At 46.5% G+C, this 531,034-nt stretch overlaps 33 protein-coding genes and 1 long non-coding RNA gene across 47 annotated transcripts; 22 read left to right on the top strand and 12 right to left on the bottom strand.

Moving 5' to 3' along the window:
• The first annotated feature begins 5,923 nt into the window (after positions 1-5,923).
• Positions 5,924-18,437, top strand: ADORA2B (adenosine A2b receptor). Its single transcript, XM_010219571.2, has 2 exons — positions 5,924-6,381; positions 17,233-18,437. Exons 1-2 carry the CDS (start codon positions 6,017-6,019, stop codon positions 17,924-17,926), a joined length of 1,059 nt encoding a protein of 352 aa, XP_010217873.2. The 5' UTR covers positions 5,924-6,016; the 3' UTR covers positions 17,927-18,437.
• A 3,261-nt stretch (positions 18,438-21,698) lies between these two features.
• ZSWIM7 (zinc finger SWIM-type containing 7) lies at positions 21,699-30,872 on the bottom strand. Its single transcript, XM_088533124.1, has 5 exons — positions 30,797-30,872; positions 29,020-29,041; positions 26,376-26,478; positions 22,819-22,923; positions 21,699-22,017 (listed from the first exon to the last, which is right to left on the bottom strand). The coding sequence occupies exons 1-5, from the start codon at positions 30,870-30,872 to the stop codon at positions 21,901-21,903; spliced, it is 423 nt and encodes a 140-aa protein (XP_088389250.1). The 3' UTR covers positions 21,699-21,900.
• Positions 30,873-31,194: 322 nt separating this feature from the next.
• Positions 31,195-34,937, top strand: TTC19 (tetratricopeptide repeat domain 19). Of its 3 annotated transcripts, XM_088533087.1 has the most exons (9): positions 31,195-31,314; positions 31,379-31,489; positions 31,563-31,601; positions 32,184-32,240; positions 32,549-32,610; positions 33,181-33,275; positions 33,502-33,656; positions 33,953-34,115; positions 34,629-34,937. In XM_088533087.1, exons 2-9 carry the CDS (start codon positions 31,388-31,390, stop codon positions 34,760-34,762), a joined length of 807 nt encoding a protein of 268 aa, XP_088389213.1. In that variant the 5' UTR covers positions 31,195-31,314; positions 31,379-31,387; the 3' UTR covers positions 34,763-34,937. The 3 variants fall into 3 exon arrangements, with proteins under 3 accessions (XP_088389213.1, XP_088389211.1, XP_088389212.1); XM_088533085.1 differs by having other exon boundaries at positions 31,215-31,489; positions 34,632-34,937; XM_088533086.1 differs by lacking the exon at positions 32,184-32,240 and having other exon boundaries at positions 31,218-31,489.
• A 1,029-nt stretch (positions 34,938-35,966) lies between these two features.
• Positions 35,967-100,021, bottom strand: NCOR1 (nuclear receptor corepressor 1). Of its 5 annotated transcripts, none has more exons than XM_088533089.1 (48): positions 99,922-100,021; positions 90,608-90,657; positions 88,040-88,217; positions 85,832-85,971; positions 84,084-84,279; positions 82,147-82,329; positions 80,056-80,169; positions 78,707-78,763; positions 77,910-77,962; positions 77,263-77,329; positions 76,286-76,458; positions 75,369-75,459; positions 74,893-75,071; positions 74,383-74,437; positions 73,490-73,591; positions 67,387-67,517; positions 66,643-66,860; positions 64,419-64,481; positions 63,611-63,750; positions 62,704-62,830; positions 60,583-61,138; positions 59,284-59,413; positions 58,780-58,975; positions 57,447-57,620; positions 57,083-57,243; positions 56,570-56,690; positions 56,361-56,462; positions 55,687-55,784; positions 54,772-54,940; positions 54,063-54,203; positions 52,635-52,718; positions 51,966-52,222; positions 51,241-51,601; positions 50,481-50,705; positions 49,545-49,754; positions 48,655-48,804; positions 47,978-48,139; positions 47,353-47,518; positions 46,599-47,095; positions 46,083-46,211; positions 45,359-45,516; positions 44,890-45,110; positions 44,333-44,470; positions 42,093-42,235; positions 41,228-41,281; positions 39,895-40,116; positions 39,169-39,351; positions 35,967-38,905 (listed from the first exon to the last, which is right to left on the bottom strand). In XM_088533089.1, the coding sequence occupies exons 3-48, from the start codon at positions 88,145-88,147 to the stop codon at positions 38,718-38,720; spliced, it is 7,593 nt and encodes a 2,530-aa protein (XP_088389215.1). In that variant the 5' UTR covers positions 88,148-88,217; positions 90,608-90,657; positions 99,922-100,021; the 3' UTR covers positions 35,967-38,717. The 5 variants fall into 5 exon arrangements, with proteins under 5 accessions (XP_088389215.1, XP_088389214.1, XP_088389216.1 ...); XM_088533088.1 differs by having other exon boundaries at positions 99,855-99,973; XM_088533090.1 differs by having other exon boundaries at positions 41,228-41,278; positions 99,855-99,973.
• Positions 100,022-101,741: 1,720 nt separating this feature from the next.
• On the top strand, positions 101,742-152,686 carry PIGL (phosphatidylinositol glycan anchor biosynthesis class L). Its single transcript, XM_088533083.1, has 7 exons — positions 101,742-102,083; positions 106,476-106,575; positions 132,541-132,631; positions 138,777-138,844; positions 147,059-147,090; positions 151,535-151,668; positions 152,546-152,686. The coding sequence occupies exons 1-7, from the start codon at positions 101,831-101,833 to the stop codon at positions 152,642-152,644; spliced, it is 777 nt and encodes a 258-aa protein (XP_088389209.1). The 5' UTR covers positions 101,742-101,830; the 3' UTR covers positions 152,645-152,686.
• A 1,267-nt stretch (positions 152,687-153,953) lies between these two features.
• CENPV (centromere protein V) lies at positions 153,954-156,874 on the bottom strand. Its single transcript, XM_010219585.2, has 5 exons — positions 156,651-156,874; positions 155,927-156,025; positions 155,092-155,161; positions 154,578-154,692; positions 153,954-154,219 (listed from the first exon to the last, which is right to left on the bottom strand). The coding sequence occupies exons 1-5, from the start codon at positions 156,872-156,874 to the stop codon at positions 154,095-154,097; spliced, it is 633 nt and encodes a 210-aa protein (XP_010217887.2). The 3' UTR covers positions 153,954-154,094.
• A 6,138-nt stretch (positions 156,875-163,012) lies between these two features.
• UBB (ubiquitin B) lies at positions 163,013-165,213 on the top strand. Its single transcript, XM_010219575.2, has 2 exons — positions 163,013-163,129; positions 163,905-165,213. Exon 2 carries the CDS (start codon positions 163,911-163,913, stop codon positions 165,054-165,056), a length of 1,146 nt encoding a protein of 381 aa, XP_010217877.2. The 5' UTR covers positions 163,013-163,129; positions 163,905-163,910; the 3' UTR covers positions 165,057-165,213.
• Positions 165,214-170,613: 5,400 nt separating this feature from the next.
• Positions 170,614-182,349, top strand: LOC104572419 (transient receptor potential cation channel subfamily V member 2). Of its 5 annotated transcripts, XM_088533093.1 has the most exons (17): positions 170,614-170,964; positions 171,184-171,346; positions 172,634-172,931; positions 173,556-173,689; positions 174,020-174,172; positions 174,452-174,592; positions 175,051-175,349; positions 175,782-175,958; positions 176,420-176,578; positions 176,700-176,795; positions 177,282-177,352; positions 178,058-178,223; positions 178,731-178,797; positions 178,893-179,200; positions 179,609-179,727; positions 180,386-180,480; positions 181,233-182,349. In XM_088533093.1, exons 3-17 carry the CDS (start codon positions 172,690-172,692, stop codon positions 181,361-181,363), a joined length of 2,358 nt encoding a protein of 785 aa, XP_088389219.1. In that variant the 5' UTR covers positions 170,614-170,964; positions 171,184-171,346; positions 172,634-172,689; the 3' UTR covers positions 181,364-182,349. The 5 variants fall into 5 exon arrangements, with proteins under 5 accessions (XP_088389219.1, XP_010217880.2, XP_010217882.2 ...); XM_010219578.2 differs by lacking the exon at positions 170,614-170,964 and having other exon boundaries at positions 170,972-171,346; XM_010219580.2 differs by lacking the exon at positions 170,614-170,964 and having other exon boundaries at positions 170,972-171,346; positions 181,190-181,348.
• A 6,738-nt stretch (positions 182,350-189,087) lies between these two features.
• HASPIN (histone H3 associated protein kinase) lies at positions 189,088-191,724 on the bottom strand. The gene is made up of 2 exons (XM_088533114.1): positions 191,331-191,724; positions 189,088-191,231 (listed from the first exon to the last, which is right to left on the bottom strand). The coding sequence occupies exons 1-2, from the start codon at positions 191,705-191,707 to the stop codon at positions 189,221-189,223; spliced, it is 2,388 nt and encodes a 795-aa protein (XP_088389240.1). The 5' UTR covers positions 191,708-191,724; the 3' UTR covers positions 189,088-189,220.
• A 9,102-nt stretch (positions 191,725-200,826) lies between these two features.
• Positions 200,827-212,441, top strand: P2RX5 (purinergic receptor P2X 5). The gene is made up of 12 exons (XM_088533082.1): positions 200,827-201,071; positions 203,292-203,442; positions 206,615-206,686; positions 207,457-207,532; positions 207,899-207,995; positions 208,451-208,531; positions 208,737-208,875; positions 209,800-209,936; positions 210,492-210,585; positions 211,098-211,163; positions 211,369-211,451; positions 211,891-212,441. Exons 1-12 carry the CDS (start codon positions 200,935-200,937, stop codon positions 211,964-211,966), a joined length of 1,209 nt encoding a protein of 402 aa, XP_088389208.1. The 5' UTR covers positions 200,827-200,934; the 3' UTR covers positions 211,967-212,441.
• Positions 212,442-214,549: 2,108 nt separating this feature from the next.
• On the bottom strand, positions 214,550-214,931 carry EMC6 (ER membrane protein complex subunit 6). Its single transcript, XM_088533123.1, has one exon. The coding sequence runs from the start codon at positions 214,884-214,886 to the stop codon at positions 214,560-214,562; it is 327 nt and encodes a 108-aa protein (XP_088389249.1). The 5' UTR covers positions 214,887-214,931; the 3' UTR covers positions 214,550-214,559.
• A 323-nt stretch (positions 214,932-215,254) lies between these two features.
• Positions 215,255-217,401, top strand: TAX1BP3 (Tax1 binding protein 3). The gene is made up of 4 exons (XM_088533081.1): positions 215,255-215,302; positions 216,269-216,388; positions 216,689-216,766; positions 217,129-217,401. Exons 1-4 carry the CDS (start codon positions 215,264-215,266, stop codon positions 217,264-217,266), a joined length of 375 nt encoding a protein of 124 aa, XP_088389207.1. The 5' UTR covers positions 215,255-215,263; the 3' UTR covers positions 217,267-217,401.
• Positions 217,402-219,570: 2,169 nt separating this feature from the next.
• CTNS (cystinosin, lysosomal cystine transporter) lies at positions 219,571-226,325 on the bottom strand. The gene is made up of 11 exons (XM_088533080.1): positions 226,208-226,325; positions 225,633-225,706; positions 224,520-224,598; positions 223,707-223,791; positions 223,515-223,618; positions 222,409-222,540; positions 221,877-221,976; positions 221,670-221,789; positions 220,661-220,831; positions 220,103-220,220; positions 219,571-219,822 (listed from the first exon to the last, which is right to left on the bottom strand). The coding sequence occupies exons 2-11, from the start codon at positions 225,694-225,696 to the stop codon at positions 219,692-219,694; spliced, it is 1,104 nt and encodes a 367-aa protein (XP_088389206.1). The 5' UTR covers positions 225,697-225,706; positions 226,208-226,325; the 3' UTR covers positions 219,571-219,691.
• A 317-nt stretch (positions 226,326-226,642) lies between these two features.
• On the top strand, positions 226,643-234,539 carry SHPK (sedoheptulokinase). Its single transcript, XM_010224981.2, has 7 exons — positions 226,643-226,864; positions 228,273-228,414; positions 230,492-230,675; positions 231,520-231,672; positions 232,782-232,957; positions 233,090-233,290; positions 234,134-234,539. Exons 1-7 carry the CDS (start codon positions 226,700-226,702, stop codon positions 234,526-234,528), a joined length of 1,416 nt encoding a protein of 471 aa, XP_010223283.2. The 5' UTR covers positions 226,643-226,699; the 3' UTR covers positions 234,529-234,539.
• Positions 234,540-235,829: 1,290 nt separating this feature from the next.
• On the top strand, positions 235,830-237,480 carry LOC148592919 (uncharacterized). Its single transcript, XR_015913846.1, has 2 exons — positions 235,830-236,304; positions 237,306-237,480. It is a non-coding gene; the product is annotated as an uncharacterized LOC148592919 (long non-coding RNA).
• A 2,009-nt stretch (positions 237,481-239,489) lies between these two features.
• Positions 239,490-248,732, top strand: TRPV1 (transient receptor potential cation channel subfamily V member 1). Its single transcript, XM_010224983.2, has 15 exons — positions 239,490-239,811; positions 240,357-240,523; positions 240,925-241,077; positions 241,334-241,474; positions 241,936-242,234; positions 242,905-243,081; positions 243,589-243,753; positions 244,033-244,128; positions 244,689-244,759; positions 245,433-245,598; positions 246,307-246,373; positions 246,524-246,840; positions 247,438-247,565; positions 247,794-247,909; positions 248,468-248,732. The coding sequence occupies exons 1-15, from the start codon at positions 239,522-239,524 to the stop codon at positions 248,632-248,634; spliced, it is 2,520 nt and encodes an 839-aa protein (XP_010223285.2). The 5' UTR covers positions 239,490-239,521; the 3' UTR covers positions 248,635-248,732.
• A 10,237-nt stretch (positions 248,733-258,969) lies between these two features.
• Positions 258,970-273,596, top strand: TRPV3 (transient receptor potential cation channel subfamily V member 3). The gene is made up of 17 exons (XM_010224979.2): positions 258,970-259,076; positions 262,253-262,357; positions 263,875-263,958; positions 264,217-264,374; positions 265,053-265,229; positions 265,425-265,565; positions 266,049-266,329; positions 267,550-267,726; positions 268,060-268,218; positions 268,684-268,785; positions 268,910-268,983; positions 269,683-269,848; positions 270,250-270,316; positions 270,697-270,965; positions 271,757-271,869; positions 272,504-272,574; positions 273,449-273,596. Exons 1-17 carry the CDS (start codon positions 258,970-258,972, stop codon positions 273,541-273,543), a joined length of 2,346 nt encoding a protein of 781 aa, XP_010223281.1. The 3' UTR covers positions 273,544-273,596.
• A 3,130-nt stretch (positions 273,597-276,726) lies between these two features.
• ASPA (aspartoacylase) lies at positions 276,727-282,260 on the bottom strand. 3 transcript variants are annotated; one of them, XM_088533074.1, is made up of 7 exons: positions 282,112-282,260; positions 280,582-280,844; positions 279,635-279,830; positions 278,985-279,078; positions 278,207-278,314; positions 277,691-277,800; positions 276,727-277,220 (listed from the first exon to the last, which is right to left on the bottom strand). In XM_088533074.1, the coding sequence occupies exons 2-7, from the start codon at positions 280,818-280,820 to the stop codon at positions 277,032-277,034; spliced, it is 936 nt and encodes a 311-aa protein (XP_088389200.1). In that variant the 5' UTR covers positions 280,821-280,844; positions 282,112-282,260; the 3' UTR covers positions 276,727-277,031. The 3 variants fall into 3 exon arrangements, with proteins under 3 accessions (XP_088389200.1, XP_088389202.1, XP_088389201.1); XM_088533076.1 differs by lacking the exons at positions 280,582-280,844; positions 282,112-282,260 and having other exon boundaries at positions 279,635-279,671; positions 279,757-279,830; XM_088533075.1 differs by lacking the exons at positions 278,207-278,314; positions 282,112-282,260 and having other exon boundaries at positions 280,582-280,971.
• Positions 282,261-284,876: 2,616 nt separating this feature from the next.
• Positions 284,877-290,021, top strand: SPATA22 (spermatogenesis associated 22). Its single transcript, XM_088533073.1, has 8 exons — positions 284,877-284,966; positions 285,301-285,429; positions 286,125-286,179; positions 286,313-286,408; positions 287,611-287,962; positions 288,255-288,384; positions 289,052-289,149; positions 289,558-290,021. The coding sequence occupies exons 1-8, from the start codon at positions 284,924-284,926 to the stop codon at positions 289,747-289,749; spliced, it is 1,095 nt and encodes a 364-aa protein (XP_088389199.1). The 5' UTR covers positions 284,877-284,923; the 3' UTR covers positions 289,750-290,021.
• Positions 290,022-292,999: 2,978 nt separating this feature from the next.
• On the bottom strand, positions 293,000-307,820 carry LHFPL7 (LHFPL tetraspan subfamily member 7). Its single transcript, XM_088533077.1, has 3 exons — positions 307,614-307,820; positions 304,851-304,989; positions 293,000-293,375 (listed from the first exon to the last, which is right to left on the bottom strand). Exons 1-3 carry the CDS (start codon positions 307,818-307,820, stop codon positions 293,149-293,151), a joined length of 573 nt encoding a protein of 190 aa, XP_088389203.1. The 3' UTR covers positions 293,000-293,148.
• Positions 307,821-311,011: 3,191 nt separating this feature from the next.
• Positions 311,012-330,038, top strand: AKAP10 (A-kinase anchoring protein 10). Its single transcript, XM_088533072.1, has 15 exons — positions 311,012-311,204; positions 314,780-314,827; positions 317,143-317,325; positions 318,024-318,572; positions 320,030-320,128; positions 320,661-320,745; positions 321,089-321,212; positions 322,085-322,221; positions 323,347-323,491; positions 324,228-324,404; positions 326,103-326,212; positions 327,088-327,170; positions 327,715-327,767; positions 328,450-328,545; positions 329,387-330,038. Exons 1-15 carry the CDS (start codon positions 311,183-311,185, stop codon positions 329,390-329,392), a joined length of 1,917 nt encoding a protein of 638 aa, XP_088389198.1. The 5' UTR covers positions 311,012-311,182; the 3' UTR covers positions 329,393-330,038.
• Positions 330,039-331,715: 1,677 nt separating this feature from the next.
• Positions 331,716-336,743, top strand: NLE1 (notchless homolog 1). Its single transcript, XM_088533122.1, has 12 exons — positions 331,716-331,856; positions 331,934-332,151; positions 332,235-332,314; positions 332,484-332,560; positions 333,502-333,599; positions 334,464-334,656; positions 334,730-334,865; positions 335,003-335,049; positions 335,203-335,405; positions 335,995-336,154; positions 336,240-336,310; positions 336,459-336,743. Exons 1-12 carry the CDS (start codon positions 331,716-331,718, stop codon positions 336,469-336,471), a joined length of 1,437 nt encoding a protein of 478 aa, XP_088389248.1. The 3' UTR covers positions 336,472-336,743.
• Positions 336,744-340,567: 3,824 nt separating this feature from the next.
• On the top strand, positions 340,568-379,642 carry ULK2 (unc-51 like autophagy activating kinase 2). Of its 2 annotated transcripts, XM_088533078.1 has the most exons (28): positions 340,568-341,025; positions 342,143-342,235; positions 343,321-343,362; positions 352,515-352,547; positions 352,935-352,971; positions 354,732-354,905; positions 355,965-356,038; positions 357,025-357,126; positions 357,489-357,547; positions 357,823-357,905; positions 361,922-361,972; positions 362,298-362,383; positions 363,084-363,255; positions 364,194-364,254; positions 364,488-364,580; positions 367,267-367,404; positions 368,379-368,524; positions 368,757-368,837; positions 371,246-371,532; positions 371,658-371,851; positions 372,328-372,437; positions 372,869-373,021; positions 373,741-373,949; positions 375,170-375,348; positions 376,223-376,341; positions 376,672-376,829; positions 377,598-377,733; positions 377,821-379,642. In XM_088533078.1, exons 1-28 carry the CDS (start codon positions 340,936-340,938, stop codon positions 377,886-377,888), a joined length of 3,228 nt encoding a protein of 1,075 aa, XP_088389204.1. In that variant the 5' UTR covers positions 340,568-340,935; the 3' UTR covers positions 377,889-379,642. The 2 variants fall into 2 exon arrangements, with proteins under 2 accessions (XP_088389204.1, XP_088389205.1); XM_088533079.1 differs by lacking the exons at positions 373,741-373,949; positions 377,598-377,733; positions 377,821-379,642 and having other exon boundaries at positions 376,672-376,819.
• A 2,941-nt stretch (positions 379,643-382,583) lies between these two features.
• Positions 382,584-387,408, top strand: LOC104571459 (aldehyde dehydrogenase family 3 member A2-like). Its single transcript, XM_088533071.1, has 10 exons — positions 382,584-382,761; positions 383,217-383,448; positions 383,516-383,601; positions 384,299-384,507; positions 384,641-384,758; positions 384,852-384,993; positions 385,166-385,332; positions 385,612-385,711; positions 386,092-386,327; positions 387,230-387,408. Exons 1-10 carry the CDS (start codon positions 382,600-382,602, stop codon positions 387,308-387,310), a joined length of 1,533 nt encoding a protein of 510 aa, XP_088389197.1. The 5' UTR covers positions 382,584-382,599; the 3' UTR covers positions 387,311-387,408.
• Positions 387,409-390,067: 2,659 nt separating this feature from the next.
• Positions 390,068-393,825, top strand: LOC104578558 (aldehyde dehydrogenase family 3 member A2). Its single transcript, XM_088533113.1, has 9 exons — positions 390,068-390,230; positions 390,686-390,917; positions 390,985-391,070; positions 391,178-391,386; positions 391,540-391,657; positions 391,750-391,891; positions 392,064-392,230; positions 393,019-393,118; positions 393,500-393,825. The coding sequence occupies exons 1-9, from the start codon at positions 390,069-390,071 to the stop codon at positions 393,823-393,825; spliced, it is 1,542 nt and encodes a 513-aa protein (XP_088389239.1). The 5' UTR covers position 390,068.
• Positions 393,826-395,338: 1,513 nt separating this feature from the next.
• On the bottom strand, positions 395,339-401,102 carry LOC104578559 (multidrug and toxin extrusion protein 2). The gene is made up of 18 exons (XM_088533070.1): positions 401,082-401,102; positions 400,477-400,656; positions 400,024-400,125; positions 399,735-399,803; positions 399,411-399,559; positions 399,258-399,300; positions 399,051-399,095; positions 398,620-398,717; positions 398,258-398,355; positions 397,661-397,774; positions 397,459-397,526; positions 397,092-397,200; positions 396,846-396,921; positions 396,693-396,762; positions 396,447-396,579; positions 396,204-396,298; positions 395,785-395,932; positions 395,339-395,559 (listed from the first exon to the last, which is right to left on the bottom strand). The coding sequence occupies exons 2-18, from the start codon at positions 400,645-400,647 to the stop codon at positions 395,339-395,341; spliced, it is 1,809 nt and encodes a 602-aa protein (XP_088389196.1). The 5' UTR covers positions 400,648-400,656; positions 401,082-401,102.
• Positions 401,103-402,660: 1,558 nt separating this feature from the next.
• Positions 402,661-411,567, bottom strand: LOC104567674 (multidrug and toxin extrusion protein 2). The gene is made up of 17 exons (XM_088533069.1): positions 411,518-411,567; positions 409,476-409,577; positions 408,877-408,945; positions 408,319-408,467; positions 407,969-408,011; positions 407,055-407,099; positions 406,604-406,701; positions 406,216-406,313; positions 405,776-405,889; positions 405,491-405,558; positions 405,006-405,114; positions 404,812-404,887; positions 404,451-404,520; positions 404,059-404,191; positions 403,770-403,864; positions 403,440-403,521; positions 402,661-403,060 (listed from the first exon to the last, which is right to left on the bottom strand). The coding sequence occupies exons 3-17, from the start codon at positions 408,883-408,885 to the stop codon at positions 402,843-402,845; spliced, it is 1,407 nt and encodes a 468-aa protein (XP_088389195.1). The 5' UTR covers positions 408,886-408,945; positions 409,476-409,577; positions 411,518-411,567; the 3' UTR covers positions 402,661-402,842.
• A 5,370-nt stretch (positions 411,568-416,937) lies between these two features.
• NXN (nucleoredoxin) lies at positions 416,938-454,106 on the top strand. The gene is made up of 8 exons (XM_088533068.1): positions 416,938-417,290; positions 445,007-445,124; positions 446,459-446,592; positions 446,802-446,902; positions 447,671-447,777; positions 451,338-451,517; positions 453,274-453,398; positions 453,625-454,106. Exons 1-8 carry the CDS (start codon positions 416,973-416,975, stop codon positions 453,805-453,807), a joined length of 1,266 nt encoding a protein of 421 aa, XP_088389194.1. The 5' UTR covers positions 416,938-416,972; the 3' UTR covers positions 453,808-454,106.
• Positions 454,107-455,302: 1,196 nt separating this feature from the next.
• Positions 455,303-457,541, bottom strand: MRM3 (mitochondrial rRNA methyltransferase 3). The gene is made up of 4 exons (XM_088533120.1): positions 457,291-457,541; positions 456,498-456,742; positions 456,115-456,282; positions 455,303-455,952 (listed from the first exon to the last, which is right to left on the bottom strand). The coding sequence occupies exons 1-4, from the start codon at positions 457,539-457,541 to the stop codon at positions 455,399-455,401; spliced, it is 1,218 nt and encodes a 405-aa protein (XP_088389246.1). The 3' UTR covers positions 455,303-455,398.
• A 46-nt stretch (positions 457,542-457,587) lies between these two features.
• On the top strand, positions 457,588-462,269 carry GLOD4 (glyoxalase domain containing 4). Its single transcript, XM_088533067.1, has 9 exons — positions 457,588-457,689; positions 457,989-458,038; positions 458,490-458,610; positions 459,719-459,863; positions 460,109-460,245; positions 460,864-460,950; positions 461,181-461,294; positions 461,382-461,468; positions 461,940-462,269. Exons 1-9 carry the CDS (start codon positions 457,600-457,602, stop codon positions 462,003-462,005), a joined length of 897 nt encoding a protein of 298 aa, XP_088389193.1. The 5' UTR covers positions 457,588-457,599; the 3' UTR covers positions 462,006-462,269.
• An 849-nt stretch (positions 462,270-463,118) lies between these two features.
• Positions 463,119-466,438, top strand: GEMIN4 (gem nuclear organelle associated protein 4). The gene is made up of 2 exons (XM_088533066.1): positions 463,119-463,143; positions 463,275-466,438. Exons 1-2 carry the CDS (start codon positions 463,134-463,136, stop codon positions 466,436-466,438), a joined length of 3,174 nt encoding a protein of 1,057 aa, XP_088389192.1. The 5' UTR covers positions 463,119-463,133.
• A 1,288-nt stretch (positions 466,439-467,726) lies between these two features.
• Positions 467,727-471,941, bottom strand: TLCD3A (TLC domain containing 3A). The gene is made up of 5 exons (XM_088533119.1): positions 471,820-471,941; positions 470,834-470,917; positions 468,663-468,876; positions 468,099-468,194; positions 467,727-468,003 (listed from the first exon to the last, which is right to left on the bottom strand). The coding sequence occupies exons 1-5, from the start codon at positions 471,939-471,941 to the stop codon at positions 467,734-467,736; spliced, it is 786 nt and encodes a 261-aa protein (XP_088389245.1). The 3' UTR covers positions 467,727-467,733.
• A 381-nt stretch (positions 471,942-472,322) lies between these two features.
• Positions 472,323-523,979, top strand: VPS53 (VPS53 subunit of GARP complex). Its single transcript, XM_088533061.1, has 22 exons — positions 472,323-472,437; positions 473,346-473,426; positions 474,151-474,200; positions 474,999-475,065; positions 486,333-486,419; positions 486,724-486,839; positions 488,006-488,125; positions 493,759-493,837; positions 494,124-494,267; positions 495,354-495,496; positions 496,177-496,318; positions 498,004-498,105; positions 500,144-500,238; positions 504,557-504,799; positions 506,232-506,379; positions 507,265-507,347; positions 510,824-510,902; positions 515,241-515,389; positions 519,612-519,681; positions 520,610-520,747; positions 523,220-523,324; positions 523,640-523,979. The coding sequence occupies exons 1-22, from the start codon at positions 472,354-472,356 to the stop codon at positions 523,808-523,810; spliced, it is 2,496 nt and encodes an 831-aa protein (XP_088389187.1). The 5' UTR covers positions 472,323-472,353; the 3' UTR covers positions 523,811-523,979.
• Positions 523,980-527,672: 3,693 nt separating this feature from the next.
• On the top strand, positions 527,673-529,607 carry RFLNB (refilin B). Its single transcript, XM_088533118.1, has 3 exons — positions 527,673-527,858; positions 528,226-528,335; positions 529,277-529,607. Exons 1-3 carry the CDS (start codon positions 527,673-527,675, stop codon positions 529,605-529,607), a joined length of 627 nt encoding a protein of 208 aa, XP_088389244.1.
• Positions 529,608-531,034: the final 1,427 nt, after the last annotated feature.

Raw genomic sequence — 531,034 nt, 5'->3', positions numbered from 1 at the left:
ATCCCTAGCAACTAAGCTGATAGGGTTTCTGAAAAAGTGTTACAGGGCTGGAAACCACACTAATTCAATTCCTGGGATTTGAAAGTGTTTATCACTAGGTTTCCATAGCACTTTTGCCAGTGGATACAGAGAATCAAGACAAGAGGTGTCTGAGTACTGGTGCCCAAGCTCTGAGAAAGAAGAGGGTATTTATTTTATCACTGTCCCACTGAGAGCACCAGGAGTCGGGCAGGACCCTCTTGTGTTGGGAACTGGACAGATTTCAGAAAAAAAAGTCTCATCATGATGAAGAAATATGATAGGGACTCTAATAATGATGTTTAGGTTCAAAAAGGGTCTGAGAGCAATTCTTCTGTTTTCTGAAAGTTAAGTGTGGAGACGGAGAGGATGGGAAGGCTGATCCCCTCCTTGCATTAGCTGATTTGATTTTTTTCATGCGCATTACGCAGTTTTCACTTTATCCTGCCTAAGCTGCCCTGTAACCCCTTAGTGGCCTAGATGAATCTGCCTGTGAAAGGAGGCTGGTTCCTGGAGATCAAGGAGCATTTTCATACCTGTAGCTGGGGTGTAGTAACCCCAGGTTATTCTCCTTTCTGTGCTATAGCTCTCCTGTGAAAGCTCTAATGACAGGAATAACAGAAATCTTCAAGTCTCGGTTCAGTCGTGTGCAGAGAAAACAAACTGAAGGATTTGAGTCAAATCTAGCTGCTCTTTTAGAATTTGAACATAATTCTATAGCCCAAGTAGCTGGGCTGTACTGATTCATGTCTTCTCGTTATATCCATTTGGTTACCAAAGTGCCACATTTGTGTATAAAGCCGAACGGCTTCGACTGCGTGGCATAAGAGCATGTTTTCCTGCATTGTCAGGATTTGGCAAGGAGCAGAATCAGTTTTACTGTTGCTTGAGAATGAAGTTCTGAGTCACGCTGGTGGAGCAGGCATTTAGCAAGTTTGTTTTCTTGGGGCACGGAGTTGTGAAGGCTTTGCCCAGGAAGCAACGCTAGCTGTGAATGAAGCAATCACAGGTTGTTTGAATTGCAAAGAGCGGATCACAGCTCATCCAGTTTCACCCTGGACTTTCCACTATGATGTTGGCCTGGAAACAAGAAAAAACACTTTCTATTGATTTCTGTGAGGAAATTGGTTCTAGCAGCTCCACCAACATAAAGGACGTGACCGGTCCCCATACCTGCCGTGAGATCCATGCAGGTGAAACCTTGCAACCGGGGCTTAAAGCACTGTATGCAGTTCTGTATGCTTTTGGATCCAACTGCATGTTTTCACTGAAAAATACTGCTGGGAGAGGGGCTTGGCTTCTCATCATACAAGGTGGTTGGTAAACATAAACAAACAAAGAGGAAAAATAAAAATTTTCTTCAAAATGGTATCCTCATTCCCCTGCTTCTGCTCAGCCAAAACCCTTCCTTTTTCATTTCACTGTTTATTTTTTTCAGTCTTGTGGTAACTTTTTTTTTTCTAATGAAATCTCTCAGATATCACCCACAATTTATAAAGAATTCACATATCCGCATTGTTACGTGATGAGTTCTTGCCATTTATCATCTGTCAGTGGCCCTTCGGGACTAGGAAAATCCAAGCTTGCTGATCTGCAGCTTATAGTCTTGCTGTAATCTCTTCCAAGCATTTTTCAGACTTACTGGAGTCACCAGTGTGTAGTTTTCTCTGAAATTTCATTCTTTGCTGCTTTTTTCCAGAAAAAAATGCCTGCAGAACTATCTTACTTTGCACCATTTGCCTCCGTAGTTGATTTCTTCAGAGCTTATTTGGACTCTTTGACATGCAAATGGACAGCACAGCAGAGCTGAGTCCCAGGTTCACCTACTTGCACACCAAGTTAGCTTCAAAACTCCTGTTCCTTAGTCCAGCTGTATGGACTGTGTGTTGTTCAGACTGTCCTTGGAAGGGCTTTAACGAGGGCTTTGCTACCTGCTGCACGGCTTAAAGGTTGTGTTAGGTCTTGGGAACCCTTTCTTGGAACCAGGTGCAGGACAAGCTCCATCTTGTCCTGCAAAACAACTCGAAAGTACTAGTGAAGACCTGGGTGGTAATAGGAATTCAGCTCACAAGGCAGTGCTGGTTTTGCTGGCTAGGGGTTCACATGTGATGCCTTGTAGCTTTAGTCCCTTGTGGCAGTGACACAGCAGCCACATGTCATGCCTGAGGTGCTTGTTAGTGCAGCTCCTCGTGTCCACCTTCCAAGCTACACCGTGACCACTGCCATTGCACGTCTCCGTAGCCAGCAGCCCTTGCAGAGGATGTAAGTGCTGAAAAGAGGTTAGAAATGCAATGCAACCTGGACAGCTTCTTGCTTGGAGGCTCATGTGCTGGCAAGGTGTGGAAGAAGAGATAACTTCGGAGCCTCCTGGACTTGGAGAGGTTTGTGCCAGAACCTGCCTTCCACAGCTTGCTGGACAAGCCACACGTTCCCAAGGCAGGTGGGAAGTGTCCCTGTCTCTCCTGTTTTTTTCCAGGCTCCCATCCCTACATGGTTTCGGGACGGAGGTGCCTCTTTGCTGGGGTCTTGTCCGGCAGCTCCCGTGTTTGCAGGGTGCGAGGTGGGTGCGCTGCTAACACCCGTCCTGCCGGAGAGCCAGTCAATGCTGTGGCTTTTTGTAGGTCCATTAAGGGTCTCTCTTGGTCAATATGATGGTTGTGCTGGTCGCCAGTGGTAGAGAGATGGCTTTTTTTGTGTGGTGCCCCCTGCTTTATTTTTTAAATGATTTTGATATCCAGATATCGTAGCCCTCTGAAGTTCCAGTGCTGGTGACCCCCCTGCCATTTGACTTGTGTTTAGTGATGGAAAATGAGCTGAGCTGGCCTAGCAGGAGCCCCCGGCCTGGCAGATGTGGCTGCAGGGCCAGCGGGAGCCCTCGGTTCTTGTGACCAGCAGCAGCTTTTTGTAGTTGTAGCCTTGCCTGCAGGCTGGGGCGCCCTTTGCTTGGTGCTGTGGCACGTGCGTGGGGACGGGGCTGCTCACCAGCCCTTTGTGGCCGGGCCAAGAGGACCGAGGTGCCGAGCGAGCGATAGCAGGGAGTCCTGAGCGAGGGCTGAGCCTGCGCAGCGGCGCGGAGGCCTCGCACAAAGGAGATCACAGAGGGCTGCAGGAAACAGAGCAGCAGCCCCGGCCCCCGGGGACGGCAGCGACAGAAGGAACAGCACGTACGAGCTCGGAGGGCTCCTGCCAGACCACAGCGAGGGGCTGCGGCCGCCCCAGGGTGCCGGTCCCGTCTCCCGCTGCATCGCCCTTCATAACGTGGGAGCTCTTTAAACGATTCCCTCCAAACCGAGGGCAGGTTAGTTCTCAGGCTTGGAGCAGGCAGATGGGGCTGGTGCAGCTTCCTGCGAGAGTGTGGAGAGGCAAGTCCCTAGAGTAACATAGAGTCCAGGAAAATAATAATAATGATGATTCATTTGCCGCAGTGTCGGACATCTCCGCATCAAACGGTGCTCCAGTGTCCGGCCAACGCGTTATTGTTCCACCCCGGCCCTTGAAGGGACTCCACAGGCTGCAACCTCGGGGCTATATTTACCTCTGTGTGTGACTTCCTCGCTCCTCGCCGTGTCCCACGTACCAGCATGCCCATGGGTGGAGAGAACTCGTGTGGCTCCTGAGGGCTCGGTATTTCATAATGCCTGGTGAGATGATTGCTTTACAAGGCCAACACTTATAGCTAGTAACAGCAGCTTGTAGTGACCTATATTTGAAGGAGAGCTCAGAGAATCCAGTCGGAGGACTAGACTAATTGCCAGCAGGTTTTAACTACATCTGGTAAAACGGAGCTGAGCACACTTGTCCTTGGCTACCCTTGCAGCCAAGTCATGCTCAGAGTGAGTTCAGCTGCACCATTTAATGCCAAAATAAACCACTGGATCTTGGCAAAGCTTTGGAGAGCCATGAATCTCAGCATAGTGCAAACTCCGTAGTGTTTGCAGGGCCTTAGCACCTGTCCCACATGGACAGACCTTGGCCAGAACAACCTGTTCATGTCTGAAATAAACTGTTTCTCTGTCCATGTCTGACTTGATAAACCCAGATTTCCATTGTCTCAGCCTTGTAAAAAGTACTGCCATGATCACAAAAGCAGGTCTTTTCCTAATAAATTGTATCCTCTCCACTGAAAAATAATAATAATAATAATTATCATTTCAGAGAAGTGCTAGGAGGCAGCCAAGGGCTTCTGTTGGCACATGTGTTAGAACTAGGAGAACAACATGTGTAAAAGCCCTAATGTAAATCCATTGCCTTGGGGTAGAAAGTGCTTTTCCATGGCAGTTTACCATCATTAACTCAATAATAACAGGCTCTACACCGGGGGAGCTACGCTCATCCCAAAATAGTAAATAAACCAAAGCAGTGCAGCAAGCTCAGGAGGAGGAGGAGGAGGGTCTGGGGCTGTGTGTATCAGGCCCTGCGAGTTCTCCACACTGCTGCTGCCTCTCTGTAGGGTCCCAGGGCATAGTGCGAATCCGTCCGTCCTTTACTCCCACCAAGGGCTCGGAGGATGTGAGTGCGGAGGTGTCAGCTGGACCACGAGGGACCCCCACAAGGGACAGTAGAAAGAGCCACGTGCTGGTCCAGTTGCTCAAAGCGACCAAGGGGATGTTGCTGTGTGTTCAGTGCCTGGTCTGCACGAGCAGCGTGATCTGTGTCACACTAAACACACCACAGGCACTGCTTGCTTGTAGCATCCTGGTCCTGCTGAAGTGTTTGGACCCTGAGACATTCAACCTTGGGAGTAAAAAAAACCCAGCTTCATTCAATACAGATGAGGAGTTCCCCCAAGTATCAGTTTGATCCAAAGCCTATGTGAGTCAATGGGAGTGTTCCCATACATGCCAAGTCCATAGACCTCACATAAGTGCTATTTTTTCCATGTGCTTTAGTTCTGCTTTAATTTTGGATCCCTGGAAACCTTCCTCTTCCACAGAATTTTGTTGTAAAATTAAGGGGGAAAAAAAAAGTGGCAGTTTTTGTAGTAAGCTTTTTTGCTTTGTTCATTTCTTTTTCTTTTCTGTCCTTATCTGACCACACTTTGATGGTGAATGCTATATAAAGCATGTGCATGGAAGATGTGTTGAGAAGGTGAATAACTATTTTACAGGATTTATCTTCATATTTGCTTCTGGTTTGAAGATCTGTCAGTGCAGAAAACTCCGTGCTCTGGAGGCTGCACCAGGCGTTTTCTTCTTCCTGTGTTCTGTAGGTCCGAGCTTGACTCCGGAGTGCCCTGAGTAACACTCAGCCTTGAGTAACACGGCGCGCGGGAAACGTCACCCCGTGTGACAACCGTGCATGAGCTAAGTGTCGGCAGGAATTTGTGAAACAATTCCGTTTTTGTAAAGTCGGAGTGCTGCTGGGGGGGGGGGGTTTCCTCGGTGGGGCAATACGGGGAGCAGTGTCCGTGCTCCAGGGTATTGCGGGAGTTTTTATACTCGTGCTGCACGGGGGGCGGCACCGGCGGCTCCCGGGGCCGGTGCGGGGGTACCCGGGGAGGCGGCGGGTCCGGTGCGGGGGTGCCCGGGGCGGCTCCCGGGGCGGCGCGGGGGTGTCCGGGGCGGCTCCCGGGGCCGGTGCGGGGGTGCCCGGGGCGGCTCCCGGGGCGGCGCGGGGGTGCCCGGGGCGGCGCGGGGTGCCCGGGCTCTCCGGCCCCGGCGCCCGGGGGCGGCGCCGCGCTCCGCTCCGCGCTCCCCGCCCCGCGCCGCTCGCCCCATGTGCAGAAATAGCCGCGGCGCGGCCGGCAGCGCCTTTCCGCGCAGCGCAGCGGGGCTCGGCGCAGCGCAGCGCAGCGGAGCATCCCGGGGCCGCCCGGCCCGCATGGCCCCGCGCTCGGGCTCCGCGCCGCGGCGCTGAGCGCGGCCCCCGCCGATGCCCCCCGGGGCCGCGGCCCGGCGCCCCCCGCGCCCCTCCGGCCCCGCAGCCCGGACATGGGTGTTGCTGCGCGGGCAGCGCTGCCCCGTGGCCTCTCGGAACCCGCGGGAAGCGCCGCGCTCCCATGAACGGCTCCAGCTCCCCGGCCTGGCCGCTCGCCATGGACACTATGAAAACCACCTACATCGCGCTGGAGCTCATCATCGCCGTGCTCTCGATCGCCGGCAACGTGCTGGTGTGCTGGGCCGTGGCCATCAACAGCACCTTGAAGAACGCCACCAACTATTTCCTGGTGTCCCTGGCCGTGGCCGACATCGCCGTGGGTCTGCTCGCCATCCCTTTTGCCATCACCATCAGCATCGGCTTCCAAGCGGATTTCCACAGCTGCCTCTTCTTCGCCTGCTTCGTGCTGGTGCTGACCCAAAGCTCCATTTTCAGCTTGCTGGCAGTGGCCATCGACAGGTACCTGGCTATTAAGATCCCCCTGAGGTAAGAGCCTGGAGGACGGGCAAATTGCCCGATTCCCTGACAGACGGGGCCGTGACTTTCCTTGCTTTAGCACGGGGGAATGCCGGTCCGCTGCGTTCCCATAAGAGGTTGCTCGCAACTGTGAGAGATGTTGGAGTCACTTGTTGCAGGGCTGGGATCCGTCTCGGGTCACTTACTCCAAAGTACACTCAGGCGCTCAGTTTCTTAAGGATATTTGTCTTGGGAGGATCAGTGACTTCCTGGGGGGCTACACAGCGATGCAGGAGTGAGCTAAGGAATAGCCTAGTTAATCTATGCAGGTATTTATACAACCCCCATTGCTGTGGTATCTGGGCATCTCCCGGATAATGAAATACCACTTTTTCTTTCCACTTCCCAGCCCATTAAAGAAGTCACCTTGCAAGCTGTCCCTTAAGAGGTCCCTCTTAGTGAGCAATGCTTTTAGAAAAGCTGAGAGTCACCTTAAGTGGAGCTTTAAATGACTTTTTATGTGCCTGCATTTCCAGCATGGTCTGGGCTGAATAGGCTCTTTAGGTGTTTGGGGAACTAAAACGAACAGGATGAAAGTGCAAGATGCTACATTGACAGATGCTGAGTGCGTGTTTCTGCGCTCGCATAGGCTCCTTTTCCTGAGTGTTCAGTGAATGGGTGTGAAATTCAGTTACCCTCACAGGACGTCAGCTCCGTGCGCACACTGGCAGAGGGGGACATGGAAGGAGAAAGGATTTGCACCTCAGTTTTCAAAACCTTACAGTTCAGACGTTTATACAAGCCCAATGTCAAAGAAAGACATTAAATTAGATTCCTTCTCAGCTAGGAGACTTTGCAATAAACTGGACAAAATGTACTAAATATATTTTACAAGCACTGTAACAGTGAGTTAGTGCAGCAGCTTCCTAAGCTGAAATGCTCCAGAGCTCTGGATTTTGGGTTACAGTGACCTGCCTGTCTTAATCATATGTCTCTTGTCCCTCCCCAAGAAAAGTCATGGGAGCCCAGGGCTGCTCCGGGGGATGGTCTGCAGTGGAATCTGGGGGTAAACAGGGCAGAATGGGGGGAGAAACCAGAGGTGCAGCAGTGTGACCATGTGAGCTGCAGCGTCCTGCGTCCGGCTTGTCGCTGGCGCCTGCCTTGCACAAGCAACGCGTTCACCCTACAATGACCTTAAAAAAAACCCCCTGAGCCCTGTTCTGGCCCCTTGCGTCAGAGAGGCCCCAGACATTATGCAAATAGGAATTGCTCATCAGGCAGATGACAAGTAGCGGTAACGGCAGCGCGGGTATCGCTGAGCGGCTGCGCGTGTTGTCGGAGCATGGGAACGCCGTGACGCCGAGCGCCGCTCTGCAGCCCGGGAGGCAGCAGGAGAGGAGGGCTCCGGCGCTGCCGGCGGCTCCCACCCGGCAGCTGCGCTGGGATAACGGAGTTGGGTGACGGGCCCGTCAGTTCGGGGCTTTCCTGCCATGGGGTCTAGCAGCCGAGCGGCAGCTACGAGGCCGTCTGAGCTTTTTTTAGGTTTCAGTTTAATCGCACCACCCATCACAAGCGAGATGTTCCAGCGTGGGCCGCTGACTGCAGCCGTCTTCCTTTGCACCGCGAATGGGTTTTGCAGAGCTTGGCCGAAGAAGTCGACCTGTTTGAGCTCAGTTTCTGCTCAGCAGCGCGTTCCCTCCTGCGTGTGCGCGCAGAAGGGAAGTGATTCTGACAACTGACAAGAAAGAAAGAATTTCCTTTGCTCTTTCTTTCCTTTTTCTTTTTCCACTCTCTTGCTTTCCAGTTAATTCCCTAGACTTTTGGCCCATTCCTGCACCTGTGTGGGATAAAACCCCAGGGCACATCTGCCTCATTTCAGGGTGCTTTCGCAACATCGTTTTTTTCAGCCCATCTTAGGCTAGCACTTTATTCCATTTACACAGATGTCTCCATTCCTGGACCTGCTTCCTAGCTGACACGTCCAGCCCTTTCAGCTATAGGATGAATCCAAGCCCGGTCTGCTCCGAAGTGGGAGGGTTGGATTAAACTTTGTCTCGGCTTTGAGGCCTGTTCCTATGGCCTAAAAGGGGAGCTACACAATAAAAGCACCTTAGGGGGCTGGTGGGTTACGGGCTGCTGGTGTGGGAGGGAAATGAGCAGCTCTTGGCTTCAGGAGCAGGTGAGTGACTTGTCCAACAACCCGTTCTGGGTAGATGCAGGCACAGTTTCTGGATGGAGAAAGGAAAAGTTGCTGATCTGCTTGTAGGAATTAAGATTTTTAGAAAAAAAATGTTTAGCACTAAAATACTTGTTCTGGAGAGCAATGGGGAGCCTGCGAGCAGGGCATGAAGGGTTCAGCCCTAAGGAAATGCTCTGAACCGGCGCACGGCCTGACCTGCCCAGGCCACACTAACCAACGCAGACAAGTGTCGCACGGCCCCCGGGCTGCTCCACGGCTGCGGGAGCGCCTGGATAACAGCGGCCTTCCCCACTGTGGGCCAAAATCCCATCGGGAAGAGGAAAATTGTGTCTGTCAAACTGCAGCAGTGAGGTTGGGGGTGTCTGGTGCAGACTTTGCACGTTGCTTAACCCTTCCTGCGTTGCTGCACCGTTTTGTAAAGCGGAGGCGACCTCTCCGGAAAGGAACCAGTACGTTCTCATGTAGACATTAGAAAAAAATAAGTCTTCTAAAATGTAAAAATGGCACTTGGGAATCCTCCCTCTTCTGGCTATAAATATTGTCTGGATTTGATCCGAGGTTGTGCACGCTTCATGTCCCTGGAAGCTGCTTTTAGTTTGCTTTGTCAATTTTACTCTTTTTCAAGACCCGCCCCGGCCCGTTCCGGCTCGCGCAGCTGCTGCTCCGAGCCCCTTCCCGCCGCCGCCCCTCGCACCAGGACGCGGCTCCTGCTCCTCAAACGCCCCGACCTGTCCTGGCTTCCCGCTCCACGGAGCCTTCCTGGAGCGCCCTCTTCCCTGCAGCACCTGCAAGGCCGGAGCCGGGCGATTCGTCCTGGAAAATTTGCAGGAAATTTGTCCTGGGAAGTCACGTCTCACACCTGGGTGGTGCTAGGCTTTGCTTGCTGGCGTTCTCCAGGGGTGGATTTCACCCCTCGGCCCCATAGCAGCGAGTTGGGGAAGCTTTGGAGGTGTAATAGCATCTGCCCCTCTTACTAGCCTTACGCGGCAGTCTTGGGTAGGGCTCATGGTAGGACACACCTGGAATGAGTGTGTCAGGAACAGGGGAAGGCAGAAGAGACTCTGTGCTTAGAGGACAGAGGAGCAGGAAGCCCCTGCCCAACTTCACTGTTTGTCCTCAGCTAAGTGACTTGTTGGGTATCTACGAACAGAGGAAGCGCTAGAGCCACCAGGGAGGGAAAATCCTCCTCAGGGCCTTGGGCCTCCTCTGCCAGCCTTGACATTTGCTGCTATGGGCGGCAGGTGGAGAATTGCAGCCGCTTTTCCTCCTTTTGCCCTTGCTTCATTTCCTTTCCGAAGGGAAATCCTTCCATTAGGCACGGCGGAGCTCCTGACCGCGGTGCCTGACGCGGAGCCCACATCTGCCCAGTCCTCCCCTTGGGCACTAATTAGTCCCCTTGGGTGCTAATTTGCTACCAGATGCCGACCCCCTGCAGGGAGCCACCTCGGAGCCCCCATGTCCACCAGGGGAGATGGTGCCGGGTGGGAACGGCGCAGCGGGAGCCGGAGCAGCGCGGGACGGTGCCGCCTGCCAGGGCCCTTCCCAGGCCTCAGCGGAGGGCAGAGCCCGGAGCTTGGACACAGGGGATTTTTTTCAATTTTGGTCAATTGTATTAAGAAAGCTGGCTAATTCTGGAGGTGAACAAGGCAAGCTTTAAATCTAGCAGAATTTTGCTTCAGACCTTTCAGCACCCCCAGAGGGGCTCTCGGGGCCCTGTGCCCTTCCTGTGGCTGCCCCGGGCAGGAGGCGGCCACTCTCGTGCGCCGCGAGACGCTCGGGATTAGCAGCCCCAGGCTCTGCCGGCCCCTGGTGCCATCTGCTCCCGCGGCTTTGCCCGGCACACGTCAGGCCTGGGATGCGCTGCCGAGCGGATTATCCTCCTAAGCCCCTCGCTGACACCAGGTCCGGGCACAAGGCCCTGGCCCCGCGGGCAGCCGGGAGCAGTTGCCCTCCCTGGCGTCGCCGCGGGCGGCTCCACGCGCACAGCAGGCTCCGGGGCTGCCCCTGCCCCGCGGGACCAGGGCGCCGTGTGCGCAGGGGCGCAGGTCGGGACGTGGCACGGGGCTCTGCGGGGAAGCGGGTGGGTAGGAACTTGCTGGGGCTGGGAGAGGCCGGCGCTTTGGGCCCTTTGGGAAGGTTTCGGGCTGTTTCATTGCAGAAGGGTGCTCCAGCGGCGCTCGTGCCCTCCCTGCCCATGGGTGTTATCCCGGGGCCCGTGGGTGAGAGCGGAGCTGCTCTGTGCGGTTTGTGCTGTGGTAGCTCCCTGTGACTCAGGGCTCGCGCCTCATTTTTCTGGGCTCTTCAGCCTGGGCACCCCAGAGCTCCCTGCGGTTGCCCTTGGGAGGTCTGGTGGTGCTGGGAGCTTTGGAATGAGGAAAATCCTCTGCCCTGGGTGCCGCTGCGGCCGATCACGTTGTCTTGCAGGGAGGGTGGTGCCCGGGGAAGAGCTCCCGGAGCTCATGGTGCTCTTAGCAAGTGGGTTTGTGCCCAGGGACTCAGGGCTGTTGTGTGGGGCCACAGAAGGGCATGCAGTGCCTGGCAGCGCCCCAGAGGCACCTCGAGTGCTGATGTGTCCCCGTGTCGGGGTGTAAGAGCCGGTGTGCTGAGCTGTGACCGCGTTTCCATCAACGTGGCTCCGTGCACCTCCGTCAGGTCCCTAGGCCTCAGGGCTGGGGTGCCTGGAAGGACGCGGGGAAGCCTCCCGCTGCCCTGCACCCCGGTTGTGCCTCGTGTCTTGGCATCGTCCTGCATGGCCCACAATACTGCTGCGCGGTGCCGGGCTGGGCCGGGGGCGGTCCAGGAGGCCGGGGCAAGCGCTGACTTGCTGTGTGCAGGGTGGAAACTGCTCCAAGGCGCTCGTGGCAACCAGGGCCAGACACTGTGCTCTGCTGCCCGTGTGGAATCGACCTGCCTGTGTGCGCCCCAGCTCCACTACCCGCAGTTCTGCGGGGCGCTCCGGGCAGCGCCTGCAGCCTCCCGCGTTTCGGCCTCCCGCGGTGCCCGTCCTGGCAGCCCCGCTGCCCTTCACGCTCCAGGGGCTGCCCTGAGCGCAGCTGCACCTCGGGCGACTCGCAGCGCCGGCGCTGGCCCGCGGCTCAGGGAGTTCGCGGGGACTCGTGTTCGCTTTACGTGTCCACGGGCGAAAAAGTGGCCTTGCCGTCGATTTATGGCAACCAGGGAATCCCATTTTGGTGCTCTGGGCAGCCGGGCGGCCTCGTGGCGCAGGCTGGGCCCGGCTGCTGAGCGCAGCGGCCACTGCCCCGCTCCGAGCGCTGGGAACAGGTAGTGGCGGGCGGCGAGCCGGCCACGGGGCCGGGAGCTGTAGAGGGCAGCCTTGGCCTCCGCGCGGCTCTGCCGGAGCCCCCGCGAAGCCGGAGCGCGGGGCGGGATGAGCGTACGGACGCGGCTGCTCGCCAGGAGCCGTGGGGCACCAGGGGTGCCTTCCTCATGCTGCTGCCAAAGTCACCTCTGGCCAGTGTCAGCCCACGGCCGATGGCCACCTCAGGGCTCCCCGTTCTCCAGGGCTGGGGTGGGTCCTGCTCTGTGTGTTGCTGCTGGTACTTTGTGTCTCGCATCAAGCAGCTTCCGCGGGCCTCTGCTCCCAGGCAGGATCGTTCCCAAGGGACAGACAGCCCAGGCCAGTCCCGCTTCATCCCGGAGCGGCTGCTCTGCTCCCGCCGCAGGGGCTGAGCCAGGGAACGCGCCGGGTGCAGGGGGCCCGGCCTCGCCTCACACAGCTCCTCTTCGCTTCCTTCAGAGGCTTCAGCTTTTGTTCCACACAAGGCCAAACCACAACACAAAGGCAGAAACCTGGAGCACTCAACCAGTGACCAGTGATGGGAAGAGCCGCGGCGGAGCCGAGCAGCCCTTGCCACGATGGAGCCCTCGAGGCCCGAGCGGCCCCACGCGCGCGGCGGCTCCCACACACAGCGCCGGAGCAGCCGCCCTGGCCCCGGCGCGCTCAGCTGCGTGTCCGCACAGGGCCTAGCACAAGAGGTTGCCCACGGGCGGCGCTTGGCCCCGCGCGGCTGCCGAGTGCGCGGCCCCTCGTCCCGCTGCTCCACGCGTGTGTCCCCGTGCGCGCGGGAGCCCCGGCTCCCTGTGTGCGGCCGCGCTGCACGCGCGGGGCTGGGGCCGGTGCAGGCGGGACAGGAAGGCCGGGAGCAGCCGCTCTTCCCCGCGCACAACAGGGACAGATGTGAAGGGGAAGTGATTTGTCTACGACTGGACACGGAGAAACCCAGATGTCCTCCTTCCTTAGCTGATATTGTAGCCACTAATCAGATTTATCTCTCTCCCGCCAACTCCTTCCTGGTAAAATAGCACAGCCTTTTTTGTTGTTGTTCCTTTTTCTTTCCCCCCTCCAATGGTTCATTAAAAATGTTCTGCCGGGATGTTGCAGCTGATATGTGATCTCCTTTGCACGACTGTGCATGGAGCAGACAGCAGCAGCAATGGCACTCATTTTGTGCCACTGTATTGCAGAAAAAAAAGAGCAAGATGTTTGGTACAGCTGCAAGTAAATGGCGAGGACACAATGCTTGGCAGCCAGACTGCTTGCTAACCTCCTGAATGGAGGTGTCTGTGTATTTCCCTTTATACTTAAAATAGAAACATATAAATTGTCGCTGCCTGTTTGCACCAGAGCACCTGCACGGGCCGCGCGCTGCAGGCTCCCCATCTGCTCGCCTCGCCGTGACAGCGGCCTGGGCATGGGCGAAGGGGGAGACGAAGCAGAACGGCGAGAGCCGCAGCGCCGCCGCGCAGCCCCGTCGCCCCCGGCCGCGCTGGCGCTGCATCACGGCGCTCAGCCCATCTAACAGGGCATCAGCTCGTCTGCAAGTTAGTGACGGAAATTGCTCATCAAAAACTGCTTTCGGGGGAGAATTGGCACAAGCTTCCTGTGCAGTGCAGAGCAGAGCAGGGCAGCAGCTGCGCACCAGGCGGGAGCGCAGTTCCCTGCTTGCTGCTGCTGCACTGATGGCAGCTGCTGACACCCAGCCCTGCAGTGCCAGCAGGTGTGCGGGGTCAGAGCCATCGGCTCTGCCCAGCTGTGCTCAGCAGCGCCCACCGGCTGCCCTGGCCTCTCTCCAGCAGTGCCAAAGCGCTTGTTTCTCACTAAAACACGGCCGTCCTAGCAAGCAGAAGTGCTGCAGAGGGCCATTGTCCAGCGCCCTGCACTAGCGCCTGGCACAGCCATTTCGGCAGTTGCCACGATGCTTTTCCAGAAAAAAAAAAACATGGAGTTTGCCAACATGTCACTGCGGAGGGACCCAGTCAAGAGGGAGCCCCTGGCAAAGGGCCCTGTCCTGAGCCCGACCTGGTGCTCCCACGTCCACGGCCGGCAGCCGGGTGGGAGCTGGGCTAATTGGCTAATCGATCACCATTGCGCCAGCTAAGAGGCTGCCCGGCTATGCAGAAGGAGCTAATGTATCGCCAGGTTATTTGATCTCAATAAATCGTTTAAAAATATTCAGCTGGTATTTACATTAGAGAACCTCTTGATGCCTCTAGGCAGAAACATAGAGGAGATTCAATATTTGTTATACATTAATTGGACAGACTTAGGTGAGTAAATTTACCTTAATAGCTTCTTGCCTAATAATGTGATGCCCAGGAGAGCGAGGAGGGGTTTTGCTGGAATGCTCGGAGCTGTGAGAAGCTCCTCGTCCCTCACTGCCTGTTCATGTTTTGCAGTGCCTAGAAGAGACCCGGGCTCAGCGGCCCCGCAGGCCGTTCCCGCTGCTGCTGGCGGTGGTTTTCGGCAGGAGGGTGCCCGGCCGCGCGCTCGGCTGCTGCTGGAGGGTGCTCCTGCGCGTGGCCCGGTCGGCAAGGCTCCGAGCGCCTTCATCTGATAACGGCTGGGCATGTTCTTACTGTTAAGCATGTGCTTAGCTTCTGCTGACTGCAGACCCATACAATGTCCCATCCGACGGGTTTATTAAGGCAATAGTGAGGCAATTAGTGAAAAAATGCAGCGCACCAAGTAAACCTAAACGCCACTTGGGCCTCTTCTGGCCTGTAGCTCCGCGGCGGGTTTCTGCAGGGCGCCTTTTCCTCGTCTGCCTGTCCGGACAGCTGCAGCGAGGAAACAGTTTGTGAGCCCGGAGTTACCTGCTACTGAGCTGCTGTACCGAGAGTGTTGGGAGGAATTTGCAGTGCGTCCGTGCAGCGTCACTGAGGAAAGAAGGAGCAAATGGAAGGGGTGCCATGTTCACTGGGACTAAGTAGCCCCACTTCACTTTCCACCATGTCCTCCCTGAACACCAGGGACGCAGCTGGCTCCGTCGCTCAGCCCTGGTCCGTGCAAACAGGGAGCGTGACCCGTCCCGTCCCTCCATCCCTCCTTCCCAGCGCGGGGCTCTGCTTCAGCGCGATGCTGCCTGCGCTGGGCAGGGCTGAGCAGCGCTAAAACAAACAGCCTCCATCACAGCCCCCAGAAAGTCAAGTAACTTCTTAATTGGTTTTGCACGCCTTGGAGCAGAGCCTTCCCTTGCAGAAAGGGTCAGGAACGTGGCAAAAGGAAAAAGACCATGTGGGGCTGTGTGGGGGCTGCGTGAACGCCGTGCACGAAGCCAGTCCTGCTTTTCATTACATTGCCTGCAAGCAGCCTGCTTTGTTTCAGACAAACAAAACTACCTCCAGGAAGAGCTTGATTCTTTCAGTCTGTTCCTGAAATAAGAAATGTTTCCTTTTGCATTTTCCACTCTTACTACACCAGTCATTGTGACATTCATGACAGAGGCAGCAAATGAGCCATTAAGTGATCAGCTCAGAGGGAACAGCAGCAGCCTGGGCCCAGGTATTTTACTCCCACTTGCAGATTGATGAAAGGGCAGGAGCAGCGACGGCTGCTCCCTAGGGCACTGGCCAAGACCATTAGGCAGAAGCTTTGGAGACTCTGACCTTGCCAGTGAGGGCCTGAAGGCAGTGGGATTTCTGGGCTACTGCCCCAAATCAAATCTTGAGCAGCCTCCGCCGCGAATCGGATCAAGCTGCTGAAAACAGGCACCTAACACCGGCCTGTGAGAACAACGGCCCTGGCCTCGCCGCCGCCCCATCTGCTGATAATTTCTCACCTTCTGAAGTGGTCAGAGGTTAGTCATAATGAGAGAAAAGTGCAGGAAAAAACCCCTCGGTGGTCGGCGCCGCTGTCGAGCAGCTCCGGGCGCAGCGTGTTGGCTGCTGCGCAGCAGAGGCGGCCGCTTCCTCGCGCGCCCCCGCGCCCGGCGCCCGCTGCGGCCGCCCGCGTCGCCGCGGCCCCGCGGAGCAGCCCGGGGCGGCCCCGCGCGCGGCCGGGGCTGATTCACGCGCACAGCTGCGCTGCTGTGGGAATGAGAGCCCGGAAGAAAGGGAGAGCAGCGTTCCTGGGCGAGGAGGAGCCGGGCAGGGAGGCCAGAGTAAACAAGCACCGCGGAGGGTGCAGGGGGGGGCCGCTCACAGGGCAGGCCAGGGGATGCTCATTTGCTATAGATAGGACAATAATGGATTTCGCATGTTGTCCGTCTGGCACTCGCTGCGCTCTCCCTATCCCTGCAAAGCGATCCGAGCGATGCTGTGAGACTGGGAGCTCTTCTAAGTGCGTCCCAAGCAGCTCCTTGTTGCTGCGTTACTGTTTCTATTCCAGCTCCCTTTGCTCCTGGGTGCACCTGGGGGCACCTTGGCCTTCTTGGCTACGCAGGCGCCCAGCCCTTGGTGCGGGGGCAGTGCGGGCCTCTGCAGCGCCCCGCGACGCAGCAGCTGGTCCCCAGGCCACTGCTGAGCGTCCGGCCAGCACCGGGAACAGCAGGTGCCCAAGGACTTAAAGCTGCAGCCCTGACACCCACTTGGTGGGGCAGGAGAGCACAAGCTTCATCTGGCAGCAGCGAGGGGTGCGCGAGGCGAAAGGGGGGAGACGGGCGCAGCGCTTCTAGCTCCCCTGCTTGGATCCAGGGCTGAAGAGCGACACAGCCCTGGCTTGGACGGCTCTTAAGGAATCTATCATTAGCAGTTGCTTTCGGATGCTGGCACAGAGAAGCCTTTCAGGGTATTTGTTATCCAACCACAACACCCTAGCGTGGGCTGCATCCTGGCGTGTGGAAGCCAGCAATTGCACTGTTTGGGAAGCTCGTAGGATCCACAGTTTCCACACACACATATGCTTCCCACATTAATCTGTGAGGTAGCCGAGACACATTATTGGACAGCTGCAGGCTCCAGCACAGGCTGCCTTTGCTGCAGGCTCCAGCAGCCCAAGCTGAAGCCGGTTGGCTGCGGTGCAAAGGCCGTCGGAACACGCGGTGCTGCTGGCCGGGCCCAGGCGGCCTCGCGTGCCCCCGCGTGCCCAGCAGCGGATCCTCCGAGCACGAGCTGGTTGCAGGAGGAGCCTTCCTTCTACAGCCACCTCTTTGCTGCTGGTAGCTTAGGGCCATGCAGCGACAAAGCCCTTTGAGGAACCCAAGTCCTTACCTTTCCTGATGCTCAGGGGCGAGGGGCAGTGCAGGGCACCTCGCAGGAGCCCAGTGAGTGTGAGCAGGCACGGCATGATCCCCCCAAATGATGGCAGAGGTGGGTTCCTGCGGAGGGGTAGGGGGCTCTTGGGATATTGGCCAGACCGTGGGTGGCTTTAACTGCCGCGCAGCGAAGTCACAAGCGCTCCTTTACGTAATGGCTCCATTTTGGTTTTGTTCCTGATTCTCTAGGTATAATAGTCTGGTAACTGGGAAGCGGGCAAGAGGCCTCATCGCTGTGCTGTGGGTCCTGTCCTTTGCAATTGGACTGACTCCGCTTATGGGCTGGAATAAAGCCATGAGTGGGTGTCCCAACGCCACCAACCAGACAGGGGCTGCCCCTGGGAAGGACCACCATGGCTGCTTCATCTCATGCCTCTTTGAGAACGTGGTGACTATGAGCTACATGGTGTACTTCAACTTCTTTGGTTGTGTGCTGCTGCCACTCGTGATCATGCTTGGAATCTACATCAAGATATTCATGGTCGCCTGCAAACAGCTGCATCAGATCGAACTGATGGGCAACTCCAGGACCACACTACAGAAGGAGGTTCATGCAGCCAAGTCTCTGGCCATCATCGTAGGACTTTTTGCTTTTTGTTGGCTGCCCCTGCATATCTTGAACTGCATCTCTCTCTTCCATGAGGACTTCTCCAGATCCAAGCCTGAGTGGGTGATGTACATGGCCATCATCCTCTCCCACGCCAACTCTGTCATCAATCCCATCATCTACGCCTACAGGATCAGGGACTTCCGCTACACATTCCATAAGATCCTCTCCAAGATCCTCTGTAAGGCAGATGACCTCCCCAAGTGCTCCACTGACAACAACCAGCACCTGACTGTCTGCAGTACTAACTCTCCAGCAGCCTCTGTGACCATATGACCGTGCATGTCCTGCTCCTGGGATCTTGCATTTTGTCCCTGACACTACCCTTCCTTGTGCCTATGTGAACCGCTGACTCCCAGAGGAGCGCTCAGAGATGACCACTATGCAGTTATGCAGCTGTATTTTTTATTTTTTTATTAACATAGTGCCTCCTAGAGGAATAACCTGACCGGGGAGACTGCGTGCAGCTCCCCCTCTACTGTAACCCAGGTTCCATGAGTGCTGTTGATCTTATTGTATTTCATTTCCAGGTCAAACATTGACTATGGAAGACCCACCTGCTGGGGGGTGTTTCCCCAATTGTGCTGCTCATGTCAAGTCCTAGGATCTTTATTTTTATTATGATTATTTTTTTATTCTTTTAATTCACTTAGTAATAATTTTGTGTCTGTTTTTGAGTTGTTCTTTAAGTCCATACTTGACAGCACTTTGGTAATACCCTAATTATTCCATCAATTGTTTGATGCAGCTAGTATTCTCTGATGGGAAAAAGTCTTACTTTGACCAATTGCTGGTATGAAACTGAATCTGTGTTTCCAGGCTTGGAGGGAACTGATCGTGCTAATGGGAAAACAAGTTCATTAACTGGCCATGTATTTTTGCCCCAGTACAGAAGCCCTGCTTACAAAATGCTAAAATGTTAGGAAAGGGCTGGCTGAACTCACAAACTTTAGCAGTCTTATTGCCTTTAATCACTTTGTTCTATTGGATTTACTGAATTCTTCAGACCAGTTCTTCAGGTGTGACATCAAATCTGATTTCTGTTTTCAAAATTCAGAAGGCAGAAGCACCCAGCTAGTCACAGAGAGTCCGGTCCAAAGTCTCTGGGGTTAGTGGAAACGCTCCCTTGGTGACATGATCTCTACAATTAGACTTTGCTCTCAAGTCAAACCTTGCTAGACCTGCACTGCTTCCAGAAGTGCAGGCTTTGTGCTGTGATTCCTACAACGTGATCTTGCTGGCGCTCGTGTATATCCTCGTGAGCCTCAGCAGTCATGAAGCTCCTTCTAGCAGTGAGGAGGTTTTACCCTGACCTACACCAGCAGCAAAAGGCACTGGAAGGGAACTATTTTGCCTGAGAAACTAGAATGTGTTGACCTGCGAGCTGATCTTGGCTGAGCTCTATGGGAAAGAAGTTCATACCACAGATTTTCTAGCCTTGACTGTAACTGCAGGGCCCTGGCCTTTTAAAAGAAAAGGCCCACTCAGCTCCAGAGTGGTCTTAATTTATACTGCAAGTTAGTAACTCTCCAGAGCCACAGCTCAGTTTTTAATTACTGCACCTGAGTTACTATGTAACTGTGGTATACAAAACTATAGGAAGGTAGAAGGAAAAGTGCATTGTTTTCCAAAGTACTGGTACTCTCCAAATTGCATGGAGACTAGAGCAATGTTTCTGGAACCCTCCAGCAGGGCAGTTCATTCCACAACTGAAAAGAAATGGGGTGAGGAAAGGGAGTCAGACAGAACATCAGGCTCCCTCCTTCATGCCCAAAAGCTGATTTTGGCGCAGAGACATGTGCTTGACTGGTAAGACTACGACATGAAGCAAACCATGTTACTGCTCCAGCCATAAAGTGGTTGTGGAAGGAAAAGCATCTTGTTAAAGGACAGATCAAAATCTAGCTCAGATCTACCATAGCGTTGCAGCCTGCTTCAAATCAGGAGTTTTACCTGATGGCCTTTTACCTGATGGCTGAAAAGTGGCAGCACTTCCCTCTGTAGCACTCAGTGCCAAGAGAACTGTGATCACTGTGACTGGTGGTAAGCTGGAGTGCAAGGATAGGGATTTAATATGGTTCTCAGTGGTAACCCGTAACACTGGCCTTCCTAATCCACAGCAGGAGACAGAGATAAGCAGTCATTTTAGAGTCAGGTTGCAGGGAAGGAAATGTAAACACATCCAGATCCTGGAGGATAGGCCCAGTGGGCAGACTGTGATCCGTAGAGCAGTTTGTCCCTGATAAGTTGTACTTGAACTATAGAGATATCAGCTTTTCTTTTTCTTTTTTTCTAACTGCATTGCACTTATGAGGGTGGTGCAACATAAGACCCCCTCACACACTTCAGAGTTTAATTTCTCTGAAATATATAGACGACAAATAACCTGTAAAATCAACTGAAAAACAGTGGTGAAAATCTTATCTGAACAAGTTCTGCTGCAGCAGCATCTGCTCTGCCAGCTGATGTGATCTGCAAGGAGCAGCTGCAGGTGGGATCCAGGGCCCAGCTTGCACACAGAGGCCAGTTCTCTAACAAGTGATGAATGTAGATGCTTTGTATTTAGCAGCTCAATGTGTGGACAGAGCCAGACCCAAACCCTGGGGAATCACCAGTAAGCTCTGAATGGGCCTGCAGATGCTTAGGGTTTATCGAAATTTGGCTGCAACTGGTTTGGGTATCTCAGATACGGGCATTTCCAAAAAGATCCTGAATAGTTAAAGTTACTGTCCCAAGTGCTTCTCCTTTAACATCCCCATTCAGCTTTGCTGCATCTGCCTTGTTCATGGTCCAGCTAACGGATGTATCCACCTCCTGCCATTTGGGCAGTGTTTGGCTCTCCTTACTTCATTCCTTCCCTTCCGTATTATCTTTGGCCATGTTCCTCCTGTTAATCATAGCTGGAAACAACCAGGGTTTCACCTGCAGGTCTGGCAGTGTTGCAAAGTGGTTACAAGCCACATTTATCCTTCCAATAAAAAAATGTAATCCCTTCCCTCCTGTTGTCTGAAAATGAACCAAAATCCCGACAGCACAGAAGAGACTGAACCACGCAGCGCTGCAGTTCAGAGCAAGGGCTGGTCGCAGAGCACGTGCCTGAATGTGACACCTTGTGCTGCAGATCAGCAGCCTCTGTGGCTACCTCTCGGATGCCTCTTATGAGCCAGAATTCCTGCAGACAGATGTGCTGTTCCTTGGCATGAATATGCCCTTGGCGTAGGTCACTGTGGTATTTTGGCATGTAAGTGCCTGCATGGATCTGAGCCCAAGTCATTTGAAGGCAAAATAAAAACAGAACCGCCTCCAACACAAACACAAAAAATAAGCTCTGAAGGTTTCTATAAAAATGTGAAGCGAAAGTGGCTGAGGACCTTTCTGTGGTGAGCGCAGCTGTAAATGCTCAGCAATCACTCACTGCTGCTCTGATGTAATTAGGATTGATGTGTTCTCTCGTTGCTGAGATTTTGTAATTGCAGTAACTTGGTTATTTCCATACAGAATGCCTAATTTACCACCTACACCACCTGGCTCAGCCTGTGCCCTGTCATTTCTTTCGGTGCTGTTTGAGCTGTGTGTCACACAAGCCCCTGATAGACAACGTAGACCCGCTGCAGAGCACGGGCAGGTTGTCACACGGCCTGGCACGGGGCTGGCTGCTGAGTGAGGGCGTTCCTGGTGTGCAGGGTAGGGGCAGCAGCACTTCTCCCTTTCGCCCATGTGGGACATGGGCAGCAGGCCTTGCTGCAGCTCTACAGAGGCAGCTGTCACAGCTTGGCAACACCAGACACCAGATACAACCGTAGCGCCTGCACCCCGGACTGAGAAGGGAGACAGCTTCAACGCAACTCTTAACTTGGAGGAAAAGACACTGATCCTAGAGGGGATTCTCACAGGGGAAAATGGTTCCACAACCTCTTGCCTTGCTTGGCAGCATGAAGTGGTTGGTTTGTCTGAATTGGGTCAAGCAGGCGGGTTGATCTCTGGAGGTGCCTTCTGACCCTGAGCATTCTGTGATTTAAAACCGAAGCAGCCAGGCTGATGTCAACTGTTTCTGCACATGCCCATGCATTTATTATTTGGTCCATCAGTGCAAGGATGCCATTTAATGTCATGCTGGGTGCAGCACAGAAAGAAATCTACTAGCCAAAATGAACATTTGACAGCTTTGTAGACAGTAAGAATGCCAATTACACCTCTCAGAGCAAATGGAAGAGTAGAAAAAAGGCACACCTGCATCTGATCCAAATCCTTCATCCTTCTTCCTCATCCTCAGCCAGTAAGATGTTTGTAAGCTGCTCCTCGGAGACAGTTACCTCCTGGCATGCTCCCATGGCCTGGCTGAGGTAGACGGCCAGTATATGTTTGCACTGCAAACAGGAGAATGGACATGATGACAGCAGGAGCAATGCAGGAACATCCCACCACACCTGGGAGCCACAAAAATCCATCCTGGCCAGGCTGTGTTTAATGAAGAGCTCACCCCTCTCAGAAGCAATGGCTCCCTCTGAGCACTGCAAGCACTAGCACAGGCTGGAGTCCCCGTTGGCCCCAGGTCAATCCCAAGATCAAGATAACACGATGCAGGGTTCTGACACGCTGCAGAGCGTTACTAGATCCTAATGCCTTCTCCTTACTGGACACAGGAGCTGGTGGGTTCAGGCTATAATGAACAACAGCTGATTCGGGGCTGCCTGGCAGCATTCACACACCCTACAAGGTCCTCTAGGAAATGGCAGTCCAGGTTAGGAAGCTCCTGGAACAGGTTTCCCCTGGAGGAAGGGATGGCTGGTGTGGGTGGGCACTTACAAGCCACTTAGTTACCCTGAGTCCTTCCTCGCTGGCCCTGGGTTTACCACACCACTTCATCAGCCAGACTCCATGCCACAGTTAGAGCAGCAGCCCTGGCTCCAAGAGAACAAGGATTCTTCACCTCTTATCAGAATATTGATGCGTAATTAAGAACAAAAGCCACATCCATGTAGGCTGAGCTCCAGCCGGATAGTGTGACTCCCAGAGGCCTGACTACCTGCTGGATTAGTTGCAGCTTGTATGGCTAATACTCATGGTTGCTCCCTTGGAAACTTTCAGGTGCTTGGATTCAAGGAGGAGAGCCCAGCAGAGCCTTCTCCTCTCTCTCTGTCCTCGGCCTCAGTTAGCAGGCAACTTACCAGCAGGCTCTCGTTCTTCTGCAGTACAGTGAAATCAAAAGCAGGACACGTGCAGAAGTGGCAGGAGCTATAGCAGGTGTAGAGTTTGCCTGAACTCCCGAGGACCTGAAACAAAGGCAGGTGGGTGAGGAAGGAGTTTTTCCATTTCTCAACCTCCCAAACTCCTGTCCTTGGCCTGATGTCCTTCCTCCCCACAGTGACTCACAGCATACGTCGGGTGGAGAGGTGCTACAATCACGAAGGGCCCTGCAGAGCACAGGGGCTGGCACTTACAGGCGGCAGAGCACACAGCTTCCCCACAGCCAGCAGGCCAAGGCCCCCAGGGACAGCAGCAGGGCCAGCGTGGCACAGGGGGAGGGAGGAAGGCAGATACTGGGCAGCCTGCAAGCCCGTGTGTGGCCAAGGCAGATCCGGAGGGACAGGCAGCACAGACCTACCTGTGTCAGCACCACCCCCTGCCATTTGTTCTTCGGCCACAAGTAACAGCAGTGCTCCATCCCCTTGCCTTTTTCCAGGGATCCACAGGAGGCTAGAAAACCCACAGCTCTCTTTCTTACATGCTCTACATGCTTCCCTTCCACTGGAGAGGAGGGAAGCGCTTCCATATGGAAGCGCCCCTATGCTGGCTGCCACCTCTGCCGCAGAGAGATGAGGAAAAGGGCAGCACCAGCGAGCACAGACCCCGTTCCCTGGCCTCTCCACAGCCCGAGCTCCCTCCTGCAGCACTGGCAGATGCATTAGAGGGTTGAAGATGATGAGGGCTACTTCATCACAGAAAGCTCATTCGTGCAGCCGGGTCCATCGCAGACCTGCAGCTGGAAGGAGCCCAGCTGCTAGCCAGGCCCTTTTGACCAGCTCCTGTGGCTGCGGGCCGCAAGGGCTCCTGCTGTTTTGCTCCCACAAGCAGCTGCTGCTGTTGGAATCCAGCTTTGTCCGAATAAACAAAGTTCAAGTCTCCAGAGAAGAAGCCTCCCTGCTCCAGCTCTGGTTTGGGAACAGCACTGCCTCCCTTTCCCACATGCTGCTCTCTGGAAGGCTGGTACTGAGACACATCTCCACAGCACAGGTGCTGGACACAGGCAGGGAAGGATTCACTTCCAGCACGCAAAGCTGCAGAGAAACAGTGCAGGGGGCTGCTGCTGGAGCCAACTGCATGGTGCAGAAAAGCCACCTGAGGGATTACTTCTCTTTTGCTTTCTGCAAGACTGGGAAATAGCTCTTAGAAAGCTACTTTGAGAACCTTTGAGCTCACTAGTATGAGCTTTCCCATAGAGTTTCTACACCTTGCATCTCCCACCTCTCCTAGCAGACCTGGGGTGCAAGATTTGCAGACCCATTTCAGGGGGAACTAGGCTTTTTTCAGAGTCCATCCTTTACCCTGGGCCCTGCCATTTCTCCTGGCTGTTTGTTTCACTTATGATAAATCTGTTTATCTCTAGCCCCTTTGATTGTTTTTTTTCCAAGATGAAGGATTCTGATGGTGCCTTTCCTTTGTAAGTGTTTTCTTTTGAGGAGGGGGGGAAAAACACAGACACTGCCAGATTAGGGCTGAGTTTAGAGCTCTCCTATCCTGACCTAGATGGCAAGAATGCAGCTATTGCCTAATAAGGCAGAATTTAAAATCCAAAGACCAAGAGGAAAAGGTGCCTCCACTTCCATCCTACTGAGGCCAGTCCCAGAACCAGGGTGCTTTCTTGGCCATGAGATTTCCTCCCACTACGCTGACCTGCAGGCACGTCACTGGCTGCACAGAGGAGGAAGGACCTTGGTGACAGTGTCACTGCCAGCGTGCTGGGACACAGGGGACGTCCAGCTCTGACACTGTGTGGTAGCTAATGCTGTCACCATTGAACAACTGGGCAGCACCACGTGTCTGTACCAGGACCTGCTGCTCTACTCCTGACAGTGGCGCAGGCTGCCACAGAGTTCTAGGAGATTAATTTTAAAAAAGACATTATAGAGAAGAATCCAATAAAACTGCAGGATGTGAGCAATCAGGTGACAGCTGGGGGGAGGCTGGAGCACGGCCTCCTTCTCCGCTAGCTGCCTCTACTCTCAGAGCTCACAGCATTTCTGCAGCCCAGGTGTACCCACCAGCCGACCCAGCAGCAGCCTCCAAGCGTGTCACAGCTCTGCTGAAGGCCAGCACAGCAGCCAACTGGCCAGGATCCCTCCCATCCCTGCGCCATGGCCGCGCAGCAGGTAACACCTACCTCTGCTCTGGAGTTACAGCGCAGACAGACACTGTAACAGTTCCTCTGGGGTGATTAACAACTACAGCTCTGGGGAAACATCAGCCTGAGCAATACCCCCCGCATCAGTGCTACCTCTGTAGTATGTAGCAGGGGCATTAATACCTGGGCATTAAACAAATCACAGCTTTCACTTCACTGAGGGCTTCTTCCTTCTCAGGCGAGACCTGCCTATACTACAGGCTGCAGTCCTGAGACCTGTCTGAGCAGAATCGCTTTTCCCTGAAGCAGTGCCCAAGATGTGCTGGCTGACGTGGAACACAAACAGCATTTTAGCCTGTAGGGTATCAACAACTCAGATTGGCTACGAGGACTCAGGAGAGATCCACAATAGAGCAGTGTCACGGTCTCGAAGAGAAGAGTTCTCTAGGTTCAGCTGGGAGCAAAGAGACCATCATATATCTCAGCTCAAGCACCTCTGGGTGTGAACAGCAGCACAGATCTGGCTTTCTGGAGAGGGGGTGGATGACTGTGTGATCGTTCCAGGCAGCACCGGATGTCCCCCCACAGCCCGCCCGGCACCAGGCATGCTCCTCTGCTGAGAAAAATGTGCACACAGCTGGGATATGTTTACACCACACGCATAAAGCAAGAGTTAGTGACACTGCTGAGCTACTCTGAGTGCAGTGTCCCACTCAGTGCTTCGGTTTCTATGATCCCAGATTGTAATCCTGTCACTGCTCCAGCCAGTGGCCTCAGGGGAGGCTCTGCTCTGTTTCAGCCTCTCAGACAGCTGTGCCGAGGAAGAATTTCGCAATGGGACCAGCTTCCCACCCCCAGAGAAAAAGCTCTTCAGATTCCTCTGATAATGAACTCATCAGCATGGCCTTAATCAGCAATCAAGCTTCACTGAAGAGGAATGTTGCTCAGAAGTATGTCTGCACCTGCAGGCAGGAAGAGCTTCATGTAGGCTGCCTGTCAGCTGGGAGGACATAAGAGCCAGACCTTTGGTGATGCAGGGGGACTGCTCAAGTCACAGCCATCACTCAGGCAGTGCTGGGCTAAAAACGGGGCTTCTACCATATTAATCCCTGGTGACTGACCCCGACCTACCTTTCCACTGGTTCTTTCTGCTTAGGAGAAGCAGAGGCTCCACCCACAGAGGTAGGAGAGGAGCAGTCCTGACACCTGCTCTTTGCCATTGAACAGCTGAGCAGATTGGCAGGGCCAGCAGTAGATAATAACCAACCCCAAAGAGCAGCTCCCACCAGGTGGGGACTGCAGGACTGCCTCCAACAGAGAGGTCAGCTCCCTTGCTTCGCAGAATCATCAAAAACCGAGGTGGTAGAGAGGCACGGGGTGTACCTGGTATGCAGTCCTTCCACTAGGGGACACAACTCGGGTGACAGAACGTTGATCCACCAAATCCAAAGCTGGGAGAGCACAGGGGCCAAATATGAACTTCAGTCTGAAAGACAAGATTAGGGATCTGGTTAGGTCACACCACAAAATGAGAACCTTATTTGAAGGCTGCAGCCAAAGGCTCCCACTGCAACTCAAAATCCTACCATTTACAGGCCTGTTAACTATCCTACCAACCATCTAAGTCATTCTCATTTTTTCTACTTTCACAAAGTGACTCTCCAGCCCTCTAAGACAACCTGGAGGCATCTCAGCTGGCAGCCACTGTTTTGGAAGACTGACAGGACTCGGTCCTTAAGGACAGCCTCCATCCTGCCTGCTATTCCATGCATCTATGTGGCTTTTGACATTCTTAAGAGAACTTCTTCATTTTCAAGCTGCTCCTAAACATTTCCACTTCTCTTTGCAAAACTCTGCTGGAATTTAATTACAAGGCATTTTAAGGTTTTTTTCTTAGGCAGTCAGATTACAATTTATCTGTTTCTTTAGCACTATGACCCAAACAATTCTGGCTCTGCGTTACACAAACAGGACATGAAGTGGTTCCTGTCCTGAACTAAAATGAGACAAAGTGCATCAAAGATACAAAAGTGAGATTTCAACATTCACTCTGTATGGTTGTATCAGGCAGTATCAGCCATGTGGGTGAGAAGTTATCTTTAGGCAGTTCTTTTGGCTTGACAGAGTCCCTTTGCAGGTCACCAACGATCACAAAAGAAGTACATGAAGGAAGGTCCTTGCAGTGATCTGATCAACCTTTTGCTTGGCATTCTCCCCATCACGGGAGCTCTGCAGACACTCTGCTGAATGTGGAGCAATGAACAGCAGCAGTTTTACATCTCTAATCCTGCTATGAGCACAGTTCAAGAAGGATTGTATCTCCTGATGCATAGGTATGCGATAAATTATATGGCAAATATGGAGACCTGGACCTTTACCCTAATGTCCAGACAGCTCTCAGGCTTAGAAGTTATTCTATATCTGTACATCCTGCTGCTCTGACTGCATTCCAAAGAGTTCAGGGGTAACAGAGATAATTTTTAATCTTTTATCCACTGAGAAAATTTGTGTAGTCTAGATTAGTTACAAAGGTAAACAACAAGGAAACCAGCAGTGATGAAAGGATATTTCAAAACATTACAAAAGAAAGCAGAGGAACATTTCCAATTCCCGTCAAGACACAAAGAGCCAAGACAGAGCTTGGGCGTCTCAGTATTTGACCTATGTATTTGAGTCAATCTCATTGATAACAAGCCAAGCAGACAGACTTATTCCAGGAACAGCAGATCTTAAGTGGCAAAAACTCAAGGCAATGCAGATTGGCTTCATCTGATGGACTGAGGTGGGTGGGGAACACTCGGCGTAAGACATTCCTTAATGATTAGGTTTGGGGCTACAAGTGGGCTGAGGCTAATGAATTTCGGTAACTCTTTCCAATTTGGGTAATTCTTTCTTCATGTATATACTTTGATCGGTTTAACAGGAAATAAGAAAGGGGAATGCCCAAAGGAAATTCAGGGACTGGAGAGATTTGGAAGACATTCAGAAATGAAATGAGAGTACTTCTGAGCCCCCGGTCAAAGGGAATTGATAGCAATGCGCCTGCCAAGTATTACCACCGAACCGTTACTAAACTTAACGAGGGAATTTCTTTCCTCCTCTTTCCTTTTATGACAAGAAGGAAACAAAAAGGTATGACACTTGTCAAATATAATCTCAGTGTTTAAGGGTCACTACAGTCCCAGAAGAGGAGCCAGCATGCATACCTTTTACAGGCAGAGACTGCTGTGTTGGATTGCTTTAGACTCAAAGATATTGAAGCTTGAAAGGTTCCTGGTGACCTCCTCTCCTGGCTAAATTACAAGCAGGCAAAGACACAAAACTAAAGAGGAAAATGAAAAGGCTTTATCACAGTGATGGTACCTTTGCTCTGCCACCACCACTGACTAGTGAGGGCTGCAGAAGTTTCAATACTCACATCTTTTGGGAGAAGGCACCTCTTGGGTATGACCTATTCCTAAGATTCAGTGAATGCAAGAGGAATGAAACTGACCTCAGAGTTTCAAAAAAGAAGAAAACTCTCAGGTAATCTTCAAGGTGACAATCTTCTTTTGCAGACAGATGATACATTTGCTTTTCTTCTTCTTCTGTGTCTCCAACACAAGAAAAGATCTCAGGATGCTGCTGTGCTCACAAAAAGAAGGCAGTGGAGATGCAGTGTTCCAGCAGCATGAATCATCTGAAACACTGTCTGCTTTCACAGAAAACTCATTCCAGGTCTGAGGGTGGACTCAGAGCTCTGCTGAAACATTCTGAGTTTCTGCATGTCTAATCCATCCCAAATTAGAGCAGGTCATCACAGGAGACTCAGTGACAGTGAGATAATTTCATGAATCTTTGGGAAATCCCTGGAGATAGTCTTTTTGGACAGTCAGTCCCACTACCAGCAAAAGCATTTAGCAATAATGCATGAGAAACAAGTACTAGGCAAGAACAGGAAAAGAAATAGCAATACTATGATAACACAGATTATTTATTGTCCTTTAGCAGGACACTTGGGACAAGACCTAAAGCAAAAGATACTTACCCCAGGAGCAATTCATCAGGAACTGTAATAAAAAGAAAAAGAAGTGTGATTTTTGCTGAACTTCCCCTGTGTAAGAGACTTAGTCATCACAGCCTCACAGAGAGGCTCCTAAACTGCCCCCTGAGGCCACACAAGTCTGCACCCTGCAGTGCTCTCGCCAGCCTTGGTAGCCACCAAAAAGGCCCAGCAAAACAGTTTGCTATGGTAGGAAACTGCAGTCACAACGGTGTCGGGAGAGGGGACCCGGCAGTGGATGGGAGTTGCCTCCCCCACCTCCCGCAGCTGCAGCTCTAGCTCTGAGCACAGCCTGGACAGCTCAGGCTCCCCAACAGCCAGGCAACTTCCTTCTTTTTCCTCTTAATTCCTTGCTGTGTGAATAGAACCAAAACTCTGAAGAGTCAAGTGCTATTCCCAGGAGAGCACTCACCCCTCACTTGTAGTCCTGCACCTCCCACACCCCATCCCAGGCCCGGACCCTCTTTTCCTGGAATGCTGCCTCTCCCCAGCTGGCTCTGATTCATGCCCCACAGCTCCAGGCTCCTCCTTGCGCCTACCTGATTTCCACTCCAAAAGCTGCTTCCAACACAGTTAATACAGGAACTGCATTTCCTCAAACACTCTTAAACAAATTGTAAATTACATCTGTTCTGAGAGTCAAAAAAAACCTACCAAATATAAACTATGTGCTTTCCATGTGACTGCTTATACACAACACATTTATGAAGTATGACAATTAAAAATATATTACATATACAGTCAGAGCCACGGGGAGTAATTTTAAAAAGAAATGCAAAAGCCCAAATACACTACTTTCATAATATCCTGTTTTAAAAGCACGTAAAAAGGGATGTTGCCTGAACAACTTGCTCTGCAGCTTTAAGAAGCTGGTTAAAAATATATATACTGGCTTCCCCGAAACTCTCTTGGCACAGGTTGAGAACTTTGTGGCATCAAAACTTTAACAGTGTTGTTCTTTTCCCAACATAGTCCTGCAGGAATCAACCAGTTTATAGCTCTTAATACATAGAACCATAATGCCTCAATTTACTGGAACTTCTTGTTAAGATGGAAAACTACATTCAGGGAAAATGGTCTGCTTTAACTAACAAGTTAAGCGCTTATTAGCTAATATGACCTTTTGTTATCACTAAGGGGACACAGTGTACTATTTGTATTCTCATGGAAGACTGACTTTTGTCTGTAAAATCCTTCCTTCCAATGATCCAAATTATTCTCCATGGTTTACGCAGTTTGACCCTTCCACCTTTCATCTAACTCAAGTCTCCAAAGTGACCAAGCAGCTTCATTCCTGCTTACATCGCAGCAGTGTTTGGTGCTTCAAAGAGAAGTGTACCTTAAAAGTAACATCGATTTCTTTTTTCCAGCTTACGACAGGATTTATAAAGCTTTTTTAAAAAATAAATCACCCGTAGGTTTTGGATTTAACCCAACCTGATATTATCCACATTGCAAGAATCCCTTGCTCTCCCAAATGTGCTGCTAACGGGTTTTTCTGTATGTTTGGTTGTCTTAAGGCAGGCATTAATATTCTTTAGACTCCTCTATTCTCGCAACAAGAACCGCTGTGCAGTAGCAATCAAGCAGACACGAACAACGTATTTGTGCTGAATATTCTTCCCGCTGAATATTCCTCCCGAACAAACGTGCGAAGAAAGCGACCGCCCTCAGCGCGCTGCCTTGGTACCACCCCGCTGGGTACGGGGTCCGCACCGGCCACGCCGCCCCCTGCCGGCCAGCCCTGCCCTGGCCCCCGTACCGTGCGCGGCCTGCGCGAAGGCCCTCCCGATCTCCGCGAGCAGCTCCTCGGCCGCGGCCGCCACGGTGCTGCCCATGGCGCGCGGCCCGGGGCCCCGCGGGAGCCGCTAGGCCGCGGCCTGCGCAAGTCGCCATGGCAACGCGCGCCCTGAGCCGCGTCGCGCCGCATGGCGTCACGCGTCGCGCTCTTAAAGGGCCCGCGCAGGATGCTGGCCGCGCTGCCGCGCGCCCTGGGCCGCCTGGCGCGGAGCGGCCCCGCCGCGCTCCCGCGGGCCCGGCCCGCCTGGCGCGGAGCGGCCCCGCGGGGACAGGGGTGGCGGCGCTCGTGGTGGGGGCGGCATGGGGCGGCCCGGCCGGGCACGGGCCCATTGGGCCTGCTCGGAGGTGAGCGCGGCGCGGCGGGCGGCGGCGGGCGGCGGGCAGCGCTCACGGCGCCCCGCAGCCTTCTCGCTCTTCCGCAGGGGCGGCGAGGAGGAGGCCGGCGAGGACGCCGTGATCCTGCTGCTCAAGAGGGCCAAGGTGGGGCGGCGGCGGCGGCGCGGGCGCGCGGCGGCGGCGGCCGGGCCTGACGCTCTGCCCGCAGCTCAGCGCCATGAAGGGGGAGCTGGCGGAGGCCGAGCGGCTGCTGCACCGGGCGCTGCAGCTCTCGCACGAGACCGGCAACGCCGAGGCCATCGCCTACACGTACAGCACGGTGAGGGCATGGGGTGACGGGGCGGCCGTGCGCGGCGGGCTGCGGCCGCTGCAGCGCTGCGCTTCTCTTCCAGATGGCGAACGTGGCCCTCATGCAGGGACAGCTGGACAACGTGAGTAGCAGCTCTCGGCTTCCCATTCCTCTCTCATCCCCCCCACTCTTGAATTCGTAGGAGCTGGTGCCCTCGTGCAGCTCTCACCTGAGGCCTCCCAGGTTGGCATGGGGGCTGTACCCGGAGTGTTGTGGGCAGAAATCTCGCAGGCTGAAGTAAAATAGGCCGCTCTGGAGCTGGAATCCCACCAGAAAGAGTGACCGGTCATTGCTTTCATGGCTGGGTTTTGAGCTGCAGCGTGGTGAGCAAGGGCAGGGTTGTGTCTTGCTGTTAAATGCCACAGTGGCCTGTGCAGAGAACGGGTACACAGACAGCTTAATAAAGCACTGAAAGGATCCCGCTGCAGTAAGCTTGCTGGGAGGTAGGAGCCTTAAGCTAGAATCAAAAGGATCTTGCTGGCCCCATTGGAACTGGGCTCTGTGGGTGTCTGTTCTGACTACAGACTGACCTTGATATATAAGGCAAATGTCACAAACTGTCAAACCAGCTTTCCCCACAGTTCCCTCTTTAAAGGGTGGAGAGCCTTTCTTAGTGCCACCATGTCTCAGCTTTCTCCACAAGGTTGGTTGTTTGTTTTTTCAGGCAGAAAAGCTGTACAAAGCAACTATGAGCCATATGCTTGCTGGGGACACCAAGGAGGTAAGCTCTTTTGATGGAGGCTTTAAACTGGAAATGTTAAGTGTGATGTACCATTCTATGGTCTTCTTGCTTAGGAAAAATGATTCTTTCCTGTCCTCTACAAACTGTTTCTGCCTTGTGCTATGTAATACCTCCTACTGGAACCTGGCAGTATGGAAATCAGCTTCTTAGAAACCTGGTTTGGTGGATGGCAGCTCTGGAGACAACAGACCTGGCACTTTTGAAATCTGAACTTGGTCTCTGACAAACTAATGGCTCTGTTGTACAGTTGCAAGAAGACTAACAGTTGAATTGTCTGCTTCTCACAGGATGACAATGCAATCCTTGAGATGTCCCTCAAGCTGGCCAGTATCTATGCTGCTCAGAAACAGTGAGTTTCCTACTGAAAACACCCTTAATCTCAGATTTGTGATGGTAATCAAGCAGAAACTTTTGCTTTGAAGAGGAGCGTGCCTGAGGAGGCTTAGCCTTGACAAGGAATCATGAATGTAAAGGTTACCACAGGCATAGATTTCTGCTCCTTTTGCATAGCACAGTGACTGCTGTTGAAAAACATGCCCAGCTCAAGGTGGAAGCAAGGGGTGGATTTAAGGGTATAGAGCTCTGTCCCCTATAGCTACCTACCAGACATTGATTCAGGAATGAACCTTAGGAATGCAATTGGTACCTGGGCTAGAAATCCAAGTTCATTTTTACAAGGGGCAGAGCATTTGTATGGCTGGCTTTAGATAGCCTGGGAGGGTAGAGAACAAGAAGGGAATTCTCTCCACCCCTTGGATCCCTTTGCCCTTGGTGAGGAGTAGATCTCGGCCACAATCAAAGGTTGAGTCTTGAGGGAAAGAGTTGTCTTATAGACGGTTTAGGATGGTGAAACAAAGGTCCCAACATATCATTTAGAGATGGAGGGAGCCTTGCTTTGCTTAGCCCTTGCACTTTGCAGGCACAAACTAGCCCTGGCTGGCTATGAGTTCTGCATCCTGACCTTAGAGGAGAAGATTGACAAGGAAAAGGACTTGCCTGAGGATGTATTACCAGGTGGGACTTCCCTGAGTGCTTGTGGGTGGTGCTACTTCACCTGCCAAAGACTTACTGTCTTTCTCCTGTTTCTGTGTCCTTGCTGTTGCTTTTCATGTTGCCTAAGCACCATCTTCCTGTCAAGCCCCAGTCCTCACAGTGCTTGAGGTTCCTATGCATGTAGGATATCAGCTTGTACTTGATCATGTAGCAGTGATCACTCTTGCTTTTTTCTCTCTCTCCACAGCTGAAGAAAAAGCCAACACCCGTCTCTTGCTGGGGATGAGCTTAGATGGCTATGCTCGGTATCTCTTGAGCATTAACCAGCTCTCAGTAGCCCAAAAAATGTATGAGAAGGCTCTGCAGATCTCAAGTGATGTTCAGGGAGAGACACATCCACAGGTGAAGTGTAGAGTAATAATAGTTGTACTAATAGGAAAAGTTAACTTTTCTCATAGAAAGCTAAGCATTAAAAGCAACTGCTGGCACTGAACATATGCAGTACTAAATTAGGTTGTTGTCTTGCTGTGAAGAATGAACATGTAACATGCTGATGCTTATCTAATACTACTTTTGAAATATTCCTCTTACTAGCGTGCCGTGGTTGTTATACAGTGGTAAAAATGTAGTGCTCCCATTACCCCAGGGTACAATGTGTCCTGCACTGAGGCTTCCTTTTTTTTGTCCCCCTGCTGCAGACTGTGGTCCTGCTCAATGACTTAGCAACTGTACTGGATGCTCAGGGGCACTATGACGAGGCCTACTCCTATGTGAGGAGGGCAGCTGACCTGGCAAAGGAAATGCAACACCCCGAGGAGCACATGGTGCTGAATAACCTGGCAGCAATTCTGATGCACAAAGGTAACTCAATGTCTAGCCCAGCACAGCCTGTATGTGCTGACTGCAGGTTCCTGTGTCACAGACTTGAATTTCAGAGTTGTGTTTGCTGTTACTTTATTTAGTTGAAGCAGTAGATCTGCTGACCTGGTCTAGGCCAACAGTGTTGTATTTAAACTGAATTCAGCTGTTGAAGGATCCTTTCTAGGAAAGTGCAGTACAGGTGCCTCTGACTCAGCCAGCTGGTTGCCAGGAGATCTAGTTTCCCTTGTCCTGCCTGTCCCAGAGGACCAGATATGTAGTATCTGGTTTCAAAAGGACTGAGTATGCTGCTTGAGACTTATTTCAGTAAGATCCTAGTGCTGAAGCAGCACCTTGGCCTGCTATTACAGCTGCCCAGCTTTCCTAGCTTGACACCCTGTAGTAAGCGTTTTCTGAACTTCCCTAATTCCTGAAACATTCCTCTGTGTGGTCAGCTTCAGGAGGGTACTCTGGTGATGTAACTAGCTAGCCCTGCAAACCTTCTCCTCCTTGCAGAAGACTTCCTGCAAGCAAAGCAAGTGTACAAAGAAGCTCTGAAGCAGGCAGAACAGAAGGGAGATGCTGCTTCTGTCCAGCACATCCGGGAAGAACTGGCTGAGCTGGCCAAGAGGAGAAAGGGCTCCAAATGATTTTAGCCAAAGAGTCCAAGCTTGAAGTGGTTGACAGCAGCAAGGATGGGCCAGTACCAGCAGGCTGGGACAAGTGTGGTGCAATTCTTGGGGGAAGCAACAGTGAGGAACTTTACCAAGAAAGACTGCTTAATATTTTAACTCTTTGGCCCAAAATAAATTTTTGAAATCTTAACTGAGTGTGAATTTAAATTTTTGGTGTACTTCATAGTTAAAGTGACCAGCTGTGGTCATTTGAGTGGATAAAGTTAGTCTTGACTACCAGCAGAATGGAACTCTGGTAATAATACTTGCAGCAAGTTCTTCATCTGCTATTCCTGACTGCTCACAAAACTACTCACTTTCAAAAGTATAAAGCCAAGTCACAAAAAAAGGGTACACCCTACCATTAAGTATCCCTGACTTCTATTTCAGAGTGAGGAACTTGGATCCAACCTAAGGCTGGAATTGTATTACCTTTGGGGGTAGCTGGTGGAACAGGGTGTACTCACAGTTTGAAGGGTGTAATCTGTACTATGGACATAGCTCTAGTTCCATGTTCTTCTCAAACAGGTTTGCTGAATATCAAGTGGGTGGCTCTAAAACACTTTAGCATCCAAAACTAGAACATGGCTTTTCAAAGGAGGAATGAGCCTTTTAACAAAACAACTGCTCTGTTGGAAGTAAAATAATTACCTTACCCCAGTCAGGGTGTACTAAATGCCAAAGCTCTGCTCCTTTCATGGTTAGGTCACCATCTGCCACTGCTAAAATGGTGAGGCTTCCTGCTGCAAAGAGGTCACAGTGTCAGTAAGGTACCTGCCTCCATGTGGCTATAGTAGAAACAACCTGGTTCTACACCATCACCTTTCAGTTTTGCCCTGTAAGGAAATAAAATGTTAAAGGGTAATTGAACCAGAAGTTACAATTCTGGCACTAAACAGGCACCATTTTATCATCTCATCTGACAGAAGGCTTTGGTTCCATAGTATGACTTGAGTGCTGTTTGTGTCATTATTAAGTTTACTTATTAAGTTTGACCTAAGAAGAGGTGTACTCAGGTTGGGTAGAGTCAGTGTTCATTGAAGATGAAAACTCAATGTCACATTCAGGTCTGGTCTCTGCAAGGTTGGAAGTAAAAATACAGCTTTTAAAGGCAATTTGTATCAACAGGAAGGCAGGAGAGTTGAACATTTTTCCAAAAGTGTTTTTTTTTGTGGGGGGGAACCCTGCAGCACCCCCTAAGGGAAATATTGTGCTTGTTCTCACGAACAGAGCTTGGTGCTGCAAAACAAGAGGTAGACACAGGAAAAGCAAATGGAGAACTGATCCCCTTTATTGATTGGTCTGAATCCAGAAGTCACTGTCTACTGAAGAAGACATTGTGTGGAAAAAAAAAAGTTGAGTTACGATGCATGGGTTTTTCAAGTCTTAAATGATCTCATATCAGAATCACGAAACATATCAAGATGAAAGCATTATGAAAGTGCTGATCAGAAATCAGTTAAAAAGTTGTAGTAAACTACATTTTGTAAACATGATTTATGAACACCTTCCTGTTTGAAACAGGTCAGATGTAATTCCATTGTTGAAGGCTACTGGAATTGTGATAAACCTTAGGCTCTGGAAAGGTTTTTACATTGAAGAAGCTAGGACTTGGATCACAAACAAGAAAAGCAGCAACATCTTAGGTGCAAATGCCACTCAAGCTCTGGTTTAGGGGAAGTGACTATCCTATTTTGGATATCTCACTGCTACAGCAGCAATAAAATGAATATACAGTATGTAGGCTTTGCAGTAAACATGTACAGTTAGCAAAAACTTTCGCCTGTACATACCTCTTTTCAGGTCATATTTGTTATACTAAGAGAATGAGAACCATTGAGTTATAGAATGGAATTCAGCTCTCCACTACAAATTTAAATCCACAAGAAAGGGCAGATGAACTTGTGTTCCAGTATTCGTTGGTGGGGGGAAAGGGGATTAAAATAAGAGCACAGGTCTACAAACAGGATGAAGATTTCACTAGCTTTAGCCAGAAGGGTTAAAGGAACAGAGGCCAAGAAAGTCTTTGAAAAGACTGCAAGGGAGCTTAAGACTCTGATGGTATCTTTAAAATAGTAGCAAAATAATTCTGTATTTGCAACACACTAGCACATGTTCAAGTAAGTTTCCTTATAATTTCTCCCCACATTTCAGGGGAACAGAATCTCAAAGTAAATTTGCTGTTAATCACTAAATCTGTACTTCTTCCTGCTTGCAATTAAACCATTACAGTCCTTCCATGAGATGCGGAGCTTCTTTGGGCTCAAAGTTACACAGCTACAAGTTACCTTCCACATAGTGAATTGCAAATACAGGGATAAATATGAAATATTTTGACTGGCAAATAACTTTGCAAGGCAGAGACTGTGTTCATCAATGAGATGTAAAAGCAGTTTGGTATCTGCCAAGGCCCCCTTCCTACCCCCTTGTCAGTGCTATCTGTAAATCAGTACTTCTACCCCAGAAGATTTAAATTCACTTTCCTGAGGACAACACAACAAAAAAATAAGATTCTCTTGAAGATGGATATCAAAAGAACCAGAGATATCACTAATCAGATGCATGTATACATGAGCTATAAGCATATCATAGCAGGCATTGATAGATGAATGATTAGAAAGGCTCTTCTAGTACCATATAAAAAAAACAAAACAAAAAAACAACACTCAACCTCAGAAGTATTGCACACTTCAGGAGTTAAAGTCAAGCATTTGTAAGGACTTCCACCAAAAACTTGCTTACAGGGATGAGCACTGAGATGGGGACACATGCTTTAAAATAACTTTTACATAAAGACTTTAAAAAGTAGACTTTAAAAAGTAGACTGAAGGTAAAAATCACAGTACCTATTTCAAACTAGTTGTAACAGAAGCCAAGTAGTTGACTCATGTGTTCTTCAATTATTCTATAAAAGCATTTTGTTTTATTTAAACTCAGGATGTAGAGATTTTTCTTCTTAAAGGATTTATCAACCCACCCAGAGCCTCTGTTCAGATAAGCCATTTGATGTGGTTAAATGACAGTAAAATTTAGTAGGCTGTTTCAACTGCATACAATGCAGAAACAGAAAACGCTAAGTCTTTTGGGGCACAGTTAAAATTCCCAGTGTGCATAACAGTGAGGTATGCCTCCAGAAGCTGTTCCTTTTGTGTTTTTATCCTTTTTTAAAATGAATCATAACATACCCATGCAATAATATTTCTGCAGTGTTGCTAAATAAAACCAACTGCACTGAAAATTTACAATGTGGCAGAATTTAAAATTCGAAGAAATATACCATCTTACTCCAGCAAACTGGACTATGTTAATGTACAGATTCATTAAGGGGTCAGTCTTAAAAATCAACATTTTCACAAGAGCTTGTACACCACTGAGAAAATGTGTCTAGGGAAAAATTATATAAAAGCACAATGCCTGCAAGAAGTGGCAGGGCATTAAACGGGAAATGAGCTAGGCTGGTTGGAAGGCTAGGGTTATGGTTAGGTTAGGCTGGGCTGGTAGGAGGGCTAGGTTTATGAAGAGTACTCTACATTGGAGAAAATGCTTAAAAAAAAATTACAAAATGACCCCCAAGGTTTAGGCAATGATTTGAACATAAGTACACCAGATACTATAGCAAGGGAAAAAACACTGCAAAAAGTACTCTCTATTTACAGAAGAATGATTTAAAGACATTATGGTTTTCTTTACAAATAAATGTAGAACAGGAATAGTCCACATTTTTAAAAACTCTTTACATATTTATCTCTAGTAAGCCAACCTCTTCGATCAAAATCCTCCAACACACAAGCCTGTGCAGAAGGCATTTAACAGACTCTCCGTTAATTCTTCATTGGGTGGCCCTTGCTCTCTTGGAAAGTCTCTCTGGGCACAAGTCAAAAATAGATTTTTCTTTTGACCCGCAAATTAAAAAAAAAAAAATCTGCATAGTTCAGTCATCACTGTCAGACAGAGTCTCATATTGTGCTGAAAGCAGTGGTGCAGGTTCTCGCTCCCATATCCTGTTCTGTGGGTGAGTGGTTGCTTGGCTCATGGACGGTGGGGCACATGCAATCGATGTTGGAGGCGTACTGCTCAGCATCCGCATCGTCAACGGGTTGTAAGGGAACTGTGTCGACCCTGAGTTAAAGAGAGTTTCTCCAAGTCAAAAACATGAGCCGTTCTAATGGGCTATGAGAGATCCGTATGCTAAACCAATAATAAACCCCGAACTTTGGTTGTGACATCTAGCAGAAAACATTCACCAGAAAAACCCGTATTTCACAGATCTGTTTGCAGTGACCTGTTGACTCACGTAGCAGCGTTACAACAGGCCCACACCTGATCTTTCAATAAATACCTCGTGCAGTCTGTTAGCTTGAAAGAGAATCCCCATTTCTCACCTGTTGACGAGGGTCTGTCTTCCCAGGCCCACACGGGAGTCTGTCTGTGATAGTCTCCTTCCGAGTGTACAGATGAGACAGAGGAAGGTCTTTCAGTTCCTAAATATCCCTGTCCAGGAATCGGAGACTTAGACTTTCTACTATTTGACTTGCCAATTAGCTTCTGCTTGCTGACTCCCCCTCCTGGAAATAGAAGGGACAGATTTTTCCAAAGAGGTTACACTGAACTTTAGCCTCCATAAACTATCACTTAGCAGCAAAGAGAAGCTTCAAACTGGTGCTTTCCAGAGTGCTAATTTACTACAAGTAATTGATTGTAGAGGTTAGTCTTCTAAAAAAACACACTTTTTAGCAAACCCCTATTTTTACCAAGATGGGATTTATATTTCCCTTTTTAGGAAGGGGACCTTTTTGACTGAAATATAAGACAGCAGGAATGACATTTTTTGACAAGTAACACATTTGCATCTGGGATGTTACAGGTATGAGCTACATCCTTTTCTCTTATTCATTCCATCAGTGCTGTCATTCTCCAAGAAATATTGCCTAATGTTCCTGAAGTCACTACCATCATTTTAAAAGCCAGAAGGGCCAGAGGGAACAGAAACATCAACTTTACCACTTTCAGTGGACAGGTACTTACTTTTCAGTGACACCAAATTTATTTATACCCTTCATTTACTTTTATCCAAGACCACAAAGTATATCCGAGCTGCAATACCTCACCTGAATTTGGTGATGGATTAGCTTCTTCCCTACGTGTCTCATTATTTGCTGATACTGCAGCGCTGGAACTGCCAGGTGCCACCCCAATAGCCTGTTGCATCACAACACCATGATCTTCGCTCTTGTCATCGAAGTTTCCCATCAATGCTTTCCTAATAATGTCTTCCAGACCCAGATTACTGGCAGGATCTGCAAAGGAATGACCCCTAGAACTGACTGCACCTGGGAGATAAAAGAAAACATACGAGGAAAGGTGGGAGGGTAGGCAAAAAAAAAAAATCTCAGAAAATTACAAAGGGATATGGGAAAAGAGAAGCAGAAGGATGGAAGAAAAAAAAAAAAAGAAAAAAAAAAGATGAGTTTAATGCAAAGCCACATGCTCTGAAGCAATTCTTAACAGCTGTAAGTTAGACATGCCAGCAAATATTGAAGAGTAGTGCCACTATGTCAGGCTCTTTGCAGGAGGCTGTTTTACATGTTTAAAAAAAAAGGGTGGGGGAGGCAAAAAAAAAAAAAAAAAAAAAAAAGGCAAAGGAAGCTGAGCATGCTGATAGTGATCGCATATTTAAGCAAAATTTGCAGCTATTCCTCAATTGTAAGAGAAGAGACTGAAAGAATACTTCCCATATTAATGGAACATAATGAATTATTTTTATAAATACGTGGCCAATCCTTATTTCAAAATTCAACCTTCCATCTAAGTGGATGGCAATCCTTACTCTTCTCCATTTAAAACAAAAAAGCACTGTACCAAGAAGGGCAATGACTGGCCAAAACTATGCCAGGCAATCTGGGGTACTATTCAGTTTCAGATTTAGTAGCTCTCATCTCCCATACTTCAGAGTTCATTTCTCTGCCTCACCTGCCAATTTAGCATATTAACCTACAGCTTGCATTAATTTTTCTCTTTGTATACAAAGTATTTTTTAAAATTTATTGTAAAAAAAACACCTAAATATTTTAAATATACCAATTTACCGAGTATCCTATACTTGAAGAACTAAGCTCAATTTTTGTTTAAAGAGAATTTAAGAACACAGCAGTTAAGAGACACTACAAAACAAAGAAAAAAAAGATTGTTTCCTCTTTGCAAAGTACCCAAAAAATAAAACTTTCTTGCCCAAGTCTCCATTTAAATCTTTTCGAAAGTTTCCTTTTGTCGTTTCATTTTTCCTTACGATACAGAAAACAACATTTTCTCCATGGAGGATATTATTCTTTTTATTTTACATATTTTCCCTCATTTACTGGGCTTCCAAAGCATAAATGAAAGATACTGTATCTGTTTACCTTCTCTGAAACTTGCACTATTTGTTTTACTGAAAGAACTCACCCGAGGTAGTGACTGCTGGCAAATTGAATATTTCAGTTCCTGGTTGAGCAGCTGCTGCAATTAAAACATAACATATAAATGAGTTTTCCAGTACTGAAGATCACTACAAGAGTTCTAATGCATATGGGATAATTACTTTGACTTATTTCAATGTTCTGTTTTGACTTTCCTGGCATTTTAAGGTAAATATGTTTCTAAGTCTGAAGAAAATGAATCTATACTTCAACAATTTACTTCAGAAAGCAGACTGATTTTTTGAGTTTGAGCTATGAGTTTTCGAGTTTTCACAGTCACCTTTGCAACTTCAAAGTGCAAAGCTGCATTTAACTAGCTAGTGTTTTAACATATGAAAAGTGTAATCCGAGTTTTTGAATGTATCCCAAAATTCAGTGACAAGTTTGTAATGGCTACCAAACCCATTGCCCATATTTTGTCTAGAATGATTAGAAAGTAAAAATATTCATCCGTAACAGTGAATTCAATAAATGAAAAGATTACTAGTAACTGTGTACCAAATGTGTACAGACACAGAGCATGAACACAACATGGACCCAAACTACGCAGTGCAGCCGTTACATGCAGCTATGCTCTCTCAGATTAAGACATACATTTGATGTGCAGAAATGAAAAGGTAGTGACTCCACTCAGTCATATTACTAACTATAAAGTAGTATTCAAAACATGTGATTTCAACCACTATAAAGTTTTTTTTTTTCCTTTTAAAAAAAAAATCTTAAGTTTGCAAGACACTATCCAAAAATTTCAAAAATTAATTTGAAACATAGCTAGGTTAGGACACTTGTGAATGGCAGATATGTAGAGCTTGAGTTGGAAAAAATACAGTGAAAAAGCAAGTTCTGCATACCCATGTCAGAGTCACCTCCACTAGATGAGTTCAGCTTTCGAAAAATCTCCTGTTTCTTGGATTTCACCATTGGTGAAGTGTTCTCAAGTTTGGTGAAAAACGAAGGCAGGTAGCTCATACTACCCGGAGAGCGAGAGTCAGTCCTGTCAAGACAAACATGTGTTAAACAGAGAAAATATATTTTTCAAGGTATACAATCATTTTAAAAAGCAGTCCGTCAGAAACAGCCAGCTTTCACGCTCTTCAAGGGTATTTCTCCCCTGGGGACCAGACCAGTGTCATGATTCTTCAACAGAGACTTGCTTCATCCAAGAAACAGATAAAGATACAATATTTCACAGAAAAGGCGACAATGATGTTGTTTGTGAAGACTGGTAGAGAGACAGTGTGCACATGAATTGCCTCAGGCATCTCTGTTTCTTCTCTGCATACCAGATAAAATCTTCACTGAAAATTAGTATGTCAGTGAACATTCAAGCTAAAGGCCTGAATACTCATGCTGGCTGCTCCCATCTCCCTAAAAATTTCCAAGTCTTTTAGTCCTCCTCTCACTTTTGTCCCCAGTATGCCACCAGAAAGGACATATTTCTTCTCACTCTACTAACCCACCCTGGCACATATGGTCCAAACGAATAAGCTATTTCAGACATTCTTGGAAAGCAGATAAAAATAGCCATATGCTTTGGGATTTGGCACAAGAGCTGCCAATTAACCATCCTTGATCTATGGCACAATGTCAGGATGGGTGTTCAGTATTTCACATTCCTTATCAATTTTACACTCTCAGTAGCTGGCACAGTATCTTCCCATAATTTTTGTTATATTAAGGCACAATAAAATTGCTAAAGCAAATCCCAGACTAGAAAGACATGCCTTTTATCTTTGTGTCTCAAAATATTGATATTTGTAAGCTGTTTATAAAGATGATAAAGACACCAGTATTCCAACAACAGAATTTAACTACACACACACAAAAAAAAAACAGGTGAGAATCTAAGCTATGCATGTAGTTAACATCGGAGGCAGGAACAGACTGTACAGTTTCAAAACAAACAAAAAATATCAGCTGTAAATTATATTCGCTTTGGTGTCTATAATACTTGAGTTTGTTTAAGAAGGGTGGCAAGTCAGCTTTCAAGTCTCAATAAACCAAACTTTAAAAAAATCTAAAAACAAACTGAAAAGATTCTAGCTTTCCTAGAACCAAAATTATTAAAACTTTAAAAAGAGCAATTCCCTCTGCCATATTATTAAAAGTTTCTTGGCCTCTCGCTAGTGGCCATTAGGCACTACAGGAAACCTGCCTACAACTGCAGACTAAAAGCTTAAAGAAAAAAAAAAAAAAAAAAAAAAGTTCAACAGCATGAGCTTTAAATGATTCTCACCAGAGACTTCTTAAGAGTCCAGTTCCCCTGTTGTCACTTTTTGTCTCTATTCTAGAAGGAGAATTTATTTCTAAGCAATTAACCTTTGTTAAAGGTAAAATTTGTTTCTAGTTGATTGTTAAATTGCTTTAAAAAAAAAAAAAAAAAAAAAAAAAAAAGGTGCACAGTGTGTGTGCTGGCTGCTATTCCCCCTGCAGCAGGAGCCAGAAGCACCCATTGCAGCAGGCAGCTGCCAGACATTTGGGGAGCCAGCACTGGCCTGCCAGGGATCCTTCTGTTGCTTATCTGGCAGACTGAGAAGTAACCCTGGGAAACAGGGATGTGCCAACCTCCTGCCACCTCACTGTCCCACCTGCTGCAAATAAAACCCCTTAATCTAGTGACATTTAACATGACAAGCTACTCTGCAGTTAGGTGGATTGGAAGCCTGTGTTCCTCCACACTTTGCCACACAGCTGGACAGTAGCCAGGGTGCCAGGCAGGCAGGACAAGCCTCGATGATTTATGAAGGGACGACCTTCCTCACAAGAAATCTTCAATTTGGTAGAACCTATGAGGGTGGTTGTTCTAATGCTTTCAGTCAGACATGATACTAAACATGCTGCTTGTGACAAAAAAATAAGATAGAACATGAACATGTGAGATTTCTCTCAGGTCTCCCTAAGCATATCTCAGAAAACTTTGAATGCTACTGCAAAAGGATCAACAGTTGTCAAATGACTTGCCTGCTGTACTAGAGGAAGAGTGTTCAAAGTATTATTTTGTCATTAGAACATACAGCTCCATTTCAGAGATTAGATATTGTTTGCAGCTCAAGATGCAGAAAATGTTTATAAAATTCAGTTTTACACATACCTCTGTTCAGTAGGCTCAGTTCTTTGGGAGAGTAGTAAAACATTGTCCTGTTTCTCATGTACAGCTGGAACCTGAGGTGGTGAGATCGGCTCATAGGGCTCTGAAGAGACATGACTTCTCTCTGGAGACTTTCCAGGTCTACATTCATAGTTGAGACACAGATAACTACTCTTACTGCATGTAATCACATTCGAACTGTTATAACTAGACATAAGTATTTTTGTATCTCTTACATGCTTTAATATTCTTGGTGATATCAAAAACATGACTTTGAATTATCCATAATTATTTGGATTAGTTTCAAGTGATTAAGCACCTTCACTATAATGACTGTGAATTAAGTATCAGCAGTGAAGGGAACACTGTTATAAACAGTTATACATACAAAAAATTGTCAAAAATGGTACAAAAGTACAAGGCAGATATTGCCTTGAGGCATCTAATAAAAAGATTAAAGGATAGCTCTCACTCAGATCTAAATATTATCATACTAATTTTCACAAACACCTCACTTGCACAATAATAAAATTTGAGATTGAATTGATTACAAACATTACCTTCCCCTGGACTTGTCAGAGAGGTTTTCAGGTGACACTCTAGCACCCGGCCGCTGATGGTGGACAGCCTGCGACTGCGACTCAGGGCTGTAGCGGTTTGATGTCTTTGCCCGGCTAGAAACAGGCGCTGGAGCAGGGGTGGAATTCTGGAATGTACTGGTAGGAGGCTGCAAGGAGGCTTGAGAGGCTTGGTTTCTAGCAAAGTCTTGCGTAATAATTTGCTGATTTTGGTCAAAAAAGAAAGGAGACCTTGCTAAGACATTAACCAGAGTGTACTTGTTAAAGGACCATATGAATATGAGACTACTTGCAACAAATGAGACAATTTTAAAGTTCACCCACATTACTGTTTATCATATTCTCAGTACTACACCTGCAATTATTAGTTTTAACTAATGTTGCAGAAAATGTGTTCTCATAATCAAAATACAACTTTGAAGTGTGAAAAGATGCATGAAAATAAACCTACACAGATGTGGTCAGCAAGGGTGATGAGTCGATGGGTCCTGGGCACATGTCCCATCCCTTCAGCTTGTGAGGAAGGAGGTGGAGGTTGCTGAGGTGAAGGAGGTTCCTGTTGTGTCCTGTAACGGTGAATAGCCCCCTCATATTGCCTGTTTGGGTCACCTAGTTGAAGAAGAGAAGATCAACCTATTAAAACACTGTAATACTGAAGTGTAAAGATTTAAAATTTGTAAGTATATAACTTTTTTAAAAAAAGAGGTGTTTCTGTACTAGCTTTTAGGTATCCTGTGTGATTGCCATCTTTTCCCTATAACTTCAGACTCTGCAATTTAAGACAGATAATCAGAGCTTAATTTCACTATGCAGTGGAAATTCACCTCATTTTTCATCAGTAAGCTCTTCCATAATTGTTTGAGCTCTTCCGATAGATAATGAATGTAGACATCAACAAGTAAATTGAAAAAAGTAAAATTACTGTGCTCATCTTATTAAATAATACATTTCTCCTTAAAAGCAGCTAGACTATAAAAGAATTCTATTTAATGTCAAGTATCAGTTCTAATGCATTTGGCTCAAGTTCTTCCAGACAACTGCAACCACATACTTCCAGAAAAGTTTTTCAAAAGTCAAGAGTGTGGCAAATAGTGACTTAAAATGGCTTATTTTGAGTTCATGGTAAATATATGCAAGATAATCATTAGAATGTTTGCATATGCAGATGAACTTACTTTCTGCCTGGCTTGGTTTGGGTGCCTCTTGCTGATAGGGCTGCAGCTTTTCTTGAGTAGGTACAGGTGAATTTGCAGGGCTAATCACCTCAATGGCATCTCCAGGAGCTTCATACCGGTGGGAAGATACTGAGTATCAAACAGAGTTTATGGAATGAACTGTAAATATTGCTGAAGCCTTCTGTTGCCTACACATAGGAATGTTAATGCTTTCATTAACACCGCCACTGTTTTCTCATGACATACATGGTGAAACAAGAAATTACTTCCACAAAATAGTATTGCCATGTAAGCACAGCAATATGGAAAGGTCTTGTGACCTGTAACAAGTATGATTTTGCAAGAATTTTGAGAATATGCAAAGAATATGCAAAAGCTGCATTTGCCTATGAAGCACCTCTATTGTGCAGAGCTGAACATTTTAGCATTAAACTTCAAAATCATTTCACAGCTTATAATCTCTCTAAAAGGCTAAGACAAGACAGCAAAGTAGCTGATAGTTACTAAGATACATACAACTACTGGAAGAATCGGAACTCTGAGAGCCCCTGTCTCGTGCATCCTTGTCTGAAGCGATCTGTCGAGTGATGATCACATCTATGAAGTTAGCAGCAGTAATTGTGGTCTTTCCTCGAGTTCTCAGCTCTTCCTCGTACCTGGATTTAGGAGGAGGTCCTTTCTCTTTACCAGCCTCTGAATAGACTACTGATGAAGACTGACCTTGGGACTTCCCACTGGAAAAATTTGCAGACGTATACGGGCACTGAACAGGTCTTTTTTCTATCTCCAATGTTTTCTGTTCCATCTGTTGCTGCTCCGTAACCACAGCTGACCTGCGCCCTATGTTCTCTTCTATCCTTGTTCCTTCGTGCTTGCTCTCTTTTGCTTTGGCAACTTCCATCTGAGGAGCAGAGGCTGCAGCATCTACGAGGGCTGCAAGGGCATCAGCTGCAGTATTGTAACGGGAAGCAGGCAAGCCTTGAGTTATGGAGGGTGCTCCAGGGGTGAGCTGCCTGTTGGCAAATATCAAACATTCTGAATTACATCACATGAAAAAGAACTAAAGTCCGATCTCAAATACAAGTAAAGCTTCTGTGACACTAATTTCTATCCAAACTGACCTGGGTGAGAATGCAAGAGAGGTTCAAGAGCCATTGTATAGAAACCAATAATTCCTTCTCTTTTATAATTTCCCTCATGCTAAGTGCACCTTTACATGAGTTCAAATATGAAAAGACATGTCTCTGCAACAAGGATTTAGGAAACATACATGATTCGTAGCTGAGCAGCAGGATCCAAAGGTGTGATTACGCTTGTCCCATTGGTTCCTTGAAAAATACTAGGCCTTTGCTGCAGTATGTTTTCCTGGCTTCTGACGGAGGGGGATGGAGAGCGAACATATCCATGACTGCCAGGTCTGCCAGGCTGCTCTGCACCTAGAGAACATGGAGGGGGAGGGAAGAAACGGAAATATGATAAGAATGTTTTATATAATCCTATAAGAATTATGTATTAACACTGAATCCTTCTCCAGTTGCCTCCACTGCTTCAGATACGGCAGTAAGTGTATGAGTTATAAATGAGAGCGTTCTTTCCATAAAGCTCTAAATAAAATGCAAGTTTTAATAGCGATGACTGGGATTCACACCATTACAGAATCACAGAATTGTTGAGGTTGGAAGGCATTCCCTAGGTATTACATGAAAAAGAAGCAAGCTACTTGCTGGAGTTGCAATTACAACCAGGTCTACTAGGTGTTAGGAACCTCTCTGAAGTGCAGACTAAATCCAAGCAATGCTGTGTAATATGTTGTTAATAAGCATCATTTTTCTAATAGTGGGTACAGATAACAAGCAGGCACTGCCACAGCAAGGTGACCGAAATGCAGCAATTACCTGGACGAAGATAAAGCTCAGCAGGAACTGCAGCTATTCTCTCTCTCTCTCGTTCTCTTTCCCGTTCTCGCTCCCTCTCCCTTTCCCGTTCCTTCTCCCTTTCTCGCTCCCGCTCCCTTTCAGCGGTTGCAGCTGCAGAAGCTGCCAGATGTGTAGGGTGTCCTGGAAGGTCCACGAGATAAAGTGTTTAAAACAGCAAAGAGATATGCTCAAACCTTTAGCATAATGTGATGTATACACTTGCCATTATATTCTACCATCCACTTACAGCAAATTTCCCAAATATATTTCCTTTCCACAAGTCTATCCATCTACCTAAGAGGACAAAGGCTTAAGAGAATGAGACAGTGAAAAGCTCAAGTAGCCAGTTTATAGACCAAAATTCCACCCCTTACCACATGTAATATGAGATTAGGGAGGTCATATTATCAGATGACTATAAAAAAAGACCTGACAGAATGAAGCAAATTCTGAATTTGTCAGTGCTCCTTCAGCTGCTACTGCAACTATAAAGGACATCATTAACAAAACCTTTGCTATCCAAGTGAGAAGTGCATACAAATAGCATTACCTGAGAAAACAGCAAAACATGACATTAGTGACAGCTGAATAAAGATGGTAAATTATCTCAGAAGGACAGAGGATTAGAGAGATCATCAAATGATACCGGCTCATACCTGGTGACAGGGAAGCGGGATTGTAAGGCCTAGGAGGGAATGTAAGCTGGGTACCAGGGATATAAGTGATTCTCTCCATGGGTGGTGTGCTTGTTCCTCCAGGATGAGGCACTAAGATAGTGGGAGCCATATTATTCAGGTCGATAATTCCTGATAGGAGACGATATACATAAAAATTACCACTGAAAGACAAGCTAAAAGGTCCATGCAGTATATATTCTGTTCTGATAATGTGAGCAGTGATTACTTAGTGGAAAAAAATATAATAAGACAAGTTTAGAATTATTTACTCCTCCTGGGTGACAAACCTCTCAACTCGGCCAATCGTTAATTGGGAAATATGAAGTGAGAATTTGCATTTGTAGCACTCCATTTAATTGCCCTTAGCAAAAGTACACTTCACCTCTTCTAAAACATCTGATCTATCAGCAAAATGGTATTGACTCAACATTCAGACCTCTTATATTCATAAAACAAAATGTTGAAACGCACAAGTCTCACTGGAACTCTGATGCAGCTTCCTCTACTATGAAAAATAATCATTTACTCCTTTTCCAACCAACTAAAAGACTATGAGATCTCATATCTCAGCCTCAAGGCTATTTGATTTATCTAAGAGCTTGAGACTACCAAAACTTCTCAGAAAACTAAACACCTCACATAACTGAATTACTATTCTCCATACGCTCAGTCAATTCCCTCCAAGGAAATCTGTAAGTGACCAAAACCTATGTGTATGCACGCATATATATGTATATATGTATGCATATGTGCATATACAAATATGAAACAAGCAAAAATGATGCATCAAACCACTTGATATTCTTTAAAGCAGATTTTGGTTAAGAATATCAGAAAGAAAAAAAGAAAAAGAGGAAAAAAAGATGTACCTCTTGCTCCTGCATACGGGAGAGCTAAAGTTTGCTCTCTAGGAGATAATCCTCTGGTTACATCAGGACGTAAATTGACTTGCATCTGCTGTGAGGTAATGTAGTCATTGAGGATTGTCTGCCGCGTGTTTTCCATGGCGTAAAGCTGGTACTGACTCGGGTAGCCAGGCGTGGGCGAGAGCTGCCTTTGGAACAGGTAAGCAGCAGCAGCTGAGGATGAGGAGGGGAAAACAAAGTCTAGCAAGCAGCACAAGGGATACAGAAACCAAAGCTTTAGGATGTTTCTTTAGTTTCAACAGGAAGTGCTATTAATTCTTTCTAGCCAGCTCCAGAAAGAAAACCAGTATTTTCATACAAATGTTTTTGTGTTTCTGCACTGCACGTAGACAGAAAAAGCTAGACAATCCACACTGAGGATTTACGTCACAGAAAGGACTTAGATAAATTATAAATCCTGAAATTCTGACGTAGTGAAGGCTGAAATACCTGTAGAAGGTTTGAATACCTCACAGAGGTAGACTGGTCAATAAGCTAAATCTGGTGTATTTAGTATCATCTGAGGGTATTCTAGAGTAACCAGGTAACCCCCCAGTGAGAGTCCATCACAGTCCTGATCACACTTTTATTCTGCATCATCTTCCACATCCTTCTTTGTACAGCTTTTAGGAAAGCTTTTAATACATTTCAGAGATACTTATATCAAAATACTGTCTGAACTTTTAAAATAACAGAAGTGACCTGTCCATATTATAAAAGAAATCCTAAGAACTTTCCTAGCTAGATATTAACCCCTGAAGTGAAACCAAACCGGAGCACTATATATAATCTTTTATAAATTGTATCTATCCATTGATGTATGTGCTTTTTAGAGACAACTTTTCTATGCAAAGTATACATTTCTAAAATAAATAAACAAAGCAAACACCATATATTTACCAGGATCCAGAGCCCTGTGAAATGGCATAGCAGGATCTAAGTGAGGAGGGAGGTGACTCCTATAGACTTCAGGAGTGGCTCCTCTGTGATGGGGGTCAAAAGGACTGTGAGTAACTACAGGATCAACCCCTGGGACTGGAGATTTTGCAGGCACACTTTCTCTCTGGGTTGGAGTAAGTGTATTTTTCCTTTCATGATTTGCTGGCTTCCCAGAAGATATTCCAGCTAATAAAATAAAAAAAAAAAAAGCCAAAATCAGAAAATACATATTTCCAATAGAAGATTCAGCTATATGTATAAACAGGTGCCCAGGGAAGGTTCTGCTGGACTCTTCAGTCTGCTACAATAAATCATAGAACATTTTATAGTACAAACTTTCCCTGGTAGAAGTCCTCCAATCCTGCTAACTAGGGTGGGCCTGTCCTTGATCATACTATCTTCCTCATCTAGTTACCATTACCATTCACTAATTGCACCTACCCTCAAAACACTATGCTTGTAGGTAACCCTTGCAATGAGATCCAGAATGAAATGCAAATTGAGGCTGAACTACCTCCTATTTTCACACTACAGTACAGCAGACTTTCATTTTCTTATTTAACAGCTTAGGGCCTTTAAAATGTCTGCCAGCCACCCTCCAAACTGAACAGCATGATTAGAGTAAAAGTGAAGTGACATAGCTTACAGAAAATAGTTTAAAAATATATTTAAAATGAAATTATTCAAAATCCTTATCTTACTCCAAATAGGAATACCATACCTTCACTAACTCTATTCATCATAGGTGAACTTCTGGACATTGGACTCTGATAGTTCACAGGTGTTCTTCGTGCATTGGTATCATCATAAATCCCAGGGCTCAGCTGTGATTTGGGAGTTTCATGAAGAGTTGACCTGAGAACAGAGGGACCAGAGCTGACTACTGACGTGTGACGGGAACGTACTGCATCCCCGGTCTTCACATCTTCATATTTTCCTCGCTCCACCACCTTCACGTTTTCTGGCACCATTTCCAGCTGAGGCATTCCACGGGGTAGTTTGCTTGGTCCAGTGATTAAAGATTTTACATTGTGTTTGATTGCAGACTGGCCAGAGTTGCTTTCATATTTTATGGGGGTACCCTGCAAAAGTGAAAAAGATCAAGTGAGGCTTCCTTGCCAGTGTTCCACAACAGCTAAGAAGTATTATTTTTTTTTTCTCTCAATCACAGTTTGTTGCTTCTATCACATTTTCTAATGCTACAGCACACAATATAACTGGATCATAGTCATCATTATTTTTCAGCTCTCCAACACTTGCTCGCAAGGGTGTCCAATGCCCATGCAACATAAGGGCTTTCTAAATAAGCAGCAAATGTTTTAAGCTTTACTTGTAAAGCTTAATGGGTAGCTTATATAAAAACACAACAAAAACACCTCCCCATCTCCTGAACTGATGCATTATTGAGTTTGCAAGCAACTGTCTAACACTACTTTGTCTGTTTACCTGAGATATGGAGCCTTCTATGATTGGCCTGGTCGTCTGCACCATTTCAGGAGTCTTGCGACTTTCTTGGCTCAATAGGTCCTGTCTTGGGATTTCATGAATGGAACGTCCCATTTCTTTTATAGTAGTAACTCCATCGTATGGCTTCCCCTTAGTAATGGCTCCTTCAAATGTCCTTATGGGGGGTGACTCTCTCTTAATCTGTTTAGGATATTTCAGGCCCTCTTCAAAACTTTCAGCTGTTGCTCTTGGTGTGCCTTTTATAGAAAGAAAGAAAGTCATATCACTGGCACTAACACTCACTATGTCTCTTCCTTTGAGAAAGAAGAGTGACTAATTACATGAGACATTACTGCAACTTTTATTTGTTGTAGGCTATTATAATATATTTGGAAAACTTAGAAGAAAAATAAAAGAGCAAATATTCAAGCTCCTAAATGGATCACAAGTTACTTCAAATGCTGAGATAAAGGCAATAACATACATCTCGGATGTCTGAGGAATTATTAATGCTCACTTAAAAAAAAAGGTGCTAATTACCAAGTATTCATAATAATAATGACCTATTTTGCAAAAGGGAAACAATACAATGTATACGAATGAACTTGTATACAACATATCAGAAAGCTCCCCATAGAAAATTTGCCTTCTAAACAAGCAAAACTTTACCTTGCATTATAGAGCCAGACAACACTGTTCTCTCTTTTAGTTCAGCATGTGGGCTGCCCCTAGGTAATGCACGGCATATTAAACCTAAAATTAAATGAACGTAATTCAGAAAACTGAAGGACAAGTGTTAAAAAAAAAAAAAAAAAAAAATGTAAAATACCTTTTTCAATCCAAATATTCACCTCATTACTTTGCTGCAGGGCTTAACAAGTTTACAAAACACCAGATATTCACGTATTTTTATAATTAAGCTTAAATCTTCTCCAGAAACAGTCACAACTTCTCCATCTCCAGCACTCTGCTTCAGTTTCCTTGAAAGGGGCACGTGTGCACATGTGTATATGCACATATGCATAGAAATATATATATCTCTACACGTTCATGTGTGCGTATGTATGTATGTATATATATAAAAAAGCCAAAAAGCACTTATAGATGAGAAACAGAAAAAAGAAAAAAAAAACACCCAAAATATACCTCAGCATCACCAACTTGGTCAAAATTAAGACTGAATCATTGGAAGAGAGCTGAATTTACAGACCATACGAAGAATGTAAATCAAATCCCAAAGAACACATAATTTTCCACAGTTTGTAGAAGGAAAACATGTCAGTGATGACACTTGCATGCTACATTAGAGCAGCTTCTCGTATGTCAAACGAGACGGAAAGAAGAGCAGATGCATCAGGAACTTAAAGGTAGCACTGATTTTCTATCTACAGTCTAGAAAACTCTCCAAACCATATTGTTTCATCTGATGAAGACATACTCACAATACCCATTTGGGGCCAAGCAAAGATGGAACAAAATGCTCTATAAGAACAAAAACTTCTCCTACAGACTCGAGAGAATTTATCGAGAAAGTTTTTATTGCCTGTTTGTATTTGCAGGACATTCAGGAAGTTATTTAAGGGTTTGACTTGACTTTTCTGTTTTTAGTTTGATTCTAGTATATTAATTTGGCAAAAAAAAAAAAAAAAGTGAGGGAGGCCCAAAAGCAAGAGAAAGCAGGATATGGCAGCAGGTTTCTGCTTGGCATAATCTAAGCAAATGCACAAGGTCACACCAATCAACTACAACGTTACTCTGCCACATTTGGGAAGCAGTATTTAACTGAACGAGGGCATCCGTGGAGTCCACTGTTGCTGGGGCTGTACAAAACCAAAAAACGTGTTTTTGTAAATGTTGGCTGAATTACTGCAATTATGGGTACCTACTTTGCCAAAAGAAATATGAAAACTGTTATCTACTTCAGTACTATCTCCAGCCTGCTTTTATTGCGGCAGTTATTACATGAATTTGGTCAACAACATAATATTTAAACCTAATATCTCTTCCAGTCTGCCCTAGAAAACAGATCTTGACTCTCTTGCATTAATGCAAGAGACTTTAATAAAATACACAACACCTTAGAGGCAGATGTTTTACCTTCCAGTGGTGCAGACACTGGAGACTCCCGCATTGACATTCCTTGCTTTATATTTCCTTCCATTGTCTCATAACTTCTCTTTAAACCAATTTCATGAGCAGTTCTTGGACTCCTTGTTCCTTCACGAACATTTTTAATAGCTGCCAAAGTTTACAAGAAATGTAGTTAAGGAATGGGAACAATTGAAGAGGGGGTAGGAAGAGAGAAATGAGCAATCCATTTACTAACAGGACCAACAAAAATACAATTTCAATATAATACTGAAACACTGCATCTCAAAAGAGATTCTTCATGGTTTGTTAAAAACGTACGCTCAAAAAGTTACTTACTTATCAGTATTTGTATAAAAGTTAAAAGTTAAAGGACACATTTCTTTTGATTTTTTACATAGAGTCCTTTAAGTGTTTCCATAGCCTTCAAAACAAAAATATTCCTGGAGGATTTGGAAATGGATGGCACAGAAATTAAACAGGTTAATGGTATTTCAGCTACAAAGTAGAGAAGACTCAGAACAGGCACAGTTTCTGGATCATTTTAATTCCTACCCCCTCAAAATACACAGGCAGGTCAACGCTTGTCCCAGTCGGCACGCCGGTGACTGAGGTTTATACCTATAGACTTGGAGGAAGACATACTTCAGCTATAGATTTTAAAAGCAGAACTCACTGTAATCTTGACTTTGATTGGGGAGAATATATAAATACTCACTATCATAAGATAATATATGCCCACTTTTGCCTTCGTAAATAACATGGCCTTTGGCTGCAGCTTCCTCGCGACACTTTTCTGGGCTGCTGTCTTCTGTAGCTAGTCTGGTGATGGTTCCTTTCAATAACGCATCAGCTGCTATGCCAGACTGAGACAGAGCTGGTGTACCCTGCATGGAGATCAATCAAATAGAATTTGGAATATAAATGCTTAGGCAGAATAGGGAGCAGAAGAAAAATATATAAATTTTAGATCTAAGTAATTTATCAAGCACTATGCCTTAAATTCCTGCCTCCATTGTTAGAGGTTTAACCTAAATCTTAGTAAATTGATTAGTAAACAATTCACTGCCAGCTTGTAGAAGTACTTCAGGAAGAAAAATAGGAAGCATGATATTACTAAAGTGTGATGTGGAACATTTGTCCTAATTTGGAAAAAGTGGCATATACTACTTTACTTTAGGAAGCCATCAGGTTATATCCAAATTCATGGACAGACTTCAAGATTCCCTGAGAAGGGAATTGCTTCTGTGATTACAGGCTGGAGGAGAACCAAAATAGTAGTATTTATGAGATGAGACAAAAGGGTTTAATTTACCTTTTGGGCTTTAAACAGCACCCATGTAAGACTGGTTATGATTTATTTTAGTTTTTGCATTCTGCTGTGATACTTATTCCTAAGCCTTTAGAAACGTATACTAAAGGCTCCAGTGATTTCATTACAAAGTTGAACAATATGTCAACACTGACTTCATTTACAGGGGATTTGACTCGTGGATTGTATTTAAACCTTCTTTAAGGCCATTTCCATTTTGTAATACTAACTTACATTTTTAGACATGCACGTTCTGTATGTTCCCAACAATAGTTTAAACATGCTGGCTTGCTACAACCTTCTCTGTAAGGGGAAAAATACCTGAGTAATGGATCCTCTTAAAGAAGGAATGGTCTCAACAGAAACTTTATTGGTTGGAGTTCCTCGTGTTATACTTCCTTCCTGTATTGTTGTGGTGCCTGTTTGAAATAAAAAGACATCCTGAAATATCACATAAGAATTCTCTACAACGAGAATTGATAGTTTTTATTAAAATACAAGGAAAGGAAAACTTTTCTTTAAAAAAAAAAAAAAAAAAGAAGTGTATTTGAGGCAGTTAAACCATTTCTTCTTTTAACTTAGTCCTTCACAGATAACACATGAAGAAGAATCTTTGGCATTTAATTTCATCTCTTCTGATACATTTCTACATTTCATGTGTATTAGTCTGTTAATGCTCTAGCAGACAATTAAAATTTGAATTTGGCGTGCCATGAAACAAATGATTTTTAATCCAGTGTGCAGACAGAAGGAGCTACATGCCTCAGAAAAGAAGGATCAGATTAACCATTTAATACTTAAAAATAACGGTTCAGTAGTTTGGGCTACAGAAGCCAGCTTTGTCATTTTCATCAGTGTCTAACAATATTGCTTACTTCATCAGGGTCCTGTGCCACGTGCTCTAGGTGACCCTGCGTGTGCCAAGGGGTTGGACTAGATGACCTCTAGAGATCCCTTCCAACCTTAAGCATTCTACGATTCTGTGATTACTTTACCTCGTACCACACCTTCATGTTGTGCCCTGACCAAGAGCCCTTCAGGCTGGGAATTCTGACTTCTAGGAGAGAATTCTTCTTGTTTGATATAGGGCAAGGAAGCTATTCGAAAGGAAAAAAAAAGTTTTATTTTATTATTTTTTTTCATCTTAATTATGAATCATTAGGTAGTCTATATAAAATGTTCATGTCAACTTTTTATTTCTTACCAGATTTGGCCGACTCCTGCTGCCTGGGCAGTCCAAGCGATATAGAACCCACTGATGGCTTTGCTGTTTCTTGGGTGTAGGAAGCTTGACTATGGGATGTTAAATAAGTGCCTGGTGTTCCCTGAAACAAGGGTATTATGTTAAAACTTTCCGGAATGAAGATTTATATGCATGTTTAAAAGCAGACCAACAAATCTACTACTATCTTATGTTAAAAAGCTACAGTAGCACCACTGCGGAGAACAGAGAATATAAGTCTAGACTCACTGTTAGTTCAGAGATACAGTTTATCTAAACTGAACATCCCCAGTCTTGTCAGCAAAGGTAAATGACTGCAACCTGTTCTCTTTTATAAGACACCTATCATTTCCTGGACTTCTGAGAAGAGGCACGTATAGCTCTGAAGATGCTAATATTGTAAACACAGCAAAAAGTACATGGTTGAAGGCTGATGAAAGTGCAGAAGATTGATAAAAATGCAAATTTTCTAAGAGTATATATATATGATCTTACTTGTGAGATTGAGCCTCCCATGATGAAGGAAGGTTTTTCTGATGGCACACTTGTTTTGGAGGATGGAATGAGTGGGGGTGGTGGTCTGGTGGGTCTGGTTGTTGGAAGGCGGACTCCTTCGGGTATATTGGTTATTACTTGGTGAGGAGCTGGCTGGAGAACTGGAGGAAAAAAAAGGTGTATTAAACATTACAGTGTTTCATCTCTACTAGTCAAGTTGCATGCACACACAGAAAACAAACTATTTCTTTCTCTCATTAGTGCCCAAAGCATTTAGAAAGTAATTCTATACTACACGAGGACACAAAAGTTCAGCCTCCAAAGGCAGGTTACTAATCACAGTGATACATAACAAAGTGTTTACCTGGTGGAACACTGTAGCGAGCTGCATTCATATCAGGCTGGGGAGAGGCTTTATTGACTTCCCTTGGAGATAGCCTGTATGGTGATGCTGACCTTGCTGCTGTATTTTGCACCTGTACTTCCTGTTCTATTGCTCGCTTGACGTCAGCATAAGGCATGTAGGCCACCGGTTTTCCTATAAAAGTTAAGGTTAGCAGAAAGAAAGAACCCTAGATTAGAAATTAGTGGCAAAAGTTTCAGTCTACAAAAGACTTGTAACAAAAGGCACCTAATTCCAACATCATCGTATTCATCAGAACCTCATGTTTCAATTATAACATATTTAGTCCAGAAAAGGAAAGAATTATATTCAAAGTAGTAACTAAGAGTTCTAAAGCCAGGAGATAGGCTCTTTTGGAACAGGAGGAATAAATGATTTTGCATACTAAGGTCTAGTAATTCATATGCCAGCTGCCTGGTTTTCAACAGTATTCAGTTGTTTCAGTATTCAGGAGTTTAAACAGACTGCAAGCTCCCCTCTGCATACAACAGAAGAAGTTTCCCATGCCCAACATATCTAAGCAAGTAGCTGTTCTAAAGATCTGATGACAACTTAGCCTCTTCTAGTTTTCAAATTAAGATGACCAGGCTTGTAGAAAGCAACAGGAAAAACATGAGGATGAAAAATCTAAAACTGCAGAATGATGCATCTGTGATAGTATCTCTTTTCTGGTAAAGAAAATTAGGTATTTAGAGCTAACAGTTAACCCCTTTCCACTGAGAACTGGGTTGGCACAGAATGTGGTTTTCTTCTTCAAGAAAAGGTAAACTTTAAAACACTAATTTGCAAGCTGTTTAGGAAAGCATGGCCACTACTACACAGAAAGAAAGAGTAAGATATGTGTCTAATGAAAGCTAATGGATGCATCTTCTGGCTCTTATGTAGAAATTTAAGTCATGCAATATCTTGTCCATCTGAGTTACTTTCCTGCGGCCAACAATAGTAATAGGCAAGTCCTTACTTAGACACAGTTATTTGTGAACAATAATTTTAGCCTTGTTCTCTGACCACAGAATACACTAACAGCCACATTCAGGAGAGGTCAGATCTCAAAAGTTCAGGTCAAACCCTGTCCCCAAGCAACATCTATTTATACAAATGCAACTAACCATCATATTCCCAGGAGCAGAACTTTTCACACAGCCCTTTGATGGTCCAACAGGCTACAGTGTGACAGTCCCAGAATCTTTTTTTTGCGCCTTGCTCCAGGGCTCAATGACTTATACTGCATGCATAGTAAGACTACTAATTTCTACTAAGACTACTAATTTCATAAGCAATATAAAATAACTACCTTCCCACTCAACACTAGGGCTTTTGGAAGGGCCACACGGGCTTGCAGAGCTTCGATACTCCATTTCCAGCTGCTCTTGCCTCTGCCGTTGCTCCTCCAGCAGCGCCGACTCGTGCATGGCTTTGATGTGCCGCTGATAGAGCGCGTAACCACTCACGGGTGTTCCAACAGGTACCGTGCACGGGCTGCAAGAAACCTGCAAGGAGGGGAAGGCGTTAACAGCACACACATTAACACACATATTTACTAAAGTAACTGTCTTTAATGCCTCCAGTGAAAACAGTGCAGCCTTTTACTTTAAAAGTTACGCATCTGGTTTTAAGCTACTTCTTGCATACTTGCTTGTGCTTAACTTATCCCCCTGCCCACAAAAAGTATGCTGGCAAAGTAAATTATAAGCTTTTTTTTTCATTTGCCTCATGATTTTTGCTGCTTTTGCACTACGTAAAACTAATTCTACAGACAGCAGATGCTCCTGCAAATATCATTTTAAACATCCCATACCATAGGTGGTATGACAGCAGCTCGATGGTGAAGTTGTTGCAGGTCCATCTGCCCTTGCTTTATTGTGGGTGATACCAGTATCGAACCAGTGGGGTTTAGGAGTGAAGGTTTAGACTCCCTGCTGAAGATTCTGGAAAAAAAAAATCAAAATAGATGGAAGGGAAAAATAGAATTAAGAGAGACCAAGATTAAACATCTTGATGAACTCACAGGCAACTAAGAGTAGACAAACAGCTGTAATATCAAAATTGTCATGTTTTGTTCCATAACACATCTAGTAGAATAGGCAGAAATAATGCAATATCCTAAAATATATAAAAATACCAGAAGTGTGTTCAATAATCTTCAAAATCAAAAATTTAAATATGTTGTTTCTGCATACACAGTCATGCAAGACTAACTTTCAGTACAACAGAAAAAAAAAATGCTTTTGAAAAAGACAAAAGAGGGTAAGCACAAGATATATTTCCTATATAGGAGAAATATAAACCATAGCATATAGCAGGTTTTTCACAGAGGGTTCTTATATTTGTGAAGATAGGATGCCTGAGAAGCAAGAGCACAGAAACAGTCAACTAGTCTTTTCAAAAGAGCACATGCAGCACAATGATACTGGATACTTTTGACATTTAACTTGGTACTGTGTGTATATTAAGAGCACTGGAAGGGAGGGTGCAGTGGCTCTGATGCCATACTATGATTACACAGGAATCACAGCAACAGAGCTCAAAGATTTAATGCATTATCAGCAGTATCAACATTTCTCCAAAAGTAACAAGGTTCCAAGGACATGCAGCGTTGCCCACTTAAAGTCTCCTTTAGAGATCTTCAAAATCCACCTGGATCCAAGCCTGTGCTCTAGGTGACCCTGCTTGAGCAGGGGGTTGGACTAAGTGATCTCGAGAGGGCTCTGCCGACTTCAACTATTCTCTGATTCCATGACTCCATGCTTTATCTCTTTTTTCCTGACGAATTCAGGGAGTTTTAGATGCATTCTACTGAAGTGGATTTGTGAGAGCAAGAATCAATTAAACAAATCCATGCATTAATTTTTTGCTTAGCTTTCAAACATTTCCACTAAAGGAAATGCAGAAGCCATGTGCTCTCTTACACTAAGAATTTCAGAATTTAAAGTTAACATTTCTCTCAGTTAAAATTAAAAACTTTTTTTTCAGAGATTCTTTCCTGTACTAGAAACTCATAACAGAAATGTTGCAGAGTATAATTTTTAATCACTGTTAAGTAATAACACTTTTAAAACAACTTTTTAATTTCAAAACAATGAACAATTACACTCACCCTTGTCTGTCAGGTTCTCCATCAACTTCCTCATCAGCGCTACAGGTGGCACTTGAATCATTATCTGAGTGGGATTCTTGCCTTCCTGTATTCACCTGTTGGGCCAGACTGAAGTCCATTTCCTCAGGTTCTGACTTCTCCTTGGGTTTCTCCAAATCCCTCTCTTTGGTATCATTCTCTATTTTCACTTGAATATTCTCTGGTAGCCGCATTTCAGTCTCTACAGGTTCTGCTTTGGTATGCACTGGAAGATTAAGCACTGGTTTAGCTTCAGCTGGATGGCTTCTACTGTCAACCTCCATCGGCTCTTCTGCTTCATTATTTACTTCTTCTTTAACCTGTGGCTCAGAGGTCTGGCTTTCAGCAGTTGACACGCTTTGGGCTGTTACGGAAGGGGATGTGCTGGTGGCAGGTTTAATGGTAGCCTCCTGTTCTGCTGTCGCCTCAGTGGTTACCTTCGAAGCAGCACTCTCGGAGGGAGGTTCTTCACTTGGTTTAGCAGGTTCTGCTGGAGAAGGAGATGGAGCACTCTCTGTATCAGAACTATTTTCAGCACCTTAAAAAAATGAAAAGTTTTGAGCACAAACATTCAATATTAACATGATCCAACCAGGCTCTGATCAATTGCCTTTTTTTGGTTTTCCAAAGGAAAAAAAAAAAAAAAAGAATATTCAAATATATGTCAGTTATCCCCTTAACACAAGACCCTCACCCTGAAGAATTGACTCCCAAAAGGAGGGTAACTAAAGTGAGCAGATGCAGATTAAGGAAGAAGACAGGAATTACAGAAATAAGATTACATATTTAGCTCTGACCTTACAAAGAGCCAGACAGGTAGGTAACCTCCCATGCTTACGCCAGAGACTCGGTGCTTCCATGTATGATGCAGTTCTCTTACAAGAATAAGGTCAACGTTCACAGTGGCTAAGGCACAACTTGAATAACTTAAGTGAACATGTTTTAGAGGCTTCATTGGCAGAAGTGACAAAACACTGATTTTACATGAAAATCTGTCACCTTTTGTATGCAGGCTCTGAGTGCGTATTTACTGCATTTTGCAGAAAACCTTCTTTCCAATTCCATCTTAATTTTAGATAATAAATATGCTACACATAGGTTCTTCACTGCAAATATCAATACCCTTCTACAATTGGTATCCAGTTGTCGACGCTGTTTACACCTTTCATAGAGCAAAGGAGACATTTTCAAGAAAACAACGCTTATGCACAAAGGAGGTAAACTACAACAGTCAGCTTACAGCAAGAACTTCAGGGCAGCTTTAAGAATAATTTGTACTGATTCAAGATAAAATTTAACCTTTCTTCTCCTTTTGTCCTACATCAATTCCATTATGTTATAGATAGCTTTTAGGTAATAAAATCATTTATGAAAAGCTATGTCTGCATACAACATAGACATATGATTCTGTAGAAGCTATATTCAGAAGTCTTATTCCAAAGACACCAATCTTCATTACTTAGAACTGCATCTGTGGGAAGTTTTTATAACACATCTTCAAACTTAAGGCAGGCTTTTTTTTTTTTTTTTTAAATAAGATATTTTCTCCAGAGATATACATGATAAACTGGACTGAATTATACAGAGATTGCGGCTTGAGAAACTTAGCTATGTTCTCCGATTCAACATTTATGATTCTACGGGTCACAGCTCCATAAAAGACTGGCCAAAACAGACGTAATGCTGAAAGCCTGTAATTATCAGCAGTTGCAGCCAACAAATTCAAAAAAGAGATTGAATTTGCCTGTCTAAAGTTTTACAGAGACTACTAACTAGCAAAGATTCCGTATCCATGGTTCAGCTTGCTTCAACATGTATTTTTTGACCATGTGCATTTTGTGCAGCCTCTAGAAGATAGCATAGTCAAAGCGTATCAAAATATTAAGTAGTAACGTTTTAATAACATCTGCTCAATACTATTTTTTTCTTCTCCGGTTAGAACTAATGTAATGAATTCCAATAGCTAAAATACTACTGAAACAATGTTTGAACACTATGTCATGAAATAGAACATAGTTTTCTTGTATGTTCAGGTACGACTGACCTAAATAAAATGTAAGACCATCTTGGTAGATAACATCAAGTTCTTTCCAGAAAAGTTACCTTCACTGTCTTCTGGATTCTCTTCTTCATTAGATGCTTCAATGTCTTCATCCTCCTGAGCTGACACAGTTGAAGCCACGCTCTCACACTGCGATACATCTCGCTCCTCACGGGGCCTTCGAGAAGACTGATAAAGAAATGGCATTTACATTGTACTGAAAATTTCCAGGTATTCCTATTGAACGTGTTCCCATTTCCCAATCTTATGATTAAGTGAAAGGCATATATATGTTTAGCAGAAATCCATTCACACGGGGACACCAATTCCACTTCAGATCAAATTTTGCTGCTCCTGGCCAAAAAACACGAACAACTTGACAAATAAATCACCACTCAAGATATATTTGTGGGAAAAACAGGACTAAAGCAGCAGACAGAGACTAATATTCTCCATTCTGGCAGGTACAAGGCACTGCAGCCTGGGAAATTGCAACCCTCAGTATTGTACCTTAGGTACCCCAAAACTTTCAGTTCCTGGCCTTTCACCAACGCTATTTTGTGATGTTAGTGCTTATTATGTGACACAGGACATATTTCAAGGTAACTGCTCCACAGTAACAACCTGAACTTGTACAGTTGCTGATGCACTGATAAGGAGTACAGTTCTCAAAGCACTTAAGGAATTATCTAAACTTAAGTGTGCTGATAGAAAGTTTCCTTCTGCATTTTAAAGCACAAAATAGCTAGTGCCAGAGGTCAGCAAACATCAGCAGTGTCTTCTAGAAGATTCATACCATAATGACTGGTAATGAAGACCAATCATAATGATTCTATGAATATGTTGTAACACAAAAACAAGCAGAAAAGGAAGAGTGGAGATTTTGAAATAATTTTAGCAAACTGCGATGAATGACCTTAGAGGGATTTTAAGTTGCTCCCTCAAATATGTAGAAACCACTGCACTTACCTTCTGTTTGTGCTGTTGAAGAAGGCTGTCCAGATTATGTCTCCTTTTATAGTTGAAGTAGAAGTTCTTACACTGAGCTTCACTTTTTGTCCCAACCATTTTGGCAATTGCTGCCCAGTTTCGCCCATGTTCCACTAAACCTGTTCGAACATAAAAGAACAAATATTTACTATGACCAATAATCCAAAGCAAATAAATGGAACACCATCACCCCTTGGAAGGGTCTGTCAGACACAAAGGCAAGGTAATGTTAAATAAAAGTAATGCTGTCCTTGACAGAGTTCTCACTGTGATGATGTATTTGACTACTACTTACTGAACAGAAAAAAAAAAAGCTGTTTCTACCTGAATGTCTGTTTATGCAGCCTTCAAACTTATCTCTTTGCTGTTGCTAATATGTTGGCTGCTTAAAGACTGATTTTATACATAATACTTCATGGTGACATCTGCCAAATGCCTAGATAACTTGTAAAATATACAAACTTTTCTGCGAAAAGAATGTGTCTTAAACCAAGGGATTTTTTTGTAGTTTAGAAAAACACTACTATGAAAATGTTCATACAAAATACACATCTTTGCATCTATTTGACATATTTCTGTGGATCAAATACAAACCAAATCGAATATTTCTAGGTAGCCCACAGGAATAAAGTCAGTACAAGTGTTAGAATATGATTTTGTCTGGTGAAGATACTTGCTTCTTTAAATAAAAAAGGGCAAATTTCACATTAGTTATCCAATGTAGTGCTGCAAGGACTAACAAGTATTCAAGTATGTAGAAGTAAATCAAAAGTTTCCCAAGACTTACCTTTCTTAGCAACTTCCATTTCTTCTTCTGTCCAGCGAGAAGTCTCCACAGGCTCTGCAGAAGCTGAAAGAGAAACAACGACCCCCATTAGAGAAAAGATCAGGAGTCCCTTTTGCAGCAACGACTGTGTGCCCCATAATCTAGTAATCTATTTACATTAAGGCTCCTCCAAGTCACTTGGGAAAGCTGCTTCTGACAGCAGGAAGCAGTCAGCATCCAATAAACTAAATTAAGAGATGAAGTAGGAAAAAGCAAACTGTTCAACCGTTCCGCCTACGAACAGTGTGATGATTAAAAAAACTGTCAAAAGGACTTGCAAGTAGCTAATACTATTTATCATTAAATTTGTATTTAAGATGCCAATAAGTATTATCAACCATCAAACACCCTGGGAAACATCAGGGCATGTCATTTGTGGCCTTTTTTCCTCCATGTGATCCATTCTTTTCTATGTACCTGAGACGTAGGTACAGGATTCCTTACATTAAGGAAATGTAGGGTAAGCGTGTTATATTCTTCTACAATTGCAAGGAACTTCTTGCACTTTAACCACCCATATTTTAGGCCTGTTAATAACAAAACTTCAGCACACAGTCTACAGCAGGTTCTGAAAAAGTAAAACTGATTCATGATTCAAATTCAACTTTGACACTGTAAGGGAGCTACGAAATTAACATGATTTAAATCAGTTTTCAGTCTTCAAGATTCAGAAATAAAGATCTACTGCAAGTATTCCACTGTTTTTAATATAGTTCACAATTATCAGGGACTTCCTCAAAGAAAGTTGCAGTCTTTCTAAGCCCTATTTTGCTCGTTTTCTGAGTCACTAATACACATGATCACTTTGTGATTTTCACACTGTGAAGGTTCTTGGGAGATTCTTCCAAGTTCCCCTCCCCTTTCCTATTTTAAGTGCATCCATGCTGTTGTAATGCACTGAACAGATCATGTCATAACACTGTGCATGGAGATTAGAATATTATGGGAAAACAGAAAAAGCCATTCAAAATGAAAAAGGGAAATAAGCATACAGTCCAACATGATATAATCTTGTCCCACCATATATCATTGAATACAGTGCTAAAAAAAATGAAGTGGCTATTTACTGAGAAGGAGGTATCAAGAAATCTATTCATCTTAAATTCACTCCTATAACCCCCTAGATAAACAGAGACAAATAAAAAACAAGGAAACAACAAAAGAATACTAAGTAAAAACAGGGAACTAACTACAACTGCAAAACACTATTAATTTACTTTTCTGGATTGGTATCATTCTGTTCAAATTTCTGAATGGCCGAATTTCTGAAACTTCTATTTTTCACTGATCTGCCATTGTGCAGAGCATGCAACACAAACTCTTGAAAAGCAGACTTGCCTTACCTGCATTAACAAGCAATACAAAAAGAACACTATGAAATATCTGACCCACTACATCACTATTCTGGATCGCTATTGTAGTCTCTGATATTTACCACAGAATTAACCTCCTGTGTTGTTTGTGAATACTTCAGCAACAAGTGACAAACTCTAGATGAATCTCTGCCTGCACCTTCCCAGCTAAAGAGTTAAGAGCAACAGATTTTGCCATGGCACAGCACAACAGGAGAAAAAAAATCCCATGCTGTCATGGCTAATTATTTACTAGCCACAAAGTATTCTGTTTGCTTGTGTTTCTGCACCACCACAGATTATGTCAGCTTTCTTAGAAACACAGCCAGAGATAGTATACAGTATTTTCTAACCATACATGCCAAGAAAGTAACATTTTTACTTTAAATAAGTCCCTTGCCATCTAATGCAGAAACAACAACAAAAAACGCGAGGATCTATTTCCGATTACGAAACTCCCCAAAGTACTCAAATATCGGGCCTACTTATTTAGCAGTAACCTCTGTGAGCTACAGCCTGTAAGTCAATCTGTGTCAAAGGCACTTGAATCAGATCCATCTTTAACCCTGCAAACTAAGAGAAAAAGTAGTTACCACTGAAAGGCTCAACTGCCTTTTTCTTACATGGTTTTAACAGTCACCCCACTAGGTATATACCACACACATGCAAGAAGTTGAACAGTACCTAAAACCCGAAGAATTATAAGCAGGCCTGAAAATAAAGATGCAATATTAAATTAAGCCCACAGTGCATGGCATATGCAGAATACAGTGTCCTGCCAGAGCAGAGCTCGACTACCGGACGGGTCCCCAAGTGCCCTGAATGCTACTCACAAGGTTCTGGTGGCGGGGGGAGAGGGGGTGGCGGCTCTTCGGCGGCCGCCGCCGCGGCAGCATTTGCTTGTGCTGCTTCATTTGTCATTGATCTGGTGATCCTGCCCTTACGACGACCTTGACTATTGGCAGTTTTTCGGCCCCTAGGAGTGGCCTGCTCCCTTTCCTCCGTTTCCTCTGCGGGAGCTTCGGTTTTGTCCTTTTCTTTGGTGTTCTCTCTGAGAATAGTTTAAAAAAAATGAATAAATAAAAAAAGCAATTCAGACACATTCTGAGAGTCAGTAAAGGCAGATATTCCTGAAAGTGGATGTAGAAACATCAATCTTGCTTCCTGTTTTGACTTGAAGAAAAAAAGGCCAGTTGCTGGTGAAACAGTTCACTTATTCCCCCAAAGCTAGTGCTCCTAGAGAATAACACAGATACATGACATTAGCAACTTCAAAGAAAATACAAACATGTGACAAAACATCAAAAAAAATCCCCTCCTACGGCAAGATACAAAAGAAGTCAGGTGTTAACAAAGCCCTCTGACTTCTTCACCAGTCTGATTAGTTCAGACAGAAAAGGAAATAAGATGTTTAAAAAAGAGTACTTAATGCACAAGAACTAACTGACATAGGAACAATCTATATTCAAGATTCACTGCCAGGCTAATACCAACTCCATCCTGATCTTTGCAAAAAAACAGCAGAAAAGCCACTGCAATTCAAAGGGAATTCATACATTTTCAGTACATATACTTACTTAGATTCCTCCTTCTCATCCTTTTCCTCTTCATCTTTCTTTTCCTCCTCTTTTTTTTCTGTTTTTTCCGCTTTTTCCTCTTCTACTTTTTCTTCTACCTTTTCTTCTTGAGAAGGACGAGCAATTTGTTGCTGAAATGAAAGGGCATTTACACACATTACAACAAGCTGATCTTACAAAGCTGCAGCAACTTCTCCTCGGAGCAGCCCAAGCACTGACGCTACCTCCCCCGGCTGGTTACAGTCGCTGCATACCAGGCAGCATAACAGCAAATGCCTCTGCAGCAACTGGAGCACTTTATCCTATGTGCACCCTGAAATCACAGCATGATCGGCCAGGTACATCTTCCAGACATCCAAAGTCCCTTTTGCCACAAAATATTCAGTATCTTTATATTGACTGTATGTCCTCAGTCCCTTGTCATTTATTTTTACTTATGCTTCTTCTAGTCAGCCGCACTATTCAGAGACTGTATTTTGTTTTATAAATCCCATGGAGGTAGAGGCTTCTTCTGCAGAAGGAGCACAGCAGTGCTCCCCAGCCTGGGCTGCTGCATGCCACATGGAATATCTTTGTGTGAATTGGAAGCAATTCCTGCAATATGAAGCTTGAAAACGAAGAGCAAAGTTTCAAACATGCTTAGAGAGGTCTGATCAACATCTTGCGTAGCAATGGTGTTGCTCTCCTCAAATTTTATTTTTAACGTTGCCAATTTTAAAGCAATGAAACATGATAGCTCATACTTAGGAGCAGATGATCTAGCATGAACACTGTGACCAAGTTGAGCCACCTTCTCAAAGCTCTCATTAGCAATAAGAAATATAAATATTCAAACAAAACAAAAAGAAACAACCCTGTATCACAAAATTCTCAGATTTAGGTTTTCAATTAATTTATGGACAGAAAATTATAGCTTAGAAAAATTTGTTACTCTGGTGTTCATCAAGATTAGTCTACAATTTTACAAGCACGTAAGTAGTAACAAAAGACAAAGAATTTACTCTCAGTCTTTCTATAGAGGTCAGCACAAAATTCTGTCTACGCATTCCACATACATTTCTGTTCAGTGATTCTCAGCACTTATCTCTGAGCAATCTAGGCAACTACCATATGCAAGGATATTCATTCCAGCAAGTAGTCAAGTTTGATTTAAACTATTCAGAAGATACGATCTACTTCAAAGGGGAATTAATAGAAGAAATTTCTGTTACTTAATATAATCACACAGATTTGTTCTCTTGTTGCTGTTCTCTTATTGCTGAAAACAGGCTGTTCTTTTATTGCTACTAAAAATATAATTGAAGATGTGAGAATAATCTATGGCTCTTTTTACTGTTCCTTCACCACAGACACACACACAAACACACACACAAACTACCCTTGACATTCCCTGTTTGACTTTGTTGTTACAAGCACTTGTGTGATGTTGCAAGAAAAGATGACATGTGCTGATAAAGTATTTCTGAAGAAAGAACTATCAGATGTGGCCATAGAAAAGAATTCTATAAGCTTTAATGTAGCAGTAGCTGACTTCCACTAAGTTCATCACAGAATCTGCTCCCCAAATTCCCAGAGCTCTGACAAGCAGCAAACAGCAAATGAACAAATTCTCCTGATGGGCTCTGCAAGCCAAGAAACCCACATTAAGCATCCAGAGTTTAATGCATCCATTCACACTCAGTTATAACAGTACTAAGGTGACCTGCTAAGAGCCGCAGCGAATCCGGCCTTCTGGGCCAGGCACTGTACAATAAGAGGAGGGAAAATAAGCCTTATGCTGCACACTGGGTTATAGCAGGAAAAAGAGGGAAGAGGAGGGAAAGAAAGAATTCTCCACCTCACTCTCTGAAAATACATTATTTTAAATACGTGAATTTAAGTTGTATCTTAAATATGTTGAAAAAAAAAAATGTAAAAGGGGGATAGAAGGCAGATATGGCCAAAGAGAGGCAACCACCCACAGGAGATCCCACTGAAGGGGCTTGAAAGGGTTAAACCAGCATCTTCAGTCAATCCAAGCCATTCATTCGGTGCTCAACACCTAGGTGCTGGTCACTCAAGTTTGGCGCCTGCAGGTTTGAGGTGTTCCTTACTGGGCACTACCCTCTGCCACTTTAAATGCAAAATATTTGTAATATTTATGTAAAGTTATCTTTTAAACAAATGCCTGAAGCACACTTAGCAATTCAAGGGAGGAGAAGGACAGAGGTCTAGAGGATTACTGTTCAAGGACTACATTAACCCCTATTTTCTATTCCATTGAAAAATTCCTTAAAAATAGGCCTTTTAAATTATTATTATTAAAGAGAGGAGCCTTCCTATTATAAGTGTAGCAGCAGGTGTCACTGTTTCATTAAAAAACCTGAGGCTGGAATTAGTCATAAAAAGGACTTGCTTTTGATATTTTAACAACATGAACTGGAGCAGAAGCCCCAAACTTCTAACTGGTATTTATTACCTTGTTGCAAAATATCAGCATTTAAGATATTGGCATTACTTGGCTATCTGCAAAATTCTTTCAGGCAAGATGTCAGAAGGACATGCCAAGGCAAATTACTTTCATTGTGCTACACATACTGGTCTGAAAAGCAAGGAGTTAAACACAAACTGTATTTTGAAAGAGTTATAGAGTTTTTCTTTAAAAAAAAAAAATTAATGTTTAACATATAACCTAACCGCAAGAGAGTTGCTGAGAATGAACCCTCTGCTCTCTGCCTGGCTAACTCGAAGCTCCAGTCTGTCAACAACAGGATTCACTATTCCACAGTGAATTTATTTAACATGCATGAGCAAAAGAGGTCAAGGGCAGGTTAAACACAAACCTTAAGACAGCTGAAGCCTCAGTCAGCGACGTACCTGCACATTCATCTGTCGATTAAAACTTTTACCATCCAGGCAAGGGGACGGGCTTTAATTCAGGACACGATTCAAAAGGACAAAAGCCACTCGAGCACCAACATCACCCCTCTCTCCCGCCCAGGCCGCCTGACCCAGCAACGTGTTTATTCCAGGAAATTGTGTCATTCTGCCACTTAAGCCGCCTGCGGAAGAGTTCCCAGCTCCCAGGAGAGTGTCTCATCTCCCGGGGTCGCCCAGGGTGAGCCCCGGCCCGCGCCGCTCCGCGGGCCCCAGCACATTTCTGTCTGGTCACATCAGCGGCGGCTCCACCTGCCACCAGGGCCGCACTCGCCGCCACTTTGCTGCCAGCAAAAAATGTTTTTTGCAGAGCCTACGATGAAAACAATGTGCAGGCAAGGAAAGCACCCCCTGCCTCCAACGCTGCTTCGCCCTTCACCTAAAGTAATAAGCTGGACTTTTCCATGACTTATTTAGAGAACTAGTAATGCAAAATGAGGAGTTCCTTTGCTCTGCAAACTCCTGCCATTCACTCACCACGCTAATAGAAGGACACGGGAGCTCTGCACTCTTGCAGGTGCCTCCCATAAGCTGCCAGGAGCATTTTCCAATTCAATAACCCTCTAAACCACTTGGTTTTGTGCCTCAGCAGCAGGCACTTCTTGGGTTCTGTCCAAAGGTTCACTTAGACAAACTGTTTCAAAGAAACTACCAGACAGATGAGACTATTAGCAGATCACTTCCAAGCAGCTGAATATTTAAAGGCACAGTTTGCTCTTAGACTTGCTCTTTTTTTCCTAATATTATGTTAAAAACTCCGGAAGGGCTTCTGTAGCATTTCCTAACAGTTACTTACTAAACCTACTTAAGGACAAAAAGCCACCACAATGCCGCTTCCCTCGCTCACCTTCACATGCCTGTGATCTCATGCTCCTCCAAAGTGAAAGCTGCTAGGGGTCCTCAAGTCAAGCTGTATGGACTAAAAACACTTCTGAAGCATTTCAGCACCATTGCCATGATTAATATCTCCTCCACTGTGATACTCTACCTACTGGCCTTCTAATACACAAAAAAAAATATGATTTACCAGGATTCTGTGCTGAAGCAACAGCTATCAGTATACACACCTTGCAGCAGCATATCATAAATCTTATGCCCTTGGTGCTTGCTGAGCAGCAAGGAAGTTCCAGGATGCTGCTCAGCAACAGGAAAATATCAGCCTCAAGCAAAGCTGGGGTGGAAGAGGGAGAGCGGGGATGAACTACCGTCCACATCCGGAAGATAAAAGCTGTGCTGAGCAAGGTAGTTCTGCATCCCCATGTTCTCCACAGCTAGCAGACGCGTATGCGACACATGCAGCTAATTAATCATTAACAAAAGTGAGAAATACAAGAAGAGTTTTAGTACTGTATGATCCCTTGTTAGAAATTTTGCTAATAAATACCCTGCAAGTACAATACTACTAAGCTTAAGGTTGCAGGAGAGATAACAGTCCCAAATGTTGAACGTGTAGAGCTTTTCCCTTAGGTTTGCGGGTGCACTTAAACATTCTCCGAATCTATAGGAGTCACACGCACACCAAAAGCTCAGGGGTCTGCTGTAGTCCTTAACAGGGATCAGCAACTAATTAAGACCCCAAATTCCTATAAAATTCAGAGAACAAGTAATTTGAGTTCAACAAACAACGGCAGCAGGTAACAGTATGAGGGACAGCTCATATCTGCAGCTATTTACATATAAATTAGTAATCACAGGAACAATTAGAGTCAGACAGAGCACCTTCCATCCCCTTTTACAGTTAGCTGTCTTTACAATTCTGTTTTCCAATGTACAGACCTGTAAATAAAATCTAGACTTATATGCATTATTCAAGAAGGAGCCAAACAACTTATGGATTAAGAAAAAAAAAAACTTATAAGAAATAAACTTTCAATTCTACCAGTTCCAATATTCTAAATTTTCATGTCTCTGAAAGACATTTAAATACACAGTTATGATGTTTGGAATACTTCAAAACAGAAGTTACATCCTATTACAGCTCAAAAACAATTATGCCTCCTCACATCTTAAAACCACTGCAGCAGAACATCATATGGCAAAGATATTGCTGAACATGAGTTCACCTGCTATGAATTTTAAACTGAAATACATAACTTAGCCACTTACAATGGCAGCATTATCTGTGTTTAGTTTTCATGGTGATTGTGTACATATTTTGGACAAGGCTCGCTTATTTCCATCTTTGCAGTATTTGTCATTAATCCATTAATTCAGAATCTTTTGCCATCACTAATCACACAACAATGCTGCCTGCATATAAAGATTGTAATTATTCTATAATTATGGATTTCTAAAAATCCAAATTTGATAGGGACCTGTCCACCTCCACTGCAGTTTCTGCTTCAGCAAAGCACTGGATATTTCTTGAGCACATCCCTATTTCCAGTTGTTAAGTATACACAAAATTCAAAGTATCTGCAGACTTAGTCTTCCATGTTCATATTCTTTATTTTATATATAAAAATAAATAACTTTATAAATAAATATATTGAATGAATACACAGCATTCTTCCCACTGGTAAAAAGTGTTTCTTAAATTTTTGTTGTTTTTTAATTTCCACACTGACCCTGGTAGCCCAAACATTTATGCTTGGGCATGTTTTGCGTATAATATGCTGTTCTTTTCCTTTTCAAAGACTTCCGAAACTTCCAAAGGAATTCCTGAATCAGCAGAACCTTTAATCTGCATTCATTAAAATGGTCTGTTTCTTCTTGCTATTAAGCTCCAATTTGACTTTAAGCCTGACCACCAAAGACAGACCACCATTAATTTCTGCTTTTTAACAAAAACTGACGTTAGGAAGCGATTATAGCTTTTCCACTGCAAGCCACATGCTCTGCCTAATTTCTGTTGGCTCCACCATAGGATTAATGATGGATCTGACCTCAATGTCTATGGCATGGTCCCCAAATATAATAAGTTGTCATACTAAAAGTTATAAATGTGCAAAGGAAGAATATACTCTATAGAATTAAAAATAAACTAGCCAAAACCAATCTTGATGTCAAGAATCTATTCTTAAAGTTAAAAATGGCAGAAATGGAAAGCAAAAAAAAAAAAAAAAAAAAAATCATTCTCCCCCTCCTCCAGCTTCATGCACACAATATATTGCTTGCTATATAAAGTATTATAGACAGTTGTAAATAAGAAGCAATAACGACATTCAAGTGACACAAAATTACATACCTGGTTTCTTCCTCTACGTTTACCATAATTCCTTCGCACAAGGGCTTTATAATTCTCATTTTTCTTCGTCAAATAATAATATAATACACAGTCAGGAACATTCTGAAGAGAAAAAGCAAGAAAAAGATATTTTACTCCTACAAATAAAAAAAACGTATTTTTAGTATTTACTCTCATTCAACACTTCAAACTGTTCATTCCCTAGACCAAAACAAACAAACAAAATACTATAATGGAACTGTTTGCTCAGTAGGGAAGTGAATTCACACACAGTTATAATAATAAAGCCATGCATAAAATTACAGCATTAAACACAAGGCTCTTGTATTTAAGATATCCCTCAGCTATTTCAGTCTGCAGGCCTTAATCTATGCTAGACAACTTGCAGATGTGAAAGCTTCTATTTACCATAAAAGCTGTAAGCATCCAAGGAGCTCTACTGCAAGTCTAAGCAAAACCTAATTCTCAATTACTTTTTATACCAGCTTTGCAAAATCAGCTCTGATTCTCCAGCAGCAGGATCCCATTGACTTGAAAGACACAGGTAAGGTTCCTTAGCATTAGCAGGGGTTCAGGACAGCCAAACATAGCCTTATCTAAACAGTGAAATGGTTAAAGAAGCTTACCTGCTTCCAAAAGAAAATAAGACCAAAACTAAATAAAGTTAAATTTCTTTTACTGCTGTCGGAAGTGCCATTTTGCAAAGTCTTGTTATATGTTTGCATGTACTAACTGTATTACTGATCAAGTAACACTACATCCTGTCAAGGCAGTTATGTCTTTTAGAACTACATGTTTTTTCAAGAAGAAAAAATGTTGCTGGAATAAGCGACTTACATTTGGAAAATTAAGGATTCCACCCTAGGCTCTACTTATATTAAAAGAGGTCTTACCTTTCGTTCCAGGTAGGAAGCAATTAGACCAAAGTTCTTGGGATGTTGGACAAACCTTTTATAAATCAGAAATTATTTAAGTTTGACAACATAATTCATAGTCAAAGAAGCAAAACAGTCTTCCAAACAATTTTTTCAATCAGCAAATCTTTGATTTCCACAACTGAAGTTAGACTAAAAGGCTTTTCAAATTACAAGCATTTAAAACCATCTAAACACTTAAAACTAGACATTGATTAATATAAATGAGAAGGTCCAGCTGCTCTTTTCATTTTCATCTTACCAGAAAACTAGGCAATCTAGAGGATTTCCTACCTAAATGCATGTACAGTCTACTCAGTTGAAAAATAAATGCATAAGTATAAAACTTTTGCAACATTTCATTCATGCAGCTGAGAATCTTATAAAATACTATTGCATAAAATCTTCAGCACTCCTGATTTAACTGATATTTACTATGGGCTTAGGTGTCTGTCATTTGCATCATAAAGAGATAAGAAAGCTGATTACTTTTCCTTAAAAATCTCTTTCTCATGGTCGGTCCAGACATTCATGAACTGTCTGTCTTTATAAACCTTCATGGGATCTTCCATCAGACCATTCATGTTGATAAACTTTACTCGTCTTTGTTCTGCATCAAACATCATAGGAGGAATGACAGAGAGTTGACGCATTTGTTTTTCATTGTTCTGTAGGCAAAGAATAAAGAGAAAACAAATAGTAAGAAGAGTTGCTACTAATGTTTACAGTTCTAGAAGAACCAACTAACCAGAAAAATGTAGGATGGACATGATCAGGAATTATAACCCCTGTAAGAAATGTGTTAAACCTGTTTCAAGTCCAAGTTCACACAGACTCTGTTAAAACATACAAAAAAAAAATACTTTGTCTTATCAGAGAGGCAAACCTTCTAAAAAAGTCCTTTCATTGCCAGTAAAAAGATGTTTAACCTTCTGTTGTGTTTCTATATTAAAGAGTAGTCTCACCTCCTGCTCAGAAAGTCCATCAATGATTTCAGAAATCTCATGTTCACTTCTAGCAATAGTTGCTGAAAGTCCAGCCCCTCTTTGACCAACTCTAAAATAAAGGGGGGAAAAAAAGTAGTAGTAAAGATAAAGTGAAAAACAGTTACATTGACAGATTTTGTACGCAACAATGACAATTTCCAGAAGTCTTTAAAATAGCATTACATGTCTCCCAAATTAATTAGAGCTGTTCTTTTTTAAGCAGTCTCGGAATATGAACTTGGTCTATATAATGCAATTTTAAATAACTTTAGTCTTACAACCTACATGGCCATTTCAAGAAAAGTTCACTCAAGTTTATTAGAAAAGTCAAGTGATTTTTTGAATCCATATTCCAATGCATATCATGAAACAAAGAACAATATAGACACTTTGGGACTGAAAAATATGAAGTGAACATTTGTCCACAGGCCAAAAATGAGCATGACAATATGAAGCTAAAGGTCCAATTACCCTAAGTCCCACTCAACAAACCACTTCATGCACCTTTTGCAAATTAGCCATTTGTCTACATTGCTCATGGCAAAAATGAGGTTTTGATGGCCCATATAAAGGTAAGGGATGGGGAGGAAAAAATGATGAATCAGTAAAGAAGCTGAAGGTGGCAAACTGATGAGGCTAGTGCTGCTGATAAAGCTGTCAGGGAGGGACAAAAAAGAGTGAAATGCAAGAGAGCAGATTGACAAGAAGGAAGGACAGCCGCAGAGGTCCTTAAGAGGTGAAGTAAAATGTGCCTGATGACATGAAACACACCGAACGTAAGTTGATAAACATAAAACTTCTTGTTAAGCTGACTTAATTACCCCTTTTATTAGAAATAATTATAAAAATTATTGTAAGAAATACTTTAAAAGAATATTAGAAAAACGTGGTAATACCTTTGAAATCGTTCTTGCTGTTCTCTCTGCTTCCGGATTTCTGGAAACTGTTTTTCATAGTACTCTCTTGTTTTGCTCTCCTTTGCTTTCCTGCGTGGATTATTTTCTATTCTGTCTACTTTTTTCTCCCATGCCTCCATCAGTTGATCATAACGTTGACAGATTTTCTGTTCCTGTTGAATTCCAAAAGCACAGCTTGAGCTAAATATAAATATACTATGTGATTAGTACACATAACAAAGGTAGGCTTGGGGGATAAACACGCAGATTTTTTTCTGTTTTTCATTTTGATCATGATGTAAATCCACATCAGTTTTAACTATTCCACACTTAATTCTTTACTTCATACATCACAGTGATATTTGGTTAATTATTACTACTGTCTTCCAGAAATCTCACATCTTCTGGTACTGGACTTTATTTATGTTTTCAATCAACATGAGGGGTTTGGAATAATTGCAATGCGTCCACAACTTCACTATTCAGGAGCTGTTTCTACAATAAAAGACTAGGAACTTAAGAAGAAAAAACTCCAAATTCGAAGATGCACCAGGGAAATGTAGTGAGGTTTACCTTCCTTTCCTTAACAAAGGAATGCTCTTTCAGACCTTTTTTGATTTTCCATGCCACTTGGTACAATAGCATGGAAGAGAAAGCATCAAGTCTGTTAGCACTGGTATCTAGTATTTATTTAAAAATGCTGTCAGATTTCAAAACTAGAGATCTGGCACAATTTCTTCCAGAATAATATAGCTGCTATATAAGGAAAAATATGCATATTGTTGCATTTTCAGGTGGTTTTCAGTCAAATCATCAGCAAGTTATAAACAAGCAGTTTATTTCACAAGAGGTAAGTTAATGGAATTTTAGTGTAAGATCTTATTTATCTAATCAATTGGATTTACATAATCCATTTGGGAATGTATGTGGCTAGAAAAAGCCACTAGTTCTTTCTTATAAAAATATGGTAGCATTACCCGTTGTTTTCTTGCGTGATTTCTTCTTTTAAAAAACAGTATTAATTTTTTTCTCATCACCTGGTTTCTGCAAAACAAAATTGGAAAAAAAATGACAACTGCACAGGATTGAAGAACTTCAAAACTACTAAAAAATATACAGATTCTACATGCCAAATGGTTACTTTAATCACAATTTGAGGGGTAGGAAAAAGGAAGAAAAATTCTAGTGGATTGGTCATTTAGCTAATGTTTTATTTTATCTGAGCAAGAATATTCCTTATTCCAATAATCTTTAAGAAGAGATGGACAAAAGCTTCCGTCTTCAAGGTAGATGCTCCCTGCTGGAAGGATAATATGCTAAAATGACTATAAGCCTTACCAAACTTAAAATAACTTTTTTTTTTTTTAATAGCCTAAAAACAGTGTTTATGACTTGCTTTTAAGTTATGATAAAAAGTTAGTTTCCCTTTGCCTTCCGTAGATACAGCTCATGTCTTGAAGCACTGTTTCACAGAACAAAAATCTGAAGATTACATGGCCTGGAAGCTTTTAAATATGGTTAGAGTATAGACATCATATTTTGAAATCAGGAAAAATAAAATTTATTCTAGAATAGTGAATGTTTAAGCTTGAACACCTTAAAGGGCAAGATATTAAGTACTTACGTTTTGATGTTTTCATGGTAGACCTTTGTGTCTGATGGTTGATTGTAAAGAGGCTAAAATTTTGGATTAAAAATAAAATATGTTTAATAATATTAATGCATGCAATTCTAAAATTAGATGAAGTATCTTTAATAATATTAAAATATTATGCCAACAGTGTACTCAGCCTGTGAGATGCAGCAATTAGAACATTTAAAACTTTAAATCACTTCAAAAACTTGAAGCAAGGATTTCATTACTTAAAAAGAGATAATTCTAACTACTTATGTATCTAACTGAATTTTAGATTTTTTATTTCAAATCTGTTCTTCCTCAAGTAGGTTCAAATCTATTTTAAAAGTTAGATTAAAAGTGCCAATCAGATCAGTCAAGCCCTAATTATCAGTACATTTAAATACACGCTAACACATATTTATGAAAATAAAAATTCTACAACTTAGCTGCATTCATTGGTGTACTGCAGTATTACAGATGAATGTACAGATGAATGCATCTTTTATTTGAAATATACTTTCCAAATGTATTGCCTGTAACTTCAGGAGGACAGGAGAACATCATGTATATTGAATCTACACTCTCTACACTACACGATATCCTTATTTAATACTTGAGATATTCGAACAGCTCCTACATTCAGGAATGGACAGGCGTAAGAGCTCAAGACTAATGTAAATAGTCGGGCACCAAGGGAGAAACAAAAAGTTTTTATGCCCTCAAACAAAAAGATTAAGTCAATGTACAACGTTCATGGTGTGGAAAGCCACATTGGCAACAAATAAAATAAAACAAAAACTTACCAGTTCGACTTTTGGACCAAGACCTTCAAATATCTTATGAGCTTCTTCTGCTTTTTTCTGTAAATAGAATTTGTTTTGTATAAAATCACTTGGAGTTAATATGTCTAAAGCATAGCTGAAGTCTTACACTTAGGCGCTAAACTCCTGCGTGACCAGATATGTCCTCCTTAACCTATTTCGGTAACATTGCCTCTGCAGATCATGAAACCTGTCTCTGAACTTTGCAGTTACTACTTTGATCTCCATATGTTTGACAGATAACATAAGCAGGACCTGACCCTCTCCAAGCTTCAAATAGAACAAACACAAAAATGTAACACAGTAAATATTTAAGAGGAAGATGGGTATCCAACACTATGAAGTACAACTTTGAAAAACAAATTGAAAGACAAAAATTCTAGGATTGCAAAGTGTGGGAGCGTGAATCAATATGTACATACACAGGCCAATGTCAAAGGTCCTCCGTCTGCCACACCAGGCAAAGGCCCCGAAGTAATTCCGGCCCTAATGCAGGTTAGCACTGCCTTTCACAAGTTCATTTCAAGCCTACATAAACTTCCAAAGCCCTTTGTCAGCAAATAAATCTCTCTGAAATGACCCAGCACAGTAGTTTGCATTTGCTTCTTCTGAAACAATAGCACTATGTGCTAGCTCAAGGGTATAGATGCCCACAAAGAAAAATACAGGAAAAAACAACCCACAAAGTAGTTATTTTTAGAAAGTGTTCTGCTAAATTCTAACTTTTCTACATGTTATTTCAATCTTGAAAACTGAGAATTTTTTTGGAACTCACAGCTGTACAAAATAATTATATATCAAGGGAGTATTATAATATCACCCTGGCAGAATGGTTTGTTTGGACTCAAAACATTTCAGACCTGAACACTAGCCCTGTTACTTAAACCAAACTTTAGCCATCTATAGTTGAATATTAAAGTAATTGTGCTAAACTGGCTGATTTGAAAATGAAAGCTGCAAAGGGGACTATCCCCAGTGCAGGTGCAGAAAGAAAAAAAAATCTGAAGCATTAAAAACAAAACAAAAAAAGGAGAAAAAACAACAACAAAAACAAACACACACACACAGATCTAGGCATGAGAGCCATACATGTGTTCCCCTACAGTGCTTATAAAAGGGTCCTGTGACCAAGAACAAAAATGTCATGCAAGCATCTTTCATTTAAAAGAAGTAAATGAATATCTAAAGGAATGTGGGGGCTGGGTGTAGAAATTAGTAAAATAACATAAGAAGCAAAAATTGTCTCACAAGAGTGAATTAAGACATAATGAGTTTTAGCACATGGAGTAAGACTCACAACCACACTCAGGCAACTTAAAAGGCAGGCTTACCCGATTTTCATCGTAAATAATTTGGACAATACTGCGGTGTTTCTGTTCCACGGGAGGAGGGGAGACAGGCCTCTCTGGCTCTGGAGGCTTAGCAGCTTCTTCTTCAAGTTGTTGCTAAGAGACAAGAGAAAGAAAATCAGCCATCCGCACCATGCTACCCTTACCAGTAATTAGTCACCAGAGATAAAACATGCATCTGATCAACAGTTTGTAGTGCCTCTTATTTCTCTTTCTAACAAGGAATGAATGAAATGGCTTTAATACCAACAGGGATGATAACGAGGCTATTTTTGCATGATTGTAAATATTCTGTTCACCTGCATTGAATCAGATGTTTTTATGTTTAACATTTAAGGCTATTGCGGCATTATAATTTATCAATATTTAATTTTCAAAGACAGTAAGTTTGGAGAACAGCTACACCAAAGTTGCCTTCCCGCAGAGGAAGCAATCCACAGGGCTGTCTACATTATACATATTTAAGTCTTAATAGCTGCTATTTTTATATTATTGCTCTCTTCTTCTTTTAAGCAAGACCCGAGAAGTCCCTCTAACAACCCACAGAAAGCATCGTTCTAAAAATATTTCACATCAGAAATGAATTACTCTCTATATATTCAAGTTCCAAGACCACCACAATACCAACAACAACGAAAGAAAAGAACTTGCATTTATTTCCCTAACTATTATACTCCAGTGAATTGCTTTCACGTGAAAAAAAAAATCTAATTCAGTAACAGCTTCATTTTTGAATTGTAAATACACCTCACTCATGTTGGCAACAAAAACCTTTGATGAAAGAGCTCCATTCTGCCTTATGATATTAGCTGGGATTTGCTATATTTCCATTTAAGAACTCAAAATCTAAAATTTCTGCAAATTACCAAAATAAACACTTACTGAAAGCAACAGCAACTCAATGTTGTAATTTGCTAAAAACAGATCACAGTACACATACAAAAATGAACTCTAAGATATGGATAATCAAAAGTACTTATTGATTTTGTGTAAACAGACAAACAAATGATCAACAACAAAAAGATATAAAAACAAAATACCCACCAAGGATCATTAACACAAACTCAGGTACTTAGTAACTTCTTTATGCTCCCCACCCCCACCAATTAAGGTCAATTTACAGGCCATTAAAATTCAGAGGTAATCAAATACTCTAAGAATACAATAAGTTAATACTCATGCAATCCAGCTGAGCATTTATTACTGACAGACCGTTGGGTTAATAAATCCTACAGCATAATTCATATTTCCTACATAATACCAGCATTGAATCTTAAACCTGGCACTCCTTTCACCCAGATCATTGAAAGTTAGACCTGAAAAAGGAGGCCAGGATTGTGTTTTTGTATAAACAGTCAATGAATAACAGATGTCTATATTGAAGGGTGCATTTAGGTAGCCACAGCAGCTATTGGGAAGGCAACAGTTACCGCCAACCTTTGCTTATCCTGGCTGAAGTGCTGTTCTTGGATCAGCAAGATGTTGCTGTTCAGCAAAGCAGAGCTAGGACAGCAGTTTAAAGAATGAGTGTATTTCTCCTTTTAGTCTCTGCTCTCTGCTACGAATACCCCTCCTACTACACTTTCCCCAAGGATGACTTGGGGACTGCTTGGACACAATCCTGCATCACGTGCTCTAGGTGACCCTGTGTGTGCAGGGAGGTTGGACTAGATGACCTCTAGAGGTCCCTTCCAACCTTAAGCATTCTGTGATTCTATGACCTTGGCTCCAGATGCTGTGATCTTTTGCCCTTGTGAAAGCAGATGATTCGGGAGCTTTTGTACAAACCCTGGTTTGGGAAATGCAAGGAATCCTCCCCTTGCACCAAATGTCAAGGAGGAAAGATGACAGCCTCCTTTCCCCCAGCAGTCATCTTCCATTTGAAACTCTAGTCATCACATTGCCCTTGTTTTACTCCTCATCTAACAGAAGTTAGCAATACAACACAGTCTGCTTCTGCTGCTTTTAAGTGGCTTTCTCGTAGTTTCAGAAACATTTAAAACCAGCTTGTATCCAACCTATTTAAACTAAAACTTTGTAGGAGATAACAACATTAATGCCTGCTAAGCTTACTTGCTTTTTCTTCAATTTAAGGATTTGCTGTTCAACTTTTGCAATTTCACGATCTACACGGTCCATGCTCTGTATCAATTCCTCCTTTGACAGCTTTGAAGGTGACGCATTCTGGTCCTCCCCACAAGGCTGACCAGAAATTGGAGAAGATGGTCCCTCATGCTTTCCTCCAAAAGCCGGATCCTTTCATAAAAAAAGGAGTGAAATAAGTCATACTGATGAGCACTGACTAATCAAGCTAGCACACTTTCATACACAACTTGTAAGAATTTTCAGGTGTCTTTAAGTTAAGTAACTCTTTAACTGAGGTAAAGTTTAAGATTTCAGGTTTTGTACATTCCATATATTTTAGAATTAAGTGATAGCCCATTTACAATAGCTTATGTTCAAAGTTCAGCTTGACAAACAACTAGGCAACACAATTTAATATTTTCCTTGAAATTAAAATACATCAAAATATCTCCTTTTCAAAAACACTTCTCATATCTGTAAACAATAACTTTCATTTTTAAAGCAAATGCTACTTTAGAGCCAGTCCTCTGTATATATTCCAATAATGATAGTCTTGAACATAACCATGACTAATTTAATAAAGTTTTTTGTGGATAATAACTAGGTGGTTCTAAATCTTTAGTTTTCTCAGGATGATGACTGGTTTCCTGCATAAACTCAAGACAGGACAGGTCCCCTGCTCATTAGGCTTTATTATGCTTTGTCGTCTCTTTCCAAAGAGGGTTTCAACATGTTTCATGTTCCAATATTGGCACTGTAGTACCTTGGCTTTGTTCATATCCCTATACCATTATGCTGCATGACTCCTTAGCTGGCAAACACCAGCTTGGTGTATACACCCAGAATTCAAGCCAACCTCAGTAAAAGAAGATGGATCTAAATTCTGCCTCTCTTCAAGATAACACTGGACTGTACTTCTAATTTAAGACAAATTTCTAAACATAGCACGTGGATAAAAATTCAGTTTACACACAAGTTAACATTGCATGCATTTGTGTGGTATCTCTAGCCTTCTTTGATCTTATCTTTGCTATGCAGCAGAGCAAGTTACTAAGAAATCACATGCTGATATGATTTTATTTTATTCAGATAGTTCATTCAACTGATAAAAAGGAATGGTAAACATAAAGCAAGACAAATATTCTGCTTGAAGTCTGGTGCCTGTTAGCTTTCGAAGCCATATAGTGATCCAAGTCTGAAATGTTTAATACATGCCTTGAAGGGCCATGCCTCCTGCCACCCCAGGAGGAAGAGATGGTGTGTGCCTAAGAGTTCACATGGTCATATAAAAGCTATTTGTCTGCTCAACACAAATTGCACCAACTGAAAGTCAGTACCTACCTACAACAGAGAATATCCACAACAAACTAGAGTGCCCAAGATTTACCCCAAATAAAACAGATGGAATTAATCTGTACCTATATGCAGATTTATTTCAGATACTTAAGAAGGGAGAAGAAGGGAACATCTTGATGATTCAGTACAGTTATTCACTAAAACCAAACCAAACAAAAGTTTCTGCTCTTCTTTACAAAACTTCTGGGAAATGCATGCATTTCATGCATCTTACTATCATCATTTTGCAGTTGAGGTTTAGACAATTTCAGAGCAGAGCAGAAACTCAGGACTTTATCTCCCAGTTCGGGTTTCTTTTCTAGCTAGCACAGAACAGGACATCATCTATTCTACGGTTAAGGCGTCAGATTTTTCTCTTAAAAAAAAAATAAATAAATAAACAAAAGAAAGAGTAACAGCCTGATTCCTGGCCACAGCATCTGAAAGTGCACAGAACTATTTCTGGGATTAAAGAACAAGCCCAAAGGAGAAGAAAAAAAAAAAAAAACCAACCAAACTGAGAAGAATTGATTAGTTTATCACAACATATGAAGTTACACCTTCAGCACTGGAACAGAAAGGGTCTTTACCTTCTTAATATCTGCAGATCTCAACCCTTCCTGCAGAGGATGTACTAAAGGCAAGACAGTAGCTGCACTGACACGCTGAAAGTGGGAATCAGAAACTTGCTCAAGACGTGGTCGTTTAGTTTCCAGTGAATCATGGTCTGTCTGAGATGGACCCGGATGAAATTGCTGTTCATATCCAGTTCTCCTTTCCTGAGGCCTAATACACAAAAGAGAAGTTATTAAAATATTAACTTTAAATACATAAAAGCTACTTTGTTCCTTCCAATTCCACAGGAAAAAGTTTTGCAAGTCACTTTAAATCTTCAAAAATACAATAGATAAAATATATTGTCATCTGAATTCTGTGGAATGTTATACTGTACTTGTCAACACCTCACCTATTTCATGCTTGCTGTCAAATTTTAAATACACAGATTGCTTGAGATGATCCGTGAGTCTATCCGGAACCTGCTCTACACTCCAATGCCACTTCATGACAGAAACTGTCTATGAGCCTTTGAGTCTATTTGAGGGTCATTTGAAAACTCCTTCTTATAAAAAACAGAAACAAAGCAGCAGCCTCACTAGCTTCTTTACAGTGCAATGCACAGAATGCCCATAAAATAACCTCATATGCTTCAACATCTTCTTACAGTGTTGCTCAAGAGCTGACAGTAGTTCTCCTATTTTGTCAGCTGTAGTGAAAGGGCCTTTACAACCTTACAAGGTGGAGGGAAATTCACTTCTGCCATAAACTAAAGTTTGAGACCACCTAATGCTACTCTGTATCTCAACACTAAAGCAGAACATTATTGGCATTTTGGTTAAAGAAACATGATATGCAAGCCCCAGATTTCATTACCATGGAGCTATTTCTGAGAATATTCGGGGAATATTGATGAGTTTTTAAGCTAGACCAGTATCTATTTAACATTCACCACAGGTGAATGTTTAGAACCAGCTACCTCAGACAAATGTAAATGTAAAATAACCTATTTTACCAAGAAGAAAGAAATTACTGATCTACTGATACTGGCGATACCAATTGCAACACCGTAACTAGCTGCAGGTGCCCAATATACACAAGGACAGGAATGGTGCAACAGTCTGACAAAAACAGCGTTTGTAACATGATGCAAGTTTGTCAAATGTCTTACCACAAGGCCAAATAGTATCATCGATCCTCAGTGCCTAGAAGTTACATTTCATGCCACATTCAAGTGCTTTACAGTTATTTTACAACTGAAATACCCTATTAGCTCTGCTGTTTCTTACCTACCTAGCCACACAAATACTTTCTACTGAATGGACAAGCCTACAACATTTTTCCCTGTAATCTAATGACAGATAATATTCACATCATAATGTTTCTTGCACTTGTCACTTTTACTCAGCAAGACTATCCAAAATACAAACATAGCACACACTCAGCCTAAATAATATTAAAAATAGTTTGTAAGATGCACTTATATCTCAGAAGCTTGTTGACATAGTTGTTATGAGAGGTGTAGGGAGAGGTAGTAGTCTATCACCTATGAAACAAACACACTTATCTATGAAACAAGCACACTAAAGCCAAAAGGAAGAATTTTGCAACAGAATTATTCTGTTTAAAAATCAATAGATTTTAAACCAGGCAGTTCTACAAAAACATAGCCCCAAGCTGTGGAACACAGAAATCTTTCTACTTAGAAGTTAAAATTAATTTTATAGAAAGCATAGACTCATAAATGATACCTCTTAATATATTTCAAAAATAACATCCTCACCTGTCAGAGCCCGGGTGAAATTCAGAAAGCAAAGAAGGCCGTCGCCGAAGTTGCTGCTGCTGTTGCTGCTGCTGCTGCAAGAGTTGAGTTGCCTGACTGACCTCCAGGTGAGACGACCGATAATCGGGAACTGCAAACTCCTAAATGAAACACAGCTCTGATGTCAGCAAGAACAAAGTTGCAGTAGAAAAGATCAAATATGTTTAGTCCTATGGATTAATCATTTCTAAATATATTAAAAAATATTATCTGGACCACATTACTAAAGCCTTGCTGTGGCCCATAACATTAAGTTGATAAATGGCAGTTTTATGTTTCAAATGATTTTAAAGAGAATAAACATACTGAGAATTCTACCTAACATTAGCATATGCTAATGTGTTAGCTTAACATATTCCTTAAAAAATTAAAAGATGGCATCATTAGATAGCTAAAATAATATTCTTTAAGGTTAATTTCTCACATCCAAGTCCAAAGAGGCAGAATAAAGACATGTTTCTGTAACCTTCAACACTATTCCTCCATTAACATCTCAAGACATTTTTACATCAGATGCTATCATTAGCACTAAAAGAAAGTTGGGCAAGATGCATCTCCTAATCAATACAAAGTAAGGCACAAGGTAACTTATTTGTTTATACACATCTTTGATCACTGTTTTTAAAAATGATCTGCTGGCATTAATTTATGATAAGCTCTGCCAGACATGCAATAGGTCATGCCCAGAAAATTTATTTTTTACAGGCTATCTAAAAAAAAAAAAAAAATTAAAAAAAGACAGGCCAAAAATTTCCAATTCTTAAACTTCCTTTCACAGTCACACATGTAGAACAAAAAGGATCCAAAGTATCTGTAGCAGGAGCAGAACTTCATTAAAATAGGGAAACCTGAGCTGTTCTAAAGCCACCAGCCAGTCCTCCACATGCCACGATGCCACACAGAGGCTGAATAAATGCTCAGCAGAAATGACCAGGCATGAGATTCTTAGAAATCCACTCTCCTAGTCCTGGCTAGCAGAACCCTGGCAGCTGGAAGCACTCAGAAAGCTGCTTTGGAAAACATTCAGTGACACAGGTTTCTACCCTTCAGATCTGCATTCTCTACCCTGCTCCCAGATTTTATCAAGGACTATGTCAGTACATCCAGAATTCAGCAAACACTCTTACCCTGCTGGAAAGTTCTTGAGCCTAATAGCAGATCAATTTCCCATCCAAATCCAGGGTTCACAAATACCCCAAGAGCTCAGTCTCTCAAAGGATTTGAGCCACTACGCTCAGAACACTGTTTTCATATGAAATGTATACTAACTGTAGACAGGTCATTTGCCTATTCTTGGAAAATCTATGCAGGTAGATCCAGCCACATCTGCATTGCCCAGATTTAGTATGATGACTGAACATTAATAAATTAAAGGAAAACTAAAAGAATTATGAGCTAATGAATTAATTCAAGCTAGGAGAAACCAATGCTAAAAAAACAGGAAGCTTATATTTGTTCCCTCTGGAGAAAAAAGAAAAACAAACAAACAAAATAAACCCAAACAGAATTATAAAACTAAGTTTTCTATCAAAAACCGAGTCAAAGAGCAGATAAAGATTTTTTTATTCTCAAGTTGAAAAGAAATCAAATGCTACCACTTAAAAGACAACAAAAACATCCTAACCCACCACTATTTACCTAAATAACCCTTGCAGCAGCTCCGCTCAATGGGCACATTTCCTCCTTAGCAATTACTTTCATTTGAGTTTTCAACATTAAAAATAAAAGCAGAGGAAGAATCAAAAAGACTCAGCCTACCTAGCAGAGAAGATTTATCAATATACCATCTTCAAAACAGTACATTTCCATGTGTTAGTTAATAGGAAACACTTCAAAGCTGATAAGCTAGATATATGGTCTTACTTAGGGTACCTTTACAACTTCCCAAGACCACAGTCAGTGATAGCCAGGGATTTTAGTAATCTTAAGCTATACTACTGCAGGAAAGGTTAATTCTTTTTGAATCAGTACTTCGGCAGAGATATGGGAGCACTATATTGCTACAGACAATACTTTCCAGAAGCTACATCACAGTCAGACCCTCAACATTCAAAGACAAAATATGTTTGAATAAGCAGGCACATAAACCTCACTGCAGGAGTCGCACCAAAGGTTTTTCCAATCTGTTTTACCTGGACATATGGCTCTGCAGCTGCAGCTACTTCTTACCTGCTGGTGTCGGGTGCTAGGGAAGGTGTACTGGACAGAGTGAGTAGGATAACGACTCTGTTCTGTGCTGAATGCTCCTTGGTTAGGAGGGTAGCCCGAACTTGACATTATCAGAGAAGAAGTCTTCACAAAGCTGTGAGATCAAGACCAGCAAGCAATCATGTTTCTAGGAAACCGCCTAAAGGAAAAAAGATCACTGATAAGCAATGAAGTACCAGATGTACTCACAATACATTACAGCCATAGTCACCTAAGCAAAACAACCATTACCAGTAAAAGCTTTTTCCTGATGTATTTATTTAATAGGTTACTCTAGTCTGAAACATGCTAACAGGTCTCAAATGAGCTCAAAAATAGACATGTCAGCATTGTCTACACAAAGATTTGAGGATTATATTGTCAGAATACATCATTTTGCCAGTTAGGAGGATTTTAAAGAAAAGTAGGTCACTTAAATAGATGTTAAAGAGGTTATAATAATCTATAGGCGGACATACAATTACGGTAAATTTCTGTAGGACAACACAAAAGAAAAAAGCTCATTCTCATTTCTTCTGTGGCATTTTTGGATTCTATCAATCGTTTTGTACTTTCAAATTCAGGCAGTTCCTTGACTCAATACCCACCTACAGCTCAGTAAACCAGGATGCATTAGTCAGGCCTGAAAACATTACCACCATCTATCTAACGGGAGCCTAACAAAAGTAGTTCTTAGTAGAAAAGGCACCCACAGACAAAAGACACTATTTCAATTGACAGCATAGTTGGTCTCATGTGGGATGCCAGCAATCAAATACACTGTAAAGCCTTAAAACAATTCTGCGTAGTTGGCATTTGATGCCTACTCCCTATTGGGAGTACAGCTGCAGATTAACAGTGGACACTGAAATGGACACTGATTTGAGAGAAGGTTTTAAATACTGAAAAGATTCAGACAACTTCACTGACAAAATCCAAGCATCTAAGAAGCTGTGTATAGTTTCAGCTGCCCACACTATCTGATGAAGATCAAAAGACACTGACTAAACACTGTGCCCACTGGTGCTTTCAGCACTTTGCTAGGCAGCTGAACTATGGCTTCACTGAAAAGCACAGGATTTTTTCTATGTTTTAAAGACAGAAGTCTATCAGACCTACAGTTCCCAGCCTCTGGTCCAGACTTAGCAGCTATCTCAGACCTTTGAATAAAGTAACTGCTGGTCCATGACCAGTTGGCTTCATTTCTAAGCGTACTCATCTGCAGCCTTTCACAAACATTACATGTCAAGTTTTACTTTCGAGCTGCCTTTTTTCCATTAAAAGTCAATATAAAAAACTATTAAAAAGGACACAGCAAGCTATAAATAGATCGTAGTTTATCTGATATATTTTAATCACTCCTTGTCCAGGTTTCTTTTCCCACCTCCTTGTGAAACCAAAAAGCTTTATAGTTTGGATTATCAGAATTAGAACGGGGAGGTAAATTCAGATTTATCTATGAAATTCAATTTTCACCCATGAAAGTTACAGAAAAACTACAGTTTCTTTTTCAAGGCAATACTACTGATCTCCAACTGTATTTTATAGTATCAGTATACCAATTATAGAACCTATAATTCATGTTCAAGTGACACAAGTTCTAACATAAAGAATTCTTTACGATTAACATTTATTACACTACATCTTTCATTCACACTACATTCATTACAATACATCTTTGCAAACTATGTGGCGGTCTAACAGGTCTGAGTCATAGGCACTCCATTTAATGGAGTAACAGTGCCAAAAAGCAAGCAGAGCTTTAGCTAACATTCACCATGCTAGTTGCAAGCCACTGTATCTAAACACGTGCGCTCCTAGGTCCTTTTTTTTTTCCCCCTTTTTCTCAACTTTCCCACAAGTCTACCTAAAACTACAGTACACAATGAACTGTCAGGTCAATCAGATGATAACTTATTAACCACTCCCACTACAGGCTGACAAATATCTTATTAAATTAACAGCTGGTTGCACGGTAGAAGGATGGTTGAACAAGAGAAGTGTACAGCAGTACAAATCTTAGTTTCGTGAATTGCTTATGCTCCAGCTTGTGCTTTCTCAGCATCTTTATGTGTTTAAATACATTAAATGTGGAAGACAACTAACTGGATTTTATATATTTATATATATATATATACACACACACACACACACACACTTCCATTCGTTTGTTCTGATGTTTTCTGAACCAATATGTACTTTCAGCAGTCACACCTTCTTGTTGCAAGAACTGCTACAGATTATACTTTGCATGGAAAAAATACCTGCTTTAGTTCACTATGAACCCTTCTTCCTTCATTTGATGCACTTAGTTTTTGTACTAGAAGAGGTCAAACAGCTATTTCCTATTCACTTTTCCATTTCACATGTGATTCTGTAGATCTCTATCATACTGCTTCGGTCAACATTTCTGTGCTGAAGATTCCTAGTCTACTTGGCTGTTCCTTCTCAACCATTTCCAAACCTTCTCTAGTTCTGTGACACCCACTCTGAGGCAAAGGGAGTCGGAGAAGTAAACCGTATTGTGAGAAAGCATCAATAAATACTCACCCTGTTCTTATCCTCTTCCACAGACATACATGGGCCACAGTCAGGCAGATCTGAGGAACCAAATGAAGTACAAAGAATCAGGAGAGCAGGCACTAAAAAAAATAACGAAGTTCAGACAAACCACTGCACTATTCGAGGTCCTTCCTAGCTCCTGTTAAGTTACATCTTCTCCTTGTTTTCTCAATGTTCAGTCAAACCAGCAGCCCCACCTGATCTGCCAGTCTCTCTTAGTATGGCCATGTTTGCATTCGCTGTCACATTAAAAGGGGGGGGGGGGGGGAGACCAGTGCTAGCCTACTGAATTACCATCAATATTCTGCTTATCTTGTCCATATTACCACCTTAACTCTGCAACTGCGGATGCACATACTTGACTTCAGCTCTTATTTCTCTGCTGACAACCCATATTTTTTCTCCAGACCTATGACCTTTTATCTAAAGCATCTACCTCTCTCTTCAGCATCTGCTTGCATACATCCAAGAGGAAAAAATATATATTCTTTATCAACCTTTTTCTTGGTCAGTGAAGGCGATACCATCTTCCTGCTGGAACTTAAGTTCAATATATCCAGATTATGTTTAAATATGGCAATCTTTCTGCATAAAATTGTAACTGTATGTATTGACTGTAAACAATCACATCCAAGATTACTGCTGTATCTTGCCAGGACAAACTTCATCTTGCTCTGCTCAAATCCAATCAGAATTATCCTTTAAAGCCCATCGTTATTAACTATCTCTCCTTCTCTGAATTCTTCCACTGGTTGTCTCTTCCCTATCAGCCCCAGCAAAGACAGTTCATCTTCCCTTTCCATATCCCTCAAAACTTACAATATATAGCAACAGGAAATCAACTCACTGATCAAGTTGGCCACCTCTGATCAGTCAATGATGGCAAGATTGTATTTTTCAGAAAAATATTTTCATACCTTTTTCTCATGCTGTCCTGCAAATCTTAGAGGCTTCTCATATAAACATTTACAAGAACTGTTACAGTCTTTGGAATCCTGCCTTATATGTCACAAAGACAAACATTAGGTCATGAATACACTCACAGAACTGCCAAGCAGGCTGGGCAACTGTCTCTATATATTGACAATTAGAAGGGGCAGAAGGAATTATTTCTTGTTTTGTACTTCAGGAACACATCCATTCTGCAACAATGTTCTAGGTATGTCATGACTGACATACCTAGACTCTAGAATAACAAAAATATAAGGATTGGGGAAAGCCAATACTGTTAAGTAGATAATGTAAGAAGAGAACTGCTGGGGATGTAGGTGAGAAGAGTCAAAAAATAAATTATTATATTTAAAGATACCTAGCTGAGAAAAAGCAATGACAACAGTGACAGTTTCAGGAACTATGAAAATATATTCAGTCTTGTGTTATTTTAGTTTCCTGGGCAAGGAAATGATTCAACAGCATTTTTTTTCTAAAGGTATCACTATTTTCCCCTTTGGACAGCTCAAACTATTGAGGAGATCTGATTCAAACTTTCCCTTAAAAAATACCACTTGCTTTTAAATTTTTCATACACAGAGAATTTTGCATAAGTTGCAAATAATTTAGAATCAGGTATTATAACAACAGTCACAGCACTTTCAGATTTGATTCTATGAGGCAATACTAATTTGAACAGTATCTCTTGATCCTCAGATCTCAAAATGCTTCAGGGAGAGGCAGAAGTACACATTTTCCTCAGCATACACATGAGAAAAATGACTCATAAAGGTTAAAAAAAAAATCTATCAAAAACTACCCAGGAAATAAGTCAGTGACTGAATCATAAATAAGACTTAAGGCCCCCAAAAATATGGATCTGCAGCATTTCGAAGAGTCAAAGCTTGCCCTGCAACAGAGAAAAGCAAGTCTTCAATTGGGAAATTACTGCACATTAAAAAACACGACTATTTTTAGCCAGTTAGTTCCCCAAATCTGTTCAATGCATGGCCACACATGTTTACACCAACACAAGGGAAGGGGTCAAATGGCCAAAGGAAGGACAAAAATCACACGCTTACTCTGTTTGGGGAGCTACTGTGCTGTTTGCTGGAAAATCAAATCTCCTGAATTCATCTTTTTGGATAAAGACCAATCTCATGGGTAGTCACATTTTTTCTTCACATATGCGAAACAAGCTAATACTTTTGCATTTAAAATAATTTTCATGACATCTTGAAATACTTAAACACTTGCTAATTAACTTTTACATCCTTTTGGGAATTTTCCTCATCGTGTTTTTGAGCAAACTAAGTGTGATATGAAGAGTGCAATGAATTAGATTACAGTCATAGATAGATTGAATCAGTTCACGTGGTTGTTTGGTTTTAAGTCAGCAGGCTCAGTAAACTGAGCTCTGACATAACTAACCTAAAGCAGAACAAGGACAGCTCTTCCTTACCAACACAGTCCTCTGCAAGAAAAATAAAATGGTGAAATAAAAGGTTCACATGGTTATGCTTTTAAATACATATGAACTATCAAGAACTACAGTAAATCTGTTTCAATAGAACAAATGTCACATATCACAACATCACGTCCATCAAGATTGCAGAGAGGTCCTACTGGCAATAAAGACAAAATTAATTCAGGGATATTTATTCAAAATCTACTCTGGGAAGGAAATGGAGAGAGGAGAGACTGTGTCAACAGTGGTTATAAAGGTTATACCAAACTATTATATCAAAATTTGTGATTAACTTATACCATGGCTTCACTTTTGAAAATATATAAAACTAATTGCACACACACAAAAAAAAAACTACAAAAACCCAAAGCACTTGAATTTGACCCTTCTCAAACCCAGAGATTTCCACTAGTGTACAATACTGCCTTATTTCTAAATGTCCAAAGCATTAACTGACAATTATGCTATACAGTGCCAGATTCACATTCTACATGACAAGGAAACATGGTATACTTTAATTTAGCCAATTGCAGAAGCGACAGAAGTCAAGGAGCACTACAGCAGTCGATTCAAGATGTCACGCACAGTCCATGTTAGCATGATTTTTCAATCTGCATCAAGATTACTCTTGATCACTCCAAAATTTATTAAAAAAAAATCCATTAAGAGACTACCAACCCCTCAGAATACTTATTTAATGTTCCCAAAGCTATTACTTAAGCATTGAAAGAGTAGTTCAAATGGAGGTGTGTTTTTTGCCATTCCAAAAGATGAATATTTGTCGTAAATTGCATAACATGCAACTAAAGTTTGCTACCAGATCTCAGGTTCATCGATCATACCTCAGCTTTAAATAGCAGTTACTCTCTCTTCTGTTAGTTAGCTAACATACAAATAAAATTTATGCTCTACCAAAATGGCATAGATCACACAGAGCTGACAAGAACACCTTCTCCAGTAAATTCTATTTTAATCTCACTTCCATAATTTATGCTCCTAAAGAAGAGTTGCTATTAAGGCAAGACCCAGCTATACACAACTTTGCCACATTATATGGAAGGTCATAACAGGAAAAAATCTGACTACACTGACATCCTAGGGGGCTTCTAATCACTTATCTATCTGCCTCCCCAGTAAAAATAAATAAATAAATAATAATAAAAAAGGAAGCTGACTGTGCGTTTCAAGTAAGAATAAACACACATTTTCAGAGTCTGCTCACCATCTCACACGCAGGAGGAAAAGAGTCATTTTCTCATTTGCTCCCAGAAGAAGTAAATCTCATCACTCCTGAGTTTTATCATGGAAAAGCACAGCCCCAAGAGCACTTATCCAGAACTCTTCTACCTAAAAGGGCCACAACAGCAGAGACTAGCCAAAAGAGGTAGGAGAAAGCCCTCTGCTTGGAAATGGAAATGGGGGATGTAAATGTTTCCCTAAGCAATGATTTAAATCAACCCAGGGTGCCATCTTTACTAAAGTTTCTGTTTTTAAAGTTAGTCATACAAGAAAAGGAGACAGCTTATATTCTAAATATATTTAAAACATACTTTAGTTTTCACAGTAACACCAGATTCTCATTGCCAGTAATCCCGAGACAGCAAAGAGCTTGCAGTCAGTGTACAACATTTAAAAAAAAAAAAAAAAGGCGCTAAAGACCAAAAACCGAAAATCTACAGAATCGTTAGTCCTAAACAAATCCTTCCAGGTGGAGACAATGCACAAATAAGGTCTTAGATTTACCAGTGAGACTGCTTTGAGGTAACTGCAGCAGTTCCCAAAACTTACTCCTTTTGAGGGACATCCCTATCACAGTGGGAACTCAGCTGGTTATGAAACAGCAACTAAAGCACGAAACTTAACCCACAAAATTGGAAGGTGAAACAGAATCAACCAGAGCTTCCTCCAGGACCTCAGTTTCTAACATGGTTCAAGTCATGCTAAGCAAAAAGCAGTGACAAGAACTACGCACAATCTTCCTTGACAAGTCATCCTTACTCATAAATCTCTACCCAAAAAACTCACAGAAGTTTACTCAAATATAGTCAATTCCTCCCATTTCACGAGTTGTTTAGAAATAATCATAATGATCTCAAACTTCATACGCTTTACACCCTATGCAAAAACTATTATTTCAAGACAGCAATTTTTTGCTTCTCCATCTTGGACTGACAGCATAGGTAAGTAAAAATAGCTATTACACATGAATTTATTCTTCTGCTGTTAAGCCATCTGTAGTCAAAACTGCTTTTGAAATCACCTAACATGCTGGAAACTTAAAATTGTGACTGGATAATTCATTGTATTTTCTTGTAGCCCATTATTCCTCAAAATGATATCACTAGTGGCAACTTTTGATTTGCTTTTTCAAATTTAAGCTGTCATAAAACTTGACTAATCCCTACTAAGAAAACTGCACCTCCGTGCAGTACAATATAGTATAAAAGAAACTATATCTTTCTATAAAGAGAAATTCAGGACAAGTTAAGTATGAGTCTCATCACTCTTCTTATTTCAGCTGTTTTCAGATTAAAAAGTCTAGTTTTTAGCTAAAAAGACAGTAAGTTGGGGTAAGACTTTTTTTTTTTTTAACTGAACATAAAATAATATCCAAGTCTAGTCAGACACTCCACAGAAAACAGAAGATGGCCTTCTGGAAACAAAACTACTGCATTACTGTAAGTGTGAGATGTTCTACTTATCAGGGAATGCAGCAATACAAAAAAATACCCTTGACTGAAGCTCACACAACAGCTTCTAGGTCACAGAAAATTACAAAGAATGGAAGAGAACGTGAAATACAATTGGTGTAAATAGACCTTTATATCTACAGAGAAAACAAACAACCTTAAGGATCTAACTGTGCATTAATCTGCTCTTTGAGACCACAATGAAGCATACGACCCTAGAGAAATAGCTACTGCTATCTGCATGTGAGAGATCACCTTTATTCAGGGAGGTTTGGGGAATGATATTCCAAGAAATCTAAGCTATTAAATTATACTGATTATGTAGCAGAACTCCTACCTTTCAGACACCTGGTCTTTGTCAGTACAGGGATTTCAAACGACAGAGGAAGTATCACCCTTCCCTGTCTTTGAAGGATGGAAGAATATGAACCTAGGACAAAATTCTATGGTGGATGATCAAGTATACACATTTTTTAAATTTAAATAATTTCTCTTTCATTATTGAAAAAATACTATTAATGAGGTAAACAGTAATGTTTAACTGTAATAATATACTTATCAACTGTAATAATATACTTATCTAGTTTCCTCAACAGCACTTGAACTTGTAATGAACGTGCATGAGCTTAACTTTCTAACACTGATGAACGGGAGCAGAACCAAACCGTTTATGTTTTTATGACACAAAAAAGGCAAGTTTATTTACTAGTATGTTTATAAACATGCTGAATTACGGTCATGTCTGTTAGATACCTGCCCTGATATCCATCAATCCTGAGATCTAAATCATCTCAGAGAGCATCCACTTTTCAAAGTAGTCCCAGGTTCTGTTCAGGAGTCCAACCAGTAGAGCAGAGTGTCCCAACCTGCAGTGCGCAGCCAGTCCCCAACAGCAACGTGACACCTACAGCCACCCTCTCCAACTCTTCCCATGAGACAAGTGTGTGCTGCGATTGCAAGGAGATTCCACACATCATTAACTGAATGTATTTTCCCTGAAACACAGCATAAGGTACAACTAAATACTTGGGGGAAAAAAAAAAAAAAAAAGGAACTAAAGAGACATCATCTTAGTTAATCTCATTTAATTGCTATGAGTTGATGACAATAGGACTTTTCAGAGATGGCTGATGTATCTTTGTACCAACACAGTGTCTCAATTTTGCAATAGCCTCTGTAATCAAAAGCAGGTGAAGTCACTGACACCAAAAACCACACAGACCAACATCCTCCTTAAGCCTAAAGAAAAAAACTGCACATCAAATCAGCCTGGGAGTGGCAATGTTACGCGAGTGGTTTAGACATGAAGCAAATCAAGGACACAGAAATTTCCCATAGGACACCGAGAGGAAACGTAGCTCCAAGGTAGGTTGGAACTCTGTGTACACATCAACTCTCTAAACTTAAACCTCAGTGGGCCTAGGCTGCGGTAGTAATTTAACAGAAGTGAATATACACTGAACAAGCACAGAAGAGCAAGGGATCACCACAAAACACCAATACTAGATGGAGAAGCATTGAAGGAGAGAAAAATAAAATTGAAAATGTATTCAGCAAGTTCCTGGATATTTGCATAATTTAGAAATAGCCCAAAGTAAATATTTACAGACAGCAGTCGTGCATAGGTCAGAAATTTCATCTGGAACATTTACATTTGAGGGACTAGGTAGCACGTTCAGTTCATAGCTTGCTATCTGAAACACTGATTCAGATTTGACTAAAGAACATAAATGACTTGAAGAGAACAAGACGGGCATCCAGGAAACCTTTGTTTGCATTATGAAACCACTGTCTGGTGAGTAGTCTGGTCTCAGAACTGTACTGTGTTACACTGCACCTGCATGAGGCTTACAACTTAATAGGTTGCCAAAATCTTAAATTTAAGTAGAACCTTAGATAATATTTTCATCACCCAACAGAATCTGCCTCTAGTAGGCAAGCAGAGGAAAAGGAGCAAAGCATTGTGATTCTGTATAACTGCAGCTGAGGTCTTTGAAAGAATATATTAGATGCCAGCATTAAGAACATCATTAGATCAATATAATACAGAACAAGATTGAAGACACGTTTTTTCTTGAATGCCGAAGACTTTTTCAGTTACTTTTATGCATTTAACAGCAGTCGAAGGACTGTCACTCTCCTCTCCCTGTGAGCATCTCTCATGCATGCTGTAACTGAGAAATGAAATCTCTTAGAAGATGCAGTTATGGAACCACAAGAATGGTAAAGGGGAGCAGAGAGAAGAAACTGAAGGGAAGCGGTCAAGTCTAACACTGCTTTTAGTTCAATTCTCGAGCAAGCTTCCTAGATCCCTTTAAATCACAGTGAGAAATACATATGCCCAGAAAGTTTAACAAAAATGAATGATTGTAAGAGACTGAAAGCATTTAAGATATATCAGCAGCAGCGCAATGCAGAAGTGTGAATATAGCTTGATTCTGTAGGTGCAATAATTCCTCTTTAAAACTTCAACCTGATGAGTTATAAACTAACTAACAAGATATGGAGAACTTTAAATATTCTCTCTATACACTAATAAATACAGATTATAACTCCAGGAGACATAAGACTCCCAATTGCTGCCCTTTTCCATGCTCCAGTAACAAGTTTAGGTACATTTCAGGGAGCAATATCAAACAGTATGTTTCAAATAAGCAAACTATATGCATGTAGGACACAACCAAACACTATTTCCTAAGCAACCTATACTACACTACATAGAAAAGTGACATAAAGAAAAAATTAACCACGCTTTCGCAAAAAGGGTCAGCCTGGTTAGCTTGTTTCCTCTGAACTTTTGAAGCCTTGGGATAAGTATGAAGGTCTTCCATCCCCCAGCACAAGACACTACATTTCAGCTAACTGGAAATCCACTTCAAATATTACATACTACTTTTCCAAATGTCAAGGTTGCTTTGTTAATCAGGAATAACAACTCTGTGCAGAATGAAACTCTGGTGTAAAATCACACCAGATCCACACAGCCCATATGAACAGTGACACAATGCTTTATGTCCACTTAAGGCACTTAAGTTGCAACCAGGGCTATCCTATTTAACAGGATAACAGTATTTTAAAAATAGCATATTCTTCCCCAAAATTCTAAAATGAACAAAAGCCCTACCTAGGCTCCAGTAGTTGGTAACTCTACTACCATATCTTGAAATACTACTTGATGCGAGGATACTGCCACAAAAGAAGTTCAAAACTAGACTTCCCTCTCACTATAGCAAGCTACCCTGCTATATTTTCTCCTTCAGTTACATCATATTTACATGATAGAGTAAAACACTGGTGAAGATCACATATGCAAAATGGAAAGAAACATGTTTCAGACAGCAACAGATTGTTCAGTCTACTTAAGCCAAACTAATACTACAAGTATGTATGAACCTTGACACTGACAGTTATTTTTTAAGTGCAGAAAACCAGTAAGTACCGAGTTCTAGAATTACTCTGGCTTGATGTGAAAGAAAAAGCCACTTCCACTGTGCCCTCTAGCCGCCCAGAGATGACAGGAGCTGGGGGATGTTTACAGGTCCCCAATGAATAATTCAGCATCAGCAACAACTCCCCAGCACCAACAGCCTCAGCGTGGGACTGGGACAGGCGGCCGTGACGTGGTCCTACACACAAGCTCTGGAAACAGGACATCTTCAGGCATGACCACATGCCTGCCCAAGCGTCCGAGTGTCTGTTTTAGAAAAGCTGGTCCCTTTTATTATTTTTTTTTTGTTAACTTGCACTTCTCTCTGCAGGACAGGGACCCGCACCCAGAGCACTGATGCTCTGCGGGGTCCCCCCGCACTTCCCCGGCAGGGCCCTCAGACCTTCCCCCGCACCAGCAGCGCCAAGAGGGGGGAAACCCCCCGCAGGCCCCGGCGCCGCCGCCCCCTCCCTCACCCGGCCCGCCTGCCCGGGCGGCTCCCTCGGGCCCCCCCGGCCCCAGCGCCCTCCCCACGGGGACGTGAGGCTCCGGCCCGGTGCGGAGGGAGGAAGAAGGGATGACCGGGGCCCCCGCCTCTTCCCCCCCCCCACCTCCTCCTCCTCCTCTGAGCGGAGGCGCTAGGCCCCGCTGCTCCCCCGCATGCCCCCCTCCCGGACCGCGGAGCCCCCCTCGCTGCCCCGCCGGGCCCCCTGCCCTTACCGAGGGCGCGGCGCTGGCGCAGCCCGGGCGGCGGCGCTGGCGGCGCTGGGCGCTCACGGAGTCTCACCTCAGCCTCAGCGCCACCGCCATCTTGCCTCCCCTCCCCCGGCTCCGCCGGCTCCGCCCCTGCTCGCCGGGTCCTGGCAGATAACGAACTAACGGCGGCGGCGCAGCCCGTTGGCTTCCAACGCCCGCCCGCCCGCGCCCCTCGCGCCGGCGACGCTCTTCGGACAGCTCCGGGCGGTGCCGGCCCGGGGGAAGGCGCGGGTGGGCGGCGGGCGCGAGCAGGGGCTGCGATACGGGGCTGCCAGGACCCGCGGGCTGCTGCCGCGGCGGCGGCGGCTCCTCCCGCTCCGCCCCCGCCGCGACGCGAGGGGGCGGCCGCCATGAGGCGGGAGCGGCGGCACCGCTGAGGCGAGGGGAGGGAAGCGGAGCGGGCACTGCCATTGCTCCCCGCGGGGCGCAGCCGAGGCCCCCTCGCTCTGCTGAGTTGGGCCATCGTCCTCTGAGGGGAGCCAGGGGGCGTTCAGTGAGATCCCCCTGAGGTGATTAAAAAGTAACGGGATGGTAGCCCCAGGGATGGGCTCGTCCTCCCCCAGCTTCGGAGCCGGGCAGATCGACACCGATTTATCACGGGCGCCGTAACGGGCCCGGCGGAGCGGGCGTCCCGGGGCCCCTGGGGCGGCAGTTCCCGCCGGGAGGGAGAGACCGCCCCCTCTCCAGCCTCCCGTGGTTTTATTAATGTCCCGGTGTTTTTCTTTCGAGCTTCTAGCCATGAATGACTCCCGGGGAAAGAAAATGTGTGAGCTGTCTAAAATCTTTTTTTTTTTTTCCTCTTGAATGAAGAGTGTGTAAATTGTGCCCCCAGTTCCTGCTGAGCTGCAGTTATGCTCTGCTGGCGCTGACAGCTTGTTCGATAAGGTATTCCTAATCTGCATGACATTTTACCTGCAAATGTGTAATTTCAGAGGCATTAAGATCACAGCTGAATCCCTTATCAATTTTACTGTGGTGAAAAAAAAAAAAGGTACTACTGGACACATTAAACTGTCTCATTGAGAGAATGTTGTTGTTGCCATGTTGCTATAATTTCCATTAAATGCGAGAAGCCAAATCTCGTGTTTGTGGGATATATGTGTCCACACAATTATTTATTCAGACTAGTAATTTTAGGGCTCACCCTGAGGCAAACAGGATTACTTGTTAAACAGGTATTGTACCAAAGAGACGGTCAGTGCCGCAGCTGAGCGCCGTGTTAACACCATGCGCCGTTAGCATGACGTGACGCATCCCTGCGCTGAAGTGTTTGCAGTTTTTGATCCTAGTCCTTGCTCATGACTCCCTCTGCTCAAAAACGAGAGGTTTCTGATGGGAAGACACGGGGTCAGGCATTGTCACTCCTAGTGTTCATCTCCAGATACTCACTCCAGATACCATCGTGCTTTCCCTCTTTTGTGCTCGCAACCTGCTCAGCTCACACACACCATCACTGCCAACCTAACACCAGTCTTCCATATTGCCCGCTTGCCTTGAAAAACAAACTCTCCATGTCACAGCATGGATTGCCCTTTCCATTTTTACTTTATTACTTCCTGCCTCTTTTCCTCTGCAGCTCTCCAGTGGTTGCCTTTACTTCTGTGTATCCAAACGCGTTTTTTTTTTTCCCTCCTTGCAGTCGCAGCTGAGGTAGCAGAGCAGGTCTCTGAAGACCCCCTCCTCTTGCCCGGCTTTGGAGATTTCCCTCAGCCCACGTGCCCTGGAGCGAGGTACGTGCGGCAGAGCCCACTTTGTCCCGTAGTTGTTGTTCTTAATGTGCCAGCGGGGACAACGGGTGAGCACGGGCCCTGCGCCACGAGCCGGTGCCCAACGGGGCCGGGCCGGGCCGGGCGGGCGGCTCCTCCCCTCGGCGGGCCCTTCCGCGCCCCGGAACCTCCGTGCGCGCCCCCCCGTTTCCTGCCGGCGCGGCGCGGGTCGCCATGGCAGCGGGGCCGCTGCTCTGGGCGCTGCTGCTGCCGCCGCTGCTGGCGCTGCTGGCGCTGCTCGGCGGCGCGCGCCGCCTGCGGCGCCGGTGCGCGGGCGGCGCGGGCGCCCTGGCGGCGGCGCGGGCCGGTGACGTCCGCGCGCTGCTGGTGACGGCGCACCCCGACGACGAGGCGCTGTTCTTCGCGCCCACGGTGCTGCGGCTGGGCCGCGGCGGGGCCCGCGCCGCGCTGCTCTGCTGCTCCGCAGGTGAGCTGCCCCGGAGGCCCCGGCAGGCTGCGAAGGGCCCCGCAACGCGCTGCGGTCCCGTCCTGGCGCGCGATGGCGCGCGTGACGTCACCCGGGTGACGTCATGGCCACGCCGAGCCTCGCAGCCCTGGGGCAGTGGCCGTGAGGTAGCTCTGCACCCCAAAAGCTCCTGTGCAAAAGCTCTGTGGTTTGGCAGATGATTTTGGGTCGCTGCATGGTGACATTGGCACGAGGTCGCGTTCGCCCGTCAGAACAGCGTCACATATGCGTGCGCTGTCAGAATATCACTTCTGCACAGCTCCACGATCCCATCGGTGGCCAAATCTGTTGCCTTGCCCAGTGGTTTCGCAATCAGACCTCGTATTGCAGCACCGAGGTACCCTCACGCTGTGCCAAGATGTCAGGAAGCTGGATAAATGTGGTTTGTTGTGGCCTCCTCACACTCCCTTGCTGTTCCATGGGCTTGCGGAGGACTTGCTTTGGGTGATCCAGTTTTAAGGCCATAATGATACATTGTAACACATCTAAAAATATCCGTTGCATAACAATCTAATCATAGAAAAATAGGCCCGAAGGGAACTCATGGTCGTGTCGTCCATTGGCCAACCTGAAGGCAGCATCAGTTGTGTCTTAAATTTTAAGAACACTTTTCTCTGTTCTGTTTTCTTTGGGAAGGCTCCTCAGATTGCGTGGTCTATTTCAGTGCTCCATTAGTTTGTTTTTTGTTTTTCCAAATCATTTTTTAGGCTTGTTTCTTCATGTCTGATCTGCCATGAGCATGAAAATTAGAGTATCCCTTTGTAGCAGCCTGTTACATATTTTAAAGATTGTTATCCATTTCTCTTATCTCCTCCAGACTAAACAACCCTTTTTTTGCAGTCTTTCCTCCTAGATGTTTCCTAAATCTCTGATTGTTTTCACTGCCCTCCTCTATACTCTTTCTCAATTGGTTCACATCTTTTCTGAAGTCCTGTAACAAAAAATGTGGAAGCAGGACTCCTGATGAAGCCTTTCTGGGGCTGAGGAGAATGGAAAGATTCTTACAGGCTGCACAACTGTTCTCCAATATACGGATTTTTCACAGTATGTGACACTGTTGTTTCATGTTCCTTTCGTGAGTCACTAAAGCTCCAGTTTTGTTCTGCAGAACTGATACTTAATCAATTGTTCTTCCAGGTTCGAGGTTGTAATATTGTGCCCGGTACAGCTCTACTATTTATCATTTTATTATCATCATGTTGCTTATTATGTGCATAAGAAACAGCCCCATCTTAGCTGATCTTTCAGACTGTGTTGTTGTAGCTGACTTCATGAGACTATGGTGAAGGCTGAAGATATTTTTTATGTTTGTTTAGGGGAGTGTCTTAGAATACAGACGTTAACATCTTTCTTTGACAGCTATTTGTATTTGGCAAGAGAGCATTTTTGAAAGGCCTAGCTAGTTCACTGCCAACTCTTCTTTGTTCTCAAAGCTTTGTGTCACACAGACCATCTAGGTGAGAAGGCAGGAATTCAGCTATTGTCAAAGTCTAATGGTGGAATGGCTTTACTGATCAGTGTCTGCTTCCCATTCAAGATTTACTGCAGAGCTTTCAGTTGTCTTTGCTGAGAGACAAAGGTCTGTAGATCCCATTTGGCTTTTGCACAACTATGAGGAGATTACTGAAGTGCAGTTCTGCTATGTCAGTTTGGGGGATTAATACACTTAAGCCATTAGAGAACTTTCCAAAGATATGCTGTGTTTCTGCTTACTTTCTTTTAACCATTTTTGAACTGTATTCTTCCTGCAGTGACATGACATACTGAGTGTATGAAACTGCCTTCTATTTACTCTCCTGCATGCCTTCTAAAGGAGCTAGCTGCTCCTATAGGAGAACCTATTCACTGAGCTAAGAGATTTTTCTCTGCCCCTTATTAGTCTTTTGGGTGATTCAGCTGGTTCATCCTCTTGTTTGTGTGATTGATGATGACAAGTGAGTTGATCAAAGACTCTGTAAATTGTAAAAGTGAGACAAAATCATTACTTAGAAACCATCGTACTTGCAATTTTCAGATATCAATCAAAATGCCTTAGAAATGAATCAGAATTACAGCACTCTGGAGAAAAAAAAAAACAACAGAAATTGAATAATTGATTCAACTATTAGCTCAGTATAAATGTGATTTGCTGTCTCCCATAGCTGACTGTATTGTGAGAACTGCATGGATGAGGTCCAGCCACATCAGCTATTCAGCTGTTTTTGCTCTCAGTAGCTGCCCATATTTTCTTGTTAGCATTTGCATATTCCTGATGTCTGATACATTTCTCAAGCATGGAAAATGTATCCGTCCCCTTGACTTCAGCAGAAATTATGTATTTTGAGAACAGCAAGATCATTTAGATAAAACACCACCTGCATTTAGCTACTCCATTGCATTGCAACAGCAGATGTGTTGTCTTAAAACACCAGTATAATTAACGTCCAGGAAAATAAAAGTTTAAAATAAACCCTGTAGAACTCATGTACCGTCTGAGTAAGCTGCACACTTGAGTTAATTTTGCTGACATTGGAACATGTCATCCAGGCTGCAGACTACCAAGCTGGTGGGTTTCTTAATAAGCCCACAGATAATCATTGTCCTAGTCACCTAAAAGCATTTGCTTGCAGTCTGCAGCAAGAAAGACTTTTTCCTAGTTACTGTTTCCCTTTTTCAAAATCATACAAAGCTTGCTAGTGATGGCACAAATTGCAACAGTGCTGTAGACAAATGCTTTATTCAGATGACTCATACCCACAACAATAAAAAGTTTTACTGTAATTCAAGACAGCTGACTACAGACTTGAATCATACATTAATACTCAGATGTATTATTTACATTTTATTGCTTCAAAGTTAAAATTGGTTGCAAGTACTGCCCTGTGTGGGGCAACAGTCTTGAATGGGCCAGTGCAGCTCTGGCATGGGCGTCTCATGACCGATGCCAAAAAAAAGAAGAGAATGAAAGGGCAAGATGAGAAGAAAATAATTAAATGAAGAAGCAGTTAGTGCTCTAACATAACAAATTGTGTTCCTGTGCCATTAATCCCAGTGTTTTATTCTGTATTTTTTTCCAAATGCCTTATCTAAGTGAAACATGGAAAATTGAAAAAGTTATTTTCAGTGTTGCTACATTAGCTCCTGTCTGAATTTCCTCTGTGAATGGTGCAGACTTAGAAATCTTTGCCTGAAAACAGAGGTTATGATGGAATTGCTAATTTCCTTGACCTTTTTCCCTTTTTTTGGGGGGGGAGACTCTGTTTTGTCGATGCTCTGTTGCACTTCCCTAGTGTTATACGACAATTGTTGCTCATTAGAAGTGGCTCAGAATGTACTAGAAACTTTAGTTAGTTAAAGAATACCTATCAGTGAGGGAGGTTTTCTATATATTATCTACACTGTTCTGTTCCAAGAACTTTGGACTTACCTTTTGACTTGGTTCTGTGGAGCAACATGCTACAGAACAGGAAGGAGCTCATGGTACCATGTGTAGCAGTGAAGGAGGAAGGACTCTTTGTCCTTCCTAAGGAGATTAATTTTTATCAATTTGTTGTGAATATCTATCTACTAAAAGTGGACTAAGACCACACTGACCTCCTTCACTGAGCCTACTTGGAAATTTGCCAGTGGTAACAGCCTTTTGTCACCTCCTGGAAAGGCAGTTTCTTCTGTATTTATGAAAAGCTCTTGCTCGTTTTTTTTTTTTACCATTGTGCTGTACTGGTGGCTTCCATTTAGGTAATGTATAAATAATTGGTCCATATATGAGCGAATTAGAAGACTTCCTCCTCCCCCCCCATATCCCTCAACTTGCTTAAGGAATTCATCAGAAAGGATACTAAGGCTTACTAAGATTTTAACAATATTCAGAAGGGGATTAGGCATATGCCAAAATAAATTGAAAAGGCCAAATAGAAAGCTTAGAAGGAATATTGATGTTTTAAAGAATGAGGTGTCCATTAATTAAAGAAGTGGTTGGAAGCAATTTTCCCGTAAGCAGGTTACTTCAGAGGTTTTGACTGGAAGATTTTCTGTTTCTTTGGCAGAAACATTTAACATTGGCCACTCTCAGAAGGAGGATACCAGACTGCTTGGGCCACTGTTCTGTTCAATCTCTGATGTCCTTCTCAAATAAACCCCTGAACAATAAGCCAAGTTCAGTATACAGGCATGGGACTATGGTCAGAATTTTGCCTCAGCACTTTACCATGGGCCAAGCTGAGTGTTGCTCAGATAAAAGTTTTGAAGTTTGTTCCAGTCTCTTAAATGAAGCCCTCAATTTATTTATTGTGTGATGCTTGTTGCTTTGAAAAATAAAAGTTCATTACATGTTAAACTAAACTAAACTAGTTTTACTGTTTTTGTTATTTCCAGGAAACTATTACAATCAAGGAGAGATTCGTAAGAAAGAACTGGAACAGAGTTGTTTACTTCTGGGGATTCCTGCTGCCAACGTAACAGTTGTTGATCACAGGTAGCAAGTTTTCATTTATAGCATAATTCTGCTGCAGTTTGTAAAAGGGAGGAAAACTTAACTTGAATCTTCAGTGAAAGTTTACAGAACTGTTCTGAAAAGTCTTGAAGAATCTCAAAAAAATTGTTAACTCTTAACATAAGAAGATTAAATTAATTCAGGGGACAGTTCAAATGTATAGTGGTGAACACAGAGTCCTTAAATTAAACTCTGCTGATAACATCATTTAGAATAACGATAGTCATCCTTCTTGGAGTCTGGCATAGTGTGTCTGGGTAACATGATAATAATATTTTGTTACTCTTGGTGCTGTGTTATCCAAAGCAGTTACAGATAAGTCTTCCCTGAATTGCCTGTAGCAGGTTTGTGCTGGAAATAAAACTATTCCGGAGGATTGGCTATATCATCACGATACACTTATTCCTTCTCTTGATTATAAAGTAATCATAGCTAGCTTAAATCTGTGTTTCACGATAAGATAACAATATAAACATGCCAGCTATGATGCTGTCTATAAAAAACGTTGTGCCCTGCATGTTTATGATAGTCAGCGCTCCAACAGAGTGCTCAAAAAGGGAGATCTGTCCTCTCCGTCAAAGAAGTCACCCTGACAATAGAAATTGCTGATAATATATTTTAGGGAGATTTAAAACTAGGGTTGCTTGGGGTTTGTTTGTTTATATGTTTGCATGGGTTGTTAATTCCCAACAAGTTTTTCATCTGTGAGCTAGTCATTGACTGGCTTTAATGGAATAATCTGACACAAAGAAAACATCCTCTCTCTTCTTGTAAAGGAGGCTACTGCTGGCAAAACACGGTGTTGTGTTTCCCTTGACTCTAACACTCCTGCCCAAGTAACTGTGATCGCTGATGTCTACTATAAATATTAACTGTAATTTAAAATATATGTATAGTTTAGAATCAGGTATAGGCATTAGCAGAAGTCTTTTGTCATATGAAACATAACATTAATTTGGTTCATCTAAAAGTATATTTCAGTTAAATGCTTAAAGTCGTGGACCTGTATTCATTCATCCTGATTTGTGCTACTCTTGACAGGGCCATTGTGGGATTTCATTGCATTTACGATCTGGATTAGTTTTGGCTATAGAAAAAATGAATTATTTGTTCATTGTGGTATGTTCATAATGAGTATTAAAAACAGTGCATAATGGGATGACAGTAAAATTCTTTCAATTTAAGCTATGCAAGATTTCTATTTGTTTTGAGGTGTGACATTGTTTTCTCTAGTTGTGTGTAGATATGATGGTGGGCGATAAAACTTCTGTGTTTTGGGATTAACTCAGACACTCTGTTCTGAGGGGAAGATTTTAACACAGAATCAATGAAACTCAGAAGGTAACATTGGAAGGGCCTCTTGTATTGCCTGGTCCCTGTCCTTCAAAGCTGAGGCTGACAGAAGCTGAACTGAATACTGACTGCTAGGAAACACAGAACAAGAGGTTGTTTCTATTGTAAACAACTGTCAAAATTTATAAAGAATGATTTTGTTTTAAAAGTTTTACCTTTAATAGCAACAGATTGATTTAAGGCCACACAAACTAGAAAAGTCAAAGTTGAAACAATCTGGCTCCAAGCAGGCCCTTTTCCCATGAAAATATTTTCCCTTGAGCTAAGGCAACAGAAACCACAGTCCAGAATATGAATCTTCTTGAGTTCTTTGCTTTTTTTAGCCTTAAGTCTCTCTCCAAGTTTTGGCTCACTTAAGAAAAGAAAACTGTATCGGAGTTGTTTTTTCCTTTAGAATGAAAGGAGATGTTTCCCTTCGCTTCTGAAGAACTGGTTTTGAATAACCTTGTGTTTTGTAGTACAGTCGTATGACAACGCCCAAAATGGTTGAGGACGGATAAAGAAAAAAAAAAAAAGAACACAAATACGCTTTGATTTGCACAGCATAAAGGCTGCTAAATGAACTCGTCGTCATTTTAAATTTACACAAAGAGCACAAACCCCAGAAGCCTCCTGGTCTTTCATCCTCTAGCGCAATGTGTGGTTGGTTCATATGTGATGCAAATTTCCTGCTACTGCTCAATAATCCCCCATCATACACAGTCCAGGGAACAGCTTTTTGCAAGTAATACTTGGGCTTTTTTAATAGAAAAGTGAGGACTGTTTCAGAGAAAAAGTTTGGATAATGCCTCCTTCCTACTTCTATTACTAGCATAACAAAAGTTAATGTAAGTGTCTTATACCTGATTTCTTCCAGTCGATATAGTACCTGAAAAGACTGATCCTTCCTATTGTCCAGAGATTTTGGTCATGGATTAGAATATATAGTGTTATTCTAGGAAATGGTTTAGATTTTGAGGTCTTTATTTCTGAGGTCTTAGATTGCTTTGAGATAGCCAAAGTGCTGACTTTTGCTCAGAAAAGTTAGGTGTGTATTTACAATGCATTATTTGCTCTGTGCTTACTTGTCATGTGGGTACTCTTTGTGAAAAACATCTGTGAATTGAGTTTTAGCAAAATGGTGTAAGAGATAATGGTATAAGAGAATTTTCAGAGGACTCTGGTTTTCTAAAACAGCTGTATTTTCCAGTAGTTTGTACAAAGCACTGGAACTCAAGGCTCCTGAATCTTACTCTTGTTCCTGAATTCCTTAAGGCCAGTAGCTTTGCTACTGTCTCCAATCCTCATTTCTGTAATTTACAGATTATATAGAAATATTTGCCAGTGTGGCATCACGTGAGACTTGCTAAGTTAATATCTGTTTCTTACCACTAGATTCCTATTAAATTTGTCTTGGGAGTGCAGTTCAGCTCTTCAGCTGAACTGCCCAGTCTTCCATGGGTATTGTTTAAGATCAGAACCCTTTGGCTTTTGTTGCTCCTAACTCTTTAGAAAATTTTCCATCTATATAAAGATGTAGCATAGCACATTGCTTAAGGACTGTAACTGGCACACGGCCCATCTAACATTTCTTATGCAAACACTGGATGCTTTACATTATCCAAGCTGCAGATTTGTATTTTGGTAAGGAAACCCCAAAGGATTGCTAGGTCTGGATCTGCTCCAGCCATTGTAGTGTGGAGCTGAGTCATGCTGCTTCCTCTTTCTTTGCATAATCTACAATTGAGTGAGTAAAATTTTCAAGCTGCAAAAGGGGAAATGTGTCTGAAAGCAGTGGGACAGGCTTGCTCTGCAGTCACACTTGGCCAAGCAAGTCTAAAGCCAAGCACAGCATTTTGAGTTACGTGTGACTTGTAGAAAGAAAACTGCAGTCAGCTAGTCAGTCTGTGATAAAATCTATGTTCTACCATGAACCAAAAAATTAATTAGACCAAAATCTCATTAATCAGCCCCTTGCCTTAAATGATACATAAAGTATAGCCAAGGTTGCTGCAGCAGCATTAGCTTAGTCTCAGACAACCACTTTGCACTGAATCTTCAGCAGATATTTAATGCAATTACTGTATTTGTTCCCTCACTTTAAAAAACTCAGGTCTTCTGCACAAATATGGTTCCAAACCATAACCACATTCCAGCCTTAAAGCTATTTTCACTTTCTGATTACCATTAACAAAAATGAAGCCCAAATTATTTTTTTTCCTAATATCTGTTTTAATTTCATTAAAAGATAAACATCAGGCCACATTTTACTGCAGCTTCTGCAACTTTGATCCTGACCATACTGGACAGAAAGGAAAACTGACTGTTTGCATCTTTAATGTGACCAACCATGTTTGGCCTGAGTTTGTAGTCCAAAAAAAATAATAATAATAATAGCTGGGATTTGTGTAAACTAGAAAACTTTCCACTCACAGTACAAAGGCTTTCTGCAAATAATGTTACATCTGTTTCCAAGTTTCCATGGAAATTCCACTCCTTCCACTTTTTTATTATTATAATTTCACTCAAGTCCAAAAGGGCTTTGCTTAGACAATGCCCGGGAGAGAAGACATCTGCCCAGGCAGAATCATGGGCTATCTCCATTTTTTTTTTTATGAGGCTGCAGAGAGGCTCAAATTCACTGTTTTCATAAGTTTCATAGATGGTTCTTTGTGGTTGGGGTTTTTTTCCCCTCCTACAAGGTAAATACATTTTATTGCACTTCCTCATGTTTGACTTTCAAGGAAGTTGTCTGACATGGGGAGCTGGTGGAAGGAAGTGAGTCTGTAAGGTCATGGGAAAAATATATCTTTAAATAAATATTGTGTGTCTGATGTGATGATCAGAAAGATATAAAAACATGCAGACCTTTAAAGAATGAAATATGTAACTCAAATCGTGAAGCTTTTGATTAGAAATTAAAAACACATATACAGATGGTTAAGGAATATATGCAATTGAGTGAGTTCCGTTTAGATTTACTTAGATGGTCTGTAGATGACTTTATTGATTTGAATACCGGCTGCTGAGTGCATGAACACTGAAGATGCAAGCTCTATCGTAGAAATATGTACCACAATATGCCTGAGAACTCAGGGCACCAGAGTGAGGGGGAAAATCCTGGCCCCAGTGAAGTCTGTCATTAATAACGGTAGAAGCTGAAGGTTTCTGCATCTCGCTGTGTAATGCCAGGGGAGCTAGAACTAGCTCCCCAAAAAGTGCAATCCGCTCCCTGGCAATCCAGGTCAGCTCTTGCTATTCTTAGTGGCCTGATTTTTCACCATTAACTTCATGTATTTTTGCTTTTGTCTGACGTGGCTTCAAAATAGAGCACAGAGGCTGTATTAATGATATTCATAATTTAAGCTTTCAGCATCGTGTGAACCTTTTAAAATTTAATTCTCTATGAGGAGGTTTCTTTTTCCAGTGTCTGAGTCAAATTTAAGTCATAGTAATTAGTTACCTTCTGTCTTTCTAACTTCTTTATGGAATTATAGTTTGGAATTTTATTTTCCTGCTGATTCTAAAAAGCCAAGCTCTAAATACAATAAAATAGCTGCCATGCTTTATTGCAACAGAGCTGCATATTCAGAAGTAAATGCCAGAATTCCTCTAGATTTACTTATCCCACCAGTGCTGTAAATCTCTCTAATTTTTGCAGCATTTTTTTTAAATCAAGTAACATCTCTGGGGCTAGAAGGTCTTGGGTAAAATTCAGTGGCACATTAAGTGTGTATTGCAAGGAAATCATCTTGCCTCTTGTGAATCAGAAAAACTTATTCCTAATCATGCTGAGTACAAACGTGTTTTACCATTTCAAGAGCCTTTGTTCCTTAGGTGGCTGTCTCGATCTTGATGTAAGCTGATGCAAGTTTGATTCAGGCCAGGAACCATCACTGTAATCAGCACAGGTTGTTTCAGGAGGGTGGGAAAGCTAGTTGGGGCCGAGGACAGGGAAATGCGCTGGAACAGGGAAATATATCGGAAATCATGTGTTTTTCAGTGTTATCTTATTTAGTGCCATTTTGAAAATGTTCTGCATGTGTTAGACAGGCATCTTCTCCGGAGCAAAGAAAAGCTTAAAATTCAGCGTTGACATTTAAAATATATTGGGAATGCTTTCCTCCTCGTGCTAGCAGGAAAGATATAATAAAATATAGAAAGATATGGCCATTAGATTAAAGCAGTTTTCCATGACTAAACCCCAATACCATTTTAAAGCCCTTCTCACAATAATGGTTTGGGCGTTAACTCCTCGTCCACAAAAACTGCGTTGTTTCTTTGCATGTTCACATAATCTTACCTTAATTGTAGCTACATTATAAAATGCTGAGTGTGTCAGTTAGAGCTATGAAATCTGAGACTATGGCCTCATTTGGAAACACTATCCAGTTGCATCTGCATTGGACTGAATTTTCTGCAGATCACATAGTTACTGGGCTGAGAACGGGCATTTGCAGCATCTCTTGGTTGAACTCCCTTTGGGGATCAGTCTAGTGAAGGGCAGAGTCCCCTGAGTTCTCTCGGAGGTCAGGACTCCTCGTGTTTGTGGCCCTTGCAGCCCGTGTGTGTCTCCCTTCTCGCTTTAGCTGGCGGTAGATGCAGGGATTTCCCCCGGCAGGTCTCCGGAAGATAAGTTATTTCAGTGTTTCCAAGGACCTCATGACATTAAAGACAGTTATAGTCTTATTCTTGTTCTCTTCATCTAATTTTGCTAGTTAAACAGTCACTGGAAAAATGGTTGGAATAATCAATAGATGAGCCTTGGCAGCAAGGACTGTGTTAGGGTGGTTAAGGACAGCATATTTTTAATTCCAAGGCATTGTGTTGAAGGCGCTTGGGCCACTTCAGATGCAATGGTGCAGTGTCTCGCTGAGTGCCAGCAATACAGTCAGTTCATCTTCAGAATTCCCACCGAAGCTGGAAGGCGTCTCCGCTGCCGACAGTTAGTAAGGAAGTGCGTGCGGCGCCGGAGGGATGGGTGGGAAGCGTTCAGCGACTGGCTGGCTCAGGTTGGGTTGATGAGCTGCACAAGGGTGTCATCAACACTGGGGCTTTGGGACAGGGGCTGCCGTAAATCCCTGAGAAATTCCTCTCCCCCTAAAAATAATTGCAAAATATTCAATGGGAACCCTTCCAGCTCTTTTATTTAAAGGCAGAATCAGGATGAATAAAATAGATATGTTTTATGGACTTCACTCCTGGGTAATAAAATGAGATTAGTCACTCTCAGGCTAATTTATTTTTTTTTATTTCTCATGTAACAGTAGGAGGAGCAATGTTTGGACTGCGGATCTTGTCCTCAGAAATGTAAAGACTCGGTGGAATTTCTTTCTTGATGTACACTTAGAATCTTTGTTTTTATGCAACCTATGTGTGAAGTCTGCACCCCATATAGCTGGTGGAACTGGAAACTGTAGAAACTTGGATTTATTTCTTTCTTTTCTCAGAACCATCTTCTGGTCCCATGAAAATCAGGAGGAGTGTGGGCACTGACTTCAGTAGGACCAGAAATTGGCCTTGTAACAGTGAACAAGAGAAGACCAAAGTCTTGTTTTAAGAAATACTAGTACAGAGAAAGTTGGAAAAACAACTGTACAATGGCTGTTGGATAAAATATGTTTTTTCTTAATGACCTTCCAGTTCAAATTGGCTCTGTTTACATATAAATGAAAAGCTGGTTTGTCTAATTGCCAGCACAGCAAAACTCAGTCTGCAATCTGCATATCCAGCTGTGTCTTTTGCCTCTGACATCCTCCCAGTAATAAAAGTTGTATGGCTGGGCCTTGGCTAGAAGTGCAGATGATGTGTGAGCCAGAATAGCATTCAGCCTGCTCTTCCTCTGCAAGACATTAACAGTTAAAACTTGTTTGTGTCAATAAAATAAGCATATACAACTCCTAACCCCTCAGGGACCAGATATGATGGATAAGAAGATGCTCTTTTTCCATCATTATATTTCTGACCCTGATCATTTTAGGGGGTGTTTTAGGTCTAATGTAATGATTAGACCCTGATCATTCTGATCCAGACTCATTTTAGTAGTGAGTCTGTGAGAGCTCAGATTTTTTACTACCTCAGTACTAAGTTAGAGGAGAAGCCTTTATGGTGTTTACTTGTGATAATGCAGCATCCCTAGAATAGATATAATTGCAGCATCCTTTGCAGGGCTACCTGCTCCAGGTTCTTTGTTCTTTGCCTTCAGAGTACTGAAAGAGCCAGTGCTAGCTGCAGTACTGCAAGTGCTGTCTTTGCTCTGCAAACCTGTACTCTTCACAGTTTGCCTGTCAGATTGACAAATAGAGAGGTACAGTCCTTCCTCAGCAGAGAAATGTTACTGCTAACTTGTCTACTAGTTTGTACTTTTCTGTCTTAATCTTCCCTCTGGTGTTTTGCTAGTGAACTAGGCTATTTGCTTGATTTGCAAAGCAAAGGCTCCCCAGCTTTGCCTTAGGGAGGGTTCCATTAGCAGCTTGTTAGGAACGTGGGTGCTGCATCTGGTGGGAGAGGAAGGTGCCAGTGGGGTGCGGGGTGATGGAGAGGGCCCATGTCCCGGGACATCACATGCTGTCTGGATGTGGGTACAGCCACCTCAGTTCAGCGGAGCAGTGCAGGACAAAACTATATTCACTGCAGGCTGAGTTATACCCATGCTGGGAGTTCTGGCTGCAGGACAGAGCTCCATAAGCAATTTCACTTGCAGGTTGCACTTCGGCTACCTCATTGTAAAGGACACCTTACAAAACTCTATAGCAGTTACATGTAGCGAGTGTTAGCTCCACTATTTCCCGTAGTAAAAAACTGCTCAAACTTGAAGCTCAAGATTAAAAGCTCATCCAGTTGACAGCATCACGGTATGAACTAGCAAAGGTGCTCTCAGCAGTGTAGACTCTAAGATTCCCTAAATGCTCCTGACTGACTGCAGTGGGTGTTAGTCTTTGCAGCAGGGTGATCCAGGACCTTTTTTTTTTTTGAAGCATCCCACAGCAAGAGAATTCCCATCTGTACTTTTTGGCTGAGTTTGTTGTGACATGGCCTGTTGTTTTTGCAGTCTGTGTCCATTCTCGAGTTCCTCCAGGCATCCCTTTAAATGAAACATTGCATCATTGAGGAAATAAATCCATTAAAAGTGAATGCTTTCACCAAACAGTTGGAGCAAATATCATCAGCTCTCATATACCAGAAATGGATTTGCAAGTGGGCATTGCAAAATTTAAGAAGAACAATAGCCTTTCTTGAGTGGTCTGATAGAACAGTGTTGCAAAAAGCAGAGCTGTGCAATTATTCTTTTGCCACACGATGAATGAAGGTTTCATATTTGCACAGATAGGATGTAGAGCCGTTACCAGGCAAAGCAGTTACAAAGCAATGGGGCTTCACACTTCAAAATCCTTTTGAAGGAAGAGAAATGTTAAGTTCTCTGCTGAACTCTGCTAAGCTCTCTGACCTTATCTGTGTGTCTCACTTTCTCCCTGTAATAATCCTGCCTTTCCGCAGTGCTGCAGGAATGGGCTAGTTATTTGCATACTATTTTAATGGTGTGAAATGCTGTGTAAGTGCTAAGGCTCATTGTTAGGGTTTTCCTTTCTGGCCAAAGGGTTAATTTCCTTCTTCAAAGAAGGAGATCTGATTTAGGTTTGAAATGGTAGGAGGGAAGACAGAGGATTTTGTTCTGCAGGAAACTAGGTCAGCAGGTTTTTATTATCGTGCTCGACAGCCCAATGTGGTTTGCATTTAGGAATGAACTCGGTTGACACTGTGTATGGTCGATTTCCTCTTCCCAGAAAGCAGGCCTCAAACATCGCATTATGGCTTTCCCAAATCGAATGCAAGAGAATATCTAGTGATAGAAACACAGGCAATCATGAGTTTGTTAGCTGGACTGTTAGAGCTGTCTGTCAGGAGTGACACAGGAGCCCACACTGAAGTCCAAGATTTTGGAGAGGAAGAACAATAGGGCAGGGATCTTTCCAGCCACTGCGACTGAAAAGACTCAGTCAAGTGTCTTCAAAATCGCAGAGATTTTCATTCTTTTCACCCTGCCTCTACTGATGGTTGTTCTACAGTGCTAACCTGTAGCACTGTTTGTTTTTCGTTTGGACGTGGTGAGATTCTGATCTTGGTCCTGGCAAAGAACATTTGGAATCATTTCTCAACTTTTCTTTACAGTGTATTTTTCACCTTACTGATCAATAAAAATCCAAGTGTTTATAACTTCAGAAAGCCCTATTTTGTTTAGATCACAGGGATTAGGTAAGGGCGATAGAGCTTAGAAAATCTGTTTGTATGTCTAGGAAAATTTCTGAGTGCTAGGATTTAAGGCTGAACATCTATTTTCAATTTTATACTCTTGTTGTTTTACAGCCTTTAATGTGATTTAATGGCTTTTCAGTATAATAAAAACATCTAATTCTGTCCTGTTTTAGTCTTCATTCAGTTCTGGCATCGAGATCCAGACATTTTTGCAAACCAAGTTTGGCTTTTAAAGCTGAACAAGGAAAATACAGGCAATACTGAGAACAGACAGCAGTAGGTTGCCAGCAATTCCTGGAAATAATGGAGTTTCACAACCATACCCTGCAGATTGGACATTTAGGGAGGAAAATATCCTTGCGGCTAACATGAACAGAATAATGAAAATGCAAAGTGTGTTGAGGAAGTTTATTATGGTAAAAATTCAAATGCTATTCTTGGGTTTAAACCAAAGAGCATAATACCAAATGCTTCAAAAGGATGACAGCATAGAAATAACAGTGTTATTGAATACCGGTCAGAAATCTGTGCGCAGTCTCTCCTGAATATGCTTTTGATGTCCTGCTAGGCTGCACCCTTTAGTCGTTCAATGCCTTTGAATCTTTAAACAGTTTCATCTGCAAGAAATGTGCTCGTATAATCATCCTTTGAAATGTGCACGTGTTAAACAGGGAATGAAGGAAGCTGAACTTCTCTCATGCTGTTGTGCCCTTCCACTGTTGGCACCTGCGACTGAGAGGCAAGAGGACAACAGTGTGTGTCAGGGTTAGGGAGGACGGGTAGCAGACAAACACACGGACACAAACACATGGACACGATAAAACATTCGAGCCCAGGCAGCGTTTTGGAAATTGCCTTCTACGTAATCAAAACAGAAGGAGCTGTAGGAGAATCTCCGTTGCTTCACCCAGGGATGAAGAATTCTTTCACTCAGATTTGAAGTAATGATTAATAAAATACCACTAAGTTGCTGGAAGGCTTGTGCCGTATTCCTTACTCCCTATAGTTAACTTTGGAATTTTATTGTTAGCGGAAGAAATAAGAGGTGGAAAAGATTTCCTGGCTAGTCTATTTTGGGTTCCATATGTCAGTCATAGGAAGATTTGGGGATGTGGCACGTTAGGTCAAGAAGGCTGGTCATTCTTGCTGTAAATAACAAGGGTAAAATCCTGTGTTTTTGTAGAGGCTTTTTGTGCCCCAAAGGAGTTCATAAAGGATCACAAATCATTAGCGTACCGCAACCATCACTGAAAATATGTTAGCTTCTGGGAGGAAACAACAACTGTCAATAGCGCTCAGTAATGCCACGCATCTGTGAAAAACGCCTGCTGTTGTATATTTGTGCTATTTCAAATGAATTAACTCTAAAGTTTCTAGACGGAAAGGGAGCTTGGTAAGGCAGAAGAGCCCTGCATATGCATCAGTGAGTGAACAGATGCTTGCAGCAGACTGCTGGATAAACAGATGCTGAGTGTAATGCTGGTGTACAAAATAAGCCATTTGTGCCCATTTGGGAGCTGTGCTGCATAAAGGATGCAGCCTGAAAATTTAAGTAGGTTATGATGTTCCCTCCTATGGCTGGGGTTAGAGCTCAGTGCAGCTAACTGCAGAGCAGTCACTTTGTGGAACAAACACGAGGGCCCTAAACTAAAATAATCTTTCAGAGAACAATGATTTCATATGGGTATATTTCTTTTTGGTTTTTAAATGTATCCTTCTCTTTACCAAGGAAAGTAGCTATTTAATGGTTAGAATATGATCTCTGAGCTAAGAACACAAACCTTGTTTATCCCTTTCTGTGGTATAAAATATATTTAGTCTTGCTTTATTTGTAGTTACTACTCCTTGGTGTTTTAACTGGTAATTAACCAGTTATGCTTTGATAGTTGTTTACAGCTGGGAACAGGCTGACAAGAATGGTGCTCTTTGTTCCCCAGGGAAGAGGGAATTGTGCCAGGTAACTACCCCGTATCTGTTTCCCAAACTCAGATAGTCATTTCCAGGGGCAATCCCTGCACCAGGAGATAGGCAGCAGCAACCTCCTCTCAAACATAGCTGCTCCACTAGGGATCTTGTCTGAGAATGGCAATCATTTGCTTGACTCATTTTAATGACAATATAGTGCAGACAAAAGGTGCTAGATTGAAAGCACTAGTGAAGCAAGGACATAGGTCCCATGCACTATAATTCAGAACAGAGTAAATTTCCATGCAAATGCGTGTTGGTATATTCTGTCACTGCTTCAAACTGATTGCGTGTATTTGTGAGATTACTGTCCAATATGATTCAAATTTTGGCCTCTTTTCTTGGATGCAAATAAGAAGATTAATTGGAATAGGTCTAAAAATGTATTAGTATTTAAGGGAAATTTCTTTTCGTCTCCTTTTCCATGCCAATCCTTTACACATTATGCTCCAAGAAGTACCATAAGTTGAGCTGAAGCTTTGCAGCCCCTCTGTACAGAGTCTACATACAGCTGCTGCTCTATTTAGTGTTCTCTCTATCAACGGGGAGGTAGGGGGCATTTTTTATCTCCGTCTTCACATATCCTCATTCCAGGGGAATGAATCTTGTTAGAGCATTCTAGAGCAGTGTTCTGCTAGCCCAAGACCTTGATATTTAACGTGTTTGATACCCCCTCCTACAGTGGCTAATTCTGTTGACTCAGTATCTTTCCACAGCATCCTTGCTGGGACTTGCTCTCAACTCACCAGTGATCTCTGGCTCCGCAGCAGCTCTAACACCTGAGGGATCCCCAGCCAGTCTTGGCAATTGGACCTTCCCACTGACCTGTATTAGCTCAACAAGTTTTGGGAGTCTTCCCAATTCTGCTATTGCTGTTTACAGCCACAGTAACTAACTCCTGACATTTATTCCCAGCTTGTTCTCTGATTGCTGGGACTTGGTGGCTGTTTGCACATGGGGCCCTTCTGATAACGCAGGCATTTGACCTTTCTATTCTTAACCCATTAACATTTAGAAAAGCTGCTCTCCTCACCTCTACAGGCTGCATTCCTCCCCCCTTCCCCCAATATCCCTGTTCCTGCCAGATAAGATTACGCCTGGGTTATATATTGATCTAAGAGCAGAGTGCCAAATGCAGCCCACACCAGTTCAAGGGCAAATACTGAATCCGTATGAGCGAGTTCACATGCTTCACTTCTGTAAGGGAAAGATAATGTCCAAGGGCTCTTTTTGTGCCCTTGCAGAACCTAAGGGCAAAGGCAGGTGGATCAGTTCTATATCGGGCCAGGAGAATGAACGTCATTTTAGGTCCCAGTCCAATCTGCCAGGGCTACATCTTTCAGTTGTTTCCTCTTCTTCATGTGTGCCTGCAAACACTTAAACAGTTGAAAGGGTTGAGGTGATTATGGGTGGAGACAGTGTATTCAGTAACCTGAGCATGGAAATAAGAGCCACGATTGCTTTATTTTAAGCCAAACCCAGCTCAGTGAACAACAACTCCATTTTAGTTGGTTTATTTTACCTAATTCAGAAACTAGGTAATTCAGGATTGAGAAACTCATTCAAAACGGAGGAGGAAGGAAAGTTCCTTTTCCCCCTGCGGTTTGGGAATAAAAACAGGTGTGAAAGACTGAGATGGCCAGTGGGTTAGATGTTTGAGGAGCTCATGTGATCCAAAACAACTACTTTAACTCCTTAGCCTACAGTTACTAAGTTTCTTTACTAGATCTGTTCATTTTTAGAATTTTGATTTGGTAATTTTTCCATATATTTCTTTTAAATTTAATATAGTTTTAGCCAGTTATTAAAAGCAATTATAAAGTCATATTAATGACTTTGAGTTCAGGCTTCCATTTCAACTCAAAATTGCACAAACCATGAGTAAAAATTTATTTAGTGGAGAAGAAACACATTGCTCCCTGCTTCCTAATGCAATAAACTGGAAAAATTGAATTCTGTGCTCAGCCACTGAGATGCTTTAGAGAAATCCCTAGAAGACTCTCTAAAATGTGTGGATTTAAACCTGGGTGTCCTGTACCGGATGCAAAACAGGTAGGAATTTTGGCTATTTGGATGTGCTGGATTCATTGCTGCATCTGTGAGTTTCTCAGCAAGGAAAGAGCTGTTCATCAGCGCAAGGATCACGGCTACGTTGGGCGCTCGCCGCAGCCTTTGCCACTGAGGAAGTTGCTTTTATCCGGTCCGAGATCATCACCAGCCAGTTGAGGAGCCTGGGAGAGACAAGACCTAGGAATGCAGTGATTCTCGCTGGTCTTTTCAGCAGGGCTTAGAGATTCTGGCTTTATGGTGCCTGTTTTTCTTTTCATTTTTTAATTTTCTCCTTCAAATGCTCCATGAGGCAGATTTTTATTAGTGACTCAGAGCAAAAGAAAATTTTAGGCTTTTGTGATAAGATATTGGATGCCTGGGCAGGCTTTCAAGTACTTTTTTTTTTTTTTTTTTCTTATACAGTGTACTTTACAAGCTGAGATGTGAGTGTGTGAGCCTCTAGTTATGATTAAAATACCAAATCATGGACCTAGGAAGCAATAAAGTATTATGTAGGAGAAGATTCATCTTTTTTTGACATTGTTTAAAGAAAGCCCAGATGTGGGAGTAGATATATACTGAACCAATTGTTTTCTAAGCCACAAATGACCAGAAAATTAATTAAAAAGAAAAAAAAAAAGGTGAGAGAGCTTAGAGAAGCAAACCTGCAGAAATTAATGTTTAAATGATGTAGTCCAGACAAGTTTAGCCTTAAAATGATCTACATTAACAGTAATTGATTTGGGAATGTTTAACCGGCGGGATTTGAACGCAGGAGACGGTCTCGCTCGGCGGCTGCAGACCCGCGCGGGGCACAGGCTGCCCTTGTGCTGCAGTGTCCTGTGTGACGAGTCGACGTGTGGAGCTCCGGGAAGCCACGGAATTTCTGCCCGGGTTTCCCATCCCCTTGGGCCAGCCCGTGTCCTCGCAGGGACGGCCGTGCGGGTCTCTGCCCCCCGCTCCCTTGTATGTGTATTTATATAGTATTTATATAGTGCAGGTGCTGTGTGTCTAATGCAAGGTGGGCACAGAAGCTGCTCATTCACATATAATTCTGCCAGCAACAGGTGACAGGAAAAAAAGGGAATACTTACACTTGCGAAACAGCACCGAGGTCAAGGTGCTCCTCTAACAGCTCAATAGAAACTCCTTTAATCACACCCTGCAAACTTTCTTAGCTGCCTGGCCTATTTACAGTCCTTGTCCTTGCCCCTAATCCATTTCAGAAGATGTTTCCATCCTGATTTAGAGATTGCCCAGCAGGAGATTTTCCCTCGCATGGGGACAGCTGTGTTGACAGTTTCTCCTGCCTCAGGGTGTTACAGGCTCTCTGTGATCAGCTGAGATCTGCACATGCTTCAGCGCCTTAGCAGTGAACTGAAACAACCTTTGTTTTGGACAGCGAAGGAAGTGACCGTGTTTAGAAGTCTGGCAGTCATTTTGTGACATCTTCTAAAGGATGTGTAAACAGCAGAGCCAAGTAAAGAGTCCAGGAGACAGCCTTGCTGTGTTAAAGTTCATGGTGCAGCACTCAAAGAGGGATGGTCTGAGAAATGCATAAAAGAAATGCAGGTGATTTGAAGTTAGCTCTTAAAAATGTGTTGAGTAATTTTGCATGCAACATCTGCTCCCTTGATTCCTATTCAGTATTATGGTTTTACAGTTGTATACCTCTTTTCTGAAATGTGTTTTTTTTTCTTATATTTTCCTTTTTGCTGCATGATAGAGGTACATATCCAACTTGCTGTCTGAGGAATCCTAGGAGTTACTTGTAGCAACAGTAGAAAAAGGACAGACATAAATTAGATTTTTAAACCAAGGCTGTATTATTTAAAATGAAATTTGCATAGCGATACCAAATCCCCACTGACTACGAGCCAGAGTATCTATCAGAGTATTTTATTCATGCTGTGTGACAGTGCAGTCAAGTGATGTCTGTACTGATTCTATTTATTTCAAAATCTAAAATGTCTCCAATGAGCATTCAGTATAATTACTGTAGGGACAAGGAGTGACATTTTGGACCGATAGCCACACATAACTCAAATCTCTTGCAAAATACTATGCTGCTTCCCCCAGGAGAACGAGTCAGACCTAAGAGGTAACTGGAAGCAGGTTCTACTGTCGGGATTCTTGCTGAAAATGCCCTTCTGCAGCTTCCTTATGATTACATCTGGGGACCACTTATTTTAGTGTATCAGATAATCTCCACAGCTGCATTAATGTACAGAGAGAGAAAGATAGAGAGAGGCATCCTTTAGGGTAAACAGGTTTAATTGTACATAGTATTGAAGGAGAGACCAGGTACAGGAGATACGAATGCTTTGCTGGACATTTTAAGCATCTTTCCTTCCCACAGCTTCTTCAATCAGATTTGTATAAAAGAATAAAAATGTACTTTTGACAGCAGAGCAGAAAACTGGAATAGGTCTTTAGAAACTGAAATGGGATGAAGCCTTTATTGTCCTGAATCCTTCTGTACCTACTGGAGCATTAAATTAAAACTGTTTCCTTCCAGGTCCATGCCAAGTCCTGCTCCCGCTGTTAACAAGTCACATATTAACTATCCCATTCCAGCTGCATGTGCCATAGACACTCATTTCAATACCCTCTCCCTTCAGTGGGTTGCAGTCTGTTTCTCCACAATTATTTGCATCGCAGTCATTCAATTCATTATATAGCTTCCCTTCCACACACGTATTTACTTCATAGTTTTTTGTGACTAAAACTTTTTTTTTGGAGGAGTTATGTGCTGTTTTCTCTTCTTCACAAGTTAAACTTTAACTGATTTTTAATAAGTGTGTAGGTGTTAATTCTGTCCGTAGTTTAAGGAGGAATATCCTCTTGTAAATCAGGTCTGAAGTCTTCTGAGCACTGAGAGGACTAGCAAAAATGCTTGAGAAGCAACGAGCAATTTGTGCTCATTTTGGGGTACAAAATGGCAAGGGATAAAAGGGCATAGTTCATTATCTAATTTGGATGCATAAAGTCCATCTCTACTTTGTGTCATTACATTGCATCAGCAAGATCTTTAGAAGGAGGGGTCACATCTGCAATAAATTATAGTCTCTCTTATTTAAACAGTAGCATCATTACATTTTTTTTTCTCCTGTATTTCTCTTTCATAAGCCAAATACTCCGCATTTCTCTTATTCTCATGAGTAGACACACAATGGGATGCCATGGCTGGTGCAGAGTTTGTCTTTGAAAAAAGAAAAAAATATATAGCAAGATAAAGCACTGGCAGGCAGAGGTTTCATTTGTGTGGAGAAGAGGTGAGGGGTTTGCAGAACTGATGCTATTGCATTGAGTACAGTGGGAGTAAGTTTGGGGTTCCTACCTGGAAACCAGAAAATGCAACGAGTCCCACCAGTACAAGGGCAACTGCTACCAGCCTAGCGGGGCCGCCTGATGCATCAGTGTTACTGTGTGGACATCAACGCTGGGAAATGCTGACGGATTAGTCGTCTTGCTCGGGTGCACGTTGGTAATCTGCAGGCTTTTCTTACCGAATCGTGCGCTGAGGATATAAGAACCGTGTGAGGAAGGAGCTTGTGGAGTGACCTGCCCCGTACCCGCGGGGTCCCGGTGCCTCCTGCTGTTTGCCGGGGACTCCGAGCACGGGACTGCCGCGCTGCTGCCGGGCTTGCGTAGGAATCGTCCTCCCAGCGCCCCAAGGAGAAAAAGACGTTTTTTTCCTTTATTTTAAACCTTTACAATTTCCACCCCGCGGGGTTTCTGCTGCGGAAGCCCCGCTCTCCCCGCGCTTGCTTTCTCCTGGGCCCCAGCCGCTGCGGCATGGGGGCTAATCATCCCTAGCCCTTGGCAACCTTGGCCGGGGCCTTGCGATGCCGCTGGCTGCCGGGAGCGTCGCTCCGGCCGCGCCACGTGACGCGTGTAAACAGGCGGGCGCGCGGTGCCAGCGGGGAGGCTCGCGAGTGGGCCAAGGTTCAGCGGCCGCGGCGGCCGCGCGCCGCCGGGTTACTGCAGAGCAGCAGCGCCGTTGCTATAGCGAAGCCCTTGCATAACGTTCCCATTAAATCAGCGGGAAGGAGAGGGAGGCAGAACAGCAAAGGTCGCTGCGTTGCGCTCTGCTTGCTGCGTAGCCCCGGCGGGCTGTGTCCTGGGCTCGCCGGGCTGCCGGGGAGGTGACGCGGATCTGCCCCGTGCGCACGGCAGGACCTGGCCTCAGCCTCGCTCGTGTCATCATTTACCTGGGGCGTCCGCCTAGATGGGGCTGGCAAGAGAGCGCCTGCAAGAGGATTGTTTGCACGAGAAGAAGCTTTGCATGTGCGTAATGTTTGTGGCATCAGGCTCGCAGTTAGGTAAACGTTTGACATTGATACAAGCTGTCATAGGAAGGGAAATGATTTGACGGTACTAATGAAATATGCAGCCTGCAGATTCCTGGGCACGTTGTGATGTGTGTCAGGAGCTTCGTGTGCCAGCGTTGTACTGACAACCCGCTGAGAACGCTCTGCGTTCGCGTTCCCCCGCGCACCGCAGCGCTGCCAGGGCGCCCGCAGGTCCCAACTGCAGCCTGCCCTCCCTGTGCCAGGCTCCTCTCAGTCCTGGCTTTGCCAGTGATTTGTATTTCAAATGTAAAACGTAAGTTTTGGTTATGAGTTCACTGAACTTTTTGTTCTCTCTGAGGACAGCCCACACTGTGGGGTCGTGGGTGCATTGCTAGACCAAAGCCAATAATAATAACAGGGAAGTGAGGCCTGCTATGAGCTATTCTGGGAACTGCCTGACCATGCCACATAATGTTCATTTCTTCGAGTAAAGATGGCCCTTTTGGAGAAGTGCGGTCTGTACTTTCTGTTACTCTAGGAGTGTCAATAGACACGCAGAGGTGGGGAATGTTGGGTCCAAGGAGCTAGCTCTTGATGAGGTGAGTTCACCATTTTTTGTTTTCAGAACTGTTCATTCCTCTTTTTGGAGCTGACAGAGACAAGAGCAGATTGTTTTAGGAATGTGGAGCAAAATTCCCCCTGGATCCGCAGCCGCTGTAGTCCATACACTCCGCACAGGCTTCCACGGAGCGCGCCTCAGCCCAGCAGTTGTGCTCCGAGCTGCCAGGCAGCCGGTTGTTTGAAGATGCTTCTCCTGTTATAAGTCTGTAGATGAGATGGTCGGATGATGCTAATAGATCTGTTACTTGCCAGTGATGCCAGTCATTTGGGACAGATGCCAGAAATACACTGTACCAACAACATGCAAGAAAATGTCAGTGAATTCTTGTTTTCCCAAGATTAGCAACACTCTCTGAACAAAGCGGGACCTTAATGATCTATTTTCCTGAACAGCTGTCTGAAATGTGAACAGAATTGACTTAATCCCACACTGCACTCCTGTCGGCTGCCCAAACCACGCTGCAGTGGGCCAGGGGAGCAAGTGCTGACTAATAATTCTGCATGGCAGCCTCAGCTCTCGTGAGGCTGAGAGCTACTCCACTAAGCCTGGCCTCCAACTGATGCTTTCAGCGAGGGCTGTGGTGGCCCCCGGCAGATGCTGCAGAATGAAGTTCATGTAAAATGAAAGGGAGGCTTCTCGGCCCACGCTTTGCAGGTCACTCTTGGCAGTCTGCAGTGCTGGCAGCCGCAGGTCGTGCTGCAAAGGAGCCAAGGGGCGGCTGCCGGGGACGTGTCGCTGATGTGGGAGATGTGGGGGCACTCGGAACGGAGGCTCATCCTGCCTCTGGTGACACAGGGACGAAGGACCGTGACTGGCCTTGGCGTCGCATAGAGCGTACATGCTAAAGGAAGGCAGATCAACCCCAGACGTGGGGAACGTAGGATGGAACACGGCACCCAGCTGCGGGTGGAAGGGGAGGGGATGGATTTCCATGGCTGCCTTGTCTCCAGCGACTTCAGCCTGCTTTGCTTCCTGCTGCCAGCATTGTGGGGTCCCTGGTGCGCTCCTTGGCACGGCGTGGTCCTTGCAGCTACGTCCTGCAGACTTCCACTTATGAATGCTGAAGCTAGGGTTTCTCCGTGCAGACTGAACTGAATGAAATAATGTCCCTCTTGTCCCTCTCAGATGAATTCTAAGCTGTCCACGATGCGGAGGTGTGTGGCGCCGCTGCCTTGTGCAGTTGATCAATCAGCGGTGCCGACTGCTGGGTTCTGGTGGGATGTTCTTCACGCCGGTGCCTGAGCACGTTCCAGCAGCACAGGAACAACATGTCATGCTCCGAGTGTGGCACTTGCGCAGGAGACTCCCGGCTCAGGTTTCTGCACCTGCAGGTTCTGTGTTTGCAGCACAGTGTTAGGGCAGCGCCATGTGCCAGCCGCGTCAGCCATGCATGAGGTCTGTGCAGCAGTGAGCATCCAACAAAGCTGCAGAGCTGTCAGCCCAAAATCTCATTTTCTGCAAGTGTGACGCTGCTAGAAGTCATGTCCCTACAGTGGGACTGTGCTGCAGTGTCGCATGGTGACACCTGGCCACTGTGTGAGCAGAGCAAGGGCCCCTCAGGTGACGCACCCAAATTCCTGGTGTGCAGCTTGGCAGAGAGGGTCTGTGTAGCTGGGATGACATTTCCCCCAGATGTCTCAGCTTTCTGTGTGCACTGGAGAGTGTGGAGAAATCTAAACTTTAAATATCGCTGTGTTTTTGCTAGGAAAAGAAGAATGTCCCAAGGATGGTTCCTCCTGTTTGCAGCTGAAAGCAAAGCAGTTCGTGATGCCACTGGGAGTTTGTTCGCTCTTTCGCGTCAGTGCTGCAGAAGTTCTGGCCGCTGCAGGACCTTATCCTAGTCGTAGCGCTCCTCTGCACCACAGCAGCAGAGCTGCTCGCTGCGTTCTTCATTCTGGAACTTTATGCAGGCCTTTAAATCAGGACTAAGCTCTGGAACCTGAGTCACTGCTCCATGGGGAGACGATGCAGGGAGTAAAAGGCAGGTTTGGGGAGCTCCCAGTAGCTGAGATTGCCAAACATGTGCTTTAGATCTAGATCTAGAAATCAAAGAACAGACATAACACTTCTCTTACAAGGATGTCAGAGTTCTTTACATAGCTGTGAGCATATAATTATTTTCATTTCACAGGCATGAGGAGTGAAAGACTGGAAAGCTGTGACCAAAGAGGTGATCAGCTCAGAATTAGCTAAGCTGGATTCTGTCTTCTGTCCTATGGCCACAGTGCAATCTTCAAACTAGTTTTTCAAAGTTACTTTTGTAAAGTAGTTTTAGCCATGGTAATTTCTGTTCTTTTCTGTTCTTGAAAGGCACCATCCATTGTTTTTGTTTTAAGACACTGAATATGAACTTGTTCCTGCAGAGCTTTGTGCTGTAATTTATCAACACGGTGCTGAGGCACAGACGTCAAATGAATACCAGATTTCAAATTACGATAAGCAATTGTGTCATCTCTGTGAATAGGCATCAACTCTGCTGAGAAATCATCAATAATTCATTACAAAATAAATGAGTACAGGGACGTTCGCATAGGTCTTTGCAAACAAGCAGTCTCGTGTTCTGTAATAATTCCTTTGAATTTAAACTCAAAGGATGTTTATTTCTCTAAGAGAAACGCACAGTCATGCCCAGGTCAGAGGGTTTGTTCTCCAGAGATCTAATTGCCTTTTGCCTTTGGGGAGCTGTGGGGTGGTTGGGATGCTGTCTATCACGGGGCTGTTACTGGAGCAGAGGAGCAGCGTGCACGGCTTGTCTGGGCTGCGGAGGAGGCAGCATGGGGAGAGCTCCCTGCGCTGCTTCCCTTTACCAGGACTGGTGCCAAGTGTGGCCACATTAGTGATGTCAGCGCTTGCCTGTGTTTTAGGCATCTAGACTTACTTAATTTACCTTTGAAATGTGTATAAAGTAGTCATAAACTTACACATTGCAAAAGCTAGGGATGGGAGAAGAGGATTATGTCCCTTCTGCCTGTTCATTTTGGGGGAAGGGGAGAGGGGAGATATTTGTTGTGTGCTAAAAATCTCAGAATTGGCTTTTCTGTTTTAGGTGGCTTTTCAATTGATCATTTCCCACTTAGCACTGTGGTTTATTCCATGTCTCTCCCAAACTGTTGATTACTTCACTCCAGTTAGCACATGGCATCTGTTCTCTGTATAACATGGTGTTCAGAGGTGCTGGCCATTTGTCTAAGAGTGCTGTTTTCATCTGAGTGTGAGATACACATGCAGTCTAGCAGTCTTTCCCTTCTGTCTGTTTTTGGCCATTATGCAAATATAAATTTATAGTCATTAATTTCAGGATTTAGAGACTCTGCTTCAAGATCTAGGGCTAGCCTGTCTTAATTTATCTTAGCATCATCTCAAAAATAAAAACTCTCTGCTCTACTTTAGGGCAGATGCAGTAATTTCTGTTTACTCTTTTTCTTTCAATTACTTTGATGCTGTGCTATAAAGGTCAGTGATTGCCTCTAGTTATCACATGGCTTTTTCACTAAGTGTCAACTCACGCCGCGGGATTCTGTGGGTTCCTTTGCTTTTTGATCCCCAGATGTTCAGTTTATGCAGTTAAGTCTATACAAAGGGCGTGCTGTGTTCCAGCACACACATTGTGGTCACTGTGCTCGGCTGGAAGCCTCTTGCACAGCCCTTCACCTGTTTCCTATGTAAACCACCATCGAGCTACTGACCTTTGTGCTGATTTAATGCAAAACCATTCAGTGCGGGGAGGAGGAGAAATTATGCAGAAATGTTTCCTGGTCCCTAGCCATGGATTGATTACGGTCACGCTGCAAGATAAAAAGGGACTTGGAAAGCACTTTCATCTTTACCCTTTTGGTGTATACCGGAATGGAAAATCACATTACTGCCTTGCAAGATTTGCTCTGGTGTCTCAGAATATTTTTAATAGAGATGGGGAATAAGTATCTTCCAGGAGGAACTCTATTGCCACTCTGCTCCCTCATTGCCACCCCCAAACACTTTATGTCAAGGCAGAGGGGGTGCCTGCCAGACCCTACCAGGGTGTCTGTCACATGGGAAGAGGAACTGGCTCATACGGACCCCACAGCTTTCCAGAGGGGCAGATCCAGGATTATTCTAACTTCATGTATCCCACATAGGATAACCCATTTGTGAAGTTATTGGACTTTGCATAGTCTAACTGTTTAGTTTAATCTAACCTTTAAGAGCGGTCACAGGAGCTTAGTTCAGGAGCCAAATAAATTCCTTGGAAGGCTTTGAAAGAAGATTGGACGTATAAATGCACTGGTGGTTGCTAAAGGATCGGTAGAAGATGAGTAATGGAAAGTTGGCCAGGGACCGAGTAGTATATCATGTAAGAGGGTATAACTTGGCTATACACGTGTGAAGGTTTTCAAACCTGCCTTGGACACACTCGAATTCTTCCAGAGGAAAGGAATGGTGCCATCCTGAGCCTTAGACATTCCTAGAAAGATGACCCCACAAAACAGTCTACACTATTGGCAGGAGATGCTGCTGGCACAGGGTTTTACTGGGCAAGGCTGAGGCAGAAGAGGAGCTGTACTGCACAGCCCGTAGCAGGAGAGAGAGGAGCCTGGACAGGAGATGGCATCAAGATGAGACTTGGACTTCTTTGATTTAGGCAGCTGTAACTGCTGGACAGCATCTGCAGAAGGCCAAATTTTGGATTAACTTGCACAAAAATTCTCCTTTCCATCCCACCTTGGTCCGTAGTTTCCAGACACAGCTGCAAATTCCCCGAGCTTTCTTATTTTATTAAAAATTTTGTATTGCCCCTGCCATGAATCTCTGTGTTCCTGGCCACCAAGGGCTCCATCCAGGCAGGATTTCCCCCTTGTTCTGTTACAGTGACCGACAGCCACAAGGAGCTCCCTGGGGCGGAGGAGACAGGGCGGCCTTGGGGACAGGTGTCTCCTGGACAAGCTCCAAGCTGCTCCAGGGAATGTGCTAATTTTCACTCCTTTATCGTCCTTTATCTCAGCCCTTCGACCTTGAGCTCAGAGGCATTACTAGCCTTAGCCAGAAAGGCAGAGTGTGGAATTAACCATTTAAATACCAACTGGTTTTTGATCCCAAGCCTTGGAGTTACAAACAAATGGATGCAGCCTATCTGAATTGTTGGGGAGGTCAGTGGACTTCTTGGGTTTGGTGAGCACTGGTTTGAAAAATACTCAGAAGATGTGCACTAAATAGGTCATCTTGTGAAGTACAGCAATTTTCAAGTTTTATATGTGCCTACAGAGTTCCTAGCAGATGTAGAGATGTCCTTTAAAAATGCCTTTGTGCGCACTGTGTAACAGCTTGGTTTTCTTAGTCACCTTCATCCTTATCCGGGCCCCATTACTGAATGTTGGTGGCCCGTCATGTCCACCAACGTTGTGAATGTGCTTAAGAAGATGGTGTCTGGCTTGCGGGATCAGCTTCTCCGTCTTTGGTGCCTGACAAAGTCTGTGCAAGGAAAAAGATTCCTTTGCCTTACTGGGAGTTAAGGCTGGTCTCTCTGTGAGCAGCAGTAAATGGGGAGAAAGGGGAACTTTTGCAGAATACTCCTGCTAATCAGTTCAGTGTTCATGGAGTTAATTTGCTCATGCCTTCGGATTGTTTTGTTTCCAGGGATTCTAAACCATTGCCTCCAGCTGTTCATTTCCATTGAACAGGGGTGATCTTTATCTGTCTAAACTAGTTAAAACCTGCTCCACTACCCAGCAGCCTTTTTGGAAACAGCCCAATAAAGCTGAGTGCGGTGGCTATGACTCTAACAGCCTCCTGGACATCATAAATTCCAATCCTCATTCTTTTCCCCTGAGATTTTGGTGTTGGAGCATCCCTGCTGTTGTAATGGGACTCTCCACTTCCTTCACAGGTCCATTTCACTGCTGTGCAGGCCGGGCAATGGTATTTACTTTCAAGCAGCCAGCAGAGAATCCCTTCTAGATTAATTTGGCACTTTAATTTTATCAGATTAAGGCCTGACACAAGCTCAAAGCTGCCATTCAAACAACTGAAGCTCTCTAAGACTTGCACTTAGACCCCGCTGAGTGTGCAGGTTGCTCAGAATAATTTTAGTTGGGGCACATTTAAAAATTATGCTCCATATGAAGTCTCCTGTGAAACAGTGGGACTTGTAACTCTTTGGGGCCACTTTGTCTTTCAACATGGGATCTTCTGTTTTGTGCAGATTGGATGCAAGTTCGTTCAGCTTCCGTAGCTGCTGAGGCTGCTGCCAGTTCGTTGCTTCAACCTGTGCTGAGCAGGACCATGCAGAGCACGATGGTTGAAATGCAGGTGATCGGTGTGTGCTCTAGGCGCTTCCTTCTACTACAGTTAGCAGGAGAGGGAAAATGGGTGGCCAGAAGATCTCTCATGAAGACCAGGCTGAGCTTGGCTTTGGAAAGTGCCGAGGAGACTTTTCCTGTCATCGTCCTGCAGGAGTTACCATCCGTGTTGTCCTGGGAGGCAGCGCGTTGGGAAGCGGCGCCCCTGCTCTCTACAGCATCGGTTCAGAACCCGGGGCTCTGAGGACAAGGCTGGGGAGTCACTTGCCTGCTAAACTGTTTCATAGCAATAACCAGACTATCTGAGAAAAAGGCCAGTTTAACATGTCATTATTGGTCTTTAGCAACTGCATGTAATCTTGTTCTTACTAATAACCTTTTATTTTCTTTTTTAACATTGCAAAAGCAATGTTTACTTGGCCCACTCATACAAAATGACTGTGGGGGAGCTCATATTTAGCTCTCAGTCGTGTCAAGGTAAATATGGGATAGCTCTTTTGCTTTTTATTTTGCATTTGGCTCATGGTCACTGCCCATAGGAACCTTCAATCTGAAATACCAGATAGTGTTGAGTCACAGAACACTTAGTATGCAAAGCATAGAAAACAGATGAAGGATTAGTGTCCAGTCTGTGTGCTATAATTATGGCTGTTCATCCTCTTGTTGACATTAATGGGTTATTCCTGTATAAATTAGAGCAGGAGTTTGTTATTTTTCATATGTAATTCACCAATAGAATATGGCTGGAAAGTCTTTTGGGAAAATGATCTTTTAAGGCTTTTAAATAAAGAGCTGTTAGTTATTTCCTTTCTCCGAAGAGAGAAAAAAAAATAATTGGGATGAACAGAGAACAAGAATCACTGGAAAAAATGAAAAGTTGCTTAAAGAAAAGCAGCTAGAAAAACTAATTTGGTAGTAAGAAGCAAGAAAAAGCCTAGAAAATCTATGAGGAATATGTTGGAGTTGCTGATTCCCTTCCAATACCCATTTTCCCCAAAACACACAAGCTTGTAAGACCTCTAATAAGGTTTAGGGATTTTATATGGTCAGTACTTTTATCTTAATTTCAGCCTCCAGTAAAAGGATCTCTCTTTTCTTGCATACCCTTTATAAAGTTGTCAGCACTGAGATGTCTAATTCAGCTTTTTATTTTCAGAGATTTTCCGGACAATCCTGCTCTTCACTGGGACACTCAGCTCCTTGCCACCTTCGTGCTCCAGCATATAGAAGCCAATAACATCAACCTGGTAACGTGAAACTTTGCACAGCGCAGGCGTTTTCTGTAGTGCTTCTGAGCTAGTGTTTTACACATTTTCCTTGCCTCTAAAAGCTTATTTTAGAGTCTTCATTGGGATTTTGCTTCTTGAGACTCTGGGAGATTGGCTAGGAGAGGGAAGAGCACCTGGGCACCCATCCATTTTGAAGAATTTGATTTGGAAACCTTACTCATTCTTTTAACTATGAAGCCTCTTTTGTATGGTAATATTCCTGGCCTTCACAGAATTACAAATTTCATATTATCAAAAAAACCCTACAAGCTCTGTTGAAACTGGCAAGCTTCACTGGAGTAGATTTGGAGATTCATTAATTGCAGGGGACCTCCTGAACAGGTCCAGCTGAATTTCAGGTCTAAAATTAAAGCTGAAAATGATTTTGCATTTAGTGGTTAAAGACCTCATGTGAGTATTTATGCAAGTCATTTTTTTTTCCCAAACGCTTCAAATAATTGCTAGAAGTCTAGAATGAATAAAATTACCCCATCGAAAAATATGAGAAAGGGTAATGGCATAGATTGGGCGTGGGTGTTCTCTCAAGACAAGAACTGAACAGTGGAGAGATTTTACTTTAGTAACTCCTCATATGTGTGTCTACATTTTAAAGTTACAATCTTGCCCTCCCTGTGACTGGTTTTCATTGATAAGGAGCCCGTTTGAGATATAGATTTGAAGTACAGGCACGTGTTAGAGGGGTGGATTAGCAGGTACATACAGCAGGACAGAAAAGATATTAAACTAGAGAGGGCTCATGGGACTGGAATAGGCTCTTGTTACAGAATAGGAATAAGGGACTAGGCATGGAAAAAGCTGTGCTCCGTACACTTCTGCAGAACCTTACTGGGGTCATTTGTGCTACAGTCACACACTGATGAGCAGCAAAATCACAAAACTCTTAAAGCCTTTCAGCAATTCACAAAACAAGAAACCACATCTTCTGTAGCATGGTACTGAAAGCCCATGGGCATGTAAGGCAGTGTTGTACTTCCAACTCTGTATTGATTCTGAGACTAATTTTCCATGAAATTCATTGCTGTGCACAGAGACAAATGCAGTTTTCCTTGAGTCATTCTGTGCCTTTTGGCCCAGGGAATAGATAGAGCTTTAATCTAAACTGAAGGCTCGCAACACAGAGGACTTGTACTGCCTGTTTGTGACTCTCCCGGGCACTAGGGCAAGTGCACCAGAATCCCACTAGGAACTTCGAAAACACTAGAATTTCCTCTAGATGGTTAGAAAGGGTTAGAGCTTTACCCCAAAGGAAATTAAACACAAGCTGTTTGTGCTGGGAGAGGCAGGAGTCTGGCACTAGCGCAGCAGGAGCTGAAAAACTGCATGTGTTTTCCAAAGCAAGAAACATGCACGATCTCTATCACTCGCTCCAGTGCTGCTGGTGTAGGGTATAGCCTTAGTAATGAGGAAGACTGTGGCAGGGCCCTCCAACAGTGAGGGGCCCACTGCACCCCTCAGTGACTTCAGGTTAGCACTGAGGGCGGGTTTCTGGAGCATATACATTGCCAACAGCACTAATAAACTTGCATTATTTTAAGTGTCCCAAATAATCACCCAAAATCTCACATCTTGCTAAAATACCTTTCAGCTAAGTGCAGATCTAGTTTGCCAACAATGCACCTCACTACCCTTGTCCAATATTCTGCTTTTAAAACTTGAAAGCTTGGGATCTACATATCTTTTGGCTGCTCTTTGAGCTTCTCTGCTGCCCTGAGACAATGTATTGAAAGGTAAACTGAGCCTGTCTTCTATTAATGGTGAAACTGATAGTGTCGGTTTAATGTGCTAGAAGTCATAAGCTGACATGGCTTCAAACACAGCAAGCCTAACTTCCTCGGGTTAACGTGTTTGGAAGACATGTGTTGTTTTAGCTGTTCCACTGGGAAGACTTTCCCCACTTATCCCTCCCATAGTCATAGCATAGATAATGGTGTCTTTTATTTGCAGAACATGCATGTCATCTGGCAGTGGAGATGCAGGCTGCAACTGCAGCGTGTCTGAAGCCAAGATTGCAGAGCAAGGATTCACACCATGTTATGTGTATTTTTGTTCCATTGCGTAGTTAGTCATTTCCTCAATTGCCCTGGAAGTCCATAAGTAACTCAATCTTTTCAAGAACTACAGGGACATATTTCATCCAAGCTCTACATTAAATAATGCAGACACAGAAATTAACGGTTGGTGTACGCAAAGCCAAAACTAATTTATACACTTTAGAAATTATTTCCTGCCAGCTGGATTTATAAGCAAAAGACAGTGTTGCTTGGAGAGACAGCCAAAGCAAGTCTGTCTCGATCCAGCTTAGAAAGTATTTGGTGTGTAAAAAACAAGTTGCATAGTGTGGTGTGGGCCTCAGGCAGCCCCTAGATGATGAGGCTCTTCTCCATTATAGACTGATGGAAGCACCGTGCATTCAGCTGCTCGTGGGAGAGTCCTGCTCTCTTGGGTCTGCTCTAGAAGGAGAGCCAGACCCTTCCACAAATGATGCCCAGGTTGGAGCTTATATTTGGGAGGGTGAGTTTAGCTGTGATTTCCTAAAATCCAGGATCATCCATGTGTTTGTTGAAGAGAATTTTATGTGTGTTTGCAGAACACCAGACACTCAGTGCATCAGGCAGAGTTTGCTGGAGAACGCAACAGAGCAGGGACAGATTTGGCATCTTTACTTCCTCCCTTCTTCTCCTGTGTTGCTGTCCACCCAAGTGTGCTTTGGAGTACATGAGTGGGAGGGCTCCAGGAACTTTCATTTCAAGACACCTGGTGCATGTCTAACCCAATGGACACTGGGATGTGGAGGGTGATTTGAATTTTCCTTCACCATCCAGCTGTTTTAATCTCTAGCTTCAGACTGTGCACTATTTGCAGCACCGAGTGATGCCAGAAAGAGTGAGGGAGACCCACAACTTTTCTTCTCCAATGCACATGCTTTGCAGAAGGAGCTTGGACTCCAGACCTCTCAGGAGTTTCCTCTTCTGCTAGTAATTGAGTAATTTCCTCTGTGCTCCCCCCGCCCCTCCGGAAGGGATTTCTGAACCTGTTTATTTTGGCTGCAGCTCTGGCTTCCACCAGTGAAAGTTCCATTTCCTGAATGCCAAGGTCACCCAGAAGAAAACCTAGCAGCACCAGCAGCAGCAGCTCCCATTTCAGAACAGGTGTGGGGAGGGAACTCCCTCTTGCCCTAAAGAGTCCACTGAGCAATCATTTCCACATCAAGCATATTTCCTATCCCAGCCTTTTGCTCTCAGAACTGGCCGAGCTTGTTTTCAAACCAGACAGTTTCAAGATGTTCAGGTTTTCTCATCCTGCCTGATTGTTTGCTTGATTTCATCACCAGCCTGGTTCAGGTTATGTGTTTAAGCAAGCACAGCAGCGAGCTGCACCATGTGGAAGAAGCAGATGCTGCCTTGTGAAAGTGTCTTCAGCATGTGAGAAAGAAACTGAGATTTGTTATCAATGAAATGAATCCCTGAAGCCAGAGGAATGTATTTACATGTGATTTCTGCCCGCTTTCAGTCATGAGCACCACAGTGGCACTGTGGAATCAGTGCCTTGATTAGAGAACAGACCTAGAAGCTCTGCACTGGGTAATGAGATTTATTACTCCATCACAGCTCTGATGCTGAGGGATCTCTGCAGGGCACGGGCCAATATTTCAAAAATGGTCTCTCTGCAAGTAAAGTGAATGCCACATGTCCACGTCAGTGTTTGGGTATTTTTGGAACTGTGCTTACAAATGTGCATACTTGAAGGGCCAGACAATCCATGTGCAAATATTCTAAGAATAAATTAGACCACAACAATTAAAGATTAGCCTTGTGCAATCTCCTTGGCTAGTTCAGCCGTTGTACAACCCCAGCAGGCCTGGGAACAGTAGCTGCCATTTCAGAAGGTGTGGAGAGGGAAAGCCTCCAAAGATGTTTCTGAGCAGGTAATGTCCAGGTCAAGAACCCAGCCTCGCGCTCCCACAATTGGCCTGAGCCAGTTCTGTCAACATAGTGATAAGCTTGTTTAGTCTGTCACTGCAGCCTCTTATCTCAGTCTTCTGGTTTGTTCTCTCATGCCCTCCATGACAGGAGAAATGTCTGACTTGCCTGAGGTTTTGAGCCTGGCTTCCTAAGGAAACAAGAATAATGCAGTTGTATTTATAAGTACGTGCACACGCATGTCCCAAGAGACTTTATTGGCTAATTTCAGCCCACATTTGCAAGCAGGATTAGCAGTCCTAAAGATATTACATTTCTAGAAGGTATCTGAAGAGACAAACTGCCTTTCTGCCTCCACTGAGTAAAAAGGTTTAGTGCCAAGTCCAGCCCTTGACAGACTCACACTGCTGTTCACCTGCATGGGAATTTACTGTGCCTGTAGTGAGTGGGATGAGTTGTCATCCAAGGAGGGACCTATTCCAGGTAGGAGTCACTTCAGAGCATGGTTTTCCTGATCTCTACAGGGCAGGGCGATAGGCTGAGCCCTGAGCTGTGCAGAATGTAATGGTGCCCCTGCCAGCTGGACGTGGTGCTCCAGGGTGAGCTCCTGCTGCAGGCCAGGTCCTTTGGGAGCGCTCGGCCCTGCGGGTGTGCGGGCCCTGCAGAGCCTCCCGGGTTTGCACAGCAAAGCAGCCACAGCAGAGGGACTTGTTCTCCTTGGGAAGGAGGTGACCAGGAAATGCTGCTTTGCACCTGCTCGAAACCAAGTTGGTTTATCCTGCCAGCAATGAATAACCCTGCTGCTTGGTGGCACCATTATCACAGCACTGGGCAAAGTGGAAAGTCTTAACTGTGGACTTGCACTGGGTGGATGGCTTTATAAGCAGCCTTGTCAGGAGTCTGTGCTTTCTGAATATTTCTTATCACTGCCTCTGCGTGTGTTTCCTCTCCCTCTTTACACAGTAACTCTTGTGTTTGACATGGCCTCTCCTCTTGCAGGGTGGAGTAGCAAGTTGCAGGACGGGCAGGGTGGCTTTTGATCTTCCCTTGATCTTTAACCCAGTACTTCAGGCCCCGCTTATGAAATAGATTTCGAGAAAGGAAGGTTGAATAAGCGAGGCAGGAGCATTTCCTCCCTGAAGAGGATGAGCTGGCAAGGAAGCAGCCGTTGATTGAAGGGTAGGCAGGTTATGATTTCTTCCCAGTCGTCTAGGCGAGCTGTGAAGTGCTCAGCTGCCTGGCCTCTCCCAAAGCACAAACATAGCTTTAAATTGCTCAAGGATGGTCACTCTCCCTGTCTGGACAGCCTACCTGCACATGTCCCCTCGCTGCTCCAGGCTTTGTGCCTCCAGTCTGTCTGCGGGCTTGGAAGCAGGCGCCTTTCGGGACCCGCTTTGCCGCGTGCCCTGGGTGAGCCCTTCCCTGCGCCCCTTGGCGGGGAGGCCTCATCCCTCCGTGCAGGACACGAGGGTTCATTGTGCTTGGGAAGGTGACTTGGGAATGCTGCGTTCACACATTATCCCGCACTCCAGAGTTCCCTTTTCTTCCTGCAAGGAAACAGTAAACAGTAAAATCTTCTCGCTCAGCTAAACACATGAGTTGGTTGTACAAAATGTGCAGTCAGCTGATTCTTTAAAAAAGCTTGTTCTCAGATCACGTTATTTTATCACTGTCGGATCCTCCCATGAAGCCTCATTACAAGCAGGACAGGAGTACACGATGGCGTTCTTCTTGCTAGAGCAGCTGTGTCCTGACTTCCAATACAGCAAAACCATAGTTTCATCCTGCAATCCACAGGCATATTGTTAGATCCAGGGGAGAGTGACTCATAGAATCAAACCACCCGGGTCAGGAACAGGCAGTTTACAGCAGATCGCTCTGAAAATGACCATTTGGACAGATAATTAGTAAGAATTGCATCCTGCCTCTGAGAATGTGATTCTTCTTCTCTTTCTGCTGCTTAAGATCTTAGGTTGTGTAGTTGTTTAGATCCAGTGACTTCACTTACTTGTTTATCGTATATCTATAGTGTGAACTCATACACAAGGCCTCACTGTGCCAGGCAAACGCAACTCTGCAGAGGCAAAGGGCTGGGACGGTGCTGTATTGTATGTCAAAGATAGTTGTTGCACAGTCTCTTTTCTTCCCCTAAGTGATTATTATTCTGTGGTTTTACTTTGCAGGTGGTAACCTTTGATGCGGGAGGAGTGAGTGGTCATGCAAACCACACCTCACTTTACAGTGCTTTAAGGTACAGTGTTCTGTGTGCTTTTCTGGATCCCTCACTGTAGTGTGATAGAGCGAATGTGGTGCTTGTGTGTAAGCAGCAAATTTTAATTGTTAGAGACGAGGACGATATTAACTTTGCTGATATACATGAAAATCAGCCTGCGGGGCACGATACCATTCAGAGGAATTCCTGCAGCTCTGTAAATGACCTGCAGCTTTTCTGTCCCACCTGCTGCTGCTCTGCCAGCCCACCTTACACTGGGTTCTCTTCGGCACTTGCCATCCTTGCTCACAGTGCACCAGCACCTTCTGATTCCTGCCCCTCAGAGAGGAAAACTCTTCAACGAAAATAGGCCATAAGTCACAGATTGCTTTGCATGTCTGATTGTACCTCTCTGGTCCAAGGAAATTGCTCATTCAGGAGAGGTGTCCCCACTTACCGCTCTTCCTGAGTCATTTCCTTCCTGCGGCACTTTATTTTTTTAATTCTGAAAGTCTCTGTCTCTGCTATGATGTATGAAGGATGCTAGACAAAAATCCCTTGTATTAAAATCACCCACAGTTTGCGTAGCAAGGCAGCTAGCGATATTTTATTTTAATCCTTTGCTCATTTAGATCTGGTTGTGTCCTAGAGAGATTTCCCCTGGAGCTGCCTCTGTTTTTTCCTGGCATGAGAAGGACTCTTTGCAAGTATATTTTGTATTTTTAGCATCCATTTGTTTTCTGAACCACCTGCACAATTCAAATAACTCTCTGGTTCTCCTTACTAACATCACAGTGATTTGCCTTTCTCACTTGACTGAGAAAAGCTGCAGTGCTGCAGAACCCAGTGAGCTCCCGAGCTCCGCTGGGAAGATGCTGAGTCCTTCATCCTCTCTGATGGCTGAAGTTCAGTGTTGGAGGGAATGAGATGCTTTTCCCAGCAACTGTTGAAACAGAAAGAAAGGAGATGGCATTAAAGCAAATGATGTATCCATCTGGGCAAAGCAGGGAGGTGTTTTCCAGCACCATATTGAGGAGCCAGTCCACTGAGTGAGGCATAGAAGCTGATGACTGATGCTCACACAGGGGCACAGGGAGAATAAAGATCTCCCAGCTGCCTGGACTCAGGGTTTGCTCAGTCAGGGAGCTGGGGGCAGGTTGTTAGGTGCCCCCCTACATCCCGAATTGCTCTGGGAGAAGCATGTTGGAGCTCATACAGTGACTGTATGACAGCACTGAGGGGAGCTCTGGGTTTGGATCCCAGCTGTGCTGCTGATTTGGGGGCTGTACAGAAATCACTTTCCCACCTTTGAGCTTTAGTTTTCCTAAGTGTACAGTGGGGACATTAACCCTTTTTTCAACTCTTAATTTTGGTACTAGAAAATATTCATTATCTGTTAGCACTTAGAGCTCAGGTTTTTGCATCAGGTTTTTGCATTATTAGGTCCTTATCCTACAGCAGTTCATTGTCCTAGGCTGATGAGATACATGCTGATATGGACCCCAGAGTACAAATAGCTCCATTAACTAAGGGCTGGCTTGGGTCTCGTCTCTTTTCCAGTCATGAATCAGCAGAAATAAGCACGATGACTCAGTCATCCGCATGGGGCAGGAGTAGTACTGTGGCCACTGAGAGGTTAAACTTATTTTTAGTGGTTTGGTTGCTCTCATTATTTTTCAGTTTGTGTCATGGAGGAACTAGAGCGTGACTGTATCACTCTCCTGGTTTGCAGTGCCCTGATGAGCTCTCACATATTGGCCAGTGCAGGCAGCGCCGGGAGCTTGTACTGAGGCTTCTCCCAGCCGTCCCTGGCAGCAGAGCTTCGCGGAGCAGCAGCCGCTGCCCCTGGCCCCCAAGGGCCCCGTGGCTGCGTGAGAAATAAAGTCTCCCCTCGTGTGCAGAGTATTTAGTAACAGTCTTTAAGCAAGGTCTTGCAGGGTCTTGCCTGCGCTGTGGCTGTAGGTAGGAAGAGCGAAGCAGAGGGCTGGTGCAGTGATCTGTGGAAGATTTGTTTTGTGTTCACTAAATAAGAGGCTGCTTACTGCAAAAGCAGGGGGAGGAAAGGCTGTGCGACACAGCCTGGCTTCAGGAGCCACACATTTCTGAAGAGCATCAAGGAACAAAACAGTTCAGGAAATGGACCTAGCTGAGCAGATGCTCAACGTTATCTGCTAAGGACATAAATACCCTTTGGGCTCTGGAACAGAGCTTATGTTCAAAGGAGCAGGAACTACTCAGAAGAAATATGCCCTTCGCCTTGCAGCATCCTCCCCGCTCCTGACAGCTTTGTAGGGAGTCCAGCTGCTTCTGTGTGTCTACGCTCCAGATCAGGGAGGAACTGCAAAATGCCATGATTTGGGAGTGGACTTTGTTCTGCTGCAAGGGAAAACAAGAAAAGAAAAAAGAAAAGAAAAAAGAAAAGAAAAAAGAAAAGAAAAGAAAAAAGAAAAGAAAAGAAAAGAAAAGATAAGAAAAGAAAAGAAAAGAAAAGAAAAGAAAAGAAAAGAAAAGAAAAGAAAAGAAAAGAAAAGAAGAAAAGAGAAAAGAAAAGAAAAGAAGAAAAGAGAAAAGAAAAGAAAAGAAAAGAAAAGAAAAGAAAAGAAAAGAAAAGAAAAGAAAAGAAAAGAAAAGAAAAGAAAAGAAAAGAAGGAAAGAGGAAAAGGAGAAAAGCGGGATGAGAGAGGAACACAAACTGATATTTGATTTCAGTCTCTCCTTGAGTATTTTATTTCTGGTTCCCAGACTGGGGAAAAACAAACCAAAAAAACACCAGTAAAGCCCTGCTAGAGCAAAGAAGGGAGAATTGGAAGCGATCCTCTCTAGCTCTGTTCTGTCCCCCTCATCTTGATGTGGGAAAGCAGCTCTCTGTCATCCCGCAGAGCAGGAGCTTTCCCTGCAGCCAAGGGAGCCGGGATCCTATAAACACGTTTGCAAGGAAGGGCAGCTCTCGAATGCTGTCAAGGGCACTTTCCTCCCTTCTCAGCATTTGGCCAGTCATTAGGCACGACAGTAATAAGCCTGGTAAATACTGCGTGACAGGAATATTTGAGTATGTCTTTCCTGCACTTGGAAATGAGAGGATTTGCACTGATCTCACGTGTACTATCAAGGTGATGGAGTTTTGCATGAGTCATTGTGCGTTTCCATTTGATACAAACCCTCTGGCCCAGTAGCCTGGGAGGCAAATGGGAGGCTGTTGGTTTTGTTGTTTGTTTGCTTACTTGAAGTGGGGAGTAATGGCCTGTGTGAGGGGGAGGAAGGACTGCACCACCTTTTTCTCAACAATCAAATCCATCTCATCCCCGCTAGAACTGAATAGTCCCTGTATGCTTAGGGCAGAGCAAACTGAGTGGAAAATAGGAGCTGCTATATTTAACCACAGTGCATTATGTTGTTATAGCAACTGCATCCATAAAACTTATATCAGTGATGCCATATAAAAAGCTACATCAAAGAATCATTAGCTGAGCCTATTCTTGTCAGCTCTGTTTGGAAAAACACTCTCAGTCCTGCAGGATGTCTCCGAATGGCCATCAGCTTTGTGCTGGATTGTAAATGAGGCTGTGCCCAGGTTATGTTTGGGAACTTAAGGCTTTTTTATTCCTGAGTTGACTATGGTGCAGCTTGAGTGCCACTGGTGCCTTGCTGTGTCATGGCCTGGCTATTGAATGCCCCATTTACGACTGCCATGGAACAGAGCCTGGTTTTAAATAGTACTGTTTAACAGCATTGTTTTAGATAGCACTGGGGGCACGCGTGCAGGAGAAGGAGCATTTGCAGCCAGAACAACGGTCCGTGCATTGTCCAGCTAAAGCTGCAGCTTCGGCAGGGATGCTGCTCCTCAAAAGCCATCGGCTGCAGGACAGCCCTACAGACGTACAGTTCTGCTTTTACTGAATTTCCAAGGCCAGCTCGTGGTGATGTGGGGGGAAGGAAACAGGCTGCTGCTTGGGTGATTAGCTTGATTAGAGCAAGCGGGGCCCCGATGGATGCACCATTTTATTCTTACAGTGCTGGGGGCTGCAGTGGGACTCCGGTCTCTTTATACGTTTAAGCAGCTGTAGCCCATGCGTTTCAAATAAGCCACATCTCATTTGCACTCTGAAAGCATGCCTTTTTCTAGAAAATCCTTTTCCCAAACTGATTATAATTTGCTGCACCTTAGAAAAGAATTTCCTATGGTATTAATGTGTGTGTGTTTGGGGCTGCTTAGCCCCTGCTAAATTTCTAAGTTCACTGCAAAATAAAGAAGAGCTTTGGCAAAGAACAGGTTCCAGTACCATAAATTTCAGGCTGTCCTTTCACAGTCCAGCTCAATCCTGGCATTTTGTTTTAATGGCCTTAAATGTTCCAAGTGATGAGGGAACTTACGAGTGGTATTTATGATTGAACCCAGACTATCTCTATGAAGTCAATAGAAAATTGTCCCCCTCTCTTTGTTTTTTACCCCAAGTCTCTGACCCTTCTCCTCGGAGGTCTCTCTCTCATGCCTGGCATATATCATGTTGGTGTCTTTTCGGTCATCTCCTGTTGATTTTAGCTCATGCCTTCAGCCCCTGCTCCCTCCTTCCTTACTTTGACCAAGTTCATTCGTCCCAGTGCCCTTCCACGGTACTGCTGAGAGCCACTAAGGTAAAGCTGAACACAGGGCACCAGAATTGTGGGTATTCAGCAGGGATTCCTCCTAAAAAGGGCTTTTTTTTCAAAGAAACAGTATCAAGAAATGTCTTTCCTAGGCTCACCGGATTGCTAGCAGTGAAACTGCACATTCCTCTCCCAGACAGTGCAGGGACAAGAGCCCAGAGCAGCTCTGTCACCTCGGGGATCTCGGCTTTGTTTCTGACTGGCAGAGCTATCTTTCAGCCCTGCAATATGTGAGTACCGTGTGCCTGAATAGTGTTTTCAACTGCATGTTGCTACATGGGGCAGTTCAGGGTGCACGGAATAGCAGCCAGAAAGTCCAGTTAAGGCGGGAGGAGGCGTTCCAGATAGTAAACATTCAACATCTGGCAAGTATCTCTCTCTAATGTCTCTGGAATTCCTGGGAGACTGACTGTTCTTCCTCTTCCACATCTGTTTCATCACATTAATTGGGCAGATTAGAGGTTGAGATCCTAAGTAGAGCCCCAGTTCATCTCTAAGACTTCCCTTCTCTGCCATGCTCTGGACAGTTGCATCTCCCCAGTGCTCTGCGGCAGCCAGCACAGGCAGTTCAGCGAAGGGCTTTGCCTTTGGCTCAGGAGGCCGTTTGGAGAGTGAAGTCATTGATTTCACTGAACAATTTCTCACTGAACAGAACATCACCAAAACCGTAATCCACCCACCTGGGCGTCAGTCCTGGTTTGTCCCTAGAGGAGTTCTGTTTCCAGAAACAGAGCTCTCAGCTCCTTCTTGACATCAAGGGGACACCCCCGTTATCGATGCCTTTTAGGAGCCAGTCCTCTTACTTTGCTGACATCTTTCCTTGAGGTTCCAAGAATAAAGACAGGGAATTCAGGCTGGGTTTGCAGGACGGCAGTTGTTGGGCCATTTTGGTTTGTTCTGGGCAGATGCATCTGTAGCTGCAGACTGCAAAGCTCTGAGCATCCTCGAGGGAGGAGCTGGTGCTGAGTCCCTGCTGTGTACAGGGAGCAAGTGCCTGTGGTGGAAGCCTGAGCTTTGGATCTCCGTCCTGCAGAGGGTCTCACTCGACTTTGAACCTGGACGTGACGCCTGCCCCAGGGATACATCCTAACGCGGGTGTGCTAAGGGGTGCCTGTGTTTAGCTGGGCTCTGCTGGGTGTGGGAACAAGCCCCCCCAGATCACTTGGAGAAAAGGGGCTCATGAAAAGTCTCTCCCAAAGAAAACACAAGTGAAGAGCTCCTAAAAAAGAGCCTGTTTGACTGGTTGGGATTTCATGCCAGACTCTCTCATTTCACTCAAACCACAGCAAGTCCAGTCTCTAAAACAACATTCCCAAAATGGCAACAGCAGAGCTGCAACCTCTCCCCTACTTGGAGGTGTCCCACGGAGACAGCTCCAGCAGGGTGGAGATGGGAGTGAGAAGATTGATTTGGGCGAAGGTTGGCTAGCGTTGTGAATGTGTGCAGGAAGTAGAGTTTTATTTTTCCTTTTTTTGCTCTCTGCAAGTACAGTTCATTACCATCTGTAGCTGGAGAAATACGAATGAGCAAAGCTGCTAGATGCTCTGCAGCCTTGCAGCAAGGTGGAGGCCACTCCTGTAGCTCCGCACTAAACCTTGCTGAGCCCTGAAGCATTTGGCTCAGGACAAGAGCTACAGGAAAAGAATCAGTTTTCTGTGTGCCCATTCTTCCAGTGTCAGGGCTGCCTGGCAGTAACCTGAGGGCCTTTCATTAAGCAGAATACAAAGTTTTGTCCCCCTAAACTTTTGTAAACACAAAAACTTTTTACTTCGCTCCTGGATTGGACTTTTCTGTTGCAGATGCCCTCTGTTTCCACTGAGATTTTTCCATATGGACTGATCTCTCCCAGCCTCTGTTTCTAGTGGCCAGGTTGATATTAGTTCACCCTTGGAGGAGCGCTACCTTATCTTATCTTGAGCATTTCTTCACAGCCTTTAATTTAGTCAGTTAGTCAGTTAGTGTCCTGAAACCCCCTCTATGGCAGAGCAGCGCGTCCAGAGCAGAAGCTAGTACCTTGGATAGGGAGCAAAATTTCACAACCGCTTGTTGCTTTATCGCTCCAACCTTGCATCAAGGAGTTCCCATCCCTCTAGCTTTATCAAGTGCTGAATCACCTCTTTGGGTGGCCAGATTCTAGCTGAGCGGGATGAAGCCTCTGGCAGGAGAGTAGAGCAGACAATAGTGGAGTTATTTAAATCTGTTGTTCCCTTAAAAAAAAAAAAAAAAAAAAAGCTGGTAATGTTTGCAAGGCAACGTGAAAAAAAGTCTGAGTCTGAACAGCAGGACTTGAGCTGTGACGTAGAAGGTGGCCAGGGCAGCACTACGGGGTGATTCTCAGTCGGAAGTGGTTTTGCTTGCAGATCTTTGGCTCTGGAGAAGAGGAGACCATTGGCAGGGGAATCTATCCGAGGCATTCGTCTTCTGACGACTCTGTGAGCAGTCTGCCATGACCTGCATTTCTGGCTTGACTTTTGCTTTGAGTTGCTTTGGGTATTCATTTACTCCGTGCTTCCTATTTTGTCTACGCCTGTGTAGCTAATCCTTTTCCTTGAACTTAACCAATAGAGATAATCCGAGTCTGAAAGTGACTGGAGCAACATAACAATTCACATAAAATGTATGTTCTACCCTGGTTGATTTACACATGAACTGTCACACTGTCCTTTGTTAAATACACCACTATAAGATGATAACAATCTCTTTAAATATTACACAGTGTTAAATAACACAAGGTTAAATAACTTTTTGTCTTTTATTTCCTTTCTCCTTTTGGCAAATGTTCCATTGTTTGGATTTTTTTTTCCATGAAAGAGCAAGTCTGAGTGTGGGACAGCTCTGAGTGCCATCTGCTGGAGATGAGCTTCTCTCCATGCCTGTGAGGGCCAAATTTGGAGGATGTGCAAACGGTGATGTGAGCATAAGTGCTCTGAAGCCGTGCACCACAGGCTAGAGGAGGAAAATGAACAACAACAACAAAAAAAGAGAGTTGAAAAGAAATTGAAGCTAGCACCTTCACATGCCTCCAGCAGGTCAAGATCATTTGCTCACCCTTCCTGATGGAAGTGCCATCATTGCTTACATTCCCTGCACTCGTCTTCTCATCTTGTTTCCAAGGTGCATGTTTCTGCTACAGAGACCTTCCAGGACTAAGTCAAAGAAAGATCAAACTCCTAGTGAGCAAAGTGTCAGCACAAGTCCTACCATGTGCCAGTGTGGGTTAGAAAGAAGGGAGATGGTCCCCAAGCAGGAACTGCTGCTCAGCAGGTGTCCCTGGTCAGCAGACACAGGACTTTAAGGTGTAAATGCTCTTGGAGTTGGATAGTCTTTGGCATCCTCATGCAGTTTCCCTTACTGCAACACAAGGAGTTTGAGAGCGTGTTGAATTTAAGGGAGGTTATTTGTGCTGTATCCTTGGAGCCACAGGGAGGAAAGTAATGGTGGAATCACGTGGGAGTGAGGGTGAGCACTGTGCTCCCAAACCTTCCTTTGAGATGAGCCACTGTAAATGGGGGTGAGAGAAAAGAGTCTATATACAGAGGCTATACATATAGAATCAGCATTGGAGTAACTTCATTGAATACTAACCCCTGTGTCTCTCCTTCTTCACAGCTACCTGCATTCAGAGCAGAAGTTACCTGAAGGTAGGTCACAAATTCCCACAAAGCATCCATGACCCTGCAGGCATTAGGCAACATTTACATTTATGTTCTGTCCAGGGTTGCATCTGCCTAATTCACCCCTATTTGCAATGTAAATGAGACCCCCAGCTGAACTCTCTGTTGCTCTTTCATCTCCCTGCAGTTTTGCCCCAGTTCAGGCTCCCCAATGTCCCCTATAGTCTGGGGACCGTTCCTGTCCTTTGGGATTGTTCTGTCTCAGTGATGTGACTCAGGCTCTGCTGCTGGCCTCTTGCTGTTTGAACTTAAGTGCTGTTTCCAAGTCTCTCACGTCAATTCTAGTTTTTGGGGTTTCTTTATTTTCCCACATTTTCATTGATAAAGTATTAAGCCTGGGCTTTATGGTAACAGGGGCCACAGAAAGCAGTTTGCAGCTCTGCCAAAAAAGCTTGTGTTTATGTTCAAATATCATCCCTACTGTTTTATGCAAGCTAAGCTTCCTCCAAAATGTAGTCAGTATAGGAAAGATACCTGAAAACTGCACTGGTGCAATGAAATGTTGGACTCTTTTACCTTTAAACTACGAGGCATCTCTGAGAAACTCTCTGGCCAAGTAGGGAACAGAAGGAAGCAAAGAACAAAAGTAGGATGGTCCTGACCACCTCTTGTAGCTGCTGTCCCTTCTCCATCCTCCTTAGTCCCAGAGCAGATCTACAACCCTTAACTCTAGAAAACAGTGCATGGCTCAAGAAATAATTTATGGGACTAGTTTAAGCATAAAACTGCAAGCTCTTTCTGTGCTTTGGCCAGAGCATAGAAAGAAGGCTCAATACCCAGTTAGCCTCCTGCTCCCTCAGCAGACTTTGTTTCTGCAACACTAATTCCCAAATCACTGTGGGATTTGGATGTGTCACAGCAAGTCAGTTTTAATTCCCTGATGGTAGCAGGTTGCAGACCAAGAAGTCTGGTGAAGAAAAAATGAGCCAAGATGGCAGAATCCTCTTTGACTTGCTTTTGACTCTATTTTCTTCATTTCCCTGCCTTGTGAACAGAAATGTTTATTAATGCCAGCTTCTCTCCCAGGACCTCCTTTTTGTGCAGCTTTGGAATGCAGCAAACAGCTGTGTGTGCGGCATGCAGTACAGAAAGAAGGAACGAGGAAATGCAGTGGTAGATGTCCCTGCTACATGTCAGTCCTTATCTAGACTGAACCACCTTCGTGTGCTGTTCATGTTGGTTTGAAAGATACACCATGATCCTGCGTAAGCCAAACGGGCTGCGTCTCAAATTGGTTCAGGTTTAAAACAGACCAATGTATAGGCAACATTTCCATTTCTCTAGCTGCATCAAGAGATTCCTGAAGCTATGTGAAAGCTTTGCTGTTCTGATTACATCACATCTGACATGACCTACAAATGCCAAAGGAACGGGGAGCTCCCATGCTGCTGCTTACACTAAGCCTTTCCAAATATAGTTCCAGTCTCATTGAAATTCCTGGTATTTATAATTTGATCTGGCAGGCGTGCAGGGCTGTGCATCAGAAGGACTTAATGAAACAGGAGTGATGCTGGGATTGAGGCTGTCTAGAGAGAGCTGAGAGGCATGTTCAGGCCACAGAAATGTCCTGCTCTCCTGCTGGAAACAGGGAACAGCCAAACCTGTGTACGCCCAGGCGATAAGGGAATCCAGAGAAAATCTCTCTGCAGATGCCAAAGCCAGCTAAGCCTTGCACGGCCTCAGCGATATGCAGATGAGCACCCGAAATATCCTGCTTTGCTTTCTAATGCCTTTAGCCAGCATAAACACAACGGGCTTTTTATAATCTGTAATCATGTTCTCCAGACCGAGCACAAGCACGTAGGCTTGTTTCAAGAAGCGGAGACAGCTGCTGGATTTGCACCTACCCCTGCTACCGGCCTCATCCATATATAACCAGCTCTCTTCCCGAAGAATCGGTGCGCTAACGTCTGCCGGTGCCTGTAACACACATAGATCTGCTAATCTCCTCATTCTAGGCATACTTGCTGCATAAGTGTTTTAGAAGCAGAAGGCCAAGCCGAATAGGCTGCAGGCTTCATGCACTTCTATTCTAGGCCTAATCCACTAGCTATATTGATCTTGCCCTTTCTGCCAACCTAGAGGGGTTGTATTACACTGATAATCCCATCCTGCCCAGGTCACAGTCACAACAGGCTCCGAAAATCTTCACCTGCTGGTGTCACAGGGGTGGACTCATCAATGGCAGCACTTGGCTTACCCTGGTTGGCAGGGAGCAGTTGTTTCTTCTGCACCCTTTTCCATCTCTCGCTGGACTGTACATTCCTTCCCTGCTTCGTTTCATCTCACATTCCCGTGCAGGGCAGCCTTTGCTGTCAGCAGGTGGAGATCCCTGCAGACTCTTACGGAGTGCCCTTCATTTAGTGAGGCTTGAGTGTCCACTGCCCAGCCTGACCATGCCGAGAGGGGCTCAGGAGGTCACACTCATCGACACTGAATTCACTTGCTGTCATTTTGGGCCTCGCTTGGGGAGCGAAGGGGAGCGATGCTGCAGTCGCATCCTTTGCAATCGCAAGCTGAAAGCGCCAGCACCAGCCCTGCACCGGGCACGCGTCCCGCAGCGCTGGGGGCCGAGCAAACGGCCGCCTGCGCCCCGGCACGGCCCACGGCCCGCGCAGGGACACGGCACCGCTCTGTCCTGCCAGAGGACATCGCCTGGCTGCTGCTCCACGGGACGGGCACGGCGACCTCGCAGCAGGGCTGGCCCCTTATGCCGCGCTGGGAGGGAAGCAGGGACACGGCACAGCACTGACAGGGCTAGAAGGCAGCAGGAGCTTCCAGGCAGAGGAGCCGGGAGGGATCCGGGCTGGCAGCACAGGCAGCGGGAAGCGGCTGCGCACGGCTGGGGCACACTGCCATCTCCCGGCAGCGCCTGCCGGGGCCCCGTTTCCATGTCCTCCCATTGCTGCCTGTGGCTGGAAAGAAAGTATTCTCTGCAGAGGGATGAGTTAGTGATGCTAGGAAGAGTCAGGGACACAGATCCCTCATGTGGGGACACACGGAGGATTGTCCTGTGTAGAGCATCTGTCCCAGGCATGGTTGTGTCACGGGCCCCTGGCCGGGCGAGGAATGGTCGTGACGATCTCTTGACCACCATGCTTGACCTCAGAGGCTTCTGCCTTTGCATCTCCAGGAAATTCATTCACCATAAAAGCAAGAAGTTTTGCTTTTCTATCTCAGACTTGTTAGGGACTAGGTTGAAGAATCTTTATAAACCTGTCTAATGCCCAAGAGAAGTTAGCAGCTGGTCGACTCTTTGTGTCCTGGTCGGATGAGATTTTTGAGCAATGGCAGATCCGTGAAGACCCTCAGCATCTCACACCTCGCAAAGTTACTCTTTTAGGAAAGGATTTTTGCTGCTTCTTCTGTTCTGGAGAATCTTTTCCCTCAGGAGGACACAAATCCTGCCTATATTTTAGAGCCAAGAGGTGTTTGAGCACCACCAGTTTACTGTGTGGTCAGGATGTAACAGCTAACGCGGTACTGGACACATGAGCGCAGGGTTCACACATGGAAATGGCCCAGTGGCAGCAGCCTTGGTAACAATTCAGCATTGCTCCTTGTCTCCTCTGTATAATTTCGCTGTTTAAGGGCACGCTGAAGAAAATCTAACTGCAAATCTGACCATCTCTGAGACTTTGGCCTCTTCTGTCAAGCTTTAAAACAATTCCTGAAGTGTGCAGCATAATCACAGCAGCTTCCAGTACTAAAAAAATCCCAAAGCAGCTGCCTTCAGAGCTACGTGCTCTTAATGGGACCATCAGGAGCTCTGATCTCATCCATGAAGACAATTTAGCTGTGGTAAAAAAAAAAATAATAACTTTTGAGTTCAAAGAGTTCTTTAAAACAGAAAAGAAATGCAGTAGACTCTTTATACATATTCCCTTCATCTTTTTCACTGCAAGCATCTGAGTAATGAATGCTGGAACTCTGTTAAAGTAGAACTGTCTGGACAAGTTAGTATTTGATATAGCCATTCCTGAATCTTATAAATTTATTTTCTTTAGCTACACATTGAAGAGGGAAATGTCATTCTTGTAGATGAACCAGGGACTGTCACCTGCTATTTTAAATTTCCATTATATGCTACAATGAATCAGAGAGCATTCAAAGAGCCCTCCTGTGCTCTTCCCTTTGTGCTTATTGATTGTGTGGCAATCATTTAAATAATAAGCCAAAGAAATCCCTGTTATTTGGAACTAGTGTTGCCTTCCACAGACCACATACAGAGCAGGAACCAGTACAAATGGTCATAGACATGCATGGAACACAAAGTGATACTGAGGGAAGCACAACTAAAAGCTGGATTGAGCAGCAGCCCAGGCAAGCCTGCAGAGACTCGCTTAGCCCTCAGAGATGAGCATCTTACAACATAATGGTTATAAAATATTCATCTTCTTTATCTGTCTAGGATGCCATGTGCTCACACTTGAAACCGTAAATCTCTTCCGCAAGTACATCTCCATCCTGGATATTCCCATTTCCTGCTTGCTGCCCAGCGATGCACTCTTCATACTCACGGAAGAGGAAGCGGAACAAGCCAGGGTGAGATATGTGGCAGCTGCCAAACCTCTTTGAATACTCATCATCATTTCAAAGGCTTTAGTCAGAGGTGTCACATTCATAGAGAACGTGAAAAATAATTGTACACATCAATTATAAATGTCATGTATGGACAATCTTCATTAATTTATTAATAGCCAGTGAACAGGTTGCTGCATGTGCTGGGTGGACAGCATGGCAGTGCTCACTAGATTTGCAGCTCAGAGTTCGTACATTTAGTCCACAGTTCCCTATGTCAAAGTCTGATCAGATCCTCTTCCATAGCATGTAAATATTTGCCCAGCAAACAGTCCTGCTAATCCACAAATGACATGCACAGAATTTCCCTGCAGTTGGGACTACTAAAAGAAAGTATGGTGGTATGTATGGAGACTGTTCTGATAAAGGTACCATTACTTCTTTGTGCTTTTTGTGCCTAAAACTTGTCCTTTCTAGCTGTTGCACTATGAATAGAATCAGCCAAGTCTGAACTAGCAGTGCATGATTTGAAACAGCACACAGAGTGTTCTCAGACACAAACACCTCTAATTTCTGCTTCCCCAGCATATGAACATCCAGGCATGAGATCACATAGTGGGGAGGAGCTAGGTGACAAGGAAAGTGTCACAGCACCTTTCTGCAGGGTCTAGCAGGACCCATGTGAACCAGCACAGCACCAGCCACAGGGTCATATAGGCCTCTCTGAGCCCAGTGGTCCCACAGAATAGGCAGCCTTTCACCCCTGACTACTACTCTGCTTGCTGACAACAGTCTGTTTTCTGTAAATGAGTAGTGAGTCTCACAAGAGGCCTAGGACGCTGTGCTTAACATTAGGCTTTGAAGGTTCTTATGGTAGTTTTTTAACTATTTTTCCTTCTAGAGAGCCATGCGGTGCCATCGCAGCCAGCTCCTCTGGTTTCGCCGCCTCTACATGCGATTCTCACGTTACATGGTGGTCAATTCACTTCGTCTTCTGTGAAAAAACAACACTGAGACAGCTGCAGGAGTGAGAGAAGAAAAAGGACTGTGCAAACCCAAGCACTGAAGAAAACTCTGTTATGCACACAAGAAGAGAGGATTCCCTGTGCATAGGAGTGACTTTTCCAATATCATGCCATCTCCATAGATAAAGGCAGGATGACAGGATCTGCATTAGTCAGGACTTTTTAAAGATGAATCTTTTGAATAAACATCAGAAATGATGCGACTTTTTTCTAATTATGCTGATCCCATTGCTTCTTTCAACCACATCATTTTACAGGTTTGACCTTCTCAGAGTGTCCCTCATGAAACACTAGCCATTTCTTCTTGCTTCAGAACATGGCGTTTGAGAACAACTCACAAGAGTCTCAACTCAAGGATATAAGGAGGCACAAGACAGCTAAACAGTAACTAAATCTTTAACTCAATGTACATGCAGAGATCAAAATTCAAAGGGATGTTTCAAAAGCTGTTCCTTTTATCTAAACGACAAGATCCTCTCCCTCTATGTTTAAAGGTAAGTGGAGGAGACACCAGTTTCCAATATTTTCTTAGTCTAAACAGAGATTTTACTAGGGATTCTAGTTTTCATAGGGTCATAGTGAAGCAAAGTGAGCAGTTTTCAACATTTCTGGAGTGCTTGCACTCATCTGCAGGAGAAAATCTTTCATTATCTACACAGGCAGTTGTTGCATGGTCAAGATCAGATACCAAATTCCCAGCTCCTGGTCCCTTGCCATGTGCACACCATCCTCCCAAACACCCAGGTTGTACTAGAAGAACATTTCCATTGCTATAAAAGTGTGACAGGGTTGAATTGTGTTCCCAGGCCGTGAGTCAGTGCATAAGAGGGTGCTTACTGCGCCTTCAGACTATGAGTAAGTCCAGGCTTAAGCAGAACAGTGCTTAAGCACATGCCTAACTTCAGTGCCCCCTTTCTCCCATAGAGCTAAGCACCTGCATAAACGCTTTGCTGAATTTGAGCCTGCTGAGCTCTTGCAAATCTCCTTTAACTCTAAATCCATGATAATTTCATTGAAGTCAATGGAGAAAGACCAGTGTAAGTGTGTATTCTGTCCTAAGCAAGAGATTATCTTGCATGGGACTGTTTTATAAGACAGACTTTAAACATAATTGGGAAACGTCCATACAGGCCATGCATACAAGCCTAGATTAGATTTTTTTTCACCTTTGCTCTGCATACTGCAAACTTTAGCACAGCTAAAAGCAAAGTACCAAAACACCAATCCTGAGGTGGGATATAGAATAGAGGCAGTCTGAAAACGAAGTCACAGATGAACAGGATAGGCAGCATAAAAAGTTTTATTTAAGAAACAGAAGGCAGATAGTGCTGGTAACAAAGAAGCTGATTTTGCAAACGCTCACCACAGAAAGCCCAAACTACAGTTCCATGGTGATGCTCCACATTCAGCTGCTGGGAAGGGACATCAGGGCTTTGACATGTCTCTGATGGTCTTATGTTCCTTCATTGCCTTCTCCCACTCCTTGCCATTGATATCCTCTAGGACAATGCTGTGCACAGTGCCGTCATCCAGGCAATGGGGAGCTATTCCTGCGGAAAGAGGGAGTAGTAGAAACATGCTCTTCCTAGCTAAAGATGGGAGATGCCTGTGCCACTGTGGACTGGGCATCTCAGGGGATGGTAAATGCTGTTAGTCCAAGTGATGCTGTAACGGTGAAGTGATTAGATGAGAAACCTGTTGTGGGCAGAAGCCCACAAGTCATAGTTGAGACTTTTTCTTATGGTGGAGCTGCTGCTTCATGCTGTCATTTTAGACATTCAGCATTTTAGGAGCAAACTATAAAGACAGAGTTTTGTGGCATGTTAGCAGCCAATGGAGTCTTTTCCAGAGTTTGCTTGATGTCAGTTTTGGTTACCACAGTTTGTCAAGTTTCCTCTTTATACCTACCATAGCCATCTGGATTAGAGCGAGGAGTATAAAAGCTCTGTACACCACAGGTTTTACAGAAGGTGTGCTGAGCACAATGGGTGTTGAAGGTGTATGTTGTCAGATTCTCCGCACCCTAAACAGAAATGAAAAGTAGTGTAGATTTTCTACATAAGTGGATTTACTTATTGCGTTCTATGGGCTAAACAATGTGAAATTAAAAATACCATTTCCTGAGGTATGGAGTTCTGCAATCCCATTCCTTTTCTGAATGCCTGTGCTCCATACATACATGTGGTCATCCCAGTCGAGCCTCAAAACTGCTAGAGCTTTAACTCCAGCTCACTGAGTGACAGGCACTAACACACTCACCCAAATGGCAGAAAATTCAACCATTTTTCCCCAACCAGCCGCAAGAAAGACTAAGATAGAAGACTGGGTGCCACTTGCATTTTTCAGGGTAACACTGGATCACATGGATTAGGTAGTTCCTTTGGCTCATGCTCCCCATGCTCTTACTGCATTCTTACTCTACCTTCAGCAGCTTGAAACGCGAAGCTGGGACAATGAAGTGCCTGTTCTGTTTCTTTGTGCAAATGCTGCAACTGTAAAAGAGAAAGACAACAGTTCTCCTAGAAGCAGTGGATAAAGCATGGAGCAAAAAGCAGATCTACCACAGGCCTCTTGACAACAGAGAAAATGGCTCATGGCCAGCAACGCAGAGGTGACTGGCAAGAGCAAACCTAGAGTATCTGTTTGGCACACCCATGGAACAGATGGACCCTGCACAGGTACACAGATAAGGTTGCAGCTACACTAAAGATTATATGGCATTTTTTTCTTCATGTACACAACTTCCAACCAACTTATCAAGGACAAACTGCAGCCCTAATAAATACATTTAATCTTTAAGTCCAAAGGTTGCCAACATTAATTACTTTATAAACAGGAAAATAAAAATCAGCCATGACATGAGGTAGAAGTCATAGGCAAGAGTGGGACTGTTGAAATCAAAAACTGTTGCTATTTGAAGCACATGTGGTCAAAGATTTAGCATTCACCTGGAAGATCAAATTAAAAAAGGATTGATGTGCTCTGAGCACACTGCTGAGCACCTGTCAATAGACAGTCAATAGATCTCTAGGTCTCACTTTGTGCATGAACATGGATGTGAAACCTGAAATCCTTCCCAGAGAACCAGCACCTGAAATTGCCAGCACTGATCCCATACTGGACATGATTGGGGATATACCCTATGGCAACAGGTCAGAGGATGTTCTGCCTTTGTACTGTGTCATCCTAGCACTAAGACATTGGAAAGACATGAGCTTTATTCATATATCAGAGTAGGCAACCAAAAAATAACTCACTTGCAGTTAAAAACATGCAGATCTGGTGATGCCCAAACCTCAAAGCGGACAGCTCCACAGTGGCAGCCTCCAGTGTGCTTGACCAAACCTCTGTATTCACTAGAGAAGGAAAGAACAACAACAAAAGCAGAGGTTTTGTGATCACACCTTTGGTGTTGTCCAAGAAAACTTTAAAGCAATACAGTACATTACTCAGTTCTGCCCTGAGCACTTGTAACACACCAGAAAATGTGCCCCTCTAATACCATGGCCAGGCGGTGTTAGAAAACTCTTTTGTCCTCTGCAGCAATCGCATCTCTGGTTTAATTAAAAGCTGCAGTGCACATTGCAACTGCAATAGTAAACACAGGCCCCCGCTGCCACCGTTGGGGTCAGAATGCTGACCCAGGCTACAGCATTTTCAGAGAACAATACACAGAAATGAGTGGTATTATCGCAAAGCAGCACTCTTGGCTCTGGGAACTGTTTATTTCCCTCCCACAATTCCGCTATGTCTGCTCCAGCATTGCTAACACTGCTGCATTTTAAAAGCCGGGAACAGCAGAGCCCAAAATTGAGATAGGTTTAATCTTGCATTCTCCGTTCTTGCAGAGGAGCTTCCTGGCCCGAGGCGTGTCCGAGCCCGCGCTTCTCGCTCTCCCCCAGGCCTCCTCCGCAGCAAGGGAGGGGAACGAAGCGGCTCGAGGGGAATGAAGCGGCTCGAGGGGTGCCCGGCCGTACTCACTAGGCGTCCAGCAGCAGCCGCGCCGCCTCCTCGCCGCTCAGCCGGTGCCGCTCCAGGAAGGCGGCCCAGCGCTCGCTCTGCGCCCCCAGCTCCCAGCGCTCCCCCGGGCCGCCCCGGCCGCCGCCGCCGCCGCCCGCCCTCCTCGCGCGGCCGCCCCGGCTGCGGCCCGAGGGGGCCCCGGCGGCCGCGTCGCCCCGCGGAACCCGCCGCGCCGCCCGCCCCATGCGCCTGCGCTGCCGCCCGCGGCCGGGGGGCGCCGCGGCCGCCTCGGCGATCCCGCCCCCGGGGCTCCGCCTCGCCGAGGAGAAGCCCCCGCAGGGCGGCCCGGCCCGCGGCGCTGAGGCGGCGGCAGGAGGCGGGAACCCGCGCGCCGCGGGCAGCCCCCCTGGCGCAAGGGCCGCCACACGGGAAGGGGACGTGGGCGCTGGGGGTTTTCAGCCTCGGGACACCTTGCAGGGGTAGAAATGCCCCTGCTCCACCAGCCTAGCACACGGTGGTGCCCTGAGGTGCCCTGAAGGACATGAGGGTCCTCGCCAACACAACGTGTCCCTCCAGCTTTAGTGCATGGTGGTGCCCTGAGGTACCTCAGAATGCCTCACACTCTGAAGGACATCAGGATCCTCGCCAACACAACGTGTCCTTCCAGCTTCAGCATAAGGTGGTGCCCTCAGGTACCTCACGGTGCCTCACACCTTGAGTGATGGTCAAGGTGCTCACTCAACGTGTCCCTCCAGCGTGTTGCAACTCGCACTCAACATCTCTTCACAAATTGTGTCCAAAGTGTCACAGTTAAAAAGGATAACAACTAGGATAGTCTACACTAATCATCTCTCTTTTTCTTACACATAGAGCGATGTGAAAGCACCTCTCTTGTGGTAAATAACAACCTATAAAGCTTATTCTTGAACATCTGAAAGACAAAGCTGTTTCTCCAGTAAAGCCTGTCCGTGCAGCAGAGAAGTGTCAGAATTTGTCCAGGTTACATTTGCTAGGAAAAAACACCACTGTGAGGCTGAATCCTTGGAGGCAGCTTTGTGAGAGCGGGAATTTATTTTGCCTGAGCTAACCGCAATCTAAAACTTGTGTTTTTAGTAGATCTCAATGTCTTCCTGGGCTTAAGAAGGGGAACGGAGAAAGAAGTAAACAAGCTGCCAGCTGGTAAGAGGTAGAAGGGGCACCAGAGGGTCATTTCTCCTGACCTGCAGTGACACTTTGGATGTGAAGATAGCGAAGCAGCTACGCAATGATCAGCAGCTATCAGCACACTCCGGCCTGGAAAACAGCTTTAAAAATGTGCCATGGCCATGCTTGGCAGCCTCCTGCTGTGGCACGTAACCACCCCGTGGCTCTGCATCCTCCTCGAATGATCAGAAAGGGCACCGAGTTACCGTTTCCTGTTGTTCCTCGTGTGAAGCTCTGCGCTGGTTACTCATCCTACTGCAACCATCTTAAATATGCTCTACGTGGCAAATCCAGGCCGTGCCAGAACGTCTCTGCTGATCTGAGCCACTCCCAGACCTTTAGTCACACTAGGTTTCACATTAGTCACCTTATATTCCGGGAGGAAAAGTCATGGAGGCAAAACTGGAGACTGCGAAGTGGAGCTGAACCTGCACTGTTTACAGCGTGGCTCCATCTGCCCTGAACGCGGATCTGGCCTGAGGCCGCTGCAGGTTTCACCAGTAGTCTGGCTTTTCTAAAATAGATTAACTGCCACAAGCTGAAAGCCAGAAACCTTCAAGCTTCAGTGACAAAATGAAGGAGGAATTACTATTTTCAGAAAGATAAGGGCAAGGACAGGAGGAAAAAATAAAGTAAATCACTGTTTACTCTCTTATGATATTCAAAGTTCAGGCCCCTTGGCAGCTGACGTGTTTCAGTGTTAAAGTACAAAGGTAGTTTTCTGTGCCATCCCTGCCCTGCTTGTGTAACAGTGACTCAGCTCTGCAGATCTGGCCCACAGCACAAGCTCGTAAGGCAGCTCCATTATTTGTGGGTTAAAGAGAAATTAGGAAGATGTTTTCCACCTAACAAGCAGGGAACTGAAAGTGGTGGATAGCTAACACCCTACTTGAAAGAACTGGGGTAGTTAACACTGTACAATTTGTGCAGCAAAGTGTCAGTGCTTGGGTTCTAGCCTTAAACATTTTGAAGGGGAAGCATTCTGGGCAGTGTCCTCAGCATCACACGATCCATGCTGGATCTGAAAAATATGAGGACAAAACACAGGCCACAAGTACCAGCATGCAGGGAGGCCAATGCATGGAGTCTGCACAGAGTAGCTTTTGCTGTATTTGTTTTCATTCAATAGAGAACAAGGTTCTATGGAAATATATATTCTCTATTAATAATGATTAAAAATATTCCAGGTCTTATTCCTTCTATCTTTCTGTTTTTCAAGGTACTTTTTTACTACCCTGCTGAAAAACCTCACTGCAGACACGACATGCTAAATGGGCTCAGACGCAGGGACCAAGAACAAAGAGGCTTTCTTCGCTGCACTGCAGTTTGGATCAGATCCAAAAGACTCACAGGAGATAAACAGACTGAGAAGATGCAGACAAGTAATTTTTAGAATAGTTATTTATTGTAGCTTTCATTGGCATGACATGCAGAAACAAACCCGTGTTTTTAGGTAAATGGTGTCTTTAGAAAATGGGTTTTACGTTTCCTTAAATCAGACCCTATAGAACTGCTAAATGTTGTTTTCTAAACACTTTAAAGCTAAAGGAGATAAACACTGTATGTTTGATTTCTACAAATCTAGTTGTAAGCACAGGGTTTTTTTAAAGGAAAGGAATACAGAGAAGATGATTTCACATGTGTTTTGAAAAAACAGCAGTCCCAGCTTCTCTAGCAAAAGCCTAAATGGTCACTGGTTTTCCTATTCTCCTTCTGCTGATCTGATTTCTCATTACAATTTTTTAGCCATTCTTGAACGTAATCTGTGCAGATATTTTAAAATATCCCACACTTGGAAAATTTGTCCTAGCAAAGATACAAGTCCTGGCATAATTAGTCACACAGCTACTTTTTCTGTTTTTTTTTTCTCCTCTGGGTCATCTGCTCAGAGCAACGTGCCCAAGCATGTTTATAATGGCAGATCTTAAAGCAAAGCTGTATCCCATGTGTACTGAAAAGCCAAACTATGCTTTAAAATAACAGGGAGATAAATGATTATTGCCTAGTCTTCTAAATTTAATACAAATCTGCGTATCTATTTGTTTTTCTTAAGTCTTCAGCTCTTGAAGCTAGCAGCTTATTAAAAACTTTGTTAGTTTAAGGTATTTTTAGCATTAGACTTAAAAGAAACAGAAGAACTCAGAGCATTGACTTTTTTTGGTAAGCTCATGATATAAAAAAAAAAACAATCTCATGGTACTTCAAACGTGACTCATATTTTTGTAACCCTTGAGGCTGGCAGCACAAGGACGAGCAGTAACACGCCACAGCTCTGTCTTGTGGCTGGAGCTCCAGCAAAGCCTGGGCCTCACTGCAGCATCTGGGGAGAAGGGTCCATGTTAAAAATATTATTTTATCTTTACAATTGCAAATAGGTAAACATATTATCATGTGTCACACTCAGTGAGAGAGACGTAAGGCAGGTGTGAGCAATATTTTGATAGGAATATGCATTGTTTTTCCCTTTGGGGAGTCGTCCTGCTACAATCCGAGGAAAAGAACTGAACTTGCTACACATATTCAAATCCTCTGTTTGTTCCAAGTTAAACCCTTGTAGCTAAAGATAAATAGATTGCTTCATTTGACATTGCCCATGCAGAAATCATATGCTGTTGCTAAGATATTAGCATACACATAAACCAACAGTTTGTGTTCCAGGGTGTACAAGTTTATTGGAAACATTTCTTGTGACCCCGGCTCCTTCTCCTCTGAAAGTAGGTTGCTCTGTACTACTGCCCAATGACCTAATTTTGGAAACCCTCAGCAAGGAATACCGGTTCCCAGCTGCAGGCCCCATGCCCTGGCAAACGCTGGAACCACCTGTGCGGTCAGACTGGTCACACGATCCAGATTTCTGTTTTTCAGCTTTGCATTTATTTATACGCAGTTCACAGTCAGCTGCTTGATCGTTATTATGCACCTAGAACTACTGGAGGAAGGAAAATATGTATGTTAAATACATATGTTTTGTAGAATCACAACAGTTGCCACAGCACTGAAGGACAACCAGATAGATCTCCTTTGTCTGTATCGAATTCAGACAGAATATTTTCTGAAGAAATTCTGAGGTAAATGTCAAATTCTGCCATGGATGAAATCACAGGCCCTTCACTTCCAGCTTAGGAGATTGTTCTGTACAGGCAGCGTAGGAAAATGAGGTAGAACCCAGCCCATAAACAGTCTTTTGACTTTTAGAAAATACCTTTCAGCTTTATAATAAGCATATGAGTTTACCATACAGAAAAAAACAAGAAGGAGGAAAAGGGGTGTTTGAGTTAAGAAGCAAACAAAAGTGCTTTGCTCCATACAGGCACGTAGATAGTCGTTGCAGATTAATAGTTAGGGGAATTAAATGAATCCAATCAGTGGAGATTGCAAAATGCTAATGACAGCCTGTGTAGTGTCATTTGCAGGCTATGGAGATTAGTTTAATTCTGCCAGACCCTAGAGTTGTGTTCCTACAGTCTATTTCTTTGTTTAGCAATTTTGACAGTATGATAACTAAGGAAAATAATGGGTCTTTTTTGCACGGACTTGACAAATGGAGTCCATAATTATTTTAAAAATTGACTCTACATTAAATGTGAGCAGGCTGGCCAGGAGGAAAACATTTAGCATCTTTGGCACTAGGCAAACAAAATGAACCCATTAGAAACACCAAGCCAAACTAGCAGCTAACAAAAACAAATGCAATACTGCTTATATCTACAGTTTGGCCTAAATTGATGTAGCCAAATAATATTCTGGAGGTTGGTTAATGTCATGGAATTGCCTCCAATTTTTTCTAGTTGGCTCTTCCTATTTCTACATTGTGAACAATTATTGTTTGGGATCCTTTTTTCTTCTTTTTCCTTTTTACTGTGAACTAAGCAGCCTTCAGGGATGCAAGCCTGATTAGGCGAAACAAAGCAACTATTTTTAAACAAAGGAAACACATGCAATGGGTAACTTGGTGTTCAACCCTGCTGTTCACCTTTCTGCTGTGGGAGCAGAGGATTCACCCTCAAATACATTTGGGTTCACTGAAGGAACTTGCACCAACTTAAGCAGTAAACCCCTTTTGCATTTGGCATGCTTCAGATATAGCATTATATAAAACAAGTAAAAAGCCAGTCAGTATAATGATGTTTAATTAGCATGAAAAACATTTCTATCGCTGCTCCCAGGAGGAAGCTGTTCCCAATCAAAGCTTCCTGCTCAGGAGACAAGTAAACAGCCCTTTGAATCTCACGTGTCAGCATTTCACCAGAGCTTGTTTTGCAGCCCGGCGCGACCAGATTAAGCCGCCAGGCTGCGAGAAGCGGTTCAAAGGGCAGCTCAGGAAATGGCCCGCGTGACTGGAGGCTCACTCAGCCTGCACCCAGGCTGACGCGTTTCTGAGTAATATCATTTCCCAGTTCGGCGAACTCATTCCTGCTCCTCCCGGCCCTTCCTGGCAGCCAGGCACAGTGTTCACCCTATGGACTATTCTCGAACCCCCATACGCCACGCCATGTTTCCCTGAGGAGGAGGGGGCAGACACTGTGGTAACTCTGTGGGACAACAGAGAGCACACACTAAGGACAAACCATTCAGGTCTAAGCACTGCCTGGGGTTGAGACATGGTCTGAAAAGGGGGCCTGGCCCTGTCAGGATCCTGGCGCTCCTCTTCTTCCCCCAACAACTCGCCCCTGCAGCCCCCCTCCCCGCGCCGCAAGGCCCTATAGGGCGAGCGCGCATGCGCACGCCGCTTCCCGCCCGGCAAAATCTGCCCCGGCAAGGCGGCCCACCCTAGCAACAAGGCTTACCTCACCGCGGACCAATCAGCGCTCAGCAGCGGCCGAAGCTTCCAGAGTTTTCCTCAGAGCTCCTTCTCCCTCCTCCACCCGCTCCCCTCCCCATCAACCAATCAGTGCCCGCTTTTCCGAATTCTGCACCAATCAGCTCCGAGTGCCTACAGAATCCCGCCTACCACCGCAATCTTCCTGTGTTTCTAACCGCCTTCTCACCGCACCTCGAAATTCTTCCGCGACCTCAGAAATTCCTCGATTTTGGGGGGGTCTTAGTTCTTACACGGAAGATCTAGGACCCCCTTCTCCATTTGAAGAGGAAACGCAGTGGTCCAGACACGAGCATTTTTCACGGCGGTGGTCTTTTACTTGGGACTACTTTGAGCGGCGGAGGGACACGTCACTCTAGAGGAGGCGGAACGGCTCTGAGGTCAAGCGCATAAATAGGGGTGGGTGTGCGTCACACAGCTGCAGAAGAACTGCAGTGGAGAATCGTGTCGGAAGCAGAAAAGTCCCAGGGCCGGAGACGTGAGTCGTATGCTGGGGAGGCGGGGGCCGAGAAGGACTGGGAGTAAAGCGATATTAGTTTTTTTTTTTTTTTTTTTTTTTTTTTTTTTTTTTTTCTTCCCGTCCCGTCTTTCTTCTCTCTTTCTCTGTCTCTCTCTCCTCCTTGGAGAGGGTAGGGAGGTAGAAAGTAGGAAATATATTTGCGGGTGCAGCGTTTTTGTTTGCTACAGCTGTTTGCATAGAGTCTTCTGTTTGCCCGGACCCAGGCAGTGGGTTGGGAAGAGAGAGGGCATGAGGTGGGGGAGGTGAAATACACAGAGAGGAGAGGAGTGGAGGTGATTGTCGTTTTTTTCTCCGGAAATAGGTGCTGAGTCACAGGGCTCCCGGAGAAGGGGGTAGTGCAGCTGTTGTGAGGCGCCTCCCTGAGGCTGTGCCGCCTGCAGCTGCTGGGGCGGGTGGCGACGTGTTGTTAAACTAGTGTTTCGGGGAATGGGAGGGATTGGGTGCCATGACACCGAGGAGCTGGTGATCTGTAGGGAGGCAATGCCAGAGAGAGCAAGAGCTATGTTCTCAGAAGTGTTCTTTTAAGGGGACAAATAGGGTAGCCTGAGAGTAGAGAAGGAGTTTCTTTCTTTGAGAGAAGAAAGAGAACATCTGTAGAAATTATTATAGTTTTGTTTAGTGATTTTTTTTTTAATATTTTCTGTGAGGTAGAAAAAACGTCTTTTATATCAAATGGCCAAGGGTTATGTGATTGTTTTGTAACTTAAGGCTGAACATTTCCTGTGTTTTGCAGTTCAACATGCAGATCTTTGTGAAGACCCTGACTGGCAAGACCATCACTCTTGAGGTCGAGCCTAGCGACACTATTGAAAATGTGAAGGCCAAGATCCAGGACAAGGAGGGCATCCCCCCGGATCAGCAGAGGCTGATCTTTGCTGGCAAGCAGCTGGAAGATGGACGCACCCTGTCCGACTACAACATCCAGAAGGAATCCACCCTGCACCTGGTGCTGCGTCTGAGAGGTGGGATGCAGATCTTTGTGAAGACCCTGACTGGCAAGACCATCACCCTGGAGGTTGAGCCCAGTGACACCATTGAGAATGTGAAGGCCAAGATCCAGGACAAGGAGGGCATCCCCCCAGATCAGCAGAGGCTGATCTTTGCTGGCAAGCAGCTGGAAGATGGACGCACCCTGTCTGACTACAACATCCAGAAGGAATCCACCCTGCACCTGGTGCTGCGTCTGAGAGGTGGGATGCAGATCTTTGTGAAGACCCTGACTGGTAAGACCATCACCCTGGAGGTTGAGCCCAGTGACACCATTGAGAATGTGAAGGCCAAGATCCAGGACAAGGAGGGCATCCCCCCGGATCAGCAGAGGCTGATCTTTGCTGGCAAGCAGCTGGAAGATGGACGCACCCTGTCCGACTACAACATCCAGAAGGAATCCACCCTGCACCTGGTGCTGCGCCTGAGGGGTGGGATGCAGATCTTTGTGAAGACCCTGACTGGCAAGACCATCACCCTGGAGGTTGAACCCAGTGACACCATTGAGAATGTGAAGGCCAAGATCCAGGACAAGGAGGGCATCCCCCCAGATCAGCAGAGGCTGATCTTTGCTGGCAAGCAGCTGGAAGATGGACGCACCCTGTCCGACTACAACATCCAGAAGGAATCCACCCTGCACCTGGTGCTGCGCCTGAGAGGTGGGATGCAGATCTTTGTGAAGACCCTGACTGGCAAGACCATCACCCTGGAGGTTGAACCCAGTGACACCATTGAGAATGTGAAGGCCAAGATCCAGGACAAGGAGGGCATCCCCCCAGATCAGCAGAGGCTGATCTTTGCTGGCAAGCAGCTGGAAGATGGACGCACCCTGTCCGACTACAACATCCAGAAAGAATCCACCCTGCACCTGGTGCTGCGCCTGAGGGGTGGCTTTTAGGCATTATGTGTCTTGCTCTATAAGGTTGCCAGTAGCATTTGTTTTTGCACTGTAGTCCTTTAGTCTTAACAGTAAGTTAAATGCAAGGTTAATGCAAGCTTAAGTAACTGCTGAACTGTCTGTTTAAATGCTAATAAAGTTTTATGTTGCACATCAATTTGTAGTCCGTCTGAATTCTAGCTAGTAAAGCTGGTATGTTTCAGTGGTGTGATTACTTCCCCCTTTTCCATGGCTCTGTAAGCCTCTGTTGTGTAATGAGGATATTGTAGATAGAACACATGGATTAAAGCCTTATTTTAAACAGTAAGTATCTTCTTTCCTGAACTTAAGAACAAAGATTTTTATTTCCAGCTAGGGTAGTATACTTTGACCAAACACTAGAAAACTACAATTAGAACAAGCAAATGAGGTTTAGATATGCCTGTCAATGTGGTGTTTTTCGTGGTAGTATAGCTTTCAAATTAAGTTGCTTAACTTTAATGCCAAGAAGTGTGTATGGATCCATGGCTTGCCACCTGCAAGTCTCCTTCCTGGAGGATATAGCGGTAAACAACAGTTCCATTTTTTTATGGTGATTTGGGGAAAGTGTATCTAGTGTAGAGAAAGTTGCAGGCCAATGCGGGGGGAGGGGGGAGAAATAATCTCCTGGAATGAGACTGTTGACTAAACTGGATTATGATCTGGGGAAGAACTTCATTACTGGAAATAATAATTTCAATCATTGGTTATGTACAACAGGCAGTCTAGAAAGATGTGGTAATGCAGTAGCCTACCACCATTAGCCCAAATTCCTGCCTTAAATACTGAATGGTGATATGTGACAAATTTAATGGGTTTGCTAAATGCTAATTTTAACAAAAATCTGATTTTTTTTAAATAACTTGCAGTACTGCAAGATGAGGAGTGCTGACTTGTTCTTACCAGGTGGGTTAAAAAAACCCAACTGCTTCTTGGCAACTTCTGGTATGAATTAGTTTGTTCCACTTGCATTAAGTAGCTGGTCATAATCGAGTCCCGCTTTATAAAAACTTAAGTATGTTGTAAGAATTAAAGCTTTCTTCAAGAGATTTGACAACTGTTTAGCCTTCAAGGTTGTGCCTTGGCACCCACTTATATATGCAGTATGTCTTTGTTGGTGCACTTGGCTTTCTGCTGCATACCCTGTGTTAAGCACCATCTTCCTGGGAGTTTTTTTGTTCAATGCTAGGGTTATGGATGCAAATTTGTTTCTCTTTAGTTTTCCACTTAGTTTTCTACATAATATTACCCTTGAGAGTGGTTATTGGGTTGCCTATGGTGTAATAGTGTGCCTATATTACCAGAGTGTTCAAGCATAGATGCAGTTGTAGCAAACAAATAGCACATTCATAAACTCCCTGAGCAACTTACAGAGCAGAGGAATCGTGGTGCTGAATTACTCAGTTCTCTGCTGCTGATTTGCTCTGTGATTAAGTTACCTGCTTTATCTTCATTGGTTCGGAGTTGAGTGGTCATTTGACGTTTGAATAGTTAAGCTGCCCAGTAAAGTTACAGTTGTTATTACTCAGGCCATAGATGCTATTGGCCTTTTGGGGGCTTATATTTAAGCCTGTGAATAGTAAACACCCTTTGATACCCTTTTCTCTGTTGGTTACTGAATCTGACCTGTCAGAGAATCACAGAATTGGGATTGGAAGGGACCCTGGGAGATCTTGTCCAACCCTCCTGCACAAGCAGGGTCACCTAGAGCACCTTGCACAGGGTTGCATCTATGTGTATTTTGAGTATCTCTGGAGGAGGAAACTCCAAAACCTCTCTGGGCAACCTGTAGCAGAAGTGTTGATAAAATTTGCTGCAGAGCCTAGATTACTAGACCATTTTAGAGGCACTTGGCTTTGCCTGGATTATTTTTGGGGCTAGCAAAATTTCAACCCAAGCTCAATGTGTGTGGAGCCATTGCTTCTGGTGGTGTTTCCTAGTGCTGCTGTTGATGCAGGGGTTTTATAAGTGGCTCACACGTGGATGCTGCTTTGGTGGGATATTGCACCTGAGGTAATAAACCTTGGGCAGGGTGGATTTAGCAGCCGTAGGAGTGGCTCAGGGTGTATCTATTTTAAGAAACTGCACAGTGTGTTTCACTGTGTTTGGGGGTGTGTTTAAAGGTTTGCTGTATTAGCAGCTGGCAGAAGGTGAGGATTAAGGAGAGAAACGGTTGAAAATCCAAGTTTCTGCAGTATTAACTGTAGTGTTAACCAGACATTCCTGATAACTTGATAAAGAGTCAATGACTTTAATACTCAGAAGTGTATGCTTACAGCTCCTTTTGGTTATTTGAAGTTTCCTCTAGAAGCTTTTTTTCTAAAGCATTCAGAGGATTTCTTTAATGACCACAGGATGTCACTGTTGCTTTACAGAAATGCAGTATTTCTTCAGGCTGTTATCATACAGGAAGGGATGTCCTTCTATTTAAGGAACATGAAAAGTGGATGATTCCTTTAAAAGCCTGACAAATTTATAGATAGCCTTTAAATATTATGTGTAAGGTTAGTAGTTACTGAAGCATTATTATTTAAATTAAATGGGTCCCTGAGGCCATCAATGAAGTTCTGGCAGGGAATTACATGCAAGAGTGTCTTGATTTTAGACAGGACATCAGGTGCTCCCCCTAAAGGTAGGAGGCTCCATCTGTGTAGCTATAACAAACTGCTAAAATTCATTCCTTCAGTGTAGGGTTTACGTAGTAATTGTATAGGAAAAAAAAGCCTGTACAAAAATATTTTGTGTTTTCCCTCATCTGAAGGTAATGCATATTTAAAATAAAGTGTTCTAGCCCTGTGACCTTTGCAGGCTCCGAGTACGTACTGGCCTACTAGGTGTTCTCGAGAAAGTTTTAACAGTCCACCCTGCATGCTGCTATTACAGGTTGTCTTCCTGCGAAGATGGTTTTGAGGTGCTACCGCTACAGAGCAGCGTTGTCCTTAATCTGCAGGCGCATGTAAGTGACTTCAATTTTCTGGTTACAGCATACAGCGAACATAGTATTAATCATAAGAGTATTACATTCTTAAATATTTGGTAAAATGAGCACTTAAGTGAACAGAGAAAATATTTTAGGAAATAATGCTTTTTAGCTTTTTAGAAAACTGTTTTCCTCATGCTTGCTGTTGACTACTGTTTATGCAGATTCAGTGTCATTGTTTGTTGTGAATTTCTGTGCATCATCTATTCTCTATATCAGAGGATACATTCCTTTATGAAATTTCTTTCCATGATTTGATTTAATTTCACTCTAGTAGTTCCAACTCTGACTAATCTTTTGGATTTAAGGCTTCCCCAGAATATGGTTCTTCTGTCAGAAATAACTTGTGAACTCTCACACACTTCTGAGTCATCTTCATCAGTATAATAAATACTGAGCTATCACGTGATTCTTCCTTGTTCCCCCAAATAACAGCTTAAAACAGCAGGAGGATCACATGTTGCTTCTGAAAATGCTGGTTTGCATTTTGGTGATATTAAATTGTTCCTTTTATCCTCCCTGTGTGCTGCCTTGGATCCTTTTCCTCTGAGCCCTGGCAGCTCTCAGGATTTTAATTTTTGGTGGCAAGATCCTTTTTAAGCATCACCACCAGCTCAGCTGGCAGCTGCGCAATAGTGACATAATCCCATTACTGGTCTCCAAATGTCCTGTCACTGACAAATACAATTTGGGGTAGGTCTCGTATTTTTTTCTGCCTTTCTACTTCTTTCTCCGAAATGGAAATATTGGTGTTTACCCTAGTGCGCTCTCTGTGACAGAGTGTGTGCATGTGTTCCTGCATACCAATGCTGATGTGTTCTCCCAGCAGCTTTGTTTCTATTTTGCTGTTCTGACCTCTCAGCTGGCAGTAATTCCTTTCCCAGCAAGCTGCACATTCTCTGTGTACGCTATTAAAACCAGATGCACAGAAAGAAATATGTTAGGATGCACTTCTGTGGGCTGATTTGATTCTTTAGAAGGTGAATTCCCTCCCATGAAGGGCGGGGGGAAAGCCCAAGCAAATTTGAGCCCATTAGTCTCTGCTAAACCTCTGGGCCTAATTCTCTGCCTGCTGAGTAAATTAAGAGTTACATCACTAAAGCAAAATAAATTGACTTTGTGCAAGGCTGGGGTGAAGGAGAGGGGAGATCAGACCTGGTCTGGTATTTCTCTGAATATGCCTGTTGTTCATTGGCTAAGTTGTGGCTCCTAATAAAGCATTAAGCACGTAAAAAAAAAAAAAAAAAAAAAAAAGTAGCTTTGCATTGTTACTGCATTGGCTTAATTTTGCCACAGAGGGATCTGAGAAATAAGCTTTTGATTTCATCCAAAGCTATCAAAGAGGAAAAGGTACCCTGCCATTTACTGGGAATACTTAAAGGAAGACACAACCTGTATCTGACTTAAAGTAGAGGCTGTCCGGGAATGTTTCTGAGGGTGATGGGCTCATTCCAGGAAGCTCCACGTCATCCTGCAGTGCTGCCGGATGAGGATTGCTCTTCTCTTTGGGCTGCTTGGAAGAAGAAAGCCACAACCAGAGTTCAGTACGTTGACTTCATGATGTGATGCTTACCTCTCCCTAACATTTTTGTTTGTTTGTTTGGTTGGTTTTTTTTTTAGACCAATGAGTGACTGAACTTCAGAGACTTCTTGTAGAATGTGCCCTTACTATCCAGTTGATCGGGAGAGTTTTACACCATTTTATTACTTAATGAGTTTTTCTGGTTGACTTCTGGGTCACATTCATGGCTTTGTGAATCATCGGTGCTCTACAGAATACAGATGAGAAATGCTCGATGTAGATGATGTGCTGTGAAATGTCATTGAGACTAAGTGCTGAATTACATTACCCTGCATGCCAGGCTGCTGGGAATAATGATCACACTGCCTCCTCAAGCCTTTGTTTTATTAGGAGTATGAGAGAAAAGCTCCGAAAATCACTTGGTGTGGGCTGAGATTCTCTGTTTCCCAGGGGTCCTGTTTGGGGAGCGACGAGGGTTGTTAGTGTACAAGCATGGTCTCAGCTTCAAGTAACTGTGGAGATGTCCTGTCATTCTCCCAGAACTAGCTTTTCCCAGACTTGCACTTCTTTAGAGAATCAACTCATTAATTGGACACTAACAGCAAGTTAAGAATCTAGTGGCCATGGTCTTCAGGAACTGGGGCTGTTTTGTGCACTCTCTCGAGCAGCTGCCACCCTATACTGTGTTCTGGCCATGGTTTGCACTGCCTTATAATGGGGCACATGGAAGTGAGTGAGGAGAAACAACTTGAGGCAGAAGAGTTGCCCTCAGAAATTCCCATGTGTCCTGGGGCTGATTGAGGAGCCTTGTGACAAACCTCAGAACCAAACCCTGGGCTCTAGTGCCTTCACAAGTCAGACCAGCCTGCCCGCTGTTGCATCGCAGCGGGCTCTTGAAACCCACAACAAGTTCTTTCTCTGTATGTGCAGGCAGGGGTTAAGCATTAAGAGTTTGCAAGAGCCAGCCAGCTTTCCCATATAAGAGCACTGCACTCATTGGCTCTCAGTTTTACTGAGAAATCCATCTAGTCATTTCCTGTGTAAACCCTTCTTCACTTCACTTTGCAAAAACCCATACTGTTGCGTGAATAACGACCAGTGGTTATTCCTTCTCACAGGCACCCTGGATTCGTTCATGGACCACCACCAAGGAGTTCCGTATCGTGACGTTCATAGGAAGTGCTGATATCAATATGGTTGTCTCTGCAGAAGAAGAGGGCTCTCGCTCATGGATATAAACAATTTGGGGACTTCAGGAAGTGCTTTCGTGCTTATTAAGGGTTGCTGCTGTTTGATTTTGTTTCTACTGAGAAATTATTTAACCTCTGGAGGATCGGTTGGGACTCCCTGTCAGATCAGTTCTTGGGTGGAGCTTGCAGCAACTCAGGGTAAGTGCTGGGCTCTTCCTCTTTTGACAGCAGGGCTTTTCTTGTGTTGTGCTACTCAAAATGGCTTGGTGAAGTACTAGTAGGAGGCAGGGAAGGTCCTGGATAGAGAAGTAAAAATTCAGCTGATAAAAAGGGCTGTTTTTTTAGGGAGGTACAAAGTGGATGCACGCACTATAAGGTCCTTTTTTTAAGGACCATTTTGTTCTTGTTTTTAAACAGACTGTCTGTACTAACTGGCAATAAATTACAGCCTTGAGTGCTGAGGAGAGATGGAAACTGCAGCTGAGAAATGACTTTGTGGAAAAGAAACCAGAAAAGCACAAGCAAACTATTACGGAAATACAAATAGCCCTCTCTTTGTAGAGGCTCAACAAATGTACCAGTAAGTGTTTTGGGGACTTAATGGGGGATTATGGGGTGTATTCTTGTGTATGCAGAGGGATGTTTGTTGTTAGACTGCAGACTAACCGATATGGCTGAATTACAACAATGTTTCTTGAAATCGGCCTTCAGATTTTTTTGCAGTAAGCTGTATAAAGATATTTTGTAACAATTTTCTGCCTAGAACTAATAATGCTTCCCTGCATCCTGATCTCAGCCAGAGTGCTTATACTCTGTCCATTTACCTCAGGGCTGGTACTGGTTCTGGAGTCTAACCCTAATCCCACAAAGGGAGATTTCTCATCAGAAAAAGTCTGTTAACCATTTTGAGGGTGTGTGTGCTAGTAAGGAGTTGTTTTAACGGAAGCTCTGGTTTAGCTTGGTAACCACGATGTTTCTTTGCCACCTCCTAAACTAAACTGTGTGTGAATCTTCAGTCATGTCCTGACTACAGATAATTTACCCTCGCGGTGGATCTAAGATGTCACTAGACATACACGATGAGATGTCTAAGAGGGGTAAAAATGGAGGGTAGGACATGTTAGATGAGGCAAGCGGGCTGAGTTCTCTGTTGAATACCTGGACTCTATACAGCAGATCTGGATCCAGCTTTGCTCCTAAGGTTGCTGTGCTGTGTCGAGCTGTGAGTGTCCGCACGGCAGCTGTGCTGTGAATATGTCCATGCTGACATGGATAGCAGTAACTGGCAGCACCCAGCCCTGGGGAGATCTTACATCCCTCCCATTTTGCCCCAGGATGAAAGCAAAAACATGCAGAAGGAATACAATTTGTGCATGTGTTTTCCTTATAGAAATACTGTCCTTTTACAAGCATAAGACAAACAAAATTAGCACTCCGTTGCAACAAAGGCCTGCAGTTAATCTTATCTTTTTGGCCACTTGGTGACTAGCCTGTGTTGGCTGCACTGAGACAAGGACAGTGGTCGTAGTCTCTTAAAGATCCACTTTCTTTGCCTTTTATGTAAGGAACCTGTGCTGCTGCCAACAGGTGAGGTCATCTCACAAAGGGTGTTTGAATGTTCTGCAGACAAGTCGCCTGTATTCCATGAGCTGCTTTTGAACATCTTCTCCATAGGGACCCTATTTAAGGCCTTGATCCTTCATTTCAGGCCACCCAGTCGTGCAGAGTTTTACTGAATCTCTTCCTTTAGGGACCTGTAATCACCTCTGGGAAATTTGGACCTGGGCATGTGCCTTTGTTTATGTGCAGCACTGTACACATTCTGTGTGTGTGAACAAATTGCATTAATTCTCCTGTTCCTTTGCAGGATTAGTGACCTGGTGGGTGCATCTGTGGTGATCTGCAAGACTATTCCTATTAGAAATGGCCAGCTTCACAAATGGGCAGCCGGGCCCAGGACAGAGAAACAGGTTCATGGGACTGCTAGAAACAGATGACAGTATCCCAGAAGATAAACCTGCGTCTAGTAAAAAGGAAGAAAGGGTAGGGCTACATGGAAAGAAAGGAGAGCTACGGCCCTTGGAGACACCTTATCAAAAGGAGAGCACTGACTATGCTCCTAGAGTCAAAGTTAACTTGAACTTTCGCCCAGGACTTGTCTGCAAGTAAGTAACTGTTGACAGTTTCACAAGGGTGGGGTCCCTGCTCATCCCTGGGGAATATGGTGCCATAAACTTTATTAGAACCTAAACTAAAAGTAGAAGGGCATCTGATGGAAGGTAATTAGAATCAGAAAAGGGGACTGTTAGCCCTTCCTGTCTGCACCTGGCAGGTATGTGTGTGTTGTGTTACATTTTGCATATATCTGAACTAGCACCAAATAAGCCAAACTGGGCACCAGAGCAGCTTAATATGGAGCCCCATACTGACCTGCTGTTGCCAGGAAAGGATGTAAATAGTTCATGGAGCAGTTCATGGCATGTGATGGGGCTGATCCTGGTCCTGGAGCTATCTTGGGCTTCTCTTTCTTTGTGTTCTGGATATATTCCAGGATTGCACATTGGGCTGGATCTGGGAAAAGCTCCAGCTGATGGAAACTGCAGCCACTTGAGAGAATTCTGGGAAATAGCTGTCTTTATTTTTCCTTTGACTCAAAAATAAAATAGTTGTTTTTCTGTCAAACTGCTCTCCCTCCCTCCCCTTTTCTCATGCTAGCCTACTAGAACTTATTGCATGTCCTTGTCTTCCTCACTCCAGATTTTTTTTAACACTTTTTATTTCTTCTCTAGCCAAAAGGACCCCAATCGCTTTGATAGAGACAGGCTCTTCAGCGCAATCTTAAGGGGCAGCCCTGAGGCACTGGATGGATTGCTTGAATACTTAAGGAGGACCTCCAAATTTCTCACCAATTCTGAATACACAGGTAGACTGCTTCTCAGTAATCCCTAACCTGATTTAGCAGAGTCAGGTTTTGTGAGCACAGGACTGGGCTCTTGATCCTTCACTTTCTCTAGCCTATGCTTTTATTTTCCTACTATCTATCTGAGGATGGAGGATACCAATAAATGTTTCATCAAGCTTTTTCCTCTGATACAGACTAAAAATCTGTAAAAATCTAAATATAGAGAAAGACCTTTTAAATAATTATGGTATTTGGTCCTAGAATGACAGCTGAGTTCTGGGTACAGTGGATTAGGTAATACAGATGTGTACAAGGACATGTGCAACCCATTCGATGCTCTTTTTCTACTAGATGCAAAGACTGGGAAGACCTGCTTAATGAAAGCCCTGCTGAACTTAAAGAATGGGAGGAATGACACAATCCCAGTTCTGCTGGAAATAGACCAAAAGACAGAGAATCCCAGGCCACTTGTCAATGTTGCATGCTCTGATCCTTACTACAGAGGTAAGGCTTCTGTGTCAGACAGATGTGCAGATATGAGGAAAAGGAGATAAATGAGAGCTCAGGCTGCACTGCAGTCCCAGGGTTCTGGTGCTGTTACAGTAACAGTCTGCTTGCCTTTTAATTGCAATTTCTGATTCTGGCACTGAGTCCTCTTCAACCTTGAGTTTAGGATTGCTGTGCAGAGCATACAGAAATTGCTGAAGCTGTGTGCCTTGCTCAAGGCCTTTACCTGTTCCCTCTGACACTGCATCTACATGGTGAGTTTTTCCTGTTCCCTAGGCCAGACTGCACTCCATATTGCCATAGAGAAGAGGAACTTGGAGATAGTGAAACTTCTAGTAGAGAATGGAGCTGATGTCCATGCCAGAGCCCATGGTGAATTCTTTGGGAAGAAGAAAGACGGAATTTGCTTTTATTTTGGTGAGTCAGTGTGAAATGCATTCTTTGGTGGTGGCATTTTTATTGTGTGTGCAGTCACTAGTCCTAGCTGGGTTTGCCTCTCTGTACATGGGCTGCCATCTCCTCTGTTGTGTTATAATCGAGGATTTCTTGACTTGTTTGAATGGCAAGATCCTTCCTCAGGCTAAGGTAAGCACTTGCTATCACACTTGGCTTTATATATTGAGTTCCATCAAAGGAATTTCAGACAAAGACATTGAAACACATGGTTGATGCTGCCAAATAAGGAGCCAGGGGGAAAAGTTTCAGCTGTCCCCAGAAACAGGGAGAAAACACTTTCTGAATCTAGAGGCAGTAAGAATGAACTTGTTTTGTGTTCTGGTGGTGAAACTAGGTTAAATATATTTTCTGAAATTGCCTTCCTTTGTTTTTTCTGCATCCCCCTACCTTGTTTCCCCTCCAAATGCTGTTCTTCTCAGGTGAACTGCCCCTCTCCTTGGCTGCTTGTACCAACCAATTTGAGATGGTGGAATATCTTCTAAACAATCCCCACCAAAAAGCCAGGATCCAGGAGCAGGATACCCAGGGCAACACAGTGCTCCATGCTCTGGTGATGATTGCAGATGATACGGAGGACAACACCAAGTTTGTGAGCACAATATATGTTGAGATCTTGAAGGCAGGTGTGAAGGTGGACCCAACATGCAAACTGGAGGATATAGTGAATTATGATGGATTAAATCCTCTGCAGCTTGCTGCCAAGACAGGCAAAGTGGAGGTAAAGACAACTGAAGGGAATGTTTGGGGGGACTGCAGCATGCATACTCAGCATAGCAGCAGGGTTGGATGTAGCAGCATCTTGCTTCCAGCCCATAGCAATGCTGTGGACAGTGGCAGTACCTAAAAGACATCAAGGAGGCTTCCTCTAGGCTACTCCTGTTAGGGCACCCTACCATAACTGACCATTGCTGTTCTCTCCCAGCCAAGAGAACTAGTCTGGTCTGAAATGGGTGTTACTCCTTGAAGAGCTGCTGCAAAGTTTAGTTAGGTTGTCAGGTGTTTGGATATGTAGTCTGTAGTTTGGATATGTCACAGTCTGTAATGTGGAAAGCAGGGTGTTCTGCACTTGAAGGCAATTTGGGTGTGCTTGGGTCATTTCATGCCTTCATTGCATATTGAATCTTCTGGTGTGCATCCGCTTTCTCTGCAGATCTTCAGACACATCATCCAAAGAGAGATCAAAGATCCAGAGTACAGGCACCTATCACGTAAATTCACCGAATGGACCTATGGACCTATCCATGTGTCTCTCTATGACTTGTCCTCTCTTGACAGCTTTGAGGAAAACTCAGTGCTGGAGATTCTGGCCTACAGTAGCGACACACCAGTGAGTCCTTTTACAGGAGGCAAAGATAACAGTGCTTTCTTCTTGCCTTTTTTGTTTTCAGTGTTGCTGTAAGTTATGCGAATCATTTCTAGTTAATGTGTTATTTCAGGTGATTGTCTTTATGGGAAAGAAATGCATGATGACATGTGCATTTCTGCATTTTTTTATTACCAACTGCCTAGTATACCTCTGATAAGCTGTAATAAGAGAAATTTTAGATCCTTTATTTGCCTGAAGCCTTGGTTTGTCTAAATACCTTGATGGAGTCAATAAAATGCAAGTTCCTATAGGATAGTTGATCTTCTGCATACTGAAAGTGAGAGAGAATAAGACTGTGTGTGCCCAAATTGCAGCCACTGCTCTCCAGCTCTGAAAAAGACAATCCTTGATCATCCTGCATTCATATTGATCCATGGACACATTTTTATTTAGTGGATATTTTATTTTATTTTTTCATGCAGAATCGGTACAAGATGGTAGTTTTGGAGCCACTGAATAAACTGCTTCAGCACAAATGGGAAACTTTTGCTTCTAAGAGATTCTACTTCAGTTTTATTTCATACTTGTCATTCATGATAATCTTTACAGCCATTGCCTACTATCAGCCTTTGCGAGTAAAGGTAGGACCTTTATTTTTTTAAACAAGAAAGACCTGAATGGATAGAGCTGAAGTTTTAAATGGCTTAGGATGGCATTCATGACTGCTTCTGTCCGTCTTCAGTGTTTTGCTTTTATTTGCAGCCTTCATTTCCAGTGGAGTTCACAGCTGGAGGCTTCCTGTGGGTCTCTGGACTGATCATTATCTTGCTAGGAGGCATTTATCTAATATTCGCTCAGGTATGAGGATGTCTTGCCTAGCTCCACTGTAGCAAACTGGCACTGGAATTATCCTGATGTCAGGATGTGTGCAAGTGTGGATAAAAGGGGAATCTTGCTCTGAAGCATTTGGTGTCAGTGGGATCTAGCACTGATAAGGGTGGCGCAAGCCAGGGTGGGGAAGGTGAAGCATAGGGGCACAACAATAAGCAATTAGGAGATACTCTTTTAATCTATGGTAGTAAAACACATCTGTAGCATTTAATCTCTTAACAGTGATATATGGCAGTGCCGTGATTCAGGCCTTATCTATTCTTTGTCCATTTTAAAGCATGGGCTTGTTTTCATCTTTGAAGGGTAATCAGCTGAAATTTGGGGTCTTTGGAATAAAAGCGGGAGAAGGAACCAGTGAACTTCTCTGCTGTGCAATATGTTATGCCAGGCAGGATTCAGTATTTAGCATGCCCTATTGTAACAAACAGCTACCATTAATTTTTCTCTAATTAGAGTCTGTATCTGCGAAGGAGACGCCAATCTCTGAAGACTATGTGCTCTGACAGCTGCATTGAGATCTTGATGTATGTCTCTAGAGTTTTTTTGGGCAATGAAAGCACAGGTGAAAATGGTTTTGTGCTGTGGGCAGCTAACTTTCCATAACATTACGAGAGAGATGGTGAGCAGGAAAGACTTATTCTCTGCCACTCTCTCCTCTTTCTATCCCCTCCCTGCTTGCTGCCCTCATGTCATATCTTGTCATAACCCTTTGTTGTGATGGACAGTGCTGGGTAGGGGTCTGTCTCTGGGTTTTTGTATTATCTGACACAGTGGAGGCCTGATCTCTTTATATAATAAAAAGTTATGTTTGTATTAAAAAGAGTTCAAGCATTTAATCTGTACCCTGTGGCTTTGATTTGGTCTAAGAGAAAATAACTTCAAGTTTTCTGGGGAGAAGTGTTTATAGATGCATGTGTGTGCTTGTATGCGTGCATGTATTCATAAGGGCTATGATTCTTTTCCATTTTATATCAGTTACATGAGCTGCATAAACAGTTAAAGGTTTCCATAGTGTGAGATTAACCAGTTTATAACAAACCTGCAATAACTTGTGGCTTTGGTTAGAACAGGATTTGCTTATATAAACTGGGTGCCTGATTAACTGTTGCTTTATTTGCTCCATATAGCTTGTAGCCTGGTAAAATGTGCTTGCTTCTCCTTCTAAAATAGCAAAGATTTGCAAATGGGACTTTCTGTCGGGGTAAGTCACTATTTCTGCTTCTTGGCAGTTTCATCCAGGCATTCTCATTGCTGTTGTCAGCAGTGCTGTATGGTGCAAGTTCAGAAAACTACATAGCAGTGATGGTTTTCTCCCTTCTTCTGGGATGGATGAACACACTGTATTACACTCGGGGCTTCCAGCGCACTGGGATTTACAGTGTCATGATACAGAAGGTGAGTACTCAGAAACAACCTTGTGTGAAAAGCTTGTGAGGAACTGTTAAATGTCCTGCAGTTACTTTTCTTTCTCAGGGACCATTAAAACCATAAATGAAGTAGATGTATTGACTTAGGGAGTTGGAGAAGGAGACTAGATCAATGTCTTCAAGGAGGCACAGTTGAGGCAGAACACTGATTTGTTGTCTGTAGAGACAAAATAGCTGTCAGTATTGGAACAATCTGGAAACAGCCAAACATGGAATTTATATGTTTCCAAGGACCAATTCAAATGTTTTGGTGGTGTTCTCAAACACCGTTTTGTGGTGTTCCAAAAACCGTTACTTATCTGAGGAAGTAATTTAGTATTTACTACTGTTTCCTTAAGCTGGATAAAAACAGTTCTTAACTTGCTTTCAATATTGGTGTTGTTATTGGCCTTGTTTTATGATGGGTGTGAAAGCAGGAGATCATACTGGTGATTCCTTGTGAGATAAGGACACTGCTTCCTGCTTTGTGTTTCAGACTATCCTGAGAGATCTGCTGCGTTTCCTCTTGGTTTATGTGATCTTCCTCTTTGGCTTTGCTGCTGGTAAGGACTTATTTAGCCTCATGGTTATAAGCAGGAACTAGGGCTGCAAGAAATAGATTTTTCTGAGAATGATTCACAGTCTGTTTTTCTCATAGCTCTGGTTACTCTCATGGGGGAGGCTCCTGCTGTCTCCCATAACAAGTCCGTTGTTCACCTGGAGGATGTTGGGAACCACGCAATGTACGGCGGGCTCTTTAGCGTCTCTTTGGAGCTCTTCAAGATCACCATTGGGATGGGCGACCTAGAGTTCCAGGAGCACGCCAGATTCAAATACTTTGTGATGCTTCTGCTGCTTCTCTTTGTGATCCTCACTTACATTCTTTTGCTCAACATGCTGATTGCACTCATGAGTGAGACTGTCACAGATATTTCTGGTGATAGCAAAAGTGTCTGGAAGCTGCAGGTGAGAGGCTGTGCTGCTCAGCAGTCATGTCATGACCCATGTGCCAACTGATTTCCATAATATCAGAGATGAGAATGCATGTTTGTGATAAACCTCAGCTGTAATTTTTTTATAGATTTACCCTTCTGGGGAGTAAGCATAATGTTTTTAGGGGTATTTAAAACTCATGCTGTTTGTGTGTGGCAAGCCTACCAGCCTGTAGATCTATGTACATAAATGACTTGAGATAATTTTCTGTCTGTTACTATTAAGTTAAGGAGTACTTTGGGGTTGAGTTACAAAGTGATTTTTCCAAGTCAAGATAGTTTCTGGATAGGAAAGATTTAATTGAAAGGAAGGGCTGGGTTCTGCATGTCCTGGGTGTGTATATATATATTTTTTTCTCCTGATATGGACTTCTACTTTCAGAGAGCTATTGCTATTCTAGAAATAGAAAAGGCCTGGCTGTGGCGCCAAGGGGGAAAGAGGAGATCTGGCTGCTTCCTTTCAGTGGGCCTCAATAAGAAAGATGAAAGATGGTGTTTCAGGTAAGACAGATATTCCATTATCCCTTGCACACCATCTTAGTAATGGCTTCCCTGCAAAATGTTTTGTTGTTGCTATGCTGGAAGTTTTAGAGCTAGCTGAGTCCCCCAGCATTGCCACCAAGACGTGGCCTGTGCAACCCAGCCAGGCTGGCTGCACCGTTGCTTTCTCTGCGGCTGCCAGCAGAGCTGGGGCGAGAGCAGGGCAGGCTGCTGTGCCCAAGCTCAGTAACGTGCAGGGAGCACAACACGAGGGGGCTCCACTCCTCCTCTCGTATTCAGGACAGCAAATTAACCTTTCTTCATCTGGCAAAAGGTACTGCAGGCAGCTCTCCAGTAACTCCAGAGTTAGGAGATGTGTAGTCCCATGGAGCATGTATTCAGAGTAGAATCTAGGAGGTTCCTTTTCTATTAAATGTGTTCTCTGGAAGGAACTGGGGTATTTAAACATTTTAGATCTGCAGACAACATACTGTGGGAAGAAATATTTACATCACAGAGCTTAAACTACAAAAGATCTTTACGCAAAAGTTCTCCAAGTGGTGTTGTTAAACCAAACTATTAGCACTGTGCTGTCAGGAGGAACTTGGATCAGAGAGTGAGGTCTGGACTGAAATGCTGCAATCCATGCATCAGTTTCTGCTGTGTTTGGTCTCTCCAGAGTAGAGGAATTTAAATGGACAAATTGGGCAAAGGAGGTGGGAGTTCTTAAGGAAGAGCCTGGTAACACCAGCAATTCAGAAATAAATCCAGAAGGTAAGACAGACCATGAAAAAAGTCTCCAGTACTCTTTTGACCTCCTGCTTAGTGGGTACTTTTTGCAAGATATTATGTCTTTGAATGGAAACATAAATTTTAGGCCAGAAATTGCTTCCACACAGAACCCCTTGTGACCTGAACAAAGAATCAGAATAGGTCTATACCTGACTGGAGTTTAACTAATGGAGTCAAATAGGTGCCATTCCTATTTCTTTGTAATGAAAATATGCAGGAAATGCTGCTGAGAAAATCCAGGGCTGTTATTCCCTTTGACTCAGACTTGTAGCCCAAATGCATCATGCTTTTGCAGGAAAGGTTAAAAAAAAAAAAAAAAAAGCTTATTTGAATGTGTTAAAAATCACAGGGTATTTAAAGCACAAATCTGGCCATTAACACTGTGTTTTTTTGTCAACTTCTATGTTAGATAATTTTATTTGCTTCTCTCTCTATGCCAGGGAAGCAGCTCTGTGTGGAAAACTGATATTCCTAGTATATTTCTAATATCTCATAGAAAAAATTTGTTCATTTTAGCAGAGCTTGGGCAGAAACTTCATCAAAATTAAACATAGACTCCTGCCCTTGCATTATAGTTTTTCTCCCAGGTGCCAGCTTTCTAGGAGTCAGGAGGTTTTATTTAAATACTATCTGATGTATGTTGGCTTTTTCCTAAATCTACATCCTTCTAAAAGCTGGATCCCTTTGTTAGCTTCGTGCTGACAAAGGGCTGCTGTTTTTGTCTCCCGCTATAGAGACAGCATCATGGAAATGGCTACCACAGAAACAACTGAGATCAGCTGTTCCAGAGGAGCAGTCACTATTGCAGTCCCAGCTATCAGCAACTGAGATGATGCCTCTAGAGGGACAAGCCAGAAATCTTTAGCAGGATTTCTGGATTGCAGCCTTGCACCCATCTGCAAAGGAGTCCTTCCTATAATGGCTGGAAAAAATGAAGGCATTATCAGTATTAATATGCATTTCATCAAAGACTGGTTCAGCCTGTGGCTTTAAATATTTTCATGCACTTTATTTCCTCTGAAGAAATGGTTTTTACTCAACTTGCTCTGCCTGACACTAATTACAATGTCTAAAATGTGCAAGAATGAGAGCAAAATCATAGGAGCTGCAGAGGTGGCCTTTGGTCAGGGACATCAGTTCTTTGTGAGCTATGTAGAAATAATTCTGTTTGCCATGAAGAAGCAGAGGATTGCGTGACCTAAGAACAGGCTGTGATCCTCATGTCACAGGAGGGTGCACTGAAGTGCTTTGGAATAAGAATGTCATAGAAGCATTAAATATTGCTAAGTATGGAGACAGCTTCTGTGTAAAACATTAACATGAGATGTATGGACAAATGTTCAGGCTTCAGTCATCAAGAGCCACATAAGTCTTTGTCTCAGTACCTGCAGTGCTGTGTGTTTAGACTGTACCAGAATTCCCATTTTACAGGCAGGCAGTGGAAACATTTGCACAATGTGTATGTTTTCTTAACAGCACAAAAGTGATGCTGATTTCTTGAAATTGTTAATCAACAAGGCAAATTTCTGAAACATCTGTCTCTCACTTGTCTCTGAAGATGATAGTGGAATTCTCCTTGCATGGCTTCTGAAAGATTTGCCAAAACGTGCAACGTGGTTAACATTTCCTCTCCGTCTTAGTCGACTTATCTTACCTGAAATAGCTACAAGGACTTCATTGTTCTTTGTAATGTGCACAGTGCCTTAGGATGGGAAACATGCTTTTAGTTCTCTGGAAAAAAAAGAGAAAAAAAGAGTTGTCACACTTTGAACCCGTGCTTAAAAACAAGGCTTGAAGTATTGCTGTAAACTATCAGTATAACAAGTTTACTTACTTGAAAGTGCTCGTCCTTGGATTTATTTTAAGACTTCAGTATCTCAAAAAGAAGAGATGATGTGACCAGTGGTGATGAAAAAGCATTATCAAACTGCTGATTGCATTTGATGCAGCAGTGTGCCAACCTTACTGCCATGCTGCTTGACTGTTGTTTTTCATGACCTCATGTCTGTGTATGCAGCCACAGCAAGCTGTAAGAGCCTAGCCCTGGTTTTAGATGCATCTTGATAGTGAGAATGGTTAGTGATAGCCCTGTAAAAGCCACAGGCTAAAAACTTTGGCAGCACCTTGTCTTCAGTAAGATAAACTCTGCAAACCTAGATCTTTGTGTCTAGCCTGAGCAGGTGAAATGAGACCCATCTTTTGGAGACAACCATTTTAATTTTATGGCTTAGTACTTTCACATGACGGACAACAAATGCATTGCTGTTAAAATTTGTTTCCTGCCCTGATCTTTCCAACAGTTTTTTTCCCTGTGTTGGACGCTGGCCTCTGCAGCTTCACTGCGTTGGGTTTATGAGCTGTAACTGAGTTCTCTCACTCCAGCTTCTGCTGTTTTCTTGCTTCGTGAAACCTCCAGCTGCTTTTTCCATCTAGGGTTTTCTCCCAAGTGTTACCAGGATTTGGCAAGGTGCTCAGTATGCACAAAAGGATTGGCAGATACACGGTGATGGGATGTTGTGCTTGATGTTTTGCTGTGGTAGGGATACTCAAGATTCTCAAGAATGCAGAATCAAATCTACCATCCCCGCCTGGAGTCTTAATAAACTACAAAAGAGCAATTACACTTATTGGTAATGTCTTTGATAGGTGTGGGCTCTGACAGCTTGCTTTCAAGGTAACTCGCTGCTTCGGATGTTTTTTAAACCCACTGCTGTTTAAATGACTTCCTTAAGCTTGAAGTGTTCGTTTTTATTTTGATCTGCGTCAAAAAACACTCCCAATAGTCCGGACCCTGCCATTCCTTGTGCTTCATAATCATGCCCCCAAAAAAGGCAGTCCAAGCCCTCTGCTGTCTGTCACCCTTCATTTGTGAGCTTCAGACAAGGACAAGCAGAGGCAATTACCATCTGGCCAGGTTGGTCAGGAGGTTTGGTTTCACAGTGCCTATGCTGTTCTACGGGTCTTTGTGCTCATGGTAAAAAAAAAAAAAAAAAAGAGTTTTGAGGAATTAACATCTCTTTGCAGCGGGATCCTTCCCATAAAGCTGAGATGAGTCAGTACTCTTGAGAAGATTAACATCAGTAAAACATTGTGGGAAAACCTTCCAACTTTCTATATCTTTAACTGCTGACAAGGCTTGTCTGTGGTTTCAGCATCTGAGTCGCTTCCCACTTTGGTGATGCTATAAGCAGGAAGGCTGTCTGGGCTTGGCTTTGTGGGCTTTCTGCAGTTCCCTGCTAGAGGAAAGACTGGCGAGCTGGCAGGAGTTGAGGGTCTGCTATCAACAGATGGTATGTTGGTAAACGGCTGATGGTTTCAGTCATTTACACAGGCCCTCTCATCTAACTCACCCTAAGCTGCAAGCTTCACAACTGAGGGGTAGGGCAGGGAAATGGAACTGAGATCATGTTGTCTCCAAACTCCTCCTCCTCTATTTGATCACATTTTTACCTAATGATTACTCCTTGTGACCACTATACCAGACTCTAGCTGTCTCCTGTTCAAAGTGATCTCACTGATCATCTGCATGGTTAAAAAAACAGGCTTCATGCCTAGTTTCTGGGGTTCCAAACTCAGCATGAGGCCTTTTTCTCTGAGGAATCAGGCTTGTTCTTATCCTTCTTGGAGCGCTTTGCACATTTAATTTTATTGCTTTGTTTCTCCCACCCTTTTTTTTTTTTCTTCTTTCAAAGCTTGCTCTGAGGAAAGCATGGAGAGGTTTGTCTGTGCCTCAGTCGATCCGTGCTCTCTTCATCTCTTGTGACCCCACTTGCACCTCAGCATACTTTCCGTTGTATCCCTTTGTAGCTAGCAAAGGGAGTCATTGAAATGTGACAAGCAAAAAGGCTTGGACAAAGAACAGATGCTTCATAGAAGTCTACAAGAGCTGCAAGGAGCTGTCTCTGAAGCGATGCAGCTGGCAGACTTCTCAGCTGGACTGTTCCTGCAGCTAGCAATGAGTTTCGTGGTAGCCGTGGATCAGTTTTATTTTTTCCATCTTTTCAAGAAATGGTATTTCTTGGTCTGGGACTTATGAGTAAATAAAATTTAAAACACGCTGTTTTTTAAAGAAAACTGTTCCACTTTGCCATCTCACATCTGATTCAGCAGCACAAGTATAAGGGGTACCAGACAGGGCCAGCACCAGAAGGGTGCAACTGCGTCAGGATTGGTGTCCAGCTAGTATTAAAATTTGAGAGCAGAGAATATTTAACTTTCTCTTTTGGATTAATCTTTCTCAGTCTAGATACCTGAAATGGGGGGTACTACAGCCTTTATGGAGCATGAGGATCTTTGATGACTGTCTAATGTTAAATACCTTAGACCTTAGCAGCCCTTGGGAGAAAGGAGATGGAGGTAGCCAGAAAGCATTAGGGTGGCTCTTCTAGTACTACATTATTTTCTGAGAGTGCTCGGAAAGTTTGCATGCTCAGGGCAAAGAGAATCCCTGGTCCAAACTGGTCTGATGGAATTTTGTTCTATGAACTGGCAACCAAGAGAGCCGTTTTCCTGAATGAGTCTAAAGAGGAATTAATAATAATAATAATAATAATAATAATACAGTTACCTAGGTGAACAGTTTTACCTTTCTGTGAGATCAAATGATGACCTGACTGCAGTTCCACTGTTTGTCTGCATTCAGTGCACAATGTGCAAGCAGTCAGTATTAATCCGATGAAGACTGTCTCCTGCAGAATATTGCTGTATTTCTGGTATTTTCTCTAACAGAGAAAGATTCAGACACAAAGTCTTATTAGCTGCTTCTTGTTGTGAGGATAGTTCTTTTTTCACTTATGAGTTATGATGCCTTGGGATATTCTGTTAACACATGCCATGTGGTTGCATTGTGTGCAAACACTTGCAATGAAGGGCATTTTTGAGAGCTGATAAGGATAAATTTCTCCTGTAGTGAGTGTTTGGAGAACAGATAGCTTGTGATTCAATACTGTTCTTGGCTTGATGACAAATAAAGCTTTGCTTATTCACCCTGGTGCTTCATAGTCTCTTGAATCCTCTATCTTCTGACTGCTCTTTCCTAATCAGCGTTTTCATGAGAGGTTCTAGAATGAAATCCATAGGCCAGAACAGCTTGATATGCTGTGAATTCTTGTGTCTCACTGAAAGATGCAGATCTCTGTTAAAAGTTAGTAGACTCTTCTCTTCATACATAGAGTATGGTACTGACAACACACATTATTCTTGCTCCTTGTATTGAGTGCACCAGGATTCAGCATGCCAGTGGCAAACGCAGGATATGCAGCCTTGGATGTGGCTGGAGCTCCACAGCATGAAAAGGAAGGTGTTGGTGTGTCAGGAAGGTCATTTAAAGCAGACTCTGCAAGAACAGGTACCGTTCTTCTCTCCAACGGGGGCAGTTGGGCAAAGGGGCTGACAAAACACCATGCTCAGGGGGGCCTCGTGGGTTCCAGGCATCCAGTTTGCTCAAGCAGCAGCCAGTTTCTTGCCTCCAGACTTTTCTTTTTGAAACAAAAGTAAAGCTGCTAGGATCCTTGCTGAGTAAGGAGTATGTGATGTACCTAGTCCTTGCATGTAGTAATTGTTTGAATAAATTCATTAGCTTTATTATTGCCTTGAAACCTGGAAAGGACGGGCAGTCCCCATTGATTCTCCTGTATGCATTTTCTCAGTTCAGAACTTTTCTTGCCTTTTTCATGTGAGATTTGCTGAAGGTCTGAGCTTCTGGGACAAGTCTTTCAGTGGAGGAAAATCATCGAAGTCCTTCAACAGGATGATAGAGGTTATTGGCTCCTATTCCACCATGTTTTTCCACGTTTTTCCTTCTACTGGGAAGGCATTTAGCTAATTGGATTGTACTATATTTGTGTTCTGTTCCTATGGCCTGTGAAAAAAAGAGGCTTTCAGCTATGGCATTCTCCTTTTTCTTCTGTCAAATTGTTGAATAATGATGTGGTACTGTTACACTGGTTACAGGATCCCTCCCTGAGGATGGCTGTATTCTGTAATAAATAATAGGGAAATTATATGCCTATAAATAAGTAGATAAGTAATGTTTCATTTAAAAAAAATGCCTTACTTGTGTGCAAAGACATTAAGTCTACAAAGCTAGATATACAGAATTCCAGTGTAAGAGCTTCTTGTCTTTTTCTGGAGGACAGGTTGGATTGTGTTTTGGCTCTGAACTCTGCCCGCTTGATGTGAACTGTGATGAGGTGACAGATCATCATCTTGTTGAAGCTCCGTTTTATCACATCCAAGGGGAAGAAGGAAGGGTTTACGTCTATTGCTTGGAGACAGAGGTAAAAACACTGGTAGCGTAAACACTGCATGTTGGGGATTTTCCAACCATGCCTAAGTAGTGACAAATAAAACATTCCTCTGTGTGCTCTCGCTGAATGTGCTCTCCCTGTATGGTAGAGGATTGCAGGATGAAGCCAGCAGCCCCGTCTTAGCCCTTAGAGTAGGAAAGACAAATAAGAAATAAAATCCTTCTGTACCCAGAGGCACAATGATATCTCAGTGTGATTAAATTATATCTGTTGCCTGTACATAAGCAGTTTGTTGGTGCTGACTTTGCTCTGGCAAGCAATGTTCTTCAGTTTTTTCAACAAATGTGTGCTAGGCAGCTGCTGCACCATTGCTTCCAGGGCGTTCCACAAAAGAAAATGCTTTGCAGGCCCAGCTGCTAACTCCAATATACAAGGTGTGCAAGGTGTATTTTAGTTGGGTTGTTCTGAATGATCTGCACACACTTCAACAGCAGAGCAGGGGAAACCCTCTTTGTTGCATTCCTAAAATTTACTCGGGGAGCTTACTGGCAGCAAAAAAGTTTGGCATCTGTTCGAAGCCAAATAACGTGCACCCTCTTGTGGCTTCTTTCTAGAAGGCAGACCAGAAGATGGGAGGGTTTCCAGCACTGCGAGACTAGCTAGGTTCAACTCAATCTCCTGTTAATTTAATAACAGAGTGCTTTAGTGTTTGCTTGCTGAGAGGTGTCCAGAGATACTGCTTCCATATGAGAATTTTCGTGATCTCAGTGAGGAGGATCAAGCTTTTCTTTTGGGAATAAGCTGTACTTTTTGGACTGCTTAATGTCTTGTTTAGAGCATTGCTCTTCTCCTTTAAGCATTATCAGTGTGCAGTTAAGCCTTTTTTTTCTTCTTATACTGCCCTTGCTGCAAATGGGATTCCTTAAGGGGTGTTTTTCAGACTGGTTCATTTACCTTGGAAGGACACTTGGAGGTGACCTCTCTTTTTGCAAGGTTTGGCGTTACTGTGGCCAGCACTGGAGACATCAACAGGGATAGATATGAGGATATTGCAGTTGGAGCTCCCCTTGAAGATCATCTTTCAAACAGTTCCTCTTTTGGCAGTACTTGCCTCTTTAATGATAAAGAGGGGATCAAAAGCTCTTTTTCCCCAAGTATGTATTGTGTGTGAATTGCCTTCAGCACACTGTGCAAAGGAAAAGCTTGTGTTTTTGTAGCAACGAGCTAGGAGGAAGGAAATACATTTCATTCGCAATGATGGGTAATATACTCAGCAGATGATTTATGTGATTCCACAATTCTCTGCAGCAGAGCTGCTCCTTAATCCTAGTTGTCCACTTGCCTGCTTAGGCAAGGGAGCCGAGTTCAAGTGGGCAGGGGTTGTTTAGGGGAAAACAAAGCAAAAGATGGTCTAACCTGGAAAAAGTTTACTTCAAGAGATCTTCACAGATATTCAGAGACTGCTCTAGGTACACATAAATGCATAGATTAGATAGTATTCCAGTTTTAACAAATCTTATAATGCACACCTTTATTACTGAAAGTTAATGCATTCAGTGACCCAAATACATTAAGTAATAATTTGACATTCACTTAGTTTGATTTACCTTTGTCTACAGACCTGTTTCTTTAATGTACATGAATGTTAGTCAAAGATTTGTTGAAAACAAAGAATTCCAATTTAATGTAAGTAGAGATTCAAGTTCAGATAATCTGATCCATGTTTAATCAGGACTAAAGAGTACTTGTCTTGTGCATTTCCCCTGTAGATAAATGGAGAAAATCACTTTAAAGCTACCATCCAGTTACAGATTTGGGTTTCTATTCATGAATGTGAAAAAATACAACAGGAACACAGGTACTTTTTTTTTTTTCATGATCTGATACCATTTAGCTGGTCTTTACAGGGGAATGTTATAGATTAGACTATTTCTAAAGCTGTATTACACAAACTTTAGATACTTAGATCTTGTAGCACCATTCCATGCACATGTTTTGTCAAACTGAGTTCATTTAAAAAAATGAGTCATAGAGGTTTCCCCCCTATTTTCTATCCTCGACTGGGATAACACTATTTACTACTTTTGTCCTCAGTGGTCAGAGTTTTGTTTTTTTTTTTTTTTTTTAAAAAAAGTAAGAAAGACAATATAATAATGAAAGAGAACTCATTTTAATATACTAAAACTCAAAAGATAAAAAAGTTTAATTCAAAGCATAAGCTAAGCCCAAAGAAATCACCCCTTGCAAAGTCATGTCTATTCTCCTTTTCCCTCGGCCCTCAAAAAAGTACATCTCTAAGCATACTAAGTAGAAACTTTTTTGACCTTTTTAAAACACATCCTATACACATTGATAACCCATGGACATAATGACATTTCTTCATTGCATCAACATTTAAAAAGATGGTACATAAGGAACAGCAAGGGCACGTCACCATTAGTAACTCCATCTGCAGAAACACTGCAGTCCCTTAATCACTGAAACAAGCTGCTATTATGCAGAACTTCACTTGCAGAACCAAAAGTTAGTACTTCCTTACGGAATTTAAGGAGCTGCTGCTTTATTTTTCTCATGGCAGAAGTTGTTTCCTTTTTCTTGTAGGTCACTTGTGAAAGAAGTTTATCTGACAAGTAATGTAGCCAGAGGACATTGCTGTGTGGCTGATAGTCAGTCCAGTTGTTGGAGTTCTCCATTTTCATTTGCCTATAGATATCAAACTGGTAGTCCCCTGTGCCTTGGAACAGTTCTTCATCAGTGGAAAGGTCACAAAATACAGTTAATCCATCTTTCTCTAGCCGAGACAAGGTGTAATCTATGATGTTGACCTGGATACCTGCTGTGGGGATCGTGCAGACAGCCCCGTTCAGCACATAACTAAGCTCCTTTATATCTGTTCTCTTTACCAGCACGTTCCCCCAGTGCAAGTCTCTGTGCTCAAAGTGCAATTCCTGTTCTGCCACAGCCAGGGAAGCAGTGACCTGCTGCAAAATGCTTTTTGCCGACGTCACTGAACTTAACTTCTTTCTCATATTCTCCAAATCACTGCCTCCAAATTCAAATTCCAGAACCATGAAGAGCTGCTCATCCCCAAAAAGGTCTGGCCGATCATTTTCTGATCCTATTACATTGTGGTATTTGTCCCAGGCTTCCAGGAGGTGCTTAGGATAGGCCCCTTGAACACAGTGCACAGAATACAAGCTAATGAACCCTACAGTCCTGTTCAGAGACTCTTCAGACAGAAGACTGAGTTCCCTTGAAATTATTATCTCAGGTAAAATCTCTGCAAAACTCTTTTGAGCTTCACCATTTACTCTCTCGCTCCCCTCAATGGGAATTATTTTTAAGGCCACAGGTCCTCTCTCACTGTGAGTCCGGAAGACTTCCCCAAACACCCCTTCCCCAATTTTCTGGCATTGTTTCAGCTTATCTAATGGAATGCATTCCTCAAAAGAGATAGGCCCCTCCTGCTGGCATTCCCCATACACCTTCTCCGCATCTGTAAGCATCAGCTCCATGACAGAACAGGAGTTCCTAGGAGCGAGCAGGGCTATGGAAGAAGCAGACCGACTATAGCACTGAGCCCTATGAGGAGATGGGGTTGCTTGGGGGCCTGAACGCTGGGATTTCATCAAAGGGGTACAAAGGATGCTGTTGCAGAAACTCTCTTCTGTTGCAACTTTCTTTTTCTTATGGAAGGACAACGATGATCGAACCCTGCCCCAGCAATGGGAGTTATTGAGGAAAGAACAGTTATTGTCTCTTAGATCTGCAGACATCTCCAGAGCGTTGTTCTTCATTCCTCTCAGCCTCCTCTGCGGTCTGAAAAAGGAGTTATTGGCCTGCTGCTGCCTCTTGTTTTTGAGCCGGACCGGGCGCAGCCGCGTCTGCCGGCCCCAGCGGCTGGAGCTGAAGCCGCTGATGCAGGCTTTCCTGCACGTGCTTCCCTCTCCAGCAAGGACCTTGCTGCCTTTATATTCCTTCCCCATGCCTCCTTGCAGGCCTAAAGGCGAACCTGGCTGTGGGTAGGACTGTCCATCCTGCTGCACCCCTGCCACCTGAGTCACTTCTCGAGGGTCCAGGAGCACCACGGGAGTGAGCTGGTCTTCCCTGCAGCTCGAGCGTCCTTTCCTTGAGCCTCTGCTCCGCTCATCGCAGGCTCCTTCGGAGCTGGTGCCACCGCTCGCTGCAGGATGCTGCGGTTTCACTGTCCCCTGTGCTGCACTGGCTCCCTGCAAGGGCAAAGAAGCTTGGGACAGGCGCTGTCCCCGTGCTGACGATCTCAGCACCCTGTCACAGGACGGCCCATCCCCGTCCTCCCTGGCGCTGTCACTCGCTGGTGACGGTTGCTCCCAGGCTGCCGGGGAGGCTTCGAGCAGGGCCAGGCCGCTGCCGCAGGACGGGGTGGCCGCGCGGCCGCCGCGCACGGGGGCCAAGCGGGGCGGCTCCGCGGCGCCCTCCCCATTCGGCGGCGAGAAGAGCTCGAGGCTGGCGGCGCCGGCGCTCAGCAGCAGCACGGAGCTGAGCTCCGCCAGGCCGCGCGGCGCGGCGCGGGGCGGCCGCTGCGGGGTGCTGCAGAGCAGCGGCCTCCGCGCGGCCTCCGGCGAGACCCGCCGGCGGCGGCGGCGGCGAGGGGGGCGCCGGGGCAGCGGCGAGGGCGAGGGCGACGTGAGCTCCTCGGCGGGCGGCGGCCGGTTCTCCTTGTCGGCCGCGCCGCGGCGGCGGCTCCGCAGCCGCCAGGGCCGCGCGGGATGCTCGGCCGGCGGCTCCGGGCGGCGCTTGCCGTGCAGCGAGAAGTCGGGGTCGCCCGACTCATCGGATCGGGCGCTGGAGGCGGCCGAGGTGGAGCTGAAGAGGCGCTTGCGGTCGCGCGGCGGCGAGATCCAGCGCTCGGGCTGCGGCAGCGGGCGGAGGTAGCCGCCGCGCCGCGAGTAGGTGCGCAGCAGGCGCGGCCGCACCGCCATGGCCGCCGCGCGCCCCGCGCCGCTTCAAACGGGGCCTCGCGAGAGCTGCGGCGCGCGCGAGAGCAGCGCCCGCCCCGCCCCTCCCAGCAGCCGTTAACGGTCGCTCTCTGAGGGTAACGGTTCCCTCCTCACCGCGAGGGGTGCCACAGCCGTGACCGTTCCCTTCCAACCTCTCCTTTCCGACTGCACCCGTCAGTCTTAGGTTTCTCACACTTCCCTCTTTTGCCTGTGGGGGCCCTGCGCTGTGGGGCAATCCAGTTACCTCCTTGTTTAATTTGCATCGGCTGCTGGTGGAAAAGGGGCTGCCTTGGCAGCTGGACTCCCTGGGATAGATTCTGCTTTAATGCAGATATACTAGGGAAAATCAGCCTGGAGCCTGGGAGGTTTGTTTATTGGATTGCACTCATGATTGTTGTGATGCTGAGTGGTTGTTAAATTGATTTTAATACTGAATAGCTTCTGAATAGATTGAAATGGATAGCAGATTTTTATATTCTGCTATTGCTAATGAAAATAGCTTTTTGTGCGTATGTGTATATGTATCTATCTATGTGACTATATATACTTACACAAAGATTTGTGTATTTTAATGCAGCATAAAATTTGCTGATGCATCTAATTCTTGGAACCATAAGTGCACATGGTGGTGAGGGTATGTAAGGTTTTTGTACCTTATCTCATTTTTGCCTTTCCATTTTGAGATGTTTCCAAATCCTGATTTGGTCACAAATAAAAATATGTTTCATGGATCTCATTACCAAGTCAGATAGACTCCTCTTGCATCTTAAATAGTTGCCCGAACTGTGATGACTAGCAAACCTGTTCCAAATTAGCTCGTGTTTGAATTAAGAGCAGAGCCTTTTACTACTGCCCCCTGATGGCAGTGAAACCAAGTAGAGTGAATTGTGAGTAGTTCTGGGTTGTCAGCTGCAGATTATCAGTAATTGCAGCTTGCAGGGAGCAGGGTGCCTAGCAGCACCATGTGGCACTGTGTGGTTTTAGCCAGTGCTAGCTATTTTCTTTCCTGAGCAGGGAAATGATCTCTGAAAAAATAAACCCCTCTCCATTCTCCATGTTTTTTAAAAAAGAACAAGTATTTTCATTTTGTAATGTTCCTCTCTTTGATTTTCTCTGTCCTTGATTGTGTAGTTGTTTTATTTTGGTTGTACCTGGCTCACAAACCTGATGTGTTTAAACACCTGTAGAGTAACTGGGGACTTTCATTCAGACATACAGAAACCACAACAGTTCCCTGTCTCTCATGGCTTAATTGATATTGCCCGAAGTTAACTAAAGTTAGCGAGTGCATTGTGACCTGCATCAAAGTTTCCATGCAAAATTCCTGTTTAGCACCTGGCTGTACAGCTATTAATACATTTTCTTTAAGGCAGTAACCTTTATGATGCATTCTACAGGTGGTGCAACCATGGGTATGTCTTAGCTTTAAATTTGACTGAAGAAGAGACAGAAGTTGCTGCATGCACTGACTTGCCTACTTAGGGGAAAAGTAAGAGCAACTAAAGCAGAAAAGCTGTAGCCAGTTTCTTGGTTACTTTCCTAAAAGAAGGAATGTTATTTGTAGAAGTCTGTGCTAAGACTAAGGAGTTGCAAGGAGGATTTTCTCAAGGCTGTATAAGCCCAGCTCCTTCTGTCAGTCTTGTTATACTCTCTCTTTTCTAGTTTCTTCTCTGAATTAAATATCTGTGATTACTTGGATCCTCTTTGATGTCCCTTGTGGCTCTCAAGGAGGTCAGGTCCTGCAGTGTCATTTTCCTTTTTGGATTTTTTTTTTCTTAAATGCATTATAGGATTCAATGACTTGTAATTTCTGATGGGTGCCATCTGATCATTTAATTCTTCACAAATGCTATGGTGGATGCCAAACACATTTGCAGTAATTGGATGGCACTTAAGAGAATAGTCAGAACTGCCAAGATTTTCAATGATCCATACCACAGCTGATTTTTTTTTAATGTTGCTTCCATGAAAGCCAAGCTTTCTCTGCTTCTAAATTTACTTCCAATCAGCATTTCAAATCAAATCTTCTGTACAAAAGCCTCGTCAACATTTATGGCCTTGCTTTATGGCTCTGACTCCACTGCACTCTGACAGTGGCAATTATGTGCCACCTCCCTAAATGACATGGGATTTGCAAATCCATATTCAGAGCCTTTAAATACTTGACTTCAGCCAGGGTCCCATGTTATCAGCCTGTTTGTGATCCAGGTGCCAAGGAAAGGTGACTTTCAATGCTGCTAGTGAGCCCAAGAGGGCAAGAACAGATGCTTTTTTTTTTTTTTTTTTCTTTACCCCTCAATGGGCGCTATCCCCACCTACCCCATCACTGCAGCCTTTGGAAGTCTGAGTTCACACCTGGCTCCAGATCATTCCTGTTTTAGATATTAGCTTCTTCCAGGCAAGCTTGGCCAGAATTATGGCTATTTTTTTGTTGTGAGTTGGCCAAAGAGTGGGAAATTAGGTGGTGGGTGGTGACTGAATGAGAAATGATATAGCTGAGATAGGCTGTTAATTGTATCCCTGAAGAGGAGGACAGAATTTGGTTTGCGTTGGTTTTTTAATCAGGAGTGGATAAGAGCTGCTTATGTCTTTCCTCTATGCTGTGCAGATTCCCAGGCCTTGGGTTGTAGCTCCCTTGGCACGTTCAGAAGCAGACCCGCTTGTGCATTGAACTGGGGGCATGTGTGCGGGTGACCTGCGGATTAGCAAGAGTAAGTAAAGTGGATCTCTGCCTTACAGGGAAGCTTATCTGGAAAAGCCCTTCTTTGCTGAGTGCTGGTTGCTGATGCTAGAGCAGCACATCAGAACAATGAAGTGCTCTGCCAGCCTGGAGAGCCTACTGGGGAAGTTTTATTTGGAGGCTAATGAGATTATAACTCCAAAGAGAAATTTCCTGTCTCTTATTATAACGGGATAAACGAGCCAGAATGAGCTGTGGGGCTGCAAGCAGGTTGCTCCTAATGCTGCCAGCTTGCCTAAAATGGCTCTAGCATCTCCATACTCCCCTGTGCTCCAGAGCTCAGAGCGTTTTTCTCTGGGCATGCTTGGGACACACAAACCTCTTGAATATGGTAACATGTGACTGGCTCGGGACACCAGCAGCCTCCACAGCTAAGGCAAGCTTATGTGCAAAGCAGATCAATTAAGGATTTTGCTAATGAAACCTTTTCCTTTGTGGGCCAGCCCTGTGTCCTGTGCAGGTGACCGGAGTTACACTTGGTAATTTCAGGGGAGGAAAGAGCAGAAGCCTCAGTCTGCGGTTTCTACACGTTGCATGATGAAATTTGTCTTTGGCAGAGGGGAATCAAGGTGTCTCCTCAGTTCTCGTAGTAAGGCAGGAACCACTAGTGGAGCTGTCAAGACGGGATCCGTTCTGCATTCCTCCAGGCCAGGATTGAGGAATATTGGCAAGGAAGCATTAATGTGCTAATGGAGGTGATCTGTCAAGCATTGTCAAGAGTGGATCTTTGCCTTTTAAGTCATTAGTTAATGACTTAATGTGAACACACATTTTATTAAAAATGTTTGGCTTTCAGGCCTTTGATTTAACATTTCCCTCTTATTCCCTACTGATGCTTTTATTGGCAGACTTCTGAAAGCGAAAACATTGCAATACAGCACTACATAAAGCTGTTGTTCCATCTCTTATTGCACTCATTTTCCCAATGATGTTTTTATGTGCATTTGTATTCCACTTCTCTCATCTGACTTAGTGCCAAGTCTCTCACAAAACAGGGCATGATGGCTCAATTTCATTAAATGTGCTGGATTTTTCTTCCCTCTCTTTTGTACTTTTCCTCAAACACTTTCAATTCATGGGCTGTGGGAGAGGAGTGGGTAAAGCTCTGGCTAGTGATGACAGCAAGACCCTCCTGAATGTCCTGCACGCTGTGAAGGAGATTCAAGACCTGGGATAGCAACCTGGTGTTTATTCAAATGATAGAGCCATGGTGAAAGCTGAGAGCTGTTGGACTGAGTCATATTTTTGGAGTGTCTCTCCTCATTCTGTAATAAATGAGCATTTCTGCTGTAAGGCAGCAAGGGAGCAATGCAGAAAGGTATGCCTGAAAATTGCTCTTCTGGTGGTGGTGAGCTGAACCAAAAAGAAAGCATATTCAGGAACTTGGGTACACTTTCGTTTCTCACTCCTACAGACAAATTTGGATGCTTCTGTGGATAACAACAGAAAAATTATTTCCATGGATTGCCTTTCTAGAAGCCTCTGGGATTAAGGGTTTGTTATTAATCCGCACATCCTGGTCTGGCTGATTTCATCTTTTCCAACTAAACCCATCATCACTGGAAAGCGATGTGTGCAATGTGCGTGTATGTTGTTCTGTGGTCTAAGTGCAACTTCCTCTATCCCATCTGTTAACTCATCAGCTTGTTTTTTTCATTAGATATTGACCTAAAAGTATGATGCTTTGAGGAAGGAGAGGAGAAAAAAAATGGATAGCTGACCACTGCCCTTTGCGCTGGTTACTTCCTTGCCAGGATAGTTTTATCTCCTACTTACATCCTGTGCTTCTTGCCTTCTTTCTATTTCAGTAGCTGGTCTGGCGCCTGTCTGTAAAGGATTGTGTGTCTGCATTGCTCAGGCATTTGCTGCAGGACCGTTTCCAGGCCTTTAATGTCTTAGTATTTTCTACATCAGCTCTTGTGCCTTTAACTGACAGTAGAGGGTTGAGTGGGGATCACTGAGGGAACTAACACCTGGGAGGATGATCATTTGGAACCAGGAATGAACAAGACAGGTGTCTAAGATGCTGTCACTTGTGGAGCTTCTTTGTCCTGGACAGAGTTGTCCGCTGCTGTTTTGGAAAATGTCTCTTTTGGGTAACATTATGCAATGCTGTTGGGCTGAACATGTCCTAAAATGTCCTAAAACGCTGTGAAGAGCCAGATGTGATCTGGCTGTGTTTAGAATGCCACTGTGTAGAGAAAGGATCTGAAGTTTCATTTCCACAGTTTCCTTTCTACAAATCCTCTACTGGACCATAACTGGACTGAGTTCAAGTCCAAGGCAGCTTAATACTAGAGATCTACTGACAGATGGAGAGAGACAAAGATGGGTAGCAGTCTGGGCAGACAAGGGCTGTCTATCCTGTGGCTACATGTGAATACTGAGAGGTAATTATTGTGAGCAGTATGAGGAGTTTTTTGTAGGTATAATGTGTTGGGAATGAAAAAAAGGTATGAAGAGTTTCAGTACTGAAGGAGAAATCCTGCCTGTGAGAATTTCCAGACTGAGTAAATAGCCTTCATGGGAAAGGAACAGAACTGTTTTTTTTTCCATGGGAAATTCAAAATGCTGCACTCAAGAAAAGAGATATGTTGCAGAAAGAGATCCAGCCTCATAGTCCCTAGGGAAAGACTAAATAAAACTTTTTTTTTTTGGCTTTAACTGATTATTAAGTTTTGTTAGGTTATTTACTTGCCCTACCTTATACCCACATGAATGAAATTGCTTATGTTTGAATAACCCATGGGCACCTTAAGAAACTCGCCAGGGAATCTTTCTTTCCAGACAATAAAGAATGAGGTTGTAAAAAGTGGAAGGTGATGAGTTCCTGCAAGAACACACTGGCAGCACTGTGGTCAGCATGAATCTTGCATGTGTAGGTCAACATTGAGGATATTTGGGCATACATTTGATAGAAATGAAAGGATTTTATTTAAAAACTGTTATTGCAACTATGCTTTTACTTGGTGCGTTTAAAAAACAAGAAAAGTATCAGTTCTACTTTTTTTTTTTTTTTTTTTTTAATTAGTCTTCAAACCTCGCTGACATCCGCAGGTCAACTTTTAACAGGAACACTTCCCATGTTAAGGAAGACTTTTTTCTAACCCAAGTTGTTCATCACATTAATTACCCTGGAAAACAATTGCAGAAACTCACAGCAGACCTAGGTCTGTGTCATTAAGCAAAACCAGGCCAGGGAGCAACACGCTTTTTAGAATAGTTCCTTGAGCAATTCCAGCAGGGCAGGGGAGCCGATGGTGTTCCTGTGGGACCAGGCCCTTGATCGTAGGCAACATTTGGCTCTCATCCAGCAGCTTGTGCTTGCAAAAATTTCTCTCCTAGGAGCAAACTGAGTGGGGAAAACTTTGGTGACTCCTTTAGGATGCTGCTGTCGGCCCAGCTGAGCAGCCCTGGGGCTGGGCAGGTCTCTGCTCCCAGCACCACACTGCTTGCTGCTGGGGTCTGGGCAGTGGCTGGTGAAGACAGTCTGGGCCAGCAGTTCATACTTGCTCATTTTGGTCAAATTGACCATTAAGGTCTACTTGATCTGCACTGGCGTGTGCTTTCATAGAGGATGTTACTTTCTCTTGTTATTAAATGTGGAAGTTTCTATTTGTGCTTAAGGCACAAATAGAGGAGCTATAACACGGTCACTAGTGCTTAGGCATCTAGGTGAGGAGGGGTGGATTCCAAGGGCTAATACTGCTGGAGGAAGGGGCGGTTTTAAGTCTTGGACTTTACAGTTGCTTGGGTAAGAAAGAGGCTCTAGGGGGAGCTTGGGAGCAGAAAAAAATCTTGTGAGATTGGCAGTATCAGATAAAGACAGGCTGCCGTGTGGGATGTGCAGATAGAGAAAAGAGGCTCAGGGAGGGTGGGAGAAGATCAGCCCTCTGCCTGCTCTGCGGCTCACAAGCTGCAGAGCTTGTGAGCTGGGTCGGGGTTAACGCCAAGCTAGAGGGACCAGGGTGGCTTCTCACGTGTCAGCCCCTCAGACGGCAGTGGGGTGGCAGCATGGCCAGGTGGGTGCCAGAGCGGGGGTCCTGGGACCCTCTTGAGGCTTCTCACACCACGATGCCAGCAGAGCTCAGAGACTGCAGTCATGTTGGTGTAAGCTGGGCTCGATCCCAGACAGGCATCTCTGGGCTGCACACGTGTCCTTTGGACCTCCTCATTACAGGTCCATGTGCTGAAACGGTTGGATGGCGCAGGGCTGGAGCGAGCACTGCAGCCTCAGCGTTAAAGGGAGGGCACCAGCAGGTTTCTGTTCTAGTTCTGAATTGCTGAAGAAAGGTTATGCAATTTCTTTCACTTCGTAGACAGAAGCTCTAAGGATGGTGATGAGATAAGAGACAAAATGAGGGGTATTTGAGGATATTGTTCAGTTCTTTGTTACTCTATTTGTGATTATCTTATGATTTGAAGCAAGCTTCTCTTTCACACTCATTCAAAAATCAGACCAATCTGTCGTATGAAATTTAAGGAGGATGAAGGATAAAATTTTTACAGAACCTGTGGTCCTGGGCAATGATTCCTTCTAGAAACAGAATTCCACAGTTTCCACAGGGAACAGCTACATGTGCTGGAGTGAATAACCACTCACTGCACTGCTTGCGGCCTGGATTAATATGGTTTTGTTCTGCGTGTTCACAAGGTGGTTGTGACCCACTCTTCTGACCTGTGTTCATGTGCATGTTCCAGTTGCCAACCGCGCATGCCCTGGTCCAGGTGCCCTCTAGCCCAGGCTCCTGTCTTCATGCACTCCCATCGTAGGCAAAGCAGTGGGCAATTTGTACCTAATTTAATTTATGATCAGTTAACACAAACTTCTCATCACTGATTAATTTATTGAGAAGAAGAAAAAAAAATACTCATAAAAAAGCAAGTAAACACATTTCTCCTGCCTTCACCAGGCTTAAAATAGGTTAAACACTTCTTATTCTTCCTTCGTAGTTTCAGTTTACTGTATTTCTGCCATGAGTTAACGCTCAACCTGCCCCAGTTCCTGCAGTGAGGTGCTGGGTGATGTAGAATGCTGGGGCTGTGTGTCTTAAGAGTTTCTTTATGCTTTTCCTTCCTGCTGTTTACTGCTTTTTCTCCCTTAGTGCTTCTCCCTGCACTGTTGTGGGGTGCCCAGTGGCTGCAGCACTCTGACGTGTGCCTGTGCTCTGGCATGGAGCACCTCTTCCAAGATCCCATCTCCAGCCATGTCCTCAAGGATGTTCCCTCCCACCTGCCTGCTGCCTTTTTTTAAAAAAAAATAAAAAAATCTGGCCGTGCAGAGGTGCCAGGTGCTCTTCCAGCTGCAGTTTTGGTGCCTGGTGACTCTTCCACCAGTTTCAGTGCTGGCTGGACCTGCTGTGCCAGGTCCAGGGCAGTTCATGACCTCCTCCCTCCCCGACAGGTTCTCCATGCTGCCCAAACCCACCATTTATGCTCAACGCAATGCTCAGGCATGAGCCAGTTAGGAGCTGTGTCTGAACAGAGCAAACCCTGTTGTTAATACCCAGGACAACACCTTGTGTTTCAGCTGGGTGTCCTCTGATAGATTCAGTCCCTTGTGTAGCCCCATCCCTGAACTGCCCCTGAGAGATGTCTCCATCAGTGTCTACGAACGGGAAATGCTCCAGCTCCAGCTTCCTCTGGACCCCCTTCTGACAGAGGTGTTGGAGCCAGGCTGCTGCAAGATCCAGGCATAGCTCAGAGTTCGTAAGGATCCCTCCTTAGCCAGGGGACAGTCTAGTCATCCATCTCAATGTAGGTAGTGATCATTTCATTTCCTTGCACGTGCAGATGCCTAGGTTGGACTAGGACTCGTGTCTTGCACTGCTGTCCAGGTAAACAACTCCTCACTCAGTGAGGGGTAAAGCTGTTCCTCTGCCCTTGGTGTTTCATCAGATCTTGTGTTCTGCATCTAAATGCACCTGGCTCTGTGCTTGCTGCGAGTTTTGATGAGATGTGATGGTGACCGTTCCCTTAACCATACGCAGAATGTATTTATTAGTTTCTGAAATTTAGTTTTGCAGTGGGAAAATCTGGCAGGCAGGAAAATATTTTGAGTAACTCAGAAGGAGACAAGAAATTAAAATATAAACCGTGATTTACCGTAATATAAATGGATGAAAGGCTTCAATGGCGAGATACTATAGCTCTGTGATGTGAGTGCTGTAACATGGCTTTTGTTATAAATGTTTTGTGAATGGAGATAAAGAAAAAAGCATGTGAGCAAAACTGAGGCCAGGGTTTCCCCAGAGGATGAATTAGCTGCAAAGCAGCCAGGACTATCTCGTTACCACAGCTGTTGGTTTCCAACCTGAGAGCGCTGCTGGAGGCAGCTGACAGGAAGGAGGAGATCTCGGCCCTCTGCGCTGAAGGGGTTGGTGGTTCAGGTTTCTGTGCAGAGCACGTGTGGCTAATGCGAGCTGAAAACGCTGCTGCTCCAGCCTGGAGTGAAGAGTGAGCCAGGAGAATGGGGCAGGTGGCTTGGAAGGGTTTATTTCTATCGCTTTTTGATTACAAAACGGAGAAATACGTCATTGCAAAGAACAAGAAGGTGGGGGTTCTCTACCGAATTGTGCAGCTCTCCATCCTGGCTTACCTGGTGGGGTAAGAAACACCGTACATTTAATATCCTGCTGTGACTACATTTGCTTGCTGTATTGTGATTAAGATTAATGTAAGATACTTTGCATATAGTGACAGCTTGCTATGGCTTATGATTTTAATGCAGATGCTTATGTTTATTTATAAAGCCAGGATTTTGTAATGTCTGATAGACATGTATCTGACTCTTCACCTGCCCGGGGATTGTTAGATTCATCTCCGTCTTTCAGATTAGGTTAGGCTGGGGTTAAAAATAGATTAAATGGCACTATGGTTTTGCGATGAATTATTTAGGTTTTTATTTCTGTATTCTGTGGGAATTATGCCAAACCTTAATACCTGACTCCTTAGAAACAGCAGCATTTCTGGTCACGGCTGCTGAGCCTTGGGGCAAGCTCAGCTTGTCTCCACGGCTGCATGACCTGCTCAAATCTATACAGGAGGGAAGCAAGAATAAAGTGGCTAATTCCTTTGCTGGAATGGGCTGCAGCAGCTGGGAATATGCAGGATGAGGCAGCATGAACGTCAGCTGCCTTGCATTTATTTTAGAGTGAGGCTGACTGATATGAAGGTAGGTCAGGAAAAGCCTGATTCTGCAGGAGACTGGCTGCACCGACGTGTCGCAAACACAGTGACGGTCCTTGCAGGCTCAGACCTGGAATTATCCAGTCTATGTGATGTCTGTGCCATTGCCTCCTGAGTTTGAGACTTTTCAGGAGGTGATTTGTAAATCATAACCCTCACTTTTGAGTCTCTTTTCTCTCACCTTGTGTTTTCAGTGATTAAATATAGTAGAGTCATTTATGCCTGCTGGATTTATTTATAGAAAGGTGTAGCGTTTCAGAGCCTGCTTGTTTAGCTGGGCAGAGCTGGAATCTCAACAGTCTGGCATGTTATTAGCTGCTGAAGGAGGAATCCTGCAGATAAGATTGGTGAGGACATCCTCTGCACAAGAAGAGTGTAATGACCAGTGACCTCGGCTCTTCAGGGGCTGCCTGGGCCGTGTCAGCTGTTTCCTCTCCTAGGCATGTAGTGCCCTCTGCACTACACCTGCCCTGGTGGTACCTGTGGTAAGCCTGGCCATGGAGGAGCTAGACCTTAGACACAAAGTGGTTAACATTGCTTAATTATGCACCAGTATCTATTCAGAGGACAGCCATGGAGTTGTGATCAGCAGCCAAGCTGTTTCTTGGCCCTGGCTGCCATTTCCTCTCAGATTCACTCAGAGGACTTAGGGATCTGCCTTTAAGTCTTCTGGGAAGAAAAACAGTGTTCTTGGGGAGTCTCCTGCTTTTCTGTTTTTACCCGTCAAGAGTGGAAAACGTTACTTGGGTTTGTCAGCAAGAGGTGGGTGAAGGGCAGCACCCGCGAGTGCCACTCAGCACTAGAGAGGGTCTCTTTCACTTTGTGCAAGCAGTTGTGTGTGCCAGGCCAGCACAGGTACGCGCATGCAGCCAACCTGCCATGGCCCTCTTAGCGCTTTCAAGGCTCTTGGCTGATTTGTTGTCCTGGTAAGTGGCTCTGGCAGTGCTGTGCGGGAGCTAGAGGCACTTCATTCAGCTTGGAGACCTCTTTCCCTGTGCCTTCCCCTTGAGTTCTTGCCGTTTCTAGTGGTAAGGAGCAGAGCAGCTTTCCCCAGACCATTCAATGAAGATGCAGCTTTTCCAGGTGAGTTGGTGAGAAGCCTTGCCCAGCGTAGAGGCCAGGGTGAAATCATGTTGTTACCATTGCACTTGTTTACAAAAGGTTCTGCATCTGGCTGAGAACATTCTGCACAGATTTCTGTTCCTAATATTCAGTTCACCTTCTGCAGTTCCATCTGCGCTGTCGCAATCGGTTGCTGCCTAATGGCAGACTCTAAATTGAGAGTCATTTATTTGTGCAACCAGCCAAGCTCTGTTCTGCAACTTGAAAAAACTTGTTTCTCATCTTGAAGAACAGAGGGCAGAGCACAGGACAGGGAGACACAAATCTTAGTGTTATACATAGTGACCAGTTTACTTCACCCTTCCCTGCATGTGTGGGCTTGGTCCTAACTTTCCCTCCTGTGCTATAGATAAGTGCAGCTATGTCAGAGTTCATCCTAAATTTGGAGTAGCAGTTGCAGGGGTTTGGTGTCACTGATGTATTTTGCTTTGCTCTTGAATGGTGTTTGCCTTTGGTATAAATCTTCTGGCTAACTTGTTCCCACTTGCTAATGCCACTGCCTGCTGTTCCTTGCAGGTGGGTTTTTGTTGTCAAGAAAGGCTATCAGGACACAGACACGTCCATCCAGAGCTCTGTCATCACCAAGCTGAAAGGGGTCGCCTTCACCAACACCTCGGAGCTGGGGGAGAGGCTGTGGGATGTTGTGGACTACGTCATCCCTCCACAGGTTGGCATCACCCTGCTGCGCTCAGCTCTGCTCTGCAGCTGGAAAGCTGTTCCAGCCTGGTTGCCGTTGGCAGCGCTGAGGTGGCTTACGCAGACCTTTCCTCTGAATAAACAGAGATGGGCTAAAAGGGAGCAGTTCTGCACCTCCCTTAGGTCTTTGCAGCAGATGTCAAAGCAGCCTTGTCTCGCTCACAGAAGCTCTTGACACTGAGCAAGCAAAACCTTTCAGCCGAAGCCCCGTGGATTTCAGTGGGATGTCCCATGGATTTGACTGGGGCTGCTCGGCTGAACAAAGCTGCTGCTCACCTGCTTTGCTGGGCTGCAGCAAGCACAGGCAGGGCAGTCCAGAGGAGGAGCAGATGGAAATGAGATGTGGTGCAGTTTGAATGATGTGGGCTCATGTCTGCCCAAAGCTCCCTTGCTGCTTCCTTGCCTTGCTCGGTGAGATGCATGGCTGCTGCTCAAGGAGAAAAGATGCCAGCAGATGCAGCCTGGCTCTGTGGTGGGAATTGCTCAGTTGTTCTTGCCATGGGCTGTTTGCAGGGTACTTTCCCTGCCAGTATCCATCACACGTGCATGGAAGTGTGTGACATTGACAGTGGGTAGAGAGCTATAAATTGAGCAGACTACTTCTCTGTGCATAAGACTTCATTCTCCTGCTGCTGCTGCCTGGATTTGCTCAGATCTGTGGATCTGTGCTCTGCATCTCCACCAGTTTTAACAGAAAGCCTCGCTGCAGACTCTAGATCTCCCTCCAGAGCTTGGCGTGCAGCAGGAGTGCTGGGCAGCGTGCTCGAGGTGCCTTGTTCAGGGTGCATGGGAGCCCTGCAGAAGCAGGTGGCTGCTTGGCACACCCATAGGTGAAGTGGTGATGTTGGCCAGTGTTTTAACTTGTCTGACATTTCTGCTGTGATTCAAGCAATGATCTTGTTAGCTGTGTCTTGTTGTTTTGGGAGGCCTCATAGTGTGATGCACTAAATAAGGCAGCCAGCTCACCCTCTGAGCTGGCATGCTCAGGAAAGCAGATGTCTCAGCTGCAGCATCACTCTTCCACAATAGCTGTGTGAATCGGAATGTGTTGTGGCGATCGGGCAGCAATATGGAATGCAGCATTGCTGCAGTCTGCCCTGCTGTGCCTCAACCCCCATAACCACTGCGGTGTTAGACCACGGGCTCTCTTAGAGCACTATAAAACACAAGCTCTGTGGGTTGCAGATGTGGACTTGGACATCCCATGAGCCCCGTTCTCCAAGGGCTGTTTGCGGCTGGTCTGCTGTCTCACATCAGCCATGAGATCCACCCTGTATGGCTTTTTAGGAGTGTTTGAGTGTCTGCCCTCAGTGCATTAAGCCATTTGCATCTGTCAAGTGCAACACATCTCTCATTTCACTTCAGAGGGAGGACTCTGAGCCGCCCAAGTTGGGTGTCTGGTGGGTCCTGGACAGAGCCAGGGAGCCCGGCGGGAGGCAGTGAGGGCTGAGGGGAGGGTGGGCAGCTCTCCTGGCCCTAGCAGTTCACAGCCTCCCTCCTGCTGGGGACTGATTCCCTGCCCCACTGCTGGGATTCACCTGGTGAATCCTTCACTCATTGCTTCCTTGGACTGGGCTTCATTCATTCCTTGATGGTTTAGCAGAAACCTCCAAACACACTGAATCTCCTGTTGTGTCTCAGAGTGGCTGGGGTCCAGAGTTTGCTCTTAATCAGGTGTATTTATTGCTCTTAATCAGGTGTATTTATTGCCCAGTGCTCACTCAGTTGAGCACCCAACCTTGCAGATGGCTGGCAGGGCTCAGCATGCTGCAGATTGTCCTGTCACGAGTGAGGATTCAAGATGCCCCGGGGCAGCCCTGCCTCGCACAGGGTGGCAGTGCTGGTCTTGTGAATGGAGCTGGACCTTTCTTGCTGCTCATGCTGCAGGCAGCACCTTGGGCCCGTCTTTTGGGCTGACTCTCTCAACTATGCGTGTCCCTTTGGTGTACGATGTGGGGAACCCTGGTGCTTCTGTAGCTGCAGCAAAGTGCTGTGAGCAAGGTTACTGCTGACTCACTTTCCTGTATGTGCAGGGTGTGCAGAGGAGGTGATAAAAGCACACGCTTTATTTCTGCATTTGTTTCACTTCTGAATGATAAAGAGGGAGAACCAGCCTCTCTTCCCCAGTGCTGTGGCAAACTACCCTCCCTCCCTGCTCATGGCCTCTGCAGCCACCTTCAGGTTTTTCCTGTGGTTACTTTGCCAGTTGGTTATTGACAAGAAACTGTGTCAGCACTTACTGAAACTCTTCTTGCTGAAGCTGCAAAAGGAACGAGATCGAACTATGAATGTGCAAAGAAAGGATGGCCCCAGAAAGGAGTCAGCACTCTGCCAGAAATAAGGATTTTAGGAACAAAACTGCAGTCAAGTGTCTCTTCCTTGCGTGTCTTGGCCAGTCATCCCAGTTGCTTGGTAGAATGATCTGTATTCCATCTCCTACAGCCCATGCTACATGTGCTTTGCTCTGTTTTATCGCGCAACCATGACGTCGCAGCAGCCGTGCCCTGCACCTGCCCTGCTGACTCGCTGCGCAGCCCCGGCCGCAGCAGTGCAGCCCTGCCGGCCTCTGGGTCCGTGGCTGTGCAGCGCACGGGGCCCTGCTCAGTCACCATGTCCTTGTGGCAAAGGAGGACAAGGGGTTGCCAAGCAGCCAGCGAGGCAGAGCTCAGCGCTCCCAGCACACAGTTTGCTCACCAAATTAACGCGGTCTCTGAAGCAGAACCTGTGCCAGCTCTGTGTCCTTATGCTCACACTGAGGCTGCCTGATGAGGTTCTCCACGTGCATTTCAGGTGGCTCACATCTGTCCCGGAGAAGCAGCATGATTGAGTGGATGATAACACCGTAACCTGGGGCACCCACAACTCCTCTTTGTTCTCGGCCCTCCGCTGTTTTTTTGAGTGACTAACCAGATCGCTGCGCTCCTGTGTGTCAGGGCTTCCCAGCTGTGTGTGTGACACTGTCAGTCACCCACAGTCTCACCCACACAAATACCCAAACAAGGGGCGCTGTTTTATTTCAACCTGAAAAGCACCAGGAGAGAAGGAAGTGTTAACTGTTCAGCTGAGAACTGCAGCATCCTTGTAACAGGTAAAAATGTCAGAGTCAGATTTTCTAACTCTTCCCCCTCTTGCTTTGTTTATAGGGTGAAAATGTCTTCTTTGTCATGACGAACCTGATTGTGACCCCAAACCAGAAGCAAGCTACGTGTCCTGAGGTAGGTGCAAGAACTGAGCCCCTTGATCCCCACAGCCCTCAGAGCAGTGAACATGGGGAGAATGAAAGGCAGATGCTTTTTCTCTGCAGTATGGGAAATCTCTCAGTATGGGAGATTGGGCAGATCACTGAAAACCTGGACAGTTCAGCTATCTTAATCTCTGGAGGGGCTGATCACACAGAGTCTGGCTGACGGTAGTGAAGGGCCAGACCTCTGCCCAGGTGGAGCTGAAACCAGAAGAGGGATTGCTTAGGGGTGGGAAAAGCCATGGGAACAACTTTGAGATGATTAAGTCTAGTCAAGGCTAACAGGGACTTTCTAGGATACCTGCTAAGGAAGGCCCGAACACTCGTGCTTCATCAGACACTGGAGGGTGCGTAGCACCTTTCAGGCCAAGGCCATGAAGTCTTTCAAACCAGGTGATGTTCAAATGTCCCCTGTGGTTACCTGTTTCAGACCAGGCTGGAGCCTGGGGGAGGACGACCCTGGCCAGCCAGGGAGCATTTCTGTGTAGCCCTGATTAATTTGTCTTGCCGCAAGCACAGGGGAGGCCCAGGCTGAGAGCACAGCCTGTTGCTCAGGCCGTGGCTGGCCTCTAGTGGCTGCATTTACTCAGCAGGCAGCTCCACAGTTCCTGCCCTCTCTGCCCTTGCCCGCGGGAACCTCCGCTGCTGCTTTGGGCACAAATCCTCTCGGGGGCTGCAGTGGGACTGACATAGTTCTGCAGTGTCCTGTCACACGTCCCACCTCTGTCCTCCTTCGCTTTGCAGAGTGAGAGCATTCCTGATGCCGTGTGCTTTGCCGATGGGGACTGCCCCGCGGGGGAAGCAGTGGTGGCTGGCAATGGTAAGGAGAGGATCCTTCCTCCTCTGCTGGTTCTGGCAGAGGCAGGTTCCTTCGAAGACATCAGCCTGGCTACAACACCGAAAAACTTGGACTAGTAGTCGGGAAAATGTGACAATGGTTTTCTTTTTTGCTGTCTGTTACTGAGACTGCTGCCTTGTTTACAGCTCTGCTAAGCCACAGTGCTGGGCCAAAGCACCCCAGCTCAGAGAAGCAACAAGAGAGCAGTTGTTCCACTTGAGAAGCCCTTTCACAACAGGGAGGGGAGGTCTTAATGTGGCAGTGAAAAGCATCTGACTTTCATTTGCCCTGCTGACAGAGAGGAGACGGCTGTTCCTGGTGACCTTTTCTGTGATATCTCTGCTGCAGGGGTTAAGACTGGCCGTTGTTTGAAAGACAGGGACAACGTCACAGGGACTTGTGAGATATTGGCCTGGTGCCCTGTGGAGAAAAGATACAAGCCCAAGTATGTGGCCGTCCCGTGCTGTTTCCAGACTTGTGTTGCTTTGGCTTGCATGGCCTCCAGAGCTGTTTCTTTGTTCCCACCGCTTGGATGCCTGTTTGAGTGTTAACTCTTCCAGTGCAGCAGGCAGCTCTGCACAGCCCCCTGGCAGCTCTGGTCCTCCGCTCCCCTCTGCTTGCCTGCCTGGCTGTCCCAGGGCTGTGTCCAGCTTTCCGTCCCCTCCCTCAACTGGCACCTCCTGGTTCCCATCTTGCTGGCAAAGGGGTGCAAATGGCATGGCTGGCAGGGCGGGCGTAGTCGGGACTGCCTTGTGGAGTTGCACAGTCTGGCTCTGACCAGAGGGTCCACCCTGCAGAAGCACCATAGGATAAAACTTAGTATTTCTGAAATGGAAATTCCAGCTTAAACACTTAGGCAAGGTACCAACATAATACAGATAACAAGTCATTCTTTTTCAGGAAACCTCTTCTCGGCAGTGCAGAGAACTTCACCATCTACATCAAGAACTCCATCCGCTTCCCCAAGTTCAAGTTCTCCAAGTAAGTGCAGGTGTTCAGAGGTCCCTGTGTCCTCCTCATTGCAGAGCCAATACCCTCGATTCGCTCCAGCCTCCTTCTCCTGCCTATTGTTGTGCTCTTGCTGTTGAGCACATGGGGTAGTGGAGGAATCCTTGTCCCTGCAGCTCTCTAAGGCAGCCGTGGCAAGGAGGGAGATGAGGTGCTTTTCCCTGTTCCTCACCTGCAGGATGAATGTGCTGGCAACCAGCAATGCGTCTTACCTGAAAACCTGCCGCTACAGCACAGAGCATCCCTATTGCCCCATCTTCCTCCTGGGAAGCATTGTCAGATGGGCCGGGAGCAACTTCCAGGAAATGGCCTTGGAGGTAGGAGCGCCCCTTGGACTCATGTGTTTTGCCAACTGGCTGTACTGTTCCCTGGGCAACTCTGGGGAAAACCACTGATATCTTGGGAATGTGCCACCCATCCAGGTTCAGGGGCAGCTGAGAGATGCTGCTTCTTAAAACTATGCTGAATCCCATTTATTTCAACCCCAGGGAATGGGAACAGTTGTTTAGGCGAAGCAATGTTGCAGGTGCTGTGGAAGAGGTGGTCAGATCACTTATCTTTTATTCAGGGCTGCCCAAAATTGCTCTGCCAGCAGGGTTTGCTGCTTGATTAATTTAACATGACTAAAACGGTTTAGATGCAAAGAACTCTGGAAAGTCAGTGGGGCTCCTCCTGCTCAGAGAAGCCCCTTTGAGGCTTCCTGTGTGGGACACGCCAAGTGAACAGACATGTTTCTGCGTGGGCTTCTCACGGAGGCCTGGGACTGTGGTGCCAAACGGGCTGCAGCCCAGTTTGTGTAGTGGATGGGGGAACGGAGCCCATGGGAGGCATCCCAGGAGACGCAGGGTGAGAAGAATGCGGGCTTTGTGCTAGCTTCTGCGCTGCTGATCTCTGTCTATTTACAGAATGACTTTTCCATGTATGTAACTGCCTCTTGATGAATAAGATCAGTGCCCTGGGGCGAGGTCACTTTGCTTCTTTTTAGGCTACTTTGGGGTTATGTGAAGTCTGTGTTGTACTTCCCTGTGATACCAGCACAGGGAAAGCTAGGGGTAGCGGTGTAGAATAACACGGTTAGCGTTATAAGCATGAACTTAGCTGATGCAAAGTGTACATGCCTGTGTCTGTGACCAGAAATGTCAGGTTTTGTGCCTGGGGGAAACCTGAGAATCAGACAATTTTGAAGACAGATTAATTGAACGAAGCTTAAAAAACTCACACTGTCTCTCTCTCTTGTTAAGGGTGGTGTGATAGGAGTTCAGATTGAATGGAACTGTGATCTTGATAAAGCCCCTTCTGAATGTAATCCTCACTATTCTTTTAGCCGGCTGGATAACAAGTTTGCAGAAAAATCCATCTCTTCTGGGTACAACTTCAGGTAGGCAAAGAGGAGAGCGTGATGCGGTACCTGCAGTTGGGCAGAGCCAGCCCCGGATGAGGTGGTGCCAGGCAATGCCCTGGCCAAGCTGAGGGAGGGAGGGTGGATGCTCACGGCCAGCTCTGAAATTCCAGCTCTGAAAATGGGTTGGTTGTGACTTCTGCCAGTCCCTTTGTAATCACTGTTACCCACTGCTCCCCTACCTGTTAATTGCAGGGATGACCCACAAGCCTGAGCTGGGAAATCTCCAGTTTATCAGAGATTTCCATGGCAGTGAGGAAGGAAGCCTAGAGAAGCTGCTCTCTCTAACCCCCTGTAGACAGTTCCCAATGTGAGTGGTTTTCTGATGAACTGAGCGGAGGATAGAAGGGAAACACCTTCTTGGGAAGTGTCCAACCTGAGGGTCCCTGTGAGCCTTGATGTTGGGACCAAGCTTGTAAGCTAACGCTGCCTCTGGCAGGGGATAGATCTGTCTGAACAGTGCCGCAACTTCAAGTGTGTTCATGTGCACATGGAGCAGGCGATGGAGTTAAAATCAACGTCGTTGAATTCCAGGTTTGCCAAGTACTACCAGGATGCTAATGGGGTTGACTACCGGACGCTCATTAAAGCCTATGGAATCCGCTTTGACGTGATGGTGAATGGCAAGGTGAGCTCGCGGGCCGGGAGATTCCTGAGCCTGGTGAGGAAGAAGTTCATTGCTCCGTGGAAAGGCAGCCCTGGCATGAGAACAGCTTGTTGTGGGGAAGGTCTCTTGCCATTCACTTGTGCAGAGCTAACTCCACATAAGGAAGAAGATGACCTAGAGTGTGGATGGGCTAGAGCAGCAGTTTGCACTTCATATACCTAAAAACAGGCTCATGTGAAGTCCAGCGGAGGTAAAGATGCTCCTGAGACTCTTCCATGCATATTCTCTGTAGAAAAAGAAGTGTAATCCAGGAATGACACAAGGGCAGAACTACAGCCACAGGCAGTTGGATCTGAGACACACACAGACCTTTAGCCTCAAAAATATTCCAGCGCTGACCTTTCTACAGCCATTTCTTGCCAACAAAACACCCCCAGGCCCAAGTAGTTTCTCCTGCATAACTCCTCCTTATCTTTAAACTTCTTTTGGGGTTGTTCTTCCACTTAATGCTTCATGACCTGTTTTTCTTTCAGGCAGGTAAATTTAACATCATTCCCACCATTATCAATATTGGTTCAGGGCTCGCTCTCATGGGAGCGGTAAGTTAATGTACTTTCTTACAGTAACGTACTGGGAGCCAGAACTGACATTTGGGTGTTACAAGTATGAAATGGGATAGTTTGTTACTCCCTTTCCAGGGGAGTTTCCTAGTCCTCTCATTGCTCAGTTTCTGTCCTGTCCAAGGTATTTGTTAGTGTGCCCCACAACTGCAGTTCCTGATAACTTCTCTCTACTGTTTTGCAGGGAGCTTTTTTCTGTGACCTGGTGCTGCTGTACCTCATTAAAAAGAGTAACTTTTACCGAGGCAAAAAGTATGAGGAAGTAAAGTAAGTGGGACTTAGTTTTTGTGTATAAATGTAATAGTTTTATTGTTATGACTAATAGAAATCGGAGATACTGGAACTGCAGTTAACATTAATGACGCATAAAGGCTGTTCAGTTCCAGGAATTTATATTCCTCCAAATGAGCTTAGCCAAGTTTTCCCTCTGTCCCTCATCACTGCCGTAGTTAGCAGGGCAGCCAGGGAAGCTGCTGTATCATGGTGGCTCCATCAAAGGCCTCCCATTCTCGGTCCATAGTGACTGCAGATGGAGTTGGGGTGGCTCCAGGGGCTCACAGAGCTGGGACGTCGTGCGGCAGCATGTGGAGGGCGACCACCTTCGTGGCCAGCTGTGAGCGGCCTGGCTGGGCGGCTCTTCCCCACGCTGCCTCCTGACAGGAGGATAATCCACTTGCCTCTACTGTATCTCTGTTTGTTTCCTCAGGTCCACTTCGAGGAAATCATTGAATAGCCCTACCCATAATGGGAATCAGAGCCCAGAGCAGCTGGGTGGACTCTAGCCCCAGCAGAGGGTTTGCTGGCTGGAAATGTGTTCCAGGAAAATGACACAGGTGTGGAATCACACTAGGACTTGGGAGGTGGAGACACCACAGATCAGATCTACTGTATTCTCAGAATTCCCAGAGAAGACAAAATGTCCTTCAGAGAAGCTCCTCTTGCCCTTGGATGTTCTCTGATATCGTGAGCTTGTAACAGCTGTTATCACTATGGATTTATAAAAGGATTTTATAAAAGGAAAAGGAAGACACCAAGTGAATGTTTTTATATGTATTTATAGATACATCTGTACCTGTATCCATAACCAGCATTATCCTGTGACTGTGCTTGCTTCTGCGTGCAAGAGGGCAGCAATGTGAAGGTCCTGAGGAGGCCAGAGCGGACCTGTCTCCTGCTCCACTCGCTTGCAACCCCAGCTCCCGGCTCTCGCCTGTTTTATTTGCAAGATTAGCTGTAAAGCTCTGGGACTGTGCCAGGGAGAGCAGGGAAATGCCGTGTTTCAGCCCAGGGAAAAGGGGCTCCCTGTCCTGCGATGCCTGTACTGCCCAGGCGTGTTTCAGGGGCATCGCTGTGTTTGTGTACGCAGAGGTCTAGACGAAGTGCATAGTCCAGGAATTACCTGGATTACCAGGAATTTCCTTCAGGAAAAGCCCTTAAAGCGGCTGCCACAAGTTGCTCTGCTCAGTTCTCTTGGGAATGGCCGGACTAGAGGAGGGAGGATGAAGCTGCCACAACCTTGAACGGAGAATCCATTTTAGCCGTGTCTGGGTCCCAGCTACCTCATCTGCTCCCCAGGTTTTCCACTCATAATTGGCCCAGAGCACAGAAAAGGTGTCGCCAGGCAGAGGAAGATTTTGAAGCGAGGCAGGGACAGATGTTCCTGGGGCTGACAGAGGGTGGAGAGGGGATTAGTGCGCTGAAAAGCAACACAGCGCTGAGAGTATCTGCACGGAGATGCTCCTGGTTCCCCATTCTTTGTTTTGTGGTTCAATTTGCTGCTATTGGCACTTTTTTTTCAACTGTCAAAGTCTATTTAAATGACTTTTAGATGGTGAAACACGTGGCAAACAGCACATGTCCCATTGGGCCAAGGAAACCCCATACCCCATGGTAATGCATAAAGCTGATCAGGTTCTTCTGAAACTAAAGCTTCAACTGGACAAAACAACCTCTTATTAGCCAACCTAGGCTCTTTCCTGACTGCAGTCTTCAAGGGCTTCAGCCCCCACCCATATTCCCTAGAACATTTCCCTACTTTATCCCCTGTTTAATGGAATTTCCACAGCTATTGCTTTTTCTAAAACAGTCATCCTTAAGCTTCTTTCCTTCTTCAGCTTTTTAATTTCATGCACAGCAATAAAAGTGGTCATTTCAGGGCAGTACTGTCCAGGACTCTCTGCAAGTCACCATCTTCTTTAGGTAACTTCTTAGCCCTGAAAATCTGTTTCCTTTGGTGATACATATTTATACTAAGCAATGCAAAAACAGTGCAAGTATAGAGAAAGTATCTGTTAATGGGTAACAAGTGCCAATTCTGGCAGAACGAGTCTGTCCAACGGCACTGCTGAGGGAATTCAAACCTTGACCATCTTTTTTCTCCCAAAGACTACAGCTGTCACAAATGGGGCAAAGTTTATCAAACCTACCTTTTATATAACCTTGTATTTTGCTAGAAGCTGGCTTTTCAGTAAAGTTTTTTAAATACGTAAGTACCTTATATTGGAAAAGTAAGTGTGTACCTTAAACAAGGTTCTGGTGAAGCAGTGACCAATTCGAAGAACCAGATGGAGCAGCTCAGGTTATAGAAGGTTCTCTGATGTGGCACATGACTTTGGAGCCTTTTGTCTGAACCGGCTGCTCAGGCTGCAGGAGCCCCTCTCCAGCAAAGAGGTGTTGGGGTAGCAGGAGGGGCTAAGTTTTGCTTTCAGTTCCTGGCAGGGACACATGGAACCTTGTTTCCCTTTTGTTCAGCTGGGCAGGATGCTAACAGTGTCACGGGTGTCAGCAGGGTTAAGCAGACGCTGCTGCTCGTTCGGTTGCCTGCATTTCCCTGCAACACTGGTGTTCAGAGTGAAGTGTCTGATCTGTACGGTACTGACTTGGGTGGATGGCAGGGCTGAGTATCCATGAAAATGACATTTATTTATAGAGTGTGCACAGAGCAACTGTGAAGGATAACATTTGCACTAGCAACTCCAATATACTTCTGTACCAAAACTTTACGTACACTTAATTACATGCTACTGTGAACTACCCCCTGTGTCTGTGGATTACTGGGGGGTGCCGGGTTGCCGCTTATCATAAGCAGCAGCGAAACTGCCCGTGAAGACGACTGTTCCTTCCAACCCTAAAGCGCAGGGGCTACGAGGTGCCGAGCGAATGGAATCCACGGCCGCAAGCGCAGTGAGAGACGAGAGCAGCACACGCAGCAGTGCGGGGCCGGGCGCAGGCCGCGTTTAATGAGGACGGTGCCACTGGCTCGCTCGCACCCACGCACGGGTCACTGGCGGCAGCACCGCGACGAGCCCCGAGGGAGGCGGCAGCAGCGGCCGGGCGCGGGCCCCGTGCTGGCCAAGGGGCCCTGCGGCCGCCGCCTCAGTACACGTGCACCATGCCGTAGAGGAAGGTCCAGAAGAGGATGTAGGTGAAGAGCCCCCCGACGAGCCCGCCGGTGAAGAGGGGCCGCCGGGACTTGAAGTACTTGTTCCATCGGCGCCCGGCCTTGAGCACGAGCAGCACGGAGAGCAGCACGGAGGCCAGGAAGTAGAAGACGAAGCCGTGCAGGCCGCTGAGGCCCAGGATGCCGGCGGTGGCGCCCGAGAGCGCCGACACCGACGTGCGGCAGTAGTCGAGCACGGCCGCGTTGCCGCGCACCGCCGCCTCGCTGATGAACTGCGGCCCCTCGCGCCTCGCCGCCGCCATGGCCGCCCGCCGCCTCCGGGCGCCGCCGCGCTGCCTCTAGGCGGCCCTGCGGCGGGGACACGCGCGTGGGCGGCGGCTCCCCGGCACCGCGGCTGAGGCGGCGCCGCCGCCGCTCCCGCGCGCCCGCCGCGGCCCCCGCCGGCTCCTACCTCCGCTCCGGGGCGGCGCCGCCCTCGCGCCTCGCGCCCCGCCCGGGACCCCGCGCCGGGCCCGGCCGCGCCGCTCCCGCCGCCCCGACCCGCCGCCCCTAGCGGCGGAAGCTCCCGTCGGGCATCTTGGCGCGCGGGCCGCCGGGAGCAGCGGCGCCGCTTCCGGCGCCCTCGTCAGCGCCGGGCGGGGCGGGCGCGGCGCTTTGTCCGCGCGGCGGCGGGGCCGCCATGTCCTACGTGCCGGGGCAGCCGGTCACCGCCGTGGTGGTGAGACCTGCGCGGGGCCGGGCGCGGGGCCGCGCGGGGCGCCCGGGCCGAGGCGCCGCCCCGGGGAGTGGCTGGGTCCCCCCAGCGCCTTCAGGAGCCGCGGGCGGGAGCCCCCCGCGTCCCCGGAGCTGCTGGAGGAGCCGCTGGTCACTGGGTGTCCAGCGCGAGCCGGGGGCGCTGCGACCTGCGCTCGTTAAAGCGCTGAACGGGGGGTGACGAGGGCGCCGCTCCCGGGGTGCCAGCGCGGGGGACATCCCGGAGCGCGGGGTCCCGGTCCGGTCCCGCCGCCACTCGCGGCTCCGCCGAGCGCGGCCGCAGCCGGGCGGCGCCTCCTGCCTCTGTCCAGCCCGGCGGCTCCGCGGGCACCGCAGTGACCTGCGGAGCTCGGCGGGGGCAGCGTCCTGCAGCCGGCAGGGAACGGAGATACCGACAGGTCGCAAAAAAAATCAAACCGATAATTTATGGAACCTGACAAGAAACGTTCTAGTAAGAGGCGGCTGCTGTTCCTGATGAGGCTGCACAGGAACAGCAGCTGGGACAGACAGTGAGACCCCGAGACAGGGGTGACCCTGGGGAAGGAGCCCCGGCTCCTGCCCTGGGCACCTCCCGCTCGCTCCCAGCGCGGCAGCAATCGCGGCCGGGGCGGCAGCTCCGCTCTAGGGCCGTGCGGGCGCCTTGGGCGGCGCTTCCAGGTGCTTTTCTGTGAGGCAGCTCTGGGGCAGCCCTGGCATCGACACCAGGGCTGCGTCACTGTGCGATGACAGACGTGGCCCGGTGGTCTTACCTGCCAGGGGGTTTGATTCGGGGGTCTTATCCTAACTGAGGCTGCGACACCACCTTTCTAGTAGAGATAAGTGAGGTTTAGAGCATCTCTACGACAGAAATATTTAACTGCCTTGTATGTATCTGGAACAGACTTAAGATTTCTCCAGCAATCGCAGAAATTGTGGTTTCTTTTCTTTTTAGCAAAGAATTGAAATACATAAGCTTCGCCAGGGTGACAACTTGATCCTTGGATTCAGCATCGGAGGCGGCATTGACCAGGACCCCACTCAGAATCCTTTCTCCGAGGATAAGACTGACAAGGTCAGAAGCTCTTTGCTCTTCGTAGCAACTATCTCTGCAAAATGCCGCGCGTGGTCACGGGCTTCTGTCTCCTGTCACCTCTCGTGGCTGCCAGGTTGTGCCAGCGCCATGTGCTCGGCTGCAGACGGACTGCGCTGAAGTTAGCTCCGTGCAACTTCTACTTTCCAGCCTCACAAAAACTTGCTGTTAACTTGAATCCCGTAACACAGTCCTAAGTATTTTTTCATTGCCAGTGGAGTAGCCCTTTGAGGATTTAACGCTTCCATATGTAGTAAACGAGCACTTATTTCTTTTCGCCAGGGTATTTATGTGACGAGGGTGACCGAAGGAGGCCCAGCAGAAGTTGCAGGGCTCCAGATTGGAGACAAGATCATGCAGGTAAACACCAGCCTACGGCAGGTGCAAGCTGAGCACCCGGGCGTGCGCTGCGGAGACGCTGCTGCTGGGGAAAGTGCTGTCCTGGAGGTGCTTTCTGGGGCTGACGCAAGGGTCAGGCCAGGCATCAGTTACCTGCTCTTAGAGAACTACGTAGTGGAAAAAGCAGCCGGCCTCTTGCGAGTCCCTGCATGTGCCTCCCGGTTCTTGTTTCCGCTGGTTGGATTTTGGGAAGAGCTGCTGGGCTGAGATGGCCTGAGGGAACCCAGCAGAGATGGGCAACGTCGCCCCGCGCGCCGGGCCTGCCCTGCTCTGTCCAGACCTGCCCTGTCTGCAACCGCTGAAGCACCTTGTTCTTTCTCCAGGTGAACGGCTGGGACATGACGATGGTCACTCATGACCAAGCCAGGAAGAGGCTGACGAAAAGGAACGAGGAGGTGGTGCGGCTGCTGGTGACCAGGCAGTCCCTGCAGAAGGCAGTGCAGCAGTCCATGATGTCCTAATCGAGCACGAGGTTGGGGAAGGGATGGGGAGGGACATAGACTGGATCTCAAGCAAGGAAGCAACTACTAGACCTGGGCAGGCTGTCTGGAAGGAGGGTATGTTCCTACCTGTGGTAAACACTGTTTTTTTTTTTTTTTTCTTTTTTTTTTTTTTCTTTTTTCTGGTGTCACTGACAGTAGTAAAACTCTAGTCCCCTTAGCAGGGAGCTTCTCTAAAGTCTTCCCTGCAGGTACATGGGAAGACCCTACATAGGCCATGGTTCCAGGAGGACAGAACAAATACTAATTATTTAAGGAAGCAACTACTAATTATTTAAGGAGCCTTAACTTTGACACAGAAGCTTCTTATTTCAAAAGGAAGTGTGGCTCCTACCAAGGAGGGCAAGAGGATTGCTGAGGTCAGGCTTGCAGACACGAGTTGTCCTGTCCTCCTGTGCTAGGAAATTTAAGTGTCCCTCGAGCTGCATGCTGCTGTGGGGGGCAGCACTGTACTAATCTCACGCTGTGCGAGCTAGACAGCGCGCCGACAGGTTTGGGCATTATGGTTTACGGCAAAGATTCCCTGTATAGAGCAACTCATTCAGGCAAGAGACAACCAAGTGATACAGAAGAGTTCAGTTAGTACCTATGAGGTGCACTGAAATCTCCTAGACACTACAATTCATCTTTGCTATCAGTGACACCTGTACTCTCCTTGCTCCTTAGTAATTCGTAACACCAAAGGAATCAAGATTAAAAGGCAGGAGTCAAGGGCAATGGGGGCAGATAAAGAAAATACTGCTGCTGCACTTAGGAAAAGGGCTGCTCCTCTCTGGAGTCTCCCGTTCTTTATACCATTTCTATCAGGCACCAGGCGGTGGGGATGGATTTTGGTTCATGTCTTGTAGAAGACTTTCCTTAAATTCCTGATTTATTGGATGGAAGAGATGAATATGCCAGTAATTTGCGTAAGTGCCTCTTGACCAAATTTAAGCTTCTAGTAAGCTGCTAAGTTGTTGAAATCAAGTACATGCTACAGGATTTAAGATTCTTGCTGCAAAATTAAGTTAATTATCTAGCATCCTCCGTGGCTGGTTAACCAGCTAGCTTTACAGTTATCTGGAAACTGGAGTTCTTAATCCATCTCAGTTGAGTTATACATATCTATACTTTCCTTATGCAGTTTTCAGGTAGGCTGTTGTAAATAGAGCAGGAGGAGATGGCAGACTAACTTATTCAGTACATTACTGCTGTGCCACATAGGTGTATTGTGATTAATGCATCTCAGACTGTTCTGTACACACCAACAGATGCCTATTTACCATTTTTGTATCTATTGAACTATTACAATATTGCTTTTGAATTTTGTATCAATTGATAAATCAGTGGTAATTTTTAAGGCTTTCAAGCTGGAGATATTTTTGTTACTATAAAAGATACACTGCTATTTGTACTGCTTTGTCACTTGATTTTACACACAATAAAACAAAGCTGGATTTCCTGAGCTGTGTCCCTTTGCAGAGTTGAAGGCCTCCAGCTGGGACTTTTTTGTTTTCCTGAGTGGATGTAGGACAATGTCAACGGTAATACTGTACAGTACTTACCTTCCAGAAACTCAAGGCCTGGATCTGTACCAGGAAGAGAGCCCCTGTGTTTCGAATCTTGTGCAGGATCAAAAGCATTAATGTAGGAAATTTGTGCTACTGATTTACATGATCCACTTTGAAATAATTGCTTTGACAATCTTTATTCCTTACCATCCACAGTATAGGACGCCAGACATGTCAATAGAACCAAGCAAAATTGTTTTAAATTAGTGCACTAGATGTACTCGGATACAAAAACTTCTGGTGTGACAGCAACACTGTTGCTGTTTCTTCTCAGGAATATTCCTTTCTTGGAGTTCAGATGTCAATATTTTTAGATTTTTTTTTTTTTAATTGCAGTATCCCTTTCATGTGCCATTATTGTTGTTACCACTCAGGGGGACACTGTGCTACTGTGACCTGCTCTGTGAGGAGGCAGCAGCAGAGATCTGTGGATCTACTTCTTTTGTTGCTACATTAACATTTTAAGTGGTTATTTAAACATGATCTCAGATTTTTGGAAGCCAGAATTCTGGCTCTTTGGAAGTGAAGCACAATCAGAAAAACACAAGTCTGATCTTTCCCTTTCCTGTTGCTAATGGAAGAGGAGCCCCGTATTGCTTCAAGAGCTCAAGCCAAGCTGGATTTGCAGCTTCAACAGGTATAAGAGTTCTTATCCACAAGATAGTGGCTTTGTATCCTTTAAGGCATTTGGCAATCAGCATATGTACACTGTACCAGAAAGGATCAAAGTAAGTAGAGCTCAGATTCGGTATTTCTGGTAGCTGGTTAAGAGACATCTTGGAATTCCCAGCCAAGATGGGGGTCAGTGCAATAGAAAGTTTTTATTTTGGCAGATGTTAGTCACAAGGTTCATACCCTCGTCTTCTATAAAGGCAGTAGTGTTGGATCAGAAAAACAACATCAAAGATGATGGAGAAGACACCCAGGCCAAACTTAGTTGGGTCTCCAAAGATTAGCTTCCACTGGTCTGCCAAACACAGGATTGGAGAATTAGGACAAATCAACCAGACTAACAAGTTACTGTCTTGAATGGCCATGCCATACATAGTAGAACTGTGGATGTTTAACTGGACTGTTTCGATACACCTCAGGACTGATTGCAGTGTGTCACTCAGATAAAGCTAACTAGTAACTGCTTTGCAGTTTCTTTAGGATAAGCTGTCATTTTTAACTTGATGAAACTTTGCAGCAGGATTTCACCTCAAAACTACTACTTAGGCCCCCAGCCATCTCCTTTTCAGCCTTACCGTTGTTGTACGACTGTAGAAACATCTGTAGGAGGCTGAAGCTTCCACCAGTGAAGTCCAGTAATACATTTCCAATGCTCCATCCCTCCGTGCTCTTCCGACGGAAGTTCATGTAGGCCTGGTGTGGAATGAGACGCTGGTCAGGACCTCGTTGCTTGTTTGTGCCTCATGGCACCTCTCAGCACCTAGTGGTCCTGTGAAGCCTTAATTCTGGCTACCTAGTGTGGCATTCCAGTAACTAGGGCAAGTTTTGTACTACTCAGCAAGTGAGATTCAGCTATTCCTTCCTGGTGGAAGGAAAACTCACAGTGGAGACTCCTTCTCTTCATTTTAGAAGTTGATCTACCACCTAGTGCCCTGAGCAATCCCAATAAAAAGTGAGTATTTCTGGGATTAACGTCATAACTCTTGTGAATAACTATGTGGGATCTTCATATTATTTTGAATATCAATAACTAGTCTTTGTTACTGGTCTAGTCTAGTCAGGCTTCAAGAACATGAACTTCATTTAGCGTGACAGTGATACAGCGTAAAAACAGAAAAGTAGCTCAGATTTACCTGTGGAAAATATTTTATCAGTGTGACTGCTAACTTAATGTAAGAGAAGCAAAATAAGAACTGTAGCCATGTCATTTCCTCAGCTGCAGCAAGGAACAATGTTGTGATGGTAAAAATCCATGCGAGTGCCAGTAGTCCAACAACAACTTTGGATACTTTCTGACCTGCTCTCTGAAACAGAAATGCAGATACATTTAAAGCTGTCCACACACCAGTATAGGATATATAATATTCTCAGCACTTCTCTGCCAGAATACAGAAACATCCACTGTTGTGCTAATTAGACTCAGATTACAAGGGAATTGTAAGACTGAATGGAGTGCTACACCACAAGCAGTGCAGTCAAACACACCCTTAAAGCTTTAGGTTTAGCACCGAAAGAAGTACTCCAAGACAGAAATAGTTATCTGTTAGCAACAGTCATCATCTAGAGTGAATTGGCTGTTCAGATCAGAAGCTTTTAGCATGGGAACTAAGTAAATAACCACCTGAGTTTAATGAACCACCTGACTTTAATGACAGAATGGGATGGGAAGCATAAAAGAATCACCGCAGCTGTTTTGGGAGGGGATAGGTTGAAGAAGAAAGCTTGTGGGCTGCAGCACTCTTGAGGACCAGAACCAGGGAAGGCTCAGCATGGTAGGGAAGCAGCAGCAACAACGCATACTGGTATCTGTACTGTGTAGAGCTGTAATCTGTACTGCTGAGAGATCTGTTTGGGAATGTTATGAACCTGGCTGTTTGCCTTAGTTATTTTGAATCCTGAAAGAGGCCACTGTTAAGCTCAGAACACCCATGAGGCTGGAGCTGCTAGGCTTACTGCAGTGACTGCTAGCTCAGGGAAGATTAGGCAGCTGGACTGTGAAGGGTCCCTTCTAGAGAGGCTGAGGAAAGGGCAGTGAAGATGAGTTTTGAGAAGAGAAAGGGTGGACTGGAGCACAGGGTGGTATGAGGTGCCGACAGAGGGAGCTCTGCCAGAGTGACAGGCTGGTTCAGTAGTGAGACCTACCTCGTAGATGCAGCACTGAATTATGATGAGGAGAGTTAGAGCTACCGCGTGGAGGCTGAAGAACACATCGTTGATAGCCACAGGGTTTACTCCATTGGGATAACTGAGTAAGAATTCCTCCTAAATGTAAGAGAAGCCAAAAGCAGTCAAATACCGTAGCTTCCTCTGCAAGTAATTCCCCCTCGCCTAAATATTAATCATGCTTACCTTAATTAAGGGAATCCAGAAGAGTCCAACATTAAATACGCTGTATGCTATGAAGCCAGTAAGGTTTAAGGCAATGAAGTCAAAGCTCAATCCCACAACACTAGAGAGAAAAACAAGTTGTAGGAAAAATATGAATCAGAGCATTGCAGCCAGTTTCAGGGAGGATTTTTCATTAGGATGTGACAATATATTGACAATTTTTCATGTAAGCCAAAGCATAGATGTTCATAGATGTTAATCTTTCTATTTATGATAGTCACTTAGTTTAGGGAGAGATGCTCTAATGATAACACTACAGGGAGCTGTCTGATAAGTAGCTAACATGATAGGTAATCTTTGAAGTGGACACCACAACTGGCTGGGTCAGATGATGTAAAACATGGCAACAAAGGCAAGGGAGATATCTCCTCTATTACAGATTAGTATTGGATGCCAAAGCTTAGGAGCAGGTATTTTTAGGATGCTCTTAGTTTCCTCTGACCTGCTTACCTAGTGCTCAAGTAACTTTGAAACACACCTTAAGTCTCTTTACCTTTTCCGTCGCCAGTTCTCAAAGAGTTGAGGATAGAAGGAGATAGACCAGGCAAGGAAATAGATCCAACCAATCACCTCATCCGCGTATTTCACTATGATGCTGCGAATCACTTGAAATTGAATCCTAGGCCTGAAGAATAATGTATACAAAATTAGTCAATTTGCCTGTTCACGCAGCATATCATCAGGATGCTTTTCACTTACAGAGAAAAGTGATTCAAAGGAATTGGAGACAAGGCAGTAAATATCCCAGGTTGGGTTGAATTGAGGTTTCTCCTTTTTCCTTTAATATTTTTGTTATAATTGAGATTTCTGCCATGACTAGCTTCAACCTTCATCCCTTTTTTTTCTTGTCTGACCCTTCTCTTTCCATTTTACCATCATACAAATCTTCCAAAAGGTCATCTTGTGCCTGTTGTTTCCATTCTCCATAACAAACCTCTTAGCATGTGGTCTGTTAAGCAACGGCTGAGTTTCACTTTTCATGCTCTGCCAGCAAAGCCTCATGATCATGCCTGTGCCCTTGAATGTTTCATGAATGTGGTTACCTCTGCATTTCTTGCAAGTTTTAAAAGCAGAAGTAAAATAAGGAAGTAAGACAAGAATGTGAAGTTGTATACTGCCATGTGGGCAACAGGGAAAATACAGTCTAGTTATCTCCATGTTGCTGGACTTTTTTTCTATTACAGAGAACAGTAGCATCCGTGGGCCCCTATAACTTAAAAATTTAGAACTTTCTCTGGAGTAGTAATAGTCTAAAGCAACAGCAGTATCTCAGTGGACATCTACAGCTAAATGCTTTGTGGATCAGGAAAGGTGATGCGTAATTTTGAGACTCTTGGAAGGGGTTATTAAATCAGACTAAGGAGCCATGAGAATTCACAGTCATTTGGTAACAAAATCTAAGATGCCTAGACTACCACTCTGCTTCCGCACACTGTGTTTATTGGAGTACTTTGAAGACTGCTGGAAGGTCGCTACATCTTCTTGACTATATACCACCCTGTCTTGTTAACTATTTGACTATAAAAAGACAGAATAGTCACCTTAAGGGTAGGGAGCAGTAAGATAGTAAGCAGAGATTAAAAAAAAAAAAATTCTCACTCAGTTACGTTGGAATTACTGGTATGAAGATACACTGTAACTTGCCCAACATCATCTGCTTTTACTTGAAAGTCTACCTCAGTGAGACCTGCAGGCAGTTTAATCTGCAAGGTAAAATGGAGGAAAGAGGAGAGTTTCACCATACCAACAGCAGGCTTTTGCATAAGATCAGAAGTCTGTTACATTACTTACTTCATTAGGTAGTTCAACAATGGTTCTGTGTTTTGATGAGTATGTAATATTAAGTGTTATTGACAGTGTCTCATTTAATGGAGCCCTGCAAAAGCAAAAAAGCCATGTTAGGCTGGGTCCTGAATACAGTGACTTTCCTTCCAGCCTATTGGGAAATATCTGCCAATTCCTCAGAGCCATGGCAAACTTAATGGACAGTCCATGCACAGCAATAACTGCCTACTCAAAGGAACACCAACATCAAAGTATTTTAGCAATGTCCTACTCCTTCTGAATACTCGGTTAGAACTAGACAGTTATAGGACCCCATTTTACTACCTCCTTCTCTTCATTTCACTTCCCTCTGCCACCTAAGTGGCAGAACAAAGCCAAACCAGCAAGGAAGTAATAAGCACTATGACAGGATTTGAGGGAGAAGATAGGCAGAGACGATGGAAGGATGCTCTGCACAGCTTCTGTAGCTGGCACTTGTCCAGAATGTTTAATTGTACTGCTGTACATAGTGTATCATAAGATGTAAATGCTTGTACTTGTTCATGAACCAGATTAGTGTTTCTTTGCAAAAAAAAAATAAGAGCTCTAAACTCCTGCAGTGATATTTAGCCATTTTCCTTCCTGACACAGGATACTGTTAGAACTGCTCTCCACACAAGGCTGTGTGAGAGGTTTCTGCACCACTTTGGTCCAAATTGGTTTTAAAGTGATATAATGGTCTGGAAGTGGCTGGCTGCACATAACTGAGATTCACTTTGCATACCTGTCCTCAAGTTTCTCCCCTGTACCAAAGAAGCGAAATTGCATTTGTGATTTTACCTCAGAGATACAGTGATGTTTGTTGAACTTCCATTTTCTAATGAAACCACTTCAGGGACAGACAATACAATGGCTCCATCTGGGAAAAACAAAACAACCTCCCATCAATTATTATGAATGACAAATGCTCCTTCTGAAGAATTACCGTTTCCTTTTGTATAGGAAGATTGCATCAAATGCTGTCTGCACTGTCAGTCTAATAAAAACAGTACACATACAGCAAAAAAGGGCTGCAAGTTGTTTCAAGGGAAACTAAGCAATTTAAGAGGAACTAAATAACTGTCACTTGAACAAGTCATAAGGAAGCAATTTAAATATTTGAAGTGCAACAAAAGTTCATGCCAATAGAAGTTACATGCTATCTTAAACTCAAGCTAATTGTTTCTTGCTGTGATCCTAGTAATTTGAGTCATAATGCCCAAAGTTCGGTTTAAAATTGCCCCTTGAGCCAAAATTTAAACCAAGTATCCATATGTTCGAGTGAACATGCATTTACTATCCTAATGTTTCAGGATTCTCAAGCACTTTTCTCTGAAATGTTTTAATATGTCATGTGACAGCAGTTATGGGTTTGTATGTCAGCAGTTATGGGTTTGTATGTTTAGAGGACAAAAGTGATAGCAGAAAGAAAGCAGTATTCACATGTCTGATCTTAATAATGGGCTGTCCTGGGCATTTATTTTCCAACACAGCTTCTTTAATTGGCACCCATTTTGCCTCCTGAACTACAAAGTTCAAAACAGCTAGAACTGAAATCATGGTCTGGAAATATTCGTGGGCTGGGTACAGTGAGCTGTTAGCCTTAGGGCAATGGTGAGTAGTCCCTCTGGTGTGTCAGGATCCTCACGTAAAAGTTGGAGCACCTTCTTGTACCTTCTGAAAGTTGATATATTTAGAAAGAATTGAGAAACTTTGTTTAGGTAAGAGTGAACTGCGAGAGCCACTATTGCAAGAAGTTGTATAGGTATTATCTGCATCAGAAGCAGTGATGCACATCTTTGTCCTTGCCCTATAAAGCAGAATGGTCATCTCCAGCATGTGCTGCACAGCTCCAGCACGGCTCTTCCACCTCTTACCAGCCACGAGCTGGTGCTACCCCGAGCAAAGACTCACCGCCAGGCCCCAGCGGCGTGAGCGAGAGGCACAGCAGCGGCAGGAGCAGGCATCTCACCCCCATCCCGGCAGAGCTGCGGGAGAAGGAGAGGTTGGAGAGAGGGCAAAGCTTTGCTGGGGCTCCATGGGTCGCAATATCCTCTCAGAGGCAGCACTTGCCAAACGGCTCCTGGGGGCCCCCAGTCCCCTGGAGGGACCCTCGACTACCTCCCTTGCCTCCCACTTCGCCGGACGCCGGCGTTTTGGCCCCCTCCTCTGCCCAGGCCCCCGGGGACGTCTCTTCTCCTCACAGTTCGCCTCACAGAGCTGCCGCGCCGCGACGCCCGCCGCCTCAGGGCGCGGGGACCTCCCCTCACCTCAGCGACGCCCTTCGCGCGCGGGACTACAAGTCTCAGCAGCCCCCGCGCCCCCGACAGCCCCCGCCCGCCTAAGGCGACGCGCGCGGGGCACGCTGGGAGTTGTAGTTCCCCGCCGCCCTGCACTCGGGCGACGCCGCGGAGCGGCTGCCTCCCGCGCTGTAAGGGGAATGGAGCGGGGCTGCCGCCCCGGACGAGCGCCTGAGGAAAGGCACCTACCTCCTCCTAACGCCGCGGCTCCGTCCCGCGCACCTCCGGCTCTTCCCTTTTCTGCTCCTCACGTGAGGCGGCTGCCCATCAACTCCCCGCCTAACGCCCCTGGGCCAGCGCAGTGCCTGGGCGGCCGCTCTCGGCGGCCATCTTGGGTGTGGCGGGGCCGTGAGGCGGCGGCGGGACCGTGAGGCGGGAGCGCGGGCGGGGAAGGGGCTGCCTGTGGCTTCGCCTTCGTGCTGCGCTGCCCCTTGAAGACACCCGGGTTCCCGAGGAGGGAAGAGCGGCTCGCCTCACTCAAGATGGAGGGGGAGCGTCCATGGCACTGTTGAGGGGAGGCTCCTCTTCCCTGAGAGCCACGGGTCCAGAGGGCAGAGTCCAGGCTGCTCACCCAGTGCCTCCGCTCCCCGCGAGCCACTGGGGCAGGCGCTGCGTGTTCCTTAGCTCCCGGGGGTGTCTCTGGGGCAGGGAAGGTGAAAGCTGCCCCTCGTTGTCGTGGCCATGGCGGGCAGCGGGCCCGGTGCCGCCTGTGTGCTGGGCATAGACCTGGGCACCACGTCCGTTAAGGCTGCCCTGGTTGTAGGGGGAGAGCAGGGACCTGTGGTGGCCGAGAGCTGCTCCAGGGAGACACAGGCGCAAACGGGCAGCCCGGGCGCAGGACCACAGGTAAGGGCTGGCAGGGGGCATCGCGGGTCGCCCTCGGGCAGTGGCCTTGCCAAATCATGCTGCTCTGCTGTGATGCTTTTAGTGCCCTTCCTTGGGTTGCTTTGTACCTGGAATGAGGGAAAAGGTTGTTTGGTATCAAAAATAGAATTTAAACCTGTTTACTGTTCAAGAAAGCCAAGAAAAGCCTATTTTAAGAGAGATCGAGGTGTTTGCAAGTCGCTAAAGTGGTCAGGTCAAACCAAAACAGTACAATGAGTTTGTTAGGTATCATCAGGAACTCTCCCCCTTGTTTCAAACACAGGCGGCTGCTGGGAGTGTTCCCAAAGTGGCAAAGCAGGGAGAACCAATTCTGCAGACTTTCTGCTGGAAAAGCGTGCCTCTTCTTCCATGGTCAGTTCAGAGATGTCATAAGACAATCTGAAACTATTCTCCCATGAACCAGCACTACATATTTGAAACAACAGGAAACAACAACCAGTTGCCTCCTGGAAGGGTATTTTGAACTTAAGTGTGAGATGGGATCATAAGTGGCAATGACTGATTGAAATACCCAGGAATATGTATTCCTGTTAGAGGACTTCAGATCTACCGTATCGGTCATGTTAATAAATCACAAATAATAAAAAACATATATATTGTAATTCCTCCAGTTTAGTACTGTAGAGGTCCAAGGCCTCTTGCCTGAGCAGAAATATTTAAACACCTTCCCTACAGTTATGCTTATGCAGTCAAAGTTATATAAATTTATATAACAGTTCATATCTATGTATAGGCTATCTTTAAACGTCTTTGCTTATAATCTTCTGTCACATAGTAATTGGAATTTTGAAAAGCATAGAAGTTGCAATACAGCTTCCACTGTGACATGAGCTGGGTGATTTACCAAGTAGATCAGGGTAGATTTAAGAACAGAATATCCATAAATGAAGTGTCAGCCTGTTCAGAATCAAAGTTAATATTGGAGGGGCCTTAGGAAGGTGTGAGAGTGTGTTCAAAACAGAACCTCTTCACAAGGTAATCCTATTTCTGAGAAAAAGAAGAATGATAAAAAATAATTTAATAGAGGCATCTAATGAGTAGGAAGCGTGTTAATATGAACATGTGAAGGGGACAGATTTTTATAAGGAATTATTTTGAGAGTGATAACTTAGAAATTATTTGGCCTTCAGTGTAAGGTGCTGTTATATCAGTCTCAACTTGCTAGTATTGTTTTTGCAGGGATTGTGGGTTTTTTGTTTGTTTGTTTGTTTGTTTTTGCATTATTCCTGTCTATTTAAGAGTGAATATTATTCTAATGTATGATATTAAACTAAATTAATTATGTTGTTCACTTCTGACTAGAGTAGGCTTATTTAATCGAGCGAGTAAATCCCAATGACTTTATTTGGTATATTCTTTATAATTGCAGGGCATGGAGCAGAATGTCAGAAAGATAATAAGAGCACTGAATGAATGCCTTGCTGCTCTACCCCAGCAACAACTTCAAAGAGTCAGACACATTGGTATTTCAGGACAAATGCATGGGATTGTGTTTTGGAAAAGAGATCAAGGTAACATCAATTCTTTGGCATTCTTATTTCAAATATTTTGATGCAAAAAATAATTTTTAGCACTGATATGATCTGCAGGAAATTACTGCATGTTCACTTTGGCCTTCCGTAAGACAGAGTCATTATCAAATCTTGTTCTGCAGGGATTTTGCTTTAATTTCTGGAATGTCAGCTGCTCACTACAGTTAACCATGTTGTTTACATAGACTAGCTAAGGGATTTAGTCTTATGAGATCCCTGTAGAGTCAGCACAGCCATTAATATGAAGGGGAAGTTGCATATTTGTAGCTTGACAATTGTTTGTCCATCGTATGCAGAAGGAGAAAGACTGAAGTCTGGTAAAAGATGATTTCTGTGTTTTCAAATTGTGTGCGTGTTTTTTTTTTCTTTCTGATTAATCATAGACTCTCGTGTTGCATTGATCTTATTGCTTATATTTCTGTGAGTAGAACAGGATTATGGTCATGATTCTAGGTACACGGGTGCTTGTAGAATGAAAGGCCAAGATCTCAGAAATGAAATCACCCACCATGAGTGGGTGATTTGAGCATACTCAAATAATCCTTATGACAGGGAGGATATTTGAAGAGCAGGGCTTGATTGCCAGCTGTGGGAGCCAGGTACAGCTTCTCTTCTTGGCTAGGCTGATATGAAGTCTAGGGTGTTTGTTTCAGATTTCAGAATCTGGTTCCTTGTCTTCATTCTCTTTATGATGCGAATGTCTGAGCAGTTTATACAAATATTATAATAATAGTAGAAAGTATTAAAATAATGTTAGGAAGAAGCTACACAAATTAAGCAAAGATTTATTATAAAACATGGAACAGATTTCCCGAGAGCACTGGTCATTGCGTGTCTTAGGTTGTTAGGCTCTTAATAGCTTTAAGAAACAGTATGCTGCTCATTACTGACTATAATTTTACCTTAACTACTAAAATCATTATGAAAAAATATTCCTAAAGGCAGATGGGCTGAAGGAGCTGTTGTTTGCTTTCCAGCTGTCCCAAGGGCTGTCTAGCAAAGCCTCGTGAGTTGATGATGGACATAGATTCTTTTATGATTTTGCTTAATATTTTATTTCCTAAAGCCACATGTCACTTTTCAATTCTTGCATTCAATAAAGGGAAGAGTTTGTTTGCTCAAATTTGCTTTGAGTAGACTAAGTGAATCCATGCACTTTGGGACACAAATTAGATGTTTTAATAGCATCCTTCAGAGTTAGATTTATGGTTAATAGTATTTCTTAGAATCCATTTAAAACTAGAAAAACAAACCAATTGGAAATTCAGTTCAAACAGACTTGATAGAACGGAGAACCAGGGGGACAGAAAAAGATATGTATTGGCTTTGCGTGTTTCATATTGTACTACCCAGTTTTCATGGCTGTTTATTAGTGCGTGAGTATGACTTCAAATCCCTGTACCCAGTTCAGAAAAGACTCTTTGTGCATGTTTGTAAGTAAGTAAAACAGCCTGGGGCCTCTTCTTGTGCCTTATGAAAGGTCAAGTGCCACAGTCCAGCTTGCATCTGTATAATAAAAGTCTACCCCATTCCCCAGCCAAAAGGAAAAAAAGAAGCCTCAGTCACAGAATCAGGTTTTCTTTTTCTTTGACTCAAATATGGAAATAACTACATGTTATCCACTGCATGCAGTTCTACTACTACAACTCTCTCTAGGTCATGATGTGACAGATCCTAATTAAGGTTTGTATCCAAGAGATGTCATAGCACGTCATTACCTCCCTTAGCCAAACTGCAATTTTTTGATGGGTTACTTGGAATTTAAGTTGTATCATTAGTATCTCAAGGTGCCTTTTGACAATAGGAGTGCTAATAGAGATGGAAGACTTTGAATAATGTTCTCTGTTTTAGGAAAGGATTACGACATTATTTAGGACTGAAAAAGCATGACTAATTCCTTTGATTGCAATCTCTCCTGGCTTTTTTTTTTTTCTTCTTTCTGTTCTTTTTCCGATTTATTGCACAATCATCTGAGTATCCAGAAATGCAAAGTGCTGGGCATGCTGAGGCCGTACTTCGGGAAATCACTGGACTTTTTGGGCACTCTGTGTTTTAGGTTGTAAATGGACAGAGAGTGAAACTGGCCCAACCTTTGAGCCCGAGGAGGTCAGTAATCTGGTCACTTGGCAAGACGGCCGCTGCAGCCCTGACTTCCTCTCTTCTCTTCCTCAGCCACAGTCACATATCAGCTTGGCTAAAGGATTTGGATGTGCCACAGTCTTCTGGTATTTAAAAAACAGGTACATTTTTCTCCAAAAGCCTTTTTCTATCAGGCTGTTTCATTGGCAGTTTCTCATGTTGACCTACGTGACAGTTAGTATTTCTGTAGCAGGTTACTGCCACTGCAGGCTCAGTTGCTGCATTTCTCTGTAATCGTAGTATTAATTAAATAGTCAAAGAATATTTAAAATACCAGAATAGAATATATGCAACAAAATATACAAGAGATCCTGACCTCATTACAATAGTACAGCTCTCTTAATACAAAGAAAATCCTCTGCCCATATAGTAACAGAAGCCTTAAAGAATCAGAAAAATTCTAACCACTCTGCTGCTCAAAGGAGATCTGGTGACACAGTCTGAACACTATGATTTTGCCTTTTGCAGATTGTCTGTCAAAAGTCCAAACATGACTAAGACAGTAACAGAATTGCTTTGGCTGCTGCTACCAGATGCTAAAAGAAACAGTCCCTAAATTAATTCCAGTTTCTTCCTTCCTTCAACCCTGAGCTCCTTATGAGGTAGAATTGATGATCTGCTTTGTTGTGTGATGTTTGCAGAGGATGTAATTTTTCACTCCTGATTTGGCATTGCACTTCAGGACTTGCTCTTCAGTGATTTCAGACAATTTCATCTCTAGTACATTAGGTTTCTCAAAGAGCTGATTTTTCCTCAGCAATGAGTCTAGCTGCTTTTATAAGTTGGGGAAAACTTAGTTTCTTTCCAAGTGTGTTCAACAAACGTGTAGAATGTGGCCAGATCTTGCACATATTTGAAGTTTCTTGTAGCACTGGAAGTTTCTTGCTGCCTCATGCCTTGAAGCGCCCTTCATTGGTTTTTGGTTAATAATGTTTCGTTCAAAAGTCCAGATTTTCTGAAGTCTTATGATGCAGCTGGCACTATCCATGACTATGTGGTTGCCATGTTGTGTGACCTGAAGAAGCCACTGATGTCTGACCAGAATGCTGCCAGCTGGGGATATTTTAATTCCAGAAGCAAAAGCTGGAATACTGACATGTAAGTGCTAAAATCATTCAATACATTCTGTATGTGGATTGCACTGGGCAATATAGACATCTCTTTGGGCCCTAAATATACAAGTGCTACAGACTAGAAAGTGATTGGAACTCACTCTTAATCAGTCAGAATGTGTCCCATACAGGAGTGTTGGGGGTTTGATCTGGCTTGTAGGGGACATAATACTTAAATTGTGTAAAAACTGGCACTTAGTTTAGAAGCAGTCAAAACAGCAGAGCCGAGAGGGTCGTCAGTAAGACCTTGTATAAAAAGATGTTCCTTTCTGATGGGATGGGTGGACAGGTGCCTGCTGCAGCTCCTGCATTACCTGTGTGCTGGTAGAAGAAGGCTATTAATTCTTTCTGCTGAGCTTTTTTGTAGCCACTAAGTTTGACTTGCCAAATTATCAAAAAGTTACTAGGCTACAGGAGGTCTTAAGGGAAATTAGAGGGGTTCGTTGTATTTTTTTTAATGATTTGCTCTTTCAGGGGGGACGTTATACAATTCAGGGCTTAGGTTAGGCCAGGACTCCCAAGATGAAAAGATCTGCTCATGAGGTAACTACTTTTTAATGCCTTGAAAGAATGTCAGATGTTTGCATCTGACTTGCTGATCTTTCTGCTGACCTGCAACAACTCTGGTGTTGTAGGTGTCAGCGTAGTGTATCTTGAAGTTTGTTTAAGAAGTTTGTTGGACTTAAATATTTGTGATTTGATTTTGAACCACTAACTATTTTCATAACAACGCTAAATTCTTTGGCACCTGAAAGCTGACTTTTTTTTAGTCTGTTTTTGTGATTGTCTCTTAACTCTGGAACTGCCTGTGTTTACGATAGCATTAGATACTAACTGGCCATGCTGTTCTATAATCTCATTTAACCAAATTATATATAAAGTTAATGAATTTATTCTTTGGGAGTGTTCTAGTCCACCCAGCCAGTAGAACTGGAATGCTGCTCTAGCCTGAGGTAAAATTTTCTAAATAGGTGAAAACATCTATAAATCCAGCAACCACAAATACCAGGTTGACCTATGACTTCAAAGAGGTCCTTGTAGTCATGTTGCATGTTCCTTTACTGCTTTCTTGCAATTATATTGTTTTGATTGCAGCTTGAAAAAGTCCAGCTTTCCTGTTCACTTGCTTCCAGAGGTGCGAGACCCTGGTAATATTGCAGGCAGAACAATCTATGCCTGGCATGGAATACCCAAGGGAGCAGAAGTTGGAATTGCCCTGGGAGATTTTCAGTGCTCTGTTTATTCTTGTCTGACTGAGAAGACTGATGCAGGTATGATTGTGTAGCTGATAGACTGTGCTTGAGACCTTCGTTTTTATTTGTATCTGTCTGTGTAATATTTACCCACTGTCCTTCTTCAGGGTTACCAGGTAAAACACTGATTTTTTTTCTTTTATGTTCTAGTTCTCAATATTGGCACCTCAGCTCAGCTGACCATTTCTATGCCCCCGGGATTCCAGCCTCCAGAGACACCTGAGCCTTCCTCAGCTGTTACTTATTATCCCTACTTCAGTGGTAACTACTTGGCAGTGGCAGCATCACTCAACGGCGGCAATGTGCTAGCCATGTTTGTGGACATGGTGGCCCAGTGGATAGCAGAGCTGGGTAAGTTATTTCAAAATAGTTAAAGCTTAAAATTAAGGTTGAACAGCAAGGCACTAGGGTAATTAACGCAAAAGAACGTGCCAAGAGCTGTTTTGTCCTGCTCTGTTTGGAACAAGGATAACTCTTTGCTCACGCTTCCTAGATCTCCAGAAATTCCTTTTCAAGCTCATGCACATACTGGGACAGACATGCCTGGACCCTACAATTGCATCGTCTCTAGGCTTTTCTTTTGTGTCAGAATAGGAGAATGTTTCAGATGGAAGGGTCAACAAATTTGAAGGCAGCTGTTAATTTTCCATGGTTGCAGACACAGAAAACAATTCTGTTATTGTCTTTTGCTGCAGATTTTCAGAACTCTAAATACCTAGTGGATTTAGACTTGTGTAATAATCCCTGTGTGCATTGAGTGTGGTCTTTACCATCTCTTTTTTTTTTTTTCATTTTTTTATTGGCTGCTACAGTGCAGCAGTTAATTCTTATATCTTGTTTCAGCGAATCTTTAAAGGAAACTCTGCACTTAGCTTCAGTGACTGGGTTGCACGTAAAATCTGCCATTAGTGCCTTTAGTGATGTGTTTCTGTGTAACTTCACACTGTGTAGGTGAAGAAAGATAGCTATATTATCAAAAATGACAGTTTCTGAAATAATAATAAAAAAGTAGTATCAGTCTCTTGAGTGATAGGAAGAGGGTTCAGAGTCCTAGAAAAGCAGTTAACTTTGATGCAGAGAAAAACAGATACACAATATTTTACTGAGCAAGTGAATCAGTGTCTATTTTAAGCTTGCATGTTTAAGCTGTAGTAGACCCCTTCAAATTAGTAACATAGTATATCCCTTTTGCAGGCCTTGAGATTCAGGAGACTACGATCTATTCCAAGATAATCAAAGCAGCCTTGACCCAAAACAACAGCAAACTCTCAATCCACCCAACAGTATTTGGAGAGAGGCACATGCCTGAGCAGTTGGCTTCGGTGACTAATATCTCTGTCTCTGATGTCTCTCTGGGTCACGTAACAAGAGCTCTGTGCCGTGGGATCATTGAAAATCTTAATTCCATGCTGCCCTCTGAGTGCCTGATGGAGATGGGTGTGAGGAGGATTTTGGGAACTGGGAGTGCCCTTGCCAGGAATGAGGTGCTAAGACAGGAAGCAGAAAGGATTTTCCTCTTCCCTGTGGTTTACGGGAAGGATGTTGATGCTGCTGTAGGGGCTGCCATGGTGATGTTCCACAGAAAATAAAGTCATTGTTCGGAATGGCCTGACATGTACTTTCTTTTTCTTTTTTTTCCCTGTGGATATACAGTGTTTCTTTTCTCTTCCTAACTCCTTCTGGAGTGTTCAACGTACCATCTCACTTACCACAGCAAAAAAAGCTTGTATTTAACACTTGTTTCTGCTTCTGGATGTACACAGGGACCTCCGTTTTCTTGCTCTGTCATTCTCATTTGTGAAATGAGAAATAATTATCACATTAAATTTGACTGAGCGACTGGGAAAGATCCATTAAATTTCTGCGTGAGATGATAATTTCATGCTAGGCTCTTTTTTCCTAGTACAAAATATGTTTAGAAGAGCTAAGAGAGATGAGTAGCTTTCTGTAACTTAGTCTGATCCTTTCATTAGAAGCATTTTGTGCTTAAAAGCTGTCTCATTGTACACACATGCATAGGTAGCAGTCTGGGCCCTCAAGCTTGTTTGAGGGGTTTGGTGACACTTGCACAGAATGAATGACATTTTTTACATGTTGCAAGTTGTCCCCATAAAAGGCGAAATACAGCCTTAGCTTGCACGTCAACAAAATGATCTAAATAAAATATGGAGACTTTTTGTCTCTGTGGTCATCCAGGTTCCTTGCAGTGGATTCAGGTCAGTATGACTAGGTCAGTACCATGACTGGAGACACCTGAAATGCAGGGCTTATACCCTAATGCAGAATACTTTCACAGGGTGTGAGGGAGGTAACTATTTTCCTTATTTGGCAGTATATAATTATTTTATGTTTGGTTTTGGGTGGTAGAGAGGATCAGGGTTTCTCTGGAACTATCGGAGTTTGTGAGGAACAGGAGGTGGCCAACTCAGGAAGTTTTATGAAGCCAAATCAATCTTCTTCTCTTCAAACTGTGGTTTTACTTTTCAGCCCAATCGCAATTAGCATTTCTGAGAGATGGTCCACAGAAATGATTTGCTCTTGAAATACACCAGAATTCTTGGGCATTGTATTTGATTTGAAGGTGTTTTTGCCCTTCGTTCAGGTATTATGTTATGTAAATGAGCTTTAACATGGCAGGTACCGAGCTAGACTCTGAGCAGTTTTTAGTTTTGAGTATTGATCATGATTTCCCTTAAAAAAATCTCTCTCTTATTTCCTGTGCTATGTTCTTAAAATTGATTTCTCAGCCTACTCTTTATTTTAATGTAAAAACATTCACACTTTGTCAGTCTAAAAGAGTAAGAAAGATAGTTTCATGTCATCTGGATAGAATTCTGTTACTTAGATCTATTTCAACTGAAATATGGATGTGTATTTTGCACAGTAACATAATCAGGACTGCCTTATTTTCTTAGTAGGGAGGCTGTTCTGAGAACTTAATTACAGAGATGGATTAATTTCCATCTCCCTCCAGCCTTCCTCCATGCATCTGTTCTGTTCGGTGTTTATAGAACTATTGTCATAAATAGAATTTGTGAAGTGTGTGAAGTAATCGAAAGATTTTGTGAAAAGTCTGTTTTTGTTATGTGTTGTTTTCCTTCTTTTGTTTTCTAAAATATTTTTGTATCAGCAGATCTGTTTTCATTTTTATTATCAGCTCTTTCCACAGCTGTTCAACACTTACCCACTGTGACACTGCAGCTGCTGTCAAGGATGAAACTAGCTGTGTCCATTTGTGTGCAGAACGTAGTAAAATTTGGTCTGGCTTTAGATTGAAGTCATCTCTGGTACTTTTAGCAAAGTCAAGACTTTCTCTGACCTGCAGACAAGCCTTGTATACATCTTTAGGATCTAATCTACTGATGGTGAGTGAAGGGAGCTTTTAGTGGCAAAAATCTTTCTCAAGCACAGCATACAAAGCCTATACACTCATGTGTGGGTGCATGGATGCAAGCTCAAGAAAAAGGAATAATTTCCTTCTGATTTATTACTATACTCTTAATGATAGGCATTGACATCTCCTAATGAGCTTACACCCTTAAACCAGGTTCCTCCTGAGGTTATGATACTTCCTTCTTACCAGCATAGTACTGGAACTCTTGTAATGATTACTTGAGGTACTGTCTCCACAAGAAATAGGAGTCACAGAGAGGATGAGGGAGGCATCAAAGCTCAGGAAATAGCAGAAAACTTCTAAAGCATGTACATCAGAGCATGGTAAGACTGAAAGGAACTGAAGCCAGGAATGGGAGAAGAGGGGAAAGGAGCAGCTCGCTGGAAAAGGCCTCTCTTCAGCCTAGTCTTTGGCAGAGAGATCCTCTATACATGATGTATTTAACAACACTTGACACAATTTATTTTTTGAAAAAAAGATATTTTTTTGAAAAAAAAAACAATTACATGTATATTTTTAAATACTGCATAATAGGAACATGGAATGATAGAGTGGTCTAAGGATTTCTGTTATTGGATTCTTCTCTAACTCTGTTCAGAATCAGTATATCTGTAGGATATTTATCAAGATTTTATGCAGCCACCAAGAGCCTCCAGAGAAGCTGAAGGATTTCACAGAAGAGCTGTGGTGTACTTCAGAGAGCTTTGCAAAGTGAAGTGAAACTCTGATCCACAGAAACAGTTGTATTGTTTGGTGGTTTGAGTGTTTTTTTGCAGCTTGAGTGATTTTTCAGAGAGGAAATCTGAAGAGGAGTGCCCATTTACTAAATGCAATTATGGAGGGGAAAAGCAACACCAACATATTGCAATTCTTGTAAAAAGCTTTGCTAAGCCCCTGGGAATAGTAGCTACAGATGCTTCTGCTTCCAGAGTTGTTTTAATGATTTTATTACTGTATTCCCTGTTCTTCTAGTGAACTTCCCTTGAGTCAAAAAAATCAGCAACGCATAGAACAATTTTGTGGATGAAGAAGTGGAGAAGCAAGCTGTGAGATCTTTTTGGTCCAGGCGTGTAGGAGAAGGAATCTCCTGCATCAAATTCCTGTATATCAGAGGGTGCTTACTGAGACCGGAATATTTTGCAGAAGACAGGATTTTCTTCAGTATTTGTAAGTTCTTCATGTGTATTTGAATAGCAAGCTTGTTGGTTGTTTATAAGTTCTCTTTGGTATTTATCATTAGTTGTGGGTCAGTTAGATACTCTCAACAACAATATTTTCTTTTTTTTTTTTATTGTTCAAACTTTGATGTTCATAGGATTCAAAGAGTCAAATAGGTGGCACATTTTTTCGGATTAGAAAATCTTGTCCTTAATAACCTTCAAAATTCTTTGGTAAGATTATTTCCCTTGCAAATTCATGCCTCTGAGGAAAAGCAACTTTTTCTTTATTATACAGATGTTACTAACAGACTCTAGAAACAAAGCTCATATAGTGACTAAAACAAAACTGAGCAAACTGCCAGAGATCCAAGATTAACTTTATTCTCCTGTAGCATCTATTCCATAGAAAAGGGGTTGCTATGGAAAATTAAAGCATTTATCTCGACATTTTTCACTTGATCCACAGCAATTTGAGACCAAAAGAAGGATTACATATAGCTGTTTTCATACTTCTTTTTTTTTTAAAAAAAAATATATATTTATCTATTTTTATAACTTCTTCCCTAAACTAATTGTTCTTCTGTATTTTTAATATCAAATTCCAAATGAAAATATTTTTCTTATGCATAAGTTCTTATTTATAGAATAAATAAGATAACAAGATACAATGTTTTTCTTTGAGTGCTTCTTAGGATGCAAAGTACACAAAAGATTGGAGGTCACAACTTTATGCTGATTTGCTTCCATTACTCTAAATGTAAAAGTTTGCAAATTGATGTTTTCATTCCATGTACATTATTCAAAATTATAGAAAATGCAAATGTATGACAAATTTCATTGCCATCATACTTGCACTGGAAAATGTAACTGTGCCTTAGTAAATATTAATCCCACAGATCTGAAAATCAGGCTTTCATGTAATATGTAGATTTATTGACATTTCCTCAGAACATTTTTGTGAAGAGATCAGCTTGGAAGCATATTTGTGACATTGTATTCTCACTGAATGTAGAGAGAAGGTTATTGAACATTGCAATTGTTTTATAATTGAAAGCCTTTTCAAGATTTTATAACATCCTTCTGTTCACAGTAGTAAGATTTTCAAAGCAACCTAGGATTTAAAAGGGTGCTGAACAGCCTTAGAAAAAGTACTCCAAACGCCAGGAACAGGCAGTTCAGATATGATGTTGCTGTTTCCAGATTATTTTGCATTTAGTGGTATGAATATCAATGTGCGACTTCTTTAAAAGTTTGATAAGAAAGAAAAAAAATCTCTGCTCTGTCTTTATTATTGTATGTTTATCATCTTCTCTCAAAGTCGTTGTGGTTGTAAAAAGACAAGATCAGAGCTGTGGCTTTACAAAGACCTCTTATCTGTGGTAATGATTTCCTTTCTGTTTCCGTATCTCATGTCTGAGATGACACTAATCTCCCAAGAATCATACAGGCCAATTTTCATCTGGTACTGTAGTATCTCTGGTAAGGTCATTAGGTGATAACTTTCCTGCAGGAAACCCTTTGCACCCAGCATCACTGAGAAATGTTTATGGCACAAAACTCTCCCTCCATTTTTCTTCATATGCCAAATATGTTCTTGAAAATATCTTGTGGTACAAAACAGTTATCAGCTAGAGAAGAAAAGCAGGGATTGTTCTGGGTTGGAGATTGCTCAGGGTTTAACAGCAATAACAAGACTGTATTGGAGGCAGAGGAGGAGGCTCCAGTTTAAGCCAGAGAGCCAGCTCTGTAGGCTGGGCGGGGGGCTCTGTGCCATTTTCATTTGTTGTCTCTCTTATAAAATGGATAGAGGCAACAAGGAGTAACAAACAGTGGGGGAATAATGACCTGCCAGACTGCTCCAACTCTAGGCAAAGTGACTGTGCTTCTCAGTATCATTTCTGGGATGACAACAACCAATCCATTCCCTGCTGTTTCTGAAGAGAACCCCTAGGAAAAGGGAGACTCACAGGCTTGCAAGTGTTGACTTGAGTTGTTTGTGTGTTTTTTTCCACAGACTGCCTGTTCATCATGTCTTCCATTCTTGGGAAGATGAAGAAGTTTGGCAGCTCTGATGTGGAGGAATCTGACGTGACAGATGAACACACGGATGGGGAGGACTCCCTGCTGGAAATACCTGACCACCTCAACGCCAAGGTGCAGCCACCCAAAAGCAGCATCTTTGCAAGACGTGGGCGGTTCGTGATGGGAGATAGTGACAAGGATATGGCACCCATGGACTCCTTGTACCAGATGGATCACCTGATGGCACCTTCTATCATCAAATTCCATGCCAATTTGGAGAGGGGGAAACTTCACAAGTAAGTTTACCTTGTAAGATTTGGCTGTCATGAATGTGGTTTGACTGCTTCAGACTGTGTTTCTTAGTGCAGCATTTATTATTCCCACACTAGCGTGCTGGAATTCTGTTATTTTCACCACCATGGTGAGGAGAATATTCTATTGCATTAACTAATATCCTGCTGTTATATGTAAAAGTGATAATGGTTGTTGGCCTTTGACATCTCTGTGAAAATTCAGCCAATGGATGTTTCACCCAAAGATAGTGACAGGCCTTAGTAACTTGAGACTGTTCAGTGAATAATTCTGAATGAAAAAGTGAGTGTGTCTGGCTTCCAGGCCTGTAGTTACTGTCAGACTTCAGTACTTCTTCAAATACAGTTCTCAACTTTTCATCAACAAAACCAGAATTTTATGGGAACAATTATCATCTTGTAGACTTTGTAGATCTATGCACCAGTAGTGTTTGCTACTTCAAAAAAGCAAATGAAGCTTAGTGGTCTGCTTATTTGTAAAAGTTCTGCTTAATTCTAGTCTGTAAGTAACTGAAATTTACTCTTGTCAGGCTCCTATCTACTGATTCCATCACAGGCTGCTCAGAAAAAGCTTTCAAATTCTATGACCGCAGAAGGATCTTTGATGCTGTCGCCCAAGGCAACACGAGTGATCTGGATGATCTGCTACTTTATCTTAATCGGACCTTGAAGCATCTCACAGATGATGAATTCAAAGGTACCTTTTAGTGTCCTTTCCTTCTTCCCGTAGTGCTACTGAGATGGGAGAAAAAAAAGAAAAAGAAAGTGTAATTATGTTGAATGCAAAGTAACCACAAAAGCACTGAATGGTTGCGGTTGGAAGGGACCTCTGGAGATTATCTAGTCCGACTCCCCTGCTCAAGCAGGGAAGACCTCTAACCACAGAAGGACCTCTAATTGCAGGCGCTTCCCTCATTATTTGGGCAGCTTCTTGATTATGAATTTGGAAGACATTTTAGAAAAGTTGAAGAATTTTCCTGTGGAAATCCCAAATGGGCTTTCTTGTCTTTTCAAAAGATCCTCAGGAACTCTTGCATGCCTGAGACTCATGGTAGGTTTATAGTCAATTTTATATATCTGTAATCTTTTGTGTTACAGAACCAGAAACTGGAAAAACATGCTTATTGAAAGCCATGCTGAATCTGCATGATGGGAAAAATGACACTATTCCACTGCTACTGGATATTGCAAAGAAAACTGGAACTCTGAAGGAGTTTGTTAATGCAGAGTACACTGACAACTACTACAAGGGTAAGAGACACGGCCAATGCAATGAACACTTCCTAATGACTCTGAAGGTGGAGATGCCCTTTCTGATGTACACTGATTTATCCACAGGTTCAGGGAACTTGCATTTACTCTCTGTGCCATCTGACTTTGCTTAATTACAGAATTTTTCAGTGTGCAGAGCTGTTAGTTCCAGCCTTCTGTGTGGAGCTGACAGCCTGAAAGCTGTCAGTTGGTGTTACATGTGATAGATTTCTGTGTCTGATGAGTGTCTCTGTAGGCCAAACTGCGCTTCACATCGCTATTGAACGAAGGAATATGTACCTGGTGAAGCTCTTGGTCCAGAATGGAGCAGATGTTCATGCAAGAGCCTGTGGGGAGTTTTTCAGGAAAATCAAAGGAAAACCTGGCTTTTATTTCGGTATGAGTGAGCACAACATGTACTTTACTGATAATGTTATCCATATAATTATCTCAGATGTAAAGCTGTTCAGATAATACTGTTTACCTGGGCCTGGAGTCCTACAGGAAAGGTGGGATTCACAGAGCCACAGATGGGCCCTGGTGATGCTTAGTGTTCAGCTTGTTGTCTGCATCCATTTATTTCCTGAGTTCTATAGTCTTTGAAAGGTTGTAACCTTCTGCAAGCCCTCTTTTCAGGGCTTTTTTACCAGCGATTCTGTGGTGTTTCAGTTAAACCAAAGCAAATGCAGTTCTAACAGCTGTCTCAAGAGCTTATGCTGTATCAGAGAAAATGCTCACCTTGTTCTCCTCGTGGTGAAAGACGAAAACAGCACGGTCCCTTTTTAGTTTATGTATGTGAAGTAAAACTTGCCCATGTGCTGGTGTCTCTCACCACTCATTCCCATTTATTACCCCTAGGGGAGCTGCCTCTGTCCCTGGCTGCTTGCACCAACCAGCTCTGCATTGTGAAATTCCTCCTTGAGAATTCCTACCAGGCAGCCAACATCTCTGCTGAGGACTCCATGGGCAATACGGTCCTGCACACGCTGGTGGAGATTGCAGATAACACTAAGGATAACACCAAGTTTGTTACCAAGATGTACAATAACATACTGATCCTTGGTGCCAAAATTAACCCTCTCTTGAAGCTAGAAGAACTCACCAACAAGAAAGGGCTGACACCATTAACTCTCGCAGCCAAAACAGGAAAGATAGGGGTATGTGGGCACATGTATATCACTGTCCAACCACTGCACCAAATTATAGAGCACGTATAAAACATCTATATGAAATAGACAGATTTTTCGACTGCTTTTTGACTGATTTTTTGACTTGCATAGACCTTTTAGTTCATTCAATTCCTATTGATGCTGCAGTTTCACCTGCAGAATTTTGAAGTCCTAAAGGCTATGAAGTGTGCGTCTGTAAATGTCCAGCTTACATTATGCATGGATCACCATTATGCATGTGCCAGCCATGCTGGAAGAGAAAGGAATTCTCTCCTTTGTATCTGAGCTACGAAAGACATTGGACTTTTGACTGGCTTGTATAACCCACCCTCTGACAGTTCCTGTTTGCCATAAGTGCAAACTTGGAGACGTGTAACAAATGTCTCCGCATTTCTCTTTCCCTTCTGAAACAGGTGTAGTCAGCATAAGTGGTAGAAAGCAAAGAGAGAGACAGACATATTCTTGTTTTTCGTGCCCCAGAAAACACTGACAAAATTGATACTGCTTAGTTCAGACTCTGTTCTTTGCAGTTCTCCAGTAAGTTGACTTCAGGACAGTTAAACTAGGGAGAAATTAGCTTTGCCCTTTTATGGAAAAACTGAGGAATTTAAATTGCACTAGCACTGAAATGTTGGTTATATTTTTCTTTTGCAATTAGATTTTCTCTTACATCCTCAGACGAGAGATGAAAGATCCAGAATGCAGACACTTGTCAAGGAAGTTCACCGAATGGGCCTACGGACCGGTCCACTCATCTCTTTATGACCTGTCTTGCATAGACACATGCGAGAAAAATTCAGTGCTTGAGATCATTGCCTACAGCAGTGAAACACCAGTGAGTATGCACCTCTTCAGCATTTTCTTCATGGGGTGGGACTAGGGGAGAGGTCTATATTCCACATGATGCATCTTTTTAAAGATCTTGCCCTTCTGGCAGGGTGATGTGCTAATGTCACTCAGTGCAGTTTGTATTTCCCCAGGCTTGGAAGCAGTGGTTGAGTGCGGGTTATGCCCAGGAGATTTGCAGTCTCTTGTCATCCTTTTCTGGGGTCTGTGTCATTTCCTGCCATTTCTTCCTCCTTCTTGCATCCTTCTCCTGTGATGAAACAGCTTGTAGTGTCTAGAACAGGAAACTGGGTAGCTGGAACTGTTCCAGCTGTCCCTGTTTCTGCTTCCAACTGTGCACAAGTCAGTTTGCCTAATTTCTATAAAACTGCAATCTCCATTCTTGAGTTAAAGGTTATCAGAGGGAACATTTGCTGAAGATGACTAGTATTTGCTGTTTTCAAACCCCATTAGATACTGATCCTGTCAAGGTTCTCCTCTTTGTCATTCCAATCAGAACCGGCATGAGATGCTGCTGGTGGAACCTCTCAACAGGCTGCTGCAAGACAAGTGGGACCGGTTTGTCAAACACTTATTTTACTTCAACTTCTTTGTCTATACCCTGCACATCATCATCCTCACTGCAGCTGCCTACTACAGACCTGTGGAGAAGGGGCAAAAGGTATGTTACTGCTGTCACATATCAGTGGAATGAGCCAGTGTATGATACCCCAAATCTGCCTGCCATTTGAAGGCGTGCTCCTAGGGTCAGTTTTCCTTCTTTCATAAAGGTAAGAGGGAAATTTTGACCCTGCTTGCTTCCCAGTCCTGCTTCCTTTCCGCAGCACATTAGAAGCTTAACCTATTCCTCAGGCAATGTAGACACTTTCAACTGCTTGAAAGGACAGGTGTTTTCTATCTCCACCTCTGCTGAACATTTTTATATTCCTGTCTTATACAGCCTCCATTCACGTTTGGTCACAGCACTGGGGAATATTTTCGAGTGACTGGAGAGATCCTGAGTGTACTGGGAGGTCTCTATTTTTTTTTCAGAGGGGTAAGATATTTGAAAGTTTTCCTTTGTGTTGTTTGTGTAGGTGGAGGTGAGATCCAAAATCACCTTTCCCATTCATTAGAAAAGATTGCTAGGATAATGCACGTCTTAGTCAAAAACTTCAGTGTTTTCCTCTCAGTAGGGCTTTATCTATTGCATGGAAAGGAAGATCCTAAGAATTCAAGGAGCACCGGGTAAATATCAGTTGGCCAAAGCTTAAGAATGGCTTTATGTTACAAATAACTAGATCTACATTAAAGATTTCCTATCTTAGCTTAGATCACCCTGCTTCCTCTTGGCAGTCAGTGAAGAGTGTACAGTGAATATGATAAGATCATGGGTCCTCTTATGGAGCCACTGACTGAACAGGTTGCTGCCTTTAAAAGAGGCCCCAGGTACCAGAGAGAACTCAGGAGTCCTCAGTGAACACTGCACCAGTGTCACTCTTCAGCTATTCTTGTGCGATCAGCAGTCCAGGGTCTTGTTGGTGCATTTACATGGGGTATTTACTCACTGTTTGGATGCAAAACTGGTATTCATTCCTTTTCTATTTTTCTTTCCAGATACAGTATTTTGTGCAGAGGCGTCCATCATTTAAGACACTGATAGCTGACAGCTACAGTGAGGTTCTTTTGTAAGTTTCAATATTTTTGATTGTGTTTCGGCATGAAACAAAGGAGTGCATGATATCTGTAGCTTTGTCTGAAGCCAGTTCCAAAAGGTAGAAGCTTTGCTATAATTTCCTGGGCAGCTGGAAGCAGCTGTCAGTGGATATTGTAGCATTTAAAAGAGAGAGTGTGGGCCAGTAATGTACTTTGGAGATAAAGCAAGTGATGGTCTCAGAAGTTTAGTAACTGGCTCATGCAGCAGAGTTAGGAATAGATCTCCAGGTTAACTGACTTGCAATCCAGTGTGTGTGCTGGATGTGCAGGAGTCCTCTTGTTTCTAAAAGGAGCTTTGCCTCTCCATAATTTAGACCCTTTGCTTTCCCAGCTGGATGGCAACTAAATGTGACAACTTCATGGAATGGTGCAGCGCTTCATAGAAAGAGAGCGCCAAAGAAATGTGTGTGTCTTCAGGGACCCTGCTTCCCTGCAGTCACAAGGAAGGACAAGAATGAGACTACAGAAGTTTGTAAAAGAAATTGTAGGGTTTGTAGAAGGGAAAGAGTGAAGGGAGGAGAGGCATTTTCTGCCAGGGCTCCTGTGTGTTTTGGAGAATCCCTGATTCTGCTGCATGCATCATGGTACTCCTCCATTCACGCTACCTGTGGCTGACTCAGCATTCAGACTGCGCCTGTCTTTCAGCTTTGTTCACTCCCTGCTCCTCCTGAGCTCTGTGGTGCTGTACTTCTGTGGCCAGGAACTCTACGTGGCCTCCATGGTCTTCTCCTTGGCTCTGGGCTGGGCTAACATGCTGTACTACACCCGTGGCTTCCAGCAGATGGGCATTTACTCTGTCATGATTGCAAAGGTCAGTCCAGTGAATGGGTAGTGAGGCCAGCTGAGTGCTCAGGTCAGGAAACTCTTGCCAACACCCTGAAGAGAGAAGTAGCAATATGTACCTCCAGGTGACATTAAGAAGGCTCACATCACTCAACTACACTCGGCCATGATTTTCTGATCAAAGAGGTCACGTTTAAAGTCATGTAGAAAAACACCTGTTTCTCATCCATGCCCTTTAAAACAGTCTTGATTCACTGTATTCAAAATAACCCTACAGTTGGGTAGATTTGAATGTAAGAAGACTCAGAACAGTGCAGATTTTGTCTAGCATGAAATAGCACAGCTTTCTACCAGCTGATACTTTCCTTAGGAGCATGTAGAATGTTACAAAACAGAGCAATTAGCTAATAGGCAGTAGCAACCTAATGAAGCTCTGCAGAAGATTTAACCAACTAGCCCAAGAGAGGTACAGAGAGACAGCTTTCACACTGTGGTTTATATTTACAAAGATGAAGCTATTTGGCATGCATATGTGTGTAAACAGTTGCGTGAATAATGGAGAAAAATGTTTTCTGTATTAAAATTGATTACGTCATCTGGATAAACAAGTTTATTGGACGAACGGCAAGTTCACAGCAAATGTCTTCTTGAGCTGAAGCAGTGTTTTCTACCAGTCTTTGTTGCAGTTTATATGCAAGTTTTAAGAATATAAAAATGTTCTATTTCCATGTTGCAGATGATCCTTAGAGATTTGTGTCGCTTCATGTTTGTCTACCTAGTATTCCTCTTGGGATTTTCCACAGGTAAGGTGATATTTGGAGTTACTTCTTGCTGTGTCAGAATCAGCCAAAGGGAATATTTTATAGAGGAATTTTGTAACTATGAGTGAAGACAATGTCCAGTAAAGATTCTGTCTTATTTTATGCCATAATTTTTATTTATTTATTCAATAGCTGTGGTGACTTTAATTGAAGATGACAATGAAGGGCAAAATACCAGTAGTGCTGACTATACCCGATCCTGCCATCCTAAACGAAGCCGTACTTCCTATAACAGTCTGTATTATACTTGCTTGGAGCTTTTCAAGTTCACTATTGGGATGGGGGACCTGGAGTTCACTGAGAACTACAGGTTCAAATCTGTGTTTGTCATCCTTTTGGTTCTCTATGTCATCCTTACTTACATCCTCCTGCTCAACATGCTTATTGCTCTGATGGGAGAAACTGTGAGCAAAATTGCACAGGAGAGCAAGTGCATCTGGAAACTCCAGGTATTTTGGTTCTATGAGGAATTAGGTTCTTTGTAGAATTAGGGTGTGGGGCATAAGAAAATCACAGAGAGTTTGTAAGAACTGGCTTATGTCTAAATAACAGATTTCTTCTTATTTCTGATTCACCTAAACAGATCCCCTCCAAAAAAGCAAACTGATTTCTTTCCCATGCATATCTGATGTTTTGCCTGAGCAGATGTTCTCAGTGTTCCACAGATGTTCAGAATTTAAGAAAAGAAGTACTTTTGTAATTAGATGACTTATTTGGGCATTGATGATGGAAAGTCCTGGTGAAAGTATGAAGACAGGGTTTATGCAAGAGTAGGGTAGGGAGTGGAGGGGAAGGAAGAAGTCGTTTTCCAGAGTCTCAGACAAAGCCACATCCGTCTTTCTTTTGAGTAAGAAAGAGAACTTGATAGTTCTAACTTAAGGGCAGTAATTCATCATTTTAAATGTTCATAGAGATAATGCTTAGTGATGGATATGGTACTTGTTCTAAGATGATATTAATGGTAAAATCTGAAGGTTTCTTTTATAAAGGGTTTGCATGACTTGAAATAGCAACTTCTCAGTGCTTTTCTTTCTCTTACCTGCTAGAGAGCCATCACAATCCTGGATATTGAAAACAGCTACCTGAATTGTTTGAGACGCTCATTCCGATCTGGGAAGCGAGTCTTGGTGGGGATCACACCCGATGGCCAAGATGATTACAGATGGTGCTTTAGGTAATCTTCTGTGTTAAATGAATCCTTTATGGGCAAACAACTATAACATTGAAGTCTTTGAAAATGGTAATGGGAAGCAGAACTCTTCCTTTGGGTCTCTCCTCTGAACAGTTAACACTGTCTGCTGTACTCACCTTGCCTGGGATGTGGCAATATGAGATATAAACTTATCCTGAAGTTGTTTGTTGATCCTTAGAGTAGATATTCCTTTTGTCCTTCTCTCCCCAGAGTTGATGAAGTGAACTGGTCCACGTGGAATACTAATCTGGGCATAATCAACGAAGACCCTGGGTACTCTGGGGAACTCAAACGAAATCCCAGCTACTCTATTAAGGCTGGCCGAGGTGAGGGTTGCAGGGACTTAGATCCTGGAATGGACTGCACACTGATAACAGAAGAGCACAGGTTAATTTTTAGAGGGCAGTCACTTTATACACTCACTAATGATAATGGCTGTAGCTAATTTAATGGCTTTTTCAATCAGTGCAAAATACAAAGGATGAAGTGGACTCATTATTCACTTAGCAATTCTATTCTTTGGAATAAAGGCCCTGGGGATTCTTTATTCAGATTGTAGATTTCGAAAGGCAGATAATGAGAGTAAATCCTGAGGAGTAGCACAGCGTCTAATGGCAGGCAGATATCCAAGAGGCTGCCTAGAAGCCCCAGATTCTCTAGTTTGGGAGCTCAGCACTCAGCACAAAAGTGTTCAACCCTAAAATCAACCTCTGCTGTGCTTCCTGTCTCAATATGGAAAACTTATGGAATAGTATTGGGGGGAATGTAAACATAAAGTCTTTTTTTCCTGTTTCTTTCTTTTTCATTGGCTTTCTGTTCAAACCACTGGTATATCCTCTTGTTTCTGTGGAGGGGAAAAAACCAACCATTCCTTTCCTTTCTAGTTTCAGGAAAAAACTGGAAAACACTGGTTCCTCTTTTAAGGGATGGAAGCAGGAGAGAAGAGACACCAAAGCTACCAGAAGAAGTCAAATTAAAACCCATTTTGGAACCTTATTATGAGCCAGAAGACTCCGAGACATTGAAGGAGTCACTTCCAAAGTCAGTGTAATTGTAGTTTGTTTATAGAAGAGATTATTCTAGTTGCCTGTATTGGTACTTAAAAGCACAGAATTAGAGCACGTGGTTCATAAGAACAGAGATTTATGGAGAAAGTTCAAAGGAAATTACTATATGGAAGGAATATATGCTAAATAAACTATTTGCTCTTTAAGCTCATGTCTATATTGTTATCTTTAATAATCTGCAAAAAATGGCTATTTAGTACTTGGTTTAAGCTGATGAAGTATGAGAAACACTTTGCACAAAAGGAAATAAATTAAGAATTTCCCACACTTGAGAGTTTTCAATAAGGGAGTGATTCCTTTTTCTCCTGCAGATTTTCCAGATTTCATCTATTTCTTTTACTCTTTCAAATTGCTCTCATGCATTTTTTTTTTTTTTGAAGAGACTGCGTTCTCCCCTGAGTCATCAGCTGTCACTATGGCATGAAGGACTGTGTTGCCCAGGGAATACTAGGAAGATTGGCATTTGCATCATTAGCTGACAGGAGCTTCCCTGGGTATTCTCCTGTTGATCGTATGGAAACAACATAAGCACCTCTACAAAAATGGCCATCATGGCCATCATTTGACAACCCCAAACACAGATTTTCTATGTTCTTCTTGCTTTTAGACTTTTTTTCCCATATTTTAAAAAGAATTTGTGTGAGAAAATACAGGCCCCAATTTCGTGACACAAGAACAAATATATTCTATGAAATTTTAAATGTTGGATGGTTAAATCAATGAAATAAATTTTATGCTTACAGTGTCTGAGTAAACTCCAGAATTCAGTTATTACTACTGAGGCTAAAGGATCTCAAATTTGACATTCATTTAGATAACAGATGAACTTTGCACAAAGTAAGAAATAGTGGTTATAGAAAATATGTATTTCAAAGGTCAGATTTATAATAATGTATAACGGTAATCTAAGCATCAGAAACTTTTTGTTCTTGACTTTAATAGCAACAGGAGGAGGAAAGATCTGATGTTGCAAATCAATCTGGCTTGATATACACAGGACCAGGAAAACTGTCAGAAAATAGGCAGACGTTCAAAATTACAGACAGGAACTCTGGAAAGAGAAAAGAATAGGAGGGACTTCTACATCCTCACAAAAAGTTTCTACGAAAAGGATTTAAGGGTAAGAAAATTTGTCTTATTGCAACTTATAACTGGCCAAGGATTGTAGTGCTGGGTATCAGCAAAGCACTAAGACTTAGCAGCCTTTAATGTGCAAGTACAGGCAGGGTGCGAATGCAAGTGTCTTTATGCCAGCAGTTTTAAAGCATGAGGTTGAGTCTGAACTTGTGCACTGTTCCTGGGACTCCACTTGAGGTTCAGAAGTGTTAAATTACTTCTGCAAAACTGCACCAGAATGCACAGCCCTTTGCCAGAGAGAGCCGTTTGCCTGGCCCGCGATGTGTCAAAAGCCTGTGGTGAGAGAACATCCACATGAGTCACGGCACTTGAAAAGGGGTGGTGTGTGTGCTGGAGGGGCCAGCAACAGGTTATTGAGAAAATTGGAAACCAAAGAAATAGAAAGCCCGTAAAAGTCAGTTTCAACAACACATCCTATAATTTTTCTGCCTTAGTAAGGTATTGAAACATTCACTCTTCTTAAAGAGAAGCAATTAATATATTTACATACACAGTACCTGCTACTGCTCACATTATTAAATGAAATATTGTTTGAAGCTATTGTATTTATAGCAGTGGGATTTCTCACAGTGCTTCTTTTTCCTCAAGTATTATAGAAATGCATCTCAACAATGCATCCTCTTCTAGGATCTAGCTGCTTTATTTGAAATAGTAGCACCATCTAGAGGACTAAGAATCCCTGTTTCTTTAATCAACATAATTCAGGACATATATCATTTTATTTCATAGAGTTTGCAGAATGTAACCATAAAAATTGTCAAAGCAGTTGAAAGAATTCCTTTCAAAAATCCATAATTGAAACCCAACAAGCTATTCGTCTTTTACTCTGGTGAGAAGAAGAACACAAGGATGTTTGAAGTTCAGTTTTGTGCATCTCTAAAGACTTGTGAGGGCTACATCGTTAGCTTCTTAGCTTGCACCTTGGGAATGACAGGCAGCACTGCCCCTAGTACAGATAGGAGGAGAAAAGAGACAGAAAAAGAATGATAGGATCATTCTTCTCAGCATTTATTATTATTTGGTGTTTATGGAGTCTCCTGTAGTTTTGCCAAGAGAGGGGTTAGTTATGACCTGAAGGCAAACGCTGGTGCTGCTAACACAAGCAGATCTTTACTATGCTAATCCCAACCACTTCATGACTGAGCTGCTCCCTGGGCAGTGGCCACAGGTGCCTGCACTTAGTGCAGGAATTGGAGTGAGTCAGGTGGAGATGACTGCACGAACAGGTGGAGAAGGAGCACAAAAATGGAGAAAGGGAGATGGTGCTTTTCCTTGGCAGTGAGGAAGTGGTAGAAACTGGGGCCTAAGATCAGCCTCTCTTATTTTTTTTTTCTCTTACATATATTTGAATAGTTTCTGTGAGCCCTAGCCATGAATTGGGGCACTGCTGTGCAAATGCAAAATAGAAATGTGGGATTTTTTTTTCTCCCTCAAAGCTAGCAGCTCAGCTATGAAAGACAAGACAAGAGCAGATTAGAGACAGGCTGAGGAGTGCCATGGGCAGTACTGCTCATTGGGATAGGCAAAGGTCTTGGGGCATCACAGCTGCATCTGGAGGAATCTGAATTTAGCAAATTTAATTAAATGCCTGGCTGCTGGGTAATTTTGACAGTGCTAGTATGGTGCTATTTCTTCAGAATACCAGATTCTTTTGCTTCTCCTGAGGGAAAGAAAGTGACAACAAATAAGCTGCACGTATAGTGACACAGTTGCAGAGAAGATGCTTGTGATGGAGGGTGACTGCGCTTCCCTGTCCTCTGGTGACTGTGACTATCTACCATGGCAGGAGTCCTTGGGGAATCAAAAATCCAGGTAGGACTGTCAAGCAAACGTACGTAGCAATATTGCTAGAGAGGCTGGCTTCCCCCTGGAGTCTGGACTGTACCAACTGTTCAGTGATATCCCAGTAATATTTTCCAGGAAAATATGTACAGCCTAATACATATCTCTATTGCTCAGCTGTCCACAATAATCTCTTATCTCATAGTATGCCTAATACTTACATATTTGCAGTCGCCATTCAGTTGTCTGGATGGAAGTGACAAGCTCTCCATAGAGGTGTAGCAGTTCACAGATACAATCTTATAATGAGTTTAACTTTAAGAGTGAATGAATTGGGGAGATAATGTTACTGAATCTCTTAATGCACAACCAGGAATACACTGTTTAATTTTGCTAGCTGCAGTCTCTGCATCCGAAAATGTGTTTTTTAACTATTTGCTTGGCATATTGCATGGTGTATATGTCCAAAATTGTTATTTTCGGTCCGCTGTCTCTCGAAGTCCCCTATCTTTCACATTTTAGAGTGAAAACAGTTAAACAGAAAGTGAGAATTTTGGCAAGATCTGAACAACAAATAAGGAATGATGTGATGAAAATTCAGGTACAGTTATTAAACAAATCTTTTGTAGAACTGACTAAAAATGTTCACAGTTTTTTGTCTAGCACAACACTTGTATGAACTGCTGTGAAAACAGCAGCACACTTCTCTTCGAATCCAGGATCAGACTCATTTTTTGTAATATGAGAAACTGAAAGAGAAATAGTAACACTGATAAAGCAATAGCTAAGCAATAGTTATTTAATTATTTTTTTCCCTTATGCAGTTTGTGCAAAATGCCCCAGGAAGCGTTAAGGATCAAGGTCAATTTATCGATTTAAGATGTACAGACGGGTTTCCTTTTTTTTTCTGCTGCTCTGTTTTCTGGTGGCATAAAAAGATCTGTTGCAAGGGAGACAACTGGCCACTTATAGTTAACTGAAGAGGAATCAATAACACAAACCCTTTCAATACTGGGGCCTGAATGTATGAAGAAAATCTAACTCCTAAAAATCAAGAGTTCAGTGTCAGAAAACAGGCCCATAAGATGGAGAAAACTCTGCCTTGCTATGTTGCCTGTGGATTGCTGTCTGTGTTTATGCTCTCAGCACCAGTGTAGCACAGCAGCACACCGTTTGACCTTCCTTTCCTTATATCTGGTTTCAAGTTTGCTGGAAAAATCTATGGGAAAATGGTAATATCTTATGCTTCTCATCATGCCCTACTGAAGTACCTCTTCATGTGGCTCTTCGACATAAGCTATGCTGCTAGCATCAAATGCATACGCATTCTTTTAAGCCCAAAGTCTGTCTGTGATCTCTTGCACACTCCCCACAACAGAACAACAATTCTGAAATCTTTTCTACAGAAATGAAGAGAATTTAAATGCACAGTGAAAAATCATGGAGTTGTTTGTGAATCAATTAAACATTAAGCTCAGGGGAACTGGCTGATACTGGTGGTTGGCATGCAGTATTTTAATATTTAAGCTTTGGATTATTTTTAAGGCATCAGGGGAACAGTATGCTGGCAATAAATAATTTACAATTATTCTCCCTATTACCCATTAATGTTAAAAATACTTTTTAGACAATGCTTTTCCTCTTAGTGGGTCCCTGTCAGGGTAGCAAAAATCAGAGAAGAGAATATCTGAATATCTTCCTAAAGCGAGTTTTATTCTGATCATGTCACGTAACAGCAGAACAGCTAATGCAGCTCTGACTCCCTGATGTCAGATGGCAGATCTCCAAATGCTCAATCCCTCCCATCTGGGGCTTCCTTCATCTTGCTCATTTTAGTTTCTAGCAAGTCTAGCGCTTGTTAGAAAAACAAAATAATGAATGCCAAATAGGCTGCAAATGTGCTGCTTACTGGTACTGTGCAGACTATTCAAAACTAACATTTCAAGCCATTTTTCATCAGAGGCCTGTGCCAAGGTATTAATGTTTCTGACCTTTATGGCGTCTCTATTAGTAACTGGTAAAAAGCAGCATAAACATTATTGTTTGAAGCCCTTTTGACATTGAAGCAGCTGGTAACTGTTGTAAAACTCTGTGAAATGATCTACGCAGCTTATTGCAAAACCCTCCGTGGCTTCTGAAAAATGTGGGCCTTGTCAGAAACCCCAGGGTGGAACAGGTCTGGGAACATAAAGGGTAAGCGGGTTAATGATTAAAACCATAAGGAAATGTTTGCACAGATGTAACTTACTGTAGTTCTGCCTCGCTTCCTGCCTCTTAAGTCTGCACTTAAAAATAACTCGGCTGAAGCTCACAACACTGATATCCAACATGTGCTGTTCTTATCTGTTTTCAGGAGGATTAGTCGGAAACAGTCTGGGCTTGCGCTTCCCAAGTCTGAGAATTGCAAAGAAAAGGCCCCACTTTGGTACAGTAAGTCAAGACTGTCCTTACAATGGAGTGAGATGCTGTTAATCCAGTGTGAGACCTCCAAGCATGTGAACTGTTGCAGCTCTTGTACTTGTCTGCACCTCTTCCCAGGCAGGTTTGATGAAGGGGTTGGACTCTCTTGCTGTAGTTTCTCCTGTGTTTTTTCTTTCGGGTACCTGGCATTGCGTAAGAAACAGGCCCCACTGCTAGGTCCTGTATCCTGCTAAGCCAAGCAGATGTGGGGCCTTTCAGGTCTAGCTGCTTTCAGAGTTCAAGGTACTGTTTGCTGCCAAATTCAGCTTCTCTCTCTTTACCAGAGGAGTTTCTTAACCAGTCTGGTACTGTGGTTTAGATGAGAGTTAAAAGAAGAATCCTCAGTTGCACCTTTACGCATTTTTTTTTTTAATTACTTTGCCTATTTTCACATGTGGCTCTCCAACCTCAGAATATCTTAAATTAAACAGCTGACCTGCACGTAGGAGTCCATCAGAGCAGCTGTCTGGATATCATAGGGTACTACCAGGCACAGTCACTGGGCAAGATGTGTCCCGCCTTCCTGGTGCAAGGTTGGGAGTGTATCATCATACATCTGCCTAGGGCAAAGCAGGATGTACACTCAGCACATCAGACCAAAGATCTTCCTGGGGCAAAATTAAGCTGGTCCAGGCATAGCCCGTTTCATCACGCCGCTTCTGGGAAGCAAATTCACTTCCAGAGACAGGGCAGTGCTCCCTCGTGCTTCACACTGCAGGTTTGACTTTGTTTTGAGGCAAATATTCTTGCTTCCTGAAACACTTACCATGATCCTTTTCTCTCTCTCTCTCTCTCTCTTTTTTTTTTTTTTAACCTCGTGTGTTTTGCCATAACACACCATAAACTAGGTGTGACGTGAAGGGACGTCATTGGCAACCCAAATGCGCGTGCGCAGCAGTTTTCTTTTGAAAACAGTGCGTAAACTGCAGAGGGCTGTGGTTGCTTTAGACACTCTCCTGCTGCCATTAAGTCATCTTTAAGCGACTCGGCTTTAGTAACGCTTTGGTACATAATTATTGCACACGTGTGTGTGTCATCCCAGCTTGGCAGCTATGAAGTAAAGAGTTTGTTGTCTGGCGAGTTTCTCTCAACTGCCTAATTTGCAATGCAACAGGTCCGGTAAGACTGCAGTGCTCCTGCACTGCGCTTCTGTGCTTGCCGTCAGATGGGAAAACCACTCCACTGAAGGAGGGTGTCTTTGCGTTTTTTGGGACATTTTTGAGCCTGATTATAGCTTTATTGCTTTAGCAGATTAGCGCCTTTGGATGTTGCCACATCATCAGCAGGATCCTGCCTCTGGTGCCTTTTCTATGCTTGAATGCAAGTTTCCTCACCATGGTAAGTTGTTTGAGTGCTGCTGGGAGTGCTTGGGTAGGTGTGATGCTCTTGTAGAGGATGAAATCTTAAGAAGAGAAAGGCTAAACCTATCTTTCAGCTAGAGAAGGCTGCTCTGTTATGCTTCTAGCTATTTTTCTAGCTTACTAATCTTTCTCCTGATCTGTGTCCCATTGCCAACATTCAGAAGTGGGAGAAAAAAAAAAGATAATTGCCTTCATATTTTTTTCATTTTGATGCACTGTACCTTTTTCTAATTTCTGTGCTAAGAGGATCCAGAATATACTGTCATACAAATTTACTTAAAATACTATTTTTACCTCCTATTGAAAGTCTCAGTTATTGTAGTGACTGTCAAAACTAAAATGCCAAAAGCATTTTCCTCGGGTAAGAAGGGTTTCTCTTCAAAGAGCTTTAAAATTTCTCTTTAAAGAAGCCTTTCTTGGAGGGAACAACTTTATCACCAAGAAGAAAATGACTTTTAGATAACACCTAATCTCTACTAAATTTGTAAGTCTCTCAAAATAAAAAATTTCTAAGCCTTAGAGAAACACAAAACTCTATCAAGAGTAACTGTCTCCTGATAGGATTTATATCATAAGTAATACACGAAAGCAAAAATGGGGTTTTATCATCTTTCTCCAGGTTAAGGAGATATTTTTTCTATGAGCTGGTAAGAATTGGCTTGTAGGTGCTGGGAAGGGTGGTCTGTGCTGTAGATGTTCAGAGGATCCAGTGAATTAAACAGCGATTAGTAGCTGCTTCTGCTCCTCTGCCCTTAAGGAATTAGTTTCTCCCATGGCAGCGTGTCTGTTTCTCGCAATTTGTACAATTCTCTCTTTAGCTACTGAGTTTGTGCTGGCAGTGACGTAAAGAGATACCTGAGACCAGCAAAATCATACATATCTGTAAGCATGAGGAGAACCTGTAATAGAGCACAAAGTACCACTTGCTGTAGTCCCATTCACCATTGCAGATAAATGGCCTTTTCTTATCCCCAGCACAACCAAGGCGAGATATTAAGCCCTCAGTGTACTCACTGTCCCCTCCAAAGTAACTCTTAATGCTACAGATCAACATAGCATTTTTGTCTCCTTGCCCAGTTCACATAAACCACCTCTCTGGTGGCCTGAAGGTAATAATTAACTAGATAACAAGAGTAAAATAGTGACATGGAAAGAAGGCAGGCTGTATCAGCTTATGCAAGCTGCACATCATGTGATTTGACATTCTCTGTACTGTTGCTGTGTTTATTTTATATACCATAGATGCAGGAGGAGATCTCAGATGACGATGAAAACAGTTGGTCATTAAACTAACAAGACAGAGAGTGGGAAGAAGCTGATAAGCATAAAAAAAAACTCCATTAGCTTCCATGAGATGTGCAGAGGAAAAGCTAGAGCAAGAAGTGAGCTCCATAGGCCATACTGTTGAAAGTCCAGCCTTGCTTTTCACCTGAGCATGCAATTAGTCGTGATTACAAATGAGGAACAGACGCTACCTCACGCAGGAGCAAGGTGCTGCTGCTGCTTCTGCTGTGCCTGCAGTTATTTGCTTGTGCAGACTTGAGATCTCATTTAAAATAGTCTCTGTGGCTGTGACAGCACAATCCAGTCGTCCAAGTCCATGTATGCAAAAATGAATCTTTCCTCTTTTTCCTACCCAAATTGCTTGCTTGAATTACTGGTGGTTCCATGGTCTTTCATTGCATCGTACAACCTCAGTGCTCTAACATTTCATCTCTTAAACCACTTCGCCTGTTCTTAAGCCATTGCTAAAACCTCTGCTGTGAAAACTGGCTGCAGACAGGGCTTAAACCTGCACTCCTGCAGCTGGCCCTTGCAGAAGCATCGTGTTGTATCTGCACTGCCCTGGTTTGATCTGTTCTTGGTCTGTTTCCAGCTATTCTTTCTCTCAAGTCACTGCTTTTCTGAAAGTATTTAGTGCCCATCTCTCTTCCACTCCCCTTACAGCTGATTTATGTCAAGTGTTTTGTTTATCACTTCCTCTGGATGGGAAGCATGTCTTTAATGTTCTCATAAACTTCAGTGTATTCTTATGGCACTCTTTAAGAAATAAATAGCAGATTTTTGTCAACTAAACAAGACAGCAGTGATTTTTTTAGCTGTGCTTTAATAACTGATGCAGTGTGTCTGCAGATCTACAGTACTGCATTTTTCAAAGACATGGACAAAACTGTTTCCTAACTCAAATTACGTATTAACCAACCTTCAGATATGTTCCTTTTTTTCAATAAACTCCTCCAAGGAAAGGGGTAATTTTCAATATTTCAGATTTCTTCTCTTTTCCTGTTAGTTAGAAAAAAATATAAGTGCATTTGCAGGTGTTCAAGCCTTGCAAATTCTCAAAAACTTCCCATATTTAAACAATCGTCATAAACACACTCATGGATTTTGATTCAAGTAGGATATTGCATGTGTGCATTTCCTCTCTAACACCAGTGATCATGTCTGTTTAAACACACTCCACAGTCTGCTTTCTGCATCTTGTTATTCCCATAGAATGAAAAAAATCTAGTTGGCAACACTGACAGGAATATAATTTTTTTCTTGAACGTTCGTCACATTAAGAAAAGTGGAGACAGGAAGGGGGACATCATTTTGTTCAAACCTGCAGGCAGGCATTACAGTATATCCTTGGTTATGGGGAGCACTTTCCTAATTTGCTTGCAAATAAATCCTTGACCTTGTGAAAGTTATTTCTACATGCAGTGAATTTTAAAGGATCTTAAATTTCCTCTCTTTTAAGCTATCCTTGGTGATTTAAAATGATGCCCTTAAGTATTATATTGGGAAATGGGAACATAATCATTAATTATTGCTTACAGAATTCATGCTGTGAGTGTTCATAGGCAGATACATGCACTACAGTCCTTTTGTGTCACGTGCTGGTGGCTGTTCACATTTAGTAGAGTTGTGGGGGTTTCCTTTTTATTTTATTTTTCCAGAAGAAATATTAAGAAGTGTCACCAGGACACAAAGTCCTTGGTGTGAGGTGTGATCCATGTTGTAGTTTGTATTCAGCTGAGCTCTGCCTGGGGTCAGTATTCAGACTGACTGTTGCTTCTGTTATTCCAACACATTAAAAAAAAAAAAAAAAAAAGTCCTGGGCTTTTTTCTGTGCTTGCTGCACTTGTCTGAAACCTTCCTTCAGATGCTGTACACGTTGCAGCAGATGTTCATGGAATTTACCAGTTTCCTAAAGTTATCTTGGATAACTAAGAATGGATTCCCTGGATTAACCGAAGAGATTCACAAACTTTGGGAGCACTTATAAAATTAATTTTGCTCTTTTTCTCTAAATAACACATACTGTAATTGTGATCAACAGGCTCCCTTCAGTTTAAGTGCATGCTTGAAGTTATGGTTCTCCTGGATTTATGGTATCTTGCTGTGCCACTTCTGTTAGACTGTAACCTTCCAACCTTGACACACAAAATGGTATGTGTGTGCTTAACTGACATGAAAAACAAAGAGATTCAAGATTTGTGTGCTTATGTGTGAAGAGAGTGGAAATAAATAGTCACCATAATTTCTTCGAATAAACAGGAAGTTTAATAACTAAATCTTATCTACTACAGAGCCATGATTAAAGATAACAACGAAATTATTCCACTAATGGACAAGAAGGGAAATTCATCTGCTACCCCTGCTTCAAACCAGCAAACTGAAGGGACTCCCACAAAGAAAAGGTAAGACTTCAGCAATAAAAATACCTCTTTTATCTCCTTTAGTAGATCTTAGCACTGAAATATCACCAAAACCTTTTTTATGTCCCATCTGAATGCGATGGGACCTAAAAAAGTGTGCTTTTATTGTTAGAAAATTGAAGGTTATCCTGTATTTTTGGCAGTTGTGTGTATAATGTGTCCACTTCAATGGGAACTTAATCCCTATCCCAGAGATAATATCCTCTTGCACCAGTCTTAAGCTTGTGTCTTATGTCTCCTGGGCTTTCTTCATCTACTCTTTGCATCTGTATAAGCCTACAAGAACATGGTGTAACAACAGTTAATGTTTTGGTAAGAGAAGGTGGAGAGATCTTTTCAAAAAGATCACATGGCAGAGTACTGTGGCCTTTAAATAAGCGGGAGGCTGACCTGGAAAAAGGGAGTATCTCAAACTTAGCCTCACATAAAGACATGAGAGAAAACGGGGAGACAGTTGAAATTAAGAGGTGAGGACTGGCATAACAGGTGGTTTGAGAGATCCCACTGCAGGCAGAAACCTGAATTTGCTCTAATTTTCAGGATTTTGATTAATGTGTTTTCTCAAGTACTTTATAGACTAAAATATTCATTTTCATGTATAATTTATGTGGGAGAATTATGATGTGGATTAAAGGTCTGTGTTTAAAATGAATATGGAAATAGTAATTATTCATGCCTGATAGTTGCTGTAGAATGAGCATGTATTTTCATTCATAAACTTTTAACTCTGTGGCTAATTACAAGCTATTATAGCAATTTTTGAAATTCTCAAGGCTCCGGGAACTGTGGCTGTTCTGACATTTATAATTCTTAATAATCAGAGGAATCACTTTCTACAGAAATGGTCTCATTTCTACAGAAATGGTCTAATGAGTTATTTGAGACCCACTGCCTGGGTGGCCCAATTGCTCCTTCTGTCATTAAGTTCAAAAGAAGTTTTTCATTTGTATCATCACTGTAGTGGTAAAAGGGGGAGACAAGGTGTCTGTGTAACTCGGTACTTCACGGTACTTCAAAAGTACTTCAAAAAGAGGCGATTTCATGGAAGATTCTCTAGTTACAGCAAACACTGACAAATACTGCCCTTCAGTTACACGAGCACATTCAGTTTTGTGGCATCAGTAGCAGTGACCTGGGGGGGTTTCCCATCTCACAGCCGAGACTTCAGGGTGCGGCAAACAACATTCCTGTGATATATGGAATGATCATCATGTGAATTTTAATACAGAGGCTTAACATGTCCTATTAATTACATGTTTCTCTGCTGCTGTCCTTCTGGTGCTTCCTCCTGGTGCACCGCACTACTAAGCGGCTCCTTCACCTCAGCGGGTGGCATTTGTGACTCGTCAAGTGTCCTGGCCCTATGTACGCGGTGAAGGCAATGCCTTCTCCCCTCTTGAAGCCCCTGGTATTCAGGTGAACTAACAGTATATAATTAAGAACAGGAAAACCAACAGGCAGACTGGGAGGAGCGTTGCCAACGTTGTCAGAGCCTGATTGTGTCTGTGGGCAGTGTCCCTGACAGCAAACACCACGGCCACGTAAGCGCTTGGGCATTTGTTGGCAATTGCCCACTTGTTTTACACTTTTGGGAGAGCAGGAGCTGCTCTCAGGGAGGTCAGCTGGCAACAACCACTTCCCTTCTTGGTGCTGAGTCAAGGGCAGGCGAGATGATCCACAAAGCCTCAAATGCAGCACTTGTCTGGGCTTTCTGGAGGTTTACTGTGGCCACCAACAGCTGTTTGCCTGTTGGGACAGGTCCTGAACGTCATAGATAGGGAATGCAAAAAAAAAAAAAACAGGATGGACTCATGTGTTTTTTCCTTCTTAGTCTCTGCAACAAATTTGGAAGCCAAAGAAGCAACAGTGATTTGCAGCACCTGTGAATCTGGCAACTGTGGTTATAAGCAATGGCAATGGTCCTGTGTGTCTAGGTTTTTGCTCTCCTGTAAAGAGCAGCTCCCGGCCTAAGTGATTGCAGGGACACAGTCCTGCTAACCGGAAGTCACATTTTATTTGCTACGTGCATTTACAGGCCCTTCTCAAACATTAAAAGGTTATATAAATTTAAACATCTACATACAGTGAATTAACACTTGGATCACAAAAACATTGGAAAATGAGAAGGGTGTTAGATTGTGCTATTTTTAGCAGGCAGCAACAGTAGCGTCCTAACAACATACTGCATTTTAACATCAATATGTGTACTTTAATTCCACTGGATTCTTTGTGGAGTGAGGAGGGTGTGGGTAAAAGAAAGGAAGAAATACCCCACTGTCTAAGCTACGTATCTTAGGTGAATTTGAAATGTTTTCCAGGTACTCACTGGAATATTTTAGAAATATGAGATAGATTCTAAACTATGGCCATGGGAGAATGTCTACATTCTTTTCTTATGTGAAGAATTTGTTTCTTATGTGAAAAGTAACAATGGTTTAATCATATCTAGTAATCTCAAGCCATTCATTTTTCCCTCCAAGCTCCTCAGGCTTTTAAAGGGCTAAATCTTACTATTTTTCTCATGCTCCTTTTCGCTGTGCTGTTTCATGTTTCTTTCTTTTCCCTATAAATAGCTATCCATTAGCTGGGTATCCTTAAATGTCATGCTCTGACTGGTGAGATTACAAATTCAGTCCTGGAGGGCGGCAATGTCTTATGTCATTTAACATGTGACCTTTCCAGCTTTCTGATTTAATGTTTATCACTGCTGATGGTCTTGAAATGACCCATCTTACTGGTTCCCATCTGGATATATATAGTCTAAAATGCAGTAGATCAAAAGCATATGTATGTGTGTATACATGTATGGCTGCTCAATAAATGGCTGGGGTTGCTATTTGCACAGAGGTTGGATGCAAGGTTGTTTTTAGACTGCTGCGCTGACTGCTTAGACATGTCAGGATCCGATGCCATGTCTCCTAAAATTATCTCAGGATCTTTTGCCCATCTGCTAGCACAAAAGTGCTGGCCACAGTGTCTCAGGTTGGAATTCCCCCAGGAAGAAGGAGATAAGCCTCTATTCCAGCATTTTATTAGATATGATGCCAGGAAATATAAAATGTCAAGCTTGTCCAAGGCGTGTGTGTGTATTGCTTTGTTTGTTTTATGGTGGTTTGCCTTTTTACTAACATTTTTTTTTAATGCAATGTGTTCAACAGTTCACACTTTTTTCTAGAGATTGATGGTTATGAAAGTAATGTAACTCCAAATAACGTATCTCCTCCTGTGTTTTCAAAACCTATGGATTCAAATATACGTCCATGGTAAGTTACAGATGCATTTGCAGTTGTTGCATTGCAAATACAGCTACTTTCTTCTCAGCATTTACTCTTCATTTCTCCCTGTCTTTCAGAGCTAAAATTTCAGGTGGGTTTCATAGTGTTTGGTTATAGTAAAGAGAATTCTGGATGCCAAATCACTTCTCTTTATATATTGCTGTCAATTACTCTAAATAAATTAGGCCTCAAACTTGAATAATTTGAAAACAATACTCTCTCTCTCTTTCTATATATATATATATATGTATGTATTTTTCCCTAGAACCCTTTTTGTGATATACTAGGAAGAAACCTGCTTACCCATTTGTGTATTTTCTGCTGCTAAACTAGCCTGCAGACCACAGCTTAGTCTAGCCAGCCCTCTTCTCAGCTGCGTGCTGGCATCCTCTCTGCTCATCAGCAATCAAGTAATAGGAAGATGCTGAGTATACTTAAAGACAGAAATTTATATCCATGAATAGAGAAAAATTATGACTGGGAAGAATACACTTAATTGCAAAAAGGTTGAGAGGTACTGAAGGCCAATAATTATAAATAAGGAAAATATGCTTCAAATCTAGCCTGAGATCAGAAGGGCTAAATATTTTTCTCTGTGTGCTTGGTCAACAACATGGAATTAGTTGACAATCCTGTTTAGGTTTCAGGGAAGCATCCAAATATTTTCCTGTCATTTGCAGCCAGACCTGCACACCACACATGCACATTGTCACCAGATTCCTTGCGGTGTTCTGCAGAGAAGTGATGGACTGAATAAGAATGGGTTCTCAGCTACCAGCCTTGTTTCAAAGGCAGGGGAATATCTGCAGAGCAGTGCAGAATCTCTTCATTACTGTCCATTTAACTGTTGTGAAATTTTTCAGTAATAGCTTAATCTCCTATGTCATGGACAATTCATTTTTAAGTCAGATCTGTGTTCCAAAATAACTGGAAAAGGTTTATAATTACAAAATACCAATCCAATTGGATTTTGGGTGGAATTTATTACTTAAATATATGTTTAGGGTCCACTTTTCAATTTCTTTTGCCTGAAGCTTCCATTCAAGCGAGCTGCACGATCCTCTTCTGTTACCTACAGTGTGCTACACAGTAAAACTTTAGGTATATCGTTTTTGTTTGCAATCCATGCACAGTAACTCCTTTAAAATTTGTTTTGTGGTAGATGACAAATTCAGCGTGCAAAGAGGAAGAACATAATCTCTGCATTCAGGATAATGCATAAAAAGCAGTAAACTTGAGAAAAAAAATCAGGAGCTGTAACGAAATAACACAAATACACAAAATAAGTTGCTTTCATAGTGTTTTTTAACATGATAAAATGCTGTGATTCTTCTAATTTTTATCATTTATTTTAAAATACACAGGGCAGATAAAATGATGGAATTAAACATGTCAGATTAATTTGGGCTCTATTGTAGATGCTGCTTCCTAGTATTGACTGTTTCTTCATGCAGTTTGCCAGGATGTCTGCCTGTCTTAGCACTTATCCTTTTCTCTAATTTCAGTGCATCTGGAAATGGAGATGATGTGGATTCCCCACAGTCTCTTCAGGATGATGTGACTGAATATAGCCCCAATGTGGAGAGTTGGTGAGTGAAGCTTTTGTATTAGAAAAATGTACAAAGTGATGAAAATGCAGGAAAATCATGGGGAAAATAACGCTTTTTATAAAAATCTTTTAATTCTGTAAATGTTGAGAAGTGGCTGGTTGCAGAAATATTTGGTACTTGAAGTATCTTGAAGGTATAATGTGGGGCAAGTAATTCTATTTCTTTTTCTTCTTCTCTTACATAGAAAATAAAACACAGTAAATTGAATTGTCTATTTCATTATTTTTGATAATTCAGTGCTAACATATCGCAAGGACCTGAGCAGACTAGAGCCCGGAAGCATTTGAAAGCATACATATTTAGGGCAGTATCTGAGGGGAATTTAGAAGAACTGCAATGCCTGCTTGCAGAGCTGAAGGAAAGATTGAACTCGTGTACACACATGACTGCGCCAGGTAAGCTGTGTGCCTAAAGGAAGATTGTTACCTCTTATAACAGTAGATTACTGTTTACCAGATAAAACTGGTAAATATTGCCATGCAAGAACTATTTGCCTGTAAGTATGAAGTCAACTGGCTGCAGTTTAATGCATATCACACGTAGGCTTTCATGTAGAAGTAAGAAGATATCCAAAAAGCTACCTGTTTGCAGGTACTGTACCCAAGGTAGCCTTCTGCAGCGTGAGACCCAAAGCTGGTGTGGCTGTTCAAACCGCTTTAATTGCAGTAAACAGTTTAATTGCAGTAATAGAACTTGCAATGTGTAGCCTGCAAGAGCAGGCAGAGAAGGTGGAAACAGCTTTGCTCTGTGGCCTTTCTGCCAGGGAAACCTGTGCTTAAGAGGGCTTAGCATTTGGCTGGAGTTAACAGGACAGCGAGATGTCGGGAAGAGGAAAGTCTGGTCCACTGGTGAATTTATTCATGAGTACCCATCTCTGAATAGGTGGTCTTTCCACATAAGCATAGCTCAAATACAGAGTGAATAGGGCGCAATAATTATCTGCTAAATAGTTTGTGCACACATATATTTCACCCAGGTTCCACCCACAACAAACGAAAGATTGGATTTTTTTTTCATCTCCTCTGTAAATAAAAAAACCTACCATGATTTAATCTCAGAATTCACTCTTGCAGATTATCTGATGAAAAAATTCACAGCTTCAGATACTGGCAAAACTTGTTTGATGAAAGCTCTGCTGAACATCAGCCAAAACACAAATGAGGTAGTAAATACGCTACTGTCCTTTGCAGAAGAAAATGGTATTTTGGAGAGGTTCATCAATGCAGCATACACAGAAGATAATTATAAAGGTATTGCTATCTGACACCAATTTCAGGTATAGGCTCAAATGTATCATCTGTTGCTTTCCTCAAGAATTCTAATGATAATTTACAATTTTTAATCTATTTTTATTCAGTATTGCTGGTGCTATCTATCATGAAACATCAGAGTACTTAATGCTGTAGAGAGATCTGACATTTTAAATATTGTGTCTGTTCTTTCAGGTCAGACAGCTCTAAGTATCGCCATTGAAAGAAGACAATCTGAAATCACTCAGATCCTTATAGAAAAAGGAGCTGATGTCAATGCTCATGCCCAAGGTGTTTTCTTTAATCCCAAACATAAACATGAAGGTTTTTATTTTGGTAAGTGGAAGCACAATCTCTTTGAAAAAATTGGAAAGGAGCAACCAAGCAAGATTCTATCAAAGAGGGGGCAAGCACAGATTATTTTGTAGCTAAAGCTAGATTAAGAAACTCACTCGCAAAACACAATAATGACACAATACTTTTGTGTTTTTCTTTTATTTTTTTTACTTAATATAAGTAGAAATAACTTGCCAGAAGGCAATGAATTGCAAATACTCAGAAATTATTATAAAGCAATTACTTTTAAATGCTGAGTGGTAAGTAAAATATAACAAATTTGAATTTGAAGTTTTTTCTTCAAATAATGTTTTCATATAGATTAAGCTTTTCTATAAACCAGGAGCTAAATTCTATCTAATAGGATAGTTAAGGTCCATTAACATATTAAAGTTGTTTAAAATAGTCCTTCTTTTGTAATGTGATTCAGTAATGTGGTTTGTAATAAGCTGTGAGCACTTGCTATGTTTTGCAATTTTGTAGGTGAAACTGCCCTGGCATTAGCTGCATGTACCAACCAACCTGACATAATTCAGCTATTAATGGACAACAGCAGGACTAACATTGCTTCTCAGGATTCTAGAGGAAACAATATCCTGCATGCACTGGTTACTGTGGCAGAAGACTCTAAAACCCAGAATGACTTTGTAATCAGAATGTATGATATGATTTTACTAAAAAGTAAAAATAGAAATTTGGAAACAGCGAAGAATAAGGAGGGTTTGACACCACTACAGTTAGCTGCAAAAACTGGGAAACTGGAGGTGGGTTTTATTTCAGTAATATCTAGAGAGAAACTGAATACAGCAAAGGAGTGTAGACCAACCATGTACTTGGATGTTAGCATGCTTTGATAGGTAGTTTTCCATGCTGGTTATGTTGTACCAAAAATCAATAGTGTTGATGAGCTAATTTTATTCAAAATGCAAGCAGGTATTTCTATTGTGCTTCTGCTCTTCCAAGTTTTCTGTAACAACCCTTCTCCTTCATTTAGAAACAGCCTTGCAAACCAGTCTGTTGCCCAGAGGTAGGTTTTGGAGAAGGAGATAAAGACGCATTGAGTTAAATGTGGTGACAGTGACAAGAAACTTGGTCAAATTTGCCAGGTTCAAGACACTTTGCTTGGTGTTTTGGGGCTGGTGGCATTGCCCCATGCTGAGCTGTGCTTATTTTCTGTCCTGCAAAGGAGAAGATGGGCCTGACCCGGCCAAAGAGAGCTGTCCTCAGCACTGTGTGCTGCTCCACGTGACCTAGAAGTGATTTGCTCACAGTACCAATCTTGCTATCACGCTGAGTGACTGTTTTGATATTTTGTGCTTCATTCCTGCTTCTTGCTGGGCAAGGAAATAAAAACACCTTCACTGAGAGCTTAGCAACAGGAATGAAATCTATTTTCAACCTTTCCAAGTAGAACGTGTAATTTTAGCCAAGAATTTTAACTTCTGGAACCTGATATTGATACTATGGCTTTAAAGATTAACATAAAATTTGCTTTTATGCATATATATATATATATATTTGCATTTTTTGGAATTTGGTACTGTTTTATAAAAAAGTGAAAGAAGAGTGAAAAGGGAATGTTGGAGCTGAGCTGCAAAATATAAACAAATGATTACATATTTTTAGGTTTAAAACTCTTTCATCTTATCATTTATTCTCTCAAGATCTGCCAGAGACACTTTTAGAAAGAGAGTTAGCTCAGAAATATTGCATTTATTCTGTTACACTTGTATAATTATAGAACCTATGAATAATTCCAGAAAACTCTCCAGAAATGTTGCACTGCTACAGTATTTGGCCCTCAGAAAGCACATGGTTCTATTGTGGTAAATAACTGAAAATAGCATAATTAAGCAAGTCATTAATTAAGTTAACAGAAAATGGAATAGCTATAAGGTGCAGGTTTTGGCAAGGTTGTGCATGCTCTCTCCTTTCCCATGAAGAAGAATGCATCTGCTTACCACTGATCTTCTTAATGTTTTAGATCCTGAAATACATCCTCAGCAGAGAGATAAAAGACAAGCCGAACAGGAGCCTGTCAAGAAAATTCACAGACTGGGCTTATGGTCCTGTTCAGTCTTCCCTTTACGATCTGACAGAACTAGATACCACCACAGACAATTCAGTACTGGAAATCATAGTCTATAATACAGATATTGGTGTAAGTTGCTTGTTATTAAAAATCTCTGTATATTTTCTAGCATGGCATTTGTTAAACACTGCAATAAAACTCCTGCAGGAGGCCAGACCAAAAGTTTGCATTACAATTTTAGCTCAATTATGCCTCACTAGAGCATGGCAGTTTATTGCAGTGCGAGTTGCAGTAAACAAACTGTATTTTGCCAGTTCAGGATTTGACATACATCCTGAAGCATAGATTTGTTTCTGGATCAACAAGGACAGATGCTGAATGAAATGCATAAAATGCATGCCTGAAGTAGTCTGAGTTTCCCTACAAGTGACAAGTTCAAACATTGCTTGGTTTCTTCTACAGAATCGTCATGAAATGCTGACTTTGGAGCCTCTGAATTCCCTTCTGAGAATGAAATGGAAGAAGTTTGCACGACGGATGTTTTTCATGTCATGTTGCTTTTATTTTCTGTACAATGTAACACTAACATTAGTTTCCTACCACAGGCCTAGTGAAGATGCAGTGAGTACAACAACTTGAAAATTCATGTCTAGATGTTTAGATGTTAGATTTAGATGATTAGGTTGTTAGATGTTAGAATATCTGACTGTAGTGAGACCAGGTTCTCCCACATTGGATCTACATATCTGGAAGGAAGGAGATCAGTAATAAAGGAGATAATTTCATATGTGTTTCGCAAAAGCCTTCCAAAAGTACCTTTATACAAAGGGAAGTAGTTAAATTTATGAAAGCATGAGAAGTTTTTTTTCTTTTGCTTAATTTCTAACAAACTGAGAAAAAAACTTTTGTTTCAAATATGCATGTTATAGATCTGGTCCTGTAAATCCTCAATGAAGAAAACTGTGAATGAAATGGAAGAAATTGCGTACCCAGAGGGCTACACACATAAGGCTTCCTAGTATTTTGCCTTTTACCTTGCACATACTGAACTCAATCTTTCCTGTCCATTTTGGACATGTCTTGCAGGCTCCACCTTATCCACTAGCACGAACACGTGGTGTGGGATGGCTGCAGCTATCGGGACAGGTGATGGTTATGTTAGGAGCGGTATTTTTAGCCATAAAAGAGGTAAGACTAAGTGTTTTGTTTGTTTGTTTTTTAAGATCAACTTCAAATGAATGATTTTGAAAAATCAGTTATGATACCTGCTTTCTCATTAGTGTCTCTGTATCTTATATATCTGTCTACCTAGAGTATAACCATCTTTCTGCTCAGGCCTTCAGATCTGCAATCCATTCTCTCCGATGCCTGGTTCCACTTTGCATTGTAAGTCCGGCTTGCACACGTTTGCTATTGTGTGTATATAGTATGTAGCATGTCTTATCTATCCCACTGTCATGAAGAATGTACGTACAGCTGTAGTAGATACTCACTTTTAAGAGATAAAACATCTAGAAAAGCTGAAGATGGGACTATACTTGGGAATGAGGTAGGGGAGAAGAAAGGTTGTGGGCGGGGGGTTTATTCTGTAATTAGACAGTCTGAAATCGCCCTTTGGGGGAAAAGGGTCTGTTTCTGTCTGGTAGAATTTAAGGCAGTGCTAAGATTAATCTAAATCGCTCTGCATTTGATTATTGCAGCAGCTAACATCTTCCTTGCATAGAGCTTCATGGAAACTCTGCAATGATTTTAACGGCTTGTTAAGCTAAAGCATTAATAATCATTTCAAAGATGCTGCTCAGAATTCCTAACCTCTCTTGTCAGAAAAATATACATTAACCAGCTGCTATTGGGAGAATAGTTTAATGAAAGTAAACTTTAATGAGCATAACAGCATGTTAATATACTTAAATTTTCTCTACTTCCTATGTTATTGTTAAATTATAGTTCATAGGAGAGAATGGAATGAACTATGAAACTAGAAGTGAAGCAAAAGTAAAGAATTCTTGTTTTCAGATTTGTTGATTGTGTTGTTGGTTTTGTGCTAGTACATTCCTTTTACATAATGTGTTTGTTTTTTAACAGTTTTATACAAGCTATGCTTGTCATCTTCTCTGTCTTTTTGTACTTGTTTTCCTACAAAGAACACCTTGTGTGTCTTGTTTTGGCAATGGCCCTAGGATGGGCCAACATGCTCTATTTCACCAGAGGTTTCCAGTCCATGGGAATTTACAGTGTTATGATTCAAAAGGCAAGTATATTTCTTTTTACATCCCTTGTTATGGTGCTTCCTTATTTATATAACTCCAAGCATGCGTGTTCAGCAATTTGGATGTTCACATTGAAAATTCCTGGTTTTAGTCAGCAGAGTGCACTATATAATGCACTTCAATGGCAGAACCGGGCTATTTTCTTAAAATTAACAACATTGTATTAAATATGCAAGTAAGGGGTGTGTGTGTGTGTGTTTGTGTTCTTCATTTCATAGAGCTATGCTGTATAATTGCGGTATCCTCTGTGATGCCACTTTTGTGCACTGTTATATTCACTCTTGGAAGCACACAGTCATACCAGGCTGTCACTCATATCATGAAAAATCAGACCTATAGTTAGTTCTCTAATTTTTCTTTCTGATAAATATTTATTTTTCAGGTCATCCTTCAAGATGTGATTAAGTTTTTAGTTGTCTATATCGTGTTTTTGCTGGGATTTGGCGTAGGTAAATATTACTGGAGAAAAGCACTGATGCTTTGTGTGAGTAAAAATTTTGGCATTATTGTGAATAAGAACCCTATTTTCATGATGAGAGCTCATGTTGGGGTTTCTGCTGGATATTTAGAAGTCAGGTTTAGGGTTTTAAACTCTGTCTAGAGACTATCTGAACAGATAAGTAATTTGGCTCTTGTTCAATTGTCTGCAACTTCCTTTGGACGTGGGCTTTTCTGACTTCATCTTGCTAATCTCCCCTTTACCAGCTGCTGTGCATGTTGCTGGGGCAGCTGTAGCTCTTTACTTTGCAGTGCATTTTGATATCTTTAGGATAAAATACAATGTATGCATAAAACACTATTGACATCAATTTTTTCTTTTTTCTCTCAGCTCTTGCTGCTTTGATTGAAACTTGCCCAGATGGTGGGGAATGCCATTCCAACAGTCTGGGCCCTGTTCTGATGGATCTTTTCAAGCTCACCTTGGGACTGGGAGATCTCGAGATCCAAGAGAATTCCAAGTATCCAGTGCTGTTTCTTCTTCTTCTCATAACTTACGTTGTGTTGACTTTTGTTCTTCTCTTGAACATGCTTATTGCATTAATGGGAGAGACTGTGGAAGATATTTCTAAGGAGAGTGAGCACATTTGGAAACTGCAGGTTTGTTCGCTTAGAGATGTGGAAATGCACTGGCCAAAATCTCCTGAGCCTTACCTATGTTCACTTACCACACAGATAGATGGGATTATGTATATGGATACAAATAATGAAAATTACTTAATTGTAGTACTGGTATAACCTAGTAAGTCTGGAATTGACAGCTATTCTAAAGGTAATTTGGGGCTCAGATTTACAACTTCATGCACAGTCATGCACACACCTTTATGACAATCCCCTTGATATGTCACCAGGAAGGTGTGTTTTATGAGCTGCCCAGATAACGGTAATATATTTTGTTCTGGAGCTGCTTCTCCTGAATTTGTGCAATGCCAGACTTCACTCCCATTTCTCATAGCCTACGTGAGTCTGACCTTTTACCAAAATTAGTCACCTCAGACTCTCAAGCTGCCAGAGAAGACACAGTCAGAATTAAGGGTTGCTTTGTGTGCTTGGCAGCATCCAACTACAGGACATACATCCCTGTGACAGAACATTGCATGACTGTGGCATTGCATGTTACTGACCCTAGAATCAGCTTTCTTGCTTTGTCTCTGCGTATGCCTCCTGCAGTGGGACTAATTAGAGAAAGATGCAGATTTCCTACTTGTGCATGCTAAATAACAAGTGGTATGAAATAATGTTTGCTGCTGTTGATGTCAGTGTAGATTACACATGATGAGAGAAGACATGACATGTTATGATGAGACATGGAGCCTGAAAACTGTATGCTGTGAAATCAGGCAATTTTGAATATGGTTAGCTACAGTTGTGTTGCTTCTTGTTGTTAACAGAGAGCTAGAACCATTTTGGAATTTGAAAAATTCTTACCACGATTTTTGAGGAAAAAATTCCAACTGGGAGAACGGTGTAAAGTGGCTGAAAATGACAGCAGGGTGTGCTTAAGGTAAAGCAATGATACAATATCGTGCTACTGATTCTACTTTGAATGTTTTTTCCAGCTTATTTACGTTAAAAGCCTCTTCAAAGCTTCTCTCTACACATCTTCTGCTTTTAATGCTTAGATTTTATATGAAGAGATAGTAGCTCCAATCAGGGGTTTTCAGCTGTTATCAGTGGTTAAAAAGAAGGAGAAAACAATTAGGCTTTTTTGGCAGACAACAGATTTTCTTCAACTTCATCTACATTTTTGATGTATGAATGCCAAGTCTTTGCCAATAGATGTCACTTCGTTGTACTCTCCCTTGAATATTAGTTTAAAAGAAATTATAATTGACTCTTAATTGATATGATTAGCATATTGAAAAAATTTGCTGTTTTATGAGAAATTCATATGCGTACTATTAATTCCAATCTTGTGCTCATAATGTGTGAAATTATTAAATAGTCTGAGCATCATTCTCTTCCACATACCATACATAATATTGCAAAAGACATTCATCCTGTTAGTACTAGCAAAGCAGGTATTGGTGGTAAACCATGAAAATTCCAAGAGGAATGGAGAAATCAAAGGGGAGGCGTAGCTGGGAAGCTGGAAGATAATGCATTCTAATAATACACTTTATATACAATACAAACAGAATTAACGAAGTGAAATGGACCGAGTGGAAAACACATGTTTCATTTATTAATGAAGATCCAGGGCCAACAGGTACTGCTGAGTTTTCCAATACTGTGTTTGTAAAACTGGTTTTTTTTTAATGCTGTAATCTTTTAATATACTTTAAAATATAAACTCAAAATCTGGATCCTCAGCCACTCTCTTTACTCCTAGAGAAACTGCTGGCTAATATGGTGGGGCCATAGACTTATTTTGAATGATTTGGAGAGAGGGTTGGTCACTAATTCTTGTAAGTTATGTTGCAGCACCTAAATGTCATGTGTTTTTCTTTCCCATTAGTCATTTTTCTCTAAGCAGTTATGTTTGATCAAAGAGTTACATTCTCTCATGGCATTTGAAGGTGTAAGGCTGAATAACTTTTCAACAGAGAGAAAACACTAATTGTCATTGTAACATTGCTTTACTCCTTGCATAGTCATATATATCCTTGCAAAATTGGGCAGGAAGTCACACTGACTCTACCCAATAGTTTGCTGTGTTTTAGCCCAGAAGATTCATGTTTACATTTTGTGATACATATTGGATGACAAATTGCCCCTTGGGAATGTTAACCAGGAAATTCAAGATACCATCTGCTGACACTGTTGGAAGCATGATACAGAAATGACCCAACATTGGGGTATCAGATGTCCTTCTGGCAGCCAGCCTCAGAGTTACCATAGGAGCATATGAGGATCAGAGAGATTAGCTTAGAAGCTGTTCTCTAGTCAATTAGTACATACAATTCTTAATAGAATGATCTCATTAAGAGGCAAAAGGGACAGACAGAGAAAAGGTTCTACATGAGATATGGTAGTAAACTGACAACTCATTGTTTAAAAAAATACAGTTATTTTTTAACCTCATCTTGCAGTTACACAGTTTCTACCATATCCTGTTTTGTTTATAATGCATTTTTTTGCAGATCCAAGTAAAGATCAAGATAATTCAAGAACTAATAGCAAAAACACCCTGAATACATTTGACGAAATGGATGATTTGCCTGAAACTTCTGTTTAGCTGCACACTGTTTCTGTTTTGCTGCACATCAGCATTGCGGGCTGATGTTGAAATCTTTGTTGATGTTTTAGACAGCTGCAACCAGCTGTGACACAAACTTTCAGTGACATGATCTGATAATGTCAACCCATGAAATCAGGGCAGCTAAGCTGAAATAAAGCAGACTATATCACTGTTTCAGATTTGCAGGGGAAACACTGTTGTCTGGGTTTGCGCAACAACTACTCAAGCTTGGCTCCAGACTTCGCACTGTTTGAAAGAGGGCCCAGTTTAAGATACTTAATCCTTTTTTGGAAAATTAATATTTTTGATCTAGTCGACTGTTTTGGACTCTCTAACTAATAAGAGACAATATGCTGAAAAAAAGTTCTTGCTATGGAGAAAAGTAAGGCATTTCAATTTTGAATACTACCAAATGAAATATGTTATTTTGAAATAATAGAGTTCTGAATATATTTGAACCTTTCCTACTAACTGTCAGTGTTACTGTGGGCTTGATCCAGCAAGCTGAAGAAGGCCTCAAGTGAAAAGATTCCCCCTTCAGTTCTCGTTAGCTTTGCTGATCAGTTTTCCTGTGTATAAAATCTAGGATATAATGAGTTTACTGCCTTTTCATTCTAGAGGATATATACATGGCTTGCTCTAAAATAATAGGGCAGAAACATAATTCATTTGATGAAGAATGCTTTTGAGTTGGGTCAAATCACAGTGACTTTAATTTTCCTGTCACTACTTGGATTTTCCATGCTGCTGCATGTTCTTGCATAGAAAGTGTTACCACATCTGAAGTTCTTTAAATTAACCTTTACAATCAACTACTTCACAAAAACTAGAAGTCAGTATTTTTCCCAAGAAATCAAAATAAGTTAAATGCAATACAGTTTTACAGACCTTACAGGGGTTTTTTTGTTCGTTTGTTTTTTTAAGTCAGAGAAGTGTGTAATGCATTTCTATAGCACTTTCTATTTCATTATCTGTGATGACCTAGGACTATGATTTGTATTTTTAGTTTTCTATTTTATTTGTGAATGTATAAAAAGAAATTTGTGTTCTATAGACTTTCAACATTCAGTTAATACAGTATGTGTCTTAACTGTCCTAGGTTTTCATCTAATGTATTGATTTGGTGCCTGTTTTAAAGGTGCTATTAAGAAAACGGGTAAACTCAGTTCTATGTCTGAATAATGAGTTGCACTGGGTTTTGATAGTTAATCCTAAAGCAGGCAAAGTGCTCCAAAGACTGTTTCACCACGAAAGGGAGCATCAATGAACTCTCCAGCAGAGAGGACAGTGCAAAGCTATTTGCAGGAACGGTAAACACGGATCCTGCTACAACCTGCTCTTCTCTAGATGATGTATCCCATGTTCCCCACAGGTTTGGCCCAGATGGACAGGGTCAAAGTGAAATCTTCCATTTGGCTACTTTTTTTTTTTTTTTTAGAGGGGATGGGAATCTTGAGGGCAAGGATAGTCACAAGTATGTGTGTACTGGTATAATACCTAAACATTGTTCGGTGGCCTTACTAGGGTATGTGAATATGAGGAGAAAAATTCCTGCCTTCTGGGAATCTCTAATCTCTGCTGGTTCACTTTGTATGGGAGCTGACAACAACGAATACTGCTTTTTAGGGCTATGTAGTTCTGTTTGGATTCTTCTAAATGCCAGTTTTTGTATGAAAAATACCTCTTCACATATACTCAGGAACTAGAATAAACCAGCTTGCACTGTACTCCGTGTTGCTCGGGACAGGTTTAAGACTAGTTCACATGTCTCTGTGCCATATTGAAGTTGCTATGCAGGCAAAGCCATCAAATAGAGAAGATGAAACAAATGCAAGGAACTTGCTGACATGAAGACCAGGCCCAAAAGTGTGTGATAAAACTGATGGGGGATGTTTCTAGAAGTTCCTGAGAAAATACTTGATGTTTGAGACCACAGAGCATTGCCAGATCATGCAAACCAGCTGTTTCCTATCTCATGACTGTTGAGGCTCTGATCAAGAACTCTATGAATGACAACAGATCAATCTGATTTTTTTATACAATATTTATTTAAATATAAAGAAATAAAACATGTCATTCAATAAACACCTCTTTTTGCCCTGTGTTTTTTATTATTGTCATGGCATCAGAACTTCAGAAAGCAAGGAAAATTTTTTTCAAAGTAGTGAGTAGATTGCTTTGCAAATGCTATATATTTGGGGGTTATCTGGACAAAGAAGCTTTTAGTGAATAGCTAATTATTATATGTATTCAGAATTTGTCAAGTTTTTCATGTTTTCTGTCTATGTTTTCTGTCCCTGATTATTGTCAAATATGTTAAAACAATTTGAGAATGTTAATTCCCTATTTTCTTCCCCCCGCTGCCCCGCCACTGATGGGATTTGTTTCTACAAATACAGAACAAGGGAGTCTTGAAATTCTGAGAAGTCTCTAGGTACAAAATCCTTCTTAATTTCTGAGACACCTACTTCTGACCTGTGCATTGCTCTTCAGCAAAATCCAAATAATTTTACCTCATCCTGCTGCTGCCTTTAACAGCTTTTGGGTACAACAGTTGATGAATACTGTATTTGGAAAATGTTACAAGCAGCTAGGTGGATGCAGCTAAAAAGTGTTTAAAAGCTATGAACAACTCCTGTCTCCAGTGCAATAGAGATTCTTGCAAAAAGGATAAGCACCTTTTTCAAAAAAGTAGAATACTGCTCTAGTAAGTTTCTAAGTACGGGATACTTTCTAAACTCAAAACTATTTGTCTAAAGATAAATCAGAAATAGTTTGTATTAATCTTACGATATTGAGTTTCAACAGGTATTTTAGTGTTTTTTTTCCAAAAAGAAAAAAAAATCATGTTTTTAGCATGAACTGTAACTTCATAAACATAAAAAGCAGAACAAAATTAACCTAAGCCTTCCACTTAGGTGCAATTGGGGTTAGTCACATGTGCAGATAATACAAAGGAATTTTAATCCACAACTCCCCTCTCCCAGTGTCTTTCTCCCAACTTATTTCTTTTGTCTCCACACATGTGTGGGTTGTCTGAGGAATTATTTTCAAGAATCGTCCTGTCTTCAAAGTGTAGGTTATCTTAGGTTTGGGGTTATAAAGTAAAAATTCTGGTGGTGGTGGTTGTTGTTAATATCTAATTTGCAGAAAAAGCATAAGCATGTGTATATGTGACTCTGAAAGAAGTTTTATAGCTGCTAATCCATGTGTGGTTTATTGTTTAAACATTTTATATATAGTATGAATTAACTACATAATATTCTTTGTAAACTATTAGAATGGGTAAACAGGTAGTCATAATTCACACTATGATGGTAGTTTTGGTCTTAAAAGTGCTCAGCAATGTTAATTAAATCACTCTTTTAAATTAGATTCTGCATTTATTTATTCCATATACTACTACTGTCTGAAAATCAATTTCACAGAGGAGAAATACATGCTTTGTACATAAAAACCCATAATTAGCTTTTAAGTATTCTGGTCTAAGATCTGAGGAGTTCTGCAGTGAGTTTTACTTTGACTGTTTTTACAAAAGCGTGTTTCTTTTCATAATATGCAGCTTCATTAATAAATGCCGGGTAGACAGTATTGTCCTCTTTGTATTCAATAACTTCTCCATCAAGAGTCAAAAATAGAGGATCGCCTTTGTTCAGTGGCTGCCAATCTTGATCCTTAGAGAAAGAAAATACAAGTGTTATTTTCTGCAGTTTACGGCAATTATTTCTTGGTCCTTTTAATCTCCTGCTATCTATGTTTGGTTTCTGGGCCTAGTTTTCAGGCTTCTACAGAATTCTCCAGCAAAGGTGAGCAAAAAGGAAATTGTATATTTTCATAATTAATTAAAAACAGACCTTCATTTCAGAATCTAAAAATAGATTTACCTTTTAGAATATAAGCTATCTTTCTATATATATGTTTTTCCTTTCAGTTTGGGGTTCAAAATCGGTTTTGGATTCAGAAATTGCCAAGTTGATCACTGGAATACTGTATAATTTACTAGATGGAGAGCCCAAACTGTTCAGTAAATCCATTGGTAATATTGTCATGTTTAATATGTTATAGTGTATTTTTAATAGCAAATAACACAAGCAGCACATGAATAATTACATACTGTTTCAGATGGAATTACTATAGATTTTACCTGCAGTTTAGGGTGAATAATAGCAATGACTTCATCATTTTTATTCCTGGGATAATCTACTTTCTCCATTATTTTGTAAACCTCAATTGTACATGGTGGAAATTCTTGTCCTAGAAAGAATAAATGTAATTCAAGGTTGAAAGGAACAACTGTGTGTTAAAAACAGCATTGCATTACTTATTCTCTGTAGAATGGCTTAAAGCATAATGTTGTACCTCATCAAAATTTACATGAGTGATTTGCTCGTGTATCATAAAAATGTCCAGGTCCAGCTTTTTAATCACCTAAGTGACAAACTGCAGAAAGAGGATCCAGGTGCATACAGAGCCCTGACCCCAATTTGATCAGTAGTGCTGAAATGTCACCTTCCAGTCAGTCCTGTACACCTAATCCCTTTCCTCCAAAATGTAACATTTAATTGTAAAAAGCTGTAGCCCGATCTATTTCAAGAGAGTGTGTGTATTTTTTAAATGATCTATTGACTATTACCTTGCACTCTTGCATCACTTACTCTACCTTTATTGAAAAGTTGCACAAAATCAAGACCATGTCTGACAATCTTCCTCATTTTCTCCAAAATATCAGCTCTAATAACGCCCTGGGGTTGCGGACCCACCTCCACACCTGTTTACAAAGGAGGGAGATTATTAATAGAAGCATCACATATGACATGCTTAGAATACACAGCAGAAATACATAGCTCTTTACGTTTAAGCTGGATTTTAAAGTACAGAGTACAGGATTGCATATAGTTAGAAGAAATCTAGCTCATCAGTTAGTATCAAATAATCATATATACATTTTTGAAGGAGCTACTAAAGTAAGAGGAATCTCATAATAAAAGCTCTTTTCTCTTATTCCTTTTCCTCCTTTTCATGCTACCTTTTCACAACTTACTGTTTAATATGAAAGGTGAAATACTTTTTTGTCTATGGTTATGGTTTGCTCCCATACATGGAAAAGTCAACCACTTCTGTCCAGAACATCATTTCCTCCTTCCTTTATTACATCAATTCTTTTCCCCTTCTTGGCTAGTGAACAACATTTCATCATATTTAGAGGAAATAAACTTTTTTTTTTCGAATGCTATGAGGCCTCTGTATTTTGTAAGCCAAGCAAAAACAAATGCTCTTGAGAAAGAAGAGATAATCGTATATGGTTTATTTGGTAAATACTTTGTCAAACAAGTAGTTACAGCTATTGGGGCACTCTGTGTAATGTAATGAAATAAACAGATATGGAGAGAGGCCTATCTTTAATCACTTCTAATCATATCTCCATTTTTCATATTTACCAATAGGATGTTTCGCTACAGAGCGAGTCGTTGCATATTTCAAGGTTGGATGTTCAATCAGCAAAATAGGAACAGGTTCTGGAGCCAAAGCGTTCTGTGAAGATTGTTTAAAAATGCCTTTGTTATGCAAATATTTTTAAATGTTGTGCTGCAAAAGATTGCTGATGCAGAAGTGATTTACACAATGTCTTCAATATGTTGCCTTTATTTCATGGCCCTCAAAGAAGTAGGACATCTTTAGAAAATAAACAAAGCTGCATTTGTTAGTCCCCTTTCTGTTCGCTCATGCCAGACGTGCTTCACTGAACTGCACTGTCTGCTAATATAAATGAACACAGTTCTAGTCTTAGATTGCTAACAGGAAAAAAACCCTACTCGACCACGTTTCAAAACAGAATCAAAATAGTAAAAGCAGTTTTCAAATATTTTTCATTAAGTGTGAACTAATTCTTTTTTTTCCCAACAGAGTCAAGTCTTAGTTATTTGATACTAAAATTGAATTCTTAATTATCTCTGCTATTAATAACCTGTCCTATGAGTCATTAGAGTTTTGCAGAAAAAGTGTATTTAAAGAAGCTACAGAGTAATATATAGTAATACAATATTACAAATAAGAATCTATTTTAATAGTTCATTTAAATTAGTTTTACCTTGATATAATGAGACATTTGAATTGTAAAGTCATCCCTGGAGTTTTCAAGAATAAGAGTACAACCCATGTTAGAAGTGGTGTTGTGAAGGTCAAAAATAAGGTCAAAGGCATCATCACTACCTTTTGGACCAAAAATCCGATTGATTTCCTGAGCCCTTCTCACTTCATATGGAGTATCTTCCACCACTGTTCTGCTGTTAATATTAGTACAAATAAATTAGCAAACTCAATCCATGGCTTTACAGTCAACAAAAATAGGTGGAGTCTTTCCAATTCTATGTTTGACTGGAATTAAAATCTCCCATTTTATTACCAGTCTGTTAAAAAGTTGATGAATTTGTGCTTGAACAAGGCAGTTTGACTGTTAATATAAAACAGATCTTGTGCAAAGGGCAATAAGAATTTTTTAATCTGGACTTAGCTAGAGAGCTATTGACTTCTTTATTTCTTTACCTTGATTTCTAGTCCCTACAACCCTGAATTTTTCTATATACATAAAACTAACTTGATTTTTTTTGACAACTTAAAGCGACTTCCAGGATTAGATCCAGCCCCTGCTGAAGTTGATGATCATTCAGAACATGGTTCATGCCTTTATATATTGGGCCTCAATTGCAAAGTCTTTCATAATTTGCTTCATGTCTTGTCATCTCATGTTCTGATCAGACTTTTACAGTCTGTTATTTAAAGCCTTCTTGCCCCACAGATTAAATTACGGTGTAAGTTAAAGGATTTATGTGTTTGAGCCTCATTGTACAAGCAAAAATTTTTAAGCGAATTCTACATTCAAGCCATTTGTTATTTTGGGGTTAAAGGTCACAATTTCAGCGACTCCACAGTTAAAATAGCAGTGGGAATGTGTGTTAACAGTTTAATCTAGAAGGGAAGCTCCTGACAACTTTAAAAGCAGAAAATTAAAATAGCACAAAGAGCGGCTATTCTTACCCAAGGCTATCAAGGTCAAACACACGGTTCAGATCACAGTCAATGTATCTAGTGCATTTCTTCACAGCTCTTGGGTTGCATATAAATGGTTTCACTTCCACTCCTGTCCTTTGGATCTCAGCTCCGTGCTCTTGCCAGTGCTTGACCAAATATATCCCTGATAACTCATTACCGTGAGTTCCTCCAAAGATAGCGACCTTCCTTACCGGAGGGCTATGAGCAACAGCACTGGAAGTCATGGTATTTAGCAGCTTTAAGAATCGCTGAAAGCAAAACAGAAAATAATGAAGTAAAACTTGCGTTTTCAAGCAAAAAAAATCTTTTAACTTTTTGTAACAGAAGCCTCTTTAAGCCTGTTTAGGTCAGATGTAATGAAAGGGTATTAACATTTCTGTTACAGTTTTGGATTCCAGTTGCAAGGGAGGGAGTTGCTAGTGACACTCCTCCCTCTAAAGGCTCCCTCCCCTTTATTTACCAAATTTAGTAATATCTCTGTTAATGGTGGGGTCATACAATTCACAAGTTAACTTCTTCAAGCAATCTCCATTAATATATGAAATATAGGTAAATAGTGTACTAATGAAAAAAAAACTACGAGACTCTTCTAATGTATGCACTTAAAAGTCTGACAGTTTCACATTTCAGACTGGGCGTAACAAGTATACTCATGTTTAAATTGCATAAACACTACACCATACAAGAACAGAGTGATTTAAACTGAGCAAGACCAGTAAAATATGAATCATATTTTGGCATGAGATCAACACATAATGGTGAAACATCAAGTCCTTCCATCTCTAAAACAAGAACAGCTGAGTTCCTCCAAACATGTTGTTGCTTGCACGTCCCTTTTGTTTGTTTGCTTTATAGCATCTGAAAAATAGGGATTGGAAGGAGTGCTGACTAAAATTAAAGTTTAATTTATGCACAATTTATCTACTATTCTTTGCTGTATTTCTGTAATGGGATCCACTAACCCAGACCTTTGTGACATTGAAATCACGCAGTTGGTGATGGGGTTGCTAATTAGTGGAACCCTCTTATAAGCAAAGGAAATAGATATAGGCCCCAATGGAACAGGAATTGTTCTCTCCTCCCCCAAAATGTAATCAACAAACCTGACTTCTAAGTGTTCAGAGAGGTTTGTTCAAAGGAAACTTAAGCTAAACAGCAGCCTGAATGAGCTTCAGCCTTGAACTCCTCCAGTGCAGGGCAATAAACACTTTTATTCCCAAATGCTTCACTGTGGAGAGCCAAAACTTTTCAAATAAAAGGTCTCACTAACAAACAAGCCATTTTACCACTATACACAACAGAAGCACTTACAATTAGTGTCCGGCACACAATGTAAACATAAAAATACTGCATTTAAAGCGTTTATTAAAACTGAATCCTTCCTTTTTTAAGATTATACTCCAGTGGTTCAGGAGATTTGTCCAGTACCCCGGAGAGGTTTCATAACCCCAGACTGGTAGGTTAGAGGTATACGAAAAGAAAGCTAAAGGCACATACTTACTCACATCTGCTTACACATAGATGAGTTCTGCCGTGAGCGTATTTCCTACAAAAGTTACGCTCTGCATTTCAGCTTATGCATACGGATTTGCTGAACCCTACAGTGAGTTAACACTGTGCTCACTTAGTCAGCTGTATTACTCCTGTACTTGTACACTGCTAGATATGTAATCATAGTAAGTAATTTATTAAACAAAGCCCTAAAGTTGTGTTTTACAACGCGGGACAGTTTGTACTGTCCTTTGACCCTCTTCTCTTTAGTGACGGTGCCAAAACTGCTATTTACACGCCGCCTGAAAAAGTGACTCACACTTTGAGTCTTGGTTTGTTGAATTTAAACCACACGGCACTTTGAAGAGCAAATGGGAAAATGCAAATATGCACTGCTAGTAAATATAGGGTGTCTTTCATTTCTGATGGTATTGTAATGGTTAGAATTCCTTGAAAAAAAAAAGAAAAAGTTGAAGGAAATGCAGAGATTGTCTATGCACTTACCTCATTTAACATGCAAGAAGTATGCCTCCTAAGAAGAGCTTTCTTAGGACAGATACAGTGCATTTCCAAACACGAGTTTAAGAACTAAAGCCATGGAAGCCTCTTTTATACCCTTAGAGCAACTTAACTTCCAAACAGTTTTAACTCCTGGACTCCCGGGACATTACTAGAGCCTACATAAAAACACTTGTAAAGTTTTCATGCTGCTGAATTAGATGCTGAGAACAATTCTTTAGTATCATGCTTGGGCAATAACCCTATTTTGAAAAAATATTTAGAGAAACACGCGTTTTTTTAAGAATTCAGTGCTGCTTTTGTGGAGTACATTTTTTCCCCTCATCAAAGTAAGTGTATGAGTAAGGAGCGCAGGATGATACACAGTTCCTGGCAATGATACTACATGGCATAATTTTTTTTCCCCACTGAGGTGACCTACTCTAAGCTCTGGAGGACAGACCACTCTCAGAAGTGTGTTAGCTTGGGTCTGGTTATACGAAGCAGTGGAGAGAGAGAAAAATAGCAAGTGGGAACTTCAAAATGTTGGGTAATCTGCACAGGCTGGGCATGGATCACTGCAGACAGGGAGCAGTTGCTCCTTTGAGCACCAAACCTCTCAAATACTGCTTGTTTGAGCGCCTGGTGGTGCATCTGAAAGCTCAGATGAGTGGGAATACATGAGCAATAATAAAAAAGTAAATGTGATGAAGTCTATGTATCAAAACCACCAGGGTCTACATAAACATACAAAGCCATGTCCTTTTGTGCCAAGTCAAAACTTTCCCAGCTACTGGCTGAAGAAAACAGGATTGTGAAAAGGCGACAGGCTTAAACCCTTGGACTTTACCCAGGGGCCAGGCAGGAGTTAAACGGTTGGAAACAGTGGTGGGGAAAGCCCAGCCCAGAGCTCGTGGTCGAGGATGCAAAATAGCCCGGAGGGGGAGGAAGGAAAAAAAGAAAAAAAAAAAAAGTATTTATTTCCACATTGGAGTTCGCACATTCAGCCTCTGCCCAGGATTCTGGAAGTGCCAAACGCCTCCCCACGCGCCCCGCTCCCACACGGGGCAGCCCAGGCCGCCCGCCGGGACCCGCCTGCTCCCGCTCCCCTCAGGCGGCGCCACCGCCTCCGTCACGACGCGCCGCCCTCCCGCCAACGGCCACGCCCAACGGCCACGCCCAACGGCCAACGGCCAACGGCGGCTGCGCGGCCCCTTCCCGCCCTTTCCCGCCTCCTGCCCGAGGGAGCGTGAAGGGCGTTCCGTTAATTTTCCTTTTTTGTTTCCGTTAATTTTCCGGGTTTTTTCCCGTTAATTTTCCGTTTTTTCCGTTAATTTTCCGTTTTTCCGTTAATTTTCGGTGTGCTTCACCTCAGGCGCAGCCTTTGGATTCCAACGCTGCCCCTTTTGCCTGTCTTTGAGTGCTGTTTCTGCCTAAGAACCACTGAGGAGGTTTGCAGTGATAACCTTCCGTTGGCTGTCTCTGTTACTTTCCCCCCCTTTTACACCCTAGCTCTTGTTTTGTGTTTACTCAGCCTCAAGAAAAGGCAGTAAGCAAAATAAGTCAATCTAAAATCTTACACAATACCAAAGCTGGCTTGGGAAATGTCAAGTTTATGGGGCTTTATTTTAAATTATAATACTTACTGATGGCTGTTAAGCTTTATTGTGCCACCAAAGCAGTTTAAATGTAAATTATATCGCATCAGTGAGCCAGAAGCTGCTGTAATGTTGTCAAACATGTAATTTATGTATAGCACAGACGGAAAGAGCAAATTGATCAGTTCTGGTCTAGAGGTGGTTATTTCGGCTTAATTCTGATCAACATGTTTAATAGCAGTTTGCAGTTAACTACAGAATCAACAAGAAAAATGTAGAGGCAATTTTTATTATTATTTCTATACACAAGTACATATTTATTTTCTGTTAATACTGTATTTTCAGGACTTCATAAATACTCTGTGTATTTGTGTATATAATAGGTTTAAATGCAAATGTTCAGTATTTTTACAGCGTTTGTCTGTCTTTAAAAAGGTAGAGAATATGACTTCAGGTATGTGGTCATTTGGGCCCTTGCTTTACAAAGCCCAATTTGCCTGTTACTTGACTGCCTGTGAATGTGTCCTAAATCCAATATAACTACTCACCCTTTTAAAATGTTGTCTATACTGATGCATGCTGCTGGGATATACAAGGAATTAAGACATATTGTCACATTTTGCATTTAAATGGGATGTCTTTAATACGTGTATTGATTTACTTTCTCTAGTTACATAGCTTTTGTACAGCGAATTTGGAGTAAGCAATACGTTCTTTTTCATTAGGATACACAAAGAGAAATGAAAAGAAGTTTAACTGACACTTCAACTCGTAGCACAGCAGGTACCATTCATTCTTTTGTACCTTAGATGTATCTCATTCTGCTTTTTTATTTTTGTGTGTGTTTATTTTTGTGTATATATATATACACACACACATATATATTTCCAGGGGACTAGTGACCAACTGAAAAATTAAACTCAGGGAAATTTTTGAAGGATAGAGGTCTGGGCATATAAATTCTATAGGGCAATAGCCAGTCTGGCTTACCTTTTTTTAGGGAGTATCATTCCTTTGGGTAATGTCAAATAACAGAATTATTAGGTAATTATTAATTACTTAAGTATAGGTTGTGTATCCTGTTGATATGATATAATTAGGTGAATTTTAATTTTAGGTTGTCTGCCAGTGCCTCTATTCAATCAGAAGAAAAGAAACAGGCAGCCACTCACTTCAAATCCACTTAAAAATGAGCCCTCTACCAGTTCTGGGTCTTGGGCCTATGACTTTTCTCCCACATCACCGGGTAAATAAGATAGTTGTATTTTTCAATGGCTCTACATCCATTTAAACGTTAACTTTATGATGTATTTTATTAAATTAGACATCACCCTTACCAAGAACTATAGGCTTCCTTTATGGTTAGTGCTGAAAAGTTTATTATGTAAGAAATGTCCTCCAGGAAGTTCCTTTCTCCTCTATACAATTGAGCTTTCTGCTTCGTGCCTCGAGGGAGGTTGACTCTTTGTATGTTAGAGAAGGCAGCAACATGCTGGCATTTAAACGGAGTCTCTTGGAACTCTGACCTTTTGTTTTCAGTTGATTTCAATCAAAATTCAAGGCCTGTGTTACAAGAAGAAACATTTATAAGATGTCTCTTTAGTAATGCAGAAGAGAATTTCTGTTGCCCAAGTCATGCTTTGAAAGAACGACACAGTTCTATCTCTATTCTATTCTCATTGTTTATTATGGTTCACTTGCAGCAAAAATGTCTCCGCTAACAAGAAATAAGTCTAATGTTTGTAACTTAAGCATTGGCTGGAAAAGGCCTATAATTATGGTTATCAGGGGATCAGATTTCTTTCTTTTTTTCCCTTTTGAATGAATGAGACTGTTTGTGGAACATTAAGCAAATAAATGATAGGAGCTGTAAGTATACTTACTGCCTTTCAGTCTTTTCAGTTTGTATCCATTTGCAATCTTTGGTCTTTTGAGAATTAGGCTGGGGAATTGCAAATCCAGAAGTGGCTGAACTAGAGAGAGCAGCAAACAGTGGGTAGGTAAAAGCAGATTATTTTGCTTTTTAATTTTAATTCGATTATTATTTGTTTCATAAAGTTCAATTCATATGTTTGTATTACACTAAAGCTGGTACTATGTCTCTCATACTATAACTTTATCCTTAGAAGTCAAACAGAACATCAGATGTCTCCTTCCCTAATGAAACCACAAAATGCATCCAAATCTAATTCAGCAAATACTGGAAAAAACTTTTATACCTTCAGGTTGGTAAAGTCTGTCATTTTTATTATCCTTAACCAAAACTCTTCTTACTCTTATGTGAAAATACCCAGTATCATTCTGCATTCTGGTAGCATTCAGAAAGGCCCTTTCAATCCTCAGATCATCACTGTGCTATTAAAAATTAAATTGTGAGCGAAAACCTAGTGAATTCAGTGAGTAACTTTCCAGTGTACCTGTTGAGGCCTATTAATTAGACCTAATATCTCACCATAATATCAGGTCAAAAATTCAACCTGACAATAAAAGTTGAGTTAGAGCTTAAATATCAGGCAGCTCGGAGATTAACTAGATAAGACACTTTACTACTTCTAGTTTTTATAGTTCAAAAAAGTAAGCTTTTGAGACTCCACTTTGTAGTGAAATTTTGCCCACTTTCAACCCTTGTTTGTTCTTTTTTATTGTGATGGTTTCATATCAGCAGAACACTCAAGCACATACATAAGCCTCTTTGCCGAATCAGGACCTTTATAAATTAATGGTTTTGAAAGAAGGGGATCAACAGAGAGCTAGGAGAGAAATTCGATTAGAATTTCAGGAATTATTTATCAGTAAGTTCAAAATAATTCCAATCGGTGTGCAGTGGGGCAATTAAATAGCAGGATATTAATTAAAATTTGCTTGTGAATTCCATCCTCTTACAAACCAAAAGCTTACAGGCTACTCGCTACAGAGCTAGTAGCAAATCTTTCAGCAATGTTATAACTATGCTTTTTCTTTTCCCTTCCTCCTGTTCCTTTCAAATGGCAAGTAGAGAGTGTGAATAAGTAGCTTCTAAAGAATTGCCTTCTAAGGCTAAGTGGAATAGAAATGGAAGCAATTTCTTGAGCTCCTTTTTAAGATTTAGGCTTAGGAAATGATCAAGTCAGCACTTGAGTTTGTTGGAAATGGTTTCTTCAGTAATGGTGATAGAAAGGTAATTCAGAAATAATATGCTCAGAAGAAATTTTGCTCATTTTATTTTAAGTTAGGAAAAACATGTAAATCTTAGGAAAGAACACTTACGCAGGACAGTAATTAAGAAAGTTTTAAAGCCTTAATGAATTCAGTAGGATTTAAACACATGTAATTAATTTTTTAATCTAAAAGAATGGCATATAGAATGCATTCATGTACTTTAATTACTTATCTGAATATTCAAAATAGGTATTGTAATATTGAATTACATATATATGTTAAATTGCAGGGCAGAAGAGAAGACTACCAGTACTAAAGGTTGGAACAGAAATGTGTATAGTCCTTTAAGCAACAGAACAGATTCAATATCTGATAGTGGAATTATTGGAAAGTTTGAGAACATTTCAAGTAATCTGAAAACTGCTCAGCACCAAAAATACCCTAGTAACCATAATTCTTCTCATCATATCAAAACAGAAACTAACCAAACATACTCATCTAAAGCACAGTGGCCAGTGAAACCTAGCACAGTATCAAGAAATCTGCAGGATCACAGTCTGGCATATAAATTTAACCACAATATGCAGCAAAATAAAATGAATGAGAAACAATTTGATTGTGTTCAAGAAGACAAAGTTCAGGTAAATTTCTGCAGAGAATTAGCAGGAAGATACAGTGAAGAAAGCAATAAAGAAAAAGAAAACTGATGAGGCTCCCTTTGTAAACCCTTACGTTTCCAAAAAAAAAAAAAATTGAGATGTTAGTGTTGCAATAGCTTAAAATCTCTAGCATGATCATATATTGACAGGGAGTTATTTGTCGAGTCTGAAGAAAAAATATTCTAATATTGCATATTTAACATAATATGTAAATGTCTGTCTGGCTTTTAAAAACCTAAGAGTTTCTAACTGGAGTTTTCATCTTTGTCTGAAGGAAGTTTCATCATCTCAATTAAAACGTAAAGAAAACCAGAATTCTTTGCGAATCATATCTGCAGTCATTGAAAGTATGAAGCACTGGAGTCAGTATACTTATAAAACTGCACTATTATTTGAAGTTTTAGGTAAGCATGGTAGATTGTGCTGTAAATGATAATCATGATGGGACATCCACCAGGAAAAGCTGTATTAACTGTGCTATTGTTTTTTTTTTCTGCCAGAAGGATCCATTTAGCTGTTTAAGGTTGTCAAAATAGTACAAAATTAACAGCACAGTCATCCTCCAGTATTTAAACTGTTTCTTTTCTTTCCTTTTTTTTTTTTTTTTTGATATGTATTACAATAAATTTTCCCACTAAATAGGAAGTTCTATAGGGAGGTACAGTTTTACAGTAATTTTTAATAGGATAAATCTGGGAATCAATCCAAGCCTGAAAAGTTTCTAAGTGACTTAGTGGCTTCACTTTGCATTATAATTGGCATTATCTGAGAAATGAAAATAACCAGAGATGGCAGAAATGACTGAACTCTTTGAATCAAGATAAATAAGAATATACATTATAATGAGATCTCAGGAATCTCCTATATATTGACAAGACTGCAAATATTTCTAAGGTTGATTTGCATATGAGCATTAATATATAAGAGCTTTTGTTTTACTCTGGTTTATATATCTATCTAGTATATATCTTAGTGCTTTCATGTAGTAGACATTACCACAATATCTTTGTGTATCGTATTTAGTACTGTACTGCTACTTGCATCCTAATTTATTTCTGCTAAATTTCATAGGCACACTGGACTCTGCAGTCACACCTGGAGCGTATGGGGCAAAGAATTTTCTTTTGAGAGATGGAAAGGAGAGTCTGCCGTGTGTATTTTATGAAATTGTAAGCATTTCCATATCCATACATAATGCTGGTATCACTTAACTACAGTCCCTTTTATGAAGTTAATAATTCATGTTGTAATAAAAGAGAAAGTTAATGTATAAAAGTAAAGCTGGAAACATATATACTGAATTACTCCCAAACTAGGCTAGAGCAGTAATACAGCCACTATTAAAGCAGCCTTAGACTTCTATTTTAACATAAATATTGAAGATATAGACAGGAATTTAATGTCAGCTCCTAAGTAGTTGATAATGACAAAGAAGCTGTATTGAGACAAATGCCTTCCGTCTTTGAAACAGTCTTCAGAAATCCACTAATAACTACCAACTACCAGACATTTTTAAAGCTTTGTTCATATGAAAAAGGTGATATTTTGCTTTTTTGTTTATTGTGCTCATTATGAAGGACCGGGAGCTTCCAAGACTGATCAGAGGTCGAGTGCATAGGTGCATGGGGAACTATGATGCAAAAAGGAACATTTTCAAGTGCGTCTCTGTAAGACCAGCAAGTTTACCAGAACAAAACACTTTCCAAGAATTTGTTAAAGTTGCAGATGTTGAGATGACTGCATATGTAAAAACAATGAATGAAATATAAAATAGTTGAAATGATTGTATAAAACTAATTAATTCATCACTAACCATAAAGGCTGACATGCTAAAGCATTTACCAAAACTAATACTGAAAATCTTATTAAATAACTCAAAACATTATTAGGCTGTGTTATCCAACAAATGTTGATAACATTTTTGATGTATTCATGTTACATTTCAGAGTTTATCTTTGCTAGTTATCAATACAGTAACAGATTTTTGTTGCCACTTTTGATTAGAGTTTATTGAAGAAATTCTGAATAAAAAAGTTTGACTTGATTATAAATTACAAACTGTTCTTGTTTAACTAGGAGGAACTAAATCCTATTCTTTTGGATTTTTAACTAAATTTTAGCAAAAATGATACCCTTTGGATTCTTTTTCACTACTTCAAAGGTAAACCAAAAAAAATAATGATCAGTGGGATTTTTGTATTTGTTTTTATTATACAGTGTTGGCAGTTGGAAATTTCACATTTAAAATAATTGAAATATTGTATCCAACAAGTCAAATACAGAAAACAGTTAATATTCTAGAAAGGAGTCAGCTAGTCAACGCAGAAACACATTAATGGAAAATACAGCTTTAGTTACACTTAAAAAATTATATATTTAGAATAAAACTTGAACCTGATCCAGTAAATTGCTTGACTTTTAACAAGAAAACGCTTTTACACAATTTAACTTGCAGACAGTATTTATTAAAAAAGTGATCTGTCAGTGTTAGAAAATATATTGTTAACAGCATCCCACTTTAAGTTCCAGTTGAGGATCTACAGTATATGCTTTCTTAATTGTTGTTAGAACCATTTATATTATCTAGCTTCTTTATCAAGCTAGTTCTGAACATGGACATTGTCTATCCAGTTACAGAGGTCATAAACCTATCCTCAATTTCCTTTAAATATAAAAAAGTAAAGAAAGCTCCAATGCAGGCATTAGTTTAAGTAAAAAAAAGAAAAGCGAAGAAAGTTATAGAAAGTAGAGCCTGAAAAGGTTTAAAGCGGAAAAAAATAAAGTTTAAGAAGTTTGGTACAGCAGTGCTGTAAAATGTACCAGTAATTTAAAATTACAAAGGAGGCTTGAAGTATGGCCCAGGCCTGCAAACACGTGTGCACGTAACCAGCAGCACCCAGGTGCTGCAGTCCTATGGATCCTGCTGAATGCACACACGAAAGTTACATTAAGAAGCTGTGACAGAAACGGGTCACTTACGTCTGCTAAGTGTTAGGGATCTTAATAAACATCTAACATAATTTCACTGTCAGTAAGCATTTGGACCTTTGCAAAAATGTTCTCTATTTTACACTAACAAATCACTTTTCCAATGAAACAGTAAGTGAACAATTGTCAACGTTACACAAAACAGAAAAAAAAAACCCACGTAACACAGTTTTTACACATTATTCAACATTTTCAGGTGTTTTTTTTTTTACTGTATTGATCCTGTCTTGTATAATGGTTCTAGTGTAAAGGCACAGGTTGGTTAGGAAAGAAAAGCCTGCATCTCTTTCACTCTCTACGTTGCAGTTATGATTTTCTTTTTACCTGTTTTTTTCTTTTTCCCTCACTTTTCTGGCTTTTTTATGAAAGTTTGCAATCTCAGCCATTCATTAAAAAAAACTGTAAGACATTACTAAAAAGTACATTGCTATAAAGAAATGGCTGGAATTTATTCTTTTTCATTTAGAGATATTCCCTCAACCTATTTTGTTAAATGTTTGGGAGATTTAATTCCTTAATTATTGTGGATAAAAACACATAGCTTGCTCACTCTGTGTACGTACTTCTACTCTGAAATCTGTATTTCAGAAGATTAGTAATGGAAGATAATAAGTTTATGCGTGGAATTTACTTTAGGAGTGCATGAAAATGTAACAACAAACAATTATTTGGAAAATAATAACATTCCATTGATGTTCAGAAGGTGGAGGAATGTAAACAAGACTGTAGAGCTCTTTGACATGTATTAAAATAAAACTATCTTTCCATCTTTTTGCATTTTCTTATATATCCTCAACAGTTCTCAATCATCCCTTTCATGTACACTTTTAATTACAAAAATCACCAATTAGTTGGGCTCAACTAAGTGAAAAATAATAAATTTCATCACTTGTTTTATGCCAAAACACAAAACTGAGAATTAGTGCTCTGAATTAAATATAAACTATGTTATTTATTAATAAATAATAGAAAGTAAAAGATTATACAGTAAAATGAGAATAAGGTTAGAATTTACTTTTTATTTTGATTGTGAAAGGTAAGAGTGGAGTGAGATTAGAAGCCTATGGTTCTTTTGCATAAGGCAATCAAAAGTGCACTTATTTCAGTCCTTGATACTAATGAATTCACATGCTATTGTGGAAATTAGACTTCTCAAATTTCATACAAATACCCAGGAAATACGGCCATCGGATTCTTATTCATGGTAAGTAGCATTTCACTTCCTAATTTTAGTTGGGATAATGGGCTATTCAAGGGGAGTGGAAATACCGGAATCCAGTCCATTTTCACTTGCATTATCACTATAAAGGAGCCTATGGGCATATAGGTATTTCAAACAAAGTATTTGCTTTTCCAGCCTTAAAAAACATCCAACAAAAGAGGAAAACCTGCAGTTCTCATAGTTCAAATGATTTTGTAAAATTTCACATAAATTATGTGAATTTTAGAGAAATAGATAAAAACAAATTCTTGCCACTTTCTTTCCTTTTGCGAAGCTGATCATCTTTGAGCCTTCGGAAACTGTCAGATCCCTCTCTGACAAAAAGTCTTCTAAAATGTATGCAAGTTGCCATGAAGATAACTTTGTATCTTGAATATCAGCTCAATGTTAGAAAAGTGTGCCTACAACTTACAGTACGCAGGTAATATAGATTAAGCCAAGCATAGAGAGTAAGAAACTTTTTGCTTTTTGTATACAATTCTTTTTAGATATCAAGCTTAATCTTAGGCCACAATTACTGGCAGGCTTTTTTTCACTAATCAAAATAATAACAAAAATATTACTGGTCTTAAGATTAGTGGGCTCATAAAAGTTTTGAGATTTAATAATATATAAAAAGCGAATCGAGGCTTTTAAAAGACCTAAGCTTTTGAGACACAAAAGAAACTTTGGGAGGTAGACAGATGTATTGAGGATAAACAGATTTTTTATTTTTTTAGTCTAAGGCATTAATGCCCGTGTATGTTTAGAGCAGTAGAAAGGCTGCTGATTAACGGTGGTTCAATTCCAGTTTGCTACTCACGCTTACGGAAGACTAGCGAAGCACTTTTGGTCTTGGTGTCTGACTTTCTCTCCCCATCTCCTTTGTTTTCTTCAGCCACACAGCTAAATGGAAGTGCTATAATAATTTCTGCCCGTTGCCTGTAGACAGGGATGTTCTGTTCTTAATAATAAAATACTATAGAATAGTAGGTATTGGAGTTGGAGAGATGTGCTCTTTTGGTGCATATTTTGCAAAGAATGGTAAAAAGACAGACAACATGACCCCAACAATTGCCAGCATGTAGCCCCAGCCGATCTGGCAGTCTCCTGCATAGTAAATATCTGAATTCTCGCAGAATCTCTTCACAGTAGCAGAGTTGAAACCAAACGGATAAACCAAAAGGCCGGAAGCCATTATGAACACTAGAGAGGAGGAAAAGAAATAAATTATTATTGAGCACCTAATTCTTTGAAAAAATATATTTATTTTAGATGAAAATGTTGATTTTTTAATATTAAAATTAATGGAGAAAGTCAAAGCTTAGGAAGCCCTTACGATTTGTCTCTGAATATCTTCCCTTTCATAATCACCTCGTATGGGCTGCAGTGTCCCACTGTGGTATCAAGCAGTCCCTTTGCCCCCCTCCCCGCTCGCCCCGAATAGCATTTGGGTCAAATCTGGGCTGTCTCGCTAGTAAGTCAAGAGTAGCAGTAATTAGAATTACCTATAATGTTCGAACTGGTAGATAATTCATAACCAGCAAGTATTTAATTAAATATTAAGATGATAAAACAGCCACTACATGCTATTCTCTGCATTTGCAATTTGCCTCCCTGAATTGCTTTTCAGGTAGAGGGCATGTGCACATTGCTTCTATTATAATAATGGAGAGACTTAATCTAAAAAGTATCCACTAAAATGGTAACTACTCATTAATCTTTTTTTCATTAAAAAAAAAATAATGAGTTTGTAGGCTGCTGGAAGTGGAAGTTTAAGGCACTCGGCCTGTGAAATTCGTGCAGTTTGCAGTTCCCTGGAGCATGTGCAGAGGGCACCAACGCACAGCGCTCCTAAACCCCCGGCACCGACAGCCCAAATGGCTGTTCCCATTCCCACTTCTTTCTCCGAGGCCATTGGTGTTTTCAAGGTAAAAAACAGAAATAATTGGACAATTGTCTGTCACAAGACAGAAGGATGAAACTTTAGTTTCGCTCATGGTTCTGGATCGTGCCAGAAAGCAACCATGAGTGTAAACAAGGTAAGAAAATAATTTGCATCAGTGTTAATCTCCTGCGTATTCACGTTGTCTTTTTTCCCACATTTGCTAATTTAGACAGCAGTATGGAAATAAGCTTTCATTATTTGCATTATTTTCATTATTTTCTTATTTATCAGTCTGTTACGTTCCTGACACTTGCGACTGATGGATTAATTGGGAACTGGGGGACGTGTCAGCGAGTCGGAAGAAACAGGGCTGAATCATGGGCCAGCAGGAGCAACGTGCCAGCCCTGTTACACGTTACCACCGTTTTATCTCCTTCTGCAGCATTTCTATTGACAGAGCTTCCCCCACCAAAGCAGGCAGCTCTGCTTCCTCACTCCTCTCACCAGGACGCTTCCGCTCACACAAAACCCATCCGAGCTGGTGGTTCTTATTTTTAATTCCCTGCATTTGGGCATTTTGGACACAGGTGGTACCAGCTCCCCTAAAGGCAATGCTAAGATCAAAGCGCACTTGTCCTCCCCCGTGCCTTTCGCATGCGAGTCCATCCTCCAGGGCTGCTTCAGCAACGCCCAAACTACTGGGGGTAACTGCTGAAAGCTGAAATGCCCCCCGAAGCAGCAGGCAGCCCTTTAAGCGCCGATTGAGCGTAAACCTAATGCACGGGAGAGCGACTTTGCAAAGAGGAAACAAAACCAGAGCAAATCCCGCTGTTACGGAAGGGAAATTTCGGAAAGGGGGAGCCGCAGGTGCCGCTATTAAGTGCCCTCGGTTTTAGCAGGACAACTTGCAGTGCAGACCAGACCCACGCAGTGCGGGTGCCCGAAAGCAGCCCCAGCAATTATCCCCTCCAAGGGGAACGGAGAGCAGGGAACAGGGATAAGGACACCCACCAATTTGGGCTTAAAAAGCCACTCTCTTCCTTTGTAGCCGAACAAAGAGCTGGAGGGAGCAGTAATGATACAGCCACTTCTCACATATTGCTGTTTAGCTCCTCTCCTTTGTAAAAAAATCATTCCCGTTGGCTTCATTTCAGTCCTGGTGTGATTTGAGGAACTTGTATCAATCCCGGACTGTTGCCAAGTTAAATGGAAGATGATGCCAGGGTTGTTTTTTCCCTTTTTCTAGCTTGTCTAAATGGTGCAAATCACAGGGTAGCATTTAATAGCCTCAGTATTAACATGGTTACAGAGCAAGCTGTGGGACTCGTCAAAACCCTTTGCTATCAGATGGAGAAAATGTACTGGTTTGTAGAATGTCACCAAACGCTGTGATTAAATAAACACAAATATGTGACTACAGCTCACAGGCTGAGTTAGTGCCTAAGATATAGGTATGTTTATACAAGCATGCGTACAAAAATGCTGGAAATACAACGTGTGCCAGAGGCTGGCTGATGGTCCTGCAGCATTTCAGCTTATCCAGGTTTAGCTCAAACTGGTTAGGAACAGGTTGTTTAAATATGACTAATGCAGATGAAGAGTGTCCGCACATCTCTGTTTGTACACATCTTTTTAGGACCCATAAAATCCTCCCTGGATTCCGGCTGGCACAACTCAGTCGTTCACACTGGCCCTTGCAGCACAGAAAGCCTGAGAGTGGCTCAGAAATCTCTACAACTGCACAAATAGCTCAATCCCCTGCTTTGCTTCCCGGAGGGAGGGAAATCCGGCCATCCCGGCTGCACAAGAGCAATGCTCTGAAGCCAGCGCAGAAGTAATTGGGTTTGGTAATCGCTGCACTGGCTGCAGGTTCATTAAGGGCCGCGGGAGGGAACGCGGCGCCGCTGACCTTTGAGGCTGCGCGGCCGGCGCGGTGTCTGCGGCAGGACGAATGATGACGCTTTGCTGCTCCCGCCAGCGAGCGGCGGCTCTGGCGAGGATTTATAGCCGTGACCTGGGAATCTATGGGCCTAATCGCACAGTTATAGAGTTGTGCGTCGCGCGCTTGAACAGGCTGCGATGATGGAGCGCGGGGGTCTGCAGAGGACGAGCGGCTTCCGTAGCCTGCGGGGCTGGGAGATGCACAGCAAAGGGGAGGGACGAGCCCTGATGGACCTCGAGGCAGTAAACTGCCTGACACAACCTTTTACAAGACCCAGGGAGCGAAGAAATGGGGATGCACCCTAAATTGGAAGCCTTTACAATTTTCTTTTTGAGTTGCTTCATTAATTGCACATATTTTCTATTTAACTTTTGAGAAATTAGGTAAGTTGCGCACTTCTGCAGATCAGCAAGCACAGGAGCACACTGATGCTTTAATACTGACTTATTTGAGCGTTGGCGCTTTCGGGGGGAGCAGCACGGCGAGGCCGGGCTGTGCCTGCGAGGTGCCCGTGTTCCCTTGTCCCTGTGCTCCGGTTTATCCAGCAGCGAAGGAGCATCCATGAAAACTCACCCTGTCCTGGTAAACCCAGCGTCTCCCCGCGGTGCCCATCGCTTAACTGCTCTGCTGCTAATGCAAACGCAGGAGGCAAACGCTTTGCTCCTCTTCGGGCTTGACCTACCCGTGCCGGCTCCGACCGCGCTCTCCCAGGGAAGGAGGGAGGACTGAGCCGACAGCTGGCGAAATAAAAGGGGATCTGGGATACCTGAGCAGCAGCATCAGGACGGCACCGCTGCACAAGTCCCCGTCCTTGCTGACATCAAACGGGCCCACGTGTCCTCCTCCATTAAGGCATTTCAAGGGTTTAATGAATTACTCGGCGAGGTTAATATATCCCTGTGGTAGCTTTATCACACGATTACTCACATGCCACAGCAAGCAAACGATTGGCATTTATATCTCTTGATAGAGTAACTCAGTTAAGGTGCTCGGGCCAAGGATAAGCAGTGGGGACAGCAGGACATGGCGCTGGGGACAGAGGGTCTGCACCGCCCCGGGTGGCAGCGCCAGCAGCCGCAGGGGGTGGCAGGGGACGGAGCCTGCGGCCGGGCCAGCCATTCCCCCCCTCTCCGCTGCCACCTCTGCCAAGAGCAAATTGTCCATTAATCACCCTCTTATCTCTGGAAGCAACAGCTACTCCCAAGGACAGCTGTATTATCCCTTTGTTTTTATTAATACCGGGGAGAACGCCGCTACGGATCACCTGGCACGGGGATTTATTGACTCGCAGGCCTCCTGCTCCGAGGAGGGCTGAACCGCCACGCGGGAGGTGCGTTCGCCTTAAAAACCAAACTACTTACAGCCCCCAGCCATGGCGAGAGGCACCGGCAGTGGAAATCTGTCCAGACACAGAGAATTAAAATCAGCCTCTTTCTCCTCATTTCTCCCTTCTGGTCCCTGGGAACTCGGGCACTGGCTGGGACTCGCACAGGTTGCCTGGGTCTGCCAAGGTCGCGTCATCTCCGTGCCACTCGTGCCCTTCTCTGGGACAGGAGGCAGCACACACAGATGTACCCGGCTTTTCTCTGTGCACTCGGGAGCTTGGTCAGGGAAATATTCCTGTTCGTGAAATGAATTCAGGTCACTGGGATAAAGAGATGCAAGAAAATCCTTGCGTGCATGGAAGAAAAACCACGTGGAAATGTGGTCTGGGAAACTGCCCTGCAAGAGAGCCAGCACTGAGGCTCTCACAGACATCTCCAGTTCTTGGAACTGGAGAAAATGCACTAGGAACATCCCAGTTTTTCCCACTCCCTGTTTGCACTATGTGCAATCAGCAGAGTGAGTCTGTGGGGCCGACTCAGACTCAGCAGGATGTGGCTCTCTGTGGTGCGTTCCAAATAGCCCCCAAAAGAGGGAAAACAGCCCCAGCCGGGAAGGCAAGAGCGGAGCTGGGGCCGGGAGGTGTTTGCTTTGGCTGCCGGCTCAGGAGCGCGTGGCAGTTACGCGCTGGGCGATCCACCCGCCCTTAGAAACGCTCGTGTCTCTAGCAGGGATTATTTACGGGAAGCAAACGGAGTTAAAGAGGGGGAATGAAATCCTGCCCGGATGGAAACGCAGCCGCTGGCGTCACTTGGCCGGGTTTTGCTCCCACATTTCTACCAGGAGCCGCCTGCAATGGGGCAGGCAGAGGAACCCGCAGCAGCGTCTGCGGTGGCCAAGTCCCCGCTTTGCTTCTCTCTCCTGCACAACCCTATTAGCCCAGCACCGGAACCAGAACCAGAACCGTGCCGGGCTGCAACAAAGGAGCAAGGGGAGCCCTGTGAACAGCCACATTGTGGCCAAACCAAAGGATGCACGAGCTGTTTTCCACCCAAAATGTGAAGGAAGCAAAGGGTTAAACATCACTCAGGGCCAGCCTGGTGAACCTCGTTAACCTAATTGTGGCAGAGGTGCTTAAATTTGGGGTGGCCAAAAGCCTCCAGCCCTGGTTGCAAGGCTGGGTGGTTCTGCCCTGACTCTTCTCCGTGCTTTGATTTAGGGGGTGACTTGCTGATAAATTCAGAGCCTGTTTTTTTTTTTTCCATAGCAAATTGCAGAGGCCTCGTTACTACCCTGTGCCCCAGGGGTTTGCTTGGCTTCTAGGAGCCTCTCGGCAGGATTTCACGCTCAGGTACCGGCGTGTGGGGCTGTCCTGGCCCTGGGCTGTCGCTCTGTCTCTCCTTGTCTGTGTTTTGTCACAAATTCCCCTGCATGGGTGTCCTCAGAGCACCTTTTGGAAGGCTTTGCACCCTGTTTGCATCCAAGCAGCTTTACCCTGGGCTCCCTGGGCATCAAAAGGGGGACAAAATGGTGCCAAAATAATGTGAATTTCTACAGTATCTAGCAAGGAAAGCAAAAAAAAAAAAAAAAGGAGGAAGCATTTGTTGAAATACATTTCCAGCAAGGGAATTGTGTGGGTTTTTTTGTCTTTTAATGCCCTTCTGAGTGAGTGTTGTACAGTGCACCTTCCAGGGGACACCGGCTCCCAGTGAGTTGCAAAGGGTGAAGAGCTGTGAGAATTTCCCCTGCCAGCAAAACTGCATTCCAGGGCAATGTCATTATTCATCCATAATCTTCAGAGGGAAATGGAGTTATTTTTTTTCCAGGCAGCACTTGTGCTGAAAACGTGTGGCTTTCAAAGACCCTTTACTAATAGCCACCTTTCTTCAGAGCTCTAAATAACCCCCTCTACTCTGTTTTTTTCACCTATACCATCTTTTCCCAAGTTGTTCTTGTCTTTCAGATGCTTCCTGTCTGTTCCCATTTTCATGCCTGATGCTATTCTGTGGCTCTCTGGGAAGGATCTCTGGCTTTTATTGGCACTTTGGGCTCCTTCCACCACTCTTCTAACATCCTCCCTTCTCCCTAAAGCACAGACTGAGCATTTATGTAGTGTCCTCATTTCATTTTCTGATTATCGTAAATGGTCTCTAAACATTCTCTAATTAAAATAGTGAAGTATTCTCTAATTAAGTGCCTGGTCAGGACATAAGACCCCGCCCTGACTAGTTGCTGACTTGCCTTTTTCCCCCCAAACCTTTGAACAGATTCCTATGTGGGATGTGGCATTTGTGAGCCACGGATTATTTCTGCAGAATGGAACATCTTGGGCCGCATGCAGCAGATGCGTGAGCACTGGGTTTTGGATGTCTTCATTCTCACATGCCAAAGCCTAATCTTGCAAATGCTCAAAATACACTTTAAATAACTGTTTTCATCAATTTGTGGCGGGCCTGGCTGCTGTCTTGGAGGCAGATCCAGGCCGTACCCTCCTCTGCCTGCTGCAGCTGTGAAACATCCTCTATTTTTTCTGTGTATATAAGTGATTTTGGGTCCATCGCTTCCTCTGCAGCTCAGTGCCATGTGTATTCCTCCTTGAAAAATTCAGAAAGCGAAGCTGTTTGTAACAGGGGGGAAAAAATGACATCTTATTTGTGCGCAAACAGTGATCTGGCACAATGCATGCAAGCCCAGCGCTCACCGAGTACCAGGCAGCCCGGATTTAAAAAATAAATAAAATAAATCACGTCAGCCAGCTTGCTTGCAACAATTCTAATTTGCCACGGGTTAATTAGAAGTCGGATTTGGCGGCCTCGCTCCGGGAGAGGAGGCAGATAAGCGGGTGCTGTGGTGCTTTATCAGCAACGCGGGGACCTCGTTTGAGGAGGGAGCGCGAATTCCAGGCTGGAGATCACAGCGGTCGGGCCGCTTTCCGCAAAGGGAATGCGCAGAAATGGAGCGAGGATGGGAGATGTGGACCAGGAGGCCCAAAATGAGCCTCGATGGCAAATATTAGGGTCAAACCTAAGCTAGGGGTCTGGCTGGCACTGATGATTTCACTGCACGCTCGTTATCATTCACCTGGGAGAAGGACATTAGCACAATCACATCAAGGGCTCATCCTACCCAAGCCATTAGAAAATGGCATTTTAATGGGGAGAAGCCAATTTATCTCTTTAATATCTCTAATTATTGCATGATAGCATGAAATACACTTATTTTCCCGGTCTCCCATAAGCAGATATTGGCTGTTATACTGCTGCTTTGCCACAACCCTGTAAATTTGAGCCTGGTGTTTTGGGCTGTGTTTGCCATTTGTGCTGGGTGTTTCCTGCACAAAAAGTGCCTGTTTTCTTCCAAGTGACAGAAGGAGGCTGTGAAGGGAAGCTGGAGGCTTGGAAAAGCCTGAGCCACCTCAGCCTCATTCTGCTGCTGTTAAAGAATTAGAAACTATTAATATTGTCTCTGCTGGCAGGTTGGGAAAACAACTTATCCTGCAGGCAAGGAGATTAATCCGAAGGGGGAAATAACCCTGCAAAGCCCAGCAGGAGCTGGCTGGCCAACCCAGCACTTGCTGAACGCAGCTGCTCTTGATCTCAGGGTGTTAATCTCATGCAATTTCTTTGATTTTAGGGAAACCATTGCAGCATGCATCAAACTATAGAGATTTTGCTGAGTGCCCAGGGCTTCTTGCACCTTTAGCTCTCATTTTCGTTGCTTGCACTGCCGTGAGCAAAATAGTAGTGCTGGAAATGCTTAAAAAATAAATAAATCCAGCCTGCTAAGTCTCTGTGGGCAGGGTGATACCCCACTATGTTTGCTCCTTTGTTCTTGCTATGGCATCGACACGCATTTTTCCATGTAGGAAAGGGAATCCCAGGGCAACTGGATAATAAGGGTTTGGGGTTTCCAGGGCACTGTGGCCATCTTGTCCTTGACCCGCTGGTCACCCCTTCCTTCCAAGGAAGGAACGTGCAGCTGGTTGTGGAGGAGGAGGATCCCTCTCCGTGACATGGGAGAACTGGAAAGTGCTGACAAAACAGGGGACTCAAGTGGGTGACAAGGCCAGGAATGCAGGACAACCACTAGCGAAGGATGACACATCCAAAGTTTCCAAAGGAATTTTCCCTAAACTGTACATAAAACAGCAACCCCGTTTGGACAAGCATCCTTATGAAGGTGTTTTCAACCCAACTTAACCTGAGCCTGCAGGAACAAATCCTGTGCCCTGGCCAAAGCCCACTCTGTTGTTGCAGGTCCCCTGGGTCTTGCCACGTGTTAGCGCTGTCACCCCACGTAACCCTTGGCACTTTATAGTATCACTTCCTTGCTGATCAAGTTTGTACAATGTCCCAGAGCATTTGATGTGACTTTTCATTACGGCTAATAAAAAGGTAGGTCGGATTCTCGGCATTGCTGGTGTTCACGTTCATCACCCCGATTCCCCCGCTCGAACTGCAGCGTCTCTCCGCAGGCGGAGAGCCCGGAGCGACACGGACTCCTCCCATCCTCTGCTTCCTTATTCCTGTGTGTTTTGCATAATCTTTTGACTTCAGCTACTGATAAATAAATTGCTTTACGTGCCAGCGAGTAAATCGCCACTCGCTGCTGAGCCGCTCTGTGCCTCTTGTTTGCAAGGCAGTGCTCTCAAGCTGTTTTTTCTTTAATCGGTTTGGCTTGGCGTTCAGTTTCCCCACTATTATTTATGAGCTGAATCTTAGGAATGGATTATGTAAAACAGGCTGCTGCCAGGGGTTGCAGGTGATTTCTCGGGTGCTGTCGGGAAGAGGAACATCCAGGTCTGGATCTTGTTCTTGGTTGGGCTGATGTGAAGGAGAAGCTCAACCTCTGAGAGCAAAAGGACCTCAGATTCCTCAGGTTTTCAATCAAATGATTGCTTTATAAAAGCAAGCCTGAGCAATGCTCCCTGCACAGCAGGACCGTGGCACTTTCATACTGGGTGGGTTTTATCACGTTTGCTTCCCAAATGCCTCGCTGTGTCCCAAGCAGCTGGCCATGTATCGGAGCTCTCCTGAGTTAGTGCTTTTTGGTGAGGGTGGTTGCGTTTGAGAGGAGGTAAAGGAGCAGCACTCAAGTATCTTTGCAAGCAAAAGCTATCTGCAGATGCCCAAAGCCTTGTGAATTACTATGCTTGGATTTCACAGGTTTCTCTGATTTCTCGCTGTCTGAGTTCACACCTGAGTGTGGAGCAGCAAATGTGGGAAAACGAGAGCTGAGGTGCTAAGGAGCAGCTCGTGTTTGATTTTTTTTTCTATTTATTTCCCTGTTCTAAATCCATTCCTCTGGAAAAAACACATGCTGCAGCCTGATGTGGCTGCAGAGAGGCGCAGGATCGAGTCACCCCTCCTTACAGGCCCCTTCTCCTCGTGGCATCGGGGTGACCGGGGCCGCTCGGCGCGCGCAGACGTGGCCTGCGTGAGCTCGTCAGCTTGCTGCGCTCCCCGTCTCCTCTAATTTGAATGCTAATTTAAAAGTTGGCTGATGCAAATGCCACCGTCTGCAGCCTTGCAGCTGATGGGGTTCTTAAAACCCAGCTTGGCTGCGGGAGCAGCGCGTGGGGGTGGCGGGGGACACCCGGCCCCCCAGGATTTCCAAGCTTCTCTGCAAACTGTGTTTTTACTGGGTCTATGGGCATATTGGGGGGAGCAGGGAAAAAGTGATTTGCATCTAAATCTCTCTTTTCAGCACCAGTGGGAACCAGGGGCCGTGTCCAGGTTGCTCCCATTGGCGTGTCCACTGCTCTTCCCTCTTACGTGTCCCCTGTAGCTTTGCAGCCACTTTTCTCTTGACCTATGGAAACACGGAGCAGCTTCTGCGGGAGGGAATCCCCCGGATGGTAAGTGCCCGGATTTTTCCTTTATCCCTGAGACGATAATTGCCAGGGGTTTTGCTTCGCTCCCTCCGTAATCTTGGGCTGTGCAGGGTGGCACTGCGGGAGATAAGCGGGGATTGAAATAATCCCACGGGAAGGGGTCACAGGAGCCCTGGGATGTGATTCAAGCAGGGCAGCTGCCTGCAGAGCAGCTGGCAGAAAACAGCCCATTCCAAAGGTTTTGGTGCTCCCAAAAAACACAGGATCATTGGGAAAAAGTGACGCAGGAGCCAATGGGGTGACATGATGCGGCAGCGGGACCCGCCACGGTGCAACGTGGGCATCACACTCTGCAAATGGAGGCAGAACTGCCCCGGCCCAGGGAAGCCGATTCCCTCTGGAGCACCCGGAGCCGGCAGCATCCCTGGGCTGGCTGCCGGGTTTGGAACCTCACACGGAAAACGTGCTCGGTGTGAGCGTGCCTGGTCCTTTCAATGGAGCAAAACTGCTCTTTTCCAGTCTGGCAATGAAAGAGCAGCATTGCTGGCACTGCTGAGCCTGGAAGCACAGCTCCAGGGGAGCAAGCCGGAAAACCAGGCTGCGGTGATTAGGAAATTAAGGAAATTAAAGAAGCAGGGATGGGACAGGATGCTCATGGCCGTGCAGGAAGAGGAGTCGCCTGTGCTCAGGGCTCAAAGGCCGGATGCTGCTTTTAACCAGGGGTTGCTTTAAATAAAACTCAATGCCCGGATGATGGATGCTGCTTTTCCCCTCTCTTCCCTCTGCCAAATATCCTCTTCCCGCTCCCAAGGTTGTTTTTGGACAAACTGCCCTTGGGCGCTGCAGGATGGGGGGCTGCGGGCTCAGCGCCAGCACTGCTGGAGTTTGCAGGCAATTCCCAATGGGGGCTTGAGAGGGGGTGAAGTAAGGGAATTGCATTACTATTTTTTTCCCTTTTCTCCCCGTTTTTCCTTAGGGCTGTTCTCATTCTGTCACAGCGATGCCAGGGAATTGCTTTCCGAAGCAAGAGGAGCAGCGCAAGCCCAGCTGAGCAGTTTGCAAGCCTGTCACTTGCTGTCGGCAACGGGGCTCGATGAGGGGCTGTCGCTTCCCAGCCAGGACACATCCTGCAGCTCCTGCCAGGCAATTTGGGGCCAAATGGGAACGGAGCTACAGCAAGGATGGGCCATGCAGAGCTGGGGCTGCTGTCACTCACAAAGGGCTTCCTAAGATGGGCCAGGAACAGAGCCCTGGTGTCCCCAGGGCCCTGACTGAGCCCCAGAGATAAGCAGCTCCAGCCGCAGGGATCAGCTCCATCCATCTGTTCCCCGTTGGCTCCCCTGGGATTAGCAGCAGGCGGCTGCGGAATGGGATTTCCCTGGAGCGAGCCCGCCAGGAGGGATGCTCCAAGGAAACAGGTTTATTCCCATTGGGAATGGGACAGGGGATCACCTCCTGCTGCAGCGCAGCGTGGGTACCCGTGGCCCTCCCTATACCCCCACTTAGGCTTGGCAGAGGCACCGCGTGTCTCACCGGGATGGATGTGCCCGGGATACAGCCCTGCGGGAATGACCTTGGCTCCGTGCGGGAGCAGCCAAGCAGAGACCCCCCGCACCATCCGGGCTGCAGGATCCATGCCCGGAGCAGGGACGAAGCCGCCCGCCCGCCGCGTCCCCGCGGCTCCCGCTCACTTGCCTGCGGCCGCCTGCACATAGCCGGCCAGGGCGCACGCTCTCCGCTCGCAGGCTCCGGCGGGCAGCAGGACGGCGACGAGGGCCAGCAGGGCGCCCAGGGCCAGCAGGGCGCAGCCGCCCGCGCACAGCACCGCGCTCGCCTGCAACGAGAGCCGCCGTCAGCGCCGCGCGGCGCGGCCGCCCGCCGCACGCGCTGCAGGATTCCGGGAACGCTGCCCGGCGGCCTAAAACAGGGGCTTGGGTGCTGCAGGAAGGCAGAGGATCCCTCCTGGGAACTGCTGTGTGTCCATACGTGTATGTAGACATACATATTTATGTAATACATAACTGGAGGAACCCCAAGCAGGAGGATTTGAAGGAGGGAGATGTGACACTGCATCCCAAGTAAAAGTATTTTGGGAAGTGGGATGCAGCCAGTGCAACAACTGCAGCAGCTTGGCTCCCAGAAAGGGAGTCAAATTTGCTGGGAAAGAGGGATCAGCTGCTCCCTCATAGAAAGAAAATAACTCCGTGCAGGATAGGGCGCTGGGTTACACGGACGTGTCTGCCGAAAAGAGGTTTTGCAGGATGCTCTGTGTCTCAGCAGTTGCAAATGTGTCTGCAATACCCATCACCCTGTCCCTGCATGTGCCCGACAAGGTGCCTGGGCCAGCAGGAAGCTGCACCGCGGATCGGGGAGGGAGGCAGAGCTGAAGTGCAGACCAGGAGGCTTCTTCGGAGAAGAAAGGCACGTTAATTAACCTCCAGGCATGATGCAAAGCCTCATTTGTAGGATGATTAACATAATCCCCCAAGTGCAAACACACAGCCAGCATTAGTGATCATTTGCGGAGCTCGGCGCTTCCCCCCGCCTGCGTTAGTCTGGGTGGGAAACGCGGCCCCGGCTCCGGCAGCACCGGCAAAGGGAGCCGAAAGAGCAGCGGCCCCAGGGAGGGATCAGCCAGATGTGATGGCAACACCCCCATGGGATGTGCTGTCAGCACTGCCTCCAGATGTGCCATCAGCATCCCTAAGGGACGGATTGTCAGCATCCTTATGGGATGTGTTGTCAGTGTCCGCCCCAGGGGAGCCATCAGTGCCCTTTTGGGACAAGCTGTCAGCGTCCTCCTCGGGTGTGCTGTCAACACCCTCAGCCGTCACCCCCGTCCCACGAGAAGAGCTGCCGACCCCACATCGGCCTCTGCTCACAGGGTCCCCACGTGTGAAGCTGCTGCTCTCCCGGCTTGCCGGTGGCCACGGTTGCACCAAAAAGATGGGAAGGCTGGTCTGAAAGCCCAGAGAGCTCCATTTCCCATCGCTCCAGGAAGGAGACCCCAGTGCCCCACAGCGGAGCCAAGGCCACTGCTCTGCTTGGCGCAGAGCTTGGGGGTATTTTGTTATATATCCCCCACTGAACAGCCCTGGTGACAACCAGCCCCTTGGCACTAGAGGTGGCAGGTGCAGGGTTCTCCCCTTCTCCGGTAGCCAAACACAGATTATCCCATTGGAGGTTTTGTGTCACGCTGGATCCAGTGTCTAGAGCCTTTTTAAAAGGATATTAGCTGGACGAGGCTCTGCCCGGCTGGATCATGTCTAAATGAGTCACTGTTGAGCTTCCTCCTTATCTTTAAAGTTTGTTATTGCTTGGATATGTTTATCTGAGTTGCATTTTGCAAAAACATCTGATCAGAAGCCAAGCCCTGGGAACGGCAGCGTCTTTGCGCGTGGTTGTGTAAATCGGCAGGGTTTTATGCAGTGCTTCGCTTTGCAATGCACAAAATTGCTTGCTTGTCTTTAAGGGCAATTTAAGGAGTGGGGCAGCATCTAGGCAGACGATCCAGCCTGGATCCTGCTGCCTGGCCCGATTTCGTGAGAGATGGAGAAATGCAGCAACCGAGAGCCTGCTGTGCCGGGCGCAGACACCGTCCCCCGGGATTTGTCCCTTGTGCCGGGATTTGCGCCGCGTAGCAACCCCGAGTGGTTCCAGGCTGTTGGGGAAGCTGCAGCCGCAGCCGGGTGGGGAGAAGCCTCGGGATTCACGGGGAGAGGAAAGCCGGGGGCCCCCGCCCAAGATATCCCGATGGCCCCGCACCCGGCTGCTCCATGTCCCTCCGGAAAGTGAAGCCCGGTGCGGGGTGAGGGAGACCCAAACTGCCCTGTTTCTGCCCCGATTTATTGCCCTGGTAGCAGGGTGAAGTGCGCAGGACCGGGCGGGAGCTCCCCCGAGGCCGCATCCGAGCAGCCTGGGCTGCCGGCAGCTCTGCCAAGGGCCCCAGGAGGTTCCTGCACGGAGCCTGGAGCACCCCAGGGATGCACCGGCAGCACCTGCAGCCCAGGGCCGTGGGGACACGCGGAGGAGCACAGGGGGACACTCGGGGACAGCACAGGGGGATGCAGGGGGTGCTCGGGGGCAGCACGGAGTGGGAGATGACAGGGAGGCTCAGGACGGAGGGATGCCGAGGGGACACCAGGGCAGGTCTAGGAGACCATGTGGGAGGATGCCGGGGGGGATGCAGGGAACACGGGGCAGGACGGTGCCGTTCCGGGAGGATGCTGAGGAGCAGGGGCGAAAACAGGGGGATGCCAGGGAGATGTCGGAGGGATGCGGGGGGCGGGCGGGGGTGGTGCCGGGTAGCCCGAGCGGGACGGAGGGACGAGGGGAGATGTCGGGCGGATGCCGCGGAGCCCGGGGCCGGACGGAGGGATGTCGGGGCACGTCAAGGCGATGCCGCGGCGCGCGGAGAGGGCAGCGGGACGGAGGGGGACGCCGGGGCGCAGCGCTCACCTGCCAGGAGCCCGCGGCGATGTCGCCGAAGCGCGCGGGGCCGGCGCAGCCGCGGGGCGTCTCGGCGCAGCGGCCCAGGAGGCCGAAGGCGAAGCCGGCGGCGCGGGCGGGCGGCAGGAGCCAGGCGGGCGAGAGGAGGGCGGCGGCGCAGGCGGCCGCGAGCGCCGCGGACAGCAGCGCCCAGAAGCAGCCCACGCCGCCGCACATGCTGCGCGGCCCGCGCGCCGACCCGCCGCGCGCCCCCCGCGCCATCGGCGGCGCCGGCGCCGCGGCCGCGCATCCGCCGCGGCGCGGGGCGGCCGCCGGGGCCAGCGCGCGCTCCCTGCGCGCTCCCTTGCGCGCTCCCCGCGGGGCGCGGCTGAGGCCGCGCGCGCTCGCGACACCCGCCGCGGGCGGGGCGGGGGTGGGAGCCGCTCGCGAGCAGCGAGGACGCCGGGTGTTCCCGTGTTCCCGAAGCGCGGGTTATTCGGGAAGCGCGTTAGCCTCTCTTGAGGTTAAAATGTGCTTCTTTTCTTTCTTTTTCTTTTTTTCTTTTTTCCATTTTTTTTAACTGGCAGATGCGAGTGCAAAGGGAATAAAAATGCAGAGCGGTTGCTGCGACTTTGGTTCCGAGGCGGCGGCTGGGATTTGCTCCTGTTAAACGCAAAGGCTCCTTCTACTGCACGTTGGGAGTTTGTAGTGCCCGTTCTGATTCCCCACCTCACCCCAAGTTGCTCCCTGATTTATTCCTGTCGCTCCGTCGCTCCCAGCAGCTCTGTGGCCACCTCACACCGTCTCAATGAGGCACCAGCGTGTCCGATGGGACACGGCTTGTCCAGGTGGGAGCCCTGTGTTGGGCGGCGCAGGTGCAGGTCCGTGAAGCCGGAGTCCCTCCCTGCAGTCCTGAAATAAGGATCAAAACGGGGTTTAGCAAGAAATGCCTTGTTCAGCCCCCATGTCCTCCCGTGGCTTCAGGTGCTGCTGCCCCCGAAGCAGAGGGAGGGCAGATCTCTGGGGCAAAAAGGAGCTTTCCCTTCACATTTGGGGCTTATTGTTTGGTGGCTTCTTAATTCCGACCCTTTGAGACTCAGTGTGGGACGACGCCGGTAAAACCGGTGCAGTATCGGGCGGCTCAGAGCAAGGAGCCTGGCACCCTCTCCTGGTGCGCGCCGAGGTTGCTGCGGAGCGAGACGTGTGTGATTTTGCTCCTATAACCTCACGAAAAAGCATTTGGAGGGACAAAACACCGCCAAAATTTGCTTTGCCCGGGACCCCTGTCTTGCAGAAATACCCAACCGTTGCCACGTGATGTGTCACGATTAATTATTTCTGTTTCATTAATCAACTCTAATGCTGTTAGCAGTGATAATGGCAGTGTTTAGAATATACGATTTTTAAGTTGGGGTGTGTTTCTGAAAAGGCATCCTTGACTCCTAATATATTGTCATCCTGATTTCAGAAAAAGAATCAGGCTCTTAAGCCCCATATTCAGATTTCTTTTTTATTATTTGCATTGCCAAAAAGTAGTTAGTATCAGGGTTTGTTACACTTATGTTTTCTGAATGCTGTTATTGAATTTAGAGGTTCATTTTGGTTAATTAGCTATCAAAGATGCCAAGCTGCCAAAAAGGCTTGTGATTTCTCAATTGTGCCCAAACAGCACATCCTGTTTAGATCTTTTAAAATACTGTCTATTTATTTTTCTCACTACGGAGAGATGGCAAAACTACTGGGTGATGAGGAACTAGGGAAATTTCATTTTTCTTTGTATATTTTAGTTGGGGGGAGGCTTCGCCTGGCTTCTTTGATGTTGGCCAGCCTATGTCCTCAAGTCATATTTCAACTGACTGCTCAGTTAATTAAACTGCCATGTTCTGTTAAGAGCTTCCAACCTGCTGCTTTTTCTGCTTTCAGTCTAGGCCTCCAGGGTCTTAGGTTGACTGACGTTCTGTGGATTGGAGCTTCAGCCCTCCCCGACATCCCCAAAACAGGGATAAAATTCCAGTCCAGGTAACGTGATTGAGGCCACAGCTGCTGGTAGCTTGAAATTTTTAATTGGGGGGAATTTTGGGGGGGGTTGTAATTTGGATTCTTTTTTACTGAGGATACCCGTGATCTGCACCACACCATAAAACTGTGGAAAGAAACTGGGTGAAAATCCAGCTTTAGTGTTAGCATTGGAACTGTTATTAAACATTTCAGTGGGTCTCAGGTTTCATGCAACGTTTATGTCTTTAAGTAAGTTGTAAAAGTTATGGTTGCAATTCTTCAGCTTGATCTGCAAAACTGGACCTTATCACTACAGAAAATTGCATAGAAATTAAGAGAACTCTCTGTGTCATAAACTAGAGGACCAGACCAGTTATATTAGGGTTCTTGTCACAATGCAAGTTATTACACATGCTCACAGATGGCTGGATGCAAACTTTTACGACAGAAGATATTAATTTAGTGAATTTAGTGGCTTATATTAACACTCTTCCTCTCATTCTTTTAAATTTACTCAGCTTTCAAATAATTTAATCCATTGCTAACCTATGATGTGCCTATGAATTAAATAATTCATTATGCAGAAAAGAATTCCTCAAACCAGCCTCTGGGCATATGTGTAAAGCTGTACCAAAAAGCAATAATACTATTAAATGAGAAAGAGCAGCTGCTATAGGGTGTTAATCACCTACTACATCCTGTTATGGGGATGGCTTAATTTTGGTTCTGAAGAGATCCTCATATGCCTATTATGCAACTATATGCTGTTAACATGTCTTAATTAATGTGTTTGCGAAGCACTTCGGAGCACGTGGACGAAAGGTGGCAAATGAATCCATGCAATGTTCAGGAATTACATAGTTTTTGCCTCCTGCAAGTCCTGTGCCACCCACAGGGTTTGCTTGGGGACAAGGCCTTTGGGACCAACCCCAGAAATGGGGCAGAAATGTCTCATCCGTGAGAAACCTAAACGGGAATTGGGCATAAACTTAAAAGGCTTAATTCACGGAAAAGGTATACTCAGTGGGGCTTGGGGAGAGCTTTCTGGATCTGTGACTCAGTTTCCTCCTACCTAAAACAGAAATTATAAGAGCTAGAGTTTCCCCAAAATGGCTCTTCAGGACCACAACCCAGGCCAAGGCGCCTCAGCTAGTACTTCCAGGCCCCCCTTCAATATGGCCCTCACTCAATATGGCTGCCTGAGCCTCAGCCTCCCCCTTGCCCTCATCAAAGATGGACCCACCAGGCCACCGTTTAAATCCCGCCTCTTTCCCGGGACGGGGCTTCTTGCCCTCATCCAACATGGCTCCGCCCCGCGGCTTAGGCGGGCTACCTGATGCTGAGGCGGCCATGTTGAGTGAGGGGTAAGGGAGCCCGGCGGCAGCCGCGCCGCATCCCGTGATGCCTAACGCGGCGCCCGGAAGAAGGAGCGGGGCGGTTGTTGACAACATGGCGGCCGCTGGCCCCTCCGCGGGAGGAAGAGGCGGAGGGAGAGGAGGCGGCGGGCGGAGGAGGGAGCCTCATTCATAGGGAGCCCGGCTCGCTGCCCCCTTCCTCCCCGCCGCCTTCCCCGGCGGCCGCCTCGCCCCCTCCCCGGCACCATGTCCTTCTTCAGGCGGAAAGGTAGGAGCGGGGAGGGAGAGCGGGGCCGCCCGCGGCCCAGCCCGGCCCAGCGGCGGCGAGGACGAGGCCGCTGCCTCCCGCCGGGGCTGGGAGCTTCGGTGGGCGCTGCAGCCGCCGTTTCCCCCTCCCCGCGGAGACTCTGGGCGCTGCGCTCCCTCAAGGCAGAAATGTCGCCGGGCAGGGTGAAGCGGGGGCCGCTCTGCCGCCCGGGGCTAGTGTAAAATGCCGCTTGCTCCGTGCAGTTCTGAGCCTTTCGGGTCACTTTTTACTGAGCTAATACTTTTTTTTTTTTTTTTTTTTTTTTTTTTTTTTTCCGACGCTGGTATATTTTGGGAGGTGGAGGGTTTAAATCATAATTTGCCTTATACGTTATAGCAGTCGCTAAAAATCCCAACCAAAAACTTAAACCTCCCAATGCAGAGTCCTTCATAAAAGCGGAAGGAATCATTGACAGAAGTGGGTTTGTGTGTGTGTGTATTTACCCGCAATGTATTTGTGTATGTTATGTAGCTCAAGTCAATTTCTAGGCATTTCGAGACCCTTAAATTTCAAAATATCCTTACGGGTGCCATGGCTAGCTGTTCTCTGAGAGTTAAACATTCCAAAGGTTCTGGTGCTGCAGCCTGTGATAAAATATACAGGTATGATAAAATATGGAAGTATAATGTGCCTTTGGTGTTCATGATATGAGGTATTTGAGTGTTTCTGTTGAAGTTGTCCCTTCTAGGAAATCTATAACTCTTCTTAGCTATTGAAACCCAAACTTCTTAGGAGCTATTGAACAGCACTTCTTGGGAGATAAGATTAAGTTAGGAGGGAAAAAATATGTTATCTGAACCTGGGTTGTTGCTGTTGATTGACATGTTCTGTTATAAGCTCTCTTAGCCAAACTAGTGGCATTAAAAACTCATTCTTTTGGGAGATTAGTGCGGTAGTCCTGGGAGAAAGAGGGAGGAAAAAAAAAGAGTTTAAACTTCTGTTCTTATTAGGAGAAGTGCTGAAAACTCTTTGAAATCCACTGAAGGTTTTGCAAGTGCCGTAATCCTTTATGGGGTGTTTACGTACTAATGCTGAGCTGCAGAATGCAAGTTCTCTGCAGCTTTTAAACCCTTCAAAACAGCTGCCAGCGCTTCACAGCCAAACATAGTTGTGGAGCTGGTAGTCTCTTTGTTTATATTAGTTTGCTTAGAAGATCTTTGGTCAGAGAAGCACAGATAGAACTAAATGCACTAGAGAGGCACCCTTATGGAGAAGGGATGAGTGAGTCTTTGCGTTGTGCCTAAAATAACATTGTATCATGCTCTTCCATTAGTGATAGTGTTTTCTAAAGGTGATCTAAATTGTAAATGGGAAAAATGAGGCATAGAAAGGGTTATGTAAAACTTGAGCCAGACACAGTCCAAAACCACATAAAAAAGCATTACTATCCTTGGGTGAATTATAATTGTTTAAGAGGATGCAACACTAGATAAAGATTAAGCTTTTTTTTTTTTAATGAAATCAAACAAAGGATAAAAGTACTGATATAGAGAAATCTCAAAAATAATAGTGAAGTAACTGATGATAACACTTGGAATAGCAGCCAGGGACTTGAGGGCGGATGGTGAAGTTGTTATCAGTGAAAACATTCAGACTAGAAGCCCGTTATACATTGGAAATGATGTCCATGGCCCTGCTAGCTGGCTGACCTGTCAAATTGTCTACTCCTTTTTGTGTAAGTACCTGCATGGACAGTTTAGGTTTGTTCATTCTGTGTTTCAAAATGGGAGTTATGATTCTCCAGTCTTGTGTGGTTGGCTTCGGTCCTTTCCATGCGTTTTTCCTTTGCAAATAGAGTTTGCTACTAGAAACTTTGACAAACTAGTCCCTGATAATCATGTACCAGTTGCAAATGACATCTGGCTTTGTGGGGAAAATGAAACAAAATTCCTGTAGAGATAATTTGCTTTCTAAAAGGCATTCTTGTTGCATGTGCCAGTTTTCCTATGTCTTTGGCCATTCATTTTTAATTCTGTCCCGCTAGAGGCTAGTAATGACACAAGAAGCTTATGTATCAATGAGGTTGGCACTGTGCACCAGCACACTGCTGGTAATAAGCTGGTAATCAGGTGGAGAAGAACTGGGCAGCTTGTAGGAAATAACAAGTATGTTTAAACTAAAAATAAGCTTATGGAGTTGTTTGGAAACTCAGGAATTATTGCTGCTGGGTGGGAGTCAGTTTGATCAACTATTTGAATGTTTTAGAAAAAGAGTTCATAATATAGGTTGTGTAATTTCCATTCTTCCTCAGTATTATTTCAGATATATACAGATTTTTCAGTGTTTTTACATAACTGATATGCAGGAAAAAAAATATGGTTATCCTGAATATTTTTTAAACCTTTCGGATTAAACTGAACTTCTAGAGACAAATGTAAAAAGGTTGTTGAACTGACTTAAACCTTTCTGTTGCAAAGAGAATGTGTTATTTAACTAGTAGCATAATTTCTAAATGCTGAGCAGCAGATTTACAGAGCTGCAACACTTAGAGTCCTCATAGGAAAGGTTGGCAGCGTGATAATACTGCAGCTACGATTGTGCAGGACCATTATGTAACAAGAGATTGAAGTTCCCTTTAAAATATGGGAAATGCTTAGGTCAGAATAGAAGGGCTTTCTTTCTTAATCTGTTCATGCTTTGTAATGTAAATGTTTGAGTCCAGCTATGGTTTGTGGCTAAATTTTGAAGGACTTGAAAAACCTACGTTCAAAGATGACCTATTTGTAGTAATAATGCCAGCCTATAGCAGCCATAGATGGTTTCACTAGCAGGTTGCATAGTTAAATACCACTGATGTATTTATTGCTTGCCATGCCATCATGTTTATGTACTTGTTCAGTTTCTTGACTTGTTTGTTTGTTTTATAATATATAGTCTTATCTGTTTAAAATCTTCCTTAAAAAAAAACAAAAACAAAAACCACTTTTAACTACTATTTTCTTTTATCTGCTGTCTTCCCATCACTTGTTTGGCATAAGCTTGATGATATTTAGGCAATAATGTTTGAGGAAATTAATATTTATGGTGAATTTCCGAAGCACTTACTGTGGTTTCTGCTCCTGAGTGAGAGCAGTGACTGCTTTTATGGAGCTTGTTCCATTTACATCCTTCCCACTGTGCACGTCCTACTGCTTTGCCTGTAACAGTAGGGAGATGTTCTGCTTAGACATTTGATTTGTTGTTCATAGAACATACATACATTTGCTCTGAAAACACATCTATTCCATTCTTTCTGCTTCATACATTTATTAAAGTAACCTTGAATGTAGCCTTGGTGTAACCATATGGACAGCAAACATCTTTGAGAATGTTTTACAAAATTAACAAGCTGTTTCTTAGACTTAATCCACGAATATAGATGACAAAGTTTTGCTTTTGAAAAGCCGAGAAACACCTTGAAATTCTTTCAATTACTTGATGTCAGATTCAAAAAAAAAATACTTTCAATAAAATCATCTTCCAACTGTATGTTCATTCATGTGTAAATGCCATTAGTCACCCAAAATAGCCTTAACGTTTTCCTTTATACTTTACAGTGAAAGGCAAAGAACAAGAAAAGACCACAGATGTGAAAGCAATTAAAAGTAAGATCAATATTTACTTTCTTTATAAATTCAGATCTCTGATATTATCTGCCATCATTTTTTTTTAAGCAGAGCAACAGTTTCCTGAACACAAACATGACCTGTGCCGCCAAAAATCAAAGCAGATCAAAAACTCAATGCTAAGTATTACAGTAACCTTTCCTAATCATCTTGCTGAATCTGTAAGGACAGAAGATTATCAAACTGTCAGCCATGATCTTTAATTCAAAGTGTTAGTCAAACTCAGTCACTTTGCGAATAGTGGTTACTCCTTATCTAAGCAAGTTGCTTCCATGCTAGTTGCTTCCATGCAAGAGATTCCATGCTAGTATGTTGTGTATTTTATGGTTTTGAAAATGCAGATTTGCTGTGCCTAACTTGCAAAATATGATTCTAGTGTCTGACTTAACTTTGGCTAATGTCTTGTGAGCCTCATGATCTGAAGCTGCTTTAGAATATATAGCTCTTCTAATACTGCTCCATGTGCTACAGAAACTTTGCTGCTCTATCTCATGTGAAAGAAAAAAAATCTTGTTGGGAAGTAAGCCAGTAAACTATGGGAAAGCAAGTTAGTTTATTCTGTCAATTTTTATTATATTATTACAAGGTGATGAAGTAGTATCTGTAAATCTGATTTGCTGCTTTTAGATTTTCCTCAACCAAAATCTTTGTCTGTACTTTTTTCTGTGTTTTGTAAATATCAAGAGAAAATTAAAGGCTTCTTTCTCTCTGTTGGTCTGTCTCTGAAGTCAAGTATTGGAAACTGTCAGTCTTGCTCATTTTATAGCACACTCTGTGATTATAGTGCAATTATGATGAGCAGTGGCTAGCTGAAACAGGTAGCCAGGGAAAGGCTGCAGTGTGGTCTCTGGGCAAATAAAACAGATTTTCAATTTTATTTTATTATAAATTGTGAGCAGCTGTCACTGAATAAACAAGAAGCATCTTTCTGGTTTGACAAAAAGCTGCTCCGTGATCTGTAGATGTTAGGTTAGTGATGTAGTGTTATCTAGAAGCTATAGAATAGTTGTTTGATTCCTTCAATTAAATACAGCATTTTTGCCCATAATGTTTATAATACAAAATTGAATCCAATTCACAAAAACCTAAACAATCGTGAGGAATGTGGCTGTTGTTCTACAGCAAGTCATCCTTGGCCACTGGCATCAGCTAAGCACCTGGCTGCCTTCCATTGGCCCAGAAACCCTGTTTTTCTTTCCATTATCATTGATACTAAATACCAAAGGCTTTGTAGAGGGTGGCAAGCAGTATCTTGCTACCAAATACTTCATCTGGAGAAACACTTAGGAATATCTCGAACATTTTAGCTCTCCTATATCACTACTTTTAAGGTGTCTGGTACCCTGACTTGTAAGTGTGAAATTGTCAGCTTCTGTCATCCTGTATCACAAAACTGTGAACCAAAATGAAATTATGCAGTATGAAGGTCATCAAAGCAAACTTTCTTGACACCTTGACGAAACACATCGTTATGAAGCGGTGTACTGAGATAGTGTCATCTGACTTGCTTTATTTTTAAGAGTCTGGGGTGTGAGATGTCCTTGCATGACATCCTAATCAAATGTAATTTCCTAAGGCTTTGAAAGTGGTATGTTATTTTATTTTTAGCTTTGTCATCAATTAAAAAAATCTTTGATTCTTTTTTGCAAATGGTTTTCTGTGAGGAAATTATTCTTTGTTCTCTTTGGTCTCAAGTAGCCAACCATGTTCTGAAACAGCTAGAAGAGATTAAGCCTTATAATCATCTGAATTTCAGCAGAGATGTTTGCATGTTGCTTTTTTTTTTTTTTTCTTTTTTTCCCTCTTTAAACTAAGTAGGGTTAAAGTATTTTGGAAATAAATGTTCTTGTTAAATCTCACAGATAGCTTCATAGTTCAGAGTTCCAATTTCATTCCTCCTTCAAGTTTTATGTGTGTTTGGAAAAATTATTGAATAAGTTTGCCATGACCATTGCAATTAAACTGTATTGATGGGGCTGTAATAGACCACTATGATACTGGTTATCAAGCAGCCACAAAGAGCAGGAAATGCATTTTTTTGTATAAACTTAAACTTGGAGTCTTTTGATTAGTTACCGAAGAGGTAAGACACAGGGGAATGGTGGTTTTCTGACCTCCTGGTGAGGTTAGTCTTGCTGTAAATCTGACCTTGATCAAAAATGAACCATAGGGAGAGAAGAGATTTTTAGTGAGCTTGATGCATGCAAGCTCTAGTTTATCTTGGGATGTTGAGCACTGGATGCTGCCTAGAAGAGGTCTTATGTTCTTTCTAATCAGTGCTGTCTTGATTCTAGCTCCAATACCAGTACATTCCCCTCAAAGAAGCACTAGAAATCATGCCTTGCTGGAGGCTGCAGGACCAAGCCATGTGGCGATTAATGCCATCTCTGCCAACATGGACTCTTTTTCTAGCAGTCGGACAGCTGCCCTTAAGAAGCAGCCAAGTCACATGGAAGCTGCTCATTTTGGAGACTTAGGTAAGGCCTCCTCTATTCTGTAATACAGTTAATGTTATTTAGTGTTATTGGTTTGCTCACCATCCCTTGGTTGAGGCAAGTAGATTTGGTAACAACAAAATTTGACGCTGCTGTTGAAGTAGCATCTATTTTTGAGTAGACAGTTTGCTTGTTTCCTGTTCAGCAAAAGATGTTCCTTTATGTACAGCCATTGTGTTGTAGAAATTCTCCTGCTATCCTTTAAATTGGTGTAATTTGCCTCATTAAACAGCGAATTTGGCAGACTCTGTAGTCTAACCTGGTATGCATAGTATTATTCTCCTGTGTGTTCATACACAGTGTTCATAAAGTCATATTTTTAAAAGTTTATTTCCTAAAAATGTAATTAGTCTTTTGATCTCAATTTTGTAAATATGATGTGTGGGGAAGGTTTATTAAAAGAAAATTATGAAGTAAACTATTCTTCAGAATTTATTGATGTGTCTCTGTGATAAAGGCAATGTATTTGTATCTGATTTTTAAGGTCTCTCTGTCTGGGATCAGATTTCTACTATGAAATTGTAACAAGACAAAACTACATAATACAAAGTGCTTTATTTCAAGAATATGTTGCAGTCCTTAGAATCGTCTTTTTGGCAGTTGCATTCCAGGATGTTTTTGTATTGAATACCAATGCCCGTAGTGTAATACAGAGTTGTTCCCTTGATATTTTTCTTTAGGCAGATCGTGTCTGAATTATCAGGCCCAAGAGACCAAATCAAGCCTTTCAAAGACCCTTGAACAAGTTTTGCAGGACAATGTAGCCCTCCCTTATTTTATCCAGTTCATGGAACTACGCAGAATGGAACACTTGGTTAAATTTTGGCTAGAGGCTGAAAGCTTTCACTCCACAACATGGTCCCGCATAAGAGCACATAGCCTGAACACAGTTAAGCAGAGCTCATTGGCAGAGCCGGTGTCACCCTCAAAACAGCAGGAAATCGAGTCTTCTTCTCCAACTGGATTGCTTGAAGAGAGACTGGAGGATTCTAGCACAGTCCATCTGCTCAGGACCAAGCGAGTGGCTCCAGACGTGAGCAACAGAGCTGGCGGCAGCCAGAACCATGTGCTGTCAGGCCAGGAAAATACTGGTGTTCTCTGTCTGAGAAAAGCTGACACAGGGACCCATTCTGTTCCAGTCAATCAGCAAGAATCTTCCAAGCCCACAGTATCAAACAGAAACAGCCCCTCATCTGCACTAAAGGACTTGTCAGGAAAACTAATGAAAAGTAAGTGGCATGTGTTAATTTTCTCTACAAGTGGTAGGATGGGGACATACTGGTTGCTGCTTGCTTAGAATGGTACATTAAACTGCCTTGTTTTTTGTATGTTCTTTGTAAGTATTGTATGCTGCTGGGAGGAGAAAGTAATTTTGACAATGGGTAATTCTGAATAAGCTAATGGTCAATTTAAAATTATGTATTGTTTGTCTGCCTTTGATTGCTTAAAAATAAATTGAAGATACTTCAGAATCATTGTGTGTTCTGATGAGCTTAGTTTACTTCTGCTCCTACATGAGTAATCCTAAGAAGTGATGATGAGCATTGCAATGTCCTGTTTTTCCCCCTTCTCTCTCTGTCCTATTTAAAAGTATTGAGGAAAATTTGGATCGTGGTGGGACTGAAAATTGAGGATTAACTTTCCATGGAAGATAAATATCCTATATTGTGCAAAATGACATAAGTTGTGGTTGCGAAAAGATTTATAGAGATTTTGTATGGAATGTACTCTTTCTGTTCTTAGATTTATTTGGTAGAGTTCTTCCCCTTGTAACTGATTTGTTGTCATTTGGAGTCCACCTCTTCAAAGGCTACTGGAAGTAAGGATTAAATTAAAATATTTATTTCTGATAGTAAGCTACATGCACAGTAACCTGTTTTCATTACTCTGCATTTACTCAGTCCTCCCCTATTTGTGAAAGCTTGCAGGCAGAAAAGGAAATACTCCTTTCTTCATATTGGTTCCTCTTGTTTACCCAACTGTTTCCTTATGTTGCATCCTTTTCTCTTTCTGTTTGTCTCTTGTGTAGCTGGTTGTCATATATTTCCACAATATATAGCTTCAGCCACGAAGTGTCTTAGATGAACACGATGGTACTCGAGTTGTGAATAGCACCTCCATTCTAATGTATGAAAATACTGCATTTCAAGGAACGGGGATCCCTTCTGAGAAATCCAAAGTTTGGAGTATAATTATTCTTGTGTGTGTGTGTGGTACCTAAGCTTCCCAACTCTCTTTTGAAAGGGTGCACTGCAGTCTTACATTGAGCCTTGTTTTAAGATTTTTGTTTAATTCCTTTGTACCGCAAGTCTTCTCTGTTTTCCCCCAGTGAGGATTAGAAACTGGGAACTTCATCACAGCTTTTGCTGTAAAGACATTATTGTTGGTTTTGAGGCGTGCAGCTGAGGAAGAGGTCTGTTTGGTGGTAGGAAATTAAGAGTTAAGCTGCTTTATTCACTCTTGCCAGTTGGTTCATCGTGGGCTTATTATGACCTGGCTATAGAGAAAACAGTCATGGTAGTTTGCCACCAGCAAAGTATTGACTACTGCACTTGAAAGCTTCATGGGAGATAAACTGTCAGTGTTAATCAGATATTTGCTTTTCTGGAGAACATGTTTGTTGTTTGCTCCTTTTTAGACCTATGCCAGTGAATTTAAAGTTTAATTCTCTATTTCCTCTTTGTAGGTATAGAACGGGACGCAGTTAGTACTTTTACCAAATATATTTCTCCAGATGCTGCTAAACCAATACCCATTACAGAGGCAATGAGAAATGATATTGTTGGTAAGAATATATACCATCTCCTACTTTAGAATTCCTCTTTTGCCGTAAATATATCTTTAATACACCCCTACATACACATAAAAGGCATTTGTTTTCATGAATTTTAAAGTCAGTGATAAAAGATAGTAAAATGGTTGCAGAAAGCTTCCTTGTGCTTATTTTGATAGTATAAAATCACATTACAGATAATAATGGATCTGCACTTTCAATAAACCTGTTCCCTGAAGAACTTTCACAGGCTTTTCTTAAATTAGTGAAAGAACTCCAGGTGGCTGTTGGATGCATTGAGATTCGAGTCTCAGCATAGTATTTTAGCCATAATATCATCATGCAGTTATCTGCAGTGCTGTGGAAAGCAATGCTGTTGTCTTTTAAAAGCTCTCTGCAGAATCAGAGCCAGCTGATTGTAGACTGGAATTCTAGATCTAGATTCTGGATTTGAACTGCAGCTTTTTCTTAACCTCTTGTAACTTGTGTCCTTCAGCTTATTAAACAAAGTGCACATTAAAGTTAACCTGGTCTCTCTTTACAGCAAAGATTTGTGGGGAAGATGGACAAGTGGATCCTAACTGTTTTGTTACAGCACAGTCAATAGTGTTTAATGCAATGGAACAAGAGTAAGTTGATTGAATGGTTTAACTTCTCGTGCATACTGTCCTTTCGGAAAACACAGTTCAATAAAAATGTGTTTATGAAGATATAACTGTCAAGTAATTTTTCTGTGCAATCTCTTGTATTTTAAAGTAAGGGATTCCCTCCAGATCCATTCTTTTGATCATTTGCTGAAGTTTTGTCTGCTGTTACTATGTTCTTTATATAATTTTCATGATATTCATACACCCTGTATTGTGTCTTGCTTGTTTTTATTTTATCAGACTTAAGTTATATGAGGCAAGAGCTAGTTCTTCTAAAGCGCCTCGATGCCATTGGCCGTTGGTAACTTGTCCTCTCTGTGTGCAGGCACTTTAGTGATTTTTTGCGAAGTCATCATTTCTGTAAATACCAGATTGAGGTGCTGACTAGTGGGACTGTTTATCTGGCTGACATTCTTTTCTGTGAATCAGCCCTGTTTTATTTCTCCGAGGTAAGTGTTAGGGGGTTTATCTTTTGTGATTTTTTTTTTTCCTTTCTATCAAGTAGGAAAGCATTGATGTCTTGAAGGTTTTAGTAAAGATACCTCAATATAGGAAAGAGGTATTTATTATCCTGAGAGAAAATGCATTATCAGCTTCCTGTCTACATGCAATTAATCCGAATGTTTGAACTATTATACCATACTGTGGAATAAATATTAATGTATTGTCTCAGTTCACTAGGTAGTTTTTGATTTGCTTTGTTGAAGCTCTGACCTGGACTTCTTAATTTTGCTAAATGACACTGTAACTTTGAAAGCCTTAGGCAAAGTACTGTTAATTCTAACCCTCTTACTGATAAAAAATAATCTGCTAGTTTTGCTTGGAGAGGAGATCAGATCAGGATGTGATAGATTAAATGTGTAAGCTCACAGCTGCAGCATCCTTTATGTTTTAAGGAATGGTCTTTTAGTAGTAAAATACTCACGATGAGAGTCTGACAAGCCAATGTAGTCTGAAAATGCAAGCTGTGAAGAATAGATGATATATTTTGTTCAGTGTAAGTTAAGCACAGCTTGAAAATGGATTTTCTGTCTTTAGTATGATACAAATAGCTGACATTTGGAAACTAAATGTAACAATCACTAAGGCAAAGAGAGCTCAGTAGCTCATTTCTTTAACAAACGGGGCAGACTAAATCTGTCTGCAGTGCACCATCTGAAAATTCAGAATATTTTTATCCCCTGATGACACTTTTGAGTAATTGATATACGGCCTACATTTATTTTAAATGGGAAGGAGCAGGCTTGTCTGTGCTTGCTGTAGTTTCTTTCAAAAATTTCTGCTTTAATTTTTTCCCTTTTTTTTCTAATTTCCCTTCTAGTATATGGAGAAGGAAGACGCAGTTAACGTATTGCAGTTCTGGTTGGCAGCAGATAACTTCCAGTCTCAACTTGCTGCCAAAGAAGGCCAATACGATGGGCAAGAAGCACAGAATGATGCTATGATTTTATATGACAAGTGAGTGAGTTCAACAATTATTTACTTCTGAAGCTGTAGTTTTATCTTTGCATCTTTCTGTTGCACTGTGCAAAAAGCACTTTTCATTTTCAAACTGTGCCTTGCATTCTCGTGCTGTTCTCTTACCAGAAGCTGAAATGTCTGCACCCACCGGAGGCTGCCATAATAAACAGGCAACTTTTTTTTTTTTTTTTTTAAATTCTTCATTATGTATAAAGCAAAAAATCTTAAATGCTTTTGTGTTCTTAAGCGAAACTCAGTATTTCCAGGACTCAGTTGCTTGAGAGCTAATGTTTCTATCATATCAAAGTCGATTGGTAGTCATTTGGAAAAGCTTTAATGCTAATAGCAGCTGCATAACTGTAGAAAAATCTTCAGGTTCAGATGCTGTTATCCTATTAGAAGAGGCTTCCAGAGCTTTTACCACACAAAATAGGAGTCCTGCCAGGAAGAAAAAAGCAAGCCAAACAGTACTGTGTTTTAATATTTCAAAAGTACTTTTGAGGGTTTATTGAGGATGGCTATTTCTTTTCTCTTTTTTTGCTTTCCTTAAGGAAGCAAACAGAACCTTTTTAATGTCAAGCCTCCTTGCCGGTAGTAGTGTAACTTTTTGCCTTTATGTGTGTCAGCCTATCAATTATGCAACTGAAGGCAGACATCAAAACTACTTCCAGGAAGAAGTTTGTTCTTAAGCTTAAGTGCCAGTTTGTCAAATTATTGCCCTCATAGAAAATAATAATCGGAGAGAAAATGAATAATTTCCTTTCATTTTCACCTCATCAACCATCCCCTGGCCCAGGCCACAAGCTCTATTTTTAATGATGTGATTAAAAGAGCAAATGCTGCTTCAGTTCTGGGTACTTGCTGCTTCCTTCCCTATTACAAAGTGTATGTGTGCTCATCTGTTTTACCTGTATCTGCATAGAAAAGCTTTATGAAAAACACTTATTTAGGTGGGTTTTTCTTTCTCTGCGCGTAGGATCAGTAGTACCTGCGTTTTGAAGTGGCACCATCTAGTGACTGCAGCATGATTGAAAACTCTCAGTGGAAAAAGATGGTTCTTGAGCACCTGCAAAATGTTTGAAATCCTTTTGTGTTGCTTCCTTCCTCTCCCCTGTGCTGCAGATACTTCTCCCTTCAAGCCACGCATCCGCTTGGGTTCGACGACTCCGTGAGGCTGGAGATTGAGTCCAACATCTGCAGGGAAGGGGGTCCCCTCCCGAACTGCTTCACGACTCCCTTGCGGCAGGCCTGGACCACCATGGAGACGGTGAGATCGCGCGATGGGCAGTGAGGGCGATGGGGAGGTTCTGCTCTGTCAACTATTCCCCTCAGTCAGTGCCATCTTGGACTCCTGTTACTTACAGACTTGTTTTTTACCTGGATAATATAGCAATATTAGTTCTGTGGGCTTTTTTTTTTTTTTCTCTGCAGCCTAACTTGAAAAGAAACAGCCCCTGTGGCTTATGTTAGTTCTCTGTGAAATGCTTGTCTTGGGCAACTGTTACATTTTAGTGCAAGTAACAGAATTCCTTCTCATATCAATTGCCTCAAATAGCTTATTTGTCTCTCTTGAAAATGTTCCTTCCTTGCTATTCCTCTGGCTAATGCTTCCCCACAGCTACCTGGTAGCAGTCATTTGCAAGCCACCTACCATTGCTGTTAGTGCAATCAGTGGTTTGTTTCTGCTCCTGATTCTTGGACAGCATAGCAAAATAACTGTGAAAGTATTGGCAGGCCAGGCCTTTCTAGGGGAAAACAATCTGAATCTGGTCCCTCTTCAGGGAGGATTTAGCTAACATGGCTGTTTTTGCTGCCTCATCCTGAAGTAGGATTCAAATTATAGCAGTGCAACAACTAATTCAGAATAATTCCATTATGTACATTTTAATTGTGCCATCTACGCAGGACTCATGTCCAGTTACCCTTTCTGTTCTGTAAGTGGTCTATAGTAATCATGCAGACTGACTTTGTTGCTAAAGAGGCCTCATTCTTCTGTCTCTCAGGTTTTTCTACCTGGCTTCTTGTCCAGCAACCTGTATTACAAATACTTGAATGATCTTATCCATTCAGTACGAGGAGATGAATTTCCAGGGGGAAATATTGCACAGAGTATTCAGGGCCCTGGTAACAATCCTGATAGCGACTCTCAGATGGGAGCCCCCGATGGCTCTGCTTCCCAGGTAGGAGTTTCTTGTTTTGATTCTATTTGAATAAATAGTGCGGTTTATTTAAATAGAGAAAGAAAATAGAGAAAAGCATCCTTTTCTCTATTGCAATCAGAGTTTGTACCTGTTGAGGAAACATCATCTTGTAGTTTTAAGCTTCCCATTTCACTTTAGGACACATTTAATCTACTCTCTATTGATTTCAAGTAAATGGTATTTGGCATAGAAGTTATTTATTGTATTTTCTGTACCCAAAGTCTTTTACCACTTTTACTAAAAATAGAACTTTTGATTGAAGGAAATAAGCTATTAATATTAGCTAAAGACTGCTTTGTAGTGCTGTAACACTTAGAAATACTTTTCATTAGAAATAAGTTTGTTGTTTTGTGCTTTAATAGTATATTCTTGGGCAAAAGTTACACCGTTAGGCAAAAATAGACATTGTGAATGTGCTGTAGAATTTAAATACAAGTATGCAAATTGTGCACTCAGTTTTTCGAAGCCACAGACCTAAAGCCCTAGAACTGAGTGGACAGAAGCCCTAGAACTTCAGGACAGAAGTCCTCTACTCATGCACAGAGCAATGACATTAGTGCCTGGCCAGCTGGTGTTTGCATGCTTGTCTCAGTAGATCTTTCCATACTGTAGTCCTCAAGCTAGTTAGTCATGTCAGTCTGATAGAAAATGGTCAGATTCCTGACTTTCCGAAAAGGGAGATGCAGCATTCCAGGGCAGTATCCAGATTTTGTTTGCCTATGTGCATTTGTTGCCAAGCTGGGAATAAAGACTTAAATACCCTTTGCTTGGTAAAGCAGAGAGCTTTCTAATCATTCCTTAAGCACGACTAGAGCTGTGCTGTGTAGAAATGAGTGTGTAACTGAGCCCCTTTGGCTCTGCTACGTTGCAGTGTCATGGAGAGGTGGCCGCTGCGTGGTTCTCTGGTCACAAACCAGCATCCTTAATCGTGGGGGGAGAAAATCTGGGTACTATCTTGGAAAAATCCCGATGCCTGATAGCCTGAACAGGGAAAAGCTGTGGGGATTTGGCTTGTTTGGAGTGCTGAGGAGCAAAGTGCTGCGTTTTTGTGCTCTGCATTCCTGCTTATCTGCAGAAAGGTCACTGGGTCTTGGTGAGTTTTTGCCCCGCAGCAGAGGACTGCACAAGGCAGCTCTGTTAGTGTCTGTTCCTAGTTCAGGTCGCTCTCCTTTAGTGATCTCCCTGCTGTTGCTCAAATGTTTTCTTGTATTTTTTCATAATCTTACCCAAATACTGTGCCAAAAGGTAAAGGCCTGTTCTCTGTGTGGGGAGCACAGTGTGTTGTGTGCGAGCTGCTTACCCAGTACTCAGCAGGGACAAGTGCAGCTGCTGCTGCTTTGGGGGTAGCTCAGTGTTAATGCTCCCAGAAGCAAATAATTTGCAAGTGCTCACACATCTATTCCACTGATAATGCTTAGAGAGCAGTCTCTACATAATATGTATGCTGACCTGTACGTTGTGTGTTTGGCTCTGTTCATGTAACTTTCTCATCCTCTGTTTAAAAACAATGTCATACCGAGTTAGGAATTCATCACTTGTGTAGGTGTCTCTTAATTCGTTTATGCTTGCACAGACACTTCAGAGATTTATCAAACTGTAAAAAGCACTAAAATAGTTTTGTTAAGAAGCTACTAGTTGTCTGCATTGGGCACTAATATTTAGAATTTTTGTTTGTAGTCCAATGTCAAAAAGGCTAATGTTAAAATCCTGAAAAATTTTGATGAAGCAATAATTGTAGATGCTGCAAGTCTGGATCCAGAATCCTTATATCAACGAACTTATGCAGGGTAAGGTTCATTCTGTGTATCTCATTCTTTCCAGTGTTTCACCTTTGTTTCATTTTTGTTGTGCCCTTTTGCATTGAGAGTGCACATAATACAAGATGTTGCAATCTTAGCACATGTCTTAATGCTTGAAAGTAAATTTTTTTTTTCTTTCAAATAGTGCAATTTAATACCAATGTCATGGTGAACGATTTTCTGATGAGAACAACAGAAGAAAATTAAAAATGTTCCCAATTGTTTTTCTCCTAGAAACCTTACTCTTCTCTGGCTCCAAAATCTAACTAGTATTCCTAGTTTCCAAATTTCCTGTTTGGAATATGAAAGATCAAGCTTGGAAGACTTTGATACTGGAATACAGCATTGATTTCTCCCTACTCCCATAAAAAGAAGAGCCTGTACTTCACTTTGCTAGCAGACTGCGCAGGCTTCTATTTAAGTTGCTCTTTGATATGAAGCTCTTCTGCTCTCTGGATCTCAAACAGGAATTCTTTGTTTCTCTAGCTGCCTTGCTTTCCTACTGCATACCAGTGTGCTGAGCTTTCAAGCACTGCAGATTGGTTGTTCCCTGGTGAAATGTTCCTGTGATGCTGTAGAGCACTTGGAGTATTCCAGGATTGAGGCATTGAAGTGCTTGGCTACTTTCAGGTTCTAGAAATGTCTTTAAGATATACTTAGAATTCAAATAAACAAGAAGAGTGGGAAACTCTTCCGCATATATCAATCTTAAGTAGAAAAGGTGATGATTGGTAAAATGCCAGTCTTCTAGTGCTAGAGTCTCCATGGTAGTGAGGTTTGTTTGTTTGTTCTCTTGATTGATAACTTTCTGTAATGCAGTAGTTTTCCTGGTAACCTGGGTGTCTTATTTCTTCTCTCTCCAGGAAGATGACATTTGGGCGAGTCAGTGACCTGGGACAGTTCATCAGAGAATCTGAACCAGAGCCTGATGTCAAGAAATCCAAAGGTTTGCTTTCCTTTCCTCTCTGTTTCTGTAAACACCTGCAGAACTGCCCTTTTCCTCACTTCAGACAGGATAAACAAAACTCTTGGCTCTTCCCAGATCTGTCTTAAGCCAGAGGTGCTTAGGAGATTGTCCTGTACTGAGGCAAAACTCCTCTCTGACCCATTTCCATATCCAATGTGCTCCTATGGGAGCTAGAGCTGTCGGTGGCACCTGGCAGGGATGAAAGCTGTGGGCAGCTGGGCTGATGGTCAAACTTCCAAGAGTTTGATTTCAAGATGAAAAAAACTTCAGCACTCTGGGTGCTTCCTACACACTAGGAGATCTGTTAATGCTGCTTTTCAATCTGCTTGCTGGGAAAGAATGGTATGGGCTCAGCTCCTAGTGAACCACAAATCCTGGTAATATCTTGTCTTTGGGACACTCTTCTGTATTCTCTAACCCTAGTATTGCAAACCCTTCAGGACATAAGCAAGTATGTGTGTGTAGAGAAGAGAAATGAGATGTGCTGTTGAGTTTGCTAATATTCCTTGTGTGTCTCAACTAGGGTCCATGTTTTCACAAGCAATGAAGAAATGGGTTCAAGGAAACACGGATGAGGTGTGTCCTTTTTATGCTATCCTTGTGACTTACCTCAGGGTAGGGAAGTCTTCAAGTTCTTAATCCTGGCCCTTTTCTCTGAGTGTCTTTCTGATGCTCAGACCAACCAGAGCTCTCAGTCTCTGCTTGCCAAATACAATTGAATTGCATGCACTTGTGAAACCAGCTTGTTCTTTGCCAAGGAGCACTTTGCCAAAGACCTGCTGTTTTAACTAATGTAATGGATAACTGTCTGTTAGTTGTTAGGATAATCTAGTTAGGGGTAGGGTAGTGTTTTTTTTTTTTTTTCTTTTTTTCTTTTTTTTTTCTCTCTCCCTTTAAGAGAAGTAATCTGCAAATAAGAGTGGATATACTATTGTTTTTTATTTGTTTGTTTCTTACTGTGAAATGAGTCACATGTGGGTTTAAAGGCTGTTTTTTCCCTTCAGACTAAAAGATAAGTCTGAAGACTTTGCTTGACTCTCTTGGAAACTGTATCAAACTATAAATACTCCATTAACTAAAGCTAATGTACTTGGAAACCCACTGCATTTTCATCTAGGGAGTGTTTACTACAAGTCAGAGTTGTGAAGGTTCATCGTGTCTGAAAGGTTTATTTGTGGGTGATGCGGAGAGCACTGTGTGGTATTTTTAAGCTCTTCAGCCTCCCTGCATTTGGGATGTGTTATTTTTCCTCTGGCAGGCTCAAGAGGAGATGGCTTGGAGGATAGCGAAGATGATAGTCAATGATGTGATGCAGCAGGCACAATGTGAGCAGCATGCGGAGAAGGTTACAAAGGTAAGAAGGTAGAAAGGCTACACTGCAGGGTCAACACTGTAATTTCTTATTTGAGTTTATCCTTGCTGTTTCATGTTGATAAGTACTAGCCCATTTGTGTAAAGTATCATAAAACTTAAGAGCTAGAAAGTTGTCTTGTGGTGCTGTGCCTGTCATTTAAAAGAGCTCGGGCAGCCCTGTTGATGGACTAGCACGTTGGCATTGCACATGGATGTGTTTAGTGACTTTGTTGTACAGGCCCGTGTTAGGGAACAGCTGTGATGCAGACTTAGATTTTGTTACATTTTGTGAAATCACAAAGATGCCCATTTAGAGTTGGTATCTGGTGCTTCTGGCTTTCAGACACCTCTAACATCAGTTACCAAAGAGCAAACAAACAAAAAACTTGCACTTTTTTAATTAAGGAAAGTAAACATGTACCAAAGCTCAGTGACAGGCCTGGACTGCCAGATCCATAATTTCACTATGCAACTGCTTTCCCCTTTCTAGAGCAGTTCTGTTAAAAAGACTTATGTCGTAATTTCACTTAATAGCTTCTCTGCAAATGATATTCCAATCCGGCTAGTTGAAAAGGTCACTCAGCACAGGATTTAGAAATACCAAGTGGCTGCACATACTCCCTATTCAATGAGGCAAATAGAGCTTCAGTAATGGAAAGATTGAAGTTTGTGGGTTGTGGCTGGGGAGAAGGGCAGGTGTTTGGGGTTTTTTTTCTTGTTCTCCTGTGCACATCAGCTAACCTGGCTTTAAACACTTGCAAACACAAAATGTCTTTCTACTGAGTGACTGTCTTCCATGTTTTAGGGGAAAATGAATTCTAACCCAATCTTTCCTTTTCCAGCTATGATTTTAAATGCCAGAACAGGAAATCTAGTTTTCTCCTTTGAAAATGAGTGAACTTTCCTGTTTGGTGGATTCTTTAACACAGCCAATAAAAGCAAAGCACTGTTACTACATACGCCGGTATCTCCCTCATTTATAAGGAAGAATTAAAAAGAAGCAATCCTGTACCTCCACTGTAGAGAGCCAAGAAACACTTTGTCCTGTTGTGTACGGCATTCACAATAATGTTGGTTTGTAAGAGAGATGAAGACACAGTTTATGAACGTGTCACTGAGAAACTGTGATCAACTTCACAAATACTTGACCCTGTCAAAAAGACTCTTAAGCAAAATATCTGGAAGGGGACACAGGCCACACCAAGGCGGGGAAGGTTTTGCTGTAGTTTCTAGTTCTACTACTTGTAATTTTTAAACACATAATTGCAAAGGCCATGGGGATATCTCCCTGACACCTGACCACTGGAGAAGTGAACCTGAAGCCGCAAGTTCATTGGCAGTGAATGACCTTAAAAGTTCTAAGTTTTATTTTTCCTTACTTGAAATAGCTGAGTATTCAACTGTAAGATAAATGTATTTTACTTCATAATTACATTAACGTTGAAGGGAGCGTAGAACGATGAGGAGTGAAGCCTGGACAGTTTAACTCTTCCTTGTCAAGCGCTTACACATGTGTAAACACCCACGTTGCCCTCGCTAACAGCAGGGACTCACACACTGATCTCACCCTTGTGTGGCCCCTGTTCCTGCACCCTTTCCCCAACACAGCCTCTGTTTTGGGGAGATTATACCCATACTCTGATCCATTTTCTTCCTCATTCTACAAAACCAAGGAAAAATTAGCTGCTGCCATCTATTACTGCCCTTCTCCACAGCTTGTTGTCCTCCAGCCAAGCTAGCATCTACTTCCAGATGGTTGGTTTATAAAGAAAAATAACTTTTAATGGCCTCTGGCTTATTTTCCCTGATATTGATAACACTTGAAACTTGTGTAACCTTTAATTTAAGTAAAAAGTCACTGTGTGCCACAGCGCCTCTATGAATTGATTTTGCAGTCTCTGAAGTACGTGTTGTGTCACTCCATTATGTTATTGCTACATTTTTAGTATACAACACTTCTATTTTTTTATTTTGCTCTTATGATTGTTCTTTTCCTCAAACTTGTGCAAAAAAAATCACTTTATAACAAACTCAATCATCTCTAATGTTCAAGCTGTGTTGATTGACTAGCAAGAGTTATTCTGTTGCAATATTTGATTGTATAGAGACACACTGTATTATCTATGAAAAGCAAAAAGGCTGTGTATAGGTTTTTGGTACTATGTACCACTTCTTATTTCTCTCATGCCCAAGTATTCATGTACTTAAAACATACTCTATTTAATTGTGTTTTGATTTAAAATATATGAATATTAAAATTCGTGTCTGTTTTCTGTTGTGAGAGGGACCTTGGAGGTGCATAAAGGAAGGAGCCCCCTGAAACGGCCGTGCTCCCTGCGCTGCAGCCTCTCATGCTGTGGCTGAAGTGATGCGAGGGGAAGGGGCGTTCGCGGGGGGAACCGGAGCGGGAACCGGAGCGGGAACCGGAGCGGGAACCGGAGCGGGAACCGGAGCGGGAACCGGAGCGGGAACCGGAGCGGGAACCGGAGCGGGAACCGGAGCGGGACGGAACCCGCCGGCCGCGGTCTCGAACCCGCGGCCCCGGGGGCGCCGCTCGCGGCCGCCGGCCGCCAGGGGGCAGCAGCGCCCCCGGCCCGGCCCTGCGCGGAGCCGCCGCTTCCGGCGCACGCGGGAGCGCCCGCACATGGCCGCGGTGAGCGGGGCCGGGGCGGCCGCTGCCCCTATCCCCCATGGCCGCCCCTGTTCGCGTCCCCATAGGGTGTCCTTTGCCCCGCGCCCCTGTGGGGGGTCCCTGTCCGCTTCCCTATAGGGTGTCCTTCGCCCGCCCCGTGCCCATATGGAAGGTCTCTGCCTGCTTCCCTGTGGGCTGCCCTCTGTCTCCCTACCCACCCATATGGGGGTCCCTGCCTGTTTCCCTATAGGATCCCTGTTTGGCTCCACTATAGGGTGCCCTCTGCCTCCCCCCGCCGTGAGGGGGTTCCTCCCTTCTTATCCTATAGGGTGTCCTCTGCCCCTCTTCCATATGGGGGCTGCTGCTTGGTTCATTTATAGGGTGCCCTGGGCCCCCTCCCACATGGGGCTCCCTCCTCTATAGGGTGCTCTGGATCCCCCATGCATTCGGACTCCCCCATGGTGGCTTCTCCCGCTTGGGAGAAGGATCCAGGGCCGTGGGGCCCCCGCACGCACCCTGAGCCCCTCGCCCCGCAGGTCATGGCTCCGAGCGAGGACGCGGAGCGGCTCCTCATCCAGTTCAAGGACGAGGCCGGGGAGCCGCTGGGCTCCCCCTTCGACGTGCCCATCGCCATCACGCCGGACAGGCTGCAGCTGGTCTGCAACGCGCTGCTGCAGAAGGTGAGCGGCGCCGGGGACGCGGGGGACGCGCGGCCGAGCGCCAGGCCGAGCCGCCCCGGCACCCCCACTATCTCTAGGATGAGCCGGTGCCTTTGGCTTTCTACGTGCACGATGCCGAGATCGTCACGTCGCTGGAGAAGACCCTGGTGGGGCAGGCGCTGGAGACGGAGAAGGTGCTGGACATCGTGTACCAGCCGCAGGCCGTGTTCAGGGTGCGCGCGGTGACGCGCTGCACCAGCTCGCTGGAGGGACACACCGAGGCCGTCATCTCCGTGGCCTTCAGCCCTACGGGAAAGTAAGCGGGTCCGGCTGGGGCGGGGGGACCAGGCGGCCGGTCCCACCTGCGGACACCGAGCCTGGCTCCTTCTCCCCGTGCAGGTACCTGGCGAGCGGCTCCGGTGACACCACCGTGCGCTTCTGGGACCTCTGCACCGAGACGCCGCAGTTCACAGCCAAAGGTGGGTGCTGGGGGTCCTGGGCAGGATGGAGCAGATGGAAACGTGGGTGCTGGGTGAGGCGTGGAGCCCGGGAGCGCGCGGAGAGGAACGGCTCCGGCTCCGGCTCCGGCTCCAGCGGGGGGAACGCGGAGGGTTTCCCCTCTCGGCTCACGCCTGCTTTCCCCCCCAGGTCACCGGCACTGGGTGCTCAGCATCGCCTGGGCGCCCGACGGCAAGAAGCTGGCGTCGGGCTGCAAGAACAGCCAGGTGCGTCGGCGCTGCTCCCCTGCTGGGGGCCAAACGCGACGGATCCAGCAGGATCCAGGGGACTGTGGATTCCTCACAGCCCTGTGCTGGGCTGAGATGAAATGGTTCAAACGGGTGGTGGGGTGAGGGCCGAGGCTTGTTTTCTCCAGCAGCAGGAGGGAGGGACGTGTCCCCCCTGCCGTGTCCCAGGTGAGGTGTCCCATGCCCCACGGGCAGCACGTGTTTGTGGTGCTGACGCTGCGGGAGCCTTTCCAGCCTCCCCGGGACCCGGCGCTGTTGCACAGCCGTTAGAGAAGCCCTTGGAAGGGCTGCGCGGCGGCGCTGAGCTCTGTCCTGTCGCTGTGGCCGCTCTCCCCTTTGTGCGGGAAAGAGTCCAGGCTTTGGATGTGGTCCCTGGCAGCCGGACTCATCACAAGGGAGGCGTCTGGAGCGGGAAAGGGCATCGCCCGGCCAAGCTGGAGCTGCTGTTTGCCTGACCCGGCCGTGCAGCCTGTTCGCCAGCTGCCGCGGCCAAGTTCCCCCTCACAGGGTCCTCGGGCCGTGCGCGACCCCGCTCCTTGGGGACGCAGCTGCATGGGGTGTCCTCCCCACCAAGCGGACACAGGGCCCAAGGAACCCGGGCCCCGGGTGGCTCTGCGGGGCTCTGGCTCAGGCTGGTTCCACGGAACCCGGATCCGTTCAGAGACGAGCCCAATGTTTCTGTGGCAGCAGCGCCTCGGGCAGAGGGAGGGCAGCGGGTCTCGTGCTTTGAGATGTCGGCCAGTTGCTGCAGGGCCCTGGAAAGGAATCCGGCCTTCCCTTTCCCATCGCTGCTCCTGCCAGCTCAAATCCTGGCACCGCGAGAGCCCGAGGAGGCCTCTGCTTCCCCATGGAGCCGGAGCCCCCCTGGGCACACGTGGCGCACGGCCTGACGCGACCCTCTCGCCTGCTCTCTCGGTCAGATCTTTCTCTGGGATCCAGCCACAGGGAATCAGCTCGGCCGGGTGCTCGCTGGCCACTCCAAGTGGATCACGTGGCTGTGCTGGGAGCCGCTCCACATGTAAGTTCTGGGCCAGCCCCCGCCTTCCCCTTTATTTTTAAGGAAAAGAGCAGCTCTTCCTGAAGGGCCCTGCTGCTGCGGCCCGTCCTCGTGTTAGGGTCAGGAGAAACGTGTCCAGCACAGGAGTCCCAGCCTCTCCCTACAGTCCTGGCGTGCTCGGAACCCCCTGTCGGCCCATGCCTCAGTTTTCCCTGTGTATAAGCAGGAAAACCTGCCTATGGAAGATGCTCCGTGTTTCCACTGTGCTGGACAGGCGTCGGCCCGAGCTCAGCCCCTGCCCAATGCTCCCTCTCTGCCCTCCTGCATCCTCATTGCTTCTGTCATCTGCTTTATTTATTTGGAGGGCTGATGAATGATGCAGTCGCCTTATCCCTTTGATCAGCCAGAGCTCTGCCTGGGAATGATGAGTGGAGGGGAAAAGTTGCAGCTAATAATCCAAGACATTATAGAAATAAAGAGGGGCCCCTTTGGAGCAGAGCCCTGTAAATTGAATTCCCCAGGAGGAGACTCTGGCTCTTGCAAGCAGTTAACTGAGTTAGTGAAAACTGATTACCCGGGAGGATGAGGAAATGGAGAGGGGGGAGATGGCCCTGCCGCTCTCCTGCACCGAGCAGGGCCGGGTCCCTCCTCGCTCGGCGCTGCCAGTGGGTCGGGTCGTGGTGCTGGTCGGTTCTGAGCCTCCTGGCACCGCGCTGTGCTGCTCAGCTTTGCTTCTCTCCTCAGGATGGTTTTGTCTGGTCTTAAGCCAAAAGAGCGAGTCTTGTATTGACCTTTGGGCACTCGAAGCCTTGGGGGGGACGTGGGCAAGACCCAGATGGGAGCTGCTCCCGCCCTGCAGCTGCCCGTGGTCCTCTGTGCACGCAGAAACCCCGAGTGCCGCTACCTGGCGAGCGCCTCCAAGGACGGCAGCATCCGCATCTGGGACACGCTGATGGGCAGGTGTGACAAAATCCTCACGGGCCACACGCAGTCGGTGACGTGCGTGAAGTGGGGGGGAGACGGCCTGCTCTACTCCTCCTCCCAGGACAGGACCATCAAAGTGTGGCGGAGCCAGGATGTGAGTGAGACGGGCGGTCGCGCAGGGTCGTTTCCCTCCCCGGCGCTGCCTACGCGGGTGGTTTTGCTTCCAGGGCGTCCTGTGCCGCACGCTGCAGGGCCACGCGCACTGGGTGAACACCATGGCGCTCAGCACCGACTACGTGCTCCGCACCGGCGCCTTCGAGCCCGCCGAAGCCTCCATCAACCCCCAGGACATGAGCGGCTCCTGTAAGTTCCCCCTGCGCCGGCGGCTGGGGGAAGCGATGGAAGAAACGGGAGCCCCAGGGAGAGCTGGGGTCTCCTCTCAGTGCTGGTGGCATCACCACGATTCCAAATAGCCCCTTTTTCCCCTTTCCCCCTTCCAGTGGCAGAACTGAAGGACAAGGCGCAGCAGAGGTATGACCAAGTCAGGGTAAGTCCGCACTTTTTGCCCCTCCTGAGTTCTATTTTGCTGATAGAAGCACTAAATGTGCCTAGTTGGCTGTCGACCCCACACTGGGTGTGCTTAGACGAGCTCTCCAAGCCTGGCTTGTACAAGACTCAGGCTCTTTCACCCCTCTCTCAGGGCCAGGGGCCAGAAAGGCTCGTCTCGGGCTCCGATGACTTCACGCTGTTTCTTTGGAAGCCAGCGGAAGACAAGAAGCCGCTGGAGAGAATGACTGGCCACCAGGCATTGATCAACCAAGTCCTCTTCTCCCCGGACACCCGGATAATTGCCAGTGCTTCCTTTGACAAGTCCATAAAGCTCTGGGATGGTAGGACAGGAAAGTGAGTGTTTTGTCTGGGTATAGATGTGTACTGCCAACTGACACGGTTTAAACAGCACCTGTGCCAGAGAACACCTTGTCTGAACACCGTCACCTTCTGGGTGATGCAGATTCTTTCCTGCGGGTGCAAGGGATGGTCTTGGTGTTTGGATGCCCCTGTAATCCAGGCTTTAGCCTCCAGCTGGACCGTCACTGAGCCTTCTGGGGCAGCAGTCCTACGTTCTGCAGCTGTAATTAGTAATTGGTGACTTAGTGGCCTTCCTAAATCCTGCAGGAATCTGGGCACATGTTTGCTCCGGGAGAGAGACAAGGGACAGGCCTGTACCATAATGCTGCAGTGGTAGGAGGGTTTCTCAGTGGGTGATGTGAAAGGTTTGTCCTCTCGAAGAACTCATCTCAGAGGGCTTCTAGACAGACCAAATCCCAGCAATCGATTGCCTGATGTGTACAAAGCCTGTGCTGGCCCGGGCTCTGCTGTCACCTCGCTTGCTAAGGGCCAGAGGGAAAAGGTGAAGGCCGGGCAAGGCCAGCTTGGAAGGCACTCGGCTGCCCGCTCCTCCGGCAGCTTCTCGGTGCCTCCTTCGTGCCAGGTACGTCACGTCGCTGCGAGGACACGTCTCGGCCGTGTACCAGATCGCCTGGTCCGCCGACAGCCGCTTGCTGGTGAGCGGGAGCAGTGACAGCACGCTGAAGGTCTGGGACACCAAGACGGGGAAACTGGCCGTCGACCTGCCCGGCCACGCGGACGAGGTGGGACGGTCGGGAGAGCGGAGCTGCCGGAGAAGGGCGGGAGGCAGAAATAACAGCAGAAATAACGGGGCCTCCCTCTCACTAGGTGTTTGCCACAGACTGGAGCCCGGACGGACAGCGGGTGGCGAGCGGAGGGAAAGATAAGTGTTTGAGGATGTAAGTATCCCACGGTGTCCCTGGAAGAGCAGGATGTTGCAGCCGCTCCGAGGGTCCTTCGGAGCCTCGCGGGATTTTGCCTGCAGCGAGGAAGGAGCCAGGGCCCAGCGGAGCAGCCCCGGGCGCTCACGGCTCTTTGTCTTGGCAGATGGCGGAGGTAGGAGCAGAGACCAGGAGCCGGCTCAGCTGGCCCAGCCTCCAGCTCCGTCTCTCCGGGGAGATCTGGGAGGCGACGGAGGACAGAGCCCATCCGAGCACATCTCCGCGGACACATCAGCTGCTCTCCCTCATGGATTCTTTCCTTATATTTATTTAAGGAAATTTTAATTCCATTTCTTACCAAGAGCTGCGCTTTGCAGGCTGATCTCCTCTGAACATTACAGCAGGGATATCTCATCTGCCTCCATCTCAAGCTGCTTTTTATTGAAATTGCTGCCTTGCAGTAGCTTGCCTCCTTTAAAGGGAAAAGCCAAGGGTGGAGGCGGCTCTTTCCCTTTGCCTTAGGAAGAATCCTGCAGGAAGAAAGCCTTTAGTGGGAGCAGAAAAGGGTGTCCCTGTGTGACTTTCAGATGGGGAGAGAGGAAGGGGAAAATGCAGAAAATGAGATTGATAAGGAGCAGAGATTTTATCATCAGGTTTAGTTGCAGCAAGTTAGCATGAGGACCTAGACATCTTCCGCAGCCCTCGCACTGTGGTTGATGCTCAGTGGCTAATTCAACTCACACTGGGCATTTGGTGCTCAGGTGTTTCCTAGCTGCAAAAAATAATGTTTTAGGACTCTGTTCCAGCTGGCAGGATTGCTTTGGAGCACGAGAGGGGACGGCACAGTAATGATGTTAAAGGCTATTTGCTCATCTGCTCTTCAAACAGTCCTGTGAGCAAGACTGGGACAAAGGGTTACCCCTTCGGAAGGATTGGGAACACAAATTAGTGGCCCTTTTGGTGGTGTTGATTCCTTTATTCACCAGCTGGATCGGGTGGCTCTCTTTGTGGGTTCTTTTGGGAAGAACTCGATGTGCCGTGTGCCAGAGGCAGAGGGAGCCCTCCTGCCCGCGAGGGCAGCCCTGGCTCCGTGCAGGTGCCTGCAGAGCGGCTCCGTCCCCGCTCATCTCCACAGCGGAGGGGCTGCCGTGCCCAGCCGTGCTCCTCAGCTCCGTATGGCCTTGCTGCCCCTTCAGACTCTGCTTCTGCAGCTCTGGGCGCTGAATTGAGTCCGGTTAAAACCCAGGTTCCTCATACTGCACCACAAAGCTTTTCCAAAGCAAAATCTTGGACAAAGAGATGGCCTGGAAGTAAGTTTGCCCCAAAGCAAGCTGTCCCAGCCTCATTCTTTCTTTGACCTGCTAGCGGGTAGATTTTGAGCCCCGCTACGCGATGACTTTGCGCAGAGACCAAATTGTATTTCCCTATCTAAGCAGCTGCTACTATTTTTATCGTGCGTACAGCACCAGCCTTTGTGCACGATGAGTCCTGGCTCCTTTCCCTCTATCCTCAGCAGTCCCCTGCCTGTCCTGCCGTGTGTGCTCGGTGCACACAGCAGCGCTGGCCCCGCTCCGCAGTCTCCCGGGTGCACCGGGAGCTTCCATCGGAAGCAGGGAGCAGGGCCGGGCACTGGGTCTCCCTCGTGCTCCTGGCCACGGCAGCGCTGATTAGCTGAGCAGAGCCGTGTTCACAGCTGTGGGTGGACGGTTTTATTAATGTGCGAGACGTTACCGCTTCTTTATTAAAATACGAATCCAGAAGGTTAGCTTGACTTTTCTCTCCGCATGGCACCTTTCCGGGTAGCTGTACTGCTGACCTTACCAGAATGGCATGTATTGAAATATTCAGACTTTTCCAACGCCGTGTGATACAGATTCCCATGAACGTTGCTGTTTCAGTCCCGTGTCACCCATCTTGTCCCTCATCAGTGCTGCACAGGTTTGTCTGCGATGTGGGCATCAATCTTCATTGATAATGTAAGGACCATTTTAAGCACATCCATCTCATATGGTGCTGCTCCCAAAATGACCTCTGATGCTTTTCCCCATAAAAGCTGATGCCTCAAGTTGTGCCACCATTAATGCTATGGACATGAGGACAGTGATGATCAGGACCAGGAAGTTCAGCCTTCTTGAGCACCTTCTTGGGTACAACGGAGAGAACAGCATGAGCATCCAGAGTTACCAAGGCTGTCCCTGTAACTTCCTTGTTGGCTTATTGCCTGGGAAGATATTGAGAGGGCGGAAGGTTTGGATATACAGAAAGAAAACGAATGTTTTTATTATTCTGCATGAGCAGTAGGGAAACCCACATTCTCTCCCCTTACGTTGGGGCAGCTGGGCACCCCTCAGGTGCAGTTTCTGCCTCAGGAACAACTGTTTGTAAAGACCAATAGGTTTGTCAGGGATGGAAGGTGTTGTGGAAACTTGAAGGCTGACGTTGCTGTCCCAAGGAGCTGCCCAAGGAGATGACAGGATGCCTCGAAGCCCTGCGTGCTTAGACGAACAGCCGAGAAGGTGCTAATCTTCTCCCAGATCCATAGCGATCATGAGTCCTGGCTTACAGCTGAGGAGCTAATTTGGCTGAGCCAACATCATGTGGCAGGAGCAGCAAATGCCTCCCCGGCATCGTCACCCCTTGCTTTCCTCTCCCCGACCATGAAGACCAGTGGCCCCTGCTGAGCCACAGGTCTTTGGGGGTTGTATAATTGGGTGGCAGTTATTAGATATTAGTTAAAAGCACTGTGTGACCCTCACTGTGGTCTGTTGAGCCCTAGCACTGGCTTTTAAAGGATGCTCTGCTCTTTGTGGCTGCGTCGCGTGGCTCATTGGAGCGTCTCCGCTGGCCTTCATCTTTCCAATGCCATCCCTCTGTTCCCGCTCGGATCCCAGCGCTCCGGCATCGCGCTTAGTTATTCTGGTCCACCCTCCCCGCTGTTCTCTCCTTGCCGTGCCCAAGCAAAGCTGCTCGAGGGCGCCATCCCCGCTGCGAGGACAAAAGGACATCAGATGCGCTGCTGCCGAAGGGAAACGGGTCCGGATTTTAAACCATAACGCAGAATGGGTGGCTTAGATTTAGAAATTCCTGGAGTGGCTTTCCCAGTTCAAACGGGAGCCATCTGCACGGGTTTTACCTCCTCTAAAATGCTGCTTTGGGCTGGAGATACGTGCCAATGCCGAGAGGATTAACAGCGAGTGTGAAAGTCAGTGGACGGGAATAAGCAGCCAGCTCTCTTGGGGGAAATATTCCCCGAATCAGAATATTTAACCTGGGAGGACTTGTGGGCTTTCTCCTGGATTTAAAGGGCTGCAGTGTACACATGCTGGAAAGACCTTGCAGCACCTTAATTTATGATTAACCCGAAATACTTTTACATCCCATTTACTCTTTCCACAGTGTTCTTCTAAGCTACTGAAATTATTTGGTCAGCTTTGCTCCCTCAGCTTTACATGGTGCCTTAGGGCTATGCAGAACTTTTTGGAGGGAGACTCAAAACTTTAGGAAATAAAGCGGGGGCAGCCTTTTTATTACTATTTATTTCCCTTGGTTCAGAGCCCTTTGGTTCTATGATACAAAACAGATTTCTTAGCGTTTCCCTGATGCTCCAATAGGACTCAAGAGCTTCGAGGGCCCTCCACAGAGCTGCTAATTCTCTTGCTGAGTACTTTTCTGTCCAGATGCTCCAACCCATCCAGAGCACTGGAGACACTGGGTGTGGATTAAAGTCAGTCCGGTTACAAGGAGAAGGAGCTGGCCACGTTTATCCTTCTTCCATTCTGCATATGCTGCTCCATCGCCTCCTGAAGCTCCCCCAGGGCCTGGGCAGTGGAAATGGCTCCGGTGACCCCGCACAGAACAGGAATGACCCTGGAGATCCCGGAATGGCTCCCCTGGCGACCACAGCCCCATCCTCAGGGCACGGCCAAGATGGCGGCGCGGGGCGCGGCGGGTAACGGTCCCGGGCGCGCGGAGCCGCCTCCGCCGGGTTAGCCGGGGTGACGCACTCTTTGGCCGCCGGCGGAAGCAGCCGCGCGCCGAGGCCTGCGCGCTGCGGCCTATAAAAGGCGGCGGGCCGCGCGGAGGTGCGGGCAGTCGGAGCTGTGGGCAGGGAGGTGGCGGTGCTAGGGCTCCGCAGCGGCGCTTTCTTTTCCCCCCATCGCCGTCCTTGATCCTCTTTCCTCCCGCCTCCTCCATCCCGCGGGGCGGGGGAAAGGGGTCGTCGGCCGCCAGCAGAACCGGGCCGCTCGCTGGATGCCCCGGCGCTCGGTGCCTGAGCGCGGCCGCGGGGCCATGGGGACGGGCCGCGGCGGGGCGCCGAGCCCGCTGGCCCGCTGAGGGGCGGCCGCCTCATCCCGCCATGGGCGCCGGCCCCTGAGAAAGAGGCTCCGCCGCCACCTTCGCCCTCCCCATGCCCGACGGAGCCCCTGGCCTCGCAGACGCCCCGCAGCAGCCCGGGGGTGGGCGGCCGCCCCCGCGCTATGAGAGCAGCGGCCCCCGCCGCCGGGGGCAGCCACGAGACGGGAGGCGGGTGCCCGGCCCGCCGCCGGCTGCCGTGAGGCGGCTCTAGCCGCCCGCAGGAGCCGCTTTGTCCGCCCGCCTTGCCCTGCCCTGCCCGGGGGTTTCATGCCCGCCTGAGGGAGGGGATGGAGGCGGTGGGGGACTTTGAGTACAGCAAGAAGGACCTCATCGGGCACGGCGCCTTCGCCGTCGTCTTCAAGGGTCGCCACCGCAAGGTAAAGGGTGCCGGGCGGGCTACACAGCTACCCCCGCGCTGGGCGTGGGGGGCACAGGGTTTTTGGGGTGATTCCTTGTGATTTGGGTGTTAACAGTAGGAAAAAGAGGGGTGCAGGGGCGGGGGGGGGGTGAGAGGTACTTCTGGAGGGGCCTGGTCATTGCTGTTTCCTTGAACCTTGACAAAGCTATTAATAATAACCATAACTTATTATTTTGTATTATTGTCCTACTTTTATTATGGTTTTTAAGGGCCCCGGCTGCGCGTCGCGCTGCTCCCTCGCCTGGCGGCGGCTGCAGATGAGGCCGAGCCCTTTGTTTGGCAGCAGGGTCATGTTTATCTCGCCGGGTAGCGAGGGATGTCCCAGAGAGGAAAACATATATATATATATATACATATGCATGTATTTGTAATAATAAAATGAAGGGCTCCTTTGGGGTGGGCTGAAGATTTCTGAAACTCGCAGGTGTCCCTGTTCTTGGCCTCGCTGCCCGGGTGTGCACAGCGAGGTGCAGGGTTGCTCCAGGATGCCCAAGTTTATTTTGGTGCCCGTGTCCAGAAGTGTGCCGATTTCCCCCCAAAAGGGCTCCAGAGCAGCAGGACCACGACCCAGAGGGATGCAGTGCGGGGATTTTCTCGTTTGGACAAAAATGAAAGCGTTGGGAGCCCAAAAGGCCAGCAGAGATGCTTCCACCTTGCAAATAAATGGACAAGCTATTTTTAAGCTATTTTTTTCTGTGCTGTTTTCAGCTCAGGCGTGTAAGTGTGTGAGGAAGCTGCAGCTAGGAAGTCTTTGGGGGAAGAGCAGAAGTACTCTCATGATGGAGAGGGGTCCAAAAAGCCACCAGTCCAGCTGCTGGAATGGCATATGCACCACTGCTTTTGCTTTAATAATTTCTTCACAGGCAGTGGAAATGGGGTGTATCTGTATTTTGGTAGCTCCAAACTATTGAGGAGTGGAGCAGAGTTCTTTGTGGTGTTATATGATGTAGCAGTAACTTCAAGCAGGTGGAGCAGGGATGATCTTGCTGCATTTCCTCCACTGCTTGACTAGTTACCTGCTCATGGATAGTGTTAAAATGTATAAAGCTGACCATATTTTTCTTTTTTGTTTGCAGAAAACTGATTGGGAAGTAGCCATAAAAAGTATTAACAAAAAGAACTTGTCCAAGTCACAAATTCTACTTGGGAAAGAAATAAAAATTTTGAAGGTATGTTACTTTGCAGTAGTTTCTAAAGCTGCTTTACTTTAAAAGGAAAAGAGACTTTTGACCTAGTTCATTCTAGGTCATGGGTAATAACACAGTAATTGCTATCCCACCTCTTGCTTCTTTGTTCGAAAAGATATCCAGAACTGGAAAAACACAGAAGAGAGATATTTTTTTCCATTTTGGGAATAGTGTCAGGAGTGGTTAAAGTCATGTTTTTGTAGATTCAGTTGAAAATGTTGCAGAGCTAGTTTCTGTGCTTTACCTATTGCATGTCTAGAAAACTTTGTCCTTCAGGATGCTTAATCTGGCACCTTTCCAGAGTAGTATATGTGGCAAAAGTCATAGTGGAGGTCAAAACATCAATCTTTGACCTTTATATAATTTATTTCTTTTGCCCAAAGGTGGCTTAAAAACTAAATTTGGCACGCCGAACTTTCCATTTCTGAGTTAATTGACTTAATATGTGTAGTATTGGTCTAACAAAAAAAGCATCGTTTAGTTCTGCTCCGTTTTCCACAAAGTGCCTCTGTGGATGCTCTCTGACCATCACAACATTTCATCTGATGTAGCTTTGTGGTGATTGTTAGTGCTGCTGTCTTCACATTTCTTGAGATACATCACTATAACTTAACCAACACTAGAATTTCTAGAATATAATGATGTGCTGCAAGTACTTGTCAAAGACACTTTGAGCAGTTGCAAATAATCGTGTTAACTGTCCTGCAAATTTTATTTGGTGTTATTTGCCATTTCATGTAAATGGAAAATGGAATGTTGACTTGAAAATAATGTGATTGATTTCTCCCCTAAGCAAGAATTGTGTGAAAATGCAAAATTAAATTTAGTTTTCAGTGCTCATCTAAAGATCTTGTGCTGTAGTATTTGCTATAACAAGATGTTGCAAATAAATTCTACTTTGGAAGAACACTTAGCTATTCATACAATAATAGGAGAACAAATTTCATCAGGTGGCAAAAAAGATACTATCTTTCAATGTAAAATTTGATTTTTCTCTCATCATTTGGCATATTTAAAGAATCATAATAATGGGCTCTCTCCGTAATACAAATATTTTTTTTTTGCAGGAACTTCAACATGAGAACATTGTAGCTCTCTACGATGTCCAGGTAAACTATATCCTGATGCCTTTCCCAATATTAAAACATATTTAGGAAAACATACCGCATATATAAGGCGAGTGGAAATTTGGAAATGGCATTTTGTTGGTGTGATTGGTATTAAGAAAGAAAATGCGGTTCCTTAGCAGCAGCCTGGGGATGTTCTCTCATCCTCAGCGCATCATGCGCTGTTTTATCTTGGCTGCTCCTAATGAGCAGGTGCAGGGGAGCGATGGGAAGCTGCGAGGAGGCCGGTCCCCTTCCTGGCAGCAGGGGCGAATGAGATCCCGGGAATCTCTGCAGAGGCTGTTTGTGTAGTCTGGTCCTGTCCCTGGAGAAGCAGCAGCAGCTGCCTGGGCTGGGCGCTGTGTCGGTGGCGGCAGCTCTTTGGAATTAGCCTTGTTTCCTTGGCCCTGTAATTTAATTGGGAAGTGGATGTTTGTGGATAAGGAGTGAAAACACCCAAAGGAAAGTGTGCTAGGAATGGATCTGAAGCAAGTGACATTACGAAGACATGGTAACTAAATACTCTGTGGAGAAAAGGCAAAAAGTAGAAAAGGCCTTTGAAATAGCTAAGAAATGTACTGTGTAGCTCTGTGTCACTGTGAGGAAGGACTGAAAGAAGTAGAAGAATGTGATCACGTGTGTGTTACTGTTAGTTATCTGTGTTAAACAGATAGGATAAAGATAGAATAAAAGTTGTTTGTTCCGTCTAAAGGATTGTTTGGATATTTTCAAGTAAAAGTAGGTCTTACTTTTTCCAGGATTCTGACTGGTGAGATGGGGAAGTTTTTTTTTTTTTTTCTGTTAGTTATTACTTATTTCAGCTAATATGTTCTACTTGGTAGGAAATTTATTTATTTATTTGTATCCTAAGGCCTGTTAGTATTGAGTAAAGCTAAACACAAGATGATGTGAATTATGCATCCCTTCCCTCTTCTTGAGTAAGGGCTATACATTTATCTCCTGGGCTCAATTCTAATCTTAAATACAGTCACATTTATGAATAAAATTATTAAGAACAACCCTTGGGGCACCGCATAGTTAGATCAATGTAAAACAGACATTTCAACCTTCTTCAGCGTTTTCTGTCTCTCTATGACTGTGTCTTAAAAGATTTTCAGCTTGCACATAGATGTTTAGATATGGAAATCTGTGTTCACACCAAGTAGACCCAGGTTTTATTGTATATAATGCTACAGGATGTGTATTAATGTCTGTTGACTCTTGATATAATTAATGGTGTTCATGTTGTAGTGGGCTGTGCATAAAAAGTTCCTATTTGGGTGTGTAGACTTTCTCCTTTCTGTGTCTTGGCTTCAAAATTTTGCATTTTGAGTGGTATTAGCTGGTGGGGGAGAGAGTAAAACCTCTTGTGCTTCTTGAAGACATGAAGCTTTCCCGAGATGCTAAATGGAAATAATTTCTCAGCATCCTAAATATAGTATATCCAGACATCTTAAGAGAAACAACAGTTGCTGACAGGGTGTTGGTGTGTGAGTAAGCAGCTGGCTTTCTCATTTATCATTTACATGCAAGATTACTTATTAAGCTTTGAAGCTTAACCTGAAGATACTTGACTTGGTATGATGTGTTTTGTTGACTTAACGTTGTACATCATCTAACTGTAAGTCTTGAAGCTGTTCTTCCTTTTGATTTCTGCACTGAGCATCCATTAGGGAGAAGAGGACAGTGCTGTGCTTATTTGTGATTTCTTTACATAAAGGTTATTTAGAAACTTAGCTTCTATACGCATCTGTTCTGCTACAGGTGAAAGGGTGCCCTTAGAGTAAATGTTAGACTCAAGACTTGAGTGATTAGGCCTGTGTTCTCAACTTGAAAAGGGGATGTTCCTGCTTGGCACTGAATGCTGCACTGAAATACAAAGAGTTACAGCAAAGAGAAGGAAAAAATGTCTCGGACCTTGGGTATATTTAAAATGCATTCATAGCAAGTATAAAGCTTGTCAGTAGGGTGCTACTTCTGTACAAGAAATTTGCAAATACACTCTAGAGTATGTGACACTAGCACAAGTAAGCCTTTCTTTTTCTACATAGGACTGTGTTTGTGAAATACTCTATCATTAACTTGTGATTACATTAACTTATAACCCAGCAAGAACGAACGCTATGCAAGCCCATGTCTGGTAGTCTGGTGCACCTACTAATTTTCTCTAGGATTTCATGTTCAAGCATGTGCTGTCCTTTTTGTTGTCATAGTATTGTGAACACAGAGATATTTTACAGTAGATAAGACTTAGGGAATTCAAGCAATTTTTTAGCAACAAGAACTTTTTTTCCTCTCTGTGCTGCAGCCACTAGAGTCCCTCACAGTAGGGAGTTCTCAGTGTGCCTGGCAGTCTGTTTTATTTTTATAGTTGTGCTGGTTTTGTTTATTGTTATTAATTTTTTTAATCTTGGTTAGATATTGGAAAATGTCCTTGTTTCAGATAAACTGTTTGGCAGACCATTTAACTGAATAACACCCAATTGTTGTAGTAAGTGTCCAGCTGGGAAAGTGCGTGCACGATACAAGTGGCAAAACCACGTAAAAGAAGTGTAAATGACTTGTAATGAAGAATAAGTATTTTACATCGTTTGTGGTGTTACGTGAGGTTGCTTGTATGTATTGGTGGTACTTTGAGATTAAAGTTGTACTTCTATATAGCAATTTAGAATGTATCTTTTAAGATTGAGAATGAAAGTGTAGTTAATGTTTTACATATTGCAGGAGGCTTCATTTTGAATTGTGTTCACGGAAGGTAGCTTCACATATTCCTCCTCTTCCATCTCTGTTCATTTATGGTTGTCGTCTTATTGCATGATCTGTGATCGGTTGCCCAAGTCCATGTAATAAACATGTGTGCCATTAGGAGTTGTAGTTGGATCTAGAGAGATCTGTGAGCCATGCTGCACATACTGCGTGAACCTTTAAAAAACATTCTTTGCTGCTGCTTCAGCTGGTTACAAACACCACCATGATATATTACTTTTGGCCTCCACTGAATTAAATTTCCAGCATGCCCATTCACCTGGAGATGTCCCCAGATGAATTGGTAAGCCATTGATGTTGCCTATGCTTTGGATGGAACTAAAGCCTCTTGGACTAATGTCAGCACAATAATTGCCCGTGATTTCTGTCAGGTGATTCATGCTGTGCTGACAGGTTTGCTTTGCACTCAGGTTTTTGTGAGCAGTGAGGATCCCTGCTGCTTGTGACACCTCGGAGCTGCCCCAAGCAGGATGTGGAGAGCTGCAATTCTGAGACTGAAAACTTGTGGAGACACTTACATAGGAAGTTTCCATATGTGAAGGAGAAATGCTTTGCAGTAGCAGGGCTCTGAAAAGTAAATATATGGAATTCACTTCTAAAGGTGAAATACTTTTTTTTTTTTTTTTTAAATTAGGTGAGATGGTTTTAAAAAATCAGAACATAGTAGGTGATTAGCAAGACATAAGCCATTGAGACTCTCTTCTTGTGCAAGAGTTTGGCATTCTTTCATTCCAGAATAAATTCCTGTAACACTAAAATGGTATGAGTGTGTGTGCGTGTGTGTATATATGCACACATACACATACACATGTACAAAAATAGATACAGCTCTTGTTGCTCTGGTAGTGCTATGGGATATCATTGATCCTGCAAAGAAGATCAGAGAATCTTGGGTCTCATCACATTAATTAGGGAAGAGTAATCCACTGTTTCTCAAAAGTAGAGAGTCTAAAACAACCTAACCTTAAAAGCAAAAAGTTCCTTGGACAAAATTCTCTTCTGAGTCTGAAGGTATCAGTAAATTATTTGGAATGCACTATATTTAGGCCACGAATTTACAGTTTTCTACAGTTCATGATCCCAAGTGCGTGTTGAATAGAGCTAATCTTTTCAGTGCCAGACAGTGCCTGTTTTAGAAAATAATTTAATTCAAAACCTCTTTAAAATGTCAGACAGTGGAATGAAAGCCTGTAATGTATCTTGGGAAGAGGTGTTTTAGTAGAATGAATTAATACCTACACTGTATAGAGCCTGAAGTTTGCTGTTTGAACAGTAGTTTAAAGATAACTAATTCCTTGCTTGGTACTGGAGAAACAGTATCTGAACAGAAGTTGTTCCTTGTCTGAGCTTGTCGGTGCAAAGCAGATAAAATATCTACAGCTGCTTCTGCTGTTTTACCAGTGTGAATCAAGTGTTCTTGTTAAGTTTACTCAAAGATTCCTGCTGCTCTCCTGGAATCGCCTGCATTTCTTGGGGTGGTTGCTTCAGGGGTTCCGGTGTGTGATCTTGAGCCTGTTGTCTTGCTGTTTTGATTGCATCCAAACTTTCATCCTAAGCCTTTTCTGGCACAGCCTCTTTTAAGTGAGAATGTCTCAATATCTTTATTTTTGTCCTGAGCTCTTTAAGGTCTCCATATTTGCCAATATCCATCCTCCCTGAGTGGGAATATGAATATGAAAACATGTTGTTCGGATAACTTTTTTTTTCTCCCCTCCACAAATAATAAAAGTAGTTTTGGACCAAAAGAAAAGAAAAAAATCCCTCTTTTAGGAAATGTAAAGATTTTGATATACTAGCTGTGCCAGTTTTGCTACACAGTTTTGTCTTTCTCTTGTGTTGTTTAGCTAGCCAGTGTGTTGCAGATTCGTACCCACCATATATATTGAAGTATGACATTTCACATACCAGAAAGTGAATGGTACTGCTGTTGTGGTGTATTTCCCATGGCTAATTGCTCTTTTATGTGAATAATTGGCAGCATACATGCTATTTGAATCCTACAGGCAGATGTCAACTGACATTTAGTCTGAGACTTAAGATTTAGTTGGAACCAGCAGAATGTTCAGTCCTTTCATGTTAGAAGCTGCTGCTGTGGTGCACTCACAAGGCAAAATGAAGGGGTCATATAATACAGTGAGAAATAGCTTCAAAATAAATGTGGACCAGTATTTTTCACTAAATCATTAGAATTTTTGCCATATTTGTTCTCCAAAAAAAGGATTACACTTATGGTCAAGAAATTATAAATGCAGCATGAATTAATACCAGAAAATTAATCACTTCACTGCAGCGTACAAGCTCTCAGGCTAACTCGTGCTCTTGGGATTCGGATCATAAACTGTAGCTAAACAGAATTTATAAACATGGAGCAAAAGTGGAGTAACTATTTATTTGTCACCAGTTCTGCTTTGGCAGCTCACTGAAAGCTCATTGCAGACTTGAGTTTCTTCTAAAGAAGGACTTTCTAACCAAAAAGAAGTCTGGGGTGTTAAATGGAACTACTCTGCTGAGTCTGATTTGGGTTGGAATTTTGCTTCGCCTGAGACAAAGGTTGGAAGTCTGAGATTAAAAATAATAAAGCAATTTAAATGGGGAAAAGTTATATAGCAAATTTGACTTGCTTTCTGAACATATTCTCAAAATGGAGATTATATTCTCAGACTGTTCAAAACCACTAATGCAAAATGTGAGGAACTGAACTGATGAGCCATTCCAGATGTTTTGAACTGGAGCTTGCATGGGTGAGGAGTTGAAAGAGGTTTGGCTGTGTGGAAAAATGGGTATGAAACATGGCTGGGCAGCTTGGTTAGCAGCACTATGCAAAATGTTACTTCTGCAATACAAATTAGATATGACTCTTGACCAGATTAGAGGTTTTGCAAAGAGATTTTCCCAGTCTGCTATGCTGATTTAATAAAAAAAAAGGATTAATCCTGACCTGCATTAAAGAAACCCACTCTACTTCTTACTGTGACTTTAATAATAAAAAAAATCACTGGGTTAGTCAAACATATCAGTCAAGAAGAAACTGAGCAATGGTATTTGAGGAAAATCAAATATAGTCTATAGTCTGTAATTTCAACAGCAGTTGGAAATGGTATTTAATGATTTCCAAAGCTCCCTTTCCAAACTGCATGCAAATTAGGAAGGAACCAGGATTACTTGTATAGTCTTGTAGTGGATGAGGCTACATGCTGGGCTAAAAAGAAGTGTCATGATCTGTAAAACGCCTAGTGAATTGTAGAGCAGGTCCCAGATATCTGGAGAATGGACTGGAATGGGTGGTCTGAATGCAGTGGGGAAACTTCTGCATATTTGTGGAAAATACCTGAACACCACAGTGCACATTTACTGTAAGATATTGTAAACATTCTATATTAAATGGAAGAGCTTTAGAAGTCTAGATCAAGTTTGACAGTTTTGTTAGAATAGTTCAGTTATCAAATCTTCTGAACATAACATAAAGTTACTCTGAGAGCATATTTAATACAGGGTTTGTAATTTCACTCTATAGTCAGTTTGCCATTATTTCTCCGAAACCAGGATGAAATTCACAGATCTGCCTCTCTGCAGTCCTCAGAAGAGCCTGCCTTCAGAGTGGATAGCTGGAGGAAGAAAGGCTGGGTAAACTTTGCTTCCAAGGGAATCCAGAAAAGAGATTCTCCTAGCTTTGGGACTGCTAAATGTCTGTCAGGAGCTGGGCATTACGTACTCCCGCAAGCTGCTGTTTTTCTGCAGTGTTTGCTGCATAGTGCAGCCACTAATTCTGTGGGACTTTTATTTCTGATTTGCGGGATTACTGTGTTCAGGAGCATATCCACTAGCTAAGCTTTCCTGTCACTGAAGAGATGAATTTGGGGCTTCCGCCTTTGCACATTGCTGTTGTCCTGTAAGTGAAGTGATCCTCTGTTGGCAAAAGTCATAGTTTGGTAAACTGGATTCTCAGAGTATGGATTAATGCATTATAGTTTGAAGCACAGGAAAAAATCATAACTGCTGATAGCTTTCCATTTTCTCATTTTGTGTGGGAAAACAACTCCTATTAAAGACTTCAGAACACTTTAAAGGGAATTGCTTCTTGTGGTTCCAGTTTGAGGGAATAGCAGTTCTTGTTGCTTGGAAAAAGATTTATTTACAGTCACAGAGCAAGTATGTCAGAGATGAGTGGAAGCAGGTGTCCTGGCTGATCCTTCCATCCTTCAAGTATGAGACTAGCTTTTTGGGGAGGGAAATGATGAAAAGTATTTGGAATTAGTTTAGTGCTGATAGACTCTTCAGATGCTGTGATTGTAGCTGTGGGTTGCCTGGCATCCTTAGGTTTCATAAAAGAAGATGAATTTTTGTTTCAGAAGACTTTCTTGCAAAGGAGTAGTGTAGGAAAAACAAGGCTTATCACTACATATTTTTAGTAATCTATGGAGGAGGCACTTGCTTGTCTCTTTTTGCTTTAGTGTATTGACTTTCTGATAAACCTCACCTAGGTTTTGAGGCATTTATAAAACTGCAAATTATGGCTCATTTTGGCAGCAGCTGTTCCAGAAACACTGAAAAATTGGGACTTACCCAAATGTGATTTCCTTTTGCTTAATATTCTATACTGGTTGGAGTTAGCTCTGCATTCCCAGTAGACTTCACTAATATTCCTAGAAACTTGCTTTCTTTGAAACTGATGTCAAAAAGTAAACAAATCTGTAATACGCTCAATGTTCTGAGCTGGAAGAAACCTCAAGTGCCTTGCTGGAACACAGATGAGTGGCTAAAGCAAATGCTTGCAGAAAGTGAAGGGACTGAGTGTAATTAACCTTAAAACATCCAGTTCATTTCCAACAGGTTATTCTTGCAGTTGTGTGTGCCTTGGGTTTCTTAGTGAAGATCTCTTGGACAGCAGTAGTGCACCACAGCAGTGAGCACTGACGGTGTCAAAGCCCCCCTGTTCATCTTTGCATCCAGCTCTGGGGTTATCGTGACAGCACCGGGGTTTGTTTTGGGCTCTTGTGGGTTGGTTTGCTAGTTTTGTTCTGTTTGTTTTCAGTTTCCTAGCTGATACTGACCTTTTTGTGCACCCTTGAAAATGATTCTATGTGTGGAAGTCCTTGCCAGTGTGGTCAAATTGAGTGTGTGCTGAGATTTTAAAGAAGTACTGAGAAAAACAGCAGAGTTGACAGGTTTCGCTTTGCCATGCAATGTCTCTTTTGGCTTTTTTGGCAGTAGTCTACAGAATACAGCCAGACAGGCTACAGTTCTGCTTCCAAATGTGGAACTTGCCTGACCTTGCCTGGCATGCCCTTTCGCGCTCTAAAAGTATCTTAGAAACTTATTTTCCTACAAACTCTCAAGCAGCCAATGCCTAAGATGGTTTTAAAGTGAACACTGTATCAGAGTACCTTTCAACTAAAACATCATTTTATTTAGCATCTATTTCTTCCCTTTAGTTCTCTGTTATTTACTTGCATTCTTACATGGCTTAGAGAGGAAAAAAGTTTTTACACTGTCTAAATCTCTGAGCATCCTCAGCTTTATAGGCACAGCAGAAAAGGTTTGTGCAGGAGTCTTTGTAGAAAAACTTGCTGATTCCTGGAGTGTGTGTGTGTATAGGCAGACTTTTCTTTTTCTGACACAAAATAAATGTTTGTAAAAAATTAAAAGTTCTTTCACTATTCTAGTTTAAGCCCAGAAGTCTTCACGGTGTTTTGTGAAGTATGTGGACAATTCATAACTAGAATGAGCTAATGCATCCTTCAGTAACTCTTACTCAGTTGTTGCAAGAGAGGGAATTGAAGGTGCATTTGGGGATACAGATTATTTCAGACATGTAACAGATCCCTGAATTCTACTTGACCTTCAGGTTTTTCAGATGGCAGAACTGAAGCTGTTTTGCCAAAAAGTAAGGAACATAACTGTGGAATTCCTCCTATGGAAAACTGATTTTCATAGCAGAGTTGTCTGGCTTTCCATTTTGACTTGTATCCTGCATATTTGTGACCAAATATTACTATTCCAGTACTGACTCATTTCAGTGCTGTCTTATAGTAAATGTATACTGATTAGCAGGGGCTTTTAATATAGTGATTGAGAGACCTGTTGGAGGCAGCAGAAAGCCAAGGAGCCCAAATACCCCAGAAGCTGATACTATCTGCTGTGTGCTGCTGTTTGAAAGGATAGCTCCAGTCTTCAGGGTTTTGTCTGGTGATTGTTTTATACGTATTTATGCCTCTCTAAAATGTGAAATCCTTAATTATAGGGAGCTTACTGTTCCAATGGTAGCAAATGCTGCCTTTAATGTAAAGGTGTCTCAGTTGATTGAAAATCACCTATTGTGCTTGGTTAATGCAAGTGTCCTGGGCTTTGTCATGTCACATTCATAAATGGGACTTGTTCTTCTCTTTTAGGAAATGCCTAATTCTGTCTTTTTGGTAATGGAGGTATGTGTCAATGTATATTTCTTCTTGGCTGATTTTAAGAGTGGTTTTTGGACAAAATGCTTAGGAAAAGAAAAAAAAAACTTGATGGACATAACTACACAGTAACCTTGACTTGCTATAATAAGTAATTTTGAAAAGTAGTTCATTAATTTCATATGCAGTACTAATCTTGGTATTTTTTGTTTTGCAAATTATTCATCATTGTTTTTTGAATCTGAAAGTGTTAATGAAGTGCTATGCTTTGAATTAATAATTATAAACTGAAAAACAGTATTAAGACAAACACCTGGAAAGGGTCATCTGATTTTAATAAAAAGATTGCAAAGTAAAAATTCTTCTGTGTTTTTCAGTGCTCATGTTTTGAGTAAAAACTTTTTTTCTTAACAGTACTGCAATGGTGGGGATTTGGCAGATTACTTGCAAGGTAACTGATTACTATATTTCCCTGTTAGGAAGTTACTGCGTTACATGTTTGTATTCTGTATTTGTGTAATCCATCAGTATTTTTCTGAGATTTTGCTTGTGGTTTGAATATTTATTTTCCTAATTATGGAATGGCTGTAACTTCATAATGCTGCTTCTCCTGGTGTGATCTTGGAGTGCCCTCACTGTAAGATCCATTGAATTTATTAATCAGTTCTACGTTAGCTGCTCCATAGGGAGAGTTTTGAACAAATGTAGGGATGCTTCATTCGGATACAGTCAGGAGGCTTCCCCTCATATGGAAGTGTACGATACGTGGGCAGCTGGAGCTGGCCTTCCTCCCTGTTCTTCCTTCCCCAGAGCGTCATCTGGAAGAATGTGCACTCTTGTATGTGAAAACTTTCTGGCCACATTCCAGTTAATTTTCAGGATACTTGATCTCATTCTGTGATGCCTGTTTGGTCTTAGCGCTAATCAAGCCAGATAGACAAGTGCTTCAAAATGGCAGATCTCTGATTGTAAATGTAAAGCCAGAATTAAATATAGCAGTTCTTGTTGGTTGCTCTGATTTCTGCTATTCTGGGGGGCAGAAGGGGAAGCCTTTTGCTTTTGGAGAGCTGGACTGCTGTCGCCTGTCTCCTAGACAGCCCTTCCAATGGTTTTCTTAAAACTAACAAAGAAAAATCTTAATGTCTGCCCAGGGACTGACTAAGGGTCTGTTGAGTGTTACATCCTATCTGCGGTCAAGGTCATCAGCAGATGCAGTTCATGTCCTCTATACAACCCCAGGAACTTAAAAACTAAACTTTGATGCTGTAGGAAGCGTTTTGCGTTTGTTTAAAAATAATTCCAAGTTATTTTAAATATCACTTCAAAAATAAAACCTGCAAGCTAAGAATAAAAGAATGAATAAAATAATGCATAGGCAGTAAATGCTTTTTGTCACTGCTTCCAAAACTCTTGAATATAATGTTGCCTTATTTGTATGTATGGGAAGAGTTATCAAACCAGAGGTAGCATGGTAAAAAAAACACTTACTGATTTCCTATTTTTAAAGTCATATTTTTGGGTGTTGCTCTTTGTCTCCTGATTTTTACTTGCGTTCTTTTCAAAGATGTGACCTTAAAAATACATTGAATTACTTAAATAATGAGTACAAAGAGGAGGTTTGGGCTCAGTAGAGATTTTACCCTTCAGCATGGCTCTGTCCAAAGCGAAGGCAGAAGTTACAGCATCAAAACAAATTGATTCTTCTTAAAAACAGAATTTTGAATGGATATTTTAATCTTTATTGTTCTGGTGAACATCCTTATTGTTTACCTGCCTTTACGTTTGCAATATGCTGAATGAATCCTTGTGAACAGCTATTGTTATGGTAACTGTGTATATTAAAAGCTTAATTCACCTTCCATTAATATCCTTGGAAAGGCTCATGATGTAATCCAGCCCCTGTGTTCAGAACTCTTCCAGGCTGCAGAAATGATTTCGTATATTCTGAAAAAACTTTCAAATTACATTTAAGTAAAATACTGTAAAAGCAGATAATTTAGAGTATGAAAGCTAGGGTAGAACGATGGAGACGAATATATAACTAGATCTATCCATTTATAGAAAAATATGGGAAACTGGGTTATTTTTAATGATTTCACTGTTGATTTGATTGTCTTCATTGTTTTCACTGTTGATTACTGTGAAATTTATTACTTTTTTTGTCCAAGGATGCTGTTTTCTCATCTGTGCTAATGTGTATGTTATTTTCAGCTAAAGGGACTCTCAGTGAAGATACCATCCGCGTGTTCCTGCAGCAGATCGCAGCAGCTATGCGGATTCTGCACAGTAAAGGAATCATTCATAGAGACCTTAAACCACAGAACATTCTGTTGTCTTATGCAAGTCGTAGGAAGTCAAGTGTCAGTGGCATACGCATCAAAATAGGTAAATACACTTTCCTCTCATCTAAGGAGATGGTTGTTTCCCTACTCACAAGTAACTGAAGCATAGAAGATGCACTGGCTATGCAGCTGATGCTGAGTATTAAGCTGATTCAAATCAGAGTAAGTCCAGAAGAAAGAGCTTTATGCTGCAATGCAGATTCTCAGTTTAAATAAGCTTGAGTCATAAAGACCTTTTTGATTAAATCTGCAGGAAGAAAAAACGCTATCGAGCTGATGTTTCTAATATTTTAATTAGATGTAAATCTGTAATTTCTGAATGGCCTTAAGGCCATTTCAGCTTCAGATTTCTTTATTTATTTATTTTGTGGTAGACACCTTCACCCCCACACTGGGTGTCTTGGCAGGTTTAGAAATGCAGATGATCTATTTTTGGCAAGAGATTTGGCCTTGTAACTGGGTAGAGATATCAGCTGCTCAGGAAACCACCAGACTTCGAAGATTCCAGGAATCTTGATTTTTCTGTCTGTTAAATATCCACTGAAAAAGACCTTGCTTTTAACAGATTCTTTGCTTTTTCTTATGCAAGATTTGAGGTCAGTTCCAGCAAAAGCACTCCCATCTTCTGAACGACACAGATGAGACAAAACTTCCCTTCTTCTCTTGCTTGATAATTTCAGATCTTTTTGCCTGTGTGAAAATTGAGGCATCTGAAAACTTAACTTCACCTTCTACCTGATGTGATTTAACTGCAGCAGATTGTATATTCATCACTCTTAATGAACCATTTATATTTAGCTACTGACTTTAATCCTTTCCTGCTGACGCCAGACAGCATACCCTGCAGCTGGGAGCTGGCTGAGCCCCAGTTTGTACAAACGATGCCACTGCTGTTTCTTGGCTCACTGATTGGAAAGATGCTGCATTCTTCTTTCAGTGTATACCACAGATTTTGCTATTCCATGAAGTTAGCTGTATATTATACCTATTTTTTTCCTCTCTGACTGTTAATTGAGTTGGATTTCAATAAAAGATCATTTCTAGACTGCAAAAAGTAGAAAATTATCTGTCTTGTCATTGACAAATGTGTTTCTTTATATAGCTGACTTTGGTTTTGCTCGTTATCTGCATAGCAACATGATGGCTGCAACTCTGTGTGGTTCCCCTATGTATATGGTAAGTAACTATTTCTTCAGGTCATGTTGCTTGTGTCAAGCATTCTGTTCCCAGAATGAAATAACCTGCTGTTTGCAGATGGGCAAATGCCTGTTGTTGCTTCAAGAGTGATGTGCAATTCACCTTTCCGGAGTCTGACAAGCATCTGTGGTCTTGTGATTTGGAGATCACAGTTGTTAAGGAATGAGACACAAATTGAGATGTTCCTTAGCACTGCAGGGAAGAAAAATCTTTGCAAATTAAAAAGTGGTACATCTCAGCATCAATTTCTTGGCTCAAAGTAATGAATTCCCCTATATGAGTGGTTTTGTGTGCCTTTTTTTTTTTTTTTTTTTTTTTCCCTGCAGTGGGCTCTGGCACTTTCCCACTTTTTTTGAGAAGTGGAAGATGATAAATATAAACTAGATTATCTTTACACCAGTACTAGAAAATGAGCTGATGCTTTCATTCCGGTTATTTAATGTATTCTCTCACACATGAGTGTTTTTTGTTCGTGCTTTTTAAACAATTTGGAGTTAATCACCTGTGATTTTTGAGCTGTTTGTGGCAGTGCCACTAGACAACTGTATGGTCATGGGAAAGTTATTTCTTTCCCATGACTTGGTGTTCTTATCTGTAAAATGGTGATTATGACTTTGTGAAGTGCTTGGTTATTTGCCCGCAAATCAGACTACATGAACCAAATAACTTACCTGTTATTTCCATATGTGCAGATTGTTAACTTGTTTCTTTATAACAACATTTCTAGCCTGTGCTTTTAAAGCAGAACTTTAATTTTAGATAATATAATAAAATTGTTACCTCTCAATTCATGTAATAATGCAGACTAAAATGTTGCTTTTGCCTGGGAGTATTTATTCTTTCAACAAATTGATCTCTTTACACTGCTCTGAGATTGATGTGGCAGACAAACTGTGTAATTTGTACTTCTCTGGCTTTGTATTTTCTTTTGTTTTTGCCTTCTAAGATTCTCCTGTACTTTTCAGGCCCCTGAAGTGATTATGTCTCAACACTATGATGCTAAAGCAGACCTGTGGAGCATAGGAACTGTGATTTATCAATGTCTTGTTGGAAAACCACCTTTTCAGGTAACACTTTATTTCTTCTCTTCTCTTTGCTTTGGTGTTTATACTGTCGTGGAAATTCCTGGAGCGTTTCCCTCTAGTGATGAAAGCAGAAGTGTAAGGGGTGATGTCCTGAGTGTAGTGTCAGTGCATCAAAGGCCAGGTGGCTTGAGGATACCAAAGCAGAAATTGCTCAAAATTAAGTCTTTGTAGATCAGTGTTTTCGGTCCTGGACAGATGTTTAAGGAAACTCAGAACTGAAGTTACTGCATTGCGTGGATTTTCTCCTTAGTGCCTATATGCAAAAACCTCTCTGTGTGTGTGTAGATGAGTGCTATTTTCTCCCTTGAATTGAGCTTTAATTAACGTATGTTTTTATTCGACAGGCCAATAGTCCTCAAGACTTGAGAATGTTCTATGAAAAGAACAGGAGTTTGATTCCTAGGTATGTCACCATGACCTTTTCTTCACTTATTTGTTGGCTGAACACCTTCATCTTTGGGAACGCCTGGAATTGATAAAAAAAAAAAAAATGCTTGATGTTACTGGCTTGACATGGCAGATTATGTCTGTGGCTCATGTTGCATTTTATCTTTGTACCTTGCTGACTTTAAAGTGTCTTAAGGCCATTGAGCGTGTGCAGTGAAGACTTAAAGACGTGGCAGAACGATGATTTCCAAGGTAATTAACAGAAATGTGTTTTCTTCCTTCTCTATGCAGTATTCCTAGGGAAACATCGGCTTATCTGGCTGACCTGCTGTTGGGTTTGCTTCAGAGAAACCAAAAAGATAGGATGGACTTTGGTACGTAACTTTCTTTTGTTCTCTTAATTTCTATTGCTTGTTTGTGCAGACAGAATAACTGCCTTGACTTTGTGTCCAGCCAATTCCACCAAGCCCAAACCTTTTCTTTTTATCTCTGTTGTCATGAAGGAGATGGAATAGCTCCCCAACACTGCCTCCCCCTTTAAAAAAAAAAAAAAAAAAAACACACAAAGTTGAGTAACTGCTGTCAGTCAGTGGTAAGTGGTATATGCAAAGCATCACTTTGATTGTGGTTTTAACTGTGAAACGTAGATGAGTTTAATTCTAAGTGCAGTTTTTTTTTTTTCTCTCTCCTAGTCTTTGTTCACAGATAGAAGTGGTGGTAACTGAATGCTAAGGAGAGTGGATAGTTTGCTTTTAAATTTTCTGCTTCCTTCAGGGTTGCATTCAAGTCCAAAGCATTTGATGTGGATCACCTCCTTGATCATAAAGTGCAAATGTCCCATGTGCAATTCTCTGTTTCCAAGAAACAACATTTTTGTAACTGCTGTGTGCTTGTAAGCATTTAAAAGTTAATGATTAAAAATGTTAGAAACAGTCTTGACGTTAGGGGATCATGCACTATTTATAGCGTTTCTCTTCTGATACCTGCGTGTCTGTAACTGCTGGGAAGTGTCTTCGACTAAACCATTGTCTGCAAGCTGAGGCTTTATCTCTGACAAGCAGGTGTAGGGTAGCAATTTGCACTAGGACTAAGGAAAAAGATTTTTCCTGTCTGGCTCTTTTCCAGTGGCTGCAACTGCCTGCATTATAATATACCTTAAATTTCGTATCACAGTCATTTCCGTTGTGCTTATTGCTCTTTCCTAACTGCTTGAAAAGGTTACTGATCCCAAAGTCAGTTTGGTTGCAGAAATTGAATGAAAAATAATGAAAGACCCCTGTTTTAGGAAACTGCTTTACATTTTTTACTCCTTCTTACTTGCAGTCTTCAAGTATCTTAAGTGTTTTAATGGTGATAGAGATCGAAACATGTACACAGAGCAATTAAATGAGGTAACAGCTAAACTGCTCATATTTGCTAGTGTGAATTCCTACTGTTGTGCTTAGAAATTGCTAGCTTTAGACTTCTGTGTTTCAGTGAAATATCTGCAGATATTTGGCTTTTAACCAAAAAGCAGTGGAAACAGCAATTGTACCTTGATAATTGTGTGAGTTCTAAAATTTTAAAAAGGACAGAAAACAGCTAATTTTGATGGCTGTGGAAAATGCTTTTCCTTTTCAGGAAAAGGTATGGCACCTGCAAAGCATAATTCTTTGATTGCTTTCCACAAATACTTCCTGTCCAGTCTGGGCAGAGATCTCTGGAGGGAGAGAGCCCTGTGTCTGGGTCACTTGAATTCTACATAACTTGCTGATTCTGTGATGTGGATGTTTTGGTTACCTCACATAAAAGCGGAAATGAGGCAGCCTTATTTCACGCAGACCAGTGGAAACAGGCCAAACCAGCCAAACTGTTGCCTTGTTTTTTCAGCCATTCCTGGCACAGGTGTATGCTGATACAGAGAACTAGCAGTGAGAGACTCTGTAGGGTTGGATGGAGGAGCTGGGACCTGCATTTTCCCCATCTTAGATTTTGAAGCGAACCTTGGAAGAACGGAGCATATGGATAGGATATTAAACGGGAGATTAGCTGCAGAGGAAACCTGGCCTGCAACTTGGTCAGCATCTTTACTGCTTCTTGACTGAAGTTAGCAGAATATCAAGTTAGTGCAAAGCCTGTTTAGGGCTGCGCTTGGATTAGCTGGGAAAGCCAAGCCTAGTGCATACTAGGTTGGCAGTCCCTTAACAAAAGTGAGGTGGTTTGGCCAGAGTTTACTGCTGTGTTTGACGTTTCCTGTTTAGCTGGAGATCTTTGGTTGCAGAACACTATGTTCGAGCCTCTTAAGATTTCAAGGCCATCAGATCAGTAGCATTGACTCATTCAGAAGAGCTAGAACTGTTCCCTCTTCAAAAGTAGTCGAATAGAGTGCAGGTTTGTGTGTGCTTTGTACTCACTGGATGGTCTGTTACTTGGGTCCTGCAGAGTTTTTGTTGCTGTTTTTGTTAGCTATTCTTGCTAATGCAATCATTTGTTAACGTGAACCAAGGCAGCATTTTAGAAGGTAACTGAAAAGTTTTATCTTGATCAGTTCTTTGTACTTGCATCTGTAGGTCGTGTTATTCATGGTGGTTAAGGTAGTACTTACGAAACTGCCTCATTGCTGTTTAGTTATTCATGCAAGCCAGGGTTTGATGCAGTGCTGAAATACGTAATTGGTCTCATCACGTGTGGTTCCTGTGTGCCTGTGATAAGAAAATAACTGCATATTTGTTAGGTTGTGGAGAGAAGATTCAAAGATTTTTTTGGTTCTTTACTACATGCTTAAATCTTTCCAGTTTGCTTTTTCCTTTTCAATTGCTGCTATGTTTATTTCTCAAGAAATATCAATCAATTTTTAGGGGGATAATTCAAAACAGCGGTAGCAGCATAATGGAAGGTATTGCTCTTCAGAAAACCAGGCGTACGTTTTTGAACATGGACATGCCTGAAATCAACTGTTTTGGTTGTCCTCCTAACTAACTTCAACAGAAATCAGATCCAGAAGAAACTCGAGATTATAATTTTGCATGTGGCATTGACAGTGTTCGGATGTTGATTTGTAAATTTGTGTGTGGAGAAGAATTGATAGGTCACGCATGGATGCTGAGTAACCATTTCCACCTTGTGCTCTGTGTGTGCTGATCCCGACGGTTTCTCCAACAGGGGAAACTGGCCGTGTCCTTTACGGTAGTGGAGGGCTGTGTTTGTGCTTAGAAAGAAAAATACAAAGCAGAGTGGTGGTGGTGGTGATGAAAGTCGTGTTTCCCTTGGCCGAGCTGCCGAAGGGCCTCACAGGGGCTGCTCTGGAATGTGCTTAGCCAAGGGAGTGAAAGGGAGAGTGGAGAACCGAGCACAGTTGCTTGTTGTTAAAGTAAAAATAGCATTGGAAATCTTGCTGATCTCACAGCAATACAGACTAGAACAGCAGGTGTTGTACGAAAGCTCCAGAACACCTGGTCCTTGTATCAAAGTTAATCATTATATTGCTCATACCTTAGAGATAGCCTCCCTTCCTTATCAGGTCATTGAAGAAAGTTGTTGAAGGAAGAGGGACAGCAGGCCTCAGCGCTTCTTTTTTTTATCTTGTCATTTGCTTAGGTCCAGTGAACAGCATTGTTTTTCCTCAGCTGCCAGAACGTTGCAGTGCACAGAGATCTGCAGCCAGCTTCCTCCATCCCTCAGCTTGTCCTGGCCTGCTGGAGGCCTCCTCTTGCAGAACGAAACCTGCCATGCAAACCGTTAGCCAACTGGATGCACTAAGTCAATTAAGTGCATCTCAGTGTATTTGGTTACAAACAAAAGCAAATGCTTGTTGAAACAGTAACAAGTTAACTGACCAAACTGTTAAAGAAAAAATTATGTAGTTCTGCTCTAAACGGTGAAGCAGCTGCCTAGGCAGTGTGTTTTGCTGTTGGGAATGGGGGTGGAGAATTGCTGCTGTTCTGTTTGAATCTTTGGCTGCCTAAAGAGCAGCATGAACAGATTCCAAAATAAATTAGCATCAATCCTTGGGAAAGATGCTGGCAGTGTCGAAGTGGAAATACTTAGTGTTCGAAGTGAAAGATACCCATGATTTTGAAAAGCAAATTAAAACGGAACTGAGCCATATTGAATATAGAGAACCTAATTTCACGATGGCCAGAAGAAGGCTTCTGCTGTACATGATGCTCATGAAGTGCCCCTTAATCCAGTCTGGGTTGCCTTGCTGGTTCTTGCTCTGAAGTTATTCAGTTCATAGTGTTTCCTTTCCAAGTGCCATTGCAACATATAGAGTCTTTAGTCTTTTGTAAGCCTTCACCCTCTGGCTATGAAATGCTGATTCAGGAAAAGCAGTGATTCATCATCTGCCATCTAGGCTTCAAGTTCTGTGTCCTGTGTTAACTCACCTTACCTATTGTTTCTCCTTCTACAGAAGCATTTTTCAACCACCCTTTCCTGGATCAGGTTTCAACAGTCAAAAAGTGTGAGTAGTTTTGTAGCTTTGTGTTTCTACTTATTTATGTAAATGGTAAATGTGGGGAGGAGGGGAAACCTGCCTAATATCCCAGTGAGTGTTTCTCAGACATTTTCCTGAGTTTGACTGTTATACTCCGTTGCAAGCCTAAAAGAGTTGAATCCTTCTGTTTTATGGTGTACTGAATTATGATACTAACTAACAGCTTCCTGTGACTTTTAAACTAAATACCTTCATATATTTAAGAATGTGCTGTGTTTATAAGCTTTGTAAGAGGTTATGCAAGTAAATCAGTGGGGAGATAAATATTTTCTCCTGGATTTTCCTCTTCTAGCTTGTCCTGTACCAGTGCCCACATACACAGGCTCAGTCTCCGGCAGTTCCTGTGGTAGTTCTCCGTGTCGTTTTGCTTCTCCTCCAGTAAGTCCTCTGTTTTTCAGAATAGTCTCTTCAAAATTACTTTTTTGTAGTGTTAGGCAAGAGTTACTGAATTTTTGATCTTTCAGTTCTTGGACAGTGTAATAAACTGTCATGTTAAAGAGTGCAAAGCAAGGAAGGGTCTTCTGGTAGAACACTTTGGTCTTCTCTGCTCCTTCTGTTGTGCTTTGTGTGTGGCTGGTGTGCGTGTATTTCTGTTCTTTTTAAGTGTTTATTTGGTTTAAAAAAAAATCAAATATTAGCAGGTTTGTTACTAATGTGACTTGCAACATAATGCGTGTTCCACATAATTCTTGAATTGACATTTGCAGTTAAGGTCCCTTATTCTGATGTGAACTGTTGGCTTTCATTTTATGTGGTTTTTAGAAGTGATGCAGCTGAATCCTCAGAGTGATTGATTAAACAGCAGTCAATTAAATACACTGCCAAATTAATATACAGCTGTCTAAATGGACATTACAGGATTATTTGGTATTTGTGATCTCTGAATTCAGATGCAGCTTATCTTTTAAAGACTTAAGAAATCCAAAACTAGCCTAAAATGTGTTTGGAAGGTTTATGTATAGCTGTATATAACTACATATATAGCAACATATACTTTTATATAATTAAAGAAACAATTGTACATTCTGAAACACTGGATTTATAATATTTTGTTTTTTGTGGTGTTTTCCCCTTCCAGTCTCTGCCAGACATGCAGCATATTCAAGAGGAAAACTTGTCTTCCCCTCCGTTGGGTCCTCCTAACTATCTTCAAGTGTCTAAAGACTCTGCCAGTACCAGTAGCAAAAACTCCTCTTGTGACACAGATGACTTCGTTCTTGTCCCACACAACATTTCTTCGGATCACTCATGTAAGTGATCTGAGGAACTTTCCTTGTTTTTGCATTTTAGAGCTTCCTGCACTCATAGCATGCCATTATGTCCTGTTACTGTTTGGCCACCTTTTCTGTAAACGTATCTTAATTCACTTTGGGAATTCATTTCTTCAGCTGATTGCTCTTTGAAGAGAGGCTATCTAGTATACATGAATCTTAATGTCCCTCTGGGTTATTTTCACCTAGTGAGTGGCTAGACATGCCAATGCTGCAGGCAGAGTTCAATAACAGCAGTCATTTGAAGAAATGAAAAACACTGGTGTTTTTGCACTTGAAAAATGAGTCTTTTGTAAACAGCTGCTGATGATAAACCCAAGGAATCTCTCAGTGGAGGCAGGCACTCTGTGACCTCTGGACTGAGCAGTCCACGCGGTAGAATGTTAAATAATAAGTAAGTGCAGGTAAAAGACAACAAATGCTTCAAGTGAAAGGTTGGGGATCAGATCTGGCTTATACAGAAGGCAGACTTTGATTTAGCACATTGCCATTTTATGGCATCTTCTAAACCTGCCTTGCTGTTATGAAGCCACTCAGCTGGTTTCCACCCATGAGTGCCCCCAACTTGTGTATTTGACTAAATTAGAGCCTTCATTTCTGAAGTGTCTCTGCGATACTGTCACATGCTTCCTGATGCTAATACCTTGTAACCTTAAACAGTGAATTTTATTTCAAAATCCTCAGTACAGAGGGAGAAAAAAAGGACTTGTCAAAGAACTACTTTCTCTGATTATATTTTTATTGTAGGTCATATCAGAGGTATTTTCACATACGAAGCAGTTTTGTGAACATACAAAATTTTCCACAAAGCTTGTCAGTAATGGCTATTTCTATGACAGTAATGCTGGAGATGTGGGGTTTTTTTTTTAGATTTTGCTGTGATGTGGGTTTTCAATGTGTTCTTCTGCTTGCTGTAGATGATATGCCATTGGGAGCAGCTGGCAGGCGGGCCTCGAGCGAGTTCTTGATGTGTGGAGGGTAGGTGTGCGGAGCTCTCTCCCAAAGAAGGCTCGTGTTCTAAAACTGACACTGCAGATTTAGATGGGGGTGCTGGGTTTTTGGCACTAACGTGTGTACATTGCTCTGGGTGGACTTTCTTAAAGATTAATATGCCAAGCTCAATTTAATGTGACTATGTAAAGAGCTTGAATTCAGCAAATATTTTTTTCTTGTGTGAAGAAGAGATTTTTGAGTGTTTCTTGTTTTCACAGGCAGTCACCATTAACTATTTCTGGAAGCTCAGGAACTGTACAGAAACCATCCTCTGCCTCATCTCGAAGTACTGCTGCTGGTACAGCTAACAGGTGTGTGATGAAGGTTCAATACTCCTCTCTTTTAAAAAGATTCCCTCTTCTTTGGATCCTTGTTGTGGATGGCTACTAGAAACTGAACTGAAATAGAAGCCAGGATATATCATTCCAGGCTTTCTCTACCAAATGTGTTATAGTGGCTAGTGGTCGTGCAGCTAACTGCTGGCTTAGATGCTTTCCCAAAAGATTTCCTTAAAGCAAAGTATTCTTTTGGCTGTTTAAATTTTGAACTGATTGAAAGCGAAACTTTAGAGAGATAATTGGTCTGTCCCTTGGGTGTTATGAAATACAGTATGTTCTTTATTTAGACAGCCAAGCTGTTGAATTCAGTATATGTTTTCAGAAGTTGTGTGAGAAGAGGAACTTAGTTTCCTATGGACATGGGTCTTGTGGCTGATAATTGGGTGTGGGCCCTATAGAAGCTGTTACTGTGATTTTGGCATTTGTGTCTCTTAAAATATCAAAGAAACAACATGAGCAAGTTGGTTGTGTATTGCAGCTCTTCCATCAGCAAGGCTGTTAGTAAGGTCCCTCTCTTCCGTATGGATGAGACAGTTTCTGACGTTGTGAAATAAAATTGGTATTCATCCGTGCTACCTGGGGTCTTTTACTTCCTGGAAAATATAAAGCACAGTGTTTAACTATTCATTTAATATCTAATATATTACCTAATATCTATTTTTTGATAGAGCAATGTGTATCTTACTGTTTTCAGTGCAAAATAGAGGATGAGCAGCCAAATGGGGAATCAAACTATGGTGTTAGCTTTATTTTTGGCTTATGCTAATACTGCAGAAGTGTGAGCCAGCACTATGTGTTTAGAAGTGCTTGTCATGAGGAAAGTTTGCTACTTTGTGCTGACCAGAAAAGCAGTTTTGTGTGGTTTGCTGACATGGGCTATTAAGAAAGCAATAGCCTTTGCTTTAAGGGCAGATAATGTGGATGATTTGGCTTTTAAAGACCTGTTTGATCTACGTTGTCTGTGTCCGACTCTCTATATACACATTATAATTTAAAATAAATTGTCATATACTGGTTTTAGAATTTTGTAAAAAACATAGGTGTGTTCTTTATACTTTAGTAAGAAAAGTGCTAAATGGTTGTGTGGTTAGAGACAAGTGCTTAGTGTTCATACTGTTAGCACTTCAGTAGTTCAGCTGAGCAAATTTGGTCACCCACTGCCTCCTTTGGACATGGTCTGAAGGAAGCAGAGTGTGTGTCCGATTCTACAGGATGCTTTTATTTTTTTCAGGCTGAGATATGTTCTTTTATAGTGGGTGACTTTTCACAAAATGTCCTTATTTCCTGTGATATGTTTTTCCTTTTATTCCAATTCATCAAATGATGAATTGTACACATAGTCACGCTGCTTTATAGCATGTGGAAGAAGCGGTGGCAGTTCTCAGGCAGAATAGGTGGAGGCAGTTCACTGGTAGGTAGTAAATTGGTAAATGCTTATTTATGTTTCGACCTTCTCTTCAGATGCCTTGGGGCTTCCCACCTAGCATGTGGTCGCAGCTATGGATTTATCCCATCCTCTGCCTGGCTGGTGTGCCAGGCTTGGGTCCTTCATGTGCAGCTGAGGAATTTTGCAAGTGTGGGTCTGAAATCAGTAAAACTGATGAGGCTGCCAGAGAGCATCAACACAGACTCGTTGAGATCTATTCAAGCTCATCCAAATTATTTGGTAGTATCTAGTAACTAGGTGACTGTAAAAGGACAAACTCTTTCCTTTTGCTAAGGAAGGACTATTTGTATTAGGAAGTAGTATTTCCTTTCCAGTGATAGCAAAGGGAATGGGACAAATAGAATCAGAAATACAGACTTCTTTATGGTCAGCTGTAGCCAAGCAGTGAGTGCTGTAACTGCTTTTTTTTCGGGAAACTGTAGAGAGCTTTTTCTCATTTCCTCTAATAAATTATTTTATTTGCCTTTCTATTCTCTGAAAAGATGGTCAATAAAAGACCAAATACTAAGCTGATTGTCTTCCAGAAAGCCCTTTAGTTCAGAATTCTTTCAGCATAATTCTTCCTTTGAAAGTGTTGATAACTGATTACGTTGCAGTGGTTTGGTTTCCCTTATCTGCTGGCACATGGAAGCGAGCCAGGTCAGTGACAGGACACTGAACTCGGGTAGTGCTAATCTGCAGTCGCAGTCTGTGGATTAATGTTCAGGTGTGTGGTTTTGGTGGCTCTGTCGGTGGTTACATAACATGTTTTCTCTCCAAGTTCACCGCGTCTCTGGGGATATCTCTGGCTGCGCGGTAGTGCCTCTTGTACACATTCCAGCCTCGCCACCGAACTTCCTGTTCTCAGCGCAGTGGGTTTTCCTAGAACGCTATTTTGAAACGCGGTAAACAGCGCGGGCCGCTTGGCAGGAAGTGCCGGGGTCGGCACGTTGCTGCGGAGCATGACAGAGGCTCCGGCTGGTGCCCTGCCCTCCGCTCCGGCTGATAACCGCCAGTGCAGGAAGGCCAGTTAGCAAGAAACGATTCCTTGTCCTCCTCAGTGACGTGCTAGAGCTGGACTCAGACAAGCCACGGCTGTGCCCTGTGCGGGGAGGACAGAATCAGTTTATTTACCTGCTTCTCGGATTTTCCTGACGTTCAGACAATGGTACAGTTTAGGACAAGACTTGGCTGCCTCAATTCATCTCCTCTCTCGATGCCGTCCACCTTCAGGCACTGTCAACCTTCGGTGTCGCCCCGCAGCGAAACGGCGCCTATTCCCGTTCCCACTCAGCTACGGAATTACCAGCGCATCGAGCAGAACCTCTCTTCCACTGCCAGCCCCGTGTCAAACCCCCACGGATCACCAAGGTGAGGTTTAACTCCTTTTTCTCAGTTCTAGTTTTTTTGTACCTTGATAGATGTATGTGCTCTCTTGTTAATGCCATGATTTTCTTCACAAGACCATGCTGAAGCTAGTAATAATCCCTCAAAACTGGCAGCAAGATCACAGTTGGAATTTTTCTCTGTTAAAAAATATGCATGTATTTTCACTCAGATCTTACCCAAGAAGGTAAAAGATCAAGCCTTGCTGCTTTTTTTTAAATTCCTCTTTGTGTATTATGTGGCATTACATCATGAACTAGAGCGTCAGTAATAAGTTATGTTTTGTTCTCACACAGTAGCGATGAGATGAATGCCTTGTTCTGTAGAATATCAGAGAACTTTTTTTTTTTTTTTTTTGGTGTGCTGGTTAACCAGACTGTCTTGATACAAAGCTCTAGTGTGAAAGACACTTACTATAGACCATAAAGCAGATGAAGGGAAAGTCACAGAAACAGGCTAACCCAAACTGGTAATCTTTATAAAAACAGAACCATAGTTTTTTGGGCTTTTCAGGATCTCTGATTTTTATAACTCTTGCTACATGTGGGAAGGATCTTTCTCTTAATCCCCTCTGAGTATGTGACCTGTTTGCCAAGTTCAGTCTGTAAACTTTTGGACCTTTTCTTTTTTGTAGGTTTCTTCCTTTTTCTACCATAAAAACAGGCATTTCAGCCGTGAAATTACAAGTTTGAGTTGTCTGAGGAGTAGGAATCCATGTACTAAGGGATAGATATTTATTTTTCTCCAACTAAGCTATTATGGAATTAAAACATTGTGGGGAAAAAAAAAATGTAATGGAAATCTTGCTTTTTTTTTTTCCTCAGTGTGAAAGGTTCAGCTTATTAGTTCAATAAACCTCAGCTTCATAACTTTATTGGCTGATTATTTAGAGGATTCTGGAGCTTCTCTTGAAGAACCACAGCTGCTGTAGTGTCTAATCCCTGCTTTCACCTTGTCAGGGCTGGGGTCGTGAGGCGCTCCAATACCAGTCCCATGGGCTTTATGAAGATGGGCTCCTGTTCTCCGGTACCTGCAGACACTGCACAGGCTGTTGGGCGCAGGTTGTCCACAGGATCTTCCAGGCCGTATTCTCCTTCACCACTAGGTGAGCCCTTAAAGTCTTAGTAATTTCTGGAGGTTTATGTGCCACAGTAATTCAGAACAGTAGTTTGTGCTCAAAATTACCAGAAACTAAAATCTGCCCTGCCAGATCATGTTTGCAGAAATCATTTCTGTTAAAAGATTGGCAAAAGGTAACAAAAATTCTGTTTTGCTTTGCTTTCCATTGTAGGTGAGGTATGAAGTATGAATTTGCATTTTGTTTTTTGTTTGCATAGTTGGAACCATACCTGAGCAGCTTGGACACTGCTGTTGCGGGCAGCTTCAAGGGCATGAATCAAGGAGTAGAAACTTTTCAGGTGAGCGACTTCTGATAATTCTGTAGGCAATGAGGGATTCTTTTTTTCGAGATGAAAAAGGAACTCTGCTGATGTCTCTCTTCAAATTGCTGAGCAGGGCTGGGAGCAGATAGATGATAATGAATGGTAGTAACCTATTTCTCAGAATGTGGTTTGGATAGACAGTTCTGTCATGCCAGCCCTCACAAAAGGGAGGGGGAACTGTCAGTGTTCAGCATGCAACATCCTTTGAAAATGCCTGGGATCTGCTGTGAGTGTTGCTAAGCATTCAGTAAGCTTTGCCAATCATAAACTGTGGGCATGCCAGCAGAAATGCAGTTATCACAGAATAGGAGGACTTTGGGATGTATAACTCTGGCTCTATAACTTCAGAGAGACAGAATGAAAGTATGTCCAATTTAACAGCACATTATTATTCTGCTTGTTGCTTAGGTGCAAGTTCTTTAGCTAAAATATTAGGTACACTTTTTTGACATTCTATGAGGTGGTACTGAACTTGCAGTTCCCCCTGCAAGCTTAAACACTTCCCCAAATCATCTGGGATACAAGCACTTCAGAAAATGAAGGCTGTGCTATTTCTAATACCTAGGAATTGTTTCATCCATATAAAATAAGTTCTACAACATGTCTCAGTTTGCCATTATAATTCCCATGCTATTGGCAGTTTCATCAGAAAAAGAGGGAAAATAAAGATAATATAAAGAATATTTTTGTTGCATCTTTTCTTTGGCTGCAGTTCTGTAAACTGTTGATTTTAGTGCCTTTTGCCAGCAATAAACTCACTTGTAACATACCACAGTTTTGTTTTTCTGGCTTTAAGAGTATTAATATTTCATTTCTTCATCATCTTCCCTGCATTCTTTTCCAATTGGACTTGTATTATTTCTTAATTTCAAGTGACTCTGGTGGTTTTCTGTTTGTAGAATACCACAAGTGGCAGCATGTCTGTTTCGAAGCATGTAAATAGGTCTGGGAAGCTGTCTCTGCTGCTGGGTGAGGTGAGGTCATCTGTACTGAGATTTCCCAGGGCCTAGAGTTGTCTCTCTTAATGTAACATCTCAACTAATTGAGTTGCTTTTGCTGCCAGTGGCAGCAGAAGAGAAACTTTGAATTCAGAAGCCTTCCTTGTGATGCTGATGAGAGTGTGAGAGCAACCAGTGGGGTTTAAAACTCATTCCTGAAGCAACAGGTGATGAGGTTCGATGCTATCAGAGGAGTGAAACCAAGATTAAGTAGCTCATATTCTAAACCTAACTAGTAAAATCACAGGCTTAAGAAGGTTGGTGAAAGATGTGGCTTAACAGCTAGGCACTTTATTGAGCAAACTGCTAGAAAATGTTTGAGGTGGTTTTTCCAACATGCTTTTAGGAAATAGAGCCAATCTCAGAAGATTGCCTTAGCCAGCACCTAAGAATATCGCAGATTAATTTACAATGTAGCCTGCACAAAAATAATCTTTGCAGTTTTCTAAAGGGTGAGAGTACTTGTAACCTCCAAGAACTGACACTGAAGTGATGACAAAGGCAAGCTGTGAGCATGAGGCTGGTGTCTTAACTACTGTTGGTAAATTGACACAGTTTCTCATGAAAACATAAAAATGTCACAAATGAGAAACAGTTTAATCAACTTTCATATTCCTTATATTGAAAAGGGATTGATACTTCTTAGCAAATGAGATGATGTTAGGAAATCTCTCCAAAGCCCCCATTTTAAATGTCTCTTGAGAGCTCTTTTGTTTCCATTTGCCTCGGGAGAAACTTTATACTCAAACTGCAGCTTAGGGACTTATTTTGTACATAATGAGCTTTTGAGAAATAGTCCTTCTGACAGGAGAAAACATGAATGACTCCAAATTAAAGATCCTGAACCATTTCATCTGAATAATATGGTTCTTTTAGTATCTACTTTTCTTGCAGAACGATGAGATGAGCTGCCTTTTGTGGCTGTGAACCAAGTCATTACATTATGTAACATGCAATGTTGCATTTGCTGTGCTGTTCGCAAGGTTGTGATGCCAGTACTTGACAATCTCTCTACCTCTCTTCAACCTAGAGGTTTGGCTGCTGCAGTTGAAACTCAAGTGTTGGTTATGCCATTCCTGCCAAATCCAAACACCTTATTTGTCTTGGTGCAGCTTGCCAAACATACTGGGGCTGCCAGTACAGCTGTCACCTTGTGAAATCTTGCCTGTAGGCAGCTCGAACACATGTATCATCTAATCTGTGTGTGTAGTCCTAGTCAAAAAAAAAAAAAAAAAAAAAAAGTAAATATATTCTCTTTGTCTTCTAGCCAACTGGTGAAGAAATCCTGCCTCTTCTCAGATTGCCATCAATTTCTTACGTTTTGAGTTGCACCGATACGTTTTCAAGCACTGCAAGTAGAATTTTGTCTGTCTGTTGTCTCTCCAGGTTCTCCGATAGCACCGTCTCAGTCTCCACAGTCACTTTTGATGGGAGCTAGATTGCAGAGTGCTCCTACTCTCACAGATATCTATCAAAACAAGCAGAAGCTGAGAAAGCAGCATTCAGACCCTGTGTGCCCATCCTATGCTGGGTATGGATATGGCCACTCGCCACAACCAAGCAGGCCAGGCAGCCTGGGGACGTCACCTACCAAACACATGGGGTCGTCACCTCGGAGCTCAGACTGGCTGTTCAAAACTCCATTGCCCACAATCATTGGCTCTCCTACTAAGGTTTGTTAAGTTGCACGCTGTTTATAAAATGTGAAATGTCAACATGTTGTCCTGAAACTATCCGCAGGAAGACTTTGGGGTGCTAACCTTGATTTTGGTGTATTCTTGGCCTTTGATTCTTTAAGGCAACAGCTCCTTTCAAAATACCGAAAACTCAAGCGTCCTCCAACCTGCTAGCCCTGGCGAGCCGCCAGGGCCCTGTAGATGCCTCTTTGCAGCCTAAAGACATTGTTGACCCAAGAGACTTCACCCACTTCCACTCCACGCCAGGGAATGAGAAGCAGGCAGCAGAACAGCACAGCAAAGCTGCGTTTGGCAGGTAGGCACTACAACACCTGCAACCTATAGAGCTGCATAGGTGACTTGGCAGAAGGTTCCTTGCACCCAGCAGTTTGGAGCAGCAGAGCATGCACAAAGTGGGCTCTGTCGGGTCTACAACTCCTGAGGAGATGTTGAGGTTTAGTGTGTACAACAGAAACTTTCTGTACTGTGTGTAAATATAGCATGGACTTCCTGCAGCAGTACATGGTGCTGTCTAGTTCTGTTTGCTTTTATTATCTGACTATGGGATTCGGTTCAAAATCTCTATGACAAAAATTGGAATATAATTTTTGAAGGGAAAGCTCATATAACTATTTTCACTTAGTCATATTCCAGTAGGTCTGTGGTGAACAGTGAGATTTGCAAACTGAAGAACTATTTGTAAGAAATACCAATAATTTGCAAGTTAGCCTCAGCTGCAAGTTAGATTTACTGTAAGAATTTTGTTGTGAATTCATATTTTTTTCTGTCCAGATCAGTCAGTACGGGAAAGCTATCGGATCAACAAGTAAAGACTACCCTTGGTGGCCAGTTGTATCAAGGCAGTACAGACAGCCTCAATACAGAGCGACCTATGGATACAGGTAACGCGCAGATGATGCATTCGAGTTGTCCTTGTGTGTATATGCAGTGCCAACTAGATAGCTCTGTTTCCAAGTTTCATAAATAGGCCCAACAACTTTTAGCACTGCTGTAATCAGTGAAGGAGACTTTTTTTGGATGGGGGGCGAGGGAAATTGCCTTAAAAATATCTATTACTGGATTCGCTAAATGGTAGTATTACAGCTGCTTATGCTGGTTAGGCATTAAAAAAAAAAAAAAAGCCTCTCGTGGCTGTTTCATTTCCTAATTCTACCTTGTTTTCATATGGGGCTAATTTCACCCCACCTCTCTTTTTTTTTTTTTTTTTTTTTTTTTTTTTTTTGGCTACAAAGTTGCTGGATGTAACTGCTAATTTGTGTGATCTGGTCATATGTAAATAAGGTGTAATTTAATGATTTTTTTTTTCTCCCAGCTCCTGCAGGGGCCTGTGGCATTGCAATGGCACCTCCTTCCATGGGGAGCGGGGCAAGTTCTCGGGCTGTCATGTTCACTGTCGGGTCCCCTCCGAGCAGCACCACCCCTCCTACTTGCACCCATATGATCCTCAGGACGAGAACCACCTCGGGTAAGGCTTCCCTGGCACCTCGGGATTGCTGTCACATGTAATATTCAACCTTCCCCACTTCTTGGGACAGTAACCTGCTTACTGCCTAGTGCAGTAGGTCCTCTAAGCCATACAAGAAAAAGTGCCGTGTAAATAATGATGCATACCACATTTTTTATCTGCCTTTTCTCCTAAAGAGAGGCCTGGAGCCACCAATTTACCATTCAGTCATGTGCAAACCTGTTGTATGCAGTTTTACTCCACCCTAGGGTGTTCTGACAGCATCTGGCTGTGGTGGAGAGAAAATACTAGTTTTCCTTGATTCTGCATTTTTACCCACTGCTGTGCGGTGTACAAGAAACAACACCTGGGTGTGAGCTTGACTGCATTTCCAGCACACTTTGACTGTTGCCAGAGATGGCAACATAAAGGCCTTCAACTGTTGAAGGGGAATAGGAGTGTAAATCTGCAGCAGTTTGCACAACCTTCACTTTGTACTATGAGATGTCTGCCTTGGAAACCTTGTCATTTGCTCTCCAGTGCCTGTTATATAAATCATCACTGTTCATTAAGGTGCAGCCTTTGCGTTCTCTACAGAGTAATGCAAGGAACAATGAGGAGAACCTCACAAGAGTTAATCTGTGGTGGCTACTAATTTGTCATTTGCTGTCATCTGCAGCCCCAGAGCTGTGAGATGGAACAACCGATTAGACTGAATGTGTGTGTTATTTTTCTTGTAGTTGGATCAAACAGTTCTGGAGGGTCTCTCTGCTCTACTAGTGGCCGTGTATATATGGGCTCCCCTCCTGGTATTTATATGGGTTCTTCTCCTCCGGGGGCCGAGGCAGCTCCGAGTCTGAAGTACATGCCTTATGGTACTTCGCCTCCCAGCTTAGAGGGCTTTATCACTTTTGAAGCTCCTGAATTGCCTGAGGAAACTTTAATGGAGGTATAGAAAAATAATTTAATGTTTTATAATGTATAATGTTGATAAAACAAAGACGTGGTACAAACAGGACTGCTTGGTGTACTTGGTAGTTTCCTCTTCACTCTCCCATGTTTCTTCTTAAAGCATTGAAAATGTTCCTTTATCAATTGTGGTCATTTCTGGTAGTTCTTCCTGGTGTTTCATGTACTTGGATATGTAACATGACTGTGTGTCCACCAGAGCCTCCCAAAAATGCCTCTGTTTTAATGCCAAGTCTCTAGACATGGGTGCTGACAGTAGCAGTGTCCTCATGGGCATTGTTTTTTACCTGCTTCAAAGTCAGCAGACGACATTAAATCCTACTTGTGGGAAGTGTGTTCTATATTTTTCTTAAAGTGGAGGAGTGATACTTTAAAACTGGGGTGCTCTTTCACCAGAATGCTGTCCTTGGACTGTAACTGTCTCAAGGCAGACTGTTTTCCCATTCACATCTTGCTGGCAGGTGCTTGGGTATATATCAGATATGTTACATTGTGAATGTTTGACAGTATATTCTTCCCACAGATAGTTTTTAAAAACTATTTAGACCTTGTTGCTGATGAGAAGGTATTTAAGTATTGCTAAGAAGTACTTGACTAGTTTTGAAGTCTATTTTTGAACAGAAACTGCGCGTATCTCTTCTGGTCACCCACAAGGCGCGAGTTGTTTGCTCCAAGAGAAGTGACTTTTAAATTGTGAACTTTGGCAACAGCCACTTTTAACAAAATGTAACTTGAGATCTGAGTGTAGTTTGGCGTGAAGCTTTAAATCAGTTGTCTTGTAGGTATCAGGTCCATTATATAATAAAAGCCAAATGTTCCTCCTGGCTTCTCATACAAGTGCCAAGCATACTCTTGAGTTGCTGATAATGTAATAATAAAATGTCCCTCTTGTAATTGCTTTAGTATCTCAGGTTTCAACAAACAATTCCATATCCAAATTCCTTTGGTTTTTCTCAAACGAATCTGAAGTATAAGCTGCAATATCTTGAAATCATTAAGAAAGAAAAAAACAAGCTAATGTCTGCTAATCCTTCTGGGCCCACTTGGTCCTGTAGTCCCTAGTGTTTGCTCTATTTCTGTGTGATTTCTGCATAGAGTTGACATGATGATTTCTCAGTAAGTGAGTAGCAAGAATTCTATGTGTACTGGTTTGCCTCATGGTTTATAATGGTTACACTGTCTTTTTTCTCCCTCTGACAGAGAGAACATACGGACACACTGCGTCACCTAAACATGATGCTGACATTTACGGAATGTGTCCTGGATCTGACAGCCGTGCGAGGAGGGAACCCAGACCTGTGCACTTCGGCAGTTTCCCTGTACCAAATCCAAGAGAGCATAGTTGTGGATCAGATCAGCCAGCTAAGCAAGGAGTGGGGGTGAGTGTGGGGTCAAACAGCATCCAGAGAATAAGTGAATAACAAATGCATCAAAAATATAATCAGTCAAACTGTGTCTTCACTTTATTGCAACCAACTACTTTACTGTAGAGAACATTTTATAGGAATATGCTCTGACAACTGAAAAGAGACCAGAAAGTAAAGGGTAGAGATAAGGACAGAGGATGCCTTTCATTTGCTGGAAGGTAAATAAGAGGGCAATGTTTTCTGGCCTGCTACTTGAATTGGGGAAAATAAGTTGCAGGCTTGAGGTATGGCAGAGTATTGCTATGCCTAGAGATCTGTGCAGCAGCTTCAGTGAGATCTGTCTTACTGGTGACCAGGCTGGAACAGCAGCACGAGGGTGGAAGTCAGATGGGGAGTCAAATTTGACCTTTTTTCAGTGGAACCAACCAGCCTGAATACAGAATCAGAAATAGGGGGAAATAAGAGAAATTAGGAGCGGTGGGAAAGGACAGTTCTATTTCCTCCCTTCTTCCTGAAAAAGAAGCTGCAAAGTGTGTTTGTGTCCCCGACCCTGAGAATTCCAGGGCACAGGAAATGACGCCGCTGGGAAGCACACGAGTGCCAGGACGTTGACCTCGGGCAGTCGCTCCCCATAAATAAGCATTCCATTCAAAAATGTGTACACATTAAAGCAGTTTGTGTTTACTGCTGCACCTACCAGATGAGCAGATGGACTCTCAAACCATGTCAGGGTGTTTAAGTGAGGGAAAGGTTGGCTTGTGTTTTAGACATGTCTTCCCTTTCCGCTGCTGGTGTGTCCTGTGTATGTTGTGATTAAAAATAGTGTCTGCCCAAAGCTGGAATGTGTTTCAAAAACGTTTTTTGATGCATAATTATTTTTTCCCAGACAAGTAGAGCAGCTGGTGTTGTATATGAAAGCTGCCCAGCTACTAGCATCTTCTCTGCATCTTGCCAAAGCACAGGTCAAGTCGGGGAAACTGAATCCATCCACTGCTGTTAAGCAAGGTAAATGCAATATAATCTAATTTGCTTTATTTGTGCATTTTCTTTAGTGATACTTCACTAAAAAGGCCTAAACTGCAACACTTATGTTTACTTCGTTTGGCACAAGAGAACTGTAAACCCATGCAACTGCATGATTTGGATGACAAAAAGAATGCACTTAAGTACTTTCTAAAAAGTTCATGTTAATGTGAGGTAGAAACGAATTGGTACGTTCTTTCATGAAGTGTCTGAGTAAATAAACATTAAAAGCATAATTTTAAACACTTTGCTAATGCTGGAAAAAAACTGTACTTAGGTTATGTTTTAAATCTCTTAACTTTTTTTTTCCAGTTGTGAAAAGCCTCAATGAGAGATACAAATTCTGTATTGGTATGTGCAAGAAACTAACAGAAAAGTTGAATCGTTTCTTCTCGGATAAGCAAAGGTTCATTGATGAAATCAACAGTGTAACTGCAGAGAAACTCATCTATAACTGTGCTGTAGAAATGGTAAGTCACTCCTGTTGCTTAGATAAGATAATTGGCCTAGGTAATACATTGCCCACTCTCATACCCCTTCAGCATGACCAGCAAGCAGTGTGCATCTCTCCAGAATTTTATTCAGGGTAATTTTTGCTAGTCTTTCATTCTTCTTCCCACTCTCTCTCAACTGCGGCTAAAGTTCCTGGCAGATGGTGTTCCTCAGAGATGTTCCCCCCACATCAACACATTTGCTGCATAAACATTAGGAAATGACCTCCTAAGCCACAGTCTCTAGCAGAACTCTGCGTGCTCAAGCCCTGTGCAGTAACGTTTGCTAAAGTGTAGAAACAACACGGTAGCTTCCTCAATCCCACAGTCCTATTTGAGGAACATCAGCCTGTCCAATACAAAACAGAAACGGTGCACAACAGGCAGGAGAAGTGTCCTACAAAACATCTTGGTCATACATGTGTAACCTGTCTTCACAAGAGGATGTAGGCATGAGAACAAGCATGTTCATTCATGCCTTGTTGTAATTTCAAAATATAATACAAATTTCAACATATAAACAACAGATTAAAGTGTTTTATAACTTACATGTGCAGAACGTCCTGAGCTAATGCAGCACAGGGACTATATTCTCTTGAACTTTGTTTTGTTGTCTTACTGTCATAAAAAGATCAGCTTAGTTAAAGTACAAAACTAGCTTCTTAATGACAGTTTTAAATCATTCATTTTGCATTTCAATATTTGCTCAAAGCGATTTATGTAACTCAGTCTACTGAATGGTTGCAGGTTCAGTCAGCAGCTCTGGATGAGATGTTTCAGCAAACTGAAGATATTACATATCGATACCACAAAGCAGCCTTGCTGCTGGAAGGACTGACTAAAATACTGCAGGACCCTGCAGATATAGAAAATGTACACAAATGTAAGTTTAGGTTGGATAATGAAAGTACTGAAAACTCCATGCTGTTAATGAATTAAAAATTAATCTGTTTTTAACCTCTGCTTTCAGATAAATCTAGCATCGAGCGAAGGCTTTCTGCACTTTGCTATAGCACAGTGGCTGTGTATGAGCAGTAGGAATATCCCAAGGACCAGATGGTGTGAACATAAGGGACCACATCAGTGATACTGCACTTTTTTTCACTACAGCTTAATTGTTGTCCTTGTTCTGCCCCATGTGGAAGATAATTATTACATTTCTGTGGTGACTACCAAAGAAACAGCAGCATATTCAAAGAAGAGAAATTCCAAAAGTACACTTGTAGAAAACCTGCCTTACTGATCCAGCAGCTTTTTTTTTTTTCCCCTAGCAGCAAAATTTAAGAGCATCTGTTTTCACATTTCATGCTGATTCTTGTGCGTGTGCTTTGACTTGAATGACAGGGGCTCTTTCCTCGTGAGGTGTATAGAGTGGATCCTTCTGCATCAGGTACAAAAAGACATTTCCCTCTGAAGATTCCCTCAGTTCTTTGTGGAAATATTTTTTAATTCTCATTAAGAGGTGGCTGAGTGAATTTGGGGAACCCGAACCACGTGCAAGTGCTGTTGGCACTTTTGGAGTTAAGCTGGCTTGGATCTGGGCTCATATATGGCAAACTTGGCTCAGCTTGACATGTGAGGGGATGGTGAGGAAGCACTTTTTGACATGGTGGAAATTTGGTAATGGAAGAAAATGCGCTCCATGTGTGCAGAATCCCAGTGGGTTTTCAGCTGATGTGGATACAGCTTGATCTTCTTCCAAAACACTGTTTTGCACTAATTTACTAAAGCAACTGTATATTCATTTTTGAAGAACTATATAAAAGAAAAAGAAGGCACAATGGACTTGGCTGAATTTCATTTCAGTGTATATAAAATTCTTCTAAGAATTTCAAATGTAGCTTCTAGAAGATTTTCAGACAAACTAAAAACTTGTATTCATGTGAACCTTTCCATTTTATACCTATTTGTCTAATACTTGAGTAACTACTGCTCTGGACTTTCTCAGTAATAGAAATGCTTTGAGTTGCTGGTTGTTTGCTTCTTATATAGATTTGGTTGCATCTTTTGTTGTGCATGCGATATGTGCATTGATGCCTGCAGTCTCTAGGGTGTAATGACAGTTCTGTAGTTCGTTGCTTGGGCAGTATTACAACAAATACTGTAAAATGAGAGGTTCTGCAAGGAGCCGTATAAAAACAGGAGAGAAAAAAGGGATTTGGGATGCCGATACATTGACGTAGAATTTCTACGTATGGTGTGTGAGAAATAGGGATCGTTTTGTGTGCATTTTGGAGGAGAGGTGGGAAGCTTCATTTAGCCTTACAGGCATTATCGTTTCAAGCATCCCATGAGATCATCAGGACAGTTTTGCAAAGTATTTAGGCAGATCAGCTTCTCTGGAAATGGTTCCTATACTTTATTTTTGGGACTCTTTTGTTACTCAACTGCTTGAATACTTGAATAAACCATTCTCCAGGACAAAATCATTTAAATCCTCTTAAACACAGTGGTCTGAACTATTTGACAAAACTGTACAGGGCTTACACATCAAAATATCGTTTCAGTGTTCGGATAACCATGTGTTTCCTTTACTTTGACAGAGTAATGTACTTTTTACCTTATTTATCTGTATGAAATTCCAACAGTTAATTTGAAATTGTTTATATAATGTTTGTACTTTTAAGTCTTTAATACGGTGTTTCTACCTCTCCTTTGTAATTGCATGCATTATTCTTGAAACTAGGTAATAACTCACTGAACTGTTGCGTAATAGCCTTTTTATTATGGCCTGTATAAATGTATATTAAGGTAAAATAAATACTGACACTAGAAGTGTTTCTATGGTAAAACTGAGCTTGTTTCTGTCTGTAACCAAAGGGCAATTGTGTTAACTTAAAAAACAAAACCCTCTTCATTTGCCTGTTTAAATTAGTTGTTGAATGTTTCCTGGAGACTAAGTCTGCTGCTGGTGAGGAGATGCTCTGCTTATCCCATCGGGGCAGGAGGGGCAGCTCACTTGAATTCCTGGTAAATTCGTTTTCCAGCACAAAGTGTCCCTGTGCTTGTTTTCCTTCCCCTTAGGAAGGCAGTTTCTCCTGCCTGTTTTGTTTTGCACTTGGATCTGAAAGCAGAGTGTGCAGGTTCCTGGGTAACAGCTGCACATTCCTTCAGCGAGGTGCTGATTTGGTGCCTCCAGCAAAGAGGAGCTGTGGTGGCTGCCAAAACAGCACAGACAGCTGATGGACAAACAAAACCTGGCAGCACGTTACAATTTCTGTTCAAGTCTTACAAAAAAACAAGCTTTGTCCACCCTGTAGCTAGTTATCAGCTGAGGTGTGTGCTGGGAGAGCTGTTCATGTGGCAGTTGTTCTCTTAGCTCTACTATTATTATTATTATTATTATTTAAATCTGTTATTTAAAAAAAAAAAAAGTCTGTGCTTGTGACTGGCAGATCATGATGCAGAGGATGAGGAAGGTGTGAGCAGGGAATGCTAATGAAATGTCTGAGCACGAATCTATGAACAAAGCAAAAGCCTGAATGTGCAAGTCTGGGAGATAGGGTGCTTTTCCCAAGAACTCACTTTTTATTTTCCCCTCTTTCTCCAGGGTTCAAGCTCTTTCTCCCCCTGCCAGTGAGACTACAGCTGCACAAACAAGAGGAGAAGAAAAGGGCTATTCTTGATGGCTGTTTTCAGGAGGAGGAGACCAGTGTTCATGGCCCGTCTTTCTGCATAAACTCACTTTGCAAAGGTCCTGAAGCTGCCCTCTGTCTCCAGCTCTCTGCACAGAGCAGCAGGTGCTTGTTTCTACCAAATGCTTTTCAGCCTCTTGAAAGAGAATTTGAAAGGAAAAAAAAAATAATGTAGTGCTTCTCTAACTACACTCTGTAGCATCTCTTCAAGAGCACTGTGCCCTGTCCTCCTGTGTTTTCACTCTCTCTATAGCATATGATGTCACCAAGGAATCTGAAACACTTGGATTCTGACATTTGCTGTTAGGAGTTTTTTGTTTTGTTTTAGCAAGGAGTTAAATTCTCAGTCCTTCCTCTGATACAGACGATAAAATGCAGTCAACTTGCAGCTGAAGTCTTCTGTGTTACTCTGAGAAGTGTTTTTCAGTTAATGCAAGTTGTTCCTTGCATTTACTAGCAAGAAGCAACGCAGAAGCTACTCCCTTCGACGGCAACACCAAGGTATGACCGTGGCCCCTCTGGGTTCAGAGCTGGCACCTCATGCTGTGCGGGTATCGGGGGGCTGTGCAGCAGGAAAATCCTCAGGCTGAAGGGGAGAAATTTCCACCCAGCAGAGCAGATTCTGGAAAAAGGTAAAAACAATTTCCCTGCTCTGCAAAACATCCCTTTGGTCCTCCTACTCCTTCTCTCCCTATGTCTTAGCAAGTGCAAACCCAGGTCCTGCTCATGTATTGCTGGGCCGGGGCTCCTCCAAGCCCAGGCTGCTTTTCCTCACGTGCTCCCTGCCATGTGCCAGGGGCAGCAGTTGCTCTTGTCCTTCTTTTCTGCAGTGCTCTGTCTACTGCCCAGCTTTGTGCAATAACTCATGTGATGTTGACATGCTCGTGCTCAATCCATGGCTTGTGGGCTGACAGCAAGGTCAGCTCCCCTCCGAAAAGGCAATTTTGGTAGTTTGGAATAACACAAAGACCATGGGCAGCAGCAGAGTGGGCCAGTCTGCCTCCCCCCAGAATCTCTGGGGAGCATTTCTAGGGTCATGCTGTGAGCATGGGGTGAATGAGCACAGATCTGGGGGGATTTAGTGCATTTTGAGGTGCAGAGTGTTACCAGTAATGGCATTGCCTTTTTCAGGGTGTTTTGGGAGCCTGGGCTGTGACCTGCACATGCAGCCACCTCCTTCTCAAGCAGCCCCCTGGCATGCTCAAGAGAATGAGCTGGGGCAGGACCCAGCGCCTTCTCCTGCGCTTGTGGCCCCCCGTTTCCCACACAGGCGCTGTTATCAAGGTGTATTTGCACACCCCCGTCCAAGCAGTGGAAGTTATTTAAGGTCTCACTGTGTCCGGAGCAGGGAGGTCGCCTCAGTGCTGGGGCAGGATCACACACTGGGCCGAGGCGCTGGCAGGGCCTTTGTCCCCCAGGGAGGCAGGGGGCAAAGTGCCACCGCTGTCACCCGCCCTTGGGGGACTCTGTCCCAGGCCCGCGTTGCAGCCAGGCCTCGGTGCAGGCAGCGGTGCAGGTAGGAGGAGCGCGTCCCCCCGCAGGCCGGGGCTCCGGGGGGTGGCGTGTGGGCAGCTCGGTGTCACGCGTGGCCCCACTTGGCCTCCCACCTCCTTCCTCGCGCGGTGGCCGGGACCTCTGCTCCCCTGCCCTGTCCCCAGATCCCGCAGGCTCCCTGGGGAGTCCCGCGGCTGCCTGGCAGCGCTGCCGGGGGCGGCGGCTCCTCGCTGCAGCTGCCCCTACCGCACTGCTTGGTGCTGCGCGTTCCCCATGCGCCGCGTTGGGCTGCGCGTGTCCCCCCTCCGCGCACCGCGTTGGGCTGCGCGTTCCCCCCTCCGCGCACCGCGTTGGGCTGCGCGTTCCCCCCTCCGCGCACCGCGTTGTGCTGCGCGTCCCCCCCTCCGCGCACCGCGTTGGGCTCTGTGTCCTCTCTCTAGCTACATCCTCTACCCCCCGCCCCTAAATGCGCCCCCGCGCTTCTCCCTGCGCTGCACTGCGCGCGCGCGGAGCGGGGCAGCCGCTCCCATGTCTCCCCGCGGGGAGGGCGGTGTCGCTGAGGCGGCGGCGGCTGCTCCAGGCTGAGGCCGGGCCGCGTCCCCGCGCAGCGCGGAGCCGCCATGGAGAGCGCGCGGCGGGCGGTGGAGCGCGCCAGGGCCGCGTTCGCCACGGGCCGCAGCCGCCCGCTCGAGTTCCGGCTGCAGCAGCTGCGGGCGCTGGAGCGGCTGGTGCACGAGAGGGAGCCCGAGATCGTGGGCGCCATCGCGGCGGATCTGCGCAAGGTGCGTGCGGGGCGGGCGCGGGGGAGCCGCGGGGACTGCAGCCTCGGTCCTGTGAGGAAACGCTGAGCGAGCGGGGCCTGTTTAGCCTGGAGAAGACTGAGAGGGAATATGATCAGCATGGACAAGCAGCCGAGGGGAGAATGGAGGGAGGATGGGGCCGGGCTCTTCTCCATGGTGGCCTTTGACAGGACAAGGGGCAACGGGTGCAAAGAGAAACATAGGAAGTTGAATTTCCGTATGAGGAGAACTTCTCTTCTTGGAGGGGAAGAGGCTGCCCAGAGCGGTTGTGGAGTCCCTTTCTCCAGAGATCTCCCAAAGCCACCCGGATGCCACCCTGTGCTCTGGGTGTCCCTGCTGGAGCAGGGGGGTTGGACTGGGGAAGGGACCCCTGGGGAAGGGACCCCTGGGGATCACCATCCCAACCATCTGTGACTGTGAGCCCCATGTGCTTACAGAGCGGGCCCAACGCCTACAGCCATGAGATCCTGGGCGTGCTGGGCGATCTGGCGCTGGCCATGGCCAAGCTGCCGTCGTGGGCGGCCCCGCGCGCGGCCAAGAGGAACCTCATGACGCTGCGTGACGAGGCCTTCGTGCGCCCGGAGCCGCTGGGGCTGGTGCTCATCATCGGCGCCTGGAACTACCCCTTCGTGCTGGTCATGCAGCCGCTGATCGGGGCCATCGCAGCAGGTGGGACGCGCGGTGGGCAGCGCGAGGGCGGCGCCGAGGCCGGTGCTGAGCGGGGCCTGTCCCGCAGGCAACGCCGTGGTGGTGAAGCCCTCGGAGGTGAGCGAGCACACGGCGCGGCTCTTGGCCGACCTGCTGCCCAAGTACCTCGACCCGGTGAGTGCGGCTCCACGTCTCACGCCTGTCCATAGGAAGCTCCTGCTCTGCTCTCGAGAGGCCCCCGCAGTTCGGAGGCAATCTCGGTTGCCGAGTTTCTCGGAAAGGGGCATAAACCAGCAGTGTAGAAACAGTCAGCCTGGTTTTAGAGTGCGGAGGCGCATACTCTGAATGATACCTTCTTCCTGCTATTGCATGGTCTGACACACCCAAATAATCCACCTGTAACATCTGCTGTTGTGTCAAAGGGTGTGCAGGTGTGAACTGCATTTCTGAGTTGAAGTCAGCACTCCCTTTGCTCAAGGCTGGCGGCAGGTCACGTTGTGTGCTGGTTGTGCCTGTTCTCCCTGATAATCAGAGGCTTTCTGGGGAACTCAGGGGCAAGTAGACTCCGGTTCTCACATCATATTAATCTGTGCTCCAAGAGCAGCATTTGGCTTGTCCCCTGCTCACCTGGCAGCTCTCACATCCCGTGCTCTGCTTCACTGAGGCACACTTTTGCTCTGGTAGAATAGTCCTATTGTGCAGGGACAAGGTGACAACCAAAGTTTAGTTTGTGGGGGAAAGACAGATACTGTGTTTGCTATTGTTACCTCCTGTCTTGATCCTGAACAACCTGCAAGAAACCCCTGGAGAGCTGCTCCCCTGATGTTCATTGCTTTAAACTATAACTATAAGGCTCTTGTTTGCCCCCCAGGAGCTGTACCCGGTGGTCACTGGAGGGGTAGCTGAGACGACGGAGCTGCTGACACACAGGTTTGATCACATCCTCTACACGGGCAACAGCACCGTGGGCAAAATCGTGATGGCAGCGGCCGCCAAGCACCTGACGCCCGTCACCCTGGAGCTGGGTGGGAAGAGCCCCTGCTACATCGACAAGGACTGCGACCTGGCCGTGGCCTGCAGGTGAGGCCATGGGGGAAGCTGCGGCGGGAGCGTGTGGGGCAGGAGCTGGGGCGCACGGGGCCCGCTCGTGCGCTGAGCGAGGCTCTGGCGGGGCCGGGACGGGCGCAGAGGCTCCTTCTGCCCTGCTGCCCAGGCGGATCACGTGGGGCAAGTACATGAACTGCGGGCAAACCTGCATCGCCCCCGACTACGTCCTGTGCGAGCCGTCCATCCAGGCCCAGGTGGTGGAGAACATCAAGGCGACTCTGCAGGTGAGCGGGGAGCTGCGTGGGCCCCAGCACCCCTTAGAGCAGTGCCAAGAGTTTGTTCTGGCTGTGAGTTCCCATCGCTGTGTCCTTTGTCAGGAATTCTACGGGCACGATGTGAAGTCGTCTCCGGATTACGAGCGGATCATCAACAAGCGCCACTTCCAGCGGGTGCTGGCCCTGCTGGAGGGACAGAAGATCGCGCATGGGGGAGAGACTGATGAGGCCTCCTGCTTCATAGGTACCTGTGCCCCAAGCTGGGGCTGGGGAGGTGATAGGGGGAAGAGGGAGGTTTTGGGGGCTGCGTACGTCTGTCTTGCTCCATGTTCAGCCCTAGCCCTGCTCAGGCCTGGGTCCTGCACTGGGCCACCTCTTCTCTTCATGCTCAGTGTCTTGCTGTCCTGTTTTCCCAGCACCAACCATCCTCACTGACGTGTCCCCGGAGTCCAAGGTGATGCAGGAGGAGATCTTTGGGCCCATCCTTCCCATAGTGCCGGTGAAGAGCGTGGACGAGGCCATTGAGTTCATCAACAGTCGGGAGAAGCCGCTGGCCCTGTACGTCTTCTCCAACAACAAGAAGGTGGGTCTGGGCTCTGCTCCCCAGCTGGGCTGACTCTGGATGATCCGATGTTGTATGTGTCTGTGTAAAACATAACTGAGGAGGAGAGCCCCTGGCTTCCCAACTTTCACATCCCTCTGACTTTTTCTCTTTGCCAAGGCTCATCAGAGCTGACAGCCACAGGAAACCGCAGTGGTGGCTCCTGTGGTTCTTAGCCACCTAGGAACTAGTCAGCCTAGTCTGACTTAGTTATATGGTGCAGCCTCTTTAGACGTTTTCTTGTTTTTCTTTTCCTATTAGTTAGTCAACAGAGTCATCTCAGAAACAAGCAGCGGAGGGTTTACAGCCAACGATGTCTTGATGCACTTCCTCCTGTCATCCTTGCCTTTTGGGGGTGTCGGTGAGTTACTGGGGGCTCCTTAAACATTTGTGACTTGAGCTGCAGGCTCGAGGAGTGCCAGCAAGTGCTCAGAGGCCCAGGAAACAACGCACACAGGTGCACACTGTGAAATCCTGGAGGTTGCTTTGTCAAAAGGGTGTGGGGAAGACAAGTCCCTGAGGCTAGGACCAGTTCTGCAGAAGGGAAGGGCTTGTCTCCTCTGCAGGAATACAAAGGAGAGGTTGTGCTTTTCAACTGCAGTAAGGAAGATGCAGGCTAGCTGACGTGCAGTGCAGATGGAGAGCCACTGAAATTTACTCGTGACTCTCATTTGCCCTGCGTTAAGCAGCCAGGGCTCAGCGAGCCGAGGCTGCGCCGTGACCTGTTGGGTTGTGTCTCAGGTCACAGCGGGATGGGCGCCTACCACGGCCAGCACAGCTTCGAGACCTTCTCCCACCACCGCTCCTGCTTGATCAGGGACTTGAAGATGGAGGGGACCAACAAGGTGCGATACCCACCGGGCAGCCAGAAGAAGGTGGATTGGGCCAAGTTCTTCCTGCTGAAGCGCTTCAAGTGGGGCCGAGTGGGCCTGGTGGCTCTGGCGCTGCTGGGGATCGTGGCAGCCGTGCTGATCAAGGTGAGCCTTGGATCTCTGCTTCCGCCGTGAGCTTTCAATTCACTCGATCCTTTCCAAGTTCCTCCTTTGCAACTGCGCTGCTTCACTAAAGCCAATGGGTCTGCTCGGGCTTGGTCCTTGCAACGTTTGGCTCGTCAGAAATTGCCAAGACTTGTTTCCCGTTCTTGCCTGCGATCCCTAGAAACCCAAGGTCTCTAGAGAAATCTCCTGGGCTGCTCTGCCTGGGTGGGGTGGCACCTGTGAGGAGCCCCCTGCGCTAGCAGAGGCTGTGACATTCCGGAGGGCCTTGTCAGCAGGGCCTTCATGTGCAGGGCTTTCCTGAGCAGCGGGAAGGGGGCTGCGACGGGAGGCCTAGGTCTAGGAAGAGGGTCTAGGACAGGTCCTATTCCTCACCTAACTTCCATCTGACCTTAGCCGAGTCATTTCTGTTTCCTCCTGTTTCAAGGGGGAATGTGGCAGTGTGGGATGTCCTTGTCTTTGTGGGAGGCAGAGGCCTACTGGCCTTGACTGGAGACCTTGAGATGCCTCTAAAGAGGGAGGGAAAGATCTGAAATAGCAAGTGGGACTTGCTCGGGGTGAGCTGTAGCAGGGGCTCCTTGCAAGGCTCTGCTGCATCCTTCCCATCCCTGCCCTGTGCCTCGGTGGGCCCAAGGGAGCAGCCGCAAGGAGAGGGGACAGATGACAGTGAGTGGAGCAGCCGCCCTGCCCTGCAGCATGTTCTGTGCTGCCCCTGCAGCAGGGGGACGCGCTGGCTGGGTGGGGGATAACGCTCCGTGCCCTCCGCATCCGAGGCCAGGACGGGGTGTGAGAGCAGCTGCCGGCTGCAGCCCCCGTCTCGCCGAGCGCCGCCCGCGCCGAGGGGCGACGCTCAGGACGTCTCGAAATCGTTTGGGTTTTCTCAGAACCATCAGTCTGTGCTGAAGAGAAAAGCGCTCTTGGCTTTGCTGGCTGTTCAGAGGCTGGGCTGGCTCAGTGGGAGTTGAGGAGCAGGTTTCAGAGCGGTGCTGTGGCCGTTGCAGTGAGGTAGGAGTCTTTCTCTTCTACTGTACGCAGGCTTGGTTTGAGGTTGGGCGAAGCTCGCTCCGAGCAGTGAGTCGGGCTTGAATAAGGTTTCCCGGGAGCCAGAGGACGTTTCTCTGTCTTGGAGCTCCCACGGTGTCCCCAGAGCAGCGCTGAGCGCGTGACGAGGGGCCAGGGCAGCGAGCTGGGCCTGGGGCGCCGGGCTGTGCTTGGGACTGGGCTTCTGCTCTGCGAGGGGGGCCGGGTTGGTCCCGCAGCTCCCTCCCAGCTGGTCGGTGTCGCTGTGTTTTGCCTTCACAGGTGGCTTTCTACTGAATTGAGGAGAAGGTGCCGCATCAGTGTGCCATAATCACCGCACCCTGAGCGCTCGCTTGGCAGAAATGGCTTTTTTCCTTGGTAATGGATTGTTCCAGTGAGCTGTCGGGAGCACAGAATAGACTTAAGCACTAACCGGGACTCGTGTTTACTAAAAAGCCATGCTGAGATGAAGGGACCAGCTGGTAGAAGGTACCAAAAGGAGGACTGCAGAGCAAGAGCTGCCTGTGTTGCCTGCGCCGCTGCTGCGTGCACAGCGCTGCCGCGGGGCACGCGCTTACACCAACCCCTCGGCCTCCCACGGTGACAAATGATCCCACTGTTCGGCTGTCGTTTGGCCAACAGTGATTTCCCTGCTGTTATTGGGATGTCTGTCTTTGGCAACTGTGCTTGTAACAGTTGCCTCCTGGTGACTAGTCTGAGCCCCAGAGTGGTTTTCATCAGTAGTGAATGCATCAACCCAGGAGGTTCCCACTTGCCTTCTAGTCAAGGTGAAGTATCGGTGGATCCCTTAAAGCAAGAACTGTGCGCAGCTGGCCAGGGGATCCTCTCTGGGATGTGGATTTCACGACGTGCTCCAGAGAATTGATTGGCTTTTTACAAAATTACAAAGAAGGTATTTGCACCGCATCTGCCTTACAAATCAGAGTATCCTATGCTTGCACAAAACAACTTCTAGGTCTCTTTAGAGAACTGGAAATGACAACCCGCTCTAGCTCTTGATTCCTCCAAGGAAAAAGAATTCCAGAAGCAGAGGGCATTCCTTTGTGTTTGAGCCTCTGGGTTTCCTATGATTTTGCACTGGAAATAATGTGGGAGCTGCTTGAGCTTGGGGAGGGGGTGCTGAAGAAATTGAAGGCATGATATTAAAAGAAGGAAAAATTAAAAATACTGTATAAATGCAATTCTCAGCAATAAATAGTGGAAGATTATATCTACTGTGCAATGGATGGGGTTTCTTCATATGCAGTGGAAATCTCCGCGCTAAGCTTTTATAACAATATATGTGCAAATACTAAATAAACACTGAGAAACATACGCTAACGCCTCCCGCAGTGACTGCGGCCCCGGGGGAATCCTGCCCAGCGCTGCTGCCGACTCTGGGCGAGCGTCACGTGCCGAGGGGAGGCCTGAGAGCGGGACGGCCGGAGCTGCGGGCGCAGGAGCACGGAGCCTGGCGCGGAGATCTCCGTGCGGGGGAGAGGAGGGGTCTCTGCGCAGGAAGATGCTGCGGCGCCTCGGAGGAGTCCCCTGATGAACGGCTTGTCCCGCCGCGGCTGCTGCCTTGGGGGTGGCTCCGATGGGGACGGTAGTGCAGATCCCGTGAGCGCAGATAGCAGAAGTGTGGACTCTGTTCACACGGACTCCGTTCCCTGGCCGTCAGTGGCTCCCGCAGCACGTGAGGACGCTCCGCGGCCATGTGCGGCGCGTCTGGCAAAGCCACGTGCGGCGCTGCCGGCCTGGGCGCTCTCCTGTCCCGCGTCCTCGAGCCGCGAGTGTGGGGGGGCCTTGGCCCTGCCTCCTGTCCCTGGGCTGAGCAATCCCAAGGGACATATGGGAGCGCCTGCCGCCCGCACAGAGCTCCCCACCGTGATTCACGACTTGCGTATTCCCAGCACGAGGACGGATCTGGGTAAAGGGTGCATTGTTTCTTGCCTGGGCGTGGGCCAGAGCGTCCCGTGGGAGGAGAGATCGCTGCTGTGAGCTGCGTCGGGGCAGGGCTGGCGGCTGCCCGCCCCTGCCTTGTCACGGAGGAAGATCAGCTGAGAGGAGCTGCGCAGAAGGTAACTCTGCTTTTTGTGCACTTATTTTAATGAGTCACCTCCTTCAGTGGGCAGGCTCGGGTCGCTGCTCCGCAGCTGGGGAAGAGCCTGGGGAGGAGCAGATGGTAACAGCTGCAGAGAACTGCTGGCCTCGTTTCATAAGGCGGGAGGACGGGCAGCTCTGCTCAGATGGGAGAGCCACGCAAAGCACCGCTCACGAGTCGAAGGGCAAAACTCGGGCAGTGTTTGGTAACAGCAGCAATGTCCTGCAAACACAAGGACCTCGGGGACAATATGTCTATGAGAGGGCTCAGGGGATCCAGTTCTGCTGGCAGCCCCGTCCCTGGCAGTGAGTTGGTAGCACTGCCCATGTCCCAGCTCCTGGGGGCGTCTCTGTAAGCGAGTGGAGGGTGGGTTGGGAATCGAGGTGCATCCCCAAGGTAGAGGAAAGCAGCCACTGCCCTGGTCTGGGTGCAGCTGTTAAAACCCTTCAGCCCAAGAGTTCCTGCCATAGCAGAGCCTGCGTCTCCAGCATGGTCTGGACGGGCTGTTCCCAAAGCTCCAGGACCTGAGCTGGGCTGTCCACGGGGGGCCCCGCTCTGCAGGGACTTGTGCAGCTCTCCCCTGCCAGCATCGAGCCGCCATGGAGAGCGCGCGGCGGGCGGTGGAGCGCGCCAGGGCCGCGTTCGCCACGGGCCGCAGCCGCCCGCTCGAGTTCCGGCTGCAGCAGCTGCGGGCGCTGGAGCGGCTGGTGCACGAGAGGGAGCCCGAGATCGTGGGCGCCATCGCGGCGGATCTGCGCAAGGTGCGTGCGGGGCGGGCGCGGGGGAGCCGCGGGGACTGCAGCCTCGGTCCTGTGAGGAAACGCTGAGCGAGCGGGGCCTGTTTAGCCTGGAGAAGACTGAGAGGGGATGTGATCAGCGTGGACAAGCAGCCGAGGGGAGAATGGAGGGAGGATGGGGCCGGGCTCTTCTCCATGGCGGCCTTTGACAGGACAAGGGGCAATGGGTGCAAAGAGAAACATAGGAAGTTGAATTTTCGAATGAGGAGAACTTCTCTTCTTGGAGGGTAAGAGGCTGCCCAGAGCGGTTGTGGAGTCCCCTTCTCCAGAGATCTCCCAAAGCCACCCGGATGCCACCTTGTGCTCTGGGTGTCCCTGCTGGAGCAGGGGGGTTGGACTGGGGAAGGGACCCCTGGGGAAGGGACCCCTGGGGATCACCAGCTCAACCATCTGTGACTGAGAGGCCCATGTGCTTACAGAGCGGGCCCAACGCCTACAGCCATGAGATCCTGAGTGTGCTAGGTGAGCTGGCACTGGCCATGGCCAAGCTGCCGTCGTGGGCGGCCCCGCGCGCGGCCAAGAGGAACCTCATGACGCTGCGTGACGAGGCCTTCGTGCGCCCGGAGCCGCTGGGGCTGGTGCTCATCATCAGCGCCTGGAATTACCCCTTCGTGCTGGTCATGCAGCCGCTGATTGGGGCCATCGCAGCAGGTGGGACACGCGGTGGGCAGCGCGAGGGCGGCGCTGAGACCGGTGCTGAGCAGGGCCTGTCCCATAGGCAACGCCGTGGTGGTGAAGCCCTCGGAGGTGAGCGAGCACACGGCGCGGCTCTTGGCCGACCTGCTGCCCAAGTACCTCGACCCGGTGAGTGCAGCTGATCACAGAGGCTGGTGACTCCCGGCAGCATCAGGCTCCTTCCGGGTGCTGCTGAACAGCAGGGTGACTCCGATGGATTCTGGTTTGCCCCCCAGGAGCTGTACCCGGTGGTCACTGGAGGGGTAGCTGAGACGACGGAGCTGCTGACACACAGATTTGATCACATCCTCTACACGGGCAACAGCACCGTGGGCAAAATCGTGATGGCAGCGGCCGCCAAGCACCTGACGCCCGTCACCCTGGAGCTGGGTGGGAAGAGCCCCTGCTACATCGACAAGGACTGCGACCTGGCCGTGGCCTGCAGGTGAGGCCATGGGGGAAGCTGGGGCAGGAGCATGTGGGGCAGGAACTGGGCGCGTGGGGCAGGAACTGGGGCGCACGGGGCCCGCTCGTGCGCTGAGCGAGGCTCTGGCGGGGCCGGGACGGGCGCAGAGGCTCCTTCTGCCCTGCTGCCCAGGCGGATCACGTGGGGCAAGTACATGAACTGCGGGCAAACCTGCATCGCCCCCGACTACGTCCTGTGCGAGCCGTCCATCCAGGCCCAGGTGGTGGAGAACATCAAGGCGACTCTGCAGGTGAGCGGGAGCTGCGTGGGCCCCAGCACCCCTTAGAGCAGTGCCAAGAGTTTGTTCTGGCTGTGAGTTCCCATCGCTGTGTCCTTTGTCAGGAATTCTATGGGCACGATGTGAAGTCATCTCCGGATTACGAGCGGATCATCAACAAGCGCCACTTCCAGCGGGTGCTGGCCCTGCTGGAGGGACAGAAGATCGCGCATGGGGGAGAGACTGATGAGGCCTCCTGCTTCATAGGTACCTGTGCCCCAAACTGGGGCTGGGGAGATGACAGGGGGAAGAGGGAGGTTTTGGGGGCTGCGTACGTCTGTCTTGCTCCATGTTCAGCCCTAGCCCTGCTCAGGCCTGGGTCCTGCACTGGGCCACCTCTTCTCCTCATGCTCAGTGTCTTGCTGTCCTGTTTTCCCAGCACCAACCATCCTCACTGATGTGTCCCCGGAGTCCAAGGTGATGCAGGAGGAGATCTTTGGGCCCATCCTTCCCATAGTGCCGGTGAAGAGCGTGGACGAGGCCATTGAGTTCATCAACAGTCGGGAGAAGCCGCTGGCCCTGTACGTCTTCTCCAACAACAAGAAGGTGGGTCTGGGCTCTGCTCCCCAGCTGGGCTGGCTCTGTGTGATCCGATACTGCATGTTGCCGATCACTGTCCCCACAGGGCCTCTTTGTGACTGAATCCAGGCGTTTGGCTCCACAAATGCTGCCTGTACTGCAGGAGGCTCTCGGGCACCTGCTAAAGGCCTCTTAGTTTGTACAACTCTGTGTCTCAGTCTTTCTTCCCACAGAGCGGGACACGGGCACCTTGGGAGTGTCCTTCTTCCAGGGTCTGTTGTGCCAGGTCAGGAATTCAGGTCACAAAATTCAGATTTGTGTTTATGCAACATCCCCAGGAATGTGTGGGAGGATTGAGGAATGACCTCCTCCTGTAGTCCATCCCTGAGATAGGGAGTGCTTCATCTTTGCTGCTGTTCTTGTCTGTGCAAGACCAATAATATTAAATGGCATCTCCAAGTGGACAGCACACACTGTGCTCCCAAACGCATCCTGGGGCTAGGCCAGGTGTTCAGCATTTGTATTTCTGTGCTCTTCTTTCAGCCCCTTGCTGTCTCTGGCAAACCTGTAGCTAATTAATCTTTCAAGGCCGTGTTTGCTGCCGTGTCAGGAACGTGTCACTAGATGGCATCCGCTGGAGAGAGCTGGCCAAGACGCGCTGAGCTGCATGACTGGGAGAGTGTCTCACCTGCGGTTCCCTGTCCCACGTCCACTAGGACAGCGGATCTGCATCCTGCCACGCTCCCGTGAATGCCATGGTGGTGTTGGGCTGACCTCACCCCCCTGACGCGCTACTGCCTCTTGTTTTGGGTTAGCTCATCCAAAATATGATAGCGGAGACCTCCAGCGGCGGCGTGACAGCCAATGATGTCATCATGCACTCGGGGATCCCTGATCTGCCCTTTGGTGGCGTGGGTGAGTCCCTGATCCGGCCTGTGGAGCCGATTTCAGTGTCCCAGCTGCTGGGTGTGCCTGGGTGCTCACTACCCAAGGCCCTTTCTACATCCCCCTATTTGAAGAGTTAGGCCCTGTTCCCTCTATCCTCTCTCCAGTGTAAATTTTTCATGGGAAGAGGTGGGCAGGTCCTTGGTAGAAGAGAGCTGGTACCAGGACTCCGTTCAAAGGTAGATGCACACAACCGTTCCGAGCTACCTGCAACGGTTCGGTCTGTGAGCGGATCCTGGCCTGTTACTAGCCTAGTTATCACACCGGCTCTTTGCTTCTCTGCTCTGGGGGACCAGAGCTGCTGCTCTGATGTGTGCAAAGCACCGGGAACACTGTGAGCCTGTGTCTCAGGTCACAGCGGGATGGGCGCCTACCACGGCCAGCACAGCTTCGAGACCTTCTCCCACCGCCGCTCCTGCTTAATCAGGGACTTGAAGATGGAGGGGACCAACAAGGTGCGATACCCACCGGGCAGCCAGAAGAAGGTGGATTGGGCCAAGTTCTTCCTGCTGAAGCGCTTCAAGTGGGGCCGAGTGGGCCTGGTGGCTCTGGCACTGCTGGGGGTCATGGCAGCCGTGCTGATCAAAGTGAGCCTTGGATCTCATCCACATTCCCTGCTCCCTCTCCCAGAGCTCAGCCAGGTCTCTCCCTCCACTGTCCCCTTGCCCATGGCCTGAGCGAGCTCTGCTGCAGGATTTGGTCTCATCTCTGCCCTTCCTAGGTGCTGTCCTGCTGAACAGAGGGTGATCTGCAGTTGACTGCGCACTGGTCCTCTACCCCGGCATTCTCCTCCTGCATTCCTATTTTTTTTACTTGATTTTGCCACAATTTCTTTTCCTCTGAAACATCTAGTCCTCTGAAGAGACGGAAAGAAATGAAACCAACTTAAAACAGAGAAATGCTGAGCAAGTGAGGGCTCAGGTTCCTGTTGAAATACAGTGATGGATCTAGACTAAACCACCAGCTGTGCCTGACAGTGATTAAAGGCAGGTGGAAGGACCTGTCTTGCTTGCAGTGCAAACAGGAGTCCTTGTAGGTCTTGAACTAGGGAATCATTTGTCACAAGTGTGTGAAAGCAAAGAAAGTTGTTACTGAGCTTGTTATCTATATGTTACGTCTTGGGTGAGCCCTACAGAAAGCTGTCATGTTATAGAAAACAGCCTGACAAACTGCATATGTTGCTCATGTCTTGTGGAACTTGACATCCTCACCATCCTGGTGGCTCTGGGAAGAATCCAGGTTCTTTGTCCCCTAGCAGGCTGCCCAGGAGCAGAAGGGAAATAACCTCTAAGAATATGAACCATCCTGACCTTGAAAGGATTTACTGCGGTGTGAGCGAGGTCTCAGTGCACGGGAGATCACTGCTAGGCACCCACAGCGCGAAAGGGCCGCGCGAAGAGACAGCAGAGGATATCTGAGCCGTGTAGCCAAACTGCCCCAAGGACATGAGGAGCTGGGAAGGGTGACATGGTTGGTTGGATGAGCAGGAGTTGCTGTGACTTGAGTCTCCAGGTCTAGGAGAGTCTTTGTCTGGAGAGGCTGTGCACAGTTTCCTAAACTTATGCTTAGAAAACAAATTGAATTTCTGGGCTTTTTTAATGGTTTACTGGTAATCTTTTATCTCTAAGCCTGTAACGGGAAGCCTGACCTTGAGCCTTGCAGAATAAAAGCTGTTTATGGTGAAGGCTGCCGGGTGCTCCAGGGCCGGGGAGCAGAGCACTGGGCTGAGCGCTCCAGGATGCAGGAAAGCACCTGCTGTCCTGGCCCACACGGGCACCTTATGGTGCCGGCAGGGCCTCCAGCACCTGCACTAAGGGCTGCAGCCCCCTAAAAGCACCTGGGATGACCCCAGCTGGGGTTGCACCTTGCAGCAGCCCTGCACAAAGGAGCCAGCCAGGGTCTCGCTGTTTTTTTTTCCTCTTTATTAGGCAGCAGTGCGAGCCAGGCGGTGCTCGGCGCCGGCAGCGCGTGCCTCGTGTGCGGAGGGGTCACCCTGGGCTCGATGGCCCCTTGGGACCCTGCACGGGGCCGGCTCCTGAGCACTGGCTCCTGCCACACGCTGAGCGGGGCCCTTCTGCCCCAATGGGCCGCTCTGGCGCTGGGTGGTTCCGTTGGTCGGTCTGTGCTTGTGCGTGTCCACCAGGCTGGAGGCGCCTCCGTCCCCAAAGTCCTCGGGGCGTTCGGTGCCATTCAGTGTTTCCCGGTCATGAGCTTTACCACGATGCCAAGCGCAAGCACCGTGATAGCAGCAGCCGCCGCCAGCCCCCGGCGGAGGAGCACCTTTTTCATGGGAATGACGGTGCCTGGAGCCGGCGAGGCAGCCGTTGCTTCCTGGGGCTCCGGTTGGTCCGTTCGTCCCTCGAGCCTGGTGACACCCATGAGCACGACACCGTTCTGGGCATCCATTCCCGCTGCAACAAGAACAAGGCAGGATCACCAAGGCCTTTGGGGTAGGTGGAGGGTTTTCTCCTAGGCCTGAAAGCACTTTGTGGACCATGCTGAGAGCAGCACTGGAGTCTTGCAGGGATCTCCAGCCCTTGGCGTGCAGAATTTAGCCCGTATTTAGGGGTCCAAGTGTTTTCAAGATGAAAACTCCCCAGGTTGTCCCTCCCCAGGTAACCCCGGCCGCACAGTACCTATACAGCCCCGCACCGCCGCCACGGGGCCGTGCGTGTCGAGCGGCAGGGCTGGCCCCGGGCCGCAGGGCAGAGCCTTGCGGGAGGCTTCAGGATCTGCGTTCGGCTGCTCCGCTGGCGGCTGGGCCACTCCTGCACGGCGCTGGGCCTGGGGGAGGGAATGACGGAGCTTAAGCAGCAGCCTGGTGCTGCCCAGCCACGCTGTGTCCCTCGCGGCTTGTCCGGTGGGAAAGGGCACCAAGAAGTGCACCCAGAGTGACCAAGACAGACTCGCTGCTGCAGGCTGCAGTGCTGCTGCTGCGTTACGTGGTGCCCAGCGGCTGCAGCTGGGTGAGCAGCGCTGAGTTCGGCCCCACGTGCTTCGTGCCTCACACCGGGCACGACGCTGAGGGAAACCGCGGGGCACGCGTCGGGGTTACCTCCTCGGCCGCCCTCCTCCAGTCCATGCGCACGATGTAGGCCACGAAGCAGCTGCAGAGGATGGACACGCAGATGAGCATGCTGAGCCACAGACCTGAAGATGGACGGAGGCCCCCGTCACCCGCTGTGGTGGCCGCGAGCGCCCACGGCAGAGCTGCCGGCAGTGCCAGCGGGGACGGCCGGCATGAGGCGGCAGCGGGGCCGCCGCGGGGAGGCCCCGTCCCCTGCGCTGCGGGCGGTACCCATGACACCAATCTTGACCACGAAGAGGAGCACGGCTCCCAGGGGCAGGCCCAGGCCGTAGTACGCGATGGCGTTGAGGATGGCGCCGAACTTCTGCTTGCCGATGCCCCTGAGCACCCCGCTGCAGGCGCCCTGCGAAGGAGGAGAGCAGGAGAGGCACTGGAGCCAGCGGCCGCCATCTCGGGACGTCCACCTGGGCTGGGTAAGGTCCCCTGTTGAATGTAACAGCACCCCCGAGGACTTACACACATGGCTTCAAATAAGTGGAAGACGACGTAGACAGGCATGACCCAGCCCACCAAGGCAATGATCTCCCTGGGATGGAGAAGAGGTAAGGGTTATTTTGGGGAACTGGCTGCTGCTCCATGTGTGCTGGGGCCGGGAGCCAGAGCACTCACTTGTCACTGGTAAAGATATAGCCCAGCACATCCTTCGTGGCTGCTAAAATGGCCCCCACTGCTATGCAAAACCCTCCTGAAAAAACAGCAAGGGGTTGAGCCCGTTGCGGAGGGCAGTAGAAGAGGAGGAGGCTGGTCCTGCGCCCGCCTCACGGCATGACACAGATGGTGTTAAAGGATAACCCGGGCACGTTGTGCATGGGGTGAGCAGCAGCCGGGGCCGGGCCGCCGCTCCGGCCACCTCACCTGTGCAGAGCAGGCAGGTGGAGGAGGATCTCTTGGCCGTCTCGGCATCCCCGGCGCCGAGCGCGTTGCCCACCTGGACGCTGGCGGCTGTGCCGAGCCCTAGGGGGATCTGGAAGCACAGAGCGCTGGCGGTGACTCACGCGGCTGGGGGACACCAGCCCCGGAGGTACCGGAACAGAGAAACAGCAAAGTGGGGGCCCATCAGAGCAGGGGCAGGAGGCTGGGGGCAAATACAAAACGTATCCACAGAGGGACAGGCAGGGGCGGCTGAAGCGCAGAGCGGGAAGAGAGGGGACCTGAGTTTGCTGGAGCCTGTCGTGAGACTCTTCCTATGGAAGCCTGATCTTTAACAACGTTCAGACCTTACCATGAAGGCAACAACGGACACCTCGTAGATGATGGACTGTGCGGAGAGCTCCACGACGCTCAACAGGCCTGAGGGCAGAGCAGGGAGTTGGCAACGGGTCGGAGCGCCCGGCAAAGAGACCCTCTCGGCTCCCACTGCCCCTCACGGCCGCTGGCGACCGTCGTGCCCTCCCGCCTGCATGCAGCTCGCTCTCTCCACTGACCTATCAAGAAGCTCCCAATTTCGTAGGTCCACCACTCGATGCAGATCATGAGCATGCTGGGGATAGCCAGCGAGGTGAAGCTGTCCCAGTCCAGGAGGCACTCCATGGACCAGCCTGGGGAGAAGATATGAGAAACGTTGCCTGATGGAGGACTGAGTTTTGCATCTCTGAGTGTCCGAGGCATCCACCTGCGCCTTTCATGCCATGACCCCTATGCAAAGCCCCCAAGTCAACCATCATCAGCATAGCAGAATCTCATCACTGTGCATATACGTGCTCTGCTGCTGCAATTGCCTGTACCCATGGAGCTGGGCACCTTCATTTGACCTCTCTAGGACCAGAGCATCTAAGGAGAACCTCATGTGCATGTCCGGGTGCTCCTGCTCTGGGACCAAACCCAACAGTGCTTCAGCAGACACTTTCAGACTTCAGGAATTAATGTTTACTGCCGGCGCAGCAGGGCGCTCCTGGCACGCACCACGCAGAGGTTAATATTACACCTTTAGCACCAACAAGATGCACTCGATGGAAACGGTGGAAGATTTATGGACATTCGTGCAAAGCAGGAGCCCAGTGGGCTGTGGGAAGACGTCTTACCTCCCCATGTCTCCACGTGCAGCTTCTTGCCTACAATATACAGGAACAAGAAAATCGTTTGAGCATACTGAGCAATGGTGTTGGCCCAAGCTGAGCCCCTGCAAAGGAAAGGAGAAACACTGTCTGCATCCTGCTCACACCTCCCCTGCACAACCGCTCCTGCTCTGATGGTGACAGAGGGTAATGGCGTGCCAGCCCCAAGGTGCCGGCTCCCAAAGGCAGTGCTTTCTGAAAATACCGTGTTTCTCAAGGAAAAAAAGCCTGTTTCCTTTAAACCACTTGCTGTTTTGGGCCCTTGGGATGAAGCTGCAGTTGCAATGTGGGCTTTTTTTTCCCCCCCATGGGACTCAAGCGCTACTCACGCAATGCCCAAGCCCAGCACGTAGATAAAGATGCAGTTTGCCACCACGTTGACAGCGTTGCCGAGGATGCCGCTCAGCACTTGGGGCCACGTGATCATCTGTAAAGAAGAGGAGGCGCCTGCATCGCTGTTGCAAGAACCACAGAAGAGATGCAAAGGCCCTTGCTCGACCCATTCTAAGCTCATGACCTCTACACCAGAGAGCAGACTTGTGACTTTAGTCACCTACTTTGAAAATGATGGCGCAGGAGGTAAATCCCCAGTACGGGAAGGTCCATCGGGTACAACTGTCCCTGTGACATGAGTGATCTCCAGGGAAGAACTTGGAGCCACCGGCAGTGGTGAGCACTACTTGCCAGGACTGTGGCTGAGAGGAGCCCCGTGCCCAGAGCAGATGACCCTCCGTAGATGTGAGTGTTAGGGGCCACCTACCTGGTTCTGTAGGTATCTCGTCTCCAAGTGATACAGAAAAACTGCCTGAAAGGCAAATTGATGCGTGAGGCTGAGCCCGTGCTCAGCGTGGGCTGCTCTGCCGTGGCTGGAGCGCTGTGCCCCTGCCTGGCTGCAGCCCTGGCGCTGCCCCGCGCGCTCCCGTCCTCCCCGGCAGCGCCCGTCCCCGGCGGCAGCGCGAGCACTCACGGGAAGCGACGGGATGAAGGCCATCACGTAGACCTGGGTTAGCCTGGGGGGACATGAGAGGGCCCGCTGAGTGAGGGGGCCAAGGCTGCTGTCCCCTCAGGCAGGGCCAAGGTGATGGTGTCGGCGGCTGTCCCAGCCACGGGGCCACCCAACCTGGAGACCTCGGGGTCCTGGCGGACGAGGAGCAGGAGCTGCTCGATGTTGATGAGGATGGCGCAGCAGGGGAAGCAGCACAGCAGGAGGATGAGGATGGCACGCTGCAGGATGACCCCCACGCGCCGCAGGTTCTTGCTGCCGTAGGTCTGTGTGGCAAGAGGGTGGCTGTGAGGCCTGGTGTGCGAGCGAGCTGCAGGGCCCCATGGACAGGGAAGCAGCCCTGACCCCAGCCCATCCTGGAGGCAACTTGGAAAGAGTCGGAATTCCAAGGAGAGCTTGGAGCTCCCTGCCAGCCGGTTCTGGGCAGCATCTCCAACCCACCTGGGATATCAAGGTGTCACATGCTGAAGACAAACCATATCCTACAGAGATGGCAGTAACATTTATAACCTGGAAGGAGCAGAGGAATAAACAAATATGAGTGCGTAGGATATTAGACTTTCGTGAGGGGGAGAGTTCCTAGAAGTCAGAGTCCGAAGTCTCATCAGTCCTCGTCTATCCCCATGTCACAGGACAGGTCCCCTAGCCTTTGTTTCCATAACCATACTGCAGCATTATCGGTTCAGAAACAGTGCCTAATTGGTGCTAAGGCTGCTATTGAAATACTTACAGCGATGGCCAGTGTGACAGAGGCCAGTTCAACCTTCCCCAGGTGGCCACAGAATATGGAGCTGACAAGGTGGATCAGGAAAATCAGGAGCTGGTTCACGATCTAGGTGCGAGGAAGAGGAGGCGGGGAGAGACAGAGGTGAGTGAAAGGGGCACCTGTCCTGGGGGCAGAGACCTGGCACTGCAGGGCCTGGGACAGGAGGGTCTCTGTACCCATCACCAAGACTTAACTAGTCAGCAAACAAATCCCTCATAGCTCCTCAGATAAAACTGATCCGAGGTTTCTATCCCCTTGCCAGGCATTTAGACCATCTGCTCCAGGAGCATCTTGCATCGTTCTGGCTCTGTCGGCCAAGGAATCCGCTCCCTGCGGTGCCCGCGGCACCATGCAGTTGCTGAAGCTGCCTCGACCTGCTCTCCCACCACGCCGGTCCTCCCCATCTCGGAGCCCTACCAGTGGTCCTGACAGCACCAGCAGCTTCTTGGAGTCCTCCCAGAAGTTGTCGGGGATGAGACGCTGAAGGCAGCGGCGTTTCTTCCCGCAGCCGCCGGGCACGGGCTCGTCAGGGCTGCTGGCCATGGTCTCGCTGAAGCCGTTCTCCTCGGGGAAGCTCGGCTGCTTCATGCGGCCGCCCTGCCAGCGCGGTGAAAGGAGGCTCCGGCTCTGCGCTCCGTTAAAGCCGCCTCGCGAGGGTAAGCAATGTGTAACCAGGGCGCGGTGAACTTCAGCCGGGGCTGAGCAAGCCCTTCGAGCACTTCCGACGCCGCTGCGGCGATGGGGAGCGCGGGCAGCGGGCTGGGGTCGGGCCAGGACGTGCTGCTGGGTTGCGGGAGCTGGCGTGGGCAGCACTGAGGAGCCCAGCTGCATCGGAGCACCCGTGTGAGGCACTTACTGCCTGCCCCGAGCCAGCGCGTTGTGGGGGAACCTTCTCAAAACAACCCCGCAAGCCCCGCTTTGCAGCCCTCCTGCTGCCCTGCCGTGCAGCTCTGTCCTGCACTGTCCCCAAACAGCTGATGACGGGCAGTATTTTGGAAAGAGCCTCTAGCAGTTGCACCCACCTTTCTCCTGCTCTGCTGTGGCTCTGCAAGGTGGCAGCCCCGGTGGTTGCTCTGCTCTCCCAGGTGAGACAGAGGCTCCTTGGGTGCCCGTGATGTCTCTCCTGAGCTCCTGCCTCCGAGGGCTTCGTCGGCCGGGGCTGGGCTGCTGCCTGTCGCGCCCCTCTTGTCGCAGTGCTGCGGCGGCCAAAACAAGCCGGCCCTGTTGGCTCCAGCTGTCGGCCTCGTGCAGCGTCGGGTTTCACCAGCACGGCTCTGCCAGGCCAAATATAGCACCCTGCTTTGGACCACGGCAGGACGAGCGTGGCGGGAGGCCGGGTGCCCCCACGTTGTTTACAGACCCCTCCTGTGCAGCGTGGCAGGGGGCTTTGGCAGGCAGCGCTGGGGGATCCATGAGGCAGAGCAAGGCTCAACTCCTCCTCTCCCAGGGCTTCAATCCGCAAACTTGGGGGGCTCTAAGCAGGCAGAGTCTGCCTCAGTTCCCCACATCGAGGTAGACCACAGGATGGGGCCAGGACCCTGCACCTTGTGGTCACGGTTAATGGCTATTTCCAGCTGATTTACTCTGTGCTACTTCTCCCTTTTCCCACAGGTGACCAGGAGAGCTGCCTGGTGCCTGAGCTGGGCAAGAAGTCGCCACGTTCCGGCTCATCGCGACATTCGCCTTGACCGGCCAAGCACTGCCGGCAGCCTCACGCACAGGTAAGAGCTGGAGCCGCAGGCACCCTGTCCCGTGCCTGTCCCGCGAGCCCCAGGGCTGCTCGTGGATGCCGGTGATGCCAGGGGACACTGGCATTAAGATGCAAGGCATTTCGCTGGCAGCTGTCCCCACGCGCAGACTTTGCTCCGGGGAAGCGCTTCATCCGCATCAAAGCGTTTCCCGTGGGGTTCAGCGAGGGGGTGGGAGCAGCCAAGGTGCAGGAGCGCTGCTTGTGTGCAAGGAGAGCTGGGTGCAGCCAGGCTCGGGTGCCCGTGTTGGGCACCAAGATCTGCATTTGAGGCTAATTGCCTGTGAAAGCTGGTCCCTGTGCACAGACCCACTCACCTGAGGCTTGTGCTAGAAACCAAGTGCACGCCTCCCTGCCACGAGCTTGGCGGTGACCGGGGCCACGCTCACAGCCCATTAACTACACAAGGTTTACTCAGAAAACTTTATTGTATCAAAATCCCAGGTTACAAAAGTGCAAAGAAGAGTTGCTCTAGGCTCTGCGCCTGCATTTAGGGCCAGGAGCCAGCACCAATGCCTTGGTGGGAGTCAGCCCTTTCCTAGCAAAAGGGCCTTGCACCACGGTGCGCTGTTGTAGCCGAGCAAGTGGGCTCAGACCTGCCGAGACCCAGGCAGGGCGGCTCCGTGAGAGAAGGTGCTTTGTGGGCAGCACGAGCCTCTGCTCTAGCCAAAGCACACGGTCAAGCGCTCGCTGGAGCTGGAAAGCAGGAGGAGGGCAGCACAGGGCCCATCTCCTTCCCTGGCTAGCTTTAGACACACTTCAGCTGCATCACAAGTGACATCCCCAGCGCAGTGCTGGAGAGGGGACAGGCTCTCACACACTTGCTTCCTGGAGGAGCGGGACACACTTGTCTCCTTGAGGAACCGAGCATGGGGTATAAGACGTTTTGACTTAACCAGAAATCAAGTGAAGTGACTCTTAACAAGCTACTGAGGAGGAAATTCCTCCCCTGGTTGTCATCCTCCTAGGACAGGACCCTGCACCTCCCTGCTCCGTGCAGCCACGGGTTCCCGGGGCTGTGCCCACGTCATCTCTATCAGTTGCCGGTCAGGAGTCGGATCAGCAAGCCCGTGAGCAGGACAGCGACGGCCGCAGCAGCCACCAGCAGCCGGCGGAGGATGAGGGCTCTCCCCGGCACAGGAGCGGCCGGCGCCTCCTGCACCACGAGCTGGTGATCGGGCTGCTTCTCAGCAACCACGATGTTGTCAGGCAAGACCACGGTGTCCACAGCGTTGGCATCGACAGGGACGTAATCTGTGCAACAGAGAGATGAGCATCTTGGAGAAGTCAAGCTGCCAAGCCAGGAGCTCCCAGCCTGTTACTGCATAAGGACTAGTGACAGTATCTCCCAAGGCTCAAGGACACTGGGAAATGCAGCAGCCGAGGGGCAGGTATCCCCTGCTAACACAAACAGCAGCAGCGCTGGCTCTTCCCTGGAACAGCCCAGGTAGCAACAGGGAACAAATATCTTGTGCCCGTTACTGAAGGCAGCAGAAGTGCCACTAGGCTGGGACCAGCAGCACACACTGTGCCCTTCCCAGCTGCCTGGGCCAGCAGGACAGAGCTGTGAGGGAAAGCAGGGCCTGGGTGGAGAACTTGGGCTCCCTCCCTGTTATCAGACCTGGTTACGTACCCAGAGCAGATGTTTTGTTAGCAGCTGTGCCATTGGAGTTCACATCTTCCAGTTGTTTTTTCAGTCCAGCTCGGATTTGAGCCTGAAAACACACAAAAGAGTTGCTCTCTGTGGAGTAGGGATGTTCTGCCCAACCAAGCAAGCCTCTGTCTCCTTCCTGGACCTTCCCAAAGCAAGCATGCTCAGCACCAAATCCTCACTGTGCTAGAGCAGAGGGACAGGGCTTGTTTTGCGCCTCTCTACCCACAAATGGCTGCAGGGCTGTAACCTTGCAGTGAGACAGGAACTGGCCTAAAGCCTTCTAAGAGCTGAGGGAAGCACCAGCCTTACCTCTTCTGCAGCTTTCTTCCAGTCCATGCGCATGACAAAGGTTGAGAAGGAAAGGGCTTGCAAAGATATACAAATGATCATCCCCACCCAGAGACCTGCAACAAGGGAGAGTTATTTCAGCGAGGACTCAGAGAAACCCTGCTCTTGCCCAAGGATTTTGGTGGTGTCAGAACTTTGCTCAGGCTAAGCCAGTCTTGATCTGAGAGAACATGGGGTTTGACCCAACAGGAGCAGTGCTGGCAACTCACTCACAGCTTGATCCCCAACACCAAACAGAGAACAAACTTACCCAGCACCCCCATCTTAGCCGCGAACATCAGCGAGATGCCGATGGGCAAGCCGATGGCGTAATAGCCGATAGCGTTGGCGATGGCACCCAGCTTCTGCTTCCCTGCGCCCCTCAGCACGCCGCCACACGTCGCCTAAGGAGGCAGAGGAATCACCATGCGGGACAGCGTTTAGTCTGGCTGGTACCACTAGAGGAGCTCAGGGTATGGCACAAGCTACAAGCACAGGGGAATGCTGAAGATGAAGCTATAACTAATGCAAGCAACTGCTTTGGCAGTTTCTCAGGGTGCTTCTCTGTATCATTGTAACAGATTACGAGCAAAAGATAGCTCTGCCCTCTCCCTGACACCACGGCCTGCAGAGAGGAACCGCTCCACGCCCTGGAATACTCACTGCTGCAGCATCGAACAAGTGGAACGGAGCAAAGATCATCATCACTTTGGACACCAAGGTAACGATCTCCCTGTTGGGAAAATGTATGTGCTGGTCAGGGAAGGTAGGGTTGGGGTTTGCACACCTTGGCCAGCTGGGAAAGCTTGATCCTGGCCTGCTGGACCTGCTGCTGGAAGCACATGCGTTTGTGCTCTGCCACGGTGTTGTCCCAGAATCAGGGGCATCCGTGTGACACAAGGCAGAGGGGAGGAACGTTTGCCTGGTGGGAGTTAATGAACTCCACCTATGGGCTGTTCGTAGGACATTGCACATCGGGCCCACCAAGACAGTAATTATACTTAAAAGAAAGCAGTCAACTCACTTGTCACTGGTGAAGATGTAGCCCACAGTATCCTTCAGGACTCCCAGTAAGGTTGCAACCACTACAGCAAACACTCCTGAAAGAGAAAGAAATAGTCAAACAGCTTTGCTCTGCAAACTACCTAACTAACTAACTACAAACACTGCAAACTACCTAACTACCCTTTATTGCCCTCCACTGGAGCCTGGGCTGACCTGAGCACAGCAGAGCAGTGATGCAGGAGGTCTTGGCTTGCACCGCATCCCCTGATCCCAAGGCATTGCCCACTCGGACGCTCGTGGCCACGCTGAAGCCCAGCGGCACCTGAGGAGCAGAGGACGAGGAGGAGGTGAGTGGCAGCAGAGACTGCAACAGTTTGTCTCTTCCCAGGTAGAGCATTAGGGACAAAGTGTTGCCACTGACACCCAGTCCCAGGCTACTTTCTGCACCATGGGCATAACGTCTCTTTGGATGCATCAGAGAAGCGTAAAGAATGTACTTGCCATACCTAGGAACCGAGCAATGCTAACGTGAGCACAGCGCGGGTCTCCTCTGGGCAGGGGTCTGCAGGCTGCAGCGAGGGGTTTCATGCAGCAGGCACCTCCCAACAGCGGGTCAGGCACCGCCAGCCTGGTACCCTGCTCTGCTTCCCACCTCGTTGCCCTCCTTAGCCAGCCCCGCGTGCACACGCAGCCCTTACCATGTAGGCCGCGCAGGAGAGCTCGTAGATCACAGACTGCGCGCCCAGCTCCACCACGCTGAGCAGCCCTGGAAGACATTGAGCATCTCCTTTGTTATATTGGAATGAAAACTCCTTTGATGGCGAGGAGGCAGCAGCTACAGGGCTCCCATCTAATGGGTGAACCAGCCCCGTGTACGAGTGCTGGCAGGAGGTGCTTTGCGGGGGCAGCAGAGAGGCAGCACCAAGGCAGGTGCGAGAGGAAGATGCCCTGTTGAGTCAGGGGAAGGAAGAGTTTGGACTCACCTGCCAGGAAGCTCCCGATCTCAAAGGTCCACCACTCAATACACATCATGAGCATACTGGGCACAGCCAGACGGATAAAGGAACCCCACTCCTGGAGGCAGTCCATGCTCCAGCCTGCAAGGAAGAGGTGAAGCAGAATGAACGCACTCTCCCCCAGCATGGGGGAGACACATGATCTTCTGGGCACTCTCTCCATACAAGGACCACAAGCTGCATCTCCCAGGACATCAGTCCAGGCTTCCTATATGGCAGCATGTTCCTGAACCAAGGCAAAGAGAAAGGACTTGGGCGTACAGTCATGGGCTTGGGCTCAGCCTAGTCTCTTGTGCTCTGAAGGGATTATAATCCCTCTATCAGGCCTATAGCCTGCGTCCTAGTGACACTGCCAAATCCCCCGTAGCAGACAGCAGTGTTTTAAATGAACAAAGCATGAATAGTACCTCCCCAGGTCTCCACATGGATCTTCTTCCATCGCACATAAAGGAAGAGAAGAATGGCCTGTGTGTACTGAGAAATGGTGTTGGCCCAGGCAGATCCTCTGAGGAAAAACATGCACGGGTTACAAACAGCATCCTTTCCAACCTCAATTCCTCCAAAACAGACCTGGTGGCACCCATGGGAGCTCTGTGGCAGCTGTGGGAGAGAGGCAGATGCACGAGGCTTTGCTGCCCATTGGGCATGAACTGGGTCTGCACTTGCACGCGGGTCTTCCCCCAGCCTTCTCTTTCCAGGCTGTCTGGAGCAGAACCAGGCACCCAAGGCACCCCTGCAGCCCGAGCAAACCTCTTCACTGAGGGAGATGCTGCCACCAGCTCTGCCCACACTTACACCATGCCCAGCTTCAGCGCGTACAGGAAGATGGCGTTCATGGCCACGTTGAGGATGTTGGCTGCCATGCCCGTGATCACCTGGGGCAAAATGATCGCCTGGAAGCCAAAGACACACCTTGGAGTTTTCCTTCCCAGCACTGCCCAGACCCACAGCCACCACCAACCCTTGCTGTTATCCAAAAGCAGCATGGCAAAAGCATGACTCCTGTGAGGGAGGGAAGCAGCACGTGGGGCTCAAGAGCAGAGAAGTGGGAGGTAGCAAAGGGGAGACTGTAGCAAGACTAGTCCCAAGGCTTCTTCCTGCTCGGCAGGGCTGGCTGAAGACTAAAGATCAGATGTTTCTCAGCCCAGTGCTCCCTCGGACAGGGTGAACTTAGATCACCACCCTTATCTGCATTCCCAGGAATACCTATAATCTGTGGCCCAGGGCCTAGTTAGTTACACAGTACCTGACTTTGCAAATATCTTGTCTGCAGCTGGTACAGAAATGCCGCCTGAAAGAAGGAGGATTCAGTTCATCAGCACTGCCACGTGGGAGTCCGAAGCCCTCCCCACCGCCCCGCACAAGAGAAGAACCCGGTGCTGCTATGGTTCAACAGCCAGATACAATTTAACACTCATGGATAAATCCCTTCCTCACTTCCTCCTGCTGCCCTGCCAGGATGCCACAGCCAGGCATGTTGCAACGACACGTGGGTCTTGTGGCTGTTTTAAGCTGGGTGACACTGCTGCACGCCAAGCTCAGAGTATCAAAAGGCAAAGCATAAAGCAGCTTCCCTTGCTGGGCCCTGAGGAGAATCTTGACCTTGCAGAGTGGCACCATCCCCACCTTTGCTGGGCACTAACCCTCTCTGTTCTCACCAGGATGAGAGATTGGTCTCCAAACTGCAGATCTCCCAAGCTTCTCCATTAGCATGAGAAAGTCTGCAAATCTTGGAGGAAAGCGATAACTCACAGCCATTGTTTTCTACGGAAACTGCTCCCTCTCCCAGGGGAGTTTCTTCAAAGAGACAGCACAACTAGGCAAAAACCTGGCACTGTGAGTGTGTGCTCATAGCAATCTGCAGCCTTTATCTCTCAGCTAGGAGCCAGGTGTGAAGCCCCTGCTTCCAAAATCTATAGGCAGTTACTTATTGTGCAGAGATGGGGCTTCAGGAAAAGCCTTTGCACAGTGAGATGGAAGAGTGCATGTTTGCTAGTCCAACAGCCATGACCAGTGCACCTCTGTTAAGGCCTAAGATCAAGCAACCTGTTGTAAAACCCTAAATCACACAGTCCTGCGATCCACAGAGCAAAGACCCTCCCTCTTTCCCCCAAACATTACTGAGGGTTACAGAACTTGAGAGCTTTAGCAGCAACTTACTGGAAGAGCTGGGATAAAGATCATCACGTAGACCTGCGTTAACCTGGAAAGAGAGTTGTTGCCCCAGTTAATGACACAGGAAAGCAACAGCCAAACCAAGCAAGGTTGCTACAAAGGACATAGAGGCCCCAGCAGTGCCTCAGTTCCAAGGCCTGGGGACTTTAAAGGTTCCAGAGAAGGTACAGGGGACCCTAGATCCATAATCTTGGTTTCTGATGGCCTTGTCAGCAAGCGAGATCCCAGAGCTCATCCCCAGCCAGAGCCTTTGGAAAGGCCCATCCCCACCCTGGAGGGCTGACACCTGACACGCTGCAGACCAAGGAGGGGCCAGACTTGATATCACTCCCGACCTGGAGACCTCGGGGTCCTGTCGGATGAGCAGGAGGATGCGCTCAGTGTTGATGAAGATTGCCCAGCACGGGAAGCAGCACAGCAGCAAGATAAGGATCCCCCGCTGCAGGATAGTGCCCACCTGCTTCAGGTTCTTGCCGCCATAGGTCTGAGTGGAGAGACAGCACCAAGGTGAGAGTTAAGGCGAGGGGAGAGCATCTGGGCAGATGTGCTGCTCCAGAGGCAGCCACAGATCAATTAAATGCAAGTTCTTCCCACTCCCAGCAGCAGCTAGTGCTGAGCTGGTTGGAACCAGACCCCAGCTAGGATACACATCCCCCTGCTACCTAGGTACAACCCAGTGATCCTTGGAGAGTCTGGCTCAGCCCCATCTCTTCCTCATCTGTGCCCCTCCTGTCCCGCACGGAGGGAGCAGGCTCCGGATAGCACGTTCGGAGCCCCAGGCTGGCTGGAAGCTGTCGGCCTCCTGCCCTCTGTGCCCGTATTGTCCCACACAGGATGCAGGGCAGCACCAAGCTGAGTCCTCCCAAAGCACAGAGCGGGGAGCAGCTACTGACCTGGGACATCAGCGTGTCGCATGCTGAGGCTAAACCAGAACCAATGGAGATGCCCGTCACGTTGATAACCTGGAGGGGAGAGAGAACTCGGTCTGTAGGGAGGGTCACAGGGGAGCTGGCCCAAAGCGCTGTGTGTCTCCCAGCTGGGTGGGGAGACGTTTCTGCTGTGAGTTTCTGGGAAGTCTCCAGACTGTCTCCTGTTCTCAGAATAACACACAAATGTTATCCAAACAGCCTCTTTCCTCTTATACTGTGAGAAAAGATAAAAGATCCTCCAACAAAGGCCAAATACCTAAAGGGTCACTAGCAGTGCTATTTCTAGCCACAGGAGCGTGCCTGGGCCTGGCAGGTCCAGAGAGCTGGGTCACAGACTCAAGCTGCCTGCCCAGGTGCTGGCCTTGCACTGACACTACCGGGTACTGCTCAGTCTTGTACCTCCTGCCTGTCCTTGGGGCAAAAGCAATTTGGTAGGTGCGCTGCATCGGTGTGCTTAGACACGGCGGTTCTTGGGTAAGAATTCCTCCAGGGTTTTTCTTTGTCTTTTTAAGGAGACCCACAATTTGTATGCTTTACATGAAAGAAGAAAAAGCAATACTTACAGACACAGCCAGCGTCACAGCATCCAGCTCAGCTTTCCCCAGATGGCCACAGAATATGGAGCTGACCACACTGATCAGGAAACCCAGCAGCTGGGCTACAAACTAGGATGGAAGGAGGACACTGTGAGGTAAGCTCTGACTGCAGCTTGACAAACACCACCTTGCTCCAGGAGTTGGACTGTGAACAGTCCAAGTTTCCTGGTTTTACAGCAGTGCCTTGAACCCAGGGCTCTGCTGGACTCGGAACCGGTCTCTGCAGCAAGAGACACTCCCTGCCTTGCCTCTCTGTAGCGAACGCTGCCTGGGGCTCCCGGAGCTCTTCCTTTGTCTCCTAAAGCTGCCCCTGAGCTGTGGAATTTAGGAATTACACAATCAATCTGATAGATGACTTTGTTTTACATGGGGTTTAACAGAGCCACCAAAAATCCCATTTTCTAGTAGGAAAACAGTGTAGAGTATGGGGGAAAAATCAGCATTCTTTTATGTATTTCTGAGTTATTGTATGCCAAGGGGAAAATTCTTTTCCTCAAACCGTGTTATCCTCTCCTCCTGGACTAATGCTAAGTCCAGCTTACTTGATATTAACCTGGGGCTACAGAAAGGGTTAAAGTTACTGTGGTGGCAATTGCATTTGAGACCTCTTTTTCCCTGGGCAAGGGGGCAGCCCCTCTGCAGGTGTCCAAGACACAGGGACATGGCAGAGCAAGAAGGCGGTAGGAGCTTGGGGTGTTTAGAGCTCACTGCCAGGTGGGCATGGCCAGGACCATGCCCGGTGTTGGCTCAAGCTGCTTTCCTTCCAGTGGTTTTATAAGCTGGAGAAGCACCTCTTGTGGGGCTGGAGGAAGAACAGGGCCCGGGCACGCTGAGCCGCTGTGAATCATCCGTGCAGGAGGTCTCCCTACCTCCATGCTTGATCCAGCACAAGAACTGACACGAAATGAGTATTTACTGATGACACCTGCACCTGGAAGACAGCTTCAGGTTTGGTTTTGAGGTTATCTGGGCTTTGGGAGAAGTATCTCGAGCCAAAGGTGGCTCTGCTGCGGGGATTTTGCTGGGGGATTCAGCTATAGAAAGAGAAATCAGACTTGGCTTGCTCTGCTGTCTGATCGCGGCAGGTTGGTGCTCTGATGGCAGGGAGGAAGTCTCAGAGAAAATCTTCCCTTGGTACTTATTTAGCAGACGGAGCAGAAGGTTCAAACACTAAAACTTAATGTTTGATGGATTTAGAGCAGGGCCCGTGTTTGACTGTCGTGGTGTGTGTTTCGCTGGGCTTTAGAGCGCCAGGGAAAGAGAAAGGGTTTATCTTGGTGCAGATGGACCTCTATGTACAAGGGCTCTGAGAAGAGCCTGCCGTTGGGGACCTCAGCCCTGAGCATCTTTTGGGGAGGCCAAAGAGCAGGTACCAACCCCAGGATTTGCTTAAGTCCATGTGGGGGCAATGGGGCAGAGCCTGGGGCTGTGACCAGGTTGCACTGAACCATTTAAACAGCTGGAGAGCCCACTGCGTCTCTTCTAAAGCCATGTTCACGGCGCTGCCAGTGCCCATGTCGACTTGACGGACTAAACTAACCAGCAACAGGAATTCCTGCGACAAAGACTAAACATGCAGGTGGCAATGAAGGAATAAGGCAGGGAAGGACCGGGCTTGACGGGAGCTGCGCCCTGAGCAAAGGCGCTGGCGGACGCAGACACGGGCAGGTGTCCCAGGAGCAGAGGGACCCGCGAGGGGAGCGGGAACCAGCGTCTTGAGGGGGGCGAAGGGGGCTCTTGAGGCCGCTCAGGTAGGGAGGCTGCGCGGGGGGGAGGCAGCCGCCTCCGAGGCTGCTCCAACGGCTGCTGCCGTTACCTCATGTTTGGCGACCGTTACCCCTCACGCAGCGGCCGTTACACCCCCTCCTCCTGCGCGCGGCGACCGTTACCCCTCACGCGGCGACCGTTACCCCTCACGCCGCCGCCCCTGGGGACAGCTCCAGGTCGCGGCTGCACGCGGCGCCTCCCGCTCCCATCGCACGTCCCTCCCGCCGGGCCCCGGCTCTCACCACCGGCCCCGCCAGCCGGGCCAGCTCGCAGCTCTCCGCCGGGCGCCGGCGGGCAGGAGGCGGCGGGCGCCCCGCAGGCACCGCGCCGCCACGGCCGCCATGCGCTGCCGCTGCCGCCGCCGCCGCCCGCCTTATGGGCACGGCCGGGGCCGGCCCGCCGCCGCCTCCCCGCCCCCGCGGCCGCGCTGGGGCCCGGGGCTGCCGCCGGGGGGCGGACCGGCCCGGGCCGGCCTGGAGCGGCCGCGCGCGGTCCCGCCGTGCCTTGGCGAGCGGCGGGGGAGCCTCGCGCGGGGCCGGGGCGGGCGGTTGTCGCCATCCGACCTGGTGGCTCTGGGGGCATCAAGGCTGTGGATCTGTCCCCACGTGTGCAGCCCAGGGACGGGGACCCTGCTGCCAGCACCGGGGACCCAGGGTGCTGGCTATGGGCTGTACCTCCTGCATTGGGGGTATGGGCTCTGTGGGGTGACGTGTCTGGAGGTCTCTGGGGGAAGAACAGGCTTTCTCGTGCCAACATATACCTGTCCAAGGGCAGGGCCTCCTCCCCACATCCCCAGGGCCTAAAGGCTCTCTTCGTGCCACGAGCATCATTGTGGGCTGCCCCCATCTCTGGGTCCCCCCATGAGACCCCGGGATCCCCCTGCACAAGGCCGGGATGTCCCTCTGAATGGGGCCTGGGCCGGAGCCACCTTGCCCCCACAGCGGATCAAAGGTCTGAAGGAGCCCGATGAGGGTCAGCCGCCATCCCAGGCCAGGCTGCCCATGTCCACCATGGAGAAGAGGCCACACAGGAGCTTGGGTTGTGACAGGAGTGAAATCCTAGCGAAATGCTAAGTGCAGGTGCTCGTATCGGAGTACCTGTAACCAAATCTGTCTCCAACGTGTGGAAAACTACGGTGGAAAGCAAGGTTTGGTTTTACAGCCGCTCAAGTGATGCCTGCGTGTCCTGCACGTGTGATGTCACCATGCAGGTATGTAAAGTCTCGTTAATGGTTTACTTGCACTCTTTGCCCTTTTGAGTATAAAATGACATCAAGAAGAATTGCATAATAGTGATGGTGAAACATATCTGCATTGATTTGATGGGTGCTGACGAAATCAGAGAGCATCTCAGGATAAAGGTGTCCAATGCCGCTGCGCTCTGGTCCTTGATTTCCTGCTCATTTTGGGGGACTGTCTCCTTTCTGGTTTGGTCCCTATGGGACAAGGTCACTTGCAGGGTGGTAACGTACAGGGCCAGTGTTTTCAGGCACTTCAGGTCAGACATATTAATGTTTCAGACCCTTGAGGCTTTTTTTGCCGTAAGTGTTCAGGTGATGGATGTGCATCGCAGCTGCGTGATGGCCAGAGGGCTCCTGTGGCCGCCGCTATCTCACACGGAGGCAGGAAGAGAAATGACAAGGCTCAGATTGGTGCCATTTGTGGCCATCGACAGGCAGGGCAAGTGTGAGTCCCTTTGAAGTTCGCTTGTGATCCTGCTGAGATCAATGCCCTGGCTTGGCAAAGAGGGAGGAGAGAATCTGCCAGAAACCCGGGGAAAAGGACGTAGGAAAGAACAAAAACCTGGCTCTTCAGGCTGTGCTTGAAGCCCCTTTTCTTGAAGGGCTTTGCTGCTGCTGTTTGAAGTCAAAGGATTTGCTTCTACAGGGGCTATTTTGGGTATCTGTGGTCACACGTGGCTCTCAGGGAAGCAGCGCAGGCAGCCAGGGCCAGGTCTGACGGGTGGGCAGGGGTATCCTGAGACGCTGCTGCCGAGCGGGGATGTTTTGTTGCAGAAACGCTGGAGCTGGTGGTGCTCCAGCCTCCCTGGATGAGCCGATGGGGATGCGAATCATGCAAGCTTGCGCAGGGGGCAGGGAAGCTGCTCCTTCCCACCCAGGATGGAGTACGGAGCTCATCAGCCACCCCACGAGATCCATCCGGGCTCATCGGACAGATGAGGAGGGTCAAAGGTATCGCTAGCCTTGAACCCAGCTGCCCTCATCCCTCCGGATGGTAACTGTATTGCAACACCAGCTACAAGAATTTGAAGGGTCAAATTCCTCCGGAGCAGCTCCATAGCGTGGACCTCCAATGGATTTGGAGCAGTGTTTGGGAAGTCCGATACCTTAACACGGCCCCGTTTCAGGGAGTTAATGTGTGACGGGCTATCAGCCATGTGGAGCACACAGATGGCCTGCCCTGCCAGAGCTGCTTTCAGCAGCTGGGACCCAGCGCACTTCACAGTGGGGCTGATGTCAATCCAGTCGAAGGGAGGTCACCGCATTTGCCTGCAGCATCAGGAGAGCAGGATGAGGCCTTTTCTCTGCAGATTCCCAGCAGGACGACTATCCAGAGCTTCTGCCCGATATGTGTGTCCATATGCTGAAACGCAGCCAACATGATATTGCTATAATACACCCCACAAATGTACCATGTCTGGAACCATTACAATTAAGAGCTACCAAATAAGAAAAAACATCAGAACACAAAGGATTCCTGCTAAGTGCTTAACTGTTTGAAGAGTGCCCCTTTCTTTTAGGGGACCCTGCTGCTGGCTGCTGTCCAGATGCCATGGAAAATCCACTCCCCCCTGCGCCGTTTGGAGTTCAGGGTACAGCTAAATTAAAATTAAAGAGTTTTTTTGCAATCAAATTAGTTCTTATTTAAGCACCGCATCATAGGAAAACATGCTCAGAGCCACTGTCAGCACATACAGCCCATGTGACTGTTCCCAAATTCATCCTGCTCCTGCTGCACTGCCTCCCTAAACATCAAGATTAACCAGACTGCTGCTTTCTGCTGGTGGTAGAAAGGAGTTTTCTTTTATGTTTGCTTTTAATCTATGGCTTCAGGGCACTTCAGGCCCTCCTCTTTAAAAACCACCCTGAACATACCTTTCTTTGCTTTTCTTCTTTGTGATCCCCTGGGTTTAATTTGCTCAAGCTGATGAGCACATATCACCACGCCTTCATCTCATCAACTTTGGGCACAAACCATCAAAGCATGAAGAGCTTCTGCAAATGCAGCAGGAAGAGCGAGCCCCTCTCAATTTGCAATTCCTGCTCGTGCCCCTAACCGCTTTGGGCAGGACGCATCCTTAAGCCTGGTTTTGTGGGCAGAGCCACACGCTCTGTAGGGCCTGGGCACAGCACGGATTTTGGGGAGGTGCTGGGTGCCCTTCTGCTCGGCCTGAAAACTCGTCCGACCTGTTGCGGGGTTGCGGCTCCTCTCCAGTCTGGTTCAATGCTCATTTTGCAGATACAAATCCCAACCATGCAGCCTTTAGCCAGTAGATGTCACTTGAGCCTTATTAACTGCACTGGAATTGTGCTTAAACGTACTCATCCACAGCAGTTTTAACACAATTCCACCAGCTCTTTCTAAAAATCTGGTACTTTCACTAGTTTCCATTAAAATCCAGGAACCGGAGGAAGCTGCTGATGAAAACTTCCTCTCCCCCCAGGTTTCTTTGCTTGTTTGGCAACATTTGCAGCCCGCTCAGTTTCACTTTCTCCTGGAAAAAGTCTGTTGTCCTTTTCCTGCAGAATGACCCTAACAAGCACTGGCCGTGGGGGAAACAAATCAAGGCAAATAAAAACATTTGCTCAAAGGACACACTTTTTAGAGAAAAACACAGTACGTACTGCTTAAAGGGGCTGCAGTATTAAAAAAAAATAGTAGTAAGAAAAATGCAGCTTGGCAGCATCCTTCCAAGGGATCCCTCCAAGACAGGAAAGTGTTTATTAAAAACCCCGTGATGTCTTTCTGCCTCCTCAGGTCTCATCTATCCGACTGGCTCAGAAACAGCCGCTGCGATTCAGCTGTGGGGTCGTTGCTACTCGCGGGGACGAGACCTGCAACCATCTGCGGGGCTTAACTGCGGTTTCTGTCTGCATAGCAACACGCTCAGGTTAGTGGTGGTGTTCAACAAGCACAGCTGTTTCCACATTTTATTTTCTGGTTCTTTAAGAAAGAGCAGTACTTTTGACTTGCTCTGTGTTTCAGAGCATCTTTGGTTCATTGTTCATTCAAAACGGGGTCAGACAAATTGACTGTGACCATAAATGTTATTTTTTACAACGGAGTATTTATATAGCCACATAGGCTTGTCTGGAGTTCAGGGCTGCAGACTTAAAACAGCTTCCCTGCCCTAAAGAGCCCAAATACTTCATTAAGGCAGATAAGGCAGGACAAATAAAAACAAGACAAAACTCCTCTTGCTTTGAATCACCTCTAGGGAGCAGATTTTGGCAAAAGAAAAGAGAGATTGTAATGTTGTAATAATAATAATGATAATTAATTGTATTTATAAAACTACCCCTAATGGCTCTGGATGCTATACAATAGTTTGAAATAAAATTGAAAGCAGCAACAATAAGAAGCCAAATGAAAAGCCATATAAGGACGCGTTGCAAAAATAAAGGAGGCTTTTACAGTAGCTAGCAAGATTTAAGACTGCTGCTTTGGGGCTCTTTCAAAGAGCAGGAAGGGATAAAGTACATAACCTACGTAGATGCTTTCCTCACAGTGCATCTACAGCGTCTACACATCTGCGTGTACCTACAGAAAGGCTGCAGATGCTCCAGAGCAAACCTTACAAAACCCAAACCCCCCAGATCCTGAGATAGGACTAAACTGTGCAAACACCCGTGGGTGGGTTTGGCCGCGCTGGCCGCAGAGCGCTCGGGGAAGGGCCGGTGGCCGTCCCGGTGCAGCGGAGCCTGCGGCCAGGCCCGGTCTTGGCACAGGGGCAGCCGCGGTGGGACGCTGCGCCGTCGGCACGAGGTCTGCAGCACATGCTGCGCATTTGCAGATGCCAACCCTTGATTAGAAAAAGCAAATAGCCTTAAAGCCCCGTTTGCATGTCACTGTTTATGCTTTATTTCCTTTCTGTGTTTCAGCCAGACTGACACTGTAATTCAATGAAGCCAAATTTTCCAGTGCTTACGCTTCGCGATTTCAGGATTTCAATTTGTCTGACCCCATTTTTAATTAGCAGGGCGGAAGTGCAATGCTCTGAAACATAGAACGAGTAAAAATCTTTTTTTTTTTTTTAACTATTTTTTACACTGCAGCGCCTCTCCGTAGCGCACCCCGTGCTTTTCTCTGAGCAGCGTGTCCTTTGCGCAGACGCTTGGACTTGCCTTGGCTGGGGCACGCGGGGTTTCAGTCCGCCCCGGCGCAGCCTGTCCCCGGGATCTTTGGAATCGGGATCTTCGGAGACAAAGGCGGGAAGCGCTTTCCCCCCCTCGCGGCCTCGTAGAGCTCCGGGGAGCGGGCGCCGCCCGGGCCGCGCTCTCCTCCCCGGCGCGGGGGCCGCCGCGGCTCCCGCTCGGCGCCGGGCGGGCAGAGCGGGGGGCGGCGCGGCCGCCGCGGCAGCGCCCCCTGGCGGGCGCGGCGCGGCGCAGCGCGGCGCAGAGCGGCGCTCGGCGGGCGCGGAGCGGAGCGGGGCCGGCGCGGCGCCGCGCGGGGCGCGATGGCGGGCGGCCTGGCCGAGGTGCTGGGCGACGTGCTGGTGGCGGCGGACGGCGAGGAGGTGGCCGTGGCGGCGCTGGCCGCGCGCGGCGTCTCGCTCGTGGGGCTCTACTTCGGCTGCAGCCTGGGCGGCCCGTGCGCGCAGCTCGGCGCCAGCCTGGCCGCCTTCTACGGGCGCTTCAAGGGGGAGGCGGCGGCGGGCGGCGCGCAGCGCCTCGAGATCGTCTTCGTGTCGGCCGAGCAGGAGCAGCAGCAGTGGCAGGAGGCGGTGCGGGCCATGCCCTGGCTCGCGCTGCCCTTCGCCGACAAGCACCGCAAGGTGAGGGGCGGCCGCGCCGCGCTGCCCTCCGCGGGGCGCCGCGCTTTGTCTGCGCGGCCGGCGCCGGGGCCGGGGCCGGGGCGGGCGCGTCGCCGGAGGGCGCGTGGCCCCGCGCCTTCCAGAAACTTCCTCGGCCCCCGCCGACGTGGGAAGGGGGGGTCTTGGGGGGCACCGCAGCAACCCGGGGGGGGGGTCCCCGCTCCCACTGCCGCGGGGTCTCGGAGCGCCAGGGTACCCCAGGTTGCGGGTGGCCCCAGCCCCTACCTCGAGTGGAAACAGCTGCCTCCGGAAAGGCCCTTCCTGCTTTTTAGGCGCCCCTGTGACTCCAGCTTCCCCCCGGCACCCCTGCCCAGAGGGACGGAGGGGTACATACCCACTCCCCAAAATCTGCAGCGTGGGGGGAAAGGGGCCGTGGGTGGCTCTGCGCTGCGCTGTCCCCGGCAAGGGAATGGGCGAATTGGGCTGGGAGGGGGGACAAGAAAAGGCCACTGGGTTATTTATAGCCTTGTCCGCTCCTCGGAGCAGGGTGGTGAAAACTCAGTGCGGGCGCTCGGAGGGACCTGGCGCAACTCGGTGCGGAGGAAACGGGCTTGGGGTGTGCGGTGTGTGAGACGGGAGCACGGGGGAGCCCATCCCCATCGCGAGGTCCTCGGGGCCATCCGCCGCAGCGGGGATGCAGGATGGGACCCGCCGCTTTGCTTAGCTGGAGAGAGGAGGTTCCGCTGCCAAAAAGCGCCTTGGACGCAGCTAGTGCGGGAATTTCTGGCGGAGCTGCCAGCTGAACCCATGTGCTGCTGCTCGCGGTTATTTAAAGGCTGCTGTGCCTGGTGCACAGTGAGGTACAGGCAGCCCCGAATCTGAGGACTTTGATGGAAAAGGTGGACACATATCGGGCAAAAAGAGTTTTGTGAACCAGAGAACGGAGGCTCCGGGAGGTAGAAAGGCCAAGGGTGGATTTTCAGTTTGCACCATGAGTTTGCAGTGCTGATGTTTAAAAAAGAAAAGAGAAAGAAAGAAAGAAAAGGAGCGTCTTTACAAATCTAATCTTTGCTGAAAGCTATTGGGAAATAATTAAAGTGATGGTTCCCCACAGCGTCCTTTCTAAATGTCTCTTTGGAGTGTGGTTACAGCGGAGCTCCTGAAAGCGCTGGGCACTGCTGGGCAGCATCATGAGCAAATTCGTTTTCGCCAGCGTCGCTCCCGGCGTGCGGAGGAGAAGCAGGAGGTTGTGGGGCAGCTGCAGCGAGGAGGCTTCAGCAGGAGCTTTGTGAAAATTCCTGTCTGGAGAGTCCGCACGGACCAGGGCTGCCAGGCGGCTGATCCCATCTCAGACGTCCCCCGTGCTTGGGTTCTACCCCAATCTACCTGGCCTCAAACAGGCTGCTTTTCCCTTAACATTTTAGATTATTTAGATGGTGAGACTTCGCCTGACACTTTTTCTTCAAAAATTCCCCTGCAGCGTAGATACATCGTTGGGGAACAGCAGAAGTAGAAGGTGGCATTAATTCTACGTTCCAGCCAGTGCTTCCATCTATTAGATTGAGAGAAAATCCGAAATAAAAAGATTATGGGGTCTTAAATTCTTATTCTGAAAAAAACCTGAGTTAAATTCGGGATTATTTTCGTGTGGAGCGTAAAGTAATTGAAGCTTGTGCTGTATATTTTCAAAACTAAGCAGATGTGATGTAGCTTTGAAGGAAGTTTAATCTATGGATAACAGAGAACCTATTTGTAAGTTGTAAGGGCAATTATGTCTGGATATCAGATTTCTAAACAGCAGATTTATAACCTGTAGTTGAGGCAGTTAGAAGTTTCCTTGTATAATAGGCTGATTTTTAAATACTTGGGTTAATGACCTGGCTCTCTAGAACAGCACAAAACTTTCTATTTTTCAGCTACATGCCAGCAAGAGTCGGGGATGTCTAGCATATGCTCAGTACCTTGCGGGCTTAATTTGTTTAAAACCAGAAGTATTTTAAGAAATGCAGACAGTAGGCTCCTTTGAGTTATGGTTCCATTGCACTAAGGGCTATTCTTAGACCTCATGCAAGGCAAGCACCAGAGAATTACGTAGGTTTGCTGGAGGGCGTCTTCTAGATACGCCGTGGAGGTGATAGAGAGATGTGGGGAAACGGGGCTGAACTGCATCGGTTGCAGCCCTGAGAGGCTGGGAAGCCTCTGTCCTTGGGTCCTCTAGGGCTGGGCGAGTTGCTGACGGTCCCGTAGCAGCGGGGGACTGGGCTCGAAGTCTACAGGTCCCATCCAGCCTCTGCTTATCGCTCCTGTGGGTCACTCGGTTCATCTAGGGAGCTCGTAAAGACTTTGGGGAGAGGCAACGCGCCCTCCTGTGCTGCCTGTGGCATCGTTGTTGTTGCTCGCAGTTATTGAATAAATAATACAGCTATTTGGCCTTGGTTCCCAGCGTATCAGGCATGCTGAAGTATTTATCAGTGTGCCCATTTTCGTTCCCTGGTGTACTCTAATGTTCTCAGGTCTCTCCCTTTTCTGAAGCCCAGCCGTTGAAGAGCCTCCTTCGCAGCCTGCAGTCAAATTCCCACAGTCCTAAATGTAAAATATAATCTTATGGTTTACTGGTGAAAGTAGTGTGGGTTGTCAAAGAAAACAGTCTCTCTCCTTAGAGCTCCTCAGTAACTTAATAATGCCATGTTGCAGTTACCAAGGGCATAAAAGTCTTGCAACAACCAGGCAAATTTGGATAACTTCAGGCTGTGGCAGTTTCTGTCTCCAAACCAGTAATAAAAGAGAGCAGCAGAAATCAGCAAACATCTGGACTTGGGAAAGGCCTTTGGTTAGTGCTGAGGGTGGCATCTTGCCTCCGTCTGAGCCCCAGGCTGCCAGGTTCCTGGGTTTGGTAGAGAACAGAACCGTCCTGCATCAAGCGAGAGCCCGGCCCTTCTGGTACTCACCCTGCTGGGCTGCTCAGGTTGGGTGGTTGGAAGCAGCTGTTGATGATTGATTTGTCCTCTGATAGCAGCTGGAGTCGCTGAGCGGAACGCGAGGGGGACGCTGATCTGCGTCTTTGCTGCGTCTGGGGTTTTGGTTTAACGTTACCCTGTTGTTGTCCGTTTGCCTGAACAGCTGCTCCGGTTTTGGAGGGTTGCTTTAACAGCAGCTTTAATTCCTCCTCGCTACCCAGGGCCCTGCAAACCTCGGTAATGCAAAGCCCCCATCTGTGTGTGTGGGACAGGACGGGATGGGACGGCAGCCTCCCATCTGTCAGGGGACACGATCCTGCCTCCTCTGCTCAGCCCTTGCCTCCCCCCAGACCCTCTCCCGCCTCCCAAGACTTCAGCCATTCCCGTCTTCCTCGTTTTTAGCTCCTTGATTTGCTGGTGACACTTTTGCTGAGCGGCCACTCTGTGTCACAGTCACACCTTTGCCTCCGATTTTCTCTCTTTGCACTTACACATCCCCTTGGATGTTGCCCGGATTCTTCTTCCCTTTACCATAAAGCTGGATTTGTATATCCCGGTTTTATGTATTTTCCCCCATGCTGATGTCAAGCGTGTCTCTTGCTGAATTCTGTGTCAGAGAGGAATGTGCCTTTGCTTTACATAAAGAAGACAAGGCCTCCTCTTGTTCACCCTAAGGAGGAAGAAGGGAGCATGTTCTTAGTTTGGGGTTTCGTTGTTTTAGTGGTTGGACTGGCAAAATAGCAGCCAATTGGACAGTTTTCAGGGGCTTGTACCTTTTCTTTCTGAAATGGCCATCTGCTGAGATCTGGGAGGCAAGTGGTCAGCACAGCTGGGGGATTTGTGTCTAGCAGAAAATTTTGTAAATCACTTGAAGCAGCCTTTGAGTTTCATCATATAAAAATATCTAGGTAATCACTTTCAGCTGTATTCCTGACTTTGTGTTTGGGGGTGGGAATGTATATGAAATCTTTGGCTCGCGGAGATGCAGATTTGAAAAATATGGGCTTTTCATGACATAAGGTTATTGAGTAAGAAGCGAGGCATTAGCAGCACCAACAGATTCTTTGTTTTCTTTGAAACTCACTGGATCAGAAACATAAGAACGGTGATCTAGGGAAGGAGCAGAGAAGCCCGCGTGCTGTTTTTCATTGTGGCATCTTAATCCAGATGTCGGAATGAAAACGTTCATTAAAAACTGCATGGTTGACAATTCCATTTGTTACTCTCAGGTTGCAGAGCTAAGTTTTTTAAAATAATCAGCACCCTATTTTTCTCAAAAATAATATGTTAAGATGTTTGCAAGAGTTGAAAGTAACTTACAGCAGAGGGAGCAGAGCACGGAGCATATTTCTGTGCTGTTAGAGAGAAGGCAAGAGCAAAGTTTAATTAGGAGTGAGGGATATTCAGTATTTCCACATAGAGAGGAGAGCACCAGAGCCAAAACGTTCTCAAATTCTTTTTGTTGCTGCTGCTTTTGCAGGGGATTTCTGAGTGCGTTTCGTACAGCTTTGCAGCTCTGCAGTGACTCTCTGTGTGATTAGCAGTTGTCCCGTGCACAGACCCTAATGTTCAGTGAAACCCCAGCAAGTGTGAGCTGGTATCGTCAGATGCTGGGGCTGGAGGCCCTGTGTAAAACCCAAACCCTGCAACAGGCAGTTGCAAAAACGCTGCTGACGCCCTCGGAGGTTAAATTTCACCGTATATCCAAAATGTGGGCTGCCTGCGTGCTTTTTTCCAGAGGAAAATCGGTATTTTAGATGTCTTGCTGATGTGTCATCTGCTCTGTTGTTTATTGCGTCCTTCAGTCGGTTATTAGAGATATTTGAGGGCCTTGCCTGAAAGCACATTCAAGTCCACAGATGTCATTCCATAGAGCTTGGGAATACCTGGATCAGGCCCATGGTTTGTCCCTATCCGCCCAGGGACTCCTAGGGCTCCTGTGTGCAGCTGGGTGTTGTGCTGGACCCTGCAGGTCCTGTGGTGGTGGTGACAAAACAGCAGCAGGAATTTGGGTTGCCTTCAGGTGGTGATCACGCCGTGTTCCTAATTTTTCCAGCAGTTTTATAGTATTTTAGTTGGAAGTGCAGTAAACTGTCTCCTTAGCTTTCCCTAGGTGCCTCCTCGTCCTGGGAAAGCTGGTGTGAAATCGTGCGTTGTTAACGGATACAATTTTGGGAGAGTTGAGGGATTTCTGGAGTCGGGAGGTTTTTGATCCTTCTCGTGGATGTACTTTTAATGTTTCCAAGCAGCTTATGGTAAGGTTAGCTAATGCTGCCTGGGCTAAGGTTTCAGTTCTCTTGCATTTCGTCTGCGTTGAGGCCTGTGTTTTGCATTCCTGTCTTGTTCAGCAAAGTTCCCAGCGCAGAGCGCGGGGTATGGTTTCAATCTGCACTTCTTGGTGATCAGATCAGAGCGATTCCCGCCCCACACCCCTTCCCCGTCCGGGGAGATCCAACACAACCATCATCTGTTCCTCATTGCTGGGGTTTGATATGAACTGCCTGGAAAGGGGCAGGCCCAAGCGGTGTCGGGGCGGCGGCGCAAACGCGCTCGAGCGTTTTGCACGGCGAGGAGTTTTGGGGTGCGTGGGTATATGCTGGTATTTGCACGTTGCCTCCTCCTCATCTCCTTCCCCTCCCGTGCTTTATCAGGGAAACGAGTTCCAAGCAAAATATTCCAAAGTGATATTTAATTACTCTTTAAAATGCAACTATTTGTCTTATCAGCCGTGTGGATTTCTGTTTGCTGCTTTGATTTGACAGTTAGTAGTTTGTCATTTTTAAAAAGCTTACACACTGCAGGAGCCTGTGATTTTTGTGCTTTTGAAAGTCGAGATGTTGAATTAACTGCTGCTTTGAACTCTTCCCGGGTAATTTCAGCCCCCCTGCTTTCAGCAAGTAACAAGCTGCCTCCTGAGCTCTCAGCCTGGGTTGAACACCGAATAATCATGGCTTTAGAGCTGTCTGTAGTCTTCAAACCAGTTCCATAACAGCCCAGTGTAATGCGCTGTGTACTCGAAACTTTGCGAGGCAGATGGCTTTGTGCTGAGGCAAATAATAATCTAATAGCAGGTAGGGAAGGGGAGAGGGGCGCAGAGCTGGCGGGGACGTGGGAGTCGCTTCAGACACTCAGGGAACCTGCCCGAGATGTCGAAAAGCAGCTCTGGGCTATTGCAAACCAGAGGCTCCCGCCTCGGCGCAGCTGCGTTTTGCATGGACAGCGTGAATAAAGACTCAGGGAATTAGCTGCCCAGCGAAGAGATGCAGACAGTCTGTTGCAAAGGGGAAAATCTCATCCGGATGAATTCCAGACCGGTGCCTTCACTGCCACAGCCACTAGAGCCAGTGTCATCACTGGAGGAGATGACAACTATGGTTAACACAAGGTTAAATCTGTGGCAAAGTGAAGATTTGGGCAGGGGGGAGGCTGGCAGTGAGATGTGGAGTTGATGGGTAAGCAAACTGATAAGTGCATCAGCCTCTCTAATGACAGACCTTGTAGCGCTTCCAATGGGAATGTGATGCCTTAGTGAGTGAGCTTGGAGTATCCAGAGCTAAGGAAAGGGCGGAAGGAGGAGGATGCAGGAAGGGTTTCTGAATATTCTCACGTCTGCCTTTCAACGCTGCGAACAATTGAAACCAACTATTAATATGTAAAGAATTTGCGGTCTTGGTTTGGGCGGGCTGCGCGGCGGCTGCTCCTGCGTCAGGGCGTGAGCCGGAGTTGAGCAACGGGAGCAGCCCCCAGCAGGCAGGGACACGGAGCCGAGCGCAGGGGCTGGCTCCCTGCCCGCGCTGGGAGGGAGCGGGCGGAAAACTCGGTGGATACGAACGTGAGAGAATCCGGTTCCTAAAGCCGGGCCCCGAACGAGGTCCTCGAAGCGCTGTGGGTCGCAGCGGCGGCCGGGGCTGCCCGGCAGGATGCGCGGAGGAGGAGAAGCCTGTGAGCGGAAGCGGGGACAAGCAAACGCGGGGCAGAGCAGCCCGTGCAGGGCTCGCTCGGCTCCCACCAAACGCTTGGAATTAGGGACACAGCCCTGTTCCCTGCCACCCGCGCGGCAGCATTCCCGGCAGGGCGCCCAGCCCAGCACCAGGACAGGCAGTTGTGTGTCTGCACCGGGAAGACCTGGCGGGAGCACAGGTTGGGGCTGTCGTCTCCTCTGTCCGCTCAGCCAAAGAGAGAAGCTCCGAAGTCTCCTGGGACGTTTTGTCTCCCTTTGCCACATCAAGCCTGGCTTTAAAGTAGTATTGACAGAGAAATGGTGCAAAGGTCCCTGTTTAAAATCAGTTTGCCGAGAGTTACTGTTTTTTCTTCTTTTCCTCTCTGTTCAAGGTGTAAAGAAATAACTGGTGGCATCCTTGGGTGCTTGGGAATGGTCAAATGGCAGCTTGAACTGGAGGCCGCTCTGTGTGACTCATCCCAGGGGACTCTGCGACGGGGTGGCAGCCCAAGGGTCCATCCAGGAGGCATCTCCGCAAGAAAGGAGCCCTGGGTTATGCACGGGGAGAGAAGAATGCGGGTGAGAACTGGGTAACGTTTGCAGGAGAGAGAGGAGCACCAGGAGCACAACTGAAACCCATCTCCTCCTGTGTGAGTGAGCAGGAGAGAGGAATTCTGGTTCTCCCGGGCTCCCAGGAGGTTCCACGGGAGAGATGAAGTCAGAGCCGTTACTTCATCAGCATTAGCGCAGGATGCTGACAAACGGGCCCGCTTGATTTGTGCCTCCCCAGTGGAAGGGGTTATTGCCCCCGTTCTGCTCCCCGGTGCCTCAGCTGGAAGGTCCCTGCCCTTCCCGCAGAGTTGGCAGGAGCAAGCGCTGGCTCCCCGGCTGCTGCAATTCGCAGCTCAGCGTATTCCTCCAGCTGTCATTGCCTCGTCCTGCGTGCCAGCTCCTAGCTGCGGTGCTGCAGGAGCCGGCTCCACGTTGGCTTCCCTAAATCCCGTTGTGCCAAAGGCAGCCTCCGAAACAGGCGCAGCCTCGCCGGGGGAGCCCCGTTTGGAAAAGGTGTGAAATTTATTGTAATATGTGCTGATGATGTTATGGCAGATCCGAGCTGCTAAATCCTCTAAACCTGAGTCCACGATTTCATTGATGGAACCTCTCACTTTGCTCTGCTCCAAGCTTACGGTTTCACTGCTCCAGTGTTTTTCCATACATGGAAGCATTCCTGCCCCGGCCTGGGCTGATCCTGACATGCCATTGCATCTGCACGTTAGCTCATTGCTCGCAGCTGACGCTGCGAATGCAGATGCCTGCCTTTACTTTTGCTTAAATAGAGGTAGTTCAACCAGCAAAAGTCCCACCCCATAGGTAACCAGGGGAGGAAAAAAAATGTGATTACTGTTTTACCTCTCTTCCGGGGCTCTTAGGTGGACGAACTGGTCCCTGCTAATAGCGCTCTTTGGAAATGCCTGGAATCTAAATCAGGAAGGGATGCGCTCCCAGCTGGAGCCGGATCTGCCCTCATGTGCTGCATGGAGGTACAGGCCCCTCGTCCTTGTCCTCGTCCCCTGCAGCTTTGGTGACTTTTCTTCCTCCCTCCCCTAATTCTGGGTGCCTGGAATCGCCCTCATTGGCCTTGGGAGCTTCCCCTCCATCCCGTGAAAGGCTCCTCACTGCTGGGGGCCGAGCAATTCCCGGCTTCCCGGGCTCCATGAATGGGGAAGAAAGCGGCGCTTGTGCTGCCGAGCTACTGTTTGAACCGGGGGCCTGTTTGCAATAGCTCCCTGGCAGGGGCGGGGGCTGCAGCATTTAATTAAATGTTTGGAAGGTGCCTGGAGATGGCCTGCTGAAAGGCCCTGTATCCCCAGGAAGCCTCGGAAGGAAAGCCGGACACCTTTCCCTCCCAGTGGGAAGGGTTTGGAGCTAAAATAGCAGGATTTGCACAGTTTAGTGGGAGCAGATGTTGGTTCTTCCCCACCTTCTCTGATAGTTCAAGAGGACCATTCCGAAGCATCCGTTTGCCCAGATGCTGCGCAGGATGCGGGGAGCGCCGTGTGCGACCCCAGCCCCGTGCGGTGCCGTGCTGAGCTGGAGCTAATGTGGAGGAAAGTCAGGATAAAACTGGGGGTTGAATGCATTAATGAACACAATTGCAAAGGAAGGAGAAGTCCCTTCCCAGCCACGAAGCCGCCTAAGCCGTCCTTGCTCACCTGGTTCTGCTCCAGAGCAGCGAGGGGCTTGGGAACGTGGCGCTGGGGTGCACCCTGCGCCCGGAGCAGCCCCGCGCCGCCGCTCCCCTAATGAACTCGGTGCCTCCGAGCGCAGCCCCTGCCCGAGGGACAGGGCCAGCAGCGTCGCTGCCGAAAGCCTCAGGCGTTTTACCTGGCAAATCGAAGGGCGCCAGGCGACAAATCCTGCCCGGCAAGTCCTGCTTCGGCCAAGTCCTGCTTCGGCGTTTAGCTTGCAGGAACGCGCTTCCTACGCCAGCTGATAGCGAGTGTTTCACCAGGGCAAGGAGCTGTGCTGCCTTCCTTCGGGAAGGCGACGAGCCTGCAGGCTGGTGGCTGAGGTGCTGCCTTCCCGGCCCGGCGTGCAGATGCGAGGCGGGATCGGCGCCGCTCTGGCGTTAGGAACCGCTCGGGGGCCGCGGAAAGCGGCCGGCCCTTCCAGGCGTGTGTAGCGTGGCTTGGCGGCCAGGTATGACCAGGGAAGCGGCCAAGGGTTTGTTTTTAACGGCCTGTTTTGGAGCTCTGTTGAAGCCGTTGTGCCCGCGCTGTGCATGGAAGGGGCACAATCAGGACTTTGCAGAATCCTGATCTTGTGTCCCGAGCACTGCGTTTCCCAGCTATGTCATGGGGAAGGCGTTAATGCCTCGAGCCTCACCTGAAAGCGCGGGCCGGATTCCACGGGCAGTTTTTCTGCCTGGCTTTCTCAGAGCAAGTTTGCACCAATCCATTTTTTCCCTACCAAGGATCATTGCTGCCAGGTGCCTCCCACCAAGATTGCTGACATTTAGGGCTTTGATTTTAGCGGAGATGTACTGAAATAAATTTAAACGAGTAGGGAGTTTGAGAGCAGCGCAGATGGTTGGAAATTGAGGGCAGGGACTACTTAAGTGCTAGGGCATGGCAGAGCTTTGACTCTTCTTTCTTTTCTCAGTTTGAAGCTGGGGCCCTTGTAGGCAGGGTGAGAATTTGGAGGGTATCAAGTTCTCCTCATGAGTGTCCTCCAGGGCTCTCCAAACCCAAGGCACTTTCTGCCTCTCCTCTTGTGGAGCCGATCCCACCTCACTGCGTGCTTGGGCTCGCTCTGCCTCCACTTCGCTGTTTCCTTGGCAAGCAAAGGGAATTTCAAGTATTAAATGACATTTCTTGCATCCTTGCGAGTTTCCAACTTTGGTCCTCGTTAAATTTGAGCTCCTTTAGCTTTGGTTTCGCTGCGGCTGCTCTCCTGGGGTGTTGCTTGCAGGGACGTCGTGCCCTTATGTGATTCCATCGCCATTTCCATTAGTGTCCTCCGCCCCTGTCCCTGACAGGGTTTAATCACCCTGCGTGGCAGGAGGACACAGGGCCGTGCAGGGAGGTGCTTGTTCCGCAGGCTCTGGCAGGGCCGGTGGTGCCTGCAGCCCCAGACGCTCCCAGGGCAGGATTTTTGCCTAGGGAGGCAGCTTTCGGGGCAGTTAATTGTCACCTTGTGAAGCAGAAGGGGACGTCCCCGTCCATCCTTTCCCCACAGGCAAATCCCCCCTGGCTGCGGTCACACTGGAACTGGAAAAGTGGCAGGTTGGTGGCTTGGGAAGAGCCTCCTCCGCAGGGGGATGTGTCCGTGGGAGGAACACGCGGAGCCTGGGGAGGGCCAGGGCGAGACTTTCCTCCAGGGAACTCGACTAGAAATAGTAGGAAGGCTCCAGATTTCAGCCTATTTTAAGAAGAAAGTGCCCTGTTAACCCCGCAGGCTTTATGTAGCTTTCTGGCTCTGGCGGGCAGACAGTCCACCCTCCCCGAGCTTCGCTTTGATGTTCATCTCCACGTTTTGCTTTGCTGGAGTCTCCGCCACGGAGACGCTGGAGTTGTCCACATAAAAGCCGATAACTTGGTGGGATGAGAGGGCATCGAATGCCACCTGGGTCTGCGGCCGTCCCTCTGGGTACTAAAACGGTGACCCCAGGCTGGTTTTGAATGATGAGCTTGGACGCTGGCGGAGCTGATGGTCTCCCTGCAGCTTGGGGTCCTGCTGTCACTTCTGGCCTGCAGGAGAGACCAACCTTGGCCCCAAAATGCTCCTTTGAGGGAGGTTTCCCCTGCGTTGCGGGGAAGCCCTCGCGCTTTGCAAGCAGGAACTAGCCAAGCTGGCAACCTCCCGCCAGGAACAGCTGCGACTGCTGTGTCGTAGTCACCAAAATCAGGGATTGGGGATGTGAGAAGAGCCGTGCGGAGCACGGGGAGCCCGTGGGGGCTCGGCCCTGCCGATGCTGCTGGGAAGGTGCGGGCCTGGCCTCCGCGGAGACTCGGGAACCTCCCTCCTCCATACAAAAACATTTATTTTGGCCAAACTCCCGCAGCTTTCATTTATTACGCTGCTCAAAGGAGAGAGCTGAAGCAAGCGAGCAGAAAGCTTTGCCTTTGGTTCTGTTGCTGTCCCGAACGGGCAGACTTATATTGAGCCTCCATCCTGAGCTATTAGGAGATGTTCCTTGGAAAAGCCTCCTTTACCTGCCTTGGTTTAAAAATCAGCTCCCAAAATGGCAGCTGAGGAGTCGGCAGCAGCTGGACCCACTATCTTTATTTTTTAGGGCTTCTTTACCAGGAAGCAGCAGAGTTGATTTCCAGCCTTAGTAGTAAAGAATTAGAAAATGTGATTCATCCTTCAATCCACAGCTTCGGTAGGTGGAAAATCTGTGTATGTATAAAATGTTCCCACTTGGGGAGCTGAGAAGCCCTTAGGTGCAACATTTATTATGTCATTTAATTGGGTTTGAAATACTGACTGCTCTGAACACGGCAGTTCATTTCTGTCATAGGGGAAACTTGATTGCTCCATGGAAATCTCTTTTCACCCTAAAGCGAAAATAAGGTCAAATCTATTGAAAAGAAAAAAAACCTAGAAGTTTGGAGGTGTGGTGCTCTTGTTGGTTTTCTTGGTTTTATTTGGCCCTGAACCACAGAAACAGCTCAGCAAACACCGCGTTTGGTCAGTGAAGCTGTTTCAGTGAGACACCCCAGGAAGGAGAGCGCTGCCCTGCTGACACTCAGACTTCTGCTTTTTGTTTCTTGCTCTTTTATTTTCTAATTAGTGCAGCAATTAGTGCAGGTGCAGGCCGTGCCTTGCTGCCCTTGCTGAATCGCTGCGTGGGAGGCTCTGGTGTTCACCAGCCATGGGAAGAGCCAGCCTCGTGTGCCCCCACGGACCAGGTAACGTTGTAGGGATGGGAATCGTGAGCCACGTTGGTGTCTGCTCGTAACTGAACCTCGCAGTGAAACCATAGCCGTGTCTGAGCGCTCCAGCACAGACTGTCCTTCACCCTCACTGCCTGTATCCCCTACAGCCACTCAGTGGCACACAGGCTGTGGGGCACAGGCCACCTCTTTTCTCCACTTGTTGACAAGTAATTGCCATCTTTCAGTCTTTCCCTGTCATTACTAATAGCATTAGTTTTGTTTAGAGCTTCAAGCTATGTGAACGAGGGCTGCGCGGGGTGAAGCAGCAGCCGCGTGTGATTCCCGTCCGAGGTTGTGCAAAGCTGCCAGGCAGCTTCTGAACTCAGAGCTGGAGCTTCCATTTGTTTGCACTTTTCTCAGTGTTTCGCGTTTCTGATGGAAAAGCACCAAGCAAGAGAGAAGCGAACGTCAATGTGCAAAATGTCCGCAAGTGTGAATGAAAAACCAAGCTCCAACCCTGCCCGTTGGGAGCAGCTGAAGAACACGGCAGGGTTTATTTCCTCCTTTTTTAACTAAGTGTTACTAAAGAAAATAAGTCGAGTGAATCCCAGACCTTTTTGCAGGGATTGCAGTACCCTTCTCCCCGCCGCGTTTTCCTTCCTCGCCGCACAAAGCGGAGGGCACCGTGTGGTTGTGGTGGAAAAGCCTTGTTTGCTTGGTAGGCTGGAGAGCTCCCACAGCAGCCTGTGGAAGACAAGGCTAAAATGCTGGTGGCCTGGCTGCCATCCCCCCGTCCCGCTCCGTCCCGGCCAAGCAGCATTCCTGTTCAGGGATGAGCTCCTTTCCATTCTTTCTGCTCCAGTTACCAAAGGAGATTGGAGTCAGATGATTTTCTTTTTTTTTTTTTCGGCAAAGGAAATCGTTTAATTGGAGAAAAGCAGAAGTTTTTAGAAGGATCCTTGGAATTAGCAGCCACGACATCCCTGCAGGATCTCCCCACCTCCTTGCTGGAGCCCTGTTGCTCTTTGGAAGCTGAATTTCCTGTCGCTGGTGATGCCCTGCCAGGCGCTCCAGCCAGGCTGCTTTCCCTTGGATGCCCCTCAAGGAACCGTCGTGCCTCTTGTTTATTGTTTGTCATCAGGACTGTGGAGCCTGGAGGCTGCAGGGCCTTGAGGGAGCCTGCACGGAGGACAAACCCACGTTGCTGCTTTCTGAAGCCGTTCTGGTTCGGGGCACACTCTGCTCCATCCAGATAATGGAAACCTAGGGATGCATTTCAGTTTTATCATATTTTCCTTGGTTTTATAAAAGGGTAAGCCGATTTCTATGATTATAGGGTGTCGAGTATAAAACTACAAGAGCAAAAATGCTTAAAAAGGAAAAGAAAGCCCAGGCATAGCACATTGCTGCGCGTGAGAGGAGTTGGCTTTCAGAGGGCTCTTCCATTTGCCCATCGCTGTGGTGTATCTGTGATCTTGGATAAACGTGGAGGATTTAGGATTGCCGTTGGGTGAACGAGTGCGTAGCCATGCTTGTATCTACCTCCTTTATATATATATATTTAAAAATACAGGGCCTGTCCTTACCATGGGTTTTAGTGTCACTGTGAGGGCAAAAACAGCTTTCCTTGGGGGAGGGATTGAGGGGGATTGGAGGGGAAATTTGGGGGGAAACTTGGATTTGGGGGGGAAACAGATGAGCTTTAGTGACAGGAGAACTGGCTGAGCGAGTTAGCTGTGGATTTGCGATGTTGGCTTTGTGGCTTTTGTCTCGCAGAGCTCGAGCAGGGTTTGATGTGCAGACATGTTTTCAGACGTTTCTCATAGCAAAGGTGTTGGCAGGTCTGTCGTTAACACCCTTGCCTTTAGGCCAAACTATTGAAAATTCAAGTTCAGCTTGAATCTCATTTCAATGGTTTGGACGGTTGCAATCTGATGGGCTGAAAAATCTAGTCCAACTCCAACCCTTATTAGGAGCTTAATCTGAGGCGCAGCCAAAGTCAAATAAGGGGGAGAGGAAAAAAAAAAAAAGCAGTAAAATGGAACAAGAAATGTGCATTCAATTTACAGTATTGCTCTGCAACCTTAATTCAGCCCCCCATATGAGTTGCAAGGCAGTTTCTAATTATGTGATTGTGACTGTTTTTCTTCTGCAGCCCCTGCCCTCGGCACGGGTACCGGATGGGCAGCGCTCCGGGGCGAAATCAAGGATACTCCTGTGTCCGTAGGACCTCTGCCGTGTGCGGTGTGGGATGGGGAGCAGAGGGAGTGAGGCAAGTTCTGGGAAAACGGGTGAGCTAGTGGTTGGGGAGCCTGGATTGTGCTTTGCTTCTGCCTCAGGGCTGGCGTGGGGTGCCGGGCAAGTTGCTTTTCATGTTCAACTTTGTTATCTGGGTTCCCTGGCTGAGGGCTGATTTGCAGACGCAGCGAGTGCTCCCGCTGCAGATGCTCTCGGGAGAAGTTGCACATCAAACATGCAAAATGCTGCTCGCTGCTATTTATTTTCTAGAAAGGCTGCTGTAGGCTGCTCTGGAACTGGGTGCCCGAAGCTCTTCTGTGCCTCCCTACTTCAGCTGCAAAATGGAGGTGTTATGAGCATAGTTCCCTGGAATTTTGTGAAAATAAATTCATGGCTGTTTTTGTAGTGGTAAAAAGCCTTCATATTTTTGCCTTGGAGCAGCATCTGAGAGTGTGAAGAGGGCTGAGAGCTGCTCGTTGATCAACCAGTTGAAAGCAAAAAACTGAATGATTTCTTAGCTGTTGAGTATCTTGCATTCTTGGTCTTAATTGCACGTGTGGAATGTGGCTGTGCCGTAAGGACCATACACAAGTGGTGTAGCTGCAGAGAAAACTTGTTTCCAGCACATCCTCATTTGTTTCCAGCACATCCTCATTTTTCAGGGCTTGGCTTTGCGACCTCCCTATTTTCTTAATGCATTCTTTGCAAGTGGTAATATGGTGTAAACTATAGGGTCAGATGAGTAAGGGGTTGTGTGATGGGTATGAGGAGCCTTCTGTGGACTACTGTATAGGGAGGACATGGCTTCATCCTTAAAAGTGGGAATCCAGCTGACCCGCTGAAGTTTCTGCTCCCAGTAGCAGAAACTGGGAGGTTTTTGGATAAGCCAGGAAGGACTTAGTGTGCAGTTCAGGTTACTAACACCAGATGTCTGCTCCTGGCTTATCTGAGCGTGGGTTTTGTTTGATCTTTAGGTTGTGCCACTGTTGCGCATTGGAGCCTCACTTGCAAAATAGCTCCTCCGTCCATCGAAGAAAAAGCTCGAGGAAGTTGTTATTTTCTGTGGTTTTAGGGAACTTTATACCGTCGTCCGTCTCTAAGGAAGACGTGACGCACGACGGCTCCGCAGCCGAGTCGCTCGATGGGGAGACGCGTAGCCACGGATGCCTCGCACCGGAGCCGGGAGGCGTCTGGCTCTCCTCCCCTCCGGACTACGCTCCAGTTTATCTCCTTTCCCTCCAAATGCAGATGGGGAGCAGCCCAGGTCCCCCCACGCTGGCAGGAGGCGCCCCGCAAGCCGCCCCTCGAGGAGGAAGGTGCCGGGGAGCGCCGGGGCTCCGGCGCAGCTCTCGGCACCGGCAGCCTCTCTCAGGCCTGCACGGGCGAAGCCTCGGGCTCACTCACTCCAATTATAAAAATTCCTGGCAGAAGCTCCGTGTGAGTCAGCTACAAAAAAATTGCTCTACAAAGTTCCTGGGTTAAGGCTGTAGCACACAAGAGCAAGGGAAATGGGGGGTTTCTGTAGATCTGGTGCTCCTCGAGCCGCGATGGCCCTGGGTCAGGGTCGGAAAGGGGCCCATCGCTGCGGGGTGAGAGCTGTGACAGGGACATCACGGGCACGAAGCAGAGGAGGCCTCAGGGCTCGAGGGGCTTCATACCCTCTGGAAACGGTACCGTGTCGTTGCAGCGCCGTCTGCCACAAGCGCTGCCTTTTTCTTCTTTATAAACCTTTGGATTTTATTTGTTATAAAAAACCACGTAACTAATTTCCCTTGGAATCTCCTGCGGGCGTCTGCTCGGAGTGTATTTTGGCCTCGCTGGCCATTGCTAGTTTGAATCGCAGTCCCAGCGGTGGGAAGTTTTGAGAACTAATGCCAGTTGTATTTTTTTAATAGAACTGCAGTGTCCGCCTGTGGGTTTTAAACAAACATCCTTCCCTTTGCGTTTTGCCTGCAAATAGCCAGAATCCAAAGGATCTGTAGCCAACAACGGCTATTCTGCAACAAGGCAGCGTTTCCCCTTTGCCAGAAGTGACTCCGAGGCTGCTCTTTGGGATTCGAGCCATTTTGGTATCCAGTGCAGCAGGGTACGTGGCTCTGTGCTGGGCAGGGGCACGTAGGGGTGTGGAAGCCCCACCAATGAGTAAGTTAAAATTCCACCTGAGCAGGTAGGGAAGGAAATGATCCTGCCCGGGGGTGGAGGTGCCTGACCCTTTTGGGCTGCACAAGATAAATTTGTTCAGAAATAGCCCTGTCTGGCTTAACGTGTTCATGCGCTGAATTTTCTGCTGCTGTTCTTTCTCATTTTGCCATTGCACCTGATTTGAGGATGGGGCTCCCAAAAGTAGAAGGCAGTGTTTGAAGATGCTGTGCTTTGCTTTTGATCACAGCAGATCCTTTCCCCTTGAATATGTGGTGGGATTGGAGCTTTAAATTTTGGGCTCTTATAAAGCGCATCCACACTCGGAAGATATTGAACATCGTACAGATAATTAATCTCTTCCCATAAAAGCTGTGCTGGCAGAGATGGGCCTTGGCCTCTGGGCCGCACACAGACAGCGAGTCCCCAGGGCAGGTGACAGCAGCACCCAACCATGGTGCCGTGCCAGCTTATGTGACGTGCCGAGCAAATACCGCTGATCCTGTACACTGGAGACAAGCTTTGTGGGCAGGGTTGAGCTTTACGAAGCAGCTGGCTGCAGTTGGGTTTCTCTGGGAATTTCCCAGGTTTGGGTGTTTATTCAAACCGCTGAGCGGCCCCCGGGGCACCCGCCGACGAGGGCAGTGCGATGGGAAACGCTGTTTTCTCCAGCAAACCTGGTGTGCTGTTTTTTTGGGAGAATCAGGTTGATTCTTGCGGAGGGAGCCCACCTCACTTGTGCCCTTTGTGCAGGGCTCGATGGTGGCCGCTTCGCTCCGTGCTGCCCAAGAAACAGCAGGAATGGGAAACGCTCTCTGCTGCCTCCTGGGTGTGCCTGTTTAGTTGGATAATACGCCTGGCCTTGCCTTTCTGTTTACCGTACGGTTTGTTATGACAAAGAAGATGGATTTTTCCTGGCTCTTGCCTTCGCAGTGTGTAAACCAACGGGATGCAGCGTGCAGGTCGGCGCGGGAGCCCGGCTGCTGCTCGGGTCGGGTTCGCCGGTGTTTGCAGGTCCCTGCCTGACCACCTCCCGCAGACTTCCCACCCCAGGCAGTTGTTTGGGTTTCTCTTTCTCCGCCTCTTAATTCAAGGGTGATTTTTGTGATTTCTCAGTGTCCCTTGTCAGGGGAGATGTGGCGTGGAAGCTTCGTAGCTCGCTCAGAAGCGAGAGCGGCAGCTCTTCAGCTTGCTCACGCCGCTCTTCTCTGCAGAGCCTTTGCCAAAACACTTGGCTGGATAAAAGGGATGCCGAGAAAGGGCAGGTCAGTAACAGATGGGCTGAGGAGGACGAGAACGTTGATGTTGGTTTTAGTTCTTCTTGTAACTTCTCGGTAAGAGCAGGGGATGAGGATAAATTATTTTCATGTCTCAGTGGCCAAAGATGAAGATGGATGAGGCAGAAAAATCTTTTAAATAAGAGCCCTGCTGGGTTCCTCTTTCTGGCATCTTGGATCCAGCTGCCTCCTGGCGTTCCCAATCGCAGCTGTGCAGGGTAACCTCAAAGCAGCTCCTTGGACCGGTCAGATTTAGTTGCTACACTTGATTAAAAGAGGGGAGCAGTACAAAAACGTGGGAGCAGCTGGGGTCCGGATCACACAGACATGTCCAGGGGAGCGGAGGCTCCTCGGCATTGGAGCTGTCCCCATCCAGCCACGCTCACAGCCTCCGTGGGCAGCAGAAGGCACCGAGTTTCTATAGCAAACTGTGCCACCAGCAAATTAAATCTTTCGTGTCTCACCAGTACCTATGAGTGAGAGGGAAGTTTGCACAGCTGTTGGGGAGCTCTTTTTGAAGAAGTTAAGACTCAGCATCTCTTTGATCTGGTTCCTCGTAGCCTGCCAGCTCTGCCCATAGACCTTGGTCTGTCCCTTCCTTCTAGCTCTGCCCTGGTGCACCTGGGGCTGCAGATCCAGTCCTTGGGAATGTCGCTCCTTTGGCCAGGAGATCTGTGTGGGCATGAACATTCCCGGGTCTGTGCGACCGCTCACTTTAGCGGGGTCCTTCCCAGTGCAATGTGGTTTCATAGCAAACTAGCTCCAGGCCCAAACAAGCCGCCTGCTTCCTGCTTCCCAGGCTCCTCTTCAAATATCCCAGCTGCTGAATTAGCGCCATGAGTTTTGTGAGCTCTTTGAACTGGAGCAAATGAAAAAGGCCTCTGGCGTGAGGCCTCTGATCCGTCACTCGCCTCTCGCCTCCGAGGACAAGGGCTCGAGGCAGGTGTGGGGCTGAAAGCACCGAGTGTCACGTCCTGATGTGCCAGGTAACCTGCCACAGCTGGCACCCGTTTGAGAAGCTGAGTGTTTTGAGTGTTTCCTCAGTGCATCACAGTGCTGTTCAGGACGGTTTGGCTGCGAGTAACTTGGCAAGGCTGGTTGAACAGAGCCATAACTATATAGTTGAACATAATGATATTTTCCCCTATCCATGAGGAAAAAAAAATTCAAAAATGTCCCGATGGCGGAAAGCCCGAAGGCCTTGTTTGGGTAATGATGATGATGGGTGGTACTGGCGCCTCGTGTAAGTAGGGTCCGCTTTACATTGCAGATGTGAAGTTGTTGAGCTCACAAGTGGGAGGCAGGACGGGCTCTTGTCCATCCTTCAGCGTTTCAGATAAGCTGCTCCCTCCCGGCCTGCCTGGCGTGTGCGAGCAAGTCCTCCCTGTCCTGCCTCTTGGCTCAGCCTCTCTCAGATGCTTGGGAGATTCCTGGGACCGCATTCCTTGCGCAACGCGTGCTTCGCGGTGGGGTTTTCTATGGAGTGTGCGGAGAGGCCTGGCTGGCAGATGCTGCTCGTCGGGAGCGCGGGCTGGGAAGGCGCCCGCTCCCTGCAGCTGCACCCGGACAGCAGCTCCGCTCCCGTCCCAGGGGGCTGCCCAGCATCGCGCCCGCCGCATGGGGCTCCCCGCAGGCCGGGCTGGAATTTCCCAGCGTCAAGAGAATTCCCTACAAAAATACGCTACTATTATTTACTATCGCTTTTGCTTTTGGAATAGCTCTGTGTGGCTTCCCTATGGAGCTGCTGAAGAAGACAGCAGCTCCAAAAGGCAAAAGAAGGCACAAGGGTTTGAGCCTGGCCATGGCAGAGGCCTCTCTGACGAGGCTCTTTATCCCCCTCCCAACTGGGCCACCAGGGAGCACTGATAGACCCGGGCACCAAGTCGCTTCCAGCCCGATTTGCGTCTCCTGATGGAATAGTTGTCGTTAGGGGGGTCCTGGACTCCCTTCCCTGATGCTTTAAGAGGAAAGAGGAGCATAGATGGGCATAGGCAGCTAAGAGCTACTCTGTGCTTGTGCCATGGTGGGTACATCTGTCTTTCCCATCCTTTGATGTGATGCAGTGTATGTAATGAGCATCTGCCCTTTAAGGGAAACCAGATTTGGGTTATACATTTGGAAAAAGGAGGAGCAATTTTGCTTAATCATTTTCACACTGATCCACAGGCATTTCTGTGAGAGCAAGCGGCATCTGGTTCGAGAGCAGTCCTGGCTGCTTTGAACTCATGGGCAGCCTCTGCAGTCGCATGCAGAGATTGATGTTCCAGATGCCATTCCTAGCAGTGGGATCAATGACTTGCTTATTCAGACTTTTCATTTTTTAAAGGAAAAAAGTAGAGTGAACTTCTTAAGATCATCTGAAATATCAAATATCTGTGTTTTTTTTTTTCTCGGTTTAAGGCACTGCAGATTATTTCTCTGTTTCTGAGTTAGAGAGGTCTGCAGAGAGACTAAAGTCCCTGTTCAAGCCCCTGAGCTTGGGAGGAGTCAACCCTGAGTCTCCTGCCCAGGCTGGGGCAAACGAGCAGCTCCCACGTGGAGCCCACGGGTCAGCTCGGGGTCTGGCCACCGCGTGAAACATGGAACAAAATTCCACAAAATGAACCGTGATGAAGCTACGTGTTTTGTCCTCATTAGTGTAAAACCCTAAATTCCGGTGTTCCTCATGCCTCTGAAGAGAAGACGGAGAATGGAGTCCCAGAGAATGTAAGCAGGGGATGCTTGAAAGGCAAATTGTTCACATACTTCCTTGAAAATTTGCATGAGTGGAGGGAAAGGTCATCTTAACTGTGGAATCTGCTCCTTAGATCGGAGCCTGCTGGTGGCTGATTGCGAGAGCCTGTTGCTAAGTGTTCCTGGAGACGGAATAAAGATGAAGGGAGATAATTGAATGCGGAGGAGAGAGAGGGGGGAAAGGCTCGGAGCGCTCGGTCTGACTGCGGAGCTGCCAAATGAGATGAATATGTTGGAGTTTGATTCTGGAGCTGTATTTAATCATTTCTGACTGAGGGGTGGAGAAGAGGTGACCAGGCCTAAAACTTCATAGTGGATCCTTGGATGGCAGCAGATTGTTTGCTTGCGTTTCCCGCAGCTCGCCGGGCTCCAAGCACGTTACTTCCTAACTCAAGTGGAGGATAAGAGAGCAAACCTTGCTCTGAGGATGGTTTACATCCTTTTTTGTGTATAAAAGTCCTGTTCCTGGAGTATTCTGTTAAGTTTTTGTTTTCTATGTTATCAGTAGTCATACATACACAAAAAAAAACAAACAGTAAAAAGCAAGAGCACAAACAAACAAACCCAGTGACTGAATAAGCTGGAGAGCCTCTGAGCACAAGCCACCTCTGCGGGTTTGATTCCCGCCAGCCTTGGGTCACTGGCCCCTCTCTGCAGCCCTCGCCCAAACCAAATACAGCCCCAAAATGGATCCTTCTTATTGCTGAAAACACACGGAAACGGATTCCCCCTGAACTGCGGAACTTCTCTGTTTTAAGCTGTTGGAAAACACTGACTTTCTCCATGGATGGATTTCCAGGCTTTCCCAGCTGCCCCTCCAGGTAACAAATACGCTGCGACTCATCGGTGGTTTGAAACGTCCCTGCGGGGCTGCTCGGCAGAGGCGGCCGCGCTGGGACGATGCAGAGTCCCCCTCGCAAATGGCAGAGCGGGGAGTGGGAGGCAGGTCGGCCGCCCGGTCGCATTGCAGGATCAATTCCAGCCTTTCCAGCTGTCACATTATGTCTGTGTGCTGAGTAATGGGCTCTAACTGCTCCACCAAGCTATATATTTTGTGATTTCCGTGAGGAGTCAGGATGTAGCTGAAACTTTTGACCTTGCTACTGATTTATAGCCATCTCTCGTCGTCTTTGTAATTGGTTCAGCAGTTGCAAAACACCCCACCTCGGGCTCCCACCGCGCAGAGGGAGCCGCGACTGGTGTCTCGTTCCTCCGGGCTGCCGATGGAGAGGAGGCCGCCGGCCTCCCGTGTCCCGGGCCGGGTTTCGCAGGACGGATCAGGTTCCCTGGGTCTCCCTGCACCTGGGCGCGATGGCCCCGCGCGGGCGCCTTGCAGCAACCCGGGTTCCTTTGGTCTCCTCTGTCTACAAAAAGCTTCATGTGGGCGCCCTGGGTCTGGCGTCTGCTGCGCGTCTCGAGCAACCCTGTCCCTTTGGTCCAGAGCAGCCTCTGCTCCTTCCCCTGCTCCCTGCCGCTCATCCTTTCATAGGATGTAAGGACTTCTAGGATATGACTGAATGGGAAAACTTGCCTATAAAATAAGGGAGTGGTCAGGGGAGCAGAGGGGTTCTCTAACCTGCTGCGTACGGCCTCCTGCTGCTGCTAAGGTGCTGGTTAATCTGTGCCGCGCGTGGCTTTGCTCTGGTGTTCACACGTGCAGGTGATTAATTGCTAACGCTGGACTCACAGTTATGTTTGTGTATTAGACGCCCCGGCTCGTCTCCGGCCGGGTTTGCGTTTCCTCCGCGCGGCCTCGCTCCCGGGTTGGGTTTCCGTGCGGGCAGGAAGAGGAGCGGAGCGCAGCGGGAGCAGGAGCGCGGGCCGGCTCCTCGACACGCACCCGCGTGGTTTTACCAGCATCTCCAGTGATGCTGCTCGCTAAAATGCATGTAGTCTGCGCAGCCCTACCCTGCACATGGCTTTCTAAATACATACAGTTTTAATTTAAAAGGAAGCCACTAATAGACTTGGACAAAGGGACAGGCCGTGGGGTCAGGGGCCGCTCGTGCTCATTAAGGGCCGTGGCAGCGACTCGTCCTTGTCATCCTCCTGCTTTCTGGTCTCCAAAACCGATTTGCGAGCTGGTCGTGCTCCTGGTTTTGGTCACGGCTCTGGCGTGGCCGAGGTTGGGCTGGGGACATCCCTGGTGCTGTGGGGCCTGGGGCGGTGGCCGTGCTCCCAGCGGGGACATCCTGAAGCCCCATTCACTGCAGCACTAACAAATACTCCATTGTTTTCCCAGCAAGAGGTTTTTTTTCCCTTGATCTGATTGTTTAAGGTTCCTCTTCAGATTAACTGCTGCAAACAAACCAGAAACCTCATTGGTACCTCATTGTATGCCTTAAAGAAGAAATTTCCCTGTTTTCCCTGCAGATTTACAAGGCGTTTGTGTTCGATGGGAACTCTGTCTAAACTGCAGCTTTCTCAGATGTGTTTGTTTCCTAATGATCCGGGATCGCCAGGAGTCTGACCTGCAGATCCCTATCAGCGCTCGGGCTGGCAGCCCTCGCAGCAGCAGCAAAGCAAACGCCGCGGATGGGAAACGCGTGCTGCAGCGCGGGGTAATTCTGGTGACGGATGAGACCGGAGACCAAGGGAGACCCCACACTTCTATTCAACGCCCCAAAGCACCACCCGCCCCTCGCCTTTCCTATAAGCAGATGGAAAAAATATCCCTTCCCCAGAGAGAGAGAGAAATTATTATTTTTTCTCATTACCTTTGTGTTTACATAGCTGTTTCTTACTCAGCACTAGTCATTTGGGGGTGTAATTTATAAGGTCCACATATGACATGCTTCGACATGTGTCTTAAATTTTTCTCACAAGCGTTTTAACCCCCTCCGTCCTTGCACATTTTGTTTGACTTGCTCTTGTTCCCGGTCCTCGGTCAGAGGGATACGGGGAGCTGATGCAGCACAGCCCGACCAGGAGCTGTGTCTCTTCCCAAGAAGCGGATCCCTTGGGTGCCAGGGATCTTGCAGGGCTGCAGGGTGGCTCAATCCTCATTCTCCTTCCAGTTTTTGACCCCTGGATTGATTGATAAATGCCCGAAAGGTGATGCTTGCAGTGTGGGTCCAGAGAAGGGGTTAGTAAAGGCAGGTTGCTGCAGCAAGCCGCCGTACGGGCCTCGCCGCGCCGCGGTGCTCGTGCCTACGGAAGCAGTTTGCTTTGTGCCGCGGGCCCCGAGGCTTTGCTCTCCATAGATCACGTTAAGCGCTGTTAAGCTCTGCTCAAATTAAATGTTTTCCTATCAGATGTGGGTTGCGGCAGCTCCCGCCTGTCAGGCTGCGCGCGCGGCGGGAGGAGACGAGGCAGCTGGCGCGCCGGGGCTGGCGCGCGTGCCAGGCCTGGCAGCCGCTTGCCGCGGTGCCCCCAGACGGGCTGCTCAGCTCGCAGCCGGCGCTGCTCCGCACGGGGAGCTGCAGAGCGCCGCAATGGGGCGTTGCATCGGGAAGCCGAACGTGCGCCGTTATCTGGCAGCATGGAGCCTCGCTGGGAATGCCAATGGGGTTTGACAGGAGAGTGGGGAAGTGCCGCTGCGCGGGGCGTGGGGACCGCGGTGGCCGTGGCGGAGATGGGGATCAGCGGGACGCAGCAGGCCTGGCGGCAGGGCTGTGAGATATGGAGAATTGGAGGAAACGGCGCGGCAGGAAGCGGGACACGGTGCTGGCCCGAGTCCTCCCGTCCGAGGAAACAGAAAGGCAAGTCCTGCGTCAGCAGCGCGATTTGGCCAGCAGACCCCGCAGCGAGGCCTTCCTGCCGCCCGGCCTCCCAACCAGCCGCTGTTTTGGTTGGCGAGGGACGGAGCCCGACGGCCAGGTCCCCGCGGGGCAGCGGCCGCGGCTCGTGGCCCTCGCGGGCTGCGAGAGGGGCTGCGGCGGCGCGGCCGGGCGCCTGTCACCACTGGTCACCCCCATCCATCTCGCTGATAGAATTCCAGACCTTCCTGCCCTAGCTCGTTAATGCTCTCGGAGCAGACCTCGCTCTCACCATTGTATTTCGTAATTAGATTTTAATTTCCTTCCAGGGAGCAACGGCAGCACAATAGACATTAATTTATCTCCATGCCGCTTGTTCAGCATCCTCTGTGTCACAGGCCACGCACCATCTGCCCTGAGCAGCTTCCCTCTCTACGAGGCCACGTTTTGTTCCTTTACCGAGTTCCACTAACAGGGTTGCTGTGGGCAAGAAACAAGGGAAGGTGGAGGGAAGCCTGGAGGAGGAGAAGCCCCTTCTTGAGCTAAGCGGGAATTGCAGGGACAGGCGTTAACTGGATTTAGATCCACGGCATGGGGAGCGTCCGTTGTTCTGCAGCCCCGCGCTCGCTCCTCGCGGAGCCTGGGTGGCCCCTCGTGCTTGTAAACCCTTTAAGGCACAATGTGGAAGCTGCAAGATAACATGAAGCGAGCGAGGACGGAGGGGTCCCCCACGGCGTGGGACCGCGGCAGTGGAGCAGTGCCGGCGCTCGCGGCTGTCCCGCCGCTCTGGAACCGTCCGCGCGGCCGAGCCGCAGGCAGCTCTGCGGGTCCTCCCGCCCGGCCCCAGCCTCTCTTTCCTCCCCAATTTCTCAGGTGAACTTAGTACTGCTCCAGCTTGCGGGACGTGCTCCGGCTTGCAGCCGTCTTCACCTTCAGCACCGCACCGTGGCCGGGTGGCCCTGCAGAAGCGGCCCTGCCCTTGTTGCCTTTCATCCTGCGCTCAGCGGGAGCAAGGAGGCGCTCGGACAGGCTTCCCTCAGGCTGCACATGTGGAAACCCCTGGGGTTTGAGCACGAGAAGCCGCTGGGATAGTTTGCCATGGGATGGGGGCCGCTGGGAGGCAGGCTGCGCTCCCCAGGGAAAACCCAATCCCAGGAATAAGAACAAGTGGAGAACGTCGTCGTCGAGGCTGTTTCCCATCCAGGTTCCTGCTTTCAGGCCAGCCCTGCAGTACCATGAGCCGTTGGACTTGGTCTTCAGAAGTGTCTGATGCGTTTGGGTGTGGAGGCTGCTTGAAGGAGGTCGTGGGGATGGGGGAGATCTTGGCGCTCGTCCCTCAGTGCATGCGTTTTTCATTTCCAATCAGCTTTCCTAATGCACAGGAGAATCATCAAATCCAACTGCTCTGGCTTTGAACGGCACAGTGCTTTCTAATACAGACAGCAAAATTAATGTTGTTAGTGCTTCGAGACCACTAATTTGCAATTCCGGTCTTAAAATGGCAGCCCCGTTCCCGGGTTCGCAAGTGCAGTCGTCTTGTTTGTTCATCCATGTCTTAACCAGGGCCCTGAACAATAAGTTGTTGGGCAGCTCCGCAGCCTTTCGCCAGGGGAAATTCATTGGAATCAGCGCGGTGATCCGCAGGAACCACAATACCGAGGCAGGTGAACAGGGTATTAGAAGAGGTTTTTCATCCCCAGTTTGGGTTGTTTATGCCATTCAAACCACTGCAAGGCTGGGTCGTGGCAGCTCCCACAGCCGGAGAAGACCCAGGGCCAGCCAAAGCCGGCGGGTTCTCCCAGCTGGAGCGGATCTCCTGTGGTTTTCCCCCTTCATGCGGAGCATCCCAGCCCCATCCCTCCAAGGGGCAGCTGCTTTCCCCGCTTGGCTCTGCCGTGCGGGCCCCGTCGGCGCTCTCGGCCAAGCAGAACTGCTACAATCCGCTGCGGTGCCCTGAGGGGAACTGCTTTCCTTATACAAAGGACTTGGCAAAATGAAGTAAAACTTAAGTACTATTTAAAGAGGGCTATCCGATTGCTAGCTGTAATTTTTTCCTTGTTTGCAACACCCTCTAAAATGCTTGTGATCCTTATAAAGAGCTTTTCTCCACCCCTTAAACTTCACAGAATTGGATTTTATCTTCTGCGGTTTGAACACGCTCGCTGCAAGGGGGCTGGTTTGCATTTAGTAGCATTTTCTATTCTCCTTTTTTATGCCCCAGGCCATTTGGTTTGTGCATCAGCATTAAGGATGAGTCAGCTTGGCCCAAGAAATCTGTGTGTGAGGAATCCAGGGCTGGTGGGCTGGGCATGAAGCACTGTATTTCTCCAGGTCTTAGCAGATGGAGGTTAATAAACTCCTCCTGGATCTGGTTAATATTTTCCTTTAGACCCAAGAGGATTTTGATAACACCATGTTGCAGTTAGGCCAGCTCACAAAGCCTCATTCAGGTACCTTTTTGTAGAAAGATTTTGTAAGAAATAACTCATAAGCTGCCATTAAAATCTAAACACTTTTGTGACTTCTCTCCCTCACCTGGATCTCTGGCTCAGCACACACAGAGACCCAGTTTGCTCCACCCAGAGGCTGCAGCCCTCCCTGCTCTTGCTTGTCCTGTTCCCGGGATTATTCAAATCCTGAGAAATAGGATTGTCCCTAATTCTAAATTGAGATGATCTGCAGAGCTGCAGCCTATTCTGCAGCGGAAACATTTGGGTGCTGTTTCCCTCGGAGATGAGGGAAGAGCACCGTGTGCCGTGGGGGTGTCTCCGGTCCGATCCGGGATGGACACACACCGGTGCTCCATGTGTCCTGGTGCCGGTTTGGGTTGATGTCCTCCCGCTGCTGCTCTCGCCTTGGCTCTCTGCTGGCCCAAACGAACGGTGGATCTGGAGCGCGGGAGGGTTTGCACAACAGGATTCATTTCCTCCCCTTGTGGCTCTGCTGTGATTAGATTTTCTTCGGAGTTTGATAACTCACCGCTGTGTTCCTTAGGCCGAAACGCTTGTGGTGAGCGCGGGGATGAGAGCAGCTCAGCTGGGACTGCTCCTCTGACCGCAGCGCGGAGGGGATGAATCCCTCCTCGTACTTGCCAAGAAGCAAACGCAGTAAGAGCAGCCCCTCTCTGCCCATGGTGGGAGCAGCCGTGGTCCCTGGGCAGCGGAGGTGCAGCCCGTTGCTTTGGGCTTTGGAAGTCCCGGCTGTTGTGGGGGTCTGCAGAGATGCCCCACAACGTGATGCTGAAGCATCTGCTCTTGTTTCTTTGCTTAGCTCTGACCCCTCACATGGGAGAAGCCAATCCCCAAAACGCCCCATTGGAACTGCTGAGTTTACCATTCCTCTCCCTCTGTCTTCCCTTCCCATCTCTTTTCCAGCTGAAGCTGTGGAACAAGTACCGAGTCTCCAACATTCCTTCCCTGATATTTATCGATGCCGCCACTGGGAAGGTGGTCTGCAGGAACGGCCTCCTGGTGATCCGCGATGACCCTGAAGGTGAGACGGGAGCCACGGGTGCCCCGCTAACCTAGGCAAGCTGTGGCCTTTTTAATTGAGTTCCCTGGCCCTTGCCTTGGAAGCTAAAAAAAAGGAAACAAGCTACTACTGCCATATTTGACTAATCAAGGCGCTGCATTATTTTCAGCATAAAACTGCATCATTCCTGTTAGATCTTGTATTTTGGTTTTGGTTGTTGAAAAGAACAAAGATTTTCCCTCCAGGATTTGTGTCTGAAGTGCTAACGAGGGAGAAGTTAGACTAACTGAAACATGAAGTGTAGATTTCCACTGATGGAAGTATGTGGAGAGACAGACTGAGGGCCCAGACTTCCCACACCTTTCCAAAACACTGAGCGGGTTTTTATCACGGATATCGCAGTCAGTTAGGATAATGAATTCCCTCATTATTTACAAATGAGGCAGACAAATGCTGTTGTTTTCTGTTTCTGAGCTTTACTGTGCTGAGAGTTAATGTAAAATCTCATTCTCTTCCTCTTTGCCAAAACCAAAATGAGCAAATATGTGCCCTTCTTCATAGATTCTGCAGAAAAATAAACCTGCAGACCTGTCATGCAGCATTTAGCCTGTCAGTGCAAATATACTGCCAACCTGTCATTTGTTCCTGCAAGGTATGAAAACAGTGACTAGTCTAATTCAGGTGGCAGGAACTGTGTCGCAAGCGCAAGTTGTAGTTGAGCCATCTGTGATGATTCCTCAGCTCCAACTCAGTATTTAGATGGGTTGCTCTGGGAGCAGATGCCAGGAGATGCTTTGGGGGACAGGGGGTTAGGATGAGCTCCAGAAGCACCTGCATGTCCAACTTTGCAGGGGGGGAAAGAAATAAAGAAGAAAAGAAAAAAGAACTCAGTGGCATGGGGAGTTGCTAGGATTAAAGCCTTAAATACAGAGGAAATGGGGTTGTGGCGGTGAGTCCTGCACCATCTGCTCCTCAATTACTGTCAAATTGCAGCTGGTGTGAAGCAGGGGCGCCAGGAGGCTGGGATTGGGCTAAGCATCCTTATGTGTCCGTGGCAAATGGCCTGTGGGCATTCCCGAGCACGCAGCACCTCGCCTGCCGTTGCTGACACCAGCCTTGGTGGTGAGGAAAATGAGCCTCATGGGGCACCGAGGCCACGGCCTCCCCAAGCAGAGGTGGCTGGAGCAGGGGAGCGGGTGCGTGTGGGATAGGACTGGAAACGCTGGGACAGGGAGGAACCTCAGTAGGTCTCCCACACAGGATCCTCCATGTCTTGGTGGCATGTAGGATGTGAAACTTTGTGAGACTGTGAATGCTTCACGTGTACCTTGATGTTTTGTGCCTTGTTCCCCTAGGTCTGGAGTTCCCCTGGGGGCCAAAGCCCTTCAGTGAAGTTGTTGCTGGGCCTCTGCTAAGGAACAACGGCCAGTCGCTAGATAGCAACGTCCTGGAGGGCTCCCATGTCGGGGTCTATTTCTCAGCACACTGGGTGAGTACCAGCAACTCAACTGGTGAACTATTGCCAGGAGCACCAGACACTTCCTAGGCAGCCAGGCTGCCTCCTGATGCTCCTGAAAACACGGGATGGGGACTGGCCTTCGATGCTGTCTCACTCATTGAGGCCTGTTTGTGAAGCGGGGTGCGAGTCCAGCCCTCTGTGCTGGGGACACGGGGCTCATGGCGCGTTGTGTTTTGCAGTGCCCGCCTTGCCGAAGCCTCACGAGGGTCCTCGTGGAGTCCTACCGGAAAATCAAGGAGGCAGGGCAGAAATTTGAGATCCTCTTCGTTAGTGCAGACAGGTAACGAAGCGCTCGCGCTCTGTGCCGATGGGGCTGGCTGTCTCGGGCCGAGACCATCTGTGGTTTGTGGGTGCACAGATGAGCAGAGCAGGGTGTTTGCTGCTGAAAAACCCTAGGGAAACCTTGTGCTTCGCAGTTGGGGAGAACTGTGAGTTATAGCAGGCGGCTTGGGGCTAGTTCTGTCCCGTGTTTCATTCAAGCACTCTCATTTGGGGAGGAAAATGCTCTGAAAATGCTACAAGGGCTTAGAGAAGACAGGTAAATCGCTCAGAGGGGAGCACGTCGACCTGCAGAAGACGGAGGTTGAGGCATTAGGATGGCAGTGGAGGAAGGTGGTGGTGCTGGGGTTTAGCACTGTGTGCTCTTAGAGCAAGTTGGCTCTGGTGCCAGAGAGTCTGTCCAGGTCCTTCACGTTCTGCCCTGCAGATCAGTGAGGGGGGGATCAGAGGGGACACCCCGGGGTGCAGAGCAAGCTCTGTTCAGGGAGCAGCACTTTAGTTTTCACTTGTGGATGTGTTGCAGCAGGTGAGTCCACAGATGCTTGGAGAGCCCGAAATACTGTTTTGGGGAAAAAACAAATGCCCCGCAGAGCCCTTCTGGAGGGCCCGTGAGCTGTCAGTGTGGCACAGCTCTCCGCAGGTGCCCACAGCCCACCCCAGAGGGGCTTGGAGTGCAGGAAGGGCTTTGCAGGCCGGGGTTGAGGAGGAGGAGGAGGAGAGGGCGGCCGGTCGGGCTGCAGGCCGGTGCCACGCGCTGCTCCCCGTGCAGGTCGGAGGACTCCTTCAAGCAGTACTTCAGCGAGATGCCCTGGCTGGCGGTGCCCTACGCGGATGAGGCCAGGCGGTCGCGCCTCAACCGACTCTACGGCATCCAAGGTAGGAACGGCCCCGACGACGCACCGCTCCTTCCTGCTGCTTTTGTTGGATATTTGCGATGTCTCCTCTTGTTTAACTGAAACAAGGACACAACAAGGCAGAGTGCCCTAGGCAGAGCTGCCTCGGGTTTCTGCCCTCCGCACACTCACATTCCTACCACCTGCCAGGCAGGCTCTTAGCTGAAACAGCACTTCCATAAACAACCTCATTCTTCCTGGAAACTTGGAAGATGTTTTTGGCTTGCATGTTTTCTGCCTAATTATTGATTTATTTGTTTGGCCTTTTCTGGAAGGTTTAAATTTCATTTTCTTGCTGTTGCATGCACTGCAGAGGCAGGCCATGGCTCTCCGTAGAGCAAGATGGCATCTGGTTTATGTTAGTGAGATGAGGCAGAGAAGAGCCCGTTTGATGTAAACCACGGCTTTGCCTTTACTGTGCGTGTCAGGGCCAGAATCGCAGCAGCCTCAGCTGCTCTGAGGGGCAGGGTGAGAGTCTGTCTGTCTGTCTGGGTGTTTTCAAAGTGTTCGGAGGATAACGGCTCACGGCAGCGCCCGTGGGACCGGCACACTGGTCGTGCAGGGGACAAGCTGCAGTGTAGCAACGTGCAAGGTAAATAACTGGCAAGGGGGTCTCCCACCTGTAGCTGTGGTTGCTGCGTGAGGGCCTGGAGGCCTTGGTGCTGCTGGAGGCTGCGTGTGTCTCCTCCGCAGCGCAGAGGCCGCTGGATGAGGGTGGGTTGCAGGCACCGCAGGAGCAGCAGCACCGAAGGCAGCCGAGGGCCTGGCCAGGCCCTCCTGGTGTTCTCAGCCTCCCTGGCTCTGCCCTTCAGCTCCGTTACCCGCCTGCGCTGGCATTAACAGGAGGGCTTCCCTGATTAAAGCACTTGGCTGGAGCTCAACGGGCAGGAGAAACGGGGCCTCCTTGGAGCCCTCCCCGAACAGCCCCCCTGGGCTGAGCGTGGGGGCCACGGCCATGCCCTGTTCCAGCCTGGAACTGAGGGTAACTGTTTGCCTGCTCAAAAGAGCGGACGGTTTGTGCTTAATGACCGTCCCCTGGGGCCAGCGAACTCCAGTTTCACCTGTCGTTCCCCGGCCTGTTTATACGGAGCTCTGCGGGGCGGGACGGCTGCCAGCTGCGCCGCGGTGCCAGCCGTGCCGTAGCCGGGGAGACTGGAACAGCGGCTCTGCCCGGGACACCCGTCTCCTCAAACGCCTCCCGTCGGCATGTGCCGACCTGCAAATGTCAATATTTGTGAGCGCAGCGAGATGTCCGGGCTCGGCTCAGCTCCGCCGCTGGGATCCCGCCTGAGGGAAAAGGGGGATCGGTTCAGCTGGGCTCACAGGGATGGCTCCGGGACCCCCCACCGATTCTGCAGGGCTGCCAGAGCTGTTCCCGGGATGAAAGAACCCAAAAGCTCGTCTTCTCCAGCCGCTGGAGCTGCTGAGTGGGAGCAAGTGGCAACATGGGCAGCTCTTGTTCTGGTGCTGTGGTGTCCCCTGCAGCATTCAACCCTCCGGTACAAAACACAGCTAGGATTTGCTCAAGTGCCCCGTTGGGAGCCCTGCAGAGGCGTGGGCCGTGCCACGGCCGCCTCCGGAATCGCTCCTGGGCCCAGCGCTGCCTTGGCAGGGTCGCTCCTTCATCGCGGCTGCTCGGAAGCGACGGCAGCTCTCGCGCCGCGGGGCTCCCTAAACCTGAGCTCTCCTCCTCGTGCCACAGGGATAACATTTGTGCCCGAATAGGGATTGTGCCCTTGGGAGATACCGCGAGTTCCTGCGCAGCCACCGCTGCTCCGTGGCAGCTCCCGGGGCTTTGCTGGGGGGTCTGGAGAAACGCGTTTCTGTGGTTGCCTCTCCACCCCGGGCTGCGCCCCAGCTCCCTCCTGCCGAACGGACCCTGCACCGCGTCGCTGGAGCGGGGCTGAGCAAGCAGCAGTCCCAGCCCGGGCTGCCCTTGGCATCTGCTCCGCGCCTTTTCCTCGCAGTGATTTGATTACCCAGCCAACAGATTTAATGCAGATCAGATTTCCATGTCAGATGGTGGGGGGGTTAATATATAAATAAATAAATGCGTTGTCAGGCTCAGTAACAAATCGTTTGGCCCCTGTGTTTTCGTAAAAAGCCAGCCCTGTGGGAATCAAATCCATTTTCTAATGCATAAAACGAAGCCGAGCCCATCTATGTTAATTCTAATCTGTGCCCATACAATATTCATTGCGGAACAGCTGATTTACGATTCTTCTTGATAAGTAGATTCTGTTGTTACGACTCACAGCAATTACCAGAGTCCCCGAAAGGCTCTGAAGAAATAAATAGTGGATGGAGGTGGCTGAGCAGGGGCTGCTGTGCGGGGCTAGGAGTGGAAATGTCTGTCAGGGAGAGGGATTTGCCTGGAGGGGCTGCTGGCAGGGTCGGTGCTGGCCCAGCCCTGGACATCCCCTGTGCACGGGCCGCGGTTGTGGCTGGGCGCTCTGCAGTGCGTCCGCGGCGCGGGGGACGTCCGGGTGCTTGGAGTCGTGTGAAATCGCTGGTGGCTGCAGGTCGTTCTTGCAGAATAATCCGGGTGTCAACATCAGCCCCTAAGACTTCCTGGCTCAGCAGGGCTAATTTTAGGGCGTTCCTGCGGTGTGCCCGGGGTCTCAGGGTGCCTGGCAAAGGGAGCCTCGGGAATGGTTCAGTGCATCCCGCCGGGCGGCAACGCGGATCGCCTGGCTTGCGGGCTGTCCCTCTGCCAGCCTCTCGGTGCGGGACTAGAGGGGCAGTCGGCACGGGAATGGGAATCCTAATGCATAGAGATCCCAGTCATGCAGGATGCTGCTCATGTGCTTCCCGTGGCCGCAGGAATAGCTGGTGCTGCTCTTCCTTGCAGCACGGGGCTGGAGTGCCGTTCCCAGCTCAGCTTAACCCATCCCTGCCCCGGGGCTCTCCGGGATACCAGCAGGTAATGAATGAGCCTCTCTGTGGTTTAAAATTCCTTCCTCAGCACAGTGCTTGGCAGCGGGCGCGGGCAGGAATGTGGAGCGGCGCTGTGCGCGCTGGAATGAGGGGAATGCGGCAGCGCCGGCGCCCGGCCGCGTGCGGGGGTTGAGGGACCCCCGCTGGTCTGCGGGGCCAGGAGCTGCAGCGGGGAGCGCGGTCGTCACCCCGCTCAGCAGATGCCCCAGTGGGTGAGCCCTTCCCAACAGCCGTGCCGCAGAGCCGAGGGCGGCCCAGCCTTCCCCACCGGAGGAGCCTCTCATTCCACGGACCTGCAAGGTGGGACGAGCCTTGGAGGAGAGTCTCTGTCTGGCGCGGGGGAGCCTGTCCCCAAGACCGTCCGTGCCGGCAGCCGTGCATCCCAAGGGGAAAGGAGGGCAGTGCCGAAGCGCCCGGCTCTCTGCTTGGCCTCCCAGCCCTCTCCTGGGGCGGGAACGGCTCCAGGGTCCCCACTTCCCAGGTCACACACGAGCTGCAGGAGGGCGCGTGGGCCCTGGGCTCCCACCAGAGCTGGTGGCTCTTCCCTAGCGCTCTGGCTCGCGTGCGGGTGCTGTGGGTGATGCCCCCGTGTGCTCTCCCTTGCAGGCATCCCGACTCTCATCGTGCTGGACCCCAAGGGAGACGTGATCACGCGGCAGGGGCGAGTGGAAGTGCTGAACGACATCGAGTGCCGCGAGTTCCCCTGGCACCCCAAGCCCGTGCTGGAGCTGACGGACTCCAACGCCGTGCAGCTCAACGAGGGGCCCTGTCTCGTCCTCTTTGTAGGTACGGAGCGCGCCCGAGGAGCCAGCCAGGAGGCCCAAAATAACCTCTCTGTGGTGGGGACGGTGTCTGTGGGAAGGGGCAGCTGCATGTTTGCATCCCCAAGGGCAGTGGTACCTGCTGCTGTGTCCTGAGAGGCTGTGGGGAGACCATGGGGCTGCACGAGAGTGTCAGCCCCCTGGCAGCTTCCGAGGGGGGACGACGGTGCTGCCACGTCGCTGCGCCGGGGAAGGGCCGATGCCGCCTGCCCGCGGCCGCGCAGCTCCGGCCAGTGCAGCCCTGCCGGCCCGGGGGTTGGCGGAGCAGCTGCCTGCAGCGGAGCGGAGCTGTCGCGTGGAACCAGCGCTCCGGAGACGCTGTGGGAAGGAACGCGGATCCGGAGCGGAAGGGAAGGAGCTGCGCCCCGCGGCGGCCGCTGGCGTGAGAACGGGCTTTTGTGGAGCGGACGCTCCGGCGCGAGGCTGCGGCTGAGGCAGATGGTCGCAATGTGTCTCTGAGGGCTGCACTTCAGTGCTGGGAAGCGGAGCGCTGGGCCTGAATTCCTGGGCTGGGGCAGCCGGGGGATCCTCCGGCTGTTCCCTCTCGGTGGGAAGCGGCTGCAGAGCAGAGCAGGCTTCTCCCCGACCCCAGTGTCCCTCTTCCCCGCTCCACCCACCCCTGAAGCTCCGTGGGGATGGGGAGCGGGAAGGGCTGCGGAGCCTGCAGGGGGGTTCGGCGGCTCCGCCAGCTGCCTTGGCCCCCTTCTCCTGGCGAGTTTGTCCATTGGAGGCCGCTCGGAGCGGTGCCGGGGGAGGCTGCAGACCCAGCCATGCCCGGAGCCGCCGGCAAGGCAGCGTGCCGAGGGTGGACACGGCCTTCCCGCTGCCTCGTGCGCCCTTCGTTAGCAAAACACCTTCCTTGGCAAAACACCTTTTTTTGCAGTATTCGTAATACGGCTCTCACTCTTTTCCATCTTCCCTTTCAGATTTCCTTTTGACCCTGTTTGTTTATTCAGTAGAGCCCAGCAGGGATGTGAGAGCAGAGCCAAAAAAACTCCTCGCGCTGGGCGGACCCGCCGAGTGTGATGGATGGGGACAGACACTGCAAGCGGCTGGGAAAAGATATTCCCGGCCTGCTCCCAGTGAAGTTTCCGTCTGTGCACGAGCCCCCGTGATGTGCGTTTAGCACTCGGGCGTGTGTGAGGAAGGACAGACCCCAAACACAGGGCACGGTGTCCCAGGCACCCTCTTTTGCCCAGGAAGCCCCAGGGGGGTTTTCAGGTGCTGGGGTTGGGGCTAACGGCGGTTGTGTCGGTGGTTGCAGCAGCGACCAGGAGCCCCGGCCGTTAGCACACGGAGCTGTTTCCCTGCCTTTTATTTCTATATTTTCCATGCTAAGGTTGTCCCCAAATTGAAGTGGACTCATCCAGGCGCTGCTCAAGGACGACATCTCTCTCCTTTCCAGTGCGCTGTCTGAACGTCCCTGGGGGCAGCCTTTGGATTGATGTTTCCATGTCTTTCTGCTGCTCCTCTGTGACATGAGAGCCGCCCTCGCAGAGCGGCCGCCGCGTCCCGACGTGGGGGGTGACGGGCAGCCTCAGCTCGGCGTGTTTGCCCGGGCTGCAAAGCACCGTGACACTTTCCATCCGTCAGCTTGGGCTTTTCGTGTCCGCGTGTCCCTGCGCTGCTGCAGTGGGACAGGTTTGGGAAGGTTTGGGAGAGGCAGCTTCCCTCCCGTCCTCACGCCGTCCCGCGGGGCCTCCCCGCGCTCTGCCCTGCAGATTCGGAGGACGACGGCGAGTCCGAGGCGGCCAAGCAGCTGATTCAGCCCATAGCCGAGAAGATCATCGCCAAGTACAAAGCCAAAGAGGAGGAGGCCCCGTTGCTCTTCTTCGTGGCTGGAGAGGTGAGCGGGAGCGGAGCTGGGGAGCAGCCGCCTTCTGCAGCGGGGCCCCATCCTGCTCCTCCGAGGCTGCCGGAGCGGGGACAATCGGCACGTGGGTTGGATCGGGAATGGGCCTGTTTCATCCACATCCCTGGGCTTGTCCTGTCGGGCATCACAGTGTCAAAGCAGCAACCGGCTTCGGTGTCTCCGCTCATGGGTTTTCTCTCTCCTTCCCTTGGGTCTCCAGGATGACATGACCGACTCGCTGCGGGATTACACCAACCTGCCCGAGGCTGCGCCCCTGCTCACCATTCTCGACATGTCCGCCAGGGCCAAGTATGTGATGGATGTGGAGGAGATCACGCCGGAGATCGTGGAAGCCTTTGTGAGCGACTTTCTAGCAGACAAGCTAAAACCCGAGCCCATCTAGGGGGCTTTCCGCGCCCACAGACGTTATTTAAAACTAGCTCTCTCTCCTGCCGCTCGTGGATTCTCCAGCGTGTTCTCACGCCCGACCCAGTATCCAACCTTCTTGTGGTGCCTTGTTTTACGCAGTGAATCCTTCTCCTAAGCAAACTCCTTGAGATGCACTTTCAGCAGGGAGTCGTTGGCGTTTGGAGACAGCGCTTGTGCTTCATGGTGATATATTCTCTAATAACCAGGCCAGAACTGTTCCCGTATTGTTATTTTATACACGGCACTAGCTAGCAGGCAAACCTTCTCGCATGGTGTTCTTCCCAGCGTACGCATCAGGCGGTGGACGGGGTTCTCGGGGCTCTTTTCTTCTCCTTTCCTCTCCTCCAACCCTTGCAGACTAAACTACTCCAAGGAAGCAATAAGGAAACTGTCCCCTTTGGCCCTCGCCCACCTTCCCTTCCTGTTCGAGTGCCCCAACAAGGCCAAGCCAAAGTCTTAACTGCTGATGCCCTCTGAAAGATGAACTGCAGCCGTGCGCGTCCTGCCCCTCGGGGGAGCTTCCTGGGTCGTTTTCCCGTTTCCCCTGTTGCGGAGGCAGCGCTGGCCGCACGCGGTGGGTGAAATCCCCCTCCCCGGCTCCCTGGGCTGGGAGGGGGAACCAGGGCGGGCTGCCCTGCCCTCCCCTCCCCATCCCACCCTCGTCCTCGTCCCTCCTGGCCCTTTATCCCGTCTCTCCGCTAGGAATTGTCCCTGCCTCTATGTTAGTCGATGGAGCTGTTCTTTCGTAGGTGTGTCCCAAACCCAACGTTAATGGTGCTGTTCTTTAAAAAGAAACGAGATCCCTCTCCGCTCCCTAACCCGAGCAGCACAGCCGAGCCCCCCACAGTGACATTGTAAAAACTGTACATGGTGATTGGACTTTGTAATAAAACTGTTCTAATAACCTAGTTCTCGGAGGTGCCAATTGCCGTGTGCTGCCTGGCCAGGGTGGAGGGAGCCTGTGCAAGAGCCGTGTGAGGAAGAGGAGCTTCCCGGGAGGAAGAGGAGCCTCCCGGCCTGCAGGGAGCAGCCCCGGCTGCAGCAGGGGGTCGGTGTCGGTGCAGAGCGGCTGCTCCGTGGCGTTGTAGATGAGGACGGGGAGGCTGGAGCCGCACGGGCCGCAGCGTTTGGAGCTGGGCTTGGGCTTAACAGGGAGAATCCCGTAATCCCCAGTGGCCACCACGGTCGGGCTCCCGGAGAGCCAGGGCCGGAGCTGCGTGTGCCTGGGCTGATGCGAGGGCGGCACTGTTGAGTCCTCGTGAGCCTCCTCCAGGCCTCCCTGGAGGCTGCAGGGTGAGAGGAGCCCCCGGTCGGGAGGCAGCGTCTCCCTGCGCGGTAGCATCACGGAGCAGCTCTGGGAGCTCTGCTCCGGCTCCGCTCCTTCCCGCAGCCCCGAGAGCAGCGGTTCCCACCAGTGCTACGGGGCCCCAGGAAGCTCCGCCGCGGTCAGAGCTATTTAACACGCACAACAGTGCAAACAAAACAGCCCCGGCTGCTCCTTTATTAACTCCTGCAGGACGCCACAAGGGCAGAGATGCCGTTTCCAGCACCCCGATCGCAGCAGCTCAACCCACCGCAGGGAACTGCTGCCTTTCGTCTTCTCGCTGCTGGCTCCTGCCCAGCTGCCGCTTCCCCTCGAACAGGACGATGCCGGCGGCTATGGCGGAGTTGAGGCTGTCCACGCCTGGCGCCACGGGGATCACCAGTCTCTTGCCCCCGGTGCTGGCGGCCAGGCGGAGCGCGCCGGCGCTCACGCCCTGCGTCTCCCCGCCGACCACCACGGCCACGGGCGCCCGCGCCCAGCTCTCGTAGTAACACTGCGCCGCGAGCGCCGCGGTGCCGGCGCCTCCCGTCCCCTCCTCGTCCTCGCCCTCCGCGGGACGAGCCTTGGGCTTGGCTTTCACGGTGCCAGGAGCTGCCGCGTAGCCGCCCGCGCTCCCCGCCGTGGGCTCCGGCTCCATCCGCGCGCCGGCGTCTCTGTTGTCGGCCACGCAGACCCGGGCGCCCTCAGGAAGCTCCTTGGGAAGCGACTCCCAGTCCAGGTTGGCGATGATGGGCACTCGGAAGTGAGCGCCCATCCCGGCACGGAGCACCTTGGGCTCCCAGGGGTCCACGCAGCCTGAGACAGGAGGGAAGGAGAAGGTGAGTGCAGCTGCTCCAGCAAACACACATCCTGCAGAGGCTGCAGCCGAGGCTCTGAGCAGCACCCTGGCACCTCTTACTCTCTGCCTTCCCCCAGACTTATCAGACAACTCCCTTTTCCCTACCAAAAGGCTCCTACCTTTGGTGAGCAGCACTTTTTCACAGCCTGCTCCAGCTGCAGATCTCAGAATAGTCCCCAGGTTTCCTGGATCTCGGATGTTGTCGCAGATTAGGACCATTGGCAGCGCGCTGGTTAGCTGAGCCGCAGGACAGGCCATCTTGGCATAGTCAGGCTTGGAAAAGATCCCTGAGGAGACAAAGTGCCAAGAGGGTTCTGCCTCCTACATCCCAAGGAGAGGGATGATGCTGCTTTACTTGGTCCCAGCTCCACCGTAAGGATGGAGAGGAAGCATGAGGAAGGTGCTACTGAACCGTCCACTAAGACTTTGACACTGTGTCCCAGCGTGAGTGTTAAAAAGGGTCGCTTTGAGCAGGTCTGTGACCACCTCTATGGCATCTTACCTAGAAGCCCCTGAGGAGTGACGAGGTCAGACCAGCTCTTAACGTCTTCAAACTTCACCTTGACCAAGTCGGCGCCTTTCAGCTTGGCCTCGGGCAGCGCCTTGAGGTGCTCCACGGTGCTGAAGAAGAGCGTGCGCAGCGCGGCGCCGGCCTCCAGCGCGTCCCGGATGAGCCGCGGCCCCTCCAGCAGCACCTTGCCGTGCTGCTCCCGGAACTTGCGCGACTTGGCCACGGTCACCACTCTTCTGGAGAAGAGAGGCAAGAGGAAATGAAAGTGGCATTAATGATGGCTGCGCGTCGCCACCACGCGCAAAGGTCCAGTTCCAACCTCCTGTCCCGTGCAGCCTCCTGTCCCCTGCAGCCTCCACCTGCTCACAACCTCCTGTCCCCTGCAGCCTCCTGTCCCCTGCAGCCTCCATTTCTTCTCAGCCTCTTGTCCTTGGTCCCCATGCTCCTCTCAGCCTCCTGTTCCCAGTCCCCACGCTCCCCTCAGCTTCCTGTCACCTCCAGCCCCCAGTTCTCCCCAGCCTCCTGTCACCTACAGCCTCCAGTTCCCGGTCCCTGCTTTCACCCCAGCCTCTGTTCCCTGCAGCCTCCAACTCTTCTCAGCCTCCTGTCCCTGATCCCTGGGCCGCTCTCAGCCTCCTGTCCCTGGCCCCCGTGCTCACTCCAGCCTCCGGTCACCTCCAGCCTCCCGTTCTCCCCAGCCTCCTGTCCCCGGTCCCCGTGCTCACCCCAGCCTCCGGTCACCTCCAGCCTCCCGTTCTCCCCAGCCTCCGGTCCCCGCGCTCACCCCAGCCTCTTGTCCCCGGCCGCCGCCTTCTCGTACCACAGCCCCTGCCCGGCCTGGCGCCTCTCCACAGCCGGCGGCGGCGGCGCAGGGGGCTCCCGCGGCGCCGGTGCCGCCGCCTCCCGCTCGCTGCGCGGGGGCAGCACCCGCAGCGGGCTCCGCCGCAGCGCGCGCGCCCCGCGCCGCCCCACGGCCGCCTCGGGCGGCCCCGCGAGCCGCAGCAGCAGCGGCGCCCGCCGCGCCAGCGCCGCCATCTTGGGCGCCGCCGCGCGCGTCATCGCCCGGCGCGGCCGCGGGCGGCGGGACGCGGAGATGGCGCCGCGGCGCGCGCTCCACTTCGTCTTCAAAGTGGGCGAGCGCGGCCGCTGCGCGCGCTTCTTCCGCGACCTGCTGGGCATGAGGGTGCGCGGGGCGACCGGGGCGACCGGGGGGGCCTGAGGCGACCGGGGCGGCGGCTGCTGAGGGCGTGAGAAGGCGGCGCTGCGGCGGGCGCTGCAAACAAGTAATCAGTGTCAGACGCGTTTCTGTTTTTATCTTTTTCTAATATATATATATATATTTAATATTAAACAAATAAAGTTAATTTTTAATATTTTAATTGTTTATATATATATATATATATATATATATATATATATATATATAAAGGGAAAAATTGTTTTTTTACTGTTATTATTTTCCCCCTATGTTTAATTCTGCAGGTTCTAAGACATGAGGAGTTTGACGAAGGCTGCAAGGCCACCTGCAATGGGTAAGCACTGCAGTTCCCTTTCCCTAATTCCTGGATTTTCATAAGACGCCCCGCGGTTGTAACCGTTCCTACGCGGTTGTCCCGTGGGTAGGTTGGGGAGCTTTCTTAGTTTTCCTGCTTTGTAACAAGGAATTGCTCGTATAAGTTTAGCTAGGGAGCACCTTGCCTTCTTCATATGCGCTCGGGCAAGAAGTGGGTAAAGATTTTTTTTTATCAGTTATGATAACTGTGGTTGTCAAACTAAGAGCAGAGCGAGTGACTGATAGGAAAAAGTCTTTTACCCGACATTGTAAGTTCTTGTAAGCCCCAGCTCCTGTTTAATGGAGAGGTTGCTGGCTTAGCCACAGCTTAAATCTATTCTAGAAACGCGATTCTCATCTTCAGACACAAACACTTGCAGTTTTTGAGGTTTATTTCTAATATTTGTTACACAAAACTCTGGTTGTCTTAGGCCTTATGACGGAAAATGGAGTAAAACAATGGTGGGCTATGGACCAGAAGACAGTCACTTTGTGGCAGAGTTGACTTACAATTATGGAATTGGAGAGTATCGACTTGGCAATGACTTTCTGGTAAGTGCCATGCTTAAAATGATCCTTATTTATTTGCGTCATTCTGTCCAAGTTGGAAGAACAGAAAGTAGAGCAGCTTTGTGTGCACTTAAGAAACCAAGAAGGGCTCAGGTCTGGAGTCAGGTCCGGGGTCAAGGTCCGGGCTCAGGTGTGGGGTCAAAGTCGGGAGTCAGGTCCTGAATCAAGGTCCGTGGTCAAGGTCTGAGATCAGGGTCCGGGGTCAGGTCCGGAGTCTGATCTGGAGTCAAGGTCCAAGGTCAAGGTCCGGACTCAAGTCTGGAGTCAAGGTCCGGGATCAAGGTCTGGCGTCAGGTTTAGAGTCAAAGTCCAGGGTCAGGTGCAGAGTCAGGCTCTAGAGTCAAGGTCTGTAGTCAGATCTGGAGTCAAGGTCCACAGTCAGGTCCGGAGTCAGGTCTGGAGTAAAGGTCCGAGGTCAGTTCTGGAGTCAGGTTCGGAGTCAGGTTTGGGGTTAATGTCCGAAGTCAGCTCTTGTGTCAAAGTCTGGAGTCAAGGTCCATGGTCAGGTCCGGAATCAAGGTCTGGGTTCAGGTGCAGGTTCAGTTTGGAGTCAAGGTTCATGGTCAGGTCTGGACTCAAAGTCCGAACTCAATGTCCGGACTGAGGTCCAGGGTCAAGGTCCAGAGTTACGTCCGGGGTCAAGGTCTGGACTAGGAAACAGTATTCATTAGCTGATAGGCAGTGAGGATCTAATGACTTTTTTTCTATGATTTTATGTAATCTTATATTCCCATAGTCTCATTTTCTTTCCCTACTTTGAGAGGTGTCAAGGAGCTGACAGAGAGCTGTGAATGTCTGCCAACTGTGATAGAACAGCCAGGAGTTTGCTTAATCCTCATAAATAGAGGCAGGTTGTTTAACAAGGCAGGACCTGCCCTCCATCCACCCTGGCCGGGGGTCAGATCTTGATCCCGATCCCAGTTTGGAGCAACGATGATGGCTCCTGTGGCCTGGGCGAGGGAGAGGAAGATGGAGATTTCCGTGGTGATGCATGTAAACGGGAGAGACTGATAGTGCAGGCTGGCCAAGAGAGGCTCCTGGGCCATCTTTGCAGCACGTATTTTGTACAGGTCTTTTCTGTTCTTGCCAGGGCATAACGCTGGTGTCCAGCCACGCTGTAAGCAACGCAAGGAGGCTGGGGTGGCCCCTCAGTGAAGTGGCCTCTGGTATATTTGAAACTGAAGCCCCGGGAGGATACAAGTTCTACCTGGAAGACAAGGAACAACTAAAGCAAGGTAAAATAAATGGAGTTTTACTTTCAGCTTGCTCTTACTTGTGCTTTAAAGAGGTCTGCAGCTGGAATATTAGTATTGGCTGTGCATTTGGTTTGTGACAATTTATGAAACAGGAGCATGTTACTGTTTTGTTTCCTTGTTGCTTTTATATTCTTCTCAAAAATGTAAAACAACATGTTAAAAAATTGTAACTAATATGAAATTATTGCAATTGTAACTAATATGAAATTACTGCAATCTTATAGATCCTGTGCTAAAAGTAACTTTGGGCGTCTCTGATCTGCAGAAGTCTATTAATTACTGGTCTAATTTGCTTGGGATGAAAATATATGAGAAGGATGAGGAAAAGCAAAGAATTTTGCTGGGCTATGCAGATAACCAGGTTAGTCTCAAAGAAAACTTTCCAATTCTGATCTGGAAGTGCTGCCTTTCATGATAGAAACTTCTTATTCATGGGAACAAAATCTTAAAGGAAAAAAGCTCTTGATAAAAGGAAGTGTTTCTCTGTTATTCTCAATATTAGTTTTTATTGGTGCATCCCGCTTCTATCTTATATTTTACATTTTGCAAGGGAAGAGATTCTCAAATGTGTTAATGCTCCTGGGTTTGCATTTTAAATATTTTGCTAAAATAATTTTGTATTCTGTGAGTTACTGCCCAGAACGTTCATGCAAATAAAAATCAGTGTTATAAGTTAACAGTTTCACTGAGATGTTTGTGTGAACATATTTGTGAGCCTATTTGTTCAATATTTTCCAAGGAAAGACTAGAACTGTGAAAAATTCTCAGTCCTTCCTGCTTTGGGTTGTTTTTGTATGTGGATGCTTGCCTGCCCTTAACTTCCTTGCGTCCCCTTAATTTCCTTTCTTTAACCATGGTAGTGCTAACTCATTGGTAAATGTGCGTGTGGGTGATGTTGAAATTATCAGCATTGTGAAAACTGGAGTGAGTGTAGCCCTGAGAACGTGTCCTCACGAGTCGGACTGTTCTTCTTTTTCAGTGTAAGCTGGAGTTGAAGCAGGTTGGAGGAGCGGTGGATCACGGGACAGCATTTGGGCGCATTGCCTTTTCCTGCGCCAAGGAAGAGGTAGAGCTTCCTTCTCCTCTACCCCTCTCATTTGGCCACCTGGCTGCTAGAATGTTTATTTCTAGCATTAACGAAATATCTGAGAGGTAAACAAAGTAAAACTGAACAGATGTCTTTTGCAATGAGTATTCAATGGAAAAACGGGCCAGCAGGAAACTGTAAATAGGAACAACCTGAATGCGTCTGATCTGCATCTCACTAGGGTTGATCTCGTTTCTTTTCTCTTTCAGTTGCCAAACATTGAAGCACTGATGAAAAAGGAGAATCAGAAAATTTTAACACCTCTGGTTAGCTTGGACACACCTGGCAAAGCCACAGTACAAGTGATTATTTTGGCAGATCCTGTGAGTGATACTGGCAGTACTGACTGATTGGACTTAAATTTCTCTCTCTGAGCCATCTAACTTACTCTGCTGTCGAATTTGCTTTAGGATGGCCATGAAATCTGCTTTGTTGGAGATGAAGCATTTCGAGATCTGTCCAAGGTGGATCCTAACGGTGACAAATTGTTGGATGATGTAAGTAACACTGTCTGTGTATTAGTTTTTGTCTGATTAGTTAGACAACTAATAGATTTTTTTTTCCAATTCCAATTTTTCCTCTGTAGTCTCAAATGGAGTTTTTCAAAGAAGCAAATCATGTTTATCTCAGTCTGTTTTTGTGCTGGGAAAAGCAAATCAATTTTTAAAGTTCACTTCTCTGTCCTGGCTGGAGTTTTCCAGCCAACAGGGCAGCCAGATGGTTGTGTCTTGGTGGATGTGTCAAAAACAAATTGGTGCAAGTTTTGGTGTGGACAATAATTTGTCAGCTCACAACACAGAGGGGCACTGGCAGAGCCAGGAGTTTTCTTCAGCAGGACAGCTTGCTTCAGAACTGGATTGATCATGGGGATGCTGCCCGTGTTTGTGGTGTGGGCCGGTGAACATCTGCAGCCAGATGTTTGCCTGGGTCGGCTCCTCATCCAAATATGAACGTTTTTCTTTCCGCAGGCCATGGCTGCAGATGAGAGTGACAAATGGTTTGCTGAGAAAAACATGAAGAAGGCTTCTGCTTAGGTGGAGAAAAGTCGTGTCTGATCATTCATGCCTTGATTCCCACTCAAGGGAATGTCTGTAACGTGCAACGTGTCGTGTCACCCCTGTCAGCCTGAGGCTGGTGCAATGTCGCGTGCTGGGTGCGGGGTTGAGCTTGTTTCTCTTAGTGCTAATGTCTCCTTTTGGGTAAATGCCACCTGCTCCTTCAGATGCGGGTGAAAAAATGGGTTGTTCAGGAGGGAATAATTTGAGCTTGTGGCTTCAAAATTAGGAGTCAAGAGTTAACAGGTGAGGAAACTCTTACATTTCTCTATTCATACATTTCATTACTTGAAATTCTGTCCAACTCTGCTGCAGCTCTGTTGCAGTTGTCACCAGGCTGAGCCGCTGTCCTCGGTTAGGCCTCTGCCGTGGTCCATAGAGAATAACAACTTCTGCAGTTTTCCTGTTTAGCGTCACCAGAAGTGCATTTACAGTGCATTGAAACAAAGGTATTAAAGTTAATTGAAAAGTAGGGGGGCTAATTATTTGGTTGTGTTCAAATATTCAGCAAAGAATTAAGTTGGGGCGTGAAATGAAATTCATTTACTGCTCTTCTCAATTAATCGCTTCTCAGGCATGATGTGAACGCGAGAGTAAAATAAAAGTATGACATGGAAAAGGCCTGCGCTGCTTCCGTTAAGTGTGCTGGATAGTGTAAGGGGGAAGTTTTCCTCTTGGGCTTGTCACCAGTGCTGGAACTGACAGCAGAGGCCGCTGGAGCTTAGTGGCTAGTGAAGGGCTAGTGCCGTTAGAATGGGGAGATTATTGGAATTATTAGTATGAGGTTATTGGTATTGGAATGAGAGGGGCGGGGGTGGAATGGGGCGGGGCCAGGGTGGATGGGCGGGGCCAGGGGCGGGGACGGCGGGGCCGGCACGGGGGGCGGGGTCTGAGGGCCGTGGGGGGTCTGGGTGGAGGGGCGGGGTCTGGGGCGGTGGGGCGGGGTCTGAGGGCCGTGGGGTCTGGGTGGAGGGGCGGGGTCTGGGTGGAGGGGCGGGGCCGTGGCCGTGGCGCCTCCCCCCCGTGCCGCCAGGGGCCGCTGCGGCGCGCGGGGCGGCCGCGCTGTCGTCACAGAGCGCGGCGGCGGCGCGGGCTGCGCGGGCCGCCATGGAGGCAGGTGGGTGCCGGGCGGCGCGGTTCCGTCCGCTCTGGCGCGGTTCGGCTCGGTTCGGTTCGGCTCGGCGCGGTTCGGCGCGGCGCGGCTCGCTCGCGCCTGAGGTAACGGTGCGCGGTGTGTTTGTGGCGCAGGGCCGTGGGGCGTGTGCGAGGAGATGGCGATCCTGCACGGCGGCTTCCTGCTGGCCGCCAAGCTCCTCCAGCCGCGGCCGCTCCGGGAGCTGCGCAAGGCCGACTGGCCCCTCGTGGGGCCGCCCATCGCCGACGCCCTGCGCGAGATCGGCGCCCGCCGCCCCGCGCCGCCGCCCGGCCTCTGGAAGCAGCAGGCGGTGGCCGTGGTCTGGGCCAAGGTGCTGCTGCCCGGCCCGCCGCCCGCCTCGCTGGACCAGGGCTGGCGCGAGGACGCCTTCTTCTCCGTGGGCCGCATGATCCCCGACATCAACCACACGGTCCTCTTCGAGCTGGCCAAGGCCCTCAACGCGCCGCGGCTCTTCGTGCAGCTGCTGCTGGCGCTGCCCCGCGAGCTGCGCCGGGCAGAGCTGCGGCGCCTCGTGGAGTACGTGGCCAGCGAGACGTCCCCCGCGGACGTCAGCTTCTTCCTGGACGTGTGGTGGGAGGTGATGAAGCACAGGGAGGAGCAGGAGGACGCGACGGCCTCGACGTTCGGCGCCCTCATCCGCCAGCACGGCACCCAGCCCGCCCCGGACGAGGGGCTGCAGCCGCCCAAGAGGTTCAAGAGCGACCCCGTGTCCGGGCCGGGCGGCCCTGCTGCCGCCAGCCTGCCCATGGTGCTCATAGAGGGGCTGGAGCAGACCCAGCGGAGCATCGCGCTGCCCCGCATGAAGTGCTACGCCTTGGCCAACCTGGCCGAGCTGCTCCGCGTGTTCGCCGAGCTGGAGCCGCAGGGCAGCGCCCTCCCCGTGGCCGAGTACCTGCACAAGGTCTGCTCCGTCGTCAGCCTCTGGAACAGCGACGCCGAGAGCCGCTACCACCAGAGAGGCCTGGACGAGAAGGTGAGGGAAGCCGAGAGGAGCATGAGCCTCCTGTCCGTGGCCAGGCTCTCCGATGAGGAGCTCTTTGCTGGCTTGTCCTTGCTCCGCAACTTGCTGCACGCGTGGGGAGAGGAGCTGCAGGGCGCCCTGAACAGCTCCGAGGAGCTCTGCTACCAGAGCTACCGGCTCCTCGATGCTCTCACCGCCTTGGGGAAGAGCCTGGCCTGCGTCACGGACACCAGGGACCTGAGCGAGGACAAGAAGGTCGTCGTGTTAGAGCTGACGCAGATCATCGAGCGCTTTCTGGAGAAGACCAGCGCCAGCCTGAAGAGCAGGGATTCGGACGCCAGCCTCGTCTCTTCAGTTGCCATGACCATCATTGAGCGGAAGCTGGACCGGCACATGGAGCTGTGCTCCGTCTTTGCTTCCGAACACACCTGGGCCTTTTCGAAGGACTGGGTTGACTGCCTTGTGAAAAACAAAGCTCTCTTCCAGAAACCAGAGCTTGTGCTGAAGCTGCTGGAGACCGTGGTGAACTTTACTGCGTCCTCCCAAGACAGAGAGGACCAAGAGCTGCAGAAGCAGGTGACCAAAGCCATCCTGGAGTGTTACACCGAGCTCTCGCTAACCGACAAGAACAAAGTGCTCTCAGGGGTCCTGGCCTCCTGGGGCGGTCCAGGGCTGTCCCTCAGCTTGCAGCTGGTCATGGAGGGCTTCCAGGAGGAGCTGAACGTGGCCTTCAACCAGATCACACAGAGCGTTTCCGACCAAGGCCTGTCCAAGGCCGTGGCTTCGGTGGCCAGGCTCACCCTGCTGCACCCCGAGGCCACCGTGAAGAAGGTCTGTAGTCTGGCTGTTGTCAACCTGGGAACGCACCAGTTCCTCGCGCAGATCCTCTGCTCCTTCCCGGCGCTGAGCTTCCTGGAGACGCACGACGATCCGGGCCGGCCGCGCAGCCTGGTGCTCAGGTGTCTGCAGGAGGCTGTGTGGGGGAAGCTCTCCACTGCGCGGGAGGAGGAGCAGTTCCTCGAGTTCTTGGCCTTTCTCCTGCAGCCAAGCTCGGCGGCTCCCCTCGTGTCACCCGCAGAGGTGACTAGAACCTTTATCCTTCCCTGTCTGCGATCGGACTGCGCTCAGATTGAGCTGAGCCTCCAGCTCCTCAGTCAGCTTCTGAGCATGCAGGCCCATCCAGGAGAGCACTGGATCAAGTCCTGCCACCCGTTCCCGCTCCTCCTCAGCCTCTGCAGGCTCCTGGATGGCTACACGAGGTACTGGCACCTGCCCGAGGAGCAGTGCTTCCCCTCGCTGCACACCAAGGACCTGGTGGTGGACACCCTCTCGCAGCTCTGCGAGGTGCTGAGGCCGGAGGTCGCCCCCTCCCCTGACGTGTGGGTCCAGTCGCTGGCTTGGCTTCACAGGAAGGTGGCATCGCTGGACTGGACCGTCGGTCTGCGACTGAAGCCGCTTTTTGGAGACCACTTCAAGAACGAGGCCCCGGAGACGCTGTTTGAGGTCTGCAGGCTCCCGGAGGACGCGTGGACGCCGCGGGCCTCGCCGGCGTACGGGCCGGGCAGCGGGCTGCTGGCGTGGCTGGAGTGCTGCTGCGTGTCCGCGGCGCTCGCGGACACCATGCTCGCGCTGCTCGCGCTCGACGCCGACAGCCCCGAGGACGTGAACCTCTTCAGCAAGGGCTTCCTGGTGGCCCTCGTCCAGGTGCTGCCCTGGTGCAGCCCCGGCGAGTGGACGCGGCTGGTGCGCGTGGCGCAGAGCCTGCTGCAGAGGCAAGTCCTGCACGTGCCCTACACGCTGGAGTACGTCCAGTACCTGCCCCTGCTCGACCTGCGGCCCTTCGCGCGCTGCCTGCAGCTCTCCGTGCTCCTCCTGCGCGGCTTCCAGCTCCTGTGCAGCTCCAGCTGCTCCGCGTGGCTGCCGGCGCCCGCCTGGCTCCACGTGGCGCAGCTCTACTGCGGCAGCCTCTCGGAGCTGCTGGCCTCTCTCAAGAGCCCCCCGGCGCGGGCCGACGCGGCGGCCGCGCAGGAGCCGGCCTTCGTGTGCGTGCAGCTCTTCTGCCACGTGCTGCACGTGGCCAGCATGCTGCCGCACGGCGGCCGCAGCGAGGGCCTGGCCGTGCTGGCGCTCGAGGCGCTCTCGCGCTACGAGGCCTTCAGCGGCGCCGACGCGGCCCCCTGCCACGCGCTGCGCAGGGCCAACGAGAGGCATTTCCTGGAGAGCGTCACGGACAACGTGGCCGACAAGGAGCTGCGGGGCACCCTGCTGCACAAGCTGGCCAAGCTGGGGGCATAGGCAGGCAGCGCGCGGCACCCGGAGAGCTGTAAGATCCATAATAATAAACCCTATCTTTTTTTTTTTGCTCCCTCTTTGGAACTTATTTCCCTCCTTTGCAGTGTTTCCTCCCCACCTGGCGCTGCGGCTGCTCCGCTTTCCCATCGGGAATCCCCACGGACGCGGCTCTTGCTGACCTGCAGCTGCCGCCACCCGCTGTGTCACGTCCCTGTGGCTGCCCCCACGGGTGACATCCGCCCGGAGCGGGCGGCGACGCCGTGGCCGCATCCCGGATCCCGGCACGAGCGGCGTGTGGGAGAAGCGGCGTGCGGGGCGGCTCTGCAGAGAGGTCTTTATTAAACCTGGCGCCAGGTGCAGCAGTAACGAGGGCAGTGTTGGTGCAAACAGCAAGGCCTCGGTGGCCTTTGCGTGGTCCCTCTGTGCAGAACACACAGGACTGCTAGGGAAAGCTGCAGGACGTGCAGGAGACAGCGAGCAGGGGCTGCTCCTGTCCTGGGACGGTGGCTGGAGCGGGATCTGTCACCAGAGGAGGGGAAGGGCTCTACCCGAGCGAAGCACCTTTCAGCCATCGTTTTGTAGCTTTTATACAGATGAGAAACTCACCCCGGGAGGGAATTGCTGCATTGTGGGTCATATGAGCCCACCCCGCTTAATCCCACCCTGCTTAATCCTGTGATAGTTAATCCCACCCCACTTAATTCTACGCTAGTTAATCCCACCCCACTTAATTCCACACTGGTTAATCCCACCCTGGGCCTCAGGTGCTGCTGGCAGGGGAGCAGGGCCGGCTTCAGATACAACTAGGGGCCATGGGGCAGCTGCAGCGAGGGCAGGGGGTGAAAGCCGCCCCTCCTGCCCCGCCGGGCTCTCGTGCTGCCCCACTGGTGGGTGAGATGGGGCTGAGCCCCCCGTGCCCCTCCTGCCTTCGGTGCCAGCTCCCTGCCCTGTCCACGCTGCTCTCCACGCTGCTGCGACCGTTCCCTGATCCCGCCGGGAGCCCTGGAGCCTTCCCTGCCCCGGGGTGGCCGTCGCCAGACGCCTCCCCGCGTTTGGATGCTCCCGGCGGCAGCAGGAGCCGCGAGGGCTGCAGGCCCCGCCGTGCCGCATCCCGGCGGGAACACCGCGCCGCGCACGGACATGGCTCCTCCTCGCTGGCCCCGCGCCTCCCGCGCGTGGAAGGACACGCGGCGCTGGAGAGATACGGAAGGAAAGTCCCGGCCGGGTGCTCCAAACCCGCCGCTCCCGGGAGGGCACCGGGAGGGCAGCGAGGCCGCCCCGGCCGCCCCTGCCCGCCGTTACCGGCCCTTGGCGGCGCGCGGGCGGCTGTAGAGGCGGGCGGCCTTGCGGCAGATGAGCCGGAACCAGTGGAGCTGCGGGGCGATGAGGGAGGCGTTGGCGATGTTGCAGTGCAGGGGGATGCGGAAAGGCACCAGGTACACGGGAATTCCCACCTGCCTCGCGTAGGCCGCGTACATGAACGGGAAGAGCAGGATGCGGCAGAGGAAGAAGGTCACCAGGAGGAGGATCCCGTTCACCTTGTGCAGGAGCGTGTCCTGCATTTGGAGCTGGGGAAGGAAGACGGAGGCCGCGCTGTGAGTGCAGGGCATGGAATGGGAGCCCAGGAGAGCCGCTGACACCAGCCTGCTCCCTCCTCACGTACCTGCATGAGGATTTTGCCCAGCGACACAAAGGGAGTGCTCAGCTCTGCCATGAAGATGCAGCCCACGAAGAAGTCTCCCAGCTCGCCCCTGAAGTGCTGCGGGGAAGCAGGGCAGTGAGCGCGGGGTGCTGCCCGGCTCCTCACTCCGTGTTTGGGCTCCAGCTGACTTGGATCCCCAAAGTCAGCGGCACTTGGGCTCGTGGGCACTGAGAGGAGGAGGCCACTTGCCAGGGGAGACCCACCCAAGGTCAGTCCGGAAACAGCCAAGGTGGGAGATGATCCCGGGGGAAGCGCTTGGCGTTTTGGCTTTGCTGCAGGGGGGGAACCTCCTGTGCTGGAAGCTCTAGGGGACAGATCAGAGCTGGTGGCACTGCCTGATTCCTGTCCTGCCTCGGGGCGGGTGGCTGCATGGATGGGGACAAGGACACCCAGGGACATCTGTCCTGCACCCCCCATCCCATACACATGCAGGGAACCCACCAGGGGTGGCCACCTCGCACCAAGGGGGCAGCGGGGCTGCTGGTTTGAAGCCTCACGGGGCTCCTCCGAGGGCCGCGTCCCTACCTGGGTGACGGGGGTGAGCACCAGGAGGATGACGACGTGGTGGGTCACCATGAGCCGCTCCTGCAGCAGGAAGCTCCGCACGCTGGCCAGCGAGTGCTTCTCCTCCGCGGCGCCCCGGTCGCGGCTCTTGTGCCAGTGGCAGAGGTACATGACGTAGATGTCGTAGGTCATGTAGGGCACCAGGACCCAGATGTACTCCACGGCCAGCCAGTGCCTGCGGAAGGAGCCGCCGCGCCGAGCTACGGCCGCTGCCCCGCGCACGTCGACGCGGCGGAGGGGACCCCGCGGAGCAGCGGCTCCTCCGGGGTGGCCCCGGCGCCCCGGCCACGCGCCCCATTTCTCCAGCCGGTGCCCGGGAGAGCTGCCCGAGCCGGTGGCAAAGCCGGAGAGGTTAAATCCCAGTGTCCGGAACGGCGGCCGAGCCCTGCAGCGTGAGCCCGGCCCCGCGGCCGCCGTGCCAGGCGCCGGCCCGGCCCGCACAAACACAGCCCGGTCGTGACCATCTTGATTAGCCCCGCGGCTGCTGGGCTCGCGCGTTCACCCTGCGCCTTTGCAAGGTGCAATCTCCTCTGGGGACACCCAGACTGACACCTGCTAGGAATAAATCTGTGACCCTGAGACCCCTCTGTCACGTTGCTTCCGTCCCAACAAGGCAGCGTGGCCTGGTCAGTGATGGAAAAGCACCCGGAGACTGCGGGGTTCAGGAGAGGCCCAGCTGGTGTTTGGGAGGGTGAAGGACAAAGATTTTAATAGAGGCCCTAAACCCCTGCAAGACGTTTGTCTGTTGGGAAATAATTGCACGCAGCTGCCTGTTCCCAAAGTATGTCGGCATCCTGGTTGCACAACCCAGGCAACAGGAACGCGGGCACCGGGCTCCTTAAAAAACACTGCGTGAGATGGGATTGATGGAAAAGCTGCTGCTCTAAGACACGTAGCTCGGGGCCCAAATACGTCCGCTCTCACTCTCCCGCCATTTCACGCAAATTTCCTTTGTACACATTCCTATTTCAGACAGAAAGGTGGATGTGATGTAAAACAGGGAGGGGAACTGACCGGCTATTGTGTTTGTAAAACTTGCCCAGGGCTTTGGAGGGCAATTACAGTGTCAGCAATATAATGATTCCCTGCCTAAGTAAATTAATTGGCAGATTTTTCTGCAAGCTTTGTGATGCTTCCCGGCCTTCCGTCTTGCCGTCATTCCTGCAGGATCGAAGGAGACTGTTGGCCTGAGGAGCACCCGAGCTGCTGCCCCGGGCTCTCTCTGCAAACCCAGGGCTCTTCGTGAGGCCCCTCTCCATGGAAAAGAGCAGGAAAAACCTCCCCAGGGCTTAATGCAGGGAGCCGGTTTTATAGGGCTCGCTATCTCCCGCGAGATAAGGGATCTGGCACCCGCGCACGAGCGCGACCGAGGGAACCCGCGAGCTGTGACCGAGGGAACCCGCAACCGAGGGAACCCGCGCGCCGCTCCCCGCGGCCGCCCCGTTACGGGGCGCCTCGTCTGCACCCCCGTTCTGCCCCGACGCTCCCTTGAGGAGTTAAATTCCCGTGTCGCGGTCAAATTCCATCTCGGCAAAGCCGTGCTCTTCCCGCCTACCATTTTCTCTGCTCCTCTACAACATGCAGCTATTACTGCGTGTTTTTAATTCTTCTGATGAAGGCGACTATGCGGCTCAGTTGAGAGCTGCTTTTGGGGCAGTTTATTTCGATGTGTTCAGTAACAGGGGAAGTGGTTTTGATTTCAGAGCAAACCTCTTACTGGTCGCTCTTGTTTCTGAGCTGCTTTGGAACCTATTTGGGATGAAAAAGGCAAAGTTCCTCTAAAATTGGTCCTCACCGGGTCCGTGTGAGCTGTTAGGAATTGAAAACCTGAGTGGAGAGACCCCCTGCAATCCACAAAGCGCTGTTGTCCCTGTCCCCGCTCGCCAACCCTGCGGAGCAGCCCCAGGGGCTCCCTCGGCTCCCTGCAACCGGAGCAGCGCGGGATGCGAGCGCGGGAATCGCACTGTGTTTTCGATGGTGTGTGACCAGCGCACCAGCGAATCCTGAACCAAAGCGGAGGAGAGAGGAATATGGAAGTGCTTTTCCCTCCTCCTTGTACGTGGAAGCCTTTGACATAAAGCACCGCAGCGACAAGCTGCCCGAGGCCGCTCTCCTCGCTCGCGCGCGCTCACCTGTCATACACCACGTTCTTGCAGTTCAGGATAACCGTGATTCCCGAGACCGATGCCATCGTCGCTTGGACCATCGACACCAACCTGGAAGCGGGAGGGGAAGCGGGTCAGAGCCGGGGCCGCCCTGTCACGGCCCGGGCAGGGTGTCCTGGGTGCGGGCCCGGTGACGCCAAGGGAGCTGTTAGCACTTAGCCGCCTACTCCGTGCACGCCCGGGAGCCTCCTAATGGTGCCCACTCGAGCGGGGCACGTGGGGCGAGCGGCTCGGGCACGTTCTGCGTGGGCTGCCGGGTCACAGCGCGTCAGGGACAGCCGGTGACTTTGTTTCCAAGCCGCGCATCCCCTTGTCACCAACATGGCGTGAGTCACCCCTGTTTTCCCAATGGGGAACGATGCGCTGGAGTGTCCCCGCTCCCCAGTGCTGCCGTGTGAGGGGAGATGGGTCCCATGCGTCGCTGCTTGGCGTGGGCATGGCCTGCACCGCCACGGGGTCCCTGGGTGTCATCAGGAGCGTGGCGTGGGCTGTCCCCATGGGCTGCTGCTGCGGGGGGCTGCACCATTGGGTTGCTCTGGGTGGGGGTCCAGCACCGCCGTGGGTCTGGGTGCCCCACACCCGTGGGTGTTGGGCTTGGGACCAGGGATGGGGGCTTGGGATACTTGCAGATCCCGGGCTCTGGACACCCGTGGGTCCCACATGAGGACACCCGTGGGTTCTGGGCTCTGGACATCCGTCAGTCCCAGCTCTGGCCTCCCGTGGATCCGGGGCTTTGGACACCCATGGGTCCCATACACCATGGATCCGATCCCCACACCCCCATGCGTGCCGGGCTCTGGACACCCACGAGTCCCCGTTCTGGACACCTACACATCCGCGCTCCAGACCCCCGTGATTCCCACGCCCTGGACACCCCCATGTGCGGCGCCAGAGCCCGCGCTGCCGCCAGCGCTGCCGCCCGGGGCGGCTCCGTCCCCGCGGCGCGCCCCTACCTGCCGCTGAGCAGCAGCCGCTCCGTGAGGCTCCATGCCGGGGCGGCGCGGCGCAGCGCGCGCACGCAGAGCGCGAAGAGCCCCGGGAAGAAGGCGGAGGCGAGGAGCAGCGTGCGCCACATGGGGCCGCCGCGCGGCCGGGGCCGCCGCTCGGACGTGGCGGCGCGCGCGGGGCAGCGGCCGCCGGGCGCCGCGCGGGCCGGCCGGGCGGTGGCGCCCGGGGGCGGGGCCACCGCCGGCCCCGCCCCCGACAACACCGGGCCACGCCCCCAGGCAGCCAAGACACGCCCCTGGCGTCGCTAGGACACGCCCTCGCGCCACCATAACCCCGCCCCATCTGTCTCAAAGCCCCGCCCCCCTCGCCTTGGCCCCGCCCTATTCCGCCAGGCAGAGCCGCCTCCTGCTACTAGGCCACGCCCCGTTTGATGCTAAGCGCCGCCCCCTCCGCCTCAAGCCCCGCCCAGCGCGAGGGGAAGGCGGCGCGCGTTTCTCGCGCCTCCCGGCGTGCCGCGCGGCCCGGAAGCGGCGGCCGCCATGGAGGAGGACGAGCCGGAGCTGGCGGCGGGGCTGGAGGCGGCGCTGGAGCTGGCGCCCGCGGTGCAGGCGGCCATCGAGCAGGTGCGGCGGCGCCGGGCCGAGCGGGGCCGCTCCGCGGGGGCGCCCGGCCCCGCGGCCTGCGCTCCCCGCGGGGCTGCGGGCCCCGCCGCAGGCTGCCGTGGCGCTCCGGTGCGGAACCCCCGCGGCTCCCACAGTGGCGGCTCCCGGTGGCCGGGGCGGCAGCCGCGGCCGGTTCCGCAGGGTGGCCGGGCCGAGCCGCCCCGCGCCGCAGCCCTGGCAGCGGCGCCGGCGGGGCAGGGTGGGCCGAGCCGCAGTCTGCGGGGAGGAAGAGCCGCCCGCGCTCGGTAACGTCGTTTCAGCAGCCCCTGCGCGCGGGTGAAATGTGTTTGCAGCACAGCTGCGCTCTGCCCACGGGCGGGAAGAATCATTCCACACATCTTGTTTGTCTCCATGTTTTCTTTGCACATGTGAACGTGGCAAAGCCCAGCTCTCCGGGGAACTTGTACAACCGCTTCTTAAATCGTCATGTTCCCTATTGCAAGGCAGCGAGAAGCAAATCCTGTGCCTCTCACCACCGCCCTTACGCAACCCAAGCAGGGCTTTGCGTTTGCAGACAGCTCCAGAAGCACCAACGTGGTTTGGGCTGCGCAGTTATTGGCCAATGTGTGTTGAGATTCCCTTTGAGATTCCCTGGAGCGCTTTGGCTGTGGCTGGGAGCTCTGTGTGTGTGTGTGTGTGTTTGTGTGTTCCCCTGGCACTGACACGATGTGACACCTGCAGCAATTTGAGCAGGTCAGAGACCACCAGAGGCTGCAGCTCCTCTGCTGCTGGCCTGGCTGCCCTCTGCTCAGACTCCCTAAAATCATCCTTGTGAACAGGACCTGAAGCGAGTGCTGCAGCAATTAAAGTAGTACAGACTGTGCAAAGCTTATCTATTGGTAACTGTGTTATTTTTTTCCCTTCTGTAGGTATTTCCCAGCCAAGACCCCCTGGACAGAGCAGACTTCAATGCAGTGGAGTACATTAATACCCTGTTTCCCACTGAGCAGGTAGGTAGTGCTCACAGGTCTGCCCTCCTTTAGCATGACAGGAGAGCTGGTGGTGATGAATGAGGCCATGTTTAAACCTGTGGCAAAGCCTTTTCTTCTGAACAGCAGCACAGGCAGTAAGTCTATAGCAATAATTACTTCTTGAATTCATATTTAGTGAGATTCACTGTCATGCAGACTCCTTAGCGCCAAAGCGTTTACTGGAGTGAAAGTTCTGCTTTGATCCGCAGAAGCAAAATACTTCCCTATATAGGTTTCCCTTGCAATTAATTTCATAACTTGCCGTGACTCTTGAGTGAATCATTGTTGTGAATTCAACACCAGGGAATCCTCAGGGATTTCAGCTGGATAAGGCAAATGCTGTATGTGCAGTGCCCCTAGTCAGCTTTGCTTCAGCTGCCCTGTTCCTTTGGAGCTGTAACGAACGGGGCTGCCATGAGGTGCCCAGCCACAGGTTTGAGAGTCCCTGCTCAGCCCCAAGGGCAGGTTTGGACTGAGCAATTAGGGAAGGGGGTGTTTTGGCAGCTGAGGACTGGGCGCTGTGGGGTGGCTCCCTCACACGTGTCACTGCGTTTAAGCCCAGCTGTATCAACGGGTTCTGGTTAAGTACAGGGCACTGCTGCTCTTCTGTAAAGTGCCACGTGTGAGGATGTGTTGGCTGTCGGTGAAGTGTACTGTAATACAGCTTTTCACCCTCTAATTTTTATTTTTTTATATATTCTAGTCTTTGGCAAACATCGATGAGGTCGTGAACAAAATCAGATTGAAAATAAGGTAAATTCTTTTCTATTTTGTTGCTTTTCAGATGGCGGCAACCAAGCTGCTCGCTAAGGCTTCAGAAATACAGTTTTTCTGCTGTAGCTCGTCTGAAATAAACCTATCCACATCTTCCAACCAAATCAAGATCAAATCTGATAGGCAAAGCATGGGGAGCAGATGAAAGCACCTCATTATAAACTTTTGTTTTGCCCCTATTGTGTAATAAGTTTCATTCAGAGATCATAGCTGGTGGGTTGTGAAGTAGAGTTTTGAAATGCAAATTAAGAACCAAAAAGTGTCAAACTGTAGTGCAGTTGGAAGGCTGAGAAAATAACAAGCCAGAACAAATTAGCAGCAGCCAGATTACCTGCTTTTAAAGTCAAATTAGCATTTGTAGAACTTTTGTTAAGTATTTTTGTCATTCTTGGTATTGTCAGTGTATAGTAGAAGTGTAAATATACAGGACATAGTGTATGCAGTCTGGTGTTAGCAACCTGAAAAGACTGAGACAATGCTGTAATAAATGAAATAAAGGTTGAAATTGATGAGGAAAAGCTGAAGGTAGTGGCTAACAAAAGAGCAATGCAGGAAGCCTTGATTAAATTAGGAAATAAAGTTTTACTTTTGCATCAGTATTTTTAAATTACATAAGGTATTGATGTGTCCTGCAGAGAGAGAAATAGATGTGGCTGTAGCATTCACAGCACCAGCTTTTTTATTATTATTGGGTCTCTTAAGTTGTGGAGATTCCTGGGAACTGCTCGAGTCGGGCATATGGAGAATGAGTTTGACGTTGTGGCTTCTCCCCTCCAGGAGGCTGGATGACAACATCCGAACCGTAGTGAGAGGACAAACCAACGTGGGGCAGGATGGCAGGCAGGTACGTGCGTCTCGTCCCGCGCTGGGGGCAGTGCCAGGGTTCTCATCTCGTGCTGCTAAGCTGAGGAAAGCTGGAAACCTGCTCTCGTTGTTACCAGGGTGTTTCTGCTGCCTCTTGCACTGGGGACTCCGCGAGCTGCTCACTGAGCAGCTGTTCTAACTTGCTTTCTGATCCCTCTGCAAAGAGAAGTGAAGAAGGAATTGATTTTAAAAAATCAAAAGCAGGAGGCTCACGGTTGCACCACCACGAAGCTAATTACAAACAAACAGCAGTAAATAGATACAAGCACATTTGCTACCGAGTAAGGATCAATAAAATGATATTTAGCCTTTAACTAGGTCATTTGTTGAAATATCCTGCATCATTAGTGACTAAGCCTGATGACTGCCTGCCAGTTCATCTTGCATGAATCATCCAACAATCAGGTTGTCGTTTGTCTTTTGCTTGACAAATATGTATGCTCAGAGTACAGTATTGAGCGCCGTGGCCGCGGCGACGCTGTTTGTGAACACGGAGCTGCGTCGGCCTTATCAGATGTTGTAGCATCACCCGATGCTGCTGTTTCCTGCATCTGCTCCGTTTTAGACCAGGAACATTCATGTCCTGAGCTGTCTCGCTGCTTTCCTCAGCACCACCAGTGCTCTGTTTCTGTTACTAGATTTAAGAATGCATTGATGGGAAGGGACAATCATTCCCTTACTGGCAAGACTGCTTGCATTTCCCTGTCCTCGCTGCACTAGCAGAGTATATCTGCTCTTTCTTTGCCTCGGAAAGCATCAATCTAAGTTTTTTTGCATGCAAAATCTGTTGTGTTCAACTTGGGCATGAAGTCTATGCAGGAAGTGGTGAAAAGCACTGTTGTTTCACAGAGAACAGAAAAGGGACAGAGATTAAAACATTCATATTTGGCCAGCTTCCAACAGACTCATTTCTGCAGTCTTGTACCCCCAAAGATATGGGGAATTTACTTCCCTGAAGGAGAACACATGGAGTCTGGGGCCTGGTGGGGGAAAATAACCTTTGTGTTTCTAACCTCAGCTCTGCCAAAGAGTCTATGGCCTTGAGTGAACTATTTCGTCTACCTGTGCCCCAATGTTGCTGTCAGAAACGTGGGTTGCCGACCTCTCCCAGCAGAACTGGTTCAGTGTTGGCGTGATTGAGTGCGTGCTGCTGCTGAAGGGGATGTGTTGGGGATGTGGCATGAGGGAGGAGGGCAGCCTGGCTGCTCCTGCTCTCTGTAATTGCTGGGCAGGGATGAGGTAAGTCGGGTGGGGAGGCAATTACTGAGACTGAGGTGGGAGTGGAAAGTGGAGCTGGAGAATTTGGGTCTGTGATCGGCTGCACGGAAAGCTGGTGCTCCCTGGGGACACGTCCAAGGGTGGTAATTTCAGAGAAGACTGCAAAAAAAGGGAGAATAAGAACGGCTGTGGGTGAGAATTGCTGCATGTGCCTTTGGGACCTGCAGATCAGAGGCGTAAACGTGGTGAGAGGTGGAAGAAGCAGTGCTGAAGTCGGCTGTGCTTGCAGGACGGGGAGGCAGATCTGTTGGTGCAGCCCTTGGTTTAGCCTGGCTAAAGGAACCAGTTAATTCTGTCCAAGTTAAATCCTCTAAACATGCCCGTGTGCCGTGTCAGTGAAGGGCACCTTCTGAGCATCCTTGTCCTGAGTTGCAAATACTCTCATTTTTCCTCCCTTTGCTGTGCAAGGTAGAATTGCCCCTTAGAAAAGCCTCCAACACCTCGGGTGCACAGGCTCTGTGCTGGGGCCTGGCAGTCCCAGAAGCAGAACAATTTTTCCCCACTTCCAGACTTACTCAAATACTGGAGTCATTCAGTTTAGCAGCGTGGAGGGGCTGGCAGCAGGACAGGTTGTCTTGCAGCCTTGGAGGTTGCTTAAGTAGCATTTCAGTTTGAGGTGACATTTTATATCTGGCACCCAAGAATCTGACAGGGAAACTCGGAGGGAGCAATTGCTGCTCCTGTCATCCCCACGCTCCTTTTTCCTGCTTCATCGTGCATGCAGCTGGGGAGGGAGAGAGCCTGGCAGAGGGAAAACCTTGATCTTTAGCACCAGCCCCCTGCTCTGGGGGCAAGCAGCTCTTGTGATAGCTTTGAAATAAACCTTTAAAACAGCCACACACACCAAAATAAACTTTAAGATGTCTTTTCCTCTGTCTAGTGCTTTCCTACTATATGAGGTCCCTATCCTGTAGCATGCATTACTCATAGCGAACGAGTTTTTGAAGAAGCCATTCCTGTTTTTTAATATATTTGCATCTCTTAACACACTGAGACCCAAGAAGAATACTCTAGTCTGTCCTAAAAGTGTGCAAGTGTGCTCTGGAGATAGGGAATAGGAATAGTTGCAGCTGCTTGAATGTCAGTGGGAGCTCAGACACTGCGTAAACGTTCCAAGATTGGACCTAGAAGGAATTTTCCAAGAGATTTTTTTCCTTTGATCACATCCTTTACCAACAACAACACACGCTGCAAACAAATGGGCATTTGCCAGCATTGCCTGGCTGTGTAAATGCACAGCTAAAAACCATTCTTGTCTGAAGAATCAATATATATATTTTTTTTTTATAAACATCCTCTTCGTCTTTGACTTCCCTCCTGAACAAGCAGAACCCCTGGGTGTGGTGGTAAATAGAGCAGGTTGTTGCTGAAGTGAGAGCAAGGCCGGCGCGCTCGCCTGCACCTCCAGCCCCCTTTGGATGTGGTGGGAGAGGCTGCCTGGGGACGTGAGCAGTGGTTGTCCCTTCTGTCCTTCTTGCAGGGGACAGCAGCATTCACTGTGCAGGGGAGAAGCTGCTGAGGAAACTCGGCCTTGGCTTTGTCACCTCCTGTCGGCTTTAATTGCACAGCAGAAGGGTTGGGACCTGCTGCAGGCTGCTGACCCGAGTGCAAGGGCATGGGAGTTGTTCTATCCTGATTCATTTATGGTGGCGTCTTTGGCAAGTGAGGATGCCAGGCAGGTTTCTGGAGGATGAACTGAGGTTCCTGGACCCCTAACGGGTTTCTTGGTGTGCGGGGAAGGGGTTTTGTAGCCGGGGAGCCCAGCGAGGTGGGTTCCCAGCTGAGGAGCAGCGAGTGCTTCGCGGCCTTGGCGAGAGCTGCACCTCCTGCGCCGGCCAGGAGAGGGGAGCCCAGCCTTGCCGTTGAGCCCAGCCTTGCCTTTGAGCCCAGCCTCGTGTCCTGCCTCCCTCCTAACTGTCTGCACGTTCTTCTCCCACCCAGATTGCCCAAATGCTGCTCGGAGCCGGTGCTGAAGGGTGGTTCACGCTGCGGCCACATGCGCTCCAGGCTCCCCTGGAAAGCAGAGCCAGGATTAGCAAGTCCAGAGTCCTGCTTGCAGCTTCATGATCATCCTCCCTGTGATCCAACCTCCTGTCCAGGCCAGCATGGTGCTTGCAGTGTTGAGGATAACACTTCTGTGGGTCACTGTTAGTGAGCAAGTCTGGTAGGCAAGTTGCCCACAAGTGTGTGTGGCTTGCAGGAGCAGCTCTCTCTAGTCTAGCTCTTAAGCCTTTTCCCAAATTGTCCTGATCACATACCCAGGTACACACGAAATAATATTTAGTGGCTGAAAAAGCAGATTCTGAATCTAAATGGCTCTTCTGGGGCCACATTTATTTGATTGACTTGGTTTAAGCGGCCCTGGAGGCTGGAACACGCTCGCCTCCACGGAGCGCAGTGTTGCTCACTTCAAAGCATCCGCCTCTGAAATTTTGCCCTACAACTTCCTCCAAATGCAAAAGCCTCAAAATAGCCGGGCTGGGTTGGCTTCCCCTTCCTGGTGCGACGTTTGCGACGCGTGCAGACAACGCCGTGAACTCCAGAGAACATCTCCCTGCCGCGGCCGCGCCGGGGGGACGTTCCAGCACAGGGTGTCACGGAGCCTCCCGGGCAGAGGCCGGGAACGCGGGAGCTGCTTGGGAGCTCCCGCGGCACCGGCGCCCCGTGGTTTTCCCTGCGGAAAGCCGCGCTCGGACGCCGGAGCGCGGCTGACCTTGCTGCGAGCCGCAGCTGCTCGTGCCGCGCTTTCCTCCCTGCCCCGGGGTGCAGGATAAAAAGTTCCCATAGGTTTTTCCGCCGAGCATTTAACGCGCTCCGTGTGCTTTTGTTTGTCGTTCTTTAGCTGTGTTTATTGCCAAGCCTTCTGCATGGGCTGGCCGTAATTTTTTTGACAGTTGCTGACGTGCCTTTGCTGTTTGTTTGGCTGAAGCTGCTTCACCTATCAAGCCAACAGCAGCCTCTGTATTTTCAGACCGTTTTAACCCTTTAAGTGTATCTCTGCAGCTTAGTTTATCCTTTAGCATCTCCTAGTATACTAGGGACCTGGCCCAGTTGGTGCTAGAACAAAATAAGTGTTAACTAACGAGAGGAACTGGATGTGTTCTAGGCTGGGAGGGCCTTACACGTGTCTCATGGCTGAAGACACCAGGCTAATAACCTGCTTTGCTTTCCTTGGCTCCTACTTCTCCACTTTGCTCCATGAGAAAACTAATGTATTTGTTCTTAACTACGGCAGTGCAGGCAAAGAGGCGGCAGCTGCTGTGGTTAAGGAATACAAATACATCTTGCTGCCCGGCCTGAGCGCAGCGGTCGCGAGTTTAATTAGCCGCCCTGCGCGTCGTTAGCCGCACTGCCCTTCCTCGCCACGCGTGCAGAGAGCCACAGCGAGGCGCAGCTTGAGCCTCTGCACGGAGGAGGAGGCGTCTGGCACGGAGAAATGCCCAGGGGTTATTGGGCTGGACAAGGTCAGGGACGGAAGGATGTGAAATAATCTCTCCCTGGGCTTTTTTTTTTCCCCTTTGTTTTAATAGAGATCAGGAAGCGCTTTGCAGGATCGATACAAGGAGGAAGAAGGGGATGAGGATGGACGGTGAGCAGGGCCGTGGGTGCTGACGGGGACGGGGATGCTCCCTGCTCCCGGTGCCCCTCTCGGCCCGCAGCGCCCGTCCTGCCAGCGTCAGCGTCACCGCAGCTGCCCCCAGTGTCACTGGAGCTGGCGGCCTCCCCGTGCGCCGGCTAACAGGTAGCATCACCCTGGGTGCATAAACGTGCCAAGAGCAGCCCTGCTGCCTCCGCCTCTCCTCCTTGCTTGATGGAGACGGCTTTTTGGGCTGCAGATTGTTCTGAGTTAAACCGGTGCTTCCAGGTCACCCGCTGGAGGTATCGGTTCTATTTTGGCACTTATTTAAATAACTCGGGCTCCAGCCACCCAGACTCGGGCTGCAGCCACCTCCTGGGTCGCAGCACCGCGAGCGCCGGGGCCACAGCTCGACTGAGCCTGTGTGGGCAACGGGGCAAGGAAGGTTGTGAGAGGACCTGGCCTCTTAATAACTAATTAATCCTAATGTCGGAAGAACATCTGGGGCTTTTCTGTGCCACAATCGCTGATCATGCAGGCACTGTCTCTCAACAATATTCTCTCCTACATGACTTAATTTTATCTCCTATTTTCTGATGAACACATCCTCCTTCTGAAATAGGAACTGACAACTGTTATTTTTTGCATTATATTTTGAGGTGGTGGGGCTTAAAGAGTCTGTTTTTGGCCATATAATTGTAGTTTTTTTTAAAAAAAAAGAAGGCCATGCCCCAGATGTGGTAGGATTTCACCCCAGTGACTGGTGCCCCTTAATATTCTTAAGCTTTTGTAGCCAGCAACTAAGAAGTTGAGCTGCCAAAACAAATCAAAAGTGAGATTCAGTTAGAGTCATTTCCCAAGTGAGTTCTGACAGTTGGATCGTGTCCTGCCCATCTCAGGCACGCAGGAAGCGTTTTTGAGCCTAAAACATGTTTATTGAAGAATAACCCAAGAAGAAATAGTGCTGTTTATTACCCTTTTGGCTACTGGCCACTGAAAATGGCCTCTGCCACTGTAGAAAGAGGTCAGGCGTAACTCGTGCCATCTGCTGCAAGCCCCGCTCAAGGCACAAGCAGCTCTGAGCTTGACCTTCTCTTGTGCCCTGTATTTAAGGCACTACCTGCACTGTGTTGCTGTCCGGTAGCCTCAGACTGGAGAACAGGGTGTGTTTTGGGCTGGCAAAAGGCATTTTTGGTGGTGGTAAAGGCACTGCAACGTACAGAGGAAACCAGGCTGCTCCACAGCCAGCACCGTTGGGTTTTGTTGCCAGCAAACCAAGAAGCCCAGCTTGAAAATAGAAATCTTGACAACAGACAGGAGTTTTTGTTGTACTACAGGCTTTTTTTTTCTTTCTCTCTCCTTTCTTTCTCTTTTTCCTTCTTGGTGTGTCCCACGTGGTAATGTTTATTCCAGCTGCGTTGCTTCCATGCCTATGGCTGATGCGCTGTCATCATGCCCATTTATAAATCCCTGTTTGTAGGGTTCATGATATGGTTGTGAGTTTTTTCCTTGGCCTCTAGGGCCTCGACCTGCGAACGGGTGGATTTTGCAAAGCCTGAGAGGCAGCAGCTTGGCCCGTTGCTAAACCTGCCCCTGGCTCATTGACACGTGGCTCCCAGGCTGTCCACAACGGACAGACTTGTCGGTGCCATCCAACTCTTGGGAATTCGCAGGTTCCTTGGAAAACTGAGGATGCAGATGGAAGGAAGGGCTGGCAAGAGCCCAGGACACTGCAGGAGGAGATGTGCCCCCGTTGCAGGGGCAGGGAGCACTGGGCTGCTTGGGTTCAGCTGCAGGGATTTATCTTCAGCTGTAGAACCCGGAGAGCATTCCACAAACTGAAATCGGATTGAGATTCTGAATCTGTTCCCACCTTTTCCCAAACCGGAGGGACTTATTTGTACGAGGCTTCAGTGGCAGAAATTGTTAGGCTTGTTGCAGTGCACAAGAGTCTCTGAAATCTCTGCAGCTCCTTGGAGGGCTGAGGATGGGAACTTATTTTTAGGCATGGTCTTGATTTTCATTGATCTGGGTTGTAAGTCTGGCAGCAAATGAAAGGAGCATTAACACCCTGTATCCAAGAATGGGGATAGATCCAGGAGCATTAAATTCTCAGCATCCTGACCACATCCCAATTTGTAACATTAAAAATACATTTGGATGCTGTGAATTTGGCAGATGTCAAGTGTCTATAAAATACTTGGTAGAAGACAGCTTTCTGATGTGGGTAATAACATACAATAGAAATATATATTGGCTTGAATCAAATAAAACAAGCAGAACGCCAGTAAGCATATGGAAGCTATCGAGGTGTTTTAACCATTGCTGGGGACAGAACAATGTTAATTCAGGAGTTTCTGAGCTCGGGGTTCCCCGAGTAATTCAAAATACCTCTGAAGCTTTGCTCCTTCCCCGCTTAGAGGATGTTTTGTAATGACACGTGGGCCTCTCGGTGCCTTTGTTTGAATATTTCCTAGCATTTTGGTGTTTATTTTTGTGCACCAGGAGGAGTTGAGAGGTGTTTGGGAATCGCACACCCGCTATGAGGGTGTCGCGGGCGGCTTGGCAGGATGGGGCAGCAGGGACGGGACGGAGGAGGCTGCGTCCTCCCCTTTGCTCTGTGGGCTTTGGAGGGATGGGCTTGTTTGGCTTGTTTTTGTTGATGTGGATCTGTCTGTTTCTGTAAGGGGCCAGAACCCTGACTTTTAAAGGATGCGTCGCTTAAATCTAGTCAATGAAAACTCATGGCACCGTTTTCCTGCTAGGCTTGAGCCCACCCCACCTCTCACGGGGGGTTTTCTTTCCCCAGTACTGTGTGGGAGACCTCGTGTAGGCAGGTGACAGAACCCACCATGTGCAGCCCGACTTCCAAAGCTGCTTTGGGATAATGCCAAGTCTCTATTCTTAAGCAATTCCTGTATTTCCTCTTAGAGAAGTTGCTTTGCATTGCAGCGTTGGGCGGACTGCTTTCCTCCGGCACCTCAAGGCCGAGAAGGTTGCAGAGCTGTAGCTCAGGAGTCTTCAGCCCTTGTTGCTCCTTGCTGTGAAGAGCTGCATGGAACCCCGTGCAGCTGTGTCTGGCTCGGCCGCAGCGTTGGGTCCCCGGTGCCTACGTTGAGTCCCCGTGTCGGTGCCAACTGCCTGAGAAAGGAGGGTAGTTCCAACTCCCTCGTGTTGAAGGATTCCCCTCTCTCTTCCAGAAGCAGCTGAGGAAAGTCGGGATTTGGAGGCCCTGCTCTTAGGGGCTCTTGCTGTCACCGGCTTCCCTCCCGCAGCCGCACGCTGTTCCTGAACCCGCTCTGGGACAGAAGATCAGAAATACACTAAAAATATCTTGCCCTGTCGCTGGTCCTGCCCTCTTTCCCAAATTTTGTGTTCTCAGAGCATCCAGGGTACCCCAAGGACGAGCACAGCGGGGGGAGCATCCACGGCTGCTCCTGAGACACCACGGAGGGACGTCCCCGCTCCGGCAGCCGCGTCCCCTCCGCGCCGGGACTCGAGGGGCCGCAGAGGTTGCACGAAGCTGTAATAAATAATGCTGATGGGTTAATTGTAGCTTGCAGGCTCGGTTGTTGATTAGAGTCATATGGTATTTTTCCAGTACATCGCAACCTTAATTTCAACATCCTTGTTTCACATAACCACAGCCGATTATGTATCCAGGCTCTTTATTTATTAGCGGTCCCCTGCCCCTGCAGTGACCTGCTATTTTGGGAAAGGCAGTGCAGTCACCTAACACTGGGGAGCCCTTCGGGGGTACTGCTCAGACCCACATTTCCCACTTGCTCTGATGAAGAAACCAGTAAATTAGTAGCGCAAGGTGAACCCAGTGTCAGGCCGCAGAAGATTAGTAGATACTGTTAACCACATAAATTAGATATGACAGATTAAGAGCAGTTCTGAATCTCTTGATAGTGGTTTGTTTTTAGAATTTCTGTCCAAAATAAATCCTGTTAGTAAAATAATAACAACGATAAGAAAGTGCTTGTAAAACTCATGATTCACTGTCTTAAATGGAGCAGTTATTGCTTGTAGAAGGGAGGATTTAGTGGAAAGAAACTGCACTCCTACCAAGAGCAGAGACTTGTGTCTCCGTGCCTGCAATTTCCCGTTTCCTGCCTTACGGGAGCGAGTAAGCAGCAGATAATGCAATAAGCTCCTGTGTTAGGCCTTGAATAATTAGGCCTATCTTCACATCTTAGATGTTGATTTCTTATCCCTCAGTAACGAGCATCATTTATCAAATACAAGATGTTTTTATTTAAAAGAAATAGGCTTGTGTTCATTGGCCATGCTCTCTTCGCTTTGCTCTTTGCAGCGACCAGCACGGCGAGCTTATTCTTCTCCATTATTGCTTAGTTTAATTTCCTCCCTTTGCTTGCAGTTCTTGACTTTCAAATGCTGCAGTTTTTATTTTATTTGGTTTCTTTAGAACGAGCCATAGGAATGTTTAATGGTAAGTGCTGTCCTGAAATTTCCATGTGTCCTGGCTAAACGAGCAATAAATTTTCGTCTAGCATTAATTTCAGCAGATCATATGTATGCTTGGGGAAAAAAAAAAGTTTGCATCTCTAAATGTAAATTATATGTATAAAAAAAAAAAACCAAAAATATGTTAATAGAGGACATATGAATAGAGGGCATTAACTTCCTGCAGCTCAAATAAGGAATATACTTGTTTTGTTTTTCTAAGGAGAGTAGCTATTGAATTAGTTGAAGATTTATGCCTTAATGGCTAAGCAAATAGTTGGAAGGAAGCTCTAAGAAATGAAACTAGTGTTTGTGAGCAGTTCTAGTTTACTCGAGTCCACTCAGTTTGCCGCCGAGTTCTCTGTGTGGGTTTTTAACAGTCTTGGAAATGTAACTTTCCTGCAGGAGCCGCGTTATGGAAGTGGAGCAGCCCAGGGCTGCAGGTGCTGCCTCCTCTCCTCTCCCCCGCGTTGCAGCCTGGCTGTTTTTCCAAGCAGCAGGAGGTGGAAAGCAAGGTCAGGAGCGGGGATCCGGCCCTCCCGGATTCCGTGGGATCGTGCAGAGGAGCCAGCAGCGGTGCCGAGGCGAAGGGCTCCGGTGCAGACCTTCGGGTTGGTTTTTTACGGAGCCCTCCTGGTCTCGGAACGCGCCAGCGTTTGGTGCTTGCTCAGCAGCCCACTCGAGTAGCGCGCTGCTGCCGTGCTCTGGGACACAACACTTGAATATGTTGAAAAGAGCATTCCGTGGCTCTCTGGCTGCTGCTTAACCCACACACCTTTGCAGGGAATACAGCTCTTCCGAGCAGAGCCGACGCTGAGGAGGAAGGTGCGGTGGTCACTCCTGATATAGCTGTAGCACATTATAGCACATTATATGTATAATGTAGCACATTTAAGTGTTCAACTCACTCACCAAATACACACTATGATAGCTGTGTGACACTAATAGATAAAGTGTTAACTTTCACATGATTCAAAGGATATTTCAGAAGAGTCTTTGTTTTTTCCCCACTCTGGAAAATGAATTATAAAATGTTTCCAACTTGTATACTTTTATTGTAATGCAGCTATGTTCCAGCAAAACCTCCTGGCGGACAGTTTGCTATTACATTTCCAAATGAAGATGTGTTAAATTTATTTGCTGAAGGATCTTGTAGCTCGTATTGTAACCTTGGTCATGAGACGGGATATAAAAACAGAGGAATAGAAGCTTAAATAACTGCAGGAAAGAAAGTGGAGCTGGAGATGGAAATACTACCAGACTGGGAAGGCAGAGTATGTTGAGTTGCTTCAGAAATCAGATTTTGGGACAAGCAGCTTCGCTTGTTGCATCCATGTGAAGTTCACGCTGGTTGTATGAGGTCAGGCTATACCATGGTTGCATGAGGGAGACCAGATATGCCAAGAAGTTTGCAGCAAAATGGTAGAAAAATTCAGGTATCTCACCTCAGGACCAGTGGTACAATATAGCTATTAAAAGTGGGAGTAGGAATAAACCAAAAACATCGTCATCAGGATGAGCACTTTCAGTGTTTTCCATAATTTAGAGGGTTTTTTGTGTCTAAAAACATATCAATCAGTAGAAGTTTATATAATTTTTCTGCACTTGGAAATTTAATGCAGTTGCCTTAAACATTTTGTTGTTCCAGTTCACATTGTGTAGAGGTACTTTCATTGAAAATCTCAATCAGATTTTGTCAGAGCATTATTGTAAAATGAGTGCTGAAGCATTGGTCCTTGCAGATGAAAATCCCGATATGAAATTATTAACATATTGGCTTTTGATGTGCTAACCATATTTTCTTTGTAACACAGCAGCTCCCCTCCACTGCCCTGGCCCAGGTTACTGAAGGGAGCAACTGTGTAGTTCTTAAAAGGTAAAAACTGAACAAATTTTCTCCCTACTCTTTGTTTCTTTTCCAGGCCCTGGAAGAAGCCCAGAAAGCAATTCAACAACTCTTTGGTAAAATTAAGGATATTAAGGACAAGGCTGAAAAATCAGAACAAATGGTGAGTAGCAGTTTCTCCCTAGCCTTGGAAAGGGAGCGGAAGAGCAGCCTTTGCTTCCAGCACTTGTTAGAAACAGATCGTTTTTGTCTGTGGTACTGCTGGCTGGTTGGTGATCACTATTGAACATGACTGGATTAGAAATCTGATAGTGTTTGTGGAACCTGTGTCCTTGTCCTTATGTTAGCCTGGCTGCAGAGCTAATGTGTTTCTAGTCCCTGAGGGAGGGGAGAGCCCTTCTCACCTCCTCAAAATGCTGCCGCTGTGGCCTGATATTTAACCAGACTCTTGTTTTTGTGTTCACTAGGTTAAAGAAATCACGCAGGATATCAAGCAACTCGATCACGCCAAGCGTCATCTGACCACCTCCATCACCACCCTCAACCACCTGCACATGCTGGCGGGGGGTGTGGATTCCCTGGAGTAAGCATGTGTGTTTTAATAGTGCCATGTGTGTTTTAATAGTGCCATGTGTGTTTTAATAGTGCCCTGACACCCCGGCCCAGTTTGTGAGCCCAGGGCAGTGCCCTCAGTAGCTGCTTGTTCTTCGGGAGGGAGGTTTGCCTAGAGATTGCACTCATGGCTTCTGTTGGGCACTCCTTTCTCTGTTAGCCAAAGTGACTTGTGGCCTGTGCTGTTATATGTAAGGTTGCAGCATTGGTTGCTTGAATTGCAGTGTTGATGGTTGGTGATAAGGTTTTGCTCCATTAAAGAGTAATATGATCCCATATCCTCACTAAGAATGTGCCCTTCAGGGATTTGGGAAGATTCTTATCAGTCTTGGGTTTTAAACTGGGGTGGAACTGGGGACCTTTCTTCCAGGAAGGTCCTCTCTAATTCTGAGATGAATGAGTCCAAATAAGCCTTACAGCTTGTAGTAGGTAGGAGTTGGGGCTGCATGTTCCCAATAGTCCTTTGTGGCTTTTTATATGCTTGGGGAACACACTGGCTATAAGGGAATCCAGTTTTTACGTGTTGCATCTGGGAAGCTGGAAGACCCAGGCACAGCCTGTTCTTGAGTTGTAGCAAATTCTGCACGAACGCTGGGTTGTTAAGTGGTTAGAATTAAATTTGACTTAAGCTGCTGTCTCCGCTGGAATGATCTAATGGATGAAGAAAAAATAAACTTTTCTTTTTTCTGTCAGTTCCCTGCAAAAGTTATTAACAGAAAAGTTGAGGCTAAGAGCTTTTCAGCATAATGACTCTGCTCCCCATGAAGCTCTAAGTCGCACTTTGTGTGTGATGACAAATGGCTTAACTCAGGTCGTTACAGTGAAGCAGCATTTACTGCCTCTGGACCCATACTGGGAAGCAAATGCATTCAGTAGTTTACATGTTCTTTGCCAAACGTTGCTTTTGACGTTTATGTTTTTTGAAGCATCGTTAGATGTATGCTGAATTGGTTTATTTTAGCATCACTTGAATGAAATCGTAATGCGGTATTGGAATGTTAATGTAGAGTTGTGTACTTTAGAAAAATAAATGTCCATGGGGACTGGCATGATCCAGCAAGGATGAGGTAACCTGTGGAATTACCACCCAAGGCTTTCGGCAAACCTGCCTTTGTAAATCCCTGATTTCCTCTACAGGGCAATGACCAGGAGGAGACAGTATGGGGAAGTTGCCAACCTTCTCCAAGGTGTCGTGAATGTGTTAGAGCACTTCAACAAATACATGGGGATTCCTCAGATTCGACAGCTTTCTGAAAGGTAAAATAATCAACCACTGAGCACGCGCATGTGTGTTGGAAAAGCAGGTTAGAAAATGCATTAGGCAGAATCAGTTCCACAAGAATGTAAAGACTGGACACGGTCCTTTGAGCTTATTTCCAGCCAAAACTAGTTAAAATTGGATGCCGTTTGCTCAAATCTTGAGCAGTCTGTTCTGTTAAATAGTTATTGTGAATGTAATTTGTAAATGTTCTTCTCATTGATGGGCTTTTAAATTATCTGGAGTAATTTATAGAAGTGCAATTTTGTTTTATCTGACTCTGGTGTACAGGTGTTTGTGATAGACCTTGAAGTGATACTTTTTGCTGCTTTCTTAACCTCAGTGAGATAATTTAGCTTCCTCGGATGAAGCAGAGATATATCTATTTAACATAGTGGTGCTTGGGCCACTTTCTGCTTAGGCTGTGCTTTACTGCTGCCAAATTGCTTGGGCTGGACTTTTTTCTAATCTGCACCAAGACCTGCTCCAGCTTGCCATGGGTTAAGCAGGCAGGCAGGTTTTCTCTTCATGGACTTGCCAACTCAATTATTCTAAGTAGCTTGAGTGTCTTTTGCCAAAACTTGTGCCTGTTGCCAAATTTCTGAGTTTTGAGGCTTGTAATAGCGAAGTCTTCCAAAATAATGTGCAGTGTGCCTGACTGGTTTAAAGATTTGCCCTGGTAAAAAGCTTTTGAGCTTGTGTAGACCTGATTTTTAGCATGAAGTTACACGTCTGAATTGGGCGAGTTGTGGTGCAGCTCCAAGAGGAAGAGGCCACCGTTCTCCACAGCAGCAGATGAAGGCTCAGGGGTGACTAAGTCCCCAGATCTTTGGGATTTTGGGGCTTCATTTGGGACTTGCACTACTAGATGCCAAGGGAAGGGAACTAGAGCTTTCCTGTTCAAGGGAATATTGCTGTCCCTGGGACGATCTGGGAGCCCAGACCTCCTTTCCCTGCTTTACAGGAGGCTTCATTCCCCCCATGCCACACACATGGTGTTTGCTCGAGCACCTGCTGAGCACAGCTCTGAGATGAAAACAGCCCATTAACGTTAGGGGTGAACCTTCTTAATGACACTGTCGTGTTTGATAGTGCTGCTTTTCAGCTTGCTGTTTGAACTGCAAATCTGCACTGCCATCCTCTTGATATCTGAGATGACTTTGCTCATTACAAAGGTACTCGAAGGAGTCTTCCAGGCACAGTAATTAATTTTTTGGTGATTCCCTTCGCTACAACAGCAGCTGGCTGCTGTTTAGCAATGGAAACAGTGTTCAAGTGTGTGTTTGTAGCGTTCTCATGTAAAGCTGCTGGACTTGCTTCATTGTGTAGGTACCTATTCCCCAAAACGCAATGAAATCCATGAGGCTGAGCTAAAGAAGGATCCACCCCAAACCAAGGGGGACATAACAAAGCTCTTGACCGTAAGCCTTTGCCAATCGTGAACATTAAAGAAATATAAACATTTATCAGTGCTTTTCTGCATTTGGATTGTGCTCTATGCCAGCACTCTCTCTCTAAGGTAACTCATTTCATTTTATTCCAGATGGGTAGTGTCCTAGACAGCAGTCTCCCGGCTTTGGCCATTTACAGCCACGTAGAGTTTAAACTGTGGGCCAGAATTGCAGTGTTTTTTTTTTTTTTTCTCTTCCTAGCGGAAGATTGTTTCTTACTTTTATAGTTGCTGATAATCAGAAAAAAACTTCATACTGCTCCTAAAAGGCCCAGTGGTATCAAGTCACACTAGAGAGGCCTGCAGGGACATGGAAGAAAACTCCCTTTCCTTTAGCCTCACTCCAAAGATAAGGATCTGAGAAGCTCCACGCCTCTTGCTCCTATTTTTAGACTTGCCTCTGTTGGATTTTCCTTCCAGTGTTTACAGAGTGAGAGTTGCACCATCTGGTAGCGATCGAAGTGGCTGTTTGGTGGGGTGAAAGGAGAGCTACACGCGACGAGTTGCTAGGATCTCTGCACTGCTTTGACATCCAGGCAGCAAATTACTCCAGGGAACTTTACTAAGCTCTAATACCTGCTTTGGACTTTGACTACGCATCTACCTATTGAGCACGATCTGGAATTGACTTTTTTCCCCTCCTCTCTCTTTGCCTGAAAACACTTTCATGATTCATGAGACATCAAAGGAAGTTTGCCTGACTTCTTTAGTACTATTTTTATACTGTTAAATTGCTGGGGTTTGATGTCTTCATGAATTTCATTTAATAGCACAGCTGAAGCCTCTTGGACATTTGTGAAAGCAAGAAATGCCTCTCATAAGTAGATTTTGGTGAGGATGAGGGGCAGTAAGTGACGTCTATTAAATGTGTGGCTGGATGAGCGGATTCTCTTGCTTTCTTTATTGAAGAGCCTCTCTTTTTTGGCATGAATGGACTGAAGTCAAATATGAATGGGAAGCCACGGGAAAGGAAAGTGCTGCTGGTGGATGTGATCTTTGTCATATGCTGTTTAATTTAGGTTCCTGCTCCTTGTTGCTGTGAAAACTCCTGATGTGTTTTAAATGCTGCTTTCCACCTGTCTTGTCCTTTGGGAAATGATCAAACAAAACCACTTAACAGCATTCTTAGGAGGGCTGACAGGACCCTCAATTACGTGGGCTCTTGGGCTGATGCTCTCGATTATTGACATAAAAATGTCACAATCCACATCCAAATGCAGATAATTTTCTAGTCATGTTCCCAAAACAACTTCTAATACGGCGCATTGGAAGGTGTTTGTTGTAGTTAATAGTGATATTTTGTTATCTCTTATTTCTGCTCCATTTTCTGTCTCTGGGGAGAGTATTCAGTTAGTGGTCACAAACCCACCCATGAAAGCGGTCTGGAAAGCGTAGCAGATAGTGGAAAAAAGCCTGGAAGGTATTTAGAAGAAAGATAATTATAAGTTTACTTCAGCAAAACCAGCTAGCTCAGCCTGTTTTTATCTCAGCAGACTGCCAGGCCTAGTTTAAGATTTCTGGTAGCTTTGGCTAGAGGAATTGTGGTTTCTAGCAATTTACTGTCATTTGAAACACAGCGGTGTGTGTTGTTGTTATAGTTGTTTTTCTATTCCGTTGGCTTTGTTTGAGGTTTGTTTTGCTTGTTTTTTAAGGTGAGGGTGAGTCAGGGAGAAGTCACTAGTCCCACGGTGCCCAAAGGCTTTGGGGGGTGATTGATTTCCCACATACAGGCCCAGGTCGGATTGCCCACAGGCATCTGAGCCAGGAGAGACACCTGGATGACACCGACCCAGGAAGAGCTCCTGAATCCGTTACAAACCAGGAGGGCCCGAGCGTGCCACCATTTGGGGCCTAATTCACTTTTTGCGCCCGCATTGTCGCTCGTGCGACTGGGCCTTGCTGGTGAACGCAGGCGGAGGCAGCCTCGGGATCAAGGCTCCGGCCTCTGCCGTTCCCACTTCCCTTCCCCAAGGATTGTTTGGAATTGAAAGCCTCGTGCAGGCGGAGGTGGCCTTGGGATCAAGGCTCCGGCCTCTCCAGTTCCCACTTCCCTTCCCCGAGGGTTATTTTGAATTGAAAGCCTCGCGGCTTCCCGCGGGGAGCAATGATCTCCAGCCGTTCGAGCAAGTGCCTTGCTGTGTTCTCTGCCGAAAGCTGATCTCTGCTAAGATGTGGCGTAAAGACTTTTATGTTTCTGAGTGCTTTTTAGTGGAAAAAATAAATAATCGTGCGTGTGTCTGTGCAGGGGGCTTGTGTAAAGAGTAGTAATTACTGAGAGGGCGGTGAGGCACATGCTGGTTGCTCTCACATGCCTAAACCTTGGGCTACTTTCATTTCTCTGCCCTATGCATATCTTAAGTGAAATACAAAAAAAATTGCAAAACCTCATTTCCTTTCTTTGTTTTTGAGAGATGTTTTATGCATGATAGGTTTTAAAATACATGTATTTTAACACCTCAGTTCAGCAAGGCATTTGTGTAGGCTTCTTAATTGAAGGATGTGAGAATGCCCGTTAAGAATATTTGTAAGTACTTTTCTGAATCAGAGCCTAAAATAACAAAGTCTGTGAACAGGGCTTTTAGCTGCTCAGCGAGGCCTCTTTTCCCTTTGAATCCTTAGGAATCTGCCTGTTGCTCTTTCACTTGGCACTGCAGCTGGTTTCAAATGGGAAGGTTACTCTAGCTTGTCTTATATAAGAAAATAAGTACCAGGGCTAATAGTTTAATTTGCTTATATAATCTCATTCATTTTTATGGCTCCTGATACTAAAGACTTAATTGTTTCTTGACTGTTTAAAAATGCTAATTTTTTCAGTCCAGGTTCAGTGTCTTTCCTCTTTCTTTCCTTTAATCTTTTTATGACCAGAGAATTTGATTCTGTGATGCTTCCTGGCATGAGTTTCATAAGGGGGTTATACCTGTTGTGGGGACTGCTGGGATGGGTTCCTCTTTCCGATTAAATTTCCTTCTCCTTCTATTTCAACATATTAGCAAATACCTTTTGTTTTACAGTTGCTAACTCTGGTCTATACCTGAATGACTATTTAAGCTTCCAGACATTCCTGTGAAGTAGTGAGCTTAAGTGAGAGTTATGTTTGACACTGCAGGAAGGAAGGTTTTTCAAGCAAAATCCTCATAAATAAATCCTGCATAGTGCAGGTCATACATACAGTTAAATCACAAATATCGTATTATATTTTGAGCCCATCTTTTAAAGGAGCAGATTTTCTGCATTTGGCAGAAAAAATCCAGCCAATTCTCCAACATTGTTGGGTTGTCTGGCAGTGTTTCTGCTGCTAATGGATGTGAAATGGGAAGGTTAAAGATAAGGTTGAAGAGTCTTAAATTAAAAAATAACCAAATTCTTCTCTCGCCACCCCTGCTTTGTACAAACATTTTCACAGAAGTGAATGTACCTACTCTTTCTAACATATCAGTCTCTGTGGAAAAATGCACTGCTTTGAATAATACGTTTAGTCCTTAAAGTGTTTCCAGTATAATAAAAAGCGATGGAAGAATTCAAGGTCTACAGAGGAATATAAGTGTCTCGCTATTTATTTTGGCTCCTTCCAGTATGTGTAGGCATTTCCATTTCCCTAGAAGTATCAATTAAGGCATATTGACTTTTATTTCTGGAAATTGGAAGCTTTATTCTCTCAGCTAAATAAAGAGCGAGACTGTGGTCTGTTCAAACTTTTTCATCCATCTCATACCTTTGCTCTTTTATGCTTCTTAAGACATAAAGAATTTATGGTATACCACCACCGCCAGGCAGTATTCGCATGGATGCACTTAAAAGTAGGTCAGTGCACCTGGAACTGTGAAAAATTCACCGTGAAGATTGAGACATTGTGAAGCATTTTCAAGCTGGAGAGACACCTCGGATAAAACGTGTTTGAATCACACAGAGATAAAGATTTGCTATGGATTGATCACACTGGCATCAAAGGAACGATGCTGAACCTTCAGCTGGGGAACTGGCCCTTACTAAAATACTCACTTGCAGCAGGGTGGTCTTAATGTGTTTTTTTCCCCTTCCTTAGCTTTTTTTTTTTTCTTTTTCCTTAAAAAACTTGAGGTAACTGTTAGGATTGAAGTCCATTTTGTAGTTATGTTTACAGAAAACGAACCAAAGAAGTTGTTGCACCACCACCAAAGTTATTTCTCCCTGTTTTCTCCACAGGGTAAAGGCAGCGCAGAATGAATTAGGAGAGCAAATCCTGGCTGACTTTGAAGAAGCCTTTCCTTCACAAGGCACCAAGGTAAAGAGCTGGCTTCCCTTCTTCCTCCCCTTGAACAACAGTGCTGAAATTAGCTGCAGACAAAATTACCTGTCTGTTAGCACCTGCTTTTATCTCATTTTACTTCTATATTTGATCTGATGACAACTTCACTGCCTGTTTTGAGGAGGGAGCTCAATTGTTCGTCCAACAGCAGAAAGTATCAAAAAATATTGGAAAAGGATAAAAACAAGATAATCCTGGATGCAGTATAACTTGCAGTCCTCTCTTTGGCTGTTTAACCATTTGTTCATGTTTGTTTTGACAGAGACCTGGTGGACCCAGCAATGTCTTACGTGATGCATGTCTAGTTGCCAATGTCCTGGATCCCAGAATCAAACAGGAAATCATCAAGAAATTTATTAAGCAACACCTCTCAGAGTATTTGGTCCTTTTCCAGGAAAACCAAGATGTAAGGGAAACATAGCAAGCCAGCTTTGGACTTTGCATTTTTCTCTGGTACTATGCACATACCTCACACTTGCACAGCTTCCTCTGGTGCTGTGTTTCTAACCTAGGGGCTTGGAGGCAGTGACTTGCTGCTGTGCTACTGGCTGATGGATATGGAGGCAAAGTGGTCTCCTGCCAGAGAGCAGGGCTCTAAAACTAAGCTCCTAAGAGTATAAGGAAGGACTTTCTTCTTCCTTAGAGCTTAGATTCATAGGTCAGCTTTGGAAACGTCTGTAGCAAATAAACTGAAGTTGGCCATGTACTTTCTGCCTTGTAAAAGGTTGAAAACTCTCTGATTGTTGCAACCCCTCCATTCTGAAATCTTAAAAAAGGGTTGGGGGAGACATATCTGGTAGGTGGAACAATCTGTCTAGTTCATTTTTAAACTTGCCTTGATGCTAACGGTCATTTTTAGTAATGCAATCATTTCAGAATTGTAAAAGAAAATATTTTGAATCACAAATGTATTTTTAACTCTTTCAGAATTTTGATAATTTATGGCAAAGAGGAGGACTAAAATGCTTCAATTAAAATAGCATTTTTTTTTCCCAAGGAAGTTCCTTCAATTGATCTTTTTGCTTTTTTGACCCGAATACACAAATGTTTCGGGAGAGGTGAGATGAGCCTGCTTTGCTCTTGTAGCAAGGACTATGATTATACAGACCCTGGAGCTTGAAAAACAGTTGAACATGAAAATCCAGGGATTCCTGGCTTGTGATCCCATTGCTGACTTTAACTTCTCTGTCTGCAAAGCAAAGAGAATAGTGGGATTGCCTGAAGTGTTACTGGATTTAGTTTTCAGTAGTGCCTACATGATTTAGAAGTGCTGCTATCCTCATTTTCAACAGAACTTCCTCTCCCAGTTCAAGTAAGGCAGGATTTTCAGTCTTAGCTTGTTTAAGCATTTTGCAGAGGGGCTGGTAGCATTCCAAGGATCATGATATTGGGCAGGTTAACCTTGACTGACAGCCCCATTTCCTCAGTGAGGCAATTGCAGGGGAATTAAGCAGTCAGGCTGAATTTTGGGTGTTGTTTGCACCTGTTTCAGGTCGCCTGGCTGGATAAGATCGACCGGCGCTACGCTTGGATCAAACGGCAGCTGGTGGACTACGAGGAGAAGTTCGGGCGCATGTTCCCCCAGGAATGGTGCATGACGGAGCGCATCTCCGTGGAGTTCTGCCACGTCACCCGGTGCGCGGCTGGGGGGACCTGCAGCTCTTCCCTTAAAGCAAAAGATTGGCCTCTCTTTTACCAAGTTACTCACAAATATGCAGGACTTGAAAGCCTGTCTCCAAATATCTGTGCTGCTTGTTCGTGTTTTAAGGCAGCAACATCAATAAAAAGAGCGAAAACCCCAAGGAGTAGCCCTAAAATTGTGTTTACTGTCAAGGGAGTGTGACAAAATGGAAATGAATTTTCAGTTTAGCAGAGATAGGAATCAATAATATTAAAGGCTGAGTGAGAAAGTGGGATCTGACCCGGGTATAACTGCCCCAGGCTAATCTCTTTGAAAGGCAAATGTAGGGGACACGGGAAACCATTATCGGTGCTCTGGGACCCCAGTGAGGGACCCTGCCAAAGCTTTGATAGCACTGGCTTTTCTGGCTGTTCTGAGGTGGGGTCCTGCTACACACAAAGCTCTGAGCAACTGTGGGTTTGTGTTTGAAATGTGGCCCATAAGGCAGTTTTATATGAGAGGAGCTTAGGAATTAGCCTGAATTTTGTGCTGAAAGTGTCTCTCTAGGGACTAGGCTGAATCACAGCCTTAGGGTTTGGATCTTTCTGTTCTTTCTCTTCATATGCACATAGGTGATTAATGTTTCCATCCGGAAAACCACATTTGTCATTTCCCTTCCCCCTCTCCCTTCCAGGGCAGAGCTCACTAAGATAATGCGCACGAGAGCGAAGGAGATCGAGGTGAAATTGCTGCTGTTTGCCATTCAGAGGACAACCAACTTCGAAGGACTCCTGGCGAAACGCTTCTCAGGTTGCACTCTGGGTGATGGGACAGTGGTAAGGGGATTTCTAAAGAGCAGTTCTTCTGTTCTCAACTTTTTGCCTAGAATAAAAAAAAAGCCTTTTCTCACACCTCGCTGTGGTAATAGGAGACTGCAAAGGGTGTCTCCTGCAGCCTTCTCTGCCAGGAAAATTTTGACTTGCGCTGTCAGCACAGCGTGTTAAGTGTGTCTGTACTCAGTGGGTTATAGTTGGGTAAAGGGATTCTTGAGCTGGCAGCGTGCGGTGGACGGGATGCCCTCGGGCTCGCGAGAAGCGGAGGTTACTGGCCGTGTCCTGTTTCAGTTCTCCTGGGCACCGTGTTATTTGCAGCTGAAGCCGCTTTGCTTTGGAGAACCACAAAGGGATTATGGCACGGTGATTGCGTTCCAGCAGTTGTTCTCTGCGTGCTGATGACACATTACAACTCCAAATCCCCTCTTCTGCTCACTTCTCCTTACCGCACGGTTACCGCAGGGTCCCAGCTTCCCACCCCACGCTGGCTGGAGGGGGAGTCTCCCTAGCAGAGGCACCGAGAGCTTTCGGTGTCTCATTCAGTAGATTGTAAAGGCAGAGCCAAGAGAAGCAGTTCAGCGAGTATCTCTGGGGTCATCTCTGGGCTTTTTCTGCCTGAAATCTCAGCCAAGCGCTGGGCCAGACAAATGCCCTGGGAGGGCAGAGTCCACGTGTGGCTCACGAGCCTCTGCTTGGAGGTTCACAGCTCTCCAGCTGGTGTCTTGGAACCTGCTTGGATGTGATAATTCAGCCTAGCAGGCAAGCCTGGTGGACCTGCTAGTAATTTGCTGTGGATCAGTAGGTGCCACTAATTAAAAAGGGAAGTCCTGTGAGATTTTCCTCCTGGCTGAATTTTGAGATCTCTCAAGAATATGGTTTTATTTTTTCTGACAAATTTCATACGAAGTTCGCAGCTTTAATTAAGTTAACGTCACTGAATTGTTTTTATCCCTTTGGAGAAGGTAAAAACAGAAGCGATTATCACAGGGAAAAAGGGAATGTGTGGCTAGAAATAAAGAAAATTGCCCCCCTGTCCTTTCTGATCTGCCTGGAGACTATGAAGCCCTGGCTGCAGTCATCTGACCTCTTTTAAACACAGAATGAAGCCTATAATTATAAATGGGTATCCAGAGAGTGCACGGTGGGGACAAGCAGTCTGGCGGGAGCAATAATGCAGGATTTATTGCAGCAGCGCAGTTCTCCAGCCTGCAGTCGAAGGCTGTGTTTGCAGTCCCTCCAGTTAAGCCTCAGATTTCTAAAAGGGTTTAGGAGTGACTCGCATCTGTGCTTCCTGAGCAACATCTCGGTACTTTACTGTTTCTCCTTAAGCCTTTGGTACCTTTCAGGCTCTGTGTCCAACAGTGCAGGAAGCAGCAAGCGTGGCTGGGGGCCCTGGTGGTCCTCTTGGTGGAGATGCTGTGATCTGGATGAGGGGCTTGGGAGGATGGAGGTTTGACATGAGGCAGAGTGTCCCTCGAGGGGCTGGGCAGGCCAAGGGTCCAGAGGAGCAGGAGGAGGCAGATTCTAGCCCTGGAGCGGGAGGCACCACCTGGCCCTCTGCATCCTCCTCCTTGCCTGGAGGAGACAAACTGCTCTGCTCGGAAAGGCAGAGCACGCAGCTGTGTGTGAGAGGGTACAAAAGAGGCTGTTTTGCAATGAACTTTCTCTTTTTTTATTTTTTTAAACAGAAAAAAACAGAAGTGCCGCCTCCCTCCACCAACCCATTTCTGGAGGATGAAACTGGGACAGAGACAGATGAGATTGTGATTGAGAAAAGTGATATGGACAGAGTAAGTCTTCAAAATTCTTGAGTTGTCAACGAGACAGTGGCTGTGTTATTTCTATGTACTAATCCTGCTGGAGAGTTAGTGCTGGAGGCCCAATCTTCTGCATTGACAGCTGAAGAGGAGAAGGCAAAGGAAGGGTTGCAGGTGAACAGCTCGGGGTGGTAGAGCATTTCCAGGGCTCTAGTCCTGAATTCGGTAAGAAATCAGGACACTTGCAAGTGTAAGAGGGAGCACAAGAGTGAGAGGGGAGAATTCATGTTAAAAAGAACCTCTTTTAGTGCTCCTAGCTGTTAGATTTAATCTGTTTACTTTGGATAGTAATGAAAGGAAACTGGGCCAGCTGCAGACCTCCTTACTGTGACAACAGTAACCTTTTATTATTTCCATCAAGCTCAAGGAGGAAATAGCTTAAACATCTGCAGCTTTTGGACAGGATTGCACACTCAGAAATGCAGCTTTACTGCTACTGTTAAAAGATTTAGCATTCTCTCTAGCAGACGTGCTGGGAGCGACGCGATGTGAGGACCCAGGCGCGCTCACAGAAATCCAGTCCCGTGTTAGGATGCGGCTCTGCCAACCTGGTGAATCGTAATCACAACGAAGCTGCAGCCTTGTGTTGGCCCTGCTGTTTGGAGGCCTTTGGGACTGGAAGGTTTCTGTAATTAGCACTTACTGTTTCCCTCCCAGCTCCGGCAGGAACGAGCAAGCACCGGCAGACGGGCTGGGGCCGGGATGCTGGGAAGTCTCTCTCTCCTGAAACAGGGAAAACTTGTATCCCAGTTAGTGAAAATGTTAACGAAGGCAGGCTCGAAGAGCTGGCCTGGTCTCCCTACAACTATTTGTTTGCATTAGGTTTGCAGCCACCTGTTGGTGTTCATTTTTGTGCCTTTGAGGCCTGTTATTTCTGAGAAATGCACTCTTTGCCATCCTTGCTATTTCTGCAAATGCCACCGTGCCACCTTCTTGATCATTTAGGAGAGTGCCGCCTTTAGGATCTCTTGACTTGCTTTTCTTTGGATTAATGAAAAAGAAAAATCTATAACTTCCTTGGCTGGGAGCCGAACTTGGCTTTTTGTGGAGAGAGGCAAGAATTCCATTCCGGAGCCACTGATTCCGTCTTTGTGGGCAGTGAAAGGTGTCAACTTGCTGCAGACAAGAAGGAAAATTGTCCATCGATAAAGAAAATCTAGGACAAGGGGGAACTTAAAGGCCTTGTCCAGCCATGGTTCTTAAACATAACAACTTCAGGCATATTGTAGTCCCAGTAGCTTCAGTGAGATGCACTTGGCCGCTTCATGGAGTGTGGTAGTAATAAGTTGGACTTTGTAAATGTATCCCAACTGTAGGAATGCATGAAAAAGTTGTTTTGCAATAGTAAATTAAACCTCAGGCTTTAAAAAATACTGTATAAACTGAGAGCAAACTGGATAACTCCCAAATGGCATATGTGCTTACGGCTCTAAATTTCATTTTAAAGTAGAACTCTGCATCCCCAGAAATATGTTTTACTGTGAAAGCAATCCTATAATGTTGCCTGTATAATTCCAGCTCCAGTAATTACATTCTGTTTATCTAAATAAAATTAATCAGATGAAGTCTGTAACTTTAAGTTATTATCCTTAATGTTCTAAAATGCAGGGATTTTTCAGCGTTGCTTCCAAACAACTGCTGTGTTTCATTTCGGAGGTGATTAGTGGAGTCCCTGTTACTTGTGGAAGGATGCAGCGAGGTTTCCGTATTTACAAATTGCTTTGAGCCTTTTCAGTTGAAATCTGTAGTAAGAACGTGGAACGGTCTTTTCTGTAAGAATATTTCATAAGTGAAAGAAAAATCCTTGAAATATTAACAGCTCTGCAAGAGCAAAGGAAGACTGGGACACACAGACTTTATATATTCTGTCAATCGTGTGCCTTTGATTATCTGGCAGCGAATTTCTGGGTTGTAGGGTTGTTCCTCAGGTCCTACTGTGCTGTTTGCTTTAGTGTTTCTTCTAGATCTTACAGGGTGGGTTTGAAATAACACTCCAAATGTTTCCTTGCAGCCAAAGAAGCCAAAGGTCCCAGACAACCCTTTCCACGGCATTGTTTCCAAGTGCTTTGAGCCTCACCTTTATGTATATATCGAGTCCCAGGACAAGTGAGTAACTGGAACTCTCCTTTTGGTTTGTTTGCTTTTGAAAGTGTGTTACAGTGACATTGCTTCAGTTCACGTATTCAAGTTGCAGAAAATGAATCTCTTGAAGGGCTCAGGAAATTCGGAATGAGCGGAGCCTTCGCTCAGGCAAAAATATCCGGGTTCGGAGGGCTGTGGATGTTGGTTTTATCTGTAATTGCAAAGGCCTGCAGGAATGGTGCCCACTGCCTTTCTGCGGAAGAGGCTTAGTGTTTCTGAAATTGCTTCTGCAGTTCCCACTGCAGACATAGGCCTTTCTTTCATCTCGTGTCTTCCACAAATAGTAGGTTTGCTTTTTCTGTAAAATATGCATGTGCCTTCTTGGCAGAAGAGTTTCAGGAGTTGCTTGGTAGAAGTAAGTTCTTTGAGATCCCCAGATGAAAGCTACTGTAGATCTGTGAGAAAACGTGCTGGTCATTGCCCAGTTGTGACACTGGCGTTGGGTTTTGCATCCCTGGAATCCTCCTTCCTCTTTGACTTGCAGCAAATAACTTGAATGAGCAGAGATTTCATCTTGGAGCTCAGAAAGGTTTTTAGAGTTCTCATCGTAGTTTCTTGCGCACCTGGATTCCCAGCAGGGTTTAAATCACATCTCTGTAATGGCTGCGGTGTCAGCTGAGGAAGGAGATGGTTGGAAACTATTTAATTCAGTCTGTAAGCACAGGTTTATGGCAGGAAACAAGGAGGAGGTGTCTGCCTCGTGGAGCTCATCTGTCTGTGCCCTCCTGTCTGCCAGGGACTTCCTGCATGGCAATGGGCATCACTTGGGGCTGACAGTGCCACGGTTTGGTCCGACCCCACAGTACCCATCTTGAAGAAACATTCCTGTGCCCCATAAACCCTTTATGCATTAAAAATAAAAATAATAAAGCCTTGCACAATTGGTTTGCCAAGCCGGGGTTAGGTTCTGCTCTGCAGCATAACAAAGGGAAATGGATTTTTCCTCTTCCTCAGCACATGGAGCGCTGCCTTGTGTGAGTGTTTCTCCCCTTCTCAGTGAGGGCCATTTTAATCTCCATTTGGGTAATTCTACCCCACTGTGCTCCTAGCCCTTTCAGTGGTTTCTTTTTTTTTCCTTTCCCTTTACGAGCCAGAGATGTTTTATATTAGCTTTATAGCCACAGACTGCCAAGGAGTTCAAAGGAAAACTGCCACAGTATTCCCCATGCTGCCCTCCTCCGCCAAAATGTGCTTTTCTTTGCCATTTTTCGTTCTTTCTCTCCCTTTGAAATTTTGAGGAATATGTGTCTGATGCCTGAAAATGAGGAGTTGCTCCTATAGTTTAACTATTTATTTGGGCTTTGCCTAGAGAAAGCAGCGCGATAGGTTTGTTCATCGCCGCTGGAGTCTGCGGCGGGGAGCGACTTGGTCCTTCTCTCCTGGAAAATTGTTTCCATGCTCATTTAAAGGAACACAGTGCCAAAACCTGTGGCGGTTTAACAGGAGACACCTGAAAGAAAAGATGTCGCTCTCCATCCCAAACTGCAGGGTAAATACCCAATTTCTAAGCAGGTTTCCTTTCTGACCCTTTGGGGATATTCACGTTTAGCTCTTGCTCTGGCTCGTGCTGCACCAGCTCCTTTAGAGGTAGGTGTTGCTGTGAGGTGGAGCCATGTTTCAGCGTGCTAAAGCATTTGGGAAAACTGGCATCTCTCTCTGCAGGGCGTGTTTGCAAGCCCAGGAGAGTTTCCAGCATGCCCATTCACTGCATCCAGTCTTGCAAGTGGTTTGGAGAGCTCAACTCCATTCCCTGTCACCGGTGCCAGCTGTGAATGTCACCACACTGATTTAGCGCAGTGCAGAGTTGTCCGGGTCCTCTCTCCCAATTGCCAAAGATGCGGAAAAAGCACTGAATAGGTTGAGTGAAAGAAAGAGGAGCAATAAAAGGATTTGAGAACCATAATGTAATTGTGTCCTGGTATGATTTCATTTCATGTTTTCTTTTGCTTAGATATGGAGAGTTCTTGCTCCCAGCAAGTATGCTACTGTTAGGAAATAGCCCTGCCAGAGAATTCACTCGAGCTTTGTTGCAAAAATCCTGCCAGAGAATTTACTCGAGCCCCATATTTTGCAAAATATGGAGAAAAAGTTATTTTCTGTAGCTCTCCTGCCTCCTGTTTTGTCTTCTTTGGCTTTTCTGCCAGGATTGTGGCGCTCCCGTTGTTCCGGGCTCTCTGCTTTGTTTTGCTGGAGCTCGTGTCTTGTGCCAGCTGAATCCAGTGCAGCAGTTTCACTGACAGCAGCTGCGGGGTGCAGTGCTGCACGGCAGTGCCGATAGGACACGATGGCCTCCTGTTTTCTTTCTCCCATCCATGCCCAGATAAGAGCAGGACACTCTGGCCAGGTCGGTATCCGTACGAGCGCGGCTCTCCCAACGCTCCGGGACAGCTGCTTGTGCATCCCGGCTGACAAGACCTTGGCCAGCGGGGGAAACGCAGATGCATTTAGCTCTGCTTCGGAGAAAAGGAGAACATGTGCAATAAGCATAAAGAAACCAGAGCCATTTACATTCCTCGCTGCGTCTTGAGACAGAACCAAGAAAAAAAAAAAAAGAACAGGGCTGGTGGATGCTAAGAAAGCCCCGTTTCGTTGCACAGATGGAGCAGAGCACAGATGCAGAGGTGAAAATGCAGCTGTTTGATTTAGAGGGGCTTTGCCAGGCGCAGCCGCGTCCGCTGTGCTTGGGAACCTGCAGGAAGGCTGAGCCCGTGCCCCGGGGCACCCTCCTGCCCTCGCCATCTGTTTGGTGGCCGCGCGGGAAGCGGAATTTGCCCCGTCATGGCCGGTCCCGATGCTTCCACGGCTCTCGTTGCCCGGCGGCGGATCCATGGGTGGGATCGGAGTGCTCCGAGCAGCACTGTGAGCTTGGGAAAAGGGCTGTGTGTCTTTGGGATAGCCTAGGGCCTAGCTGAAGCCCACGAGCCTTGCTTAGTGTTTATAAAGCTCTGGTTTTGGAAGGGTATAAAGTTGAAACACTTCAGCGGGTTTTTAAGAAGGGCTTTTGTTTCCTTGAGCTGCGTTGCTGTCTTGTCGAGGAAGTCCGTTCCCAGAAGATAATGACAAAATATCAACTGCAAAGGAAAGTATCTTGTTTAACACTGGTAGCTCCGTTCCTCGGGGGAGTTGCAGTTCAGGTCCGTCCTTTTCCCCTTCTCCTGCTGCGACTTGGCTTTCTGCACCGGGAGCAGCAGAGCCCGGCCCAGCAGCAGCTTCAGTGCTGCAGCCCTCAGCAAGAAGCCACTGAATCCGTGGGCAGGGGAGCTGGGGAAGCCAAAACTGTTGTGGGAGTCTGAACTACGTGAACTTGGCAGCCGCTGCAGGTCAGCGGAGCCGGTCGCTCAGCTGAAATGTGTCCGTGTTCCTCAAAAGCTGCCCTTCCTCGGGAGCAATGTGTGTGTGTGTGTGTGCATGCAGGGAGGGGGTTACTGCTGTAATTTAACTCATCTGGCACAGGCCGCCGCGCGGAGCCGAGCTCCGGGGTCAGGAGGGCTGTTCTTGTTCCCGACACCACGCGCTGTCCGTGCGGGAGCCGGGCTGAAGGGGCTCCCCGGGATCACAGCACTTGTTTGGGGCCGTATGGATCGTTCTGGCCTTCTGCCAGGCTTAAAAAGCCTCTCTGTCGTGATGGAACGGTGCAGTGGAGTTTATGGTTGCCTAAAGACCAAAATATTTGAGTAAGGACCAGGTTATAATGGATCGCTGGAGACAATAGTAGGGCTTTTTGTGCTTTAAACAGAGCTTAAGTCGGAAGTGCAGTGTGCGCTCATGCTAAATAAAGCTTCTTTAAAGGATGTGTGAAGCTGTGCAAAACCAGGTGGTATCCAAATGGGACCAAGAACCGGGAAATGGCCCCCCGTTCGGAGCACATCCCTTTCAAAGGCCTATTCCCCACGGCCTGCTCTGAAGGCAGCTGATACGAGAAGTCCAACTGTGACTTTTGCTGGTGCCAGGAGTGAAACTTGAGCCCGAGCTTTATGCACTTTCATCAGATGTGCTGAACCCGGGCCTGGCAGGCTCTGCAAGCTTTTATATGTGACTGGAGAACAGATTGAAGCTGCCACTATAACTCTGAGTACAAAAGGTCATTACTCATCAGCCCGGGCTTGGTTATTGCACGCGGGTTGTGCTGAGGAGGTGGAGATAAGGAGCCCAACGGCTACAACGGGAATGTGTTTATTGGTGTCACAAGACAGGGCATCTGGTTTGCAGCATTATTCCCCCTCTCTCCCCTCCTTTTCCTCTCCAGCTACTAAAATCTCTCTCCCTTCTTCCCCCGCGGTAGAAATCTCGGCGAACTCATTGACAGGTTTGTGGCTGACTTCAAGGCTCAAGGGCCTCCCAAGCCCAACGTGGACGAAGGAGGAGCCGTCCTGCCCAGCTGCGCCGACCTCTTTGTTTACTACAAGAAGTGCATGGTGCAGTGCTCGCAGCTCAGCACCGGCGAGCCCATGATAGCCCTCACCACCATATTCCAGAAGTACCTCCGGGAATACGCCAGGAACATTCTGTCTGGAAACCTGCCCAAGTGAGTATAGCTTCCCAAATGCTGCAGCACAGTCGGAGACGTTCCAGCAGGAGCAGATGCTTTATAACGCTAATTAACAAATATATGCTTGGGAGCATTTATGTTTTGCTGTCAAAGAAACCACATAGCAGCAATATGTCTGTGTTTTCTTCAGGATTTTCTCCAAAGTTCAGTTTGCACTGAGAAAAGGCAAGAGACCAAATGGACAGCCATAACACGTTTCTTTTTAATCAAAGGCCTCTGGAAATTAGTTTCATATTTTGTTTTGATTAACAGTCAGATTTCCAGTGTCTTAAAATTCCTTTTAAAATGCCAAGTCTCTTCAGAGAGATCCGACTTTCAGAATTGCATCTACCCTGCTGCTAGCGTGACAAATTCATACTGTGATTCCCAGCTGCCTGGTCTTACAAGCTCAAAATTATACATATATATTTAATAATTTATGATGAAGATCATTTATTTTGTGGTGCAAAGTGCTTACCTGTAGCTATTTCTGCTCTGAAAAGCTATAGGCATACAAATAAAATACCTATGTGTAAATCCAGAGAAAATAAAGCACGTCATTATGGGCTTACACTAAAATAGGTGAGGGTAGGCTGAGGGAGTTCCTGGAAAAGTCACTAACAGATAATCTCTGTGCTGTTTTCCACCTTCAATTTGTTTCACTTGTAAACCTGGGAGCAGCAGAATGAATTTCTGAAACTAGTAAAATCTTTTGCAGATGGAAGGGGAGAGGGTTACATCCACAGAAGTGGAAAGATAAATTTAATGTGCGTTCTCCATCAGACCTCAGTTGCATTCCTTGTACATATTTTTTGTGTGCTCCATTTTTGCCGTCCAAGATAAATATCACTGTCCTATTTTTTAATGGATTTGGATTATAAAGAGTTGAGAGGTAGGGAATTTCCTGACTCTAAGCTGTTCTGATTTTTTTCCTTTGTTGTTCTACAGCAATTAATCACTCGAACACAGGGGAAAGAAACCACTTCTTTTGTAATTTATTGTGTTGATATCATCAGCTTTTAAAATGGGTTACCAAAATTTCAAATGTGTTTTGACATCTATTTAGCATTGAGAAGATAACTACAACAAGCCCCGTGATAGTTGTTGAGGTCTTTCATTAGGTTTTGAGTAACTGATGACAGTCAAGGTGAGTGTAGCTGGGAAAGTTGTATTAAGCTTAGTTCTGACCTAATGTGTTGCAAAAGGATGAAATGTCCTTTGCTTGTCTTCCTAGAAGGTATTTTCCATCCAGAATAGTTACGGGTTTAATACAGAAATGATTACAAGACATCCTCTGGCCTGTGTTACGCAGAATGTTGGACTTTGTGGTCCTAAGGGCTCTTTTTGGCATTGAAGTCCTGCAGTAATTTTGCACTGTGCGTGTCTGTGTGCACACGAGAGCCTCACAGGTTTTGCCTCTTCCTTCCAGAACAACCAGCAGCAGCGGAGGGCTCACCATCACTAGCCTGCTGAAAGAAAAGGAAGGCTCTGAAGTGGCAAAATTCACTTTTGAAGAACTCTGTCTCATTTGCAGCATCCTTAGCACCGCCGAGTACTGCTTGGCCACCACTCAGCAGGTGAGTTTTCCTCTGCAGCCCCTCTGAGGTGGCCCTGGCAGCCGTCCCTGGTCTCTCAGTAGATGAAGTGCTCTTCCCTAGGCTTCTGTGGAGATGGGAATAGTCAGAAACACTAAACGTGTCTGTGGCAAGTCTGCTCTGCGTATTGTCCTGCTGATTGTGGAGCTCTACATAATTAAATCTGTTTTTCAAAGGAAAGTATTAATTTCGCTGCTTCTCCCTGGGAAAACTCGTATGATTATAATCCTGCTTGGCATCCTCAGTTTTGCATGGCATCTGTTTATACTTGTTACATAATTTCTCTTAATGGAATTAAAAGAAGAAAAGAAGAAAGAAAAGCTCTGCTTGTGGCTTATGATCTGTTTTTATAAGAACAAGGCTAATTCAGTGTGTGATCAGGAAAATGCTCACATGAAATGCTGGGGCAAGGCAGAATGAGGGATAAGATATTACACCAAGAGTAGGGCTGCTTTCGGTCAGGTGCTTTCACAACACTCTAGGTCTGAAGAGAAGCTGTGGGGTTTGACCACATCCAGGCCATTGCTAGAGCAGGTGATCCTCTTTCTCTGCATTTTGGACACATTTTAGCTTATTGGAAAACTTCTTTGTTAGTGGGACTGATGCCAGGGTCAGGTTCACACTGATTTTACCCATATAGTCTTGGAGGTTAACTTGGAAGCTTCTTTGAGGACACCATCATTGACCACGCTGGGATAGCAGCATTTCCAACAAGGAGAGAGTTCTCTTTCCTCTGTTCACTGACTGCATTTTGCATATGGTCTGGGTACCGCTCAGAAACCAATTTTTCCAGGATATGTATTTTCAGGAATGGTCATTTCAGGTAAGAAATCTGATCTTTCTATTGCTTGTTTTGTTTCCTAACAGCTGGAGGAGAAGCTCAAAGAAAAAGTGGACGCAAGTCTAATGGAAAGAATCAACCTGACAGGAGAGATGGACACTTTCAGCATGTATGTCTGACAGATGCTTCATCCCACAATACGTCAAACATCCTAGTTTGTCAGCCAGATGTGCTGGAGTAGTACAAGCACAAAATCCCAGTTGTAGGAGCCAGCCAGCAAGTGTCAGGATATGCAGTCGAGCAGAGGCATTTCCCTGGTGAAAGAGTGGTCATTCCTTGGCTGGTCCAAGAGCAGCAGTAGTAGGGACTTCAGATGTGCTTGCTCCCCATCGCCCTAGCCAAAGGAACGAGAGCGCTGGAAAGAGGAAAGGAAATAGAGAGTTTCCATTTGAAACATCATTTGCCTCTTGGCAGCCCTGTGAGGTGGCTGTTACATTTCAAGAAAGGGAGCTATTTCAGTGCATTCCTTCCTGCTTTAACTTCCCACTGTTAATCAGCAGCCTTGTCAGTGTGATCAAACCCCATTTCAGATGACATAAAAGATTGACCCAGTCTTATATTTGGGGATTATAATTGAGAGAAGATTATCATTCATTAAAATAACTTTTCATGTAGCCATGCTAAAAATATTCCCTTCTAACATCTTTCCCTCTCCACTGCTGACAGATTAAATATTTTTTGAGAGAAGGAAATGGAGGCAAAAAATAATTAGTTGTTTTGCCTCATGTCAGGCAAAAGAAAAAAAAAAAAAGCCTGTAGCGAAGCTGGGAAAGTAATTCAAATCGCTAGATCTTACTCTCCCTAAAACAAAAATTCGGTACTGATAGCAGGTTTCCTTCCTGTGCTTCCTCCTCGCTTGCTCCATTGGGCAGGATCCCACTGAATCTCCATCCAGACTTTTCATAACGGGCTCAGGTTCCCCACCAGTCTGCCCAGACTCCCTTCCCATTGGGTATTTCTCAAACCCTCTTTCCAAGAGTGAATTCCTGATTGAAAGTTAGGGTTGCTGGGTCCACTAAGCCAAGAAAAACAAGGTAACCTGGGAGGGAGTTTTGCCATATGGTAGCATTTTCCTAACATGGACAGGTTGAGGGTAAATTTTGTTTTTTCTCAAGACTTGCCCATGAAAAGTCAAATCTCTTGCATTGCTCATGTTCCTTGGAGGCTGCCTCACTAGATGCTGTGTTGTAGGTAGCTAATATGATGTGTTTTGGAAATTGTTTTAATGTATAGTTCACATTTGCAGTTTTGGATAGCCTTAAAGTTAAACCTTCAAGCCTGATGTGTCTTGTAACAAAGACTTTTTAATTGACTTTCAGTCTGTTCCAAAAGAGCATTTAGTCCAGTCTTCTGTCAGTGTAAATCATAGCTGTAAACCTCTCTCTGGTGTTTGCTCATTGAACATCAAACAAGTTGTTTCTTCTGGGATTTGATTTCTTATTAGGCACAGTCATAAAGAAAGAGAAAAAATGTGGTTGCTTGCATGCCCTGGAAAGGCTTCCTTCCCCTCAGAAAGGAGGAGGTTGTAGAGCTAATAGCAAGACATACAAGCAATTGACTGGAGAGATTTTTCCTGCCAGGGTAGCTAACCGTTTCCTTTAGTGGGCTCTTCTTGAAGTTCAGCAGAAATAAAATTAATAAGTGAATCCAAAAATCCATGAATTCAAAGATCCCTTGAAGGCCTGAAGTGCAAAGCTTCCTGGGCTCTCTGCTGGAGCCCGTTCTGCTCATTTATTGCCCCAACCTCCCTATCTGTACGAGTCTCTACGTCTGTCAGGAATTGCCTGGGTCTTCTCTAGCGGCTCTAACGCGTCATTAGATGCTGCCTGGGGCAAAAGTTTCAGACAGCTTCTAGGATGACCCGGAGCCAAGTTTTCTTGCACATCCTGATGCTTCCCGCTTGCAACCCATGAAGTAGGTGGGTTTATTCTCGAGTGTGGACAGGGATCTTCCTCCCTGCTTGCCTGCGCTTGGTGACGCAGCCTTCGACAGACCCTGACGTGTGGAAACTAGTCATGAAGTCATTTGCCTTGTGCTCGTTATGGTTGGTGTGTTCGTTATGGCTTGGGTTGGTCGTTCTGGTGCTAAGCCACAGCTCTTCCCTACAACCTGCAGGCAGCAGATACCCTGTAGGATTCAGCTGGGCCCAAAAGAGCAGGTATTTCACTCTGGCTCCCTTGGCATTGCTCGAGATGGGGATATCCCCAAGGAAATTAAATCCAATGACAGAGGCCCTGGCACAAATGGTTGCAGGTGTTTTTATCCCACTGCAGGTTTCACATCCTGTAACTTGAAGCTGGTGATCGTTCCTTCTCCAATTTGATTTTTCCAACTTGTCCAACACTTGTCCAGCATTTTGGACAAGTTTGTCTTTGCCAAAAAAAAAATTAATTCTTCTAAAGAACTGGCCTTTCATTTTAGCATCTTATTCCAGTCTTTTTGTGCTAAAGCACTAAGAGAGGGACAACCTCTGCAGTGATGAAGAGCAAAGCTGTGGGTGGGTGATTCTGCATCTCAGTGAGGAGGTGGATGCTTAAAAATATTTAAAGGAAATATTTTTCACACTGAACTCCAGAGTAATAATCAGAACTTCACAAAGACAAGGAGGGGGAGGAAAGATGGTTTGAAGGAGCTCCTGGTCAGATGTTGAATAGGTGCTAAAATTCTCATCTGTGCTAACGTCATTAGAAAGACCAAATTTAAATTCAGTTCTTGGGTGATCATAAAGTTGTAAACAGGCACCTGTGGCAGATTTAAATTTTAGGCTGACTTTGAAAACTGTGCTTGCACTGTGCAACACTCACTGGATTATTGCTTCCTTGCAGAAATTGTCTCTAATGCTGGGACTGGGTTAGGCACCCGCGGGGACAGTGGTTCCTGGCTTGTTTTAGCATCGGTTGCACCTCTATGGCCATCATTGTATTCTAAATCCTGTATTGTACGATCAAAGCACATCTCTAAGCTCTATTACACTGCTTAAAAAAAGAGAGAGAAAAAAAAGAAGTCTTTGACTAATGTGCCCTTCAGTCTGGTATATGTTTCCAAGACATGAAAACAATGGATGGCTGCAATCCTAGACATAGTGTAAATAAGACATCTGCCTTGATCATCTCAAATGGGTGACAGACGTTCAGAACTCGGTGCAGATGTACTTTTTTTTCGTCCTCTTTGCAAGTTTCTCAGAGTAGCAGAACATTCACTGAGTGAAGAGTGGCGAGATGATTCGATTTTATTTTTGTGCAGACTGAATTCAGTTTGAGGGAGAGGCCCAGCCTGGCTGAGCGGTGGGAGTTTCTTGTCCTGTTGCAGGGTGTTTACCCGTGTTTGCTCCCCAGCCTTTCCTGTGTGTTGGAGCAGAGAGAGGTCAGCTATAGGAATGTCCCCTCTCCATTAAACCCCATTGTGTCTCTCCCTGGAGAACGGCGTGCAGAATTTCCTGGCTTCTTCTCCATACAAGTTTTATCTGTGTGTATATTCAGGGCACGATGCTAATGTCATCTGGGAGGTGATTTTCCTCCTTTTGCTGTCAGACAAACCAGCTCCTGCACTGTGTTGCTGAGAAACTTGTGCTTGATTTTTTTGCAGTGTGATCTCCAGCAGCATCCAGCTGTTAGTGCAGGACCTGGATGCAGCCTGTGACCCTGCCCTGACTGCTATGAGCAAGGTAGGGATCACATTTATTTGGGGTACCTTTAAGATACATCGTGTAGTTCTTGATTGCTCTAATTAAATCATTTCACTCGTGTATCCTTTATGCTGTCCCAAGACTCGGCCACATATTGATTGTTTCTTTCTGCTCAGAGCAGCAGTTGCCACAGATATAAATACATCCTTCAATGCCAAACGCCTACAGTGCAGGTTAGAGCTCTCATTCATTTGCAGCACACCGAAACACTGTAATGTTTTTTGTGGGTACCCGTCAGGTTTTCTCTTTTCACTCCTACAACGGGAATCTTCAAGATTGCAAAGGTTTTTGTTAGGGGAAATTCCCACTGCGCCTTCTCATTTGCTCTCTTCATATCCTTTGGTGAAGAGTTTCACCACCCTAATTGCTCATGGCTCTTAGGTGAAGGTGCTCAAAGGGTAATGCAGGGGTTGAGGCGTGTTGATCCAATCCTCTGGAGGACACCTGGAGCCGTTCCTGGAGAGGCCCGTGTGATGAGTGCGTCGGGATTTTGCAGCTTTGCCGCTAGCTTTTAGACATTTCAAACACAGAGCTGTGGGTTCTTGCCAAAGTATTGTGAAAACCCAGACTGCTCGAGACAGAGGTGAAGACAGCAAAAGTGGATTGAACTATTTTTTTTAATTAGAAATATTAAACATAGATCTCCATTTTTGTAGGATCAACATGCTGTCTAGCTGCCATGAATTTTAATAGCTTTCTGCTCTCTGATATAATCCAGCTGTAAGCACCACCACCCCCAGCTAGTCCGTGCAGTGGAATGCAGCTGCTGGTCGAGCTCGTACAGGTCCCACATGGAAAGACTTTTCTTCTCCTGGTGCAGTAACACCATTAGGAAGGGCTCAGCACTTCAGGTGTCACTTGTGTGCTGTGACAGTGCCTTAGATCTCCTCCCCAGCCCCGCGGTGCTTCCACACTTAGCTCCAACTGTTTATACTGGAGGAGGGCACAGCCCCAGAGGCTGGCAGCTGGCAGACCATTTATTTTGAGCTTTGCAAGACCAGTAAAATGCAGCCCATGTGATGGGACTGATGAGACATAAACAAGTTAAGTGCTATGAAATTAGCTAAATAAATACTTGTCATTTCTGCACATATCCTGCTATTCACATCAGACAGAGTTGGTTTTATGTGATTTCTAACTAGATCAGGGTTTGGTGCAAGAGTTACTTTTGTTTTTCTCTCCCCTTTCCTTTCCTGTAATGCGTGGAGTTATTTGAATGCACAGATAGAATTTGGAGGTGAAAAATTTCAGGCTATATTCAAAGTGTGAAGATTGAATGGCGAATCCATTCCAGTTTTCCTGTAATGGGAACGCGTGTCTGTCTCAAGGTCGCTGCTCCGTTAGGCTCTTCCTTTGTTTAGCTGCTTTTCATTTACTTCTGGTGTCCTCCAAGACTGAACAATCCCAGGCCTTTGTTTGAAATTTGTTTTCCTGGAAAAATGTGTGGTAACTATAAAGGTAAATTAAGAAATACTTAAACCTCTAAAGCCATTTTGACTTCAGGCCACTTCTGAGAGATTTAACGTGGGAAAAGCAGCACCATGGATATTGTTTGCAGTTGGGAAGTGTGCTGAGTTTTGCAGGTTCTTTACCTTATCTGTTCTGGAAGAAATGGTAAATCATGAGAAGGCTCCATTTCACCAGATTTGTGTGTAATCATCTCTACTCAGTAAGCAGGTACCTGTCAGTAAGTGTATCTGGCTGCTAGGAGACAGAACTTGTATTTTGGGATTCTTTTTCCTGGTGCTTCAAGTTTAGAGATGGGGTCCTAAGGGAGGGATGTCGCCCCTGGTGCTCACTGCCTGATTTGGGTCAAAGTGATGCTGTAATGACAAGACAAAAAGCAGGAATGTTTGGGAACATACGGGAGAAACTAGATGAGCAGCAGGAGCAGTTTGTGGAAGAAGGGGACAGGTTTGGGAGCCCCAGCGTGTGCTGCAGAGCTGGTCCCAGCCCTCGTGCTCCCTTCCTAATTGCCAGCATGAAGGAGCCACTTATCTGCGTTGGGTACTTTGAGTTCAGTTAAATTTATGGATTGCCCTGGGTAGGGTTTGATTTATTTGCTGAATTAAGCATCAGTTTATACATAATGCTCTCTGCTTGTGCACAGAGCGGGCTGGGGATATTTTAGCGACTCTCATCACTTGCTGCTTTTTTATCTTTTGCTAAAACCTTTTGGCACGGCCAGGAGCTTCGCACCCGGAGCACGGACGACGGCAGCTTCGAAGGCAACGTCCTCCCAAATATCCTTTGCCCTGCACGTGGCATGGGATTGAGAGGGAAGCAGCCAGCGCTCCCCAAGCCCTGCAGCACCAAAGCACCCACTTCTCCTGGGAGCTTCTCTCTTCTCCTTCTTTTTAAGCAAGCCCTGGAGCATTGAGTCTTTTTGCTGCGGATGAAGCAGCTCCGAAGGGAGCTCCGGGCAGCGGGTGCCCGGCGGCCACGCTTCCCACATCGGCTGCCGAGCGGAGGCCGGAGCGCTCCGGGCTTTGGGCTAATGTCCAACGAGTGTGTATAAACTGTGTGGATATCCCAAGAAAAACAGAGAGGGGGGGAATAGGAATAAATTTAAAATGACAGGAACAAAGCTTTACCAGAAGAGTTGGGCTCATATTTCTCCTGATGACTTTTCAGTATGTGCACTATGTCTTTCATTGCAGCTACTGTTTTTTCTTTCCTTTTTTTTTTTTTCCCCTCCTGGTGAATCACACCCACACGCACACAAAGCACTATTTTTACTGTCCGTGTTCTAAAAATTTGCTTGTAAAGTGTTGCTTTTGGAACGAAGAGCAGCGGGATGGGAAGGCTACCGCGTTCCTGTCGCTGTAGCATCGCGGGTTGTGCCCGGGCTCCTGGCGCGCGCGGAGTCGCTGTCGGCCAGGGGTGCGTGGGGCACACGGGTGCCCGGGATGCTTTGGGGATGTGGCAGTTGCCAAAGTGGCAGAAAGCAGTTGCCTTCTTGTGAGCAATCTTGCAAATCAAAGCAAGGCGCAGTTAAGGCAGCTACCGAGTGAAACATCCTTTCTAATTACCCACTTAATGAGATGAGCGTTTGAGGCAGGGGGTTGCATTTTAGGGGTTTTTTAAATGAGAACAGCCTTGATAGGACATGTGCAAACTCTGTCAGACCCTGGGTTTTGTGGAGAACTTGGCTCCTCTCGCCCATTGAGTCACTGGTGCCGCGTTCCCTTTGGATGGGATTGAACCAGTCGGGTCGCAGGGGCCAAAGTAGCTGTAATTAAATTAAAAACAGGAATAAGAAACATGATGTGCAAGATCCTGACCACGACCAAGGGCAAACATCTCCTCCAAGGAGTGCACAGCTCTTTCTGAACATGCCCGCTCTCCTCTCCCAATTATATTCCTTGTTTCCCTCCTGGTTCAGCTCCAGCATGAGGAGCTGCAGCCCTGCCCCGGTGCAGGGAGCACCTTGCAGTGCCCAGCAGGACAGTGCTGGGTGCTCCTGCTCCTCAGTGACACAACTAGATGTGTGTTTGCCAGGGACATCAAGAACTTGCCCAACTGCCACTTTTTCAAATGACTTGTGGTGCAGACTTGTTATGTACTTCAAATAGAAAAAAGTCAGGGGAGTCAGAAATCTGGCAAAGATGGGTTGCTCTGTAGCATTTCTGCTGATTTTAGGTTAAAAATAAAGTGGAGATTGAGTAGTTCTTTTTTTAACAGATTTTTTTTGCACATGTATTTGGGATGAGCTGGAGTTTGCATCCTAGCATGTCCCCCAGAAGTGTTTTCAGTGTTGGCTACACTGGCGTAGAGTGTTTTGACTTGAAAGTTATTTCTACCTCTTCCATCTGTCATCAGTCTCACCAGTATTAATGGCTTGGCTGCCATACAGGAATCCAGACTTTGCAAGCTTGCAGTTATTTTCTCAAATGCCTGTAATCAGATTTATATGGGCACTTCATACCAGAAAACTGGGAACGGTCAAATATTAAGGCAGTCCGGGACACCCTGAGAGCTTTTTTCATCCTAGTGTTCCCCATTTGTGTAACGTGATCACCATTTCTCTGTGCTTCAGTGCCAAAAGGGCCATTTTGGCTTTTTTTTCCTTTGTATCTTGTCTGCTTTTGCTGGGTACCCCTGGTCCAAAGGGGAGAACAGCTTGGAGGGTCTTGGGAGGATTTTGCTGAATAAAGTGACAAAAGACATGGCCTTTATAGTGGGAAGCTGCAGGGTGGCTTCTTGATGATTCCCTAGAGATCCATTGACAGGAAGTTTGTACAGGTTTCCTGATATATTTTACCTGAATCCTAATGAGTTAAACAGTCTTTTCCTTGTTTTTTCCCCCTTGTGCAGATGCAGTGGCAGAATGTGGAACATGTCGGTGACCAGAGTCCTTATGTCACCTCGGTGATTCTTCACATCAAACAGAACGTCCCCATCATCCGCGACAACCTGGCCTCCACCAGGAAGTACTTCACTCAGTTCTGCATTAGGTTCGCCAAGTAAGTTACCAGCCTGGCACAGAATTTCTGTACTTTTCACCCATCTGTTCATACATGATAGTCTGTTTGAGCCTTCTGCATCAGTGGGTCTTGGTCGTTGGGTCAGGACCCTCCTGCCCCAGCGAGGACAGGAGGTGGTGGTTGGGCCAAGGTTGAAAGATGCTCCCGTTTCTTCTCTTGAGCTTCCTGCTGAGGCAGATTTTTGCAGACATTTCCCCTGCTCGGTTCCTTCTTGCATGCCTCAGCCATCTCATAAGTATTTTGATGATCACTGCCTACTGTTTGCCAAGTGCAGAAGGTTTGGGACCTTGGGTATATTAAAAAGGCTTTGAACATCGGAGTGTGGAGGACTGTTACTGAAGAGCTGACAGATGACTCTTGTTATGGGAACCTGCTTCCCTTCTCTGTTGCTGTGATGCTTTTGAGCCCAGAGAACTTCGAGGCCTCGTTTGCCTCGAAATAATTTTTATAATAACTAGAGGACTAAAAGGAGGGCACATGTGATGAGTAAATGCTAAGGTCACAGTCTGGAAGCTGCTTTTCTATGTGGAAATAGCTGAGCAAGGAATGGAAATGTGCTTCAAGATTTAGGGGGATGTTACAAGTGGCACCACACTTTAAGTTGGGCAGCATGAAAGGAACTGGGAGGCTAGGCAGAAATTGCTGTTGGGTCTCAGAGTTGAGAGGCCAGATCCCAAGCATCTCTTGGAAGCCACGTGTCCAAAAGTAAAATTTGGTTCTTTGGGAAGATGCACAGAACTCTTCCCTGCCCACCTGAGCCCAGCTGAATTCTGCATGCCAGTGCCCAAGAAAGGCCCCTGTGGCGGAGTGGCCTGGCCAGTTGTAGCTGCTGCTTTGGGGGTAGCACATTGCTATCCTGGTAGAGCCTTGGAGTGGTGCTATTCCCACCACGTGTCACTCTTCAAATACCCTAATACTCTCTTTATCTCTGATAAGCTAATTATTCTGAAATAAACTGTATGGCTGGGCAATTACTGTGTGGATTCGAAGCTGGAGCTTCGTTTTCTGCTTGAGCAGCAGAGGATGCGGCGACTCTCCCGAGAACCATTAGCTTCTGCACAGGGTGGATGGCCTGAGAGTTTGGCTCCCCCTTCTTTCTCTGGGTACTCATTAGTTTGCATTAAGAAGCAGTTACTGATAAATCATATTATGGCACTGCCCATAATCACTGTTTGAAATGCTGTCTCGGTGAAAATTTATTGCACTTAAGCCTCCTATGTGGTTATGATTGAATTTTATGTTGCTAACATGGTGATAAATAAAAAACCATTTACTCAGCTGTTCACAGCACACTCCTAATACTTCGGCTTAGTTGCCTCCCTGTTAACTTTATTATTCAGCACGTACCAAGTAGACTCTGGATTAAATACCCAGCTCTCACGTTAGAGAGGAGCTCACGTCTAAACTGAGCACCTGCATCAAGTCTCCTTCCGTAGAGGACCACAGAAACAGCAGAACTACCACTCTGAAAGCTTCTTGTGCAAGTACAAGCCTGATCTAAAAGGCATTAAGTTAAGACACTGTCTGGAATTCACTGAGCCCCAGATCAGGCTTGGAAGTGAAAATTCGGTTCCTTGAGTGCCCCCGAAGACAGTGGTTTTGCTGGAATATATTTGAAGTCCTGCTGGATGACTTGGTTTTAAGAAGAACTAGCACAGTGGGTAAGACAAGCATTTGTGGTTTTGAAACTTGGAATTTTTAGGGAATGTGCTGGTCTGTCTAATAAATCCCTGCCCTTTTGTGCGCTACCCAGCCCTGAAAATCCCCCCAAGAGGCGTAGCCTCCTTCTGTGCACCAATGCCTGGGTCTCCACGCCCTGCCAGCCGCTCCTCGGCTCCAACGGGTTGTACAAAGAGCTCGTGTTGAGTTACAGGACCACAGGGGAGAAGGCAACTGGAGTCACTAAATCTAAAACTGATGGATCTGAGACGAATCTGGAAGAAGAAAAATTGCCATCAGGAATGGCATCAAACCTCTCATCCAATCTGTCATTTCTGCCCTTTGCTATGTCCAACCCTTGCTGCAGTCGCCAGTGGCAGTAGCAGCCCCTGCATCCCTTGGGAAACCCAGTGCTTCCCCGCTGGCATTGGGAAGCGTGACCTGCCCTCGAGTGACCGAGGGATTGGAGCTGAGAGATGGGAAAACCAAACATTGCTCTGAGTGGAGAGACCTTCGTTAGCAGCGGGAGCCGGGCGCTAATTGCAGCAGGGCCTTCCCAACAGCGCTGATGAGGAGGCAGCTCGGAGCGGGTGCCGAGGTCCTGCAGGTCCCTGTTGGCATCGGCAGAGCAGGGGATTAGGAAAACAGGCCGTTGGCATCGGGAGCGCCTGCGGAGCCCCGCGGCGAGTCCAGCCCGGGCAGGAAACCTGGGTGAAACCTCACCTGAGCCCTGCGCTTGCACAGCCAAGAGCAGCGGGGAGGGAAGGCAGAGGGAATCCCGGGATCCTCGGGCTGCTGCTCCGCCACCCTGCAGGGAAAAGGCCCTCCCTGTTGTGCCCAGAGGTGCCAGTTCATCCCCCTTTGCGGCAGGTCGCTGCATCCCAGGCTGCTGCCGACCGCTCCATCCGCGGGAACTCCAGCTGCTCCTGGCGCTCTGCAGTCGCCCTCTGGGATTTATTTCCACACCTGAAAAATGGACTCCTAGGAGGGATAAGCTATATCTCCGCTGTAATGCTTTAGCACAGCAGGAGTGTGTTTTCCTCCTCTTATTTTTACTCTGTTCCGAGGGTGTTTCTCTGGTGGCCAAATGGAAAGCGATTCGGGGCAGCCCAGAAGCTGGTTGCAGTAATGGCTCAAAATTGTTCTCCTGCTCGACACCTCTCCAGGAAAAGATTGTTCACTGAGAGAGGTCGCGGCTCCGTGACTGAGGAGGGGAAGGGAAGGAGTCTTTGCTTGGAAAGGCACGTTTGAGCCATTCCTTTTGATTTGCTCAGCCCCTTGGCACGCGCCGGGGCCGCGTTAAGCTTTGTTTTGTCATTCTTCCATGAGAAAAGGCAAAAAATAAATGTCCTGGCTCACAGAACAGGTGACAGGACAAACAAGATGTTGTCGATGCTCCGTGGGAAGGAAACGAACTGCCTGACAGATGCAGAGGGGAAAAGATGCAAAGGAGAAACCACCCTGAAGTCAGACAGTGTCTGTAACGGGTGCTTTATGCTAAAAAAAAAGACACAGACCAACTTGGAATAACTTGGGGCAGAGCCACGGGGGGACAAGGGGACAAGGACCTGGCAACAGGAGCCCTGTGGACATTCATTCAGCCCAAGAGGAGTGTGTGGAAGAAGCTGAGTAAGAAGCTGAGTAAATTAAAAACAAGCTGCTAAAAGGCAGGTGAGAGTGTTAGTGAGGGAGCTGGCAGGAGCCGGGCAGGAGCTCGTCCTCCAGGTGCTCGGCCAGCCCCTCTGCCCAAAGGGAACTTTGCAGACATCCACCTGCTTTTCCTTTGAAGAACAAAGCAACCACAAAGCCTAAAAATCCAGAAGCAAAAGCCTAAAACCAAAGTTGTTGTTCTGGAGTACGTTGTCTGAAGTGGGTCTGTGTTAGGGCACCAAATGGAAACTCAGAATATTGGACTGAACTTCCATATTTGTCAGGTTCTCACCATTGCAGTGGACACAACTTAGTAATTTCTCCCATTCTTAAGTCTCCATTAGTAAAACGGGGGTCACAGCGTTTTCCTTTTCACAGAGCCTTTTCTTGTCTTGATTGTGTTGGCAAGCAGCTTCCTGGAAGGCTGCCCTGAGCGGAGCGTCCAGGACCCAGCAGACCTCCAGGCCTGGCTGGACCTCAAGTTCAGTCTGCAATGTGCACACTATGGAATTACTCATGTGCACTAAAGTGTAGGTTCTGGATACCATCCGGATCCTTCGCTCCGTGAGCAGCTGTAATCCCGATGCTGCTTTTTTACTGTGTGAAACAGTTTGCTTGTTCTTCGTCTGCACTGTGATACTTCCTAAGCATTTTATAGCAATGCAGTAACATGGAGCGTGTGTGCGGGTTCTCAACTAGCTTTGAGATCACCATGGATTAAAGCAAAGGATTTGCACATAACTTTTTGTTGTTTAATTTAGTACTCGTAATGTACCTATAGTCAGCTGGGGAAGCGAGCGCTTAGCACGCCTGTGGTTGGTTTTGCATGCCTTGTTACCAGACTATGGCTCCAAATACTGACATTTAATCATGTCATTTTATCTCTCTGCAGCTCCTTCATTCCCAAGTTCATCAACCACCTATTCAAGTGCAAACCCATCAGCATGGTGGGAGCAGAGCAGGTAAGAGGAAGCAATTGCAGAGCCTGCAATATTTGCTGATGATCATGTTTGAATTCTGGACACCAGCACGGTGTTTCTGGAGGTTTCTATTGTTTGGTTTATCGAGGAACAAGAGCTCCATGACCTCGTTTTCTGGGTGTTTGTCTCTGGTTTATTATAACTGCCATTTCAGTGAACTCCTAGGGCAAGTTAGCAATGGCAGGGACATGGACTAGCTAAAGTTCCCTGGAAATGGGGTGAGGGGACAGAGCCCCGTCACATTGGGAGCCCCTGTGGGAAAGGCTCCCAAGTGAGGAAAGTGTTAGACCTCAGTGAATCTACATGAGAAAGATGTGAATTCCCAGCCATGGGAATCCCTCCTGGGTGCACAGGGATCTGCCCCGATGAGCGCGAGACGGCACCGGCCGTTGCGGAGCTGCTTGTTTGGGATGTGGTTGAGGGGCTCCCGGGACTGCATTGGTAACATCCATCCCCTGCAAACCACGAAACGAGCTCCGCAGAGAATTTTCCTGATGCTGTTTGTATCCAGATTTCTGTCCATCACAGATCTTGCTTCACCTCTTTAAATCCACCTTGTGCAGTCAGACGGTAGCAGCAGTTGGGGAAATTTCGCTCTAAGAAGCCTCACTCTGACAGTGATTGTGCTGTGATGCCCGTCTTACCCGGCTGCTTTTAGTGGCTGTTGCTTCAAGCTTATTTAGCTGCTGGTTGAGTAAAAAACAACACACAGTGTGTCAGTAAGCACAAGATATCGAGTGGTTCTTAAGGTATTGCGCGGAAGTTTTATTTTAAAAGAAATCAGCAAGTGATTAAGTGTAGAGGACCTGCTGCAATTGCTGGCTGCTGCAAAAGAGAGCATGGTGCTAATTGACTTGACCTCAATATCTATCTAATTAATGATACAACGGGGTGTGATTAACTCCCGCAGCTGCTGCTGGACACTCACTCTCTGAAGATGGTTCTCCTGGACCTGCCGTCCATCGGATCCCAGGTGATGAGGAAGGCTCCGGCCAGCTACACCAAGATCGTGGTGAAGGGCATGACCCGGGCTGAGATGATCCTGAAGGTAACTCCAGACTGTGGATGAGCTGCCAGCCAGACTGCTGGACGGGAATGGGAGCGAGCGAATTCCAGGGGGCCCTTCCGTCGAGCGCTGCCGTTTCCCGTGGATGTGCGAGCGCGTCCGGATTTGCTGCCAGCTGTTGGGCATAACTGGCTTTTCCGCCTTGGTTCTGTAGCTCTGTTTCAGCATCACATTGGAGTTTTCATCCCCACTCCTCAGGATAACGGGGTATTTAGGCTGTGCTTCCTAGTGGAGCTGGGGCACCACGTGTCCTTGGGAGCTGTGGGAATCGCTGCTGACTCCCCCTCTGCTCAGGACTAACCCTCCTGTCCAGGTTAGTCCAGACCTTTGCACAGACTTAGGCAGGGGAGCCAAGCTGTGCTTGAGTCACCTGTTTACTGTCTAGTGTAACAGCCAGTGCAAACATGTCTGAGTTACTGTATTCACCAGAGCCCGTGCTCATTTTCCAGACCTCGTGCCTGGAAAATGACCCAAAAGCAATGTGTTGTCTTCAGAAAAAGTAACAAGCAAAGCAACCTCCCCTGCTTCCCGCGGGCGCCTTGCGGGAAGCAGCAGCTCAGCTGGATCCCAAGGGAATCCAGGGAGCTCTGCAGGTTGTGCCCTGCCGAGTGAGAGGATCGTCCCCTCCTCCTGCCAAGACTGTTCCTGGTGGGATCCGGTGTCCGTGGGGACGGCAGGGGATGGGATGGGGCCTCGCGGGCGCTCACAGGGCAGACGGGGAACGCGGCATCGCCAATTCAGGAATCAGTTCAATTAATTCAGGAATTAGTTCTGAAACTCCGTGTTTTTGGAGTGAAAGGACCGAGGTGCTGATCAGTAACGTTAAAGCAAGTCTCAGCTTTTTTTCTGAGTTACCCTAGAAAGGACATCCCGTTCCTGCCTCGCATACAGAAACTTGTCTCTCGCCGTTACTTATGTGGGAATCGGAAGAGCAGCAGCGTTAACTTGGTGTCTGCCCCCGGCTCCATTAGGAATGACACGGGGACCTATAGGAAATCGTTGCTGCCGGGCTCAGGCCGGGTTCACGGAGCCGGCAGTGGCCGCGTGGCCGCTCCGTGCAGCCCTGCTGCTGGCCCCAGGAGGGCTCCGTGCGGCGTAACGACCCGTTAGCCGTGCGCCTGCTGCATCCAGAGCCCTGCGGAGCCGGATAACCAAACACGGAGCCTGTAACCAGCCGGGGACCGGCTACATGGGCTGGGGTGGGTTTGCAAATCACCGCAACCGGGTCTGGTCACCCTGGTCCTGACCCACACGCCGGCATTTGAGACTGGCATCAGCCCCCGTGTCCAGTGGGGGACGAGTTACCAGCTTTGCTTGCAGGATGCCAGAGCTGGGTGTTCATCTGGGGCCGTTCTGTTCCGTTTGCCTCTTGAGTTGTTTCTTTTTATCAGCGCTCAGATTCCCCTGCTTGCAAATTCTGCATTCAAGAGTCTCTTTCCCAGGAAAGCCGTTTCCCAGGCTGTCCGAGGTGCGGGCCAAGCCGCCCCCTCGGTGTTTTCAGGGCTCTGCATAGCAGCAAAGGGCTCCAGAGGTGATTCCTCTGCTGCACAGCCATTCCCCCCGTGCCCTGTTGCTCCCTTCTTTAGAGCAGTGCAGTAATTCCGTTAAGTATAAAGTAATTCCGAGCCCACGGGCGGCACAAACCCATTCATTCATGGAAGCGCGGAGCACACGGATCCGGCAGGGAGATGGGATTTGGGCCGTGCACGTCCTGCGGAGCCGTTTCCCTTCCCCTCTGGCTGCGGTGTCCGACGTTCCAGCTTTTCAACTTGGCTTAAGATTTTTACAAGGGCTGTAAATGAAGGATTTATAAGTGTATACATGGCTATGATGTTTCATTGGTCTGAAGTGCAGGGAAAAGAAAGAAACGTCTCGGTGACAGAATACAGTGTGGGGTGAAGTGGGTCAGTGGAAACACATGGAAATGTTATGAAAAACAGGGAAGAGTCTGGTCCTGTGCTGTTTTCTGCTCCGTCTGTGCACATTCCCACACACATGCACAAGCTTCCCCATAAAGATGGTTTCCCTGCTCAGCGTTAGATGTGCAGGACGTGCTCTCTATGGAGATCGTTGCTCCTAAAAGGGAATCACGGAAATGAATAATCCTCTTTGCCGCTTCAAGTCTCTATTTACATTTTTTTTCTGACTTGATCTTCGTTGGGACTAAGAGGGTTTGAGCTCTGCGGGGGAAGTCAGAGGGGGATGAGCACGTGGATCCACAGTCTCCATCCCGATCCCTCTGGCCGTCTCCATTCACGGAGCTGCTGAGCTCCCGGATCTGGTGCCATGGGGCACCTCACCCCGTCAGGTTAAATACCTGCAGTGAGAGCTCTCTATCCCTAGGAATCCTGTTTCAGGAGAAGCAAACCCAGCTGTCGCTCCAGTGCCTGAGCTGACTCTGCATTGACTGAGCACATCGGATTTGTCTGATCTCTTTTTGCTCTCCCTTGGCAGGTGGTGATGGCTCCGCATGAACCCCCGGTCGTGTTTGTGGACAATTACATCAAGCTCCTTGCCGACTGCAGCACCGACACTTTCCAAAAGATACTAGACATGAAGGTCAGAACCAGTCTTACAAAAATTCTGCTCTTCTATTAGAGTTGCGCTGAAGTCGTTGGTGACTTTTTGGTAGGAACACAGAGGGATTTGGAGCAGGGGAAACGCTCTGTAGGCCGAGGGCATCCTCTGTCCTCTGAACACGTCGGGTTTCTGCTGAAGGAAGCGCCTTGATTCGCTCTGTGCTTGTGGCTACGCCGGCTCCCATGGCTGGGTCTAGTTGTACCTATTGACACACGGCACTTGGAGGGGGAACAGAGGGCTGAGGTTTGGTATCAGTGAGGTCTAACCTGCTGCTTTCATGGTCTCTCCTCGCAGGGCCTCAAGAGGAGCGAGCAGAGCAGCATGTTGGACCTGTTCCGCCTGCGCCTCCCGGCTCCCCCCTCCGGCGCGGAGAACCCCGGCTCGCTCTCGCTGAGCGCCCCGACGCCGGAGCAGGAGTCCTCTCGGATACGGAAACTGGAGAAACTCATCAAGAAAAGGCTCTAAGTGAGCACAGAAGGAAAAATTGTTGCTCAGGACTAGCTGCGGTCACTGGGAGCAAAGCTCTTCAGACTTCTTATTTACACTAAGCTGCTGAAAACATCAGTGTCTGGTCACTCTTACGCCTTGTAACCATCGGAGACTGTGGCACTGCGTCTCCCCCTGCGCCAAGGGAGAACCTGCCCAAGGTCCTTGCCCTGTAGATAGCTTAGCGTGAGTGAAACCGAGCACGCCGCCGGGGCCATGTGATGGAGAAAATGCAGGTGCCTGGAAGCCATCGGCTCCGAGTGCCCTTTACGTGGGTTATCCGGTCAGAGGATCTGCCTGGGAGACACTCGGTGTCCTCTCAGCCCGTCTGAGCATTCCCGCTGCAGCGCTAGGGATGTAGTCGGAGAATTCGGTGGTTTTCCCCGCTCCGTGTTGCAGAGCTTTTCCTCTATTTCATTATTTATTAAAAAACAGTGGCTGGAACCCGGGCATGTGCAGCTCCCTGGAGTCATTAGAGAGGCCCAGGGGAGAAGCCTGAAGCAGGTTTCTCCCCGGAGCGACGTGCAGGCGGGAAGCAGCGCTGGGACAGCAGGGCAGATCCCTGGCCGAGCGCGAGCCGGGGCTGGATTCGTCCCTGTGCATCCCGGCGCGGCGCCCGGCAGCCTCCGTGGCTGGGCAGACACCACGAGCTCTCCCCAGTCCGCCTGTTACTTCTCCCGCTGGATCTCCCGCTGCCGCTGACGGGAGTTTCCTGCTCATCCGGCAGGTCCCAACCCAGCTGCGTCCCGGGGCCCCCTCGCTGCCCTGCTGGGACAGACGCTGTGGATTTGGTTTCAGTGAGGAGCCCCTGGCTGCCAGGTCTGTTCCCGGCACAGACGTTTACAGCAGCCTGGGACAACAAGGATCTTCCTTCTCCTCAGTCCCCTCCTCCCAGCATCAGCCTGAACCAGTGCAGAGAAGAGGTGAAACGTTTCGGATAACCTGGACCACCCTTCCGCTCCCGCTGGTATCCGGCTATGTATTCAGCATGGAGCAGGGCTGGGGCTGCTGATCAGAGCTCTCCTGAACCCACCTTTTCCTGAGCTTCCTGGAGGAGCCTCAAACAGGGAAGTGTCACCTTGGAAGCGCCGCTGGGTTTCCCCCCAGCTCCTCTGTGTCTCCTTGTGCCTCTTCTGGCCCACGGCCGAGGCACCCGGCCTGCCACGGCTCTTCCTCACCAGCCAGGTAGGAGGGCAGGTTCCGTGACTTGCAAAATCCCTTTTTCCTGGGTAAAATCCCTTGTTCTTTTTGCAGGGCTGGTAAGTGAGCCCGCTCCTACCCAGCCAGAGCCGCCCGCAGAAGAAGCAAATCAGCAGAGATGAAATCCTCGATGCTCAGTGTTCCTAATGCTGCTGGCAGCAGTCTGCCCCGCAGCGAGGTGCACTCTGAGGTGTCCGTTTAGGAAATCCCGTCGTGGGTCCCCAGGACCAGGCGGTGCCGCCGGCAGAGCCGTGACGCCCATCGGGGCCGCAGAGCTCGGAGCGGCCGGGACTCGCCGCAGGATGGTGAGGAGGGGGCGGCAGTTCCTCGTTACCTGTTTTTTAGTAACGTTCTTGAAATCCATGAAGTTTCTCCTTCCTACCCTGATTTCATGGGAAGCAACATTCACACTCGGGAGGCAGCAAGGGAGCGGAGAGGCCGTTTGGCAGCACGGCAGGTTCCTGAGCAGCTTTTCCCAAAGGACACGTTACGTTACGGTGCGTGTGCAGAATGGTTTCTGCGTTATCAAATGCAGTAGCCGGGACAGAAGGAACACAGGCTTGGCAGGATTCACTATTCCCAGGGTGGATAAATAATTTAGATTAATTTTTCTTTGCGATGTCCGTGGACGACTCGCTAAATAAACCGCAAATAGCTGACGACCACATCCAAGCTGTCGTTGCGTGTCTTCCCCAGAAGACTTCTCCCGTTTCATTTTCTGCATTTAATTCTGAAGAGACAAGGAAAAATGGGTTCCACGTTCAGCCTTCGGAGCAGCATCGTGGGCCTGGGCGTTTCTAAAAGAAAAAAAAAAAAAAAACTCCCAGTTTTTTTAGAGGGCAAGTTTACATTTTTCCACTTTCACTTTAAAAGCTTTTGTCCCCCTGGCTCCTGGGTACTTATGGGGCAGGCACTTGTGTATGTGTAAATGTTAGCGGATGTGGGTTGTGTCTGCGGGGACAAACAAGGGTGTTTTTCCTGTAAAAAGCCACTTTTTATGTTTTCTGACAGAGGAATATTTCTGCCTGTATGGAGTGTCACACTGATGTCAATTAAATGGGTGCCGGTGTCCGTCTTTTGGGTGTTTTTTGTGGCACTGCCAGGGCGCAGCCGCGGGCAGGGGTGACAGGGGCTGGTGTCCGGCCTGCGCCCGCGTTGGCGGCAGCGCCCGCCGCGGCCGGGAGCTCCCCAGCGTTTGGAAATGATTTTCCAGCGTTACCAAATAACAGGGAATCCTCCGCATTCGCCTTCCGCCTGCCCTGCTCCGGGCTCCCTTGTTGGGCTGCTGGGGGAAAGTCCTTTCCCGGCGGATCTGATAAGGATGGAGCCGGCTCCAGAGCAAACAACCCGCCCAAGCAAGGGCAGGGCAGGGATTTCAGAAGCAGCCGGTGACGGTGACGCGCAGGGACGGGGACGCCCGCAGGGACCGGGGACATCCCCAGCACGAGCGTGTCGGGGCTCAGCCGGGGACAGGGGCACCTCCCGTGGCAGGGCCGCCCGTGCCTTGCCCGTATGTGCGTACGTATATTTATTTATCACGCTAATCCTGACACTGGCAGAAATCTGTTTGTTTTTGCGCAGGAGCTTGGCGGCGGCTCTGCCTTTGGCAGCCCTCGGAGGCGTCTCGTTCCCAAAAGGGGCTTTTTCGGTTGGTTTCCAAGGCCTTCCCGTTCTTCGCAGGGACCCACTTCTCTCTCTTGGCTCTTGTTTAACCAAAAGCAGCCCAGCACCTGCCCAGCACTTTCCTCCTTCAGCCCCCAAAGTTTTCAATGAGAACTGTTAATGCTCTGTGTTCTTCTTGTTATTATTTTATTTCCTTCTGCATTTCGCAGCAAAGACAAACAACCTCCTAGTGTTTCTTCCCAGGAATGTGAAGTCCTTGAGGAAGCAGCCGGGCTTCCCAGCGGCAGCCGCAGACGCCTCCTGCTTTTAATTTGGGGGCAGTGCAGGAATTCGGAGCAGGGCTCCGGGCTCGCGGGGCCGAGCGCCGGGTCCCGCGCGGCACCGCGTTCCCTTTGGCTGTGGCCTTCCCTCCACAGGAGTCTCCCGGCTGCGTCCCATGACAAGGCACGATCCTTTCATCAGGATTTTCCAAAAAAACGCCCCGTTTCCCTGCCTGGGACGAGTGTCCAGCACGGCTACCGCATGCTGTGAAACGTGGGGGCTGCTGGGGTGCAGTTATAACATTAAATTTAAGTGTGCATGGATGCGTTTTCCCTGTTTATGGCAACACAAACAAAGCTGGGGAGTCCCAGGGCCAGGTCGGTGCAGACGCTGCTGCTCAAGGCTGCCATTCACCCTGACCTTTTTCCACTGGCCTTTTCCTTGGTGGTTTTTTTTTTCCTCCTTGCTTTTTCTTTGCTTTTTTCCTTGCTTTTCTTTTTCTCCTTGCTCTTTTCCCTGCGTTTCCCCCTTTACTTTTCGCTCCTACCGAGGAGTTTAGCGGGGGGGGGGGGGGGTCCAAGGCGGGTCCGGGGGGCGGGGCAAGGCGGGGTGTGGGCGGAGCCTGCCGCGCCTTGCCCCGCCCCGGGCGCTGCCGGCGGAGCCGGGACGGGACGGACCGATCGGCGCCGCGGCGGGACGGGACGAGCCGGAGCGGGTCCGGATCCGGAGCGGGTCCGAAGCGGGTCCGGAGCGGGCCATGGTGGGGCGGCTGAGCCTGCGGGACGTGCCCGAGCTGCCCGACGCCAGGAAGCGCGGCGAGGCCGTGCTGGACAGCCCCGACTCCGGGCTGCCCCCCAGCCCCGGGCCGGGCCACGGGCCCTGGCTGCTGCCCGCGGGCAGCCCCGAGCGCCGCTCGCCCGGCGCCTCCGCCGAGCCCCCCGCGGTGAGTAGCGGCCCCGCGCCCCGTCGGGTGACGGAGCCGCTGTCGGAGCCGCGGGCGGCAGCGCGCGGGGAACGGGGCAGCGGCGAGACGGGCCCGGCCGCCCCGCGGGGACCGGGCATCCTCCGGGTCCCCGTGGGCTGCGTTCCCAGGGTGGCTCCTCCGAGGTGACTCCCCGAGGCTGGGACGTTGTGTCCCCAAACACCTGCCCCGTGGGCAAACCCCGGGCCGGGCGGCTCCGCAGGGACAGGGGTGCTCTGCTTCCATCACCCAAACTTCCCCGTCTCTCGCACCGGCGGGTGTCTAAACAGCCTTTCCCAGGAACGCAGCCGGCGCGGGGATACACGCGATTAACGCTGCCTCTTTGCAGACCTCGTCGCTCTCTCCCAGCCCGCTGCTCTCCAGCTGCGCTCCGAGGCTGTGTCCCCTCTCCTTCGGCGAAGGCGTCGAGTTCGACCCCTTGCCGCCCACGGAAATCAGGTGAGCGTGGCCGGCAGCGCGGGGCCTTATCAGCGCCGGGAGCGGCGCGGGGTTATTTGCTATTGTTCGTGCAGCTGCGCATTCCTGGAGCTGCGGCAGGGCTCGGCGCCGCACATAAAACTTTTTTTCCAGCGAGGCTTCCTGCGTTTCGTTGCACGGCTCCCAAGCGTTGCCTTTCTGCGGAGCAAATGTCGCTGCGAGGAAAGGGCTTCAAAGCAGCGGCCTCTGAGAGGCTGTTTATTAGAGGAAAGGCATTTTGCTCTCTTCCTGGCTTTATTGCAAGAAATTTCTATCTTACTAACTATGGCTGCTTGCATGAGCTAAAAGTTAATGTTAAGGGATATCTGTACTTTTCTCGGTGCGCTGCTCCACTTCGTAACCTGCAAATTGGTCCCCCAAATGAGGCGATTTGCGGTGATGAGGGACATGGGCTCCCGCAGCGCTAACAGCCGCGGCTGCCCGGGCGTGCAGGGCACAGAGCATCTCCTCGTCAGGGAGGCTCCGTGTCCTGCCGGGGGAGTCTTCACAGGGTGGAAGTGATTGAATTGGCTTCCAAAGAGCATCCCGGGCCAAACGCGCTAGGAAAGAGCTCGTGTACGGGTGAAAACGGAGCAAACGGCGTCCGCTCCGGGGACTCCGGGTGCTTAGAGCGAAGCCTCACGCTGGGCCCCCGGCTCGAGAGCTGTCCCTGCTGCTCCGCTGTGAAACGGGGGGTGTTTGCGCTCAGATGGTGCCCAGTGCTGGCAGCACCAGGTGCTCTCACCCCAAAATGAGTAGATATTCTGCCACTGGACGGTTTTTGCATTACGTGGCTATTTTTGTGGTTAAGTAGCCAGGTTCAGAGCTGAGGATCCAACCTAGACACCTGCCAGTTTTTTGTTTTTTTTTCCTGAAAAACGCCGCCCGGTAGAATTGAGACCCGTCCCCGTCCCGCGTTGCAGGTACACGTCCTCGGTGACGTACGCCTCGGAGCAGCACTTCATCGACGACGTCTACATGCCCGTGGGCTTCAGCGTGGCCTCCTGCAGCCAGACGGTCGTGTGCGTCCCGAACTGCACGTGGCGCAATTACAAAGCGGAGCTTCGCTTCGAGCCCCGCCACAAGCCGCGGCGCTTCACCAGCACCACCATCGTGTACCCCAAGCACGCCAAGACTGTGTACACCACCACCCTGGATTACAACTGTCGGAAATCCCTGCGGCGCTTCCTCTCCAGCGTCGAGCTGGACACGGCCGAGTCCCCGGCGGGCGACGGCGTCCTGGACGGCTGCTGACCGGCGGCGGCGACGCTCTCCGGGTGCCCGTCCCGACCCTCCGGTCAGGCTGAGGGATCCCTGCTTGTCACCACCTCTGTCTCAGCAATTAATTCCTGCTTTAAGCACCAGAACAGCCTGAAACCAGCCCTCTGCGGGAGCGTCCCTTAGTAAGGAGCTTGTTTTGTTGCCTTAAACATGGGTTTAGTTCCCTCCCCTGTGGTGTAGCAATCAGGTGAAAATCAGGGGAAATTTTATTTTATTTTATTTTATTTTTTCCCAGAGAAAAAGTTAACTGCCATTTCACAGGTAAGGCAGAATCAGGAATAGGGACTGGCAAGTGGAAATACGGTTGACGCTTGGTATCGCTGTGCAAAAACAAAGGCAGTTCACTCTCCTGCAGAAAATCTACCAGGCTATTTGTTTACACATAAACAGAGCTCTCATTTACATCAATATAAACCATAGGGCTGTTTCCTCTAACAGAGCAATCTCCTGAAATTTGCTGGAAAAAGCTAACCTGGAGAAAACCTGGAACTCTGCATTTAGCAGATACAGGAGGGTTGTCCTGTTGCATTCGTGCCTGGTTTGGAGGTGTGATTTGGAAGGAGGAATGTGGAGCAGAGTGGGAGATAACAGCTCCGGGCAGCCACGCAGGGTTTGGATTTATTCACGTTATGTGAGTGAACAGAACAGGGCATCCCCGGTTCTTGTACTGATTTCTACAACCCTGTTGTCTCGGAGTAACACGCCAACATTTGCGTGTGGGTAGTTGGAGCTGTAATGAGGAATATCAGGCTGAAAGTTATCCCTGTGTTGTTGCAAAGTCAAGCCTTGACAGGGAGGTGTTGCAAACATCCGTGGGCAGTCTTGCCTGCGCCGTGTGCCTGGCCCGGTGAGTAACCAGGAAAGCTGCAGAAAATCCACGGCGTGGGCCGTGGCGGCCACGAGTGGGGCAGGAAATGCTGGGATCAGATATGAGAGTAGTTGTGGTGGTGGCTGTGAATCATTCCCAGGGAAAAGGCAAAGACTGTAACCAGGGATGGGCAATTTTTTATGGGTACCAAGATCCAGCTCTCCCTCCGCCTTCCCTGCTGAGTTTTCCATTGCCAAGGTCCACGTCCTCCCTGCCCTCCGGGGCTGAGGGCGTCACTGGGATGGGGCAGCATTTGTCAATAACCCCCTCAAACCCATTAAGCAAGACACAGATGTGTTTTATGGCCAAAAAGAACAACTTTGGATACCCAGCTGGACGGTATGTGCATTCGTTTATCACGGGCTTTGATGAAAATAGAAGGTGGAGGCTTCTTGCCTTGCCGGGATGGTTTTCCTGCCGTGATGTGCAGAGGGAATCTGCCTGGGGAGAGTGGCCCAGGCTGGGGGCTAGCGGGGTGGCAGCTCAGCAGACACCTCTGAGCCCGACATGACTTTTTTTTTACATATTCCAA

Source organism: Tinamus guttatus, unplaced genomic scaffold (genome assembly GCF_059628265.1).
Source record: "Tinamus guttatus ecotype Peru unplaced genomic scaffold, ASM5962826v1 Tinamus_guttatus_pri_ptg000480l, whole genome shotgun sequence".
Classification (NCBI taxonomy): Eukaryota; Metazoa; Chordata; class Aves; order Tinamiformes; family Tinamidae; genus Tinamus; species Tinamus guttatus.
Note: the sequence above shows the minus strand (reverse complement) of the source record. Positions and strands in the feature narration are given on the sequence as shown.

Excerpts from the sequence above, each read along its gene's own strand:
- ADORA2B (XM_010219571.2), top strand. The coding sequence starts at position 6,017 with ATGAACGGCTCCAGCTCCCCGGCCTGGCCGCTCGCCATGGACACTATG. Across the intron at positions 6,382-17,232 it reads GCTATTAAGATCCCCCTGAG|GTATAATAGTCTGGTAACTG; the intron begins GTAAGAGCCTGG and ends CTGATTCTCTAG.
- ZSWIM7 (XM_088533124.1), bottom strand. The coding sequence starts at position 30,872 with ATGGGCAGCACCGTGGCGGCCGCGGCCGAGGAGCTGCTCGCGGAGATC. Across the intron at positions 26,479-29,019 it reads CCTGATGAATTGCTCCTGGG|ACTGAAGTTCATATTTGGCC; the intron begins GTAAGTATCTTT and ends CTTGTCTTTCAG. Across the intron at positions 22,924-26,375 it reads GTGGAAGGACTGCATACCAG|GTCCTCGGGAGTTCAGGCAA; the intron begins GTACACCCCGTG and ends CCTTTGTTTCAG.
- TTC19 (XM_088533087.1), top strand. The coding sequence starts at position 31,388 with ATGAAGGGGGAGCTGGCGGAGGCCGAGCGGCTGCTGCACCGGGCGCTG. Across the intron at positions 31,490-31,562 it reads TCGCCTACACGTACAGCACG|ATGGCGAACGTGGCCCTCAT; the intron begins GTGAGGGCATGG and ends CTTCTCTTCCAG. Across the intron at positions 33,276-33,501 it reads GCCTGAGGATGTATTACCAG|CTGAAGAAAAAGCCAACACC; the intron begins GTGGGACTTCCC and ends CTCTCTCCACAG.
- NCOR1 (XM_088533089.1), bottom strand. The coding sequence starts at position 88,147 with ATGTCAAGTTCGGGCTACCCTCCTAACCAAGGAGCATTCAGCACAGAA. Across the intron at positions 57,621-58,779 it reads CCCTAGTGTTGAGTGGGAAG|GAAAACCGGTGGCCTACATG; the intron begins GTAGTTATTTTA and ends TAACTTTTATAG. Across the intron at positions 54,941-55,686 it reads TAAGAGGATCCATTACTCAG|GGTACACCAGCTCTGTCTCA; the intron begins GTATTTTTCCCC and ends ATCTCCATGCAG.
- PIGL (XM_088533083.1), top strand. The coding sequence starts at position 101,831 with ATGGCAGCGGGGCCGCTGCTCTGGGCGCTGCTGCTGCCGCCGCTGCTG. Across the intron at positions 147,091-151,534 it reads AGAGCAGAAGTTACCTGAAG|GATGCCATGTGCTCACACTT; the intron begins GTAGGTCACAAA and ends TTATCTGTCTAG. Across the intron at positions 151,669-152,545 it reads AGGAAGCGGAACAAGCCAGG|AGAGCCATGCGGTGCCATCG; the intron begins GTGAGATATGTG and ends TTTTCCTTCTAG.
- CENPV (XM_010219585.2), bottom strand. The coding sequence starts at position 156,874 with ATGGGGCGGGCGGCGCGGCGGGTTCCGCGGGGCGACGCGGCCGCCGGG. Across the intron at positions 156,026-156,650 it reads CGGCTGCTGCTGGACGCCTA|TGAATACAGAGGTTTGGTCA; the intron begins GTGAGTACGGCC and ends TTCCTTCTCTAG. Across the intron at positions 155,162-155,926 it reads CTGCATGTTTTTAACTGCAA|TTGCAGCATTTGCACAAAGA; the intron begins GTGAGTTATTTT and ends TCTCTTTTACAG.
- UBB (XM_010219575.2), top strand. The coding sequence starts at position 163,911 with ATGCAGATCTTTGTGAAGACCCTGACTGGCAAGACCATCACTCTTGAG.
- LOC104572419 (XM_088533093.1), top strand. The coding sequence starts at position 172,690 with ATGGCCAGCTTCACAAATGGGCAGCCGGGCCCAGGACAGAGAAACAGG. Across the intron at positions 174,173-174,451 it reads CTCTGATCCTTACTACAGAG|GCCAGACTGCACTCCATATT; the intron begins GTAAGGCTTCTG and ends CCTGTTCCCTAG. Across the intron at positions 178,224-178,730 it reads ACAGTGTCATGATACAGAAG|ACTATCCTGAGAGATCTGCT; the intron begins GTGAGTACTCAG and ends TTTGTGTTTCAG.
- HASPIN (XM_088533114.1), bottom strand. The coding sequence starts at position 191,707 with ATGGCGGTGCGGCCGCGCCTGCTGCGCACCTACTCGCGGCGCGGCGGC. Across the intron at positions 191,232-191,330 it reads TCGCCGGAGGCCGCGCGGAG|CCTCGAGCTCTTCTCGCCGC; the intron begins GCCGCTGCTCTG and ends CGGCGCCGCCAG.
- P2RX5 (XM_088533082.1), top strand. The coding sequence starts at position 200,935 with ATGGGGCAGGTGGCTTGGAAGGGTTTATTTCTATCGCTTTTTGATTAC. Across the intron at positions 208,532-208,736 it reads CCCAAGTTCAAGTTCTCCAA|GATGAATGTGCTGGCAACCA; the intron begins GTAAGTGCAGGT and ends CCTCACCTGCAG. Across the intron at positions 211,164-211,368 it reads GGCTCGCTCTCATGGGAGCG|GGAGCTTTTTTCTGTGACCT; the intron begins GTAAGTTAATGT and ends ACTGTTTTGCAG.
- EMC6 (XM_088533123.1), bottom strand. The coding sequence starts at position 214,886 with ATGGCGGCGGCGAGGCGCGAGGGGCCGCAGTTCATCAGCGAGGCGGCG.
- TAX1BP3 (XM_088533081.1), top strand. The coding sequence starts at position 215,264 with ATGTCCTACGTGCCGGGGCAGCCGGTCACCGCCGTGGTG. Across the intron at positions 215,303-216,268 it reads AGCCGGTCACCGCCGTGGTG|CAAAGAATTGAAATACATAA; the intron begins GTGAGACCTGCG and ends TTTTCTTTTTAG. Across the intron at positions 216,767-217,128 it reads TTGGAGACAAGATCATGCAG|GTGAACGGCTGGGACATGAC; the intron begins GTAAACACCAGC and ends TTCTTTCTCCAG.
- CTNS (XM_088533080.1), bottom strand. The coding sequence starts at position 225,696 with ATGGGGGTGAGATGCCTGCTCCTGCCGCTGCTGTGCCTCTCGCTCACG. Across the intron at positions 224,599-225,632 it reads CACGCCGCTGGGGCCTGGCG|ATGGAGCCATTGTATTGTCT; the intron begins GTGAGTCTTTGC and ends TGTTTTTCCCAG. Across the intron at positions 220,221-220,660 it reads TGATAAAATATTTTCCACAG|GCCTACATGAACTTCCGTCG; the intron begins GTAAATCTGAGC and ends ATTCCACACCAG.
- SHPK (XM_010224981.2), top strand. The coding sequence starts at position 226,700 with ATGGCGGGCAGCGGGCCCGGTGCCGCCTGTGTGCTGGGCATAGACCTG. Across the intron at positions 226,865-228,272 it reads GCCCGGGCGCAGGACCACAG|GGCATGGAGCAGAATGTCAG; the intron begins GTAAGGGCTGGC and ends TTATAATTGCAG. Across the intron at positions 228,415-230,491 it reads GTTTTGGAAAAGAGATCAAG|GTTGTAAATGGACAGAGAGT; the intron begins GTAACATCAATT and ends TCTGTGTTTTAG.
- TRPV1 (XM_010224983.2), top strand. The coding sequence starts at position 239,522 with ATGTCTTCCATTCTTGGGAAGATGAAGAAGTTTGGCAGCTCTGATGTG. Across the intron at positions 239,812-240,356 it reads GAGAGGGGGAAACTTCACAA|GCTCCTATCTACTGATTCCA; the intron begins GTAAGTTTACCT and ends TACTCTTGTCAG. Across the intron at positions 247,910-248,467 it reads CTCTATTAAGGCTGGCCGAG|TTTCAGGAAAAAACTGGAAA; the intron begins GTGAGGGTTGCA and ends TTTCCTTTCTAG.
- TRPV3 (XM_010224979.2), top strand. The coding sequence starts at position 258,970 with ATGATTAAAGATAACAACGAAATTATTCCACTAATGGACAAGAAGGGA. Across the intron at positions 266,330-267,549 it reads CAAAAACTGGGAAACTGGAG|ATCCTGAAATACATCCTCAG; the intron begins GTGGGTTTTATT and ends TTAATGTTTTAG. Across the intron at positions 270,966-271,756 it reads AGCACATTTGGAAACTGCAG|AGAGCTAGAACCATTTTGGA; the intron begins GTTTGTTCGCTT and ends TGTTGTTAACAG.
- ASPA (XM_088533074.1), bottom strand. The coding sequence starts at position 280,820 with ATGACTTCCAGTGCTGTTGCTCATAGCCCTCCGGTAAGGAAGGTCGCT. Across the intron at positions 279,831-280,581 it reads TTTGACCTTGATAGCCTTGG|CAGAACAGTGGTGGAAGATA; the intron begins GTAAGAATAGCC and ends TAATATTAACAG. Across the intron at positions 279,079-279,634 it reads AAATGTCTCATTATATCAAG|AACGCTTTGGCTCCAGAACC; the intron begins GTAAAACTAATT and ends CAATCTTCACAG.
- SPATA22 (XM_088533073.1), top strand. The coding sequence starts at position 284,924 with ATGAAAAGAAGTTTAACTGACACTTCAACTCGTAGCACAGCAG. Across the intron at positions 286,180-286,312 it reads GAGAGAGCAGCAAACAGTGG|TCAAACAGAACATCAGATGT; the intron begins GTAGGTAAAAGC and ends TATCCTTAGAAG. Across the intron at positions 288,385-289,051 it reads ACTATTATTTGAAGTTTTAG|GCACACTGGACTCTGCAGTC; the intron begins GTAAGCATGGTA and ends TAAATTTCATAG.
- LHFPL7 (XM_088533077.1), bottom strand. The coding sequence starts at position 307,820 with ATGTGCGGCGGCGTGGGCTGCTTCTGGGCGCTGCTGTCCGCGGCGCTC. Across the intron at positions 304,990-307,613 it reads TCGCCGCGGGCTCCTGGCAG|GCGAGCGCGGTGCTGTGCGC; the intron begins GTGAGCGCTGCG and ends CTCTCGTTGCAG. Across the intron at positions 293,376-304,850 it reads CTATGTGCAGGCGGCCGCAG|TGTTCATAATGGCTTCCGGC; the intron begins GCAAGTGAGCGG and ends CCTCCTCTCTAG.
- AKAP10 (XM_088533072.1), top strand. The coding sequence starts at position 311,183 with ATGTCCTTCTTCAGGCGGAAAG. Across the intron at positions 320,746-321,088 it reads TTTAATGCAATGGAACAAGA|GCACTTTAGTGATTTTTTGC; the intron begins GTAAGTTGATTG and ends CTCTGTGTGCAG. Across the intron at positions 327,768-328,449 it reads TTCAAGGAAACACGGATGAG|GCTCAAGAGGAGATGGCTTG; the intron begins GTGTGTCCTTTT and ends TTCCTCTGGCAG.
- NLE1 (XM_088533122.1), top strand. The coding sequence starts at position 331,716 with ATGGCTCCGAGCGAGGACGCGGAGCGGCTCCTCATCCAGTTCAAGGAC. Across the intron at positions 332,561-333,501 it reads CGGGCTGCAAGAACAGCCAG|ATCTTTCTCTGGGATCCAGC; the intron begins GTGCGTCGGCGC and ends TCTCTCGGTCAG. Across the intron at positions 336,155-336,239 it reads TGCCCGGCCACGCGGACGAG|GTGTTTGCCACAGACTGGAG; the intron begins GTGGGACGGTCG and ends CCCTCTCACTAG.
- ULK2 (XM_088533078.1), top strand. The coding sequence starts at position 340,936 with ATGGAGGCGGTGGGGGACTTTGAGTACAGCAAGAAGGACCTCATCGGG. Across the intron at positions 343,363-352,514 it reads TAGCTCTCTACGATGTCCAG|GAAATGCCTAATTCTGTCTT; the intron begins GTAAACTATATC and ends CTTCTCTTTTAG. Across the intron at positions 361,973-362,297 it reads GGTTTCAACAGTCAAAAAGT|CTTGTCCTGTACCAGTGCCC; the intron begins GTGAGTAGTTTT and ends TTCCTCTTCTAG.
- LOC104571459 (XM_088533071.1), top strand. The coding sequence starts at position 382,600 with ATGGAGAGCGCGCGGCGGGCGGTGGAGCGCGCCAGGGCCGCGTTCGCC. Across the intron at positions 384,508-384,640 it reads GACCTGGCCGTGGCCTGCAG|GCGGATCACGTGGGGCAAGT; the intron begins GTGAGGCCATGG and ends CCTGCTGCCCAG. Across the intron at positions 384,994-385,165 it reads TGAGGCCTCCTGCTTCATAG|CACCAACCATCCTCACTGAC; the intron begins GTACCTGTGCCC and ends CTGTTTTCCCAG.
- LOC104578558 (XM_088533113.1), top strand. The coding sequence starts at position 390,069 with ATGGAGAGCGCGCGGCGGGCGGTGGAGCGCGCCAGGGCCGCGTTCGCC. Across the intron at positions 391,387-391,539 it reads GACCTGGCCGTGGCCTGCAG|GCGGATCACGTGGGGCAAGT; the intron begins GTGAGGCCATGG and ends CCTGCTGCCCAG. Across the intron at positions 392,231-393,018 it reads TCTTCTCCAACAACAAGAAG|CTCATCCAAAATATGATAGC; the intron begins GTGGGTCTGGGC and ends GTTTTGGGTTAG.
- LOC104578559 (XM_088533070.1), bottom strand. The coding sequence starts at position 400,647 with ATGAAGCAGCCGAGCTTCCCCGAGGAGAACGGCTTCAGCGAGACCATG. Across the intron at positions 399,560-399,734 it reads GTGACACCTTGATATCCCAG|ACCTACGGCAGCAAGAACCT; the intron begins GTGGGTTGGAGA and ends CTTGCCACACAG. Across the intron at positions 397,201-397,458 it reads TGTCCGTTGTTGCCTTCATG|ATCCCCCTAGGGCTCGGCAC; the intron begins GTAAGGTCTGAA and ends CTGTGCTTCCAG.
- LOC104567674 (XM_088533069.1), bottom strand. Across the intron at positions 405,890-406,215 it reads CCATGTGGAGACCTGGGGAG|GCTGGAGCATGGACTGCCTC; the intron begins GTACTATTCATG and ends TCTTCCTTGCAG. Across the intron at positions 404,192-404,450 it reads ACTTGTTCGATGCTGCAGCA|GCGACGTGTGGCGGCGTGCT; the intron begins GTGAGTATTCCA and ends CTGCCTCCTTAG.
- NXN (XM_088533068.1), top strand. The coding sequence starts at position 416,973 with ATGGCGGGCGGCCTGGCCGAGGTGCTGGGCGACGTGCTGGTGGCGGCG. Across the intron at positions 446,593-446,801 it reads TCTATTTCTCAGCACACTGG|TGCCCGCCTTGCCGAAGCCT; the intron begins GTGAGTACCAGC and ends TGTGTTTTGCAG. Across the intron at positions 451,518-453,273 it reads CTGTCTCGTCCTCTTTGTAG|ATTCGGAGGACGACGGCGAG; the intron begins GTACGGAGCGCG and ends TCTGCCCTGCAG.
- MRM3 (XM_088533120.1), bottom strand. The coding sequence starts at position 457,541 with ATGGCGGCGCTGGCGCGGCGGGCGCCGCTGCTGCTGCGGCTCGCGGGG. Across the intron at positions 456,743-457,290 it reads GCCGGGGACAAGAGGCTGGG|AAGAGTGGTGACCGTGGCCA; the intron begins GTGAGCGCGGGG and ends TCTCTTCTCCAG. Across the intron at positions 456,283-456,497 it reads CACTCCTCAGGGGCTTCTAG|GGATCTTTTCCAAGCCTGAC; the intron begins GTAAGATGCCAT and ends TTGTCTCCTCAG.
- GLOD4 (XM_088533067.1), top strand. The coding sequence starts at position 457,600 with ATGGCGCCGCGGCGCGCGCTCCACTTCGTCTTCAAAGTGGGCGAGCGC. Across the intron at positions 460,246-460,863 it reads TGGGCTATGCAGATAACCAG|TGTAAGCTGGAGTTGAAGCA; the intron begins GTTAGTCTCAAA and ends CTTCTTTTTCAG. Across the intron at positions 461,295-461,381 it reads TGATTATTTTGGCAGATCCT|GATGGCCATGAAATCTGCTT; the intron begins GTGAGTGATACT and ends AATTTGCTTTAG.
- TLCD3A (XM_088533119.1), bottom strand. The coding sequence starts at position 471,941 with ATGTGGCGCACGCTGCTCCTCGCCTCCGCCTTCTTCCCGGGGCTCTTC. Across the intron at positions 470,918-471,819 it reads CGGCTGCTGCTCAGCGGCAG|GTTGGTGTCGATGGTCCAAG; the intron begins GTAGGGGCGCGC and ends TCCCGCTTCCAG. Across the intron at positions 468,195-468,662 it reads TGCTCACCCCCGTCACCCAG|CACTTCAGGGGCGAGCTGGG; the intron begins GTAGGGACGCGG and ends GCTTCCCCGCAG.
- VPS53 (XM_088533061.1), top strand. The coding sequence starts at position 472,354 with ATGGAGGAGGACGAGCCGGAGCTGGCGGCGGGGCTGGAGGCGGCGCTG. Across the intron at positions 500,239-504,556 it reads TATATCGAGTCCCAGGACAA|AAATCTCGGCGAACTCATTG; the intron begins GTGAGTAACTGG and ends CCCCCGCGGTAG. Across the intron at positions 520,748-523,219 it reads GGGCTGAGATGATCCTGAAG|GTGGTGATGGCTCCGCATGA; the intron begins GTAACTCCAGAC and ends CTCCCTTGGCAG.
- RFLNB (XM_088533118.1), top strand. The coding sequence starts at position 527,673 with ATGGTGGGGCGGCTGAGCCTGCGGGACGTGCCCGAGCTGCCCGACGCC. Across the intron at positions 527,859-528,225 it reads CCTCCGCCGAGCCCCCCGCG|ACCTCGTCGCTCTCTCCCAG; the intron begins GTGAGTAGCGGC and ends GCCTCTTTGCAG. Across the intron at positions 528,336-529,276 it reads TTGCCGCCCACGGAAATCAG|GTACACGTCCTCGGTGACGT; the intron begins GTGAGCGTGGCC and ends CCCGCGTTGCAG.